This window comes from Ursus arctos, unplaced genomic scaffold (genome assembly GCF_023065955.2).
Source record: "Ursus arctos isolate Adak ecotype North America unplaced genomic scaffold, UrsArc2.0 scaffold_17, whole genome shotgun sequence".
Lineage (NCBI taxonomy): Eukaryota > Metazoa > Chordata > Mammalia > Carnivora > Ursidae > Ursus > Ursus arctos.
Window position 1 is genome coordinate 57106859 of NW_026622841.1, and position 576716 is coordinate 57683574.

The 576716-nt window shown below is 39.8% G+C and overlaps 1 protein-coding gene and 1 long non-coding RNA gene across 10 annotated transcripts; one reads left to right on the forward strand and one right to left on the reverse strand.

Moving 5' to 3' along the window:
- Positions 1–23166: 23166 nt before the first annotated feature.
- Positions 23167–466428, reverse strand: PIEZO2 (piezo type mechanosensitive ion channel component 2). 9 transcript variants are annotated; one of them, XM_044382834.3, is made up of 54 exons: positions 465333–466428; positions 382236–382331; positions 300411–300536; positions 242719–242761; positions 207331–207493; positions 195565–195775; positions 194053–194266; positions 146415–146577; positions 143423–143542; positions 140591–140629; positions 139519–139657; positions 136470–136618; positions 132754–132984; positions 128828–128951; positions 127435–127718; positions 126217–126365; positions 123980–124153; positions 113715–113947; positions 111549–111709; positions 103368–103544; positions 102958–103083; positions 101325–101525; positions 100442–100646; positions 100221–100322; positions 98973–99138; positions 94605–94848; positions 92210–92306; positions 90952–91111; positions 86576–86665; positions 84289–84410; positions 83229–83300; positions 78905–79011; positions 77554–77652; positions 73576–73690; positions 68441–68500; positions 64968–65134; positions 63839–64005; positions 57653–57820; positions 54703–55107; positions 54138–54396; positions 51035–51217; positions 47425–47677; positions 46328–46460; positions 44227–44374; positions 43915–44129; positions 40075–40233; positions 37986–38133; positions 33938–34126; positions 33511–33603; positions 32031–32203; positions 30077–30205; positions 28796–28875; positions 25569–25752; positions 23167–24737 (listed from the first exon to the last, which is right to left on the reverse strand). In XM_044382834.3, the coding sequence occupies exons 1-54, from the start codon at positions 465394–465396 to the stop codon at positions 24485–24487; spliced, it is 8532 nt and encodes a 2843-aa protein (XP_044238769.2). In that variant the 5' UTR covers positions 465397–466428; the 3' UTR covers positions 23167–24484. The 9 variants fall into 9 exon arrangements, with proteins under 9 accessions (XP_044238769.2, XP_057169230.1, XP_044238766.2 ...); XM_057313247.1 differs by lacking the exon at positions 77554–77652 and having other exon boundaries at positions 143423–143602; XM_044382831.3 differs by lacking the exon at positions 77554–77652 and having other exon boundaries at positions 465333–466427.
- Positions 112113–129934, forward strand: LOC130543946 (uncharacterized). Its single transcript, XR_008959743.1, has 5 exons — positions 112113–112441; positions 113376–113433; positions 123494–123845; positions 126510–126584; positions 129037–129934. It is a non-coding gene; the product is annotated as an uncharacterized LOC130543946 (long non-coding RNA).
- Positions 466429–576716: the final 110288 nt, after the last annotated feature.

Sequence of the window (576716 nt, forward strand, 5' to 3'; positions counted from 1 at the left end):
TGTTTCTTATTTGTCTCATCTGTTTCCTCTGCATCTCCATCTTTACTGTCATTTTTTGTGTCAAGCAGACTATTTTATTTATTGGCTTTTTAGCTATGTTTCTTTGCATTGTTTTTGGAGGTTTCTCTAGAGATTAAGTGAGCTTCTTTAACTTATTCAAATATTTTAAAAGTTAAAATGGAATTACTTCTGTTAAAACAGAAGAGTCTTAAAAAATAAATAAAATTTAAACATCTTGCAATGGTATTATGCATTATATCTATCGAAAAATGCAGCATTATAAATTTTACTTTAAACATTTGAAAATAAGAGAAAAAATACAGGTTTTAAAATATATCCTATACGTTTTCCATTTCTGGGGCCCTTGAGTTCTTCTGTATATCCAGGTTACCTTCTGGTGGCATTTCTATTCAGTCTGGAGGATTTTCTTTTCTTTCTTTCTTTCCTCCCTCCCTCTTTCTTTCTTTCTTTCTTTCTTTCTTTCTTTCTTTCTTTCTTTCTTTCTTTCTTTCTTTCTTTCTTTCTTTCTTCTTTCCCCTTCCTTCCTTCCTTCCTTCCTTCCTTCCTTCCTTCCTTCCTTCCTTCCTTGTCTGCCAACAATAAATTCTCTTTATTTATCTGAAAATGTTTTTGTCTTCATTTTTGATGGATAGTTTTACTTCATGTAAAATTGTTGTTTAGCAGTTTTTTTTTTTAAATCACTTTGAATAGTCATTCCAAACTTCTCTTTGGCCTCTATTGTTTCTACACTTGATCTTAGCCAAAAGGCCAAGAAGCGATTGCTCTCTATTGTTTCTGATATGACGTCAACTGCTGACTATATTATTGTTTCCTGTGTATGTTGAGTTTTTTTCCTTTTTTTTTTTTTTTTTTACTGGTTTCTTAGATGATTTTCTTTTTCTTTTCGGCTCTGGAAATTTCATTATAATCTAGGTGTGGTTTTCTTCATGTTTATCCTATTCCAGGATCCTCTTGGATCTGTGAGTTAATGCTTTTCATCACATCTGGTAAGCTTTCAGCCATTTATTTCTTCAAAATGTTTGTCCACCTCTTTCTCTCTGCTTTATTCTTCTGGAACTTGATTGGTTGTTGGAGGTTTGTCCACAGATTTCTATGTTTTCTCCATATTTCTTTCATCTTTTTTCTTTCTCTTTCCTTTGGATTAGATAATTTCTACTTAATCTATCCTCAATTCACTCATTATAAAATTCTACCTTCACATGTTTATTGTTGACCTTTGGTAATTTAAAAACTAGTATGAATTTTGTAAGTATTGGCATGTTTACGATTTTGAGACTGTACATCTATAAACATGATGTGCTTCTCTGTTAGTTTTCTTTCATATCCTTCAGGTAAATTAAAAAATTTTTTCTTAGAAAGTTTATACTAGGTATTTTAAAGGTTTCCCCCTTCTGCATGTTATGAATGTTATCTTTTTTTCCTGGTACATTTCATTGTTGGTTATTTCTGCTTGATAGCAACACTATTGATTTTTGTAGGTGAATCTGTTATTCAATAGCCCTGCTAGGGTCTTTTATTAGTTTTACTGGCTGTGTGTAGACTCTCTTGGGTTCTCTAAATAGAAAATCATAACAATAAAAAACAGGTTTTTTTTTACTCTCTTAACATGTTTTATCTCTGATTTATTATCTATTTTGATGAGTTTAAAATTTTTGAATTTCATTTTTAAAATTCATGAACTATTTAGGAATTTATCATTTCTTGCCATAATTTAAGAATTATTTTTGACTAGGCATTTAAAATGTAATTTAGAAAAAAATAATAAAATTTAATTTAGTACTGGTTTAAGATGTTAGTCAAGATAGCCCAGATCATACTGCCATAATAAACAACCCCCAAATCCCTGTTTCTTAGAACAACAAAATGTATCTTACCTACACTACGTGACCATCAGAGTTTGGCCAGTAAGATCTGCTTATTGTGATGACTTAGACACACAGGTTGATGGAATAGCCACCATTTCAAATGTTGCCAGTTGCTATGTCAAAAGTCAAGAGAGAGAGGAAGAAAGAACTCTGGGACTTCTGTTTCGTCAACTTCTCCTTGCAATCACGTTTATATATTTTGAAGGGGATATGATTAGGTTGAACTTATTGCTTGTTGTTTCACTCTGTATCCTTAACTCTACCAAAAATGATATAAACATTGATTGATCAAGAGGGTCCATAATTTTCCTGCATCTGGCCACCTTCATTAAGTGACAGCACTGGGCACTAGTTGTTACTTGTAGCAGATATACACGATCTCGTTTTATCCGGACAGTACCACTGTAAGGCCATTGCCATATTGTTATTCCTGATTTACTCCTGAGTACATGGAGCCCACACCTGAGCATCAAGGTTGAGGCTCTTTTCTTGGCCCATGCTGCTCTCAAAAAAGGCAAGCCAACATTTAGGGTCAAAAAAATCATGAAAGACACGTTCTCCTCAGAAGCTGCTTTGATGGACCTCTGCGGTGCCAATATTTGTACTAGAAATCAGCTATTCAAGCTGTGTCTTGCCACTCTACCAAATTGAACAGCGCCTACCTGGTCTTTCATTTACCTGCACCTTGTTAGCACCCCCACACAGCAGAGCTTAGCAACACCGGGATGATGAGGGAGAAAGGAATATGAGCTATTTAGTGAAGATGTTTTCCTAGCTTGTAAACCTTCTTCCTTCTAGTTTCTTCCTGAAATATGTATTCCCTTTGATGGATCACATTTCCTAGGTTAGTCTCATGAGGGGTCCCATACATAGTCCCAATTCTGGTGATTCATGTTTATAGCTCCTCCTTGTGAAGCTTTTGCCCGATCCTGCTTTGGTGTTTCTTTGGAGCCTGCCTGACTTCAGTGTGTTCTCTCTGCCAGACCCTGGTGTGGGGAGGTGGCCTGGTGGCCTGGTTAGGCTTTTAAGGTGACTGTTCTCTGCAAGGGTCCTTGTTCTGTCTGTTCTGCAGACAGGCTTTGCTTTTAGTATATCGACTTACGTTAGAGGTTTTCTTCCTCTGTCTCCCAGCATTATTGTGTTTTCTGCTGTTTTGTTTTGCTTTGTTTGTTCTTGTTTCTGTTTTTCTGATTTTTTTTTTTTTAGTGTTTTCTCGGTTTCTTGTCCCAAGTACAAATGCAGGACAAAGGCTGCTTGTTACAAACCGCTGCTGAACCATGTGAGATGCAGCCATCTGCAAGGCTGATTAATATTGCACTGCCGTGCTTCAGTCTGGGTGCCACGAAGCAGCATCATTCATAATTTAATGCTACTGCCGTGCTGTTCCCTAATGCGTCATTAGTGTTTTAGGATGGCCTGGCCCACGGAGCACTCTGCATATGTGCTGGCAACCTCAGAGGTCAGGCTCTGGGCAGTTCCTCTGCGCCAGAGCGGGGAGAATATGCTGCACAGAGCAGTGCAGCTGAGCCGTCAGCTAGCCAGAGGCACCGGGAGTCCAGGGAGGTTACCCCAGAACTTTCCACAACTCAATCCACCTCTGTTTCTGCACGAAGCCTTCCTACATGGAGACAGAACAACATTCACGGATGTAAAATTTTCCCAAGAAAGAACTTTGTTGCGATTGAGATTTACCAAAAATATTAAAAAATGAATGCATTATGAAAACAACTAGTAGATGCAAACTAATTTTATTTAGTCAGACTTTAAGCAGCTATATTTCTACACTTGGAAGTGTATATACTTATGATTTTGTTTTGTTTTAGACTTGCTAAAAAGCCACCATGGTCCCTAAGTTTTGTATATTTGGTTGAAGAGTCCATAGACAGGTCAGGATGGGGCTAAGGGATAGAAGCATTCTGCCCTAGTCCAGGTGCTCTGGGCATCACTAGAGATAACGTTCTTCCCTGGGGACTCCAGGCTTTTCCACTCTCACCCTCTCATATTTCCTACTCATCTGCCTTCCATACATCAATACGGACTCTCCGAGAGGATTCAGTCCTTGGCAAAACTTCAAGGCAATGTGTTAGCTTTCCTGGTGCCGCTTGTGTGTAGGAATTCGCTCTAGCTAAGGGTAGAAAAATTTATGTTTTCTTTTCAAAATCATCTCTGGTGTAATCCAGTGGGAGGAGAATGATTTCATGTGAGGTGTGAGAGCCTTCTTAGAGTCACTGAACTCATTCCAAGTGGGAGACTTCTCTAGCTGTCTTTGAGGCCAAGCTTGGGACCACCGATTATGCCTCCTGGATTATCACTTATTAATGAGGCTGACCAGACGTTTCCGATTATTGGCTACTTGGTTCTCGTCCTGGAGACTTCGGTTGTCAGCCATTATTTTTATAATGCTGCAAAAATTCTTCACTCTTCTCGGTAAACTTGACCTAGTTTTTCCAATGGGCATTTGACTAATGCCTGAGCAAATGTAACTGATCAGGAAGTGAATGGAAGGAAACAGACCCCTACCCTCCATCTCTGGAGCTCTAGTTCCTCAATTGCTTTAGACATCCCTTTCATGGGGGTAGTGAGGACAAAAGTTTGGAGCCAACTTGGCTGGAAGGATGGCACAGCCCACATTTATTGTGGATCTTCTATATGTTATCATGACACCTTAGATCTAGAGTTATCTGGCCAGGATCCCCTCCAGGGCAGGATGGGAAGGGAGTGGCCATTGTTGAAATCATCTGAAAGGGTTTAAATGCATAAAGATTCATAGACCCTGGCTTCCTAAGTCAGAGTCCTGGGGAGTCCAGAGTTTGTATTTTTTAAGAGCCAGAGATGAGTCTAGTGATTAGTTAGTGGACTAGATGTAGTGTCCTTAAACACAGATCCATGGCCAATAGTTCAGAATCAGTGGGGAACTTGTTAAAAAAGGATATTTCTTGGCCCTAGAACTATAAGATCTGATAGTTGAGTCTTGTAGACTTCAGAAATCTATAGTTTTCTAAAGCTTTCATCGATTCTGATCATCAGAAAGATCTGGAAACTCCTGGAGTAGAGAGGATGAATGGAGAGTGGCAGACTGCAAGCCCACGAAGGGGCTGCTGCAGTAAGCAATGAGAAGGGTGGGGGCAGGGCCGCAGGACCAGAAGAACAGAGGTTTAGGGGACTGGACCAGAGAGACACCTGCTGGACTTGATGGCCTGAGTGAGTTTCAGTCTTTCTGATGTCTTCAGCTTGAGTGAGTATTCTCAAAAAATATAAGGCAGGTAAGATAAAGAGCGCTGAAGTGAAAGTCATGATTTTGGTTTTGGTCATATTGAATTTGAGCAGCCAATGGATTATTAATGTAGAATCTCTCTGAGCATTTAAGAGAAGCAGAGCAGACAGGGAAGAGGTCACACTAGACGTCTAGAACCGCCTGCATGGTGGGGACGTTCCATCTGTGGGCACAGATGACATTCATCATCCGTGACACCAGCTTGGAAGATAGAATCTTCAGAAGAAAATGGACCACAGGGAAGCTTTCAGCGCTGATGTTAAGTACTTTTAAAAGGGTTACTTTGTATCTTGGGTGCATGGGAATCTGCAGGCGCAGTTCTGTTCCTGTTGGATGATGACTTGTCCTGTAGACGAGCTGGGACTTGGGTTCCTTATGAGGAAGAGCTCACATAGTTGCTCCTTCACTAAGAGCCAGGCTCTTTGCATTTCTTCTGTGACCTGGAAACTCCTGGGCTGTTCTGAACTCTCGTGATTGCCTCTCAGTTTGGTTTGGAGACTGGTTGGTATCCTCTTACCCAAGGCAACAAATGCCATCAATAAGCCTAGAGCCTGATACCGCCTGAGTATGAAAAGACACCTTTTAAAAATATAACCCAACTGTATATAAGTAATTTATACAACTCTACACATACACACACACATAACACCAACAAATAATCTGATTTAAAAATGGGCAGAAGACCTGAATAGACATTTTTCCAAAGAAGACATCCAGATGGCCAACAAACACATGAAAAGATGCTCGGCATCACTCATCATCAGGGAAATGCAAATCAAACCCACAATGAGATCTCACCTCCATCTGTCAGAATGGCTAGAATAAAAACTCCAAGAAATAACAAGTGTTGTTGAGGATACAGTGAAAAAGGAACCCCATTGGTGGGAATGGAAACTGGTGCAGTCCTGTGGCAAATAGTGTGGGGGTTCCTCAAAAAATTAAAAATAGAAACTACCAGATGATCCATTAATACTAGATATTTGCCCAAAGAAAATGAAGACACCAGTTTGAAATGCACCCTTATATTTACTGCAGCATTATTCATAACAGCCAAAATATGCAACCCAAGTGTCCATCTATAAATGAATGGATAAGGAAAATGTGGTATATATAGAATGGAATATTACTTAGTCATAAAAAAATTGAGATATTGCCATCTGTGACAACATGGTTGGACCCAGAGGGTATAATGCTAAGTAAAATAGGTCAGACAGAGAAAGACAAATGCCAAATGATTTCATTCACATGTGGAATCCAAAAAACAAAACAGAGCAGAAACAAAGCCATAAATACAAGAACAGACTGATGGATGCCAGAGAGGAGGGCATGGGAGTTGGGTGGCGTGGGTGGAAGGGAGTGGGAGGTTTGGACTTCCAGTCATGGGATGAGTCAAAGAAATGAAAGGCCCAGCACAGGGAATACAGTGAATATTGTCATAGTGCTGTGAGGTGACAGATGGTGGCCACGGGTGGGGTGAGCACTGCATCAGGTCCAGACTTGTGGAATCACTATGCTGCGCACCTGACACTAATGTAACATTGTGTATCAACTATGTGTCAATTAAAAAAAATGTAAGTCTCCTGGGAAGGAGACAGAAATTCTTTCAGGGTAAGACAGCACAGATGTGCCAATAAGGTGTGAGTCCTTACCTGGGGAGAGTCCATTCTCTGTCAGGGACTGCCTGGAGGACGGATCACCTGAGGGCCTCTTTTCCCTCTCCTCCTCCATTCTGAAAAACCAAAGGCTGCTTCCTGAACCTTTCCCCAATCCTTCCCCTCTTTGTTCCAAGTCGCTACTGAAAGGGTACCTAGCAGAGGATGATGGCCACATACACTGAAGGCCAGGAAGAACCAAGACAGGGCTTAGTAAGGAGTGAGCAAATGGAAGAGGCTGAGAGCTGTGAGGAGGGGATGAGGCATATGGGGGGCCAACCACCTGGCAGGTGCACGTGTCAGAGACCGCACCCCTGCACCAAGCCCATGGATATGGGGTATAGACTAGGCAGCTTCTCCCCCATCTAGCCCCTCTAGACCTCTCCATACATTACATTGCCTGATGTAACACAGTGACTGAATGCTTTTCCAGCATCCGTGCTTTTGCTGATGCAAGCCTGGGCTCCAGCGACCAAGCCTGACGAGCTCACTGAAATGAAGCTGCCAAGCTGTGCTAGAGCACTTTCCCGTAACGAATCCTCTCCTCTGGCTCTTTCCACAACTCTGGCTCCCATATCTCAGTGCTGGTTGCCTGGCCTGGGACTCATCCACATCTTCGGCTGCTTCTTCTGCACCATCCCCTCTCTCTCTGCTTGCTAGTGGCCCCTGGCCATGCTGCTCGCCCGTGGGCCATGAGCTGGTGATGGAAACTACATCTTGCAGTTTCCTGGATGAAGGTGGCCTTTCCCAAGCACATTCTCAGACCCCAATAGGGACAGAGGGCAGGGCAATAGGGGCCTGAAGCTCTTTAAATACCATCGACAGTTTCCATTCCTCCTATGATGTTACCTGGGACATTTAGCTTCGGTTCCTTCCTTCGGCAAAAGGTTTTAAACTAATGTTTTGTTTTAGGCTCTAAATCTTTGCCTAACATCGCCCAAGATGATGAGAACTTGTCCTGAGTCCTAAACCCTTGAGTACATGGGGGCTGCAGCCAGGGCGGGGGGAGCTGGGCTCATGTGGCAGGTGCTTGGCTGAGGCCTGTGCCACGCCAGGGCTGGGGAGCCATGTCCCCCACAGAGCACCTTATGCCCTTGTGGCTGGTGTTAGCCGTACTGCTCGAAAGAATGAGAATTAGAAACGTGGATTGTGGAAATCAGTGTTAAACAAAGACTTTGGGGGAAAGTCTCCCTGCAACCTATTAAAAAATTTCCCTAAATCTACTGATTTCCCTTACCTTAAAGATGATTTTGATGCATTGCTTTAGAACTGCCGAACAGCAGCATCCTGTGGGCACCACTGTTAGCGGCATGTATGCATACAGTGGTGGCCCTCTGCCAGCTGCGCCAGCATTCTGTCTGCGTTTGCTCCTGGGAAGGGGCTGCGCGGAGGCTAACCTCGCATTCACGGAGCTGCTCCGAATACTGTGGAGTCAACCCCTCCCACAGTCTGGTTAATGAACTGCACATGAGGAAAAGCTCTTGCACAGGGGGCAGATTTTGGAGGTCCGAATAATTCTATGACGAGGGACGGTGAGAGCAGTCTTGTGGCTCAGGACTAACACTGCTACTTTGTGACTCAAATAGAAAGTACACCCAATAGCATTCCCAGATACTGGCTGCCCCCACACATGCAAGCTCCCTCATTATCCACACCCCCCAGCAGAGTGGTGCATTTATTACAACTGACACATCATAATTACCCAGAGTCCATCATTTACATCAGGGTTCACCCTTGGTTTTTACATTTTACATATTTGGACAAATGTATAATGACATGTATCCATCATTACAGTATCATATTTTCACTGCCTTAAAAGTCCTCTGTGCTCCACCTGTTGATGTCTCCCCACTATACCCCTTCCCCACCTCACCCCAAGGCAACACATCGATCTTTTTACTAGCTCCATAATTTTGTCTTTTCCAGAATGTCATGTGGTTGGAATTATATAGTATGCAGCCATTTCAGATTATCTTCTTTCACTTAATAATATGCATTTAAGTTTCCTCCATGTTTTTTTCATGGTTTGATAGATTTTTTTTAAAAATGTTGAATAATATTCCATTATCTGGGTATATCCATCCACCCACCAAAGGACATCACAGTTGCTTCCAAGTTTTGACAATTATGCTAAAGCTGCTATGTGAAGGTTTTTGTATGGACCTAAGTTTTCAGCTCCTCTGGGTAAATACCAAAGAGTGTGATTGCTGAGTCATGCGGTAGGAGTGTATTTAGTTCTGTAAGAAACTGCCAAATGGTCTTGCCAAGTGGCTGTACCATTTTGCATTCCCACCAGCAATGAATGAGAGTTCCTGTCACTGCACACCCTCACCAGCATTTGGTGGCATCAGGGTTGTTAATTTTGGCCATTCTATTAGGTGTGTAATGGCATCTCACTGCTCTTTCCATTTGCATTTCCCTCATGATATATAATGAGATTGATATTTTTTCATATGCTTATTTGCCATCTGTAGATCTTTGGTGAGGTATCTGTTAAGGTCTTTGGCCTATTTTTTTTTCAGATTTTATTTATTTATTTGACAGAGAGAGAGACAGCCAGCGAGAGCGGGAACACAAGCAGGGGGAGTAGGAGAGGGAGAAGCAGGCTCCCAGCAGAACAGGAAGCCCGATGTGGGGCTCGATTCCAGGGCCCTGGGATCACGCCCTGGGCAGAAGGCAGACGCTTAATGACTGAGCCACCCAGGCGCCCCTCTTTGGCCCATTTTTATTTTTATTTATTTTTATTTTTTATTTTTCCAGTTTAAAAAAATTTTTTTATTATGTTCAATTAGCCAACATATAGTACATCATTATTTTTTGATGTAGCATTCAACAATTCATTAGATGCGTATAACACCCAGTGCTCATCACATCAAGTGCCCTCCTTAATGCCCATTACCTCGTTACCCCAAACCCCCACCCGCTCCCTTCTGTAACCCTCAGTTTGTTTCCTGGAGTCCAGAGTCTCTCATGGTTTGTCTCCCTCTCCGATTTCTTCCCATTCAGTTTTCTCTCCCTTATGATCCTCTTCATGATTCCTTATGTTCCACATATGAGTGAAACCATATGATAATTGTCCTTACAACAACGATCTATATCCATATTAAACAATTTATATTTTGATTGCATAGAGTAGCTTCTTTTTTTTTATTTAATTAATGATTTTTTATTATATTATGTTAGTCACCATAGAGTATATCCCCGGTTTCCGATGTAAAGCTCGATGATTCATTAGTTGTGTATAACACCCAGTGCACCATGCAATACGTGCCCTCCTTACTACCCATCACCGGTCTATCCCATTCCCCCACCCCCTCCCCTCTGAGGCCCTCAGTTTGTTTCTCATAGTCCATAGTCTCTCATGTTTCATTCCCCCTTCTGATTACCCCCCCTTTCTTTTTTTTTTTTTTAAAGATTTTATTTATTTATTTGACAGAGATAGAGACAGCCAGTGAGAGAGGGAACACAAGCGGGGGGAGTGGGAGAGGAAGAAGCAGGCTCATAGCAGAAGAGCCTGATGTGGGGCTCGATCCCAGATCGCCAGGACCACGCCCTGAGCCGAAGGCAGACGCCCAACCGCTACGCCACCCAGGCGCCCCACCCCCCCTTTCTTTATCCCTTTCTTCCCCTACCGATCTTCCTAGTTCTTATGTTCCATAGATGAGAGAAACCATATGATAATTGTCTTTCTCTGCTTGACTTATTTCACTTAGCATTATCTCCTCCAGTGCCGTCCATGTTGCAGCAAATGTTGAGAATTTGTTCTTTCTGATAGCTGAATAATATTCCATTGTATATATGGACCACAACTTCTTAATCCAGTCATCTGTTGAAGGGCATCTCGGCTTCTTCCACGATTTAGCTATTGTGGACATTGCTGCTATGAACATTGGGGTGCATATGGCCCTTCTCTTCACTACGTCTGTATCTTTGAGGTAAATACCCAGTAGTGCAATGGCTGGATCATAGGGTAGCTCAATTTTTAACTTTCTAAGGGACCTCCACACTGTTTTCCAGAGTGGCTGTACCAACTTGCATTCCCACCAACAATGTAGGAGAGATCCCCTTTCTCCACATCCTCTCCAACAATTGTTGTTTCTTGCCTTGTCTATTTTTGCCATTCTAACTGGCCTAAGGTGGTATCTCAGTGTGGTTTTGATTTGAATTTCCCTGATGGCTAATGATTTTGAACATTTTTTCATGTGTCTGTTAGCCATTTGTATGTCTTCATTGGAAAAGTGTCTGTTCATATCTTCTGCCCATTTTTTGATTTGTTTATTTGTTTCTCATGTATTGAGTTTGAGAAGTTCTTTATAGATCTTGGATACCAGTCCTTTATCTGTAGTGTCATTTGCAAATATATTCTCCCATTCCGTGGGCTGCCTCTTAGTTTTTTTTGACTGTTTCCTTGGCTGTGCAGAAACTTTTTATCTTGATGAAGTCCCATAAGTTCATTTTATCTTTTGTTTCTCTTGCCTTTGGGGATGTGTCATGAAAAAGGTTGCTGCCTATGTTCTCCTCTAGAATTTTGATGGATCCTGTCTCACACCGAGGTCTTTCATCCATTTGGAGTTTATTTTTGTGTATGGTGTGAAAGAGTGGTCAAGTTTCATTCTTTTGCATGTAGCTGTCCAATTTTCCCAGCACCATTTATTGAAGAGACTGTCTTTTTTCCATCGGATGTTTTTTCCTGCTTTATCAAATATTAGTTGCCCAAAGAGCCGAGGGTCCATTTCTGGGTTCTCTATTCTGTTCCATTGGTCTCTGTGTCTGTTTTTGTGCCAGTACCATGCTGTCTTTGTGATCACAGCTTTGTAGTACAGCTCGAAATCCGGCATTGTGATGCCCCCAGCTTTGTTTTTCCTTTTCAACAGTTCCTTGGAGATTCGGGGCCTTTTCTGTTTCCATACAAATTTAAGGACATTTGTTCCAGTTCTTTGAAAAATGTCCTTGGTATTTTGATCGGTATAGCATTGAAAGTGTAGATTGCTCTGGGTAGCACGGACATTTTAACTATGTTAATTCTTCCAATCCATGAGCATGGAATATTTTTCCATCTTTTTATGTCTTCCTCAATGTCTTCCAAGAGTGATTTACAGTTTCTAGAATATAGGTCCTTTACGTCTTTAGTTAAGTTAATTCCAAGGTAACGTATGGTTTTTGGTGCTATTGTAAATGGGATGAATTCCCTAATTTCTCTTTCTTCAGTCTCGTTATTCGTGTATAGAAATGCAACTGATTTCTGAGTATTGATATTGTATCCAGCCACATTACTGAATTGTCTATAACTTCTAATAGTTTGGGAGTGGATTCTTTTGGGTTTTCCATATAGAGTATCATGTCATCTGTGAAGAGAGATATTTTGACTTCTTCTCTGCCGATTTGGATACCTTTTATCCCTTTTTGTTGTCTGATTGCTGTTGCAAGGACTTCTAGTACTATGTTGAATAATAGTGGCGAGGGTGGGCATCCTTGTCGTGTTCCTGATCTTAAGGGAAAGGCTTCCAGCTTTTCCCCATTGAGAATAATATTTGCTGTAGGCTTTTCATAGATGGCTTTTATGAGATTGAGAAATGTACCCTCTATTCCTACACTCTGAAGGGTTTTAATCAGGAAAGGATGCTGTATTTTGTCAAATGCTTTCTCTGCATCAATTGAGTGAATCATATGGTTCCTGAGTCTTTTCTTGTTGATATGATGTATCACGCTGATTGATTTGCGAATGTTGAACCATGCTTGCATCCCAGGTATGAATCCCACTTGGTCATGATGGATAATCCTTTTAATGTACTGTTAGATTCTATTAGCAAGTATCTTGTTGAGGATTTTGGCATCCATATTCATTAGAGAAATCGGTCTGTAATTCTCCTTTTTGATGGGGTCTTTGCCTGGTTTGGGGATCAAGGTAATATTGGCCTCATAGAATGAGTTTGGTAGCTTTCCTTCTGTTTCTATTTTTTGAAACAGCTTTAGGAGAATAGGTATTATTTCTTCTTTGAATGTTTGGTAGAATTCCCCAGGAAAACCATCCGGGCCTGGAGTTTTGTTATTTGGAAGGTTGTTTATCACTGACTCAATCTCTTCATAATTAATTGGCCTGTTTAAGAAATCAATTTCTTCCTGTTTCAGTCTTGGTAGTTTATAGGTTTCCAGGAAGGCCTCCATCTCTTCCAGATTGCTTAGTTTTTTGGCATAAAGCTGTTGATAATAGTTTCTAATAATCCTTCCAATTTCATTGGTGTTGGTCATGACCCCTCCTTTTTCATTCATAATTTTAATAATTTGGGTCCTTTCTCTTTTCTCTTGGGTAAGTCTTGCCAGTGGTCTGTCAATTTTATTGATCCTCTCAAAGAACCAGCTTCTAGTCCTGTTGATTTGTTCTACTGTGCTTCTGGTTTCTAATTCATTGATTTCTGCTCTCATCTTGGTCAACTGCTATCTCGTGAGTGGATTAGGCCTGTCCCTCTGTTGCTGTTCCAGCTTCTTGAGGTGAGAATATAAAAACTGCATTTTAGATTTTTCTATTCTTTTGAGTGAGGCTTGGATGGCTATGTATTTCCCCCTTAGGACTGCCTTTGCAGTATCCCATAGGTTTTGGACCATTGTGTTTTCATTCTCGTTGGTCTCCATAAATTAAGTTGATTTTTGATTTCCTGGTTTATCGAGTCATTCCTGAGCAGGATGGTTCTTAGTCTCCAAGTGTTTGAGTTTCTTCCAAATTTTTCCTTGTGGTTGAGTTCCAATTTCAGAGCGTTGTGGTCTGAGAATATGCAGGGGATAATTTCAATGTTTTGGTATCAGTTGAGACCTGTTTTGTGTCCCAGAACATGGTCTGTTCTTGAGAATGTTCCATGGGCACTAGAATAGAATGAGTATTCTTTGGTTCTGGGGTGTAGTGTTCTATATATATCTATGAGGTCCAACTCGTTGAGTATGGCATTCAAAGCCTTTGATTCTTGCTTAGTTTTTGCCAGGGTGTTCTGTCTATTTCTGATAGTGGAGTGTTGAAGTCCCCTACTATTAATGTATTTTTATCTATGTGTCTCTTTATTTGGGTTAAGAGTTGGCTTGTGTATCTTTGTGCTCCCCTGTTGGGGGCATATATATTTATAATTGTCATATCCATTTGTTGAATACTTCCCTTAAGAATAATATAGTGCCCTTCTGCGTCTCTAACTATAGTCTCTAATTTAAAATCCAATTTATCTGATATGAGAATTGCTACCCCAGCTTTCTTTTGAGGTCCATTTACGTGAAAGATGGTACTCCATCCCCTTACTCTCAGTCTGAATGCATCTTTGGGTTCGAAATGAGTCTCTTGTAGACAGCAAATGGATGGGTCATTTCTTTTTATCCAATCTGCAACCCTGTGGCGTGTATGGGAGCATTTAAGCCATTCACATTAAGACTGAATACTGAGAGATATGATTTTAATGATGCCATGTTGCCAGTAAAGTCTTTGTTTGTATTGGTTGTGACTTTCTGTTCTGTATCACTCTTGGGGCCTTTTTACCTTTATAGAAGCCCCCTTAATATCTCCTGTAGGGCTGGTTTCGTGGTTACGAAATTGGTTAATGATTGGCGATTCTGGAATGTCTTTATTTCTCCATCAATTCTGAATGACAGCCTTGCTGGATAAAGGATCCTTGGCTGCATGTTTTTCTCTGAAAGAGCTTTAAAAATGCCCCCCCAACCCTTTCTCTCATTCCAGGTCTGTGTAGACAGGTCTGACGTAATTCTGATGCCTTTGCCTTGGTACGTGAGAAATTTCTTTGCCCTGGCCGCTTTCAATACTGTATCCTTGGATCTAATGTTTGCAAATTGCACTATGACGTGACGTGGTGTAGGTTTGTTGTGGTTGAGCTTGGGAGGGGTCCTCTCTGCCTCTTGGACACGAATGTTTGTTTCCCTTGCTAGATTAGGGAAGTTTTCAGCTACAATTTGTTCAAATATCTCTTCTAGACCTCCGTTTTTCTCCACCCCCTCAGGGATGCCGATGATTCTGACATTGGATCGTTTCATTGAGTCAGTAATCTCCCGTAACCTACATTCGTGGGCGTGGTTTTTTTTTAAGACCAGCTTCTATTTTCATTTTTTCCTCTATTAACCCATCCTCCAATTCACTAATACGTTCCTCTGCTTCGGTGACCCTGGCCGTCAGAGCCTCTAGTTTTGCCTGCATTTGGCTCATAGAATTTTTAATTTCTGTCAGATTCGCTCTCATTTCTGTCCTTAGGGATTCTATATTCTCAGTAACCTTTTCGTTAATAGTTTTTTCAATTCTACTCATCATTTTGACCATCGTTACTCTGAATTCCATTTCTGATAATTTGGTTACATCCATATCCATTATTTCTGTGGCAGAGGCCACAGACTCACTGTCTTTTCTTTGTTGGGGGGGGGGGCTTCTCCTTCTTGTCATTCTGATGAGGAGAGGTTGCAGGGTTGTCCAGAGCCCAAATTATTGACTGGGTCCCAGGCCGTGCCCCTTGTTTTATAGGGATCTTAGGGATGTGGGCTTCTTCTTTAAAGATTTTATTTATTTATTTATGTAGCAGCCAACCAGTGAGAGAGGGAACACAAGCAGGGGAGTGGGAGAGGAAGAAGCAGGCTCCCAGCGGAGGAGCCCGATGAGGGACTCCTTTCCGGAACGCCGGGATCACGCCCTAAGCCGAAGACAGGTGCTCAATGACTGCGCTACCCAGGTGCCCCGGGTTGTGGGCTTTTTGATTTTTCAGCCTGCCTTCTGTGTTCTGGCAGAGGGGCCTGCCACGCGGATACTCAGGCCACTCTGGGTAGAGTCTCCGTGTCCCCTTGCAGGGGGGATGGGGACGGGCACGCTGTGAGCTGGTATTTCCTGGCTTTTGTTCTCTGGCGGCTTTCCCTGGCGGTTTGCTGTGCCTCTTCTGAGAGTCAGAGCAGCAGTGGCCGAATTTCAGCCTCTGTCACAGAACAGAGGGATTGCGGCCTGTTCTCCACTAATGTTTTGGCCACTTTAACTCTGTTTCTGTTGGTGCTGCTCAACCCTGCAGCGTCCCGGGATGTGTGCCCCACACCCGGCGTCCCAGCCCTCAATTCCAGGCCGGCGCGTCTCTGTCCTTTGTGTTTCTAACGCCGCCAGCCGCCAGCCGCCCCCGTGTGCTCCCAGATCTCCGGGTCTCAGTCTATGTCCGGTGAGCACACCAGGATTCCGGAGTTCTGTGAGAAGCCTGGTGGTGCGCGCTCCTGGCTCACGGTCTCAGTCTGCTGTTTTGCGGGTGCTGTCCGCGAGCCCGCCCGCTCCCCCGTGCAGGTGGCTACTGCTTCCCGGCACCTGAACGCGGCGGCTTCTTCCCCCTTCCGTTTATCTTCCAATATCTGTGCGCGGTTTCAAGGCTCCCCGCTTCGTACCTCAATACTCAGCGCTGGACATGTTCATTTGTAGAGATCCAGATGCATCTTCCTGCATCTCAGGCTGGTTCCGTGGTTGTTTAGGCTGGTCTGGTTCCTATCCAGCTCGACTCGGGGGACCGGCTGAAAAAGGTGTCTTCTACTCCTCCCCCATCTTAACTCCTCCCCTGGCCCATTTTTAAATCAGGTTTATTTTTTATTGTTCTTCATACATTTTGGAAACAGTCCTTTATTAGATGTGTCTTTTGCAGATTTTCTCCCAGTCCGTGGCTGCTTGCCTTCTAATTCTCTTGACATTATGTTTTAAAAGAGTAGTTTTTAACTTAAATGAAATCCATCCGGCTTATCAATGATTTCTTTCCTGGATTGTGCCCTTGGTGTTGTATCTAAAAAGTCATTGACACACCCAAGGTCATGGTAGGTTTTCTCCTATGTTATCTTCTAGAAGTTTTACAGTTTTCTGTTTTACATTTTGGTCTGCGATCCATTTTGAGTCAGTTTTTGTGAAGGGGACAGGTGACATATTAGTCTCTCTGCTGTTCCTCCATTTCCTCCTGCTTCAGATCTGGTTTCAGAGCCCAAGAAGATAGAACAAAGGTTCTTCATTGGGCCTCCCTAAATTCTCAACATGTGTTACTTGCTTTTGCTGTTTTTCTTTTTTTCATTAAAATGTCACTTCCATGAGGGCAGGGTTCTCCAAAGACAGTAATTTCAAACTTATTTAAAAATCAGAATGACCCCTTGAGCATTTAAGACTCAAGGTATTCAGGCCCCACATCCTCAGATTTGGGTTGACAAAGCCGTGAGGGGATTGCAAACCTGAGAATGTGCATTTTTATGTAAACTCCACTCAGTTATCCGATGTTCTAGAGGTTGAGAATCAGCCTGTAGGCATACGGAGTAATCCCAGGAGCTGCTGAGGCCGGAGGTTTGAGATGAGACACGGTCACAGTCAGGTATCTCTGCTTTATTGGGAAAACAATGTTTTATTATTCAACAACCACATCCATTATGAACTAAACTTTCTGATTTTGGAAAGATTACAAAGGAAATAGAAGCTTAGTGATTTACAAGATACTAAACATATTAAACTACAAATTGTAGTGTTTATACCATTTGATAGGATCGATTCCAGAGAACACAACCTGTAGGATCTCATGAGGTTCTAGTTACTGGACTGGAGACAAAGAGTCTGCTACTACACTGTAACTGTAGAAGATTTAAGGCTTTCTTCAAGAGTAGAGCTTAGGTATAATGGATGGAAGGGCTAAGTCTGGGGAGCTGAAAAAAATGAGCATATCCAGGAAGTCTTCTGCCTAACGAAATGACTGTCCCTGCCATGGGTAAGTATGCCATGACAGCTAGATTGATTCCATTCTCCATTCTCCAGCCAGTAGTCCCAGTCCCCTCCGTGGGCTGTCTGATGGTAGTAGGCTCGGACATGCCACACTGTTACGTTCTCCCACACCTGGCTGGAAGGGCTGTGATTCAGATGAGCAGCATTGATTTATTTCACTGGGTGGCCTTTCTTCAAAAATAGACACCTAAGAAATCATGACACCTTGTTCAGTTACATTTCTGAAGTAAATTAATATTCCCTTCTTGACCAACTAACTCCTTTGTTGAAAACATGAAGACCACGTGCAAATACAAATGGAAAAGTCGGGACAACATTCAAGAATTGGTCAAGGAAGAGATGAGCATTTTATAAATGATCATGATACTAAGACCAGTACTTAATTTCACATGTGAAAAGTTTACTTGGGGATAATCTTCTTCCAGGTTTCATATATTTTCCCTTGTCTATCTTCATAATGTCTTTCTTTGTTACTAGAAGAATGACCGGGGGTGGGGGGGTGGGGGTGGGATTTGGTTACATAGTATGGTGCTTTGGAGCATGGTGGGAAGCATGGGTTATGAACACTGGCTATGCCACACTGGGAAAAACATTTAAACTCTTTGTGCCTTAAGTTCTCATCTGTAAAATGAGAAAAAAACAATATCTATGCCATGGGTTTGCTATGAGGTCTAAAAGAGATAATCCATGTGAAGCCCTCACTAAAATGTCAGCACAAGCTGGTTGCTTCTTTGGAAGACCCAGTAAAGGAGGAAGGGAGGGACCAGAGAGCCACATATCAGAGAGCACTTCGCCCTCACTTTCAAATGTTCTTCTGGAAGGTCCATCACAGTCGGGAATAGAGAGACCACCTCCATTCTGGAAAGTGGTTCATCTCCTTTTCTCCTTGCATTTTGGCTGATCTAAGGAGTAGACTTGCCCAAGGGAAGGATGATATCTCAGTGTCTCAAAAAGCTCTTTTCTGCATATCGTTGAGAGCAAGTGACAAGACTCTGGAGGGACCCTGGGCTTGGCTAATCCAGGTGAGCACAGGCATGAGAGTCCCTGGGACAGGAGGGGAGAGGTGGGTTGTCTTCCCTTTGACAGTACTGGCTTTGAAGCATGTATACTTCTGTTAGTGTGAGTGAAACGGGGGTAATTAGTGAAGGGCAATGTAAGATTCAGCCAACTGTCCATGTCAAACAATATTCCTCTAGTTTCACTTTGGTGATTTCTGGAAAAGTCATGATATTGAAATGCAGTCTATTAAATCATTGATCCTTGTGGTAATATTTTTTCTATATTGCCCATATCTGTAGCATTATCCCATTCATCTGCGCTAATTTATTACTATCAAAGAATATAGAAAGACCAAGCCATCAAGCACAAAAATCAGATTTTTAGGTTGAAAAAGAAATCTGAGAGATCCTAAAACTTTACCAATTGCCCAAGTTTGTTTGACTTGGGTGTGCCTACTCACCTGGGTCAGGTGCAGAGGGAGTCACCTCCATCACCCTTTCTCCCATTAAGTGAGAAGTTCAGTGATACCTCCATGTGGAAAAGGGTGCATCTCACTGTGCATTCCCTCCCCTCCCCCAGAAACTTGGTGGTCTGGGAAAGAAATATTGTGGGGCCACAGAGATGGGATTGGGGAAGAATTGCTCAGCCATACCTAACCTTACACCAAATATACCAAAAAGGTATTCAGGACTCTAGGGGCCGAGTGAGGTCTGACAGGTGGAAGTGTTCACATTGGCAGCATAGTTGAGGACTGACCAAGGCTAGGTCAGGCAGGAACAGAGGTTGATGACAAGGAGACTTTACTGGAGAGGTTGTGCTAAAGGGGGCTGGGCTTCTGGTGGGAGGCTAGAGTCCCAGCAGGAGGATGGAGTTCTGGCAGAAGGCTGGGCTTCTAGTGGGAAGGTGGGGTTCCAATGGAGGCTGTGTTTCCAGTGGGATGCCAGGGTTCTGACAGGAGGCTGGGGTCTGGGCAGCAGGTGAGCTCCAGCAAAGCAGGCGGGGTTCTAGTAGGAAGACTGGGAGTCAGGCAGGGCAGGCAGTATCGCCAGGGGAAAGGAATCAAGTCCAGGCTCCAGCTATGGTGTGGGCAGCTACCTAAGCTTCTTTATGTCTCTGATTTCTCATGCTTTTACCACAGGGCTTAGCACATAACAATAAGAGCCAATGCCAATCAACTCACTCTTCCCCCTTTTCTTCCTATTATTATTATTAGTAGTAGTAGTAGTATTATACGAGTGGCTCGTACACCTGTCTCCAGCAATCTTTTTCGGGGGCTCACTGTGATAGAGTAGGGACTGGGTGCAAAGGGCTAGGGATTTTTATCCAACTTTCCCTCAACACTGGAATCGAACAAAGCCAGTGGCCGGTCCCAGAGGTCTGGAACTATTTCAGAAGTTCTTCTTTTTCCACAACTTCCCACCAGGACCCTCAGCACTTCCCACCCCTTTCCTCATCATCTCTGGCCCCACTTCTGCTATCAATACACAATTTTCTTCTGGAATGCCGTGAAACAGAAACCCACCCATGACAGTCTCTGGCACAGAACTTAGTCTTCCATAGAAGAAAACATAAGGGGTCCCAAAGTCTAATGCAGATTTAAACTTTAATGGCTTTCGAAGTATGAATACTACAAGCTTGGAAAAGGCAACGCCGTAAAGGAGAATTATTTAACACGTTAAGATGCTACTATCTTTCTGGGTGCATTCAGATTACTGCTGTGTAGTGCTGGCGGTTCTAGTCGTCTTCATACTGCAGACCCTGAGCAGGAGCAGATGTAAGGGCCGCATTTGCAGATTGTTCAAGAAAGAACAGGAATGCACAGGCCTGCCTGCCCTGACTCACCGCCACACCAGTGATGGAGGTGGGAGTGAGCCACGCAGGGGCCTCATCTCTGTGGCTGCTGGTCTGGGGGAGGTCACCCTCACACTGTTGCACATATGGGATAAACACTAAAACATAATATTCAAAATTCACAAAACTGAGGGGGTGCCTGGGTGGCGCAGTCGGTTAAGCTTCGGACTACTGATTGCAGCTCAGGTCATGATCTTGGTTGTGGGATCGAGCTCCACGTAGGGCTCCATCTACAGGGGGTCTGCTTGAGATTCTCCCTCTACCTTTGCCCTCCCACCCTGCTCTCTTTCTCCAAAAATAAATAAATAAAATATTTAAAAAATTCGCAAAGCTGAATAAGCATGCAGTATTTAAATAACTAAACTTTTAATTGATGATTTCTCTTTCGCTGCCCCTCTCTCTGTCCAATAAATAAATGAAAGCTTTAGAAAAATACATGTGAACATAACCACAGATATTTATGACTTAAAACAATTAAAAATATTTTATTTTTAAAAAAATACCTCCCACTCCAAACAATGTAGGCTCCTGAGAGCCAATTATTTGTGCACACAGACTGCTCCAAAACCCCTTTCTGCCGAACAATTCATGTAAGCAGGCCAGTGAGATGTCAGGCTGTTATCCCTAGCTGTGAAATGAAATGTGTTCCTCCTTGTTGGATGCTGTGTTGACAGGCTGTGTTTAGAGTAATTAGGGCAGGTAAAGGCAGGAGCAGCCTGGTGTCTGGTGTTCTCTCAGTCACTCTTTTTTTCCTTCCCTGCTTTTCCCAAAACAAGGCCAGCAGGGACAAACCCCAACGACTTGGCGGGTAGCAGCAAGACTTGTGTGAAGCATCCCCGATGTGGGGGGCAGAGGAGAGAAACAATAGATCATCTGTCGGAGCCAGGATCAGGGACCCTAACTGGCAACACTGGTGATCCCTTGGCACCCCGGGAGAGGACTGCGCAAGTCCCCATTCTGGGGTGAAGGCAGGGGGTTGGCAGCATGGACTGAAGGAGCAGGACAGGCGGGGCCTGCAAATTCTCAAAACAGACTGGTTGAAACTGCCTTCCAGGACCAGGCCCCATGACACGGGGACACTGCTGGGAATCAAGGGGGCAGAACAGGTCCCACTGGGGAGAGAGGCCCATGGAGGGGTGGGTGGGAGAGCAGCACTGGGGGCCTCAGAAAGGAGGGAGCATTTGTGGACACTCCAGGACCGTGGGCTCCAGAGTCATGGGGCTGGAGGAGCCATCCCCCAACCCCGAATTTAGGGAAACTAACATCACACACACAGGAGCCACAGGAAAGGGATGCACTTAAATACAATATCAAATTCTTATCAGTAAAAAAGAGTAAGAAGCAGGATCAGGTCCTTAGAGACAAAAAAAGTTTACCAGAAAGACATGCCCACAAAATGGGTAAAAACTATAACCCAAGATTTCAAGATGAACTAAAATAAATTAAGAAAATAACAGACGATATTAAAGAACAATAGAACTCAAGATTTGAAAACTAGTGAAAAAGGAAAATAATTATTTTAGAAAGGATAAGTAAACTAGAAAGACAATAAGACAGTTCTGTCAAGGGACAAGGTCACCTTATAGATGGGGTCACCTTATGCACAGGGTGACCTTACGGACAGGGAGGCCACCATGGCTATACAGTGGGGTGGGAGGAGTATGCTGGTGCCCACGGCTCCCTGGCGGACTCAGTGCTCCACACCCAGACTGAACAGTAAACAGGCAGATGCAGCAGCTGTGACCAGAGCTCCCTTGCAGCTGTGTGGTGGGGCAGCTTGTCCCTCTGCCTGATCCTGCCTTCCTTGCTGACCACTGTAACTCCCGGGACCATGGCCCCAAATGTCCTTGGTGGCTGTTCGTTTCAGAGGCCATCTCCAAAGAACCCAATCTAAGGTGGCAGACTGCTTTGACAAGGAGCGTCTACTGGGCTAGGGCTTAGAATGTGGCTGGGTGCAGGAGGATGACCCCTTCATGTTGTCAGATACACGAGGCTGAGAGGGGAAGTGACCTGCTGGCCTGGGGGTTCCCTGCTCCATGGGGGCCGGGCCAGCACCGGTAGACCTCCTCACTATCTTCCGTTTCCACTCTAGCCTCCACATGCTTCCCTGGAAGAAGAACTTCCTTTCTAATTCCTTAATTTCTATCATTTAGATTTCCGTCAACCTTTCCCCCCTCTGACACACTGGGAAGCTTTTTCTTGAACCCTGGAAATTGTTCTTTTGAGGAACATCACTATTCTGGTATACTTTGACTCTACACTTTCTTCTCAGGAGCATTGCCTACTTCTTCTTCCTAAATGTGTCATAACATGCTCTCTGGAAATTCCCTCGAGTTGACATTTTTAAAAGAAAAATTCACAACTAGAAATATGCACAATGATTCTTGCTGTTGTTGGGAAATCAGAACATGGTCCAAAGAGTTTCCCTAAGCAGTCTGAGCTCATTGCTATGGTGACTGGAGGAGTTGATTTCCGCAGGGTGGAAGTATGCTGGCTTTCACGTTTGAAGAACGAATATGCACTAATTTTCTAGAAGACACTGAACAGCTCCATATTCACTGTAACTCTTTGGAAATTAATTTGTTACCAGTGGTGTCCTGCTTATATTATTCACATAGAATAATATAATCTCATTATTCGCATGAGAAAGACAAATAAAACCAACAAGAAGTGAATTCCTCTTTCAGTTGATTTTTTTAACACCTTGTACATAGCGTTGAAAACAATCATTTTTCCTACTTCATGCAAATAAGCAGAATGAAGAATATTCTTGAAATGACTTTTCAAGATGTGCTTTATTTTAAGTCAGTCCTGAACCCAAACTACATAGGATCATTTTTTTTTGACGTATTCTAGTTCATTCAATGATTCCTCACAAACTGTATTTTAATACGGAATGAAAACTACATTTCAATCATAAATTTTCATGCTACACTGTTATTTAATGAAGAGGTTGTATTACCAATAACAATAATTTAAGAAAAGGCCATTTTTTTAATTTCCCCAAGCTCAATATACATATTTCTTTCATAATTATGAACTTAAAAAACCCGTCTCAGATGTAAAAATGTGAATTGGAATATGTAAACTCTTTGATATACCTGAAAAACAGGAAGGAAAATGTCACATACTGGAAAACACCATTGCCTTAAATCATCGAAATGGGAAAATGCGTGTTGAGGGATGGGGAAAGGTAGAAGAGCGTTCATGACCTCAGTTAGTAAAGAGTTACAAAGTCAGAGTCTTCATTCCACACCCAGCTGGGCGCCATTTTTATCTTTCCACCTGGAGCTTGTGTCTGATGAGGAGAAGTAGCTCTGAAGCAGAACAGCGACCATCTCTGAAGCAAGTCACTAGTTGGGCCTCAACAAAGCCGGTGTCCACATACTTGTTTTGCTGCTTTTTTTTTTTTTTCCTGAGAAGTCACTGGTGTTTAATGGAAAGATTTTTTATGAGTCTTCAGTTAAGGTAAGGCAGTAAGAGTGTCACTAATGTTAACTTTTTGCTTAGAACGAGGCTTATACTTCCTCAGGTATCTTCATGGGTCTTTGGCTCCCTTTCTCGTTTCCCCTTAGGAATCCGTTCAGGAGTTTCAGCCTCCTATTGCTGTTGCATAATTTCGGGGTGTGCTGAGGCCCATCTGTTCTCCTCAGAGCAGCTTCCCCATTGGCGACAGAGCGCAGTGGACGCCATTAGAGCATCTCTTCAGGAAGGGTGCGGTCCCCACACAGAAAAACATGGGCGTCTTTCCTTTTTCCCTCTTCCTGTTTCTCTGAGGGAGGAGACCCATAAATGACTCCTTTGCATAGTCAATCAGAATGCAAGACACTGTTGACTAAAACAAAAAACGAGTAGCCCTGATTTTGGAGAAATGGAATTACAAATAACTTTTTCAACAGCGTCTTCATTTGCAAGGTAGCTTAGACTGAAAAAGGAAGTCAGCTCCTTTTGACCACCTGTCAGAAGAGAAACCATTTCCAACCAACTAGAAATGCTTATCTCTTATGAGAGTATTGTGCTTTTTTTAAAAAAAAATTCAAATGTTAACTTAATTTGCAGTCTGTGTCTTAAAGTATCAATTTGTTTTTTCTCTAGTCCATTTGATCATGGTTTCTGGTGAGCGGTACAGGAATATTAATTTGGCATAGAGATCTTCCTCTAGTTCCAGTTCCCCCGTCTCTCGAACTAAAAAAATATCTGTGCACAACTTCAGGATTCGATCCACATTTGGGAGTTCTTCAAACATGATGGAGTGTGAAATCCCACTGAAGAATTCACGGACAAATTTCCCAATCACAAGGACAACTGAAGCATATAATCCCATGATACTGAAAAAAAAATTAAATAGAAATTGTATCTACCAGTTAAATACAGTTAATACAATGCATCTAAAAGAAGAAAAATAGTATTTCCCCCCAACTCTACAGAAGATATGATAAACTTATCAAAGCTTGAAGTTTTTCGCTTTTCCCTTGCAGAACTGTAAGACTTGAAAAATGAAAATTAAAAAAAATCTCTATTCTGTAAATGACCAATGTTAATAGTTTCATGGATGAACTTCAGATAGTTTTACTGCATATATTATATAGAGAAGACATATAATATATTTGGTAGAAATGCCATTGTACTATATACACTTTTCTGGACCTCTTTATTTTTATAAATACAGTTCTGCATAGACAATGATGTCTTAACAGACGTTCATGTCGTGTTGGGATGTATGTCTCCTAGCATTTAAGGATCATAACACTGTGAGAGTATAGATTCAGATCATTCTGGACATCGGACCATGTCCCCAACTTCAATGTTTGACCGAGGCCATGTCTGCTAAGGTCAGAAGGCAATGTAAACAGAAAAGAGTCTACATCAATTTCTATGTTTAAACACTGAATGACCTCAAACATAATAGGAAGGTGTAGAGTGAAGAAACTGAATGCATGACTTCTAGTCCTGTCCTTAAGGGTGTTACATCAGGCATTTTGACTTCTTTGGGACTCTTGTTCTTCATTTTTTTAAAATGAAGGGCCAGTGAACTATGAATTTTAATGTTGTAGCTATTAAGTTCAAGAATTCTAGGAAGACACAAGGCTTCCCATCCTCAACTTTATATGAAACAGAAGTAGATTCTTGTAACTGTTAGCTGTGAAGTAAGTTCTTACCCGTAGCCAGCCAGGAACCCCAGGCTTGGGGGGCTGACTTTGTCATTGAAGACCACCAGTTCCAAGGCCTGGGCATGCTGATTGTATATTCTATTTCCAGTCAGGTTGAGAACCCACCACTCACTGTTAGATTTAGTTGTATTGTCTCTGGACAAAATGATGGTGATATTCATGAAATTATTTTCTGGAACAGGAGAAAAAATGAAATCAAGTTAGCATGAGACTATTAGGATTTAATGCACATAAACAGTCCTCAGATGGCAAAACCTAGTTACTACTGTCCATAGTGTAGGTGTCAGGATGAATAGGCCGTAGGGACATGGTAACAATGTGAGTGGAAAAAGAAAAGTGGGCCCTAGGTGTGCATAAGGTTTCTCCTTGTCATGAAACATGTAGCTCACTGCTGCCAAGTGAGCATGGCAGACACATCACAGGATAGAGGGAAGACCCATCACCTGAGTGTCTTCGCTGATAATTCCAAACAACTAGCTAGACATTTAAAAACCCAAGTCATGGGTACTAAGGAGGGCACATATTGCATGGTGCACTGGGTGTTATACGCAACTAATGAATCATGGAACTTTACATAAAAAACCAGGGATGGGGGGGGCGCCTGGGTGGCACAGCGGTTAAGCGTCTGCCTTCGGCTCAGGGCGTGATCCCGGCGTTACGGGATCGAGCCCCACATCAGGCTCCTCTGCTATGAGCCTGCTTCTTCCTCTCCCACTCCCCCTGCTTGTGTTCCCTCTGTCGCTGGCTGTCTCTCTCTCTGTCAACTAAATAAATAAAATCTTTAAAAAAAAAAAAAAAAAAAAAAAAAAAAAAAAACCAGGGATGTACTGTATGGTGACTAATAATATAATAAAAATATTATTATAAAAAATGAAAATGAAATAAAAAATAATAAAAATAAATAAAAACCCAAGTCATTGACTTTTTCAGTGAACTGACTAATTCAATCCTATTACCAGAATTTATTGCATGTCTTAGAGGAAGAAGGCCCTCTGTCAGGTGATAAGGGGTTATAAAGTTGTATACAGCATGATTCTACATTGCAAATGGAACAGGCCACATATACAAGTGCGACTTATGGGCATATGACAACCACTACAGGACCTGCACCAACAAGGTCTGATAGTATGGGGAGACTGCTTCTGCTTGGTAGGATCAAGAAGGCCTCCCAGAGGAGATGGCTTCTGAGCTGAGTTTTGCAGAGTGAGAACTTCATTAAGTGGAGATGGAGGGGGAGAGGTCAGGAAGACTTGATGGCATGAAGTTCAGTAAAGTTCTGAAAATCCTTGATGTGTGGTTAATGATTGCTTTTGTTAGAGCACAGGGTCAATATAAAAGGATAGTAAAAGGGTGGAATAAAGCTTGGAGTTCTCTGAGTAGGTCTTTCTGAGAAAATACAACCCCTGCCAATGATAATAGGGCCTCCACTGATAATCCTGGTGGTGGACAGTGAGGGTAGGGGCCATGTCTGCATTATTTCTTGCTAAATTCCTGGATCAAAGGAATCTAGGATGGTGCCTGGTAATGAATGTCTATTTGATGGATGGATGGTTAGATTGGATGGATGGATGGATGGATGGATGGATGGATGGAAGGATGGATGGATGGATGGATGGATGGATGGACAGACTAATGGAGAGTGAGTCAGGAAACTGGTAAAGATAAAGAAACCCTTACCCAGGGTGAATGTGAACCACTCAGATTGCTCAGGAACAAAAAGAACCTTGGTTCTGAAGTCTAGAGAGTTCTAAGAGGGAACATCTGGCCTAGGTTTGAGTCTAGTTTGTTCACATACTGATTATATAACCTCTGCTGAGTAACTCACACCTGAGCCTCAGTTTCCTCCTTTGTAAATTGGTGATAACCACCAACCTATGCTAAAGATCAGACATAACTGGGTAAAACTCATCAGAGAAGCTGTTGTGTTGGCAGGACAGGAAAGTACCAGGACTTTGTGGTCTGGGGAAGAAGGATTTCATTGGCCGGACTTCAAATGACTCACAGCCAACAAGCCTATGTTTGGGGAGCACAGAACATGTGGCTGAGAAAGGGTTAAATAAGGGTGGGGAGGGGCGGGGCTGGGAATCTGGGCTCAAAGTGAGGCTGACCCTGGAGGGAGGGACCCCATCTTCCTGAAGCTGAAAGGAAGTGGGGGTACTGGTGAAGATTTGAGACCATTGTCAGGGAGAGGGAGCCAGCTGAAGGAGGGCCCTGGCAGGCTTGCGGGATCATCTGCTTAGGGGCAGCAGCTGTGAAGAGCTCACTGAGGGACAGAAGCATTTCAGAGGGAACGACTGATGGTTGAGCAATCTGTGTTCTCTGACTAAGCATTTCTAGAACTATTTGGACTGAAAGGGAAATACCAAAGTTCTTAATGCATCTCACAATTACCATGCAAGACATACGTATTATTGACTGCTGAGGAAGAAGAGCAAGAGATGTGGGGACCACCCACCCATGCTCGTCTTCCGAACCTCTATCCTGCCTCTACTTCTTGGGCCCCCTACTACGGGGGCTTCCAGCTGTTTACTTACATCTCTATCTTTCCAGCTAAATATGAGCCTCAAGGAGCTTAGTCTCTAGTGCCTGACGCACGGCCTGGTGACCATGAGACACCCATGTTGGCAAAGGCGTGAACATGACTTGGATAACTGCATTGTCCTTTTACCTTTGCCACATGTACACATCTGCTCCGATCCAGACAATTGATGAAGTCAAACAATGCTTAGTAATTAATGCCTAAGGATCCCCAAACATCGACGTCCTACCATCACTGTTGTTTTGGGTAAATACAGTCCCTAGAGACTAACATGGATACTTAACCACCCTTGGGCTCAATCAAGTACATTTCCTGTTCTGTTTTTATTGTTCTCATCATGGGGCTTTCATATTTAGTGTTGCATAAGGCTGTTTTCTTCCAAAAAGATTAACATAGAAACAAGTAAACAGACTGATGAATCAGTAACCAAAGCTGCTAAGTGTGGAGTTAAGCCAATCACATTCTATACGATGAAAACTATGAAGAATATGGCTCCTGGTGCCTGACTGGCTCCTTCTGGCCGGTGAATGCAGCAGGGAATCTCAGGCTTCCTGTAGGCCGCATCTCACAAGGAAAGAAAACTGGAAAGCAGCTTGAGAAAGGCTGAACATGCAAACTGTAGACACTGAATAAAAGGATTAAAAAAAGTTCTGAACCAATTCCTTCTCATCCTTACCAGACAAAAGTTGTTTTATAGGTTTTGAGTTCGAATCACTAGGTGCTTTCACATAATATGGGTAGATCTTTTCTATAGTCCTGTATGTCAAGAAAAAAAGGGGGGGGATATGAAGTTTTAGTTGTTTTAGCCACATAAAATTGATTTTTTTGTTGCTATTTTTGACCTCATATCAAACAAATAATGGTGAGTCTTTGTACTTCTATGCAATGTGATGTCGTTACAATTTATGGGTTCCATTATAATCAGAAATTTCTGAAGCCAAACAAATTCAGAGGTTCTCTTTGAATACTTAGGTAGACTCAGTGCATGAGCTAGTTAATGCCTTAAAAACGGTTATAGAGATTTCTCGTGTCTGTGACTGTTTCTGAAGCAAGGGGCTGTCTTTCTTGCTAGGATCTATGTCTGTACTCTACGTAGATATAGAATTATATCTATAATCAAGCGGACTGCATGAATCTATCTAGTGAGAAGAGTGAGGCTCGAGGGACAAGTGGTGGCCTGGACCTGACCCCTCCCTCTGCAGAGGACAAACTGAGTAATGTAAGCATGTCACTCCGTCCTTCTAGGCCTGTTCTACGATGGGGGAAGATTTGACAATCTTTGAGGTTCCTTCAACTTTAGTGATTAAAAGAGGCTGTCTTAGGGAACACATGTGAGGACTGCATCATGGCGGCTCTTATACTCAACGCAGCAAAGTGGGGCTAGGGCAGACTGGAGGTCAGAACCAGACACTGGCCGGTGAACATCTGGAATACGTCATTTAGCAGTTTTGCACCCATAGCATTTTTCCTCCTCCTACTAGTTCTCATATTAGAATCTAAACATCCCAGCTTGGATTTGTTTGAAGTGGAGTACTTATATGGCAGGATAATATATTAAGATATAGTCTCCACCCCCCACACAAATTTCCCTCTGTCCCTTGTCTTCCCCTAACCCCCATCCATTAGCCAGGCATTCAGTGAGCCCAAGTCCAGGAGTAATAGTAGAAGAGAGGTCTCCCAGGGGCTTTCCCTGGCTTTTGGTGATTATGGTCAGATAAGTGCAAGGTTTGCTACCCATAGACAAGATCAGGACTCCCAGGGCTGGGTGGACAGAGAGTGAGAGGGGAGGAAAACAGAGCTATCTTAACGTCACATAACGAGGTCTCCAAGTAGAGATTCACTTGAGTTACTGAAGAATGGAGAAAGCTGCATTTCTTGCATATGTGCATTTGCAAATGGCGACTCAGTACCAGATACAGCCCTCGATTGAAGGTAATTAACAGAAGCAATCACTTACACTGGCGTTCTTGAGCTTTCTGTGTTGTTGCCGGCTATCATTTTAGCTATACTCTTACGTGTAATATTCTTAAGAGGAAAAGAAAGCTTATCGGTTGCTATTTCTGCTTTTGCACCCAGACTCATGTTTCTGTGGAGAAAGATAAAGGGCTCAATGTCAGCGGTTATTCCGAAGTCTGGATGAGGTTCAAAAATTCACTTCACTCTTCATTTTATTAATCTCACCAAGTCTTCACTGGGTCCACAACTGTCAACCCCGACCTTTCTGTCCACCTCACCTTTAGAGAGCTTCTTAGACAACCAAGTTAGTAAACCCAGGGAGGCCACAAACACCTTTAACAGATGGCAGGTGAGGAGGCAGTCTGCTGACTAAAAGAGAAACCATCTTGATGCTCTGATACGAATTTCTGCAACACTCTTTATATTGACCCAATGAGGTCAGCCTCCATGGTGACTAATAGAATCCACATTTTTAAAAGAATGTTCAATTAAAAGTTGATCTTTAATGTTATTAATTTTTTGGTATCTCTTCAAAGAAAAGCCTAGAAAATAAATTTTCGGCAGTCCAGAATTTCATGTGAGGAACTTGGGATGTAAATTCTAAAGGAGAAAATAAGATCCAGGAAGGCATTCTTTCAATTCTGAACAGCTCTCTTTGAAATCTTTCTTTACTATATCCTTGGAAATTCATTTTATATTGGAGATGGCTTCTTAGGTACCTATCATGATTCTTTCTTAATTCCATCCTAGAAGCCAGGAATCATGGACCCAAATGAACCTATCACTTGACTGGCCAAATAAACTTGCATGGAATCCTGAATCACACGACTGATAGCAAAAAACCAACCAACCAAACAAAAACTAAGCTTTTCAACTAGTTTATTGCATTGAGGTTCCCCACGTGCTTCACTAGCCGTTGGGTTTTTGAATGCAAGAACTTTTTCTACATGCTCTTAGGAATGGATAAGGGAGATGTATACACACACAATGGAATATTATTCAGCCACCAAAAAGAATGAAATCTTGTCATTTGCAAAGATGTGGATGGAGCTAGGGAGTATTATGTTAAGAAAAATAAGTCAGTCAGAGAAAGACAAATGCCATATGATTTCACTCATCTGTGGAATTTAAGGAAGAAAACAAATGAGCAAAAGGGGGGAAAAAAGAGAGAAGGAGGCAAACCAAGAAACGCACTCTTAATTGTAGAGAACAAACTGATGGTCGCCAGAGGGGAGGTTGGGGGAGGGATGGGTGAAACAGGTGATGGGGATTAAGGAGGGCACTTGTGATGAGCACTGGCTGCTGTATGGAAGTGCTGAATCACTATATTGTACGTCTGAAACTAATATCACACTGTACGTTAACTGGAATTTAAATAAAAACTTAAGAAAAAACCAAATGAGGGAAGTAGTGGCCACATGCTCAGGTTAGGCGAGAAGGAGTCTATCTCAGCTCTCCCCCTCCTGGGACTGCTAGGCCGCTCTCACACCCCACACTTGGAGAAAAGATCTGTGAGGGCTCCCCCATGTTGGGGGGATGCAAGTGAGAATTTGGGTTCCCGAACCTGCCAGTTCTTCATTACTAAGACCAAACTTCACCCTTTCAGGGAAATCTTACAACCATTCAGACTATTTCATTTTATAAGCCCTTACCCTTTTCCTTTTCACTTTACCTCTCTCTCTTATTCACAGAACTCATTGCCAGCCTCTCTTTAAAGACTGAAGTTAGTAGGAGAAAGGAAAAACCAAGAAGTTCTTAATTCTGCCAGAGAGTCCCAGGCAGATCATTATTTAATAAACACAAACGTTAGCTGTAGCATCAAATGAATATTCCCAAAGCATAATATCAACTAAAATCCACATCAATTGATTTTTTTCCCTTCTATCCTCCCACCCCCACCCCAAGTTTAGATTGCGGGGAAAGGGGGAAATCATACATGGAAAGACAGTAACTACCTCTGAATACTCCATGAAAAAACAACAGAGAAGCTACTATTGGGGTCCATGAGTTCCTCTATCATTTTCTGCTTACTGGGAGGGCTGATGGTCCACAAAGAATTTGAGTTTCCTTCCAGCTCTGCTACTGTTATGTCTTCTTTTTCATAATTTTCCAGAAATTGCATAGCACCCTGTATGTGCACAAATACACATGCATAAATAGATCATATACATGGTGATGAATAAATAAAGTGATCACTCTTCCTTTTAACTGACTGCAGAAAGAGGATTTCCTCCTCCGGAAGGACAGTTTCTACAGTGGATGGGCTTGGTGCTCCGTGGCAGTACTTTGTTCCCCTCCATGTGGGGATGGGCAGCCGCAGTCACACGGAGCAATCCCAGTACCAGTACAGGTATGGGATCATTCCAATTAATAAAGAAAAATCAGAGGATTTGGTGTCATTTTTCCTCCTCACTAAGAAGGAAATGTATCAACTCTTGGGATGTTTCCTCTCAGGAGACAGTCAAATTTAATCCACCCACAATATCTTGGTCCTATCTTCACAGCTGCATATCCCTTGAGATGAGACGGGGCAGTGTGCTTTATAGGCTGATAATTTTATAAAAGAGCTAAGCATCTGTCTGCCTAATCATTTTCCTTAAATAAGAAAGTATTACTTGTAAAGCAAATTTTAATTATGAAAAATCAATTTATCATATTATTGTTAAGTTTGCAATGGGAAGAAAAGAATACATCAGCCACAACTTTGCCAACAGAACATTATCACTATTATATGCAGTAGAAAATGCAGATTTTATTCTTTTAATCATTTAAAAAAATAACATATATTCTTTTTCATTTATGTTTTATCTTGAGAAATGTTCATGCCATGCACTATCTTTGTAATGATCATTTTGTATTACAAAAGAAGTTGCTTGGAAAATATTCAGACAACACAATATGTAAATAAAATGGAAAGTGGTAGCCCCCTTCTCCCATGCCAACCACCCTAGGGAAGCCAGTGCCTATCAAATTCACTCGATACATTTGCCACAATTTATTCAACCAGTCCTGACTTGTGGAGCCCTCAGTTGCTTCCAACTTTTGTCAATACAGAGAATGCCATCACAAGCAGGTACCTGCACAGAACTTTACCAATATTTTGAATCACTCCCTGAAGACAGATGCTCAGAGTAGACCTTCCCATCAAAGGGATCAACATCTACCAGGATTAAAAACATTTAAAAGTATAAGAGAAGACCTACATCTGTTGAGCTGACATTAAAATGTCCTGAATTAAAATTATGTTTATTGACACTTATATTCAATAATACGGACATAATGTCTTAGATTATCCAAGTGGTCAGTGGCCATTGGTAATCCCCGAAGAGTCCTTCCCACACCACGGGCCATGGCAGAACAGCAAATAAAATGACACGCAGTAAGCTCACCTAGATGGAAGGTCTTCACAGACATTTACTACACACATTTACTTACAGTGTCCCTAGAGAAAGCTTTCATAAATTTATTAAACTTTGGTTGATCCATAACTTTCAACTGGCTTTGCTGGGCACTCATTGTGAAAATGGGCTGGAAAACAAAGAAACAGTGATGTCAACACTCTAAGGCTCATCTCTGCATCCTGGGTTAAAAGAGAAATCTTTACACAGCGTATCATCACCCACTGAGCACCCAATGGCAACTGGCCACAGGGATCTCTTTGAAGAGATTACTCCGGTGCTCCACACCAGAACAGAGCTACCCTTCACTGTCTTCTGTCCTTGGCTCATAGGTCAGGTATTTGCTGACTAAATGCGGGGGTGGGGAGATCTGGCTGCAAGAGCTAACTGGACATCCTGTAGCTGGTGGTGAGGAAAGGCGCGGGCAGGGGAGCCAGACCTGGGGGGGAATACGCAGCAGTTACCTGGTACCCTCCCAGGGTAATTGTGACCGAGACGTCCAGGGGCTGGTTGATGACCCCCGCCACAGATTTGATCAAGGACATGAAGAGAAGGGGAAACCAGACGATACAGATGAGCAGGACGATAATCATGCCTCCCATGCCGTACTTCACCACTTTCTTCTTCTTCTGCCCCCGGGGCTGCGGGTATCTCTGCAACGATGAGTCATCCAGGCTCAGGCTTCCGGCATCAGCAGCAGGTGGGGGAAGGACCCGAGCTCTTCCCACAGGACCTGACTGGGGCCCTATTCTGCTCCGCTCACTCTGAGGTGGGGAGAGCACCCTTGTCCCCACTCTACGAGGTGAGGTAGTGACATGAAGCTGTAATGAGTTCCCAACATGTTCCCACAGTGGTACCATGAGGGACCAATGGGACCGGAGAGAATTTCTCCTTAAAATTGTTGTGGGGGGATGCCTGGGTGGCTCAGTTGGTTAGGTGTCCACCTTCAGCTCAGGTCATGATCCCAGGGACCTAAGACCAAGCCTGCATCAGGCTCCCTGCTCAGTGGGGAGCTTGCTTCTCCCTCTGCCTGATACTCCCCCCTGCTCGTGCTCAGCGAGCACGCACGCTGTCTCTCAAATAAATAAATAAAGTCTTTTAAAAAAAAGTAAACTATGACTAGGACTGAGTGGCCTGTGTTTGTGGGTGTTCATATGCCAACACTCTGCCTTTCAGAAAATTGTTCTGGCTTCATAAAATGTATTCATAAAGCCCCTGGAGCATAGCACATTGGACTCAGAATAATCCCTAAGAAAAGTTACTGTTAAAAGATGCTTACTCTTCTGCTTCACACTAGACAACAGACTGTCACTGTTTCAGTCTCTGATGGGACAAGTAGAAATGAGTGCCAGATTCGCTTGGACTCCCTTGACATTGACCTCCCAGACACCTAAGTTCCTTAGAAAGTTTTACCACGTGTGATGTAAAAGGATGATACTCGGGCACCTGGGTGGCTCAGGCGGTTAAGCATCTGCCTTCAGCTCAGGTCATGATCTCAGGGTCCCATGGTTGAGTCCCATGTCAGGCTCCCTGCCCTGCAGGGAGTCTGCTTCTCCCTCTGCCCCTCTTCCTACTCATTCTCTCACTGTCTCTCAAATAATAGGTAAATAAGATCTTTAAAAAAAAGGCTGATACTCTGAAATATCCATCGACTTAGCGTAAGATAGAAGTATATATTTAGGGGCGCCTAGGTGGCACAGCGGTTAAACGTCTGCCTTCGGCTCAGGGCGTGATCCCGGCGTTCTGGGATTGAGCCCCACATCAGGCTCCTCCGCTATGAGCCTTCTTCTTCCTCTCCCACTCCCCCTGCTTGCGTTTCCTCTCTCGCTGGCTGTCTCTATCTCTGTCGAATAAATAAATAAAATCTTTTTTTTTAAAAAAGATAGAAGTATATATTTAAGTAGAGGTGATACATTAAAACGAGGTTTTTTATTTCTTGAAGATAAAATAACAGCAATAATTGTAAACCTTTCATTGGGCAGGAATGCCTCGTGTTCTAGGGCAGAATGACACCAGCCTTCACAAGGAGGACAGGCAATGGATGTGACCTCCTCACTATGGTATAAAGAAGGTTGTCACCTGTTGGCTCAATGGCAGTGAAAAGCTTATAAGAGCCAACAAATGGGGCAGACACAGGTGCTCCCGTGAAAGGTGACCCTGTATCAGCGTGGGACAGTCATGTGAGCTCTGACTCAGAAAACCCCTCCTAAGAGCTCCCTGCCCATTCACCCAGAGGAAGTAGTATCTCACGGTTTCCGGTGCCCCCAGGGACAGGCCCTGGGTCTTAGGATGCCGTCCTTCCTGCTTGCTGTCAACAGATAAGCTCATCTATTTCATGGAGAAGCCAGGCTATGTGGTGTGTGTTTGTTCGCTGCCCATCTTTCTCCAGCTTCCTGTAGGACAGCCGTTCCTCTTTCTCACTACTAACTTGTTCACCCATGCCTCTGATTCCACGCTTTCCAGCCCCCCCGCCCACCACCAACTAGGACCTTCTTCCTTTGGCTCTGATATTAAGAACTTTGCTTTTCTTTTTTCTATTATTCTTTTCCTTAACACCTATAGAGCTTCAGATCCTCTTCTTTCTGAAATTATCCTCTCAACTTGCCTCTCTCCCTTTTTTTAAAAGATTTTATTTATTTATGTGGCAGAGAGACAGCCAGCGAGAGAGGGAACACAAGCAGGGGGAGTGGGAGAGGAAGAAGCAGGCTCCCAGCAGAGGAGCCCGATGTGGGGCTCGATCCAGGAACGCCAGGATCACGCTCTGAGCCGAAGGCAGACGCTTAATGACTGCGCTACCCAGGCGCCCCTCAACTTGCCTCTCTCTTGAACTGATTCTCTCTTGAGCCTTTCTCCTGCCTGCACTTGGTCCCTTTGAAACGGCAGCCACAGGATGACCCTGGGCAAGTCTGTCCAGTGGCGTCCAGCCCAAACTGCCCACTCACAGAATTGCCAGCAAAGGAAATGGTTGTTATTTTTAAACCACTAAGTTTGGGGTGCCTGGGTGGCTCAGTTTGTTAAGCATCAGATTCTTGGTAGCTCAGGTCATGGTCTCAGGGTCGTGAGATCGAGCCCAGAGTTGGGCTCTGTGCTTGGCGTGGAGCCTGGCTTGGGGTTCTCCCGCTCCCTCACCCTCTGCCCCTCCCTGCTCTGTGCTCTCTCTCTCTCTCTCTCAAAAAAAATACATATATATATATATATATCTCACTAAGTTTGAGGTAGTTTGGTTGCAGCAACAGACAACTGATATGGGGACTGTTGAACGAATGGCTCCTGGAGCTGGAGGTGGACCCGTGCTTCCCAGCACAGAGGGTCCAGCATGTGAGTTCTCCTAGAGTCACCGTGTGTACATGGATACCGCCTGAGGCAGCCAAGCTGTGATGGGGTAGCTTTGATTGTTGCTAGAATGTTCTTCATATGCCATTGAAACTTACTGGAGCTTTTGCCCACCTGTCTTAACTCTGTTATCTTGAGTCTTACAAACAAATTCAGACATTTCCTCTATTTCCCAGTATTTCAAATAGTTACAAATGGCTACTGCTTTTGCCTCCTTCCATTTTTTTTTCTACTTCAGACAGAACAATTATTGGTTCTTCCTACTCTTCTTCATTTGTCATGATTTCCAGACCCTTTGTCACCATGATTGTTACCTTCAAAGTCCCTTTGGTAGAAGAGCTTTCATATCTCTCATATTCTGTCATTTTAACAGCTTGTCTGCTCCTTAAAAATCAGGACAAGCTCTATGATTTTAAGTTGACTGCCAGGCCTAATTCCTTCAGTCCCACAAACCCCATAAATACAGGGGCCACAGGTCAGTGAAGCTAAAATTCCCAGAAGCAGCAACAGAACATACTAGAAAGTATATGGACTAGAGGGAACTATTTCAAGGAGGGTATTATCAAGAAGAGAAAAAAAGGACATTTTATACCACCTCAGCCAATTCTTGGCGAGTGGTCTTATTGCTATTATACAACAGACTCCTGTTTCAGATATTCAACTTTTGAAAAATCCAATAAATAATGGTAATTCTATCCTATTTAAATCTTAATATTCAATCTAACAGAATAAGCAAATGTGTGCGCTTCAATTTCCTTTGCACAAAGAAGTTATATTGTCCTGTCGCTCATCAAAGAGTGAATCAGAGGGTTAGCCTGAGTCCAAGCCACCCTACTTCACTTTTCTCTACCATACCACATTCCCTTCTGCTCCCAAATGAGCCATTTAAGAATTATAGAGTCACACAGCAATATATCATTTTTTTCTTTTAAAAATAACTACAATATACATTTGCCAAAAGGGGAACACATCTGGATGCTATTTCTGACTAAGGCAGCAGCGAGTCCAAAATTCCCAAGTCCAGGGGGTGGAAACCAATGGGACACGTATAGGTCCTCACTGTTTTTGCCCCCTGCCCCCATTTATTTGGCCACAAAACTTGCAGAAGTTCACATTAATCTCATAACCAGCCTGGATGGAGGGGAAACAAAAAGGGATCAGGCATTTTTCCTGGCTTACTTTTTCGGACTCCCGCCAACACTTCAGGATGAATATGTGAGCATAGATGTCCTCCACACAGATCCAGCTGGAGAGGCTCAAGGTCGTGTCTGTCCACACCCAGTCCATCACAGCCCTCAGCTCAGTCAAGAAGGGAACAAGGCGGAACCTGCCAGAAGCCACATCTTTTTAGATAGATAATTGTGGGGTGGCCCCCGTCACCTCCCCCAACCCTAGGAGCTCATGCAGTTCCCTGCTGTGTTAGCCCTATGACTAAGGAAAAATTCTCAGGGTGATCCTTACCATAAAATGCAACAGGGAATTACAATCTCTTTCTATCATGAGTCAATGTATAAATTAGTATTTCCCATTCCTTTTTTTTTTTCTTTTTGCTGGTGGTCTTAACAAATTAAGCATTTCTTTTTATTTATTTTTTATTCCGCTTTAAACTTTTTTTTATTTATTTGAGAGAAAATAAGTGAGAGAAAAAACAGGAACATTTGGGGGAGTGGCAAGGGGAGAGGGAGAAGCAGGCTCCCCACTGAGCAGGGAGCCCGATGCTGGGCTCGATCCCAGGACCCTGGGATCATGACCTGAGGTGAAGGTAGACACTTAACCGACTGAACCACCCAGGAGCCCTAGGATTCCCTTTTTAAATAAGTTTGAAGGTGTCCTCTCCAATTTTTCATTGTACAAATCTTTTTGGTTAAACTTATTTCTACCGTATTTCATTGTGTTTGGTGCTGTGGTGAATGGGATTGTTTTCATTGTTTTTTTCCCCACGATATTTTGTTTTTAGCGTATGGAAACACCACTGATTTCTGCATGTTGATTTTACACCCTGCAACTTTACACTGAATTCATTGATTATTTCCAACAGTTTTCTGGTTGAGTCTCTAGGATTTTCTATATTTAAGATCATATCTTCTGTAAAAAAAAAACATAATTTTACTTTTTTAAACATTTGCTTATGAGAATTTATTGATCAGAGGATTATTGAACATTGGGGTTTTGCTGCTGAATGTGCTAGGAAAAGTTATATAGCTGGTACGAGAAAGATGAGGGCAAATGAGAGCCGTCAGAGGGAGAAGGACTTGTGTTTGGGGGCACAGAGTAGAGCCCACATCTGGTGGACTTAGTAGGTGCCTAAGTTTAATAAGATTCTGGCATAGCTCTTGTATTTAGGAATAGGTTGGCCTGGGCTCCTCTTGGTTCTGGAGACTATTCCTTGTTTCTTGACTAACACTGAGCTTCTCTCTGGCTGGAGAACCTGGGTGTACCCGGTGCACCTTCAAAGCAGCTTGGGTTACCACTCAGAAATTCTTCCCTAGGCCACTGGGCTCTGACAAGTGAACACTAATCCAACCCCTGGAAGAAATAGCAAGCCATACACAGAAAAACACTAAGTGACTCACTGAGCACGCTCAACACCTCTTCTGCGACTAAGTCACCCTCCCTAGGTCTGGTACAACCGAGAAGCCAGCAGTGCCATGAGCAGCCTGGACTGTTAGGCTGTGGTATAATTTCCAAGGGGGCAGAGAGGAGATACTACCAAAGAAATCCTCACACAAGGAGCCAATATGCTTCATTTGAGTAGCTAACGCTATCAGGAACAAGCAAGTCATGGGGCATTTAGGTTGATGCTAGGTGGAACAAAAGGGCCGTCTTCAATGGAGGAACTCATGGTCAGCACAAAATCCCAAAGGTAATTTGCAATAGTCCAGATTCCAAATTTCTATTCCATTGTGCCCAGAAATATATTAATACTTAGGATCATGTATCTCTATTTTTCATCCTGAAATAGTACCACAGTAATTATGCAGGATACAGCAACTGAAAATTAACCCACGTGGATGATTCTATACAATACAATAATAATAAAACAGCAATTCTATATAATATACTGGCCAGATGGGTAGCAACTACCCAGAGAAAGGTATTCAAAGAGGCATACTGTCTTTTGCCAAACATCGTTAAGAGTTCTGTGATGATCCATATTGCTACGTCAGTGTTCTACACCTTTCTGTTTCTTCCTGAGGAAACCAAATGCCTTTCTATTGCCAGCCCCCCGTCTGTGAGTGACTGTGCAATACGGAGTGTCCTTCCTTACCCTTGAAACAAGAAGAGGTTGACATAATTGTAGCTCTTGGTGAGGAAGTTTCCAAGGACTCGCGTTGGGTAGCCACAACGGATTTGGTAGGCAGACAACCCAAAGTAAACACATTTCACAAAGTACCAAAGCTGAGCAACCAGGTTCTGGCTGAACTTCCTAAAATGTAAAAACACAGAAAAGCGATATAATGGAATATTCTTCTGGTACAAGAGCACACCAGTTTAGGATTAAAAAAAAAGAAAAGTCTAATTGCCCCTCTGGTGATTAAAGTCAATTAAGTTAATTGTAAGGAATCCTCTGTACATAGATCACTTCAAAGGCAAAAAGTAGGGTAAGAAAATCTAATAATTAAAAAAAAAATGTCTAAATGTTGCTTCCAATGTATTAGTGCATTATTCAGTTGTTTGGGCAATAATTAAACTAATTATTTTTAAGCAAATTTACTAATATTTTTTCACAATGCAGAAGATGCTGCTACCATGACCCAAATTAAATCTCATCAAAAGATGCATTTTTTTTCATGTCAAAGGACCCATAATTTGGAAGATGTAGGAGAAAGTGAATTCCCTCCTTCCCCCTCTTTTTTTTTTTTTTTTTTTTTTGCTATACATCTATAAAGATAGGTCATGGATTAACAAAGTTTCAGCACCCAGATTTGGGTTCCAGTTGTGTTTACAAGCTATAGCTTTTGTTCCTCTAGACATTGTGCTCAAGATATCCATGTCTTTATTTGAAGATTTTCCCTACCTCCGAAAATCTATGATTCCATGATCTAACATTCTTTTCTTTTTTTAATAATAATATTTTTTATTATATTATGTTAGTCACCATACAGTACATCCCTAGTTTTTGATGTAAAGTTCCATGATTCATTGGTTGCGTGTAACACCCAGTGCACCATGCAATACGTGTTCTCCTTACTATCCATCACCATTCTTTTCTTAATGCTATTTCCAGCAATAGAGACCGTAGTCCCTTCTCCTGGTGAATAATTAATGAAGAGACCCACAGTGCTATACAGTTCATAAATGCTAGCATAAGTTGGAAGAAAAACTTGGTGGAACTAAATTTCACACCAGAAAAAATGTAAAACACATTTTCAAAGGATGGTGACCCACAGGAAGGACCATTTTTAACTTTGGATAAAGCAGAATTCTGTAAGAATCTTAAACATGGTCAATACATTTTTAAAAGGAAATAAAAAATAAGACCTCTGACTCAAGAAGACCTAAGTATCATCTTCCCTGGGTTTAAAATTAAGAGCAACATTTCAAGTTTTTTACACATGCAGTGTATTAATCTTTGTATTTTGGATTTGTCTTGTTAACTTTTAATTTTGACATTAGAAGAAGACACGTGTTATATTTTTAACTGAAAATAGCTAGGAACCTCTATGTAGATCTCAATACCTAGAAATCTCAAAAATGTTGCTTATAAGTGTCTCTGTTGTAGAGAAACCAGCTTTGGTATTTCAGTTCCTATAAATTAAAAATATTTGACCATGATCTAGCACTTGACAAATTGTTAATAATCTATCAGATACCTTACAGAGAGCGTATATCAACTATCCCTCTCCATGCCCTTTCTAGAGACTGTCTCTATGGTATAGTAGTAGGAAAGAACATTCTTTTAGCTCTTCAGAGAAATGCCCTTGGATTTTATGAATAATTTATACAAAAACTGCACGAGGAAAAATTCTATATCTATCAAAATTATAATCCCAGACATAAAACTGTGTTGTCTTATAGCCCTTATAAAAGGACCAACCCATATTATGATGACCACTGGGTGTTGTATGTTATGCATTGAATCACTAAATTGTGTACCTGAAACTCATATTACACTGTATGTTAACTGACTGGAACTTAAATAGAAACTAAAAATAAACAAATAAGCAAACATTTTCCTTCCTACAACCTTAAAGCGAATCAACTTGGAATAAGACACAGTTAATCTGTAGTTACTGAAGTAATCGTGTTAAAGCTAATTAGGGACATTAAGGTTGTCCCATATTGGAAGACCTTTTTCTTTGGTGGTGTCTCCATGTTTTCTTGCTAGAGGCTGGAGTGACGTCTTACTCATCTCTCCATCCCCCACAGCACCTGCCACACGGTGCTTTGTAGACTGTAAACCACTGAAAGTTTGTGTGCTAAATCATGTGCATATACACAGAAAAAGCCATTTATCAGATTAATTATTCAAAACACTGGAGCTTCCTGATGCTCAAAATTATAACCAGTAGCCATAATTTTTTTCTGTATAGTTTAAAACTCCTAATCTGTCCCTTCCTTTATTCTTTTCCTGTTTTGAAAGGGATTTAGAAAATATGACTATTAATGAATGTTTTCTTTTGCACAATAACGAATTAAGTTTTCAGTAACAATATCTGAAGGAAAAAAATGAATTTGGGATATTAAGAGGTAATGACAGCAGAGCTCGAAATGTCATGAAAGCGTGCTGTCACTGACATGCAGGCAATGAAGACTCAAGGCTCACCAATCCTAACATATCTTGAATTAAATATCCAAAAATAAAGGTAGGGTAATCCATTGCATTAGGAGTGGCCATTTAGGTGAGGCTCAAAAGTGAGGTCCAATGAGATAGAAATGATCTCTGCCACCCTTTTCAAAAAATGTTTACAGCAGCTTTATTTGTAGGTGCCAAAGAAGTATAAACAACCCAAATGTCCTTAAACTTTTCTGTATTTAAACACTGTTTGGTACATTTATACAATAGAATACTATCGACTGACAAAAAATAATTAACTACTGATACATAAAACAACATCGATGAATGTCAAATATGTTATGCCAAGTGGAAGCAGCCAGCCTCAAATGCCACAGAGTGTGTGATTCCATTTATATGACATTCCAGGGAAAGCAAAATTGCAGGGACAGAAAATGGATGCACCAGAAGATAGAGGTGAAGGAGAAGGGTCCTATAAAGGGCACAGGAGAGTTTTTGGGTGATGGAACTGTTCAATATTTTTTCAAGTTTTTATTATTTAAAAAATTGAGATATTATTGGCATATAACATTGTATTAGTTTTAGGTGTCCAACTGCAGCCACACTTTTAGTATTTATCATAGTGCCTCAATCCCTGGAAGCCACTGTGTGGTCCTTCCCACAATAGACCAGGTCCCTGCTTTATTTACATTGGTATCATGCCCCTTTTCACTTGGTCTACTGCTCTGGACATAACAGGTGCTCAATAAATGAAAAATTGAATATGCATGATTGTAAATCACAAAAGAAGTCATTCATTCATTCGTTATAACAAACATTCCAGCTCTGTTTGGTTTGGAAGGTATTATTGCTTAATCCTGTGGATATGTTACCTTCCATGACAAAGAAGACTCTATAGTTGAGATTGGGTTAAGGTCCTAGAGGTAGGGAGAGGGCCTGGGTTATCCAGGTGGGCTGAATCTAATCAATGAACCCTTAAAGGGAGAAATCTTTCTCAGTTGTGCTCAGCGGCAGCCACGATGGCGGAGGAACAGTAAGAGTGATGCAATGAGAAGAGGACTCCACACACTGATGTTGGCTTTAAAGGCTCAGATGGGGCCACAAGCCAAGGAAGGCTGGCACCTCCAGAAACTGGAAAAGGCAAGGAAAGGGATTCTCCCCCAGAGCCTTTAGAAAGGAACGCAGACCTGCCAACACCTTGATTTTGGTCCAGTGAGACTTGTGTCAGACGCCTGGCCTACACAACTTTAAGATGATAGATTTATTGTGTTTTAAGCCCTAAGTTGGTGGTATGTACCATGCATATGGGATGATAACCTTCTGGAATATATTTGCATTAAAGTAGGTGCGTGCCTCCAGCTTCCACCTTACCTCTCAGTCACACCAGGCAAGATGAAGAACATCCAGAAGTGAATTCCAAACACGAGAATGACCTGAAAAATGACCTTTCCCAGTACAGTCTTCCTGAGGTATAGGGCTCGGTCCACCACCATGGTTCCAAACTGAATGAGGACCATCACCAAAAATGGCCCAGGAACCTGGTCCTCCGACAGTGAAGAGGTGATGTCTGCGGCTGCTGAGTGTTTCTGGGAAGGAAACAGCAGGTTCAGGCACGAGTGGCATTTCATAGGACAGCATCACTCATACTTATTGAATGTGTGGTGGCCTTTGCCCCCAACCTACCCCAAAGGCCCAGAAGCCAAAGACGATGATGACAAAGTCAACAGTGTCCGCCAGAAACATGAGCACATACACGTCGGTCACAGCACTGTAGTCTGGGTGGATGAGGTCATAGAAGAACTGTCTGATAGGCACATATATTTGCAGAGTCCTGCAAAACAGAGACCCCCAGCACTTGCTTCAGGAGGGGCAGGATGGGAGGAGTGACCAGATACCACCATCATTCCATTCCTCTGTATCCCTCTTTCCCAGCAGGTCACACCTCCCTCTTCAGCCTCAGCAGAGTCTTCTATGGGTGGCTCCTGCTCTAACAGAGAGTGTAGACAAATTCATTGCCAAGGAAGGCACTATGGCCCTTTTTGCCGAAGAGACCACAGGCCTCTTCTCTTGCTTAAAGTATAACAGTGGTCTCAAGCCCTGGAAATGAGGTGCTGGGTTTGTCACCTGATTCAATGACTTCCCATCTGGGAGCCCCTGAGCACGCCACTTGGTTTTTCGTGTTTTTGTTTCCTCTGCTTTAAACCTGGGTAAGAAGCAGACCTGAGACTCAGGGCTGGGGTGAGAATTATATGGGACTACATGGCAGTTCATAGACCTGGAGTCTGACCCAAGCACCAGGGACACATAAGGTAGCCTCTGCTCTTCCCCTTTTTGGGTCCTGTGCCCCTCTTGGTTCCCAGGTAGTGCTTTGGGCTTTTGACTGCACCTTGTTCTGTCCAGCCTCTGCCTTTAATTCAAGGCAACGTTCAGGTTGGATGGTCCTCCTGGTCTCAGAGCTCACATTCAGGGTCAGCCCTGCTGAACCTTCTCCATTCCCATTGCTCATCTGCTGCCTATGTCCCTGGCACTTGGGCGGGGGGTGGGGGGGGCGTGCATCTTGCTGGAGACCAGCTGTGTGACATTGGACCTCAGTTTCCCCTCTCTAGGATGAGAGTGTTTCTCTAAATCCCTTCCAACTCTGACATCATACACTTCTCTATCTGGTTGGGCTTTAGCATGATGATGCTTGGAAATACATACTGTGAATCCTTGAAATCATTTATTCTATTCAAATAGGAAAACTGTGTTTATAAACGTAATGGATATTAAAATGAATCACATTGAAAAGTGATTTTTAAAAGCAACACGTCCCCTCTCACCTGTTGGAATGGTTGTCATCACAAAGACAAGAAACAACAGGTGTTGGTGAGGATGTGGAAGGAAGGGAAGTCTCATGCACTGTTGGTGGGAATGTAAATTGGTGCAGCCACTGTGGAAGACAGTATGGAGGCTCCCCCCAAAATTAAAAATAGAACTACCATATTATATAACAATTTCACTTCTGAGTGTTTATCTGAAGGAAATGAAAACTACTGACTCCAAAAGATATCTGCACCCCAGGATCAGTGCAGCATTATTTACAATAGCCAAGACAGGGAAGCAGCCTATGTGTCCATTGATGGATGAATGGATAACAAAAATGTGGGGTGTGTGTGTGTGTATGTGTGTGTACACAATGGCATATAATGAAATATATTTATTACACATGGAATGAGTCAGAGAAAGTCAGATAACATATGATCTCACTAATACGTGAAATCTAAAAAAAAAAAAAAAATCAAAACCAAAAATCCATACTCATAGATACAGAGAACAAATTGGTTGTTGCCAGAAGCGGGGGCTGGGCAAAATGGATGAAGGGGGTCAAAGCGTACAAACTTCCAGTTATAAAATAAGTTAGTCCTGGGAATGTAATGCGCAGCATGGTGACTGCAGTTAATTAATCCTGTATCATACATTAACCTTAAATATTCTCATCATAAGAAAAAAATTGTGTAACTATATGTGGTGATGATGTTAACTAGACTATTGTGGTGATCATTCCACAACATATGCATATATCGAATCATTATGTTGTACCTGAACTTAACCTAATGGTGTATGTAAATTATATCTCCATTAAGAATAATACAATAATGGGTCATTTTCTTCTGCTTAAGCAGATGATGTTTATGATATGAGAAGTAACTTCTCTGCTCTTTAGCCCTGGTTTATATGAAACAATTGATACCAGCTCCCTGGCCCTAAAATAAAACACCCCACCCAAGTGTCTTCAGGCACTCACTTCTTTATGGTAAATGCTTTAGCTTTGATTAAATGCTCTTGAAGCTTTTCCACATAAAGCTCCCTTTTGCTTTTCTGCTTGATGCTTAAAACACTGCTCCCTTTTTGACTGCTGTTCCGGGTGCTTGTGCTGCCTAGAGATAAAAAGAAACCAAGATGTGCTGAGTTATGGGTTTGTTGACATAAATACCACAGAAGGCCCTGGAACCCACAGGGGAGAGGGATGACTTGAAGCGGATTTAGAGGGTGAGTATACACAGGTGCCTGTAAGAACAGTGACTGAGGATTTGGAATCTGCAGTTTCAACTCTGCCTCTGCAGCGGAATGCATCTGTGGGCTGCTACACCCAACACTGGCTCTTTCTGGGCTTGTTATGCGATCTTTATCCCAGGAAGAAAGAGATTGGAGGAACAGTTTTTATAGTGCTGACTGGGACCCCAGGTTGTGGGGTTTCCAGATTGGGTCCCTGATCCATGCCTTCTTCATGTTCAGATTTCTCTAACTGTGAAATGAATATTGGATGACTGCTGGTGTCTGCCTGAAAAGGGTATTCCGAAGATGAAGCTCCTGCTTCAGGCAGGAGCACTGTAAATACAAAAACCCAGTTTCTCCAAGAGTGGTAACCACTGGGCTTATCTATCTGCTGATGATACTCACTAGCTAGTAAGAAATGAACAATTAGTTTAGGATATAAATGGGTGGTTTTGCTAAAAGTTCCCTCAATTAATCTGAAAATATTTTCAAAATAAAATGTGATTTATAGCATTCTGGACACACCCAGTAGAATTCTCTGGATATGACTTAAAAACTAGCCCACACAGGCAGTGTCCTGGCCACTTTTCACAATTACCTGAAATCCTTGTCCTGGGAAGCAATCGGACATTTTGAAGAATGATGTGACTGCCCCAGGTCACACAGCTGAGTCAGGATCTGAACTCAGGTCTGTCTGATTTCAAAGTACTTTCTTCTCATATTACAACATCTATCTCCTTGATAGCACCCAATAAACGCCCCCGCCCAGGACCCAGACCCATTAGCACAAGAACAACCAGAGAACTCAGGATTTATTCTAGCCCAAGGATATCATGTGACAGATACCTCTTTTGGACCTATTGGAAGAAAAGCTGGATCTGGGGGATATCTGGCAGCTGCTTCCCGATCGCTTCCTCCGGATGGCAGTGGGCTGCTCAGGGAAGGACACGTGCACTGACTCTGCCGACGCAGCCAAGTTGATGGACTTCAGAGAATCTGAAGAGGCTCTCCTGCCACGACTGAGGGAGAGCTCATCATCTGACTCTTCCTTGTCTGTGCCACTGTCAGTGATGTCATCTTCATCCCACAAGCCATGGCACTGAGAAAGCATAAGGGACAATTCAGGGGGACGTTCCAGGTGAGGGAGCTGGTTTCTGCCCTACAGTATCCCATCCCACATGATTAGAAAGCCAAGCGTGAAAGATGGTGACTGTAGTCGGTGACACTCCTATTATATGACTGATGTACTAAGAGAGTTAGAATTTAAATGTTCTCACCAAAAAAAGAAAAAAAATAGGAAAAGAACACAGATACATACGGGAGGTGATGGGTAGTAATTAGCTCCACGGTGGGGGGTCCTTTCACAGTGTCTACGTAAATCACATCACCACGGTGTACACTTTAAATATACTACAATTTTTTTTGTCATTCGTACTGCAGTAAAGTGAAGAAAAGATTAGAAAACCAGTGGATTCTAGGAAAGCTTATTATCTAGATGTTTATGGTGGTCCCAGTAGAGTGGGGATGAGTGGGTGTAGATCATAAGAGTTTGGCTAATTAATTGACATGGAGGCAGATGATGTTTGGCAGATGGAGTAAAAGTGAAATTAGAATCACTTGACTTGTTCCTGAGTGAAAGCACTTTCTAGAACATATTTCTCTGTGCTTACAAGTAGCATTTCAAACATCAGTGGGTGATTTTAGCCCCACTGCCCCATGTTCACCAAGTATCTATACTTGAATAATGATGCTGTCCCTCCCTCAACCTACACAGTAGGATGTGAACCCCTGGATCACCCCTGGCTGAGTCAGGAACAGAGCAGCAAATACTTTACTCAAAATATGTTGGTCCACATATGAGACAGAGATTATGATTCACTGTGCAGAGTATGGATTTTCCTTCAAAGAATAAGCAAAAGGGGCTGGTAGGACAGACAGGAGGAAGGACAGCATAAGAGGCTGAGAAAAACCAGGGACCTTGCTGGTGCAAGATGCTACCTGGATAGAAAATCCCCCTTACAATGAACTTGCTGATGCTGCTCGAAGCTCCCCAGTGAGCTCACTGCCTTCTGGGTTCCCAGACTGCCAGACTATGCATTTATTCCCCAGGACCTCGCCCAGGCCTTCCTCTGACACAGTCTGTAGAGGATAAGACCCCCAGGCCAATTTGCCAAAATTCAGTTGGTCAAAAAATAACTTGGAAAATGATCAATTCATTAAAAGAAAAAGTCACCTAATTTACAGACTATTCTTAAATATTAATAGATTATTTCTATTCGATATTCAATGGATGCTATTCTTGTAAACATAGCAAACATTCTAGATTTTCATAAGGGGTTTTTCAACTTCTATTGATTTCTTTTAAATCATTTTTTTCTTTAAATCATTTTAAAAGTTGTTTCCTCTTTTGTCAACATTTGAACATACTTAGGTTCTTTTACTACTTTCATAGTAGTATATTTGTTAGTGAATTCATCCAATTATTTATAAAATTTCTAGCAGCTCATACCAAATAGGATAGTTTTAACCATTTTGAAATTTCCACATAGTTTGAATTGTTTGGTTTCCATAGCAGCATTGTTTAATAGGTTTCCAAAGCTGTAGGGTAGTTTTGTCTTCTTATGAAAAGATTTGTCATTCCAAAAACTATTTTTCATATCATTAGCTAAAATTTCAGCATAATAATACCTCAAATACATTCACCATATATACGAAATTTTCTAAGAAGAAATCAGAGTAATTATATCAATACAAAACACCAAAATTTTATTATATGCTTTAAATACACAATTATAGTCGTTAAACCATTTACATATTAATGAAAAGGCAGCAAAAATGCCTAAAACTTTATACAATTTTTAGTTGATTTTTTAAAAATTTTAATTAAAAAAATAGAGAGAGTGAGAGCATAAGCAGCAGGGGAGGGGCAGAGGGAGAGAGAGAATGTTAAGCATGTTCCACGCCCCAGGCAGAGCCAGACGCAGGGCTCAATCCCAGCACCCTGAGATCATGACCTGAGCTGAAATCAAGAGTTGGACGCTTAACCAACTGAGCCACCCAGGCACCTCCACAAATTTTTTAAATGATGCGCAAAAGGATATAACAAGTTGCAAGAGTGCTTCTCGCTCTGTCCCTCCCCCTGCTTGTGCTCTCTTTGTCTCTAACAAATAAATAAAATCTTTTAAAAAATTGAGGTGTAACTGACATACAACATAATACCACCATATCTTAAATGCATAAATTTAAACTTCAATTTCTAGAACTAAAAATGATGTTAATACATTTATTAATATATTCATAACAAGAATTAGTAAATTGTATGAATTCAGGTAATTTATCAGAAGAACTGGAAAATTTAGGCAAATTCAATTTTGGCTAACTGGCTTCCTTAGATAATATACCTTTGCAAATCCATCACACACCTGTGATGCAGGTAAGGCCCCCCCCCTCAATGGAGGGCTAGGGACTTGCACATTTTGCAAGGTGATGAAGACAGAGTGAAGATCCTGACTGAGTTATATGCAGAGGAAGCCGGGTTTGAAATAGCACACCGAGTAGGACAGAAGTTGACCACACTGATACATATGGTCTGTATATGCGTGTGTGTGTGTGTGTGTATTAACTTATGTCAGCTTGTTCTAAAAAGGAACGAATAAAGATACTACTTGATAAAATGAATTTAAAATATTTTATAAAAGGAGAGAGGGAAATAAGGTAGAGACAACTGGCACATTGATACATAAAATATATATTATGTAGCAATTTCTAATTTTTAGAGTTGAAAGGTGTATTTGCAAGCTTAGCTTATAGTTCACAGTGTACGAGAAAAACCCACATGGTTTTTCAGGGGGATGACAGGAGTTGCTGAACCTGAGACAGGCCATCCTGTAGGTAGGTCTTCCCAGAGTAGTGTAATGTATAGCTTCTCCAACAATAAGCTTACAAGAAGCACAGCCCTGGGCTTCGCTCGACCATTTACTCTCACTAAAGCTAATTGTTTCATGACAAGAAGTATCCCACAAAAGCAAGTCTACTGAAAGAAGGTAGGCAGAAGTTGGAAATGAGGCGAGAGGCAGTGTGATCCACCCTAAACTGTAGATCTCTGGTGGTCTGGCTTAAACAAGGAGCAGAATTTAGTGTACTAGGCATGAAGATATTGCACACCGTCCAAGCAATTCCCACAAATATGGATGAAGTGTGATATGTTCGTAACAGAAGTAGAAATATGGGGGAATTTTCTCCCAAATTTATAACAAGTTCCATTACTGAGCACATAGTGTTAGAAAAAATGTCCAGTAAATGAACACAACTGTTAAAAAAAAGAAAAAGAGCATGTAAGTAGATGCACTGGTTGGCCCCCTGGCCTCACAACCAATCCTAACATTCAGGTTCTCCATGTATATCGCAGGTGGCTGCAATTATCAACATGTGCTGGTCAGGTGTTAATGTGCCATACCTTCAAAATTGACCGGTGGAAGAAAAGAGCCAGGAGTTGAATGAGATCATAAAGGACATAACCTTCTTTCTTTTCCACTCCTATGATATTAGGTGGATGGTAAGGTTTATCTTTGTTCAATTCCACATTCTTGTTCCAGGGGAAGAACCCAAATTGGAAGAAATACTTGACCACAATTGCCACCTACACAAGGACAATGGAAATTAAAAAAAAAAAAAAATTATATATATATATATATATATATATATATATATACACACTCCTTTTAAGAATGGTTATATATGAAAAACAGTGATGTAAAAAATTAAAAGATAATTTCATAGTTTTGATGATAAGAATGAACACAATTACATGAAATAACACTGTCATTCTCACATGGACTTTAGACCAAGAGTAATATTTTACTCTCACTAGCGCCTCTGATTTCAGATACATGAGGGCCAGTCTGGTTACTCACAATACCTACTAAAATAATTTTCTCTATTTGTGAGGAGTTGGCTAATTTATACTGATTTAATGAGATATTTATATAATTATTCAGCTATTAAAATATGGTAATGAGGAAAATTTTGAACAAAAAGAAGTTTATATTTTATGTATTGTATCTCAGGCAGTTTTGATGCCTGTTTTTTACTTTCCTCTGATCTCTTTCTTTTCACCATTTTAAGCTCCCTGGAAGCTCTCCTCCAAAAGAAATAAAAGTAAATAAAATAAAAAATTGCTGGTTGTGGTGACTAGTTCAGGATATAAATGTTGTAGAGAGGTGGTCTGTGACAAAGACACATGAGAAAATTGATGTGTCTCATTTAAGCATCCTTCTAAATTTTGTGTCACCGGAGGTTAACTGCAATATATGTAGTTCATCAATAAAAATATTTTTAATAGTCCTCTTTTGACCTAGTCTCTCATTTTACCTCTTCTCCTGTCTCTCTCCTTCTTACAGTCAAGCTTTTGCAAAGAACAGCCCTGTGTTCCTTACCGTGCTGAGCAACACGGTCACATCGCTGATGCCAGAGCAGAAACCTGAAGATCATCCTTGCCTTTCCCCTTCTCATTTACACCCCACGCTGTTTTAGTCACTTACTAAAACTTCTCATTTACCCACTCATCTTCAGCCTCATTGCTGTTGGGTCAGCTCACACCCTACAACCTCTCACCTAGACAGTTAAGACCGTTTCCTAGCTGGTCTCCATGCCTTCACTTCCAATTTGTGTGAAACTTTGCTAAAGACAAGCATGACTGAGTCATGCCTCTGTTCAAATATTTCCATACCAAGGAGAGAAGGTCCTGAGCATAAACCGTGTTGACGTTCCCAATATCCTGCTACTGTACTGTCCACGCACAGTCTCCGCTCCAGCCATTGCAAACCACCTGTCATTCCTGGCACATACCAGCGTGTCTTATGCCTTTGTTTATTTGCGTGGGTTATTCCTAATGATTTGCAGCTCCCTTTGCTTCCCACCCTTTGGTGACCTTACATTCATCCTTTTAGACTCAGGTCTAAGATGTCTTCCACTGAGAAGCTGCCACAATAGCCTCTCTCCACTCCACTCAGGCTGCATGAGGCACGGTATCCATCTTTCTTGTATACTCTAATAAGTTTGTGTCATATTATAGGGTAGTTCTTTGTTTACAACATATGTTTGCCACATTGGTCTGTGAGCCATTGAGAAACAGAAAACAACTTAAAAAAACACACAAAAAACCTTATTGTCCTTTTCTCATGCCTAGCACAGTTCTAGGATTTTGGCATATAGTCTAAGTTGTAGAATGAATTAACATCAACTAAATTTTCCACTTCCTTGCTCCTTGGTGTGATGGAGAAAATGGAGAACCCAGTTTAACTTAAGTAGGAAGATTTTATTCTATGATGAAAGCTACATATAATTAGCTTTTGTTCCCTTTTCTAAGTTCTTAGTACCTGCTCTTCTTCCACTTCCAGGTTAGAAAATTCCCTCACTCAGAGGCATTAGAAAGAACAGACCCATTCCCCAAATAGGAAGTCATTTATGTCCCAGATTACAAAGTGATGTAGTGGAAGTAATACTCAAAAATTATCATTTTGGCAAGATTGTGATGGACAGCCTACTTAAAATAATAGATACGTATTTGGCTTTACATCTTTTATTTTCATAAGCATTTAAATGTATTTAAATAATTATTATGGAAATGAGACACATGGTACTTTAAACTGATACTTTTGAGATGATTTGGCAAATAACTTTGCTTTATTTTACTGAATTACCTATAAACCTACAAAATTTCTAGAATCTCAATGCATATCCATCATGTGTTCTTCCCTTTAAGAAGCAATTACAGTACCTTGTTAGCGAAAACTTTCCCTTATGAGCCAGATAAGAAAATCAGCCTTCTTCACAGACCCAACACAAAGAACTACAGTAACCCAAGGAACAAAGTCTGTCGATCTTCCCATTTTATTCCCAATTTTATTGTTGTCATGGGAATTTGTGATCTTCTATATATTTAATAGAGAAGGATAGAAAATCAGGTTTAGACAATTGGGAAGAGTGTCTCCTGTCTCCACATATGTGATTAAAAGAAGGTAATTTACTCTTGTGTCATTCAGATTTTTAGGTAGGCGCTCACATGGCTTTGTGTTTTGGTGTGTGGAAACTGGCTTTTAAGCTTAAAAATGGGAAATATGTCTGTTGTACCAAACTATATTTAAAATGCTTACGGTATTGTTTAATTCAGCATCCATTCACTGGACATCCACCAGCACCAGGCACCAAACTTAGTTTTGCAAAACACTTTATCTCAGTGGTTAATATCATAGGACAGATGACCAGATTTCAAAAGCCTACCCCACCATTTGTGAGCTTGTAACTTCGGTCAATTATTTAGTCTCACTAAAGCTATTTCTCTCTGTTAAATGGAGTGATAGTAGCACCTATCTTGTGTGCGGTGTGTCACGTGAAAAGATACACAATTGCGCACTAACCAGTTGTTAGTAATAATCACATGCCTATCTAAGAGCATCCATCTAACTGAATGTCCTATTCAAACTGTCCTGAAGACAGGGCAGGCCCGCCTATGGTGAATACCAGAAGAGGCTTCCAGGAAGGTTCCACCCCAAGCTTACCTCTGTGTAGACAATGGCCATCATCCAGAATCGTCTGCTGGGCCTGGGAACAGACAGCATGGCCCAGAGGAAGATCAGAATGGGCAGCACAAGGGTGATCATGGAGGCAGAGACCATGTGGTTCAGTATGATCACAAAGTAGCACACCATTTCTGAGCGGGCCACCAGGGTGTTGTACATGGCATAGAACAACAGCAGGAACCGGGGCTGGCCAACGTAGAATTTCTCTGACTCTTCAAGCTCATCGTCATGGAACATCCTGTTAAAGTAAACAACATGATAATTAATGGCTCTTCATTTCTCCAAATTACTGATTTCCACCTTGCATGATCCCCCCTGTCTCTCCTGCCTTCCCATGTCCCCAGACTTCTGGTAGAGTCAACTAATAGCCTATTACAGAAAGAAACGTGGGCCCCAGGGTCTAATCTGGACAGTTTTTGCTAGTTCCATTGTTCACGATGGGAGCACTGCACACTGTCTGCTTGACCGTCTAGGTGGACGGTTTTCCATGGGAGTTTCTCTACCTCTAAGCACACTGGGCACAGAAGCCCCCGCGGGCTCTTACTTGTTCAGCAGCAGCTCGCTGGCCGTCAGCTCGTGAGTCAGGGGCGGTAAGATGCTGGACTCAAGCCTGTCCGAGCGGCTGTCGTCGGGGCTCACGGCCATGTGGCTCTGGCCTGCAGAGTCATCCCGCGAGCCGAAGGACAGGCGCTCGAAGCTCACTGCCTTGCTGTAGGACGGCGGGGCCTCCACGTCCCCGTCCTCTGTGGAGTACTGCGGCAGCTCGGCATCCGGGGTGAGGCCGACTTCTGAAGCCTCCGAGGCCTCCTCCGGCCCCCTGTCCGCCGTGGCCTCCCCGCCCTGGTCGGCATCTCCGGCCGCAGCCTCGTCGTCCTGCTCGGCCTCCACCTCTGCTATGGTCTCCGTGGTCCCCTGGCGCGAGTACAGCATGGTGCACTGCGTGGGCTCGCTGTGCAGAGAGAGGATGGCACACAACCCGGTCTTAGCATCCTGCCGACTGTCAACACACCTCCTCGGCAATCCCCAGTAAAAACATTAAAACTAAATACCACACCCCCTTCCCCCACCCTTCCACTGCATTCCACCTGTTTTATTCCTTCAGGATACTCCCACCTGGTCTGCAGAGACTGCATATAACAGCCTATTAAATGCAAAAGCTGACAGTGCACACACACGGCGGTTGAAAACCTGAGCAAGTCACGTGACATGGCTCCTAAGTTGCTAAACCCACCGATGCACAGAGGTTGTCTAAATCAGGTCAGGACTCACAGCCATGGGTTCCAGCATTTATTTCCAAATCAAGACAGAGTTAGCATAGCATACCTACCATTCTATTAAAGGAGGGTGCCTACGGAAACAGGAAACCTTGCCAGCCTGGGTCTGTGGGTGTTGGCCAGGAGGTACTCTACTCTCAATTCTACACCATGGGTCCACCCTTATCCATGGGGGGGGTTGGAATGATAAAACATTGGGTACATTAAACAACATTAAACAACTGCGTGCTTTATGGGAAAAATGGCATACTTCTTGTATATCTGTTCCTCCTCTCCTTTTTCCATCCTTTGCCTTTTTCTTAGTGGTGCTTATTACATTTGACTGAATTTTCACCATCTCTCCAGCTCCCAGCCATCCCCCACTGGGTTCTTTGCCTTGCCCACGGAAACACCACCATTTTCTCCTCCCCAGTGCTGTGGACCTTTGGCCCTTCTCCCTTGAACTGCTGCCCCCACCTCCAGGGTTAACTCCTGCTCTCTCTCCACCAAACAGCTTCAACTTATTTTCTTCTACCTGCTCCTCTTGGAGTGTTCATTCTCCCTAAGCTTCCCTACTTATCTTCACCTTCTGGTTTTGGCAACTTGTCCGTCTCTCTTGTACCTCTTCTTCTTTAGTCCTTTATCTCCTCACTTTCCCTGTCAGGTCCCTGCCCAAGACTTTGGAAATGAAAACACAGCAGCCATGCCAGGGAAATTCATGGCATGCCTATTTTTATTGTCCACCCCAGCCCCCCAAAGGGAAGAAGGGCAAAGATGTTCTGGAGTTGTGGAATCTGCTGGATGTAGAGCCATGCTGTTTTAGACTCTGAAATTGTACTGTTATTCAAATGGCATATAGTGAGCAGCTAGGGTCCATAAACACTGAGATTCTCAAATACACAGATTGTACCCATTTTTCTTGTCATAGACACCAGTGTAGACATGTCAATAAGCGAGTGGATGAATGCATGGATGGGTAGATGGATGGATAATTGAATAGACCTTGGTAGAGCCCTTCGTGGCATCCTGAGACTGAAGAACATTTGTGTGAGCCGTTGTGCCCACTCATGTGTTTAATGTTCCCAGCACCTTGGCCTTCAGTATGGACATCACATAGAAAGCTCTCGGAATGTCAAGGCAAACTGGATTTTTTTCTAGGACTTACCTCAATTAAACAGCCTCCTAGGAAGGTCATGAAATTGATCACCCCAGACAATTTTCAGAGCAGTGGAGCCAACCCCACATCAAGTCTAACTCCCAGTTGGACTCTAAGCAGTTATAAGCATGCTCTTTATGGTTCTGGATCAGGTCTGGCCCTGAAGGGATTCAGCAAGTCCTGGTACCTTCAAGACTCAACCAAGTGGAGTAGAATAGCATATGCCTGCCAGGGGACATCTCAAATGGCCAAGGCATTCCCATCAATGCCAGGCTCCAGCATACTGCAGCACTGTATTAAGATATATAGCTGCCAACAAAAATAAGTTAACACTCCTCTGATTTACCACTGTGCACAGTCGACATTGAAATTTGTCTTGGATTGGGATATTTGGTGTCAGGATAAGCACAACGTAGCTGATGTTTCTGTGCCCCTGTGGGCCATTCTAAAAGACAATTCCAAAAAGAACTTTTGGACCGTATGTAAACAATTTCATTTCTAAATGAGTATGCTTTTATGGTAGGATTTAATAAGACAACTCAAGCCCAAAGTAATACAAGTTACAATGTTCAAAGTTGATAGATTCTACTTCATCGTAATATTCTTTATTGAAACCAAAGGCAAAATATATTCTAACTTTGACAAAATTATTCTTATCAACTAAAAAGGACTACCAGTGGCAGATTTAATTTTTTTTTCCTATTGCCTATATCTTTCCTAACACATTTTCCCCTGTGATGACTGCCTACCTGAGCTCTTAATCAAGGAGGAAGCATGCTTATTTCTTTAAAAATGGAAAGTGTAAAATACTTACAAAATGGAGGACAATGTTTATGATAAGGATTTTTAAAAAACTCCTAACAGACAAAAACTGAAGAGCGGTTAGTTTCAGAGAACAGCATCCTGGGAATGACCAGTTAGGTCCCAGAACGAGCGGCGGTGATGCTTTGGTGAGTCATGCAAATTTTAACATAAAAATTCAAAACCAAACAAAACAAACACACATCACAAGAACTTATATTTGCAGTGACATGAAGGGGAACAAGTGATAAAATTCTGGAACAAAGCATGCACGAGTTAAGCACCTTGATGCTAAACTGCCACTGTCAGCAGATGAGGAGGACATATCCATGCTGAACATTTTACGAAGCCTAGGTCGAGCACGCTCACTTGTTTTAGGAACAGTTTCTGGTCCATCTAAATCATCAAGGGTAGACTGCCTTGAGAACAGCATGGTCGCTTCAGTGTAGCAACTAGCAGCGCAAACAGTCACAGAGACACAGGGTTAAAACACCAATGGTACATCAGTTTACACACGGATCAATCGACCCACACACTGCCATGCAGCAAACCACACGTGACACCCCCAGGACGGACGCCGAGCACCGCAGCGCGGCTCAGGGGAGGGGGGTCAGGAGGGTCCTGTTTGGCTAGACGATAAGACACAGTGGTTCTTGATTTGTAAAAATGTATCGGCTGGCGATAAACCATAAATGGTCCCCTCTCCAGGTGGGACAGGGAAGGGGAATATTGACAAGTCCCAACATGCCTTGCACAGAGCAGAATTCATACTTTATAACTTTGTAGCTGAGCTTTATGCTGTTTTAATTAAAGAAAATATAAACATTTGGAGCTCCCAATCCTGAGTTCATTGAAAGCATTTTGTAACCCAATTGCTGAAGCAGAAATATCTGCTCCTGTAAAATGTATCCAGAACATGTCGATGTTTTAAATTTAACAGTCTCCAACAATGAGAGAGGGAAGCTCAGAAATGACCACAGGAACTGAATTGTCCACCCCGTTTTCTGAGTGGTATTCAGTTAAGCCAAACTAGATGCTTGCGTGTACAAGAGATGCTGGTTTGATATGCAACCGGATATAAACCAACATCCAAGAAAAAAAAAAAAAGAAAATGGTACAAAGAAAACAACAGAGGAAGTCTAGCAACGGCAGGGTCATTTTGTCTGTTAACTTCTCATTTTGCCTAATGACTGTTTTTCTTCTGGGTCATGTTTTAGGTCTTGGCAGATGTTATTAGGGCGAGAACCCATTGGCTAAAATCCTCATGTTGCACCCACGGAGCAACAATCAGGGAGGGAATGGTGGCAGATTCGGTACTGAGGACTGTGTGGGCTACTAGAGGAGGAGAAGCAGAGTTATGACGGAGGCATCATGCCAGTGCTGACATAACCCAAAGAGGGACAAGCACCTCAAATAGCCTCTGAAGGAGGCTACTAGAATAACAATCTTCCACCCTGAGCACCAACGACCTGGCTGACCCAGGGGTACGGGCCTTTGTGATACAGGATGGCTGATTTCCTGGCTGAGTGCTGTCATCAGGGAGCGAACTAGGCCTACAGAGCGCCCGGCCTGCACACACCCAGGGTTGCCCAGGCAGCGACTGGCAGCCGATTAGAAACCGTGCGGGAAGTAACCTCCAGGGTCCACAGGTGAGCAATCAAATGGTCTCTAATAGGGACATAGAGACTGATTTTTAAAGAAAAGCCCTGAGTCCTTTAGAGTCATCAAATCCTTGACAGAATGAGGCGATGAGGACAAGGTAAAGTGGAAACACGATGGCCAAGCACAGGGAGTCCTGGGCTCCAGTCCCTATGCTGACGTTAACTGGCCATTGGGGTTTAGATAAATTAATTGTCCTCTCTGAGGTCTCAATTTTTTAAGAATCAGAAGAGGTTTTAATATGATGAAAATAACTACAGATATGATTGTTTATTTGACGAAGTTGTTTCAGTAGAAATTTTTGACCTTAAGTTTATAGATCTAATAATATTTAACTTGTTCTCTCGTTTATAAGAAAGGGGAACTGAGCCTTTGAACCTCTGTATTTAATCTCCTATTTTTAGGGGCGCACCCCTATGGCCTTTTAGGGATTTGCAGGCAGAAAGATACCGTGTACCCTCCCCTGAGTCCCTGCTCAGGTTTTCTGTGTGGGAACCACTGTTCTAATCCTGAAGTCTGACTCATCTTGTTAATGCCTGGGTTTACTGTCACAGCAGCTGACCCTCACGCCCCACACCATCCCACCCTGTTGGGTTATATGGAGTGTGACCAATTTGTCATCCAATCCAGGGCAATTTTAAAAGGGAAAGGGAAGAGGAGGAGCTTTCTGCTAACAGGCCCAGATGACAAGCCCGAAGCGACAGTTGCTGTCACCTCACTGATCAGCCTGCACTTCGAGCCACCCCAGGGCACACAGCAGCCTCTTAGGGGACATGTTTCAAGCGGTGACCACTCCCTCCATATCTAGGAATGCTCCTTAGAATGTTATCTGCTTCTTGCACAATTTAAAAGAATTTATTTTCTGGGAAAGTAGATGATACCTGATTTCATAAAGCAACCATTAAAACAAATGCCATTTTACAGCTGGATTTGAAGGAAATAGTGACTTTTGCAATAAGCCAAAGTGAATATAAAGTCATTTGTTAGACTTTCATCCCATCTGCTCTATGCCCAAAGGTGAAGATGGGTGAAGGGACACCAGTGCAAGAGCGTGGCCTGTGGGACAGCCGCACCCAGGCTGGGTCCCTGCACAGGGGATGGGGCCACACCGACCATGCGCAGCTCCACGGGGAGCGGTGATAGACCCTGTCTAATGACACAGGCGACTCCGAGTGAACTTCCACACTCAGAATCCCTTCTTGGGAAGACTCCTCCTTTTCTAGACATCAGGTGGCTTCCAGTAGGCTTTAATGTAGACAGATACTGTCTGCAGATTTGGTAGCTTCCTAAAGCAAAAAACTAGAAGTGGAGCTCAGCCATTAAGAAAAGGGCAGGCGTGTTAACTCATTTATTAATGACGTAACGAACCTTCCTGTGTCTCCCGTTTCTTTAGGTTGAAATAAAAAGTACAAGATGCATTAGGAGCTAATTTTAAAGGTACTGGTTTTCTACTAATAAATTCATTGATTGACCACTTTTAAATTTGGGGTATATTCTAACAGTCTCTGTTAAAAAGTAATCAATGGATTTAAATAACTCCCACCTCATGGTTTTTGAGCATGGGTACATTTTTATATTTGTAATCTTCGGTCTGATTTAAAGGCGGTTACTTGATTTTATTTTATCAGTCTTCTTCTTCCTTTTTTATCCCTCTTAGGTTATGATTTATAATATTAAGTTAATTTCTTAACTGGGCATGTTGTCAGTTGTTATGCAGTTAAAAGTTACTAATACAAGAACCAATTATATTTATTTTATGGACCACTTATTTTCAATCCACTCTCTAATACTCTCCTTGATTTGTTCGATTCTGAGTTTTGTTCTCAAGCAGCTATGCTTAAGCTGATCTTAAGGTCAGGAGGCCTGTGATAACTTTGAAAACTTATGGGAAAAATTTGTATTTATTTGTACTTTTTCTCTTTTGGAGATAGTATATCTCAACAATTTTTCTCATCTTACCATTCTCCCCCTTTTTTGAAAACTAGTTGTTTGGTCATGGAATAGGTTATAAAGTGAGTGGATTTGGAAGCTGTGTGATCCCCTGTGGACCTTCATTCACCCCTGTAACAAAGAAGCAGCATCTTGAATATTCACTACATTCAGACAATTTTTTTTTTTCATTCAGATAAATCTTGTCTCCCCCTGCATCTCTGCTGACACACGTGTATTTTTGCAAACTTGCTCAGGCAGTCTTTATTTATTTATTTATTTATTTATTTATTTATTTATTATTAAGGGAAGAGCTACCATGAAGTAACTTGGTAGAATGTGGATAAAAATGAATTTTCAGTTTTTGCATAAAAATGAATCAAAGAGAAAATAATTCTGTTTAAATTACTGATCTATATAGAGAAAATTATTGCAAGAAGAACAAATTTAAGAAAGTTGGCAGCTTTCAAATAGGACAGTTATTTATGGTTTGCAAAAAATAAAAATAAAATATAAACCAAATGATTTTTTGTCTCAATGGAGTCTGCCCAAAGAGAATGAAGCTCCCCTTTCAAAAATGCAGATTGTGGGGCATTTTCAGGAAGACACACAAGGGGGCGCTTGCCTTCAATGGACATGACACTAAATTTTCACTTTGTAACTTTGCTATTATTAATGGTTTTGGAAATTACTGATTAAGAAATGTGAGTATGTTTGGGTGGAGAAAGAATGAGAAACTTTCATTAGCATTTCCATTGTTGTAATAATCGCTTATTTTATTCTAGAAATTAAACGCATCTTGAACAGGATCTCAACAAATAAATGTTTTGACCTTGAAAGTCTTAAGAGTTTCTGTCTTCGATGTCTCTTCTCACAGAAATCTACAATAGTTGAAATATATCTGTTTCTTTGGAATTGACAAATGAGCAAAGATTATTCCCAATTTAAAGGGAAAATATAGTGCCTTTTACTATCCCTTAAAGGACTTTAAAAGACTCATTATTTTGGGGGAGGGGAAGTGCGCAGGAAGGGATATATTCAAGCAGAATTTTATCTGTACAAAAATCACATTTAAATCAATATATGAATACATGTGTTTTTTCACAAATAAAAATGAGGTTTTGGGATACATTCTATTTTAAACCCTGACTTTTTACTCAACGCAATGGAAATATCTTTCCATACCAATAAATATAGATCCGCATCAATAGGTAATTTTTGGGTAGCAAGACAACAGGCACAATTGGAGAAGCTCAAATATAGCAATTTAGCAGCAGTGAAACATAGCTCTTCAAGGTAAACCTTTTTTTTTTTTTTTAACCCACCTTTCCCATTCAGGCTGCAATTTCAACTTGTGGTTATCTATTTGGGATTTGGTATCAATAAAATAGTGTCAGCTCCCTCCCCTACCTTGTCCTGTAATATAGTCAGTATTTGCAGAGGACCGATATTGCACCAGGCCTCTGCGGCCCTGCACAGTGTATGACGTGGGACTGCAGGCCATCCAGGAGCTTCTAAGACAACAGGGATGCAGGGCGTGTCTGCAGCCCTTTCCACGGCAGGAATCCCGACTCCGGCTTCCATGGATAATCCTATCAGTGGGTCTTTCTTCCCAGACTCCAACTACTTAGAGGTGATGTATCTTTCTGTGTCTATCTCAAAATCGAGTTTGAGGCCTGGCGTGGAGTAGGTGCTTTTAAACATGTTTAATGAAAGCAACAAATGTCCTCGTGATAATGTTCCTGACCTATGAAGATCTATACAAGGTGTGATTCATCCAGTCTAGCTCATCACCCTAGGCATGTCAGCCTCCTCCAAAGACAGGACTTCCGCTTCAGCTCAGAAGCCAGCTCTGTGCAATCCACAGCAGCTGTCTAGAACACTGAGGCAGAGAACTGGGGAGGCTCTACCGGGATAGGCAGTGAGAAAGATAGGTCATTCTCAAAGTTGGCCTGGAGTGCAGGGAGAGGCCACGAGAGAGAGGCAGCACAGCAGGGTGGTTGAGAGGCTGGGCTCTGAGCCGAACCATGTGGTTTTGGATCCTGGCTCTCTTTTCCAGTACTTCCTAGCTGTCTGGCTCTGGGTACTCTACTTAACCTCTCTGTAACTGAACTTCGTGTTCTGTAAAATGGGGATGAAAACATGCATCCTGTGGGGTCGTAGAAGGATAGTGAGGTAACCCATGTACAGTGCGTCCTGCTGGCCCGTGGAGAGTGCAGGGCCCCTGTACTGAGACAAAGCTCGTGATCACAGGGGCCAGGGAGGATGGAAGCTGACAGAATCGCTTCTTGAATTTTTATTAAGGATCACAAAGTAACAATTCTGAAAGGAGAAGATCAAAGATAGCAACAGATGGTAGAAGATTCTAGTATAGAAAATACTCTGCGGGGCAGCATTTTTTCAAAGGAATTCAAGATTCAGCCCTTGACACAAATAGTCATTTGGTAATCGGGAAGGCTCATTCTTACTTGCCTCCAGCTTTCAAGTCTCTGTCTTGTGCCCATGAGTCATACTGGTATTTCCAATATGGTCTATTTTTTTTTAAATAGGCTCCATACTGGGTGTGGAGCCTGATAGGGGGCTCAAACTCACATCCCTGAGATGGAGACTCCTGGTAAGATCGAGAGTCAGAAGCTTCACTGACTGAGCCACCCAGGTTCCCCTCTGATAGCCTATTACTGATACCTGATTTTATCTGGCCTGATTGAAGGGAGGACAGTATTCCTTTCGCTTTATTGCACACAGGGAGGTCGCCCAAGGGGGGTGGGGATCCATGTACGTTTTTGATTAACTTTCACCTCACACATTCATTTCCCATATTGCTGAAGCCCAGCTCTTTTACCTTCGGCAAAAGCAAGCCCATTGTTTAGAACGTGAAGTACCTGGAGATACTGTCATGTGAATCTAAGCTATCCATCCTGTGGGCTGTCTGTGCACCGGAAGCAGCGCCAGGACGCTCGTCAATGGTGTCCAGTCCAGACTCTCTGGAAAGGTTCATGATGTGGTTCTGGTAGTACATGTGGATGCTCTCCCGAGTGGGAACATTGCCCTGCAGGGGGAGACATCGCCAGAGTTCTTACTCGCCTGTGCAGCCACCTGGCATCTCTCAATACCGAGACCACCCAGTCCGCACTCCCACCTTGCGCAAAGATTAAAACAGCTAGTCAAGGTGGGGACTGCTGTTAACTCATTGCATTAACGGCTCCCAAGATCACTGGGTAAGGCTCAGAAGAAATCCCTTCTTGGTTATGGGTAAAGATAGTCAAAAGGCACAAACCTCCAGTTATAAAATACATAAGTCCCGGGGTTTTCATGGGCAGCATGGTGACTGTACTGCATATGACTAGAACTTATTAGTTCCATCACAAGAAAAAAAAATGGAAACAACGTGTGGTAATGGATGTTAAGTAGACTGTGATCGTCTTGCGATATATACAAATATGGAATCATTATATTGTACATCTGAAATTAATATGTTATAGGTCAATTATATATCAGTAAAATAAGATAAAAACTTAAAAAATCAAATCCTTTGTTATATGTAGATAATTTGGCTAGGTGATAGATACTAACTTTTTCAGAAACAGACTATGAGGTTCAAATAGTATCTATAAACTGTATATGACTATATTTTGTTGCTCTGCATATATTTTAATTTTTCCTCAGAAAAGTTTCAGATCAAACTTCCCAGACTAAACAACATAATCCTTCATGTGACAGCAGAGTCTGTGCACCTGCACACGGGGGAGGGGAGGGAACAGAATGAATAAACTGGCCGCTGTCCCAGGACTGTGTGTGCGCGTGTGGGCGCGTGTGTGCATGTAGTGTCTGATTATTTTAATTCTGAGTATGGAACAGATTTAAATATACAGAAAAACAGAGGGGTTATGTAAACACTGTCTGAAAGACAGACCGTAGATTTTGTATTATCCTATTTGGAGCTCTGGACACTGACTTTTAAAATCTTTATAATGTGGGAAGAAGCAAAAAGAGTTGTACCAACAGTGTTACCTTTTTAATTTCTCTGGTCAGCATGCATCTTTCAATTCTCAGAACTGTAGATATATCAATATGTTCCCTTGAAATGGAGTTAAGCCAAGTTGTGAAACTATCCACTGTTGCCAGAAACAGAACCCAGGTGAATTTCAAAATATTAAATATCCTCTTGATGATATTATCTAGGAAGAAGAAAAGCAACAAGATTTCAAAGGAGCAAAATGCCATCGGCCATTTTGCTGTTGGGTAGCACAGCGATGTTTTACCAAAGGCAGACCTGGTTTCAGACCTGCATATCTAATACGGAGTGACGCCCAAGACACTCCGCATGATGGGGGGCGTGGAGGAGGACAGGCAGTATAGGAAGTTATGGGTAGGTCTTTCTACACATGCACTGTCGGCATCAAAACCAAACTGGGATAGAATTTTTATCCTGTGGTCAAAACATCAGTCAGAATAAGTCCATGTACAGATAACAGGTTTGATAAAAAGTAGAGATTGCAGTCAAAGATATTTCTCTTATTGACACGGGGATAGAAACACAGTATCTGTTCAGGAAACTGGGTCCTTTAATGTTTTTTCTATAAACTTCTTTTCTTAAGTAATGATTATTGTTGGAAACAATTCTATTGATTCAGTAAGACTTTTGATGCTTGGTACTGCAGCTGCATTTCAGTTAAATCACCTTCCAGCTATTGCATAAAGAGCTCAGTATGTATACTAGGAGCATATTGATACTACTGAATTATCTTCTTTATTCCTATTTCATTCTACTGAGCTGTGCCAATGACAGAATTCTGCACATGGGATTGATCCTGTGCAAACCAACAGATGCTGTGGAATCCTGGTGTACTTGGCTTGTCTTCACTGCCTACAGCTGCCATGTGGGGAGACTGATAGAACTGTCCAGCATGGTAAGCTCAGCTCAGATTGCCATCATAACTGGACATCATCTGGGTGCAGCACACGTGCTCTCTTGTGCCCTCAGGGAATTCCACAGCTCCCTGACCATTGTTAAGGTTAGAGGACGTTCCATAGCCGTGACCTAACTTATTTTAGGTCAGAATCAAAATAAAAGAGGGAAGATGGCACCTTAACTGTCTTACTCCTCCATTCCTGTAAACCAATGGTTTCTCAACAAGGAACCCTTCAAGCCATGCCACCAAATTTTGATCCCTGTGATATCTTTAATTTGCCATTTAAAAAATTTTGTCTTATTAGCGATTTCAAACATTGACTGCAGTAAAGTGAATGCCTAGTGAACACCACAATGAATTAAAAGCTGCCTTAGTATTTATTAACAAAACCCTAAAACACCAGCACCACTACCACCACCAAGAAAAACAACTGTTATTCCTCAATCTTCCCCCAATCAAAAGAACCACAGTCTGACTCTGAATTTAACTTTATAATAGGGGGGGAAAAGTGATTTGTGAATTGGGTTGCCTACGAGGAAGGCAGAATTTCTCCCAGGGAAAGGTTTGCTCTTTTCAAAAGGAAAAGCATCGAAGGGAAGTTTATCTATGGACGGTGTGGCCTCAGGACAGAGTCCAGGTGGGCAAGGTAGAGACAAAGAAGAGTTGAACAGTTCTACCTACTGAAGGAACGGGAATCTTGGAGTTGCCAGCTGGTACCTGGGGAAGAAAGCGGGAATGATCTAATGAGCCAGGCCCCAGAGGCACCAGCTGGGGAGAGACCCACTGAGGTACGAATATGATCACTGGCTTTCCCTTTGAAGTTGTAGCCTGCCTCTGCCATCACTGCCCCCCACCCCTGCTCTCCCCCAAAGCTTCTGTAAAATGCTGTCACACCTAACAGTCTTCCATGAGGCGTACTTCAGAAAGTAAGGAAATGAGAGTATCTTCTGTTGAGCAAAGAAGCCCAGGAAGGGAAGAGCTGCTACATGAAGCTGAACAGAGGGAGGTCCTGCAGATTTCACAGAAGACCCATTCTGAGCCAGAGGTGGCCTGGGGCACCTATATTGCTCTTGCCCCTCCCCCCAACCTGTTTTGGGTTTAATCTGAGGAAGGTACATATTTTCCACAGTGCTTTGGATGGAATCTCTGGCTGCATTGTGTAGACATAAAAAGAAAGTCTGAGCCCTGGAGACTGAAGGACTTGGGGGTTACACCTATTAATAAACTTTAGCAGCATGTCACATTTTGGACAATTTATTTTTTTTCTCATGTTCAAAATGATTGCCTGAAGTTGTGATGATACATACGATTATTTCACAGTTTTGCAGAGCGTGGTCCTGATGGTAAGATTAAATTGCTGTGCTGGAGACATGAATAACGCACAGTTTCTTAAGTCGAGCGATCACAAACTAACATGAGAAACTGCACTTTTAATTTTTATTTATTTCTTAGCCAGAGAGGCAGTAAGGCACAGTGGTGAAGGGTACCCACCCTGGATTTAGACTTTTTTGGGTTCAAATCCCAACTCTACCCCTTAGTGGTTGTGTAGACTTGGAAAAGTTAGCTAATATTTCTCTGCCTCAGTTTCTTATCTGTAAAATGAGGGAGAGGGTTTTTGAGGTAAACAGTGAAGATGCCTAAAGCTCTTGGAAAAGCGCCCAGCAGAGATGTGTGATCTAAAGGGTTAACTACTGTTATTGTATGTGGCTGTGCAGCAGTAAGAGAACATCTGGCTCCCCATATGTGTGAGTCAAATACTCCGGAAATGGGGTTCAGGTTTAAAAATTGTGCCAACAACGGTGTTAGACAGCCTTGGGGAAGTCTAATTTTGGGCCAGCAGATGGCATTGTTGGAAGTACCTGCTGATAAATAATGCACACAGGGATTCCAACCCTGTGACAGTGTGGAAATGGCATGTTTATGGAATTAGAAAGGCATCTGAGTTCATTTCATGTGGAAGCTTTGTTTTGCCTTTTTTTTTTTTTCCTTCATGGAGAAATCTTCCTCCCAGTTACACCTATGTGAAGCCCAAATGACACCATGACTGAGCGGAGTTAGAAGACATGGATTCGGTCCCTGACTCTGTCACTTAGTAGCCCTAGAGTCCTGAGCAAACTCACTGGGAACAGGTGTGCCCTTCGTCCAGTGAGGACTTTGACCTAAGCTTCTAGAGTACCTCTCATTTCCCCCACTGTACTTCTCTCACTAAACTCCTTCTTTCTATGTCCTTTAAAATTAATTGCCAGTATTTTTTTGTGCTTTTCTTTTGGTGGCTTCCATGGGACATTTATAATTTGCTCCCCCAAATCCCCTTTCACAGGTATTTGGGTAAGATAATTTACAAACTGACTCTGATCCAACATTTAATCCAACAGTGTAAGGGTCAGATCTACTTTAAGGAGTCACTTGGAAATTTCACTAGAGATGAGATTTCAAGGGACACTGATTATTTGGCCAAAGTCCAGAAACAGTATTTGATGAATTATTTTTAGGCAGCCTTCCATGACATACCTTCTGGGAAAGCAACATTTTCAAATTTCCCCCAGCTCATATTTGTCTTTGCTTGGTTACCTGGTCCATCAGATTTCTTTTTGACTGGTTCCTCCTCTCGGTCTTCCCACTCCACAGGACCTGCCCGGTGTGATCAGTAAACAGGAGTTAGATCCTTTTAGGGTAAATCAAGTGTCAACACTACTCTTCTGGACTAAAAGGAATTTTGTAATTAAATCTAGAATATTCTGCCTTATTAAAGAGTTCTTGGAGAAGAGTTGTAAGAATTCATAGCTCTCAGATTCTCTTTACTCCAGAGTAAGAATCACGTGTAACTGGGTATGAGTGAAGTATAACCCACTGGCTAAATCCTGCCAGCTTCCTATTGTTAAATGGCCTGTGAGTTCAGAGCAATATTTTGGCATGTGAAAATGATACGAAATTCAGATTTTAACAAAGAGAACCACTTATGGCCTGTGAAACTTAAAACATTCACTATCTGGCCCATTATGGAAAGAGTGTATTGACTCCTGATACATACCATGACATTTTAATTTTGAATACCTTGAGGTCATGTTACGTATTTTAGTGTGTCACCCAGTAGTATGACATTGTAGGGCCCCATTTTATTTTTTAGTCTCTTATTTCAGGCTAAGGATATCAGATCTAGCAAATGGAAATATGGGACACCCAGTTAAATCTGAATTTAAGAAAAACAACACATTTTTTTTAGTTTACGTCCCATACCACATGTCCACATTATACTTAAGCTAACACATTAATTGTTATTTATCTAAAAAATCCAGCTATCACTGGGCCCTGTAGTACTGGTAGTACTAAGACCCTTCATGAACTGACTTCAGTTAACCTTTCCAAACTTATTTCCTACCATGCTGTTTTCCATCACATCTTGTCTTTACCAACTAAGCTGACCTGCTCTTTACCTTTCATATACACTTTGCTTTCTTTTGCCAGAAGGTCAGGCTCTATTAGAGCACTTCTTTATGAAGTACTTCGTTTCTTTATACTCTTGGCTATAAGTCCTCCTTTCTTCTTCTGGTCTCACACTATTTTATCTATGCTTATTTTTAAATGGAACTCTGCAGTTTCCACATCATTAGGGATTTTTCCCCCTATACTTGTGTTCCCCATTTGTCAAGATAGAAAGGTTTGGAGTCAGGATGTCTGTATGAATTCCAGACCCATCTGGATGGCTGTGTGACCTTAGGCCACTTCTTTTACTCTCTGGTATTTCATTTCCTCATCTGTAGGGCAGGGACAATAAAATGTCCTGGACCGTTGTAAGGATCAAATGAGTTACAGCCTACAAAGCACTTATAATAGCACCTGGCACTTCAGAAGGGCTGAATCGACGCACTTCATCTGTCTGGAAGGAATCTGGAAGGGACGAGCCCTTCTACCAAAGAAGAAGGGCCTAAATAAATATTTATTAAAGGAAAAAATAAACATCTATTTTTGTCCCAATACCTTTTAATTGTTGTTGTTTTTGATCTGAAGGTAAACATTTGCACATGAAATTATCTTCATTAAACAGAATAATGAGATATTTACAGGATGACTAAAAACACATTTTTAGAGCTCATCAGAAAATTTCCTAAGAACAGATGTCGGAGGATAGCAAATATGAATTTGGGGGGAAAGAAGGGGATAGTGAGGGGTAATTTGCAACACTAAGTATTAAAACTAACTTGATAGCTACTGAACTCAAAAATAGATGACATTGGCCTGGAGCTAGACAGTAGGATAATGGATCAGAGTCCAGAGTCCAGAAATAGACCAAAGAATAAATGGTAGCTGAATATGGACAAAAGTAGCATTCAAATTCACTAGAAAAAGGGAGAATAATTTAATAAACAGGGAGAGCATTAATGCCTATCTATGTAAAAGTAAACATGTTAGATCTCTACATCACAGAATAATAAAAATTCAAAATGTAACTAAAACTGGGAGGACATAAAGGGAAACATTTGCATAAATATCCAGGGGAAGACTTTCTTACACAACACGGAAAGGCTGAAACTGCAAAAAGAAATCAAAACCTCTTTGACATCAGAAAAAATTAAAAATTGTTTAGATAACCTGAACTACCAAAAACTAAATCAAAAGATAAGCACTGGATGGGGAAAAAATACTTGTAACACATGAGAAAAGGATAATATCCATAATATATAAATATTCCCTAAATCAATAAGGACAAACAACTCAATAGAATGATATTATGGAAAATGATAAAAACGTTTAAACCTCAGATTTGGAAGTACAGAATACCATGAAAATATGAAATAAAAAAAATGCTCAGTCTCATTAGTTAGGTAAATTCAAATGAAAATAAAAGCCATTTGTCATCCCTGCGAAAGATAAACAATTATAAAAAAATAACAACATTCTGTAGGATAAGGCTATAGCAAAATGGCTACATGTAGTTTACATGTAGGAGTGTAAATTTCTAAAACCTTTTCGGAAAATATATATTAAAGTAAAGAAAATCACATCCCCTTACTCAGAAATCCCATTTTTTTATAATCTCTTCTGTGGAAAGCCTGTGTTCTTCCTGAATTTTTGTTTTGCATTTAAAGATACACACACACACATGTATGTATGACTGTATGCATTTTTGTGTGAGGATATCTATGATAGCATTATTCATTGTGGCAAAAATTTGGAAGCAAACTTAATGTCCATTAGTGATGGGATAGTTGAATAAATTATGCATATCCATCTTGTAGACGATTTTGCAGCCATTAAAAAAGGATGATATAGTTTTATAAATACTTAATTGGAGAAATGTTCATGACACATTGCTAGTGAACATATCAGAGTGATCTGTATAGCATGAACTCGTTTTTGAAAATAAGCAAAGGAAAATTTGCCTGCACACATTTACGTACACACACCAGTAAGGAGTGGAAATTAGCACCGCACATGGTGAGGACTTGGCACCTGTGGGGATGGGTTCCCATGGCAGATTATCACATCTACCTCTTAACTGTTTGACTTGTTACACTGGCCGTGTCTTCATTTTGTCTTTTATTTATGTTTTATTTATTTTTATTAATATTTTTTATTATATTATGTTAGTCACCATACAGTACACCCCTAGTTTTTGATGTAAAGTTCCATGATTCATTACTTGCATATAACACCCAGTGCACCATGCAATACGTGCCCTCCTTAATACTCATCACCAGCCTATCCCATTCCCCCACCCCCCTCCCCTCTGACGCCCTCAGTTTGTTTCCCAGAGTCCATAGTCTGTCATGGTTCATTTTGTCTTTTAACCCAGTAAGGTAAAATAAAATTAAGGCTACCAGGAGGTAGCAGGGAGCAGAATGGTCAAAGCGGAGAGAGAGTTTGTAGTTAGAATTCCATTAGTAATTATGCTTCCTTTCCTTTGATTTTTGAAGACATTTTTAATTTGGCAAGAAAGTCTATGTATATTTTCTTTGTAAAGAATCAAAAGATAACAGATAAGCCTAAAGTTCCCTAAAATCATACCACTTAATCTCAGTCTCTCCACAGAAGAGACTCCTCCCCTACTCTTCTCCCAGAAGTAACCACTGTTATTAATTGCTAAGTATTCTTCCTGATCTTTCTCTTGCATTTATACACTATTATATGTGTCCATTAAAAATGCAAAATACTGTCTTGAGTAACGTTCACTTCCGTTATTTCATAAATGGTTTTATAATGTGTGTGCCATTTGAAACATAATACTTTTCATTTAAGAAGATGTCAAGTTTAAAGTACACTTGAGTCTGGAACAACACAGGTTTAAACTGTGCAGGCCCACTTATAATGCTGGTTATTTTTTATAAATACAGTGCAGTTCTGCAAATATATTATGTCTTCCTTATGATTTTCTTGATAGCATTTTTTCTCTAATTACTTTATTGTTAGAATACAGTATATAATACATATAACATACAAAATACGTAGTAATCGACTATTTATGTTATTGGTAAGGCTTCTGGTCAACAAAAGCCTTTTAGTAGTTAAGTTTTTGGGGAGTCAAAAGTTATACAGGATTTTTGACTGTGTGGCAGTCAGTGCCCAACCCCCACATTGTTCTAGGATCCACTGTAATCCATCTCATTTTTTAAACTACAGAATAGAATTCCAAGTTTTTGTTATTAACGAAGTTTGATAAATATTCTTAGACATGGGTCCTTGTGCACATGTGCAAATATCATTTCAGGTTAAGCCACACATCTAGAAGTGGGACTGGTCTGTAGTAGGATATGTACAAATAACATTTTTTTTAGATATCAACGTATCGCTCTTCAAAGTGGACGGACTACTCCACTACACCATTTATAGTGTTGTATGGGCTGTAACTCATACAAACACTTATCTTCCCCCTAGCTCCAAACAGCGATATTAACAAATGTTTGGGTTTTTGCCAATCTGATAGGTAAAGAAACAAACAAACAAGGAAAACAGTATGTCAAACGGCTGGTCGTGTTTCTTGTATTAGTAGTGAAGCTGGGCTTCTTTTACCCACTTCTGTTTCCTAATCTGTGCAGTGTTTTTCATATCTATTCGTCCATTGGGTTGAACTTTTCTTTACTGCTCTTTAGGAGTTCTTAGTATATCCAGAATACTAATCTTTAGTCTGATTACATATAATGAAAATATTTTTTCTCAGTGCCCCACTTTCACTTTGCTTTTGCTGTACAGTTGTAGCTTGGAATTTTTCCTGTCTTCAGAAATGTGTTCCTATTGTATGTTTTCAAATGTAATGTTGAATATGGCATTGGTAGTTATGCTCCATTTTTGGCTCCTGATACTGTTTAAGTGCATTTTTCCTTTTCTTCTTAATCAGATTTCCAAAAGTTTATCCATCTTACTATTTTCTTCAAAGAACAGCTTTTCACTTAATGATTGACCTTGTCTTGTATTTCTTTTCTGTGACTTAACATCTGCTTAAAAAATTAATTTTTTCCTTCTACCTTCTTTGGATTTATTTTGCTCCTCTCTCTTCTCATTTTATAAAATGTATCTTAATTTAAATTCATGTTTTTACTTATTCCAAGGGTCAGACATGAGCAATGATGGACAAGTAGAACTCTGCATACTCCTTAGAATATGAGAATGATGTTCCTCCAAAAGCGTCTGTCCTTTGTAGTTTCCTTTGGTAGCTCAGGGCCACAAGAACAGAGACTGCTGGGTGGACTCTGCCTTCACACAACACTTACCCTCTCCAGAGCCTTTTCTCCTTCTCTTCTGTTCTTCTCTTGCAGACCTTTTTTTCTCTTTGCGTCTCTGTCGGAGTGCTGTTTTAGGGTCAGTGATCCAGGCTTGGTAAACAAACTGAAGGGGGAAAGTTCAATTATTTTCTGGCTTTTTAATAATTTGAATGAAAAGAGAAGGGACCAACACCAAACTTTCTGACTTTGGATATATATATATATATATTTTTTTTTTTTTTTCTCCCAGCACAAGCTAGATCTCCTGCTCCCATGTCCCTCAGTATTGTGAGTTGACCTGTGCTATTTCCATTATCATGAAATAAAATATGAAAACAGATGTTGGAGGAACATATTTCATTTGGTATCACAATCATGAGATACTTTGGGTAACCACCATTACTCCCACGTCCCCTTGTACCACCACCACTTGCGAGAGTTACTGAATCTTTTGTAGGACATAGAATAGGAATAAGCTGGGCACTTTGCTAAGTGTCCCTGGAGTAGTTTTCTCCCCTTGCAAATAAACTTTGAGTCAAAAACAAAATGTCCTTTATGCATTTACTTTGGAAAAATAGTTTTGCACATTTGATACTCTCCCTTGTGAAAAACAGCTATGACCAACAACTTGAGAAAGGGTTTTGTAGATTGATTAGTTATTGGAGAGGAAAAAATAATGTGATATTAAGGTTAAGGAGTTATTCCAGAATGTCATGGAAGGAAAACTGTGGTGCTTTTGGTTGCCTTTGGTCATTTTTTTTCAAGACCTGAAAATGGTTACGTTAATATAATAAAACCGATAACCAGCATAGAGCAACTTTCCACAGCCCACCCACCAACAGTCTCCCAAGTCATGCAGAGCAACCAAAAGAAAGCCCTGATTCACAAAGTCAGCCATCTGTAATCATGAAGCCAAGCAGGCATGCCCCTCATGCACCCACAAACACGCCTGGGTCTCAGGGAAGCTGGGTTTTCTATTACGATGGTAAAGTTAAAGGAACATTTTGTGGGGGCACTTTGTAAACCCAGACACTTTCACTGTGTTCTGCATTATTTTCAGATTTCTGAAATATTTGAAAAACACAGTGTAAGCAAACCACTGGCATGATGATGTCAGTAAAAAAAAGGGGGGGATCCAACTTTTCAATGTATGGAAATGTAAAGGTCGTAGGTGACTAAGGAGGAACATTCCTTTTTTCTCACTCGTAGAAATCTGAATCTATGGGGAATTAGCACTAATGGAACATCTGTATTATTTCTGAAAAATAAACCCAGAAGCAAAAAATAATCCTATTTTATGCCAAAAATGTTTTTTGAAAAATGAGAAGATGAACTGACTCTGGAAGAAGGACGAAATGAAAGAATTTACGATAGATGTGTACTGAGCATGCTAACTGGGAACTCCATCAAGAATATCGTTGCCACGTATGTAAATTCCCTTGCTTATTAAACCTGCCACCTACCAAAAAGAATGGCTTTGAGGTTTAGCACATTAATAAGCAAACTTGTTTCAGCAAAATATTGATTCTTTTACAAAAATCTGAACTGCTAAATGCAAGAAATTTTCAGGTTTTAGAGCAACATGTGATGACAATTCCTTTAAAGAAAGGGTTATGACAATATTGGTTTTAGATAAAGCCAAAATCCTCAAAATAGAAAATAAAAAAGTAACTCAGGATCTGTGAATGCATTAGGTGTATAAGTTGGAGGAATTCTTTTGTTCTGGAGGAAAATGGGGAAGGAGGGTGAGAAGGAGAGAGAGAAGGGGCATTTAGGACAGAATTGCAGAACTCTTGAAGATGGCTGAGTGCCATTATCAAGGAAATTCCTGGTGCTACCTATGATCCCTAAATGATTAAGCCCATCAGTGGTTTCTCACTGAGATGAGAATTTACACAATTCAAATAAGGGGAAACAAGAGTCGGGGAGAAAATCTTATGAGGAGTCCCTATTCATAGGTAAATTATCTTAATGTTGATGTTTGGAACTACAAACCCTGTATAGGGCCAGGAATGTTTGATAGAGGGTCAGTCTGGCTGTTTCAGGAAATGATGATAACAAAGTAGGAGGAAAGATACCAATTCTTACTGAGACAAGAAATAGAAGTTTCTTACTGGAACCTCTCAATTCTCACAGTGTAGCTATAACTACCATCCAAGTTCATGGGACACACACACCACTAACCAAGTAGAAAAAATTACATGAAAATGTCCATAAATGACCTTTAGTTTCTTCAAATTGCCACTACTAGTCTGTATTAAGATAAGATAGTTTATCTTAAATTTTATGTATGTATTTATTTATTAACTTCATCTTAAGTTATATCTTAAGTCTGATCGTGTGATTTTATCTTAAGTTTTATCATATATGTTGGGGGAAATGAGGTTCCTTTTACTGAAAATGTACGATGCAAAAAGCATTTAATTTTTAAAACAGGAGAGACCCTTACTGAAGTGGATGGAGATTTTTCACTGAAATTGGTAAAATTTAATAAACTGTCCTTTAATTCATGTGTGACCCAGGATTTTATGTTGTCTGTAATAAGGTTTTTTGTTTGTTTTTGTTTTTATCATATATATATATATATATATATCAATCTATCTATCTATACCATATCTTTTATATATATATATCCATATATATATGGATATATATATATATATATATATATATTTTTTTTTTTTTTTAAGAAAGGGAGCTGGGGGACGGAAGGGGAGAGGGAGAGAGAGAATCATAAGCAGGCTCCATGCCCAGTGTGGAGCCCAACATGGGACTTGATCTCACAACCCTGAGATCACGACCTGAGCCTGAGCCAAAGTCAAGAGTCAGAGGCTTAACCAACTGAGCCACGCAGGTGTTCCTGTTTTTATTTTTTAAAGTAAGATGGAGAATAATTATGTTTCAATATTTCATATAAATTCTTGAATATGAGTGGAGAGAGTTATATGGTTGTCATAAAAGGGAAAAAAAGAATCCTAAAGAAGTGAACACATTGAATATTAAACTAACAATCATTTAAAATTTTTAAAATGGGAGGAACCTAGTAGTTTAGACCCCCTACTCAAGATGGACCAGCAGCTGTCTTTCCTCTGGGTGCTCAAGAAATATTCAGAATTCTAAGTGCCTTAGGCAGGACCTGCTTAATTTACATAACCTGCATTTAAATAAGATTCCAGGTGAAATGGGAGAAGTGCTGGTCTCCCTCACTATCCAAACATCTGCTTAAGACATGAGTATAAAGACCGAAGAGTTTAAGTGCCTGCCCCAGATTACACCAACAGAACCAACTTTCTATAAAGTACACGAATAGTAATTCATTATTTATGATTTTCAGTAATGAGTACTACAGCATAGGTAGCTGGATAATTTCTGCTGTGCATTAGATGAATTGACAAGTAGCTTTCTCACAGTTTATTCCACACTCTCTGGGGTGATGTTGGAGTGAGAACCTACACAGCCTTTACCCAGCAGCACAGCCTCAGGAGGGGTTGAACTAAAGTCAGAAGAGTGAATGGAAGACGATATCCAATTCAGGGAAGATGGAGACTTGAAAGGGAAGCCAACAAAGAGATGGAGCAAAATGAGTCTTTTATCAACTCGTTTGTAATTTTACCAGCTTTCTGAGAACAGTTATCACACATTTTACACATCATGACTGATGCATGCAACCAGATGTGACCCTTTTAAAATGAGATGTGACTTAGGCAAAACTACAAGAAGGACAGAGTAGACGTTTATCTGCATTTTCTCTCTCTATGTTTCGACAGGCTCTGGTGTGATCTGAAGAACAAGAATCAAATAATAGGAAATTTGGCTTCTCAAAACTCTCCTTGGAAAGGTTTGCCTACTACTTTAAGTTCGTATAGTTCCTCCATTGTACGATCTATAGAACAGGGAAAATGCAGATGTAGGGCAACAGGGATCCGCTTGTCTAAAGTTCCGCGGAGCAAAGGGTCACACACCACACATCAGTGAAACATCAAATACCTTTGCAGCTCTGATTAAATACTGAAGAATAGTTTTGGGAAGTTTAATGACAGACTTTGGCAAGGCTAAAATGGCCGACGCAAACTTCCCAATAGCTCTCTACAAAGAAGGACAAAGCAAGAGTGATTAGTAGAAAAACACCAATGACTAATAATTTAATATATGATGTCGGTATGAGTTCGTCTCTACAATAACATCAACTAGGTTAAAACGTGCCAATCACTGAAGCTAGAATAAAATGTGCTCTGCTTATAGGTTAGGAATAAGGAAAATAGTCACTGCATGTAACCCATAAACATGGCGAGGATGATCGTGTCTTCTCCTTTGCTGAGTGGGGGAGTGATGGTTATAAGAAAACTCATTAGAATAAAAATAAACAAGTCATTAGTATTTGACAAGCCAGCCACACACACGCACACAGACACTGTCTTCAAGAAACACACTCAGGTAGCGATGGGGCCAGTGAGGAAGCATCAGAGCAAGGTGTCCCACAAATAATTTAGTTCTTTAATTTCATTGGGAATACAGGGGCAGATGTCACCCTCCAGCTTGAGAAGACCTGGCCAGCAAAGTAACAGTGACCTTTTCATGGACACATCATGTGGCTTGATGGATATCACTCTGTGTCTTGGAGTATAATAACTGAGAAATAATAGTCCTAACATGTGACTCCTTCATAAAAGAAATATATACCAAGCTTTCACCCCATATGTAACTCTACTGACCAGTTCTCATCTTTAACAAGCATTGATTAGACATTCCCTGGATACACCATACTGGGCTGGTGGGCTATATAACTAAGAATGATCTGGCAGGTTCTGAAAAGGAAAGGTAATTTAGCTGAAAAAATCAGAACTGTGCTAGCTATTTTCAGAATTTCAATCAATTCTCAAACCCTTGGCAACACAAATGAAATGGATTTTCAAAATTTGAAGTACCATTAAATGACCATTTGTTTCAAAATAAACCAAGTGCTTTAATTTATGATCAACTACTTCACATATCAAAATATAAGTCCCCTCAAGCTATCCAAAGTGATGCCAGAGAAGTCTTCTTCACCCCTACTTGTAACAGAAAAATAAAGTTCATCCCAGGAAGCTTTATTTTTTGTTTATAGCATCAGAAGGTTTTTTTTGATGCAAGTGAATGAAGACCTGGTGGGAACAGTGTTCTTGCAGTAACTATACTGATGCTGAGAGCAAGCGGCATTACAGTTTAATGAGGAATAAGCTTCTGGAAGCTATGACACACATGAACAATGTGGCAGAAGTCTAGGCCTGCAATCAAGGTCTGTCAGAAAGAAAAGCTCTTCAACTAACAGAGGACCTGGTTTTCCCAACCCCATAATTACCTGGAAAGCTGACCTTCTTGGAAGTTCTTCATCTTCCTTTTTTAATTCTTCCTCTTCCTCCTCTTCACTATCCGTTTCAAACAAATAATAATCTCCACTCCTGACCACTAAGCAAAACAAAATATTTACTTATTTCTTGAAAGAGATATAAGATCATTAAGGGCTTATTAATGAAATACCCACCAAAGATACACAAACTGTTCACAAAAGATCACAGCAAGAGATGTTGGTAGGGAGGAAAAGACAAGAGATGAAGAGAACTCATTCTGGGCTAACCCTACATGGTGTTGGCATGGTTGGGTCTACAGAGCATGAGGCCTTGTCTACACCATGTAAGAAAACCGGCCACTACTGGGTTCATCTGATAGTTTCTTTCTTCTTCATTGTCAGTTTTACACAGATGCATCAGATCAACTCGGCAGCAATCAGTTTTGTTACCAAGATGGCCGACATAATGGATGGAAAACTGTTAAGGGTTTCACAATTCAGACAATTCAGCAATTTGGGTCCTTTAGACGAGGCCAAAGTGAAGTGAAGGACTTGGTGTTGTCTGAAGGGGTCAAGTGTGTGATAGAAATGCCAATCAGGATGATTGAGGACCAAGAATCAGCATCACCAACTTCCACTTCACTTTCTACTGTGCAGACCTGGCTCCTCCACATGTGACACAGGGATGTGACATATATGGCAAGACCAACAACAACAAACACATTGCCATGAGGAGGAAATGGGCAGGTAACATGAAAAAAAGAATACAACCACAAAAACACCACCACCGCACTCTGGCTGTTTCTACACGTAGCATGGGACAGACTGAGGCAGGGCAGACAGGGTCCGTATGGTTTAGCACTGTTGGGCTTCTGGTCATCATAAGACACAAAGCACAAACAGTACGGATTGCCCTTGTCTTGCCTGATATTTTCCCTGCAAGAACATATTGCTGTGCTAAAAGTTAGGAGCAGAGAAAGCGGAAATGTCCAGAGACTTAAAGAAATTTGAGAATCCAATCTTTATTGGTTTGAGCATTATTTTAAGCTTATCAGGGAAAAGAGACCCAGCATATACATTTCTGATGCTACAAGAACTGTACCATCATTGCAGGAAAAAATATGAATATTTTCAAGTTATATTCAAGTTTTTAAATGCTGAGGTGTCTTTTGGATGACATCACATGATGTCTTTGGTTTCTTTTGGATTCGTATTTGTAAGGTAATGGAAAACCTTGGCTTGTTTAGAATTAGTTGCTTGAATATCACTAAACATGGTCAAAAGGTAAATAATTTTGCCCATGATTTCAGATGTGTCTGAAGCCTCCATCCATGAAGATGCAGAGTGAATGAATTGGGCCTTATATCCTTGAACAGAAGCACTGTAATTCGTTACTTTTATTTTGAAGAAAGAACCAGGCCCAGAATACTGGGTCCAGGCCCAAGGGAATAAATGCAATACAACATAAGTAAGAATAAGCAAGAACAAACCAAAGTTACAGCATTACATTTGACAGTGGGGAAGACCATTAAAGTAATGCCTTCATGGAAGCTCAGACATTTGCAGGAAAGTTACATAGACTCTATGTCACATGGTCATTTGGTAAGAACAGAGTATTACAAGATTGAACATTTTACCCTCATTATAGGCTCTAAAATCAACAATAGCTTAAATTGTATTCAATCATACCTTCTATGACTTTTACTCATGTGGACACAGGGAGCTCAAACAAGTGTTCATCTCAAGCACTCCCAACACTGATTTGATCATTTAAAAAATTATGAATTTGTATGTGAGAAGTAGAATTAACACATTTTAAAAAGCAGGAAATGTTTAGGAAAGTGTCCTATTCTTTTGTAAAATGTTATTGAAGCAAAAGTTGGAAAACCACAGAGAATGTTTTCTTTATTGCTAGCTGCTAGTAAGAAGTAGAGAAGCTCTTGCATATACATTTGTTAGTTCAGAGAGAGATCCTGCCTGCAACCCGTGTCCATGAACATATCAGGGATATTGATGTCATTGCTGCACTGAGTGTGGAAATAACCTTTAAAATCCTACCGCCTGTATCCCCAGAAAGCTGGACCTCGATTTCAGATAATTAATAATGAAGCGAGGCTTGCCATTGCTTTAGACAGTACTGAATTGGCACAGAGACATACTATCCTCGAATGGAAGGTATCATTGAACAGCAATAATGCGATCGTATGTGTGCACATAGGTATGGAAATGGAAGGTTTGCCACCTGCAAACTATGCTAAGCTCTTGACTGCTTGCCAGTAGTATGAACAACATAGCAACATTATTGTATCATCAACAGACTTACACAGGTATTTCAACTACACATATTCTCATTCTCCGCACTTGCATGAAATATCTATTTAAAAGCCCAGTGACTCTAGAGATCAAAATAAGGGCTTTCAATAAAGTGCTTTCAGGCTTAAAGATAAATGTCAGAACTCATCATGGTCTAAAAAATAATCCACTTATACATTCTTTTCCTTTCCTCACAAGCTTGTAAAAGGAAACATATTTTGCCTAAAAATTTTAACACCACGGTCAGAATCGGATTCCAAACTATGAATTACACACATTCCTGCATTATTGCACCAAGAGGTGTTGAAACAAGGCACATTTAATTTAATACCAGTCTTTAAGAATTTGATATAATGAGGGTGAAATGAATCAGAAAACTAAAGTTAATAACTTTCATAAGAAGTTCTTTAAATTATTACCAACTTGTAAGATGATTATCAAAGACCATATCCAATTCCTTCCAAAATGCAATGTTTAAATTGAGAAACAGAACCACAACTATGATTGCAATGGGAATTGAACCCAGGTGAAAGAGAAAACATTCAATATGACACAATTTTGAAATGGATAGGTCTGTCTAAACTAGCAAAGGGCCCTTTAAAAACAGAAAGGCACAGTTTACTTGTGACTTGATAGAAATAGGCTTATAGTGCACTGCATTATTGGACTGTTATTAGCGTGACGGACATGGCCAATGAACAATAAATTAAAGAGTCACACAGAATTTCAACCTGAATCTTTGTCTTTTGACTCAGGAGCAAAGGAAATAAAACTTTTTAAAACTCATGGATTTTTTTTCTGCCATAAGGCTAGAAATTCAATATTTGGGATTAAATTTACTTACATCCTGGTACACTGAGCAAATTTTGTACAATACTTTCTGAAATTGGCTTGCTGATTAAAAAAAAATAATTTGGGGTGAGAGAAACCAATACCATATCTCAGTGATGCCAAGAACTAGACACAGCAAAATTGGATCAATTTGACTTTCTAGTGATTCTGGAGATCCTGTTAGTAGAGTCTCTCCCACCATCTTGCAATGTTGTGGGCCTCTGTGATAATTCCTGTCTGATCACATTAGCTAGGCATAAAAGCCTGAAGATATTATAAGTAATGCGCAAAATAACTAATACTTATTCCATAGTCTAACAAGTGTAAGGAAGGTCAGATCGAAATGGATCACTCCATTCTAAGACCATCCAATGGCCAATAGTGAGCGATGTTTCGTATGCTAAGCAGAACAAAAACAGCCGCTGAGTTCTGTAATTCTTCATTCCTTTTTATGATCAGGAGGAAAACAGTAATTCTCTGTGACTGTGAAGCTCTGCTTTTCAAAACCTGTTGTCTGCCTTTGCTCTTAACTGGTCATGGATGAGTTTGCCGCTGGCTCTGCAGCCATGCCACATGCTAGGTTTTGGATTGGGAGTGTAATTTGAGAGCCTTTCGAAATTGGGGAAGAGGCAGAGTGAGAAAGTGAATGCATTTTAAGTGATCCTCATCTTTATATTCGATAAATTGCCAAACAACCTTACATGCAAATAAAATCAAAGCTCTGGGGATGAAGGGAGGAGAGACTCATTGGCATCCATGCCTAGTGCCTTACAAAGAGGGTCACAAATGCTTTGAACTGAATGATCATTCTCCCAGGAGGAGCCAAAACTCATTTTTAATAAGGGTTTTCAGCCATAAAACAAATACATATCAGCAGAGCTCTAGACCTCAGAATCAGATAAAATGGTAGCAATTCTTCTTCCCTTTCTGAGCCCATAAATGGTGCTCGGGAGTGTCAGCCACATGTTGGGCTTTCTTCAGCCAACATGATAACCAGCTGATTTCTCTGGAAGATCCCATCTCCGGGGCCTAGAGACCCATTCACATCATAATTTTCCTACGCTCTGACCCCCTATCAAGTCACAAGGATCAAACCATGCATGAAACACACAGGTCACAGGGACGCCTGAATTCTGGTCAAGGATATAAGGGTTAGAATCGATGAAATTGTAAGAGGATCAAGAAAACCTACTGGAAGCATGATCAACCCAAGGCCGCCACCACTGCTTTTTTTTGCCCTTGGCTTTCTGTTTGTCTGCTTCTCCTAAAATAAAATATGTCCAAATATTAATTCTTAGGAAGTGAGAAAACAAATTTTGAAAACCACGCTTTAACAACTCAATTGTCAAAATCTAGACAAGTCGCACAAGTACATCAGAGGTCAGGGAAAGGAACTATATTGAATCTGAAATGTTTACACATATGAGCAAGTTGATTTCACAAGACAAATACTAAGTGTTCTATGAACGTTATGCCACATTTTCACTTTCTTTTTAGTATTGCAGGGCATATAAAGCAACATACAAAAGAAGGGATTATCTCTCAAAAAGGCATCTCACACTGAATTCTCCATTGAATTAACAGAAAAGAAGCATCACCTAAATTTTGTAAGACAATTTAGTGGCAAATAATTTGTAAAAATGCATATATTCTGATAACCAGAAATTTCCTTGTGATTATTTTAAAGCATGGTTGGAAAAATATAAATTTATTGGTGATTAATAGATGCTATGCACTGGAAAATACCATGCATTATTTCTCCATTCCCTTCAATAGAAAAGCATGCAAACATTTATAAGAAGACCTTTTAAACTTAATTAAATATAATAAATCCATAATCAGATATAATAAATATATATTTCATTTTCACTTTCATTGGAACAAACACTAATTGAAGGCTATCTTAACTACCATTATTCAGATGCCACATAAAATATGCATACATAATTCATTTTTGTATGAAATTTATAGAAATCAAAGACAACAAAGACTGTATATCTGAAATATCTTCCCTAAAGGAATAGATTATATCAAATTCATGCTCACTTCTTCAGAAACCCATCTCTGTGAAACAAAAGCTAGGTTATTGTTTGATTGTATTGTTTTGCTGAAGAGGAGATACTCATAAAATCATGGAGTCATTAAATATGTCCTTTATGAAACAGATACGTGTATCCCATTACAGCCCTACCCATCATCATGCTATCATTCAACTGAAGTTACTTGAACAAGAGGGAAATGTCTTGACATACTTTCATCATCTTCTTCAGAGAGTTTTTGGATGTCTTGGCCTTCCCCTGATTCCTGGGTCAAGCTCAGCATCCTCTCCTTACCCTTTTTGTATTTCTGTTGCCTGGCTTTGATGCGATCCATCCTGTAAAATAAAATAGCAGCTGCAATGCCAAGAACACACCCACAGTCATCAGATGGTCAGTTTGGGTTTAAACTTGTATGTATGAGATTTATGAACGGTTTTTTTAATCAGCAACAAGTATCTCCTTGGGGATGTCTGTATGTGTGTGTATATATACAACCATGTTATTTTGCTCTGCATCGATGCTAGTCTTACTAATATGATCATAATTATGCTAAGGTTTGATATACAATACTCTATGTCTACTTACACCTCGTACCATAGCCATTTTGAACACAGTATATGATGAAATGTAAGTCCTTTATTCTCCCAGGTTTTGCAATTTTTTAAAAATAGGAACTGTCTAGCTCATATAGTTGTGAGAATCCAATAAAAAGGTGTACAAGTGTGAGAACTGTTTCGTAAAAAGCAAGTTGTTCCCCAGATGTTCAAGAGTATTCTATTAGACCACATGACTCTTCTCTATTTCAAATCTAATCTCTTATCAGTTCTGGAAAAATGTATTATTGCATCTTTAATTATTGAGCCAGTGCCTTTTATTTTGTCTTCTTATTCAGGAAGCCCAACTACTCAGAAACTGCAATGCTGCACTCTACTTCCCAGACCTGCCCTCCTGCAGTGTTCCATTTCTTAATTTGGTTTCTTAAAATTTTGCTCAAATTTTTAAGCTAAGTGCCATTTCTGCTTCCTGCAGCTTAAACAACATTTTTAGCTTCTCTTTTGCAATGATTATTACCTTCATTCTTTTATATTCAGACTTTCCATCACCTAAGAAGATGTGTTCTCAAACAAATGGAAAAATTCAGTGAAGTGAATGATAGTAACAGGTTTCCCTAACAGGTAAGTAGGAACTCATTCTAAACGTGGGTCCAAATCTGTTACTTCTCTAGACATGATGTAGATAACTAGAAACAACAATGACTACAGAGGGGAGGGGGGTGGGGGAATGGGATAGGCTGGTGATGGGGAGTAAGGAGGGCACGTACTGCATGGTGCACTGGGTGTTATACACAACTAATGAATCATCGAACTTTACATCAAAAACTAGGGTTGTACTGTATGGTGACTAACATAATATAATAAAAAATATTTTAAAAAAAGAAACAACAATGGCAACAGTTACACGATAACTGCTTATATAACAGTTCATATACCTTATATCTTTGATTATGGATATAACTATGCCATGGGATGGTATAATTTATGTGATCAAACATTTTTGAATTGGGAAAAGAGCTGGGAAATGAGGTCAGAATGGAATGAACGAGTCTTAGCAAACTTGGGGGATTTTCCTGGTGGGGTGATGGAGTCTCTGCTTTCCTGGAGAAAGTAGCTAGGTTTTGAATTCTGTGGCCATTCACTCTTAAATCCAGCCCCTCAATGAAGTACTACCAATCCTCAGAAGTTACATTTGCTGCTAAAAATTTCACTCCAAGGAAATTTGTTTTAAGAGCTATTTTAAAAATTAACTAATTTGAAAAAAAGAATTTCTCAAATCTCCTAGTAAAGTCAGTCCATTACTTGATTTATCCAGAATATGGTGGTAGAAAAAAAGATCTTGAACTGAATACAGGGAAACAGGGGTTGTATTTCTAGTACTGCCTCTAGCCTGTTGTGGATTTTAAGTCATCTAATGTCATGACTCATCAGTTTCTTCCCAGGGAGACTGTTATAATATCTTTAGAGATCCTTCCAAAGCTAGGACTGTATTTATTCCCTTAATCCACAGATAGAATGAACATTTACTCGAACTGAATGGGACTGGGAAAGACCCTCTCTCATTCATTAACTCATTTAATCTTTATAAAAACCCAGGTAGAACCGTGAGCCCTAATTTAAAACAGAGGGCTGAAATTCAGAGACTCTGAAAGACTTGCTCACGGTTCCAAGAGTAAGCAGCTGAGCCAAGACTTGACACTGATCTGGTCCAACATGGCTCGCTTTCCACCACACTGCAGCTCTCTTTCTGTTCAACTACTTCCATTTTCAGTCCAGTGAGCATAAGCCACTGCCCTGATACTGAGCACATACCCAGAAACTCCTTAACACAAGTGGGTTTTTCAGAGCTACTGAGGCTCCCTGGGAGGTGAGAGCCAGCTGAACAGGATCAGACAAACCACAATTACAAAGAAAGGAGAAGGAGAGTAAAAATCAAACTTCCTTACTGCCTCTTGAGCTGATCCATTGACTTTTTCTCTTCCTCAATTCTTGCCTTTACAGCCTTTACAATTGTTGCCTGGAAAAGTTCAGCCCCCCTAGAGAAAAATAGGAAGTAGAGAACAAATTAATATTTCTATCCTTGTTACTTACCTTCACCTGAAAATGATTACCAAGGGTTAGAAAACATTTCTTTTTGGGCCATTGACCAGATAGAGTCTCCTGGCTGGTAGTGGGAGTCCCAAGAGCCTGTGTAGGAGCCCCTTTCCAGTGGATGAACAGGGCACAGCCTCTCCTGGGAGGGAGTGGGCTCCTCACAACCACAGGAGGTCAGTAAAACAAACAAACAAACAAGCAAACAAACAAACAAACAAAAAATGGTTTGTGTTTTCTAAGACATTGAAAAGAATGCACCCCTTCAAACATGTCCCACAGAACCTTACATCTCAGCAAAGCATTGCTCACCGGACCTTATTACAGTTGTTCCATGAGGGACCATTGGCAAGGAGGAGTGAGTTCAGATTAGTTTTCTACTCAACGAGCAGAAAAGGTATGGAGTGGGCTGGGCTTCCATAAGGAAAAATGTGAAGTTAGAGTTCAAGCTCCTTCCCTGGGATGTTCAGATTCCTGCCTCTTTGCTTCTCTCTTCCTATCCTTCACTTCCCTTCTGTTTGTTCTCACCTTTCAAGCCAACTGTAGAGTCCCCGTGACCCACTTTGTCATATTTCATCAACCTCTTTTCATATCTTCAATTCTGGTCCATTGACATCTGGTCATATCCGCTTGGTAAATCCCAAGTGGGTAGGAAACCAATGGCGTGCCCACCCTGTGCTGGGCTGTTGTCAGAGGTGCAGAAAAGGTGTGATGGGGCACATTATCTGCTGACCCCTCATAGGCCCTGGAAAGTCTTCTCTGTAGTGGCTATTTAAAACTCCTTACAGTTTTCTCAAATCTGGAATTCTGTCAAAGGCTTTTCATTCCTAGTAAATAACCTAGTCTCCCACTTCCTGGAAAGAACGTAAGTCATGAGGCAACAGTTTACTCCTGCCCATCCCGTGGACACTGTTTCCTGCAGTGACAGTGGGGGAGGTGACATCCTCACCTGCAGCCTGCCTAAGCTTTGGTCACTTCCCACCCCTTGCAGCCTGAGGGGCTCCATCCTGTCTTTTCTTCCTCTCTTTCTGCATTCTCAGCCTTCCCACTGCCACCCAATCCTCCTCCGAAGTATGCAAACAGGCCCACATCTTGCTAATCTTAGAAAAAAAAAACATGCCCACTGCACAGTTTTCTATGTATAGCCTCCATCACTGTCCCTGCATGAATATCTCACAGCCACTGTCCCCAAGCCTTCCCCTTCAACCTCAGCTCCCTGGTATTGGGTTCTGATCCCCACGTGTTGAGGTCACTACCTTTAATGCTCAGTTTTCAGTCTTGTGTTTGTATATCCTGTCTGCTGAACTTCCAGCAACCTTCCTCAGACTCCTAAAGCACCATGCTCTTCTAGCTTTCCTTCTTCTTTTCTGGCTCAGAGTTCCTGGTCTTCTCTGCCCATCTATTAAAAGTGGATGCTACCCTGGGTCCACTTCTCATTCTCATGCTCTCCAACCACTCACCTGCTCTACATCTATCTGTGTCATGATGACACTCAAGTCTATTTCCACCTGCGGATCTATCCTCCCAGCTGTCCACTGGACTCATGATGAGTTTAGTTTCACAAGCCCATGAGCTCTACAACTCCCTGGTTGTGGTCAGTGTTCTCCCAGCCCAGAGCTTCTTGGCTTCTTTACATTTGGGATTGGCACCATCTTTAGCTTTAACCAGAATCCCAACCATATCATCCTCTACCCTCCTTTCCTTTCCACCCCCACCTCCCTTCCTTCCAATCAACTTTCCAGTTGTGCCAATTTGACTCTTAAACATCTTCCTGGTTTATCCCATCTTGGTCTGAGCCACTGTCTCTGTCCTGGATCATCAGAGCAGCCACCTAACTGGTCCTGTGTCCTCCATAGCACAGGCAGGGTGGGTTTCTGAAACTCATCTATAGCCACATCACTCCCTTGCTTCTTCTTATCCATGGGATTACTTCTAAAGTCATAAACATGGTGCATAAGACCCCTGATAATCGGACCTCTCCCTATCTCTCCAACTAATTTGTCATCACTCACTACCTTCACCTTTAAATTTCTGTGTTCTGGCCACACTGAGCTTCTCAGGGTTTCTTCATTAAAACTTCCCCTGGTAACTTCACTTGGACTGTGTCCCCTGCCTCCCTCCTCTAACTCCTGATCTTCCCTTAGGCTGCAGCTTAGAATGGAAGGCTGCCTCAGTTCCTGGCCCTTGCAGGTGATTATGTACCCCTGATGTAATTCCTGCAGCTTCCTGAATGTCCCCTATCATCACACTAGTCACACAGCACTGTGATTGCTTGCTGCCATGTCCCCCTCCCCACCAGCTCTGTGAGGGCAGGACCAAGCAGCCACCTCCTTGTAACACAGTAGGCAGTGAACATATCAATGAATGAATCAATGTTTATTCTTTGGAAATTCTGTATATTATTAAGACATGGCTTTTCTTTTGCAAGCATGAGCTGTGCTCTAAACCAAAGCCATTGGTTTCTATAGCATGAGTAATCTGTTTTCTAAATAATTATGACAACTCCGAAGAAAAGATACTGGCTTACTATTATGTCCTGAATGTCTAAGGACCAAATGCTCAGGAGAAGGAAAAAGGCACATTTATCAGCACAAATACCAGCTGCTCTATGAGTAAATAAAATTACTGTTAGGGACACATAGACCAATGGAACAGAATAGAGACCCCCAGAAATGGACCCTCGGCTCTATGGGCAACTAATCTTTGAGAAAGCAGAAAAAAAAATCCGGTAGAAAAAAGACAGTCTGTTCAATAAATGGTGGTAGGAAAATTAGACAGCTATATGCAAAAGAATGAAACTTGACCACTCTCTCACACCATACACAAAGATAAACTCCAAATGGATGAAAGACCTCGATGTGAGACAGGGATCCATCAAAATCCTAGAGGAGAACATAGGCAGCAACCTCTACGACATCGGCCACAGCAACTTCTTTCATGACACATCTCCAAAGGCAAGAGAAACAGAAGAAAAAATGAACTTGTGGGACTTCATCAAGATAAAAAGCTTCTGCACAGCCAAGGAAACAGTCAAAAAAACTGAGAGGCAGCCCACGGAATGGGAGAAGATATTTGCAAATGACACTACAGATAAAAGACTGGTATCCGAGATCTACAAAGAATTTCTCAAACTCAATACACGAGAAACAAATAATCAAATAAAAAAATGGGCAGAAGATATGAACAGACACTTTTCCAATGAAGACACAAATGGCTAACAGACACATGAAAAAAATGTTCAAAAAAATTAGCCATCAGGGAAATTCAAATCAAAACCACCTTGAGATACCACCTTACACCAGTTAGAATGGCAAAAATTGACAAGGCAAGAAACAACAAATGTTGGAGAGGATGTGGAGAAAGGGGATCCCTCTTACACTGTTGGTGGGAATGCAATTTGGTACAGCCACTCTGGAAAACAGTGTGGAGGTCCCTCAAAAAGTTAAAAATAGAGCTACCCTATGACCCAGCAATTGCATGATAGGTATTTACCCCAAAGATACAGACATAGTGAAGAGAAGGGCCATATGCACCCCAATGTGCATAGCAGCATCGTCCACAATAGCTAAATTGTGGAAGGAGCCGAGATGCCCTTCAACAGATGACTGGATTAAGAAGATGTGGTCCATATATACAATGGAATATTACTCAGCTATCAGAAAGAACAATTACCCAACATTTGAAGCAACATGGACGGGACTGGAGGAGATTATGCTAAGTGAAATAAGTCAAGCAGAGAAAGACAATTATCATATGGTTTCAGTCATTTATGGAATATAAGAAATAGGAAGATCGGTAGAAGAAGGAAGGGAAGAATGAAGGGGGGGTAAACAGAAGGGGGAATGAACCATGAGAGACTGGACTCTGGGAAACAAACTGAGGGCTTCAGAGGGGAGAGGGGTGGGGGATTGGGATAGGCCGGTGATGGTTATTAAGGAGGGCACATATTGCATGGTGCACTGGGTGTTATATGCAAAAAATGAATCATGGAACATTGCATCAAAAACTGGAGATGTACTGTATGGTGACTAATACAACAAAATAAAAATTTAAAAAAATTCAAAAAAAAAAAATAAAGGCCTTGTGCTAAACCCTTCTTGGACTGGTTTTCCTAGAAGGAATTTCTTAATTTCTTATGGGTTCTACAAGCAAGCTTAGGCAACAGCACAGTGCAATATTACTTCAGACAGATGTTTTAAGAGAAGCCACTTAATTCCATGGCCTGACCTACCTCGAAGCCAGGATCTGTGAAGCTTTTATATCAGCCACAACATGTAGGAAATAGTAACTCATGAAAACTCTTCTCTGCAGCAGAAGGAAGGCAAAACATATGCTGTCCCAAATAATTCCTGCTTCACCACTGGGTAGTTTACATGAGGAATCATCATCAGCTGCGGCAAAAAAGTAGGAAAAAAATTTAAATTAACATCCATTTTCATTGTTATTTTATAATATCTGTGTCATGATCAGGCTTGGGGAATCCCACAGTCATAAGAGCAACATTCTGATGCATGGACTCACTTATGCATGTGTTTATTTACAAGCAAAGATACACATTTCAAATCCAATATCAACATTGATTCATAAGACTGACCACAAGTGACCTCTTGAGGCACAGGAGGATCTCTTCGCCAGGGTTGGCTCCTGGGTGCTTCTGTCTCTTAGGGTGACAGAGATCTCTTTCTCCCTGAACCATGGAGAAATTATGTCTGTATGTCCCGATGCCAGGGACAATGCTCCAATACAAACAAGCAAACAAAAAACAAAAACCACCTCTTCTAGGAATGGTGATCCGGGGTAACCAAAAGAGCAGTTACTACAGTACAGTCTATTAGAAAAAGATGTATCAACAGACAACTTATCCTAAATCAGAACAAATTCCCAGTTACTCTTCATCATGGCAAAGTGTAGCCTGAATTGGAAGCCACAGTGGGGAGAGCGTCATGGTCAAGTTGTCCCCATTCTGGTCGCCAAAGAGGACCAAGCATGGTATTGTCCTGTGTTGTGGTGTAAGAGGCAGAGGGACGGAAATGGAAACTCTGGAACCGTAGAGACCCTGAAGGTCCTCCCAGTTGTTTTCCTGAGTCTGAAGCTCCCCGAGCTTCCTGAGGAGAGAAGGACCTAGAATCCACAGGTACTCTGACAACCCAAGATTCTAGCAGCAACCACCACCGGCCTGTGGCCTTCTGTAACCCTACCTAATGTAACTCCAAGAAGTTTGGGGAGTTATAATGAGCCACACATAGTCCCCAGACCTGCCAGAGTCTGAGAAGTTTCCGGAGGATGATCAAAGATGTCTGGAGTAGGAGCACTTTGTGTTATGGACAATAGATTAATAACGATCTACAGTCCTATAGCTGCCATCTAGAGGTCAAAGTGACTGTCACTGTTTTCTCTTTTATGTGCTTTGGCCCAATTTTAAAATTAGAACAATACAACTATCCTTCTTTCTCTGTCCTTCCACTTCCAAATTTGCTTTGCATACTTACGCATTTTATAGCCTTTGACAGTGCAGGCCAGGCTGAAAGCTTGGATCAACCAGCAACTATTTTGAACCAATTTTTCAATATATCCACATGCTCCTATCTGAAAAACAAATGGGAGTGGCAAATTGTGAAACTCTGCGCCCAGAAAAAGAGGTTGATGCTTTGTGATCCTAGTCTGTATAAGAATTCACAAAGTCTCCACGCCAGTGATGCCAGGACATACCTGTAGAACCTAAAAGCTCAGTCACCATGGGGTAACGCATTTGATGCTCTAGAAGCACCATAATTTCCTGAAGGAAAATAAACCCGATGAGTAAAGCAAGAGTCTTTAGTGTGATGGTTTCAGCACTTAGAAGTGCCTGTCTTTTCATAGAGAAAATCTTGGACTCCTGTAGGAACAAGCCAAACTCTGATATCAAATGGGTGAACGATGACTCCCAGGACTTTGATTTTGGTACAGTTATTTTCTCACAAGATTGGACAAATTAAACCTATGCTGTTTGCTAGGAGATCATCACAAACATCAGCTGCATGGCATAGTTCTTAGAATAGGAAAAGAGCATGCATTTTGAACATTTTGTGGCCAATTCTCTGGGCAAAGGAATATTCTTTGTTGGTTGGCATGTCATTGTCTCTCTCATAGCAATGATTTATGTTAAGTTCACATGCTGAGGGGGAAGAAGTTTAAATAAATAGACAACCATTGCAAGCCAATACATAAAGGCGATGGCTGAACTGTGTGTATTTCCTGGGAACATGTGAGGTAGGAGAATACACTTAGAATTTGTTCCCCAAGCTGACTGTTGCTCAGCTTGAGTTCCTGCACCCATTGGAACATGCTCTTCACATGACTATCTCTGCCCAACATGGCCATGCTTGTGTTTGGGTTCTCTACGTTGGGAGTGTCCCGTTCCCTTTATCTCTGGACACCCTTGAATCTGGTTTTCAAGTCTCTGATCGGTTCAAATAGCATTGCCTCCAGGAAGACTGCTCACAGTTCATTCAGGCAAGGTATGAGGAACTCCTTTTTTTGTTTTGGCTTCCTATAATGTTGTGATAATTAGCATTCGCAGACCATATTATAATTATTAATAAGTAGGCTTGTCTTCCCTTTAAGAATGTGAGTTCCTTAGGATAAAACCTGAAAGGAATACTATATCTAGTTCCTCAAGACAAAAATAGTGCCTAGCAAGTCTGCAATTTGGGTTTACAGAATGAATGAATCAATGAATGAACAAATGTACTTTGTAGCCTTACATTTGTAGGACTGGTTGTAGAAATCAACCTCTGGCAACAGATTCCTCACCATCAGACTGACCATCGAATGAAATGGTGTTCTGTTGTGCTCTCTGTCCAAGAACTTTCAGTATTACCCCAAATGTAAGTAAATATTGGTGGGGTAAAATTGCTGTATAAGAGTCACTTTTACTATCAACTGATCTTAGACAAAATTTCAATGGTCTTAGACAAAATAGATGACTCAAATACATATTCATGGAGACATAGTCTTGGCTTTCCAAGACCTCTAAACGCAGCAATACACGTGCCAAAAGAAAAAAGAAATAAATGCCTGCCAAGTAGACTTGCCTGGTGAGCTCATCTTTCAGTAACCAGGAAGGTGGGAAGCAGGACTGTTACCTCGAGGCTCCTCTAATGCACTATCAGCACTTGGGAGCAGCAGGTGCAAGGACTAACTTTGACTTAGGGCCAGCTAGAGATGTCTTAACTCCTTCACTTCGGGAAAGCTTGTTGTTTAAGTTCCTGAAACAGTAAATAACTTAGAAGGTGTCCCTGTGGCCCAAAAGATTTTATGCGATCCTGGGATGACTAGTGGGCTGTGTGAGTTACCTGCTCGGTCAGGGGGGAGAGTGGTGCTCCGGGATCTGGATACTTAATAGCAGAGCAGCTAAACTTTGTAGAGGAAGGACAGGGGTTTGCCCCCACCCTCTACTGCCTTAGCTCAGAGAACCGTGCTCATTTTATTTTATACTTCCGTAATTCCTTCTACGTAAGCCAACACGGTATCAGTTTTGAAGAGATCCAATGAGTAATTCAGCTCCTGAAAGGGCCACTTTGCAGCACAAAGTGTGAATGGTGACGAATGATCCCTCAGAAGAATTGGGATTTTTAACTTAAAAATGCATTTTAGAATGTAGTCCTACAAACCCCTATCCTCCTGTCATGTGACCTTGAGATGGTGGAAGTGAGCAAACAGGATTCTGCTTAATGTGGCAAAACAAGAGTGATAAATGCTTCTTTGAATTCTGATTTTGCGTCACCTTATTTGGGGCTTTTAGGAGAGGAGTGCGACGGGCAATTGGGCTTTTAATAACCACTGAATGGACTGTTTACTCTTGTGCTAAAACCACAAATGTGTTATACAGCGAGAGGCACTTACTGACAGTATGTTTTTCATCGTAATCACAAAAACGTTGTATGCAATCAGCCAGTCCCAGTAGCGCAGGATGCTCTTGATGGGTTTCAGCAGCAGATCACCCCCAAAGAGCAGGAAATAGAAGCAGGCCACCAAGTAACCCATGCAAAAGATGCTGATCCTGGTTGTCCCCGTGATGAAGATGATTGTGAGCACAAACCAGAAGAGGTAGCTGAAGATGATCACTTTGGACATGTCTAAGTACGATCTGGAAAGCAAAACCGACCCATCAAAGGATGGCAACACACAGAAGCAAACGAACAAAAAATTAAGGCAGGAGAGTCTACTGTGATGAGGGCAAGAGTTCGTACCATCCACCTGACTCAATATGGAAGCACTTTGCAAGTCATGTTTCGAACTCTGTACCCATCTTTCATTTAACGCTGCCTTGTCTATAGGAAATCCTCACCCAGTTAGTAAGAGATGAATAAGTAAGTTGTGAAAACACTTATCAGTATCTTATTTGGGCCAAATTTCCCCCCCACAGCAACATCTTCTGCCTACGACTAGAGTACTCTGAATTCCTCCCTGTCTTCCCAGAGGAGGCATGAATAATTGTATGGCGGGGGAAAGTCTGAGATACGGATGCCTCCTGAAGCGAGAGAACAGGTAAGACTGGATTCTCTTCAGTGAACTAGAAATTAATAGATAAAACAAATCTGTGTTGCATCGAAGGTCTTCCTGGAGGTGGAAAACCCTCCTTGCTGATGAGAAGTCATTCTCACAGAGCACACACAGCCACGGTGAGGCTTGGAGACTCAGTTCAACACTCTTGTCTCTGGATGGCCCTAGGTTGGAGTCAAGATGCCTTTTTGGGGAGTGATTTCTCCCTGTGACCATGATGAGAGGTGAGGCAGCCTTGAAGACAGTCACTGTGCAAAAAGTGGCAGCTTCTGGGAGCTTCTGAGCATGGGTCACTGACAGCCGAGGCAGGGGGGTACCTACAGGCCAAGACCCATCTGTATTTGCTTAATTAGAGCTTCTTTATCTTGGAGGTTTTGTTTTGGTTGTTTCTCCTCCCAGGTAAGGGAGAAGCATAGCAGAACCGATGGTGGGTCAGTTATTTGACTAATGATTTGTTATTTTCTAAGAGTTAATAAACAGTGTTTTGATAAAATAGGCACTATACTCACCAGTCTCATTAGAGAAAGCTGTTCCTAAAAGGTACATTGTCAGATAAGCACACTTTTTTGAACTTTACTCTTTTGGGTGTAAAATACTCGATCCTTTAAAATGCTTTCATGAAATTTCCCTCTCAAATATATTTCACCCTTCTTTGATGTCATAGCCAAAGGAGAATGAATAAAATGTCGGTATTTTTCAGCATTCCAGGAGCATCGCTGGTAAAATCAGTGATTCATGTGAGACGTAATATTGGAATGCCCACAGGGCCCTCTGAGGTGTGTGTGTGTGTGTGTGTGTGTACACGGGCACACTTTGGAGTCAGCAGACTCGGCCTATGGGCATTTTGAGTGTGAGTGTGTGTGCACAGAAACGTGTGTGTTAGTGTAACATGTGCTTTCTGTGGATTTCCCTTCCTGGCCCAGTGTTGTTCATTTCCACTCCAGGTGCCCCAGCCTCCATTCCTTAGCACTTAACCTGCTTCAGGCTCAGAAATCACAAGACCAAGCTTGAAGGTCACACGGAAAACACCAGTCAATGCGCTCTGAAGAGGAGCCTCAGGGACCCCGGAGCAGACGAACGAGCCCTGGTGATGCGTAGTGAGGTGAAGAGCTGCTGAGGAGCGCGTACCCGCAGAGAGGGCGCGGGGGATACCACTGGCCTCCCACAGCAAAGCGGTTGCCAGCTTCCCGCGCCCCATTGTGGTGTCTGACGCCCACTTTTCTGGGAGTCCTCACTGAGAAACCGAACTAAAAGCTTGAAATAATTCAATTTTTCAAAGATACCACTCTAAAAATTAGTGGTGCACCCAAGTTTTTGAGTTGACATTTTAGGTTTTTTGTTAAGTACACTGTAGGGTTGAATACTTACCTTTCTCTAACTTGTCAACCTGATATGATAAAATATTTCATTTTGTTCTAGGTTTCTTGTTGTGAATCGTTCAAACATGTCTGATTCATGACAAAACGTAAACACGTGCTGTTAACGATTTCTTGTGGAATTTACTGGTTTGCCTTCAGATAAAAACTTTTTGGGTGCCTGGGGGCTCAGTCGGTTGAACGTCTGCCTTCAGCTCAGGTACTGATATCAGCGTCCAGGGATAGAGTCCTGAATGGGGCTCTCTGCTCAGCAGGGAGTCTTTCTCTCTCTGCCCCTCCTGCTGCTCGTGCTCTCTCTCTTTCTCTCTCAAATAAATAAATAAAATCTCAAAGGAAAAAAAAGCTTAGTTTCTCCCTTTATGACAGGGAAAAAGATCAGTTGCACTGATATTTTCTCTTAGTATCACAGAGAAGAGGTAAAAAGTGGAAGTCCTACCTCGTATTAGTGTTTAGTGTAGTACATTAACCCTAAAAGGAATCTTTAGGTCTACATAGCTTATCATTTTATTTATTGTTTTAATTTTAATTTTTATTATTTTTTAAAGATTTTATATATTTGACAGACAGAGAGGGAGAAGATCAGGGGGGAAGGGCAGAGGCAGAGAGAGAAGCAGATTCCCCACTGAGTGCGGAACCTGATGCAGGGATTGATCCCAGGACCCTGAGATCAGGGCCTGAGCCAAATGCAGATATTTAACCAACTGAGCCACCCAGACACCCTAGTTTATCATTTTATTATAATTTTTTTATTTTTTAAATATTTTATTATTTATTTGGGAAAGAGAGAGAGAGAGAGAGAGAAGAAGAAGCAGGGGGAGGGGCAGGGAGGGAGGGAGAAGCAGACTCCCTGTTGAGGAGGGAGACTGTCATGGGGCTAGATCCTGGACTCCGCCGGGATTATGACCTGAGCAAAAGGCAGGTGCTTAAATGGCTGAGCCACCCAGGTGCCCCACCTAGCTTATCATTTTAAAGCAAATTCACTTATTGGTTTGTTCAGTACATGCTGAGCTCTTAGGCCACTGAGAGGCACAGAAGGGCCTCAGCACCCAGGTTTTGGAGCTAGGTCGATTGGGTTCAAATCCTTGCTCAGCTTCCTAACCTACAAAATGGCAATGATAATCTCTCATAGGTGGTCATTAGGATAAGATGGCTTCCTCGACGTAAAGCACTTGGACCGGATCGTGGCACACAGCAAGTGCCCAATAACTGCCACTATTAACATGACCATGTGTATTGTAGACCAACAAGCACCGGCAAGGATGGGGGAAGGGCACGCACACAAAAGGAAGTTAGATGTGAACTTTGCCCTAAGTTGTCTGTATCTCAGACCGGGGTGGGATGGGTTCTTCAAATAACAGTCCCATGCAAACAAGATACTCTGGGACTCAGAAACGGGGAGCAAATCTCAGGTGAGGAGAGACACACTGGCTGGCCCCAGACTGATCTCCTTGCTGCGCACTGATGCGCAGCCTCTCCTGGGTGCGACAGCTGACCCAGAGTGTGGATGCTAACTAGTGAGGATCAGGGAGTCTGCAGGTGCAGGGCTGGTGAGGAGGCACAGAAAATCCCACCAGCCCGTCTGACCCTGACTGCAGGGCCAGAGCTGTACTATGACTGCCGACTGGGGAGGCAGCGGGTGCCCGCCATGACCGGGCGGCAGGTGAGCAAAAGCACTGGGACTTGGGAACCCAGAGAACACAGAAGGAATGCAGAGTGAGAAATTTAGTCAGGTTTAAATGCAAACTCTGCTGAGGGGACAATCAGGCTGCCGAGCTCAGCTCCCACCAGACTGTGGAGGACAGTGGAGGACAGAGAAAGGTGTTACAAGGGGAACCCACGTGCCTGAGGGAATAGCACACAGGGGAGCGCCAGCACGGGACAGACTGTGGCTGCCAGCCCGCCATGGTGCCCACGGAATATGGAGGACCAGGAGGACGGGGAAGGGCAAGAGGGTGAGGAATGGGAATCAGGAAGGACAGCATATGAAGAGGAGGGGGAACAGAAGGTAAAGATGAGGGACAGTAGTCAGAGGAGGGGTCTCTGCTGGAGCACCAGGAGGCAGTATCACGGGCCCTAGGCAGTTTGTGTGGGGAGACGTGGAGGGAAACAGAGGGGAAATGTGTGGTTCATGCTGAGAAAAGCAGAAGCAAAGCTGAAATTCAGAGACTCAGCCTCTGGACCGCCAAGCCCTCTGTCTGCATTTATGAGCCCGGCGTGTACCGTTGGCTGCCCAATTTCCCAAGAGTGGTGGAGAGAGAACCGGAAGTGGAGCTACATCCTCCAAGTGACACGCATGTGCAAAGTGGCTTTGGACCCGCTCAGCCACCCTCACCTGCAGTGGATGAAATCAGGCACGGGGTTATGCTGGCTGAAGGAGGCCGCGTCAAGGTTCATGCAGATCTCCACGTTGTCCCCGGCCATGATCCGTACTGCAGCCTTGTTTTCATCCTCAAAGATCTGCCTTTGCAAGGAGGCACACAGGAGCAGCATGAAGTCATCTGGCAGGACAGAGAGATCGCTGAGTCACCTTCTCCTTATCCAGGTTTCCAAGATGCAGGAAACAGTCCCCACAAGAGATGAGCCGCTCCCCAGCTCCTGAGTGAGTCGCGTTCCCAAAGTTCCCAATGTACAGTTCTCCCTAGTTTCCAATCTAGGGGCCAAGTCCCACCTTGCCCACCACGGAAGATGAATGAAGGGGGCACAGACACTGGAGAGTCTAGATTTTATCTGTGTGTTGGTGAGTGCAAGTATCAGGTGATAATCCCTAGTCTTATGACTTTTCTTATGGGATCATATTTATTTGCATTTACCTCCCACCAAAATTTTGAGGAAGCCAGTTGAGTATACTTCTCCATCTTGATCTTTTTACTTGTGGCAGAGGCAGACACTTGCAGTTTTCTTCAGCCTCTCCATCCCCCATTGTATTTGTAACTGCATGCTTCCCAAGTGGACAGGGCAATGAGGGAGGGGAGCGCAGGGGAAGATCATGGCCAGTTATGGGCAGGCTGCCTCCCATACATCAAACCTGAGGGTGTGGAGGCAGCATGTCCCTCTGGAGGTGACTTTCTCATCCTAGGTGGGGCTGCTTCGACCCTGGGATCATCAGCCTGCCCTTGGAAGGGTCAGGGGCTACAGCCTGGAGTTAGAGCATCTGCAGTTTGGGGAGCATCTTCCTAGCTTCCACGGTCTTGGCGTTAGCTTTGGTCTGTCTGGTGGCAGCATGAAAGAACCACTTTGCACAAAACAGGGCCTCCCTCTGCAGTCTACCTTCTAGAAGATGGATGAGTAGAGGGGTGTGTGTGTGTGTGTGTGTGTGTGTGTGTGTGTGTGTGTGTGTGTTGGGAGGTAAAATTATGGAAGTGGAGATGGTATTTCCAATGTTTATTTATTAATTTTGCAATGGAATAGGGCCAGTAGAAGCCATTAAGGACTTGTGATATTAATGCATCAAGACAAGCTTTTACATGACCACCAAGTGCGTTGGAGGAAGCAGAGGCACGAATGCACAGCACACAAAGAAAGATCAGCAAAGAGAAATCCAAACCCCCATGCTCTGTGGCCCTGCGGCTCCAACACTTACAGACAAGAAACACGGGGTTGGGACGCACAATGAAGTCTGGGAAGTACAGCCACTTTATGATGTTGTCATTGAAGCTAGCACCCTTGAATCTCCATGGGTAATCTGCAGGACGGAAGTGGTAAAGAGCAAAATCAGTACGCTTCTTCCCCACCCTTGTCGCAACTGTGCACGACACAAGGGCTGATTACAAGAGCAGCCGGCTCCCAGCAGGGCCCACGCACCTCTGCAAGGAGCCGCAGGGATGCCGATGCAGATGAAGTACTGGAAGGTGATGATGCACGCCAGGAAGCAGCAGTACTTGGGCCAGATCTCCGCAATGGCCTTTCTTCTGCGCCGATACAAGACAGCGATCAGCCAGCACGCGTGAATCATGGCATAGAAATCCATTCGCTGACCAATTACGTTAACTGACATTAGGAAACAGGTCTGTGTAAGGATGAAAAGAGGCAAAAAAAAAAAATCGGGTTTACAGGGAAGGGGAGTGGTGTCACCTGTCAGCCCCGGGCAGGTGGCTCAGAGACCGGCATTCCCAAGGGGGGGTCTGTCTACACGTTTTCACACATGTCTTATAGCATGAAGACTGAAATCATGTATAAACTGACTACATCACTGTGAATAAGAACGACTTCAAACTGTGAAGAGAATACAGCAATGAGCTCTTCATGAAGCATCACTTTTCCAAATTCGTTCTAGTAAGAGGCAGGCACTACCACAACCATTTCAGATCAAACCAGTTCATTCTGGCAAAAGTTAAACTCTCAGAATGCACAAAACACAAAGAAGATTTGTAATACATTAAAGAAGCCAGTGAAAATGACAAAGTGTTATCTATGCATGGGCAAGGCTACAGAGATCCAGAGAGGCCAAGTTCACTGCTGCAGTGCGCTGTGGAGCACTGGCCTTGGTCTTAGACGACTTTCAACCAGGCCAGGTGAACCCTTCAGTAGAATGCCCTCCCATTGATCTTGAGGAGACAGTCATCAGAGCACGGAGATGTACAAGTAAGCTCTAGGGGCCAGCTGGCCAAAAACAGCAATTGGGATTTTCACAGAAAAAAGAAAAAAACAAAAACAAAAACAAACCCACGTCAGCAAGGAAACTCACCTCCAGACCAAACTTGTAGAAGAAGTAATTTATGAAATATTTGGCACAATTAATAAGTCCATCATCTAGATGGAGTCTTGTAATGTCGTGAAAGATGGTTTTAGACACGGGGGCCGTGAGGTTGTTTCGACCTCGATAGTATTCCTGATGGCGGTAAACTGTAACCTCAAAGGCCAGGATGGCCAACATCAGGAGATTATTCTACAAAGGAAGAAAACACGTTTGTGTGAAGCCAAATGCTTTAGCTTGGTCACTTTAAGCAACCTCCATACTCAATCCTTTTTTTCGCATTCTTGGTGTCTAAAAGAACAATGCTTTATAAAATCCCACCTCTATAGAAGTCTTGAGTTCAATGTTCATTTTCCCTGTGGCATAGTAACAAGGTGGGGCTACATGCATTGTGTCAGTCAGGGTAGTCTCCGGGATGCTAGGACCTAGAATCCCTAGACAGAAGGCCGGTGATGCTCATTCCTGTTTCTGGAAAAGTACACTAGCCATAGGAAGATGCAGTGACCAGTTGCCTCGGGAGGGCGGTCCAAACTTGTTTGCAGCTCGGAGTGCAAAATGGTACAGGGCCATCTGGGAAACAGATGAAGCTGCAGGGGAAATCTTTCAACAGCTCGGAAATCTGGCTAGAGAGAGCCGCAGACTGACAAGCATGCTGCTGACCATAACATAATCATAATGATGATGAAAATAGTTAATGTGGATGGCACCTCATGTGCCCAACACTATTCTGATTGCTCTTTTCAAATATCAGTTTGCTTTATCCCTATCACAGTTCTTGATGGTGGGAAGCATTTATATTGCTGCAAATGATGTCTGTTGCATGAGAGAAAAAAAAGTGAGAAAGCTACCACAAAAAATGGGACACTTGGTACTTTTAGAAATTCTAGGTGTTGAGTATAAATGCTTCATTCCTGAGTGCTTCTGTCGACGTGGTGTGAAGACTACTTGGAGTATCCCTCAAAGTGAAACGGGAGCAGTCCGAAGCATACTGCTTTCGTTATGTTGGTTTTGACTATTTGCAAAGTTTCTTTTCAAAGACAGGTTGTTAAAAATTGTATTACCTCTAATGATAACTAGCTGGAATTTAAATAAAAGCTTGAAGAAAAAAATTGTATTACCTTTCAACATAATATAGGTCCTTTATTCAACATTGTAGAGAAACAATTTAGACAGCAAACATTTCTCGTAATGCTCTACCTGCTTCTCAGCAATAATCACTGTAGACAATTGGGTATTTTACTCAATATTTTTCTTTGCATCTAGAAGAGACCACACTATGCACGGTGTACTGAAATTTGCCTTTTTTTAAGTTAATATATTTTGGATGTCTTTCAACATCTCACATTATCAATCTACCTCAATCTTTTAGTGGTTATGTGCTATTGTACTGAATATATTTGTCATACTTTATTCAATCAATCTTAAACTACTCGATCAATTTCTTTTCAGTACAATGCGATACTGACGGTAATGTTTAGTCGTTTGTTTCAAAGGTGATTCCAACTGTCACGTAAAAAAGGCAAGGTTTTTATCAGATAAAAACCTTGATAGCAGAAGTCTCAAGCAAAAGATTCTCTGGCATTAACTGTGCAGAAGCACGGATGAAGTATGGCGAAGGCCTTACCCTCAGGTAGACAAGCAGAGGGGAAGACTTCCTCAGGCCCACCCATTCTGTTGGGTCAATAGGAGCGCTGTACAGCTGAGACTTGTTCAACTGGTGGATGGGTATGTTCGTTTGGTTTTCATTTGGCTGAAAAGAAGAGAACAAAGAGTTAAAAAAATGGTTGTCCAGATTGGAAGAGTTAGATGTTTCTCCTCAAGTTTTGCACAAAGGGACACTGTGGGGCCGGGAGGGAAAGATCCACTTTAGGGGGCGGATCTCAGCAGGGGAAGAGAACTAGGGCCAGGATGTATCCAACATGGCTGAGGTGACTGAAAGGCCAGACAGAATGTGTTCGGGGCTGTGGGTTCCCCAATATCTGTGTCACTTCCCTAAAGACCAGTCAAGAAGAGTCCCCTGTCTTCGAGGCTCACCAAGGAACAGTTAACAGAAAAGTTCTCAGGCTTAATGGTTTGCAGCTGGTACAACATTTTGCAGACGATGATCACACACGTCCAGACAGTGCAGACACTCGAAGCCAGACGGCGCAGCTTGGAGTATGGCAGAGCAAAAGCCCAAGAAATCAAAAATACATAGTTGAACAGAGACACCTGAAAACATAAAATCAGAAATGGGGACAAAAATACATAACATGGCACAACAGCCACAAAATGTGGCAACTCGATTTATTCAGTTTGGCAAAGTCTGATTGAGTTCCTGGCATGTGCAAGGTGTTGCCCTAAGTGTGTGTGTGTGTGTGGGGGGTCTTGTATGGCAGAAAGCTACATAACCAGATGATGTCAGTATAGTGTAGCAGTAGCTCAACTATAGATGGGAACGGGCCCCTGTGAGAAGACCCTGAAGGGGTCCTTGGCCCCATCTGGACTTTCGAGAACATTTTCTGGAACAGATACTGCCTGAGCTGGGCCTTGAAATATGATAAGGTTAGCCAGGCCAAGAAGATGGGAAGTGCAATCCATGTAAAGGATATAGAGGTACAGGCAGGAAAGCATGACGGAGCGTGGAAGGGACGGTGACCACAAACAACTGGAAACTCTGGAGTTGAACGTGGCGCATGGCAGCAGTAAATGAGGCTGCAGATGCAGCTGGGAGCCACATGTTATGGACCCCTTTGAAACCGTGCTATGGCCTAGGAACCCTCTGTGCAGAAAATAGAGAGTCAAGACTTCCCACAAAAATCGTAAGGAAAGATATTCATTTTGTTGAAATAAGTATAACTGAAGAATGGAGGTGCATCCATGGGGGTTCAGTGAGAGGTCAGGAGACCTCACGGGCACTGCCAGGAGAATGTGACCAGGGCCCAACTAGGGCTGTGGAGCAGTGGCGGGGAGGGGTCACCGATTTGAGATGGGAAGTAAAACTAGCTGGAGCTGTTGACTGGTTGGCTTCATGGTGGTGGTAGCTGGGGTAAAGGAGGGGTGTAAGGAATGCCTCCCAGGTTTCTGGCTTGGGAGCCAGAGCCCTGAGAGGATGGCAGTGCCACTACTGAGACAGGATCTTGGTGGGGGTGGGGGGCATGTGTGAAGAGGGAAGACAGTGACTTCAACTTCATTGTAGACGCTGTGTGCTTATCAATCAGGTGAGATGCCCAATCATTTCCAGCGGTTCTCCATAGCCAACAGTTCACAGAACAATACAGAAGCACAGTCATCTTACTCATCCGTGGAAAACACTCATGATTAAAATAAGATCTGGATATTGTTAAAATAATGTCATAAGAACATTTAGTATTATCAGCATGAATTAATTAACATTAACAGCATGCACTCAGTTGATAAAATTCAACATGTTGCCAGGGCTAAGCACTGTGGGCTGTAAAAAGTATGGTCACATGATGGGCTGACGAAGCTGCACAACAAGAAATGAGGACACTCCGGGACAGTACTTAATTCTGTAATTAGTAGCCACTGCTTTTCTACTTAACTGCTTGTCACGGTCCAGGCAAGGAACCTCTCTGGGAATGAACCGCTGAAATATTAGGGTAGTAAGAACCGTCTTTCAGAATTCATTGAGGAGGAAAGACATATTGCCCTGTGAACTCTACAGCACTCACAAACACAATAAATGCTGTTTTAACAAAATACTTTGACTGGCTAAGTGACTCCTCCTTAGTCATCAGCCAGTGTCATGTTAACCAGGATATTAAAAAACATTTCTTTTCTCCTCAATTAATTCAGTAAGCCTATTAAAGCTACTATGAAATTAAGTCTCTTTGTTATTCCTTTTAGTATGTATTTAAGGCATTGAGTATAAAAACAGCATAAAATTTACATAGAACTCTTAATCTTTTGAGTATTAGAGAAAGATACATTTTATTAAGTCCTAACCAGGCTCAAGGCAGCATATCCTGTGTGGATCCCTGGCCTAAAGAAACACATGGAGTAGTGCCAGTGAGAACTGTGTAGACAGTCATGGCAACATGGTAGAGGGAGTGTCTGCCTGGGACAAGGCCAGCTGTATGGGGGCACAGAGCTGATCAGCTAGTCCAGGGTTAGGGAAGACTGCCCATGGACATTTGATCTAAACTGAGGCTGGCAGTACAAATAGGAGCTAGTCAGGCAGGGGAATTGCAGGTGTGAGGCCTTCTGGCAAGGGAGAATATGGACATCCTTGGAATAGCAAGTGGCTCCCCATGAAAGCAGTGTGATCAGGGTCTCTTCCAAGGGCTTTGGAATCCACCTAGGCTAGGGTGCCTAGGAAAGAAAGTGGCAAAGTGGTCCAGGGCCAGATCGTGAGGGTCCTGTAGTTCACGCATGTGAGGACAGGAGAGCTGTGAAGGTTTTTGAGTTGAGATTAACATGATCCTATTTATGCACTGGAAAGACTGTTTGGCTGCATGATGAAATCCGTACTTCCAGGAGAAGAGATTGGGGCAGGGTTGGGCATCTGGTAGAGTAATCTAAAAGGGAAAATGATGTGGAGGTAGGGGGCTCAGTTTTAGAGATGCTGAAGGTGCTTTTGGGACACTCAAGGATGAGCTCATGTCCAGCTGTCACTTAAAGATACCGGCCTGGAGTTCAAAGACCGGATGGGATGAAGACATAGATTTACAATTCGTGTATGTAGATGGTGAGTGAACAACAGGAGCTCATGAAACCACCCACAAAAGGTCTAGAATCAGAAAAGGGGGCTGCAGTTAGAACCTATAGAGGAAGAAGAAGAAGAAGAAGAAGAAGAAGAAGAAGAAGAAGAAGAAGAAGAAGAAGAAGAAGAAGAAGAAGAAGAAGTAGAAAAAATAGAAAAAATAGGAAAAAAAAGAACCTAGAGAAGAGAGGAGTTGGTAAGAGAAGGAGCCTATGAATGAGCAGAAGGGAGGGGCCAGGGAAGTGCGCTGTTTTGGAAGACAGCAGAAGCTCTTCAAGAACAAGGAAATGATTGTTAATGTCTAGTGTCATAGAGAATCAAGTAAAATGAGTCCTCAACAGTGTCTATAAGGTGGGAAAACATGGACTCAGAGAAGTACCATAATTCATCCAACATAAACATGATCGATGATAGTCTTATCCTTTCCCTGATGGTGGGAGTCTCATGGAATATACTTAAAAAATTTACAAAAGACAAATATCTGGGCCCCAACCAATATCTGATGAAGCAGAATTTCTAGGGAAATCTCTGGTCATCCACGTATCTAACAAGTGTTCAGGTGATCCTTACTATCAAGAAATTTGGGGAAGTAATTTTATGCCATATGTCTTCCTCAAAAAACACTTTTCCACAAATTGTCACTTTCTCTGAATATAAACTTGTAAGGTGTGAGGCCACTTCCTTGAGAGAGGAGCCTCTGAGAACTGTGGTCCCTGCTGAGGGCTGGCCCAGCTGGCCTCCCCTCTCAGAGCACCTGCAGCCTCAGTGACAGCCTCCACAGTAGGACCCCTGCATGACACGCCCCTCCCTTGCACCCACAGCCTCCTGGGATGCCTCTAATGTGACTTTGGTTTCATTTACCAGCCATGACCATCAGACTTCGAGCCAAGGCAAGAAATGTGTCTTTCATGCCTTTGTGCCAACATCTAGTGCAGTATAAGCATTCAATTTATTGTAATTTAGTTTAAGTGTATAATGAAGGATAAATGAATGGTTGGCAAGAGTGAAAATAATAATGAAACATCAATTGACATATAGGGTAAATCTCAAGCTTGTAAGATGTTTTATTTATTTCCTTCAGCCAGTAAACTTTTACTGAACGGCCCCCAATTGGCCGGGCCCCATAGGAGCTGCTCAGGATGCTAAAATAAGGTGTGATCCCTTCCTCAAAGAATAACCTGATCTCTCAGAGCTTCTAGGAACCTTTGAAGTTAGAAACACAGTTGCATATAAAAAAAGATGACAATGTTATATATATTTAAAATCTAGGTCCTTCCAAAGTGGTGTCCCTAGGGTAAGAGACACCAATGTAAAAGAAAGGCCACTATAACAAATTCTCCCTCATGGTTTCTTCTTCCTCAGATGCCCATGATGATAACCTTGTAAAAGTTTAATGTTTGGCTCCAAAATGACCTGAGAAATGACACTGAAAGTTTGTGAAAACAAGTAGCCTGCTGATGGCCTTGGCTAAGGATGAAGATTTCACTTGGGTCGTTGACTTTGTTCTCATTTTTCCATTTCCTGATCAGCAAATTTTGAGGAAGGATATCTTTTGTGCTAATCAAAATTAATAAGCTAGGAAGGGCCAATATCGTCACTGATGGGCTTCTCTGGTTGAGGATGAGCCAAGCCTTCAAAGCAGAAGAGGCCCCTGAAAGTAAACTCAGCACCTCAGACGTGCACAACGTCAGGGGTGGCTGGACACAGGTGAACAATGCCCCTGGAATTGAGCGGCACAGCTTCCCTCCTGCCCTCTGCCCAATATGAACCCCTAGACACTTGCCTTCGTTATAAGCAGATAAGATTCAGATACATCATAGCCTGTTTTGGCACATGGCTCCTTACAAGAATCAGTGTTCGTCTTCCCTCCCCAACTGTAGTCATTAAGTATAGAAAGAGTTAAAGTGAAGCTTCACGAGGCACCACCTTGGAATCAATGGAGGCAAAACATTCCAACATGAGGTGCTAGTCAGTCATGGAGAAATTTCAAACCAAAACAGTTGATGGGTAACCGTGTAGAGGGCTTTTCAAGCTCCCTGGGACGGTACAAATGGGTCGAGATGGTGAAGATGACAGGAGGCAGTGTGATGAAATTCCTTCGTAGGAGGTGCTTCTGTCAGCACCACCCCCGAGATGAACAGTGGAACACATGTCCCCTTCTGCTAGGGAGGAAGGGGGGCTACATTCTCTACCCAAACCCCAAGCAAGGAGCTTCAAGCAGCACCATACACAGATGCTAGTTTGTGTATTCTGGAGTCTGGACATGGATGTCCAGCTTCACCCAGAAAATCCAGTTGGCACGGATTTGGTGACTAGGACAGGAGTTGCCTCATTGCAAAACTCATACACTAGCAGAGTACAGACTGTGTGAGTGCGGCCCTTAGACCTGAGGCGGGAGAGAGAGAGAGTGTCCAGAACCATTCTAAGTCCTGCTCAGGGGCACTGCCTGCACAGGGGCCGAGACTCCAACAGAAAGGGTCAGGAGGAGCAGATGCTGGGGAAACCTCGATGAGAGAAAGGGAAGATTTACTCAGCTCCAGGCCAGTGTGAGGTCATCCTAAGAATGACCATTCTCGCCATTCCCATCTGAGGCCATGGTTCAGCCTGGGAGGCCTTATAACAGAGGTGAGTTCACTGGAAGGTGGGGGGCAGTGAAGGAGGTGTGTGTGAGAAAGAAAGAAGCTGCTAGAAGAGGAAAGACTTCTACCTGGTAAGAGATCAGAGTTTAGTGTTGGAGAGGATGTGGAGAAAGGGGAACCCTCTTGCACTGTTGGTGGGAATGAGGACTACTGCAGCCACTGTGGAAAACAGTATGGAGGGTCCTCAAAAAGTTAAAAATAGATCATCTACCCTATGATCCAGCAATTGCACTGCTAGGTACTTACCCGAAGAATATAAAAACACCGAATCAAAGGGATACATGCACCCTGATGTTTATAGCAGAATTATCTACAATAGCCTAATTATAGAAACAGACCAAGTATCCATCGACTAATGAATGGATAAAGAAGATGTGAGATATATATATATTCTTAGGATGGCCTCACACTGGCCTGGAGCTAATTAAATATACATATATATATAATGGAGTATTAGTCATAAAAAGAATGAAATCCTACCATTTGCATCCATGTGGATGGAGCTAGAGAGTATCAGGCTAAGTGAAATAAGTCAGTCAGAGAAAGACAAATACCATATAATTTCACTCATAAGTGGAATTTAAGAAATAAAACAAATGATCAAAGGGGGGGAAAGAGAGAGAGTGGCAAAGCAAAAAACAGACTCTTAACTAGAGAGAACACACTGATGGTCACCAGAGGGGAGGTGGGGGAGGGATGGGTGAAGTAGATGATGGGAGTGAGGAGGGCACTTGTGATGAGCACCAGGTGTTGTATGGAAGTGTTCAATCACTCTACTGTCCGCCTGAAGCTGATATCACACTGTACGTTAGCTAACTGGAATTTAAATAAAAACTAAAAAATAAAATAAAAAATAAAAACATTCTATCTTCATGAGAAAAAAAGAGATGGGAGTTTGGATCTTTTCTGTGACTGGACAAGTCTAATTAATGAAGTGAGATTCTGTTCGCTCTCTGAGGTAGGACTTTCTATTACCTAGGAATGATCAGAAAGTTTTGCATTTAAGAGCATGGAGAAAACTTTCTCTTAGAATACATTTTAAAGGGACAATAGAAGTCTGAAATTAAGTGATTTTTATAATTACAACCCCACGTGTTCTGATTGCTTCATATTTCAACATTAATAAGAATCAGCGATAAGGGAAGCCCAGAGACCAAAGTCAGTGTGCAGAGAGGAGAGACTTCCTGATGTTCAAGGATCAGGCAGGAACCTACCCTTTGGGGCTGGGAACACCTCAAGTGGGTGGGATGACAAGATGTGAAACTAGGGTGACACACTTTGGGGTTAACCTTCTCACCAGGGGATTCTGGCAGATGTTAGCAACAGTGGGAGCAGTTATTTCTCTGAGGCATGACCGTCTGATGTGTTTTAAAGTTATAGGTGAAAGAGATGGAATTAGGAAGGAAAATTCTGGAAGTCTGCACAATGTATGAATTCTAGAGAAGGCAATGGTCATATGCCATCAAAGGCCTTTTTCCTGATGGTGTAACAGGGTGAAGAGATCATGATCATTTACCTACTTGATAGTCAATGAACAAGACATTCTCGGGACTCATTAGGATGGTTTTAACAAAATATGCCTGCCTTTCATTTAGGATTTGTAAGAAAGTGGTATCATTGAACTCTTCTTTTCTCTTTCTGAATTCCACAGGACGGATTTCAGATACTGGATTTTCTGTGCCCTACTCACATTAATTTCCTTCATTTAATGCTGACCCCCATCATAAAACTCTCTTTTCTGCAACAACTTCTCATGCCGTCCAAAGACCTCTGTACATCAGATTTCGTTAATTCCAAAATGGCCTTTGCTATTTGTAGCCAAATGCCTCTCTTGCTCTTCTTCTTTGTTCTTTAAGACTCTGACCCTCAAATTCTTTCTGAATTTGTCAATTTACGTCTATAGTTAAAATGCTTAAACATCTTTGTCTTCAATGAGTACATGGAGTAGCCTAGATTTTAGTTCTAATTAATGTGTGGACTGTTAACAGTGGAACACATGTCCCTTTCTGCTATAAATCTCACAGGTAGAGTAGTTTCTGTTTCTGTTCCCACCTGGCAGTGATCCTAGATCCATTCCAGATAGTTTGTATGACATAGAGAATGTTCTAGTTTAGACTGGGGACCTCAAATTACCTACTTGTGAATCTTTTAGGTTTATGGTGTTGTAGTTGTAATATGACGTTATTATTTAACTTTTCAAAAACTAGAGGCAGGAGTTCCCTGACTTAATTTTTAGAGGGCAAAGACTCTTTGAATTGTCACTCAAAACTAGTCCAGGGAAATGAGAAATATGTGTAAATTATCTGCTGAATAAATCGAAAGAGAGCTAATTTCTCTACAGTCCTCATCAAGTAACTGTTGGCTGCGTGATGCCTCTCCTCTCTCCAGATGAAAAAACAGAACTGCAATGCAATGTTGAAACACTCTGTCTTGTCTCAAAATATCCAGTCATAAACAAGTTGAACTCTGTCACAGATTTCATTAAATTTGGGAGGCTGAGTTTACTCCTTGGTAACATAAACTGGAATACTATTGTTTTCCTCAAAAAGAGTTCATGCACGGTAGTACAGAAGAGCAGCACACTCTCACACAATTCAGCTAAAGACTCCAGGAAAATAAGTAACCTTTCTGATACGACCAAGCCAATCAGGAGCTAAGCCAGGGCGTCTTTGTGCCCTGATGTCTTTCCCACGTCTCAGAACAACTGTCCTTTGGTTTTCTGCATGTCAAAGTGTCTGTGCTATCTTAGAGCCGTGGTGTTCTAATGTATTGGGAATTTCATTTAAAACAAAATCATGGACAGTTAGGAAAGGAAAATGATGACCCACTGTGGTTTTGTTTGGCCTGAAGACACAACAAATGTTCACTTGCCTCTTTCACAGAAACCCAGATAATGTATGATGAAACAATTTTGATGATATGCAACTCCAAAATCCACCACATGAACACCTGCAGCTTGTGGAAATACTCCAGGAATTTTAAGAAGAGCACAGTGAGGCGGTCAATCACCAGATGCCATTTGTTTCTTAAATCTGCAAAATAGTAAATTCACCCAAGAGCATAAAATGTTGTGTGTTTTTTGGGTTTTTTTTTTTTTTTGCATTATTATTTAAAGCAGATCTTGTAACTGTCATTCAGGTTGGAATGAGAAGCTGCAAAATAACAGTAGTAGATGAACCCTAACAATATCAAAACCTGGAGGAGGGGGGGTCTCAAAGTCCCACTTCACGATGAGTTAGACCTCATGCACCGAGACTCCCTGGAGCAAGGTTGGTTTCCTTAAATTCATTTAATCAGCATGAAGGAGTATTTTTGACCTTATCTACTCTTAAGGCTGAGTTATAATTCTCTAATTTCTTGGGAATATTAGGTAACTGAGCTCCCCCAAAATGACATTTTCTTGCCATTATTGTGCTTCCGTAAGTTCCGGGGCCTTAAAGAGGGAGTGGATAAAGCTCACCGCTCACCCCCACGGAACGATTGGCAAGAGCCTGCTGTTGTTGCAACTGAGAGTGAACACTGAGAGTCTGAATGACTCAGTCCCAGTTCACAAAATGTGGTCAGACTCACCCTAATCATAATTTTTAATCATATTAGTCATTCCGTCCTTTCCCCCTTGTGCTAAGTAGTAATATTTTGCAGACTGGGGGTATTTTCTATCTAGAAGGGCTTCGGAGTTCACGTGGATGGAAGTCGAGACAGAACTATTTTGTGGCACCAGCACCTTGCCACGAGTGCAGACAGATGCTCAGGAGCTCAGACAGGTAAGACCAGAGCATTTCTTTAAAAGCAACATCTTCTTCACATGGCTGGGATGCTTGTAGCAGTTATTGTCCTCGGTTCTAAAATTTCAGTAAGGTTTTGGTGATTGTGAAAAATGCTTATTTACAAAGTGACAGACATAATAGTTGATACAAAGATTTCAGTCAGTATAGATGGCAGGTGTATGAGGGAGTGCCAGAACAAAGTGCAATCCAGTTTTTGGTAAGATCCTCTTAGCAAAGCTCAAAACCTTCATGAAGTAGTAGAGCAAATCCCAGTCTTGGTCCCACCTTGGGAGCTTGGTTCTCCTTCACCCTGAGGAACAGCCATTACTTAGACATGGAAAGGGCCATTCTGGGTCCCTCTCAGGGTCTTCTGAGATGGGGGGGGGGGGGGAAGGGACCAGGTTTGGGAGAATTTGCCTTTGGGAGGGATCTTCTGCCTTGTGCTTTTTCGTTTTCTAATCCTTTAAAGCACAGAGCACCAGCAAAGGCAAGTGTAGCACCTCACGGTGTGGCCCCAGAGCACCGCCCCAGAGGCCACCCAGTCTCGTTCCTCCCATACTGGCTGGGAGCTGCTGAACAGACGAGGCGCTCCGCCTTTTCTGGTCTGTGTCAGATAAGGTACCCTGATCACCTCGGACATCCAGTTCTCATCACGCCCTATTAAACATTAACTCAAAACAGAAAAAAGAGCCTGAAGAATAAAGAGGGAAAAACCTAAACTGACAATGACAACAAAAACACCTCTAGGAGTTGGCTTGACATGATAATTATCCCATCGCTCATTTGCTCCTCTGGTTCCCAGGTCCTGAAACATTAGCACAAAATTACAAGTATGTTCTTATGTACCAGTTCTCTGGGGAAGTCCCAGACTGGTTTCTTTGAGAATGCATTTGAAAAGGCCCTGTCTAGAACTTTCTGAAATTCTACACAGATGCCTGCCTCTGCTGCTGGTAGGAAACATCCCCAACCAGGATTCTGACTGAGCACAGGTAAGAGCCACACACCACCCCCCCGGGCCTGGTGGGGACCACCTCTGGCGGATCAGGGGCTGACAATCAGCCACCTGCTCTCTTCTTCTACCTCAGAGTCGCAAGGAAATGATGGGAGCCATTGGAACTGCAATGTTGTAACTATAGCAACCAAAAGACCACACCCCAGTTTTTATTTCATGAACTGGATCAAATCTCCACCCATCGGGAACCAGTCCATTTCATTCACTGAGTCTGTCAGCCAGGATTTTCAGAACAGCTACTGGTAGTGGGTGGGTTACCTGAAGTCTCTTCCTCTTCCTCTTCCTCCTCCTCCTCCTCCTCTTCCTCTTCCTCCTCCTCTTCTGCCTCCTCCTCGCTGTCTTTCCCAAGCTCAGCCTTCTCAGCCTTTTCAGGGCATCCCTCTGGTTTGTCATCCCCCGGCTCGGCCAGCTTCCTGATGTCCGGCTTCTCCAGGCTGGCAGTCAGATTCATCATGGCAAGGTCCGGAAGGCTTCCTTCGGGGTGGGCCAGTCTGTTGGCAGAGAGCAGCCGAGTCAGGGGAGGAAAGAGCGCCAGGAGAGATTTGAGTGAGGGGCAAGTAAAAGGAGGATAAATAAAAATGAAAATCAGTGCAGGTACACAGGCCTTGCAATGTGGGGTTGTTAGCATCTTGTCACTTTTTTTTTAAAAGCTCTTTCTAAAAACAAACTGTAAACTCAGGTCTTGTTAGCTTTTCCAATTTGGGTTCTAGTGATTAGTCAGTAATGAGAGCTATCGACACCTAAACTTGACATTTTTCCCGGAGGAGAAAATGGTCAGAGTTTAGGATGTAGAAGCATGAAATGGCAATCGTAGAGCAAGCATTTCATGGCTTCACGGGGGACTTACTCATTTTGGTGGATTGGTAATTTTTTCTTGATGCTGCTCAAAGTAATTGAAATAGAAAGGAAAAAAAGGAGATGAGAACAGAAGAATTATAAGGAAAGTCAGAGATCACACATCATGCTACGTATCACCCACTATCGCATTCCTGTATGCGGTTGCAGTAAGTCCTAATGCCAAGTGCATTCCAGGACGGCGTCAAGAGTGTGCTTTTGCTATGAACCCTAGGCTTGGCCACTGAGTTGAGAGTGGACAGGATTGCAGGTCATAAAGGGGAGAACGTATAGACGACAGAGGCAAATCATGTCATGCTTTTTTAGTAACGCAGCAGACCATCCCACAAGAATCCAGTCAGTCACACTCTAAATAGGTTTTTTAAAAATTATTCTTAAATAACGTGTAATCACAGTCCACCTTTGCACACTCATCCCACTCTGCTGTCATCTAAAGCATATGCAGTGGAAGCAAATGCTTTTGAGACTAAGAAGTCTGCATCACGTCCCAGTCTGCGGGCACTGGTGTTGACTGTGGGACTCACAGTCATGGGGAGACGGGGTGTGACAGCCCGGGTGAGGCACGGGGTACAGTTTCACTGAGCCTGGACAGCAGCCAGAGCTTTACGGCTTATTTAGTATTGGACAATAACGAGTACCATCTTCCTCCTAAATTGTTAAAAAGTGTATCTTTTTACTCATAGCGAATTTGAAGGAACATTTGTGGGCAATGAAGGAGGTATCGGGAAAGATCTACTGGAAATACTGATAGTCTTCTCCATTTGTAATAATTAATGCATATTTCAGCCTGGTTGTAACAGGATGGACAATTAATAATGTTATTGTATCTGTATAATTGTGGGCTCTGAGTATATTATTTAACCTTTCTGAAATTCACTTTTTTTTCTATGAAATGAGTAAGTTTGGCTAGATAAAATCTAAGCTTACTTGAAACACACTGATTTTATATTTGAAACATACCTATGATGTTGGGTACCTATTGCAATGAATCTGCATTGTTCTTAGACTTCTAGAGCTTTTATCATTAAAAAGTAACTCCTTTTAACAGGGTGCTAAGCAAGTAAATTATAGAATACAGAAACACTGTGAATTGAATAAAGAAAGAACGTCCTGATGACTCTATATTGGTGGAAGGACTTACGATGACATACCACTTTCTTATTTTCCAAAGCTAGTCAATCCACCCTCCTGTCTTTGGGGAAATCCCTCCCCCTCCCCGAAACAATACCATATTTTACACACCAGCACTGCATGTCAAATCTCAGGAGGCATATGTGCTATTCTTGCTTTGCCAGGACTCTGCATGTGAAATGGTGTTACATGTAAAAGCAGTCAGCTGTCACACAATTGTCAATATTTATATGTTCTCTTCAGCATTGGCAGGGGATGCATTTTATAAGTGAGAAGATACTTCTCATTATGACATTTGGTGGAAGGATGACCATCTTGGAGTGCCTTTTTACTATCTACTGCCATGACTTAGTACTGACAAGAAAAACAGCTTGCCAAGAATGAGAGCTAATTTGTGGAATGAAACTTACAGAGATGAGGCTGTTTCTGCAGCTGCCACTCTGGCTACATAACAAAAAGTCCACAAGCAAAGAGACCCCCAAAGTGTCTTGCCGTAGTTGGGGCACACTGAGGTGAGATTAGCAAATGAAGGAATCAAAGGAAAACCCTAGAGTAAACCCTGTGGAAATATGTCTGGAAGTCGACTTCTGGAAACTTGTAACAGTCTAGGAGAGATCTGAGACTAGATAATGCTGGGGAGAAAAGAGAACTAAATATCTGTGTCTGAACCAAGGACGCATTTCCGTCTGACATAATCCTTAGGAGGAAATAGGGCATGTAAGACCAGATGCCTTCTGGAACAGTCTAACCTCGAGAGCTTGTAACAGATAACAGAAAAAAAAAAAGGGAAAACCTGTATCAGGCTGTCGTTTACTAGACTCCAGGAGTCTGTTAACGGAGAAATTGCATGAGGAAATTTGTGTGCATAAAACGTGTACAGATGAAAATATTTTTAGTGCCTGATTGGAGTTTACGATTTTAAAAAGGATACCTGTGTAAAGACTTTCATTTTTCTCCTTCCATTTTTTAATAGCAATTTTTTCGAAGGCTATACAAAATATGTTAAAGCATGCTCATTAGAATCAAAAAGACTCAGATTCAAGCCTCAACTAGACAACTTACTAGCTAGATGATTTAACAAAACTCCCTACCCTGTCTCCTAAGCCTCAGTCTGCTGGTCTGCAAAATGGAATAATAGCACCTACTTCACAGGATTCTAGGAAAACTAAGGTGATTTCTGTTGAGCTCTTAACACAGTGCTTACTTAGTACACAGGGAATATTTTTAAAGTAAACAACCATCTGCTAATGATAGATCTTCATGTACTACTTTGATAATTTGTATCATGAAAAAGCGGAGTTAGAAATATGCCTTTGCAAGAAATATGCCACACCACGCTGAACACTGGGACAAGGGCTCAACTTGGACTGTAACTCTGTCATCAGCACATTCTTACCAGAACTTGTGTATTGCAACGGCCATTCGGAAGAAAAAGAGCAAAGGTTTGTTCCATGGGAGTCTGTCCCCACCACTCTCAACCTTCTGTGCTCTCTGCTCTCTGCCCACTACCTGCCACCACTGCATTCACTGAGGCTGGGCTGCTGCTCAGGTGGGGCTGTCTACACAATGTGAAGTTCATGGGCAGAACTAACCCCCAGTTTGCCGTAGTGAACAGCTGGACCGAATCTCTTGGAAAGCCTGTGTACCTCCACGTAGGTGTTTCCCCCCTAGTAAACTTTAAAATGGGATCCTGGATTTCCAAAAAGTAAATTAGTTAACCATGCTCCCTGAAATTTATGATACTTACAATACTGGTAATTCTGTGCTGACCCTCATGTGCAAATTAATCAGCACTTGAAGGAGATTTACAAATAGACATGGTGATGACCTGGATTCTCAGAGAAGACCCTCCCCCACTTCCTTAAATCTCACCTTTTTGCATGCCTTTCCCCACTATGGAGTTCATTTTCTTTTCTTTTGCATTGTCTTTATCCACACCTGTAACTTCCTTGCTTTGTTTTTATGCTGCTCCAGGCTCTGCTCTGTAATCCTCTCGCTGACTCACCATTTCTCCTTTTGCCTTCTAACAAAACAGGTGATGTTCTCTTTCTGTTGTCACTCACTCTTTCCTTCTGCACCCACGGCTTTCTTTATACAGTTCTTTATATGGTTCTTGATGCGTGCATCTGTCCATTTTCATCTACATAATTTTATTCTAATGATGGTTCTGGGGACTCTTCCTTTGAGGGCAGAAAGCCAGCCTTAACTCTCCTGGACTCTCTTGCAAAATGTTGCACTGGGCTTGGTATACAATGTGACTCACTGAGTGTTTGGCCAATGAATTCTACACACCGGATGAACATTCTTATGTGAAACAGAAGAAACTAATTGTGTTACATGGACAGTTGAAGAGGCTTAATTCTGTATTAGGATCTGAATTTGAGTCAATATATGAAACCACAAATTAGGGTAGTTCCCATGAAAGAAAATGGAAAGTCTACCATTGTAACATCTCCTTAGTCTAAATTCCATTTATTTTTATGACTATTCTAATTTGGAATATGTGGTAATGTAAACTGTACCCACCCTATTCATCAGACTGTTAGAGAAAAGAGGTGTCGTGCAAATTTCTAGTGTTTATAAGTAACATTTAAATAAAATTTACACTGCTTAAGATTATTTTCTAGAATGTACACACACTTTTAGAAGATGGTATTCACAGATGAGCATTTGATTTGTAAGTTTAAAATCACATCTTAAATGTGCATGGTAGTAATTTTCTCCAAAAATCTACTCGACAGGGTTGGGTATGATGGCTCTAGTTTCTGCATATGAGACAGAAATGACCATTACTCCTGTTAAAATATTCTAATTCATTCTGTTTAGGAATTCAGTTGGAACTTCCTCACAATTATTTGTACCATCAAAATTTTATCAGTCACCCACTGTCCTTACCACCCCTACCTCACACCTTGTTAGATCATGCCTAAATTTTAATCAACCCAGAAGTTGAATGTAGGTATCTCTTCCCTTTCATCCAGAACTCACATTTACAAACACATTGTTCTCCTTATGAAATAACACTGAGCATACAAGGAAAAAATTATGGGAGAAAGAAAACTTACTTAATAAAAGGACTGACTTACTATTTTCACCAAGACTAGGTCTTATTCAAAATTGGACATGCTTTACACACAGCCTTTCAGAAGCACAGTGAGGGAAGAGTTTATTGGGTAACATCTTCTCTGGGGAATAACTCTGGCCTTTTTTAGTATGTTAGCATTCAGACACAAATGAAAATTCTACCGCAAAGAAGATAGTGCTAACAGTGGAATGTTTCGAGTTTTTAATGATTTTATATGACTCTGGATCTTGGTCATTCTAAGAATTCCTGAGCACATTCCCTGGCCTTGTGACTTGGGTTAATGGGGATAGGCTTTCTCTCAAGAGGGAAGTCTGAGACAACTGGAACCGTAACTTGTATCAGTCCCTGCTGTTGGAGCCCATCAAGCCAACTTCTGCCTTCTTAGGTGTCCCAGCCATCTCCTCATATAGACAATGGTAAATACTTTATGGGAAGAGACAGTGAGAGACAGAGAGAAAGAGATGGATGAGCAGGGGGAGAGGGAGAGAGGGAGAGGGATGGATGGAGGGATACAGGAGTAGAGGGGAGTGAGGGGAAGAGGGAAAGAGGGACGAGGGAGGTGGAGAGATTGAGAGAGAACTTCTTTACATTTGAAGAGATGAAATTTCAATGGTTACTCAAGATCTCCAGCTAGAGTTTTTATCTTACTTCTCTGCCTATCAGCTAAAAACCTGAGGTTGACTCCTCTCTCTCAGCCTGTCAACAAAACTGGCTCCCAAAGGACCCAGCAAGTCTTCATCCCTCCTTCTTCAGTGATCTGCACAGTGATGTATTAATTTTTCACACTTCTTTCTAGAAGTTTTGGCTTCCAGAGTTTGCTATTTGGTTGTCAGCCTTGGGATTTTATTTAAGAAAAAAGCAAATGGAATAGAAAACCAACAGATCTTTCAAAGAGTTATTCTGTTAATTGGATTTATTGCAAAATACATGTTTCTATGACCTAAATTACTGGCTTTATTACAAATGGCATAAAGTTATAGGAGTGGATATTTTAATTTACCTATTTAATAAAGTCAGGATGGCTTTAGTAAATTAGATCCCAAAGGATCTTTTTTCTGTACTCTTAGGGCAGTTGAGGATAACTGCAAACAACACTTTTCAAAGCTTACTCTTTATTATGTGTGGTCATCTGCATGTTTTATCTCCCCAGCTGGGCAATAGGGCTCTAAGGTAGGGAGGGCCCTGTCCCAGTGCCCACCTCTGCATCTTTAGTGAAATCTGGTGACATAAAAGATCTTTATTCAATATGCTGATCTTTCAAGTCGAAGTATATTTGAAGAAACAGATATCTTCGTTTTCTTTTAACCATATATTGCTGTGACTATTAACACTTCATTCAGGAAATATCTACCGAGGGTCAACAAATGGGTGAGGCCCTGAGGTAGGTGGTACGTGGACACGTGGTGAATTATACAGGGACTCCAGGCCTGAGGAGCTGACGCTCTGGCAAGGGAGATAAGGCAGACAGGCAGACAGAGTGTCAGAAGGCAGCAACGATAAAGTGCTGTGGAAGTTCAGAGGACGGGCAGATTACTTGTAGCGAGGAAAGTTGGCATTTGTGGGCAGGTCTGTGGAGGAGGTGGTTCTTGAGCTGAGCTCTCAGTGATGTGTTCAAGAGGGTTATAAGCTCTCAGGCAAGCCTTGAACTAATTTACCAAAGAATGAAATTAATGGGGCATCCATTTGAACCAAGAGCAAAGGTTGAGCACCAGCTGAAGACCCTCGGCAACCTCCGAATCCACTTGCAGCACCATTCGGGATAAACACCAAATGGTTTGGTTGGCAAAATACATCCATGAGCATACCACAAGACCACTGTCCACTATCTGATGACATCATTTTTCGTTTACAAAACAGCAAAGTGCTTAACACACCAAGAGACCGTTAAAAAAAAAAAACAAGAGAGAAAACATTGAAGTACCCACCTATTTATTATTAGATATACGCGCCCATTGACTTTGGCATGGCTACGAGGTGAGAGATGGAAGCGCAAGGTGGCATGCGGATGAGGAGACAGGTGGGAGAGAGAAAGAGGAGACTGTTAGAGAGGAAAGAGGTAGACTGTCTTGCAAGCTTTAAGTCATCAGGTGTGTGCTCATCGATACTTCCCTGCACGAAGACGAGTCAGGGCAGCAAGATTCAGGAGCAATGCGAAGTTAGATATATTCAGGAAAAATGCTTGAAGGTAACAAGTTGCTCTGTTCTTCTCGTCCCACCCCCTCTCACACACTTTACTAAAAATCTGTAATGTTTCAATTTTCAGAGCACACTTATCCCATAAAAGACAATCTAAAAGAGGAATTCTTGTTCCTTCCCCCAAATTAAAAAAAAAAAAAATCCTACTAAGTAACCAAATACAACATAGTGTTCTCTAAGTTTTCTAAGACTGAAGTTAAAAAAAGTCATTTTGTTTCTATATGCATCAGAATACCTTCTAAAACAAAGTGTGGTCAGGGATGGATGTTTAATTACATAATGGTTATTTCGTACATAATTATTAAATATATATGTTATCATAGACTGTAGTTATGTTCTAATATTATATATTTTATCAATAGATAAGTGAAATAATATTCCTGAAAACACCTGTTTAGAAATAATAGTTTTTCCTATTATCATGTATATCAAAGCTTTTTCATAATGCTAACTTTATCAATTCTCTAAGGCTAAACACAATAAATTCTTCAGATATAAGTGACATTTGCCTACATAACCTATGTGTGCACAGAAACACAACACACACAAACAGTGGACAAAACAGGAAAAGAACAGCTGGATATTGACAGAAACAACAGTACTGGCTGGAATCAGTGTAAGGAACACAATGAATCAATTATTCCCAATTTGTGGGTCAGGTTCTGTAAAGCTTCTACTAAGGAGACGGGAGCAGAGAAGGAAAAGCATGACAGTCAATCCTAACTCTGTAAATACTTCTTTCTCTTCATCATTTTGATCTTAATGTGGTCATTTATTAGGGCTCCAGGGACAAAATAATACTGTTAGTAAGGAAAACACCAGAATGGGAACAAGGTGCTTAAAAAGATAGGATATGTATTCTATGTTCAAAGTTAAAATGTGGGGACTTTTATAGTAAAGGGTTGCAGGAAATCCCAAAACACCGAACTTGAATTTGAACCGAACTTTGAACTCTGTAAGGTCCTAGAGAACTGTTTTTCAAAAGAACTAAAAATGAAATCCCATGTTCCTAACGTCTTTAGGTATCTGGCCTTATATACTGTGTCGTCATTCTATATTTTCTTGGAAAATTAACTGCTCAGTGCATGCTCGGGACTCACCCATGGTCACAAGGAAGGCAAGCCATGACCTTAAATGGCTACAGATCATTAAGATCTTCTTTCTTCTCTTGCCATGGCATGGAGGGTGAGGGCTATGAGTGGAGCAACCATGGAAACAGGGAAAAAGCATCTCCACGTGAGACTATAGTCCTTCCCCAGAACTTACATAATTTAATAATGTTCTACGTGCTTCCAGGGAACTCTGAGGAACAAATTCAGTTTTCACATAGCCTAGGTCTCAGAAATTCTGATTCTTTTGGGCTGGTACAGTCTGTGTTGAGCTGCATGGTCTTCTGCAAAACTGTGGTCCTGAAAATCTATATTTTCCTGGAAAACTGTAATCTATATCTCTATTTGATTGTGTGACATTAGATTCAAAGACATGGTAATAAGAACAAGGGCAGGAAAAAGCTCCTACATCCTGGAGGAACTTTACATGAGGAGAAAATAGAGATCCAAGGGAAGAAAGGCATTTAGAAGGAAAAGAAAATTTAAGGCGTCATTAGCAATCACCAGATATTACATTTCTTTTACAAACATACAAATATACTTTGTTTACCAATAGGTTTTTCTTGATCATTGCATATGACTTTTTGAACAAATGGTGGGGGTTTATAATGAAATAAAGCATGTTATTTTGCCAGAGTTAAATATCAGAAACTAATTTTTCCCAGCTTTCTCAAGCAAAAAAAAGTCATCAAAAATACTTCTACTAATGATTGATAACTCTTACTTTCCTATGACAGCACTGTGTTTGTAAGCTTTTAATCTTAGGGTGACTTCTTTTGCTAACAAGTTTGCTTAGAAGTAATCTCTCCTAGGGGGCTCTCAGACTTCTAATAACTACCTATTTTTCCTAATGGTTGATAGTCACTGAGGGGAGCCACTAACCCCATCCATTCCCTTGCACCAGGGGCGTTGGGAGGAGACAGGTTTTAGCTGAGCTTGCTTATTGACAGTGGCGAGATGGGATAAGAAATAACAACTGCTTGATACCTCTGGGTTCTACTGGTTGGGAGCCATTCACAGATGGAAAGGCATCTGGAGCATACTCAGAATGAAAAGGAAATGTAAACTCAGGTCCGAAAAACACAATATGGAAAAGAAATCTGCTGGCTATAAATAGATAGAGATTACAAAATGGTTTTTATCACCAAATAAAAGAGCTTTGGAGTTATCTATGACTCTAGTCCCTATGATAGCAGAAAATTGAACGTTGGTTGGGTAGTTCAGAAGCTGTGCCTGATGAAATACTACTTCATCTTCTTTTGCTGTACTCATTGTTTCCTTTGAAAAAGAGTTCAGAGCGAAGTCAAAAAGACTAAAGGGGATTTTCGGCTGGCATCTGCACTCCCTCCATACAGCCCTTTGCTCCCTTGGTTGCTTAACAAGGGTTTTTCCAGGAACTGAATCATAGGCTAAATCTGAAGCAAAGAGAGACATTGGTATGAACGTTCATTAGAAGAATGCTTGACATTTCCCTGTGAGGGACCAGACTGTGAGATTTGTGATAAAATCATTGTGGTTTCAACACACACGGGCTGGGAGAGAGACATCTCATCTGTTGCTTGTGAGCAATTTATATATTTGTAGATGAGAAGACAACAGAGAGCTGATAAAAGCAGACACTGGGTTCACTCTATTTCCCTCCGTGTTATTCTAATTACCAGGAGAATGCAGATTCTTTCCCTTTAGCTGAAGTTCTTCATTCCCAGAGTGCAAGGGACATTCTGCACGCCACATTTTGGTATGCTCTCGCTTCTAAACTGGTTGTCAGCACAACAGAAAACTCATCCTCTGAATCCGCCAGATGTCATAAATGTTCTAAAAACACATCACGGCGCAGACACAGGACAGCCATCGCCAACGCTGAAGTATTCGCGTCTGTGCCGCTATTCTAAACCTACTCACGTGACGACCAAGGTCGCTTTGCATCAACCAGCCGTGAGTCACTACGTGTGGTTTCAGAAACTGTCAGAAAATACTACACGTTTTCTTCTCATTTCTTTTTTTCACTCACAGGTGGGTACTCATAGAAAGCTCAAGGGTGAATCTCTAAGGTTAGTTATTGGCTTCCGGCAGGGGGCCCAGCTGAGGTGGGAAATCAAAGCTGTGGCGCGCAGAGCAAGAGGCTCGTGCTTCTTGCAAGCGCTCACCTGTAGATGGCGCTGTCCTCCTTGCTGGGAATGGACTTCAGGTCTGTGAGCTCCAGGAACCGATCGTGGAAGTAGTGAAGGTGTAAAATGCATACCAACAGAAAGGAGGTTGGGATGAATATACGAGTGAATAGTTCTGCCACCGTAAACTGCTTTAAGCCAAGATCCTCAAGCCTGTAAAACAAAACAAAAAGAAATGAAACAAAAAGCAAATGCCTTTCTTAGGCAATGAGTGCATGTTCTTTTTGCTATAAATTACATCGCAGTCCTTCACTGTCCTGTTATGCCATTTCTTGCATTTCTCTCTCCCGCACGTTTGCTTTGGGTTTTGTCTCCATCAGTCCAACTGACCTGCTCTTACAGCGGTCAGTAACAACCTCGATACTGCCAAATTCAGTGGCTGCTTCTCTGTCTTTGTTTAATTCTGCCTCTAGTCCTTCTCGAAACAATTCTGGTCTTGGTGCCGCCACACTGGCCTGGTTTTTCTCTTCTGTCCCTGTCTCCTCCTTTTTTACTGGACCTCCAGATGTGAAATAGTCCCAGACTTCAGTGTTGAGTCTCTTCTCCAGCTTATTTTCCCCTAGATTATCTCACAAATCCCAGGGATTTATACACCATCTTAACACCAATGACTCAAATGTGCATTTACAACTCAGGCTTCTCCTGTGGACTCTCTCGTGCCCAAAAAACTACCAGAAGTTGTTGGGTTTTTTTCCCCACAGTTATTTCATATTAAGTGTCTTCCAAGCAGTGTTCTTGATTTCCCAGTTTCGCTCAGCTACGCTACTCTCCACCCCCGGCCCCCACGGGAGTCTTCCCTGGTACACCGTCTACCCTGCCTGTGCCACATTCTGAAATCAGGAAGTCTGTCTGTCTTTGCCTTCACATCGTATTCATTCACATTTCCTTCAGCCTCCTAGACATTTCTTGAAGCTGCCCACTTCTGTTATCCGTCTCTGTGCCCCCTAGTCTAGATGAAACCACCATCATTTCTCACGGGACCCCAGCTGTTGCCGGCTAACCCACCCTGTGGTTTCTATTCTCACCCTCTGACAGCACTTTTTTTTCAGACAGTCAAGAGTTCTTTAAAGACTTAAAAATTTCACCAAGAAAATAAATGCCAACACCACTACCTACGAGCCATGCACATCCCGGGTGCCTGGCTGCATTCTCCACCTCTGTTCAGTCCACTTGTCCCCCTTGCTCCCAGCAGGCGAACCTTCCTCTGCTTCCTCTTTCATGCCAGACTCAGTCTTATCTCAGGATCTTCACATTTGCTGCTGTCTTTACCTGGAATGCTTTTCACATCTCAGCTCCCAACTCACACACTTTTCTTAAGACAAACCCTTCAGGTGTACTTTCAGGCACCTCCCCAGGGAAGCCTGTCCTGACTACTTCGTTAATAGTTTGTGTCCCCCACTGTTCACTGCCTCAGCCTCTTGTTTGTTTCTTTCACAGACTTGCCACAGTTTGTAATTAATTTATTTGCACATTAAGTAGGGTTTTTTTTTTTTTGTCTCCTCCAGTAGAATATAAACTCTGCAGTGCTTAGACTCGGTCTGTCTTGCTTCCTGACATGTCCCCAGGCAGAGTCAGTGTCTGCCACATAGGAAATATTTGACAAATATTTGTTAAATAAATGTAAAAGACGTGTCAGCCTAGCTAGATGGCGAGTCTTTCCTTTTAAGCTTTTCTCTTAGCCACCTCAGTATATTCATTCAGCTCTGTGCCCAATTCTGGTAACTCATTTCAGAAGTTTACAGCAGCAAATCAGAAAAGGATACAGTTCATGCGCAGATCTATTACACACACGAACAATTATTTCGTCTTCATTAGTCTGCTAGCACTCTCTCTGTGGCGTCAAGTACTCCTTAGAATCTTCGCACCAGCTACATAAATGAGGAGAGGCTGCTACTTTATGTTATAGCCTATGAATCAACTCAACTGCTGAACTGAGCTTCAGTTTGGAAAGTAGAAGGCATGGCTGGTGAAGGACTAAGCAGGTATTTCACATGAAACAGAAATTTTAAAAATGGGGCTGAAAATGAACTTTTCAGTCAATATTCATTAAGTACGTACTCTACGTGTCAAGTCCAGGACTTGGCAGAGAGACCACAGAATGACACTGATGACATCATGTTTTACTAAAACCTTTCCTAAATATGTTCGAACAATATGCATGCAAGTCTTCATCCCGTTTGTCATTTTCACAGCCGATTTTACACCAAATTTCTTACTTTTCTTTTTTCAGTCCAGTCATATTTTGCCACAAGCCTGGGAAGTTCTCAAACTGATATGTGTATATAAAGATAAGCACCAGCATAGTGTAAATAACCACAGACATCCAAAAGTATTTTAGGATTCGCCTCCACCATTCATAGTGCACCTGTGAATCAGATGTTAAAAAACAAACAAGAAAAAAGAACCGATTTAAAAAACCTTACAAAGGCATCTGGTTTATTTGAGTATGGTGGGTGATGATATTGACAAATACTAAAAAATCAAATGGATTTCACTTTTTGTTTTTGAGGCTCTATTCTTCATAGAGTCGGCTGGATCTGGACTGGAGTCTCAGTACTATGATAGTTGCTAACTACATTTTTGGGTAAGTTGCTGGACCATTTTGAGCTTCCCTTTCTTCCTCTGTACGTACCTACTTTGAGCGCTGATAAGAGGATGCACTCATCATATTTATAAGCTAGTCTATAGGAGCCGTTCAAGGAATGATATGGTCAATGTTGCCATCATGGTAGTTATTGCTGGGAGAAAAATTGCCTCCGTTTTGAAATTTCAGTATTTAAAAGTATTTCAAAACTTTATCAGTTTCAGCTGAGATCCTTTTAACTCTGCAGGTGAATTAGTGTAGTTGCTTTATGTGCTCTGTTGTTTGCCTGCAAGAAGGGTGTCCCGTTGCACTTGTTTCTATGACTGAGCTACCACTTTTCTGTAAGTTAGGGCTGAATTGGTAGAGAGGCCAACTCATTTTAGTGGGATCGTCTATAAATTCTAATGAATAAAATACTAAAGCAGTTCATGCACCATGCATATAGATAAGTATACACATACACAGTTTTCTGATTCTAGAGTCTGAAGTACAAGTGAACTAGATATCATCCCATATTTTAGATTATCTAGCCACTGTTCTTCAATGACTATTCAAAAATGCATATAATTAGACAGGGTTTTTTTTTTTTTTTTAATCAAGAAGTTTTGAAAAACTCATGAACTCTTTTGTTTTTTTTACTTTTTAAGGGCCCCAAATTTTAAAATAACGAATAAGCTGAAGATAGTCATTTCCCCTTTCCTTCTTAATATGTAATGTTTGAACTGCCTTGATCACAGTAGGTAACATGTTCATGGGATTACAGTCATTTAGAATCTTGTCAAAGGAAGTTTCCATGTATTCCTGGGGCAGCTACCAGGATTAAAAAAACAGAGGACAATGGTTTACCTACCTGATACAAGGCCACACAGAACAGAAACAGCACCATGTAGATGATTTTGTACATCACAATTTTACCCTCGAAGCTGACGAAGAAGAACATTCCTCCACAGACGTATATCCAGTACTTGATGAACATGGCCACCACCAGATTGCCCAGCACTTTCATGATGTCCTGGTCATCGTCTTCTTCCTCTTCCTCTTCCTCTTCCTTCCTTCTCTCTTGCTTCTCTTCCTTGGCTTCCTCTTCCTCCTTCTCTTCGGCCTCTCCTTCCATTTGTATATCTTGCTCATCATCTTCAAAATAGAAGACTGTGCTGTTACACTTAGCTGGTTCCCCGCCTGGAGCCCAACTCCGACTGGGTGTGGTGGGGGCATGGAAGCAAATGTTCTATGTGTTACTCTGTGATTTGAATGATTTCAAACTGTTCCACTAACAAGGCAGCATTTATAATGAATCATAATCAAGTTTCATAACCTTCCTGAAATATAGTTTAAAAGATATGAACCTGGTAATATTTTATGCTCATCTTTTTATAATACCTAATTTCATTTCCAGTATCCAATGATAGCTTTAAATATTGCACAATCTAGAAAAGTTAAGTACAATAGTTCCCCTGGCTCCATTCCATGGTTTTGCTTTCCACTGTTTCAGCTACCTGGGGTCAACCACAGTCCGGGAGCAGATGACCCTCCTCCTGACACATGGTCAGAAGGTCAATAGCAGTCTAATGCTGTGTCACCTGCCTACGTCATTCAGTTCATCTCATTGCGTAGGCATTTTCTCAACTCACAGCGTCACTAGAAGGCTGAGTACAGCACGAGAAGATATTTTGAGCGACAGGGAGACCACATTCACATAACTTTTATTACCATGTATTATCATATTAGTTCTATCTTACTATTAGTTGTTCACATCTTACCGTGCTTAATTTATAAATTAAACTTTATCATAGGCATGGATGTACAGGAAACGACACAGTATCATCAGGGTTCAGTACTATCTGCAGTGTCAGGCATCCACTGGGGTCTTGGAATGCATCCCCTGTGAATAAGGGGTCCCTGCCCACGACAATAACACGAATTAAAACGACTATATCAGTTTCAAATTCTGATCGTTTCATGTCTCTGAAAGTGTGACCTTGGATAAACCATGTACCTTCTCCGAACCTGTTTCTTCTTCCCTTAAGTGGGAATCAGTTTTGTGAGGATCAAATGACAGTGCGTTTTCAAAAGCTCCTCGTGAGCTCCCGCGTTCGCACTAAATCGTCCCCACGGTTTTCCATCACTCCAGGTTAACACTCGGCTTTTATCTGGTCTGAAGCACAGAGGCTTTCTGATGTATGTGGGGTGCCCTCTCTTTGTAATTCTGCAGAGCACAAAACTCTCTAGTCACACTAATTTACCTTTTTCTTCGTTTTCCTGACTTCCGATTTTGATCTCAGATAAAAGCGCTTCCTTTTCTTGAAGAGCTTTTTGCTCGGTGAGGTGCTGCCTCAGCAAGAGCCAAAAAGTAATGGTGAAAAGTATCTGAAAGTAGAGAATTAGCAAAACAAGAATTAAGACACCCATTTGAAGTGTAAATACAATTCAACATACACAATGTTTTCTCCAGGCTTCAGCGGAAACACAACAAATAAGCCTCTCTGTCTGAGACAGCGTCGGGCAGCCACTGGGTTTCACCTGAAAGTCACTGGCTTTGGAATCCCCTTTGCTGAAGACACCAGCAAGCATGTCGACGGCCAGGAGGACATCCGGCAGGGCGCCGGGGCCCAGGGGAGGTGTCTCGACAGCCCAAACTACTTCCATCTGGGCCGGAAGTCAGCTTTGGCAACTGGTCTCAGACCCGGAGGTGCTAGTCCTTGCTTCCCTGTCCCAACTGTGACATAAGCACAATTGCAACAGGAAGACATACTTCTTCCATAATACTCGTTGACTCTGCAATGTTCCTTGGGATAAAGAATTCCACAGATGGGAAGAAGGTTTCATCCCGGAAAACAGAACCCTTGAATATCCCATTCATCTCCCAAAGCTGAAGGAAGAATTGTTCTAAGTGCCCATACTTGTATATTAAGGTTTTGTTGAGGGCTAGGAAAAAACAAAAAAACTGGTGTTTTGGGGAGCTCTTACTTCAGGGAATACAGGGCCTGGCACATCGTAGTTATTTCATGTTAGCTTTACTGCCGTACAATTTCCCCATTTAGAGTGTGCGACTCGGTGGTTGTTAGTAAAGTCACAGAGTTGTGCAGTCAATTGTAGAATATTCTCATCAGCCCAAAAGAAGCCCCAGAGCAGTGACCCCATCTCAGCTCACCTCAGCACTGGCCAACCACCAATGTACTTTCTGCCCCTACAGACTGCCCAATCCGGACATAGTATATAAATGGAATTACTTACTAAATATCCTTTGGTCGGTGGCTTCTTTTATTTGTGTCATGATATTTTCAAGGTTTATTCCTGCTGCAGCATGTGCTAGCATCTCACTTCTTTTATTATTGATGATATTCCATTGTACGGACAGACAACATTTCATTTCTCAGTTGATGGGCATTTAGGGTGTTACATTTTTTTGAGGCTATTATGAATAACACCACTATGAGCATTCATGTGCAGGTTTTTGTGTGGACATAGGTTTTCAGTTCTCTTGGGCATAATACCTAGGAGTGGAATTGCTGGGTCTTATGGCAATTCTATGTTTCACCTTTGGAGGAACTGACAGACCGTTTTCCAAAGCAGCATTTTCCATGCCCCCCAGCAGTCTATGGGGTTCTAATTTCTCCATGTCCTCACTAATACTTATTATTATTTGCCTTGTTTTTTTAAAGACTTTATTTATTTATTTGAGAGAGGGTGAGTGAGACAGAAGGAGTTGGGGGAGGGAGGAGTAGAAGCAGACGCCCCACTGAGCAGGGAGTCTGATGCAGGGCTCGATCCCAGGACCCTGAGATCATGACCTAAACCTAAGGCAGATGCTTAACCTCTTGAGACACTCAGGTGCCCCTCGTCTATCTTTTTGATTCTAGCCATCCTGGTGAGTTTGAAGTGGCATCTCATTGTGGTTTGTAGTAGGATTTTAATAAATATTAGCCAAAGACATGAAAAAAATAAATAGGGCAATGAATGGCTCAATTTTACTTTGAGTAACTGCCCACTTGACGATCCGTAAACATCCACTTCTCCTTTGCCTTCAGCATCAACCAGTCCCAATAAGCCTGGGACAACATGTTTAAGGCCTATGGAAATCAAGAACCAGAGTGCCTACACTTCTGAAAACCTAGCATTAAACTTCTGGGAGTCACAAAAAATTGAACTATAGCTGCAATTTGGGAAATAAATCTGTTTCTCTAATGCATGTCTAAAGAGCTTAGGAATACTCAGGAGCAAATGGGGCACCCTTCCTGGAAAAGGTGTGATTTACAAGCCCGTTTGGAAGGCATGGTTGGTGTAGTTTGATGGAGTGGGGAAGACACTCTAGCAGCTAAAGGATGCTACCTAGGAGCTGAGTCTGGCTCCCCCAGATTAGTCAGACCTCTGAGGACCAGAGACATATTCTTTCCTTCTCTCATTTTCCATCACAGTGACCCATTCAGTACTCGGCAGTGTGTTTAATAATGTACTTTGACAAATGTCACCATGATAGAGATTTTACGATCTTGGGTTGTGTTGTTATCTATAATAGAGCCTTGCATTTTTTTAAGCTCCTGGGTACATTAAAATATAAGTGCGGACCCTATTTTCTCCAGAATTACACTGAGTTTTTTTACAATTATTTTCCCAAAAATGTCCCCCTACCCCAAGAACTGTTATTTAATTTAATTTAATTTAATTTAATTTAATTTAATTTAATTTAATTTAATTTTACTTTAGAGAGAGAGCGAGAGAGTGAGAGCACGAGTAGGGGGAGGGGAGGAGGGAGAGAGAGAAGCGATTCCCCACTGAGCAGGGAGCCTGACCAGGCGCTCAATCTCAGGACCCTGGGATCATGACCTGAGCCAAAGGCAGATGCTTAAACAACTGAGCCACCAAGGCGCCCCAGAGCTGCTCATTTTCGATTAGACAGGAGGTAGTTCAACCAGTTAGCTGGCATACATTTTCAGATGTCTCACCAATATTCCAAGTCAGGCTGAAACTGATTTGCATAGTCAGAAGATGAGGTTTTGAATTTCTCTTAAAAAGTAAAGACTAACTTACCAGTTTTGGGTGTGTGTTTAAGGGGAAAGTCAGGGAGGGAGAGAAGGAGAGGGAAGAGTGTGAGACAAAGGTGACTTGTCAGTGAAAATATTCTGTGGGACTGTCAGCATGGAGTGCGGTTTGAGAGAGAAAGGAAGAAAGTTGCCATGGTCTGTGAACTCAGGGGATTATGATCTAATTTCTGTCATCACTATTCACCTGGTAAGAGTTTTTCCTTTACCCCAACAGCCTTCACTAAAAGTCTGTTCTGAGAACTAACCCTTGGTATCTACTAGCACCCCATTCATGCCTGGTTGCCTTGGATACGGGGTGTCTGGTAACCTGTAAGAAAGGTGCTTGCTCTCAGGAAAGGTGCGTTTCATGTGATGTAAATTGATGTCTCTTTCAGAGAGTGATTCTCTGCCTAGAGGAGAAAGGTGTTCAAGGCTCATGGAGTATTGTCTCAGGACTGCTTTCACTGTCTTAGCACAATGTCATCAACCCAATAGGCATGTGTGTTTAGAGTCTGCCATGCTGTCCACACAACAGAAACGTTGGGACATATAATCTTCTGAAGTAAAAGCTATTAAAATGGACCATGAAAATAATGAGTACTGAAAGATCATGGACCTTGTCACTACAAATGAAGGTATATCATATAATCTGCAGAAGGAAAAAAAATAAGTGCCATACTTAATTTTTGCTGCTAACAATATTTTTTAAGGCATAATTGAAGGAAAATGTTTTTACTAGTAATCGGTGATTATCTATAACAGCAATGTGTTCAGCCTGTTTTGAAAATGGAGATCAAAGAAAGCCCTCAAACCCTTGGATACATTTTACACTGTATTTTCCTATTTCCCCATGTTATTTCTACTATACTGTAATTGACATTAAAATATAACAGACTATATTTTTCCTTTCAGTGGAAAGCCTTGTTATTTTAAGTACAATCTAAAAGCACAGTGTAATATTTATTCGAGTTTAAATTATAGAGACCGCTAAGCAATATACATTATTCCTTAGAGTTTTTAATCTATTCATTTTTGTGAAGCACTGAATATGTGAAACCCATGTGAGTAAGTCTGTGCTTGGATATGCTTATCATGATTATTGTGGATTTGTTTCAATGTTTTGTTTTCTTATTTTCCTATTCACTTACCTTTGAGGCAAGTTCTCCTGGTTCTTTCTTTTCCAAAAATCCTGGGACTTTTTTAATTTCAGGAAGTTCAAAACTCCATATATACTGTAGTATCAGCAACAGATTTCCATAGACAACCATGAAAGGAGAGCTGATCATGGCATATTTTCTTCTGTTGCGAATCATCCAAAGCGTGCATGACCAAATCAACAACACAAAAGTCAACCAGCTGTGATAGGTGATGCTCCAAGCCTCAAGGGAGAAGGGAAGAGACAACACAACGGCGATGAGTACAACGTAGAGTCCCCCACTCTGCTAAGTCAGAAGTTATCTAAAAGGAAAACGTCAATAATATTCAGTCCAGGGAGAAGAGAGAGTGGTGAAATCACGGAGAGACGTCCCAGCCTGGGGCATAGGGACGAACTGAAGAAAAGACTGATCTTGCTGAGAAGAACATTGTTTTATAACTTCCTGCAGGGAACAGAGCCAAGGGCACGGGTGTCTTCTTTCCAAATTTTTTTCCCTTTAGGTATAAAAGTCTTCATCTTCACCCTACTTTACAGTATTAGAAGCAACTGTAAGTGCTTTATCCCTTCTTTTTCCAAACTAGCTTCGGAGTGATTTAAGTTATTTAAGAGTGCCAGGTAAATGTGGCCATAGCTCTGCTCTGAAATGGAAATGTGGGTATCACTAGGGTAAGCACACAAGTCAGGCCTCAGAGATCACTCTGGGACGATCCAAGAAGATGTACACCGCAGAAATTAGAATATTTACACAAGGAAGTTGTGTCTTTGGCTTCTGCTCATTCCAAACAATCAGTTTCTGTAAGGGGTAGGACTGAAGAGCCATCCGACTCTGGACAAATGATATATCTCCTTCTATTCACATGAAACTTGCAAAGAATCAGAAATGTATCTCAAAGGGCAGCTACCGGAACAATACATAAATCAGGCTCAAGACTATTACTAACTTCCCGAAATCCATCCTTTCTTACCGTGATCTTTGATACTAAATCTTTGTAAAAAGACGTTTAAAAGCATTTTCTAGATATGTTTGATGCTAATTGAAATCAATTGTATTCCTGAATATCATGAATTACCAAGAGTTAGTTGTAAAGTCTAAAATGATTTACAATTCTCTTTTGCTTCTGGCAAATAGATAAATATTAAGATAAATGAAGTCAGCATGGAACAAATATTTCCCCTCAGCAATTTGCAAATTTGTCCTGAAGGGCAGCTAACTTACTTTTTAAGTGGTGAGTTATTTAAAATTTTTGGTTGAAACATATGATAAACATAAACTGGAAATTAAAATTGCTTTTATTAAAATTAGATTAGTGACTGATAACTATTAGCAAGGCTGAATTATTTTCATGAAAATACAATTTCTTGGAAATATCATTTATCAAAAGTTAGGTAACATTTAAAGCTTTTGCATTTGGATTAAGTAGTGTATTTAACACATTTATCCCAGTATGAAATGGAGGTGTGACTGCCATTTTTTGCACATCACCCAGGAGAATAATCTTCAGAGATATTATCATTCTAACAGATTTTTCCCCCTCACCACCCAGCACACTATTCTTGGGAAGGTGAGGGTGATAGAGGAAGAAAAACAAGTTATGAGGATTTTTTTAAACCTCTTTCCTTTTTAGTGTCTAAGTCACCTATGCCTTTCAGTCGTGGTAGTTGGGATGCTTCTGCATTATGTTCAGTTTCCAGATTGTCTGATAGTGTAGTAAATTCGTACTTTGTAGTCTTGAATAAATATGTATCATTCTAACAGACTTGGCTCCTCTGGACTGCCCCTTCTGTCTGTGATTAAAAATCTGCTGCAGTGGGGTGCTTCCATGGAAGGCAGGCACTCTTAGAAATATTAAGATTATGGCTCCGTTTGAACAATGAAAATGGCACCAGACAAGGGCACATCTTTAATGAAGGATCTGCTCTGTTATGTTGTTTTTACAATAGATTTTTTTCTACTAAGTAGCAAAATGTGTATTCCAATTTTTTTTTAAAAGCTCTATTTCTTTACAAAGAAGACCAAACTAGGGGCACCTGAGTGGCTCAGTTGGTCAAGCATCTGCCTTCAGCTTGGGTCATGATCTCAGGGTCCCCCTGCATCAGGTTCCCTGATCAGTGGGGAGTCTGCTTCTCCTTCTCCCTCTGCTTCCCCCCCACACTTGTGTACACTCTCTCTCAAATAAATAAAATCTTGGGGAAAAAAAAGAGCAAACTTAACTGGCTTATTTTTAGGAAGAGAGAAGAAAAGTGCATATATACTCTTTTGAGTTTAGAATCAGAATTGTAAATTGCATTTATATTTGATATTTTAAAATTAGAATTTTGTTACAGTTTAAATTAGAGGTTCATATATCAAAAGATCAAAAAGGTCAAAAAGTACCAAGAGCACAGAATTATATTATTTAAAGAATAGAGTTTCCAATTACTAAGTGAGCCATCTTTAATTCCAAAGAGCTTTCTCTTTGCTAGCCCTCTCTCAGATGTGCAGTTGTCCTTACTAGAAGCTGAAGTTGACTAAACATGCAGGTGCATTTGGAAATCTTGAGGGAGTGCCTGGAGAAATATTGTTTAGGTATTTTCACCATAGGGGTATAGAATATTTTCATTTTTTATCATCAAAGTGGTCATGGGATCTCACAATTGACCACAACATATGGAAGAGTTATTCATTTTTTTAAAGGATTTTATTTATTTATTTGACAGAGAGAGCCAGAGAGCACAATGGAGGGAAACAGCAGAGAGAGTGGGAGAAGAAGGCTCCCCGCTGAGCAGGGAGCCCAATGCGGGGCTCGATCCCAGGACACCAGGACTATGACCTGAGCCAAAGGCAGATGCCCAACCAATTGAGACACTCGGGTGCCCCAATATGGAAGAGTTTTGTGTTAGATAAGTGTTTTCCAAAACAAGCTTATTTTTAGGAAGGTTACAAATTAGACTTTCTTTTATCTTCTATCTCCAGGCCAAAGGACTATTTTTTTTGAAGTTGTGATGCTGGAGATGGAAGACATACCTAGAAGTGAGTATAAACATGCATCAACTGAGCGCTCACAATCAGAAAAGCTCTTGCGAACTCTAGTTGCTTGATGATCATACCGGTAAAAATTTATTGCAGCTAAAGTGGAGTAAAGTCTCACTCAAATTTAGGGTAAGATGTGAATGTAACCCTCACTGTCTGAAGGAAATAAAAGCAGTCTATGTTAATCTTGGACACCTTCAATACCACACAGAAAAACTATGCAATAGATCCTTTATTTTTTAAAAAAAAATTATTATTATTATTATTTTAGAGAGGGAGAGAGAGAGTAGGAGGAGGGCAGAGGGAGAGAGAGAATCTTAAGCAGGCTCCACACTCAGTGCAGAGCCTGACACAGGGCTCGATCTCACAACCTTGAGATCACGACCTGAGCTGAAATCAAGAGTTGGATGCTTAGCCAACTGAGCCACCTAGGTGCACCACCAATAGATCTTTTTAAACTGGCAAAATAGGGAGCAGTCTCATTTGACAGGCTAATTTGAGAGAAACGTATTAATATTTAAAAGGAGGTTAAATAGATCACAGCACGATTTTGAAATCTGTAGTATGAAGAGCCGAGGAGAAATAAACATAACCAACCATTCACAGCAAAGACATTAGGAAGATTAGATATTTGTGCCAGCCACAAGAGGATGGTGGGGCATTCGTCGAGCATGCTGGCAGTCCCCTTTCATACATACCATCATGGCAATAAGGGCACAGATGTAACTTTGTTTCATAATAAACTGGAACACAGAGACCATGGCATGAACTTTAACACTTCGTTTCTCCTCACGGCTCCTTTCCTCCTCAAATTCCTCCTTCTCATCCTCATCTTCTTCTTTCTTTTCTAGATAGAGAAATAATTTATATATAACTTAATGCTAATACATAAATTCTGGATAAATGTCCCCAGCACTACAGCACATACATGGTTTTAGCAGAGACTTTTATTTAAGACTTCAGAGATTATTTCCAACTAACAAAGCCCTCAGAATTCAAACAGATTCAGTAAGTGCTGCCTGGTCAGTGTAATGGAATCCTGCACTCAGAAATCCCAGAAAGAAAATTTCCATTTAAGAGAGTGTGGAAGGTAGCCTCTAAGATGTTTCTCAATTCTCCCTACCTCCTGATGTTCATGCCTTTGTGTAGTTCTCTCCCCTTGAGTGTGGGTGGGACCTCTGATGAGCTGCTAACAAATAGGAGGGATGAAATATGACTTCCAAGATTAAGTCTAAAGAGATTGTGGCTTCTGCCTTGGGCACTTTCTCTCATTTTCTTGCTCATTCTGAGAGAAGCCAGCTGTCGTGTTGTAAACTGCCCTGAGAAGAGGCCCAGGTGGCAAGGAACTGGTGTCTCTGGTGAGCACTCAGGAAGACCTTAAGGCCAGTCAATAAGTACGTGGGTGGGTGTGAAAGCAGATTCTCCTCAGGCGAGCCTTCAGATGAGACCACAGCCTGAGCCAGCGGCTTATCTACAACCTCATGGAGACCTTGAGCCAGAGAAGCCCATCCTAGTCACAACCAATCCCTGCACCACAGAAACTGTGACAGCAAATGTTTTAAGCCACTGGGTTTGGGAGTAATTTGTTATTCTGTAATTGATAACTAACACAAACAGTATCTGGAGTACGATATAGTCAAGGTGCAGAAAGCCAATCAAGCAACCAACTGACCAACGACTTTGTCTGCATGAGCTCAGTAGCCCATAGTTTCCTTTTAGGTCATGCTGAAGCAGGAAAGTCATACTAAGGACGGAAATATCACATCAAAAGCAGGAGAAAGTGTGGAGGGCTGAGGAGAAGAGGACCAGCAATGGGACAATACTGGCATAGTGGTGAGAGAAGGATTTCTCCTCAGGACCCTCTCCCACATGTCAGGAAAACTAATTTGACTTCAAAGATGAAGTAATGAGTGGCACACTTATGTGAAATGTCCTTTCTGTCCTCCTGCTCGAATTAAATGGGCTACATGTGAGCAGGTCACATCAGGGAGTGGCTATACACCATGAAGAGGAAACATAAACCACCAAAAAACCCAGCGTGCACAGCACCTTGCGCAGCCTCCAGAAGTGAGCCTCCCTCTAAGTGAGGTGGTGGTATTTGCTTGTGCAGAAGCCCACTGCCCCCCACCCCTCCAATGCTGGGACTGGGGTCTATAAGGGGAAGTCCACAGGCTGGAGATAGTGAGGAAAAAACTGAGTCTGATGCATTTTACAGTTCCTGGTGCTATACATCTGGTTGTAATGCTGTCTGGATATATGGATTCAAATTTAAAAAATAACTTTCCAGCTTTTGTTTTACCTTTGAAAGTTCAAATTATGATGTGAGAATGTGTGAGTTTGCCCTGTTAGCAGCCAAATTCTGTTAATTTCTCTTTATGTTAAGTCATAAAGAGAAAAGAATAGAAAAGATACCTGGCTGTGACCTGAGTGTTTCAACCTCTAGAAGTCGCAAATGCTGGTTTTTGGGCCCACCCTTTGTGATTCTGATGGCAAAACATTGAAGAGCACATTTTAGAAAGTACGGTACTTCTTTGAGCTATTCGATAAGTGAAAACCTTGGTTTAAGCCCAACTTACAAAAAACACATGTATGTCGGAAGCAGAAACAGGTATTAACTCATGGAGTCTGGTGCTCCGTGGAGCCGGCAGGTGTTACCTGGGGCTGGGAGGATGGGCAGGGCTGCTGGCCTAGGGACCTGAACTCAGACCTTACTGAGGAAGACTGCAGAGTGTGACTAAACCTTTGTACTGCTCAGTGGATGCCAGGTCAGGGGCAACTGCAGGGCATGCTGATTACACAGAACATCACAATTGTAGTTTTTCATTTTCATAAAGAATTATGAAAAAAATACATTAAGCTCAATGTATCAATAATGAAGGCTGGATAGTTGCTCAGTTGCTGGCCCTTTACTCAAGGTAGGATCATGGGTAACAACTCTATGTTTAAGAAAACACCTGCATGTAGTCTGTCTCCCCCCCGCCCCCAATAGTAAACTTAGTTAATTCTGGCTCTATGAATTGGTGACAGGCGTGGTCTCTGTCAGGGCAGTGACAACAGCGGTTCAGTCAACATTTGCTTTGCAGGAATGAGGGGCACTAGTGTTGCCAGATATTCACATTGTTCAAGGGATCCCAGAAACTTCCATATCTCAGTCAGAGCTGCACTTTTAAAATGTTGGTTACTTTCTTTCACTTTAGAAAATACTGCGGCGGCCAACAAAACAAAACACAACCCAAGTCACAGTCACCAATTTGTCATCTCTAGTAACCGCCTGTTTCCCTTCAACATAATAAACTGAGAGAAACGACAAAAAAAGGCCTAGTACAAGTTTTGACCCTCCCTCCCCTCCTTTTTTTTTACTAGACAAGAAGAACTCTTTCTGAAAACATTCATCCATTAACCAGAAAAACTGGCCATAATTACAATATCAAATTCTAGAAAGAACACAACACACATATACACATAGATTTAGCAGCATAAATAAGTTGCCATGTTTAAAATATTTTTTTACCTTTTATTTTTCAAAATTTGCCCCAATTATACCATTTATTTTGTATAGAAGGATAAACTACCCATTGCAATATGCTGGGGCAAAATACAGAACTGAAGGAAATGAGCTTCATGATACTGACCATGGAAGACAACACCTTGGTTAGAAAAATAGAACCCACACAATAAACGATGGGACACAAAGAGACGCCGGGTGGATGCCTGAGAGGAGGCAAAGCAGCAGAGAGGGCTCCTTACCTGAGGAGTCTTCGGAGGGCTCCCACCGGTACTGCGGGGTGGAGTACAGGTCGGCTTTGGCAGGGCCGTTCTCTATGGGCAGATTGGGGTGGATGGTGTGGTAGTCTACAGGATTGCCGTTCACGGTCACCAGCAGGCCCTGGCAGGGGAGCGCGGGGCAAAGGCACACCTGTGACAGCGGCTCCGGTTTTCAGTGTGGACACACTGCCTCCTTGCCTTATGCTAGCTAGGCAGAGCTCTACAGTGAAGAGCTGACTGCGAGCTGAACAAGGCCGCCAATCACCCACTTTAGCAAAACGAATTGTGTACATTCCTCTGTTCACATCTATTTTCCAGAGTGGTCCCACTGATCTTCTCGTGCTTCTGCTAAACACCATGCAAGGCACCCTCTGTTCTCAGTACCAAGTGTAAACCCTGGAAAAGGCTGCCTGAGGATTCCTGATCTGGTTGATCTCCTCTCCAGCCTCTGTTCTTATGAACTCTCCTCCCAGCCCTCCCTCCAGCTATTGGAACTCTCAACCTTTCCCAGGCCCCAGCCAGAGCACCCCTGCCTTGGCCCCTCCTCACCCTGCCCACAAGCCAGTGCAGCTCTGCAGATGACTAGACTAACACAGTCTCAGGTTAGCTGGCACCCCCTCGGGGATCTTTGCTGATGCTGCCAGCTTGCAATTTCTGTGATGAAACACTTCGTACACCAAGTACAATTTCTTGTTTTTTTCCCTTTCTCTTTGGCTTTATAATATAAATATGTGTGTGTGTGTGTGTCCATGAACATGCAAGACCTCCTATTCAAATTATGTAATAGGGCTATCTGCAGAGCAAAATGCTTTTAAAAACCCTCCAATGTGGCTTTTAAAAGTTTAAATACATTCTGGATGACTATAGTCGAGCTCATATTATATGAATTATTGTTATAACAGCAATAAACCTATATAATTTCTACAAGAAAAATATTCAAAAACTTAGGGAAATTTTATAGATCATTAAAATATACTGAAAGGAGCTAATTCCATTTGTATCACTTCCACACCACTTACACAAGCATAGATGATAATTCTAAGAATATACTAACATCAGATGGTTTGTAGTCATCTTGGGTCATGGATAAAAGCTGCAAAAAGCAACGCAGGACAGCAATGTTAATTTGTAAGCAAAAAGCACTGCAAAGTTTATATATATCTGTAACGTTTTACTATGCACATACCCATTCATTCAACTAGCTAGGTGCTAGTATGTTAAAATTGCCATGCAAAATATAAAGGGACAAATAATTGAACTGGATGTTATTATAACTGTTTTCCAGCTTCTGATGTTAACTTTTAATTGTGACAGGAACTAACCAGTCATAAGCCACATGACTACAAAAGTTGATCATATTTTTTAACTGTTTTGTTTTAATAGAATAAGCTGCCTCATTTAATACTCCCAGAACACTTGAGACCTCTGCAGAATTTTGAAAATATTTACTTTTTAAGAAACAGAAGTTTCATACTAAAGAAAAATTGATTTATAATGCAGGTTGAGATTATTTTAAGATTTACATATTGTCTACGACAAACTAAATATTACATGACTATGCTTTTAAACTATATTAGCCAGGTGTTTTGGACCCCCCCACAAATAATAAGTACTTTTTCTGCTAATGGTTCTCCAACTTTTTTGGATCAGGACTCATTTATAATCATAAAAAACACTGAGAGTCCCAAAGAGTTTTAGTAGGTCCTGTCTATCAATATCTACTATACTAGAAATTAAAATTGAGGCCTTAAAAATATTTATTAGTTCCATTAAATTTTCCTCAAAACTTAAATGTTCACATAAATCACTTTATTCAAATAGCTATATTTAAAAAACAAACAGTGAAAAAAGTAGTATTATTTTAAGCTTTTGCATATCTTTTTAATACCTGGCTTAAAAGAAGACAGCTAGATTCTCCTATCTGTTTGTGCATTTAATCTGTTGTATTATGTTATTCTGGCTGAAATATATGAAGAAAATCTGGCTTCACCAAGCTTTGTATTTGAAAAATGAAAGTATTTCAATTGGCTAGCCAGATAATTGTGGACAGTTTTTTGTTTTGTTTTGTTTTGTTTTGATACTACACCAAACTCAGTGAGTGATAGTAACCTGAAGATCAGCAGCTAATGGGATCTGAGACTGTATCAGTGAAAGTTTCACACTTGGTTACATTAAAATCCACTGCTGTATCATGTGTTGGTGATTTGCCTCAATGAGTTACACAGTCTACCAAATACTGACATATTTCATTACACAAGATTTAAAAAGCACATTTGTTAATACAATCTCACCACTGATCTCATCAGGGAGGCCCTCAAGTATGGGGAAGTTTTCAAGCTCTGAATAGTGGATACAAGTTTTCTAATATTCTAATTTTCGCTCAAAAGTTCAAATTTTACCATTGGCAACAAATGCTGTCAGTTATTTGCCTTGAAATGATGGGCTCACTTCATTTACTTGCCAGGAATTCTCTGCCAAATACCCATCTCTGAATACCCAGAATCTGTCCACTAGTGGCTCTTTCCAGGGGCTGTGGTGTGCGGTGGGCTACAGTTAGTTCAGCTCACACTTCCTACACCTGGCCAAGTGCTTTTCAGCAAGACGTCATCACACTTTCACACGTGGTACTCTGCGAGACTTCCCATTTTGCCACACAGGATATTAAAAAGACGGTGAACTCCAAAGTGGAGATTTAAGAAAACGGATAACTAGTTTTGGCCCATCAAGGATATTCTTAAGTGAACTGGCCTGGCTGCTTTGTTTTCTCTGATTGCATGGCCATGAAGGGCAGGGCTGTGGGGATTCCTGCCACCGCCTGGGTTTGCTTTGTGCTTTTGTATCAGCAGAACACATGTCAGCACAGTGAAAGAAGGCACCTATTTTAAATATTATTTTAAAAAGAGTTTGAGCTTGTGGATCACTGTGAGGGTCTCAGGAATCCCCAGAGGTCCACAGACCTCCATTTGAAAAATTCCTGAGCTATCCTCGATGGCTATCTGTCATTTAGTAAAAGAAGCTGTATAATCTGACACAGGGCGTGATGAGAGAGAAAGGCCCCTAGAAATCCTCAGACATTTTAGGGCACCACATGTGCCGGCAAGGCCATCTACCACCTAAGCCAGCTCATTCATTGTTTTACTCTCTCTCAGCACATGGCAGCCATGCTTAGAGTAAGGCCACGTGCCTTAGAGAAACTCACCTGCCACCAAATAAATCAGAGAGTCTACTCCTCAAGTGTCTAACATACCACCAAGCAAATGCTTTGTATTTGTCATTACAACATTGCCAATGGGCATTTTTAATGAGTCAGTATAGCACTGAGTTGAGTTCAACATGGTCAATAAATGCTCAAAGGGTTACATGAATTACCCATTGTGACTCACTTTTCCTTGTCAATCCATACTGTTGCCTCAGAGTAGTAAGAGATGCTTAATCATATTCATATAGACTGTTTTGTTCTTCTCTAAGTGGTTACTTGAGTTATTATTGCAGCTGGGTATCCAATGAAGTGAAATTATTTTCTGCAACATATTTTACACTGAGACTTTCCCTGCCCCGTGCTAACAGTTCCTTTGTTATTTTTGTTTGTTCTAAACACAAATATATTTTTAATTAAATCTTTCTTTTGAGGACTAAGAGACTGCATAGAAAGCACTGAAATATAAAACGGTGTTCTCACAGGGTATGGTGGAACCATATATTTCCTTCAGAAGCAGTCGGTTCCCCTCTCTGAATACAGCTCTCTGTAACTGAGACATCAAAATAAGACTATTTCTATAAACTATGAGCAATCGAGTTTGCATATGATACATGATTCATATTCAGCAATATAACACAAAAGAAGCAAAATAAATTAGGAAATGGAAATTGCTTTCTTGTGGCTTACTTTTCTCTCGTCAGTTGGGTAATGGGTGGCATACCACAGGCTCCGCCTCCTCTCAGCTGTTATTTGGATGGGGCTACAAGCCAAGGCTCTGTCCTCTTCCTTGGTCCTGTCATCCTGCACCTGAGACACAGAATAACCCACAGGACCAGCTCTGCTTCCAAGAGCAGTTCCCTCAGTGGCCTGAGTGACCAAGAGAAAGTTTTTCATCTGTGCCTTGATAATGATCAATTTTTTTAATTAATGTATATGATATATGGGATTTCATCAAGACACTTTAAGAATGACACCAGTGCTACCCTGTAAGTGCTCAGCACATCAATATTACATCCTGACCCCTGCTAATCCCTATAATTACAGAGATATGCTCTCATGTGAAATACTCACAGCTTCCCACTGTGTATTCCAAACTATACTACGCAAATGGCTCTTAAAGGAAGAACTTCCGAAAAAGTGCTCAGTGGACTGTGTAACCCAGCCACAGGCAATCTTTAATTAAGAAGAAATTAAGTAAGGACAGAATCATCTAGAGCTTACACACAACAGTAAGGAAGAACATATGTAATGCACAAAACCATCACCTTGCCTTACGGGACACTGGCCTAAATTAGACAATTGGTCTAGAAGAGATACAAAGAAAAAGAGAGAGAATAGGGGCAGAATGTCCTTGGGTGCTTTTGCATGGTTTCCCAAAAAAAAGGTGCTCCAACAACAAAAAAAGGCATTAAACACCACTGATACTGGAGTGCAGGAAGGGAACTTAAGAGTCTTGGTGCCCAATTTCTGGGTTCCAGTGTGCCAGGGTAGAGCACCCATGGGGAGTACCCAAATGCCCTGGGTGGGAGTTCATGCTTGCCAGGTGGGAGCCCATATAATAGTTAACGCTCGACACTTGCTTTTCTCTCTCTCTCTCTCTTTCTCTCTCTCTCTTTCTCAAACATGCATTATAGACTTTCACCTCTGAACCCACATTTGCTGGCTGGCATTTTTTATGAAATGTGCCAGGTCATCTGGAACTATGATATAATCAGCCACCTGTCTTCCATCATTGCCTCAATGAGAAAGTGCTGTGTCCCAGCCCATTTAAAATATTGGCCACCTGAAATGTTGACGCTGGTATGAATTAGGCCCTGTTCTCCACACGCCCCTCTAGACATTGCGGTCTGTAAGACTGCTGTTAACTCTCCTTTCTTTTGTCCCCAGAGGGCCCGAGGCTGAGGAAGCCGAATGTCTCGTGGGCCTGAGGGGCTGTAACCCAGCCTTCACCCATATGGCAGCATGGCGACAGGGGTACACAAGTCCTTGGCATTCTGTGGGGCTGCCTGAGCTCTCACAGAGCAAGTGAAGAACACCTGGAACTCTTATTAACTTGGATGGCTTAAAGCAATTTCCATCCCTTGTAAGACATTGTTCAGAAGCCATTCCCATAATATATTTTAATTTCTTTGGGATACACTTTTATTTGCACATATGTGCACATCCCTTACCTTCTGTGTGTTTATGGAGGAAGTGAACACAATGACTTCACTTTAAAGCATTTTATGGGCACACACAAATTTTGGGAGCGAGTTGGAGAAAAATATAACACAAAATGATTGGGATTTCTTATGACCCCATAAAGCATTTTGTTACATGCAGCTGCCATCAGTGGGCCCACAGAAAGATGCCATATTGAGAATCCTGTGAACAAAACTGCCTCTGTGGCCCTCATCACCCGGGCCTGTCTGCCCAGTGGGGAGGAGATGTCACATGGGAGGGAGGACAGGACAGAGCCCCATTTCTGCAGGGAGCACTTCTGGGGAGGGATGAGGACATGCATCTCCCCTGGTTCCATTGTGCTATCTGACTCAGATCCCATTTACTTGTTTTGGATGGCTTTTTCTCTTGCAGAATGTCCAGTTCCTCTGAGTGAGGCCCTTGCCTATGGGCAATGCTCTATCCCTGGCCCCCAGCTCAGCGTCTGAGATAGTTGACTTTCAATAAATATTTGCTGTCTGCCTGTGAGGCTGCATGAGTGAATGTGTGCGCAACAGTCTTGCGGGTGTGAACACAGAAAAGGCCCTAATCTAGAAGTGATAGGAGAGGACGAGTGACTTCATGCAGCCATGCTCATTAGGAATGGCTTCTCAGGTGTGGACGCTCCCCTGGCAGGTGGTGGATGAGAGCTGTGACAACCCTCGCCTACACTACTTTCCTCCCTCGTGTGACGAAGCTACCTTAGGGCTGAGTTTCTTAGAGTCAATTAGGGGAAGAAATGAAAGTGGCTGGCGTTTTCTCTCACCAAAAGGGAAAAGAGAGAAGCTACCCAGGCTCTCTGGCCCTGCTCTTAAAAGTTCCATGTACCGTGTTAAAACCCCCATGGGAATAAACCAGTTCTCTGTCAAGCCGAGAGGAAACCCCCTAGTCCCCACGCCTCACAGTGGGGTACTCAGGAGGCTCCAGGCACCATTGAGAATTGGGGTGTCCCTATTCCATCCTCAGATGTTAGAGGTCTGAGAAGTTTCTGAAACTCCTGTCACCATGGTAACAGGCTGGGTAGTCCCTGAAGCCCTAGCTTTGTTGTCAAACTTGGGTTTGAAGCTGATTTCTACCGCTCAGACGAATTTACCTCTCTAACCTCATTTTCCTCATCTCTAGGATGGGTACAATACCTATTCTTCAGAGTTATGTAGTGCATGTAATGAGATAATATATAGGAACAGCCTCGCCTATGGCCTGGTACTCAGTACGTGCTCAATAAAAATGTCTTCCGTTCTCCTCACCATTGACCATTCCTGCCAACACATGGTGATATATCGAAGGGAAACCAGGCTTTGGTCTAACAGCATCTGTTTTCACACCATGCTCTTCACAGAAATAAAATATTAGAACCAGAACACTATAGTTGTTTTGGAATATAGCCCTGATTAGTCAGCAGTTCATAGGAATGAACCATTTCCCCTGGAGTTTCCAGGTTACTTTGCCCATGAGATCACCAGAACCTTCTGATCCCTACCAGGGGCTCCTGTAGCCAGATGCGGATAAGTGTTGCCAGCGTGTAATACATCACCAGCAGGACGATGGGGTTGGCATGGTGGTACCACGACAGGTCTGGGTTTGCTACGACCTTCCAGGTGCTGGAGCAGTCCGTGCGAATGACTGATTTGATACCAAACAACCTGTTTAAAAACAAAGGAAGGTTTTTAACCTAGGAATTAGTAGGAAGATGCAATGAACTATATGTCCCTAACATAGAGTAAAAACATCTTGTTTTTAATACACTTACGCGCTAGCCCTAGGCTAATCCATCCTGTTCTAGATATTTCATTATTCTTCTGTATATACAACTACATCTTTAAATAACATATGTACATATACATATAATATATACATATAATATACATATAATATACATATAATATAAAATATACATCCTTAAATCATATATATGTGTGCTGGTGTGTGTGCATGTGTGTAAAATTGATGCCAACAGTAGCCAGCTGATCTTTACACTGGTTCAAAAATCTATCTAATACTATCCAATCTAATAAGATGTAATGCTAATACCATTAATCTAATGAATCTAACTCCTTGAACACCTACTAGAAATTTACATTTTAACTGCCAATCAGCCCTATTAAGTCCCTGCATTACTGAAACGCCAAATATGTGGCAACATGTTATGAAGTTCAGCTAAATGAGCACCTATTTTGTTTTGGCAGGAGTTAGCATTAGCTATCCAACAAATGCTGCTATTATTGGGCAAATATTGAAATTGGACACAGTTCTATGATTCAGCCATAGAAACCAGACATTATATACTACAGTTTCTGGAAGATGTATTTCTGTCAAATTTCATTTATGGGGCAATTTGATCATTTTAAAGCTATATAACTAATCATTTATTTTGAAATATAACTTTATGAGGCTTGTTAAATTTTGAATTGATTTACTTTTTATGTTATTTCTACTATATAATCAGAAGGTATCTGATTCTATAATGGGAAATTGTATAAATATGATTCATTTAGAAATTCATTTCATATGACCTTTTTCTAAGAAAGGATTTTACTAAGTGAATAAAACTTTTATGTTAAGTGAGTCTCATATCTTTCTATTATTTGTATCTCTTAGATGAGAACTTCCTTTAATTCTTATGTTACGTTCTTCATTCAGTTATAAGATATTCAAGGACTACAAGTTCCTCACTTGTAAAACCTCTCAGCGTTCTTACTGTTTTCTGTCACAAGGCAAGTGCCATATTGGTGAATTGCTCAACATAGATTTTAAAGTAAGCTAAACAGAAACTAAACTTTCTTCAATTTTATCAGAAAAATATGTTATATTAGAACTTTCTCTTTACAGGTCTTTTCTTCTAAGTCTAGCCAAATATTTTGTAATTAGCATTACAAAAAAGTGTTTCCTGCTAACAAAAAGAATTATGTCCCTCTTAGGTGGAATGCTCCGAAAATTGTTTTGCAGTCCTAGATTAAAATGTCAATTTCCTGTATACAGTGTGAGGAACTGAAAGTTTTGAGATTTAGAATCAAACATTAGCTGAAAGTCTCTGGGTTAGTCAGGCAGCAAGTCTCAGACCCCAAGTCTTTCCTCTTCTTGTCCCACACCCGGTGCATGTGCTAGCAATGACTGCATCAATCATCGGTTTACAAATACCTGTGTTGCCCTGTCAGAAAGTCAGTAGTAATTTCTGCAGCTGTCTGTAAACTGACCCACATGCCTCCTAAAAGTCCACATTGACACTCCACAACTGACTGTTGATATCATAGCTTATTCCAAACTGATTTTTCACACTTCTGTAAGAATACTGAGGATTAGTCTCATGTTTTGTGCTCTGAGTTTGGACTAACAAACACGGGTAAGAAGCTATAGAATGATGGATTGTTGTACCCTTTAAGGAACTTCTTCTGACAGAACTATGTAAATATTGTAAGACCTAAGAGTTCTCTTTTCTTTTCTCTTTTTTTAAATAGGCTGGATACTACAGAAAAAAATTTTTATATAAGATGGGAAGTTTGTACTTAAAGTTTCACATAGTTTCTGGCACTAAAATTCTAGGATGCTGTGCAACACCCAACTATTATTTAACTTACTCAGTGTTTTCTTGTGAACCTTCCATAATTCATTATTGCTTCTTAATATTGACAATACAAAGAAAAGTGAAATGATCGGACCTGGCCTCCAGGAACTCACTCTCAATCTCACCACAGTGATGGGACAGGCTCGTTTGAGGACAGCAGGATGCTACAGAACCCCTTCTGTCTGGGGGTGTTTCTGTCTGGGAAGGGTAGTCAGGAGGAAGAATGTTACATGTCAGGATAGTCAAAAAAGGGTGGATGAGTAAATGAGAGAAAAGAGAAGTCCTGTGAGATGTTGCCGGGCTGTGGGGTTGGGCTGGGAAGAGAAACTGGGCACAGTGAGAACAATCCTCTATTTTTGTTACTGGTGCATCATTGGATATTTATAAGCTTCCTTCCATCTTGATGATTCCCACTTAACCGCTAGTGTATTTACAGTGGTCCTAGTTCACATTGATTGAATAAAAATACCTATATTGTTCATTGGTCATTAAAACTGAAAAATGGCTATCTTATATCTCTCCATAGAACTATCTCTTTGCCTGGGAAGTATGGTGACACAGCTATGGAGTTATGAATTCCTGTTTATTACTTATTTAGAAGCGGAAAGATAAAGCTTCTCTCTTCTATGCATTTGGAATATCCTTGGACCCCAGGCTAGTTCTTCAATAACAGACAGGGGTGCATTTAGTCGGTGGCTCGTGGTCTCTGAAAATCCAGTTCCTTATAAAACTTAATAGAATTGAGGGTAGGGAGGGGGCGTAAACAGGTGAACAAAGAAAGGGGCATTTTCCAGAAGATCTTATGCAAAGTGCTTAAGATCTCACAAACTCTTCTATTTTTCAGAGGATGGCTGGAGACGGCTCCCTGTGTGATGGTCAGTTCCCAGTAGAAACATATCAGACCCTTGGGTCACACGCTCCTGCTTTGGTATCTGACCTGTCTTGCTCTGCTGTTTATTTCATTCCCAACATCCCTGTCCACAAAACAGGTCCTCAGCTTCTCTTCCTGGACTATTATAACACAAAGGGCGGTCTCCAGGTTCTCTCCCCTCTACGGTGTGACCATTGCCAGAGTCACCTTCAGAAAACTCAGGTTCAGCACGGCACCTTCCGCTTCCTACTTCCTATTCTGGAGAATAACTCCAAGTCCCAGCAAAGTATCCCCCAGACCTTCAGCAGCCAGGTCTCATTTCCTTTCTCCCAGACACCATGAACTCAAGCTACACTGGACTATTTAGGGTTTACCATTAAGTCTTAGTCCCTTTGGTCTTGCTACTTTTTGCTTTACCAGAGTTATTTCCAGGTTGCTGTGACTTTTCGGGGGTTGCCAAATGAACTATTGGGGTATGTGTGCCAGGGAAGCTTTGTCCACTCCTTGGCAATGCAAATCCAAGGCAGCAGGCCAGGCAGGGCTCACAGACTCTCAGATATCTCTCAGGACCACTCCAGCCCCACCCCAACTGCATCCCATAATCTACACATATCAATGTATTCCTTCCAGATATGCTCAACCACTCCAAGTTACTGCAGGGGTCCCCAGGATACCAGCAGCCGAGGAATGCATAATTATATTACCACCATAGCCCATCACCTGAACCCTCATGCTCATTTATGATGGTGGTTGTTGCTGAAAGCATTAATTCTTCATTGTTTCTTTTGGTCCAGATGGTCTCCGTAGTTAATGTAAACTGATACTCTAAAAGCAATTTCCAACTCTCTTCATTTAGGTTTCTTTTTCCTTTTTCTTACTTTTTTTTTTTTTTGTGGGATTTCCTGGACATCATCAAGGCTTACATCTTAGGAGCTAGGGAACTATCTCTGGGAAATGTATGATTTCTAACTAGAATAAATCTGTCCTGCCTGCACATCCACAATGACGGGATTTGTAGTCATAGTTTGTAATTGGTTATCAGTTTATGTGCTTATCTCTCTGCCCAGCTTGATTCTAATTCCTTCAAAAAAGGATATGGGTTTTGTCATCTTGCTTTGATGGAAGCACCTAGAATACAGCAAGTTTAAAGTTGAAGCTTATGAAAATGAATTAAAAGTACCAGGACTAAGTTATATCATGAAGTTATAGTAGGTGACTGTGGTTATAGTAAGAGTAGAGACTAAGGGATAGCAAAGTTCCTGCTTTTGAAAAAGAAAAAGAAAGAAGGATGGGAAGGAACTATAGTTCACAGGAGAATTCTAGAATTTTTAGAGAAATATTGCTGTGGCCTAGGCCACACCATGCAAAATTATAGTGCCCTTGGTCTGGGAAATAAGAACACAGAATAAGAGCATAACAAAGGTATTGCAAGAACACTTTTATCTAAATTCTATCTTGGATCATAGGTAACATAATTATTTTTGTCTTCTACAGGCTGCCAATAAGAATTTTGAACTTTATCTTTTGGATGGATCAATAAATGAAAGTATATAGTCAAGAAGTAACTTTTTAAACTCAAGAGGTTGATAATTAAGAAGCAATAAGAGATTCAAATATCCAATAAGAGCAAACTATGGAGCAGCCTGGATCATTCCTTCAAGACCCCAAAACTGCACTTTACTCAGATTATTACTTGTAAAAATTCATCCCACACCTTTTGATAGAAGAGGACATCACAGCTACAAGAAGTATCTCTGATCACAGGATTTGCTTCTTCTTCCCCTGCAGGCCCAAATGGACAGCTGACTCTCAGCTCTGTTGGGGGTTCTGTGGGCTCACTGTAGATGCCTCTCCACCTGCCAGGGGACACTTGCTTTGCACTTTTTTCTCTTCCTCCAGAGCACTCATACTATCTGACAACATACGGTGAATATGAACTGGCAGTGTATTTGCTTCAATTTGCACATGTTGGCAGATTTATAAAACCTCCACCTGTTTTCAGGTTCATTCTGACCACATCTGCTTGGTTGCTAGTAATACAGAAACCTAGCCACTTGCAAAAAATTATGTAATACTGAAAATAACACCACATTTTTAAAAGTCTTAATTGTGGTAAAATACATGTCACATAATTTATCGTCTTAAATGTTTAAGTGTACAGGGCAGTGGTATTAACTATAGTCATTGTGCTCTGCAACCGATCTCTAGAACTATTTCATCATGCAAAACTGAAACTCTGTACCCATTAAACAATAACTCCCTATTGCCCCCTTCCCTCAGCTTGTGGCACCTGCCATTCTACTTTCTGCTTCTGTGGACTTGACTACCTAGGCACTCACACAAATGGAATCACGTAGTATTTGCCCTTTTGCATCTGGCTTATTCCACTGAGCATCATGTTCTCAAGGGTCATCTATGTTGTAGCCTGAGTCAGAATTTCCTTCCTTTTTAAGGTTGAATAATATTCCATTGTATGTATGGACCACATTTCGTTTACCCATTTCTCTGTAGATGAACACTTTCACCTTTAAATCATTGTAAATAATGTTGCCATGACCACAAGTGTACAACTATCTCTTCAAGTCCTTGATTTCAATTCTTTAGGACAGAAATAGGATTGTTGGGTCATAGGGTCATTCTATTTTTAATTTTGTGAGGAGCCTCCACACTGTTTTCTATCATGGGTGCAGCCTTTTACATCCCCACCAACAGAGCAGAAGGGCTCCAATTTCCCCACATCGTTCCCAACACTTCTTATGTTCTCCTGTTTGATAGTAACCATCCTAGTGCATGTGAGGTTGGACATCACGTTTTTCATTTAGGTTTTTCTTTTCCAGATCTCAGAGCTCTTTATGATCCAGGCCTCTCATGATACCGGGAGGCATATTCTTCAGTTAAATAAGCATTGGCTAACTAGAATGGATGAGTATGCAGTTAGGTTGATAGAAGTCTGGGCAGGTTTTAAATTCTCTTATGAAACCAGGGAATATAGTCTTTCCAACTAGAGTAAAATGATTGCTTTGGGGCAATAATTGTCTAGAGAAACTATCTTTTAACAATCTTCTCATTTTAACCTTACATCCTTTAATCGAAATAAATGGGGGACTGAATGGAGGGAAAAAAATAGAAAGGGAAAGAGGGCAGAAGAGAGAGATTTTCCCACTGCCAGACTTCCAGGGTGCTTGCTTTGCTATTTCTATTCTGAGACCATTTTCCCTGGAGAGGGGTTTAGTGGCAGACTGCAAGGGTCCCAGTGCTCCCCATGGTGATTATTCTGGAGATTCATGAAACACAAGAAGCCAAATGAATCAGCAGTCATTTTCACTGACTGTTATACACACTCACCTGAGTCAGGTGAGTACCCAGGAACAAATAGCAAATAGACTTCAAAGAGGGAAAGGTGAAGCCTCCTTTCTGTAAGCAAGTCATTGTTCACAGGGAAGCATAGAGCCTTTGGGACGAACTGTGTTTGAAGGTATAAAGCTAGCCCTAACTGCCATTGCCCAGAAAAGGTCCTTGGGGACCTGATCTTTTACGCAAATATGGGTACCCTGAAGAAGTCTGTGCAAGTAACTTGGGGGGAAATCACCAACCACTTAAAAATAACCAACTTTTCTTTTTTCTTCCATCTCTGCCCGCTTTTTCCCTACCCTGATGATCATAAGTCTAAGGGTAACAACATGTGGGTTTATTATTAAAGGTTCAAAAAAAGTGATGAAGATTCAGGTGGTACATATTCTATCATATTTTGGATTTTAAAATTAATCCCTTGAGTTAAATGGCCTTAGCATGAACTCAAAATAAACTTAAAAATAATCAGAGGCTATAAGGCTCAATGAAAAGAACAGGAATCTAGATATGGATTCCAATCCTGCCTGAATTATCAGCTGTGTGGCCTTGCATTACGACATTTAACTTTTCCGAGCTTCAATTTCCTCCCTTAGAAAACGAGGCTAGTCAATATGTATCTTGAAGACATATTGTGAGAATTAGAAATGACAGAAAACTTGGAAATAATTTTTCTGCCAGTTCAACTTGGAATTGTTGATATGGGGTTTGCAAATATCTGATGTAAAATACTTTTGGATTGCAAGCACTACGCCAGTAAATTTATTTTCAAATCAGACAGGTATTAATTTCTTCCTTGTATAAAAATATAGATCCAGAAAGGTCAAGCTGGAATGATGTATCTGTGTTTTGAACAGCACTATAAATAGCTAATATTTGGATATGGTGATGTTAATGAGAAATAAATGGAGAATAGTTTCTTGACGGTACATTCAGGTTATAATCTAAATAATCATATATGCTTTTTAAAAAAGATTTTATTTATTTATTTGAGAGAGAGAGGGAGAGAGAGCAGGGGGAGGGAAGAGAGAGAAGCAGACTCGCCGTTGAGCAGGACCCTGATGTGGGGGTCCATCTCAGGACCCTGAGATCATGACCTGAGCCAAAGGCAGGTGCTTAACCAACTGAGCCACCCAGGTGCCCCATAAATATCCACATATACTTCCTTCTCACACAGAGAACATACATTTCCTGCTCTAAGGAAAACCATTTCAAAATTCTTTTTTTTTTTTTTAATAATAATCCATTTCAAAATTCTACCCAGTTATGCAACTCCCCAGCTGGATCCCTATGTGATGGTCGGTCATTTCTTAGAGTTCAAAAAATATGCCATAGAGTTCTGCAAAATTGCACCAAATAGTAATATTGCAACTGCAGCAAAATCTCCCATTGGGAAATATGGAGTTTGGGCAACACACCACACTACCAGGCTGTAGTTATTATCAAATCCTGCTAGATGCTTAATAGGAATTGACTGGGACAACTTCCAGCCTGGCAGACCAGTAAGTATCTTGCTGGCATCTCTTGGTTCTTCTCATTAGGAAGGACTTCCTGTCCATTGTCTCTCTTGATCCATTGATCCAATATGAATCTCATCCACTCCCCAGACCCATTTCAACTGCTATGTGTGGTTAACATTTTGGTGTATTTAATGTCTATTGTCCTCATTTAAGCACAGATCACAATGTCTTATATCATTAGTCTTCTGTTATATGTCTGTGTCCTGTGTGTTGAAATAGGTTGTAAACTCCTCAAGGGCCAATATCATGCAGTTCTTGGCATCTTCTATAGCACCTACAATAGTTTTCCAAACAGTCCATACTCAGATTTATTACAAGCCTGGCCCTAGGAGTAGCCTTACTAATACATTTTCAAGAGTAATTCAAGATATCAATCACAGATTTTAGATTTCAATCATGTAATAATGCAAAACAATGCTGCAAACACAAGCATTGCAAAAGTATTTTTCAAGGACTCAGATGTGAAAGTCTTAAAATTGCCTGTTTAAACACTTTGATCAGGTTGACATGGACTGCTCTATCAATGTTCAACGCCTAAAGATGAATGGTTCCAAGGTGGTTGATTCAGTGAACAATCACTCAGGTGTATTCTCTTTTCCCTGATGTCCACAATGCATTGTTGCTGTGCACTCTCACACTCTTTCTTTCATGGTCATGATTTCAGCATTGTGTCCTCAGACATGATACCTCCACAAAAGTTCATTGATAGGTGGAGGAAAGGGAAATCTCATTCCAAGAGCTTTTTAGTTGCAGCTCCAGGTTTCTACCTAGAATCACTTCTCTGTAGTCTAAAGAACATCCCTTAATGTTTTGTGTAGTGTGGATCTGCCGGTGCCAAATACTATTTTTGTTTCTCTAGAAAAATCTTTATTTGACCTTTATTTTCTCCACCTACATCCTTTAATACACATTTATACATTGATTTTTTTTTTCTTTTCTTCCAGCAGAATTTGAAAGATGTTGTCCTATTGCCTTTTGAAGGGCATCACTTCTGACTGTGAAAATTCTTATCATTGTCCCCTTGCACATACTCTATTTTTCTGTTGGGTTGCTTTTAATATTTTCCCCACCATGGGAATTACAAAATTTAATTATATTGTGTCTTGGTGATACTTGTTTGTGTTTATTTAGATTGAGATTTGTTGAACTTCTTGAATTTGTGGGTTTATATACTTCATCATTTGGGGTAAACACTTGCCCACTATTTCTTAAAATGTTTTCTTTCCTCACACCTATCTGAGACTCCAATTACATTTATGTCAAATCTCTTGAAATTATCCTACAGGTCACCGTGGTTCTGTTTATTATTATAATTTTTCAATCTCTTTTCTCCTTTTGTACTTCAGTTTGAATAGCTTCTGTTACCCTATATTTAAATTGATTCATTGTCTAGTAATTTTCAACTGGATCCTGGACATTGTAATTTTTACATTATTGAGGATCTGGATTTTGTTGTCCTCCTTTAAAGAGTGTTGAGTTTTGTTTTGGCAGGCAGGTAAGTTCCTTGCAGATCAACTTTATCCCAGCAGGCTTGTTCTTAAGTTTGATTGTTGTGGGTCTGGAGTTGCCTTTATTGTGTAACTAGTTTAACAGTTAGACTGTTAACAGTTAGACTCAGTAGAGTAGTCTCTCCATTCTTATTGGCTAGAACTAAAGTGCTTTCCCAACCCTCTGTGAGCTCTGGGAGTTGCTGAGTTTACACTTTCTCAGTATTTTTTCCCTCCCCAGGACTATTGCTTTGTCCGGCTTAATGGAGTCTCACCCTATGTGTGCATAGCTTAGAATCCAGTTAAAGTATCTGGGTGACCCCATGCAGATTTCTGGAGCTCTTTCTCCATCCTGTTCCCTCCTCTCCATTAGTCTGTGCCACAAATTTCAGCCCCCTCAGCTTCTCCAAACTCTGGGCTCTCTTTCTGCAGCCCAGCAAGACCACCATGCTCTGCTGGGGTTCACCTTTCTATACAACATGCAGTAAATGCTATCAGGTAGAAAGCTGGAGTAATCATAGAGCTTATCTTGTTTTTTTTCCCTTCTGTCAAGCACCACAATCCTACACTTCCAATTGTCCAGTGTTTGAAAACAGTTGTTTCATATACGTTGTCTAATTTTCACTGTGATTGTGGCAGGAAGGCTAGTCCAGTACACTTTATATAACTTTTAAACACCTGCCTGGCTAACACACATACATACTTGCATAATGGTATCTGCTTACCTATCTACCCAGCAGTAGGGGATTCTATTTAGAAAATTTTTATCATAGATTTACCACCTGTAAACACAACCTGGATAATAAATATCTAATCTAAAAGCCCACACATAAAAAATGAATGATTATGTTCTTGACTCACTTTTCCTCTCCTTCCTTCATTTCAGATACAACTGCAGTTTTCTAGGTCATTGTTACCAGGAGTATTAGTCATGTGTCTCCCCAGCATCCTTTTCATCAGCGATTCCTTCTCCTTTTCTGTGCCCCTCACGGAAATGCACACTCTCCCGCATCTCCCTCCACACTCACCTTTCTTCAACTGTTATCAAAGAACCTCAGGAAAATTTCTTCTTTTCTTTTCACTGTCTCTTCATATTATTTGTGAATATCAAAGTAATTTAAGTGACAAATTATAAATGCAATAGTGCTAGTAAGGAGTATGTTTCAGGGAAAATCAAGTTACAGATTTTGTAATGAAAACAGATGTAAGGACAAGTTCAGTCACTTTCTAAAACGTGTTCCCCAAACCATCTATGAGGACCATTTAGGAAATACCTGTCCATTGCATACAGATACATTTGTAAAATACAATAAAAAGTAATTAATAGAAAAATAATCACATGCCTGAATGCCACAGCAATGCCAAACTGCTATATAGGTTTTAAACGTTTTCTCTCTTTACACACATTTCTGTATTTAACTTGTTGAAAATTTGTTTCAAACAATTCGTGGAACAGCAATGACCTGCTACAATAGAGTATCCAGAAACACTTGTCAGAATATTGTCAGTAGTCTATTACTAAAAGTTTGACCATCTCTAATTAACCTTTTCCTCAGATACATCTTTCAATATAAATATTTATTTCTTAAATTTCACCTATCAGTGAGATCATATGATAATTGTCTTTTTTTTTAAGATTTTATTTATTTATGTGACAGAGAGACAGCCAGCGAGAGAGAGAACACAGCAGGGGAGTGGGAGAGGAAGAAGCAGGCTCCCAGTGGAGGAGCCCAATGTGGGACTCGATCCCGGAATGCCAGGATTATGCCCTGAGCCGAAGGCAGACGGTTAACGACTGCGCTACCCAGGCGCCCCAGATAATTGTCTTTTTCTGATTGACTTATTTTGCTTAGCATAATATCCTCTAGTTCCATCCACATCATTGCAAATGGCAAGATTTCATTTTTTGATGGCTGTGTAATATCCCATTGTGTGTGTGTATCTATCTCATATCTTCTTTAAGAAACAAGGCAGAGGATCATAGGGGAAGAGAGGAAAAGATGAAACCAGAGAGGGAGACAAACAATAAGAGACTCTTAATCTTAGGAAACAAACTGAGGGTTATTGGAGGGGAGGGTGGTGGGGGGATGGGGTAACAGGGTGATGGATATTGGGGAGGGTATGGGTTGTAATGAGCACCGGGTATTTATACAAGACTGATGAGTCACAGACCTATACCCTTGAAACAAATAACACATTATATGTTAATTGAATAAAAATAAAATAAAATAAAACAAAAACAAAATAAACATTTAGAACTGCTCTTCACAATGTAATTAATGTTCTTAAAACTACCAATATAATCAATATTGAAGATGATAATTCCCTTATTGGTGTGTGTACAGGGGGAGAGTCTAAAATCATTGAGGAAACACTAACACATATTTTCTGTTGTGCTTTGTGTCATTGGAGTGTCTGACAGCTAGTTGGCAGAGAAGCTCCCCAATCTAGCACTGTAAAAGGAATGCTGGCACACCAAAGTGCTTCCTGCTAAATCCCAGACCCGGAAAGAATGGAAGGAACCAGGCCAGGATCTGATGGCCTCCAGTCAACCAATGGGATCTGCTCTCATGGGTGAAGAAGGCGCGGACCTAGCGCCTACCATCTGCCACACTTCCTGTTGGATGTGATCAGCATCTCTCTTTGCAGTTTTGTATTTAGTGAGGACAGGTTGGAGAGCACTAAGCTGCTCATGAATGTCTACTTCCCAAGTTTCTAAAAATAGTACAAATCAAAAGACAGCCAAAAAACAGAAGCATGATACTTTGGATTAAGCTAGCTTTCATAAATAAAACTTGAGACTTAACATCTATATCTAAACCAAATAAGTCAGTGGCTCCATGGACTTTTGGAACTGGACTGGACTGAAATCTGTGTACTTCTTTTGTGTTATATAGTCCGCTATTTTTAAGTAAATAGAGTATATCTTAAATTAAGACATTGTTTAATATGACATAACTTTTTTTCAAGATTTGGAAAGTATTTATGATCTTTTACAACTTTGCAGCCAGTGGTGGGAACCTCCATTCCATTATACGGTACTGCATCAGTAGAGGCCTGAGGTGTGAGAATGTGCACTGGTCCTCAGAAATGTGTGAGAATTTCTCTTTTAAGACAGAAAATGTTGGGGCACCTGGGTGGCTCAGTCGGTTAAGCGTGGCTCAGGTCATGATCTTGGGTTCCTGGGATCGAGCCCTGCATCGGGCTCCCGGCTCACTGGGAAGTCTGCTTTTCCCTCTCCCTCTGCCTCTCCTTGTGAATGCTCTCTCTCTCTCTAATAAATAAATAAAGTCTTAAAAAAAAGACAGAAAATGAGCTTCCATTAATTTGTCTTAGAATTTTTGTCTTTTTAATTTAAAACAATTTTAGCTTTCAGATTGTTTAATTTTGAATAAGTAGTAATTTTCCTGTTGTATATGTGACTTGAATTATTTACTTATAGCATATTTTGGAAATTTCTCCTAATAAAAATTACCTGAAGCTTCTTTTCTTATCCCCTTTATAACTATGATGCATTTTTAACTGTCCACTTAACAATGAAAGTATTTAAGAGAAACACTACATACAGCCCTGAATTTTTTCTTTACAGCCACTACTGAAGGCACTAAAGCACCATCTATTACCTAGTGAATGTGGAAATAAAAGACAGACTGAGAGCTGTGTACTATTTTGGTGAATGCGTGAGGGAATAATATTCTTCCTTAAGTTAGTTTTCATTCTCTTATATGGCTTTGCTTCAATTGAAACAAAGTGTCAGGGGTGCCTGTGTGGCTCAGTTGGTTAAGTATCTGACTCTTGGTATTGGCTCAGGTCCTCACCTCAGGGTCCTGAGATGGAGCCCTGCAGTGGTCTCCTCACTCGGCAGGAAGTTGGCTTGGGATTCTCTCTCCCTCTCCCTCTCCCTCTGCTCCTCCTGCCACTCATGCACACCCGTGTGCATGCACACGCTCTCTCTCTCTCTCTCAAATAAAATAAATAAATATTTTAAAAAAGAAAAAGGAAAGAACAAAGTGGAGAAAAAGAAGAGGGAGAAAGGATTACATTTAGGTACATTCAACAGGTGCCAATATAGGCAAGATAAAATCCATCTTTGAAGTATCAGAGGGAAGAAGAATCCTATAATTATTTGTCCACAATGCAAGGGATTGAACTAAACCACTTATAAGTAAAATTCTTTTAAATTTTAAAAATTGGATATAAAGACAGAACTTATACTAACATTCTGCCACATTTGCTTCTTCTCTTACACTTAAGCAAAAAAAAAAAAAAAGTAGTGGCCTTGCCCATCATTCTCATCCTCCCCCTCTCCCTTTTCCACCCAATACTATCTTGAGATTAGTGCATATCATTTCCATAAGCCTTTACTCACTTTTGCTACATATGTTTCATCCATAAATAATGCATACTATTGTTATATGAATTTGACTTTATGTAAGTGGTCATATTTGTATATACTCTTAAGCACATATATAATAAAGGTCATTTTAATTTCTGGGTGGTATTTCATTGCAGAAATAAACCAAGTACTCTAGAAATCCAGAAATGGAATATTTTACAGGAAAAGAAAGATACAAGTATCATTAATTTGTGGGGAAAATGTACTAAAAATAAAGGCAATAGGAAGGTGACATAAAAGCCTTCAAGACCTCAATATTTTTAGAGCATTTCCTTTAAAAAAAAAAAAAGATGATGGATTTCTTTATTTTTATTTATTTTTATTTTTTAAAGATTTTATTTATTTGAGAGAGAGAGACAAAGATAGCCAGAGAGAGCACGAGTAGTGTAGAGAGGGAAAAGCAAGCTCCCTGCTGAGCAGGGAGCCCCCATGTGAGGCTCGATGCCACACCCTGGGATCATGACCCGAACCGAAGGCAGACGCTTCACCGACTGAGCCATCCAGGCGTCCCCTGCATTTGGTGCTTATGTACAGCTTTCTCTATGGTACTTTTCAAAGCTTCTTTTGGATTTATGTGTTAGATATAGAAAAATTCTTGCATATGTGCATACATGCATATTTAAGGATGTTAATTGGGCATGGGCCTATTACTATAGGACAAAGCAACTAAATTTCTAAATGACCACCACTGGGTATGTTCAAGTAAGTTATGGCATATCCATGTGTATTATGGAACTTTATGCACCGTTAAAAATAATAAAGAATCTCTCTATATATTTGACATAGAAAACATTGCAAGGGATATTTTAAAGTAAGTTTTAAATTTTGGAATAATTTGAGATTTACGGATCAGGTATTCTGTAGAATGTCCCTTAGTTTTTGGTTTCTTTATTTACTCATGATTAGCAAGAGTTATGGATTTGGGGGGAGGAAGATCACGGAGGTAAAATGCCATTCTCATCACATCAAGGATACATGCCTTCAACACGACTTATTATTGATGAGGTTAACTCTGACCACTGAGCTGAGGTAGTGTCGTTAGGTTTTTCTACCATAAAGTTGCTTTTTTTCTCCTTTCCTTATTTTACGCTTTGGAAAGACGTTCTATGTTAAGCCCACACTAACAGGGTGGGAAGTTATACCCCACCGCCTTGAGGGGTCAGTATCAACATGAATGATGTGGAATTCTTTCATATGAGAGAATTGTCTCTTCTCCCCTATTTATTTATTAAATCATTTATTTAGATCCATATGGACTCATGGGATATGGTTTTAACCCAATACTGCTTTCTTTATTTCATTGCTCAAATTGTTCCAGCTTTGACCCCTGGGAGTTCTTTCAGTTTGCTCTAGTGTTTCTTTGACGAGTCTATTACTTTGTTATTTTCTGGCACTACAAGATGCTCCAGACTCATAGTCCTTGACTAAACCCTTGAGTCAGCCATTTCTCCAAGGAGCACTGGTTCCTTTTGCCGGAGAATGGTATTAGAAACAAAGCCCTGGGCACTAAGTGTGCTCATTGCTTCTGAGGTGTCACCACTTGTATGCCCTCTCAGCTAACAGAGCAAGGAAGTACTTGTGTGCATACTTACCCATGGTCACATACATATCTGTGCATATTTGTGTATATAACCATCTGTATCTATGCTACAACACACATGATTCATACTGATGTCTCCAACTCTACACTGTTATCAAATGGTTCTAGACTTCAGCCCTTGCTTATCTGTGAACTTCCACTCAGTGAGAAACCTGGCCTCCAATCTGCCTTGCATTTACGTATTTATTTAATCCCAGTACATGTACAGCTGTCTCAGAATTGTTAACACATAGCTCTATGGTAAACAACTTTATCAACTGGAGTATAGTACTTATGCACTGTTTCTTTTGTCTCTAGCCTTACAATCTCTACTCATATCCAAAGTTACTTAAGTAAGCACCTGTCTCCCTATCCCCTTCAGTGAGGTTATAGCAGACATTTGTAACACAGATTATTTCACCCCAGTCTGCATTCCATGCTGGGATCCTCTAATCTCCTAATTGATTATTTTTAAATTTGCATACTTTAAGGTTCACTCTGTATGCTATAAAGTTCATTGGGTTTTGACAAACGTTTGGTATCATGTGGCCACCACTATAGTATCATAGAGAGTAATTTTGCCACCTTCAAATGTCTCATGCTTCACCTATTAGCCTTCTCACATCCCTTACCATCTTTACAGTTTTGCCTCTTCTAAAATGTCATATAAATGAAATCATATACTATGTAGCCTTTTGGAACTGGCTTTTTCCCTTAGCAATATGCGTTTAGGTGTTATCCTTCCTGCCTTACTTTGATCTTACATATCTTCTTATGTGTACATAAATATATTGGGAAAATATTTGGAAAGATACTTATTATTGAACTCAGCTATCTCTGGTGGAAAGGAATTGAATTACAGATAGCAACAAGGCAAAGGAGGGAAATTCTGATCTTATTCCCTCATATATCATATATATATGATTTATATATGAATATTCTGGTTGATTTAGCTTTTTTCCAATGAAAATGTGTTACCACTGTAATTTTAAAGATTATTTGAAAATATTCCATCCTCTGCCACCTTTGTTTTCTTTTTTTGTTCATGTCCTTATATTTCTTAGATGTTCATTTCTATAACTGATACAAAGATTTTTTATTAAAAGCATTTACAATTTATCCAGAATACATCTAGCATTTCCTTTTGTCATGCATTTTGCCTATGTTTTGGTGTTTAAAACAACTTCAACTAACCCAGTTTTCCTTACTTAGACGAGCATTTTTGCCTCCTTTCCTTTCTCTCTCTCTGCTCTTTTCCCATTTTTCTTTTGTATTACCCTCTCCACTGAACCTTAACAGACACCATGCAAGGCTTACAAAGAGTTTTCAAAATAGTTACTCTGAGAACTGCCAAGATGTGATTGCATCAACCATTCTGAGAAAAAGACATAAGAAACTGGCATCATCTTCCAACAATTTCAGCTACAAGTTTTGCAGCAGTTACAGATAAAGACAACCACAACTTTGGACAAGACCACAGTCATGTACCCGTCTCTTCTCTATGCCTCATAAAAACTAAACCTTCTTCAGCTCAGGGAGCTAAAATTTTGAGGGGTTTGTTGATGCACACGAAGTGAATAATGCCTTTAACTTCTTCTTTTTTTTTAAGATTTTATTTGTTTATTTGACAGAGATAGAGACAGCCAGCGAGAGAGGGAACCCCACCAGGGGGAGTGGGAGAGGAAGAAGCAGGCTACTGGTGGAGGAGCCTGATGTGGGGCTCGATCCCATAACGCCGGGATCACGCCCTGAGCCAAAGGCAGACGCTTAACCGCTGTGCCACCCAGGCACCCCTTGCCTTTAACTTCTATATGAATACTTTAACTATCCTTTTTCTTTAACAATGTCAAAAAGAAAAGTAGTTTCTGGTAAAACAACAACAACAAAATCTTCTATCCAAAAAATAAAAAACTAAGCAATTACATCTCAAGGGCATGTTATTAAATAAGCAGATTTTATAAGCAACGGACAGAATAAAGACAAAAAATATTGCCTTATCCCAAGGCAAGCTTAACAATGAATAAATCTAGGAAAGCTCGAAATAGCATGATGCATTAATTAAAATAAAACCAATCCTGTAGATAGTCATATGTCATTGAACTTCAAACTTTAATAGTTGGAGACAGGATGTTGAAGTATTACTTGATATAAACTTTTCCCACTTTCCTAGAAGTGTGCTAAAAATGGAAAATTTTCCCAAGCTTTTACCATTTGAAGTTGTTGGAGTTTGACTAGTCATTAACTAAACTGGGTACTGGACAATAAATTCATCAAAATGAAAAATGGAGTTGCTGCCCTGTAGGGATCCCTATTTTAATAAAATGGTTGGCAGTTCTGGTGCATTGTGACTACTCTCTTTTATTAAAGGAGCCAAGTTTTCCTTCCATCACTTTCTAAATGAACCTGGAAGAGCTGTAAACTAAAGGTAAAACCTGCAGAGAGAACAGGTTCTAGGGAGATCATGAATTATTGCAGTGTGTGAGATTTTGGTGTCCAGATAGGCCCCTGCATCTCAGGTGGTGAACTGCAAACTCTGATTCTTCTCACTACCAAATACTTACACCAGTATTACCACAATGCAGGTGACAATACTGGGTCATGTGTTCAGAGAAATTCCAACGTCTGTAGTCTGAACATCCCCAAAAGTATCAGAGCCTTATAATACATTCCACTCCCTTAATATCTAAGGCTGAGAGTTCCATCCCACCCCCTATAGGTACCAAAGTGCTGTGTCCTCAGGGTTCTGGTGGATGCTCCTTGGTTGCTTTCATGAGTTCAACATATGTGGAAATAAACCACACAGAGGCAGGAATTCACAGGTAAACTCAACTTTCATGAGCAGTAATGTGCATTCATTTCCTGTCTGTTCATCAGTTGTTCATGGTTTCATCTCACTGTCTCCTCTCTGCTTCCCCAAATGAACCCAACTGCTGGTCAAGAACTGTCATCCCCAGCCCTAGCAGCTCCAGCTCAGCACCATTTTCCAGCCGTTGATCAGATCCTTCCCCCTCACGAACAATCCTGACCCCTGGTTCAAGCTACTCATGTTCCTCACCCCCAGCCCAGAGCATTCCCACAGCATGCCGTGTTCACATTGATCTCTCTTCTCTCCTCAAGTTTTTACCCCTTACTTACCTCAACTGTTGAGAGCTGCCTTGCATTTTTATGGTCATATATGATTTGTACCCAGTTACTTCACCCTCCTTATCTTATTTGATGGCTACTAAGTTTCTACTAATAGGAATATAGAACTCACTGTAGTAACCACTGAAATTCTCCTAAGAACCAGGGTTGAAATTTATACCTCTTTGCATCACACGGAGCATGTAACTCAGTCTTTCTCTGGCTGATGTGTTCTTCCATCGCCTAGAGATGCTGGTAAAATGTCAGGTCTTAGATCCCAGCTCTGAGCGTTCTGCATCTCCATGACCGACTGAAGCCCAAGGGAAAGCACTTTTTAAACTTGTCCTCTAGTCCCCAACCCCAGAAATTCTTAAGCATGAAAATTCAAAAAGCTCTGATAAACTAACTGAATGCCAGTCTAAAACAATGCCGAATAGATACAAATGAAACGAAGTTGGAAGCATCCTCATTAGACAAGAACATTTCTAATCCCTAATTTCTCAGTAGCATTGAAAGGAAGCGAGAATATTTGTGAAGGAAAGGACTCCTCCTACAGGCAGACAAGGTACTGGCAGAAGCCATGTAGGTGTTTTATTGAGGCTCCTGTAGGGCTACTGTCTTTGCCCCAGGAGGTGGCTTCCATTATCATGCTAACTTTACAGACAAAGACACACATAAAAAGGGTAATTTGCCCAATGCACATGGATCCTGGCAAGTGGCTGAGCAACATTTGAATACAGATCAAATTGGCCCTGGAAGAGGGGAGAGGAGTTTTGTCTTCTTCAACAAGAACAGAAATGGTAGGAGCTTATTAATAACATTTGTTGAATGAACAAAAGCAGGAAGGAAGGACATGGGGAATTCAAACAAATAAAGCTCTGTAATCCTATCAATCCATTGGACGTGATAATCGGCGAGCACGCCTACCACGGTAATGTGCTGTGAAGTGCTCCTCTTTGTGCTTTCTTGTACATCCGAAGAACTTGTTAGAATACCAATTTCCAGGCCCCCAGCTCTGAAGATTCTGGATTTTCAAGTCAGGCAGGGCTCAGGGATAAGCATATTTTTTGGATCAATACTTCAGGTAATCCCTAAGTACACGCTTGAAAGACCCTGAGAGGTGGCTCTCCAGGACCTGACATTTCCAATGGAGACCTGTCTACCCCGCCCTCCACCACCTGCTCTGATGAGCCCGCTTCATAGCTGTGTAGGAGCGAAGCGCTAGGAGAGGCATTTTCTTGAGAACTGGATTTCTGGCAGCTGCAGGCAGACTCGACTCTGAGAGAAAATTCAGCCCAGAAGGGGCAGCTGTGGCTCTGTGTGGCTCTGGGATGCAGCCACCCTGGAGGGATGCAGTGATCGTGGGGGTGGCATTTGGTGAATGGCTGAGGACTGGAGGATGCTGGTCCAGGGTAACAAGGTGATTGGGGGTGGGGGGCAAGCATGAAACAGAGACCTGAGGCACTGGATTCACTTTTTCCCACTTTCTTTTCCCCTTTGGTACTTGGAACTACTGTGGCTCCTGTAGCCTCTCTCCTCTCTTGGAGCCACCTGAGGATATTTAAAAGTACACTGCCTGGCTCTACCTTGAACCACCTGGAATCTCTTCAGGTGGGGCCGAAGGTGGCAGAACAATTATAAAGCTCTGCTGTGGGTTTGTATTTGCAGTCAGAGCTGAGAAGTGACTATGCTTCCTACAAGGGTGAGCAACTCTATAGCACAAATTGTATACAAACGACGCAAGTTGTAAAGACCTCACCTCACAGAAGCCTTAAGAGCCAGTCTCCCTGTTTCAGTCTATTCTACCCTCAGGCTTAGACCAAGCTCATCAAGCTTCTAGGTCTCTGGAGAGATCCCTCCTTCTTTCCCCTCAGCTTCAGCTCAAATACGCTTTCCTTCCTCAGTTTGGAACCTCAAGACTCTGCTTATATATCTGCAAGTCCTTTGGAGAACTCATTAGTTTACTCTTTCCTGAAACCAAAGGTTGCCATTGTAAACACATCCTTGGCACTGGCTAACATTCGTCCCAAATGCTTGTTCTTACTGCTTTTCTACAGAACTCATTACCTTTGTGCGCAGTAAGAAAACGGGATAGGGCAGCGATTTGGACTATGGGTTTCAGTTAGGTTTGACTTCAAGTTCTGCCTTTGCCATTCCGATCATGTGACTTGGGATGAATCACTTAGCTTAACTACATCTCACTTTTCTTATCTTTAAAGTGGGAATACTAGAACCCACCTTACAAATTTGGGGGGGGGGGTTCAATGCATTGACTAGAACCTGACAATGGTTAGGGTTCATTAAAACTTAACTGTCGTCATTACGAACCCAGCCCCACTATGTGCCCTGGGTGCCTGCTTTGCCTTTTGTATGTCTTCACAGAGTCCTAGACCTTTTCTGCTAGGCCTGTTATATCTACAACCTCATCAGTTCCACGAGGTGGATATTATCCAACCATGACAGGATGGAGAAGCCAAAATTCCAAAAGCTTATGTAACTGGCAGTCCCACAAAGAGTGAGCCACGACACATGGGAACCCAGGCCGGTTGGCATGCTAAAGTCCCTCACCTCATGAGGCCAAGCTGCCAAGAAAAGGGAGAGAGCTCCTGGATCAGTGGCTCAAGAAAGACTTCCCTTCTCGCTTGAGCAGGAAGCACCCAGTTTCCTCTCCTCGCACCACCTCTATCTCTTCACTTTTATAAGCGTATTGTCATAGGCTCTCCTAGGTTGAAGGCTGTACAAATGACCTCTGTCTATTTGGTAAGAAGGTGAAAGACAGAGGATGAGAAATAGACATTCCAGATTTAGAATATTGAGCAAAAAGCCACAGAAGAGTGTTCACTGTCTATAATATAAAGCATTGTTCTAGAAAGAGAAACTTTCTAGATATCTGTTCAATATTTTTCCAGCATTTTTTACACCATCATTGCGTCAAAAAAGGTTACACTGGCAATACGCCTATGACAGAACTTGACTGCACAGTTAAACTGCCAACCAACTTTATACATTGATACCTAGTAATTCTTACTAAACCCCAGTTCTGACTAGCAGTACCTTAGCAAATGCTCCATTACAAAGATCCAGCTGATGTTTTTATGTTAATTCTCTTTATGGAAAAACATCCTTTTACTCTGAGAGTGTAATTAATGTTATTGCCAGAAACTGATATAAATGACTCAAAATTAGCCAGTGTCACTCACACTTCACTTTTCTCCCTATTAGAATATAAAATAAAACGTCTGGCTTTCTAAACACTTTGTGTGATTCTCTTGGTTACTGCGTTACATTAACAAGTTCCCCCAAAATGGAATAAAATAATTCTAAGCCAGACTTAACTTCTCTCTGGAATCACTTCTCACATCTCCAAATTTAAAAGTCCTGAGTTATACTCACTTTTTCCCTCTGACTTATGATTACGAGGATTTATAATGCCATACTTTAATAGTGAATGATAAAGCTGTCCCATGTCAGCAAGCATTCCAAAGCCTATTGACTCCATTGTTTTAGGCCTTGGAGATCTATTTTAAATCATAAATATTTTTGAGCTGGAAAAGATCTTAGCAATCACTGACCTCTACCCCTGCCATTCCTATTTCTACTCAGTGACCTCCCCTCCCTTCTTTTCTGGTCCAATATGATTTGCTCAAGGTCACAAACCATATAAAGGAAAACGGTTAAAACTAGAAGAAAGAACTCTGGAAAACTATTGTCAGTCCATTGGTAATTCCTCAACTTTGTTGCTAATGACTAGATTGAGGTAATGAGGAATATGATATAATGCAAATAAATCAATACCACCAAATGTGGCACATAATAGCTGCTCAAGAAATTCTGGCTACTGCTACTATTATTGTCATTATGATAAAGTATAACATGATTTTGGCTTAGGCCAGGGTCCCAGCTTTTTTATAATACCATATTGATGTTGCTGGCAAGTAAGAGTAGAAAAGTGTCCTCTTAAAGATGGAATAGAACAACAATCCTCCTCAGAGTAAAATGGGTCTCTTCAAGGGTGGTAATATTTTTTTTAAAAGATTTTATTTATTTATTTGATAGAGATAGAGACAGCCAGCGAGAGAGGGAACACAGCAGGGGGAGTGGGAGAGGAAGAAGCAGGCTCATAGCGGAGAAGCCTGATGTGGGGCTCGATCCCATAATGCAGGGATCACGCCCTGAGCCGAAGGCAGATGCTTAACTGCTGTGCCACCCAGGCGCCCCAAGGGTGGTAATATTTGGCACAGATTGGGAAAGTATGGACAAGATGGTAGGGAGAGTGTGTAAAACTTAGCCCATTACAAAACTAATTAGGTTATTCACCAAGAAAAAAATATATATTTCTTTCATCCTGGTAATGCAATCAAAGAAAGGAGATGTGGGCCCCTGAGAATACTCCAAATTGTAGATGGGTTTCTGCAAAACATGCATGCACTCTCACACATGCACAATCTGTATGCTAGCTTCTTGTATTAAAAAAAAGAAATCCTCTTTGCACAGAAACGATTTTCCAAGCCAGGAAGAACCTGAATGAGGTGAGGGTACTGTGCAGTCTTGTATGGACATGAACTGGACATGGGAATCGATACTTCTGGTGGACTTCATTTCAACAGTCCTCACTAACTTTCCTTTCTGCTTTTCCAAGTCTAGAATGGAGAAAGTCAGTGGAGTCAGGGATCCTAAAAGAGAAAAGGAAGTTCCCTCTAAGGGGACAAAACAGAAACTCTTGAGGTCATCTTTTCAAAGTGCCCCCACCCGGCCTGCTGTCATCCTCCCCCTAGTCATGCTGATACATTTCCCTGCAGAATGCTCTCACACCCTGAATCCTGGGACTGGGTGGGGGAGTGGGACGGAGAGAGGACTGCTCTTGAGAATCTGGGGCCAGCAAACAAGCTTGAGAAGCAACAGTAGATGGTGGCAGAATCTCTTCCCAATCCAAAATTGTAAGGTGTGCCTGGCACAAGTAAAGGTCCCAGATCTAACTGCTGGTGGGGGGGGAAACAAAATTGGTTTTTATGTGTGAACGAAAGCAAGGACATGCTGTCAAAAAGGCGAGGGAAAACAGATGTGTACTAAAAGTGATGTTTGTATTCCCAACCCTTTTAAGAAGTGTCTTCAATTTTAGACAAATGTCTTTGCTGGAACAAGACTGAATCTATCTTTAAGTGATCTTTCCAGCAAGGTTCTCTCTATTTCTTATGGAATCTCATCCATGAGTATAATACTGCTTTTTACACATGAGTTTTTGCCACTTTGGCTTCCAATTCCCCTTTTCCCTCTGCATTGCATCATATGAAAAACACAGCCAATGTTTAACGATCTTTTTTCATTAGTTTTTTACTTGTGCTTTAAACACGTTTCCCTGCCAAACCCATAGACACTTTTTGTGTGTGTGGGAAAATTGAATTCTGACAGGTTTCGCACTACATTGTTTTTTTAAGCTTGGAAAAACTTTGCATTGAGTCCCCTGGGCTCTGCATCATGGCTTTGAAGTCTTTTTTGGCACACATGTGTCTTAACTGTTTGCCAATTTGCTATAATTGGGCTTTAGGCTACATGTGAAGAATGCTGCTTTGTAATAAAGGCATTCTGTCCAAAGGACAATTTTGTACCAGGTAGAAAGTGTGCTGTCTTCAGAACTGGGATTGTTGACAGACAAGTTGAGGCCATTTAAAAGGTCCTTTCCATTTAACTATTAAGGCACTCTACCCTCCTCTGATGTCACATGTAGGTTTCATAAGAGAACATTTATATTCTATGAGTGTTTCAAATTTATGGTCTATTTCCCTTGCCTGAACACATTTTCACCTCTGAGAGAAATGTGAGAAATGAGTCAGGACCAGGACTCCCAGGACTAGCCGCTTGTCCCAGGCTCCTTCCTGTGCTGCTTCTTAGGACAGTAAAGACCAACCTGATGCATAAGCCATGTGACCCTCTGTTCTGGGGAGCACAAGATAAGAAATAGTAAATGTAGGCATTTCAATCACATGTAAATATAACTTTCCCTAAGCAGCCATAATGTAAACATGAATTCGAATACCTTGTTTTGAAGTCCTACATCATTAATAACCAATAAAGTTGCAAAGTGGGAGAGAAGGAGACCAACACCCAGTAAGTGATTCCTCGATGAATTGAGTACTATGTTAAAAGGCTTACACCAACTCTGATGGGTATCTGCTATTGCTTCCATTTACGTGGAGATTCGGGGTACACTTGACTAAAATTAAGTAGTGAAGCTTATGAATCCAGGTCTCCTGGCTCTAAATCACATTGCCCTATTTCTCAGATGCAGTAAGTGGTGGTATAAGAAAACCCTAAAAGGATCTGGAAAACCTAAGGAAAGGGCATTAGTTATAGGGGAGTTCCATTACAGGACTCACTTACTAATTCATCCTTTTATTTGCTGAGTCCTGACTCTGTATTGGTACTATCATCCGTGCTGGGGTTACCCAGATATATAAGATACACTGTAGAAGGAATATTATTCAAATAATAGAATAGAATTCAAATAATAGAATGCTTCTAGGAAATTGGCTCTGACCTACTCACACCATAGGAAGATGGTTGTTAAGCTTTTCCCCCTCACAGAACTGCTTTCCCTGGATGGTGGGTGGAGGGACATGATGGCTCACTGTGCCTCTTTCTGAGCAAAGCAGCAAGAGTTAACTCTGAAGGGCACCAGGGCTGCTCACTGACCCCACAGGAGAGGACCTAACTTCCGAAGAGAGTAGCTGCTTATCTTCTCTTGCATTTTAATTTACAGGAAGAGTAGTAATTTGCAAATTAATGATTAAGGAGTTCAGGTAGTGCTGTAAATGTCAGAGAAATATAAGGAAGAAGACTGGATAATCCACTTATGGAGGTATACTCTAACAGGAAAAGTGATAAATTTTCTGAAAGAAAAGTTGTAGCTAACTGAAAGCTACTCAAGGAAGAAACAAACACATATAGAAAAGGAAACAATCAGCAGAAGTCTAACTAAAACTCAGATTTTCTCACTTCAGGTCCAGGTAAAATGTTTCCATAAATTCCGGGATAAAGTCCTAAGCTTCTGAGGTTCATGTCATAGGAAATGACCATAACTTTCCATGAAATATCCTTGTAACATGACCCAACAAAAGTACAAGCTGAATGGATTATTCTTGGGAATTTTCTTTTTTAGGAAAAAAACATAAGCAAACATAAACATTTTAATTTTAATATACAGATGTATCATGGAAATACGTTCAAAGTAATTTTAAAGAAAGGCAAGGTTATCTTTATGAAAAAAATCCTCTTCTATCAATAAATGTCTGGTGAATTATCGATTTGTCCTAAAATCATTTCTTATTTATGTTTATTGTCATAGAAATAAAATTGATACATGATCGGCTCTTTCATGTCATGCATGTTAGTGTCAGATGGGATTAAAAGGCTTATAGAAAAGTGAAGTACTGGCTTAGTGGTCATATTAACCAGTTTCAAATCCAATGAATCATTAGGACGAATGATGGAGCTGTATTTTTTTTTCACTCTGGGTAGCAGTGGTCAGGAAGATGACCACAACAATTTCTCATCAGTATTAACTTCAGGTATGATTTCTTCCACAACTTTAAGGGAAACCAGGCCTTTCAAGCACAGGTGGGAAAAATCTATCTCAATAAAAGTAAAATATGTATAGTTTATAAACAAGAACTCAAATTACCGGATTTTGACAATAAAAGACCCATTTCTCATTAAAAGGTATAATGGAAAATACTGGAATTGAATCCAATAAGTCAATTTAAAAGGTATCTACAGAAACAGATTTGATCTGCTATCAGAACGAGGCTCCTGTCTGTCAGGGTTGCCAGATTCTTCCTGACAGCTCTATTTGGGGGCTGGAGACCACATTTTCTAGAGTAGCTGGAAAAATGTAAGAAAAAAAAAATATTTCTCTTGCTCAATGAATTTTCACTGATGTTCAGATTATTATCCAAATCCTTCTCATCAGTTATGATACAGATACACTAGTTTCGTGTGGGGTGTGAGGACAGCCTGCACGTGGCTGATAGAGAAAAGGCTCCTTCGTGTGTTTGCCAACATCAGGGTCTAGGATGATTGTAGAGGAAGGGATAAACAACATTCTGAACTTCTCTCATTAGCATCACTAATGAGATAGAAATTTGTTTCTTGTCAAGGAGACTGACAGTGATTGGATTTACCTTCTTTACTGGAACAACCAAAAATATATGAAACAATGATTTGATAGACACTGTACATTACGGAATGAAGAGTAATAATTTCTGGGGGAAAAATGAGAGAAAACAAAGTCATCTCTAAAATTACTCAAGCATACTGCACTGAATTTTCAGTATGGAAATCCCCTCCCCTGGTTCTGGGAGGAGAAGCCCAGGAAGTATGTGGCAAGTTCTCTGAGTTGAAGAGGTGTTTGAGGAGAGTTTAGGGAGGTCACAGTAGCTAAGTTTCAGAGGACAGAGTATCTGAGAGGAGGAGACTATATACCGAGAGAACTCCAGAGGCCAAAAAGAGACATCCTTGTCACTCTGCAGAGTAGAGTCCAGGGCCATTTATGTAGATGTATATGAGGAAACTACACTACACTGGCAAAAGAACCACCTAGCAGACAGAGATAACAGTACCTAGTGTTCATACATGATAGAGAATAGTGCCTATCTCACCAATCAGAGTAAAAACCCTTATAATAAGCATTGGGTGGAGTACCCAGGAAAACCTTACCTCAGTAGGGAGGAATAATTCATCCTATACTGAACACTACTTTTGTCCCTCCTAACAAATCTTAATAAGACCTGCTTCCTAGAATACCCCTCATGAATAATTTTAGGAATACAAAATATTCAGCACCCAACAAGGTAAAAATAACATCTGGCATCCAAGAAAAATTACCAGGCATACAAGAATGCAAGCAATTATGACCCAATAAAAAGGAAAAAATCAATATTGAAACTGACCAAATTTGAGAGCAATGCTAAATCAGTAACCAAAGTCAGATATTTCATAATATACAAAAAATTAAATAGTGACATGAAAGATAAAAAGAGACAAAACCCAAACTAAACTTCTATTGATAAAAATTAATGTATGAGAAGAAAAATACAGTGGATGAGATTAACAGCAGATTAGATACTGCAGGAAAAATATCAGTAAACCTGAAGTAGAAAGTATACAAAATGTAACACAAAGAGAAAAGAAAATAACAAAAAAGTGAACAGAACATCAGTGAGCTGAGGGACTATGTCAATTAGCCTAATACAAAAATTTTTGGAGTTATCAAAAGGGATGTGTATTTGAATAAATAATGGCCCCCAAATTTCCATATTTGATGAAAACTATATGCCAACAGTTGCAAGATACTCAATGAACCTCAAGAACAAGAAAAATAAAGAAAAATTATACCATACTGAAAACTCATGATTAGGCGAAAATCTGGAAAGCAGCCAGAGGAAAGACACATGTTACAGAGGAACAATTAGAACAACTGCAGATTTCTTGTTAGATTCAGTGCAAGTGAAAAGACAGTGGGACAACATCTTTCAAGAAGTGAAATAAAAACTCACCCTAGAGTTCTACAACAAGCAAAAATATCTATCAACAGACTTGCAATACAAAAAATGTGAAATTAGTTCCTTCATGAAGAAGAAAATTAATGAGATGGAAATACTGACATATATAAAGGAATGAAGAACATCAGAAATTATAATACATGAGTAAATACATGCTTTTTATTAATTAAAAATACTTAAAATATGGTTGACCCACTTTAACAAATATAACAGTGTGGTATGGGGCTATTTTAAATACATATTATATATTATATATAAACGTAAATATATATAATATATACATAAAATATTAAATATATATTTAAAAATATATTTATATTTATATATAATTTACACATATATACATATATTTACATATACATATATATAATTTATACATAAATATATATTTTATATATTTAAAATTTATAATTTATATATTTATAAATTTATATATTTATATATTTATAAATTTATAATTTATATATTTATAAATTTTAAAATTTATAATTTATATGTTTATATATTTATATAAATATATATAATTTATATATTTATAAATATATATTTATAAATTTATATTTATATATTTATATTTTTATGTTTATATAATTACATGTTTTATAGTTAATATTAACATATATGTATATTTTTATATTTAACATATATTTTATACTTAAAAATAAATGTATTATTTATTAATATATATTTAAAGCAAAATGTAAGACAACAATAGCACAAATTTGGGAAGAAAGAAATTATAGTTTACCACTGAACAGTTCTTATGTTACACAAGAAGTGGTATTATAATATCACTTAAATTTGAATTAATTATTCCTTAAAGCAATCGCCAATTTACCAAAACAAAAGCGATAAAATGAAATCATAAGAAATTTTAATTTACACAAAAAAGAGAAAGTGAAGAAAAAAGAATAAATGTGAAAATGTAAAAAAAATTGAGATGATACTCAAGTTGAAAATGTTAATAGTCACACTAAATGTAAATGATTTAAGTACCTCCAATTAAAAGGTAGAGATCGGTTGTCAGGAAAGATGATTGACTAGAAAGTACTAGGAGTCTGTCTTCTGATCTAGACAATGGTTATACTGGCAGAAACTGTCTGAAGTAATTATTTTGGAACCCTAGAATTTACTAGAAGTCTTGACACTCCTAGAGAAATGCTTGGCTGGAAGCCATATTTAATACGGGTCAAATTCAGCCTTCAGTGTGGTAGTAGCTATACATCTCCTATGTTCAAGCCCGATCACAGGCAGCAATGGGAATGGTGTTCTGCATTCCTGGTATGGCTTGCTGGGGCCAGAGTGGGCAGTAACGATCTTGTTCTCCAAATATCAGAGCTTGTATTTAAATTGCAGATTCTGTTTATGGTCATTGAAGTGCAGGGGGAGAGATTAGCCACCATTGTTTCAATCTCCACTGAGTGAAACAACTTCCAGGGGTTTTAAAGGAGCCACATCTGGTTTTTTTTGGGGGGGGGCATTCAAGAGCAAATATGTATAAGGAGGAATTTAGAAAGCTATGACAGACACCCAGGGAAAGATACAGACTCATAAAAGACCAAAGAAGACCTTAAGTTTTCACCTCAGGCTGATTACCAGATACTGCAATTTAAAACAAAACAAAACAAAACAAAACAAAACAAAACAAAACAAAACAGAAACTCCTGGGAACTATTTTCAGAGTTATCACATTATAAGAGTCAAATGCCCAGTTTTCAACAAAATATCACAAGGCATATAAAGAAACAGGGAAGTATTACTTATTCAAAGGAATAAAAGAAATTGAAAGAAACCATTTCTGAAGATGTGCAGACATTGGACTTACTAGATAAAGGCTTTTGAGAGAGTGAGTGAAAGAGAGAGAGATAGAACACAAATGGGGAGGAGAGCAGAGGGAGAGGTAGAAGCAGACTCCCTGTTGAGCAGGGAGCCAGACATGGGGCTCCATCCTGGGACTCTGGGATCATGACCTGAGCCAAAGGCAGTCAGCTGCTTAACCAACTGAGCCACCCAGGCAACACTAGACAAAGGCTTTTTAAAAACTGTCTTAAAGATGTCTAAAGAGCTAAGAAGAGACATGAACAAAGGCAAGAAAATGATACATGAACAAGTAATGATACCGATAAGGAGAATTTATAAAAAGAAATCAAAAAGAAATTATGAAGCTAAAAAGTACAATAACTAAAATGAAAATTATACTCAAAGGGTTCAAATGCAGATTTGAGGGGGCAGAAGATTAAGTAAACTTAAAGCTAGAACAATTGAAAATACTGAGTCTGAAGAACAGGAAGAAAAAATAATGAAGTGAAATGAACACAGCCTAAGGGACATCAGGACATCATTGGAGAGGACCAATAAATGCATTGTGGGACTCACAACAGAGGAAGAGAAATGGGCAAAGAGAATATCTGAAAACTTCACAAATGCAATGAAAGACATGAATCTTCAAGAAGCTTATAAACTTGAAAAGATGCCTACTGAGACAAATTATAATCAAACTGTTAAAAGCCAAAGAAAGAATCTTGAAAGCAACAGGAGAGAAGTGATTCATCACATACATGCAATCCTCAGTAAGATTATCAGCTAATTTCTCATCAGAAACCTTACAGTCCAGAAGGCAGTGGGTTGATATATTCAAAATGCTGAAAGAAAACAACTGTCAACTAAGAATTCTATATCTGGCAAAACTATCCTTCAAAAATGAGAGAGAAATAAAGATAAATTAAGATAAACAAAAACTGAAAGAGTTCATTATCACTAGGCCTGCCCTGCAAGAAATGCTAAAGAGGATCCTGCAGGATGAAATGATAGGACATTAGATAGTAACTTAGATCCATACTAAGAAATAAAGATCTCCAGTAAAGGTAAATAAATGGACAATTATAAAAGCTAGTGGTATTGTAACTTACGTTTATAATGCCACTTTTTAAATTTTCTACATGATTTAAAAGACAAATTCATTAAAATTTCATGTGGAAAATTTATAAAAATGGTCCATATTCTGGATTAGAAAACAAATTATATTCTCTGACAACAATGGAAGTAAATTAAAATAAAAAAGAAACATCTCTGGAAAATCTCCAAATATTTAGAAATCAAATACATGTATAAATAGGCAAAGGATCAAAAAGGAAACTCAAATGGAAATTAAAAAGTATTTTGAACTAAATGAAAAATAAAACATGGTAGCTACACTTGTGGTGAGCACAGCATAACATATAAAATTGTCGAGTCACTATGTTGTGCACCTGATACTAATATAAACATTGTGTATCAGCCATACTCAAATAAAAAATTTTTAAGGGGTGCATGGGTGGCTCAGTCAGGTTTTCCTTCCTTTCAGGTCATGATCCCAGGGAGTCTGCTTCTCTCTCCCTTTGCCCCTCCTCACTGCTCATGCTCTCTCTCTCACTCTCCCTTTCTCAAATAAATAAAATCTTAAAAATTATTTTTAAATATAACATATCAACATTTGTAGGATGTTGCTACAATAGTATTTAGGTGGAAATTTAGATTTCAATTTAATTAAAATTTTCTAAACACCTATATTAGAGAAGAAGAAAGGTATCAAATTAATAACCTCAATTTCCACCTTTGGAAGAGCAACAGAGAAGATAAATAAAAAGAAGAGTTGACTAAGCCCAAAGTTTGATTTGATTAAGTCAATTAAACAAAAAGGAAGTAGAATAAAGGAAATTAAAACATCTGAGTTGCAATCAATGAACAGAAAATAGAACATCAATATGGAAAAAATAAGGGCTAGTACTCTGAGATAACATTGCCAATTGATAACATCTAACTAGACTCACCAGGAGAAAAAGAAAGAAGGCATAAATTACCAATTTCTGGAATAAACTAAATAATACCACTACAGATTCTACAGATATCCAAAGGAAAATAAATATTATTAACATCTTACATGCATAGCAAATTCCTTGAAAGACAAAAAATATCAAAACTCATTCCAGAAGAAATAACCTGAACAGTTTATATCTATTAAAGAAATTACATTTGTGGCTAAAGACTTTCTCACGAAAGAAACTTCAAACCCATATGCTTTCACCAGTGAATTCTACCAAACACTTACAGAAGAAATAATATAAATTCTAAACCAACTCTTCCAGATCATTGAAAAACAGGAAATACATCCCAAGTCATTCTATGAGGCAAACATTACTCCATACCCAAAAAAACATACCCCAATAAAAGAAAATGACTGGCTGCTACCTGTAATGAAATATGGATACAAAAATTCTAAAGAAAATTTTATCAATTCAAATTCAATAACACATACAAAAAATATTGCTGCTTGATCAAGTGAGATTTATCCTAGGATACCAGGATGGTTTAATATTAAAAAGTAATCTATTCACCATATTAACTGACTAGATAAAAATTAAAAAATGATGATTTCAATAGATGTAGACAAAGCATCTGACAAAATCTAATATGCATTGTCGATCAAAACTCTCAGGAAACTAAGAATAGATAGGGATATTTGTCAATCTGATAAAAAGCATCTATGAAAAACCTACAATCAACATCATACTTAATGATGAAAGACTGAAAGCCTTCCTCCAAAGAGGGAGAACAAGACAAGGCTGTCCATTCTCACCACTTCAATTCAACATTGAACTGGAATGTTAGCACATGTGATAAAACAAGAAAAAGAAATAAGAGGTATCCAGACTAAAAAGGATAAAGGTAAACTATCTTTATTCGTAGATGACATGGTAGGAAACCTGATGGAATCAGTAAAAAAATCTTGTAGAACAAATACATGTGCTTAGTAAGGTGGCAGGATACAAGATTAATACATAGAAATCAACTGTATTTTTAAATACTAGCAATGAACAATCAGAAATAAAATTGCCATTTGTAATGGCATTAAAATCATGAAATACTTAAGGGAGAACTCTGACCATAGATGTGCAAAACCTGTGAATTAAATATTAAAAAGCACTGCTGAGAGAAATTTTAAAAGACCTAAATAAATTGAGAGATATAACATACTCATGCATCAGAAGACATAACATACCCAAAATATTATGCAGATTCAATGCAATCCCAACCAAAATCCCAGCAGGCTTTGCTGAAGAAATAGACAAACTAATTTAAAATTCATATGGAAATATAGAGATCTTAGCATAGCCTAAACAAACAAACAAACAAATGAATAAAAACTGAACTAACACTACCAAAGTTCAAGACACATTATCAAGCTATACTATAGCAGCCACCCCTTATCTGTTGTTTCACTTTCTGCAGTTTGTTAGTTACCTGGGGTCAACTGTGGTCCAGAAGCAGATGATCCTCCTTCTGGTGTATCACCAGAAGGTCAACAGCAGCCTAATACTATGTCACAAGCCTACCTCATTCACCTCACTTCACCTCACCACATAGGCATTTTATTATCTCACATCACCTCAAGAAAAAGAATGGCGGGTACAGTAAGACATTTTGAGAGAGACAGACACCACCTTCATGTAATTTTTATTACAGTACATTGTTATAACTGTCCTATTTTATTATTGTTGTTAATCTCTTACTGTGCCTAATTTATAAATTAAAATTTACCTTAGGTATGTATGTAAAGAAAAAGCATAATATATATAGGGTTCTTGGTACTATCCTCAGTTTCAGGCAATCACTGAAGGTCTTGGAATGTACCCCCAGAGGGAGATGAACAGATCAATGATACAGAATAGAATCCATATATAAATGTAATTACAAATATGTGGACGTTTGATTTTTAGTAAAGCACAAAGGCAGTTCAGTGTAGAAAGGATAACTACTTCAATAAATGACGATGGAAATATTTGAAATCACAGGCAAAAAAACCTATAAAGTGTCTAGAAGAAAATATAGAATTTGGGTTTGTGTATTTGGGTTTGGCAAATATTTCTTAACTATACACCAAAAGCATGATTTATAAAAGAACAATAAAGTGCACTTCACCAAAAGTAAAAACTTTACTCTTACAAATTCATAGACTGGGGAAATATTTTCAAAAACATAGATGTGATAAAAAATAAATGACTTGTATCTTGATTTTCTGAACAACTCTTAGAACTCATTTCCAAGAAAACAAACAGTTCTGATGTTTTTTAAATATGGGTAAAATATTTTAATACACACTTCATCAAAAAGGCACATGAATGTAAAATCAGCTTATGAAAAGATTCTCAGGCTCTTTAGTCATTAGGAAAATGAAAATTAAATTAGACCCACAATGAATTGCCAGTATACACTTATTAGAATGCCTAAAATTAAAAAAAAGATCATCCACACTAAGAGTTAGTGAGGATATAGAACTGAAGCTCCCACACTACAATGTGGTTACATTTCAAAATAATTAAGCATAGTGAAAGAAGCCAGGTCTATACCCTGCCCCCTACCTAATAGGCAAACCATAATCATAATCAGTATACTGTATGATTCCATCTATACAAATTCTAGAATATGTAAACTCATGTAGTTACAAACAGCACAGTAGTTATCTGGGGGTGGGATGGGAAGAGGATAAAGGGCAGGAGAGAAAAGTTACAAAGGGCATGAGGAAATGTCGGTTCGTCGGATATGTGCATTATCTGGCTTTTGACAATGGTTTCATAGGTATGTTTATGTCAAAACTTATCAGATTGTACATGTTAAATATATGCAATTTATTACATATCAATAATGCCTCAAGGAAGCAGTCATACTCTTTCACTAATAATAAATAACTAGCAAGTTTATAAAAACCTTTGCCAAATCTTCTCAGTAAAAAGCCTCCTTAGGGGAACTCTGAGGAGAAAATCAAAGCATCTTGGGTCATTTTTAGAGCTCATCTCTTAGGCTCAAATCAGAGTTGCTTAGAACTAAAAAAAAGATCCAACTGCAGAAGTTACTTCATAAGCAACATTCAGAACATTAGTAAGCCAAGCAGTTATGAGGCAATATTGTTCATTATATTTAAATTCTCAAAATACTTCAAGAGTCAGCCAAATCAGCTTATTTATAATCAAACTAAAAAAATTAATGAAGTGTTGCTGCAATTAATGAAGACCCAGACCATGATGAGAATCTTAACTCCCATAAACAAGACGGCCACACTTTCCAATAAAAAGCTTAATAAGTAAATGCTTTTTTTTTGTTCCAAAATACCCTTTCTCAAAAGATCACTTTAGATTTAATTTTTCATAAGCTGTTATCGTAATTTGAAGGAACAGTTCATCTTTCTATTGCAGGAAATTCTACCATCTTTATTTTGCTATTAATTTTTAAAGTTGAAAGAACCTAAATGTACCATCCAGGCATAGTTTATAATATGTTCATTAATACCAATCCTTTGCTGCAGATTTAGAAAAATATGTAACTGCAAACTACATCTTTACTCTTCTTCATATTTTGAAAGATTAAATGTAAAATGCATCATATTTTTCATCCAAAAAGTGTTCACTGGAGCCCGTGGCATGCTAAGCATGGCTCCAGATACCGAGAGAACACAATGATAAATTAGATGTGGTTTCTGCCCTTGAGTTGCTAGGCAAATCCTCTAACACCACCATGCCCAGATGTAAATGTTATGTGTCCAGGAGAACCTACGATTATATTGCCTGAAACCAAAATTGTTGTTTGAGCTCAGTTTACAAATAAAATATATAAAAGATTATAGCTATACAATGTTATTAAAGTTCTGATAAAAGGCTTGAATCCCTATTGTTAGACAACTTATTTATTAAGTTTATTTAATAAAACCTCTTTACAGTTCTTATTATGTGCTAGGAACCGTTTTTTTACAAATTTTTGTTGAAATGTCTTTTTCCAGCCCTTCACACTCAGTGTGTCCTTAAGACTAAAGTGAGTGTTCTGTAGGTAGCACATTGTTGGATCTTGTTTTTAATGTATTTAGCCATTCTGTGTCTTTCCATTAACATATTTAATCTGTTTATGTTTAAAATAGTTACTGATAGGTGAAGACTTACTATTGCCATTTTTGTTAATTGTTTTCTGGTTATTTTATAGAATCAATGTTCCTTATTTCTTATTCTGCTGTCGTGTGTGTGTGTGTGTGTGTGTGTGTGTGTGTGTGTGTGTTGATGTCATTTAATATCAGTATGCTTTGACGTCTTTATTATGTTCTTTTGTGTAATCACTACAGAATTTTCCCTTGTGGTTAACATGAGGCTTACATAAAATATCTTAAACTTATGATCTATTTTAAACTGATAATAATTTAACTTCAATAGCATTTTTAAGTTTTACACTTTTACTTCTATTCCCCCTCACATTTTAGGTTATTGCTGTTACAATTTGCATGTTTTTCATATTGTGTAACTAATAACAGAATATTATAATTATGGTTACTTTTACTACTACTTTTTTTTAACTTTTAAACTAGAGATGTAATGAGTTATGAACCATAATCCTATACTATAGAACTATAACCATATGTTTACCATTACCAGCAAGGTTTATGCTCCCTTTTAGTGTTTTTATGATGTTATTTAGTGTTTTTGTACTTCTACTCAAGGAACTCCCTATAACATTTCTTATAAGGCTGGTCTGGTGATGATGAACTTCCTCAGCTTTGGTTTATTCAGGAAAGTTTGTATCTCTCCTGCATCTCTGAAGGATAGCTTTACTAGGTATAAAATTCTTGGTTGACAGTTACTTTCTTTCAGTACTTTCAATATGTCATCCCATTCTCTCCTGACCTGAAAAGTTTCTGTTGAGATATCTTCCCATAGTTTTATGTAACTTCTTTCTTTTCTCTTGCTGCTCTTAAAATTCTTTCTCTGTCTTTGACTTTGACAATTTAATTATAATCTGTCTCAATTTAGTCCTATTCAGATTCAGCCTAGTTGGGGTCCTTTGAGCCTCATGGACCCAGATGTCTATTTCTCCAAGTTTGGAAAGTTTTCAGTCATTCTAGCTTGAAATATATTTCTGCCCCTTTTACCTCCTCTTTTCCTTCTGGAATTCCCATAATCTGAATATTGTTTCTTTATTATATTCCATAATTTCTGTAGGCTTTCTTCATTTCTTTCATTATTTTTTCTTTTTGTTCTTCTGACTGGGTAAGTTGCTGATTCTTTCTTCTGCATGGTTGAGCTTACTGCTGAAATTCTTTATTGAATTCTTCAGTTCAATTATTGTGTTTGTCAACTCCAGGATTTCTATTTGTCTGTTTGATGATTGTTATTTCCTTGCTGAACTTGTTTTGTTCATGCATTGTTTTCCTAACTTCATTTAGTTGTCTGTCTGTATTTTCTTGTTCACTAAACTTCCATAAGGGGATTATTCTGAATTATTTATTGACAGTTCATAGATCTCCATTTCATTGCAGTCAGTTATTGGAGTTTCATTAGTTTCCTTTGGTGGTGTCTTATTTAACTCATTATTCATGATTCTTGATACATCACATTAATAGAATGAAAGAAAATAATCACATGATCATCTTAATAGACACAGAAAAAGCATTTGACAAAATTAAACATCCATTCATGATAAAAACTCTTAACAAATTAGGCATGGAGAGAACATATTTCAACATAATATAGGTCATATGTGACAAGCTCACATCTGAAAGGTTGAAAGCTTTTCCTCTTAGATCAGAAACAAGACAAGGTGCCCACTCTTACCACACCTATCTGACATAGTAATGGAAGTCCTAGCTACAGCAATCAGGCAAGAAAAAGAAATAAAACATCAAAATTGGTAAGGAAGAAATAAAACTGTCTCGATATACTATATTACATAGTAAAATTATATAAATTATATATATATAATTTCATATTTATACATAATTATATGTGTGTATATACATATATATATATATATATATATATATATATATATATATATATATGGAGAGAGAGAGAGAGAGAGAGAGAGAATACATAGAAAATCCTAAAGACTGATTTAGTATAGAGAAATCCAAAAGGCTCAATGAAAAGACTGTCAAATACAAATAATGAATTCAGTAAAGTTGCAGGACACGAATTAACACAAAAACCAGTAATGTTTCTATATACTAACAACTAATTTTCTGGAAAAAAAAAGAAATTGATCCCATTTATGACAGCATCAAAAACAATAAAATAATAGGAACAAATTTAACTAAGGAGGTATAAGATCTCTTGGTTGAAAGTTATAAGACATTGATGAAAGATATCCAGACAGATACAAATAAGTGGAAAGATATCCCATATTAATGGATTGGAAGAATTAATATTGTTAAAATGTCAATGCTACTGAAAGCCATCTATGATTTAATGCAGTCCCTATGAAGATCCTTTTTTTTTTCTTTAAAGATTTTATTTATTTATTTATTTGACAGAGAGAGAGAGGGAGGGAGAGGGAACACAAGCAGGCAGAGCTGCAGGCAGAGGGAGAAACAAACTCCCCACTGAGCAGGGAGCCTGACGCTGGACTCCATCCCAGGATCATGACCTGAGCCGAAGGCAAATGCTTAACCAACTGAGCCACCCAGGTGCCCCCGTCTCCCAATCAAGATTCTAATGGAACTTTTTACAGAAGTAGATAAAACACTCCTAAAATGTATAGGGAACCACAAAAAACCCCAAATAGCCAAAGAAATCCTGAGAAAGAAGAAAAAGCAGGAGGCACCACACTTCCTGATTTTAAGCTATAGCATAAATCTATAATCATCAAAACAGTATGGTAATGGCATAAAGATGGACAAACAGACCAATGGAACAGAACTGAGAGCCTTGAAATAAATCCAAGCATACAGAGTCAACCAATATTTGAAAAGGGAACCAGGGATATTCAGTGGAGAAAAGACAGTATCTTCAATAAATGGTGCTGGGAAAACTGCATATTCACATGTAAAAGAATGAAACTAGATGCCCATCTTGCACCACTCACAAAAGTTAACTCAAAATGAATTAAAGACTTAAATTTAAGACCTGAAACCATGATACTACTCCTAGAAGAAAACAGGAACAAAGATCCTTGTCATGAGACTTAGTAATGATTTTTTGGATATGACACCTAAAGCACAAGGAACAAAATAAAAAATAAATAAGCTCTGCACAGCAAAATATATCATCAACAATGTGAAAAGACAGCTTATGGAATGTGAAAAATAGTTGCAAACCGTATATCTGATAAGGGGTTAATATCCAAAATATATAAGGAACTCCTATAACTCAATAGCCAAAAAGCAAATAGCCCAATTTAAAAATGGGCAAAGAACCTGAATAGACATTTCTCTAAAAAAGATATATGAAAGGTCAACAGGCTTACGAAAAGATGTTCAACATCACTATAGGGAAATGCAAATTAAAACCACAATGAGATATCATGTTACACTTGTTAGAATGACCATCATCAAAAAAGATAAGAGATAACAAATACTGGTATGGATGTGGAGAAAAGGGAACCTTGTGTGTTGCTGAATTGTGAATTGGTGCAGCTGTTATGGAAAACAGTATGGAGGATCCTCAAAAAATTTAAAATTGAACTACTATATGATCCAGAAAATCTACTTCTGAGAATATATCCAAAGGTACTGGAAACACTAACTGGGAAAGATATCTGTACCCTTATGTTCACAGCAGCGTTATTTACAAAAGCCGAGACATGGAAACCACCTAAGTGTCCATCAATTGATGAATGGATAAGTTGTAGGATATATATATACAATGGAATATTATTCAGCCATAAAAACTAGGAAACCCTATCATTTTCTTCTTTTTTAATCCTATCATTTTCGACAACACAAATAGACCTCGAGGGCATTATGCTAAATGAAATATGTCAGACAAAGAAAAATGCTGTATGATCTCACTTACATATGGAATCTAAAACCAACCAACCAACAAAAATCCAAATTCATAGAAAAAAGGATCAGACTTGTGGTTACCAGATGTGGGGAGGTGAGGGAGAGGAACTGGGGAAGGTGGTCAAAAGACACAATCTTCCAGTTATGAGATAAATAAGTACTAGAGATGTGCGGCACAACCTGATGACCACAGCTAACACTGTCATGTGATGCATAGCAAAGTTGTTAAGAGAGTAAATTCTAAGAGTTCTCATCACAAAGAGAACAATTTTTTTTTCTTTTCTTCTGTCTTTTCTATTTATTTTATCTGCATGAGAAGATGGACATTTGCTGAACCTATTGTGGTAATCATTTCATAATATATATAAATCAGTACTGTATTGTGACTAACATAACATAATAAAAAATTAAAATAATATATATATATATATCATACCACCATGCTGTATGCCTTAAACTTATACAGTGATATACGTCAAATATTTTCCATTAAAACTGAGGAAAAAAATCATACTGTGTATTCCTTCTACACACAAAACTACAGAGAAAAGTAGAATTAACATTTCTTAATCGCCTTCTGATTACCAGGCATGGGCAGACCCTTGTACACATCATCTCATCAGTATTCACCATGGCTCTCCCATTTTGAAGACAAAGTCCAGAGAAAGTAAGAAATATAAACCAAAGTCTCTCAAAAACAAGAGATAAACTGAGTCCCTAAGACCCACTGAGTATGAACAGAAATCTCTAGTTTCTTCAAAAGTGAAAGCTACTTTCTACATTAACCATGTTAACTTTAACTATCAAGGATAAAGCTATTTTTGAATTTTCTAAATAAATAAATGTAAAACCATCATTTTTTTTCTCAAGCAAAAAGTAAATATTTGCCAACACCACAAGTAAGGAACCACATGTACTGTAGTTTCCTCAGTTTCTCGCTGAACTTGACATTCACTAACTGGGTACAGGTACCACAGAGAAGAGCAGTGGGACTGCCGTGGGTATGCTGAAACTCACAGTAACCTCTCTTGGGAATACTTTTCCCATACATCTTCTAGCCAGTGGCCTCATCTGTGGCTTGGAGTTCAGGAAAAGCCTAAACAAGTTTTACTTTATTTTGGTGCACAAGGAGATGAAATGCAAGCGTTGCGGAGACAGAGCAGAAAACAGATTGAACAGGGATTTCCTGAAAGCAGTGTGATCCATAGTGTTAGAGCCTGAGAGTACCCAGGCCACCCAAACCCAAACCTAGCAGGGAGACACATTCCTAGATGGTCATATGGTCCAGTGCAGCAAGTGCAAGGAAGTAAGTTTGCATAGAGTAATTGCCCAGAAGATCATTCTTGTTCCAGAAGGAAACATGGAAGGTTCCAGAAGGAGCAGCATATGCTATGTTTTGAGAAAAGAGTAGGAGAAAGTGGGATGAGGAAGTAGGGCATTTCCAGTGAAGGAAACGGCACAAGGGGCAGAACAGCTTAATGGTCTCAGGTGCTGTCAATAAGCAAAAGGTGAGAAATTCGGTCCACATCATTAATCAAGGCTGAAATTCTTGAAAGTGAGGTTGGGAAGTTTTAAGTCCCTAGGTTAGATAGACATCCTGTGCCAAGGCTTCTACCCCTGGTCAGAAGCAGGAGCTGCTTCGTACGCAAGGCCGGGTGTCCTGGCTGTGTAGGGCACCCTGTTTCTCAGGGATCCTGGGTCCACAACACACCCACTTACCCTAAGTGACCATAAGGTTATGGCAAATTGCCCATCTGGACCCAGGGGTTCAAGTATTTATGTTCTATTGATTTTGTACCTATTTGTGGAAAGTCAGTTTCTCTCTTGGCTTCTATTTTTCACCTTTCAGTTAAGCACAAGCGAACTCTGCTTGAGACATTAGAATAAAGCACTTCATCACTAAGAATCTTTTCAAAAGGAAACCCAAAGTTTATCATTTTATCACCCACCAACTATAATTCCATGGATACCTGCCAGTGCCATCTTTTAACAAAAAGGTAAAGAAAACGTGTTAACTTCTTTGGGTGAATTTACATTCCTTACCATGAAAATGGCCTGCTTTACATGGATCCACACACCCCCCACACACACACTGCACTGCTTTTACTTTTTTTTTTAAGATTTTTATTTATTTATTTATTTGAGAGAGAGAGAGAATACAGAGGGAGAGTGAGGGAGAAGCAGACTCCCCACTGAGCAGAGAGCCTCATGTGGGGCTCAATCCCAAAACCCTGGAATCATGACCCGAGCCAAAGGCAGACACTTAACGGACTGAGCCACCCAGGTGCCCCTGCACTGCTTTCAGATGAAATTCTTGCCAACTTGTCTCCATTAACAACAATTTAGTCTTTCTGTGCTGTTTTTGTAACTAAACCTTATATTACTCCAACTCAGGACAGGCATAACATAGCAATCTGGGGCTGGGGTACAAAAGCACATTATTTAAAATAACCTGGATAATACAACAACTTACAAAGCAAACTGCAGCAGATGTAATAGCAAAACTGATTTCATTGTTCCATTTTTCTAAAGGACCCACTGGCTTCCCCAAATCAGAAGAAAAAGACATACAGCATTGAAGCCTTTTTTATTCCTTACATATTACTGATATTTTTATGACTAGCATTAAGAGAGTGTAAATATAATAAATGAGAGATTGTACTCTTAATGTTTGTTTCTTAACATTTTTCATAGAGTAGTTAATTCGTGATGTTGGAGTTTAGGCTTTGCTTTTTCTTTTTTATATTGTTTTAACACTGAAATAAGATTTTCCTTCACTAAACATAATGCGTTTTCTTATCAGTAGTATTATTGAAATAGGACCTAAAAGGGTAACGTAGGGCAAACTGTTGTGTATTTATTTTACAAAGAATCCTACTTTCACAGAGAATGGTCCAAAAATCTCTCTCATTCCTTCCCGCCCTCTCATGTTTGAGTTGCACATCTTAAAGTGAAGAAGGCAGCAGATGAAGAAATCGAATTTGGTCAAACAACTCCAAAGCCTACAGTAACTCCTGCAAATGTTCTTGAGAAACTTCAAGAGTTGGAACGAAAGCCAGTTGAAAATCAGAAGAGACAATTTAAAGAATGACCTACTCATCCCAATGTATATCATACACAAAAGGTCCATTAATAAGGTCAAAAAATAAATGTACGTGTTCCATGTGTCTCCATCATAATTAAGAAAACAGCTGGCATTTTAGTCTTCTGTCACATCTTCTACTCTGGCCTACAACACAACTTTTACCTGTTTTATTGAGATAACTCAAGATTAACAAACAAAGAACCCACTTCTTGTCAGGATTGTTTTTAGACAAGTTCAACTCAAAAATACTTTTGGTATCACCTTCACAAGGAAACGTAGTCAATGGTGAGCTGCCAAACTGTTACAATGGGCTTTTAATTCATGCCACTGATAAGTAGAAGTTTATGCATTCAAACCAGCCTGCCATTCATGACAATGCAGAATAAATCAGGTCCAACTGCCCTTCCATCCCTACCCAGCACACCTTCTGCACTTTTAATGCAGAAAACCTGCATGACACAAATTGTCCAAGACTCAGAGCTTCATAATGCGGCCAGCCCTACAGGTAGGAAAACAGGTGAGGATAAGCACAGGTATAATCGGAGAAATGTGAACATGAGCCCATCACCTTTAATCTTGCTTCATGTCTTTCAAAATATGAGGTGTTTGCTGTCTATAGAGATTCCCTTGAAAATACAAAACCTTTGGAAGAGATTACACACTGCATTAGCAAAGAAAAATTTTGTTTAGTTCACCGTTTTTAGTTAGGGACACCTTCCAGAATAGCAGTTGTTGTATGACTCTATTCTATTAAGCAAACTATGTTGACTGGTACATTCCCGATCTTACATACAGTTATGTGGATTTGTTTTGAAGTTTTATTTTGCTTGACCAACCCTTACAAAACAGTATGTGCATTATGATTCAAAGTTTGTTTTAAAAAGGCACATATATGCCTAGGAAAAATTCTGGAAGAATATAGACAGAATACAGAAGTAAACAGTATTTATTTCTGGAAATTAGGATTACATTTTTAAAAGGTGGTTTTCCTTATCCTTCATTATATTTTTCCAAATAATCATCAACAAATATGTATTATGATAAACAAATCAATTCAGTTTTTCCAAAAATAAAGATAATTCTGACCAGAGAATGCGTTTGAAAGCTTTTGAGAGGAAAAAAAATGGCTTGGATTGTTTTAAGAACAGCCACATCCGAAGCTGGGTATATGTGCTGGAGTTTCTGTGGTTATGAAATTTTTGACAAATGCCCATGCAAGGTGAGGATTTTTTTTGCCACTTTCCAGTTTGTTTTCTTCCAACTCAGAATTTGGGGTTAATAACAATGGACTGGAATCACACTTTATGAAAAAAGCTATTGTTTTAGATATGTTAATTTCCAAGCTTTCTAGGACTAAAATGCAATGCCTTGCTATCACCAAGTGAATGGAGGGAGGATGGGAATCTACAACAAGGCAGTGTATTTATGTTTATGTTTATGTTTATATTTATATTTATTTATATTTATATTTATATTTCATTGTTTAGCTCAAACTGTCTATAACCTATTAAGCAACCTAACTTTTAGTGACTTACCTCTTTAAGATTATAGTAATGGACCTTTTAAGCTGTTTAAATGGATCATCAACAAAATGCAATTATAATTATATGTAATGTGATTATTATTACATGTAATAAATAATAATTATAATTTTGTTTGTGATGATTCAAGTGAACAATAAATACAGTACATTATTACCCCATTAGGACTATTATTATCTACACCATAGATTGCAAGCCTTGTTTTTCACCTGTTTTGGTACAGCTTATGAGCTAACCACGGTTTTCACCTTTTTTGTTTTGTTTTGCTTTTATATTTTTGAGTGGCTGGAAAAAATTAAAGAAAAATAATATTCGTGAAATGTAAAAATAATATGAAAGTCAAACTTCAGTGTCCACAAAGTTTTACTGGAAGAGAACCGCGCCTTTCTTTTAAATCTGTCCGTGGCAACTTTTGCATTACAATGGCTTCTTCTTTTTTATTATTATTACTATTTTTTATAATTTTTATTGCATTACAATGGCTTCTAAAAAGAATTGTGACAAAGCCTAAAATATTTATTAGCTGATCCTTGATACAAAAAAATGTTTTCAAGGTCATTCTGAATATTATCTGTATTTCCCATCATCAGTCTCTAGATGGCAGGAAAGATCCTTAAGCTAGGGGGAGGGGAGTTATTGGCATATTGAAGATATTTACATTTCCAATTAAATCACCCCCCAAAAGTCAGCCCTTCCAACAGCACAAAACATTTTTTCTATGCATGTTCAATAAGCCAAACATTAAATCTCCAAAAGAAACCAAAGGATTCATTTAGTCTAAACTACTGTCTGTACTGAAATCTAGCATTTATTCACTCCTGCCTAAAATAAATAAATATTACATAAATCTGCACCATTAAAGAGGCTTCTCAGGTATAACCAACACATGAAATTGTAATACATTTATAGTGTACAATGTGATGATTTGATATACATGTACATTGTGAAATGATTACTTCAATCTAGTTAATTAACATACCAATGACTTCTCATAATTACTTTTTTTTGGTGAAACTGCTTAAGATCTATTCTCTTAACAAATTTCAAGTATATGATATACAATACTATTAGCTATAGGGAGCTTGCTGCACATTAGATCTTCATAATTTATTTGCCTCATAAGTGAGTTTGTATCTTTTTACCAACCTCTCTTCCTTCCTCCCCACGTCACCCCGGCAACCACTTTCCTACTGTTTCTATGAGTTGACTCTTTTGTTTAGATTCCATATGTAAGTGGACAAGTCTGTCTGATTTATTTCTTTAGCAGAATGCCCCCAAGTTTCATCACGTTATCATGAAGGGCAAGGTTTCCTTCTTTTTTAAGGCCGAATAATATTTCATTGTGTTTATATACAGATACATGTATGTATGTACATATACACGACATCTTCGTTATCCATTCATCTGTCAGTGAGCCCTTAGCTTGTTTCCATATTGCGTTTCTTCAGTTTTAATGTGTCTGTAACATTCTTCTCTTTATAGGCTGAATGTTTACTTGTTAAGCGTCCGGATTATGCCAACTGGGTTTAGAATTAGGTTGTAAGTGTGTTGAGTACTAACTTGTTTTAGTGGTTTCAGAACTTGAATTTTTTTTCTAGCATTGTGTAGACACAGCTACAAACTAGACAGATTTTATGCATGAATCAATAAAATCAAGGTGAGGAGGTCCAGACACACATTGCTGCTTCATATTTACTATCACATGAAAACCAGATGAAGATCCCCTGAAAGAAGGATGCAAATCTATATCATCAGGATGATAATATTTCTCATGTTCTTTTCAGTTGCAGGTTCTCATTTCTCAACAAGAGGACAAAAAGCACCTACACCACTTCCCAGACACATCAGAGACAACGATGCTGGCACTGCTTTCATCCCCCTCACATTCTCTCCCGTCATTTCTCCCCCACTCTCTTTTTTCTGTAACTTCTGGTTATAGATTTTTCCACGGAAACAGAAAGTTAAAACAGGACAACGGATAACCCAATGTCAATCATACATTTTCCTGTATGCCCACACAACAATCATGCACCTAAGAATTAACAACGATTCTATACAATCAGCTAATAACGAATGAATGCTGAAATTTACCCCCTTTAACCTCAAAATATCTTTTAGAGATTCGTGGTTGAACCAGGATGTAATCTAGAGTCAGGCTTCACATCTGTTTGCTGGGTTTCCCCAGTTCTCCTTTAAACTAGAACAGTCGGTCCCCTTGCTGCCTCTACACACACTTCTTTTTATGATGCTGAGTGTTTTAGAGATCAGATCATTTCTCTTATAGTATTTACATTCTGTATTTCTCTGATTGTTTTCCTGGGGAGTCATTATTTTTCTCGCCTTTATCTATTACTGTCAATCAGGGGTTAGGTCTAAAAGTTCAACAATATGATGCCATATACTTCATATTGCATCATATCACAAGTGTGAAATGTTGAGCTATCCCACTTTGGGTAGTACTAGTTTAATCAACTGGTTGTGATGCTGATCACCATTACAAAAGTTTAATTTTCCCTTTGCCATTGCCAAATAATCAGCAAGATTATACGTTGTCATTCTGCAAACATGGTTTAGCCCAACAACTTTTTCAAGTAATGGTTTCAGTTTGCAATGAGAATCAGTATTTCATTAAGAACCGAGATGTAGTAATTTTCTAATTATTATTCCTTCCCCTTTTATTAGCTGGTGTTATCCTGTAAAGGTGGGTTTTGTCTCATCAACTGAGAATCACCTAGAGTTCCTTCTAGAAAGTCAAAGTAAATGCTGGATTCTTTACCTTTAATTCCCATTTTTCAAAGTAAGGAGTTGGTGTAATAGTCGTCTTCAATTGAAGCAAATTAGTTCTCTCTCTCTCTCTTCATGAATTCATGCATTTTTATTTTTATATTTTTATAATCAATTCATTATCATATTTTGCTCTCTTTGGCCTGTGAGAGCATCTTCCAGCTGGATGCTTTAACACTTTTTTTAAATTCTTTGATGTAAAATGTTCTTCTGTGATCTCTTTCCACAGCTGTGACCTAACAGCAGCCTCCCCTCTCTCCATGTTCTAGCAGCACTTCCATCTGAAAAGACCTTCTACTTCCTTCTAGACTTTGTCATTCAATAACTTGAAAGTGCTAGATTGCTTCCCCCACCTCGCCAAACCTTTGCTGAGAGCATCAACTGGAACTGGGAAGAACCCCTGCAAATTCAAACAAGATCAAAAAGGAGGGCTAGTAGCTCCCCTTGAAATGCCTTCACCATTTCTCTTACCTTGCATAGTAGTCATTGGGCGGAACTGCTTCTTGGAAGAATTGGAACTGGTATAAATAAAGTCCAATCAAGTGCCCCGCCGTGAAAATCGCCAGCAGAACACAGAGACAGCTGAACAGCAACGGATCGAATGTGCGGCACCAGGACCACCAGGTGCACAGACCCAAAAACACAAAGAAGTACACAGATGAGGTCAAAGATGGCAACATCATACCTAAGGAAGAAGAGACACGGTCATGACAACTTGCCCGGAACCGGGAAATCATTTACCACTCAGGAACTGTAACTCTTAGAGATTATACACATTTCCTTCACATGTTTTCAGGAATGGATCAAGCTATTAAAATATGAATCACATTTTATTTATAAAATCAGAACTTATGCTGTTTTTGTTGTGATAAAAATTCTATTAAAGTGATATTTGTAAGTATAGGCAAACATAAGATGATGAAGAAATTCTTCCCATGGTGTTTGAGCAGAGTAAATATCTACTTTTCATAAAATAGAATTTAGCATATTTGCTTGCCTATTTCCATCTTTCTACTCCTCCCCCCCAGTTTTTCAGGAATACTTGTATGTCCGTTCCAACTTTCCCTGCTATCATTTTTATAATAACTTACTTTTTTTTTTTTGGTTAAGTAGGTTCCGTAACAATATTACATCTGTGGCCAAGGCCCACTAAAACTTTGCCCTACCCAACAAAAGTTGATCTACACTATTGCCACAAAGGGGCACATAAAATGAGGTAATTCTTTGACAGGCATTTAAAAACGTTTGTGGGGGGCATTTTGAAATGACTCTTCGTTAAAATATTGGGATATATTTCTCGAGAAAGTCTATTCTCTTTCACGCTTTTTAATTTTACTATTAAAAAAAACAGTCATGTTGTTTCACCTCCTGCAATCTCAACGACGAGGTATGGACTAAAATTCACAGCAGCTCTGGAGCAGCTGCCAACAGCGCGATGGAAGGAGGGAGAAGATGGAGATAACGTTACTATGGAACAAGTGGTCCACAGCCAAGATTTAAAGGAAGTGAGTGTCTGTGCTGCAAGATTACAATCTGAGGAAGAAAAATAGTATATCCTGGAGAGTTCAATTAAGATTACTAATGACCCAGTGTAAACAGACGAGTTTTCAGAAGGCGCACAGTGGCTCTGGAGGGGAACCCCAACTTTGTTCATCAGAGCCCATTGCCCTTCGTGGGCCCTGGGGGAGAAGAGTGGTTTTTCGGATCTACACCTAAAACATGACATCACTTCAGATATAGGAAAAGATGGCTTTACGGAGGTTGACAGAAACCAACTAAAAACACAAACGCTAGAAGTGAACAGGAAAAATGATTGCCACGTGTGTGTGCTGTGTACATGTGGCCAGTTTTCCAGCATCTACACTTATGAGTTTGGTGTCACAAACCAGAATTGTTTCTATCTGTATTTTCTCCTCAGCCATGTCTTTCCTTCTTCGCCCAAGTGCTACCACCTGTGCTCCATCCAATGCCGGAAATGCTCACCTGATGAACCGAGTAAAATCGTCACCACGACTTTTCCAGCGGTGGTGATCATGTTGCCGATAAACTCCTTAAGCTTGGAGGCCACAGAGGCGAGTCTGCGGAACATTTTTAATTTTGTGCTCTCTTCCACCTCGCCTTCAACACCGTCCCCTTCATCTAAATCCTCTTCATAGATCAGTGCCTCTTCTGGATCTATTTTTTCTCCTCCAGCCTAAATAAAGAAGAAACAGAAAACACTGCAGTCCAGAACTCTGCCTCTCCACCCAGCAGATTATATGGTTTGTAATTTATGGGTCAGTCAGTGAGGTGAACTTCACAAACCAGAGGAAAAATGCAGACAACCACTTATGTCCCCCCAGGTCTCTGACAGTGCTTGTGAAAGCCCAAGTCACTTGGATCTTTCCCGAAGAAGTAAACAGGAAAGGTCACCAATCACAGGGCCCTGAAGAGCATGTTGTCTGAGCCACATGAACTCATTTCCTATAGGCAGAAGAAGAAACTGAAACATCTATCAAAATTTTAACTTTCATCAATCTGGGTTCGGTTTCACACATTTATAGTTTGCCACCAAGGCGATAGGTAGTTTGAGGAAAGTATCCATGCCTTTAACCAAAAGGGTGAGTCCAATCAGTAGTTATGAAATCCCTTTTCTTTCTGAAGTAAATTTTGTCCACTATTTTAGTGTTTCCTGGCCATGGGATGGTGAGTGGTCCTGGGTTACTTGACTAGATACATAGTCACTTCCTATTTTATCCTTTTAAAAAATGATATACTGGTTCGATCCTGAATGATTCAGCACCCCAGTACTATCATCAGAGATTTAGGGAAGAAACGCATGGGCAGAATAAATACATATTTCTATGCATTATCTTAAACTGGGTATACAAGGTGTTTTTGTCTGTTTCGTTTTTAAAGAATACATCAAAAAGTTTTTTGACTAATTACAGTCTTTCCCTAAAAGGTTCAGGGTTTTTTTTTTTTTAAGTTCTTAGAAATATAAGCCATCACTTTAAGACAAAAGTTGTTTCAGATGCGTGAGGTTTTGTTTGCATTTGCCTCTAGGCTGGCAGTCTTCTCTTGAGCCCAATTGAAAAGCTTGCACTGGCTGCAGAGCCAGGAGGGTCTTTAGGCCCAGTTTAGACGTTTCTTTAGGGCTTAAAGAGTACAGACCAGCCTCTTCATTTTTCCCATTTTAAAGCCTTTTTCTTGATCCACTTAGTTCAGATATTTAAATTAATATTCACCAACGGTAACGGAACCTCTAACTATGCCCATGTGCACTAAAGGAAGCCAGCATAGGAAGGCTGATATGAAGTTCAAGTTAGTCCTGAGTGGCCTTGAGAACTCAGAGATCTTCTCTTTGCCTAGAAGGGCTCAGGCCACTCATAACTTATGCTATTGCTGAAGCAAAGGGTACAGGATACACACTCACCCTCTACACCACACACACAAATTTAATCTCGGGCCTATTCAAGTCTATATACCCAAACTGGGTTCTGCTGTATTCCATCATGACACATTTGCATCTTTTCCTGAAGGAAAGGAATGTCTCATCCTTATTCATGAAGATTTCTCTATAGATTCAGGGCCTAGTGTGTGCTAATATCTCATAAGAGATGCAGTGATAAACATGTAAGCAAGTAGAAAATTAACAAGCTGAATATCTCACAGTAACAAATGCTAGTCAGAGAATTAAAATAGGGTGATGTGACTGTGAGTGGCAGGATGGCTATTTTAGATTCTGAGGTCAGGAGAGGCTCTCTGAGGAGGTGACATTTAAGCCAAGATCTGAATGTCATAGTCACCAGCCATGTGAAAATCCTCATCAAGAACATTCCAGATGGAGGGAAGAGCTGGTGAAAGGCTCCATGGTATGTTCAGAAAGAAGGCACATGATCCCTGACATACATCCTCTTCCACCAATTCACTCTACCCATTGTCAGCTGATAGGCCCACTTACTACTTCACTGAGAGAAGGGGGGTTAACCCAGGGCTGGCACCTCAGCCTATCAGCCCAAAGTTCACCTGTGCAGCAGGCACTCGGGCGCCCCTGTCCTGTGACTGTGGATGAACTACATGCCCTGAGACACCAGGGAGAATGACGGTCCCAGCCACCCTCCCCTTTCCCCTGCATTACCTCATGCTCCCTTTCTCCCATATCTCCCCATCAATCAAAAAACATGCCTCACCATCTCCAGCCCACACCCCTTCCAACCCACATTTGCCAAAGTGACTCTCCAAGAGTTGGCTAAAAACATGGCATCACTTCCCCTGTGCCTCGTTTCCCTTGAACTCACTCTAACAGGAGTTTGATTGCCAATCACTGCACATAGTGAGGGCTATGATGTGGTCTGTTTCACATGGTGATGCCAAGGGACACCGCAGCTAGGAGGCTATTGCTGTGATCACAGAGCTGAGGAGAGGTTCATGTCTTTGCAGTTTGTCTTAAAGGTCAAGTCAGCAGAACTTGTCAGTAAATTTGATGTGGAAGGAGGAGGGACAGAGAAGAAGCAAAGACAATTCCTGTATTTTTGTCATTATTGAGGAGATGGGAATAAGGAAGGGTGGAGCAGGTTGGGGAATTCTGTTCTGAGATGCCCTTCAGGCTTTCTTGTTGGAGATGTTCCAAGGGCAGCCAGCACAGGAATTTGGAGGGCTGAGGGGAGGTGGAAACTGGAGAGGTCTATCTGAAGTTCAGTGGTAGAGAGATGGTTTCTAAAGTCAGGGGTCTGATGAAATTACCTGGAGAGAATACAGAGCTTGCCCTCCTCTCAGGCGCTACCACACCTGGAGCCAGTCTGTCTATCCAGCCTTATCCTCATCTTCACCTAGAAGTACTCCCTGCAGGCAACCACATGGGGGAACCTAGAGTCCACAGGCTCCCTTGGCCGTGGGACATGCTTGGAATGTGTCCTTGACTGTGAGATCCCCTCCCAAGCTCTTAAGGCCCCAAGGTTCCATACCAGCTCTTCCTTTCCACCTGCTCTGGCTCCCCCAAGAGTTTCTGTGGGGACCCATCCCGTGAACCTATTGCTATGGTGCCCACACTGCCATCCACATACAAACCATCTGTTCATGGGGCATGTGTTGCTTAATTTCCTCCTCACAACAGGGCGACACATAAAAATCCTCTCTGAGAAAGAAAGTTTGGCCAAAACCTTCAGTCACCGTACTTGAAAAAGGAGACATGGAGAAACAACACAGCTAGAGCTGCCTGGGTCCCATTCAGAAACACACTCCTAACTTTCATAATAAATGGCTCATTATTCAACTGTAGAATTGCTACGGATATAGATTAAATCAAATAAAGTTCTCTGGTCAAGAACTTTTGTGAGGTTAGACAAATGCATTTCCTTGACCTCTCTTGGGCAGGACTGGGGCCCCTGTGCCTTTTATAAACATACCACTGTACTTGAGGGTTTTAGCATTTTTGTACCGGAATCCCTGGGGCCCTCAGTTGGAAACGCTTTCTAAACCTGCCAAGCTGAGAAGAAGCCGAAAGTGAGCCAGGTTGGCCTCTGTGAGCCCCTACTGTCCAGGCTGGGGCCAGAACTGCCATTAGTCACGTCAGGCCTGCTTTTTAACAGGCAGGCTTTCTCCCCCTAAATGATTCGTGTGGTGAAGTATAAACACGAATCCTCTGGAACAGCGTCCACTCGCTCAGATGTATTTACTAACAAGCAACGTTGCTCGTGGGAGCTGTAATCTCTCCTGGCACTGGAACGCAACCGGACTCTGGCCTTGAAACTAAGGAGGAGTAGCTATAAATGAAGATATAATTCCCTTGATTCCAGAGTGATCTTACACATTAAAAAGAGAACACTTCATAGTTTAGAAAGGTAAAAAAAAAAAAAATCCATGTTATTACTGCCCATGTCAACATCTAAAACTTATTTGAAGACACGTAAATCCTTCGACTTGCCTTTGGTAAAACTTCCCCACTTCAAACGTGCCAACATGTATTCCCGTAGTACATCTGGGATCAACTGCATGCAAGGCCAAGCTTCTCTGAACCTAGGTCAGGGTCTGAGCGCCAAGCAGCCGCCGCATCTCACCCCACAGCTGCGTCCCCATGCTCGGCACACAGCAGTCATTCCCGCACAATCCGGACAGTCAAGACACAAGTTAGCCTTAGTGGAATGCAAACATCCATTTTTCTTTAGTTCCGAGTACTCAAAGATTCAACCTGGGTTGGGGTAGGTCCTAGAGATCACCTGGGAATCGTTAAGAGGGCAGGTATCTAGCCTCACCTCAAACCTCCTAAATGAGGAATTCTGGGAGCGAATCTCAGGCATCCCTATGACCACAGAGCTGCCCTAAATGATTTTGAGGCAGCCAATGTAGAATCCACGCACAGGCTGCCATCCGCCGGATCAACGGACTCCTTGCTCGGCATGGAGCATGGACCAGGCAAAACTGTAAACATTGTGTTGGAATCATTCACTAGGCAGACTCCCTGAATTAGAAAATACATCGAAGTAAATAATCTGTGGACCCTCCTTCCAATTTCAGTCAACCTTTACGTGTTAGCCCGTAACTTCTCATCAGATGAATCCACTTTCTTCTTTGTGGCTAAAACCACCCTATTAAAAACATTTCGAGGGAGTGTATCAGAGTCACAAACAAACAATCTGGAGGCAAAGGGAACCTTTTTCTAAAGTGTCATGAGTTGTTTATTCATTGTTTATTATTAAAAGTTAACAATTTATCTTTGCAGAATGGGTTCATCTCAACAGAAGAGCCCAAGGAAGGAAAAGGCAAGTGCGGTGCCTCACTGCACGAGACAAACCATAGGCACCATGCTGTCTGAGGAAGGAAGCAGAGCGAGCGCCTCGCCTGTGTGACATCACTGTATGTTATGTAAGCCCAACGGGACAGCATCGTACGGATAAACAAATATTTCATCCTACGGCCACACTTGTATTAGGAAGATTATCTTTCCAAACTTGCAAGAGCAGTGGAGCTTGGTGCCACCACCCACATCCCCCTGCCTCCAGGACACTGATTCCATAGCTCTGCGATGGACCCTGCATCAGAACCTCCAAAAAGGTCCCAGGTCAAATCGCCAAGTTAGAGATTGCACCAATCTTTGCAAGTCACCTGAAACATTTGAAAGGGAAATGAACAATAATGGAGGGCAGCCAAATCGGATTGACCATTATTTTAAAGGTTTATATCTCTAGGGTTTATTTTAAAAAAATCACTTAATGGCATACCATAAAACCAAGTCGGTATTGAAACACACACACACACACACACACACACACACACACACACACACACACACACACACACACACACACCCTGATGCCATCTACTCAGTTTGTCTCTGATTAGAGAGATTATTACTAACCAGGGACCATCCATCCATTTCCTCCTATAAGAAACAGCTGAGTTTAGCACTTCTGACACACCCAGTGCTCCCTCTAGAAATAAAGAATTCAGGGAGTGATAACAAAGCAGCACTTTGAGGGCACGCAACCCTTCCTGTTGCTCCAAAATTTCCTGAAAGATTCAGGACCCATATAATACCTTCTGATGGACTGAGGTGCAAAGAAAATGCACGTCTTTGTTACTAAAATGTTCAAAGGCTGAGCCCTGCTCTAGCTGCTCTGAAATCCACAGCGTTCCGTCCCGTCCTCCACTCCCATTTTTCCCTCCCCTCAGAACTTTTCCTGAGCCTGAGCTCTGCTCTGAGCACCATGCCAGGCCCAGGGTGGGAATTTGCCCTGGGATCCCAGAGGTTTGCGCTCACTCAGAGGAAATAAACCAAGTATATATAACTGTTTATAAAGTGAGAATATAAAACCCTGATTACAGGGATTTGGAATACCCAATTCCAGTTATTCCCAAAGCAAACATGATGGGGGAAAAAAAGGACAAATGTCCTGGAAAGCAAAGCAAAATATGTTAACTTTCAAAATGTTAGATATTCGTGTTCGCCCATGCTGGCACATAGTAGGTACTGAATAAATAAGCGTACCCATGGATAAATACCCATCCTTCTCTGCAGTTACAGCAAGGAGAGATCACTCAAGACAGGTGTGTGGGTTTGCCCTGGCCCTGCCAAATCCTCTGATAGTCTGGGGGAGAAGCAGTTCTTTGCAGATAATCCTGGCCCTGGGCTGACCCCTTACAGTTTGCTGCTTTAGTTTTATACTTTGGATTGCTTTGTGCAAGCCTCCATATTAATCAGTCAGTGCTTAACCAATTAACTTGATAGGTACATAAGCATCACTATGTGTGCAATCTCAGGTTACTTTGCTAACAAGATTTGCTGCAACAGAGAACAAGACGGATGGGATCCTTTCCCTCACTGAGCTTAGACTTTAGTGAGGGAGATAGAAAACAAATAACAACAACAAAAAGCAGTATGTAGAATAATTACAGAGTGTGATAAATGTTCTGGATATAACAAGACAGAGACCAGGGAATAATGTGGGCCGGTGCACGGTGAAGGACTCTGTGGGAAAGAGGTCACCCAATGAAGGAGGAGAAACTAGCCATGAATGAGCAGGGAGTGAACTGCATGGCAGAAGGGAAAGAGCTATTGGGTTGTGGGCACCAAGACACACAGAGAAGGAGCGGGACAGAGCCCAGAAGAGGGTATGGAGGCAGGAAGTGCATGGCCCTCAGGTTAGGAGCCTGAATTTGGTTCTCATTTAATGAGAATCCAATGAGGTGTTTTACCCAAGGAAGTGACAATAGTTTGATTTATAATTTTACAAGGATAATCAGGATAAGGCAGAGAGTGTGGTAGCAGAGGAACAGGGTGAGAACAGAGGCTGGAGGTGGGGAGGTCCAGGTGTAGCTTATTCCGTGGTCTGGTTGAGAGGTGGGATGAGGACTGTGGCAGGAGAGACAGAGAAAGGTGAACAGATGTTAGACAAAATGTCAAGGTAGCGCCCTAGGACTTGTTGATGATAACGGGTAAGGGATCCAAGGAATCAAGGGTCTTAGCAGGGCTCGGGGCTCTGGCAACAGGGTGAACAGTGATCCTGTGAACTTGGGTGGGCAGTCAGCAGGAAAGCTGGGTGCAGAGAGGAGTGGGAGATCTAGCTCCTGTCCTCAAACACATGCCACCAATACGCTGAAAGAAACATGGGGAATTAAATGACATTAAGTTGGTGACAATTCCATCTCAGTGTTTACAGCTTCGAGAAGGACGGATAGCACCACCGCCCTCACAGGAGTGAGGGAGAGGCAGACCCTCTGGAACAGGTGCAGGTGGCAGGAGTGGGGCCCACAGGTTCCCCCCCATGCACGTGTGCCTAACCATGTTACCCTTGCTGAAGGGACACGGGGCTCTGCAATCTCCCAAACAAGTTTCCCTTGTGGGTGTCTTGTTGTTATTTGCAATTCAAATGTGCAATATCGCCTGTCAAATATACCAAGGACAGAATAAAATATTCTGAGAATTTCTGAAAACATTGACCCAGACATACTGAGAAGGGTAAAAGTCTACTTCGGAGCTTTGATTTTCTTTAAAAAATAAAGCAAAGAATAGGCACACACTGTTAAATGTTGTTGAATGAATGAATAAATGGGAGAGAAATGAAGGTATATTTAATTTGGAATGGTTTTATTTTAATAATGTATAAGTATGTGAGCTGCCTTCCTAATTGCTTATTCTTTCCTTTATTTTTATGACCGGTCACATATTCAAGTCCAGGCTAGGCAAAGTTCACACAATTAACATACTGTCCATCATGTAACGTCCCTGAGTTTCTACATGATAAAGTGGGTATGCTCTCCAGGTGTGTTTCTCTCAGAGGAAAGGATGAGAGGGACTCCATGCTCTCACCTTGTGTCCAGGGAGATGTAGCTGAAAGACAGTGAACTTGTCTCTGTGATACTTATCCTGAAGCTCATTCTGTAAATACTGAGCTTTCCTGAGGCTTTTTGAAGACAACAGGCCAATGATTTCCTCCATTTAAAAACTTTCTCTTTATTTAAACTAATAGCATCTAAAATCACCACAATTAAAGATTCCCCCAAACTGTAAATGTGTTTAACTCAGAGAAGACAGACCCAGTGAGCTGCATTTTGGGGGACATACGACAGTAAACTCTTGCCTAGTACCTGAGAATGACCTTGAGAGGCAGCAAAAGCCATGGAGCTCAAGGCTGGTAGGATAAGTGGGTAGTTGCCCCGCTTCCCACTCTACTGAATGCTGCCATGTTTCAGTCGATAGTGTCTGCGTGCCTGAAAAGGCAGGATCTAGAAAACTTAAAACAGGTGATTTTGGACTAAATCTCAGGTGGGATGCTGAATGCCTTATTAGAAGGTGAAAGTTAAAAGATGGATTTCTTTCATTCTTTGTTTCTTGCTCTTCAAAAAAAAAAGAAGAGTAACTTCAAGAACCTCAAAGCTGAAACTTGAGGCCCACTGGTCATTTTATGTGCCGAAATGCAGATGCTGTAGGAGTCTAATGGACATTAGATATTAGAAAGGAGGGTATAGGTTTTAAGGCTCAGAATGAATTTCCAAACATTAGCAGGATCCAAATGTTGCATCCCTGCATTTTTAACAGATGGTGGATGCTTATACTGAAATATTATTTTTATGCTTCATATTTGATTTGTCAGACTAATTTAAGCAGACCAAGTCATGACTAAAATTCCTATTTGAATAAACATTTAGTTTCTCATAAATTTGGATTAATAATATATTAGAATACTATTTGCTTTCGAAAAAAATAAAGTCTGAAATCTCATTAAATAGCTAGAAAGAGCTAGTAGTACAGAAATATACAAGAAAACAGCAGTTTGGTGAAATTGCAAAGTGTTTCATTGCACAGGTGGTCTTACAGATGTGTCAGTCCAAAGAGAACCTTTTTTGGCACTTGAGGAATTGGCTCCCTTACTGAGGTCTGTTCTCAGGACAATGCAAGATTCTCTGTAACAATGCAATAAATACCAGGGCAGATCCTCCCACCCGCTGACTCCCCCTGGGGCTTTTTGCCAGTAATCCAGGGATTTGCAATGCCCTTTAAAACCACAAATTTGAGCCTCATTATCAAGTTGAGCAAGATTAGAAAAGACTCTGAGTCTTCTTCAGGGATTAGTTGCTAGTTTAAAACAATGCTGAATTTGAAAAGAAATTCTTGCAGGCACCAATGGATTAGTTTTGCCATTTCTCCACTGAGACAAATGAAAGAAGAAACAATGCCAGCAAACACTATTCTTTCAAAGGATCCTGAAAAACCAAACATTCTACAGTGCAAATGTCAAGATTTATAAAAGGGAGGAAATATGTTGGGACCTTCCAAAACAGTATAAATTCTCCTACGTATTTTGGCCATGTGCTTCTATTCTTTTCAGACTCGAGCCAGACTGTTCACATGTACGAAATATTTCCTTGTAGATTCATCTCAGAAGATTCACCCACCAGCCTGTTCCTCCCCGGTCACCTGGGGGGATGGAATGCACTAAGAGAATGGAAATTAAGATCTAAATGCGGCCAAAATACATCTAAATGGGAAGAAATTCAACCTTATAATAATGATATTGAGTATTTCTCAAAGCCCCAAATAAATAATATTTAGAATGTCTATCATCTTTTTGTTATTTTTAAATAATGTGATTAATAATACAGAGAGTACAGATATTTAAACGGATTTCAATTGGAAGAGAGGTACCATAAGTCTATCTTTGAGAACTGGGTGAAATCAAAAAGGAAACATGATTTTAGAACTAATTCATGTGATGGTTCCGTGCTTTCTTCTTCACCAGATGTGTGACCTTAACCATAACCTGAAATCCGTTAACTTCCATCAGTCAATGTAGGCTTCCCTAGTCCTATGGTAAAAAAGCATTTGTCCTTGGTGACAGAAGTTCATTTTATAAGAAGCTTTGTAATTCTTTATGGCTGTCTGTGATATACAGCACAAAAGGGACTCCCTTACTGAGTGGTTTGGCTTCAAAGTCACCACCCAACTTTACTTTCTATCATTCTAAGGGGACTCTGAATTTGTAACAGCTCTAGGACCTCTCCAATTGGAGAAGAGCAAGCAAGGTGAGGAGAGCAAGTAGCAATTCATTAAGCAACCCAATGAGCAGGCACTGCGCTAGGTGTGTTTTGACGTTTCATTTAGTGCTTACAGCAACTCCATGATGTAGGATTATGATCATTCTCATTTTGCAGAAGAAAGAGAATAAACAAGTTTCTCAACATCACACAGCCACTGTTAGTAGCTTCCACATCCGCCTACAGACTCTGTCTACTCAATTTACAATAGATATCTTTTATCCTCTATTTATAATATGAGGATAACTGAAAAACAATCTTGCCTTTACAACTAATAGTAATGAAAAATCCTAAGTCTGGAGAGTTTGTGGGTTTACTTTCACCAAATTTGGACAATTTTTGGCAATAATTATCAAAGCCAGATGATTTTCAAAACTGTAACTATTATAAATTGAAGTTCAAATGTAAAACTAGAAATTAAAATTTTAACTTTATCTCAAAATTGTAAAGCCAACAAGAAGAAAAGGCACTTTCATAGTCTTAACCCATTTTAAGGCACTGACAAGTGCTGCATAGTTTGTAGACATAAGGCAAGATAGGGTTAGTTGCTCCGTTGCTATAATTGCTTTTTTACACCAAGCACCTATTAACATTTGCCTTAAAAATAGCAGGATATTGATATGCAATGTGATCAATGTGATTGTGTATTTTTTACCCATAATGATTTTTGGCAGTAATATCTTTTCTAGTTTGTATAGATTTGTTGAATTATATCCTCACTTTATTGTTTTGTTTTTATTAACTATACTAGGCAATTTGCTACTTATTTGTGAGGCACATAGGTCATTTGCCATAACTGAGAATTGTCTTCCTTGATTCCTTTGTGATTACCATTCTCAAAGTAAGTGATTTCAATTAACTTCAGTTTTTCAGGTAAAAGTTCTTGCCAAAACTTCTGAGTAAAAACATTTGGTAGCTGTGTCTTGTGCCAACTGTGCAGAGTAAGTCTTTTTAGTAATTTTTCTTTGTAAATTTCATCTTTCAATTACCAAATCAATCACTTTTTAAATCGATGTCACTGAAACTCACATAACAAAGTACAGTCATTAGAACAGAGCAGTGTTCAGAAACAGGTCTGGGGACAGTGATGAGCTGTCTGCCTTGCTCTCACACATTGAGTGAGATCTGACGTGCTCCCTGAGTCTCCGAAACTCTTTCTGCTAAAACACACAGCTAAAAATTAACAGTTTCCTCATTATTGTTATATTTTTCCAATTCCTACACTTTTCCAAAGGTATATATTTTTTTTCTCCGGAATACTTTAAAATAACTTGATCAAAATATGCTAACACATGCCCACTCTGAAGAGCAAGGTACAGAGGCCAGAAAGCCTCCCTTCAGGGAGGAATTACTTTTTTTTGTCCTAGAACTACCAGGTGTTACTTCTTCTCTAAATGTTTTGTAATAACTAAGGTATCTAGACAATGGGCCACAATATTATGAATTTGAAAGGTCAACCATCTGAGATAATATTAGATGAGAGTGAAAAGAACACTGGGTCAGGATGAATGCCTCACGAAGGGCAGCCCTCATATTGCTTGAACTGGCTCCTCATGGCCAAGGTGTGGATGGCTAATGCCTAACCATCAGAACTACAACAGGGGCTGTGCAACGTAACAGAAGCCAAGCACCCCAAAGCTTAAGTGCTATGCACATTTCACTCGTACACGACTTATTACAAGGTTCAAGGCCCTCAGAAATCAAAGAAGGAGGATAGAGGCATGAAATCAGATTTACCAATTCTTCACTTTCAAACTCCGAGTTATACTGTGCCGCTTCTTCTGTTACTGGTTTCTGAACAATGTTTCTGCAGACGAGCCAGATGGTCAGACTAGCAATGAACATCCCGATATCAGGCACGAACACTCTGATCCCATTGCCAGCATCAGCTCCCTTTAAGCTATGGAGGGGAAAAAAAAAGAGGGGGTGGGAGGAAATTTAGTTGTTTTTCTCTTTCTGGTGACACTATCTTCAAATATGTCTGTATCTCCTTAATGAATTTTAAAAAAGCAATACTCAGTGTCTGCCTAGAAGGTACAGGAAAGGTTTTCATCAAACTCAAAGTCTTCTGTAATCTGCTGAGATTCAGGAAGTCACCAGGGTTTCACTGGAGTTTCAGAAATATTATAAAGACTCCTAAACCAATCCTCACTTCTAAAACACGCTAATGAACTATACTGTCATTAAATAAGCCACATGTGCAGTAAAGACACAGGTGTCAGCAATCTAGCTGAAGCAGTTAAAAACTAGACAATACTAGCAGCCAGGAGATATTTTACCTTAGATGTAAATCAAAGCTGGAGGGAAAACAGGGAAAATCTTACAGCAATCCTTGAAAGCAGGACCTCTTCGTTATTTTGAATATGGAGTTGATTTTGTTTTCCATACTGTTCCAAGAAAGGCACACCTAGTAGGTTTCTTCTTTTAATCTTGGAGAATGGATGGTGAACTTGGAATTGGAAGATTTGGGTTCAAGTGTAAGCCTGACACTGACAAGCGGCATTCCACTGGGGGGCTTTCCATGGCCATTTGTTCTCCTCCGTGCCAAAGAGGTATACTCTTTGCCTTCTTTATCTCATCTGAGTCAAATGCAAGTGACTCAACGTTTATCAGAGATAAAACTTGTTTAGGGGCTAAGCATGTGTGTGATCAAATACATACTAGATTCATTAATGTATACATTATATATTTTGACAAAAACATAAAATATAATAAACAGCAAGTCCCCCATTGCCTAGATATAACCACTGTTAACATTTATTAAATTAAAGCATTGTTAATAATGTCTACCACTAACTGAGCAATTGCTCTGTGTTAAGAACTTGATACCTATTATTTCATCCAACCAACTACCATATAAAGTTAGGCATTATTATTAATCCTCCTTTTACATATGAAAAAAAGCAAAACAAAACAAAACTACAGCTCCAAAAAGTAAAATTATTTCCCTAAAGTCACACAGATACAGAGAGAGCAGAATATGTATACTCAAGCTCCCTTTAGGTCTGAATGTTTTCGACCACTGCAGTCTCATGAATGTACCTGCCTGGCTTTCCTTTCCAAGCTTCCTCTGTGCCTCAACACGCATATTGAGAGTTTACAAAACTAAGCTCATATCTTACCTATTGTTTTAAAAATGATTCGTTCGTTTGATATATCACTAGTAATTTTACAACTCACTGATGATTTTTAAACATCACCACGTTCATGAGCAGATAGCATGTAACTATTCCACTATTGTTGTACATTTAGAATGTTTCCATTTATGTTACATATAATAATATGTAAAAGTTAAAACTTAATTACGTAAAGAGTCTAGGAAAAAGTTTTCAGACCAGTCTAATGTGCTTTTTAAAAAAATGGTCTGGAAGAGAGCATGCCCCACATAAGCTTCGCTTTTTATAAATGGCTCTAAACCCTTCTGAACAGAGAAGCATGAAAGTGGGAAGAGATCCCACTATCTCCATAAATGAAGCAAACATCATTGTGTCAGAGGTATTAAAAACACTGCAAATTCCATTCATTTGGGGTAAGAGGAAGAGAACTCAATTAAGAAAATTTCATCCAAACTACACTTACAACAATGAAATCTAATGATTGATTTTATCACAGGACAAAGGTAGAAGTTTGTGGTGGACTTTTAAAGTGATCAAACAGAGCAAGCAAAAATTAGTACCATTACAGTGAGAAGAAAGAGGGGATCTAGGAGAGAGGCCAGAACATAAAGGCCAGGCTCTGGTGGGTGTTTGCTGTGTGGGGCTAAGATCAGGAGAGCTGCTAGGCCTAATCAGGTGGATTTAGGGGAATAGGTTATTAGCGCTCTTTCATGGGAAGCAAATTAACTGTGACGTTGTATGAAAAGCACTAACCAAGCCGAGTTGAGGGGGAAAGAATTCTTAAAGGAAAGGTGACAAGGACTGCAGATGTGGCGTCAGCTGCTTCTTACCCCACAGCACAGAGAAGTAGGAAGCCAGAGCAGAGCCTTATGCCTTTCCCACCTGCGGACTGCATTAAGCTCCCAGTCTGCAAACAGTCGCTTTGAGGCAACAGTCTCAGCTTTGTGTTTCTTGGTCCCAAAAGACACATTTCACAGCATACATATATTACGGGAGTAAATGAATGCTGTTTGCAAAAGCAATCACTCCACTCGCTGTGATAGAATTCAGCTACTGGATCCAGGAGTGGGCTGTGATCCCGATTTGCAATGAAATCATTCAGCCACAGAGGTGCTAACCTATTAACTACTACTCTTGGCTTGCTGAGTTAACAAAGCAGTGCATTCATAATGCCACCACTGCAGAAACAAAGAAACTTTTGAAGAATGTAATGAAGAGCATGTCCAATGAACAGGTCATAGTCTAACTGATATATCATTTGGGGATCATCTTATCAATCACGTTTCCTTCTTCATTGTTTAGACCACTGTCTACTAAAGTACATTCATCAGAGTGCTTGTCCTCAGAAATGTAGTGAATTAAACAAAACAAGGCAAAATAAAAGAAAAAAAAAGGTCTTTGGTCAAATAAGTGTTAGAAAATATCAATGCATATTACTGTAGTAACGAACCTGTGAAGTTCTGTAGTAAAACAAGAGATTCGAGTTTATTTATACCTCTGTTTCCCAAATCTATTTGACCAAAACTAATTTCTTAAAAATTTTATCTGATGCCTATTACATTTTACTGAGCTAGTGTTCATGCAACAGGTCTTAGGAAATGTTGGGCTAGAGTCTGCTTACTGGTCTAGATTTTTTATTGAAATGAATGGATAATTTGGAAACTATCCTAGCATGCAACTAACCCCTATAAATTTGATGTTTAATAGGTCTCTAATAACTTTTGAAGTCGGTGACATCTCATTCTATTCTCTCATCCAATTGTCCAACTATCCATCCACTGACTCAGCAAGTCATTGAAATTATGAAGCTAGACGATAACTAGAAATAGCCCAATTCCTTTCCTCTGATAGACTGGAAATCAACAAGGGAAAGGATTAAATGGTTGACCCAACTGCTCAGTTAGGAGCAGAGTACTTCTATTCAAAGACTTCTGATGAGTATAGGCATCCCTCACATCACCTGTCCTTGCTCAGCCATTTTCTACCTACTGTAACAGGCTCCTTTGCCCTCACTGCTCAGAAAACACCCTGTCAAGGGTCACTAGTGATCTTCCCCTGCAAGGCCCAAACAACCCATTCTATTTATCATCTGAACCCATCTCTGTGCTGCACTGACAAGCAAGATCAGCCCTTTCTGCTCTCAAACCTACTCCTTGGTTTTCTCACCTTTCTCTTCTAGTTATTTGCCTACTATGGATGTTCCTGGAAACTTGCATTGCTTAGTGGGAAATCCCTCTAAGAAGTACTGGGATGGACTTTATCCACCATACTCTTGTTTTCTCCTCAAATACTGATGAGTCTTCAAGGTTCTACTCTTCACTTATTTTTCTTCTAACACTACATGGTAAACCTGGATGATTTCTCTACTCCCCATGCTCCCCCAGGCACCAACATGCTGACTTACAAATATACATACACAGTCCAAACCTTTCCCCTGAGACATACCAACAGATATCTATTTTCCTACTAGATATGTCCACCTCTAAAGCTTTTAAAATTAAATGGTATCTTTATTCCAAACTCTGTTTTTCTTAACCTTGAAAAATGGTGTTGTCGTCAATCTAGCAACCAAGACAGAACCTGGACCCTGCCATTCTCTCACTAAAAAGCTGGAGGTTCTGTCTCCATGTTTCTCTTGCTGCCGCTTTATTCCCACATCCCAGTTCTGCTCCTGGATTACTGCAATACCACCCTTATTATTTTGTCTCAGGCTGTCCCCTCTGCCAGCAGGTCTCCATGTTACTACCAGAGTTTCATTTTTAGAAGCATAAGGTTGACCATGTGAACTGTGCCGCCTAGCCAATAGTGCCCTTCTCCACACTTCTATATTCTCCTCACCTCTCAAACTCACTTTCCAGAACTCCACTGTGAAGCCCTTCCATCACCCTTCCTTGAGCACTTCTTCCTTTAGAAGCCTGCCGTATCTTGAACATACTTGATCATATAATGTTTAACATCTTACGTCGCTCACTTATTTACCAAATGAGAGCTTCCTGTTTACAGCCCCTCTGTATACAAGAACTATATATGTATGTATATATGTATACTCCACTTGCATGTGTGTGTGTGTGCGTGTATATATACATTTACATATACACACACACATACATGGGGTACAGTGTACACAGAGTAAAGACTGGCAGAATAAATGCTATCTTGAAATATTTACACTTTACTTTGTATAACAGTAGTTTATGCCAAGTACTGGTGAAGAATTAGATGAGATATTTTAGTTCATTTAGATAATTTCATTCAGGAAAAATAAAATACAAACCCAGACAGGAAGAAATGTTACTTTGTTTGGGAATAGCTGGAGATCAGGTGTTCATGACTAGTCTCAGTTACTTGGACACAAAGATGTAATTGTCAAAATTGGAAAATATAAATCATGAAATATATATATATATGGTTTCATTAAATACATATGTTGAAGAAAACATTTCAAGAACAAGAGATATGAAGTGTATCTAATGAACATTAAATGGCTCAATTTGGCAGAATTTTTTATTTGTTCATTCAAAAAATATTTATTATGTATCTACAATGTGCCAAGCACTGTCCTGGAAATTGATTGTTGGTTATGAAGGGAGATAAAGTCAAAAAGTTGGGTTAAGGTTGGGCCAAACTGGGCTGGGATTTTTGGCAAAGAATCCACATAGCCTGAACTACTGAAGGATTTGGAGCAAAGGAGGAACACAGTCACCAAGGAAACTGAGAGACTGTAGGGAGAGATTGTGATTTGGCTGTAGGAAGTGGGGTGTGGAGGCAGTGTTTTCCTGGTAATGTGAGATGTAGTGCAGAGGCACTATTTCATGCTGGAAGCCACAATGGGATTTGTGCCTGAGAGAGAAGTCATGGCTGAAGGAGTAGAATTTTCTTCCATATATGTTGGCTAAAGTCAATAGAATAGATTGTCCAGGGACAGTGCACTGCATAGGGTAAATCTTTGGATAAGTTCTCTGAACTAATTATAAGTATACATCCAGTGCATTTAACAATAAATTAAATTTTATTTCAAATAAATTCTACATTTGAAATCACGCTGACCAGGTTTTGTGTAGAAGTCCTGTTTTAATGAATTAATGAGATCGATATATATATTTCCCTATAAAATGTTATCCTAGGGTTGCAGGCATACAACAGTTATATTTTTCATATATATATAAAAGCATACGCTAAACTGCTTAAAACATCATGTTCTCTTAAACAGGTAAATATTTTCTTTCCAAACTTGCTCTAGTCACATTGATCTTATCTGTTGAGAGTGATTATACCTCCCGAAAAGGAATTGAGGGAGCTGGAAATTGGGAATAATCTACATATCCTTCAAGAGGAAAATGAACAGATTAAATTAGCACACTTCCATAAAAGAAAATAAATAGTATAAATGAATAAAGTAGTGCCAAAGTATGTGTGATGGATTTAAATATGGTTGTATCATCTCACAACCATAATGTGGAACATAGAAGAAGCAGCAAAAGTACAGAATGTAAATCCCTTTGGGATTTATGCATAAAGAATGACATGAAAATGACAAACCCTTATTTCTGGGAAGGGAAACGGAATACAATAAAGTATTGTATAAATACCAAACATAAAATATTAGTAATGCTCAAGTCCTTAAATTGGCTGAAAGTCAGTTGGTAGGAACAAAAATATATCTTTAATACTTCATATTCTTTTTAAAAGTTGGAATAGTCATGCTGCTTAAAATTCCTTGTGTAGAATATATTTGAAAAACATGAAGTCAATTATCTTGGCTGGAAAAATAATGACTTTTTTACTGAGGTAAAATCTGTGTACAGCATATTAATTTCAGGGGTACAATATAATAATTTGATACTTGTACACACCACAAAGTGATCACCACAATAAGTCTGGTTACTCTCTGTCACCATACAGTCGATCCCCCTTTTACCCTTTTTGCCCATTCCCCAACCCTCTTCCCCTCTGATAACTACCAGTCTGTTCTCTGTATCCATGAGTTTTGTTTTTTCTTGTTTATTTGTATTCTTTGTTTATTTGTTTTGTTTTTTCAGATGGAACATTTAAGTGAAATCATATAGTATTTGTCTCTGACTTATTTCACTTGGCACAATATCCTTAAGGTCCATCCATTTTGTCACAAATGGCAACATTTTCTTTTTTTCATAGCCAAATAGTATACCATTGTGCATGTGTATCACATCTTCTTTATCCATTCATCTATCCATGAATACTTATGTTATTTCCATATCTTGACTATTGTAAATAATGCTGCAATAAACATAGGGGTGCATGTATCTTTTCAAATTAGTGTTTCATTTTCTTTGGATAAATACCCAAAAGTAGAATAACTAGATCTCAGTCACATGGTAGATCTATTTTTAGTTTCTTGAGCAATCTCCATATTGTTTTTTATAATGGCTGCACCAACAGTATAAGAGGGGTTCCATTTCTCCACATCCTCTTCAACATATGTCTTTTTGATAATAGCCATTATAACAGGTGTTAGGTGGTATCTCACTGTGGTTTTAATTTGCATTTCCCTGATAACTAGTAATGTTGACATATTTTCATGTGCCTATTGGCCATCTGTATGTCTTTTTTGGAAAAACGTCTATTTAGATCCTCTGCCCATTTTTTTTTAATTGGATTGTTTGATTTTTTGGTTGTTTGAGTTTTTTTTATATATTTTGGATATCAGCCCTTATCAAATATATGAATTGTGAATATTTTCTCCTGTTCAGTGAGTTGACTTTTCATTTTGTTGATGTTTCCTTTGCTGAGCAGAAGCTTTTTAGTTTGATGTAGTTCCACTTATTTATTTTTGCTTTTGTTACATCTGCTTTTGGAATCAGACCTGAAAATTCAACACTAAAATGTAAGAAGCTTATGGCCTATAATTTTTTTTTTCTAGGAGCTTTATGGTTTCGGGGGATAATGACCAACTCAACTGATGCTCTAATGACCATGATTATATTAGGTCTAACTCATTAATTGAATATAATCACCATCCTTCCCAGCAAGGTCCAGAAAAGAAGTGAGGCATGTGGGCATTTCCATGGGCAAACCACTTCATTTTTCCAAGTTTTGGTTTTTTCATCTACAAAATGATTTCTCAGGGTCTTCCCGACTCTAAAGTTCATTTCAACTAGGAAAATCCACAATAAGAAGGCCGTGAAATTGAGATGGGACTGGGAAAGAAGAAAACTGTTGGAGTTTCAGGTATTGCTGAGAAGGTGCAACCAGGTATAAATGCAACCACAGTCCTCTCCAGAAGTTCAAAAAGAATAATTTCATTTATGCAACTCTTTTTTGGGAGGTAAGTCCTTTGGTTCAGAGTTAGTAAAAAGGTCAACTTCAATGGAATTCTAATAAATGATTAAAATATCAAATGAGCATTATTTAAATGAATACAAACTACTGATATGGTCTGCCCGGTACTTTGGTGGCCTCTGAAGTTGACACACTAAGAGGTGGACTACTTCTGTTTTCCTTAAGCTTAGGTCCTCGTTTGATTGAGGTCCACCAGTCACTCAGATTTCATAAATCACCTTAAGAACAAAGTGAATGTATATCTAATAATAAAACCTTAATGTAAGAGATAAAACTGATTTCAACTGCTTCCCACGTGTCTTAAAATATGTATGGAGGCTATCTTTTTATTGAATATATGACTTCACATAGCAAGACATAATTTGATGTAAGTGAAGAAAGGTTTGGATGAGAAACTCTGGAAAGAAATGTACCATTTATTGAGAATAGCTTTCAATATTCACATCAAGGGATTCCACAGTTGTTGATGTATTGGAGAAGCCAAATAGCTCATTTCTATGAACTCAGAAACATTTTCTATCACTAAAATAGCAATTGCATGCCAATTTCTAATTATCTAAAGGTATAAGCTGATGCTGGATTTTCAGAAATTTTTTTTTACATTAGTAGCAGGATTTTTTTTTCACCTTAAAGGTGAAACACTACTTGAGTATTTTAATCCACTTATCTCTTTGTGAGAAGTTGCTATTCTCCATTCGGAACGCACACACCTCATTCTTATATAAAGTGTATTGATGGCTTTTCACTTCTCTTGTTTATGAGGCAGAAGGTCAGTTAAGAGAATCCTAAGGTTCTTGCTTTGATGAAGCTCATTCACAGAAGGGAAGAGAAGGGAGAAAAAAGGATTAGGAGACTGTCAAATATTCATCCCTACACACTTGACTTTTCAGGAGTGTGTGGGAGCTGGCTGGTTCTAGCTCTAGGTACAGTGACAGTGTTTATTACTAGCTTGAAATTGACCACAGTGGGAGTATTTACATCATGGAAGTTGGCTAATGCTGCCAATAGGGTATTTTTCCCCCAGAGAGCTGGTTGGAGTGGAATATTACTCAGTCATTTAAAAAATGAAATCTTGCCATTTGCAATAACGTGGATGGAGCTAGAGAATATTATGCCAAGTGAAATAAGTCAGTCAGAGAAAGACAAATGCCACATGATTTCACTTGTGTGTGGAATTTAAGAAAAACAAAAACAAATAAGCAAAGGAGGAAAAAAGACAGAGGCAAACCAAGAAACAGACTCCTCACTAGAGGGCGTAAACTGATGGTTATCAGAGGGGAGGTGAGTGTGGCAGGATGGGTTAAATAGGTGATGGGGATTAAGGAGTGCCCTTATTGTGACGAGTACCTGGTGTTATATGGAAGTGTTGAATCATTAAATTGTACACCTGAAATTAACATTATACTGTATGTTACCTAACTGGAATTCAAATTAAAACTTTTAAAAACCCACTGAAACAAACAAAATACAAAATAAAATAAAACTCCAAAGCAGTAACAATAGAATTCACTCCTTTTGCTATGTGACTCTCTTGGGCAAGATTCTAAAAAATATCCTAAAACATCAAATCTAAAATCCTCAACCTGGTGTTCAGGGTTCCCTATCCTTAAGCTTATTTCTGGTTCCTACTAAACTTCTGACCTTCTTCTATGGGCCTCACCATCCTATGACAAGGACATATTCCTTCCAACTTCTGGATCTTTGCTAATGCAGTTTCTATTACTTTGAATTTTCAACCTCATCTTCTGCACTTGTCCCAATCAAAAATAGTGTGTGTGCTCTTTCAAACTCATGGATAGAAACATTAGTGTAAATGATCATACTTTCTATCCACTGGTCTCGCTTCCTGTCAACTTCTCTAAGCATTTGAGAGCTCCCTCTTCTGCCTCCTTTTTATTGATTTTGTGACCATGACAAGGCTTTCACCAAGGAAAGGTCTTGGTGAAAACCTCTCAGACATCCTTTCTTACTGTTTATCAAAAACAATGATAAAAACGCAGTGATCCAAGAATTTCCTGTAGCTGTCCTCTCTTCCTTGCTGGGGAAGTGCATATGCTCTGCCTCTTGGATCTGTCCTTTTCTTATTTTCTCTGAGCTCGCAAAGGATATTCTGTCCTCTATCAACAACACTAATTCCTATAGATCACTGTTTGTAGTCTCCACATCATTTATTCATAACAAAAGAGAAAACTCCATCATAACATTCATAAAAACAGAGCTGTACAACCTGGAGCCTATCCTGAAGTGACTTGCCTTCCAAGTTACAAACAAAGCATTGGTCACACTGTCCAGCTGGTGAGTTACCAGGTCTGGTGGACGTGGGGTTACAAGAACAACATTAAAAACAATCAGAAATTACCCTCCTTAAGCAACACTGGCAGTAAACACAATGTGCCATCTCAGATGTCCCCTCTTGCTTGAATTACTGTGTTGAATAGCTTGGGAAAAATGAACTCAAATTAATTTTGTTAAAAAGAAAGTAAGACACGCAATGGGTAGCTGCGACCAAGTAGCCCATTTATCCTCTTCATAAACACTTGATCCGAAAAAAAGCAAAAGGCTTTGTGTCACTACTGGAAGAGAACATGGAATAAAGAAAACAGCATGAACTTTGGGCTTCAAGACCTTGAAGTGAACCCCATCCCTGCTAATTTAATTCAACAAATATGTATGAGTATGTATCAGGTCACAGGCATTTTGCCAGGTCCCAGGCAGATGGTGCCGAGAAAGACACAGCGCCTTCCAGTCCTATATAGTAAGAAAGGCCAATAGGAGGCAAATAAATTCCTGTAGGTGGGTGAAGGCAAAAGTAGGCGTGTGTGGAAGTGTCAGCAAAAAAGAGAGAATAATTGACTTTATTTATCAAGGAGGCAATAGGGACTGTTCCCTTAGTTTGAGATGGGTTTTGAAGGATATCTGAACTAGTAATGGTGTGTCTGGGGAATTACAAACAAATGGACTTTGTTGTGATCTACAAGATGAGAATGAATGGTGGGAGACAGCCCTGAACGGTAGCAGGGTCCAGGCCAGGGATGACCTTGAATGACATTTGGACATGCAAATGCAAATGCCAATGCCAAGGCATTTGAAGAGGTACTGGTCCATATTTATAAGCCACTTGATTTTATGTGTACATATGCAAGTTATTTAACTCTTCAGTTTCCTAAGTTATAAAAAAAGAAAATACCACATCCCTCATAAAGGTGTGACAAACAACAGATGCTTGCTGTACCCCTACCCACCTCCCGCCAAGCAAATTTTGGATGAGTGGAAGAAGCTGCACTTGGGAAAGGTCAGAGCAGTGGGCTGGAATGAAAGAGAACCAGTGTTTATTCCTATTCAAGTGTGTGAGTTTGGAAAGGGAGAAAACTAGATGTCAAGTCCAAGACAGCCACTGGAGACTAAATCCCGGAACTGAAGAGAACCTTAAACGAGACAGAAAGGGCAAATAGAGCAAGCAGTCGGGACTGATAAAATGATCACACTGAATGCGTGCCTGCACACACACACTGCAAATGTGGTTAAATAAAGCAAGCAGAAGCTTAGTCTAGGTACAGGAAGGTGGGCTGATGTGCCCTGTGCATTTGTGTGGGATGAATCAGGACCAGATATCTCCACCTGTGTCACCCCGTCTCTCTACACCATTGAGTACTTCTCCCATATAAGGGCTCTCCTGCATTACCCCATGCATTCTTCCCCTTCAGGACATCAACACAGACATGCTACATCCAATGACAGACTCCATTCTTATTCTTCCTCCTCTGGGGCCAGGACCCTCCCCAGGAGCATGCAGTGCATTTAGCTGTCATGTCTCCTCAATCTCCTTCATTCTGGGACCACTTCTCAGTCTGTCATTCTTTGTTTTTCATGCTCTGGGAGGTCAATGATGCAGCCTTCATTATGTAGGATGGCCCTCAACCTGGCTGATGCTTCTTGTGAAGAGCACCACAGAAATGATGCTGTCCTCAGTGCACCAAATGGGGGCCTGCCATTCCAACACATCCTACCTGAATCATTTGGTTGGGTGGTTATTGCCATTTCCCCCTTTGTATTCGACTCATATTTTGTGGGCAGATATTCTAAAATTACAATAGTCCCAGTCCTTGTCAGACCTCCGTCTACCAACCTCAGCCATCAATAACTTCTGCCAAAGCTGGTCAGCTGTGCCTGTCCTTATAAATCTGTGTCGTGCTCTAAGCAAGCACTTTGCCTTATCCCTAGTAAATTAATTACTTAGCCAACTGACGTCAATCTGGAGCCATGAGTTCCTACTTTACTAGACAGGTTGTATTTTGGAACTGCCATTATTTATTTTGATGCTCAGACTGCTCCTGAGCTGGGAGAGTCCCTGGAAGCTGGCTCCTGTGATGTCCTTCTGGTTCATTAAGGATTTTCCTACTTTCTGACCCAGTAAGGTCTCAGGCCCATCCCCTATTTCCTCTTCCACCAGCCCTTCTACTCTCTGGGCCCCAGATCCCAGTTTTTACTTTCTCTGGAGTGTGGTATTCAGAACTGAGCTCTCAGAAGTCTGGTGCTTGACAAGCTCATTGTTTCTGGGCCATCCTACTTGACAGGGTAGGAAACAGATAGGTGTGTTCATTTTAACACATGCAAAGGTACATTTATAACTATTTCTGTATCTTTCTGTGCACATGTGTTTTTAAAATACATGAACTCGGGGCGCCTGGGTAGCGCAGTCGTTAAGCGTCTGCCTTCGGCTCAGGGGGTGATCCCGGCGTTCCGGGATCGAGTCCCACATCGGGCTCCTCCGCTGGGAGCCTGCTTCTTCCTCTCCCACTCCCCTGCTGTGTTCCCTCTCTTGCTGGCTGTCTCTCTGTCAAATAAATAAATAAAATCTTTAAAAAAAATAAATAAATAAAATACATGAACTCATTCTCATACTTTCCATTTCAATTCAATACCTCAAGATTCTTTCTGGTCTCTGCCTCCCCCGTTTATAAATCTTTGCTCAGACAGTGAGAAACCCGGCTCCCATTATGCTTTATATATTTAGTTATACACTCAATCGTTTTGTTTTGTTTTGTTTTGTTTTGTTTTGTTTAATGGAACTTTTTTCCAAACCACACCAGCTGCCTCATCTACCTGCCACTTCTGTAATCACTGGCACAGGGTCACTTTCTTATACTGGGGACACTCCCTCCAGCACCCCCATGCCTCCTTCCCCCCAGGCCCTGGCTTCCCCACACACTGGCCTGCTACAGCAGCCAGCACTTCAAGACAGCCCTTCACCTTAACTGCACACTTTGCAGCACCAACTTCTCAATGTTTGATTGTAAAGAGGAGGAAGGAAAGATGGGGAGGCCAGGAAAGATGGGGAAGGACCTCACTGATTCTTGATCCCAGGGAGATTTAAGAAGAGACAACAGGAAGGAGAGACGTGAACACCTTTGAGTTGCTCATATGTGCACTGGTATTGCCATCACCGGCAATGCTCCGAGTTCCAAATCCAGCTTTATGTTCCTCCCACCTTCTCTCAGTCCTTCCCTCCCTCAGTCTGAGACTTGCCTACTGAATAAAGTACCACTGAGCAATGTTGAAAGAAAAGAGCAGCAAATTAATCTAAACCACGGCCTACTTAAATAGAAATCAGAATAGTTTGGTGAGGTCAGATTGAGAAATCTTTTTGTTTTGATAATGAATTATTTTTAGGCCTTGGACCAAATGTTTGGCCCCTCTGAATGATAAAATGTGATTATAATGTCTCCGCAGACTGGAGAAATTAATGATGAGCATTTGCAGTACAGTTTCTGAAGACAATGGTTAAAGGTATAGAGAACAACAATCTGCAGATGAGGGTAACCTCCTGGTTGCTGGGCTGTGCTGCCTCAACTTGGTTAAGGTGGGCTGTTTCTGGAATCCTGACCCTGCAGAGTTCTGAATCAGAAAGGTCTCAGGAGATACCTGTGTGGGGCTGGAGGGTGCAAGTGAAGCAGGGCCACTGGGTCTGTAGTCCTCTCACAGCTGGATGCAGTGGCAGACTAACGAAGAGGTGGTGGTAGATTGCCCTTGTCTGGGCTCTCCTCCACTCCAAACCCAGCCCTTCCTCCTGGGAGCTGGACCAGGCAGGCCAAAAGACCAAGCCCAGCATCCCACCTGCTTGGGTGGCTGCACAGACAGAACTTCCCAGGGACCTTTCCAGAAGCTTTCCACCAGGTCCCGCTTCAAGTCCTGGATGCGCCCACTCCTCGGATGCACTGGTTCACCACCACCTCTCTCGTCAGACCTTCACTTCCCCAGCTCCACCCACAATTTATACAGTCTAGTTCCTGGAATAAATTCTTTATTGCATCACCGAGCAGCTCTGGTCCCCCACAAGCCCTGACTGACACACTCCTACAGTAATTCTCTAATTGGCTTGCAAAGCTCTTGTGAACTGCTGCAGAATGGGGAACAGGTAAGATCTACTCTGTCTGGAGGTCAGGGGTTGACTTCAGGTTATTGAAGGATATGCAGCCTTGGGGTCTCCATTTGCTTGATCTTAAGAGTAAGGATTATGAATCTAATCCACACATATTTCTGAGGCAGAGCAGCTCTCATTTGTCAATATGACAGTCTGCAAATGCCATGAAGTACAAGCATTTGTCATTGCAGTAATGTCTCACAGTAAGCAGCCAAAAGCTGAATTAACTTCTATTAATCTGCTTCTAGCTTTCTGTATATCGTGCTGGGCATTACCCTCCAGCTCAGTGTTTTTTTTCAAATGCAAGCCATGACTAATCAGTTTATTATCAAACATACTGAGTGGCCATCAACCAGCATTTTCTTTCACATGAAGCAATAGAATAAAGTGGAACAAAAATAGAGGAGTGCATTGCATGTGGTAAGAGTAGGGATTGTTTTTTGTAACTTCATAGATTTGCATTACATTGGATCATGACATAAAGGGTACTAATGTGGTCACAGTAGAAAGGTTTGAGAATGATTCTCTAGCACGTTCTATCAAACAGGTGGGGCAGTTGTATAGGGCCCAGATAAAGATGATACATAGGTAGAGAACAGATGAAAATAACAGAAATCCTCTCTCCAAATCTCTTGGAGCCAAACATATTTCAAAATTCATACTCTTCCTGACTTTGGAGAGACACCTCTTACTATATGATTTAATACTGGCAGTTGGGCACTAGGACAGTGGTCCCACCCAAACACACACACCTGGGACAACCCACACAAACTGCAATGGTCTCCCTTGGCTACCAGGTGAGTTTAGGTCAGGTTAGGTTTTGCCACCAACAAACTGGGCTCTAAAATGTTAAGTTTTTGGAGCATTTTTGAATTTGAGATTGTGGGCAAGCGATGTAGATCTGTACTCAAGCAAATTACAGCAAACTAGAAGTACCAAGCAGTAAAACAAATCAAAATTATTCCAGGAATAAATTCAATAATCACATGAGCAAAAAAAAAAAAAAAATCTCTGAATCCTTAACTGTCCCAAAGTGTACCCATAAGTAAATCCAAAAAATGAAAATATAAATTTGTAAAGCAAAAATTATAGCGTGCTGGTCTACACTACAAATAGAAATGCCAGAGAATATCTCTAAATATACTTCCCCATGCAGTGAAAATGTGATTTAGTTTTCAAAAGTTTGTTCAGTAAGCATTTTGAGTAATGCAGAATTCATGAACTGGCAAGCAGACTGAAGACAAAATAGACAATTTAGAGACAGAGTAAGAGAAATAAAAATATATACTCACACAAAGACCTAGATGCAAATGTTTTTAACAGCTGTATTCATAATCACCAAAAACTAAAAACAGCTCCAACATCCACCAACTGGTCAAGAGATAATTGTGATCTACACAATGATCTAATGAAGTACAGATACTTTCAACTCTGGGGATGAGCCTAAAAAGCATTATGCTAAGTGAAAGAAGCCAGACACAGAAGGTCCTATGCTCCATGTGTCCATTCATAGGACAATTTGGAAAAGATAAGACCATAGAAACAAAAATCAGATCACTGGTTGAGCAGGGAGAGAGCTGAATACAAAGGGACAGAAGGAGACCTTCCAGGACAATGGAGATGTCAATCACTGGTTGAGCAGGGAGAGAGCTGACTACAAAGGGACAGAAGGAGACCTTCCAGGACAATGGAGATGTCATATATCTTGAAGGTGGTGGTGGGTACATGATGTATATATCTGTGAAACTCATAGAACTACACACCTCAAGAGGGGTAAATTTCACTGAACATAAATTATACCTCAGTAAACCCAATGAAAGAGAGGGAAGGAGGGAGAGAGAGATTGAGAGTGAGCAAGCGAGCAAGCATGAGAGGGAGCTAGATTAATCCAGTATGAAATGACAAAGACAATCTAGAATGATCCAGGTGGACTAGAGAGGAAAAACCAACATCTGAGACAAAGCAAAGGAAGAAACACCGCAACCAAACCTAGAGAGCACTTGATACAAATGGCATTTTTTTAAAACAAGTTGCATCTGTAAATAATTTAACTGTTGAAAATAACACAGAAAAAGTACTAAATGGTAGACATTGTTCTGTGACATCTCAACATTCAAAAAGAAAGATGGTCCCAAAGGTCCTTGAGCATTTCACTATGGTATTTCCACAGAAGCTGCTCATTGGTTTCTTCTTCCAGGGGATTTCCCTAACAGAAAAATTTATAGCAAGGATAAAATTAACACTGCTGGATGCAGAGGAAATGGTTTCTTTTGTGAATCCCTTTGCTTGAAATTCTGGGAAATTATTTTTTAACAGTCCAAGATCTATTACCAAATCACTGATTTATGGGATTATGGGTGGTTATTGAGAGACTTTCTCCTAAACAAAGATTCAGTATTTTTATAAATAAACAAATAAAATAAACTCTCTTTGAGTGAACTGTGGCCATTTGTATGCCTACAAATCTGAACACTGTGTGTTTCTCTCCTATTTTCAGGATATGAATCTTCTACCCTAGTCAAGCCAGATTTCTTGGTGGTGCTCATGCAGGTCATGCCCACCCCATCCTTATTCCTGTCGCTGCCCCTCACTAACTCTCCCCTCTACCTCTGCAAATACTAACTAACCCTCTTGATTCACCAAGATGCAACCAGATTTCCACATTAGATCTCTCTTTTCTAGTCCAGGCCCATGGTCTGTCCACTTGGGTTCCTTGATAATTAATGCAAAAGCTGTTCATATTGAAATTATTCATATGGACAACTTTGGGGCATCTATTTGAGAATGAGTGAGCAATTCAGGGTGAGACCAGTTCTTATGCTTCTTTCCCATACTCTTCATGCCTATCACAAAGCTGGATATGAAGTATTTATTTAATTAACACCTTTATTGGACTGTATAAGAAATCATCCTTTTTCATAGTTGATAAATTTGGTGGGACTGATTGTTCAATAACAGCTCATTGTTTATGCTGTAATGAAGTTCTCATTTTACCATGCAATTCAGCAAGCACGTCAATTAAATATTCTTTGAGTGTTTAGGTGCTGTGATGGCTCTAGAACTTCCTCCTGGTACACATAATGTTCCGTGTCTGTAGATTTGTATAATCTCTCCCCTTCTTCCTTACTGAGACGAAATTTTTTCATAGAGAAAAGCGTTTGGCTCATACTTCTACCTGGTTTTTCCTCCCCTTGTAGCCTTCAAGGACTATCATTTTCCCAGGGAGAACTTTTGTCCTCCAGGTGCTTACAAGCCACCAGGTCTGGGCTACTCCTGGCTTGCTTGGTGGAGAATGCCAATGACCTTGTGAAGCCACTTGGACCCCATAACAGAGCCACCAACAGAACACATGGCTTGGGGGATGGTGCTGTTGGTCAAATAATGAGCAGTGTCAGGGCCTGAGACGGACTGGCAATTGTGAGGTGCCTATCTCAGACAGAGTAGGAAACAAACCTTAGCTTACCCACTGGAATGAGTATGCCCCTTTAGACCCACAGGTTTTATCTCTACTCGATGCCTCTCTGCAACAGATGAAGTGGGTTTTTGGGTTTTATTTGTTTGTTTGTTTTGGCTTTTTTCTTCCCTAAAAGTAACTCAGAGCATTGTGTGGATAACTTATAATCCATACTCGCATTCCTGAGTTGGGGGAGGTGGAGACCAACACTAACCACTCAACCACTTGGCAGATGTATCCTAGTGAAAATGAATGAGTCAAGCAGAACAATGTTCATATCTTACCATCATTTTCCTTCAAGAAGTTAAGCACCTGTTTTCTGGAAAGTGCTGGTGACTACCTAACAACTGGGGGCAAAGCCTGAGCCCTTGGTTTCAGATTTCTGGAGACAAGAATCCTCTGGACAGTGATCTACATCCTCCTAATCCTCTGGACAATGGTCTACGCCCATTAGTGTTCTAATACAAAACACGCACATTCACTGAAATTGTATTCATTCCAGTATGGAATTCGATTATTTGTGTGGATTTCTATGTAAATATATTTGACCAGTCAGAGCAGAGTTCAGAGAAGATCGCAAACCCAACCAGTGCTTATGATGACTGAGGGAAAACAATTTTCTGTTTATGAACAGCAGGTCAATGAACAGCATCCGGTAGAAGCCATCTGAAGCTATCTCTGTGGCTTCTCTGACTGCTCTCATTTAAGGTTGATACTTCCCTGTGTTATTGACTTGTTCATTGTTCAACATTTTCCATTTGCTCTGTGAACAACATGCTGTCAGGTTTTTTCTTGTTCACAGGTCACGAGATGAGGGCAGACAAAAGGATATTAGTGAAATGCTCTGCTGTGCAATTTTGCCACCACCTGTCTCTGGCTCTTGTTTGCAGGTTTGGGTGCTTGTTTCTCTTCACCACCTACTGTGCCATTAAGAGTTGTGCGGTGTGGGGGTCTAGAACTATTTCCTTCTTAGGCATGGCCTTCAACACAATTTCTGTAGAAGAAAAATCACTCAACCTCTCAGGATAAGGTGAGCTATTCCTAATTCACTGCAGCCATGACCACTGATATGCAAAAATATTCATGATTTTTTTCCACTTTCAAGGACTTTAAACACATTTCAATGTATGTGGATGACTTTTGAAATCGTACTCCTAGAGTCAAAGGAAAATACAGTCCACCTTGCCAACAAATTACAATTATTTTATATGGTCCTTCTGAAATAAGGGCAGTGACTCTGATGGAATACAATGACTTAAGGATTTCTGAAGTATTCTTCCTCTTCTATTGGAAGAGAAGACTCCACATCTTCATAAAATATTCTCTCTTTAAAGTTTTCCCTGCTATAAAATGATATTCAGGTAGGCAGATGCAAACTCTGCAAATCTTCCTTCCTTATGCAGATGAAAACATTTTTTTCAATAAAGTTCTAGCTTACCAACTGTCTCTGAAATTCAGTGCAACAAGTGTTATTTTGTATCTGCTCTGCCTCAGGCTTTGTGCTGAGCACCCAGCCATGAGTATGGCTCTCTGTTTGGCATGGATGCTATCTGAAAGGTAAAATGTTTGCAAAGAGTATGTAAAATCAGGACAGGGAGGTGTCAGAAAGAGGTGAGGTGACCTAAGGGAAATGCCAATTAGGTGGCGAGATTTTGATAACAAGGCACAAAGCATAGGGTATTCTAGATAGAAACAGAGGCTAGAAAGTATGGGGTGGATTCAGACTCCAATCTTCAGAAAACTGAAAATGTGTGTAGAAGGAAGCAGTGAGAGATGATTTGATTGGAAATATGCATGGAGACCCAGCTTGGGAAGTTTTGGAATATTACGGTTGAGGACTTAGAAATTAATTCAGTAGGCAAATGGATGATTTCATTATATCTGTTTTAATAAAAACAACTTAGTTTTCCTGACTAGCAGGAAGGGGCTATGGAAAAATTGGAATAGGGCAGTAAGATAAGGCAGAAGGCCATTTCACACTCCCAAGGAAGAGTAAGGTGGGTCTAAACCCAAGTAAGGACTGTAGGAAGTGTGTGGCAAGGAGGGAATGAATTTCAGAGCCTTTTCAGAGGTCAGGGAGTACTTCTCATATATGCATAAATCAGTGAGGTACAGGAGTGAGGCAAGAAGAAGGATGCAATAAATTGAGGCCAAAAAAGGTGGGGGAGGCAGAGAACACAGCCAGTGATATTGACACCATCACACCCCTGCAACTGGATGGCACCTGATGGATCATAAGACCTGCACAACATCTGAGAGGTTGGCAAAGCAGGGTACAGCCTGTACCATCAGAAAGACCTAACTGCTGCTTGCTTGCATGTAAAGGTGTTACTTCACATCTCTGAATCTTCCTTTACACGTCACCTGTGTAAATGAAGTGACTAAGCTATAGAAATGGCTCAGCACTGTAATTGTGTGCCATTTCCTAGATTTTGTGTATATTTACACACGGTCGTGCACCTGTGTACATGTATAAAGATAGATCAGGAAGAAGAGTCAGAAGGAACTCTTTCTACTTTGTTCATCTAGGATGATGCATTTCTAAGGGTCCTGATGGAAAACTCAAACAGTTCCCATGAGATAGGCTTCAAACAAACTGCCATTTTTTTTTAAGATTTATTTATTTGAGAGAGAGAAAGCGAGTGCATGCATGAGCTGGGGAAAGGGCAAAGGGAGAGAGAATCTTCAGGCAGACTCCCCACTGAGTGTGAAGCTCAATGTGGGGCTCGATCCTGGGACTCTGAGATCATGACCTGAGCAGAAACCAAGAGTCTGATGCTTAGCCCACTGAGCCACTTAGGTGTCCCCACAAACTGCCACTTTATACAAGCAATAATGTCTTGGTCTCTAGCTAAGGTGTTTAACTGGAAAAGACATTTCATAGAGTTTGAACTCTGAAAGAGCTAATTTCAGACTTGAAAGTAAGATGTAGAGCGAAGAAGAAATCTGAACCTCATGCCTTTATCTATTAGCATAATTCTCCAAAACATTCCATTTTATAGACTCAACATCCAAATTTTACCTCCGTATCAAACAGCATGAATTTCCTGCCTATTATTCATCATGCTGTCCACACCAAGACTTGAAATCTTTACGTGATATATTATACAGTTCGTTTGTTCATGTCACTAATGAAATCTAAAACGTTCCTGCTGGTACCTCTAATTTTGTATAGAACAAGGTGCCAAGGTAACCACCTGAGAATTTAGATTTTTAGTTCAAGAATGCACCATTTTCCGTAGGACCTGATCTTTATCACTCATTAACTCAGACTGTTTATATTAGTCATAATGACCTGATTTAGTGAAGATCGAGATTACAAATCAAAAAATCATTTTCCAGCCATATATTAAAATAAAGAGAAATTTTAATGAAAGATTACATCTTTTATTTTCCTAGAAGAAAAATAGATCCGTTCACTAAATACTTATTAAATGATGTCACTATGCTTAAATAAAAATGTCGCTTTCTCAGTCGGGAGCCAAAGTCCTAGGGCAAAGCTTTCAACACCCTAAGAAATGTAAATCACCCACTTTTATGATACACACACATACACACACACCTATGTACATACATTAGTCTGTAGTTTTTAATATGTTTCAAGTATACATAAGATATTTTGGCAGGTCAAAAAAAAACCGCAAATTTGATCAATTGCACAAGAAATGTTTAATGAAACGGATTACATGTTATCACAGAGACGTAACACCTCAGTGTAAGATCTTCTAACTTTTCTTCCAGTTGTGTGGGAGTTACAGGCACTTCTTACCCACTGAACGTCTGTGTCACCTCAAAATTCATATGTCAAAATCCTAACCCCCAATGTGATGGTATTAAAAGGTGGGCCTTTAGGAGGTAGTGAGGTCACGAGTGTGGAGCCCCATGAATGGGATGAATGCGCTAATAAAAGAGTCCCCAGAGAGCTCTCTGCTGTCTTTCTCCTTTTTTTTTTAAGATTTATTTATTTTGGGGGGTAAGGGGCAGAGGGAGAGAGAGAATCCCAAGCAGACTCCACTCTGAGCAGGGAGCCAGACTCATGGCTCAATCCTAGGACCCTGAGATCATGATCTGAGCAGAAACCAAGAGTCGCTGGCTTAACCACTGAGCCACCCAGGCCCCCCTCTCCAGCTCTTTCTGCTATGTAAGGACACAGTGAAAAAAATGGCTGTCTATGAACCAAGAAGCATTCTTTCTGGCAGACACTGAATCTGCCAGGGTCTTGATTTTGGCCTTATCAGCCCCCAGAACTGTGAGAAGTAAAAGTTTGTTGCTTAAGCCACTCACTCTGTAGTATTCTGTTACAGGAGCCTGAATGGACTAAAATAGCCCTGAGTTAGTGTTTACAACAAGAATGAATGGGACCTCTAGGTACTATCCCATGATGAAATGCAGCTATCTCGTGACAGTGAGTTTAGAGAAAATCTAAGACAGAATTCTGGTCATCTTACAGGTGTGATTTGGAGCCAGCACTTTATTTAGACTAAGATAAAATTATTCTGTTGGTCTTAGTCATAACACAGCGGTTTTCTCTAACGGTACCTAAGGGGACTTCTAGTCACCACATCCTTATAATCTTTGATATATCCATTTTGATCCCAAATGGTGACATCTCCCTAGGCTAGGCTGGGGCTATGAGGATGACCACCCTGGCACAGTCCACAGTTTCCCTGGAAATGGGAAACAGGGGCAGGTGTGTTTCTACTCCCATCTCCACACCCAGGGCAGGTATCTCTCCGATGCGCCCACAGCATGCATTTTTGCCTAAAATGTTTTACATTGAGGGCTTCAGTCAGCCACTAGCAATGAATCTGAGTTCCCTGGATACATGGTTATGGAAAACAATATTCTTATTTAGTACTGTGCTTTATTCTTTATTTAATGATAAATTTTTGAAAGGAAAGAATAAAGGGAGAGGAAGAAAATATTTATTAAACAAAACAAAGTCTCTTAGTGCCAAAGATTATTTGATACATGCATGCTACCCCCATCTGAGAAAACTCAATTCTGTGACTTGAACAAAAGCTCAGCAAATGTCAAAGAATGATGGTAGGATGCAGGGAGACTCAACCCATCTGATTCTCTGGTGTTTTTCCAAGCTTGTCTCATTGTTTCAGGGCAAAAGGCGTCTAGGCATTTGTTTTATTCTATATAAGGAGTATATCCATAGTATCGCTGTGAATGTTTCTACCATGAGGGGTCCTTCTCTGAGCCCTGGGGCTCTCAATTTAGCCTTTCTAATGGTGTGTTAAGGATTCTGGACTGTGTATCATCACCAGATGGGTGTGAAGCAGGGAATGTAAACACCTACTTTTCTTAATACATGCTTACACACACACACACACACACACACACACTCGTGCACACGCACACGTGCACACACAGCAGGGGGCATTAAGAGTAAAGGACAATCGAGTTATTTTTGACAACTGTCACTGTGACCTGAGGCAAGAAAGCAGGTTGAATGGTTGGTGTTCTGAATATAAATTCATCATCTACTACTTATAAGCCACATGGACACTGGGTGAATGTGCTTGTGGTTTCTCTGTGCACAAACTGGCATGGTGCTAACAGCCATGGCAGGATAGTGGGTAGAGATGATGCACACACAGTAATGTCTATAGTGCTTCACTGAATATTATTACTTGGATGAATAATGATATAATTATTCTTACTAAATGGTGGCAAACGAATTCATTCATAATAAGATTCCATTTTATTGAATTTATGAAATTTAAACCCAGACCTGGACTTTGACCAATCCCAGTTTTAAAAATGCTCTTTCGAGTTTTTTACTTAATTTCTTGGTGCCTTAATGTAACCATCTGCAAAAGAAGGGAGAGGTTCCCTCTGGGGTCTCTGGAGTCTCAAACTGCATGATTCCATGACCCCAACTTAACTCCCACTGCCCATGTAGTTCCAAGTAATTGAGGAAGGAGAATAAACATTTGCAGATTTTTATAACTTGAGAAAGAAATCTGAGGAAGTCTTCATCTAAAATGGAGCTCTTTAACTAAGGTTCATGTTCTGTGCTGTGCTTCTGAGGTTCTTTGAATCCCCTGAAACTGCACGCAAAAGTTTTTGTTTATGTGGGTATAGAATGTTTCTGGAAAGTGAGTCTATTACTTCTATCAGATTCTCTAGCAATCCATGACATGGCATGCCCCACCCCCTAAAAAGTTATAAACCAACGATTTCAGATTATAAATACTAATAGTGCTGTTTTGTACTCATAGAATAAATCAATGCCAATGATAAAATTGGAATACAAGCTTTTTAGTTTAGTGTCAGTTAAGGTACTTTAGTGCTGGTATCTTACTTCAGGTTTTCCAAAGGCTAACCTGGAACAGAGGCCCTGGGTGCAGATGGTTTATTTGGGAAGCCCTCCTGGAAAGTGCAGGAATGTGACAATGAGGGATGGAGAGATAGCAGCCAGAGAGTGGAGTCAGCCAACTGGATGTGGCCCATTTCTGAACCCTTCTCTCTCTCACACACCACATCCAATTATCCACCGAGTTGTAATTTCAAACTTTATAGCCTAAAGCACATTTGGCATACATAGTCTCTATCCCATTCAGTTGTCCCTGCCTCGGTTCAGACGTGTGCAATCACTCCCCCGACTTCTTGCAATGCTTTCCTGCTGATCTTGCTTGTCTAAGCCATCTTCTGGTCTATACTGCACCCATGTGGCCCTTCTACAAGTACATCTAACAGTATCTGCCCTAGGTTTCCCACTCTTCGATGGCTCCCAATACTGTCAAAGACGATCCAAACTCCTTGGCATTCCCGTTGGGTTTTTCACCCCTTCTCTGGTTCATTTCCATCTTCGTTTGTGCTCCCTGGCACTCCCTCTCTAACATCTGACAGATAGTCTCCAATAAATCGCCCTTGCAAACCCTGCCTGGGCAGTCTCGAAGTGAAGTTTTCACAAACCACTCCGCCCTGCGCCCCAACTAGGCGGCCAGGCCTTGGCTCCAATGCTGTCCCAAGCACACACTGCCCCCCACCCGCAGGCTTTCTCTCCTCCACTCTGTTGCACTTGTATCATTATTGTTGTACCCAGTGCATACTAGCTGCTTAAAAACATTTTCAAATGACTGCGCTAAACGGTAGTACATAATCACTGTTTTTTTTTAAATATTTTATTTGTTTATTTATTTGACAGAGAGAGACAGCCAGCGAGAGAGGGAACACAAGCAGGGGGAGTGGGAGAGGAAGAAGCAGGCTCCCAGCGGAGCAGGGAGCCCAATGCGGGGCTCGATCCCAGGACCCCGGGATCACGCCCTGAGCTGAAGGCAGACACTTAACGACTGAGCCACCCAGGCGCCCCCACTGTTTTATATTGTATATATTGGTGGTGTCTTCTATAAGACCAAGACCATGTCCTCCCATCTCCTCACTTCCAACTCTCACCATAGGAATAATAATGTGTGTCCAGCAAATGCTTGTCAACATGAAGCATCATAAATGCTGGCATGATGGACTGTGAAAGAACGGAAGGTAGAGTCACATAAAACTGAGCTCATATCTTTGACACTCACTAGCTGTGTGGTCTTGAGTAAATTACTTAACCACCCTGAGTATACTTTGCTCATTTATTAAATGGGGGTAGTATACTATGGTAGATTATATTACTGCTTCCAAATAGACACTTCTCTTGTAGTAGTATACACCCCTGGCTATTCCCGTGTGACTTACAGTGCACCTCTGCAGGACCTTTAACTTGACCACATGACCTGCCCTAGCAAGTGAAAGTGAGCAGATGTGACACATGTCCCATCTGAGCAAACGCTGAAAGAGCCACTGCTTGCCTTGGACATCGCAACTTTCCCCAGCCACAAGAAGGGCATATGCCAAGTGAAGGCTCTGTTTCAGCCTGGATCCCAGAATGAAAAAAGCTCTTGGAGAAGAGCCACAGTTGCTCCACAGACTCTGAAGCTGATATCCAATATCCAGATAAATCCCTGGTCTTATAAGTCCCTGGGATTTGAGCTTGTGAGATAGCCTAGCATAAGTCAGGAGAAGCCACCCCAGAATGTTGTGAGAATGCATTAAATCAGATAAGCAAAGCGTGTCTCAGAGAGGCCAGAATTTGATAGGTCTTTAAAAAAATCTAACTCCCTTGTCCCTGTCATGTTTCTCTGAAAACCCAAATCTAGCCCAGAGGTGGGCACAAAGTAGAGGTTTGAAAATATTCAAATAACAAGTGAATAAACACAGAAGTTGAGCTTAATTTTAAAATCAAAAATACAGACACATCTTTTTCATCTAGTCATTTCCTGCATATACATTACTTTGACAAAAATTTTATAACATAATTTCAAAATAGCTTGCTATAGCTTCCAGGAATATTTATATGTAGTCTGAAGGAATTAAAGAATTGAGTATCTCATCTTTCAGAAAGCCAACACAGCAACAGGGTAAATGATTTAATTGAGAAATGCCTATCACGTATCTACGTCCGCTGGCTTCACTGCCACGAGTGTGACAGCACATTGGGAAAGCCCAGCGATGATTTCCTTTGTTTGATTCCATAGACCACAGATTACAGCAATGGTGTGACTTGGATTGAATGTGTTTTCCCTTTTGTATGCTTTTCTGAGGGGCAATATAAAGAAATACTTGCTTGATCTAAATGAATAGGTATTCAAAATTATCCATTTTATCCTAGTCTTATGACCTTAACTTAAAAAATTCAGGAAAATACAGCAGTGACTATAGAAATTGATACCTTTGTTTCTTTTTTTTTTTTTTAAGAGTTTATTTATTTATTTGACAGAGAAAGAGGCAGCGAGAGAGGGAACACAAGCAGGGGGAGTGGGAGAGGAAGAAGCAGGCTCCCAGCGGAGGAGCCTGATGTGGGGCTCGATCCCAGAACGCCAGGATCACGCCCTGAGCCGAAGGCAGACGCTTAACCGCTGTGCCACCCAGGCGCCCCGATACCTTTGTTTCTGTCATAATTGATTCCACTTAACCATCACATTTCTTGGATGCAGTTTTCATATATAAAAACACATCATAAATCCATCAGTGGAGTGTAGCTTTGCATTATTTTTCAACATTTTACATAGCATTCCCTGCAGAAACAGCATTAATTTCAATAACACAGCTAATGAGTTACACATAAAGCTGGAGGAGAAAAAAGAATTTAAAAATTGGCCTTACATTTCTTAAGGAATCTGTTCATTTTCCAGAGCCAATAAAAACTACAATTTATCAGGAAGAGCAGATTCCATGGGGCTGGGCCAACAGAGAAATGACACACTAATATTTATTTGAAAGGCCATTTATTTATCAAACACTTAAGTGCCTATTATTTGCCACCTCGTGAGCTGACACGAGATAATAAGATAGCCAGACAGAGGCACTAACCTCAGAAGGTTAGGTCTGGTCTAAGACACAGACAAGTACATATAAGATTATGAACATATCTGGTGGCTTTGTTCTAAAAGACAGTAGGGAATGGGAAGACGGAAGAGGGACCCTAAGATGGTGGTCAGTGGGGTTAGGGGAAGGCTTTGGGAGGAGGTAGGGGCTGGGCACGAACAACCGCAGTGCCCTGAAAGGCCCATAGGCAAGGATGGGGCAAAGCCAACGAAATGCCATACAAAGATGTTTGCTAAGCCTTCCTTCGGTTCTGTTGCCACAGATTCAGCTCCTCACTCATGACTTCCTTTATCCAACCATTTCCCTCTGCTCACCTAAGTGAGTTAGGTGCAAGGTGTCTTGGTTAATGAGACAGATGTGGGGCGTGCCTGGGTGGCTCAGTCGGTTATGCGTCTGCCCTTAGCTCAGGTCATGATCCCAGGGCCCTGAGACTGAGTCTCGAATCGGGCTCCCTGGTCAGCAAGAGAGTCTTTTTCTCTCCCTCCCTTCCCCCTCTGTCTCATTCACTCTCTTAAATAAATAAATAAATAAATAAATAAATAAATAATAACAAAAAACCCAAACAACAAGACAGACATGGCTCCTACCCTGGTGCAGCTCTCAATCCTATGGTAGGCATCCTATTATGGGGAGCAGCTGGGGCCGAACCCAGAACATCAGACTCCGTTGTTGGCGAAGAGAGACTCGGAATACTCCATGTTAATAGGAAGGTCAGCGAATTAAGTGTTCGCTCATACTGACACACAGAATAAAGCCACATCTTCGTCCCTAAGCTTTCAAGGACGAGCCGGTTCTAGCTGCAGCCTACCCTATCCTCCCACAAGCTGCTGCGGTGCAGTGAGAAAGAGATGCTGGGACCCTGGTCCCCCGCTTCCCAAGAAGCCCACTCTTACATAATTACTCTCCCACCAAACCTGGGGCGCCTCCCCACCGCGGACTCTGTTCTGTACTCAAGACATGCTCGATGAGCTGGCACACAAGAGTGCCCTGGGCAACAGGGTATCGAGACAGTCCCATCCTTCACACGCTCATGGACTTCAAGGTCCAAAGGAAGAGAAACGCAGAAAAGAAGGTTCAGTACAATGTGTCCATATGTCACCCAGTGTGAGGTATTTGACAAAATATGTCCACATTTCGTCCACTGTAATATGATCCTAACATGCCATCGTAGAAGAATGCATGAAGTGTGATGGAAGAGGCGGGGCGCTGGGAGGGGCCGTCGGGAAAGGTTTCACAAAAACAATAATGTTTAAAACTAGAATGGTGGGCGGGAGGTCCTTACGGGATAGATGCGAGGGAGGAGCCTGACAACAGACAGGCTGTGGAAGGCTGCCCAACCCCCCGGAGACAAAGCCATGCTTTTTGAATTATGTCTGCTTTGGGGGGAGGGGGGGAATCCTTGGAATATTTGTGTTTCATCACAGCAGACTGTTTTCAGGGTGATTTGTATTTTAAAATATTCTTTGAAGGGGAAAGAGACTTCATTCCGCAATCCAAGTAGAGCATCAAATGAAGTCACGTGCAGTATGCGAGTAGTGACGTGAGCATCAAATGAAGTCACGTGCAGTATGCGAGTAGTGACGTCATCCGAGGTTCTGTGCTGATTCTACAGATTCATTAACACATTCTCTGCTTTTCAAGTAAAAAGGGGTGAGAGATCAGGAAAAGATCAGTATTTTAAAATAGGCAGCAATAAGATTTCCCAGAGAGTAGGAACTTTTATTTCTTTTGGCAACTTACTATACATGAGCCTATTTACTTGCTAAAATATTTTCTTCTCAGATGAAAAGTGCAGCCTTGGAAAGAGATAAGCCATTTCAGACCTTGCTCAGAGCTTATGGTGATAGATATTACTAGTGCTTTCTGCTATTTCTCTTATTTTTTTAATTTAAATTCAATTAGCCAGCATATAGCATATCATTAGTTTTTGATGCAGTGTTTATTGATTCATTAGTTGCTTATAATACCCAGTGCTCATCACATCACATGCCCTGCTTAATGCCCAATCACACAGTTACCCCATGCCCCACACCTCCCTTTTTGCAACCCTCAGTTTGTTTCCTAGAGTCAAGAGTGTCTCATGGTTTGTCTTCCTCTCTGATTTCTTCCCATTCAGTTTTCCCTCCCTTCCCCTATGATCCTCTGCAGTATTTCATATATTCCACCTATGAGTGAAACCATATGATAATTGTCTTTTTCTGATTGACTTATTTCACTTAGCATACAGTCAACAAAGCTAAAAGGCAACCTATGGAAAGGGAGAAGATATTTGCAAATGACGTAACAGATAAAGGGCTGGTATCCAAGATTGATTTCTACCATTTGTTCCCATCCTGGATACACGGCAGAGTGACATCTCTTCTTCCCCCTAAATTAGCGAGCTGATTCTCTTTGGGCCATAAACTGTGAGTTGCAGTGACCCAGGCCACTTCCAGGTGGAAACATTTAGGAGCCAGTGTGGATTCCTCCAAGCTCTCCTTCCATGCTTAAGCAAACTCAGCAGCATCATGCTGAGACAGAACTGCGACAAGACTGAAGCCAAACAATGGCATGCCATATAGAAGGCAAGCTGCCTCCTAGATTAATCTGGCTTCCTTGTTAAATTTTGCGTGAGTGAGAAAGGAACATTTGTCATATTAAGCCACTGAAGATGTGGGCCGTTCCCTAGCTGATATGCTTGTTTTGAACATGCAGAGTATCAGTGAATTTACAAAGCCACGCCCATGTGCATCACCTTAACAGAGATTAATGAGTAACTGATTTACAATCATAAACTGAGACAATGTACCTAGGAAGGTGAGCTTTCTGATTGAGACCAAAATGTTAGGCACAGATTTTTTTCTTTACAATAATAAGAAAGACAAAACAACAGAAAACCCTATGTGTGCTTTTGTTATGCAAATATAGGTATTATAGTAGCAGGAGTGGGAAGGGGGTGTGGGAGGTCACATCCAAGACACATGAACCTATATCCTTCCTATGTTACAACACATTCCTATAATGAAGTCCTACAATAAACTGATATCCTCCTACAGAGGGGCAATATGATTGTCTACAAGGTGAATATATTTTCTTGAACCGCAATGAACTGTGATGATGTGTATTTATTCTCAGATAATGTATATAATTCCACAGATTTTAGAAAGGAAATGGTTGAACACATCTCATGGTAAGTGTTCCTGCAAGGACAGCAGGTAGGACAGATCCCTGGGTCTTCCTTTCAGTTATAAAATGTACAACAAAGGGCATCTTGCTTTCTTATTCTTGGGGAGGACTTTGAAGCTTTAGCTGACTCAGTCACTTCTTTTCTTCAGATGTGGCCACTTTAATATAATCTGCTAGCAAACAGATTGATGGGCAAACTTCAAAGAACATAGCAATGAAAGGATCAATACCTCTATACAATCGCTCTAAAGAACCAGATAGCTTCATTTAAGATATAATTGGAATTCCCTTTAAGAGAAAGAAGAGGTTAAAACTCCACAAGAAAAAAGCACAGCCACATTTAAGAGCACTACCTGACACAGTCTTTGCAACTATAAATGCACAATAACCCTGAAGATCAATATTTGTTCTATATTTTAAGATGCAGGTGCAATGCAGAAAACAATTGCTGTGCTTTAGTGAGAAAAAAACAGGATAATGAGGGGAAACACAAGATGATATTTTAAGGTAACATCTAAAAATCAGGATGATCACTCAGCTGAGATTACAGTTCAAAAATAAAGCATTGCACTTGATATATTCCTTAACGGTATTTCTATCTGTACATCTATTTGGAAGTATAACAGTTTTAAGGAGGCATTGTAATATGAACGTTATACTGTCTGGTTTTATTCAAATGAGAATATCCAATAAGATTGTGACTTGAGACCATGTGCCCAGAGGTACGGGGATAGGAAACATAAAACAACATAAAATAAAAGAGACCTATAATCAAGATTTTAGGGTGTAAGAATCTTCATCTTTGGAACCAGGCAATCCTAGAACTGAATGTAGGTCAGTACTAATGCTGGTCAATGGCCATGACTGTATGCATAGACTACTTGATTTCTTTGAGTTTCTTTACCTGTGAGAGAGCAACCAGTAGCTACAGTGGGGGGGTTTAATAAATGATGGCCAGTTGCCTGCTTTTATAAATAAAGTTTTATTGGAATACAGCCATACTCATTATCTATGGCTGCTTTCTGCTACAAAGGCAAAGTTGAGAAATTACAACAGAAATTGTATGGCCCATAAAATCTGCAATGTTTACTATCTGTCCTTTACAGTAACCGTTTGCCAATCCCTGGTCTGTGAGGTTGCTGTATGGACCAGAAATTATTCAACACAGTGCTTGGTACATGGTAGCTGTTTCATTAGATCATTATTCAAGTAAGGGAAAGGTTAAAGTCTTACAAGGAAGAAAATGTTTCAACTGCCAATTCCTGTCGATCAATGAATCCTTAACCCATCTGAGAAGAAGCTGTTGCCCAAAGTGCTTCACTCAGTTGACAGAAAAGATCTTAACCTGCTCTTTACTCTATGGAAAAATGATGTGGGGTAAATGGAAATTAAAAAGACACTGAGATACCACTTCTCACCTATCAGACTGGCAAAAATCTCAAGTCTGACAGCATATTCTGTTGGTGAGGCCCTGGGGAAATACTCTCATGCATTTTTACCGGGAGTGCAAATTGTTGAAACTCTAGGGAGTGAAACTTGGCAAAATTAGCAAAATTCCATATAATTTACTCATTGATTGTCCTTGGGAATCTAATCCTTAAGATATCTGGCAAAAGTACAAGTGTGCACAGGGTTATTCATTACAACATTTTTCTGTGAGAGCAAAGGACTGAAAATAGCCTGAATGTTCCCCCACGGGGTGCTGGAAAAGAAGGAGTTAAAGCAAGTTGCTTGTGATCCATTTTCCTCTGATTACCAATGAGATACTGGGGTTGAGGGAAGAAGGTAAGTGACCTGAATTAAGCTTCGTGTAAACATATGAACTAGATCATTGGGCAAATAGAATAATTAATTAATTAATTATTTTTTTTTTTTTTGCTAGCAGGAGAGTCCTCATCAAGCAGGAAAGCCCTGGTTTAGGACATTATGATAAATAAACCTTCATAGATTGATGAGTTATGACCCTCTGGAGAATGTCACATGAGCCCTTCAAATTTCTTAGGTGTAAACCTGGAGATGTTGAAAAATCATGTTTCCTGCTATGTGAGGGACTTGTACATCTCATTGGAAACCTCATCTGTCACTCTGGGCCAAAAAGTGTGTGTGTGTGTGTGTGTGTGTGTATAAAAAATATGAAAAAGAAGGATGTGAGGAGCCACATGGGATAGGATAGCCTGGATTTCTCCCTCCATTACCAGTGTACCTCGGTCACTTGAATCCTTAAAATTATTAGTAAAGCTTGATTCTGGATGAGATTCCTGATTGAGCCAATCTCATCCTTTATGTTGGTTCATCCACCTAAAGGAGTGGCAGCTGCAGGTTAATGGAGTGAAGAACACCTAAATACACTGATGGGGAATGATTTCCATGATATACTCCTGGTGAAAAAAAATCAAAGGGCAGAATAAGGCATATAACATGCCGCTCTTCATGCAAGAACAGGGCAAGGATACAGTTATGTGCAAGTATCGGCTTGCCTATGTGAAATAAGCACCGAAAGCTTAAACCAAAGGCTAATAACCATGTAACTGGGGCAGGAAGAAGGCACAGGACACAGCGGCAGGGGATGCATGTGACATTTCTCTGAAAACGCTTTATACATGTAAAAACATACAATTTGCACTTGGAATATAAATGTTATAGATTAAAAAACACAATGACATTTTTAAAATCCATTAAAATTGAAAAGATTCTGAAACAAATGAAACAATTTATATATAAAAGTTAGAATATGACCACATAGAAAAAAAAAAAAACTTAAGCAACTTAAGTTTGAGTCTTTAATTGTACATCTTTAATGTAATATAAAATGAAGACTGAAAGCAAATTTTAAAACTTAATTTAATATTCTTGGGGTGGCTGGGTGGCTCAGTCGGTTAAGCGTCCAACTCTTGGTTTCAGCTCAGTTCATGATCTCATGGGTTGTGAGATGAAGCCCAGACTTGGGCTCCATGCTCAGCGGGGAGTCTACTTAAGAGTCCCTCCCACTTGCATGTGACTGCACTTGCTCTCTCTCTCTCTCTTAAATAAATAAATCTTTTATAAAAACAAAAAAACGCCATTTAAAAAAGACTTCATGTAATATTTTTATTGTGAGTGGTAATATTAGTGATTGTATTTAAATATATATATATATATATATATATATATATATATATATATACACACACATTAAAATAAATAAGTTTTGTTAAGAACCAATATTTTTAGTGAAAAAGAAAATAAATGCAAATATAGTACCAGAGAAGTTAAACATTCTGTAAGGCTATGTTTGATTTGGAAATAATGTATGAATTCAGGTTATTTTTTTATTTAAAAATGGTATTTTCAGGGGGCCTGGGTGGCTCAGTCAGTTAAGCATCTGCCTTCAGCTCAGGTCATGGTCCCAGGGTCCTGGGATTGAGCCCTGTGTTGGGCTCTTCACTCAGTGGGGAGTCTGCTTCTCCCTCTCCCTCTAACCCTCACCCTTGTTCATGCTCTTGCTCTCTCAAATGAATAAATAAAAAATCTTTTAAAAAATAAATAAATAAGTTTTTTTCTAGCTCTAACATGTATTGAAACAGCCCAGAAACAGTGATGGTCCAGATATGATGGGTGTCCCTAGTATTTAGATTGTGATTTCTAAATACCATTCTCCACAAAGAAAGGAGGGCTTCTTGGAGGAATGGCTGACTCCAGGTCTGGTACTGGATGGGCTTGTACATCTAGTTGTACTAGAAACACGGAAACTATCAAAGACTTGTGGATCCTGTGTCAAAAGGGCAAAAAGTCAACGTGAAGTTGTTCCCCGTGACTGAAAGGGAACAAAGTGAAAGTGCGTGAAACAGGATAGAACAAGATAAACAATACCACAAACAGACAAACCCAGAATGTAAGACATTCTTCAACAATTGACCTGTTTTCTTGACAAGTCAATGGCATGAAAAAAAAAATGGACCTGGGAGGGAGTTGTTACTCGAGATATAACAACAAGCTGGAATGTGTGACAGGCTTCAGTTGCATGGTGACTCAAACCAGTATCTGCACGATGACATTTTTGAGATGGTCAGGAAACACAAACATTGACTGGAAACTACATGATGCCAAGGACTTATTGTTATTAGCATTTGTCATGATAGTGGTATTATGATTCTGGAAGAAAATACCCACTGTTTTTTCAGAGGTGTGTATACCTATGTAGGGACGAAATTACATGATGTCTGAGATTTCCTTTAAAATATGTTAACCACTACCCCCCCAAAACACAAAGGAAGTATGACAAAGTCCTACTGAAGACGGATAATGACATTTAATATGTTATTCTCTTCCCTTTGCTTATGTGTTTGTCATAATATGAAGAGAGAATCAAGAGAAAGCTGCTTTGGGAAAAGGTTTCACACAAAATGAAGGGGTGACATGATTTTTTGTGCTTTATTTTAAATTGGCCTGTGAGATCTGCCCATTTCACTCCAACCTCCTACAAGAGACTTCCCGTGAGACCTACAGTGATGGTGTTGATTCAGTGGGAGTTTATGTAGAGAAAGAAATAAATTTTATACAGGAAATGCCACCACAGTCAGCCTGGTGCTGAGCTATTCTCTCTTGCTACTGGAGGAAGGCATTTTAAAGTATTTTATTATTTCTCTAAGCACTCAGTCAGCTTGATTAATACACATAAAAACACATTTTCAATATGATAAAAAGAACTAGTCAAAATCTGCTTTTAGAGTAAAAAAAGAAATTAAAATCACTTTTCTCTATTCCAATAGCTGTACTGACATGGCAAGATAAGCCACTAAATGCCACTGGGAAGGATCTGTCACATACGCTGCCACTGAGTTCCAAGGCAGATGCGTGAGTAACCTTACCGATCCTACCTTGACTTTGTCAGATGTTATGATCAGTCCATTTGCGGACTGCTTTTAGCTAGGATTGCCATGATCTCAGCTTTTAACTTGGAGTGAGTAAGACCTAACAATTTTGATGACTGGGAAGATGTCAATATCGATACAGGTTTCTTTGTGCTAAAACTGTAGAACTGATATGAGATAGGTGGTGATAAAGCTGGAAAAGACCAAAGTTAGACAACTAACCTTTGATGCTCTTTCCTAGTTTAAGAGGATTTTTACATAAATTCCTCTGCATGCAGGCTGGGATTTTATAACACAAAGGGATACTTTGGAACAAACTTGGCGAGACCACTGTTTATCGTCAGCAAATTACTTAGAATGAAGTAGGACATGAGAACCTAAAAGTGAACACATGCTAACATGCTAAATCCTGCTTACCTTTCAAAGCCGATCTGCCGAAACGTCTTTTCCCATGTGGAGCCTGCAGACAGAAGGAAAGAACATAATTAATTGATGCGCACCAAGCATGCAGGTAGCTCTGTCCTGGTTTTGTACACCCTGGTAGATATTTGGTTTTAGAGTTAAGTGGAATGAGTCTTCCGGCAGATGCACCGTTCTTCGCCTCCAGTCCCCAAATGGCCCTTTAGAGAACAATCCACATAATGTGCAATGTGACAACGCTCTCTAAACATCTGAGTGTGTCACAATAACATGTCAAAATTAATGCAACAGCGTCGTGTAAGCTGTACTCTGAAATTCAACGTTAAATTTCATGGGGCACATGGAAAGCTGGTTGGCTCTCTGAAGATCCAACTCATTATACCAGGTCTTTACTTCCCTATTGTTGAATCACAATGATTAACATTTCTTTCTTTTTAAAGCTAAACATTTAAATCAGAAGTCTCTTGAATGCAAAAATACTGTTTCCAGTAACATGATTTGAAGAGTAGTATATCCAAATCCATAAAAGAACAGCTAGTTTTAAAAAAAACAGATTTTCTATAATTTTTTCATGTAATAGTTCTTGCCTACATTATAGGCGTAATAATGTTCTGAGTACTTGATATAAAGAAAAGTGCTAATTTTTATCAAAGACCACTTTAATAAAAACTCTGCGTTAATAAAAGTTAAAGGTCTTTACTAACCCCACGGTTTTACATTTTACATTAATCACTGGCAAAATTATTTTGATTTCAGTAAACACCCACCTAGCCCTAAATTTGTGAGTTGTGCTATGCTCTAACTGCTTGATAATCACAGCAGATAATCACTATTTTTCTGTACAATTTAGTTCTGCAAATAGGAAATGGTAGATTCAGCGTTGGGTCTCCAGAGGCAGCTGAAAATCTACCCTTCTTCCTTTTCTCCAGTCACAGTTAACTAGGATGGTGCTATGTTTCTTTCTTGAGAACTCTGCCTCTAATGCTTTACTGTCAGGTGACAAGTCAGTGTCTCCTAGGCATTAGTCTTCTGGAAAGGCAGGAGATTATATTTTCCCCAGCCCCTCTGAGGACTGACTGAGCTAGTTCCAAGAAAGCATGAACATGGTGCTTCACTATGGGCTTTGAGTTCATATACTTGGTGATGATGAAGCATTTTAAGTAAGTATTATACATAATAAAGGACTACATTTTGTATATGAACTACACACATGCACACACACAAATTTAAAACAGATTCAGGCTTATCTCCTCAGATGAAGTCACTCTTGTCCAATTGAATTCCAATATGCTTTGCTGAGTAGAAGTAAAAGTCATGGAAGTTTAGTTAACCAGCCCAGGAATTTCCATGGCTCCTCGTCCAGGGGAGTACGCCTATATGAATGTCATCTGTCCTGTGAATCACATGCAAGACAATTCGAAATCCCTATCTCAGGAATTCTTAGAAGACGATTATCCTGCCCCAGAGATACTAGCAATTAAGCCACTGGCAAAACATAACATAATCTGAGTCAGAAACCACATAAAGACAGCTGGCAACTGCCCGGCCCAAACAGAGGAGTGGGAGAGATTGAGAGTCTCCTGCCAAGTGAGAACCAGACAGTCTGAGCTCAGACCAAGTGGGAAGGGTCTAGGGGAGCCTGGAGTGGTTGGTAAGGGGGTTCAGATGCTATTCTTCTTGACTCGCTTCCAGGGAGAAACAAAGCACCTTTACATTTTTTCTACATTTTCTTTTTTCTCCCCCCAGATCTGCTCAGTGTATTCCTAAACTGATTTTTTAAATAAATTTTTAAGAAAATCCCCCTTTTTAATAGACTCCATCTATTATCAAGGTAAAATAAAAATAAATCATTCTGTGATACTGCACTGTCAGGCTTTTAAAACATGAAATTTTAATTAAGAAATAGGTTCCATCTTCACATTTTTTAGAAAAGTAAACTTACTCAAATAAGCAGAACAAGATAAGAGTTTTCAGTGCGAGGCTTCCAGCACTCCTTAGAATAAATATTTTCAACCAATCAACCAAGCACAACAGAGATGGTAGAAAAACGACTTCCTTCTAGTAGTTAGATATTAATTTAATTGATAATTTAAGCATCTTACATACAACAGGCATTCATCTTTGACTGCTGTTGATATTCTATGAACCATCTTACTATGTGAGGTACAGGACCGAATATATTAAAATATGGTTTCTGCCCTCAAACACCACATACCCTAGAGGTTTGGGTTTTTATGTCTTTTGTGAGCACTTAGTCACGATGAAATGAGAAACACACAATAAATGGAACAGACATATCCAGATCCTTTGGCACCAAGAATATTTTTGACAGCTCATTATTCAGTTGTTGGGGAATTCTTTTAAAGCCATTAACCATGTTTTACATGGTAGGTAATATTATTCTCTTTTGCTGGAGCAGTCCGACAGGGAGAGAAAAGTAGGGAAACAAAAGTAGCTGGCAGACTTCCTCGGTTCAACACTTTTTAAATGAGATTTATAATATGGAGAAGTCTAAAACATGTTACATTCTTCAGGGGAAAGCGAAGGACAGCAACAACGAAGAGAAAAGTATATAGCATAGAGAAACGGACAAAGCTTAGAGGGATTTTTCCTGTCCAATTGTAGATGAAGTTAGAAATAATGAACTATGATTCCTCACTCCCAAACGTCCCCTTGATAGCACCAACATCCAGCAGCAGAACTGAAATCTGGAACGGAGCAGCACAGCGTCCAGAAGCGACAAACACACCCTAGACTCAAAGTCATTCAGTCTGCAGAGCAAGTTTCTCATGTCTTGTGTGCCCAAGGAGACAAAATGCCCTTTAGCACCCTGCAGCACCGACATTCTAAGGGAGTGGAGGTGGGGACTGCTATGCCTAGAAGCTCAGGACATTTCCTCCTCGAATACATTCATCAACAATTGCTCCTTTACAAACAAAACTCTATGTATCTCTTCTCTCTCCCCTTTCTCTCTCTCCCTCCCTCTCTTCCCCCATTTTCCTATTGGCCTCTGCAGATCCAAGCTCCAGTTCTTTCCATTAGACAAAGAAGTTATGGAAACTTCTTTTCTCGGGAGCTACCTTCCCCAGGCCCATGAGCTGACTCTGCTGGGGCTCCCAGTCCTACTACCTCTCCTGCCCTGGCCCAGCAGGCAGGGAAATCTAGGAGATTCGGGACCCCAGAGTTCTGAGATTCTTTACTCACAGCCTTGTCATCCTTTGGGGGCTATATTCTTGTCTTTCCTTCCTTCTTCATTTTCCTTTCCTTACTCTCCTTGCTATGGAATGATCTGTCACCCTGATCTGGCTATAATATGGAATTCAAAACAACTTTTTAATTCTACAAATTTTGTGTGTCTGATTATTAACTTAAGCAGCACGCCAGAGCCTCTAGTAGAAGTTATATCATCAAACACCTTCCCACACCACCCTCCATCCTGTGACTTTCCCTATGTTAATTTTGTTTAGCCCTCAGCGTGCCCAGCAGGAGTTCAATTTGTACAAATACACAAAGATAGAAGGCCGCATGCCAATATGTCACTTGAAGATGAGGGGACAGGGCTGATTAATTTTTACTTCTTTTAGTTTTTTTGTAGTAGTCATTTAAAGTCATGGGATTTACTTGTCCCCTGAAACCAGACATATGAGTTCCAGGGTTTGCAACCAGGTCCCTTTCAGTTTGTAATTTTCTGTTTTTCAGAAACATTAAGGAAAATGCAAAAATCTATCTTTATGTTGTAAATTGGTTACTTGCTTTATTATCAGTTTCCTCTGTGAGTACTCTTCTCATTCTTTCAATCAACTTGTTGCTCAGTTTCTAATACAAAAAGTAACTGGATTTTCCCCCTAGGCTTCATAATGCAGTGGTGAAACTGGTAGCCAAATGAGGCAGAGATTTTCTTCTAATCGAGCAGTTTTATACCAAGTATGTCTCAGATGTTGAGAGCCACTTGAACTTGGACCTGCACCTCTGTATTTTTCAAAATAATTAGCAGAAAAGGACTAATAATTCATAGAAGTGGTAGATTTTTGCCAGCACATTCCTATAAAAATGGAAGTGTTTTTTATATATTGCAAGGGCTGCCAAGCAGCTGAACATGTGACCTGGCACAGAAACTGGTGATCAAACACAAATATCAGGAAATGATAACGCTTCGAAGATTTCTGGTGAAAGCTCCATTTACATTATTTTTAACTCTTTTTTTTAAGATTTTATTTATTGACTAGAGAGAGAGAGTGAGAAAGAGAGAGCACAAGCCAGCAGGGAGAGGCAGAGGGAGAGGGAGAAGCAGACTCCCCACTGAGCAGGGAGCCCAACACAGGAATCAATCGATCCCAGGACCCTGAGATCATGACCTGAGATGAAGGCAGACACTCAACCGTCTGAGCCACCCATGTGACCCTATTTGTAACTCTTACAAAGATTTTCACATGTACTCTAAGAGCCAAGATTTAACCATGCATCAAACGTTGACCATAATGTGAAATCCTAGAAGAAAAATAGATCTTCTCAATGGGTCAGTAGTGACATTCACTTTGCAAATATTATGATGCTCTGCTGTTGAATGATAGCTAAAATCTAGTAACACAGAAATGGTTGCTCTAATGGATATGAACCCAAGTAATGCAACTTTCTGAGGCAATGAGCATGACTGCAGCACTTTGGGTTATATGCTGAGACCTGTAAAATTCTCTGAGTTCTAATTCCCAGATGAGATTTGTCATTAATTGGTTAAAAGTAACTGTAAAAGATAGAGGTAGAAAAAAAAAAAAACTTCACCATCCCATATTTAATAATTTTCGTATTAAATGACCAATATATTTTTTAAATCATTTTCACCTCTACCTAGTACTATCTCCTGCTCTGTCATCAGTAAATAGATGACACACCCCTTTATGTACCCAGTAACTTTCATTCAGTTGCATACTTGGGTTTTCATTTCACTTACCCTTTGTCAGTTCTTTTCATAATATGTCTTAATTTTACATCATCTAGAGGTGATTGCTCATAAATAAGGGTCAGAATTCTTCATTCTCACTAACAATATGGTGGTATATATAGAACATATGATCGTAAACAGCTTTATATTTTTCCTTATTTGTAAAATAATATACAGCTGACCTTGAACAATGTGAGGGTTGGTGGTGCTGACCCCTGCGCATTTGAAAATCCACATATAACTTTTGATTCCTCCGTAAACTTGCTACCAATAGCCTATTATCGACCCGAAGCCTTACCAATCACATTAACACCTATTTTGTATGTTACATGTATTCTATACTGTATTCTTACAATAAAGTCAGCTAGAGAAAAGCAAATGTTATTAAGAAAATAATAAGGAAGAGAAAATACATTTACAGTACTATAGTTTATTTATTGAAGAAAATGTGTATGCGAATAGACCCACGCAGTTCAAACCCATGTTGTTGTTAAGGGTCAACCGTAGATCATGACAAAATGTGGAAATACTTACGATCTTTTATTTTTGCATAAACACCCCTACACACGAAAACTCTCACATTCATATTGTACATATACACTAAGGATCGTCCTATTTTGAAATTTGCTTTAATCACTTAGTAATATATAATGTAACTCTTTCCATGTCAATAAATATAGGCATATAGCCATTTTATTACCCATGTAGTATTCCATAATTTTTTATAAATGCAAGTTTTTATTAATATTTATATTCTATCTACATTTTTGCTATTAACCATAAGAATGTGTTGAATACCTTTTAAATGTATCTTTGAATATTTGTTCCATTAGTACTTTGAGATAAATTCCTAAAAATAGAATATGTCATCATCTATGCATATATATTAATACAGTATATATTAATATAGTAATGTAAATGCATATATTATGCTTATATGTGCATCATATTTGATAGTATTAATCAAAATTTTAACCCTAAATCTTTTTCAAATACATGTCCTTGATCAAATTCAGTTTATGAATCGGTTTGCCTTTTATAAAATATTTTATTTTAATTTACATTTTCATAATTAGTAATGAAATTAAACAGATTTTCCTAGGTTTTTAAGATTTTAATATTTTGTATTATGAATCGCTTGTTCATGCTCACTGCCCATTTGCCTATTAGATGTTTGTCTTTTATCCTATCGATTTATAACAACTCTTTATATATTATAGTTCATATTACCAAATGTGGAAAGTCTACAGGAAATGCATTTTCTTTGTAGCTTAAAAACCAGATTACTTAATTATTTTATTTTCCTGAATAGAACTGATGAATTTTTGCATTTAATCAATTTCTATCATTTGAGCTTTTCAATTTTTCAGTCTACAAGTTTGTTGCCCCAGTAGGTGGGAACAAATATTACATTTATTTCTTTGCATCCAAATATCGCAACTCCAGGAGGTCTTCAGCATAATATATGTTTTATGCTGTCATCTGAGTTGACTGGTCAGTCTGAAACAAAACCTATTACCAGTATTCGCTCTTTGTGGAGACTAGGACAGGCCTATTCAGAAATATTCAGCAAGTCTATTTACAAATATGCCACACTCTTGTCTATGAATGGAGGGTGTTACAACACCATGAAAGATTTTCTTTTGAAAAATTATCTTCAGAGTACTCTAAAATGAAATGTAACTCCTAAATAATTAATCTCTTCATCAAAAAATGGATTTTTAAAGATAATTGTTGAGTACAAAATTTCTGGTTTAAGATTGGATCTGGGGAGCCTGACTGGCTCAACTGGTGGAGGGTTCAACTCCTGATCTCTGGACTGTGAGTTTGAGCCCCATGTTGAGTGTAGAGATTACTTAAAATCTTTAAAAAAAAATTGGATTTTAGTGGCAGTCTGTGATGTTTCTTCTACCAACTTCCCCAATAGCTATGGACATACTGGAAGTGAGAAACACACAGACACGCAAACACACACACACACACACACACACACACACACAGAGTAAATCTATTTTCAAGAATCTCAGAGGAACTTTCACAAGTAGGTCAACCAAACTGAATTGTGAAACTCAGCTTGTAGTGTTCTGTGCATTTGTCTCCCCTGGAAACCAAACAAACCAGCCAGCCCTACAGAAGGTAAAAGTATGTTCCATTCTCTTCCCACCATACTCCCCCTGGTTCAGAAACACAGATCCATACACAACAGGAAGTGGAAGTTGTACCTTCTGTGCACTGAAGGCCTCTTTCTGAGGAAGCCAGACTCCTGTCCCTGTCATTGTCACCATCACTCTGCCCTCACCTGCCCTCCCTGCCTTCCAGATCTTCCCACATCCACTCCAACCCCCAGAAACAACTGACAAGTGTGTGTGTGTGTGTGTGTGTGTGTGTTTGACTATGTATATGTATATTTGTGTATGTGTATATTTGTGTCTGTGTGTGTGTGTACACGTGTGGAAAGTGATAGACAAGAGGTAAGGAAACCAACCCCTTTTGGCCCAGTACCTTTTGGGGCACATAGTCCTCATCAGGGAAAAGTTATAGGGATACTTAGGGTCTGAAAATCCCTGGCAATTACCTATCCCGAGAACTAGAAATAGCCTAAATAGTCAATGATTAGAAAATGTTTATATACACTGTTGACACATGGTGGAATAGTATGTGACATTAAAATTACATTTGTAAACAGAAACTGATGAGATAATGAGACTCAGAACCTCTACAGAACTTAACTGAAATTGTAGTTGATGTGATGTCCCATTCATTCAAATAAAGTTTTCCATAATGCCAAATGATTTTTGCTGCTTCTTCAGCAAGAGCGTTTAGAGCATAAGATAATCAGGGATGGGAGTTGGGAGAAACTAACAATTTTTAAAGAGCCCGCTGGTCAAGAAAGATGACCCAGTTAAGCAAAAAAAAAAAAAAAAAAAAAAAGGTAAATGAATGTGAAATGAGGGATTGGAGAGAGGGAATCAAATACGGTAGAGGGACCAGCTTTGATGAGGGCATTCATATATTTTAGCTCTTGGAGAAGATGGGTAATATGTGTAGAAAAGTCTCAGTAGAATTACAGAAAAGATCATGTGGAAGAGGGAGACTGAGAAGTACATGGAAGGTCAGGAAGTGGAAGCAGTGAGGGCATACTTCTCTTTTTAAAAGCCAAGCCTAGGGACACCTGGGTGGCTCAGTTGCTTAAGCATTTGCCTTCAGCTCACGTCATTGTCCCAGGGTCCTGGGATCGAGTCCAGCATCAGGCTCTCTGCTCAACAGGGGAGCCTGCTTCTCCCTCCCCTCTGCCCCCTGCCTGCTCTTGTTCTCTCTCACTCTCCCTCAAATAAATAAATTAATAAAATCTTAAAAAACAATGGCTACTTGAGGTGGGGAGGGGGCGGGTGGGGGGTTGGGAAGAGCCAGGGCAAGGGCAGTGTGGCTCCTGAGGTGAAGCTCTATGGAAGTCCTACTAAACTAAAGACAGGGAAGCAGGGTGAGCAGAGAGGAAGGATAGTACTAGATTCCTTAGCAGGTAGGACAGGAGAAGACTGAGCAGGGAGAGACTCTGAGACCACAGGAGACAGACGAGGGAGAACGCGGTGGACCGTCTCGGCAGCAGAGCGCCGAGCAGTTCCTGTGGCACTCTTTAAAGAGGACAGGGAGTGAGGAATGTAAGCAACGGATATACAAAAACGCATCCTGGTTGATTGCCTACTTGGATAACTGCAGTCACTACACAATCCATATATAGATTACTTTTTTCAGGGAATGATGTTATGTAGAACACTGAAATTATACAAATAAAGCCATCTGTTCTAGACAAATTAGAAGACACTGAAGGATCCAGCCATGTTCTTTACGACGAAGAACAACCTTCATTGTGGAAGCTTAGAATGCAGGACTGCCTCTGAATTCTCCCCACGCTATGCTCCGAAACCGACTTTAAAACTCAACCCCTTATGTCCATGTTTGTTTTCTCATAGAAGTTGACTACAGAAGACATTCCAGGAATGATTGTTTCAGTTGTTTCAAAGCCAGATGTATGGGAGTTTCCTGCACAGCCTCACAAGTGATGCATTTGCGCAGAAAACTGCTTGAATTTGACTTCGGACTTTTTAGCCTGCAGCACTGTGATGATGACGTGCCCATTCTCCAGCTTACTTGAAACTCTCAGATGCTTGCATAAGATTCCATTCCTGCTCATTCTTATAAGAACTTCACAATATGGCTTGAGATAAAAATTTAATGAAATAAAGATCTATAAGAAATGAGTGGAAAATCACTAGAAAATGATAATTGTTAAAATTCATAGTCTACAATCCACCTCTGGTGGTGTTCAGATCTGGGGACCATAGGGGATCACAGTTGAAAATTCATGAGCAGCCCATTAGAAGAAAGGCCCGAGTTCTAGCAGGAGACCAAGTTAGAGCATCACCTTAAAGATGGCATCAGGGGCCTGGTCATCTTGGTCCTCATAGGTCACCATATCTTCATAAGTTAATTTTAGCTCACGTGTACTTATTTTCTAGGTCTCAAATATAAAACTTTACATTTCAGAGTCAGTGATGCACAGCTTTTATCCTTTCTTAAACTAGCTTGCTGTTTTGTATACTTGTCTAGACTGCACCAACAATGCTAATTTCCCTCCATCTTGGGGTGTCAGTTTCCTCTCAAAACCAAAGATGACGTATCTGAAATTTCAACAGGGCACTTGGCAGTAACTTAGCCCCACCAGCAAAATAACTTTGCCCTTGACTCCCTTCTCTACTACCTGTCTCAGTCAGCTATGATGCTGATATACTCACTTTAGGTCTCCAGGTTAATCGAGGCATGTCTAAAATGAGATCAGCAGCACCTTCTCACAAATCCAATGAAGACATATATTCAAAGCATCTGCATGGTGTCTGGCACAAAGTAGAGGAAGATAGCTGGTATCGGCCACTAATATATGGCTCTTGACCAGCATTGAAATGTACAAGGCCACAGTGCAGGCAGTACTTGGGAGCCTGAAAACTTTAATTGTACAGAATAACTACAGCCCAATTTCCCCTTGTCCACACACACACACACACTCACTTCCAGAAAGCCATGCATTAAAATACATACGAATAAGCTTTGGCATCATTTCTCTTTTTAATTGGCACATCATTATGTTTTGTGGTCGGTTTCAGTTAATCCGTGTTCTAGTACATACTTTTCCTTTTAGTGCGTGTTTGTCAAAACTCTCCTAAAATTATCTTAGGGGAAAGGCAGTGAATGCATATTTAGGTTAAACCCATAAATAACCTCATTCATTTAAACTTAAGTCCTTCCGAAAGAGGTTACCAAGCGAATACAAGTATTCAAACTGGTGTTTATGAGGTTGTCCTTGAAAGATACACATGAGAACGTGAATCGCGTGGGAGAGCTCTTGTCATTTCCTACGCTGCTGGTCCCAGGCATACGCCACACCCACAAGAGAGGTGGTGGAATAATGAAATGCAAAGTTGTCCTACAAGATCTCTTTAAAAACAACTGTATTTTCTCCACTAAAAATGCACTTACAGTATTCTTCCGAGAGAAGGAAGAAGATAGAGTTATTTCAGTTTTCTTATTTCCCAGTATTTATAGAACATTGGCAAGCATTTCAACGGAGGATACTTAGTTTCCCAGGACGAGGATTTTCACTTTTATGTTCCTTCGGGCGTCTTTTATGACGTTACAGTTCCTTTGTATGGTTTGTGGCTTTCTTTACACTAACTACCAACTCCCCTTTGCCAGAAGTGTGTGCCAAAGAGTGATGTTCACTTGTAAAAATTAAATAAAGCAACCCTGGAGGACATTTGATAGCCGGAAATTTTATGACAAAGAAAAACGTATGAAGCATATTTAGTTGAAAACTGCAACAGCAGCAGCTGAGACCTTGTTTCCTCTGAACATGGGTCAAATACAAAGTGCAGACTAAAGACAGTTATACCTATTTATTATATGGAGCGCTAGGTAGCTTGCAGTTCCTCATTTTTAATACAACTGATAAAATATGTACTATGCTATGTCATAAAATATTTAATGCATGTAGAAAAATCTCCTGTTGTCCTCTTTTTAAAAATTTCTTAAAAACTTTTATTTCAAGATCACTTTATTCCTGAGAACACTGCATATTTCCAAATAATTCAGTCTGTAAGTATTTTAATTATTTTTACTATTAAATGTCAACGATTACCTGTGGGTTAATATTATGGAAATAGTCTCTCATGCTTCATCCCCCCTTCTGGACTCTGAGAAACAAACTGAGGGCTTCAGAGGGGAGGGGGGTGGGGGAATGGGATAGGCTGGTGATGGGTAGTAAGGAGGGCATGTATTGCATGGCACACTGGGTGTTATACGCAACTAACGAATCATGGAACATTACATCAAAAACCAGGGATGTACTGTGTGGTGACTAACATAATATAATAAAAAAATACTATTATAAAAAAAAGTCTTTATACTAAGTTTTCTGACTCCCTCATGAACTGAACCATAATAATATCACTGAACTTGAAAAAAAATATTATGGCAATAAAATTCACTCGTTATTTAATAATACCCATGAAAAAAGGTAAAAGTAAGATAGTCATTCAATTTATTCAATAGACTTTTTAAGCTGTAATACATGCTGAACAGTGGTAGTACAGCAGTAAACATGAATCTTACATTTACTGGGGGAGAAGTAATAAAAATAATCAGACTATATATGTATACATACATATACATATGTGTACATACCCACATGCATACATACTATGGAGAAAATAAAGAAGAGAGAAGGGTTAGGGAGATAAAAGTGCTACAGATTTAAAGATTTATTTATTTGAGAGAGAGAGAGTAAGTGTGAGTGGGGGGAGAGGGACTGACAGAGAGAGAAAGAACCCTCAAGAAGACTCCCTGCTGAGTCCAACGTGGGGCTCGATCCCAGGACCCTGAGATCATGACCTGAACCGAAATCAAAAGTTGGCCGCTCCACCAACTGAACCATCCAGATGCCCCAAAAGTGCCACAGATTTTAAAAGGATAAATCCTTGAAAAGATTTAAGGATAAAAGTGTGAAGTAATAAATGAAGGATTTATTTATAATGAAATGCAACTCTTATGCTTTTAAATTTTTTGAGCCATCTTCAAGGTGGGTGATGACAATGGTGGCCCTCATTCATTCCATGAGCCAGACCCTCCTCAGCAGGCTGCCAGTTTTCCTTAGAGAAATACGAACACGGATTTTTTTCATTTCAGATGCTAGGAAATGCCTCCCCAGGACTCCCTCTCTGATTCAGTTTGCACTCCGGGGTGGAGACCCCTAATGGGAAAGGTACAGAAAACAAGGGTCTTCCAATGTCAGCTTGAGTGAGGACGCTGAAGTCAAGATTTGACCCGCAGAGATGTTTTTTGGCTGACCACAGCCTGGGGAGCAGGGGTGTGCTGGGGGCAGCCGGCACAGCTCCGGGCCTCTTCCTTACTCTATGGTCAGTAGTATCACATCCACAGCTGGGCGACACCCATGGTTGGGGTAGGTCAGGGTATTTATGCCATGGAAATCAATAAATACCACAAAGCAGGTGGGTTTCCTTGAATATCTGGTTGAACGCCAAATTCTCCAGGGTACCAGCAGATGAGACCTTAGCAGGTGGCCACCTTAGCACCTGGGAAGGTTCAATTCAATCAGACAGATGGAATAGGCTAAAATAGGGCACTTTGAAAATCTGGGCCCAATAAATCAACTGGAGAGAAAAGCAGGTTACAATGAACCCAACTAGGTAGACACTTCAGTCATCCAGACTTCCATTTGATGCTAAGTTGTGCATTTTTGTCCCTCCAGTACTCTGCTTTCAGGAAAAAAGAAATCATTGAAACAAACTGAAAGCCAGATTTCATGAAAAGGATGGAGTCGAGGCTAATTCTGGTCCCGTCAGCAAATACCCCGATCCTCTCTCCGGGACTGGCCTGCAGAGATGAACAGCCCACGGGACTCTGAGATGCTCTTGTTGGAGCAAGAAGACAAGAGCTTCTTGCAAAGATCTGCAACAGCAGGAGTCTACAGGGCTAATTATCAGCTGAGTAGAAGACACAAACTAGGCACTCTATTGAACTCGTCCTTCTTTATCCTGAGGTTTTACTGGAAACGATGAACTACGCAACCTCACACACCCCATGCCAGCCTGCTTCTGTAAAGAAACAATGAAAAGGTTTTACTCATGGCTATTTTTCACTTAGTAGCCACCAGGAAGGAGGGACAGGCGTGTGCTTGTCATCTAGGTCACACACGGGAGAAGGAGGCAAGCTGCAAACTTCCTGAATGTCCTTCCTGTGCATCCTCTCTTCTCCCCAGAGACCGGCAGCCACTTTTCCAAGTATTGTTATCAGATTCTCTCAGACGTCAGGATTTTCTTTACTTTTTTTTTTTTTTTTTTTTTTTTTTTTTTTTACAGAGACCTCTTTTGAAAGCTTAAGTTCCCGGCCCCAAAAAAGCATCTGTGGAGGAACTCTGCCTTCCACACAGAAACTTGAAATCGGTTAGTTGGGGATCTCCATGGAGAGTTTCCAGGCCCCAGATAGGGAAGGGCTCCTCGGGCTCCCCGCTGCACCATGGGGAGAGGCTGATGGAAGAGAGTTCTGGAGCAGCCAAGCCTTTGCTTCAGAATCATGCTTTTTACTGATAAATACTGTGAACACTACATTCACATTTAAGAATGTCTGACTAATTTCTTGGCACAGAGCAGAATCCCTGAGTTTTAAATTTGAGCCAGTTGAAAAGCAATCAATGCACATTTAAAGCATACACCAAATATCAAGCATTTTAAAAGTGGATAGACAGATAGCTAGATAAATAGATAGATATTGTTTTTTTAAATCTGAGGTATTCTGTAACACCTAAAATGAAGGGCAAAGCTTTCTTGGACAAACTACAGAATTTTCCTGTCTCTCTGTGGTTTTCCAGTAGTCCAACTCAAATCAAGCCAGACTACCACTTGCAGACATAAGCTTTTCTGGGGGCTGATAACTATAGCAGGCTTCCTTTATTTTATTGTATACTCTCCATGCTTTAGGTCAAATTGGAGATATAAAAGCTGCATTTTTAGGGGAATAAAATGTTTATGACGAGGGCAGGAGACCAAAGCCCAAAGAACTTAGACGTGGATTAATGTATTTAGTCTAGGGAGGATTCAGAATTTCATAAGCATCCGCTTTCTTAATAACAATCCCATACCTTCTCATGGCAACACGGCTGCTAGAGCAGCCTTGCAGATGGGAAGCACTACGGGCATGGAAGCAGTAAGGGCAGGCTCCCACAGGCCAGGAGGAAAGAGGACAGAGTCGCCTGATTTGCTCTGTGGTGGTTTCTCGGCTTTGCCACGTGCTTCTCACTTCCCCTTTGAGGGGAAGGAGCCAGGCTTTTACTTTATTTTTTTAATCTTCTGTTCTTAAACAGTTGCCTGGCACAGAAATGTTATAAATAAAAAATGAAAAAGGGGTATTATAGAAGACTAAATGTGATAAGCATGGAGCAAATGATTTAACAGGTCCCTGGTCTCAATGCCATCGCATTCTGGCCCACAGCGACAGATCAGAACCAGGAGATTTTTCCAGATCTAACATCACAATAGCCAAAAGTTCCCCTTACTTATTAGTGACCTAAAGAGATGTGTGGCCACCTTCCTCAGAGTATCCATTTGTTCCCTCTTTTACTGGCCAGCACCTCTCCTCCCAGGCCATAATTCAAAGCAAAAGAACATTTAGAAGTAGCCCTACATAGCATTGGGGATAAAAGGTGCCGAGTAAGACAAGTCTGGTCACAATCTCTCAAAGTGGAACACCGCACTTTCCTATTTCTGCAAAACTTTCACAACACTTCACCTTCATCCCTGCTTAATGGTTTAATTCAGATGCATTAACGGGAAAAGAAAAAAAGAGATTCTTGGTTTGTCTTAGTGCTGACTCAAAAAGATTTACTGCGCTTTGCTGAGGTTTTGGCGGCCTGCAGCCTCCCAGCTGCTGAAAAGGTATCCATGCATCAATCTTTATGTAAACACTCACGGCATTAACCGCAGCTGCAACGTAAATTAGAGCCACAGAAAATATCCTTGTTTATGCGATGAGGTGGAGCCTCTCAACTGACTGCCCCGCTGAAATACACAGAAGCTCAGTAAAGAATCTGGAAAAGGTGTGATAGGAGCCGCACATGCTTGCAGACATCGCTCAGGCATGCCAGTGCCTTGTGAATGGGGACATCCCACAGCACGCTGTCTTCCCTGAACTCATTCAGAATGGGGCAGAACCGCCACGGGAGCAAAGGAGGTCTGAATGCTTTTGACCGGATTCCTACACCTATTCCTGCATCTGCAAGTAAGACTGGAATGTCTGAACCAAAGAAGAGAAAGCTGTCACTGATTGCTTAGTGTAAACAATAATTGTGTTTCAGAAGTTTCACATTTGGGGGCCATTCCAAGTGAGGCACAGGTAGGTGCTGGCTGCACACACTCTCACCTGAGGGGCTGGGAAACAGAACGTCACTGGCGAGGTGGTGAGAAGAGACTGTTCCCACCACTCTCTCAGACCTCATTCATGGCCAGCCCTTAGGACAGAGGCTTTTATTCTCACCCATCTTTTTTTTTTTTAAAGCTCTTCCACAGTGTTTAATGGAGTTTGACACAAACTGGTAAATGGACGGGATGTCAGAGTAAACATATGCTTGACCCGACAGGATCTTGAGTTTACAGAGTTCTAGTGGCTTCTTAGCTGGGGGTGAAGGAGGGCACTAATATTTAGCGAGCACCCAGTACGTGCACGGATGGACAGACACTGTCTGTTCACAGTTGCTTTTTCAGGTTCTCGCTATACTTTGGAGAGAAAAAGGTTGTAACTCTAAGATACTATTTCAAAAACAAGTATCTAGGGAGCTATTAAAGATAAGAATTTTATAATTCTGTTACAAAGCTCAAACATGCCTTAAGTTCAGAGAAAGACGTGTTGGATGTCCCTCTAGGTAATGTCCTATCTCCTAAGAACACCACAGTATGATATCAGGAATGTTTCCTTGATTTTTCTCAGCACTTTTAGTTTAGAACAGAGAACAGTTCATCTTAAATTGTAGAACTTCACGCTGACTACCCTGGACTTCAATGATAAAATCAAGAACTCTATGACGTAACTGTATTAAACATAAGTTGCTTGTGATTTGGGACGGTAGGAGGTGTAGATCTCAATTGAAAAATTATAATTGTAGTTCTCTCTTTCCTATTGATCTGCCATCAAACTATCTAAACATGTATCTACCTATAATTTTAATAGGTTCTAGAATTTAATATTTTCAAAGGATCTTTCCTTATAGCACAAGTAATGGATATTCATTTAAATCATGAGTATCCCCACCACCCAGAAATTAACTGTTGTTAGTACTGGTATATATCCTTCTGGACTTATTGATCTGTGCAGTGTGTATGTGTGTGTGTGTGAGAGAGAGACAGAGAAAAACAGAGAAAATCATATACACTGTTACATAATGTACTTCGCTTAACTTCTTGTGGTAAAATGTGTCCTATCAATACATATTTTTAAACTTCCAGTGCATGGATGTACCCTAATTTAATTACCTAGTTCTTTTAGATTAGACATTTAGGCTGTTTCAATCTTTTTTTTAATTATTATTGCCAAATTATCAATAAGGCTGTGAGTATGGTCACCTTTTGCATATCATTATGCAAAATGATATGGATAAATAAATAGCAAGATATGGGCATGTTTACTCTTTTAATACTTTCAACTAAAAATGTCCTCTGAAAATCACATTAATTTAAAAGTTAAACCATACTAAATTGATGATAGTTGACAAAAATTCTGGCCTATAAAAACCATTTCATACTACTCAACGTACCATAAGCATAACATTTTGAAAAGAATGTTAATAATCCCGCCTCACAAATGTATTCAGTCATTTGGAAAACGTGAATGGAGCAGCCGTTGCCTGCTCAGCATTATTTCTGGGCTGTGTATAAATCAGTGAACACCCCACCCGTGGGTTCCTGCCCATTTGCAGCTTACAGTCCAGAGCAGAAGAGAAGCAATGAAGACAATTAGATGATTAAAAATTAAAGTAAGTTTTAAGAAGTTGAAAAATACGCAGGGGAGAGAATACTTCAAATTGGGAGGGAAAGGGGCATTTAGGCAGAGCAGACAAGGACCAGCGGGGGAAGATCTTCCAGGCAGAGGCAACAGCAGGGAGAAGCCCCTTTGAGAACTTGCTGGATGCAGTTCAGAAGGGCCGAGAAAGTTGTAATTGGGGGACAAGCCTACAGGCTGCAGGTGGAGAGCAGAAAGGGGCCATTCGCTTTTCACATCTTTACCAATTTTATAGGTAAAAAAATGTTACGTCATGTTTCCTTTAATTGCAATTTCTTTAATCCTAATGATATGGAACTTCTTTTCACATTACATTAGCCATTTAAGATTCTTTTTAATTGCCTGTTTTTGTCTTTTCTCTATTTTTCTTTGCTTTTTCAAACTCTTTTTCTCTATTTTTCTCTTGGTGTAATCATTTCCTTATCCATTCCTAAGATTACATGTTAACAATTTTTCGTTTATTTTGCAATTTTTTCTCCACTTGTTATCTCTCAGCATGGAATTGATTAGTGTGTGCTGTGCTCTGTGCTGCAAAGGTCCCCACCATCAGGGAACAGACTACATCAGACAGGTCATCTGTCATTTATTTGAGATGACCGAATTGCACCTTCTCTCTATCCATCCAACACACTTCTTAAAGGGATTAGAGAGCCCTCCATATGGCCACCGTTTGTCATGCAGACACACCATTTAAGGATATTTTCCTGAGTTCTAACTTAGGTGAACTGGTGGCATGATGTAGCTATTTTTCAATGTCTGAAAGAATGCCAGCCTGTAATTAAGGTCCTTCATAACTTCATTAGCTGTTTTACACCACCATCAAGTTTCCATTAAAGAGTTTTTGAAGGAAAATTAATGAGTGCCCATTGAAAACTTGTCATATTCTCTGTCCCCAAGCACAATTAACCACCGTAATTTGGCAGTACCTGCGTGGAGGACAGCGGCATTATAACCCCTCCCCATCAGGCAGAGAGCTTCAGCCCCTCACTGACCTGTCCCCAGGAAGCTGACTGAGGTCAAAGACAGGCTAGGGTGAGCATTAGAAGCCCACCTGATTCTCATGGTGCGTGTATTTCAGCAGAAGGCATGGACAGAGGTTTCTGTGGTCCCATTCCCACCCCAAATCAGGCAGAAAATCCACTTTAATTCCTGCATGGAAATTACAGAAAGCATCTGCTAATATGCTAAGGCATTCTGACTAATTTCAGTGGGTAACTTGAGTCTTATGCAAAGATTGAGAAATGAGAAGTGCTAGGAATTGTCAATATTATAAATGTATTATATATTTACAGACCATATATTACTTTTGGCAAACATACAATGCCCTTATTGATAAAGTTTTTTTAATTATGTTAGGCCTATTGGGCACAGCAAAGAGTGTCAAAACCTAAACATCCAGAAAAATCACTTAATTTAATAGCCAACTCTCCACTCCTCTTGAGACCTGATCCAATAGGACAATTTCACCTTGGGTCTGTCTTATGCGCCCGTGCCTTAACTGCCCCCTACCAGCATCCAAAGAAATAAAAAGTCTTTCTTCTTAAATGACTTACTCCTTCCTTCCTTCCTCCCTTCCTTCCTTTTATTTAAAAAGACATTTTATAGCACTTAATATGACCAGGTATTATTGCAAGCCTTTACAAATACTAACTCATTTTATTAAAACCTCAGATCTCCTCTGTGAGACAGAGACTCTTATTAGATCTGTTTTACTGATGTGGGAGCTGAGGCCACAGAGAGGTTAACTAACTTGCCTGAGTCACACAGCCACTGTGGAAGGGCCAGGATTCCAGCATAGGCCGTCTGGCTCTAAGCACCATGCTGTGGTGCTACTGCAACCCTGGTAAAGAGCTGTGCATGGCTCTTGCAAGAAAGAAAGAAAGGAAGAAAGGAAGAAAGGAAGAAAGGAAGAAAGAAAGAAAGAAAGAAAGAAAGAAAGAAAGAAAGAAAGAAAGAAAGAAAGAAGCATGCCATTTTTTTAATAACTGAGGAAACTATAATGATAGAATTCTTAGTTTTCTTCTTGGGGACAGTCCACGTGGGGACTCTCAGAGAGCACTCCCTGTGGTACCCCGTACTCAGGAGGAGGGATATTTACTTGGCTGGAGGAAGCCTGGATCAGTCAGCCTGCAGCTGACAGAGAAGAAGGGGAATTTGACAACTCTTGTGAACATTCTAGTGCAGTGATGCCGGACAGAAGCGAGGCGGCTCGGCGCTACTCAGAGGGCAGAATTAGAAGTCATGGATGAAAATGACAGCAAAGGTTCACGTGGCTCCTTCTAAAAGGACACCACTTCTGAATTAGACTCTGTGAAGGGTGACGTGGATAAAATCCCATGAAGCCGAGCACCTGCAAGTCTCCCAAACCTGATTTCATGAGGAGGATATTTAGTGCACGTTACAGAAACCTGCTACATTAGAACTATGAACAAATGCTGGCTTCAACCAAGGCAAACTGTTGAAAAGGCAATCTGGGGGTGGCTGATTCAAGAGCCAGGACTCTGCATTCTGTGGCAAGTCAAACCCACTTCGCCGCCCCAGCTCCCCGAGCCTTCGCCTGTCTCCAGCACAGCTGTGGCCGCTGCTCTGCCTGCTGTATTGATGGCGGCAGCACCCCGCCCGCAGCACCCCTCGGAGCACCAGACGCGGCCCAACAGAGAGCTCTCTGGCCCACGTTCACCCGGAAGGAGATTCTAAGACTCAACGCTCTATCCTTTCTAGCACTTTTGAGGACAGATTTAGGGGGGTGTCATTCATTTAAAATGGTCCCCTTAAAAGCCTTCTCTTCCACCCATCATCCCTAGTTAGTATCTTCGAGGATGTCTTGGGCAGTCTGTCTAGGAAGCAGATTCTAATGACTTCTCTGAGCAACAACAGAGAGGCTCTGCGCAGGGACATTCAGCACTGTAAGCTGGCACCTGCTTTTCCCATAACCCTCTCCTGATAAAAATGAGGCTTGCTTTCTCTGAGCGTGGATGCCTGTCCTGGGACCCTGCCTTACTTTCTGTAGGAATAGTTGTCAGATTGGAGTTCTGAAATTGCAACATCTCAATTCCTTCTTTTTTTTTCTTTAGTAATGCAAACTTTACAGCTCATAAACCTTCACTGGATTTATAAAGGTGGAGCTTGCTTTGGAATGTCTCCTGGAGTCTGTGCACGTTGAGATCACTTTTGAACCCCACTTCGCAGAAAGGAAAGAAAGAAAAAAGAGAGTCTTAAAATCGCAGCAGGGAGGCTCCATCTGCAGCCTGGCTGTAGCAAGTCCTGCCCTCACTGTCCCTTCCTTTGTGCTGATGTGCTGGTTGGTGTTAACCCTCCCGGCCAGCGGAAGTTCAAGGCCTGGCAGCTATGTTGTAGAAGTTTTGCCAAGATTAAAATACCTGGGGCTAGAATTAACAGTCTCTGGATGTAGGAAGAAAACAGTCAGATGTCACTGCTCCAGGCCCAGCAATCAATGCTAAGTGAAATAAGTCAAGCAGAGAAAGACAATTATCATATGGTTTCTCTCATCTATGGAACATAAGAACTAGGAAGATAGGTAGGAGAAGAAAGGGGGGGTAATCAGAAGGGGGAATGAAGCATGAGAGACTGTGGACTCTGAGAAACAAACTGCGGGCTTCAGAGGGGAGGGAGTGGGGTAATGGGATAGGCTGGTGATGGGTAGTAAGGAGGGCACGTATTGCATGGTGCACTGGGTGTTATATGCAACTAATGAATCATCGAACTTTACATCAGAAACCAGGGATGTACTGTATGGTGACTAACATAATATAATAAAAAAAATTAAAATTAAAAAAAAACTTAACCCAATGTAATACATCTTCGTTGGAGATAAGAAAAACAAAATGATGCCTACACTGAGTTCTGCTTTCAGGACTGCATAGACACAAACCAAAGGCACTCCTGTCAATACTGTGGCTGTTCTGGCTTGAATCCTGTGAGGACGCGGCTTCCTTGCTAGCTTTGCTTGATAGAGCTAAGGGCCATCCTCCCCTTGAGGTCCCTCCTGGCGGACACCCCTAGCCCCTTGACAACCCTGGAGACCTGGGCAGTTTTTAAACTTGTTTAGAATGCTCGTTTTAGTCTACTCTGGTTTCTCCACAGCGACAACGTCTAAACAGACAATCCAGCTTACTGTCATCAAGAGAAATGAATATTTAGTTTACGAAGAGTAAACTATTTGCTAGAAAATTACATGTAATGACCAGGAGATGGCACGAAATTAAACACAGCTCCTCGAGGCAGCTGAATGGAGCCATGCCAGAGCTACTATGGGAATGAATGAAAAGCCACTTCCCATTTGTTTGGTACTTTACCGAGTTCAGTGTTCTTTTGTAACAAACACCAGGAGTCTTAATTAACTCTGTTCTGATTTTGCATTTGGCATCTTAGTGGAGGCATCCTAGACCCAATGAGATACGCTCTTCAAACCAGTGTGTACACATGACATCTTCACGTGCTCTAAGCCTATGGTGCTCACGGAGAGCTTCATACAGGGAAGAAAGAGTCCATGCTTGTCCTGTGGCGGGATTGGACGGATCTGGGGAATTCTGGCAGATGTCCCTAAGTTTCTATATGTTATCTCCCCTGCATACAGAGCTAGTGCATTATAATGCCGTCTTTATGCTGCGTGTGATACGGAAGCAATTTAAAAATAGCTCCCTGGTAGAGTCAGAACTGGATTTCCACAAAATCGGATTTTTTTTCTTTATTCCTCTCATTTTACTAGTGTTTTGTCTCCCAAATTGTGGGAATTGGAACTCCCTTCCAAGCACCTAAACTTCCAGCCACTTCCAGTCCCTCCTGAGCAATTTACTAGGTTCTAGATGTTCTTCTTGTCATCTTCCCTGATGCTTTCATGAGTTATGCTCCAAATTCTCAAACGTTTTGCCTTGGCTATGATTATCTAGGAAAATGGTAAATTAATTCATGTTAGAGTGTTCCTTAAAAAAAATAGCTTTGGGCCCCTGGGTGGTTCAGTTGGTTAAGCATCTGCCTTTCAGCTCAGGTCATGATTCTAGGGTCTTGGGATCAAGACCTGCATCGGGCTCCCTGCTCAGTGGAGAGCCTGCTTCTCCCTCTGCCTGCCACTCCCCCTGCTTCTGCTCTCTCTCTCTCTCTCTCACACACACACTCTCTCTCTCTCATAAAAATAAACAAATAAAAATCTTGGAAAAATAAATAAAATAAATAAAGTAGCTTTAATTCAATTGGCTGAGATACAAATAGTGGATTTCAGACAGCAGAGCAGAGGTGAGAGAAATAACTCTCAATAAGAAATTATGTAGGTGAACTTCTAATAAGCCTTATACGTGTGAGTTTATGTATGTTTTCTTCTGTACATGTTCTATTTTTACTATACAAATAACTTAGCCATCTGAAATGACATGTAAAGTTCTCATTTTATAGTCAATTCCACTTCATAACTCACCAAAATGGGAAGTGAGGTATGTATGGAATAACAGAAAGAGCAAAATTGGTATTATAAGACATGTGGTTAAATCTTCATTCAACCCTGACTAACTGTGACCATGAGTTATTGGCCTCAGTTTTCTTATCTGTAAGATGAAATTAGTAATACCTGCTTTATGCGGTTCTTAGCATTAAATTGAAATCATAGCATGGAGAGTGCTTTGCAAATTGCTCAGTGCTGCAGAAATATAAAAAACTGAATAAAAGTTAATATACGAGGCATCTAATAAGTATTAATAGCAGCAAGGTCTGACTACAGGCAAACACCTATTTTAAGCTCTGACTTGTGCCAAAAATCCAGGGCCAGACGGAGGAAGGAAAGGCCCATAAATCAGTCTCCTTAAGAAGTCTCCTTAGGAAGTCAGCAAAGATTTAAACATTTTTAGCTTTCAGTTTAATTAGCATTAAACAACTCCAGAAAAACACTAAAAATTAATTATTTAGGCCTCACATGTCATGAATAAAATACATTATTGTTCTAACAATAATAAACATATTGAGAGATTCTTCATGACCAGAAAAAGAGACAATACTCAACACATTTTATAAATGAATCTATAAGCAAATTCATTTTATAAATGAAGATGATTTTCTGAACAGCAAATCTCCAACACACAAAAGAGATAACTAGGGTATGATTATTCATTTTTCAAAAGCGGGTTTACAGTCTCAGCATAGTTTCCAGAAGAAACTTTTTAAAAAGTGGGAGCTTTAGTGAATATTATAGATTGTACCAAAAATTCAATCCCAAGCCACTTTTTAGCTCGTGTATTTATGCCAGCAGAAGAGCCGAGACTGACAATGAGAATCCAAAAAAGAAGAATCATTGCAGGCGGTGTGAGATATGTGTGCATTAGCAGATTTTCATCGGCACCCCAGGGACAGTCAGTTGCCCTTGTCAGAGACACACGCTCCAGGGGTGGGCAGCCAACATTTCCTATTAGAAGCACACTCTAGAGGGGCCTCTAGTGCTTTGGTCATCTCTATCTCTGATTCACACAGGTATTTGTTATTTATCAAAATAAATGTTAAAATGAGGATTCTTAGGTGAAATTGGTGGTGTTCAAGCTATGTTGATTGGTGGGCCATGGCAAAACCCTGGGACAAACACGTAATATGAATCTAGTGAGCTCTTCCCCCAACTCCCCAGCACAGCTGCAGGTGGGAGGGCTGATGCTGTCTTAGTACGGGGCCTACCCCCTGAGTTCACAGGATTCGTGCTGCACTGATGCCAATGACAGGTAGGGCTGATCCTACCTGTAGAATATCATAGTGCTTCTCTCTAATGAACATGTCATGCAAATGTGCTCAGAGCTCTTTCTAGGATTAGGCACCGGAACTTTGTGAAGAATACAGGACAGGATAAATCACTGCCTTTATGCCTGCTGATAATGAATGTTTACAACTCTAAAAAATATTCAGTCTAAGACACTAAAAGTTGGAATCTAAGTACTCATAACACAAGCAGAGTTATACAGAAAGGACATGTGGCCCTGAGTTTTCTCTAAATATCGAGGACTACTGCTTTTACTAAAAATAACTTGATAGCTGTATAAGACTGGTGTGCCTGGGTGGCTCAGTCAATCAAATGGCTGCGTTCAGCTCAAGTCATGATCCCAGGGTCCTGGGATGGAGCCCACATCATGCTCCCTGCTCAGCGGGGAGTCTGCTTTTCCCTTTCCCTCTGCCCTCCCCCTTGCTCTCTCACACACACACTCTCTCTCTCTCTTAAATAAATAAATAAATAATCTTAAAAAAAATAGTTGTGCTTGACCAAATTTACTTGTGCCCATTTACAACTCTGACACATTGATTCGAACATATGAAATGTCTCAAATGAAATATCTAAACAGAAATGACTTCCATCTTTGGCAATGTAGCCAACTAGATACCCGAAATGAAAAATTCTCCCAACTGAAAAATAAAAAGCAAAAAATGTCGGGCACAACATTTCAAAAGACATTTAAATGCATCGCTGACCTGAGAAGAGCTTAAGGAATCGTCAGAGGTCAGAGAACAAGTGAAGCATAGGCCTGTGCTCCAGAAGAATCTGCCTTCCCCTGTAATGTTGATATAGTCACACAGACCACTGTGAAATGGTTATCAGTCCCAGGCTCCACCCAAAATAAGGAATCCAAATGGAGACCTCTGAATAAAGTTTGCCCCAAAATGGCTACACCCTTAGTGTGAATTAGAAGTGGAAATAATGCAACCCAGCAGTAAATGGCAACATGACTTCCCGTCTCTATTAGGCAGAGGGAGAAAAACATTTCCTGTGAGAACTCACACCTACAAACTACTCTACACACAGGTGTGCTGCCTGAATTCACAAGACCTATGTGGTCTGGAAAAACTTCTTCTGGAGAATTTCTTTTAAGGTGATGCCAGGTTGAAAGAGGCCCTAGGTGCCTGTTAAAAGCCAACAAATTATCTTGGAAAGGGACACACTTTCTAAATTTCTAAGTATTCCTCTAAGACAAATTTCCCAGGAATAAGAGATGACAATTAAATAATAAGAGTCAAGAATCCAAACATCATGATTGAAAACCAAAAGTAACTGCTGAGAGTTGAGATATTAGAATTATAAGGAAAGACACAGAATATAACATGAGTTGGTTTAATATATTGACATAAACAAAAATTAAGATAAAAAATGTTAGTAAGGAGGAAAAGACCAAAATGACAAAACAGGAAAATTTTTAAAAGAACTAAAAAACTAGAAAAGAAATGAAAACATAAATGTTGAAAACAAATACTCAGTGGATGAAGAAACCATCAGATTGGGCACAAGTGAAGAAAGGATCAGGGATTAAAGGATTGAAAAAAAATAATCAAAATACATGAGGACAGAGGTCTACCTAATCAGAGTTCCAAAGGGAGAGAATAAAAAGAAGAAAGAAAAAATATTCAAAGACATAATGTGTATAAATTTTCCAAATTTGACTAAAAATATCAATTCTTGAATTATATTACAACAATCCAATGAAACACAAAAAAGAATAAACAAAAGGAAATTTACACAAACATCTTAGTCAATGTAAAGATCACCAAGAGACAAAGCCAATATCTTAAAATCAGCCTGAGAGCAAAAGCAGATTACCTACAAAGAAGAAACAATTAACCTAACCCTTAACTCTAATAACATAAGAGGTAATACTGGGTGGAATAATATCTTCAAATTGATAAATGAGTTTCCATTTCCAGCCAAGATGTTGTTCTAAGAATCAGATTTGTTCTCCCATCAGGGATAATCAAAAACAAAACAAAACAAACTAAAAATATACCAAAGACCAAACTATGAAACAATTATTTTCAAGACACTGAATCTTAGGCAACATCAGACAGTGGTCCTTGAGGAAAAGAAAACAAACTAAGCACCCAACTATTGTTCCCAGAAACACCATGAGGATGTAGCATGTAGCATGGAGGGGAGGGGGAACCAGTTAGTCCAGGGGACTCCCTGAGTGGAGGAGACAGAGATGAGCATCTAGGGAGACCAAGGATGGTACATTTCACAGAAGGGAGTACCAGAGGGTAGGGATCAGCACAGAAAAAGGGCCCTGGATATCTGCAGTGTTCTGCTTGGGGATTCAGCCAAGTTATAAATAGTACATGGATATGAGGGAACTGCATACACCTGAAGGAAAAACCATCTGAAAGAATTAAAAGGAATAGTACCTACCTTTCTTACAAGGGCAACAATATTGCCTATTCTTACCAGCCAGCATTGAGTAGAATAATCAAATGGGTCCTGCCTCGGTAATGAAGAGAAATTGACCATAGACTTAATACTATTCTGGCCCTGCCTAACAAATGTTAAAAACAAGACCCAAAAGGATTAGAATGTTTCCAAATAACTTAACTTCATTTCAGAACAGAGCTTAAGAACATTTATAGGAATTCACAACGTGGGCATTCAATCAAAAATTACCAAATATATACAGAATCAGAAAAAAAATGACCCATAATTAGCAGAAAAATCAATCCAAATCCTCCAAGAATTGCCATAGATGTGCAAATGAGATGTTCAAATGAGTAAATTAAAGCAGCTGCTGTAATTGTATTCTATATGTTCAAGAAGTTAAGTAGATACATAGAAGGTATAAAAACAAAAAAAAACCCCAAAAATTATACTTCTGGAGATGAAGACTATAATGTCTGAGATGAAGAATACATTGAAAGTGATTAACAGCAGATTAGATGTTGCAAAAGAAAAAGTTAGTGAGCATGAGTACATAACATCAGCAAGTAATCAAAATGAAACACAGAAAAGAAAAACAATCAATAAAAAAAAAAAACAAACAGGGGTGCCTGGGTGGCTCAGTCAGTTGAGTGGTGGAATCTTGGTTTTGGCTCAGGTCATGATCTCAGGGTCCTGGGATCCAGCCCTGTGTTGGGCTCCCCGCTCAGTGGGGAGTCTGCTCAAGGATTCTCCCTCTCCCTTTGCCCCTTCCCCCTCAAATAAATAAATACATCTTTTTAAAAAATGAAAAAAAGCATCATTGAACAATGGGCAACATCAAGTGGCATAATATACAAGTAACTGGCCCCTGAAATAAATGTCAAACATTTATAGATCCAAGAAGCTCAATGACCTCTAGGAGCAAGAGAGATGGGAAAACATCACCATACAGCATATCGTAATTTAAATGCTCAAAATCAATGAAGAAGGAAAATCTTAAAAGCAGGCAGAGATAAAAGACATGCTATAGACAGAGAAAAAAGATAAGAAAGCCTACAGAGTTCTTTTTTTTTTTTTAAGATTTATTTATTTAAGAGAGAGAGGTGGCGGAGGAGCAGAGGGAGAGAGACTCTTAAGCCAACTCCCTGCTGAGTGCAAAGCTTGACACTGGGCTCGATTTATGACCCCCGAGACCATAACTTGAGCAGAAATCAAGAGTTGGGGTGCTTAACCAACTGAGACACCCAGGCCCCTGACTACAGATTTCTTATTATAGGCAATGAAGTGAGAAGACAGTGCCACAACATATTTAAAGTATTGAGGGGAAAAAACCTGTCACTTGTAATTGTATCTCCTGCTAAGATATCTTTCAGAAATGAAGGGGCACTTAATTAGGAACAATGACTTCACTTCTGCTGTGCAGCAACAGAGCGGTGTGACTCTGCTTCCCATTCCCTGGTATTAGTAGGTTCAGCAGGGAGCTGAGCTTACACTTGAAAGGAATGAGGTGGTATGAAGCAGTACACCATTTTCACTAGGAAGGTATAAACGGGGTCAAAGGAAAGTTGAAATTCATTGCACATATCTCTAATAAGGCAGTGTGGGTCAACACTCCACTTTTCTGGGCTGGTTTTGGCAGGGCTCTGGGGGAAGCTGAACACCTGTCTGGCCCTTGTGCTGCACCTCAACAGGGGGACTACTTGTTTTAAAAAATATACATTAAATAGGATCCATAATCTTATCCATAACATCTAACATATCCAGGATACAACTGAAAATCAATCATCCTCACCAGAACTAGGAAAATTGCAACTTGAACGAGGAAAAAAATTAAAAAAATTAACACAAACCAACACCAAGATGAATCAGATTCTAAAGTTATTTGGCAAGGATTTTAAATCAGCAACCACATATATGTTTCAATAAGCATCATAAATTATCTTGAAACAAACGAAAAATGGAAAATCTCAAAAAAGAAATAAATTATAAAAAAGAACTAAATGAAAATTATAAAACAAAAAATGCAAATCCAAAATTAAAAGAAACTTGCTAGATGGGCTCAGTAGTAGAGTGGACATGAAAGAGTACAGAATCAATATGATTAATTTGAAGAACATAATCTATAGAATCTGCCTAATCTTAAAAACAGAGAAAATGGAATGGGAAAAAAAATGAATCGTATCTCAGGAATTTTCAGGTCAAGAACAAAAAAGCTAACATTCATATCTTGGGATCCCAGATAGAAAGGACAGAGAGTAGAACTAAAAACAATATTCAAAGAAATTATGGGTGAAAACTTTCTAAATTTGGCAAAAGACTTAGCCCTACAGATTCAAGAAGCTGAGCAAACCCCAAGTAGGCTAAAGACAAAGAAAAAAACTGAAAGCAGCCAGAGATAAATCATGCATTATCTATGGGGAACACCAGTTCAAATTAGGACATATATCTCATCTGAAACCCTGGAGACCAGAAGGAAGTGACACAAGACTTTACAAGTATTAAAAGAAAAGAAGTGCCAATCATGAATTCTATGTCTGGTAAAAATGTCTTCCAGAAATGAAGGAGAAATAAAGATTCTCAGATGAAGAAAAACTAACAGGATTTCTTTCTAGCAACTCTACCTTTTAAGAATAACTAAACGAGGGGACCAGGGTGGCTCAGTCGGTTAAGCATCTGACTCTTGATTTCAGCTCAGGTCATGATCTCAGGGTTGTGAGATTGAGCCCTGTGTTGGGCTCCACACTAAGTATGGAGCCTGCTTAAGATCCTCTCTCTCTGCCCCTTCCCCCCCAACCACCCCCCCAAATGTGCACTCTCTTTCTCTCTTAAAAAAAAAAAAAGAATGACTAAATGGTATTATTTAAACAGAAATGAAATAAGAATAACAGAAGAAGGCTTGGAACTTCAGAAAGAAAGGAACAAGGAATGGGTAAAAACTGAGCTAAATATAACAGACTATCCTTCTAATGAGTTTCTTTTTTTTTTTTTAATTCTTTTTTTTTAAAGATTTTATTTATTTGACAGAGATAGAGACAGCCAGCGAGAGGGGGAACACAAGCAGGGGGAGTGGGAGAGGAAGAAGCAGGCTCATAGCAGAGGAGCCTGACGTGGGGCTCGATCCCACAACGCCGGGATCACGCCCTGAGCCGAAGGCAGACGCTTAACCTCTGTGCCACCCAGGCACCCCTCTAATGAGTTTCTTAAATCATATTTGATGATTGAAGTAAAATTAATAACATCATTTGATATGGAACTGAAAAACGTAAAGGAAATAATTAAGAAAACTATATTTTAATGGGGATAATAAAGGGACTTAAATGGAAGTACTCTATCTATACTTCATTTTAAGTGTTAAAACATCAATACCAATAATCTGTGATGTGTTACATATGTATACTGTAATACCGAGAGAAACCAGTAAGAAAACTCCACTAAGCAATACACTCAAAATACTGTAGATAAATCAATATTTCACATAACCCACAGGAAAATTAAAGAGAAGAGAGAGAAAAGGAAGAAACAAACAGAAAACAAATAAGATGGCAGACTTAAGCCCTAGCATATCAATAACTACCTTAAATATAAATGGTCTAAAAACATCAATTAAGAGAGATTGGCAGAGTGAATAAAAAGAAAAAAGAAAAAGAAAACATATAATCCATCAATATGCTGTCTATGGCATCTCATTTCAAATAGGACACAGGGATCATGAAAATAAAAGAATGGACAAAGATATACCATGTGAGCACCAACCAAAAATGGAGATGAAATAGACTTCTTCAGATGACCAGGAGACCTCCACCAAAGGAAGTCCTTCAGGTAAAAGGAAATGATACCAGATGAGAATATAAAAAGGATGAAGAGCACTGGAAATGGTAACTACATAGGTAAATATAGAAGATGTTTCATGTATTACATGCATTTCTTTGAAAGATGACCATATAAACAGAAATAGCAATGTATTGTGGTTTTTTTTAAACATGTATAAGTAAAATGTGACAAGAACAACATAAATGCTAGGAAGGGATACATTCTAGTACACTATAGCAAGGTTCATAATAAATGAAGTGTTATCACATCACATGAACTAGACTATGACAGGTTAAAGGTGAATATTATAAGCCCCAAAAAACCATATATACCTAATGTACAGCATAGTGACTATAGGTAATACCACTGTATCTCATATTTGAAAGTTGCTAAGAGAACCTTAATCTTAAAAAAGTTCTCATTGCAAGAAAAAATATTTTACCTACATGTGGTGACAGATGTTAACTAAATTTATTGTGGTGATCATTTTACAATATATACCTATATCAAATCATTAGGTTGTACACCAAAGTCTAATATAGTGTTTTATGTCAAAATATCTCAATAAAACTGAAAAAAACTACTAAAAGAACAAAACATGAGTTTTAGGTAATAAGTAAAAGCAAGAGGGGGATAAAAATTTAATTGCAAAATACTAAGTTGCAAAGAAGATAGAAAAAAGAAAAAAGGAAGAAAGAAAAGATAGTACAAATTGAAAATAACAGTGAATGAAAGACATAAGTTTAAGCATATCAATTACCACATTAAATGTAAATGGTCTCCAGACTGTGGAAGGGCACACTTGAGACTCCTAAGATATATGTAATGTCTTAGTTGTATTGTTTATCTTCTTATCTTTAATATGATTTCAATATATAATAAAAATTTAAATATACAGGGGCACCTGGGTGCCTCAGTTGGTTAAGTGTCTGACTTTTGATTTCAGCTCAGGTCATGATCTCAAAGTCATGAGATTGCACCCCATGTCAGGCTCTGTGCTTGGTGCAGAGTCTGCTGTCCCTCTCCTTCTGCTCCTCCCCCTGTTCTCTCTATCTCAAATAAATAAATAAATAAAATCTTTTTTTTTAAATATTTTATTTATTTATTCAACAGAGATAGAGACAGCCTGAGAGAGAGAACACAAGCAGGGGAGTGGGAGAGGAAGAAGCAGGCTCATAGCAGAGGAGCCTGACATGGGGCTGGATCCCACAACGCCGGGATCACACCCTGAGCCGAAGGCAGATGCTTAACTGCTGTGCCATCCAGGTGCCCCAATAAATAAAATCTTTAAAAAAATTAAAATAATCAGAGGTGTTCATAGAATCATGCTAACAATCATTGTAACAATATTGATGCATATACAATGGAACTATTTTTATATTCTGACCAATAGTTCTTTCTTTATCTCAGATTCTATATGAGATAGAATTAATTTTGTTAAATTAGAAGACTTTTCTATAAGACGTGTTCTCACAAATCTTATGATGCATATTTTTTTAATAATGTGGTCTTTGAATACCAGCAAATGTCAAATAATCCTAATGAAATCTGACCTGGTTCTCAAATTGTTGCAATGATGATGTTTTAAGATTTATACATTTTTTGGTTCCTTGATTGTAATGGGTGTTGAGACTGTATTCACTGATGGTCAGAAATGATAGGAATCAGTATTGTACAGAACAGAAAAACAGTGTGGGAGGGGCAGGGAGGGGCAGGGATTGGTAAAGCTTTACACTCCCACAGGTGAAAAATATTTGGAAGCAGCTATAAAAGATTCTTTTTCTGAACTGCTTTATCATTCCCTCATAGTAATTCACAAAGGTATAACCATCTTTACAAATTTTAACTTATAGAGAATTTGACTTCAGATTTTATTTTTTAATGGTGTGTGCATGTATGTGTGTTACAAAAATACAGAAGTATGCAAATAAATTAAACGGTGTGTTTTATATGGAGGCATGTGGACGTGTGCATTCACTCTCATGACAACATATGTGAGGATGTTAATGCCTGTTTCTAAAAGCCAGACTCTTGTAAACATGTAGATGTTATGTAACCACCTACTATCTGCTCCAGAAAATAGATGGAACCTATTTCAATGCAAGACCAAAAGCCCCTGAAAGAAGGCTGAATAATAGAACTCCGAGTATTAACACTGAGACAATCATTTATTGGTTAGTAGAAATAGTAGTTATATCTATTTTGAGATAACATTTCCCAGGAAGAAATAACATAAGGCTTGAATTTTGTAATTGGCTTATGGCTGAGAAATAGGAAACATTTTTTTCCTCATTTCCTGCCACTTGGTAGCAGCCTAAATCAATAGCAATGCAGGATATGAGTGAAGAGCCTGTGTGCATTTGTCCTTCACATAAGCAAAGCAACAAGCCCTACAAGAACAAGAAAAATCGAACACATTACATCAATACCAACCTGAATATGCCCAAATAATTTGTGTAAAAGGATGTTAGACAAGAACTTTATGAGGCTAAAGATGTCCCGCTTCTCAAATACACTTCCTAGCAATCATACAAGGCTGTATTCTCCAGCCCAGAGGTGATAGGAGGGCTCCAAGAGCCCCTATTCCCAACTCCTTAGTGTTAAGAGCTCAGATGGCTTCAGGCAGAATAGGAAGCCATAACAGCTCTCGGGTCCCATGCACCAACCTTGCACAAAACTCTTCCATGCCACTTGATGAAAAATCTCAGAAAAGCATTCAATCTGTCCATGACACCAGCCACAGCTGGAAGGAAAATCACTGTCTTCAGACTGATAACAAGGCTAGCTGAGCAGATTATTTGAGAGGTATGTTGGCTTCATCCTATATATTTTAACGAGAGCTAATATTGAAAATAAATGATGAATTACAGTTTAACTCCAGGGAAGGGTTAGCACAGATAAACCTACTATTTTCTATTACAAATTAACAGGCATGTAATGTGTATGCAGTGAACTGAAGAAAGTCAATGGATAGTATACCATTCATGCCATCACTTAAAAAAATCTGTCTATGATGTGCCAGACACCTTGCTTGAAGCTGAAGATGAGAGAAGTAAGCTTATCTGGAGTTCACCACCTAATGGAAGAGGCGGGTTACACACTTGAACAACGAATGGAAAATGAGAACTGAATGACACACATTGCACAAACTAATTCATGATATTTTGTCGTTTCAGCTGAAATCTCTGATTGCCAATTGAATATGGCTTTGCTTCGGCTCTTTTATTTCAACTAGGGAGCCGGAAATTTAAGTTACTGTAAATGTGGCTTTATCTATTACCAACACCCTGATAACCTCCACATCTGTGTCTCCAAGGTGTCTTCTCTGAACTGTAGAGCCATTTACACCATGACCTATTGGACATTTCCACTTATAAAACACATCGATTTCAGAACAGACACATTGATCTCAGGATTTCAATTTCAAACACTGAACTGACTCCCATCTTCCCTCCCCCCTCACTCCTTCCCTCTCCTCCATCAAATCTGAGCTTCCTCATGTGGTCTTACACTGTTTAAATGACACTTCTCTCTACCGAGTCAGCTTTCTCTTTCCTCCTTGTTGAATTAGACGATAAACCACATTGCTTCTAAAATTCCTCTGTAATCTGCTTTGTTCAGATACCATTTTTCACCCAATAGTCCCCTGACTGGTCTTCCTGCCTCCATTGCCCCCATTTGTCATCACACACGTATCTGCACCCACAACCCCACCCACACCCAACTATACACTAAAATTAACACTGTGACCAGGATGACCTTTCTAGAACATGATTCGCTCATGTTTTTACAACTACTTAAAACCTTCAGTGGCTCCTGTCACCTACAGACTAAATTCTGAGCTTTCTAAATGATGTACAAGACCTTTCAAGTTCTGGGACTCCCTCCCATGGCCCCACAGCTGGAGTTCTTCAACCATTCCTTCGGGTACCACGTTACCTTACAACAATCTACAGCAGCTTCATCATGCATTGCCGCAGGGATCTGTCTACATGTCGACCTCGCATCTTAGATGAGCAACTCCCCAGGGCAGGGGTCTATAGCTTACTTATCTGTGAGTTCCTGAGACTGGCACACTTCTTGGGACACAGTATGCCCATATAGTCAATAAATATTTGTCGAATAAATGCATGAAGAAAATATAAGGTATAAAACTGTTTCAAAAACTTTATCTAATTTGGTATTTACAATAGCTCTTGACACAGTAATCTTCATCTTGAGAACTTACAGCCACAATGAGAATCTATTGCTGTAATCCATCCACTCCTCATTAACGCCCCAAAACAAATAATAAGGAAAAATTCCAGTTTGTTCCAATTATGGTCACTGACTGTTAAAATCTTTTTTCTTCTTAAGGTATCATTTACATAGAATAAAATTAACTGCTTTATTGTGTATAATTTTTCAAGTTCTGATAAAGGCACATGGCTATGTAACCAGCACTTCTGTCAAGATATGGAGAAGTTTCATCAGCCCCCAGATTCTCCATGACTGCCCTGATCCCTTCACCACTGGTGACCACTGGTCTATCCCTGTCCTTAGAGTTTGACCTTTTTCGGAATATCATATATGTAATCATATAGCATGTAGTATTCTGAGACTGGCTTCTTTCACTTAGCATAATGCTTTTGAGATTCATCGATGTTATTGCTGATTAATAGTCCATCAAAGGACCACAGTTTCTGTATCCATTCACCAGCTGAAAGACATTTATTTTGTTTTGTTTCTCCAGTTTGGGGTAATTATAAATAAAACTGTGAGCAGACATTTTCATTTCATCTGAATAAATATCCAACAGTGGGACTGCTTGGTTGAATGCTAAGCGTACGGTTAACTGTATAATATACCACCAAACTGTTTTCAAATTGGCTGTACAATTTTGCATTCTCACCAACAGTGTATTCAAATCCCGGTTGTTCCGCATCTCTATCAGAACTTGGTATTGTTTCTTTTTTTCTTTTACTTTGTTTTCTTTTTCTTTTTTTTTTTTTTTGGCCATATATAGGGTTAATCCCATGTTTTAAATTTGCATTTCCCTAATGACTAATGATGTTAAGCATATTTGCATGTTTTTATTTGCCATCTGTTATATTTTCTTTAGTGAAGTGTTGCTTCAAATTTTTTGTCCATTTTTAAAAATTGAGATGCATGTTTTCTTAGTATTGAGTTTTGGGTGTTCTTCATACATTCTGGATACAAGTCCTTTATAAGATAAGCGATTTACAAAATTTTTCTTCCAATTTGTGGCTTGCCTTTGTATCATTTTCACAGTGGAATTTGAGGAGCAGAAGTTTAATTAGGTAAAGTCCAATTTATCATTTTTTTTCTCTTATGAATCATGCTGTTAGTGTCATATTTAAGAAATTTTTGCCTTTGTTTAACCCAAGATCACAAAGATTTTCTCCTATATTTTTGTAAGAGTTTTACGGTTTTAACTTTTACATTTACGTCTATAACTCATTTGAGTTAATTTTTGCATATGGTGCAAGGTAAGTATTGACGTAGTTTTGGGTTTTTTTTTTTAAAGATGCATTTATTTATTTTAGATAGAGAGAAAGAGAGCATAAGCATGAGGGGCAGAGGGAGAAGGAGAAAGAATTTGAAGCAGACTGCACTGAGAGCAGACCCAGACCTGGGACTTAATTTCACCACCCTGAGATCACAACCTGAGCTGAAACCAAGAGTGGTTCACTTAACCGACTACGCCACCCAAGGTTACTGGGTGGCACTCGGAAACAGAGCAAACCAACAGGGCTGTGAGAGGCAGGCTTTGTAATGTGCCGAGGATAGGGTAGCCAAAGATTACAGGAGGATGAGATTGGCTTCTTTGAATGATTCTATGGGCCGGCAGGACTGAAGCCGAGGCTGAGGGTGCTGGAGCTCAGTCAGTGCAACTGATAGAGCTTTTCTGACTATATCCAGTGAGAGCAGGGGAGCTTACGGTTTGGCCTGGGGCTCTGTGAGGCTCTAAGATGTCAAGGCAGCACATGAAATTTTAGACCTTACACTACATAAGTAAAACCTGAAATCATATAGTATAAATATTCCAACTTCCATTTTTCTTTTTCAAAATTATTTTGGCTATTCTAGCTCCTTTGTTTTTCCATATATATGTATTAGAATCAGCTGGTTGATTTCTACAAAAATACTCTGCTGGAGTTCCGCCTGGAATTGTGTTAAATCCATAGATCATTCAGGAGATAAATGCCATCTTGACAAGACTGAGTTTTCCAGCTTATGAACACAATATATCTCTCCATTTGTTTAGATTTCATTTGATTTATTTTAGCAGCATGAAGATCTTGCACATATTTTGTTAGATTTATATCAAATCTGGTGCTATTTTGGTGCTATTAAAAGTAATACTTTTAGGGGCGCCTGGGTGGCACAGCGGTTAAGCGTCTGCCTTCGGCTCAGGGCCTGATCCCGGTGTTGTGGGATCGAGCCCCACATCAGGCTCCTCTGCTATGAGCCTGCTTCTTCCTCTCCCACTCCCCCTGCTTGTGTTCCCTCTCTCGCTGGCTGTCTCTATCTCTGTTGAATAAATAAATAAAATATTTAAAAAAAAAAAAGTAATACTTTTAAAAATTCTATTTCCAATTGTTGATTGCTAGTATATAGAAATGCAATTGGTTTTTGTATACTGACCTGGCATCCTGCAACCTTGATTGCTCGGAATTTTCTACACAGACAGAGTCCCTGACAGAGTACATGTTTATCTATATATAAAAACCATTTATACATGTACTGCACAGAAATGATGCTGCTTAACCAGAACACAAAAACAAACAGCAGAAGAGCCATGATTTAGTCACTTAAATGAGTCTTTATCAGGTTCTTGAACTGCTCCTCGGAGACAGGTTTTAACTTCCAATTAGCAATAGAAAGAAAGAGTGGGGATTTGGTGGACCTCCTGAGCCCATCCACACACCTGTGGTGGATTCAGAGCTTGGGAAGAGTGATGATTGAGGCATGACAGCACGCAGAGCCCAGAGCCAACCGAAAGCCCTGTGAGAGAACTGGAGCCACCTGGGGTCCAGTGGGTCTGTTACTTACATTCTGGAAAGAAGCCCAGGTGGCAGTTTAGAAGCTGTATGTCAGATGGGAAAGCACAGCCAGTTGCTCACATTTCCTGGTCAACACCTTGTTGAACAGGTACCCCATGCTTTGGGCAGGGAATAATGAAAGCTTCTAGACATCTACAGAAATAATTCCTTAGGTAGACTTAGTCACTAAACAAATAATAATCACAAGAAGATGTGCCTTTGCTGTCCTCCACTATATCCATTCATTTATTTTCAAGGATGAAAATAATTGACTTATTTCACTTAGCATTATCTCCTTCAGTCCCGTCCATGTTGCAGCAAATGTTGAGAAATCGTTCTTTTTGATGGATGAGTAATATTCCATTGTATATATGGACATTTTCTTAAGTCAAGCAGAGAAAGACAATTATCATATGGTTTCACTCATTTATGGAACATAAGAAGTAGGAAGATCGATAGGAGAAGAAAGGGAAGGAGAAGGGGGGAGTAAACAGAAGGGGGAATGAACCATGAGAGACCATGGACTCTGGGAAATAAACTGAGGCCTTCAGAGGGGAGGGGGTGGTGGAATGGGATAGGCTGGTGATGGGTATTAAGGAGGGCATGTATTCCATGGTGCACTGGGTGTTATATGCAAGTAATGAATCATGGAACTTTACATCAAAAACTAGGGATCTACTGTATGATGACTAACATAATATAATAAAAAATATTATTAATTTAAAAAAAGAATGAAAATAATTGATGGCTGTTTTCCAAATCTTTAAAAACTATATAGTGTTCATTACACTAGTTTTTCTCTAAAGCTGACACATGCTATAACAGGTTGGTGAGTCATGAGAGATAATAAATAGTTCAATAGGGTCCCATCTCTATGGGTTATTGGCAGATCAGATCTAAGCAATTTGAAACAGCCCAGAAAGTTCTGCTTCACCCTCCCATCCATCCTCTGCACAAGCAGGCTGCACAGACACACACCTTGTTTGGTTTACCTAAATAAGCAAACATGAAAGCTTTATTTAGAATGTCTAGAGATGTCTTATATCTATAAATGGATATATAAGCTTGATTATTATGAAGAATATTTGGCTCTAAGTGCCTGAAGCCATGGATAAGTAGGAAAGAGGTCATCACCAGGGGCTCCAGGGCTAGAGACAGAAAGCCACAGCATGGTTCTCTCAGCCTGGGTGCCCCAGAAGGCAGACCCTGAGGGACTTTTTTCAGGAGGGCAATCTCGAGGAGCAAGAGTGAAGAAGGGAAGTGAAGTAGGGAAATGGACTTTCTAGCAACTGGCCACCACCTGGAGACATTCATAGCTCCATCTTACAGGACTGTCTACCAAGAGTAGAAATAGTAACTGTTTCTCAGGACAATCTATCTTGGGAGAAATGAAGATAAATCCGTCCTCCTCCTGTCATGCACTGATGGAAAGTTCTTTCCCTGAGGTATCAATCCCTCCCACCCTTTATGTGTGATGAGCCTCAACTCCAGCAGCCTCCCCATCATCACACCTCAACATCACCAGGAGAAACTGTGGGCAGGAGGGCGAAGTCTGAGCCTGGGTGACTGGTGCCAGCCCACTCAGAGCTGGTTGCCATGATAATGGCTATGGCTGACACAAGTGACAAAACTACAGAGACAGAGAGGCTGAGGGGATCTGAAGCAATATATAACAAGTATCTTGTACAAAGGTGAGCGACTCCTCAGGGTGCTGCCACCTTTTGCCCTCAATGTCGTCTCCTCATGATGCCCTGTGGGAGGAGGCTTCCATCACCTCATGCCATGAAGGATACAGACATCACAAGATGCTAGTTTTTCTACATTCTTGTGACACTTGAGACAATCCTTCACACATCATGACTACTCAGTAGAGAAGAGTACGAAGAGAGAAGGGACAGGGAGACGGAATGGAAAGAAAGAGAAGAAAGGAGAAGAAGAGAATGGGAAAAAGAGAAAGAGGAAGTGAAGCAAAGCTGAAAGGAAGTGAGTATGTGTTTTACCTTAAAAGCGCTAGAAGAACATGTGTCCTTCTGTTGTATTTCATGGTGGAATTGAAATACACAAGTTCAAAGAGAAAAGATTTTCTAGAAATCAAGTCCAAATTACATTCATACAGGGTCACCTTCATCTCCAACAGGGCCTGGGGGCAGGAGGAGTGAGGCTGGGCTCTAGCAGGAGAGGAGGAGACACAGAAATGTCCCTTGATATGGCTCAGAGGCCCGTGAGATGCCTGACAGAAGTTATTTAATTTGTCTCATGTTTCCTCTCAGTTACCTGTTATCTGGGATCCTAAGGTGGGAAGGGTGTGGACACATGGTCACTAGAACAGAAATGCTTGTGTTTTTGTGGTTTTTTTTCCCAGCTACTTAACATTTCAGCTCTATAAACAACTCCATAGAGTGTGTGTTTTGGAAGCAAACTCATCTGAAAATAGAAGTTCTATGGATGAGGAAGTTTGTTGCTGTACTTTTTCATGTTTCCACTTTGTGTGTTTCTATGACTTCCCTATCTAAAATTTCAAGCACGGCTGACTTCAATATTTCATTCCTACCTTCCTGGATTCATATTCTTCTCAGCAGTTATGATCATCAGAATATTATGAAGCTTGCTTATTCATATGTCTTCCACATGACACAGTGTCTGCTCCCCAAGTTCAAGGGTTTCAGTTTTTGTTGTTCTTTTGAAGCGACTTTATCCCCGACATCTGGAACAGTGTCTAATACATTATGTTTAACTAATAAATATTTGTTGGGTGGATAACTAGACTTGGGCTGTGCTTTCCATGACTCTGACATTCTTGGGGTGGGGAAGAGGGTGCATCCTCTCTCTGTTTATTTAAATTAAGCATCTGCCATTATTTCCAGGAAATCAGATAAAAGGCCTTGAATGACTTGGCCTCCTGGGAATGATGAGTCTTATCATGATCCAGCTTCAGGATTCTCAGCCAGTCCCAACGTCTTTATAATAACACCTTGGTTTCGCCCTAATGGAAACAAAAAACACTACTTTTTCCAGAAGTGCATGCATGTACTTCAGGCAGTCTATCATTTAAGTTAAGGCCATAAAAATGTAGACATATTCATATTCGAGGAATAAATTAGGTCCTCTGACTTTAAAGCATAAATAAAAATACCAACTCTATGAGAACTGTATATTATTGAATATAAAGTTTATTGGCATAGTTACTGAAACATAATAAATTTAAAAATTACATCATTATTGAGATGTTTACTGCTATGACTCAATGTCAAGGAAAATAATAATCTCTAAGTGTAAAATAAATGGCAGATACTGTTGATGATAATGTCTAGCTATAACTGTACCACAAAGACACCGAATACCTTTGAATATGTTAATTATTCAATCTTATGAAGGAGATGCCTGTTGTTGCATTTCACTAGCCTATTGATTCAAATTTTAAAATATGAACTAGTAACTCAAAGAGCTGTTTTAAATGGAAAATGTTTTTTCTTTTACATTGTTTGCAATGTCTTTGAGGTAAAATGGTATGCTCACCTGCATCTGAATTAGCGGAAAGGGCAAGTGATTTCATAAATGTTACATCAAAGACTTCACGTCCTATTTCAATTTTAAGCTTATGATTATCTGAAGGCAGAATTTTAATAATGTCTTAAGTTCTAGATCACTTAATTGTTTGGATTAAGGGAAATGTCACATGCCAAGTTTATTACCAATATGTCAGAACATCCTATAATCTATTGCAGGCAGGGTTGACATGAGATGTCTTGTAACACATTCACCCAAATATAACGAATAAATTCTTAAAATGTATCATGACAATTCTTCATTGCACTTTGTCAGACAACACCTGTGCATACCAACACCTTCTGCAAGACTTCTGATTAGTTCATATGCTCCCACCACCACCCTTTTATTTCATGAAATCACAAAGTCTGTTGAGGAACAGTGACTTGTCCAAAGGCAGAAAGTCTGAAGAATTTTTTTTTAAAGATTTTATTTATTTATTTGACAGAGAGACAGCCAGCGAGAAAGGGAACACAAGCAGGGGGAGTGGGAGAGGAAGAAGCAAGATCCCAGCTGAGGAGCCCGATGTGGGGCTCGATCCCAGAATGCCAGGATCAAGCCCTGAGCCGAAGGCAGACACTTAAGGACTGCGCCACCCAGGTGCCCCTGAAGAATTTTTGACTTAGTTAAGAGCTTCTGGTTTAAATTATTGCTCTAATTTAATAAGCATCTACATTTATTTTAAATAACATATTCATTCAAAATACCTACAATAAAATCAAATAAGTGACATAAATTTTAATCTCACCATAGAGTATATCAATAAGGCTTTATCGTATCCTAGGTACTTAGAGATAAATGTCTCTATGTCACAAACACTGAAACTATTAAAGCTGCCATATTTCTAGTTTCAGAGAATCTTGAATTTATTTTGTACATGGATATTAACTTTTTAATATTTATAAAAGTCAAAAAATTATCAAATTGAGGGGCACCCGGGTGGCTCAGTCAGTTAAGCGTCTGCTTCGGCTCAGGTCATGATCCCAGGGTCCTGGGATTGAGCCCTGCATTGGGCTCCCTGCTCAGCAGAGAACCTACTTCTCCCTCTCCCCCTGCTTGTGCTTTCTCTCTCTTTCTGTCAAATAAATAAATAAAATCTTTTTTAAAAATTATCAAATTGAAGTAAATGAAGCTTTTTACCAGCTTTGGAACAATTGAGATCATAAGTCTCTGAGCTTGATTTTACAGAAATGCACTTCTGTTTTTCATCTTTTTATTGAAATTAGGAAATCTTTAAATGCCAAAACAATATAACAATGTTAGTATGTGCTTTAAATATTAACATTGGTTTTATTCAACCTAATGCTGCAGAATTCATTTAAAATGTTTTGAATATAGCTTTAAAAGGCTTAGCTATATGATAGTAAATGCAAAGCTTCTCCATGTCCAATTTCAAAAACCCTTTGTAAGAAATACTGAAGCCAGACTCTAAAACAGGAATTCTCTAGCCTAAAAGCTATTGTCTTTATACTATTGCTTTTCTTCATTCAAACTCTAAAAAGTAATTAAAAACATGAAACATAGTATTTCCAGCCCTAAAAAAGTCATTTATAGATACAGTATAACATAATACCTTCCCTGACATCAAGAACCAATCAAGAAGTAATAATTATATGGCTGTGGCCACCAAAAATGAATTTTTTAGCTTCATGGTAAGCATCTATTTTTATTTGATTGTTTTTCATAAACCAATTGTGTGTGCATTTTTTTCTTCCTGTTTTGACAACTCAGACCAGAAAAAGTGTCCTAACCCTAATTTTAAAAGTGTACTCTCGGTTTTCTCAAAAACATTAGTAGATGAGCAGTGGACTAGGTGCCCTATTGTGACCTTTGTAATCAGCTCTCAGTGACCTTGGGGAAGTCATATAACTACTGTGTCTCTGCTTATCCCTGAAGTGAAAAGGTTAGATGGGATAATCTATAACATTCCAATTATCCTGTGGATATAGACATTGAAAAATGAGTCAGCACATATATAATACAATTCCCAGGAGGGTAAATTCCATTTAAAATGGTGCGTCCAGGTATCCTCTTAAGTGGAAGATGAACACAGGCTGCTTTGCACTCTTTAATTACACTGTGAGGGATCTAACTCCGCTGAGGGAATTTGAGTTCAGTAGAGGATTTTTTTTGTGAGTGATCTAAGGCCACACTTATCCAACCTTAAATGTAAAAGTCAATATGGCCAGATGGCTCTTATGTCTGAGAGGAAATAAATTGAAACAAGTAACAAAGAAACAGAAAACAAAGACTTTCCTTAAAGATCCATTAATGAAAATGTCCACAACCAAACATCAGCATTGAAGAGTGTCAGCTTTCCCTGAAGGACGCGTAGGAATTCAGGGGAGCCACCTCACTGTTTAGGCTGCATGAAAATCCATCCTTGTATGCACCCTGATTCTCACGACATCCACACTGTTTCGTCCAAGAACCTATGACCAGAGGCTGTAATTCACTACATTAGCAAGACACAAACTCTTTCCACTGTGGGCTTATACTTATCCCCCAAACTGCAACTGAATTAGAATTCTTTCCACATGTTCTGTTCAATGAAAGAGCTTCAAAAGGAGTGCAAGAGAATGGCATCCCAGGCTGGCGTGTGTGTGTGTGTGTGTGTGTGTGTGTGTGTGTGAGAGAGAGAGAGAGAGAGAGAGAGAGAGTTAACTGGCTTTTATCTCATTTTCCCCATAAAGATATAAGCCCTCCTCATCTTCTCAGAGAGAGAGAGTCACCTCTGCTGAGGGGAACCTACGTCCATGTGTGTGCAGTAGGTCAGATTTGCAACCATTGGCCTCCTGCCTGTCTTCTGTCACCTCCCCTCTGCTGGCCCACAGCTTCTCCTGGGGACTCACTGCCCACCTACTCACTGACCACAGCCTCCTACTAACAACCAGCATTTCCTTACAATGCATTCACATTTTTTTCCAGTGAGTGGAGAAAGGTACGGACTGGAGCACAGGATCTGCACACAGGCTTCTTTCACCCCTTGTTCCTCTCCTTGGGATTCATGGCTGACTTCCATCCAGGCTCAGCACTTATGATGGCTCTCCCTGCAATGCAGTGTCATCCCCACGATGTGTCCGTTGTTGAACCTCTTTAAATGGAAGGGTCCTTTCTAATGACTACAGTCAATGAGTACATGGTAGCAATATAAGGGGCTAATTTGCCCTTGAAGCTATCTCTTGTAACAGCCATGAAAGCGTCATTTTTCCAAACAACGCATACACCTCTATCATCTTGTGGGCTCTAAAATATTAGACTCGGCTCTGGGGCTATAAACACACTCATAAACATTTCTCCAATCAAGCTTCTGTAGAAATAGCCTCAGAAAAAAAATCAGTTTACTGAGACTTTGGATAACTCTTTAAACAGTAGCATTTACTCTATAAACTAAAAGCAACATTTCTATATCTCGGCCCGGAGTCTGACTGAAATTACACCAAAGACCTATCAAATTTAAAGTTGAGATCTTGACCAGATACATAACGTCTGGAAAAAGTCAGAGATGGTTTTCCACATTAACTGGTTATACTAGATAACAGTAAAGACAAAGTTATACTGCTCTTCTAACGTTGTCTTCTGTTTCTCCAAATCGATGTATTTATTAGCACTGATATAACCCATGGAAAAATGACAGATAAAAACACCTATAAATGAAAGGTGAGCAGAGTCTGCAAATACATGGTACAATATTACCTTCACCAGAAGCTATTACTCAGTTTTATGGTTTGGTATCGAGACACACAGAGTTGATGCCTTACTCAGAAATGAAGGTGATTGAGCACATCAGTAGTTGCTAATTCAGGGTATTAGCATCTGCATTTGGGGAACTGACATTTCTTACTTGCATTTTGGTTTTCAGGCTTATTCAAAATCTTTCCTAAATAGAATTTCAAGTTTCACAATAAAAAGAAGCATGAGGAGGGGAACAGAAAGCAGAAGGAAAAGAAGCAGCAAGAGAAGCAGATGTATTAAAGAAACAAAATCTACCAGGTACTGAAAAAGCCACCTTTCTATCAGGCCTCAGAGAAGAGTGCCTTGAGCACAAGTAAAGCTACCCCACTGGTATCAAAGAAAGGACTATTTAATCAATGGTGATGGGAAACTTAATAGTTATTTTGGGAAAAAATCCATTCTCCAAGGTTTCTATGCAAAATAAACTCCAGGTGAATTAAAGAGATGTATATATTTTAACATGTAAAAAAATCAAAAAGTGGAGTACAATAAATATCAGCTCTATAAGTTTATAGCATTGAAGCAAAAAGAAAAATAGGAATAATGGATTACATTTCTAAACATGTAAAAAACTCAATGTAATGAAAGTTAACAAAAAGCAGTTTTAAAAATCAAACTTGTAAAATATATTTACAGAGAATGAGTAAGTCTTCCACAAAAATAAATACAAATAGTAAACATGTGGGAATTTTTTTTTTTTTACCAACAGTAATTTTTAGAAAAAGCATTGACTTATTTAACATCGAGTAGGGTGGCAAAAATGCTTTCTTCAAACGCTGACAGATTTCAGTGACTATGGTACACTCTTTATTCATTTTTCCTTTGTGGAGATAACTTCATAAACATATAAGTAACCATTTAAAAGTAAACAATCCGGTAGGCTTTAGTACAGTCATAATGTCATGCAAACATCACTTCTGTCTACTTCTACAACATTTTAATCACCCGAGAAGAATACCCCACACTCCTTTAATAGTCATACCCCACTGTTCCCTCCCCACATTTGGTTTATCCATTTACCCTTTGATGGACATTTAGATTTTGTTCCGTCATTGGTATTATGAAGACTGCTGCTATGAACATTCATGTGTAAGTATGTGAACACCTGCTTTCAATTCTTTTGAGCATATACACAGGAATGGAATCGCTGATCATAAGGTAGTTATGTTTCATATTTTAGAGAACCACAAAACTATTCCAAAGTGACCACCACTGTATAGTGTCCAAGAGTTCCAACTTCTCCACATCCTCACCAGTGTTTGCTATTGTCTTGTCTTTCTTTATAATAGCCGTACTACTGGGACGTGGTATTTCGTTATGAGTAGGATTTGGAGGATCTTAATGACTAATGCTGAGCATTCTTTATGTGTTCGTTAGCCACTTGTATGTCAAAATGAGGCTGTGAGTGTGAATTTCTCTGAGGCCTCAAGGTGTCCCAAGACTTCAAAGTCTATGATACATTCTTAAAAATCTATCTACCTATCTATGGTGACTAACATAACATAATAAAAAATTATTATTAAAAAAATCGATCTACGTATCTACTATCAATTTATTTACTTATCTATCTATCCATCCATCCTTTTATCTATTCATCATTTATTAATTTTTACAGATAGGATTCCAAAAGTTATAAGCATGTTGATAAGCAATCTGCTACAACATAGGAATTTAAATTCTTTGACCTAGTAAATCTACTCTTCAAAATTTATCTAAGGAAATAAACAACAGATTTGCATGTATAATTGATCACCAACAATACTGAATGGCAAAAATCAAAACCACCCAAGGAAAATGTTAGAACACTCTTACGTATCAACACGAAGAAAGATTATGCCAGAAATGAAATATTTATAAAGACCATATAGAAATGTGGGAACATAACACATGGCAAAAAAGAGTTCTGATTTTCCTAAAGGTGACCCAGATTTGATGTCAGTCACAGGGACACAGATCTGAAGGGAATGTCCTCATCCTTCAGGTTTCTGCTACAACATAACTTCCTCCAGAGAGACTCCGTCCCCAGGCCAAAGTAGGCATGTACTATGTGTATTTCTATCAATCTTTGTATCACCTCACTAATAGCGCGTACCACAGTCTATGACTGTCATTCATTTATTTGTCTGCTTCTACGTCCACCAGCAGACTGGAAAGTCGATGAGGGCAGGGCCTAGGGTGTCTATTGGCTGCTGTATGCTAAGCACCTAACAGAACAGATGCACACAGCAGGGATTTAATAAACAGTTATCAAATAAATTTACATGTGACAGGATTGTGGGATTATGAATAACCTGAATTTCTTAAAACCAATTTTCTTTGTGACTGTTGTGGTATCTACTTTATGGGAAATATTTTCAAAATTGACAATGCAAGATATCATAATTATCATTATTGTAATTTAAATGTAACATTCTTCCAAATTTCTCAATTAGGAAATTCTTATTCTGCAAAAACAAAAAGAAGGAAATCTGTGCATGTTCTATCTTGATTAGAGTAATGTGGTTTATATGTCATGATTGCCTTGGTTTTTGTTACCCGTTGGCAGTGGGGAAGATGCAATCACCACGTGAGAATTTTTGGAAATCAGCCATCGAAATTTACTCCACTGCATTTCTTCTTAACAATGGTTTTGGGCCCTTTGAGAATGATTGCTCACTTAAAAACTAGAGATTATTACTAAATAACCATGCAAGGTAATGAAAGAAAAGCATTTGAAATGATAATTATCAATGCAATGCACATTTGCAAAGCAAATCCTTTTTCAGAAAATAAATGATAAAACAATATGCAAACATTTGTAATTGTATCATAACATTCTTATAGTAGTATCTTCACTATTAATATTCTATATATACCCACAACCTGCAATGGGAATCTCAGGAAATGTTTAAATGTCTCTAAAAATGAACGTAAGAGGGAAATTACATTAGCGACTTCTTTGCAGATCTTCTGCATCCTTGAAATATGTTTTTAATATGTGAAATCAAGAGGGATTTTTCTAAATCCAATCTTCTGTTTATAGGAAGAAATGGTATTCACTTATGAATCCACATACCTAAGCCCTAAGATATATATCAGTTTTGTAAGTCTGAAGACCTGGACTTGTGTTACACAATTAATATTTTCTGGAATGTCATGACTATATCTGGCCCAGTTTTGCTGATTCCACTATGCCCTTGAAATATCCTTCCATTATACCATGAGTTTCAAAACATACAATTATAGCTTTATGTTTTCCATCTATCACTTTGAGGTTAAATTTACTCCCATACCACACAGACTTGCTTTAGTGCTTTTATGGTAAATAATTCACACAGAAATGCTGCATCATGAAACTGAGGTCAGGGAAATTGTTATTTAAGCAAACACAATCGATCCAAGTCATTTCAAATTTCCTGCCCTGTGATTTATCTTACGGCAAGGACCGGTGGCCCCAGGGTAGGAGCAAGAAGCTCGAGGAGAATGGCACACCTATTATCGCTTGCAGGCTTCTCTTCCCTCCCTAATTATTAATGAGACCACCTGGCCCCAGCACACCTACCCCTCACAGCTCTTCTCCTCTTCCCTCCTTGCACTTCCAGCCTTGTCTTCTCTACGTTCATCCTCGATTTCCCCAAATCCAAGTAGAAATCCAAATTTCCTTTTGCCAAGAAAATCAATACCAAGTTACTTTGTTTGGTATATAATTTTTAAAAAGAAACAAAAGCCCTCAAGTGAACAGATCATTTTCATATTTCCTCCTGAACTGAAAAGAGGGGGATGGCAACAGCTATCAGAATCAGATCTTCAGGATGCACATGGGGGACAGAGAGAGGGGAGCAAGTTCCTGGTAGAGAGGGGACATTGTACACGGTAGCTGCTCTCATAGATGGCTTAGCCACCTCGATGGGGAGGAGTCCACTGAAAATTGGTAACAAAACAAGATCATCCCCTTTCATCTTTGTCACACTTTCATTTCCTTTTTTGCTGCTATTAATTCATTGATTTGCTCTTCAAACAGTTACTAGTCAGGATACTATATATGGGGCCCTGCCCTATGTAATCACTTTACAAAATAAACAAAATGTGATAGTCCCTACCCTCCATCTGTTCATATTCTAATAGGAGAATATATAAAATCAAGGACTGTAACTCAGCACGAGAAGATAAATGATCCATGTTTAGAGCCTCTGGGGAGCAGACAGGCACCTGACCCAGTCAGCCCAGGCCTCCTGGAGAAGGCGCTCAGTACTGAAGGGTGGGTTCAGTGAAGAAATGGGATGGGTGGTGTGGGTAAGAACACTCTCCCAGAGGACTAACAAGAGCAGAGGTATGGACGGGGAATTGGAAGCTTGCAGGATTGCAGAGCGGGAGGCAGAAATGACACCCACGGAGTGGGGAGAAATAAAGCTGGTGAGTCTTCTTTCTGCCTTGGCTGTAGCTCTTCCTCGCCTGCCTAGATGGGCCCACTGACCTGCACACGTGGGCCACAGGCAGCCAGCACCATCCTGGAGACCCTGCGTGATATTGTCACATTTCTCACTTTTTTATCTAATCCAAACCACCTCTTCTGTTGCTGCTCAGTTTCCTTATCTGCAAATGAGTAAAACAGCAAGCTCCCTGCAGAACTATGCAGAATTGAGATATGACACAGAAAATATGCCTGACCTGTAAGGGGCATTTATATACCGAATCTATTGCCAATACTGATTTAGAGCAAAACTTAGAACCAAAAAGATGTTATTTTTTTAAAAATGAAGCAGCAGCAGCAGCTGGGTGTGAGATGCAGTGAGGCGGAAGCAAGAGTGAAGGAACACAAGACTTACTGGTGTGCTTGATCTGTGCCAGGAGCTACATACATTTTAACTCATTTAGGGATGAGATGGAGATGACATATGGTAAGGAAACAGTTCTACTCAAGGAGAACCAAAATCCCAAATCAAGGAGGGGAGCACATCTGCCCTAAGGGAATTAGAAGTTGGATTGCACAAGAAATAGATTGGATATTTTAGGTAAGAAAAGATCTACATTTCAGATATACAATACATGACAGACTCATAATTTTAGCTGATGGGGGAAAGGACAGTTTTTAGAACAAAGAAAGTCACAGCCCCATGATATTTGACATTAATGGAGCCGCGGTTATCCCCGCCTCTCCCCATAAGGCACTGATGTGTTCTTATCCAAACATCCACACAGGACTCTGATGAACTGAGCAGATAGCAGAGGGGAGGACTCAAGATGGATCTGAAAGAAATACTTAGATGTGACAACACAGCTCCTTCAAATATTTGAAAGACTGTTGTGTAAAGAACAGCTTGGACTATATGGAAACTCAGGATCGAGGATCTCAGGGGTTCACACTTCAGGGAAGTAGATTTCCACACACCCCAAAGGCTTCCTGTACGTTCTTGTTGATTTATTGACTGATTTACATCTTCAGGAAAAAACACCTCCAATTTTCTCAGGCTTGAAGAAGACAAGTTAAAACCACTCACAGACCAGAGGGTGGCCGTTGTTAGCAAGTTGACACAGGACCCACCTGAAGTGAGGCAGGTGGGGGCAGTGGATCAGGCAAGAGTAGGAAATAAGCATCCCCTCTCACCCAGCAAACGTGCACCCACGCATGCATGCACCCAAACATGCAGCCCTGCAGAGTCCACAGAGCTCACTCTTGGGGGTGAAGATATTCTTGAAGTCCAATATTTACCAAGTAAAACATACTAGCAACACTTAATGCTTTACCTAGAGTGAGTATGGCAGATTAATTATCCTCTCCCCTAGCAGATCCTTCCAGTTTTGTGTATCCTAATCTTATCTATTTCTCAGAATCTAATTAACCAAAGCCCAATTTCTCCCTAAAGTTTTCCCTGTACACTTATGAGTCTCGCATGATGCACTGGAAAGAATACAGGCTACAGAGTTCAGAAGACCTGTTTGAATTCTGGCTCTACCACTAACTAAATGACTTCATGCAAGACACCCTCCACCTCTGGACCCTCCATCCCTGTCATTAACATGGCAGTAAGAGCCAGTCTGTTTTAAGAGACATGGGAGGATTTAAGTCAGATAATATGAGTAAAGTGTTAGTGTACTTAAAAAAAAAAAAAGTTAGCACCTCTCTTCCTAACATTTTCATCCTTTGTCTCATCTAAATCTAAATAGTGAATAATATCTTAGTACTTAGTCCTCTGTGCTGGAGGGCATGGGGTGGGTGACAAGATTTGGGGCAGGGCGGGGATGGGGAGAGGACTGTAATGTATTCACAAGTCCAGACCTAGCACCGCAGCCACAGGGCAGGTGGGGTGGGAGTTTTCCATGGGGACGTTGCTCTTGAAAAGGTGAAAAAAAAAAGTACTGAACGAGACTGGCAGGTCACTAAAGATACATGTCATTGACACCACCTTCCAACCAGCACCATGTCACCCTACTATCCAGGATTTCAACTACACAGCAGAGAATGGGTATAAATCCAAATATAACAGAATTAGTAGGAAACTAAGATAAAGATTGTAATAGAGAATTATTTGGTACCACGTAATTTTCATACACTTCCTAATTTCAAAGTTTCATCCATGTGATTGTGCATAATTTGGAGACAAGATTCAATTCTGAGCAGTTCTTGTTACCTTGTAGTTGCGCATAAACCTGAACAAGAAACATGACTCCTCTAATAAGAATGACAACAAACTGAGGGCTTCAGAGGGAAGGGGGGTGGTGGAATGGGATAGGCTGGTGATGGGTAGTAAGGAGGGCATGTATTGCATGGTGCACTGGGTGTTATAGGCAACACCCAGTAAAGTTCGAATCATCAAATCACTGGGTGTTATACGCAACACCCAGTAAAGTTCGAATCATCGAACTTTACATCCAAAAAAATTAAAAAAAAACAAAAAAACCAGGGATGTACTGTATGGTGACTAACATAATATAATAAAAAATATTATTATTAAAAAAAAGAATGACAACAGTAATACTAGCTTATCCTTAACATGCACTTACTGTGGGTCAGGCACCACTCAAAGGCCATGGACTGTATTAACTCATCCACCACAATAACGCTTTGAGATGGTAGACTGTTACATTTACAGTCAAGGACACTGAGGCACAGAGATGAGTAACTTGCCCACAGTCACGCCAGATCCTGCCTTTAGTCATATACTGAATGATATAAGTAATTCTCATGAAGAGTCTTCCTCCCACTAAAATGATATATTCTATTTGAAAAATACTATGTAAACTGAACATCACTGCATGACTATCACGCCAAGAGAAATCAGGAGGTCAACAAGGTTCTGGCCTAAGAGATTTTCATCCTGATGCGGCTTCTCTTCCTCATGGTACCACCCTCTTAGTCCTCCCTCTTGCCTGTAGAATTCTGACTTTTGGCAGTAAACACTGAATGTATTCCTTCTTCCAAGAAAGTAGACTCCATCAAATCTCAGGTTGCCAGAGCTCTTTCAGCAATGCTTCCCATCCAGAGACTACAGATCATAAATTAGTCTTAGACTGGAATTGCCTTCCTTGCCCACAGTGCTGAGCGCCAGGCTCCATCACAGGCTGGCATGTGCCTAAGTGTGTCAGGGGACAGAAAAAACAATCTGCCTCAATTCCCAGGGGCTGAGGGAAATAACACCTAAGGCTAACTGCCCTTATAATAAATGTGATTGGAAGGTGTATGCATGATCCAGATGCTTGTAGGCTATTTTGGTTAAGAGAAAATTAGACCAATACCCTCATCCTGGCACAAATGACCAGGGAATTATAACTTGGTCTGGACTTCTTTCTAATTGTTGTATCAAGGGCCAGTATGTCCTTTAAGGAAGCTGTCAGGGGAAAGAAAAAGAAGGAGAATCAAGGCTCTTTCAGAAGTTACCTTTTGGGGCCTCCATGCTAGCTTCCATGAGAAAGCAAACAGGAGTAAGTGACTTCAAAAATTACTCTTAAAGCCAGCACAGAGCTAGCTTCTTTTTACATATTTTGTCCCCTGCTCCATAAATATTAACTTTTTCCTCCACAGTACTGTGTCAAATGCGAAAAATCAAGACTATCCATAGGGATTATGTATACGAGGATGAACTCATCAGGTGACTCTGCAAATCTAAGGGTCTATCTCTAATTGACACGATTAATAATGAGCATGATTAATGATGGAGTTTTCTGGCTACGTGTGCTAAGAGACAAGTCAGCACTGGCAGCAAAAAGCAGAGAGGCTCACTGTAAGCATCCACCTCACCATCATCCAGATGAGATGCCAAAATGCCAGGCCCACGTCTGTCCCTTAGTGTTCTTTTCACACTCTAATGTTTCATACATTGGATCTCAGCATGGGGACCCTTATATGTTTTGAGCATAGAAGAGCATCGTGATAAAGTACTATTAGGGCTTATAAAAACCTCTTGGTCAGTGGGCTTCTTGGCCCAGTTTCCTGTGCTCTTAGTGAGGAAAATCAGAACTCTAGATGCTCTTCCCTCTAAAGGGGGAGAAAGCAGCTGATCTGAGGGGTCTGGCCCTTGGGGGTAAATGACTCTAACTGTGAAAGCTACAACTGAATGAAGCAAAGGAAATATTATAAGGACATACCAGTAACTTATTTAAGTCCTATGAAACTAATCCAAAATCCTAGGAAGTGCAATGGAGGAAATACTCCTAAGTAGATGATAAATAAGGAGTTCCCCCAATAGAAGGAAAGAGCGGGGAAAGCCAGGCAGGTCAGTGCTCAAATCCCAGTTCAGATGTGTGGCAGCTTGGGTGACTCTCTTGCTCTCCTGGAGCCCATTTCCTCATCATCACGCTCAACGCTACCTTCACCCCTGCCTCATCTGTCATTAGCCTCATCCCTACCTCAGCACCACCAGCAGACAGGCACTGCCTTAATACAAAGGAAAAGCACCTCCTTGGGGAAGACAGCCCACAAAAGGCACAGCCCTACAGGGCAAGGCTTGGCCAGCAGACTGCCTCTTTGTAGGAATAAAATGATGCCCGGTGTCCAGCTTAGTCCAGCCTGGGAGAGGCCACCATCTTGGTGCTCAGAACCTAAGGTGGATGGCAGCTCCCCTCACCTCCTCAGGGAAGCCCACCGGCACTGCACAGCTGTCCATCTGCCCGGCCTGACCCACTCTAAAGACTTGCTTAGAGAATGGAACCTGGTCATGGGTATGGAGTGCCCTACCTAAGAACATTCGAGTTTATCCATAACAAGAAAAAAAACGATTCCTTAATTAGAAAAGGAATATAATTCTCCCTGGAGTCTGCCAGTTAGTAGGTGCTCTACAAATAGTACCTATTATCACCACAAACGTTTTCTTCATAGTTTGGAACTCAAAAGTTTCTTTCAATCAGTAACATGCTTTAGCACAGCACAAGAATCCAGACTGGCCTTGAAATTTCACTAACATTGCCACACGTCCACCAGTGAGTCAAACAAACTACTTCTATGGAATCTGTAATGACATAATTGAAACCGGGTTTACATTTATTTAAATAGTATAGTTTTGATGGAATGAAAATATTTTAGTAAGCGGCACAACACATGTTTGAGGAAAATTTACAGAGGTCCCCCCTGCCCCACAGATTTCCTCACTTACCTATAAGCACCGTTTTGGAAATGAAGAAAGAGAGAGAAAGAGGGGGCGGAGGAGTTAAGTTTCAGGTCTGCACAATGGCACCTTTAACAGACCTGCCAGCCAGTCCGAAATGAAATAGGCTGGTTTGAAAAAATCTTTACTACTGCCGGTTAATATGCACAGGGCTCTAGGGCAACGAGAACTTTCAATGACTCAATATTTATAAATGCTACTGTTGTCCCCCAGACATGTGTCTTAGATTCCTGAGGGATCCTGGGAGCTTGTGCTATAATGAGGGTGAAGGTATATGAGTTTTAAATGGAGAGAGGAGTAGGTAGGAAAACAAAATTAAACACGTATAAATGAGCACTTGGTGGTCTTGAATTTGAATACAACTTCAATGATTGGGAAATCTGACCTGTGTGGGTTATTGCATTTTAATTTACCAATGTCTTAAACAGAGAGAAAGCATTCAAATTGCACAGCCCTGCTGGCCAAGACACTTTTTTTGTCTTTTTGTTTGAAATTTTGCTGCTTTGTGTCCACAGATGCCAAAAAAGGCTCCCCTTCAAATGTAGGATATCAAACTAGCTGAGTTTGTGTTTACAGCTCCGATGGTGTAATCGAAACTCCAAATGCTCAAGAAACAATAACATTAGTGAAGTGAAGTCAACTCTAAATTAAAAGTCAGTGTTTCCATTACCCACTCTCACAGTATTTTCTGGAGTTTATATAACTTGATCATTAAAAAATGCTTGAGGCTGAAAACCTGGTCTGTGTCAGTCTTGGACTAACCTAGTTTGCAAAGCTCTGAAGTTTGTTTGCCCTTCCCTTTTATCCTTTTTCAAGAATGTATTACTTTTAAAAGCTACACATGAAACTGGACCAAAAAAATCTGTAACACCCGATGAGCCAATGCTGTTACATGCATCACTCGTTTTTCAGAAGAAATTTACGATTTCTGTAAACTCACTTTCAAGGTGCCTATGACTGAAAGGAAAGAGTTCAAATTCCTTTTTCAAACTCAGTCTTTAGCACATCCCTTCTCTGTTGGTGACCTCATCAAAAATAATGTAACTGCAACTTGAAATATTAACTTTTGTAGGAATAAATTTCACACAAGAATTTAACTTGGTAGAAATAAAGTTTACTATGATGACTTCCATTATATTGGCTCTCTGTGGTACAGAATAGAGCTTTTATACAGGGACATCAAATAAAGGAAGGGAAGTCAGTATGTGAGATTATTCTTCACTGACCATAGACGATAATGTGCATGAATGAAAATATCTCTGAGAGAGACATGGAAATACCTGGGTTTCTGGAAGCCCAAATACTTAGGATATGAAGTTAGGGAAGGCAGAGTCAACTCCCCAAGATTGAATTGTAAGGAATGCTTAGGTCAAGAGGCCAGCTCTGACCACACTCAAGATGGCCTCCACATCTTCGCCACTGAGAAGTGCAGACTTCTTCATGGTATTAACATATGATTCATGCAAAGGATCCAGGTAATTTGGATCCTTGCCTGGGAAGAAGGAGACAAAGGAAGAACAAATTTCTGTGTGCATTTGTGTTTAAGTCTGTATGTCTTCGTGTTTGTCTCTACCTTATACGGAAGGCCATACATAGAGTAAACATATTTATAAATGTGGAAAGGGGAATGTTGTTTTAACATTTCATGTTATATTTTTATTTTGACTTTTGTAGAACTGTGGAAAATCATCCTTTTTAAAGTTTTATTTATTTAAGTAATCTCTACAACCTACTTGGGGCTTGAACCCACAACCTCAAGATCACATGCTCTTCCAACTGAGCCAACCAGGCACCCGAAAAACCATCATTTTGAATAAAAATTAGAAATACCTACACTCTGGGTCAGAAGAAATTATGAACTGCACTTCCTAATCTAGACACCCTCTAGTACAGTCGTTTCCACAATATCACTCAGCATCTAAATTCAAGATATATATTTACAAAGTCAATTTTTTAAAAATTTGAATGAGTTGTAATATATCTTGTGATTAAATACTTCCAGTGATGGATAACTCATTATCCATGAAATAGCCTTTTATTCAGACAACATTTTTGGTTAAAAAAAAATCTTTCCTAATGATCCTAGGAATGCCTTTTTAAGAAGTACCCAAAGGATTTGTGATTAAGAAGGACAAGGAAATACTGCTGCTAATATTTCGACTAAGTCCAAAAAGACTTGAACCCAGTCAAATGTAATAAATGTTTTTTATCATTATAACATAACTAAAGTACCATGATTTAAACATTTTATTTTATCAAGTTTTGAACAATGAAGAGACTTTTACCAAAGAGTTAAGCCACATCTTAACAATGGAATATTATGCAGCCATGAAAAGGAATGAAGCACTGACACATGCTACAACATGGATGAACCTTGAGAACATCCTGCTTGGCGAAGGAGCCAGACACAAGAGGTTCCATATTGTACAATTCTGTTTAGATGAAATGTCCAGAACAGGTAAATCCAACAGAGGCAGAAAGTAAAAAAGTCATTGCCTAGGGCTGGGTGGAGAGGGAATGGGAAATTCCTCTTCCATGGGGAGGGGGCTGATGGAAGTCTTCTGGAATCAGAGAGTGGTGATGGTTGCACACTCTAAAAACCACTCAGCTGTATTCCTTACAAAGGTAAATTTTATGCTATATGGATTATACCCCAATTTAAAAACAAGAACCATATCTTAAATAATAGATTTTAAAACAAAACCATTTTGATAGGCATTGTTATCCAATGAATTCTGAACTCAATAAAATGGCCAAAATGAATACTGACTTTAGATCTGTAAAATGTAGCTTTCTAAAAGTTATATGCTGAAGGATACTGAATAATTCATAAATATGGATTTTACTAAAGGACCTCTCACTAGATTTATGTTAATAGTACCTAATCCATAAAGAATTTTGATCTTTTTTATTTTACAGGGAAGGGTAGGTTTACTTCCTATTACTTGTGCTTGCCTGTATGAAAGATCAGGAAATTTAAAACTCACAAATAGGTTCCTCAAAGAAAAACCGACAATTTAAAACTTGTTATAATCTATTTCAAATATGTCAGGGTTTCTTTAGGTGTAACTTAAAACATGAGGATTGTATTCCATCCACTTGAAATGCTTCTGCTTTTTTCAAATAACAATCACACATCCTATAAGAACTGATGTCGAATTTATCCAATAGCAGGTTAATTTTGGAAACATGATGCTGCCCAGATAAGAATATTGATATTGACATTTTTAGATCATAAGTTCAAAATATAATGCATATAAGACATATTCTTTCTCTATGAGTAGCAATAAAAACTCCCAATTAAAAAAGAAACTATGTGTCATTACATATTTTCCCATAAAGACATATGAAATCATACGTTATCCTGTAGAATAGGATTGAGGTCACAGTCATATAACATTATTCAGTTTTTGTATTCATATTAATCATGTTAGAAATTGTATGTGTCTTGCCTCACTAGCTGTACCGTATGCTCCAGGAACCAATATAAATCTTGATTTTTTAGATTAAGCCCAGTAATAATGTCTTGCATACAAATAGGGGCCTAATATCTAATTTTTGTTGAAGATTCATTAATTAAGTTACTTGCATTACCTAATTTTCCATGACAGTTTCTTTATACGTATTTATAGTACAGGATTGTCAAATGACCAGAAATTATCATGAATTTTATCATGTAAATGTTGTATAGATTTCTATGAACATTATGACGCATGGATTTATTCATACATAATATAAAGGAAAAAAATCACCATAATACTCACAGTTGTAACCAGGTCCAATACGGTGTTGAGCTTCCAGGCTAGCCAACGTGATGTGGAAAATGATGTGCAGTAACAGGAAGGAAAGACTGGTGAAGCACAGAGACTTTAATAACCGGCCCGTGTGTCCTAGAAGGTAAGAAGCATGGAGACAGTGAGGGAGCTTCAGAGGCAACACACTCACTCCAACCTTTGTAGTCTTCCACATGGATCCCATTTCTGCCTGATCTATTTTATAGACATACTTAGAAGTGTATCAGGTGTAACATTACTCTCTTATTAGTCTAAAGGTAAAGCTATCTTATTCCCTTTGTAAAATTATACAACCAATATTGATTAAAAATTCAAGCACCTGGGTGGCTCAGTTAAGCATCTGTCTTTGGCTCAGGTCATGATCCCAGGATCCTGGGATCGAGTCTCACATTGGACTTCCTGCTCAGTTAGGAGTCTGCTTCTCCCTCTGCCCCTCCCCCCAGCTCATGCTCTCTCTCTCTCTAACATAAATACATAAATAAATAAATATTGGTTAAAAACTCAATGTAAAAGAAAAATGCTTTCCTACTTATTAGATGACAAATCACCACAAAATGGAACCACAAAGAGCCCCTGGCCCAGAAAATTTTATAAGAGTTCTGCCAGAGTTGAAGGAACAAACAACCCCTATCTTATAAAAGTAGTTTCAGAGAGTAGGAAAAGAAGGGAAGTTGCCTAAAACATTTTACAAAGTTAGAGTAACTTTAAATTTAAGGTAAAATAAGGCTATAAAATAAAAAGGAGATATAAGGCTGTTTTACTTATGAACATAGACACAAATTATTTAAAAAGATATTTGCTAACCAACTGAACTAACATAGTAAAAATATAGCACATCATAATAAGCTAGGATTTAAAAGAGCAGAATCAAGCCTATAAATACAGAGAACAGACTAGTGGTTGCCAGAGAGGAGAGGAGTGGAGAGATGGGCAAAATGGGTGAAAGGGAGTGAGAGACACAGGCTTCCAGTTATGGAACAAATAAGTCATGGGAATAAAAGGTACTGCATAGGGAATATAGTAAATGATATTGTAATAGCATCGTATGGTGACAGATGGTAGCTACACTGCAGTCAGCACAGCATGACAGAAAAGGTGAATCACTATGCCATATGCCTGAAACAAATGAAACATTTTGTGTCAACTATACCTGCCCCTCACCTCCGAAATAAGCTAGGGTTTATTTATCACTGAGAAACAAGTGTGATTTAAGTTAATAATGCATATGTGTAAGTCATACACCAGTGGGCTGATATCATAATTTTCTAAATGGATGTAGAAGAAGCATTTCATAAAGTTCAAATTTTATTTATGATAAAAGAAAATAATGGGATTGAGAAGGGCACATGTTGTGATGAGCACTGGGTGTTATACGCAACTTATGAATCACTGAACACTACACCAAAAACTAATGAGGTACTATACAGTGGCTAAATGAACATAATAAAATAAATAATACTCGATAAACTAGGAATAGAAGGAAATATTCTTAAAATGATGAAGGATTTATACCATAACTAAAGCGAGCATCCTGTTCGTGGTGGAACTTAAGGCATACATTACTGTCAGAGAATGATCAGACACTTGTTATCCTTGCCACCACTTAACATATATCACTGGGCACATTGGCCAATGTCATAAGATAAGAAAAAGAATGAAGAATTGTAATAATGACAATTGTTTGCAGATAGTGTCAAATTAAACTATTTGCAGATGGTATTATCACCAACATAGAATGTGAAAGTGAAGCCATAGACTAACCACTAGAACAAACACAAGAATTCATAAAATGATTTAGATACAATATCATCTTACAAAAATCAATAATATAGCTCCTCTATATTAGCAATAATCAAATAAAAAAACAAGATATGACTTAAATTAGCAAACAAAACCGTGGTTTTGCCAATGTGTCATTTTGGCTGGGCAATAGTTCCCAGTTATTTAATCAAACACTAATCTAGGTGTTGCCATGAATTTAGAGATATGATTGAAGTCCATAATCAGCTGATTTTAAGTAAGGATATTATCCTTGACAATTTGGGCAAGCCTGATTCAACCAGTCGGAAGTCTTGAAAACCAGTCTGAACAGAGAAAGGAAGAGAGAGAAAGAGGGCAGGGGGAAGGGGGAGAGAAAGGAAATTTTGTCACCTGTGCACAGTAGCTTCAGACTGTGCCCATGAATTTCAACTTGCCCATGACCATACCTCTTCCCTTCCTGAAAGCTTACCCTATGGATTTTGGTCTTGCTTAGCCAATTCATACAATCAATAGTGCAAATCAATTCCTTGTAATAAATTATATACATATAAACATATCTTACAGGTTGAACCTGGACTGAAAAAATATGCAAAAAAAGAATTAACCTTAACAAAAAATGCACAAGACCTTTATGGACAAAACTGTAAAACTCAACAGAAGAACAAAGTAAAAGACCTGAATAAATGACGAGATATACCACATTCATGAATGAGATAACTTAATATGACAAAAATATCAGTTTTTCCCAAATTTAGTCTACAAATTCAATGCAACTTCAAATAAAATGCCAGGGGAAACTTTCAGGCCACCAACAAACATATTTCAAAATATATAAGAAAAGAATTTTTGAGGAACTCAACAAATTTATTTAAAAATACATAAGTCAAACTGAGAAAGACAATTATCATATGGTTTCTCTCATCTATGGAACAGAAGAACTAGGAAGATCCATAGGAGAAGAAAGGGATAAAGAAAGGGGGGGGTAATCAGAAGGGGGAATGAAGCATGATTATGGACTATGAGAAACAAACTGAGGGCTTCAGAGGGGAGGAGGTGGGGGAATGGGATGGACAGGTGATGGGTAGTAAGGAGGGCACGTATTGCATGGTGCACTGGGTGTTATACGCAACTAATGAATCATCGAATTTTACATAAAAAAAATGCTTCCATATTCATGAATGAAGATGTTAGGGCAATAAATAAATAAATAAATAAATAAATAAATAAATAAAAATACATTTGGAAAAATAAAAACTTAGGAATTACCAGGCCAACTTTGAAATTTTGAGATGTAAGATCAAAAACAGGTGAGTGTGTTTGTCCTAATAGACAATTAAGGTATGCTATAAACCCATAAGTTAAAATACAACAAACAGAACTTACATTCCTTACAGAAAGGGAAAAAATTCAAATGGAATACCACACAGAGTTGAGAAAGAAACCTAATTTACTTATATGAATATGATAGATATCAAAGTTGACCCCACAAGTCAAGAGGAGAAGAACAGGTTTGCTGGCAAATGAAAACCTGGCTTCAATAAAATAATAATAATAATAATAATAATAATAATAATAATAATAATAATGCTATATCCCTGACACAAAGGTGATCTTCAGGTGAATAAAGACCTAAATGTGAAGGATAAAATTCTAAAGTTAATAGATGAAAACATGGAAGAATAACTTTGTACCTTTTCCATGGGGATTGCCTCTAAAATAAGACCTAAAACATAAGTTATAAGGCAAAAAAATTAAAATTGAAAATTCAGCAAATGCTATCATAAAACAATTCACCAACAGATGATTAGCTGGGACATCTAAGATTAGAGATGAGATTACATGAGATTAATATTTCAAATAGATAAAGAATGCCTGCATATCAACATGAAGACAGGTCAACCAATAGAGAAGGGAGGAAAACATCTAAACAAGTATCTTATACGGGAAGACTTGAGCGGGCAGCATGCTTCTACAGAGGAACTAAAAGCATAGAGACATTTGATAGAGACATTATAGTTAAAATACAAATGGGTTAACATTTTACACCCATCATATTAAATTATAAAGGTTCATAATATTGAGGGGCGCCTGGGTGGCTCAGTCTTTAAGCATCTGCCTTCGGCTCAGGGCATGATCCCAGCATTCTGGGATCGAGCCCTGCATCGGGCTCCCTGCTCTGCTGGGAGCCTGCTTCTTCCTCTCCCACTCGCCCTGCTTGTGTTCCTTCTCTCACTGGCTGTCTCTTTCTGGCAAATGGATAAATAAAATCTTTAAAAGAAAAAAAATATTCATAATATTGAGTTTTTTGTGAGGGGAACCAATGTTTTGCTACTAGTGTGAAATTGGTACGGTCTTTCTAGAGGCCAGTACTTAAGTATGCCTAAGTCTCTGCATTTGCGGTCAGACTCTGAGTTATGAACTCCAGAGAAATTTTTGCAACATGTCTACATGGGGACTTGAGTCATGATATTCTTCACAGCCTTGTCTGTAGTAGCAGAGAATTGGAGATATTCCAATTTTCCACCACTAAAGAGATGAACATGTAAAAATGAGGTGGGCGTGCATCTTAAAATACGCTCAACCATTAAGTGCATGAAAGTAGAAGAACAACATATGTGGATCTTAAAAAAAATTAGGGTTAACAAATGATAAGAAACAAAATGGGACACAGACCACAAGATCATTCAGATAAATTAAGAACATAGACCTGGAAAAATAACATATATGTTTAACACCCATGTGTTTATGTATATTTAATATAAGTATAAAACACATTTGTGCAGTTTCATATGGGGAGGCAGGAAACAGGAATGAGAATGGGGTAGAAACAAGCAAGAGTGAATCACCAAAATGAGAGACACTCTGAACAATCCCAAAATAAAACTATTCTTGTGAATCGAAGAGTAAACTGTTGCAACACTTCTCTGGAGAGGACTAGGTAGGTGTTGGACTGGATGACCTACATTCTGGTCCTTGGTCTGCTTCTGGCCATGCAACTCTGATTAGATAGGCCACCAGGCCTTTGAAACTCTAAGACTTTATACATAAATAAAATGTAATTATATGGCAAATTTATACATGATAGATTTGTGGTATACTTACATATTTATGTATATATAAATTTTATATTTATATAATGATAAATACATAAGCTAAATATATATATGTACTATGGTATATATAATTTTATATTTCAGTATACATGTGCAAATACACACACAGACCTTTAAGCTCTAACCAAAAGTTACATTATCTCATTTCAGCATAAAATCCTTCTTTAGTGGTCAGGTCTGCATTCAACAAACTTCTACTGGAAAGAGGGATTTCTCAGTAGCCCAGAAGATTCCATTAAATCTTGTGCAATATGTGTCTTTCAGGCAAAGTGGGGTCATGGGAAACCACCCATCTCCTAACCCACTCCTTTCAGCCACTGTGTTACCTGCCCCTGACCTACCACCATGGCTGCTGGGGCACTGGCTCCCCCCAAGCTCTGAGCTCAGGATATTTACATCTGTGTTTCTAATGTTGATTTGCAAGCCTCAGTGGGTGCTGCTCACGTGGACTAAGGCAGAGGAGCCCATAAAATGCCCTCAGGGAAAACACTGAACTGCCAACAACAAAAAAAAATGAAGCTTAAAGACTTAAAATGTCATAAACATGAAAATACATATACCTAAAATGTGCGTTTAATTCTAAAATGCCTTTTATTTTGATTTTTCTAACTTTTGACATAATATAGTTTTGGCATGTAGTCATTTACTTAAAAACATAGCTTAAGGAAGCTGAATTTTATTAGCCTTTTATGGAAATGAAAAGTTTAAAATAAATGTAAGCAGAAGGCAAGGGAATTAGTCTTCTGAGTTCTTCTCAATCCTACTGTAGTTTTTATTGCTTTCATTAGGGACAACTAAGGATTAAATAATGTATAATTATCTGATATGAACAACTGGGTTTTACTTGTCAAGTATTCCCTTACAGTAACATTTCCTGATTTTATATATATATATACATATATATATTTATATATATACATAAAATTCATATATATGATATATATACAAATATATATAAAAATTCAGTGGCATTTAGTACATTCCCAATGTTGTGCAAACATTTTCTCTATCTACTTTACAAAACATTTTCATCACTCCAAAAGCACCCACTAAGCAGTTACTTTTTCAATATTCCTGCTTCTCCTCCCTGCTGGAAACCACAAATCAACTTTCTACCTCTGGACATTTCCCATAAACATTATCATACACTATGTGGCCTTCTGTATCCGCCTTCTTTTCCCTTAGCATAATATTCCCAAGGTTCATCCACCTTGTGGTGTGTGTCAGTCCTTCACTGTTTTATGGCTGAAAATTATTCCATTGTATATACGAACATTTATTCATTTATTCATCTGTTGATGGATATTTAGGTTGTATCTACTTTTTGACTACTGTGAATAGTGCTGGTATGAACATGTATGTACATGTATTTGTTAGAGTACTTTTTCCACTTATTTTATGTACATACCTAGGAATTGTACAAACTAGGATCATATGGCAATTACATATTTAGCTTTCTGGGAAGCAGCCAAACTATTTTTCATAGCAAGTGCACCATTTTACATTCCTACAAACCATGTACAAAAGTTCCAATTTCTCCATATCTCTGCCGGCACTCAGTATTTTCTGATTTTTAAAATTATTTATTATAATCATGGTCATTGTAGTGGATGTCAAGTGGTATCACATTGTGGTTTTGAGTTCCATTTTCCTAATGACTAATGTTGAGCATCTGTTCATGTGCTTTTTGGCCATTTGCATATCTTCTTTGGAGAATACTCAATTCTATTTTATTGGTCTACATTTCCATCCTTATAGAAATATCATATTTTCATTACTATAGCTTTGTACTAAGTTTTAAAATCAGAAGGCAGAAGAATGAGTGCTGACACTTTTTCTTTTTCAACACTGTTTTGGCTATTTGGGACCCCTTGCAATTCTATATGAATTTAAGGATTAGCTTATTTCGGCATAAAAGGCCATTGGAATTTTGACAGGGATTGCACTTCATCTATAGTTTGTTTTGGGTAGTAATGACATCTTAAGGATATTAAATTTTCTAACCCATAGCACAGGATGTCTTTCTGTTTATTTAAATCCTCTTTAATTTTTGTCAGCATGTTTAACATTTTCAGTGTATAAGTTTTTCCCCTCATTGGCTAAACTTATTCCTGGGTATTTTATTATTTGGTTTGCTAAGGTAAATGGAATTGCTTTCTTAGTTTCTTCTACAGATTGTTCATTGCCCACATACAGAAACATAACTGATTTTTGTGTGTTGATTTGGCACCATGCAACTTTGCTGAATTTTGCTATTAGCTCTGGTAGTATTTTTATGGATTCTTTGAAATTTTATATATGGGAACATGCCATCTTCGAATAAAGATAGTTTTACTTTTGCTTTTCCAACTTGGTAGTCTTTTACTTTTTTTCACCTAACTTCTCTCGCCAGAACTTGCTGCACAATGTTGACTAGCAACTGTAAAAGCAGATGTATTAATTTGCTAGGGCTGCCAGAACAAAGTACCACAACTAGGTGACTTAAATAACAGAAATTTATTTTCTCACAGTTCTGAAGGCAAAACATCCAAGTTCAAGATGTCAGGAACTTCTGGTTTCTTCAGAGGCCTCTCTGTTTCACTTGCTGCCTTCAGGTGGCTGCCTTCTTGCTGTGTCCTCACATGGTCTGTTCTCTATGCACATGCACCCCTGGTATCTCTGTGGGTCCAAATGTCTCCTTTTTAAAATTCCAGACAGACTGGATTAGGACTCACTCTAATGGACTCATTTTAACTTAATCACTTCTTTAATGGCCAAATATGGGTCAAGTGAGATGATTATGTTTTTGTTTCCCCTTTTGTCCTTTCATGTGATGCATTACATTGATTTTCTTATGTTGAACAACCTTGCATGCTAAAATAAATTCCACTTGGTCACAATGTATAATCCTGTTAAAATGCTGTTGGATTCAGCTCACTAGTATTTCACTGAGGACTTTTGTATCTATATTCATAAGGGATATTGGACTGCAGTGTTGTTCCTATTGTTGTTGTTTTTCCCTTGTGTTTTCTCTGGCTTTGTTACTGACCTCACAGAATAAGTTAAGAAGTGTTCCCTCCCATTCTGTTTTACATTTTGGAAAAGTTTGAGAAGTACTGGTGTTAACTTTTCTTTAAATTTTTGGTAGAATTTACCAGTGAAGCTATCTGGTACAAGACTTTTCTGTGTTGAGAGGTTTTTGATTACGGATTCAATTCTTTACTTTTATAGATCTGTTTATATTTTCTATTTCCTTTTGTGTCAATTTTGGTAATCTGGAAAGTTCACCATTTCAATTAGGTTATCTAATTTGTTGCCATACCCTTGTTCATACTGCTCTCATAGAATTATTTTAATTCTATAAGGTTGGTAGTATTGTCTCCACTTTAATTTCTGATGTTATCATTTCATCTTGTCACTTTAGATTTGTGAATTTAGCTAAGGGTTTGTGAATTCTGTTGGTCTCTTTAAAGAATCACATTTTAGTTTTGTTGATTCTCCTAACGAATTGTCTCTCAATTTATTGCATCCAATAAATTTGGGTATATTGTGTTTCCATTTCCATTTCCAAAGTATTCTCTAATTTCCCTTGTAATTACCTCTTTGACCCACTCTGTTTAAGAATGCATATTTTAGGGCGCCTGGGTGGCTCGGTCCTTAAGCGTCTGCCTTTGGCCCAGGGCGTGATCCCAGGGTCCTGGGATCGAGTCCCACATCAGGCTTCTCTGCCTCTCCCACTCCCCCTGCTTGTGTTCCCTCTCTCACTGGCTGCCTCTCTCTCTGTCAAATAAATAAATAAAATCTTAAAAAAAAAGAATGCATAGTTTAATTTCTATGTATTTGCAAATTTTCCACTTTTCCTTCTGTTATTAATTTCTAGCTTTATTCCACTGTAATTTGAAAATTACTTAATATGATTCAATCTTTTAAAATTTCTTGAGTATTCTTTCATGGCCCTACATATGGTCTCTCCTGGAACATATTTCATGTAAACTTGAGAAGAATATGCATTCTCCTACTGTTCAGTGCAGTAATATCTCTCTCTCTCTCTTTCTGTCTCTCTCTCTGCGTATGATATATGTGTTAGGTCTTGGTTTATAGTATTTTCAAGTCTTCTTCTTTCTTATTGATCTTCTATGTAGATGTTCTTTCCAGTATTGAAAGTGGGTTATTGAAATATCCAATTATTACTGTAGAATTGTCCATTTATCCTTTTCAAGACTGCCAATGTTTGTTTCCCATATCTGGGGATTCTGTTCTTTGGTGAGTACATGTTTACGATTGTTGTATATTCCTGATAAATTGACCTTTTATTGATATATATTGCCTTCTTTTTAACAGTTTTTGAGTTAAACTATATTTTGTATAATATTAATGTAACCACCTGTGCACCTTTTGCTTATTATTTGCATAGTATATCTTTTTCCATCCTTTCACTTTCAACCAACTTTGACTTTGAATTTTAAGTGAGCTTTCTGAAGACAACATACAGCTGACTCATGTTTTATTATCCATATCACCATCTTTGCCATTCATTGAAGAGTTTAATCTGCTTATATAAAAATAATTACTAAAGGCATGCTTCTGTCATTTTGCTATTTTTTTCTGTATGTCTTATACCTTTTTTTGTTCCTCACATCCTCTGTTACTTCATTCTTTTTATTTAATGATTTTTGTAGCATATCATTTTGACTCCCTACACATTTTCTTCTGTGTGTGTGTGTGTATATATATATACATATATAGGATATCTTCCTACTGGTTACCAGAGGGATTATAATTGATATCCTAAATATATAACAATCTAGTTTGAACTGATAACAACTTCACTTCAATATCATACCAAGTCTCTGCTTCCATCCAGCTTCATCCCCTTTTTTATGTTGTTGTTGTCATAATTTACATTTTTATACATTGTGTACTTATTAGCATAAATTTATAATTATTGGCTTATGCACTTGTCTTTTAAATCATATTGGAAATTAAAAGAGAAGTAATGAACCAAAGATACAATACTGTGTTTTATATTTACCTATGTGGTACCTTTATTGGAGTTCTTCATTTCTTTGAATGTCTTTGAATTATTGTCTGATTTTTCATCTCAGCCTGAAGGATTCCCTTCAGCATTTCTGCTAGGACAGACCTATGAGTGACAAATTACTTTTATGTTTAACTAGGATTTTCTTGTTCTCCTTTGTTTCTAAAGAATAAATCTGCATGATATAAGATTCTTGGTTAACAGTTTTATTTTTCTTTTTGTTTTCCTTTCAGTACTTTAAAAGTATCACCTTTCTGGCTTCCATGGTTTCTCATGAGAATCTGTCCTTAATCTTATTGAAGTTTCACTTGATGGTGGTGAGTCACTTCTTTCTTGCTGTTTTCAAGATTCTTTCTTTACCTGTGGCTTTGACAATTTGATTATAATGTGATTCAGTCTTATCCTCTTGGAAGTTACTGAGATTTTCAAATGTGGAGTTCCATGTGTTTTTTCAAACTTGTCAAGTTTTTGGTCACTATTTCTTCAAATGTTCTTTCTGGCCCTTTCATTTTCTCCTCTTTCTTGGGGGACTCCCATTATGTGTGTGTTGATATGCTTCACACTGTCCCAGAATTCTCTTAGACTCTGTCATTTTTCTTCATTTTTTTTTTCCCTATCTGATCTCAGACTGGATAATTTCAACTGACCTGCCTTCAAGTTCATTCATTCTTTATTCTGTCCTGCTCAGATCTTCAATTTGAACTCTCTAGTAAGCTTTTCATTTCAGCTATAATACCCATCAGTTCCAAAATTTCTGTTTGGTTACCTTTTATAATTTCCATCTCTTCATTGATTTTCTCTATTTGATTAGAAGTTATTTTCATTTCCTTTAGCTCTTTTCTCATGGCTTCCTTTAGCTCTTTGAACATACTCAACACAGGCAACATAAAGTCTTTGTCTAGTAAGTTCAATATCTGTTTCCTCAGGGAAAGTTTCTGTTGATTTCTACTGTGAATAGGTCATGTTTTATTGTTTCTTTGCAGACTTCATAATTTCATGCTGAAAACCAGACATTTTGAATATTACCATGTGATAATTCTGGAAATCAGATTCTTCTGCCTCAGAATTTGTTTTTGTTGATTATTGTAGGCTATAGCTATATGTTACTTTTTTTTTAGATTGTTATTTATTTGAGAGAGAGAGAGAGAACACAAGTGGGGTGGTGAGTAGGGGAAGAGGGAGAGGAAGAAGCAGACACCCCACTGAGCAGGGAGCCTGACACAGGGCTTGATCCCAGGACCCCAAAACCATGACCTGAGATAAAGGCAGACACTTAACCGACTGAGCCACTCAGGCTCCCCTTGTATGTTACTTTTCTAAACTATCTTTTACGAAATCTATATCTTTTTCCAGGTGTGGTCCATTTCTTTGTGTGGTCTTTCACTAGTATTACACAGAAATATTTTTGAATATCAGAGATTGTTGAGGGGGCAGGCTTTTTACAACTCTGCCTTAGCCTACACTTTCTACTTGCACTGAGACTAGAGATCTTACAGAAGTGAAAACTTGGAGACTTCTCAGGACTTTAGAGAGTATGCATCCTGCCCTGTGCATACATATGACTTCTTATTGCCCAGTATACATGGGCACTTTTGGATGTCATAATTTCCCAAAGAAACTCTCTTTTCAGGTTTTGCTCCCAGGCTTTCAGCACTTTATTGTTTGCCTCAGTTGTAACCTTCTGAAACATGCAGCTGTGAGTTATTCATTTGCTTTACAAGGTTTCAAGAAATGTCTGCTCTTCTCTGCCTTGAGTGAGTTCTGAATTAGGTGAAAGAAGTCAAGTCTCTTGCATCAACATTTCATGCAGCCCCAGACATATACAAACACACAAACACAATTCTTTGAGAATAGGTCTGCTCTCTTCCTCTGGAACCAGGGACCAGGGTCCTACACTGGAAATGTTGGCAACTGTCTTCAGGACTACTAGCATGCTGGGGTTGGGCATGGAGAAAAGGCAAATAAAAATGCCAAAATACTATCCTCCTTGGGGTGCCTGGGTGGCTCTGTCTTTAAGCGTCTGCCTTCGGCTCAGGGCGTGATCCCAGAGTTCTGGGATCGAGTCCCACATCAGGTTCCTCCACTGGGAGCCTGCTTCTTCCTCTCCCACTCCCTGTGCTTGTGTTCCCTCTCTCGCCAGCTGTCTCTCTCTCTGTCAAATAAATAAATAAAATCTAAAAAAAAAATACTATCCTCCATAGAGTTACCTTCTTGATTCAGCATTTCTTGTTGTTGTAAATCTTTCATTGTTATCTAAAGTTCTGAAAAATTTATTCTATTTTTGCTTGAATTTTAGCTGATGTTGTGGAGGGAAAGCTCTTGTTGCTATCTTCTCTGCCATCATCACTGATGTCTTCTTTTGGTTTCAAAACATTTTTTTGTTCCAACTTCTGGTTTTCATTTCTTGTGTGTACATGTATTTTGTATATATATATACTCCTTCAAATTAATTGAATGGGAGCTAATTATGCATTTATATAAATAAAGTACAGCACAATAACTAAATCTAACTTAAGTAATAACCAAGAGCCATTAGTAATGCCCTCTCTATTCTCATAACTTCCTGCTAATAAAACCAGATTAAGTAATTGGACTATAACACCATCAAATACATACTCTTTCAAAACTGTTTTTTCTTCTAGTCCTGCTCCAAAGAATGTCGCAGTTGCAAAGCTGCACTGCTGTTACTGCTCTGAGGCATCTAAAGTCCCCACCTCTTCCTCCACCCTCAGTTCTACCTTTCTGATCAGAGGAACTAGGGAATGGGGTCCCAAGAGTTAAAGATTAAAGGGGAGATATTGGCAAGAAGAAAGCCAGAAGGGGGGACGTTCCTCTAATTCAGTTACAAATCAGTACAAGTCTGCTCTTACCCTAAACTACGTATGTGTGGAATGAACTCAAAATACCCTTGAGACCTGAACTATGATATAATGAACTACTCAAGTACCAGTCTGATCCCTGAGTGGTACACATGCATGGAAGACACAAATAGAAAAGCAAAGAATTTGAGAACTGAACTGACATTGAACCACCACCCACAGAAATTGAGACAAAGCTTGTGACTTGAAACCCACCTAACTGCAGAAACAAAGAAAAACAAATCAACAGTTCCCCCAAAACTTTAACATGACTCAATGTCTCATAACATAATCTTCAAAGTGACCAGGATATAATCCCAAATTACCTGACGTATAAAACACCAGGAAAATCTGACCAATTCTCAAGAGAAAAGACAATAAAGCCAACTTTGAAATTACCCAGATGTTGAAATTATTACAAAATTATTTTAAAACATCCATTACAACCACATTCCATGAGGTAAAGGTAAACAATCTTGAATGAATGGAAAGATCAAAGTTGTCAGCAGAGTAATAGAAAGTAAAGGAAAAAAAATAAATAAAATTTCAGAACTGAAAATATACAGTATCTGAAATTTAAAACTCCCTTGAAGGGGTCCATAGTAGAAGAGAGATAATAAAGGAATGAGTCAGTAAACTTAAAAAGATTAATAGAAATTATCCAACACAAGTAACACAGAGCAAAAGATTAAAAAAATTAATAGACCCTCAAGGACCTGAAGGTCAAAAGATCCATAATTTGTGTTATTTTTGTCCTTAGAGTTATCAAAGGAAAGAGAAAGAGGCTGGTGCAGGGGGAAAAGATGGATAATAGCTAAAAATTTCCCAAATTTGGTGCAGACATAATTTATACATTCAATAAGCTTAGCAAACCCTAAAGAAGATGAACTCAAGGAAACCATTCCCTGACACATGATAACTAAGGTAAAGAAAAACTGAAAATAGGAAGAGAAATATGTCACATTACATACAGGGAGACAACTATTTGAATTACCATATATTTTTCACCACAAACCATGAAGAACAGAACACTGTGGAACAACAACTTTGAAATTATGAAAGAAAAGAACTATGAACCCAGAATTCTACATCTTGTGAAGATATCTTTCAGAAACTGAGGCAAAACACAGACATTCTCAAATGAAAAAACAAACAAACAAAACCCAAGAGTATCTGTCATCAGAAATTCTGCTCTAAAAGAAATGCTAACACGGGTTCTTCAGGGTGAAGGGAAACAGTACTGAGGGAAAACTTGGAACTTCAGTCATGAAGAACAGCAACAAAAATGGATTAAAAGGTGTTTGGAGGAAAGAGAAAGAAGGAGAAGGAAGAGGGCATCATCTTCTGACTTCACTTGGCTACACATGGCTCTTATGGCCTAAAATAGTAATCTTCAAAAACTTTTGTTCTGGGAGTTGGAGTTAAGATGGCGGAGGAGTAGGGGACCCCTTTTTCAGCCAGTCCCCTGAGTCGAGCTGGATAGGTACCAGACCAGCCTGAACATCCACGGAATCAGCCTGAGATGCAGGAAGATACATCTGGATCTCTACAAATGAACATCTCCAGCGCTGAGTATTGAGGTACGAAGCGGGGACCTGTGAAACTGTGCACAGATACTGGCAGATAAACGGAAGGGGGAGGGAGCCGCTGCGTTCGGGTGCCAGGAAACAGTCGCCACCTGCACGGGGGAGCAGGCGGACTCGTGGACTGGCACCTGCGAGACCGTGAGTCGGGGACCACAAGCGACCAGACTGAAATGGAGCTCCGGTGCTCTCACTGGATCCAGACTGAGACCGGGGGCTCTGGGAGCATGCAGGGGCGGCTGGTGGCTGGCGGTGTTAGAAACACAAAGGACAGAGACACGCCGGCCCTGGAAGTGAGGGCTGCGACGCCAGGTGTGGGGCACACATCCCAGGACGCTGCAGGGTTGAGGAGCACCAACAGAAACAGAGTTAAAGTGGCCAGAACATCAGTGGAGAACGGTCCGCGATCCCTCTCTTCTGAAACAAAGGCTGAGATTCGGCCACTGCTGCTCTGACTCTCAGAAGAGGCACAGCAAACTGCCAGGGAAAGCCGCCAGAGAACAAAAGCCTGGAAATACCAGCTCACAGTGTGCCCATCTCCATCCCCCCTCGCAGGGGACACAGAGACTCTACCCAAACAGGGGTGCCTGAGTATCAGTGCAACAGGTCCCTCCCCCAGAAGGCAGGCTGAAAAATCAAGAAGCCCACATCCCTAAGATCCCCATAAAACAAGTGCGCAAGGCCTGGGTTCCGGTCAATAATTTGGGCTCTGGACAACCCCGCAACCTCTCCTCATCAGAATGACGAGAAGGAGAAATCCCCCCCAGCAAAGAAAAAACAGAGTCTGTGGCCTCTGCCACAGAACTAATGGATATGGATATAACCAAATTATCAGAAATGGAATTCAGAGTAACAATGGTCAAGATGAAAAAAGTATTACCGAAAATGTTAATGAGAATATAGAATCTCTAAGGGCAGAAATGAGAGTGAGCCTGGCAGAAGTTAAAAATTCTATGAGCCAAATGCAGTCAAAACTAGAGACTCTGATGGCCAGGCTGAATGAGGCAGAAGAATGTATCAGCGAATTGGAGGATGGGTTAGTAGAAGAGAAAGCTAAAACAGAATTTGGACTCAAAAAAATCCATGCACAAGAATGTGGGTTACGGGAGATTACTGACTCAATGAAACGATCCAATGTTAGAATCATCGGCATCCCCGAGGGGGAGGAGAAAAACAGAGGTCTAGAAGAGATATTTTAACAAATTGTAGCTGAAAAGTTCCCTAATCTAGCAAGGGAAAAAAACATTCGTGGCCAAGAGGCAGAGAGGACCCCTCCCAAGCTCAACCACGACAAACCTACGCCACGTCACGTCATAGTGCAACTCGCAAACATTAGATCCAAGGATACAGTATTGAAAGCGGCCAGGGCAAAGAAATTTCTCACGTACCAAGGCAAAGGTATCAGAATTACGTCAGACCTGTCTACACAGACCTGGAATGAGAGAAAGGGTGGGGGGGCATTTTTAAACCTCTTTCAGAGAAACACATGCAGCCAAGGATCCTTTATCCAGCAAGGCTGTCATTCAGAATTGACGGAGAAATAAAGACCTTCCAGAATCGCCAGTCACTGACCAATTTTGTAACCATGAAACCAGCCCTACAGGAGATATTAAGGGGGGTTCTACAAAAGTAAAAAGGCCCCAAGAGTGATACAGAACAGAAAGTCACAATCTATAGAAATAAAGACTTTACTGGCAACATGGCATCATTAAAATCATATCTCTCAATAATCAGTCACAATGTAAATGGCCTAAATGCTCCCATAAAAATGCCACAGGGTTGCAGATTGGATAAAAAGATATGACCCATCCATTTGCTATCTACAAGAAACTCCTTTTGAACCTAAAGATACATTCACACTGAAAGTAAAGGGATGGAATACCATCTTTCACGCCAATGGACCTCAAAAGAAGCCGGAGTAGCAATTCTCATATCAGACAGATTGGATTTTAAACGAAAGACTATAGTTAGAGACACAGAAGGGCACTATATTATTCTTAAAGGACGTATCCAACAAGTGGATATGACAATTATAAATATATACGCCCCCAACAGGGGAGCAGCAAGATACACAAGCCAACTCTTAAATAGAATAAAGAGACATATAGATAAATATACATTAATAGTAGGGGACCTCAACACTCCACTATCAGAAATAGACAGAGCACCCATGCAGAAAATCGACAAAGAAACAAGGGCTTTGAATGCCATACTCGACGAGTTGGACCTCATAGATCTATATAGAACACTACACCCCAGAACCAAAGAATACTCATTCTATTCTAATGCCCATGGAACATTCTCAAGAATAGACCATGTTCTGGGTCACAAAACAGGTCTCAACAGATACCAAAAGACTGAAATTTTTCCCTGCATATTCTCAGACCACAACGCTTTGAAATTGGAACTCAACCACAAGGAAAAATTTGGAAGAAACTCAAACACTTGGAGACTAAGAACTATCCTGCTCAGGAATGACTCGATAAACCAGGAAATCAAAAATCAAATTAAACAATTTATGGAGACCAATGAGAATGAAAATACAACAGTCCAAAACCTATGGGATACTGCAAAGGTGGTCCTAAGGGGGAAATACATAGCCATCCAAGCCTCACTCAAAAGAATAGAAAAATCTAAAATGCAGTTTTTATATTCTCACCTCAAGAAGCTGGAACAGCAACAGAGGGACAGGCCTAATCCACTCATGAGGAAGCAGTTGAGCAAGATTAGAGCAGAAGTCAATGAATTAGAAACCAGGAGTACAGTAGAGCAGATCAACAGAACTAGAAGTTGGTTCTTTGGGAGAATCATAAAATTGACAGACCACTGGCAAGACTTATCCAAGAGAAAAGAGAAAGGACCCAAATTAATAAAATTATGAATGAAAAAGGAGGGGTCACAACCAACACCAATGAAATTAAAGGGTTATTAGAAACTTTTATCAACAGCTTTATGCCAATAAATTAAGCAATCTGGAAGAGATGGAGGCCTTCCTGGAAATGTATAAACTACCAAGACTGAAACAGGAAGAAATTGATTTTTTAAACAGGCCAATTAATTATGAAGAGATTGAAACAGTGATAAACAATCTTTCAAAAAAACAAAACTCCAGGCCCGGATGGTTTTCCTGGGGAATTCTACCAAACATTGAAAGAAGAAATAATACCTATTCTCCTAAAGCTATTTCAAAAAATAGAAACAGAAGGAAAGCTACCAAACTCATTCTATGAGGCCAATATTACCTTGATCCCCAAACCAGGCAAAGACCCGATCAAAAAGGAAAATTACAGACCAATTTCCCTAATGAATATGGACACCAAAATCCTCAACAAGATCCTGGCTAATAGAATCCAACAGTACAAAAAAAAGGATTATCCATCATGACCAAGTGGGATTCAACCCTGGGATGCAAGCGTGATTCAACATTTGCAAATCAATCAGTGTCATAGATTTTATCCAGAAGGAAAAAGCCAAAAATCATATGATTCTCTCAATAGATCAGAAAAAGCATTTGACAAAATACAGCATCCTTTCCTGATTAAAACCCTTCAGAGTGTAGGGATAGAGGGTACATTCCTCAATCTCATAAAAACCATCTATGAAAAGCCTACAGCGAATATCATTCTCAATGGGGAAAAGCTGGAAGCCTTTCCCTTAAGATCAGGAACACGACAAGGATGCCCACTCTCACCACTATTATTCAACACAGTACTAGAAGTCCTTGCAACAGCAATCAGACAACAAAAAGGGATAAAAGGTATCCAAATTGGCAAAGAAGAAGTCAAAATGTCTCTCTTCGCAGATGACATGATACTCTATATGGAAAACACAAAAGAATCCACTCCCAAACTGTTAGAAGTTATAGAGCAATTCAGTAATGTGGTGGGATAAAAAATCAATGCTCAGAAATCAGTTGCATTTCTTTTTTTTTTTTTTAAGATTTTATTTATTTATCCGACAGAGATAGAGACAGCCAGCGAGAGAGGGAACACAAGCAGGAGGAGTGGGAGAGGAAGAAGCAGGCTCATAGCAGAGGAGCCTGATGTGGGGCTCAATCCCATGACGCCCAGATCACGCCCTGAGCTGAGGGCAGACGCTTAACCGCTGTGCCACCCAGGCGCCCCTCAGTTGCATTTCTATACACGAATAATGAGACTGAATAAAGAGAAATTAGGGAATCCATCTCATTTACAATAGCACCAAAAACCATACGTTACCTTGGAATTAACTTAACCAGAGACGTAAAGGACTTATATTCTAGAAACTATAAATCACTCTTGAAAGACATTGAGGAAGACACAAAAAGATGGAAAAATATTCCATGCTCATGGATCGGAAGAATTAACATAGTTAAAATGTCCATGCTACCCAGAGCAATCTACACTTTCAATGCTATCCCGATCAAAATACCAATGACATTTTTCAAAGAACTGGAACAAATAGTCCTTAAATTTGTATGGGACCAGAAAAGGCCCCGAATCGCCAAAGAACTGTTGAAAAGGAAAAACAAAGCTGGGGACATCACAATGCCGGATTTCAAGCTGTACTCCAAAGCTGTGATCACAAAGACAGCATGGTACTGGCACAAAAACAGACACATAGACCAATGGAACAGAGTAGAGAACCCAGAAATGGACCCTCGGCTCTTTGGGCAACTAATCTTTGATAAAGCAAGAAAAAACATCCGGTGGAAAAAAGAAAGTCTCTTCAATAAATGGTGCTGGGAAAATTGGACAGCTACGTGCAAAAGAATGAAACTTGACCACTCTCTCACACCATACACAAAGATAAACTCCAAATGGATGAAAGACCTCGATGTGAGGCAAGAATCCATCAAAATCCTAGAGGAGAACATAGGCAGCAACCTCGACGACATCGGCCAAAGCAACCTTTTTCATGACACATCTCCAAAGGCAAGAGAAACAAAAGATAAAATGAACTTGTGGGACTTCATCAAGAGAAAAATCTTCTGCACAGCCAAGGAAACAGTCAAAAAAACTAAGAGGCAGCCCATGGAATGGGAGAATATATTTGCAAATGACACTACAGATAAAGGACTGGTATCCAAGATCTACAAAGATCTTCTCAAACTCAATACACGAGAAACAAATAAACAAATCAAAAAATGGGCAGAAGATAGGAACAGACACTTTTCCAATGAAGACATACAAATGGCTAACAGACACATGAAAAAATGTTCAAAATCATTAGCCATCAGGGAAATTCAAATCAAAACCACACTGAGATACCACCTTATGCCAGTTAGAATGGCAAAAATTGACAATGCAAGAAACAACAATTGTTGGAGAGGATATTGAGAAAGGGGATCCCTCCTACATTGTTGGTGGGAATGCAAGTTGGTACAGCCACTCTGGAAAACAGGTCCCTTAAAAAGTTAAAAATTGAGCTACCCTATGATCCAGCCATTGCACTACTGGGTATTTACCCCAAAGATACAGAGGTAGTGAAGAGAAGGGCCATATGCACCCCAATGTTCATAGCAGCAATGTCCACAATAGCTAAATCGTGGAAGGAACCGAGATGCCGTTCAACAGATGACCGGATTAAGAAGTTGTGGTCCATATATACAATGGAATATTACTCAGCTATCAGAAATAACGAGTTCTCAACATTTGCTGCAACATGGATGGCACTGGAGGAGATAATGCTAAGTGAAATAAGTCAAGCAGAGAAAGACAACTATCATATGATTTCTCTCATCTATGGAACATAAGAACTAGGAAGATCGGTAGGGGAAGAAAGAGATAAAGAAAGGGGGGATAATCAGAAGGGGGAATGAAGCATGAGAGACTATGGACTCTGAGAAACAAACTGAGGGCTTCAGAGGGGATGGGATGGGCTGGTGATGGGTATTAAGGAGGGCACGTATTGCATGGTGCACTGGGTGTTATACACAACTAATGAATCGTCGATCTTTACATCAAAAACCAGGGATATACTGTATGGTGAATAACATAATATAATAAAAAAACATTTAAAAAAAGGTGTTTGTTTTCACACACACACACACACACACACACACACAAACACACACACTTAATTATAACCATGCTCCAATTAAGTCATGGCATTTCTAGGAATGATTCCTGGGTTTTCTGGCTTTGGACATATTTTGTGTGTGCAGAAATAATTGAGGGTATTACATTGCCCATGTGTTTTGAGTAGTCACTCTTATTTTTACAAGAAATATGAAATATCCAAAGATATGTCACCTAATAAATAATCACTCATAATTAGAAACATAAGAAAATGGGACATATATTTTAAAAAGATTAAAAATACATATGCTATCTTCAAGATGATTTGCAAAAGTACCCAAATAGCAGATTTACAAAATGACAATTTATAGCCAGAATGACAGAATACCAAACTGTGTATTTATATACTATATTTCTCTAATTATTATAATGTGAAGGCAGAAGAAATTCAGTGCTATCAGAAGAAATAGAAAACAAAGAGAAAACAGGTTTTTTCCAATAAACTTTAATTTGAGCATTTTTAAAAATAAATTCTGTTTATTTGTCATATATTTCCACAAATAGAGCTAAAAAAAAGACTATTATCACTTTATGAATTTCATCAAGGAACTGGGATTTAAACACAGGTATAAAGGTAACTAGATATAAATCAAAACATAGGAATAATAATTTATTACAGTTTTGAAAGTAATTCAGAGGTTATTGCCTTAGCCAACACTTTCAATTCTCTAGCTTTCAGGGGATTCGAAATGTGACATGCAAATGTGGAAGATCCATGGTTCTTATGATTGTGCTAAGATGTGTAAGCTAATTTTGAAATTTTCCACTTAAGAAATAAAGCATTGCAGGGGGGCAACTGGGTGGCTCAGATGGTTAGGCATCCGCCTTTGGCTCGGGTCATGGTCCTGGGGTCCTGTGATCGAGTCCGACGTCGGGCTCTGTGCTCAGTGGGGAGCCTACTTATCCCTCTTCCCTGCCCCCCACCCCTGCTCATGCTTTCTCTCCCTCTCTCTCTCTCTCAATTAAAAAAAATTTTGAAAATATTCTTTAAAAAAAAGTAAGGCATTCTATAAATCTAGACATTCTTAAAGGAGAGCTCTGAGCCTTGTGGTCATTTTCTTCTTGGTGAAAGTGAAACAGCAAGAAGTTTTGTTGGTGTGGGTTTACAGGGAAGTTAATGAATTGAATGCAAATTCTGCATAAAGACAGAATTTGAAGAGTTCTCTATATATTTTAAAGTCTTCAGCTTATACCCCCAAGATATTTTTATTATTTATTTGCAACTTACTTAGAAAAACCCTAGTAGAAATACCATGTAGCCAATGTACATGGTATCTAGGCAAAAATACCTTAAGAAGCAAATATTTATAGTTAAAGGATTTCCCACAATTTTATGCTCCAGATAGAACAAATGAAAAGCAAGTTGACAAGTAAAACTGAGATTTTTCTTTTCAATTTAAAATGAGGTTAAATATAGATACCTATTAGCTGGAAAGAGTGTGCTGGGACTTCAAAATCAACTAAGAAGTCAGGATTTTAGGTTGAGAACATGAACTTGCTAATACTAACCATTTTGATCTACAGGAACGGCCATTTCATTAGTATCAAATTCATACAAATGGAGAGAAGAAATACATGTCTACTACATAATTCCATTTGAAATCTTATTGAGATCGTCATTCCAGCACTCCTCAAACCCTTTCTTGCTAAAAGGAGCAAGAGAGTCTTTCTGGGAACACTACAAAGTCAACGGAAGAACGAATGACAAGATCATTTCCTTCAGAGTTCTCCCCACCTTCACATATTGAACTAAAATCTTCCACTGCCTGTCTCCAAGTGGGACTTGGAATTCCCCACCATACCCACTTCTTAATCCTCCCTTGCAAAAGCTCAATTTTCTATTTCCAATTTTTTTATTGACATATTGTTGGAGCCAAAAAAAAAATTTTCCCTTCTACCTTCCCATTTGGATCCATCATTTATTACCTTGGCTTTATACGCTATTATTTAATAATTTTTAAAGTATTATAATTTCTGCCTAAAGGTTCCCCACAATGAACTGATATAATCAGAGAGAAAAATGGTGCAGAAAGAAAAATGGTGTTCTGGGCACATAGAAGAATGATAAGTGAGGAACTAGGAAAAGGACTTGAAGCTGCCAGCATCACAAATGTCCACTCCATTCTTCCTTCTAATTTTATCATTCATGACCAGGTCTCATGTCTTCTATATCTTTCCTTACTACTCTGACCCAAAGAGACCTCCTTCGGAGTCCTATATTGTATAATGTCTTTATCTGACACTTGGAAATATATATCTTATCATATTAGTTGCTATTCTAGGCTGGGTCACCAGGAAAAGACTCAGATTGAGATTGATGTACAGGAAGTTACTGGAGAGGGCTCTTGGCAACACCACCAATAGGGGAGTGAGGGAGGCAGGACTGAGCCAGGGGAGAAGCTGGACTGGGGATGCGTTTGCAGTGGAGCCCTCAGAGGGTCTTTACAGAGCTTTGGAGCTGGAATGGCTCTTCACAACTGTCCAGAATTGAGGCAAGGGGGCTGAGGGTGTGTATCCCACTTACCACCATCAGTGGCTAGAATTGGATGTGGGCTGTCCCCAGAGATGGGTGTTACATGAACAGGTCTTCAATTGCTACAACTGAAGACAATGGTTGCTGTGAGTAGTCATGAGTCAACTCTTCAGGAACCTGGGGAGATCAGTGCCACCATCATGGAGGGGGTAGGGGCAACACCCCACAGGGCAACTAGGTCATCTTGTTCTAGACATTCATTGTCCTCAGATATAGCAGAAATGTCCTGAAGGCAGGGATCACTCCAAGCATAAGATCTCAAGCTTAACAGGTACCTCATGGCTAAATATCTGGGGCAAGAAGCAGAACTCAGAGTATGAAGCAGCAGAGCTTTCTCACTCCAGAAAACACTGGGGCCTGGGACTTGCAGGGGAGAGTGCAATTCTCACTTTGAGGTACCTCCTTTGCCCTAAACACATACACAGGTTTTTTTAAGAGTTGACAGTAAAAGCCAGAAAGCATTTCTTTACAACTGCCCACTCTCCAGTCTCCATAGAATCCAACAGAAGGCGATCTGCACAGAGGTCATGCCTGCTGCCCTATGAGGATCCAAGAGGCACCCTGGGTGGCCTAGGTGAGGGCAGGACCTGACAGGGCTACAGGTATTGATAGGGTGGTCGGGGTGAGCAACAGGGCTGGTAGGCAGGAGGCTGGGCTGAAGCACAGGAACTTACCCAGAGGGCAGGGATGGCACAATGCATAGCACAGACAGCCCCTCCCCACTTTGGTCCCTGCCCCACCTTCAAAGGCCAGTGCACTCACATGTGGCCTTGGTTGCTGATGGCCACCCATTGTAGGTGGTCACCTCCAGGCACATAGGGCAGCTGTCCCTGCCTGCAGTCCTTCCCTGGCAGCTAAGTCAAGGCCCCCGGCTGCCAAACATCACCATGCCATCCTGCGGTGGGACCCATCACTGCCCCTGCACTTGTCCGAGCCTGGCCTGCCTATCCCTAGATTTTCTTTCAATAAATATACATAAAGCACTATAAATATATATTCTCTTTCTTACAATTTTCTTATCAATATGTTTTCTTCTCCGGCTTACTTTATTGTAAGAATACAATATGTAATACTGTAACATACAAAATATGTGCTAATCGACTTGTTATCAGTAAGGCTTCCTGTCAATAGTAGGTTATTAGTAGTTACGTTTTGGGGAGTCAAAAGTTACTGGTGGATTTTCCACTATATGGCGCAGGGTGGAGGCGAGCACTGCTCCTAACCCCTTCATTGTTCAAGGGTCAACTGTAATAGGTAACTTATGAAGCTGATGGTCAAGAAGACATAACCAGACACCAGTTGAAGATAAGCACCTCTAAAGAGCAAAACTAGTACAAAAATGCAAAGCTTAGTGCAGGCTGCTCTTGAAGCAGGCAAAAAAAAAAAAATCAAAGTTAGCTTCATGGTGAACATCTAATTACATTGCTTGGTATAAGCAAGGAAGCCATCATTAAGAAGCCTGATCCAAACAAGGGTTTGGGTTACAGCTCCTCAGATTTTAAAAGGATGCTGGGAAAAAATCTTCTCGTGACTACTTTGTGATTTATAGTTTACAAGGAGCTATGTGCTTAGGGAAGAGGGAGAACATGGATTAGTGACCACACACCTGGAAAGCCCAAATCCCCAATGTCATCACAGGACAGATCTCTCAGTCTCCACTGGGATCCCATGGGTCCAGGTGGGAGCAAGTGACAAGCTTTAGAAAGAAATATGAGCATGAAGGATGAAGAGAAGGAGAGAGCTAGAACCAGAGCAAGAGAGAGAGGGAGGGGCTAAGACCAAGGAAGCCTTCTCATTCAGCATGAGTAAACGAACTGTAATTCAAAACACATGAAGAAACATGAATTCACCAAAGGTAAAGTGAAAAATTATGCAACATACTGAAAATGACTTTAAACTCAGTTTCTTGGGGTTCTCCAATAGATAGATAAAGTAAATCCTGAAAAGGGGACAAGAAATTGTTTTTTCAAAGATAGAAGAAATGAAATAAAATAGATAACCCTGAAAAACAGCAACCAAACATCTTAGAAATTTAAAATATAGCTAGTTTAATAGATCAATAGGGAAGCTACTCCCTAGATCTGGTGGAGACAGAGATAAATTTAGTGAAGTGGATGACAAGACTGAGGAGCTCACCCAGCTCAGAACAAGGTTAAAAAAGAACATGTAAAACAACAGTTGGTAGACATGGAGGACAGATTGAAAAAACTCAACATAGACTGTCAGGGATTCCAGAAGGGCAGCAGAAACTGTGGAAGAAATATTTGAATTGCCTTCCATTTATCTTTGAATTTATTCATGAGACAAACCATTGTTTCATAACTACTGTATGAGAGACATCTTGTTAAAAGCCTCAGAGTCTTTGGATAGAACAAGGCATATTAAAAAAAAAAAAAAGAACAAGGCATATTGTACCCTTGTGATCATACATGTTACTGAGAAGCAGAAAATATGTTAGGTACATCATAAAGATAATGAGAATTCAAAAGAAATTGGAAATGACATTTTTCTTAAATTAATTAGAAATGATTTTTGTAAAAAGATATAGTTGACTCTTAATGTGGGGTTAGGGCTACTGACCTACCCCACACACACAGTGAAAAATTCACATATAAGTTTTGACTCCCCCCAAATTTCACTACTAATAGCCTCCTGTTGGCCAGGAACCTTACCAACAACATAGACAGCTGATTAACACATATTTTATATCTTATACATATTATATCTTGTATACTTACAGTAAAGTAAGCTAGAGAAAAGAAAATGATATTAAGAAAATCATAGGGGCAATTGTGTGGCTCAGCCAGTTGAGCATCCAACTCTTGATTTTGGCTTAAGTCATGATCTCAGGGTCGCGGGATGGAGTCCCAGGTCAGGATCTGTGCTCAGTGGTGAGTCTCCTTGACATTCTTTCCCTCTGCCCCTCCCCCAGCTCATGCATGCTCTCTCTTGCTTTCTGTCGCTAAAAATAAATGGAACAGGGACACCTGGGTGGCTCAGGTGGTTAAGAGTCTACGTTTGGCTCAGCTCACGATCTCAGGGTTCTGGGATGGAGCCCCACATCTGGACTCTCTGCTCAGCAAGGAACCTGCTTCTCCCCCTCCCTCTGCCTGCTGCTCCCCCTGCTTGTGCGCCTTCTCCCCTCCTTTCTCTCTCTGTCAAATAAATAAAATCTAAATAATAATAATCATCATAAATAAGTCTTAAAAAAATAAAAATCATAAAAAAGAGAAAATACATCTACTATACTGTACCATATTTACTGAAAAAAGAACAACATATACGTAGGCCTGGGCAGTTCCAGACCTGTGCTGTTCGATGGTCAACTGTGCAGGTAAATGAACATATAGAGTTGGCAAGGAGCCAAAACTTTCAGCAGAACTGGAAACTCTAGGTCCTCCATCTCTGAAGGCCAGACAGTAAATATTTTAAGCAAGGACACAATTCTGCCATTGTGGTACAAAAACGGTCACAGACAATACACGAACACGTTAGTAACGGCTGTATTCTAGTAGAACTTTATTGATGGAGACTGAAATTTGAATGTCCCGTAATTTTTGTATGTCAGGCAATAATGTTGATTTTTTTTCAACCATTTAAATTAACTCACAAGTCATATAAAAACAGTGGTGGATTGAGACTGTCTTGGCCTGTAGGGTGCAGTTTTCTGACCCCTGCTCTAGCAGAAGCAAGCACACTGGAAGGCAAAATGTTCATAAGGAGACAGAAACAAAAAGGACTGTGCTTCGAAGTTCAAGAAATTTTCTAGTAGGCATTCCACAGAATCCGTGATGTTCGAGAAATTTTCTAGTAGGCATTCTACAGATGCTGTGATGTCTGAAGGTCATTCCCCAATAATGGAGAAGTAACAAAGCGCAGTGTGACTCCTTCACACCAGGTGGTAAGCACCTGCCTTCACTGCATGCGCCCACACGGTTTGTTCCCTGGACAAGACCTCCATACACACTTTCACTTTCTCTAATTTCACCATTTCCAAAAGGAAGTCAGCCCAGAAATCAGAGTGGAAGTTGTAAATATATGCCAAGTTCTTAATATCAGGAGGTAGTTGTTCTGTTGTGATGTTTTATTAGAAAGAAAAAAAGATATTCAGGTAGAAATGTATTCATATCCACAGAGCCTTGTATAAACATGCTTACAAATTCCTGCTGAGGTCTCATAGGCTGAACTATGGAAAGGAGGCCAAATTGGATAACTCAAGCACCCAAATAAAATGGCTTTCCTTGCACATTCTCATGGCCTCCACAGGCAGGCTTGGCAGAGAACAGGCCAATACAAACATCCAATGTGGATATGAAGAATTTCCTTTAGTAAGATCAATTGATTAACCAGTCCCACTCACACAGAGGAAGGCATTTCCAAGTGTAGTGAGCACTGGGGCTTCCTCGTGGAATGGCCAACGCCTCTCTGCATGAAGTCAAGGGCGGAGATCCAAACACTGGAGACAGGAAGTCGCTCAGCCTTCTGCAGAGCCACCCCAGTGATAAGCCTTGTCCTTGTCCTTCCAGGTCTTCCTTCTTGAGGGGAGAGCACTTGGAGGCTGAATGATGCAGGGAGATTCAAGAATATGGATGCTATTTACTAGAGCTCTGAGAAAAGCTTTCATGTAAAAATGAAACCTCTGAATTGGGGCTTTTTGCCAATTCAGTAAACAAATTATAGGACAAAGAGAAGAGAGAGAACAGTCAATATTTTTTGGAGCTTTTACATTTTTGTGTTTTAAACCTTGCTATGACATCGGCAACTCTGACTCTAAACAATGGATGGTTTCCATGTCTTTCTGCTAAGGACTGAGAAGTATAGGGTGGGAGTGCGGGCCTGTCCACCATAGAAACTCCCCGACTGCAAACATCTTCTGGTTGCAGATGTGTCTTGCCCATGCCCCTGCTAGCTCCTAGGGACCTATATATGGTGCGTAGGGTGGGGAATGGTTAGCAGTGACACCTCTGAGCACTGGGGGCAGGGGGCCAGGTACACTGCTCCCTGGTTTGCTCTGGATGAAAATCCTGCAAATTTCAGAATAAGACAGGAACTTAGATATTTACCAGATTCTGCCCCATTCCACCTCTGGTGCTGGGACTTCACAGATTTTCCGGACTATTGTCCCCCCACATTTAGCCAAAGAAACGACATGGCAACTCATCTATATCAGGGAGATGCCATGTGGGAATAAAAAGCCTTAGTCACTTTTTAGAAGATTCAAACTATGGTTTGATGTCCATACATTTCCTTTCAGTTGGAGAGGATGTGGAAGGAAGAAAATACAAAATAAACAACTATTACACAAGAAAAATCTGCTCTGAAGATCAAGCTGTCAAAATCAGAAGGCAGAATTTTAAGGAAATTCTGAACTTATGAATGGTCTCATTTCTAAGAACTTCAATTATCTCAGGAATTCGTTTTTCTAGGAAAGAAAAAGTGCCCTTCTGAATTGCGTGCTTCCCCAATCCTCACTGCATTCACCACGAAGCAGTTTTGACAGAGAAGTCCTTTCCAACATCTTGTTCCAGATAATTGATTCGTGCATTTCCTAATGTTGACCAGACTATAAGTTCCTTGAAGGTAGGAGCCAAATATCGCACCTCTCTAGACACTCCCGAGTGTCTAGCACAGCGCTTTACACATAAGAGTCCCCATTAAATGGCTCCTGAAAGGACATAATAAATGAAAATCACATAAATGAGAAAAGGTGGTCCTTGTGTACTGATCTCAATATATGTTGGCAAGAACGTTTCGCATTGAGCCAACAAGAAGTCTGCGTACTTCTTGTTATTTTACTAGGCCAGTTTGCCAAATTTGGCACCAAGGGACCTACAAATGGTAATGAATGGGAGAAAACAATTAGGTTATTGAGTCCATTCCCCGTCAAGGCAGGCTCACTCCCTGCGGAGCATTCTTCCAGCAATTAGCTTTAGATGTTTTATGCACAGAGCTATTCTGCAATTCCTTTAGGAAAACAGTGAATTCAATTCTGAAAAAAAAATGTCTCTTCTGCTACACTTCTTTCTCTTAGACCCCATATAACTTTGCCTTTGTCCCTTTTTTCTTTCACATCTCTTCAAGAAGTCTGGTTTAGTTGCACATGTATTGTCAGGCGTGAATATATGTAGAAAGGAGTATTGCCTTCAGCTTCATGTTGACAGAGATTCGGAAGCTCGGGGCGTGAAGTGGAGAGTGACTGACGTTCATCAAAGGCAGGTAGAGATTAGTGACTGTCAGCGTGCTCCCGGCTGCTCTCTTCCTTCATCACGCTTTTTCCTGGTCTGTTTTTCCATCGGTATGAGTTGCCCAGATTAGTTGGCCAGGAGGGTCTTTCTGTCCTGGCCGCTCATCAAGAGAGACTTCTGTGCTATTATCAGCTCATTTTCCCCACAGTGAACATGCACCAGGTCGCTATGACTAAATGCCTTGTGACCTGCGATGTTTACGCTCCCCATCCCTGAGCTTCCTTCTCAGGCTGTGGGAGCCACGCAGGGCAGCTGTCAGCCAGCACTGCCTTCTGTTGGTTGTTTGTGCTCACAAGCACCAGAGGGATGACTCATCTGCAAAGGGAGGTGTCTAGTAAAAGGCACATATTATCCTCAATATCTCTCCCAGGAAGAGCCTAGCACATTTTCAAAAATCAACCTTTTAATTAATTTTTTGCCATTGCTACAAGGGTATGTTTTCATTTGTCTATAAAACTGGCAAGAAGACAATGCAATTTCTCTTTTTAGATTGCGCATGCCTCTCTCCTTCCTTTTGCTCAGGTGTCAGTTCAGATGTTTAAATCTTCCCTGGTCCTGCAAGGTAAAGTGGACACCATCTCCCTGGGTGCTGATGTTACCTTCCTTTGCACACCTCAGTACTTGCAATTACTTTATTTTATTTCTTTTTTTATTCTCTCTTTCTCTATCTCTAGCTCAAATGTAAGCTTCACAAGTCCAAGATCCTGTTTCTCTTGCTTGGTTATCATTGTACCCCTGATTCATAGAAAAGTGCTTAGCAGATAGTTAGCACACAATAACTATTGGTTGAATGAATGAACAAATGAATGAAATGTAACAGGTGAACATAATAAGTCATTTGTTGATTTACAGCTGTTAACACAGCCATGTGGGGGACACAATGTAAAATCTTTAACCTTCACCAGGGTAAAAGATTGAAGGATGCAAGACAGGAGCATATGGAAAGGAAGGGAATAGACAGAACTTGTCTCCTCATAGTTAAATTCATGGAATTCACAAATTTACCTACTATTAGCTTATTGGCCTTGCATTCACATTCACACTCCTACACTTGCTATGAAACAGAGCGGCCAAATCCTCAGATCCCTCCTTACCATCATTTTCAAGTTCATTCATCCTTTCCTCCCTCCCTTCCTTCCTCTCTTCCTTCCTTCCTCTCTTCCTTCCTTCCTCCCTTCCTTCCTCCCTTCCTTCCTTCCTTCCTTCCTTCCTTCCTTCCTTCCTTCCCACCTTTCTTTCCTTCTTTCCTTCCTCTTTCCTTGCCTCCATCCCTCCTTCCTTCCTTTCCCATTCTCTCTCTCTCTCACACACACACATTCTTAAGATGCTTCCCTTTTAGTTTTATCTGTTGACTCTTGAGCGTATTTCTTAGTATGAAGATCCTTCCTGAATAGTCTAAAAAATGATCTTAAAGTATTTTTTTATTATATTACCTATTTTTTTCATTTTAACCAGGACTTTTATCATTTAAAAGAAAAATATATGTGCAGAGATTTTAAAAGTGTCCTCAGAAACAAAATAGTAAATTGAATTCCCGCATTTAGTCATAATAGACTCAATTATTAGAGAAGATACATCTAGCTCCCATAAGTTACACTTTAAAAAAAAACGTAAAAGCTCTAAGTCACTTGTCTAAACTGAATAAAGTGAAATACATAGGTATTTAGTATAAGATTCAATGAGTTTTGGCAAATGTTTCCATTTGTGAAACCACTGTGACAAGATCTAGAACATTTACACCACCCAAAATGTTCTTCATGCCCTTTCCAGTCAATTCTTACCCTTCCTAAAGATTTAAAATCTCAATGCACTCTAGGCATAATAAGCTCAAAGAGAAGTCACTGTGGGATGCATCACAGTCAAATTACTGAGAGTCGAAGATAAAAAGAAAATGTTTAAAGGAGCCAGAGAAAAAGACATTAAGTAAGGGGGAACAATCACAAGATTTATGATGGACATCAACAACAACTATGGAAGCTAGAAGATATTGGAATGACATATTGACCATACAGAAGCAGAGAAAGAAAAGTCTTTCAACTAAAAGTTCTATATCTAGTGAAGCTATCCTTTAAAAGTGAAGGCAAACGTGAAGACACTTTTAGATAAACAAAAACCAAGAGGATTCACAACCAACAAGCCTGTACTATCAAGAATGCTAAAAGTTCTCCAGGAAAGGAAAATCACACTACCTGGGAACTCCTATGTACGGGAAGGAATGAAGAATACAGAAGTGGTAAGTATGTGAGTAAATAGAAAACTCTGCCCCTCACCTACACCAACTTATGTCAGACAGTCTCACTGGTTCCCACTGCCTTCAGTGGGCACATCTTCCTCCTCACTTGGCAAGTACAATGTGTACTTGACAAAAGGGTGATACATGTATCTTCAGAGTAATCTCTAAACCTGGGAATCCCTTTTCCAATAGTTTTTCCCCTCAATCACTTTGTGGGCATCAAATTCCCTGAATTTAGAAATGTCCCCTTAAAAAAGAATCCTTTTTGCCAGATCATTTGGAAAATGACCAAACTACCTTTGCCATTTGTGCCTATAATACACATGCCAGCCATAGCAGTGACCTTGTGCTAATCACCCAAGATGCTGTTTCTGCACTAAAAACAGGCCAACCACACCAGAAAACTGGGTTCTGTCCAACCAACAAACATCAAAGTCAACTCCAAATACACGCCCTTGTCTTAGTTAGCTCCTACTGCAATGGCTAGTTAACTCTTGTGGCTGCCTTACTTCCCAGCCACCTGCAGAGTTCATGACTCAGTGATGACTTTCCCAGTTCCTCAACAGTTTTCCTATGCACATCTGTATTTGGCTAGCCCCGGGCTCCACTTTTTATTGGGCTCACTGGCTTCTGCAAAATAGCCTGGCCTTTGACCTTGATCACTGATACCTCTGGTCCTCTAGCTCTGATTATCTGGATTCCAAATCACTTTTATGGTCCAAAATTCCATCCTTTGCATATCTTTTACTCATTCCCTCACCATTCTAGCATTTGCTAGCTGCATACTATATCAGCATTATACTGGTTGCTATAGTGACAAGGGTGAACAACACACAGCTACTGCCCTGGAACCACTCACATGCTGAAAGGCTGAGTTGATTTAAGGGTAGAGGGGATGACAAGGTGTTCTAAAAGCTTAAGGCTCAAAGAAATGTGTGCTGTTTTTCACAAACTTAATTAAAGATCATAAGTATTTTAGAGCCCTCCCATTATTGATAATAATAAAATTTTCAGCTGATTAATTCAATAGGGTAATGGTCACAGAAACTTTTTCATACAATGGTGATTGTTTTTATTAACTTCTTATTATCCCTTATACTGTATTGAGGATTAAATTTGCTACACAACTACTTATGTGATTTTGCTCAAGTCCTTCAGAATCTCTGTGACACTCTCTCACTACATCAAAGTGAAGGTTGCCTCAACGCAGAGATTGCGGTTGGCTGCTCTTGAAGTGTAGTTGTCATTTAACTGGACAGTGTATGCCAAGGGTTCTAACGAAATAATTAACTAAGTGCTGAAGGGTGCAGGGATCCGCAGAGGTCATTAAAGCTACTTGTGGGCCTTTGCAAACAGAATAGCCAGAGCTTATGATTACATTGCTCTGGGACAGGTTAAATCATGGGTTTGTTGTCAAGGATCCCTAGGCAATTCCGCAGTAAGCTGGGGCTGAGAACTACTGTGCAGAAAGTTCTGGATGAGGTAAGGTTATACCTGGCTGGGCAAGTAGACTGGTTGAGGTAGCCTGTGGAAGTGTTTTAGAGGTCTTACTAGGTCTTAATTTTTAAAGATTTTTATTTTTTTATTATTATTTTTTAAAGATTTTATTTATTTATTTGACAGAGATAGAGACAGCCAGCGAGAGAGGGAACACAAGCAGGGGGAGTGGGAGAGGAAGAAGCAGGCTCATAACGGAGGAGCGTGATGTGGGGTTCGATCCCATAACGCCGGGATCACGCCCTGAGCCGAAGGCAGACGCTTAACCGCTGTGCCACCCAGGAGCCCCTAAAGATTTTTAAACTTCAGTTGTATTCATACCGAATAATAATATAAATAGAACACTGTAAAAATAAATGTGGGCTGAATTGTGTCCCCCCTCAAATGCTTATGGTGAGGCCCTAATGCCCAGTACCTCAGACTGTGACTGTATTTGGAGATAGGTTTTACCAAAAGGTAATGTTTCCTATAAATTAAAATGAGGTCTGGGGTAGGGTGGCAGGGGGTGGGTGGTATCCTTACAAGTAGAGATCAGGACACAGACACACACAAAAGGCAGACCATGTGAAGACTCAGGGAGAAGACGGCCATCAACAAGCCAAGGAGAGAGGTCTCAGAAGAAACCAACCAGTGCTGACACCTTGATCTTGGACTTCCAGTCTCCAGAGCTGTGACACTTTGTTACAGCAGCCCTAGCAGATGGGTATCTGTGGGCACTCCATGAAAAGATAAAGGTTATGAAGGAACCTTCCTGAACCTTCAAGATGTTCTGTGGGCACTCCATGAAAAGATAAAGGTTATGAAGGGATCTTCCTGAACCTTCAAGATGTTCTTAATCAATAGATCCTCCACTAAAGTGCTACATATCTTTAATTCAATAAATATGTACCAAGTACCATTGCACCTGCCTTGAATAACACATTGATTTAATGCTTGTAAAATGCTCTGAGAAGGATGGCATGCTGTATACAATGCAGGAATGACAGACACCTAATCACACAATCCCCTGGAAGGCCAGAATCTGACCCCATGCACTTCATAGACATCAATAAAATCTCTGAGGACAGAAATGTACCAATGAAACGCATCTTCACTGTAAGTGTGCATGAATCAAGTCACCGGATTCAAAGGGTCTTTACTCACTAACCCTCATTTATCCTCATTACCCTCTAGCTGTTTTCTTGGAAAAACTCACCAACTTGGAATGAGTGTTTCTGAAAAAAATGGAGAAAAATGAAACTACAAATGGTTATCTGTGGGTCTTTAATAATATAAAAATCTAATACACTGACTATTATTTTGCCTTCATGATAACTGCCATGAAGATGGGGCTCTTGCTTATTTTCTATATGTTCATATGCTTAGTGCAAAGATGTACTTGGCCTAAAGAGGAAGCCCAATCAATATTTTTTAAGAGAATAAGTATATTATTATAAAGGTCTTCCTATTGAATCAACAAATAGCTGTAATGTTAGTTTTTAACGCACTGTATTTGTTCATTCAATACCTATTCATTGTACATTTATAGTAGATAAGACACTATGTTACATAGTGTGAAAAAAAAGAAGGCACAGCCCCTAACTACAAGTTGCTACATCCAGTCCCTTAGCCATAACATGCAAGGACCTTCCTATAAACTGCAAGGATGAAGGACTTAGGAACTTTTAAAATAAATACATTTGTCTCTTTGATGCTTGAATTTTCAAATTAAATCTTTTATTTCTTTATTCATTCATCCATATGTTTGACAAGGATTTATTTACACATGTTCTATGTTTCCTATAAGTGTTTTTTAAAAAAGGGTCTTAATTCAATTATATTACCAATGATTGAAAAATGGAGTTAAGGTTAGAAGTATCAGTATCAAATTAATCTCTCCTGGTAATTGGAATCTACTACACCTAAGTTGGACTTTTTTGTCTTATGTAAATCAGAGCATGAGTGCATGCTAATCCTTTTACTTTTGTAGTATAATGAAACTCACATTTAAATATTTCTTTCCCATAGCTAATAAAGACCTTATTACTGCATGTATTAGCACAATGTTTATGTTTTAAATATGCTAGGTAATTTCACTTTAAGTATCTTACATATAATAGAATTAGAATTCTATTTTAAATAGAATATTAAAAACCACAATGGGCATGTATATTTCTTTTCTAGCACATTTATTTTCCTTCACTCAAGTGCTACAACTTCATCAGGAAGATCCACCACCTAGATAGCCCATATCACACTGCCTTAGAAGAAACAACCTTCAGACAGGCAGTTAACTGCTCTTTGACTTGCATTCTCAGGGAAAATTAAATCTGCAATCCTTGATATACTTAGGACCACCAAAAAAACTAAATATAAACGTGCATATAATTAAAAACAGGTATGTTACCAATTGATTTCATTGTATAGTCCCTTAGCAAAAGGAAAGAAAAAAGTTTTAGGTTGTGTTTTATTCTTGAAGGTAAAATAATTTCAAAAGCATATAAACCTGAATGATTGTTACTTATAACTTTAGAAAATCATTTTCAGCCTCTTCTTTGACTGCCTTAAGTGCTCCATTAGACATCTAAATGTGAGCTAAATCATCTACCCACAATGTTTAATGAGCAGGGTTTTTTTCTTAAGTACCACACGTCCTCAAATTAAGGTACAGGAATCATCTATATTCCCAGCACCTAGGACACATACCGCCGTTCAGTCCTTACTCATCTCATATCTAATCTCCACAGACACTCTGAAAAGCCTATTAAACTCCTCTAGATGCTAATGACCTTAATTAGGCTTCATTTCTATTTAATAATTAAAGAGAGGCAAAAACTTGTATGAGCAATTTAAATGTAAATGTCTGATTTTCACTGTACATGCTAGGCTGACAGTTCACTTGGTGATTTAAGGTGATTTCTTTGTGCATTCCTCATTATATCACACCATGCAAAAGAAAACATCTTTAAACCAGAAAATGGATGGTCGGCCTTTTCTATCCATTAGTCTGTAAACTAATGTAATATTTAATTTGACTGACATTGGCACTGGTTATCAGTACATCCTTTCAAAACATTATGTTATTCATATATTCTAAAATTTTCTGATTAAATCTTTTATTTCTTCACTATCCATTTGAAAAGTTATTTGACAAAATAATGGCCCTTGAGGTTGCCCACACCCTAAAACCCAGAATCTGAAAATATGTTTCCCTACTTGGCAAAAAGGACTTTGCAGATGTGATTAAGTTAAAGATAGGGAGATGAGCTTGAATTATCCTGGAGAGCCCAGTGTCATTGCAAAGGCCCTTGCCAGGTTAAGATGAAGGCAGAAAAGAGATGGTATCATGAGAAGGACTCAACCAGCCATTGCTGGCTTTGAAGATGAAAGGGGCCATGAGCCACCCCCCCAAAAAAAAGCCCTGAAAGCTTCTAGAAGCTGAAAATGACAAGAAAATGGGTTTTCTCTTGAGCCTCCAGGAAGCACTAGAGCCCTTAATTTTAGCCCATTTCAGACTTCGGACCTCCAGAACCATAAGAGAATGTATTTATGCTGTTTTACACTAAGTGTGTGCTAACTTGCTACAGCAACAGTAGGAAACAATAGGTTTCATCCACATTTGACCTTGACTGTACCATTTTCTATTATACTTTAGTCACTAATTCAAGATCATCCACAGACCAGGAAAAATCTTTGTTTTTAAGCAATCTGGGATACTGTGAATACAGCAGATGGACTAGCTGCTACCCCTACCAGTTCCAGAGCTAACCACCTAATGGTGAACAATGGGATGCAACATCCTAATTCATTAGGAGCATTATAGTCCATGTGGGTGGTCTGATGTGGGCCTCAATCAGAAACCAAATGATCTCTTTAAAGTGGTGATATGGGAAACCTAACACTTAGATAAAACTTGTTAAAGAGACTTCTAACATCTGGATGGTGCCCAAGACTGTACTCTTTCAATCCTCAAATGTGTTATTTCTCCTCAAATAGAGGTCATTCAAAAACACAAAGTTCCAAAATTCTCCCAAGTTTTATATAAGTGATACCAGAGAGTTAGTGTGACTTTAAGAACATTGCAAGCGGGCTAAGAAACCCAGAGGAACAAAAGGTAAATGATGCTTTATCGGGTCATGAATAGAGAGACCATCTACTTGGTCCCTAATGAAACCCACAGCGTCTGTTGGCATTAGCAATTTGGAGGCCCCATCACCTGCTTCAGGTGCTGGCATAAGTCCAAATGACAGACACCTGGGCTAGTCTCCCATGCCTCAGAGTCCCAGCATCACCAAACCTCCCTGATTTCATCTAGAAATCAAAAAAGAATATTCTCTGGCAATAAAGATTTATCACTTTTCCCACCTGGTTCACTTCACTTGGTTGTTTGACCTTGAGGGGAACAGGGCACAATTCTTACATACCTGAAGCTACAGAATGGAAAAAAAACAAAAAATAAAAAACAAAAACCTGGCATGTATAATACTTCATTTCCGTTTCCTTGCATGGCCCTCTATAGCAGACTTGAACTTCTTATGAAAAGTTAAAACCCAGACACACACATGAAAACCCCTGAAGATATACAGTTTCAGTCAGAACTGATGGTGTATGCATGTGTGTCCAATTTCATATTTCAGAAATGATTTTGAAGATGGAAACCTTTTCAACTATATTGTTACATTTCCTTGTTTCAGTCACAATTTCAGTCTTTGAAAATTGACTCTGCATTAGTGACAAATAATGAGTCAGACACAGTGCTGGTGACATGCTCCCTCTTCCTTCTGGCCTTCACTGTTCTTTCCTTCCTCACCTCCTTCAGTTTTTCTTTCCCTCTTTCCCATCATTCTGGTACACCAAAACCAACAAGAACAATAGAAACTTTTATTAACCTATGTTTATGCCTCCATGTAGCAAATGTAATCAGTACTGTGAGCAGGAGGAAGGAAATGAGCCTTTGATGACTCTCTAGGGAGCTGGACTCCCACGGGCAGAGAAACAGAGGTCGAGTGGCCAAAATGGGCCATATTGAATGACAGTGAATCTGATCGTAATAACTGGACAGATGTGAAAAATGAAGGTACAGAAAACAGGAGCAAAGAAAGAGGCACAGAGAGAGTAAAGGAAACATGGAAGCCATAGTGAGGATAAAGGGTATTAAACAAACAAACAGAAGCCCAGACAATTCAAGGTCCAGGAGAGAAAGTGAACTCTGGGGAGCCTCCACAAGAACTTGGGAGACCAAAGCACTCAACAGAGGATAAAGCCTGAAAAAAACGTAGTGAGTGAGTTCATCAAACACAGGCAACAAGGTCTGCACAAAAACAAGGGATCAGGTGACGAAGAAAGAGACACAAAAGTTGCATATGGGTTGAGCTCCAGAAAGTGCAAAAGCAAAAGTGGGTGAAAACAGACACTTGGAACTAATAACATCACTTTTGATTATAAAAACTGCATCCAGGTATAGAGTATATTTTCATTAGAGGCATATTCCCTTCCAGTTTTTGTCCACGTGCATGCAGATTTTATATATTTATTTAGCTTTTTCTTTTTAATTCTGTACATGGGAAAAGTTCATTGTTTCATGCTCAAAGGCTTTGTTATCTCCTCCCCTCACTATTGATCTTTAACGCGGACACTCTGACCTGATGATGTTTAAGCACAGAGTTGGGAGAAATGCTGGGGAGCTGAAGGGAGGGCCGGGGTGCCTGAGAGTTGGTGGGAGCCAGAAAAAACCTCGGATGGAAGACTCAGGCACACCAAGATAGGGAAAACTCTTACCAGAAAGTGACACTGACACATCTAAATGGCTTTCCGGGGTGCTGAGAAATGGAATTTAACTTTGAGACTTTTCAAAGAACATAACTCAGGAAAGGTGCTGAAGTCATCAAGAAATGTGTTTTGCTCTCTAGGTCAAAACTTCTAAATGTCAAATGGTTGAGCTGCCTGGAAGTCAATGAGCTCCTCTTCTGACAGGAAGTGTTTAAGTAGAAATGAAGTGACCTATTCATGGTAAGTAAGAAGAGAACTCAGCATTAAAGAAGAGAGTTCTTCCAGAGATAACCTCTATATCCCTTACCAGTTCTGGAAAAGCTGGTATTTTTTAATAGTCTGAGGAAGTGCAAATGACTCTCACCATAATACGTTTTATTGCAAGTAGGCAATCGTTATTAAAGCATGAATTCCTTTTATTTATATTCATTGGGTATTTATAATATAATATCTATTTCAATCATTCCGGGGATGGGAAGCATGCTATAAAATGTCATTTCTGTTTATTTTCCCAGTGTTTCTGACAGTTGTATCACATAATGATGCTGGAGTATAAGTGAGATAGCAACATGCTGCCCAAACGAGTGCTCTTTACTCTGCCTGGAACATTCTCCCTTAGGGCCTCTGCACTGACGGATTCTTTTCATCCTCAGATTCAGACCTCTTTGATAGAAACCTCTGTATCAAACCACCTGCTACGGCATTATATTAGCTTCTTGTGGCCACCATAATAAAGTACTACAAACTGAGTGGCCTAAAACAACAGAAATTTATTGCCTCACAGTCCTGGAAGCTGGACATCTGCAGTCAAGTTGTCAGCCATGATCTCTCTGAAAGCTCTAGGGTAGAACTGTCCCATGCCTCTTCCAGCTTCTGGGGTGGGCAGCAAGCCTGATGTTCCTTGTCTTCAGCTGCCTCACTGTGATCTCTGTCTCAGTCATGATGTGATACTGTGTGTGTGTGTGTGTGTGTGTGTGTGTCCATGTCTCTCTCTTTTCTTGTAAGGACACCAGTCATATTGGATTAGGGTCCATCCTACTCCAATATGACCTCATCTTAACTAATAACATATGCAATAACCCAGTTTCCAAATAAGGTCACATACTGGGGCACCTGGGTGGCTCAGTCAGTTGAGCATCCGACTCTTGATTTCAGCTCAGATCATGACCTCAGGGTCATGGGATTGGGCCCTGCACTGGGCTCTACGCTCAGTGGGGAGTCTGCCTGTCTTTCTCCCTCTACTCCTCCCCCAGCTCATTCTCTCTCTCTCTCTCTAAAATAGATAAATACATCTTAAAAAAAAAAAATAAGGTCACATCCCGGGGTACTGCAGGTTAAGATCTTTTTGAGATGCAATTTTTGAGACACAATTCAACCCATAACAGTTAATTTCAACAGAACGTGTTTAAAGTGAATCTCTTAATTCTATCCCAAAACACTTCCTCACCTATTTATTTCATGTCAGTAAATATCACCATAATCCATCTAGTTGTTCAACGCAAAAACTCAAGAGAAAGTCTTGATTTTTCAGCTTCCTTGATAGTCCACATCCAATCCATCAGTGAAACCCTCTGAGTTACCTCCCAAATGTCCACTAATCCATCCCCTCCCCCATCTGCACTGACCTCTCAGTGAGCCCAAGCCACTAACACCTCTGTCCTGGACCATGGAAAGCAACAGCCTTGTAAGGAGCCTCCCTGGCACCCCTTTCTCACTCCCTGGCCATGTGTTTTTGATAGAGGTTTTGTAAAGACATTGATCTTCTCACATAATCCCCTACTTAAAACCGTTTAAGACCTCCCGTAGCACTGAGGATGAAATTACAACTCCTTACTAAGGTCTACAAGATCCCCAGTGTCAATTTCTCCATATCACTCTCATATTCATCTCATATTATTCTCCATCATCCACATGGGCTTCCTTTCAGGAAACAGGTAACCCTTCTACTACGTGAGAACTTTTGCACTTCCTGGGTGGTAAACTCATCCATACTATTAGCATGACTGGCTGTTTTCCCTCCCTCAAGTTTCAATCTAAATGTCTCTTCCCCTGAGAAGCCTTCCCAGGTCACACCAAAACATTTTTCTAGCTTCTCTCACCTTGTAGCAGCGTTTGATATCGGTGCCTTTGCCATGCTTCAAACTGGACAGAATGTCCTTACTTCCCTGCCCCTATACACATGAATGAGCAAGAAATCCTGATTTTTGTATATCACTGGAATATTGTGATTGTTTGTATGCAGCACAGGGTGACTGATACACTTCTTATCTCACCATCCTGCTTCTTTACTTCATAGCACTAATTACAATCTGTAATAGGATTATGTACTTGAACACTTCCTTGTTGATTCACTCTCACTAGAGAGTAAACCCATGAAAACAGGAGGCATCTCAGCCCCAATCTGTACCTGATACGTGCAAAAGAAGTGCTTTGTGTAATGGATGCAGGAACTCCCTTTGGGGCTGATTTTATTTAGTCTTTGTTTGACCCAATTTGTACTCTTTTTAAAATATGCTTTCTATGAAATGAATTAGATACTTCAACTTCAATTTCCTGCTTTTCAGAATTTGGGATTTGCAGACATGCTTAAAATACAAAAACAACTCTTCCCACAGCAAGGAAAGACAACACAGAACAGACCACTTTCACAAAGATTGGATGTGACTTTTAATTATATATTATGCAATTACATAGTTTGTAATACTTGTCCTCAGTCCTCCTCTGCCTAATGGGCTCCATTAACATCTCAAAATTACCATAAGAGCTCTAGGGCTCCAATGTTTCAGATGATTTAACAGTCTTCACCAAGTAACTTCCCACAATAATATTTCTGCTTGGCTTAAACTGAATTGGCATTTGGGGTACAATTACTTCCCATCATGAGTTCAAGTCAAAATGCAAAAATTAGGTATTTCTAACTTGCACATTTACATACCTGTTTTCCTGTCTATGCTTGGCACTGATGAATTACTGCATTTTTCTAGAAAAAAAAAAAAAGGAACTCTCATAGCTCTTGGGGCTGTGGACAAGATCATGGCAGACAGCTGGTGTCCAAACCGCCCAATAATTGTGGAGTAGTGCTTTGAAAATATTAAAATCACAGGTCTCTAGCAGTTTTCTAACCACTAAATAGAGGTTGGGAATAAGGGACTGGCAAACTCATATTTTATAATTCACAAAGTGAACCCTGTCTTTTTAAACAATTAACAGGTCTCACTACTATAATCCTTTCTTGAAGCCCAAGGCCTCATAGGCAGCTTTAAGAGTACTTGAAATATATTGTTTTATAAGAAAGTTACTAATCTGCTACTATATTCTTCTATCCTATACTTTGCGTTATTTTCTTGTTATTTTTCAAACCAAAAAACAAAAGAAATAAACTAACATGAACCCTAAAGAAAAACACGGAGTATGGGAGGTGAACAAATGAGAAAGCAGATGGGAATTAAAACTATTCATTACCTGAGGTGGACATACTTGCATAGCCCAGGAACACCAATAGGTGTGGCTCCACCACAGGAAATGGGTTGTCTGGGCTGGGCAGATAAACCCAAACCCCACTGAGGGGATCTACAGTTATCTTCCGCTTCATAAAAAAGGAAACTCCAACCATCTCCACCTGTCCCTGAACCACATCATCTCAACTGGCTCAACTCTTGCAACCCAACCTAACAGTGCAGGTCACAGGTGCCAAGGAAATGAGTAATCCCCTCTTGGAAGAACTCAAGCTGGTTTTCCATGGAGCGAAATGGGAAGTGACGTTGTTACTTCTTGTTTCCTTGTCTCCTCCACTCTGGAAAAACACTTTCTTTTCCCTTCAACAAAAGCATCATACGGCATGTGGTCCGCGCAGTCTGGGTGTTTCTGAAAAAAATGTTTCTTTCTCTCCTCTGCAACATACAGGCTCAATGTGCGTGCTTTGTTGATGGTGGTGTTGGGAACGTGGGCTGAGTTTCTGGCAGATCCGAGTGTGCTACACTCTGACGGCTTTCCTCCTCTACGTACATTCTCTCAAGGATGAGACACAGCGTCATGAAAACCCCTACATGGGGCACCTGAGGACTTCCTTTCCCTCAGATCTCATTATCCAGCCCACACTAAAACTGTTGATGGAATGAATGAGAAACCCATGTCCTTTCCATCTGTACCTTCATAACCTCATTCTATTCATCATGTGCACTTGAACGCCTCCAGTGCACTTGGCATTATTTAAGAATTGGGGATTACAGACATAAAGTGAAGGAAATGCCCAGTCCAGTCTTGACGCCATTCTTCTCAATCTTAATGTGATTGTCCAGGTGCCCAATGTTCTTGACAGCATCCTTTGGCCTTCCTTTCTTCTAGTTGTTCCTCAAGCACTTCCACAGAGACTCCAAAATATAAGGTGGGTCTGCAGGAAGGCAGCTCATGAGCAAACCGTATCCATTCACGTTCTGTTTTCAAGCTCTTATTGCTGCCAGGTTTGAAATGCCTTATGACCTGTCTCTACCAGGGCTCATTTGGCAAGCAGGCTGGTTGCATGAAAGAGTGGGATGAGGGAGGGTGTTTACAGTTGGCTAGATGCCGCCAGTGCTTCCAGTACATGGGTCCCTAAAGGCATGGCGTTCTGTCAATGCAGGGCTGCATGCAGTGGCACAGCACACTCGATCTCAGTGCTGGCCTTTGGACAGGGTGCAACAGTAGCAGTATCTGCAAGAAAACTGCTTGGTTCTTCTTCCAAGAAAAAAAAAAACTCTTAAAAATTTACACTTGAAGTGAAGTCACTAAAAAGCAAGCAGCATCTCAGGCATATTTTACTGTCTTCATTTGCTCAGGCTGCCATAACAAAATACCACACACTAGTGACTTGGAAATGTGTTTTTTGCACAAATAAACATGGGGGCTGGAAGTTCAGAATCAAGGTGCTGAGGGTTGTTTCTCATGAGGCTTCTCTCCTTGCCTGGCAGATGGCCACCTTCTTGCTGTATCCTCAGAGAGATTTGTGACATCCTGTGTGTGTGCAATGTCTCTGGTCTCTCTTTCTCCTCTTATGAAAGCAGTCCTATTGAATTAAGGTCCCCCTTATGACCTCATGTAAACCTAGTTACCTCCGTAGAGGCCCCACCCACAATACAGTCATGTGGGGACTAGGGCTTCAATGTACTAATTTCAGGAGACATAATTCGGTCTATAGCAACTACATAATACTATGACCTTACATGTGCATAGAATTCTGGACGTTTATAGTACAAAATTCTGTTTAATTACATAAATGAAAATATCTGTCCTTGGGTGTAAAAGAAAAGGGAAAAAGAAGATGGGGTGAAGAGGGAGGGAGGGGAGGAGAAAAGATTTAAGATCTATTCAAGAGTTTTTAAAGTAATATTTACAATATGCAATTCTTGCCTTACAGGGGAACATGGTGGAACTGCATTTTACACCAGAGCTTTTCTGCAGGTGTCAACTCTTTGGGGGACTGACTGGAGTGAAGAGGAATGTAGTCTATGCCACACTGCCTCCATTCACATCCCAGCTCCGACAGTGAAGAGCGTGAGCCCTTACACTCTTGCTGCCCTCTGTTCTCATCAGTACCATAAAGATGATAACCAACATAGCCCCCTCATTTTTTGGATATATTAAAATATATAACATTCTTAGAAAAATAAAGTAAAATAAAATAAAATACAGAGCACTCTTTAAGCAGTGTCTTTTAAATAGTAATCCATCAATATATATGTCTTATGGTTTTTGATCCTCGCAAATCTTATGTGAGGTAAAAAGGAAGATATTCATATTTGTTGTCTCATAGGAAATATTCAGGGTTTGAGAGGATTGCCCAAGGATGCTCAGCAAGTTTCTGGTGGAGCCAGGAACTCGGGTGTCCACTGCAAGTGCTCTCCCAGTACAGGGAGTACAGGGCAAACCTGGAAAGAGACAGTGGGCTTCCAAAGGGCACAAGGAATGCCGAGGATCTTATCCCATTATCCCCATTATTCATAAGAACTTATCCCAGCAGAACTCAGGGAACTCTGCTCCTCTCTCCATCCTAGGATGGACATGCTTTGTGCCTTTCTGGAATCTGTTTTTGACTCTGACATTTCCTGAATGCCTGGCCCCCAGTAACACCGTGAAGACACAGGACGAGGCCCCCTTAAAGAGCTCTGAGCCTCCAAGGAAAACTATCCAGAAAATTTGCTCTCCCCCTGTGCAGTGGCCGGGGGAAGGTTTAGCTGGCCCCAGTGAGTATGGCACAACTTTCACTGAGTCAGTAAGGGCAGAAGACAGAGCTCGGCTGAACTCCACAGATTTTCAACTCTGGGTTCCACTCAGAGAAGGAACAGCACCAAGCCTCAGGAGCCACCAGTCCCTGTTGGGGCCCCCTTTTGAGAGTTGCTCCACACAGTCACAAGTCAGAAGTGACAACCTTCCCAATTCTTGTCATCTGGTTGGTAGTGAGACCCAGAGAATGCACTGCCTTCCAAGCTTACAAGGACCTCTCTACTGTTCAGCTGTGGCAGGGGGGTGCTCAGGATAGCTCCTTCTTTATGAACATGCTTTTAAGTCACACCAGAAGCCATTGCTTAAATACCCAAGGCCACCAAAGGAGGAAGTAGTCAGTCTGGAGCTGTTCTGGGTGATTGCCTTTCATTTTTCTCACACATTATGCTTATTTTTATTAATAGTTTGAAACTGTAGTTGCATTTAGAATCTGTTGCACAACTAAACAAATCCAGTCAAAGTGTATCAGGACAGAAACAATGTCTCTGCTCACCTCCCTGCAATTCTGCTCACTTCCTCCTGATGCCTTGGATAGCTCCAAGCTCCTGGGCACAATCTGTGACCTGATCTCATCCACATTTCCAACTTCTAGGACCCCTCATCTTGAATCTACTAGCAATTAAAGGCAAGGCACTGATGTATGTGGATTTTGCTCTCAGTGCTATTGCCTGCCCACCTGCCCTCTGGGCGGATTGAGCTCCACATTCCAAACTAGTGCTCAGCCTTTTAGGGCTTCTTCCTCTGTTCAGAACTCCCTCCACTGCCCTCACCTGCTCAACCTTGTTCATCCTTCCTCAAAATTCCCAAAGACTCAAAATGCCTCACTTCTGTCTCCCCAACATCCTTGTCAAAATTCTACTGCTTCACTTATGCGTCATGTATTAAATGAATTCCTGATGTATCTGTCTTCCCAACTAACCTGTAAGTGGCTAAGAACACAGACCACATCACATTCGGCTCTGTTAACTTCAGCTCCCAGACAGGATGAGGGGAAAAGAGGTATTTACTAAATGTGTGTAGAACTGAATAGTGCAGAAGGAAGGAGAGAAAAAGGAAAGCCCACTGCCCTGGAAAGAGCCAAATAGAAGTATCTATGGCAGCAACTGAACCCTTCCAAGTTCTGTACAGGATTTATGGTTATTAGATTTGACTCTGCTGGAGAGCATCTTACAAACTATTTGGTGACACAAGACCAACATAAGTGAAATATCACAGAGCAGTCAACTGCTCAACTGTGTGAGAAGAAATGTGAGCTCAACCACACTTTAATATAGAGAGAGATTCAGACAAACTGAAGGAAGTGCCAGAATTCACGGTGGGTGGGGATGGTACCTGAACAGCCCCCAGAGTGTGGGAAAAATCTGGAGAGATGAAACCGAATGGCATTTGAGATGAAGGAGCTAACTGTGAACACTGACCTCCAAGCTTCTATCTAGGTAGGACCCGGCTCTGCTGAATGTATGCCTGAATAAACAAGGGGCTGTTCCAACTGGTCAACCAAACACTGCAGGGACCACCAGGACACCGCAAATTGTCCTTTCAGGGAGCTCTGGTAATAAGGCTCAAGAGGTTAAAAAAAATCAAATGGACAGTGAAATGGGAAATATCATTTAAAATTTAATTTTCAAGATAACCTAAGCTTTGCAGGAGAACCAGACCTAAAAATCATCTGGAACAATCTTCAACTTCACATTTTATTTGCATGGTTTTCTTCAGAAGCACTGTCAGTATCTTAAAAAAAAAAAAAGAGAAAATTTAATTTAAACATCTGTCTTAGGTAATTGGTTGAAGGACAAATGGAAGTTCGGTGGGGCTTAAGTTCCATTTAGGGTATTCTTTCACAATTATGCTGTACAAACAAACATAAAAATCATTAACATTAACTGAAAATAGCCATTCACTGTAACTCCAGGTCTCATAGTGATCTTGATATATCATTTAGAGTTTCAGTTCAATACTGGAGTCTCAGCTCATGGCTTGGTAAGTGGTTTTTCCATTTAAGAGGTTTTTACTTTTTTTTTTTTAACATCAGAACAGACTTAATTGTTAAGTAGACAAAAAGAGTTTTACTAAAATAAGGTCTTTTTTGATAAATTCTTCAAAAACCCTATGTGAGCAGGACACCACAGAACCAGGAGATTCACTCTTCATGGTTAGTTCAGGGTGACCTGTGAGTAATGGTTACACAAATGCTTTCACAGAAGGACAAGCAGTGGGAACATCTGGATCTGATGCTCATGTTCATATGTAGGTATGGTGGCACCATGAGCTGTAAATTCGAGAAATTCCAGTTGGCATTCTGCTTTCAAAATCAAATGCCAGGAAAGAAACTAAGCTTTGCTGCATTGGGGTATCTCAGGGAGAGAAGGAGCATCAGGTATGTGTGACAGCATAGTCATGGAGGTTTCCTTTAACGTCTCCTGTGATGCTGTGGGACAAAGTGGAGCCAGACCACAAAGTCTGCCATTTTAGGCATTTGTGTTTTCTTGGACAGATCCTCAAATATTCTGGAAAGAGATGGAACTGACAGTCTGAGCATTTCTGAATAGTATGTGGCCACCCAGAGTTGGGCCACCGGGTTGAGATCATTAGTCTTGGACTTTCTCATACTTGGTACTTTATCAAAAGACCCACTAGTTCATTTCCTTGGCAAATATTCACCAAGTGCCCCCATGCCAAAGACCATGTTCGGTGTCACAGGAACACAGTTGAAAAAGAAATTAGCTAGGATGGCACAGAACATTTTACTTTGCATCTAAAGCACCGTGGATGGCAAGCTGCATCATCAATTACTCCAGTGACAGTGGGGGGAACACCATGCTAACTGTAAATTTTAATTTATAATAGCATAAGATTACGAGGATATTACATTAAATTCTCACAATCACAGTTAAAATTTAACCTAGGCCTTCTTCATATTCCATTTGAAAATATATCTGAATTCAGCCCACATGGCAGTGCTGTTTGGCAGGTTCCTTGCCAACTAAAACATAACACATCCAAAAGGAAACTCTGGTTTTTCCTCCATGGGCTCTGCTCTACCTTCATTTCAGTAAACGTGTACCACCACCCAGCCCGTTGCTCAAACTTGAAACCAAGAACTTTGCTTTAATTCTCCGCCTCCCTCCCTCCCACATTCCATATCAAATCCATCTGCAAGTCTTGCTGATTTTTCCTCCCAGATTGTGAATATCTGCCTCTCGCCGCCACGGCCGCCACATGAGCCCCGCCCCCACGGGGCCCCGCCCCCTGCCGCATTTCATCTCTCCTCCCACTGGGGCCTCGGGTGGATTGTTTTCTTTCCATTGAGCTATAATTGACATGGAGTATTGTGTTAGTTCTAGGTGCACGACATACTGATATGATGTATATATTGTGAAATAATTAGCAAAGTACACTCAGTTAACCTCCATCACCTTGCGTTGTTATAATCTTCAAAACAGCAAATAAGACCACACCATTCTCCTGCTTAAAACCCATGGAAGGTTCTCCACTGCTCGTAGAATAACATCTATATTCCTGGCCAGTGCCTACACGGCACTGCTCATCGGTGGGAGCCCAGCTCTGGGCGTCTCTCACTCCTATCGGAACCGGCCACTCTGCCCTCCTCCCGTTCCTCGGCAGGCCAAAAGGCACGTACAGTTCTCTCTGCCCCGGGTATCCCCTCTGTGTCCCCATCTCTGCCCCATTCTTCACTTGGCTGTCTTTTCTTCCTTCATCAGAGACCCCTAACCTGCCCGCCTAATGAAGGTGGCCCCTTCAGCACTTGTCTCCTCTCTAACAGCACCGCCCTCATCTTCATAGCACTGAACCCAGTTAGTAACTACATGGCTGTCACATTTCTTGGAGATTGTCTGCCCCCTCACTGGGCTGCAAGCTGTATGAATTGATCTGAACAACATTAACTAGCCTGAAAAGATTTTATCTCTCTGAAAAAATGGGAAGATTTTTATTGCCTTTAATTATATAAGAAGGCAATGTTCTGCATACACATCTTTCAGCGCCAATGCTTCTCATACTATACTATTTCTAAATTTCTGAATTCTAAAGAATTTTAAATAAGTTTCATTTCAGCCAAGAAACCAACGCTTTGTAGTGCTTTTCTTTTTTCACTAGTTTCAGAGGTAGAACTTCGTGATTCATCAGTTGCATATAACACCCAGTGCTCATGACGTCAAGTGCCCTCCTTAATGCCCCTCACCCAGTTACCCCATGCCCCACTCATCTCCCCTCCAGCAACACTGTTTCCTAGAGTTCCCTGTCTCTTATGGTTGGCTCCCTCTCAATTTTCATCTTATTTTATTTTTCCTTGTAGTGCTTTTACGTAAATAGATTCAACTAAGGCATCATGCACCTGAATAGATTCATGATTGAGTCCAGAGGTGTGATGGAAATAGAGACTATAAGACAATTTTCTCCCCCATTATGAGCCATCTTATAATTTTCAAAATTCCAAAACAAGAGGAAAAATGTATCCAAGAATCAAGAAAAATCAGCATTGCTTCTTAGTATTCTCTATAAAATTCCCTTTAGTTTTGGGGCTACTTTTTCTTTATTATGTAGAAGTATCCCTTCGTACTCCTTGAGTTCAACCCCTCTCCTTGTGATGAGAAAACGGAGGCTCACGTAGGTGACTTTGTCTAAAGTCAGACAACTGCTCAGTGTAATTAGGAGTACCTGATTTCAGTTAGAAAAGCTCTAGTATTTATTCACCTGATACCTTCATCAAGTTTTACTTCCTTTCTGGTTTCCAAAAGTGAAACACAATGTTAGCTTGGCTCACTCCCCGGTGAAGGGCTAGAAACTCTGGTCTCCTCTGGGTCCTTGGTGAGGACCCGGGTTGTCCAGGCAGGGGTGGGGCTGTCCACTTGTGGATTCTTGGCAAGACCTGGTCCGGGGCTGGGCACATTCAAGGATTAGGACTTAAAGTATCTCCATAAAGATGAGCATCTAGAAAAAAGGTATTTCACTACATAATCACATTTCTTATTAACTTGGGTTTTGTTCTAGTTACTCTGCAAAATATATTGATACTTTTAGCAGGACTTCAGAGTCAATCTCAAACAGACCACTTCGTGGTGATAAAATTTTGCTTTTGTAATTTTTTAATCAGCCCATCAGGATTTTGAATAAGCTTACTTTTGTCTCCAAGAAAATAAATTTCATACATCATGATTTTTAAAATTATATTTTACCCTTAATTCTCATATTTTATATCAGAAAAAAATTTGGTAAAGACTACTAGAATTTTTTTAATTGGCCTAGTCATTTCTCAAAGCAGCTCAATTTTACAATTCTGGAACTTATTTTTGATATTTTAATCTTCACAAAAGTGATATTCAAATTTTTATATTTTTATAATTTTCTAGTAATACTATTCAAGTTACTTAACCACCAGTCTCATCCAGAAACCAACCACACAGAACTAATGCTAGTTTTATCACTGGGGCAAGGTTCTGGGGGTCTTCAGATAAGCCAGATGTAACCCTCTAGATGCTATACCATAAGGTGATCTCATGGTCCTGGAGGAAGGGTTGAGAGCTGGAACATTAGGGCAGTGGAGGAGGGGCTCAGAGCAATGACTATTTATTAACCTATTGGGTATATTTTAATATTCTATAATCCATTTGGCTGCACAGGTGCATGCCAGTTGAATATCAACCCAAACCTTTATTTTCACCATCACATCTTCAAGATATAAGAGGAAACTGTCTCTTTCATGGACACACACACACACACACACACACACAGACTTACAGCTGATTCTAATGATGATGATAATAATAATGAGAACTAACATTTCTGAGGACCTGTCATGTGCCAGAAATACTTGATATTAATTATTTTATTTAATTTGAACAATAAACCTATGAAGTAAAAAAGCCTTTGTGAATGTCAGGAATTTAAAACTCCAATGAATATGGCGGTGGAGAACCTTCAGTTCCAACATTGATCGTCATGTCTCCGGGACGGTCTAGAGGAAAGTGGACTACATTTGAAACAAAGCTCAGGGGTCTTTTAAATAGGCCACACAGATTTCTGCAAAGGAATCAATGACATTGACACCACTACAGGCCATTCATTTCCGTGTCTGCAGACAGAAGGTAATAGCATCTGCCCATTATAGCCTTCCCTCACCTGGGAATAAAGACTCGCTGAATTTCAGTCCATACTCTCTTAGTACAAGGAGCTATTCTGGGCCTTCCCTAGAGCAAGCGTAAATACTTTAGCCACTCTGTCTGGCATATGGACAAGGAATGGAAATTCCAGGTCCTGAGACCCCTCCAGTCCAGGATAGTGCTCAACTCACAGTCCAGGAAGGTAGGGAATAAGGGTACAAGTGACCCGTGGCATCAGTGGTCAGATATGGACAGGTAGGGAAATAATGATAGCTAACACCTGTTAAGTATCTCCTCTGAGTCGACACATTGTGTCATTGAATGCTCTCTACAACACTGAGGTGGGCACTATTCTTTCTTTTTTAATTGAAGTATAATTGATATACAATAGCCTATTAATTTCAGGTGTATAACAGTGGTTCAACATTTTTATGTTACAAAATGATCACCATGATAAATCTAGTTATTGTCACCACACAAAATTACTACAATATTATTAACTATATTCCCTATGCTGTACATTACATCCCCATGATTTATTTATTTTATAACTGGAGTTTGCACGTTTCAATCCCCTTCACCTATTCACCCACTACTAACCTCTTCTGCCTCCAATAACCAACAGTTTCTATCCTGTATCTGTAAGTCTGTTTCTGTTTTGTTTGCTCATTTGTTTTGTTTTTTAGATTCTACATATAAGTGAAGTCACAATATTTGTCTCTCTGTGTCTGACTTATTTCACTTAGTGTAATACCCATAAGTCCATCTATGTTGTCATGAATGGCAAGATTTCATTCTTTTTTATAGCTGAGCAATATTCCAGTGTGTGTGTGTGTGTGTGTGTGTGAGAGAGAGAGAGAGAGAGAGAGAGAGAGAGGGAGATTATATAAACACACACCATATCTTCATCCATTCATCTAACAATGGACATTTGGGTTGCTTCTATATCTCACCTTCCATAAACAATGCTCAGTGAACATATAGGTGCATATATATCCTCAAATTAGTGATTTTGTTTTCTCCAAATAAATCCCCAGAAGTGAAATCGCTAAATTGTATGGTAGTTTTATTTTTAATTATGTGAGGAATCTTCACACTGTTTTCCATAGTGGCAGCACCAATTTACATTTTCAGCAACAATGTGTGAGGGATTACCACCAAGAATACTCTATCCAGCAAGGTTATTGTTCAGAACTGAAGGAGATATAAAGAGCACTGAGTGTTATACACAACTGATGAATCATTGAACACTACATCAAAAACCAGTGATGTAGTATATGTTGACTAACTGAACATAATAAAAAGGTTTTTTAAAAGGTTTCCCAGACAAGCAAAAGCTAAAGGAGTTCATCACTACTAAAACGGTCTTACAAAAAATGTTCAAGGATGCTCTTTAAGCAGAAAAGAGAAGGCCATAACTAGGAAGAAAAAAAAAAAGCATATGGAAGAAAAAAAATCTCACTAGTAAAGGCAAATACATAGTAAAGGCAGTGAATCAGCCACTTAAAAAGTTAGTATGAAAGATAAAAGACAAAAAATAGTAAAATCAACTATAACTACAATAAGTTGTTATAAGTTAAGGGATGCATAATAAGTTAAGGGATGAACATAATAAAAAGATGTAAAATATGACATCAAAAACATAAAATGGGGAGTGGGCAAAAATGTAATGCATTTAGAACACAGTCAAATTTAAGTGACTTTCAGTTTACAATAGATTTTATGTATATATACGTAGATATACATGAGCCTCATGGTAACTACAAACCAAAACCTACAACAGATACACACACACAAAGAAAGGAACCCAAACATACCCCTGAAGAAAACCATCAAGCCATAAGAGGAGAAACCAAAAGATGAAGAAAGAAACAAAGAAGAACTGCAAAAACAACCAGAAAAAATTAACAAATAAGGACCTACATCCCAACAATTACTTTAAATATAAATGGACTAATGTTCTAATCAAAAGACAGAGGGTGGCCGAGTGGATGAAAAAATAAGACCCATTTATATGCTGCCTGCAAGAGACTCACTTCAGATCTAAAGAAAGCAAAGGGATGGGAAAAGATACTCTGTGCAAATGGAAATGAAAAGAAAGCCAGCGTAACAACACTCATCTCTGACAAAATCGACTTTAAAACAGAGACTATACCAAAAGACAAAGAAGGGCATTACTTAATGATAAGGAGGCCAATCCAAGAAGAGGACGTAAAGTGCATTAGTATTTATGCACCCAACACAGAAGCACCTAAATATATAAAGCAAACACTGACAGACATAAAAGGAGAAATGTACAGTAAGATCATAGTAGTGGGGGCTTATATACCCCACTGACATCAGTGGATAGATCATCCAGACAGAAGATCAATAAACACTGGCTTTAAATGACACATTAGACCAGATGGACTTAATAGATATTTACAGAACATCCCATCCAAAAAGCAGCAGAATACAATATTCTTGTCAATGCACAGGGAACACGCTGTAGGATAGAGCTCAGCTTAGGCCCCAAAACAATTCCTAATAAATTCACGGTGAGTACTATTCTAACCTTCATTTTACAAATGAGGAAATGAAGGTTTAGAGGCACAACGTGACTTACCAAAGCCCCAAGATTACTCAGCGGAGAAGGCAGGATTTGATTCCAAGTTTACGGAATTCCTGAATCTAGACACTAGACCTCTAGCGATTTTGGGGTCGACTCTGGCTAACAATGTCCATCTCTTTCCTGCTGATCTCACGCAGATATGGCGTGGCCCTGTGCAGTCATTCTGTCATGTATGTGTATTTAGAGTGTGATTCATGTCAAAGGTAGCATAATGTTGACTTAGAGAAAGGCCTATTTTGCTGTGTTTTTCGACAGCACAACGTAGAAGATGCTGGAGGTGCACATTCCAAGACAAATGTTTGACTCCTGGAAACTGTCTCCAATGCCTAATGTCAAAATAACTGCATTTCACTGAGAAAGTCACTCTCAAAACATAAACAATACAAGAGTCAGACGCGTGTAGCGCAGGCGAGAAATGAAGCCCTCTGTGCCGTGCGAACCCGCTGGGCCGATGGGATAAGCATCGCTCTCACAGCGGCAGCTCACAGGAACTCAAAATGTGATTTAAAGCTGGCACAGAGCTGAACAGGCTTGGGATCCTTAACATAATTAGGTGCATAATCACTGACCGCGAAGAATGTGCAAAGCTGACAAGTAATGGTTTTCCCCAGCATCCTACCAAAAATATTATCTGCAGACTTTATTAGGTTGGGTTATAACTCACCACTCGAAAAACTCCACCTAATTTTGTGCTGAGTTGAAACTGAAGGGAGAAAAAGGTCACATTTGAAATTTTGACACTATTTTTAAAAGTCCCCAAACTTTGGTGGGGCTTACTAGTGTCTTCCTCTCACCAGAGCTGTGCATGCATTTCCAAGGAGACCTGGAGCTGACCCGCGTCTTTCAGTTGTGTCTGAGGATATCCTCGCTGACCCGCTCTCCTGAACTGTTTGAGCCAAAAGTTTCCCTTTACCGGCTTCTGGCTCAAACAGGAATGGCATGATTTTCTCTCTTGAGGAAGGACGGGGAGAGGAATAAGGTCTATTTATTACATAAAGGTGCCATCCTTTTATGATTATCTCCACCCAGTCCTCCTGCCCCACCCACCCACCAATGAGTGGAACTGGAACAAACACCTAGGCTTCCATGTGCTTAAAAAATCTTCCTGCTTCAAGTATCCGGTGGTCAGAATCATTTTGAAATTGTGTATCGCGTGTTCAGCAAATGGCCGGCTTCCTGACTGCCAGGCTGTGCTTTTTCATCAACACTAGAAATGAGTCAGGAGGTCACTCAAGACCATCTTTATCCTCCAGAGCAAAGGCAGGAGCAGCCCCAGTTCTTGGCTGCAGGGCAAGCAACTTCACCAGCAAGAGCAAATCTCACATCACAGTGTGTGGACGCAGATGAGTTGAGGGCTGCTCTGACTCCTGCTAGAGGCGGACACGGCAGTGTGCTCCAGAGAGGGGAGTTACAGGCTAACTGGCAGGAGGTACAAACAATATCCAGGACCTCCCACGTGGATGGGAAGTCACCTTTTGTCCCTGAAAAATGTCCACAGAGGGCTAGGAAGTGAGATAATGATGAGAAGCTCAGTAGTCTAAATGTGCTAAACAGGGACAACACCTCCTTGTAAACAAGCTGTCTCCAAAAACATGATGCCCTGACTCTAAAAGTCCATGGGTTCTCTCCTAATGAGCAGCTATAAACTCTGTACTCCATACAGATATTTCTGCTGGAGGGCAGAAATTCGAGATCTCTGCCGGTCCCGACCTATGCATGTTAGCAAGAAGTCAGTGTCTGGAGGATGGCCTGTGAGCCAAGGCACGGCCCTGGCAGAGCTCTGGAACCCTGGGGAACTGTCAGAGCCACCCCATGCTGGGCCCTCGGCCACATGGTTGGAGCCAGCTACAGCCCCAGGTACAAATTCAGCAGGTCAGCCTAACGTGACTGCAGCATGGAGAACCTCAGCCTCAAACAAAAGCAATCCTCAGTTCTCTTGGAGAATCTACATTTTATCTTATACGTAAGATACACCAGGAAGTAGTCCCCGTTATTTTGTTTACTGAAGAGATTGTAAGAATGAGGGTCACAGCATCTCATAGGCTCCCTGTCCTGAGGATGAATAAGAATGGAGTCTACACCATAGCATTAGGTTTTGTTATACTTCTGAGAAGCTTAATGGTTTCCATCATAGGGTTTCTGCATTCTTTACCTAACTGCCTTCCTCTTTGACTTGACTGCTAACATGCTTGGTGTTTCCTATGAACCCACCCCTGCTAAAGTCTGCAGAACCTTGGGTATTAACTTTAACCCTGGATTTATCTTTTTTCCTACGCTATGTATTATGCTATACGTTATGCTATATATTCTTTATAAGCCATTTTACATCCTATTTGGAATAAAGTGGGATATAAATTTAAGAACCAAATATTTATATTTGATAAATATATGTAAATATTTTATATAAACCTTTTGATAGCGCTGAAGGCACTCAATTATTAAAGGATCCTTTCACCTCTGCAACCAGTCTGGTCCTGTTAGGTAAATCCTATGGGATAAATTGGGGGAAAGTATCACTAAAATCATAATAAAATGAATTACATTTATATATTCTTGATGCTGAATTATTCTAATATTGGGTAAGTATCTGCATACCAGACCAGGTTACTGTGGTGTTACATCCTAGCCTTAGCCTTGAGAAGGATGAATCAAGACACGGCACTCACGCTGTAGAAAGGACAAATTTTACTCAAGCCCAGGCACTTTGTGTTCACAGTTGGAACTTTTATTCTTTTTAAAGATTTAATTATTTATTTGTCAGAGAGAGGGCACAAGCACAGGGAGTGGCAGGCAGAGGGAGAGGAGCAGGCTCCCTGCTGAGCAAGGAGCCCAATGCAGGACTTGATCCCAGGACCCAAGGATCATGACCTGAGCAGAAGGCAGACACTTATCCAGCTAACCAATGGAGCCACCCAGGCATCCCTGCAGTTGGAACTTTTAAAAACACCCCAGGCCTCTAACCCATAAAACAGGAAAATCTCATAGAGAATCATTTTGTAACACCTATCACAGGTAAGTTATATATTTACTGCAACAATCCATCATTTCAGCCTGAAAGCAGGTAGCCTAGAAAACATCTGACAAATAAGGTGGATTAGAAGCAGAAATGAAAACTTGTATTGATAATTTATCCATTTAAATAGAAGTTAAACTATACAACTCAACACCCAAAAAACAAATAATCCAATTAAAAATAGGCCGAAGACATGAACAGACATTTCTCCAAAGAAGACATCCAGATGGCCAACGGACACATGAAAAGATGCTCAACATCACTCATCATCAGGGAAATAAACACAAATCAAAACTACAATGAGATAACACCTCACATTTGTCAGAATGACTAAAATCGAGAACACAAGAGATTTTAGGTGCTGGAAAGGATGCGGAGAAAGGGGAACCCCCTTGCACTGTTGGTGGGAATGCAAAGTGGGGCAGCCACTCTAGAAAATTGTATGGAGGTTCCTCAAAAAGTTAAAAATAGAACTACCTTATGACCCAGTAATTCCACTACTGTGTATTTACCCAAAGAAAACAAAAACACTAATTTGAAAATATACATTATGTCTATGTTTATTGCAGCATTATTTACAGTGGCCAAGATATGGAAGCATCCCAAGTGTCCAACGATTGGCAAATAGATAAAGAAGATGTGGTATAGATACACAATGGAATATTATTTAGCCATAAAAAAGAAGGAAATTTTGCCATTTGCAATGACACAGGTGGAGCTACAGAGTATAATGCTAAGCAAAATAAGTCAGTCAGAGAAAGAAAATATCAGATAATTTCACTCATATGTGGAATTTAAGAAACAAAACAAATGAGCAGAGGAAAAGAGACGGGGGGGGGGGGCAAACCAAGAAACAGACTCCTAACTATAGAGAACAACGTGATGGTTACCAGAGAGGAGGGGGTGGGGGGATGGTTGAAATAGGGGATGAGGAAAAAAAGAAAAAAGAAAAAGAAAAAAGAAGCTAAACTACAAAGCAATTATTGAGCTCTCACTCTGTCTCCTATGAAAGACGTTAGAATAAAAGGAAACTACAATCTGGTTGGAGGCACAATTCACACTTATCAGAATATCCCCAATAACTGTAGACATCTGAGGTGCCCTCAATTGTGGGGTCAGATGTCTGTCCTATAGGGGTTCAGAAGAGAAAGCTTGTTATAGATTAGAAGGAGAGGTAGTTTCACACACACACAGAAGATGACATCCTTCCTCTGCTTCTGCGAGGACCCTCCATGCTTCCCGCCCTGCCTTCCAGAAGACCTCCTGGCTGACAGACGCAGGTGAAACCATGGTCAGGCACGCTGGCAGTCTGCTAGAGAAGCCTGAAGAAAGACGAAGTAGTGAAGCCTGAAAACCTTGTCGGGATTTCTTCCAGGACCCTAATTCCCTGTAAAAGCACCTGAGGCTCTGGAAATACCTGGGTACCCTTGTGACTTCTCAGGTGCGATGTAATGTGCAAAATTTTCTGACTTTTCCATCCATGTAGGATTATTAAACTTTTAAATAATTTTGGCAAACTAATTTTGTTTCCAAGTTTGAGTTTCCCCAAATAGAAAACACTTCTGGTCCAAATAAGAACCTGACTGTCTCTCTACCACACACATGCATGCGTGCACACACACCTGGACTTCTAAGTTAAAGTGAGAAGTAAGGCAAGAGGGATGGTATCACACTTGTTTTTTGTTGGCTCACACGCTATAAAAAGATGCTCAGCACGCCTTAGGAGAACTTTAGCAATATTCGAGCCTGTATAACTTTTCTCTTCCCCAGATTCCAGGGACCGGAATCACTATAAAATAACATAGCCATAAACGTCATACCACCTACTCACATAGAGTTCATCAAATTATATTTGGATAACGTAAACTCCTTGCAAGGAAAAGCCATAAGCCTTCAAGCTACCTAGCTGAGCAATATTATTTCTAAGTTGTATTCTTCTCCCTAATTCTTAAACCAGACTTGCTCAATGACAGGAAATTAAAAGGTAACCATTTACCACACCAAGTGTAAGTCGGTCCTTTATTTGAGAATCTCCATCCATTCCAGGAGTGTTAGGTCCAATCCAATTTCTCCTCGTCACCTGTCATTTTTCAACATACTTGGGGGTCTGGGAGATCATGCTTCTTATTCAAACTTCCTACAAATGCCTATGGCACGCAGGCACACAGCCTGTCCTTGCAAAGCAGCGTGGTAGTTAGCAAAGAGCACTGGATTAGACGTCAGGAGTGTGGCTTCCCATATGGGTTTCACCTCTCGCTCTCTTTGTGGCTTTAAATGATGTAACTTCTCTATATTTCAATCTCTTCATTGGTAGAATGCAAAGACGAAAGAGAAAAGAAGAAAAGGAAAAGAAAAGAAAAGAAAAGAAAAGAAAAGAAAAGAAAAGAAAAGAGAAAAGAGAAAAGAAAAGGAAAGGGAAAAAAGCTCCATGCAAATCGTTAAGTGTAGTTGTGAGGGACAATTAGATTAAAAATTACAAAGGGTTATGCTTTGTTTTCCAATTTTTCCATTTCTTCGAGACTGTAGCCTTGAAACCACCGTAGCCTTGACTGGAAGTAGGTGGGTAGGTGCTGAATGTATCCTTAAACAAAATAAGGGACCCAGGGACACTGTTTATAGTGTCTCCAATTTACAAAATAAGTCTTAACCAAGCTGACACTGTCTATAGGATCACATGAAACTGAAGAGGAAAGGGAAGGAGGGAAATAAAGGGAAGGGGAGGGCTGAGGGGAAGAATCAGGAATGTAATACGTTAGCACCGTCTGGTCCACATGCAGAAAGCCCACGGGCACTGCCCCCTCAGCCAATGATTAGGTGACAGCAGCAAACTCTCTGCAGAAAGTAACACCCAAACACTGACTTTACTTTTTCAGACAAATGGAACATTCTATAGGCAGAAAGGGAAAAAAGCTGTGCCAAGTTCCATAACATGGTAGAGACATCATTTTAACAGATTTCTTCTAAAACCAGTCTGCTCTGGGCAAGGTTTTTGTTATGCTCCACTTTCTGGCTGTATGCTACAGAAAATACTATTCTCCTTTCCAACATGCAGGCAAATGTTGAGGCAAAGTCCCCTGACTTTCTCATTCTCCCCTTTCTTCTCATCCCTTGGACCGAAATAACCCACTTCTTAAGTCGGATCTATTTTAAATAAACATGCATGTACTCTCCCAGAGGCACACATGCACACACACACATGCATGTGTGTACACACATACATATGTGTACACATACACACAAATACACACATACACATGTACTCACAGAGACACACATGCACACACGTACACGTGTACAGACACACAAACACATGCATGTGCATGCAAACACACATACACACACATACATACACACATGTACACACACTTTCTTTCCCTTCCCATCACTACCCTCAGGATTAAAAATTACCAAAAACAATCTTAAACACTGGATATGCTAAGATTCCCCCAAGGATTTCTTTTCCTGATGCTTTACTATGAACAGGAAACATAACTGTATTAACCTCCCCAAACCTCCCAGCTCCCTACAGACACACAAATGGATTCATACTTTTTAACCTAGAGCTATACAGTGGAAACAGCCTTTAGATAAACGATAGCCCAGAAAAACACAGATACAGCTCTTCACAGATGACATGGATCTGCTTTCACTTTTCAGGAGAAGCCGTAAAAACCATATAGAGTTGTTATTGGCCAAATGCTATCTGAAAGAGGGACTGAATATTAATTATGTCAAAGTAAAATTGGGACTTTCAGTAGATGTTCCTCACCATTAAGGACAAGCCCACCCTCTTTAGTCACATAACAGTAAACTTTACTTATTTGTGCAATTATGCGTATTACTGGTGAAACGTTACATCATTTAACATTATTTCCAAGTAGAATCTCAGAATTAGATGGTAAACTCCTTGAGTTTAGATACATTGGATTCTTTGTATTTCCTTGAATCCTACATCCTAACTTTAGAAATCTCCAGTAAAGATCTCAGAGGTAATGAGTATACTGATGAAAACATAATGAGAACATAACTATCATCTTCGCTATTGATAAAACAATTGCATCACATGTCTGCGATATAACGAATTCATTGCATAAGTGGATATTTTGCTGCTATTTTTGAGTGACAGCCCAGAAAGACGTGGCTGGGAATGCTCTGTAATGTTCTGGGTTCTATCATTCATACAGAAGAGAGAGTTTGCTATTATCTATGTACCTATTCATAAAGCTTACTTTCTGCCTTTGTACTTATGGCACTGTGCTTCCCTTTCTGAAATCTTTTCTCCTGCTCTTTGGTCCCCACACCATAATTAACCTCAATTTGGAGGGAAAGAGTGTATTTTGGTTTCATCATTAAGTCAGTTCTTGAATTAGTGCTACTCTTCTTGCCAGTAAGTTTGATTTTCATGAAGCTGTGTTCTGTTCATCTCCTTTCCAAAAAATTCTGGTTTTTTCCTCACAATTTAAACTGCAATGATACTTAATATAAAGGATTATTGAAAATTATCTTGATTTTTCTAGAGAAAAGTATAAATGAGACCAATTAAAGGGGTTAGTGGGAATTGTCAGAAAGGCCTGGAAAACAAGCAGTTGAGGAACTGTTTTGGGCAAAGTGGCTCCCTCTGGTGGAAACAAAATCCTCTCTCCGACAGGACACTGTCCTTCCAGAACCCAGAATGTTTGGCTGTCTCCTAAAGATGTCACAGCGAGAAGAGTCAGCTATTGGTATTCTGATAGACTGTAGCAGGTGGGAAAACTGAAGAAAATTCTAAAACATGACTCGCCAAGTGGTTTTCATTCCACTAAACTGCTCTAATCATTGCCCCAAACCCTCTGGGGTAACAAGCCAGGGGAACCCTGAACTGTGATGTGTGCCCTGAAATATGCACATTTTGGAGTTCACAGGAACTGCTAAGGAGATGCTATGACATGACTCACAAGTTCCGCAAATTTAATCCCAAGGCTCTAGGAACGAAGAGAAGGAACAATTCAATACCAAGCTCAGGAGCTGTGAAAGGCCCATGCACTAGAAGAGGCGTGAGCTGTGCAGCCTGGCCCTGAGCTCCTGAATGGACAAAGACAATTGATTTCAAAGCAAGAGCAGCACTACAGAGCCCATCCCGTGCTCCAGACAGCCACTCTCATTGTTTCTAAAGGTCAGCGGGTTTTTAAACTAAATAGTTGGAACTGGAGGAAATCATGATGTTAGTCATTGTTTATTTTACCATATTATCTCCCCACATCTGTGGTCATTTTGTGTTTAGACTAAATGTGTTCATCATTTTTCTGCTATGTCAATTGTATGGGTCTTCTTAATGTGAGAAAACATTACAAATCAGCATTGCTTTAATACAACTTATAAAAATGTAAACTTTGTACAATTTGGAAAATTACATAAAAATTCTTATAAAGAACTAATCCACTTGCTACTTCCTCCATTTCTCCGACGGAGTAACAGCTGCTCACTCAGTATCTATAGTGCCCTTTGGTGCAAAATCCAATGACATCAAAAATTATACCTGGAACTGAACTTTTAGAGCATCTATTCACCCGTTAAACATGTCCCATCTGTCCTTCTCTAGATGGCCATTTTACCCGAGCTCCTGGTTGGCCATCTTCTCTCCATGACATCTATTTCACACTATTCATAAAGGCCTAATGTCCTCTCTAGGAAAGATGCTGTCCTTCAGCAGAGTTCTAGGGGAAGGGAACATGGAGCACCCTGTAACCCTCTCTCCCCTAAGAGTTACACCATGTGTTTTCATTCGGGTCAACCAAGAGAAAACCTGCCTCTGACAATGCGAGCTGCTAAGAAATGTACACTGCAGAGACAGACCCCAGGGGTCAGCCCCGATCATCTGCTGTCCCCTGCAATCTCAGGAGAACTCACAGCCTTCACAGCCCAGTCACACAGGGTCAGTGAACCCCATCCACAGCCCCCCAGCCAGGGCACAGACTGTGTGCACTTTGTACACAGAGCCCCCTCTGCCCCTTGTGTGGCCAAGTGTCAGATGGCCAGTGTGGGAAAAGGACGTTTTGCTGCTTGACCAAGGAAAGCTTCCAACACTCGCCGGACTGTGAATAATACCACCAATACCACTCAGTGGCCTGTCCACAGAACAATGATGACCTGGAGGGAATGCTGCCCGAAATGGATTTTTTAGAAGTCTGGGGGGGGAGGGATAGAGATGAAGTGGATCTCTTGAAAATCTGAGAGGAAGCTATCAGAAAGTCACCTGTCATGGTCGGCAGGACAGTTGTGTTTGATGGAGGCTCCACCAGGGTGTTATCGTACGGCTGTGAGAGGGAGGAACAGGAATGCCAGAAATCAAACCCGTGGCAGTTTAACTGTAAAATGCAGGCACTTCAAGCTAAGAAAGTAACTCAAGGACCCTAACCAGCCTCCTAAGTTAAATTAAATTGATAGTTAAATAAGATATGGAAAAATATTTCTTTAGAGTATTCTGCTGATAACTTTCAGTCTTAATTTTATCAGTAAGCTGGCTCTGACGCCCCAAAAATGTTATCAAAAAAGTGTTTTGAGAAAGGGGGCGTTTCTAGATACAAGTTTAATTAGCTAACTATAATCCAAGCCTGATGAAATTTTCAATCTCTTTTTTTGTTAACATGCTACATCTGTATAAATAAACAGCTGGTAGAGTAAATCAACATTTTGCATTAAATTGAAAAGTAGAGCCTAGAAATGTTTACTGTATGGAGCCCATACTGAGCCAAACAAATGGTGATTTGAAAAAGTAGGGACTATCTCCTCCCTTTACAAACACACACATGCACACACACGATTATATTCAAGGTTACCAGATTTAGCAAATAAAAATGCAAAAAATCCAGTTACATTTGAATTTCAAATAAAAATGAATAATTTAACTTTGTAGTCAAGTATGTTTCATGCAACTTGGGAAAAAGTATACTAAAATTTCATTCAGTATTTTTCTAAAATTCAAATGTAACTGGCCATACTGCATTTTATCTAGTAATTATAATAATTACATATATATACGTGTGTATAGACTATCTATAATTTGCATTTTTTTTGGACATTTGCCTCTGTGTAGGCAAGACAGAGGTTGTGAGAGAGAGCAAACCTATAGGTTATTCAAGAACTGAGAATTAAGAATCATTCATGAAACTCATGGGGAAAAAGGTACCCATTTTCTGCCTAACCATATTTACTTCCTGAAATAAACAGAGAGCTTATTGATATGTTTTAAAATAATACCAGTTAGTGAAAATTGTCTCATTGATACGCTAGTCCAGACATTATACAAGATTCCTGATAACATTCCTTTCACACATTTCATAATTTGGATTCATTGGATCTGCAATTGGGAGAAAAATTTAGGAGAAATTACACACACACACACACACACACACACTTATACATTTATACAAACATCTAACAAATTAACCGGAACCTATTTCTCATTTGTAAGGTAGGAAAATAATAATACCAATCTCTTAGGATATTTTGGGAATGTTTTAGAAATAAAAAAAGTAGAAGTCTTTGTGAAATGGAAGAACAAATATTAGTATTATTAAATTAATGGAGAATGTATTTTAACATTGAAAATTTTAAAAGTGCAAGCTTCTCTCACACCCCTCCTATACACCCTATCTGTAAGGATAACACAAATCTAACATAGTGTGGCCCTCCCAGAGATAGATCTGTGTCTCAAGTTTAAAATTCCAGGCCTCTAAGAAAAACATGCAGAGAAGACTCTGTCAATTGCATATCAGAGAATTCCTCGCCAAAGAGGGAGTTACAACAACTTCATAGAGGCTTTCCTCTGCCACACGATCTCCCAAGCTGTCATAACATAACTCACGTTAAAGAAAATTCTAACTGCAATATTTAAAAAATCCCTTTCAAACAATACGATAGTTATACTCTCCTGCTTGAAGCTCTATATCGCTATAACCCTAACCCTCACATTCTAGAGCAAAATGTATACAATTAATTCTTATTATTCCAGGTAGTTAGGTTCTGTAATGCTGCCATGAACACTGAATTAGAGAATACTGAGCCACTGCTCCTAGGGGAAACACAGGGTCAGGCCCCTGAGAATCTCTGGTTACAGTATTTTCATCAACCAATCAATATACAACCTTGTTTTATATGTATGTCTATTTAAAGACACATTCTTTAATATGTAGTGTTGATTCATTAACACTGAACTCCTGGCCAACAGCACCATGACTCAGGCCCAAACAAACTTTTCCTGATAAATGTACTTTCTCCATAGAGCTCCTCACATCCTTCTTGCACTTGGGAGCACAGGGCAGTACTTCAACACTACCCTGGGGGAGGGGCATTTTAAACAGCAACATTATCAGTGAAAAGAAGAAAATGTGGAAAATGTGGCACTAAATAGATGCAGAAAGGACACCTGTTTACAGTCCGGGAGCTAAATCAAGAAGGCAGAGCTTCCACTTGTTCTCTCCCCACTGAGAATGTGCACGGCAGGCAGGTGATTCCAAGTGTTGGCCACTCTGCACACATCCACGAATGAGGACGGAAGCACTGCAAGTATTATTCTGGTCTAACAGATACATTGTAGCAGGTAGACGAATTCACAAATACAGACTCTTTGAAGGATGAGGATTGACTGTATTTAGACTACAGAACATATTCTAAAAAATGAAACGTACACTTAATTTAGTTATCACCAGCCAGATAGTAAATTTCTGGATTACAGGGGCTGTTTCTTTTTGATTACTGTTGTACTACTGGTTCTTCATCCTATTTGCAAAACGTAAATGCCTCATAAATATTTGTGAGATGAATCAATCAATCAATCAGCACTTTGTCTTGTCCTGGCCACTCAACATAGTTCTATCTTCCTATAACAGGTGGTCCCATGAATAAATGTAGGGGACCTGTTCATTCAGATTCCATTAGGGTGTTACAAACAAAGTTAAAAAAAATCAGCAAAATCCTGGACCTCAAATATTTTTAGATTTCCCAGGTAACCATTCCCCTACCCCTCCCTCCTTCCTTCCGAATAGCTGGTGCTCAAACAAAAAAGCCAAGCACAGCTTTCAGAAGCTGAATCTCCTTATTCCCTGCTGCATGTGCACGTGCCTATAAAAAGCCTTTATAAAAGCTCTAGCTGCTGAATATTTGATGAGCAACATATGGCTGAACGATAGAACTGGTTCCTGCTATTCAAAGACAGATGCAGCCCAGTCAGCACCTTGTCACTGTTTGCCGCTCACTACGATGGACAAGTGTTTGCTAAACACTCGTTTTTATGAAAAAGTCACCTTCGAAGCCTGTGTCCATGATCATGGCTTTCTAATAACCCAGCCGTTGAGTGAGCACAGCAGGAAACAGATAATTAATCCTCACCTACTGCAGTCTGCTGGCTAGTCACTGTGGAGCAAAAAAGAGAGTGCAAGCTGGTAACTGATCACATGATCAGAAGACCCTCATCCTGCAACTTTGTTGCCCATTACTCACCTCTTGGTGGACCTTGCCTCACCATCAGCCACTTCTTCTCACTCTGTCTCTCGGGCCCTTAGTAACCTGACCACTTACTAACACTCACTATGCGGTAAAGCAGTGATGGACCATTTCAATCATTTATTCTGTCACCTGCATGGCAAGGTTGCTCCAGGCGGGCAGAAACAGGAACCTTACAGACTGAGGACATGTAATGGGGTCTCTCAAGAATGCTGTAGAAGTGAGGAGGGGACATTTACAGGAATGTTTTGAGTAAGGTAGTGCTCACCTTCAGGGAAACTGCGTATGGCTATAAAAACTGTGTCTGTGGTGCTCTCTTCTACTTTTTTTTACAGGACCACTCTTAGCTCACCCATCCTCTGGAAGCACATGATTCTGCACTAGAGTATTATTTTTTTAGTTAGCAAGACAAGGGCCAGAATTCAGTCTCCACGAGTCCTCTTGGCCAGAACCCCAATGTGGAACAGGGTCTGTCTGAGAACTCTGAGCTGCCCTGTTTCCCAACACATGTTCCCCCACCAGCCCTATCCCAGGGTCACCTCCTCTGTGGTGTCTCTCACAATGGCCATCCTTGCTCTCAGAGGAAGGGATGGGGAAATCTGGACAGAGCACCATGGATCCACTATAAGCAGACAACCGGAGTTCTACCTTGCCAAGTGTTCTTGCATTTTAAAAGAGCAATTTTCATTTTGCAGATGCCATTAAACCCAAAGGAAGGTGATCTACGATGAAGAGGCTGATATATGAGGGTGACAATCCTTTACACCCAGTTGTAAAGGGATCCTGTAACACTGATCATGGCTAGCTGGGTTGTAGACAGAGAAGAAAGAGGCTACCTTAATGATTTGAAACCACTCCAGAATACACACATGTAATCCTCAATACATAAATACCCACAGATTCTAGGCCTTCCTCTAGCTAGGTCTGGAGCTCTGGACATGGTCTCCACCTCTCCCAGCTTGACAGCTCTGGCTCCAGGCCACTGGAAGTGGCTGCTGGTGGCTTTCCCCAATGTTCCTTAAATACACATAGTATTGGCAAAGGGAAATGTAGAAAATAGGCTTAAGCAAAATTAATTTAAAAAAAATAATGGAGAGAGTGAGGATAAGAGGAAGGGAGGAAAGAGATAGGGAAGGAGGGAGGACCAAATGGTGAGCTGTACGATTAAAAGAATCAGTGTTCTAGTTACTCGTGTTTCTAGGGCCAGCTGACTGCCTGGCCCACTTCAGACACTCAATAATGCTTATTTGGTGAACAAGCAACAATTAATGCATATTTTTTATCAATATCCTCAGTGTACTCTTTCCTGCTTAACGCTGAAGAAATATACTAAAAAGTGGTGTACAGTACAATATTGTCCACTTTTATTGTCACAAGGCAACTAGACAGCATGCAAAATCTTTATATTTTCACTCTATATTAATTTTATAATAAAATATAGTCAAACGAGGGAAACGTCTACGTAGGTAACTGAATTATTTATATTAGATGCTCTCATGCATTGAATCAATTTAAAACTTATTCATTTCAGGAATTATTCGTTAACCTCTGTGTGTTTCTCAGTTTCCCTATCTGTAAAATACAGTAATACTAAATCCTACCTCATAAGGGTTCTGTAAGAATTAAACGAGTTACTGTCTAGAAAGCTTGGAATGTTGCCTGGCATGTAGCAAGCACTGTATGTGTTACATATTCTCTTATAACTAATCATCAGCACTGTTTGAAAGTTAAATTAAGTTTTCATCTCAAAAGGTTATTTTGTATAAATCTGTGCAGACACAGGTGGGTTGTTTAAGAGAAACAGTCACACATGACATGATGTCCAGATTCCCTAACATATAAATCAATCAGAAATTAGTCTTGTCCAGCCTTTGAAGTAAATCAAGTTCAAAACTGAAATAAATGGACTCAACCTATATATTTAAGCATATCAAGTCAGTTGAATATATTCAAAGGGAAAATAAATTTTAAAACTAAAAGGAGGGCACCTGGGTGGCTCAGTCGGTTAAGCATCTGCCTTCAGTTCAAGCTGTGGTCCCAGGATCCTGGGATGGAGCCCCCATGTCCAGCTCCCTGCTCAGTGGGGAGTCTGCTTCTCCCTCTCCCTCTGCCCCTCCCCTCCGCTTCTGCTCTCTCTCTCTCTCTGATAAATAAAATCTTAAAAAAAAATTAAAGGAGCTGCTCTCTCTGTCTCTCTCTGTTTTTTTCTTGATGAGTCTGGCTTAACGTTGATCAATTTTACTTATCTTTTCAAAGAACTAGCTTAGTTTCGTTGATCTTTTCTATTGCTTTTTTCAGCCCCTATTTCACTTATTTCCCCTCTAATCTTTATTTCCTTCCTTCTACTAACTTTGTGCTTTGTTTGTTCTTCTTTTTCTAGTTGTTTTAGGTGTAAGGTTAAATTGTTTATTTGAGGTTCTTGTTTCCTTAGGTAGGTCTGTATCTCTATAAACTTCCCTCCTAGAAGTGCTTCTACCGCATCCCAAAGATTTTGAACGGTCATGTTTCCATTTTAATTTGTCTCAAAGTATTTTTTGATGTCCCCTTTGGTTTCTTCCCTGGCCACTGGCGGGGCAGCATTTAGTGGCATATTGTTTAGCCTACATGTTTGTGTTTTTTCCATGGTAGTGGTGGTGGTGGTGGTGTTCGTTTCCACTTTTTCTTTTGTAACTGATTTCTAGTTTCATACCGTAATCAGAAAAGATGATTGATATGATTCAATCTTCTTTAATTTATTGAGACTTCTTTTAGGGCTTCACACGTGACCTACCCTGGAGAATGTACCATGGGCAGTTGAGATGAATGTTGTATTCTGTTGCTTTTGCATAGAATGTTCTGTAAATATCTATTAAATCCCTCTGGTCTAATGTGTTATTTAAAGCTGATGTTTCCTTAACAATTTTCTGTCTGGGTGATCTATCCATTGATATGAGTGGGATACTAGTAGTGTATTACTGTCAATGTCTCTGTTTATGTTTACTAATATTTGTTTTTTATATTTAGGCAGTCCTATGTTGGATGCACAAATGTTTACAAATGTTAGATTCTCTTCTTGGATTGACCCCTTTATCATTATGTAATGCCCTTCTTTGTTTCTTGCTATTTTCTTTCTCTTAAAGTCTATTTTGTCTGTTACAAGTATTATAACCCAGCTTTCTTTTCATTCCCACTTTCATGGAATATCTTTTCTCACCCCTTCACTTTCAGTCCGTGTGTGTCTTCAGATCTGAAATGAGTCTTTTGTAGGCAGCACATAGATAGGTCTTATTTTTTCATTCATTCAACCACCCCTTGTCTTTTGGTTGGAACACTGAGTTCATTTACATTTGAAGCACTGATTGCCATTTTATTGATCATTTTCTGGTAGTTTTGTAGCTCTCTGTTCCTCTCTTCTTTTCCTGCTCTCTTCCCTTATGATTTGGTGACTTCCTTTAGTGTTATGTTTATATTCCTTTCTCTATTCTTTGTGCATCTATTATAGGTTTGTGATTCCCGTGAGGTTCATATGTAAAATCCTATGTATATAGGGTCTATTTTAAGTTAAATTACATTTATGTTGACGGTAACTTAAGTTCAAACACATTCTAAAAGCACTACCTTTTTATTCCCACCTATGTTTAGCTTTTGATGTCATATTTTAAATATTAATATTTTGTGTATCCTTTGACTAATTATTGCATATATAGATCATTTTACTACTATTATCTTTTAACTTTCACACTAGCTATCTAGGTGGTTGATTCACCAACTTTACTATATGTTCATCAAGAAAAAAGGAAAGGTCCCAAATAAATAAAATCATAAATGAAAGAGTAGAATTTACAACTGATACCACAGAAATACAAAGGATTATAAGACTACAAATAATTACATACCAATAAATGGGATAAGCTGGAAGAAATAGATAAATTCATGGAAACATACAATCTTCCATGCATACAAGACTGAATCAAGAAGAAATATAAAATCTGAACAGGCGAAATATTAGCAACAAATTGAATCAGTTATCAAAAAATCCCCAACAAACAAAAGTTCAACACCAGATGGCTTCACAGGCAAATTCTACCAAACATTTAAAGAAGCGTTAACAGTTATCCTTCTAAAACTATTTCCAAAATTTGAAGAGGAAGGAATGCTTCCACACTCCTTCTATGAGCTTGCTCTTCTGTGAGACCAATACTCTGATGTCAAAACCAGAAAAAGACACCACAATAAAGGAAAATCATAGGCTAATATCCCTGATGAACATAGCTGCAAAAAAATCCTCAAGAAAATATTAGCCAACCAATTAGCAAACCACCTTACCAAACAAACAAAAAAGATAAAAATCCTGATTGTCTCAACAGAGAAAAAGCATTTTATGAAGTTCAACATCCACTTATGATAAAAAAAATCTCAACAAAGCATATATAAAAAGTACATACCTCAGAACAATGAAGTCCATATATGAAAAACCCACAGCTAACATCATACTCAAAAGTGAAAAGCTGAAAGCTCTTCCTCTAAGATCAAGAACAAGACAAAGATGTCCACTTTTGCCACTTTTATTTGGCAGAGTATTGGAAGTCCTAGCCACACCAATCAAAGAAAAAGAAATAAAAGACATTCAAATTGAAAATAGTAAAACTGTCACTATTTTCAGATGACATGAGACTATATATAGAAGAAACCTAAAGACTTCACCAAAAAAACTATTAGAACTAATAAATGAATTCAGTAAAATTACAGGATTCAAAATTTATATATGGAAATCTGTTGCATTTCTATACACTAATAATAAGCTACCAGAAAAACAAATTTTAAAAACAATCTCATAACAATTGCATCAAGAAGAATAAAATATGTATGAATAAATTTAAGCAAGGAGGTGAAAGACTTGTGCTCTGAAAACTATAAGACACTGATGAAAAAAATTGAAGATAAATGGAAAGCTATTCTATGCTTATGGATTGGAAGAACGAATATTATTAAAATGTGCACACTATCCAAAGCAATCTACAGATTTACTGCCATCCCTATCAAAATGTCGATTTTTCACAAAACTATAACAAATAATCCAAAATTTGTATGGAACCACAAAAGACCCTGAATAGCCAAAGCAATCTTGAGAAAGAACAAAGCTGAAGTATTATGCTCCCTGACTTCAAACTATACTACAAAGCTATGGTAATCAAAACTGTGTGGTACTGGCATAAAAACAGACACACAATGGTGTTGAACTTAATATAGAAAGCCCAGAAATAAACCCACACTTATAGACTCAGTTAATCTTTAACAAAGGAGGCAAGAATATTCACTGGGAAAAAGATTCCTCAATAAATGTTGTTGGGAAAACTGGAGAGCTCCATGCAAAAGAATGAAACTGGACCACTTTCTACACCAGACACAAAAATAAACTTGAAATGGATTAAAGGCTTAAATGTAAGACCAGAAGCATAAAGCTTCTAGAAAAAACCATAGGCAGTAACCTCTCTGACATCAGTCTTAACAATAGATTTTTGAATCTGTCTCCTTGGGCAAGGCCAATAAAAACTAAACTAAATAAATGGGACTACATAAAATTAAAAAGCTTCTACATAGCAAAGGAAACTGTCAACAAAACAAAAAGGCAACCTACTGAATGGGAGAAGATGTTTGCAAATGATATAACCAATAGGGGCTAATACCCAAAATATATAAAGAACTAATACAACACAATATAAATAATCACACAACCCAATTTAGAAATGGGGAGAAGATCTGAATAGACATTTCTCCAAAGAGGACCTACAGATGGCCAACAGACACATGAAAAGAGGTTCAATATCTTTAATCATCAGGGAAATGAAAATCAAAACCACAATGAGATATCATTTTTGGTGTGTACATGGAGAAAAAGGAACCCTCGTGCACAGTTGGTGGGAATGTAAATTGATACAGTCACTGTGTAAAACAGTATGAAGGTTCCTCAAAAAATTAAAGATAGAACTACTATATGACCCAGCAGTTCCATTTCTAAATATTTATCCAAACAAAATAAAAACAGTAATTCAAAAAGATAAATGCACCCTATGGTCACTGCAGCATTATTTAGCCAAGATACGGAAGCAAACTAAGCATCCATTGATAGATGAATGGATTAAGAAAATACACAACCACACACACACACACACACACACACACACACACACACACACAACTATATACATAGAGGAGACTATTACTCAGCCATAAGAAAGCATGAAGTCTTGCCATTTGTGACAACATGGATGGACCTAGAAGATATTGTGCTAAGTAAAATATGTCAGATAGAGAAAAACAAATACTGTATGATTTAACTTATATATGGAATCTAAAATATAAATGAGAAACAGACTTATAGAAACAGAACCATCTGGTGGTTGTTGGAGGAAGGAAGGGGATAGATGAAATAGGGGAAGAGGATGGAAAAGTACAAACTTCCGTTTATCAAATAAATAAGTCATGGGGAGTCAATGTACAGCATGGGAAATACAGTTAATAATACTGCAACAACATTGTACGGTGACAGTTGGTGGTCAGATGTATGGAGGTAATCACTTCATAATATATATAAATGCTGAAGCACTATGTTGTACACCTGAAACTGATATAACAATGTATGTCAACTACAATAAAAACTTTAGGAAAGGGTCTGTGATTTCTAGAGCTCTTCATCCATCTATTCAGCACATATCACACAACTAGGTTCCCATGAACACAACAGCTCCACACACAGATCTCTTAATACTGTGTCCAAGACCAGTGTCAAGGACTCTGAGAAGGTAAGGAACTTGCCCAAGACCATGCAGTTAATAAATGGCAGAGCTGGATTCCACATCCTGGGGCAGAGAACCTGTACTGTTTAACTTAGTATATCCAATTGCCCAGTACCTGACCTGACAGGGTAGGCACCCATGTTTGTCAAATGAATAAACAAAAGAATAGTAATTTGAAGATGAGGTCAACAAACTGATATCAGTTCAGGTGGACTGCCTCACTGTAATGATAGGCCAGCATTTGAACAACAGCTGAAGCCCTATTATAGGTTTGGTATATCATAGCCAAATAAAGCAAAAATTGTGGGACTTCTGGAAACCTATCCCTAGTCATAAGATAACATGACCCAATGTTTCCTGAGCTGAGAATTACATGTGTATTCCCTGAAAGCCCCTCTGTCTGACTGAGCAGTGTTTTCCAAATTTAAAACAATAGAATACTACATCTGTACCATCCCCAAAAAGGACCTATAATTAGTTCATTCAAAAAATCCAAGAAACAAGATCTCATTATTTTTGTTAGCACTCCTCTTGGTGGTGAGCTGATATTCATAGTAAAACACCTAATAATTTACTCAATTAAATATTCTCTTGCTTTTTGCTTTATTATGACATAATAAAACATAGCAATAATAAGTCTAATGGTATAAAGACTAACAGTGTTTTTAACAAAAACCAGATGCAAGCAGTTTTAAATATCTGCTACTATTTCCTCTCTGACGTCTAAACATGTTTTTACAAGTTAGCAGACCTCTTTACCTCTTCATGTAGGCAAACTGATCATCATTCTTCTTTTCTTGGGGTGCCATTAGTGATTCAGGTATAGTCCATCCTGGGTGAGAACCTCAGAGTAAGGTCCTTTTGATGATTATTTTACACACACACACTGACTTCTTGTGTTAGTACAGTACAATTTCCTCCTAAACTAAGACCCTTGTTTGGAGATGGTTAGAAGAAAATACCTTTTTTTCTCTCCCCTGTCGTCTAGAATAACTTAGGCAATTATTTACAAAAGTTAACTCGGCCTGCTAAAAATTTCACTTGCTCACCATTGTCACCAATGCACAGTGAAACCTCTCCTTTACTACCTTCCCTAATTCTATCCCCCTGCCAAACGCTGAAAGAGATCCCAATGACCTGGAAAAAATACGTTCTTAGTAACTTGTGTGTTTAAATGCAAGGAATTATGCCAGGGAAATCGGTACCTTGTTCGCAATAATGAAGCAAAGATTATTCGAAAAAAAAAAAGATATTTCAGGGACTCACTCCTTTCATCACAGGGAAGAAAAAGATCTCCTCCACAAAACCACATATTGAAAAAATTTTGAGGGCAAAGCCGGAAATGGTTGGCAGTGTTTGGTTCTGTTATTCGTCTGGCAATCTGACTGGCCTGGGCGCAGAGCTGGGCCCTCCACCTGTGCCTCACCTACTCCAGGAGGAGCCCGCCATCGTAACTGGAGAGACAAAACAAGATCCACACAGGCACCCAAGGTCCTTCCCTTTCCCCCGCCACTGGGAATTTTGTTCTTATCTCTTACAGGGTTGCCCAATCTTCGGGAAGACGGCTTTTAGAAGGAGTATGGGTCCTCAGACAAGAAGACAACTTTGTCATTAGAAATAATTACACACCTTAGACAACAATCGTTTCCATCTGCCTTAGCATGTGTGTGTGTGTGTGTGTGTGTGTGTGTGTGTGTGTGTGTGTGTGTGTGATGTAAACATTTCACATGTGAACTGATGAGACGATGATGTTTCTAAGCTATTCTTACTGTACATCAATGGTAAATATTGCCCAGGGAGTGCTGTTTGTCTTGTAATTTGGAGAATCCCTATTCAAGTAGCTCCCAATAAGTAAGTGACTGTACTCATTGAATAGTACTAGTAAGATAAGACCCTTTTATCTGCCAGCCTGCAAGAGAACACATTAGCAAAGATAACTTGCTGGCAGGACCAAGCAAGAAGACAGAAGCAATTTCTAGCAAATAGCAAATTTCACACTGTAGCTAGATGTATGCCTCTAATATTAGAACAATTATTTATCAAGAGTATACGAAAAGATGTAAAATTTCCTGTTGGAACCAACTGAAAAACGCTCTGGACCCTGAACATTTACAGAGTCAAAACCTAAGGATTTATGGTAGGTACATGAAAAGAGGCAGTCTATCCCAGCTTTATGGGGAAGGACCCCTGTGGACACATGGAAAGACTCGGGGAAGTGGGATGGCAAAGGAGAACAAGAATCTAGACTGGCCAAAATGTGACTAAGTCTCACTAATGTAGCTTTCCCACCAATGTCTTAATAAAGAGGAGACAGTCATAGTATTAGTACTTTAGTATGTGGTATTCCTAGTTTATTAAGTGGATTTATAATCCAGTTAACAATAAATGTGGTTTTTTTCACTCCAGAATGGAGGTTCTGCCTTTTCAATACATCATTTTTCTATCTTGTAATTAAATGAGTCAGTATATAGGGACTATATAGTATATAGGGGGTATATAGGGAGTTAGTATATAGGGACTACATAGTATACAGAGAGTTAGTATATAGGGAGTATAGGGAGTATATAGGGAGTGCTTAGAACAGTACCTGTGACATAAAAGTTGGCTACTTTTATTATTACTAATATCTTCAGTTCAGGCACATCTCCAGATATTACATCTGATTCTCTGGTCTGGGTCAAGTAGGCACTGCCTAACTATCATAGTCAAGATTCCAGAGCAAATCGAGTTAATCACTGCTTCCTCCAGGATTCTGCCTTCTCGTTTGTGTATCTCATTTCATAGTGACATCCTAGAGGCAACACACCCTTACATGTACATACGTCCATCACGGAAAGACGCTCCGTGTGTATTTGTCATTTGCGTGTATCAACAACGGTATTCTCATTCAAAGAAATTTTAAACCTCATTTATAATGAAGGATGACCTTCAGATACTTTGTTTATACTAAATACTCCAGGTTTTATCTTTTTTTCCCCCCTACAACTGACATGACTAATTTCATCATCAGTTTTTTTCCCCATTGAACTTGACACCCAATGTTGTACATATCAGACCCACCTTAAGAGGACAGTGGCTTGCAACCATTGAGCCTACTCAAGGCAAACTCTTTAGGCAACCGCAAGGAAGTAACATGAGATAAGTTTAGAGAAATGACAGCATCACTGAATAAGCATATGGCTTCCAATGACCTCTTTGCAAGAGGCTATCTCATTCAGTGAGATATATAATATCTGTGTGTTTGGGTGGCTATTCCAGTGAAGAACCCTGTTTTCTTCACCTTTTTATCCTCCACAAATCCAAACACAGTGTTGTGTGAAGGGTGCTTTTCAATTAATAGTTGTTGAAAGAAATGACCAGTCACACTTAGCAAGATGTAATTTCTATATAACATAACATGTATATCATCAATCTTCACCAATGCAAATTCAAGTATCTCCTTTAAATATACTCAAACTATTTCTCCAAACCATTGTACCCAGGGCCTGGTAATCTATCAGCCATCAAGTATTCATTAAATGACTAGGTTTCCCTTGTCCCTCGCAAATCTCCAGAGGACCTGTCCTGGGCATGAGTCAGAACAACACAGTAGCTAAGAGTGTCCAGCCACCCACATGGCACCTGTGTGTCCTAGGGCCTTGTTCTCAACTCATCTGGAACTCAGTCTCTGTCCGTAAGGATTTCTGGTAACAGTTTTTAATAATAGTAGCAGCTCCCTCAAAAGGTTGTTGCTAGAATTAAACTAGTTCATGCATCCAAATAATAATATGTACTTAATAGGTAGAGCTACTGGCTCTTTATTAACAGGTTACTTGACTTAAATGTTATTTAGCAAGAAACCCTGGAAATCATCTAATTCTTAGCTAGATATTTAGAAAGCACTAGGGTAAGTCCTGACGTAAATATTGGCAATGGTCATGCACATGAGATTGAGATTTCTAAATCTTGCTCATTCTGATGTTCAAAGTAATGATGTTGTTCTTCAAAATAATAATATTATTATTAGCCAGTATATACTGGATATTTACCATGGTCTTCTTCCATATCTCATGTTTTATTACTTATATTCCATCCAAACAAAATACAACTCTTCCATCATCTTGGCGGACATGATGCACTCAAAATGCCATAAGGCATAGGGAATGTGTGTCCTGTTAAAGAACTTAACAGTTCCTCAACTTTGAATGTTTGGGCCACCTGCAGCTAATTATATATTAGTTCATCTTTATTGGAGTACAGTCTCAATCTGAATGCAAAGCACACCATTAGGTAAGCAGCAGAAAAAGATTTATTTCCCTTCCTGAAATACTATATACTTAAATAAAATGCCTGTAAGTAAGAGCATAAAACATCTTGATTTATTAAATTTCTCGTGATCCTCTGATCCCAATTAAATATAAAATAGCAAAATCCCATGGCCCTTTCTACCCTAAGCTTCTGTCTCCAAAGGACAGTTATACGCAGTAAATTGCTCTATGATGTTGGCTATTATGGATATTGAGGTAAGCAAAGGACTATAGCTGTGTTTATAAGTGCTGCTAAAATGCAGGACTCTGAGAATAAATTCATTCATTCATTCACTCATTCATCTCATAAATATTTACTAACCACCTACTATACACTGGACATCATTTCTGTGTCCTGGAAATGCAGTAGTAAACAAAACAGCAAAATCTTTCCCATCTTGAACTTTACATATTAAAAGAGAAAGAGACTCAATAAATAAATGTATTAAAATGGGACTCTAGCTCAGTTTCAGGGGCAACCCTAAAAAGCTGAGGCACCAAGCCTCCCTCATTTTCCAATGAATACCATGGCAAAGGATGTTTGTTTCCAAACTGTGGCTCCTTGCCCCATGGAGGATACAGGAGAGAATGTTGGAGAAGCCGAGAGAATTAGATATTGTAGAAAGATCTCCAAGCCTACTGAGAGTGGCTTGCAAGAGACACCCTGTGAGCTCAGGGGACACATTGCTCCAAAATATGACTTGCCTGGGGAATCAAAGGGCAAGAATAGAGGTGAGGGTCTTGTTGAGGGAACTAATTGCACACTGACCAATGCAGATCAAAGGTCCCTGCTCTCCATGGGCTGAGTGTGCACACCTGTGTGTGTGTGTGTGTGTGTGTGTGTGTGTGTCTCCTTCAGCCACCAATTCCCAGGGAGAAATGCCACTATGCACTGTTATAGACAAGGCCTCCTGGGGGCTGGAGAAGGGGTGCCTCAGTCCTCAGATGGGATTCCAAATTTCCACCTCAGCTTCCAGCACAAGGTGGCCTAGAGGAGATTCTGAAAGGGGGAAGTGCCTCCAGGGGACAGAGCGAAGGGAAAGACGAGCCCCTCCACCACCACGCCCTATGTTTGAAAAGCTATAGGCAGTTTACTGACAATGAACATGAAACGGTCTCATTTGACTCACCTGACTAACAAGAGGAGCGTTAGTCACGGCCTGTCTGCACAGATCCGTTCCCTGACCACCTCCTGTGGTTCTAGTGATGCACAGGTGGCTCTTGGGTCCAAGTTCTGCTCATGGCCGCTCTTCCTCCCCCCATTCCTCCCTGCTCTGCCAGACCTAAGTCCCCCAACCTTCCTCTTGACTTCTTGGCTCTTCACCATCTCTGGTAACCCACCCCCTCCATCACGTTTCCTCTGAAAGTGCCTAGGGTGGCTTGTGGTTTCTGGTTGGGCCCTGACTGATACAATCCTACTAAGGTAATTACACATTCGGAAATCTTTACTAGAAAAACAAGAATTCTAGAATCCTAGATTTATAAAAGACCCACAAAATGATGTAGTTGAAGCCAATCCCATCACAATATTCCTATAATCTAATTATGAAATCTTCTGATGACTATAATCCTCCAATCTCTGTTAATTCTTTCTTTATTGCTCTGAGTTGGTTCCTATGGCTTGGGTATCCTTGTGCGGCCAGGTGGACTTCAGGTCTATCCAAGAGAGAGCCGCCTAAGACCTCCCAGGGAGACTGGTAGCTCCCTGGCCCATCAGTGATTGTGAAGAAACAGCATGTATGGAACGTGTTCCATGAGTCCTGAAAGCTCTTCCGATTCTAGACTTAATGGTTCAGATGAGGCCACGAGTAAGCTGCCAAGTCACCATCCCTACTCTTTTTCTTTTTAGCTTGATAACATTTCAGCATATAACTGCTCCCTGCCCCTGATATTCCGTCCTGCAGGACGCAGTCATTTCCAGACTTACAGCAAATCTTCACTAGATCATAGGCACGGGGAGCGTCTCCATAACACTCCGATGTTCTGGGTGCTGCGGGGGGCGCTGAGATCAAAATAAGCAGACAACCTTGTCTACACAGCAACCGTGGAGAGAGTGCGATTTACATTCAGAACTATCCCAGGAATGAAGCCACAGGAGCACCCTCCAAGTTACAACTGGGAAGTTCTCCACGTGCTAGGCCCTCTGTATACTTAGAGGAAAAATAATGCCACAAGAGAAAAATAAATCCAGCACACCAAATGCAGGGCAGAGGGGCACGGAGTAACTTTTCCACGTCTGCACCACACTTTTGGCTCAGGGAGGTCTACGTCATTACAGGGTCCCCGCAATGTGTGCAGGCGCATATGGCTCCAGAGGCAGTCTGAAGGCACCTAGGTTTCAGGCGGACTGTCTGCGAGCAGGTGGTAAGGAGATTGCTAACAGTTCTTTCAGTCTGAGAATGTACTTTCTTATCGATTCAGGAGAAATGTGTGTGAACATGAACTTGAAGGCCCGAGTCTGTGTGAACCCAAGTCTTCCTGAAAAGCCACACCGCGACCAATCTTCCAGACCCGTTGCTTCCTTGCGTCCATGCCAAGTGGGCTTCGACGTCCTGGACTGCGCACCACCGGAAGTGCCCAGCGTGGGATATCTCAAAACACAGACCTTAGAAAGACCTGGACTGTGAGTCCTACGTGTTTGGAAAAAATGTGTGGGACATCCTCTCCTAGATACCCTCTGTGTTCCCATAAACAAACAAATAAATAAATAAATGAGCTTCCGTTGACTCTCAGTCATGCTTCTTGGCACTGAAATGCAGGAAAGAGGAAAGTAATCACAACTCTGCTTCCATAATACTAACTGGAAGGATGCCTGTGGGTTTCCCTTTCGGGGCCTGTGCTTCCCTCTCCAGCACTAGGAGCAGCACCAGCAGACACGTGTGGGCGCTCCCTGTGCTTTGCTTGTGCGCTGACCTTGTCACATTTTGTTAACTCTGGATATTTCTTTACATAGAGAAGAGCTGCTGTTTGCTTTTGATTTTATGTTTCACCTCTGAGCTTCCTGACATCAGTCCCTGGTGCGCCCGGGTATAAACAATGGGGTGATGGTCCCACGCTCGGGACATAGTTGCACACCAACTCCTACAGAGACTGAGTCAGCCCGACAGAAAGCAAGGCTGGTTAGCAGGGAAGAAGGCAAAGCCAGCTGCTGTGCTCTAAGTCTGAAGGGGAAAACCCCATTACCTGAAATCCAGATAAAACAATAAGCAGACACCCTGATATAAAAGGAAGGGATAATTTAATCGCATCTATACAGGTGCTCCTTTTTAAAGCACTTTCTTCCGAATGTGTATGATACCTTTTTTTTTTTTTTTTGAAACATGAGCTCCAAGCCATGAAATTCAAGCTGCCTGTACGCTATAATAATTTTGGCTTTGAGGCCCAAAACTACCGTTTCAATGTCTTGGTTAATGTTGAACTGTCGGAATGAGGGTGTGGTCCCATGAACAGGGATTTTGAGGTTTGATGTGGATTTGTACACACTCACTTTTCTCTAGCTCGTCTTTACTTTATGTATTAAGGATTTAAGTGACTTAGAAGAGCTGTCACTTAGGTTCTCCCTCAGGCAGGAAAGTCATCCTAGCATGTGCAGTCCTAATTATTCAGATGAGGAAACATAGTACGCATTATAAATGCAATAATTAAGGGGGAGAATGGGAAAGACAGAGCCATTATTTGCTGTTCTACGAACACCAACTCTTCACTTCTTTTCCTGAAGAATCACCACCATGAGTTGACAACAACAACCAACGGCCTTTCCCGTGCCACTCCATCGGTGGGGGTCAAACACAACTCCCTTTTGTTTTTCCAGGTTAATATACGGCCATCACACGCACCTAAGACGCTGGGCACAGTCCTTGTTTCTGATGGTATTGTTTGGAAAACTAAACTATTAAATTGATTTGGTGTGGTATAATGTTTATACTTGTGGAAGAACTTCAGATATATAAATTTACAAGCCAGACCATGCTTCTTAATTACAGCCTTAGAAGAAACAGTCACATTCTTTTCTATGCCTGCAGATTCATGCAGAGTAATGGGAAATGGATCTAAAATTTTGCAGTGACATGCTTGAGAAACTATCCCCCAGACTCAGATTACTCTCTTTCAGTACTTGATTGAGGCATGTGTAAGAGATCTCAGCTGATGTATAAACAAGGCATGACTGGGACCTGGTCTTACCCAGTTCTCTTGCTACATAGCTTGAAATGTAAGACCATGCTCTGCCTCCTTTCTGCTTGCTGCCACATTCTCCCCAGCAACCCAATATGCAAAGCATGTGCCAATATTGCTCCACGCTCTGCCTTATTTTATTGAAAATACGTTGAGTTCATCTTAACTAGCCAAAATGTTCCAGATACACTGCAAGCCTACCAATCAAGACCGACTTGGGAACTTGTATGGGAGGATAGCTGTGTAAGTGACAAAAACGTGTCACCAACAAGCTCCACACTACTCAACTTGCAGTTGCCCAAATGCTTGATGCCCGCTCCTAGTTGGACCAACGTGATGCATAGACAGCATCTTACCCATCAGATAAACACAAACCAAGCAGCCCAGCAAAATGCATTCAGAGCATGGTAGGGAACAGTAAACATCTCTTACCTTGCATCGTCGCTTTTGTTGGTTCTGAGAACAAAGGGATGAGCAAGAGGTAGATGAGGTAGACAAAGGAGAGCCCATTGTACCGGAACGCACACGCTGCAATTGGGAAGAGAGAAGAGAGGGAACGTCAGTAATAATGGCAGGCTGCTGGGACCAGTGTGCACAGGCTTGTGTGGGTTACTGCATCAGGGACCGCTGGATCAAATGGTGACCTAGGTAGATATGTCAGTTAGGAAGTAAAGGCTGAGCTTTTATGCTCACTATGTTGAGCGTCATGAGAAATGAAGAATTAAAATGCATGGCCCCTGCTCTTAAAATCTAACCAAGAAGGCAACACCCATGTAATACCTGAATGGAGGCAACCCACAAATAAGTCATAAATTAAGCTGTAAAAATTAAAATTGCTACAGAAATATACAGGGCAACGGGATTGGTGAGGGTTTGGGGTGTTCAGGTAAGGCTGGCCATGGAAGAGAGGAGAAAAAAGAGAAAAAAAAAGAAGAAGAAGATTTACTCAATGCTCCATGGCAGGGCTTTACACAAATTATCTCATTTAATCCTCATTTTACAAGTAAGAACACTCAGGCTCAGAAAGACTCATAGTCATTCACCTGAATCTCCCAACTAGGACTTGACTGAGTTAGAATTAACTTTGGGTCTGCCAGGCTTCCGACCCCACTCTCCTCCTTCTGCATTGCTTATCTTAGAGCTAGAACTCCAGAGATTTGCTCCAAGGGGGTGCCTTCCCTTTCCAGGTTCCCATTTCCCCATCTGTGATAACTGTGTCTAACTCATAGACTCATTCTGAGGAATAAATAGAATGATATATAATAATACCTATGGCTCAGCATCTTATATACAGGAAGCCCTCAAAAACACAAGCATTTATCATAAGCATCCTCATTATTATCCAGGGAGGAGAAAATGAGCACATTATAGCAATAAAAAATAAATTTATTGGATGACTAAAGAAAAACCAAAGATGAGAAGGTCTGAGTATGAGTCTGTGGGATGAGGAAATCTGTTAATGATGACGCAGGTGGAAAAATGTTGGAAGGAAAGTTGGTAGGAGAGAAAATGGAGGAAAGAGACATGGTACCTGGACAGGGAGACCAGATCAAGAAGTGCTGACCTCGAGACAGCATTTGAACAGCAGGAGCATGGCATACGCCAACCCCCAGCCCTTGCTTCTGGTGGCTTACTCTAGAAGCCAGCAATCAGAGACACAGTAGAGCAAAGTGAGGCATGGTGTCCTAGGGAAGGAGGGAAGCCACAAACAGAAAGAGCCTTTCTCTTTTAATGTGTTGGAACTGTCTTTCTAGATATTTCTTTTACTTCTGCGTCTTATTTTCCACCCATAGGGGAAACTCCTTAAAAACAAGTCAAAGATATTGGAGATTCATTCAGTTGACAAATATTTATTGAGCATATACTATGTGCTGGGACCCACAGAGATCCTTTTCTAACTCAGGAACTTACATTTTGGTGGGGAGATATATGATAAACAACAAACACGATAAAAGGTCAGTCACAAAGAATACTAGAAGACAAGCACTGTGAAGTTAGCAGGGAAACGGGGAGCAGGGGATACTGGGGGTGAGGAGGACTGACTGCAGCATTCAGTAGGAGCACTGAAAGTGGACCATTGCCAAGGAGAAAGTGAGATGTGGGTCAACAGGTGAGGTAGGTGAGCCAGCTGATAGAGCCTCTACGGGAAAGGGTGCCGGGTGGGGACTTGGAGCAGAAGAGGGCCTAATCTGTGACCTGCCCCAGACAGCCCCGCAGTGAGCTGGGGTACCAGCAGAGTCCTGGATGGGGGCAGATCATGTGGACCTTGCAAGGGATCCGAAGGCGCTGGCTGTCACTCTGAGGTATCAACTGAGTGCCGGTTCTCACCCTCGTTCAAGGCTGCAAGCCTGGCTCCGGCCTCCACCTGCGGCTCCATGCCCCACCAGTGCATCCCTGCATTCTGCGCTGCTGCCCAACTGAACAGCCAGCATCTTCCATATGCTTTGCTGCTTCCTGCCTCTAGGTCCTGCCGGCACCGCTCCCTCTGACTGCAACACCTTCTCATCCTTCCTCCATCAGGCATATCACTACATAGCTTACAAGTTTCCTTTTCTGGGTCATGGTCCATGTCCACAAACTCCCCAAACAGATGCATTTCACTCCCTGGTGCCTCTTACAGAACACTTATCATTCAGTGTCACAGGCTTTGGTTAGATGCCCGTGACCATCTCTGCTATCGCCAGGGCCCAAGGCAGGAGCTGCTCATGCCTACACAGGACGAACAGTGAAACAATGAATGAAAAGGAATGAAAAGGCGTGAGGGCATCAGGGAAGGAAATCAGGGTATCAAGGTGCACAGCGTGCCTGGTCGCATAAAAACATCACAGCTGACATTTCAACAACAATCAACAAACATCTAATCAATTGGAATATTTCTTTCTTTTTAGTTTTAGGGTGTTTTTGCAACGTGAAAATTAGTATTGCATAGCAATGTTACCTAATTCTGAGTACTTCTGGGTAAAACTAAACTAGAACTCACTTGTATGATTGTAGCACTTTAAAGAACATTCTCAAGGACCCATCTGCTTTTAATTTATCTCAGTTGTGCTTGCTCTGTGTCAAGCCCTGCTGGGTACACTTCATGTATGTTAACTCATGCTATTACTATCCTCCTTTATAGAGACTGTTATCACTCTCGTCTGACACATGAAAAAGCAGGAAGCACAGCTAAGGGACCAGGCAGTGGGTTGAGCCTGGGAGTCTAGTTCCCAAGTCTGCACTATCATTAGGAAGCATCATGGCCCCAGCATGACATCATGTCCTCACCTGTCCACCCTGTCCCTAGTTAACCCTCAGGGGCTCAGTGAGTGAGCAGGAGCCTGCCCTCCTCTTGTATGTATCTTGCTGTTTCCATTTTATAACCTCATTCTGTAAGGTTTCATATTACACATGGTGGAAACGTGTTTACTGAGGAAATTCTCAAAGATTAACTTTGGAGGGGGAGAACGAAACCTGCTCTTGGTTTCCCACATCACAGTCTTCACTTACCATTATTTATAGCGTAGTCCAAAGAGCTTAAGGAGAAGACAAGGACAACCCAGGGTGATAGGCGTCCTCCAAATGGCCCCCAGTTAATCGCCACCTCCTGGTTGTCACGCCAGGATGTCATCTCCTGCTCTTGAACATGGGCTGGAACTAATAACTCGCTCCCACCAAACAGAAACCATAAAAGTATAGAGATACTGCATGGTGGCTTCTATCCTGGCTGCCCCTCTGCCTCTCCCCTTGCTCACTATGAGGGAAGCCTGCTGCCCTGTTGTGAGTTGTCCCAGGGAGAGGCATATGGCAAGGAACTGAAGTCTCTAGCCGGTAGCCAGCCCTCACCAGCCAACAGCCACATGAGTTCGCTTGGAAGCATTTCCTCCAGTGACTGTGTCCTCGCCACCCCCTTGGCTGCAGCCCCGTGAGACAGCCTGTGCCAGAGGTGCCCACCCGAGCCACACCTGGCTTCCTGACTCCCAGAAACTCAGACAGTGTGTTGCTTTAAGCTGCTAAGTACTTAGGTGATTTGTATGCAGCGATACCCAAACTTAAAAAAAAAATCAAGCCACTTGTAAAAATCCAACTTCATTTATTTTTGCCTGAAATCATCCCATTTGACTAATGACAGTAGCCCAACCTGAATTCCCTGCTTTACTTTTTATGTATAAAGTTGCTACCCAGGAGCTCACCCAAGCTGATGGGGACTTCAAATGACATTTCTAAGCGAGTTATCCCCAAGAAGGGCAAAATATGCCTTTGAACTTATCAATAAAACACATTCGAGCTAGAAAAGCTTTAGAAGGCAAATGGCAACTGCTGCTTTATCAAGCATGATGTCACCTTTGTTCAGGAGCACATTGATTACTCGTCGCAATGAGCTCTCGTATTCTGGCTACACAGTGTTTGTGGATACCCCACACCTCTCATTGACTGTCAGGTCACCTGGACTTCCTCCCTCTGCCTCAAAAATTTGTTGACAGTACAATATTTTGAAATGCAGTCCAAGGTGTTCAAAGGAGAAAGATTCTCTGACTTGGTGAAGAATGCACTGTAGTTTCCACTATTCCTACCTGGTTTTAACCACCCAGAAGTATGTGGAAACCTCCCCAAAGAGATGACAACCGTTGACAGGAATTTCCCAAACAAAAGACTTTGCCAGGCCTAGAGAGCTCACAGTTACAAACTGTGAGTCAACAAGTTATCAAGTCAGAGTGCTTTATAAACATTAATACCATTATTTGAAATGTAAACAATTGAACTCGTCCCATTAACAAACTTCATTTTCTAAAGATGAAAGCTGGTAAGCAGTTTTGGCAAAACTCTCCAAGAAGGAAATGATTTGACTTTGACAACTTAGTTTATCAAAATAGAAAGGGGAAAAAATCTCTTGCAAGTATGAAATTGTTAAGATGGCCATGTAACATTTATAAAGATACTTGGTTGTAGCTTGTGTACAGATCTTCCTTGACTTACAATGGGATTATGTCCCAGTAAAACCAAAGTAAGTTGAAAATATCCTAAGTTGAAAATGCACTGAATACACCTAACCTACCAAACATCATAGCTCAGCCTGGCCTGCCTTAAACATGCATCGATGCTGCAGTTGAGCAAATCATCTGACATAAAGCCGACTGTAAAACCAGGTGTTGAATAGTTCATGTAACGGACTCACTTCCGTACTGAAAGTGACAAACACGACGGCTGTATGGATACAGAATGGTAAGAATGTAAGTGTAAGGTTACTGACCCTCCTGCCCGCAGGGTGGACTGGGAGCAGCGGATGCCTCCCAGTACCCTGGGAGAACACTGCACTGCAGGTCGCTAGCCCAGGAAAAGATCCAAATTCCAAATTGAAAAAAAAAAAGTTTCTATTGAATGCATTTTGCTTTCACTACCTTCATAAAGTCTAAAAATCGTTAAGTCAATCATCGTCAAGTAGGGACCATCTGTATAATAATTTCCCCATGATTACAATATGATCATGGAGGAGTTTATGCACACTTTAATTTGCCCTTCCATAATAGTTGAAGGCAATAATTTTAGATTATGTTATTAAAGGTAAGTGCTCTCAGAGCTGAATTTTTAGCCAGATGTGATCTCCTACTTCCTTCATACCCTTTAGCAAGGCCAAACAACATCTCACTATTAATGGCCTGGGAGACAATGCTTTAAATGTTTAGAATCTCCATTTCAACTAAGTACATTCTAAATGCTCTTTATTGCCTCCAGGAGTTTTGTTTATTTTAACAGTTGCCCAAGCAGTAGATACACATTACCCAGAATAAGCAACTTCAATACCAAGTGACAAAATAGTTCTGTCAATTCAGTGATTCCAGAAATTTTTTGTTCATTCGTACTTTTAATATTTTTCCTTCTCGACTCTGAAGCAATCAACTGCTTTTAAAAGTACGTCCTCTCAAAATCCTGGTTATTTTATTTTAAAAAAACTGACAACAAGAGAATCAGTTACAAGTATTTATAATGGAGCAGGAAAAAAAAATTAAACAATGGTAGATTTTTCCTAAGGAAAACTATCAAAGAAATGAGAGACAGGAAAAAGGCTGTTATGTCACCTGATTCATTGCCTATTTGTGTAGAATTCTTTTTCCCATTATACACTCTTGTGGTTTGCATCCGGTTAAAGTTATAAACGTCTCAAGTAGTGGTGCTTTAGAATTGACAGTCAAGACCCGGTGCCCTGAGCTCTTCCCGTTTCCTTTATGTCTGACCTCCACATCCATGAGAGGTCATGTCCCACCAGCTTCCTTCAGAAAGTCACAAAAATAATTTCATCAAGAAAGATGCTACCAGGGGTGCCTGTGTGGCACAGCGGTTAAGCTTCTACTTTCGGCTCAGGGCGTGATCCCGGTGTTGTGGGATCGAGCCCCACATCAGGCTCTTCCGCTAGGAGCCTGCTTCTTCCTCTCCCACTCCCCCTGCTTGTGTTCCCTCTCTTGCTGGCTGTCTCTATCTCTGTCGAATAAATAAATAAAATCTTTAAAAAAAAACAGAGAGAGAAAGATGCTACCAGAAAGTCTCTCCCACTACAGTCCATAAAGGCAAGAGATATGCTTGCACACTTATTTTTATCATGTAGCACCTGCATTATATTCTCCATGCATACTCTAAGAAAGTTCATACATTTGTGCCACAAAAGGCTAATAGAAATAATTTTCAAATAAGAAAATATGTTATCACATTGGGGGATAGTCCCTACAGTTTAATATTACATTTTGATTCAGAGACGTATGAAAGGTGACTTTGGTCCTGGGAGTTTGTCAGTATAACACTGAATCCATCAGTCATGTATTTCTCACACCTCAAAAAATAGAAGTAGCTCACCACAAAAAACAATTGACATGATAGGGGTGTTAGCTACACCACCGTGGTCATCATTTTGCAATATTTAAGTGTATCAAATCAACACATTGTATACCTTAAACCTACACGATGTTATATGCCAATTATATCTCAGAAAAACTAGAAAAGAAGAAAAATATTGCATTGTACATTAATTTCACTAAAGAAGTTGGTTAAAAGAATGTAATTTTAGAATTTTAGAATAAAGCATCAAGGAAAATAGGACTTTTATAAGGTAATGGATTGCAAGGTCTTAGAATCAAATTGCAGTAGCAGAAAATCATAACCATTACTAACCATAACAAAATGTCTAAGCCAGTTTAAGGAAAAATCAGGTGAAAGCATCTCATTTATAAAGGATAGAAGCCTTTGGTCTAAGTTTCCTACTTATGCAAAATAACCTGAAGTACTATCTGCAAAATATGAGTTGAACTGGGGGGGTCACTAAAATCATAGTTTGATTTTTTTTTTTTGGACTATAAATTTAAACAGTCATTGCCTATTAAATTCTTATAAAAAGGAAGGATTCTCTTTTCTATTTTAATTAATTTAAGATACATTCACAAATATTACTAACACTATAAAAAGTTTAACTGAGTTTTCTAAACTCATCCTGATTGTACAACTTGCATAAAACAAATTTTAAAGAATACGTTGCTTTTTCCTTGTTTATAAATGTCTTTTAATGTTATTCACCATTGCATAAGTTTCCCCATAGAAATTTGTCTTATTTAAAATGCAAATCCTTCTGCTCAAGCTTGACCATGTGCATGCTAAGTAACTCCCTCTGATCCAAGAGAATGACAGCAGATTATCTCCCCGATAGCAAATGAGGACACAAAGCTTTTATGCTAACAGATAGTTCCTTAAACTATCTGAAAAATTACATTAGGAATTAGATCTATTTCATTAGGAGTATGAAGAGCCTTGAATTTAAATGCACAGTTCCTCAGCTTACCCCAAATAAAACTTGCTCTCCTACCACCGTGATGAATAAGACATTAGGGGGGGCAGGTGAATGCTGACAAAGGCCGAACTTTACAACTGTTTATTTGCCCACTCATTTTGGTAGCTCTTTTATCTATGGATGAGGACAGTCAGTATTTGCAGACGGGGAAACTGAGAGTGAAGACAGGGCTAGCTTGCTCAGGTTCATGTCACTGTGTTTACCAATTTAGAAATCACTCCTCCTCCTTCATACATTTAATCTCACAGGAGGAAAGTACCTTTTAACTCAGTCTTAATTCACTCCTGTGTAACTGAACGATTTACAAAGCTATGGGTCATTATACCTCTCCAGCAGTCTGTTACTAGCAGAATTTAGATCCTCTTTTAGTTTTCAAATCATTGATCACACGAAGCCTTAGCCTGTAAAAAAGATTAATTGTAAGAATTTAAAAACTTATTTTTCTCAGTAAGAACATTATTTTTAAAGAGAGCTGTCACTCATGTTTAATTTTATACTAACTTTTCAGTTCCAGCTTTTGACTTTTAATTAACTCTGTCTTCATAAACTCAATCTTACTTATTTTTAATTAATGCTACTTTTCTGTAATTTTCCCACAGGTTAACTTCTCTTCCTAACATACTATATGACAAATTCACTGTAGCGGGGTTTTTACATCATTGGTCCTCTGAAAAATCTAAGACAAGTGCTTAGGACCCTAATGATAAAGGAAAGTTCCTTACTCAACTTTTGCTTACTTAGACTTGTTAATGCCACAATCTTTCACAAGTTTACCTTTACAGACTCATTGAGACTTCAAATTTAGAAACTTACCCTCCATCCATGTGAGTGTTAGTATCTCTAAACTATTAGGTTGAACCACTGAGCTTGATATGCCATAAACGGTTAAATAGTAGCAAGTTCGTATGAGTCAAACTGTGTTACAAGTGGAGAATAAACATCACTTCCATTTCAGAAATAAGAGAATCAACCACAATGCCGTCCTATCTGTAAGCAATTCGAGCCAGCTATGAAAACAGGGGGACAGCCAGGGCAGGAATACAGATGGATAGATGTATAAATGTAGGTTTTGTGTAAGCGCCAATGGCTTTTTAATAACACGATTGATTTATTGCCTGCCACAGTTTCCTTCTTTGAAGGACTTAGTAAACTGTGAATTTTGTATGTAGGCTTTCACTGTAGGTTGTAGAATATTCTCCATTATTCTCGGCAGCATCCTTCCTGGGCTGATATGTACACTAGCACAAGAAGAAATCAATGCAATTCACGATAGTAAAGTCGTGTTTCTTCCATCTTCAGCACACAATGCTGCTCAGTGCTGTATCTTGTTCAACAACTAATATGGCTCACAATTGATGAAAAATGACCATTTTTTATCTTGACAGATTTACTTGGACATCCTGCCTGCCTCTTCCTGGGAACACCCTCTTCCCTGCCATCTGTAGACCTATTGTTATTGGCTTCCAATATTTCTTGTGCCAGAGAAGTAGTAGACACACCTTCCATGGCATGAATTCAGCCCTTGACCATGTCTGGGGTTTATGCTTATGACACCACACCAATGAGGAACAGCCTCTGACCACAGTGTCAAATCCTCACTCCCAGAACAACATCCAAAATAGCAATGAATTGGACTAATGCTGCAAACTTAGCCTCTTCTGCCAGATCTCTTTATTCTGTCTCCAACTATGCAGAATCTTTGACCTTGGATTTAGTCTCTTCCTCATCACTTCAAATGCTGATTGTACACAAAATCTGTGCTTTTGAGAACTGAGTGGGTACAAAAGAATCCTTGCAGTGAACAAACTGAATAGGTGTCTACACTTGCCCACCCAACCACACTCAACTCCCCAGGCTGCCCTGGTCTTTCCTGCTCTCTTCCTTACTATTCTTTTCAGTATACACCACATTCTCCTGCCTTATAAAATTAAGGTAGTTTAAAAATTGTTTGTAGGGTGCTCTATTTAGAGAATGAGAGTAACAATTCCAGTAATGTGTTTAAGCTTACTCCAGATGTTTTCATTGGCTCACAGCCTAGACCTGATAAAGCATTTGATTTTCAGTCAGTAAGTAAAGAAATCTTGGATCTCCTAAATTTCCAGGCATAAGATGACATTTTACTCTCCCAGACCCATCATTATGCCCTGTATTTCTTAGATGATCCATAATGCGACAGAACTTTCCCCAAAGTCCCCCCAAATGAGACTGGGTATCATTGTCTATCTCCAAATTACAGGTATGAATCATGAGCCACTGTGAAGCTAAGCTGGATGGTTCATATCAAAATTCTGCAGAGGTCTGGTTACCTCTACAAATGTCTTTGTTAAGTCACTTGGTAATTTTTCATTGGGAGACAGGGATGCTGCAGAACCCTGCCACTGTTGCCCTATCTCTTAAAAAACCTCTAGCAACAATGCACCTCCTTTAAATATACCTCCATTCAAGCCAGAGTCCCCTATTAGCCATTCCCTAAACATGCATATCACCCACCCCTAGGCCACTTTAGAACAGAGGCTCTTTCCAGTTCATTACTCTATTTCTAGTTTCTATTACAAAACACAGTATGTATTAAGTAAATGTTTACTGAAAGAGTAAATAAATTCCTGCCTCTTTCTTTGCCAGCCTGTTAATGCCTTCTGCCCAATACTATATTCCAAATTTCTAAGCACCCTTAGACCTAGCTCAAATGGTTGTCTCCTCCCAGAAAATGTCCTAATTACCCCAATAAAAAAATAATCTTTTCTGAATAAAAAAGCATATATGTCTAGCAATAAGGGAATAATTCAATAAAGACTGTCATACTATGCAACTCTGTGCAACAGTCATGAAGCATGGTTATTGCACATGTGAATGAATATTAAAAGATGTTCATAATACAATTGGTTAAAAAAAACAGGTTATAAAACCGTATAGAAGATGACAGGTCTAAGAGGTAGATATTAACAATATCCCCCACTTTCAGGAAACTAAGGCTCTGAAGTGATATGTAACTTGTCCAAGGTCAAGGTGAAATTGGGATTTAATCCCACTCAGGGATCATTCACCCAGGACAACTCCAGCATCTGTACTCTTCACCACTGCACTCTGCTACCCCTCCTACACACTGAGAACATCTTTAGGAATATATCAGACAACTACCAGTGGTTGCCTCTGGGAAAAGACCTTGAAGGGGGGAGAACAGTGTCTTTATATTTAATTTTGTTAAAGTTTCCTATGTATGTGTATATTTTGTATTTTAAAATAAAGTTAAATCTAAGCTAAAGTAATCTCTTCCATCTCTGAATACTCACAACATTTGGCTTTCTCACTCTTGTGCCTTGACTACATACAACCTAGTAGTATTTTACTGTGTAAACATGTTACTTTCTTGATTAAGACCCTTGAAAGCAGGGATTGGCCATCATCGTGTCTTTGGAAACCTAGTATAATACCTCACACATTATAAGCACATGATGACAGTGCAGAATGAATATAGAGACGAAAGGTTGAGCTCCCACTGCGCTTAAAAACAGAAGGGTCAGAGAAGAGCTATTATAACTGACTATGGTGTAAATGTTCATCAGCTTTCACCAAATAGATCATTCTGCAACACTCCATCTGGCTAACATAATGACATGGCTACAACATCAAAAAGGAATGAGATGAAAGTGTCTATTGGAAAAAAAAATTGGGGGGTAATAATTTCCTCTCAGGCATCCAGGAGGAGTCAAGAAAGAAGAGAACCTCTTGAATCATGAACCTTTTCTGTCACAAAGAAGTGAAGCTCCAGGGAGCTTCTGTGGGAAGGAAAAGGTGTATGAAGTTAAACTCCGAGTCTTTTTTTTTTTTTATGTTCAGTTAGCCAACATTTGGTACATTGTTAGGTTTTGATGTAGTGTTCAACAATTCATTAGTTGCATATAACACCCAGTGCTCATCACAACACGTGCCCTCCTTAATACCCATCACCCGGCTACCCCATCCTGCCACCCTCTCCCTTCTGTGACCTTCAGTTTTTTTCCCAGAATCCAGAGTCTTAAACTCCAAGTCTTAACAATTATTTCTTACAAATGGATTCAATGGAAATCCTACTTAACCACAAGAGGCTCTATGAAACTTTGGTCAACTCTCCAGGATGGAAAGACATTTATTAGCCTTATATATAACACAAAGAAAGTGGGGAAAGGGGCTTTCCACTGTCCATCTTTAGCAAACATTCACTGAACCTCATAACATGACTCCTAACTGGTGACAACCAGAAGAGAAAGTCAAAATATTAATCCCAGTAGAGCCGCATTAAGCAAACCCATTAATACCCCTAAGCCTCAGCTTCTTCACAAAAAATGGAACTCTATCAGGTGTAATTTTTTAATGTTACTACAGACTAGTTCAACTAGAAATGCTCAAATAAGCCATGGGGTGAATCACAAGGAGCTGACCTGGGCCCACTTCTCTGCTAGTGGGACTGAGTTTCCAGCTGGGACAGCGCCTACCAGCAGTGATCTCAGTGAGGCTTAGATCTGGAGGAGGGCTGGAGGAGGAACATGAGAGCAGGAGCATTGAGCACAAAACATTTTCAGTCAACATGAAAACGAACACACCCTTCAGGACCTCCAGCAAAGGTTTCTTCCTCTTCTTTTTCAGTTAAAAATGGGCAGGAACTTTGCAAAGCTAAACTTACACGACTTGGGATGAATCACACATTGGCCAACAAGTCACCCCCAACCATGTCATTGGTAAGATCTAGCATACTAAACCAGCTAAACCTTTGTAGTAATAACATAAGTAGGAGGGCAAGGGACACAGAGATTATGAGTTCTCATTGTCTTCAATTTGAATGTACACCATCTTGAGGTTGATTTGTATTTTTAAGTTGACTAGCCCTTCTTTGGCACAAAAGAATCCTGAAGAACAACTCATTCTTCTCACTTTTGTCTCAGAAAAAAGAACAAATTTGTGGGTGTTTTCTCAGCTATCATCTGGAAACTGTTAATTTTTGCAGCATATTGCCTAGAAATACAACCTGGAGAATAATGGAAAGCAAGCTCCTACTTTCTTCTTACTCATTTTCCTTAGAAAGACACCCAAATTCCTCTTCCCAAGGCCTCTTCTAGATTGCAATAATGGGGGGGGGTGCCTTTCAAAGGAGAAAGATCTTGCAAAATTTGGTCCTAGCAAATTCCATTAAACTCATGCACTAGTGTGTAAAAAAATGTGGAAACACATCAGACTGAATCAATCTGTAGCTTCCTGTGAAACAGAGATAACACTTTCTGGCACAGAAGTCACAGTCACCAGAGCAGCCATCACCTCCTTCACCCTGCAGAACTCATTCAGGGTGAGCCCAGCAACCCACTCCACCTGCCAGCCCTCACCACTCAGAACCTGAGGGTCCAGGCTAGCCACCCTTTTTCCTTCCTTCCATTCCTAACCAGCAGCTGCTGTAAGAACAGTCCTCTCACTCAGGCAAATCTGAATATGATCAGTTTACAGATGAAGACCATTAGCAGACTGACATATATGCTTTAATTTTATTTCATGTCTAGCTACTCTATAAAGCTGATTTGTTGTGTTTTATTACAAGATGGAGGTATTTTTATTCAATTAGTAGCTAGGACCAGAGTTTCCTTACAAAGAATATATGTATGTTTTCTGTGATAGATTCTTGGGGTAGAATGACAGATCCTGAGGAGGCCAGGTAAGGGCACAAATTCTCTGCTACAGAGGGTGTTGCTGTCTGGGCTTCAGGTGGAGAGCAAATAGAGCGAGAACACTGAGCATGGAGGTGAAGCCAGATGCATAAGTTCTGCAGGACATGGAATGGCCTCCTCCTGGGACATGAAGAATTCATGGAAGATTTGGTGCAAGTGCCTAAAAAGGTTATTCTTTGCATCCAACTTGACATGAGCAGAACTGAGGTAGGCTGCAGATACAGAAAGCCCCAAGGCAGAAAGGGTTGGGGAATTTTGCAGAAATCATCCTCAGAGAGCTCTGGGCTCTCACAGGCCAAGCAACAGGGGCTTAGGGGACAGGAAAGCTCCATATGACAGCCATTGTACAGGTGCTTGATACCAAAACAACCAGTCTATATCATCCATTTTGATTAAAAAACCAATCAATTCAAATAAGAGAAAGAAGAGATTGAAAAGGAAACCCTAGTTATTTGATACCCAATAGAATTAATTTTTCTCTTTATAACGCTTTTTTGAATCAATCAAATTTTAAAGAGCATTTGTCAGGTTCTAGGGAAAATAACTTGCTAGTGCTCTTCAGGTTACCAAGGCTTTATCTCATTTGATATACTCTGGGGTCCTGTGAAGTAGGAGCTGTCATCACCCCTTTTCAGAGAGCACATGTCACACAAGGATTAGGATATAGAACCAGAACTCAAACCTTGGATTCTAGAAGCTTTCCTACACTCAAACTGGCCATCCATTGCCACAGAGACCCAACTATAGGGGGTTTGTCCTACAGACTTCCTCCTTTCTCATCACTCCCTCTTGAACACACAGGGTTTGGGTTTGGATCCCCATGTGACTGAATTTTACTTACCCTTAGAAGGCTTTATCCTACTTTTGTGGAGTCTTTTATCTAATGAGAACTTGATTCTAATAATTTGAGATGGTGGAAACTCCACTAGGCATCATGCCACTAGCAAATGTGAGCTTCCCACTTCCCATTTTCAAGAAACCAAGTTTAAGATGGAATGGAATACAATGCTCCCAACATCATCTTTCTAGGATACAAATGTGATCATGTCCCCCCTTTGCCTTCAACTAGCTGTGGGAGAATGGCACTAATAACAATTATTAGTCATATACATACTTTATCATCTATTAGTTGTCCTTATGTTAAAGACTCAACATCATCAGCTCTTTGTTTTGTCCGCTTCTCCCAGAATGAGGCTGCCACATAGCAGCTGCTATGACAGAATGGACACATACATGAATATTTTTTATCTTCCTAAAGCTCCATGTGGTACTGTCATTTTATTTTAAAGATGAACACAACGTGACTCTGAAAGGATATGCTGCCCTTAGTCATGTTGGTAGCCAGAAGACAACAGGACAAGAATCGAAACTGGATCAATCTCTCAGTTTCAAACTTCTGCTTCCTTACACCAACTCTCATCCACAATAGTCTATACTGTGTGGACAACCCCTCTCAGCCTCTGGCCTCCTCATGTCACAAATTCCAGTCACCACTTGGTTTTCCTGAAATATTCAAAAATTTTCATTCCTCCTTCTTTCTGATGGGCTGTCCAATTTCCCAGAAAGCCACTCCTCTTCCTTCCCCTTCAAATGTATCTGGTGAAACCAGCTCCAATACCATGTGCTGGCTGAGCTTCACCCCAGCCTCCCACACACGCACCCTACTTAGAGGGTTCCTACACACCTCTTTTGCTCTTGAAACTGTTTACTGATCATAAACAATGAGCCAGTACTCTTATCTTGATAAATTATGAATCTCGTAGCCTTCCTTCTTCCTGAGCTCCTCTTCTCTTCTCTATTAAAGCTGAAATTACCTAGACAGTAATGGGCTATATATGGAACAACAGACATCACTGTGAAAATATAGGAAATTAAAAAAAAAAATCTTACTTGAATTATAACACTTACTGGAATACACACACACACACACACACACACACACACACGAATACTGCTTTGAGAAGGAAGGAAGAAAGAAAAGGAGAGGGGAGAGAGGGAGGGAGAGCAAGAGAGAGGAAAGGCATACTTTCCATAATGAAAACCTTAATGGCTACATGTGGTGAACTGAACCCTGTGAAGTACCCAGGACAGAGACTATAATGATCCTCTGGCACTCCCAGCATCTAGGACAACGTTCTGTTCTGGCATGGAGTGAGTGAGTGACAAATATATGTTGTATTGAACTAGATTGATACGACTTACAAGAAAATAGTATTTATTATGATATACACAGATTTTTGAAAATTGAGACTATTTCAATAGTGGGAAATGTTAAAATTATGAGTAGCCATAAAAATTAAATTAATGTAAAGTTGAGTTTTTAAAACATTATATTGCCTCTTCTAGTGATATGAAAATTCAATATGGAAGTGCTGAACAGGTTAACGAGACTGACAAGTAAGTGGAAAATGTAAGTAAGAGGAAAATTTGATATTGTTATAAAATACCCAAACAAGAGCAAGTTTACAAATTTGCCAGTAATTGTTCTGAAGGAAGCGATAGATGTAAAAAACACAATCATGTGGTGAGAATGGATCCCTGCTTATAAAGCCAAGCTCTCTCATAATAAAATGGAAAAAAAAGAGGCAAATAAATAATTCAAGTTATTTTTTTTAAATGGGGAGAATTTTTTTTCAGATGAAGACGCTGAAAATGTCCTATGTAAGAGAAACAGGATTTTTAAGTCCAAATTGCACCTCAATCTCCAAGGTTTTTCTTTTCAGGGAGTAAGGTTAAGTCTTCTGTGTTTTGGATAATAGCGAGTGCCAATCCCGTCTGCGGCATGGCAGGAACCTGGCCAACCCCTCAGTGTCCCTTTCTCAGCCCTGAGGCTGTCAGAGGGGACACGTTAACACTGGGCCAAACTACCTTCTCTGCAGGCAGATGCCTGTCTGTGCACAAGCACCTCTCCCCGAGCAATACTCTTGGTCGTTCTTCATTTTAATGTAAATATATTTATCTGACTAGACAATAAAAGTATTTTTCCTCTGAAAATAAATAAGAACACGGTGCTGGTGCTCCAGGAGTTTATAGCCTTGATGTACAGTGACAAGAGAACAGCTTTATGCTCTGGGCCTTTCTATGAATGCGGACGATTTTTTCCCCACTTTGTTTATGTACTTCTTCACATCCCCTAAAAACACCGTACTTACCTCTGCTTCTGCACTCTTTCCCCAACTTTCCACCAAGAGTGCATACACTCCCATGTCAGGTTTTCATTCTTGCTTCTGTCCAGCTACAGCAAGTCTTCATCTTTCTCCAAGGGGGGCCCTCCAGGGTCAGAAGAAAGGGGTCGCCACAGGAGGGCTGTGTGTGCAATCCAGAGAGCACGGGCTCCTTCTGCTTTTCCACCTCCCACCTTCTGAGCAGGCTCAGCACTTCAAGCACAACAACCCACTGGCAGCTCCCATTGCTGCTGCTGCTTTTCTGGTTTTCTCTTTCCCTTCATGTTAAAACATACTGCTTCCTGTGTTTCCTTCTTAATCACTCTAGGATCTCATTCAGTAAGTCATCTCTTGAATGCCCGATGTTGGGTGAGGCATTTCTTTGGCGTTTGGGTGTTCCCATGAGGCCTCATACAGACTCCTATGTGTATGCAACCCTTGAATTGTTTGGCTTCAAGTCTTCCCCCCAACCCACCCACAAAACTATAAGCGCCTAAAGGAATCAACTATATCCAATTTGTTCCTGTATCCCTGGGATTTGACACAGAGAAGGTCCTGAAACCAACACAATTAGAATAATGAAAACTCTCACTTTGATGCTCTTTAATAACTCCTTGATTGAGGAAACCTAGATGAAATGAAGTGCTAGGAATCAGACCTTGAAATGTGAAATCCAGAACATTCTCTGTGACTGTCTATTCATTGGATTTCCATATTAAGGAAGACTTCTTAAGCTCCACAGAGCAGAAATAAATGTTCATAGGAGAACCTTAAAGCTCCTGGCTGACTCTGAGCGAACTGTATTGATAGGTTCTGCTATGTTCTAATTTTCTTTATTCTTTGAGCCCTGTACCGCTTCCTAGCTACGAATAATGAAGGCCACATCAATCAATGTCCTAGCAGAGCACAGGTGGTACACTCAAATCGGGTCACTAAAGAAAGTATAAAGAAGGGGCTATACCCAGTGGGGTCGCCTGGGTTACAAAAGGTATGAAGGATGGCAGAGAACAACAGCACCATCAACAATGGGGAGCCACCGCACCTGCCCTCTTTCCCCCCCACCCTCTGATCCCTTGCCAGAGCTGCTCATTGGCTAAAGCCATCCAGAATCGCAAGGGCAGAGAAGCACCTCAATGTAGTCCGTGCAGGGCAACCTCTCAGTGCCCACAAGGGTGGCCTGAAGTCTAAAGGAGGAAATGGAAAATTTCCAACACAGTGACTGATGCCCCACTGAGACCAAGTGCAGAGAAACATGGGAATTAGCCCATGCCCATGGGAATTAGCCAGGTAAGTATACAAGTAGCATTTAGTTTTATTTCATTATCATAGAAACTGCTCTCCTGATACACTGTTTACAGATCAATGACAGCAATTATAAGTCTGCCTAGTGTTAATGATACATGCACATGTGTGTATCTTCTTCACTGGCCAGCAGTCCTTACAACTGGCCACGTGCTGGAATCTTCTGGGCTGTCATATTCACACTCACTGAGTCCAAATCCCCAGGAGCGGCACCTCAACAGCCGTATTTCTCCAAAGTATTCCATGCGATGTAAATGTGCATAATGATTGATAACCACCCCTGTAAACTCTCAGAGCTTAATTCATCTTAATTCATCTTGACAATAGAATGCTTCACAGGATACACTGAGGATCTCCCTAGTAAAACTTAAAACCTGTTGTTGGATTGAACTAGAACGAAATATAATATGCAATCAGGCACTTGAAATAGAAAAGACATAATTGAATTCATGAAACATTCACTTCATCAAGAGATAAGAATCCAAAGCAATGAAGACGGCTGACTACATCTGAATGATTGGCAGCTTCCATGAGTTCCCAGGATGCCTCCTCATCCCAGGACACTGAAAATATTGAGTAAAGGATGTGTGTACAAACATTAACTGCCCAAACTCTTGAAATTTGTTTTAAGAGATAAGCTTGTATAACTGAATTTCAGGTGAAACGATAGAGGCAGCGAGAGGGAAGAACCATTCCTTTTTTGAGGACTAATAAGCACCCTCTAGCATTCTGGAACACCAGCTGTATGCTAGGTACCCTGCCAAGCCCCCAGAAACGCCATCACAGGACTTTCTAACTGGCACATGGTTTATTGACCTGATAGTGCAAGAATGTTGACAGGTGGAGGGGATGGCTATCTTCTCAAATATTCTATCGGTCAAGGAATGCTTCAGAGGTCCTCAACAGGAGGAGGACATGTCCCTTTCTGTGTCTGCAAGGCCTGAGGAGTAAGTGGTGTTGCAAACACAGATCTCTCCAAGCTCTGTGCAAAGAGCATTTCCGGTCCTAGCCCTTCACTGCAATCTTGATGTGGGCTCTGATAAAAATCCAGGCTATTTCAAGTCCTACAAAGAGAACCTATTGAACTCATGAGCCGTGTTCTCAAACGGGATCACAAAATCATGACAAAAATGTCAAAACCTTTCCAATTCATCTTCTCATGACGGAAAAGAGACATGCACAAAGAGTTCAATTTGAAATTCTAAAATGGGCCTCAAGGTGATGTCCAGCCAGGTAGAGCCCTTCTGAAGGAAAAGGATGGGGAAGCAAAGCTAGAAACCTAACAGTCCTGATACCCAGATTCTGCTAGTTTGTGTCTCTTGTTCAGCTCAGCTTGCCAAAAGGTTTTTTCTTTTCTATCGATTTCCATTATAGAGCATCTGTAACGGTACCTTTTCCTGGAACAGACTGCAGAAGAACCCTCTGACCTTTGATAAGCTGGCTGCCAAATCTGGCCTCCCAGATTAAATGGCAAGGAAGAAGGGAGAGACAGGGAGGAGGAGATATAAAAAAAGAGAGAGAGAAAGAAAGCTAAGAATTTATATTTGGCTTTAAGCTTGCAAATGGAAGTGAATGTGAGACCCTCAATGTGGGATGCACCAAATTTGACAATCTAATGGCTTAACACTATCCTCTGGCTGGACTGGCCAAATACTATGGAAACCTATTTTGGACCTGAAGGGACTGGGGCTCCAGGGAGAGGGAGAGGGCAAGGGAAGTCAATTAGTTCTAGGCAAACTGCCCAATAAGCAAGCTTAAAGTATAAATACAAGGCAAAAAATAGATGTGCAACCATTTTATCTTTCCAATCAGAGTTTCACAACCACATCCCTACTTCCTTTAAGAGTCTGTGCGGGACACATTGTTCTATGAAGGACAGCACCATACCTTCTCATAGGGAAGACACATTTGTTAAAAAAGCCACAAATGTAGGGCTGCAGGGATCCCTATATTGGTATACATAAAATGTCACCTCTCTAGCCTCTTTAAAATTAAGCAAGAAATACTCCCTAATAAACTTACAGATAGAGTGGAGAAATTATAAGAATGGTAGGTTTTGAACACTGGCATTAATAAGGGATGCTTAAATCGAAAATACTCACTTAGCAACTAACGACACACTTGGCACGAATGTTTGTGGCTGTGGTATCTCATCTAAGATGGAAGGATAAGAAGACGGCCTACTTCGTGGGTGACATGGGAGGGGATAAGATGTGAGCGTGCCCAGAAAGGGCAGCCCATCATGAGCACTATAAAAGTGTTTCTTTTGCTCATAATGCTATCGCTGTTACTGGACTCTTTCTAGCACTCAAGGTGTTCTCTGGATAAAGATTTGTTAACTGCCAATTCCTGATTCAGCTTGCAGAATCAGGGAGAAGTAACCGGACGCCAGCTTCCAAAGACAGCAGCCCCATTCAACAGCACCACGCAGGTCTCATCTGTCTATCAGAATCACAACTCAGACATAATCAGGAGAAGTCCTCTGTCCACCTCAACACCCTCCCAAAGCAGAGCATGCTGTCACCCAGTTCAGCAAAGGGTACAAAAGTGGGTTTTCCACTGCTATTAGTGAAACACAGCCAGTATTCCAATAAAAGACTCTTTGGAGCATGTGGCAAATGTGGTTTTTGATGCAGGCTTAATTTCACTGAGAGAGGTGGCTAAAAATCAGCTTTCAAGAGGATGCCCTGCACCTTAGCTGTAAAAGGAGATTTGAGGATAGAGATTCATGGGGTATATTCTGCTCCAAGCTCAAAAATACAGCCTTTTAAACACTACTGATAAAAGCAAAGAATTGGAAATAACAATAGATTATAGTTAAAAATATTAAGGGATGCCAAATTATAGAAGTGTTCACCCATTTGAAATCATGTTAATGATGAACATTTACCAAGAGATTGCTAAATAATTACAGCAAATTACCAAAAATGTATAGCATGATTACATTTTATTAAGATATCATACAAAGTGGTATCTAAATATTCATTTGATAAAATCTAGGGTAAGGCAAGATAAAAAATAGTAGTGGTAGTCATTACTCAGTAGGAGAATATGATTGATTTGTATTCTGTTATTTACAGATTTCAGTCTATTTTTATATTTTCTGGAATTAACATAAATTATTTCTGTAACCAGGAAAAGAAGTTATTAATTTTAAAGCTTTTTTTTTTAATTCCCAAGAAAAAACCTAAACACATTTTTTTTAACAACCAAGAATAAACTTAACTGGGCAGGACAATCTGGATTCAACTTTGGATGTTGAAGAAATCTGAACAAATGAGTTTTATAAAATCAGGAAAGAGATTCACAGATGAAGTTCAGTTTTTGCCTGTTCTGTGGAATCATCAGGGTCGAAGTGAGAAAATTATGATGCATGGAGCTCCTCTACCCACCTTCGCCGACTTCACGTATTTGCACACCTATCTTTGGAGCCGGTAGCAGGTCTGCACAATTTCTCTTGCCTTTCCGTGTCAAAAACCTCTCCTCAGGGGAAAAACGGTTTAATTAAATGTGTCTAAAGTGTTGCTTAAAACCACACTATTCTCACTGACCCTAAGGCCTGACATGCCCAAGAACTTACAATATTGAAGGTTTGAAGCCAGGGTCATTTGATTTCCAGGTTTTCTTTTTTTTTTTTTTTTTTTTTAAAGATTTTATTTATTTATTCGACAGAGATAGAGACAGCTAGCGAGAGAGGGAACACAAGCAGGGGAAGTGGGAGAGGAAGAAGCAGGCTCATAGCAGAAGAGCCTGATGTGGGGCTCGATCCCATAACGCCGGGATCACGCCCTGAGCCGAAGGCAGACGCTTAACCGCTGTGCCACCCAGGCGCCCCTGATTTCCAGGTTTTCAAACCAGAAAATGATTTCTGGAAACATTCTAACTTTGGTAGTTTTGCTTTGCCAGCGATACACTGAAAAAATACTATGGAATAGATTGCTAGGATGCCTAGTGGAAGCAGTATCTTTCCTCTTTCATCTATAAGGTTACTTGACATTTCCAGAAATATGGTGTAGCCTAAATAAAGTAGGGTCACCATTTCGAGGCAATAGCCCAACCCCACCACGCAAGCTGGTTCCAGACCAACACCCTCCATGGCAAACACTGTTGACCCAGTATGAAGATCCTGAAAGAGTCCTAAAATCACTTCATTTTAATGTACACAATTTAACAAACAAACACAATAACTAAATGCTTTTTTTTCATCTTTTTACGACTTCATGTCAATTCACCAAGAAGAAAACAAGCTTGTTCTGATGATGTAATTAGATGATTATAGTCAACTTAAGTTTGGGGTACCAGATATTCTCTGCTACAAAATTCTCCCTTTACAGATTCTGGGTAGATGCCAAAAACTAGATTTCTCTTTGGTATCAAATCTATTTACTCAACATCTTAAACTACCTTAAAAGACACTTTAAAAGTTTTAAGTCCTTAGCCATTTGTAGGCTAAATAAAAGGTTCTCTGACTGTAAGTACCTTGAAGGTAAATAAAGTTACCTTTTTTGTTCATCCCCATACACTCAGCACCTGGGACAGAGCCTAGCTCATACAGGGTGAACACTCAATAAATGGGTATCAAGTGACAGAATGTTAAATGTGCAGCCATGCAAGTCTAGTGGATTGGATGGCTAAAGTAATTCAACTTTCCTACTCTAATAATCTGATCTGCTGTTCTGTGTTCAACTTTCAACCTGCATCTAATAGTTAACTTTCCCAAACCCCTGCGGAAGCCATTTATCATTAAAATGTTATCATTGAGGCATCTGTGGCAAAGTCACTTTTGTAAAGTCACATGGAGAGAAAGCAGCTTTAGTAGAACTCAAACCCAGGCCTCTGACTCCAAATTGCTGACTGTTCCGCTATTTCACAGTGTCCTAGCACGTGAAGCAATTCCATTCTCTCAAAGACCTAGTGCCAGAATACAGGAAGGTCAGGCAGTGGCAGGTGCCTGAAGGGAGCAGCAGCAGCTGCCCTGAATCCATCAATTTCCACAGGTGCTCAGACCCCCTGCCATTCACCCCCCGCCAGCCGGCCCCTCAAGCCTTCCTACTAACTCCAGCTGTTCTTTTGAGTCTCTTAATAAAGTGAAGACATACCTTCTCAATTTTCTGTACAGATTCTAAACAGGAAAGAAAAACAGGAGCCGGGTGAAGAGCTGATTATTCTACATAAATTATAAAATATCTTTAAACATGGCCTGGGACCATTTTCCAGTTCTCGTAAAAATGTCTCTTCTATGTAAACATTAGTCTGCAAATTTAGAAGCACTTAATAAAAAGTCAAGTGAAGCACCACAGGGATGGCTTGACTGAAAGCTGTCTCAGGAGCTCTGTCGGCTCTTCCTAGCAATCTGAAAACCAACCACTGGAAAGGGGTCCAAGGCCGGGTTAGCACACCACTGCCACTGAGTGGCCTCATCCTTGGGAATGGGGAGGGGAGCCTGCTCTGGTCCCCGCTCACTGCCCATGCTCACCCCTCCAGAGAGGGACTTCCCGCTTATGCCAAGATTCTGCTGGTTATATTCTTCTGAATGGGAGGGAGAGTCCAAAGTTTGCTGTGTGGTTAAGTGAAAATGGCTGCTAACTGTAGAGACCCATGGAAGAGTAGCCATTTCTCTTCCCTCAGTAAAATCATGAATAAAAGCATATACTAATCAGGACTTTGGAGTTGAAGTCTAGACATTGGCCTCCTTCCCTTTTCTTCTGAGGCCCAATGAGAAAAAAAAAATAATAATATTCTCCTTCCTCGCCATGCAGGAGATACAAGCTACTTACAAAGAAAGATGCCCTAACTCTGTGTTTTGGAATCATGGTGTGTTTGAATTCAGTGGCTTTCATTTGAAAAGTGAGGAAATTGACACCTGGCCAGGCAAACTGACTTGTCCTAGGTCAGAGCTAACCCAGAATTCAGGTCAGCATCAACCTAGCACTCTATTTATTCCATCCCACAACTTTGCTTCCCCTTCCATTTTTAAAATTAATTCAATAGTGGCCCAAGATATTTCTCAACAATACAGAACACGTAACAAACTTGTATAACACTAGTGAAAATCACTTTATTCAGACCAATAGAGAATCAAATGAGAGTGGGAAAGAAATAGGCATATCCTGTTTTGCGGTTAATAAAAGTTAATAACCTCAACATGAACCCCCTTTCATAGGATTCCTGGATCCTAAATCAGGACATTAACCAATTTGGAAGATTTGATCTAAAGAGCCCTGAAATCCCCTGCAGCAGATTAGAGGAGAGACAGAAGTGAATTGGGCCCTTTTTCCTTTACTGGCCCCCATGACATCCAAAAATAATACTCTGGCCCAGCTGTTCAGTAAGGCCTTTAGTTTATTTGTAGTTAGTTGAAGTAGAAGACTATAAATTAAATTCAGATGCCATCAGGGAGAAATGTCAATCCTTCCAAATTCAATATTGAAAAGCCTTTCTTGTTTTCTTGCTGAATGAAAGACTATGGGAGCCATGGAGCCTTGACCCAGTACTCCACGGATTCCAGGATAAAAGGCATAGAAAAAAATGGAGTTATTCTAAAATGGTTCACATTTTCTAAATCAGCAAGCCAACTCCAGTCCCTTGTTGCACTCCCCAGAGGTACCTGGACAGCAGCAGATCTTCTGAGAAGCCACACAGTGGCTGAGCTACCACTGCCAGGCCCCTAGGCACGGTCTGGGCATGGCCCATGGGGCTGAGTGAGGGAGCCATGGCAGAAGGACCACAGCGCCCTTTCTCCAACCGAGCCTGTCCACCAAACAGACTGGGCGGCCTCCAGGCTTTGGGTTCCATATCCTGCTACCAAATACCATTCCATTGGCTTCTGTGATATTTGCTTGGCTTTTAATGCTGAAGCCTGTCCAAAGGGGTGGAGGCCCGAGCAGGAATACAGAAGCCCGATTTCTGAGTTCCAGACCTGCTTCTGCCCCTAGAGACAGGCAACCTGAGACACACACCTCACTGTTTCTGGGTTTCGACTGGCTAATCACTAAAATGAAGACGCTCTACTAGGCCATCTATGTGGCCATTGCCAGCTCTCTTCACAAGGATTTGAGGGAAACCTGAAGTAGACTACCTTGAAGACCTAACTTCTCCAATGGATGCTTTCTTTCTTTTTTTTTTTTTTTTAAGATTTTATTTATTCATTTGACAGAGAGAGAGTGGGCGAGCAGGGGGAGTGGCAGGCAGAGGGAGAGGGAGAAGCAGGCTCCCCTCAGAGCAGGGGAAGCTCGATATGGGACATGATCCCAGGACCCCAAGGTCTGAGCTAAAGGCAATCTCTTAACCAACTGAGCCACCCAAGCCCCCCTCCAATGGATGCTTCTTTTGCTGCACTTCACCTTCATCCCCAAACACCCCGTTGCTGCTTCTGTCATTCAAACGAGGTCCGTCTAAAAACTGGGACAGAGGAAGACAACAGGAGAAAAGGAGGAACAGCATGTCACTGAAGAACAGACTGATGTGACAAGCATTCCTCCTCCTGTGTTGCTCGCTGCCCACTGCCAGCAAAATAGAAACTCACTTCTGCCCACCCTCCATCCCCATCCCAGGAGATGAGAGCTAGCAACAGATTTTCACTTTGTCTGAGAAAGATTTCACATCTAAAGACAACAGGTTTTTCCTCTAGGACACTGTCAGACAAAAATAGCTAATGAGTTCAGTCTGTCTCCAGGGCAGGACCTTTCTTTTGTATATGAGGCAATTCCATCCCTTCCTTGGAAAAGATTCCAGTTCCATTTTCTGTGAACAGGTGTCGGCAAACCTATCCCGTGGGCCAAACCTTGCCCCACCAGCTAAAAATGGTTTTTACATTTTTAAATGATTGAAGTCGAAAGGATATTTCATGAAATGTGAAAATTATAGGAAAGTCAGATTTCAGTGTTCCTAAATAAACTTGATGGCAGAACAGCCACGCTCTTTCCTTTTCATATTGTCTACAGCTGCTTTTTAGCCACGACAGCAGAATCGAGCTTTGCAACCAGGCCTGCGTGGCCACGACAGCAGAATCGAGCTTTGCAACCAAGCCTGCGTGGCGTGCAAAGCCTGAAATATTGACTGTCCAACGCAGAAAAGGTGTGCCGACCCCAGATGGAGAAGGATAGAGTCCTGAATTTAGGACCCAGCAAGCACTGAGCTGGGACCCCTCTGACAAAACACAGTTTGAGGAGGGCAAGAAGCTATTTACCGGGAAAACAGCCCACCCACCACTAGCCAAGCCCTCTTCACTGACCTCTCCCCACTTTGGGCTAGCCCCACTCCGAAAGCACCCAGTTCATTTTCATGTGAATATGCTACCTCTCTTCTTGCATTACGAACACCTGTGTTTACTCCGTAGAGAGATTATTCTGTACTAAATGGTTGGAAATACTGTGTTATGGCAGATGATTATTCCTAAATCAGAAATAGTTGACTCACTTGCCTGTTTTCTGAAGACATCTGTGGATTTCTATGTTTTTCCCATTATTTTAAACGGTACATGTTGGTTGACAAAGGAAATACATGGGCCTTTTCTTTTTCACCTCACAGTCTTCTGTTCTATGATTTTCAAGTTAAGTTACACTAATTATATTATAAAAATGAATGGGTGATGAAACTCATGCTCCCATAGTTTAATCCAGTAAACTTACTTCTAGGAATTTATTTTAAGGAAATAATCAGAGATGCAGGCAGAGATTAATGCATCAGGATGGCAGGCTCAGCAGTAGCTGTAATACTTAAAACTTAGAAACAAAGTTAATATCCAAAAACATGGAATAATTAAATTAATTATGATGTTGCCCTGGTGCAGGATATCATAGGCCACTGATACATGGGAAAAATCTGAAAACAAGCGACATACACACACACATGTGGAAATATATAGATGAAAGTATGATCCCAAAAGGTTAGTAATAGTTACATGTAGGTGGTGAAGTTAGGGGTGCCCTTTGTCTCTCCCTGTGTTGCTTTATTTTCCAATTTTCTAATTTTTTTCTTACAAAATAATAAATGCTCTTTATAAAATTTTCCAACATGAAAAAAGTTCATAAAATAAAAAGAAATTTCCCCACCCCCCACAGTGAATTCCATTCCTCACAAGTCCTCATTATTAACTTTTAGTGTGTATTCTTCCAAACCAGTTTCTTTTTTATAAAAACAAGAATATATTACAGGCTATGTTCTATGACTTGCCTTTTTCGGTAAACAATCAATTTATTATGTTAGTACATAAATATGTATTGTATTCCTTTTCAAAAGATGACATGGTTTCCATGGTTACCATGATTTATGGAACCAGGCCCATGTGACCGGACCTCAGACTTCAGTCCTGCATTCAGCCATGCTATCCACATGTCCCTGCTCCTGTGAGCCAATATTTTTGTAGGTTAACACCCCAATGGAAGGAAACATGGACATATTTTAAATTTTGATAGGTAACACCAAACTTTCCTCTAAAACAAGTTGAAAAACATATGCTCCATATAGACGTTCCTTATTAAATTCAGCCTCAGCACTACCAAATTAGTCCACTTATTTCTCAATACGTGAGCTGTGGGATCTTGTTATCATTTAAATTCATAGTTTTATTTTTAATGAGTTTAATTTTATTTTTCTATGACTTATTGGTAATTTGTACTTCTTCTTTTGTAAGTTATTGATAAATACCATTTTCCATTTTCCTTGCAGGCTATTTCTTTTTTATTCCAGCTGAACTGTTCTATCCTCTTACATATTATGGAGATTATTAGTTATATGCCCTATAAATGTTTACTCCTATTATATCATTTGCCTTTATACTTTGTTTATCAAGCCCTTCACCATAAAAAAACATTTAATTATTATTTTTATATTAAGAAAAGTAAGAGTATTTTAAAATAGGTCAATATAAAGTTTTCAGCAGATATGGGTAAAATGGAAAGTTGAAGCACCAAAATATTAGCCATTTTTTCCTCATCTACCCACACATTAAGTTGCATCTTGCTCTGCAGAGAGGATTTGAAAGTTTAGACTTAGGAGAGTTTCCATAATTATTCAAAAAGAATGAGGTTTTTAATTGAATACACCCATTGCCCTAAATCCACAATCATTTGATTGTCTTGCTAAAACAATTGATGTTTCAAATGATTGCTCCATTTGATTTTTTCCTTCCATCTGAATGCTTTTTAAAAAGCAATGGAATTAATTATCATAAAAAATATTCATGTAATAGAGTCAACTGTCTCTTGAAACTAAAGTGATGATTTAGATGATCTAGCTGGCTGGAACTCAGCCAGCTTCTATCCTAAATGCCACAGACGACAGCATTTTAAGTTCATTCTGGTCATGGAGAATTTCAACTGTGTTGTATCCTGTGTTTCTTTACATACCATAACACCCTCTTTGATTCTGTCCAGTGCCATGCTTACCACATTTTCACTTCTGTAATGCTCCAAAAGTGCTTTGGGCACCTGGGGCCATACAAAGGCGAGCAGAAATGGGCGCCTTAACCTCAGGTGGCCCTAACAAACTCAGGAGTTCACTCCAGGTGGGGCAGCCTTCCGGACTGGAGACGAGCTTTTGGGAGGTGTTTAATGACCGTGGCATCCCCAGGGTTCTAGGAGCACGTGGGTTCTGGGTTTGGTTCGGCATCTTTATAAGTTTCACAAGGTGAAGTGGCACCCCCCACCCTGAGCTAGGTTCATCCTACTCAAACCAAGTTTGGGCTCCTTCCAACGGAGCCAACCCAAGCCTTCTACTGGTTAGCCTTTCCAGATCTAAAACATTCCTAGAGATTCTGAAACCCCCTCCAGAGCCTGGAGACCTGACTGAGTCCATCCAGTGGCTCTGGAAGCAGCTGTACGCACCTCCCCATGCACCCTTGCTGGCCCCGGGACCCTTTCCAGAGGATGCTGGTAATAAAAATGCAAGTGGTTCTCTTGAAACACTGTAGAAAAATGTGAGAAATGTCTGTTTTCAGCAAATCCCTTCTCTGTTATGCTATTTTATACAAGAGACCATGGATTATAAAGTACAACATCATTGTTACATACCAGTAAGAAAAAAAGCTGCCAAATATTTTAACATACCAATAATTTTAAAATACATTATAAAGTCATTGAAATTTTTTAAATGAAAAAAATGTGATATTTTCCCCCCACAAAATTCCATTTTTTACTTGTCAATTGGGCAAAAAAATAAAAAAGAAAAAAAAAAGTGATGACTTATATACTTACAAAGCGTTTCCTAAAGTATCTAAGCTAAGTTGGGTTGGTCACTTTCCTCTTAGCTCACTGTAAAAAAACTTCTACACAGATATCTCCTTGAGGAAACCTCCATGTAGACACTCAGGTGGCAAAAGACCCCTGGTATCTAGGGGCGCTTGGGAGGCTCAGTTGGTTAAGTGTCTGACTCTTGATTTCAGCTCAGGTCATGATCTCAGGGTCATGATCTCAGGGTTGTGAGTTTGAGCCCTGAGTAGGGCTCTGCAGTCAGCAGGTAGTCTGCTTGAGATCCTCTCCCTCTACCCTTACCCCCTCAAAATAAAAAATAAAATCTTTAAAAACAACAACCCAAAAAGAAGGCCTCTAGTATCCAGTGCAAATTTTCAGGGATACACAAACTCTCATACTTAGCTTCCTAATTATAAGCTATCAAATGTAAAACCATACATCAACAGGTTTTGAAAGTATATTAAAAAAAGGTCAAGCATCTGTATTTTTCAATGAAAGCCAAATCCTTTTAAAATTCCTTGAAACCCTCTCTGCTTTCTTCATTTCTACTCTGTATTTTTTTCTAGACCAAAGACACAAAAGTGATGGAGGGATTATGGTTGTCCTAGGATGTGTCCCAATCACTGTCATTTTAGAAATTCCCAGTAAAAAAAATGAAGATATCAATTGTTATAAACAGATAATCATAAAAGAATTTAGCTTTCCATCTTATAATATGGTACATATTGCTTATTTGGTTTAGGCTCAGCTCACATAGAACAATGTTCTGCATAAAACCTTTTTTTAAAAAACTTCAAATTCTAAGTGGCTTAACAGTAGAGGCACATGGCTTACCCGTTGAATGGATTCTGAGTGAATGGACCTTGTCAGTCCTGTCTCCAACACTCTTAACAAATAAAGATCTCTTTGATATTTAAAATAAAACTGTTTTCAAGGGCATGAAACATACAAAGGTTTCTAAAGTTACTGAATATTATGGGATGTATATTTAATTAAGCATCAGTTATTAAATATGAAGCTTATAGGACATATAGCCTCTATATTTAAAACCACAGTGTGGAACAATTTCATGACATCATGTAGTAGAAATCTGGTTTACTTCTACATCTTCCAGAGGCAGCACATTTTGTTCTGGAGAACGTCCCCTTAGGAACCTCCCCAAACATTTCTTCCTAGCAATTGTAGTGTCATCTTTGGATGTCATCTTTGGACATCTAGAATATTCCCATTGAACTGTAAATGCAATTAAGATTCATGAAAGAAGTAGTGAAAAAGGGTCACTATTGATGTGGTCATTCACAAACTAGACCCAGAACTAACATCTCTACTTGGCGACATACAGACCATGGGGGTTATACCAGTAATGGCTGTGTCCTTGGCTGAGGATCCAGTTTGACCCTGGAACCAACCAGCTGGATGAAACTCTGTAGGCCTCCTTGCCTCTGTGAGGCTCTCTGTCCCAATTTCTAACATGCAAATCTGAATAGGTAATATCCAAGGTAACTGCCAGTTCTTTTTAACTCCCATAATACCTATCTGGAGGACTCTCTTCTCTCAACCAGCCATTGTCTGAGAGCAATATCTTTGGATATCATAAAGAAAAAGCTACGTAAAACCAAACGTTCCTGCTGGGTTCATGACTTAAGAGAAAGTCATGTAACTGCTCTATATCCAGTTAACCTGTCACACAGGAAGTGCCAATCCCTCCACTCTCTGTCCTCTCCTCCTGCAGCAGGAAGGTCTCAGGACCCATGTCCGAAGAGCTCTAGGAAGAACAGTCTTGGGGAAAGGCAAGGCAAACGAGCTCACTGGCAAGTCAAACTCTTAGGAATAGACTTCACAGCAAGTATTACAAAAGCTATTTCTTCAGCCTTTCAAAGTAGTGGACAAGTACTCATGAAGTTTAGTAATTAACTTACTGCCATGGTCCCAAGCAAAGTTCTCAGTATAAAATGTTGCCAACAGATGACTGGGTGGCTCAGTCGGTTAGGCATCTACCTTTGGCTCAGGTCATGATCCCAGGGTCCTGGGATTGAGCCCCACATCGGGCTCCCTGCTCAGCAGGGAGTCTGTTTCTCCCTCTGCCTCTGCCTGCCACTCCCCTTGCTTGTTCTCTTTCGCTCTCTCTCTATCAAATGAATAAATAAAATCTTTAAAACAAACAAGCAAACAAACAAACAAATAAATAAAAGTTTCCCAAAAGGCATCTGGTTTAACTTTCTGGCCTATTCCTGAATCCCTTCCACTAACCAGATACTTGCCATCTTTTCCATGACTAACTACACCCCTTCCTGAGACGTCTCCTTACCTGACAAGATCCCAGGTACTTTCACTCTTCATGACTCAGCACATCCCCACTCAGCCCACATGCTCTTCAAGGGTGAGCCCCAGAACTGACTATGGCCCAAGGGTCCACTGCAGCAGACCCTGCTGTGGGCCTGAGTCATTCAGCCCAGCAGCCCAGGGTGTGTGAGGGTCCTTCTCTCACACATTTGGGCACAATTCGCTGCCATTTCTTGACTGCCTTTCTAGTATATTATTGTTCACAATCGTGGCTACAGCCCCAGAGGGCCCACTGTAGGAGAATCACATGATCCACTGTACCAACACCAGGCTTGACTTTGTGATTTGCTTGACCAGCCATATGAGAAAGCCATGTACTTTTGAGCAGAAGCTTTAAGAGCAAATGTGTGGCCGGCCACCTTCTCTCTTTCTCTGCCATAAAAGGAGCAGTGCTCTGTGGGCTGTTTCATCAGCCTGTCCCACAATGAAAAGACCTCAGGACAGGGCTGCGGCCAAAATACAGTGAACATGTAGGGCCAGCAAGAGATGTGCCTTTGTTGTTGCAAGCCACAGAGATCTCGGGGTCATATGTTGCTGTAGAATAAATGCACCTCCCCCTTTTGGGGAACACTCTCCTCCAACATGGTTTATATAGATCAGAAGTGGTTGACCACAACCTCCAGTCCTAGATGTGACCTGGTTTGACCAGTGAGGTGCCTTCCCCCAACCTCCTCCTCCTTGATTCCCACTAAAATCCCAGCAAGACCATTCGCATTGTCTCAGGGACTTTTATTAGAGCTGGTGGAAATGACATTCTTTCCTGGTAGTCACCAGCTGTATGTCTATTAGCATAGAACCGCCCCTTGCCTCATCTGGCAAGAGGAGGCTTGATTAAGAATGACAACAATATAGAAGAAAGCAGGGACAGGGAATGGAAAAGAAGTGAGATCTGTACCCCAGGCTTTGCCATGACTAAGGGAGTGCCAGTTAATCATCTGCTTTCTGTAACCAAGATTTTGCTTTTGAAACTTGCAACCAAAAACTCTAATTCTGGGGGCGCCTGGGTGGCACAGCGGTTAAGCGTCTGCCTTTGGCTCAGGGCGTGATCCCGGTGATCTGGGATCGAGCCCCACATCAGGCTCTTCTGCTATGAGCCTGCTTCTTCCTCTCCCACTCCCCCTGCTTGTGTTCCCTCTCTCGCTGGCTGTCTCTATCTCTGTCGAATAAATAAATAAAATCTTTAAAAAAAAAACAACTCTAATTCTGGGCCCAAACACTGCAAACCAAAATAGACTCATATCCCCTGTTTGACGGTGTCCAGGTGGAAGGGAACTTGAAAATCAAACTTCTTCCTCTGGCCTGTGGACTAAACAGAAACTAAGCTATTCTAAATTGGTAGGAATACACCCCATTTGTAAAATGCTTCTAAGGATGTGTAGGAAATAGCTTGATGAAGAAATTTATTCCAGCATTTAACATCATCATCACAGCACACTCTCACACTTTTAACAGCAGCTTGGCAAGCATCTCTAGCTCAGGCTATCTCAATATCCCCAACCTCTTATCAGCTTTGGGAGCTTTAGGTGTGAGGTTTTAACAAAATGGACCCAATCATCCACATAGTGCTGAGTCTGACCCAAATGACCCTGCGGTAGTCGGAAAGCAGCCACAGAACAGATATCATTGCATCACATGTCCCGCAATGGCCTAGACTGGGGAATATTTCATTGAATGCCATTGCTTCCTGAGGTTTGACTGTAAAGCTCCATAACTGCATAAAAATTACATTATAAAATATAAGCAAAATTATGTTGGACAACAACCAGCAAAGCATTTAGATTGATCCTCCCTCCAGGCAAGATTCAGCTGGAAGTATCAGTGGCCTAATGGACCACACGGATTTCCCAAACATCTAGTGCCTCTGATATAGGCTTATCTGACTGACTGATTTGGTCATTCCAAGGACTTCTCAAAAGGACCAAATACCTTCTGATTATTTGAAAAGTTCAAACTTCATTTTTTGGCACATGGGAGGAAAAGTCATTCATGAATAAATTTTAAAAATGTCTTTTGGTCATTGTGCCTAAACATATCTGAAAAATGCAGCTTTAGGCCAACACTCAGATGGCAGCTGTTTTTATCAACAGGCCATCCCCTCATGAGCATTCAACCATGGGGCCCTATTCAGCATTCTTCTCTTTCATGCATCAACTGTAAGAAGGGTGATGTGCAGGGAATGCCTTCACAAACAAATGTGCAAATAATGCCAGCAGCTTTCCCTGAGATATCCCAGGAAGGACTGGCTTAGGAATGGCTTCCAGGGGGGAGTTCTTATAAATGCTGCTCCAGGAAAGGCTGCCAGTTCTTGGGACTGGACAGAGTTGATACAATACTGCTGGGAAACAAACCATCACAGAGGGTGTCCTGAGCCCTGAGAAGATGGACCACTGGTGAGTGTTCTACCAATGAGATAAAGTTTCAGTTTGACAAACCATTTTTGATTGACCTATGTAGGGGTTCAGAATGAGTCACCCCAAGATGTGCCACTTTGGCATGCAGATTATTTTAAGCTGAAAATAATCAAGGCCCAAAAGACTCAGGAAGAACCTCTGACCTATCCCCTAACTACCTAAAAGGATTTAAATAGAGGATGTGCTCCAGGAAGAGAACACCACCATAGATAACCACCGTATAAAATAAACTAGATGTGGCAGATAGGGAGGAACTTAGTAAAGTTTATTTGGTAAAATTTCTCTCTGTCCTATTGTTTCTGAGTGGCCCAGCAAACATTTGTTTACTGAACATTTACTCTGTCATCTTCCTGCAAATTGCTTTCCTTCTTTTTGCAGTCCCAGACCCCTACCTAAATCTTTCTTTGTTCAGGATGACATATATATTTCATTTTCCTTGACAGTCTTTGAAATCTCATGTTTATGTGGATTCCCTGTACATATGAAATTACATTTGATTTTCTCCTGTTAAATCTGTTTCAGGCCGATTTAATTCTTAGACCAACCAGAATATTGAAGGGTAGAATAAAAAATTTCCTCCTCAACACCTACCAGTGGTTTTGTCCTCCAAATTTGATTGTTGTGACTTCATACACCCTTTCTTTGGGGGGGGTGGATAAAAATGCTGCCTGAATTATTTTAAAGACAGATCGCATTTCTAAGGAGAAGGAAGAGATATATATCAATAGAGTGTGTCCCCTATGGCTGTTGTGAGGCTTAAATGTATGCAAAGGCTTGGAACAGTGCATAGACCCCCAAAAAACACTCAGTAAAGGTGTTTGCTATTATTATCAGACTTCAAAATATTGTTATAAGCTTGCTTTGTTTTGAAAGTGTGAAAAAAACATGTCAGGAGATGTTATTAGATTATCAACCTTCAGGAACTCCTGGGTGGGAGAGAAGAGTGAGGGGAGATGATAAACTGAAAATAAATGGATAAAATTGAAGTATTTGAATAAAATAACATAGGAATTTAGTGGGTAAGAAAATATGTTTTTGATTCTCCAAAGTAAAACTTTCAAAAACTTAGTTGAGTCAGTTTTTTCGAAGGAAAACTTAAAAAAAATTATGTAGAAAACTATGGAGTTTACTGGACAATAGATTTCTTTCACAGACGTGCTTCTACAGGATGGCATTACAGAACATTCAAAATTGCAGAGACCCAAATTTAATATTAGTGAGTCTGAAACCTTAGCCCTGCCAAAATTTGGGGGAGGTCACTAAAAATTCCTTTCATTTCACTTTGTATTTAGATAAATCAGAAGGCAATTTTTTGTTCGGATGAGAGGGGCTCAGAAGTATCATTTAATTATGAAAGTTAATACTAAAGCCAACGGCAAAGAAAAACAAATCTTTTCCCTCCGAGTTTCTGCAAAACTGAGAAAATCCAGAACACATATTTGTAGTTTGACAGTGGCTTTAAGTATACTAAATATATGTTACCAAACTTATATCCTTTATATTAACTTGCTCTGATTTAACCTACAAGTAGTGTAGGTTTGGAGGAAAATCAAAGTCAAGTGGGTTCCACAAAAACAAAGAAGTCATAAGAATTCACATTTGCTAGTATTGATTATGTTATGTTAACTTAACAAAAATCTGAGCCACTTCTTTGTCACTGAAATTACTGATGTAAAGTTCTCATTGAAACTCCATGCCCAACATATTGGTATGCTCTGCATTTGCTTGAGAAAAGGTACAGAGCAGAATATTACACATTTACCACACATGTTCAGATCTGCAGCCTCAAATAAAATCACAATATTTTGATTCTAAAAAAATGCTAGATTCTACCTGTGGAATTTCAGAAGTGAAAAGCATCACAGTACAAAGTGCTGAGTAGGAAAAGTCATTAAACAAAAGTGCAAGAGTAACAACTGACATTGAGTTTTACCATTTAAAATGCATTTTCTTGTGTTATCTAATTTTATTCTCACAACAACCTAGTGATGTGGGTTTTGTCTGTTTTTTTTTTTTTAATATTATTTCTTTGAAAGAGAGAGCACAAGCAGAAGGTGGGGCAGAGGGAGAAGAACCCCCCCCCCCCCACTGAGGAAGGAGCTCCCCAGGACCCTGAGATCATGACCTGAGCAGAAGGCAGACACTTAACCACTTAACCAGCTGAGCCATCCAGGCGCCCCATTGTTTGTCCCGTTTTTGATGCAGGTGTAGACACCAAGAGTTAATATCGGCATCACAGCTGCTAAGGGACCAGCACAGGGGTAGCAAGTTGACCATCAGTGTTCTTGCCACTGTACCACACTGCCCTCCAACACATGGGTAAAAAGATACAGAAATAACCACCAGTGTAAGCGTTACAGAGTCATGTGGATTTCCTCTTGCAAGGGAGCTCTTTCCAAGAGATTTTCGAGGAAAGGTACCCTTTCCCTGGACAGAACACAGCCAACACTGATGTGGGGTGACCAGCCAGCTCACTGTGTCTGCAGCTGTCAGGAACGCCCTGCCTCCAGCAAATTAGGGAAAGGTGACATCATGCCGGGGGATCAGTAATGACACTGAACAAACAGTCTGCAGAACTCACCAACCACATCCCCACAACTCCACTGAGCCCCCAGACTCACACCAGAGTGGCTGGAGGTTTCATTAGTGCCTTATGGTCCCCATGATCCTTTAAGGAGGGGCAAAAGCTTCTCTGGCCAGAGGTATTGCTGAATTAAACACCATGAGCAAATCTCTGTGAGAAGAAAATTACTGTACTCTCCATGTATTTGTAATGGACTTGCTCCTTTGGCTGTTCGTACGCCATGTTTTTGGGTGAGGGAGGCTATCTTTATTTCAATATGGAACTAAAGACAGCAAATTTAATGCCAAGAAGTAAAAACTGTATGCTTTGGTCAATTCTTAATACAGGCGAGATGCTGAAATCTTAGTTTGCAGTCCTTCCTCTCTTGCAATTTTTTTTTTTTGGTAAAATTTCTAGTTTAGGCTTGACTTTATAGGCATCTAAAGTGGAACGAGGCATTTTTTTTTTCAGAATTTGCAAAGAAAGTAGATGGCTAGAATTGAAACAAAGTTCCCATTTTTACAACATCAGCCCTCAAACTGTGCTCCCTCCCACCCCACGGGCACCTCTGGTGGAGGAAGGCAAGTTCAAGAGCAGCTGGAAGCTCTTCATTTTACCGGGGCTGCATCTCTGGGATTTCCATCCCCACTTTTCTAATAAACATACATAAAATGCCTTAAAAAGCAAATCTCAACTGTTTCTTCTACAAAAACATCCTTTTATTTAAAGAAGAAAATAGGAAGATGACCATTCTGTGTTAAGAACTGACCCTGCACCACATGCTCGCCCACAGGCCTTTGTGATGGGCGGTGAGGACTTGAGCCCTCCCAAATCCACTGGTTTCCCACATGGCTTTAGTCCAGTCGTTTACCTTACTGTAATACTGTGATTTGTAATAAGAAATACATATTTGGTCTTTGTCCCTGGTTTTGGCACAGAGCTCCTAGATCCTTTAGAATTTCCTAAGTGATAAGAGAGAGTGTCTTTTGTTATTCCTATCCCATCCCTTTGGAAAACTTAAGAGTTTATGCTAATGATGTGACTTTTGGAAAGCCCCTAGGGATGGGGGCTGGTTGCCCCAGGGGAAACAACCATGTGATTGCAGGTCTGGAACTTTCAACTTCACCCTCCAACCTCTGGGGGGATGGGGAAGGGGCTGGAGATTGCCGTGATCACCAATGGCCAGTGATTTAATTAATCATGCCTACCTAATGAAGCCTCCACAAGAACCCAAAAGGACAGGGTTCAGAGAGCTTCCCGGTTGGTTGGTGAACACAAAGAGGTGCTGGGAGAGTGGTGCCTCCAGAGAGCATGGGAGCTCCGCCCCTTTCCCCATACCTTGCCCTGAGCATGTCTTCTATCTGGTTGTTCCAGAGTTACAGCCTTTAAAACAAACCGGTAATCTAGTAAGTAAAACACTTCTCTGGGTTCTATGAGTCGCTCTAGTAAATCAAAGGAACCCAAAGGTGGGGGTATTGGAACCCCCATCCATAGCTGGTTGGTCAGAAGCCCAGGTGATAACCTGGGCTTGTGAGTGGCATCTAAAGCTAGGGGTAGGGACTGAGCCCTTAACCTGTGGGATCTGATGCTATCACTGGATCCATTGTGTCAGAATTCAGTTAATTGCTTGATGGTATTAGGAAAAAACACACACTGAACCTATTAAGTGTCTGGGCCTTTCTTTGAATAAATGAGAAGTCACAGATGTGGGGGAAATGGTAGTTGCTCTACTATTTCTCAGAGATACTGGATGTTTGGAACAGGGGAGCAAAATGAATTCAGTAAGCCAAGCTTGGCCAAATCCTTAAGTCAATCAAATTGATTTAGTGCCTCGCCATCTCTTCTGAACCAGCCTGCCTCCTGACGCCTTTCTGTCCGTCCTGGGTCCTGCGCTTCCTGCCATTCCTCCCGTCCAGCTGACCACAGGCAGCTCTGGCCCACATATGCATTTTCTTTGGAACACACAGTGTTGGCTAGCACAGCATTTTAAATTTGAATTATTTGCCAAAATACAAAGTCCAGGAGTGGGCTGGATTGTCTGTCATCCAGTCTCCACCACGACTACCCCCTTGAAAGGCCCTCTCTGCACAGGAAGGGGAGACCGGGACTGCTCTATCCAGAAACCTCTACTCCACAAGGTTCTGTGTTAGAGTCTGCTGGGAGAAGCACTCCACAAACTCAGAAGGGAGGAGAAGTCGAGATGCTTCTAGAGTAGCTCACACAGCAGGCAGACAAGACGGGTCAGGGGGCAAACATGAGGTCTTAACAGCCTCCCAAGGGCCCAGGGAATGACCCATTTCAGTGCCACCAGCACCAAGACAGATGGTGGCAGCGTCTTCGGGCTCCAGCAGCACCAGGGCTGCCAACCTACAGAGACTCAGGGTGCTCTGAAATCAGCCAAGGCCGCCTGGTGGTGGTGGCAGCGGTGGTGGTGGCGGCTTCCTGGTATGGCAGACAGAGGACTGTGGGCCTGTGAGAACTTCCTTTGCTCACAACCTTCCCAAGTGTAGCTCCCTTACTTAGATAAAGTGGCTCCTGTTTTCCTGACCAAATCTTGAACTGACTCTAAGATTTCTTATAAACACCTGGTTTTCCAATTTTTTTCTTTTATTGTACTGTCTGGCAAACTTGGCTTGGGTGTCCCATGGCAGCGACAGTCCCCAGCAGTTTGTCCTTTCGGAAAAGCACACATCCTCCAGGGGCCAGCATCCCCCACATCTGTGACACTGAAGCCACTCCGGACCACCTTCACCTGCCGGTACCTGCAGGCACTTGACCTTGACAGTCCTCATCCAGTTCTCCTGACACCCCTACTTCCTCTCCTGTTTTCAGGTCACACTGAATCCCCACCTAAACTTGAAGTCGACACAGCTTCTCAAAGCAGGTACCAGTGTCCACTCAGACATGGTGGGATTGTGGCTTCAGGACTGGTATGTTGTTCTTGGTGAGAAGCAATTTTTAAAATATTATTTTTATGTCAAAACAACTACAGATAAATTATAAAATAGAATAAAACTGTGTCTCTTTCATGATAAAACACAAGATCTCCAATAAACTTTGACCTTAGGCTGGCCACTCCATGGATACTCATGAGTTCTCTGGTTCTCACTTAAGAGTGAGGCTCTTTACAGGGTTTCAGGAGCCCTGGCTGAATTCTTTATACTCCTGACAGTATATATTATATGCTAATAAAAAACTTTTCATAACTGAGAGGATTAAAACAGACTAAAAGTAATTTAACTTTAAAATAAGATTTTGGGGGTTATGATGAATTCCTATGAACATCCAGATATTCCTACTTGGAATTTATCTTGTAGATACTGTAGATACTATCTAAAGATTCGGGTTTGAGTATTCACAAAGATAAAAGTGACTTTTTAAACTCTGAATAAATGGGAGTTTTTTATTTGGGATTCTTTTTACTTTTATTTTATTTTATTTATGGTATCAGAAAGATCATTTGAGTTTAAGATCAATTAAAACTATTGTTCGAAAGGACTGCTTTGGTCCATTAGAGATTTCCCGACCAGTCTGTCCATCTAAAGGCATAGGCATCTTAAGAGCAACTCTTGAGGCATTGAGAGCAACTCTTCAATACTTTAATCCCCCGCGAGGAACTCAAAGAGGTCTACAACCTCAGAAACTGTCAGGACCGAAATACATACTCCACCCCTATCATTTATTTATATGGCATTACTGAGAGTCAAGGCTCCAATTTACACAGCAATTGATGAGTCCAGTGCACATGGATAAAGTTATTGCAGATTGGCACTGCTATAGTTGTTGAAATCACATAAATGTTTGCTATTGGTCAGGGTCTTGCTAGGGTTGTGAGAAAGAGTTGCAGACTTGGTCATAAGTCAGCATTTTCCAAATCAGGTACAGAAAACAACCTAAATACTTTCTGAAAATTAAGCTAAGAATGCATACTCTATTGTCTACCGTGAAAACACATAATGGCCCAGGATTTGCCCCCAAATTTGGACCCTGCCCCTTCTTCTGTAGACAGTGCATATACAGGTAGAAGGAGACACTTCAGAGAAGAAGGAATATGCAAGGCTGCCCAGAATACAGACACCTTGATCCTTGAATAGTCTCTGGGTCCACCACATTAATAACTACCTCTGCAGGGTTTTCTCAGACAGAGTCAACTCAGACCTGGAGGAAAAAGATCATGGTTCATTTACTCATTTTTGCCACAACTCCATGCCCAGCACAGTGTAGACACTTAAGAACTGTTCACTTGAATTGGTTGATTCATGAAATGCCAAAAAGATATACATATATATACATAAGGTGATAATATAGAACTTGAAGTGAGCCCTGTGCCCCGGAAAGCAACAATGGTTAATAAACTCCCCATCCCTGAGGACACTGGGAGCCCAGTCACACGCTGGGATTCAGGGAGTAAGAAACAGACTTGGGTGGTGCATGAGAAATCGAACTTTAAAAACGTTATCCTTTTAAAACAGATATGACCTACCTATACATGATGTAATACCTGTATATGTAAAATCTCTCTATATTTGTTTAACTCGAGCCACTAAATCTAAGCCAAAGTACATGTGTACAATGAAAAATTTAAATTCTTAGTTATTTTCCCCAGCACAGTGTAAAATCACCTTTCTCTGACAGTGAGATCTGCACATTTGATATCAACAACTTTGCTCACTTCCTGATGAGGGTGGTTTGGTACTCAGTTGGTAATGGAACCCAGGGGTTCAAAGTTATTTTTAAATGCATGTAAAATAACTGTCAAAAATAATATTATTAAAATGCATTTATTATCAAAAGAAAGAAAGGAAAAAGAACCCCCTCCCTTTTTTGTTCTAGGAGAAGTTTCACCGCAAAGAATCTTCTTCCCCCTTTGACGTGGATGAAATTCTCAGATGCCCTCCTTGTCTACCAAAACAAGACCAAACACGGACCTTCCACACTCTCATTCTTTGTCTCATAAATTATTAAGAGAACTCTTTGTCCCCATTGACCAAATAGGACAAAGTACCACTTTCTTCACTTGACCCAACTTGTCAGACCCTCCCCATAAGGCCTTGGACATGACTCACCTATGAGCAGAACACCCCACTCTTTAAGGGGCCTCCTGAGAATATACTGACCTCAGGGAAACACACTCCCCAGCAACTGAGGACTGTCCCATGATGCCACCTGCTCATCCCATCCGCCACACCTCGTTTACATCTTTACTCCTCCCTATGAGGGAAAAGCCCTTTCTTCTTGGCCTTTGAGATGCTGGCAGATCTCATAGCCAGCATGTCTTCCCTCTGCCATAAGTCTTTCTGAATGAAGTTTCTCCTTACCCACACCTGAATTTGGGTCTTTATTTCACAGAATGAACTGCTCCAGTACCAACAAATAGGTTACCCCCTTGTACATTCTCTATGACAGTGCAGGTCCTCTCAGCCACCACCTGCCTAACCCATTCCGGATATGTGATCATGAGGAAAGGCCAGAAGTAGACAGAGCCCAAGCAGAGGATGCCCAGACTGTTGGTATGTTCCCAACCACATCACCCTTTCAGACATAATTTTTTAGCACTGTCCTTTTTTAATATTTATCATATCACTACCCTGACTATGATGAAATATTCATGTGGTTTCAATAGCTACAGCAAAGCCAAGTCTATGACAACTCTGCTGATGCACGAGTCTGCTACATTAATGTAATGGATACACTAAGTCATCAAATGTCATTGTGGGCTGACAACCTACTTCAAAAAGTATATGCCTCTTTCATTAAGCCATTACACTGGTCTAGTTGCATGCACAGTCTTAAAATAAGCACCTTAAAAAGTTTAGGGTAGGAGATTCTATCATGGTTCCCCTCTGTACAAACTCCAAGTTCTTTAGTTTGGCGCCCAAGGCCCTCAGAAACCTCTCAAACCATTCCCCAAGCTTATCTTGAAATGCTAGCTGTATTTAAAATAGGGCTCTTTACCATGACAAGGAGGAGGCATGTGCAACTGTCTTCAGTAATGAGGCATTTTTCTAGAGCAGCCAGAGAACATGAGAACTTCGGAGGAACCCTCTTCTTAGCCACAGACGCTGGATTCCAAGGTCAGCAGTGCTCATGTGATACCCAGGAAAATAGTTCAGCATCCCTCAGAACGCCTTCTGCTCTTTCGTGAGCTTCCTCTCTGTGCAGCTCCACTTCCGAGATCCCAAAAGAGAGGATCCCTTCAAGTCAGCTGGTCACCATCAGATACTGAGTATTTCTAGCAGCCTCAGCTCTGCATCAGGCACTTCAGAGGCATTTTGCTTTGCTGTGAACAGTTGTCCTTGACTGAGGAAGGAATCATGATTTGATTCAACAGATAGGGTTGTGGGATTGGTTTCACTCAAAAGAAATGGCAGGAGCCCCAGGTAATCTGGTGGTTCTTTCCAAGAAGTGATCTTGGATTCAACTCCAGGGTAAAGAACCACCAATGTCTGCCTTCCCTTCTACCCCAAAACCCTGCCCCTATGCAAAGGAAAACAGGGCCTGCCTCTGGTTGCTCCAGCCCCAAGATTTCTCCCCTACTGCACACTGTTGACAGGATTTGCTGCCTTCTTATAGCAAACATTCTTCAGTTATGGAGCTCTTTTATCTTACCAACTACCTTTTTACCATTTGTTTTTTAAATACATCTTGCCTTCCTCCTGAAAAGATTCAAGGGAGCCCATATAGGAGTACATTTTCAACATTATAAACGAGAATGGCCGGAAATTAAAAAGAAAAACACTGCAGGTGGCTATATGTTTATTAATTTAATATCATTAATACAAAGGGAAGGTTGTTGGGGGAAAAAGCACATCAAGATAGAAATATTTTGTACTGATGAAGTAATTCTGGAATTGAGAAAAATGTGCTATAACACCACTCTGGAAAGAAAAACATATTTTAGTAAATCTACAGTTACCCATGCACGCAATATGAAATGCTATCAAGATATGACTTAATGTGTTTGATGAAGACTCAGTTTCTGATTAAAGCATTTAACTATTCTCTGTAACTTCCATGAGAAGAAAATAAAATGACTAAATGACATACGATATTGAAAAACCTAAATTAAACTAGGAGTAAGATGACTTCATTTCAAGGTTCACTATTAAAATTAATTTTCATAAAAGTTCAGAAAGGAATTTAACATATGGTAGAAATGTATTTCAGAGAATTAATTCTTCTAAATATATCAGAACACTGTTACAAATTAAGACAAATTTTATTGTTTCTGAATAAGAGACAACAACAAACCTGTTGCTTATAAATTAGGAAATAAATCTAAATCTTGATTCATGACAAGTCCATTGCTTTAGATTCTTCCCCTACCCAACTGAAATCCAAGTCAGATTTTAGACCTAAAACTTTCTAACTGAAATAAAAATATCATACCCGGTATGAAGATGTTTTTGAATTGTAGTTGTGGAGGGTAAGCTTATCGAACTTTCGTATGGTACCAGGAGACTTACTATCTAAATATATTTCTTTTATTAATTGAATGATAATTAACATACAGAGCTATATTAGTTCCGAGTGTATCATTAGTGATTCAGCAATTCTATACATAACTCAGTGCTCATCGAGAGAAGTCTACTCTTAATCCCTTTTATCTATTTCACCCATTCCCCAGCCACCTCCCCTCTGGCAACCACCAGATTGTTCTCTGTATTTGAGAGGCTAGTTTTTTGTCTCTCTTTTTTTTTTCTGTTAGTTTGTTTTATTTCTTAAATTCCACATATGGATGAAATCATGGTATTTTCCTTTCTCTTACTCACTTATTTCACTTAGCATTTAATACCCTCTAGGTCCATCCATGGTGTGCACATGGCAAGATCTCATTCTTTTTCGTGGCTGAGTCATATTGCATTGTGTGTGTATATATATACCACATCATCTTTATCCATTCATCTATGGATGGACACTTGGGTTGCTTCCACATTTTGGCTGTTGTAAATAATATTGCAATAAACATACGGGTGCGTACATCTTTTGTGTTTTTTTTTTAATTTAAATTCAATTTAATTACCATATAGTATATTATTAGTTTCAGAGGTACAATCTAGAGACTCATCCATTGCATACAACACCCAGTGCTCATTACATCATGTGCCCTCCTTAATGCCCGTTACCCAGTTACCCCATCCCCCTACCCACCACCCCTCCAGCAGACCTCAGTTTGTTTCCTGTAGTTAGAAGCCCCTATGGTTTGTCTCCCTGTTTTCATCTTATTTTATTTTTCCTTCTCTTGCCTTATGTTCATCTGTTTTGTTTCTTAAATTCCACATAGGAGTGAAATCCTATGGTATTTGCCTTTCTGTGACTGACTTATTCTGCTTAGCATAATACCCTCTAGTTCTATCCACATCCTTGCAAATGGCAAGATTTCATTCTTTTTGATGGCTGAGTAATAATCCATTGTATCTATATACCACATCTTCTTTATCCATTCATCTGTTGATGGCCATCTGGGCTCTTTCCATAGTTTGGCTCTTGTGGACATTGCTGCTATAAACATTTTCAAATTAGTGTTTTTGCTTTCTTTGGGTGGTAAACACCCAATAGTGGAATTACTGGATCATATGGTATTTCTATCATTAATCTTTTGGGGAACCTCCATATGGTCTTCCACAGGGGCTGCACCAGTTAGCATTCCTGCCAACAATGCATGAGAATTCCAAATTCCCAATAAGCAAAGCCCAGGACCACATGGCTTCACAGGTGAACTCTACCAAACATTTAAAGAAAAAATAATACCTATTCTTCTCAAACTCTTCCAAAAAATAGAAGAGGATGGAAAGTTTCCAAATTCATTCTATCAGGCCAGCATTACCCCAATTCCAAAATTTGATAAAGACACTATCGAAAAAAGAGAACTATAGGCCAGTATCTCTGATGAACATAGATGCAAAACTCCACAACCAAATACTAGCAAACAGAATCCTATAATATGTTAAAAAAAATTCATTCACCACAATCAACTAGAATTTATTCCAAGGATGCAAGGGTAGTTCAGTATTTGTAAATCAAACAATTTTCTAAATAATTTTACAAAAACGTTATCACTTGTGAAATCTAGTTTATCTAGAAAACCATGTTCTACAGTAACAATGAAGATTCATTGTAATAAACAATATATTACTTACAATGTCTTAAAATTTGAGCTAACAAAAATTATGGACTTTAGGTGATAATGGTGTATCAACATAGGTTCGTCAACTGCAACAAATGTAGCACTATGGTGCTAGACGTTGATAGAGGGGGAGGGGTGCGTGTGCATGGAGCTGGGAGAATATGGGAAATCTCTGTACTTTTACTGTTTTGCTGTGAACCTAAAACGGCTCTAAAGAATTAAAGTCTATTTAAAAAGAAACACATTTTTGATGTACGATTATGAAAACTAAGTATCTGAATAGACATCAAAATCATCTTCCCTCATCTTTCTGTGTCAATTATAGCCCAAGATTCTATGAGAAAAGAAAAATGCACTTATTCTATCTCAGCGACATGAATCCCTCCCACAAAGTTCCTTGCTCATCTAGCCTTGAAGCTGAGTAACCATTTTTGAACACCCTTACACTGATTAATCACACAAAGCTAACATGTAAGGACTTAGAAGCATTTTTCTCAAATATTGTATGATATCACTAAACATTAACAGAAAGAAGTCCTAGATACAGCAAAGACATTGGTGTTGCCACAGGCAGGGGTAGGGGGTATGCAAAATGGGTAGAGGTGGGTCAAATGGGTCAAAAGGTACAAACTTCCAGTTATAAAATATGTAAGTCCTGGGGATGAAATCTGTAGCATGGTGACTATAATTAACAACACTGTTGTATATATGAAAATTGCTAAGAGAATAATCTTAAAAGTTCTCATCACCAGAAAAAAAAATTATAACTATGTGTGGTGATGGATGTTAACTAGACATATCGTGATCATTTCTTAATATACACCAATGTTGATTCATTATGTTATATACCTGAAACTAATATATGTCAATTATAGCTCAATTAAAAAACAGCATTTCTGTCATCCTAAAGGTTTCCAAATGAAATAGGAAAAACGTGGCCATGCTTGTCTTAGTGCAATGGTTCTCAACTCACCAGAGCTCTTGACAAAACATAGGAACTTAAGCCCTATTCTCAGCTTCAGAGTCTGTGTGTCCAGGGAATTTCCATTTCTTACAGATTTGAGGTGCTGATGATGCTGGTTTGAAAACTGAGAATCACTTTCTTTGTATATATCAGGAAACTCCAAAGAGGTGGTTTTTAGTATATGAAGCAGCAAAGTTCACAATATACACACACACACATATATGTATATTTATGTATGTATACTTACGTATGCATTATGTATATATGACTGTTGGGTACAATAGGTTAATACCCACTCACTTAAGGGTTTCTTTACTTTTTTTCCTTCAATGTCAATTACGGCAGAGTTGTTTTTTGGTTGTTTTTTTTTTCCATCCCTACTTAAAAAAGGCAGATGACAGGTAACACAGCTAGGCTATACTGTTCTTTACTGAACATAAAAAGTTTAGAGAGTATCACAAACGATCACCAACAGTAAGATAAGGCTAGTGGGTTCAAAACCAAAAAGAAGCTCACGGACTATTTCTAAATCTGTCAAAACTCTGATCAAGCTAACTAATCAACAACAGAGGAGCAATTAGTTTGACTTTGAATTAAATAGGTCAAGAGTTTTGCATCATCTAAATCTAGTTATAGATAAGAGCAAATGTAAAAATGCGTAACTACTAAGATATTTTCCCTTCCTTTTATTCCTCTGTCTCTCCCCAAAGCTAATGTATTTTGTTTAAAATCAATTGTTTGCCATATGATATTCAAGAGCTTTGAAGGTTTTAGTACCTACAGACTGGGACACGTAAGATTGATGGTTTAGGTATGATCAGTTAAATGAGTACTCATGAAGACATGGAAATCAGAAGTAAATGTTCACACTTTAAGTATCTGAGATTTTAAAAAGTACTGTTCACTTATTACACACTTGGTAATTGACAATTAGCTTGTATAAATGGTTATTTATTAAGCTTTAAAAAGTCTATAACATAAATTAACATCACAAAAGAATGAAAATCCTTGTTTGAGTTTACCCCTATCCATGCTCCACTTTCTAAATCCCTTTGAGGTCAAGAAAGAGAGGTTTTCGATTATTGCTCTAAGTGAAAATAGTTGAGATATCTTAAATGTTCAAAATGGGGAACTGTTAAATAAGCATGTATTTAACTCATGTTAATTGTATACAGTCATTAAGTAATAACTCTGAAGACTATGTAACAAAATAGAAATACTATTATGTTGTAAGACTAACAAGAAAAATGTGAAATTCACATACATGTAGTGTCACAATTATGCACAAAATATATAAATGTGGATAAAACCATATGTAACCCTCCAAAATACTTCAAGGAGCATACTATACTAAAAAAAAAAAATGCACTGTTTATCTGAAATTCACATTTGACTGAGAATCTTCTATTTTATTTGCCAACCCTAATATGAGATGAAAATGCTTGCACTAAATTATAAACATTCAAAATATTTTAAATGTTATAATTTAATTAAACATGTTTGTGTCCAAGGTTGAGGATAAGGTAAAGAAGAGCATCAGAGCCAATGAAAAGAAGCTTCATTCCTCAAAATGACAAAATATGAATATATATGCACATTTTGAAAAGAAAATGTAAACATCAATAAATATTTCACTTTTCATTGGTTTGGAATAAACTTCTCAGACCTATTTTAGAAGGAAACACTTATGTTTCCTTGAACAATGCAGGGGTTAGGAATGCTGACTCCTGCACACCTAAAAATCTGTGTATAACTTTTGACTTCCCAAAACCTAAGTACTAAGAGCCTACTGTCGATTGGAAGCCTTACCGAATAACACAAACAGTTGATTAACACATAATTTGTACAATGTATGTATTATATACTGTATTCTTGCAATAAAGTAACCTTGAGAAAAAAATATTAAGAAAATCATAAGGAAGACAAAGTACATTTACAGTATTGCATTGTATTTATGGAGGAAAATAAAACAACCATGTGTAAGTGGACCCATGCAGTTCAAACCCGTGTTTTTCAAGGGTCAACTGTAGTTGAAAGGAAAAGTATTTTAACAATGTTTAGAGCTAGTAATAAATACAATAAAAAGCTTGAGAAAGTACCCTATAAAAATACAGTAGCTGAAATAATTGCTAGTTTCCAAAGTGTATCACAAGAAATTTTAAAAGAATTATAAAAGTGAAAAAAATGAGTGTCCAATATCTGGCCTTTCATATCCTATTTGGTATTTGATTTTGGAAACTTCCAAGGGCGTGGGGGTCCCATGATGGATCCAAGCCTCAGAGATACTGATAGATAATGTACTTAGGAACCTTGAGAAGACAGCCTCCAGAAGGAGTGAAAATGCCCCTCTGTCGTGCTTGATTTGTTCCCTGGATGTGATGAGTAAGATTTGCAAACTTTCTTTTTTATCCCATGGTACTGTGTTGAAAATCACTTTCCTAGTGAAAGACAACTATACCTAAAGTTAAAAGAGCTCTGATTAAATCCCAGGGAGGCCTTCAAACTTCAAAGTCATCAGAATGCAAGCAAAAACAGACAACGAAAAGCTAAGGGACTGAAAGACTCAACATGGCTGAAGTTATATGAGTCACAATTTTATTGAGCACTTAGGGAAATAAAATTTATATTACCACCTAACGACACTCTAAAACATTATCCCAATATACAGATTTCACAGTCTGATTTGTAAATAGTCAACACAAAGAATTAATCTGACTGGCTGGTGAGCTCACATTTTAGTCTTGGGAATCCTCAAAGCTCACAATTCCCAAAAGTCATGGCATTCTGAAAAGTGAGACAGGACTAGCAACATTAAGTGCAACGTTTCTCTGTGAATAAGGAGACACAGATCCTGTGCTGATTTATAGAAGTTCAATGTAATAAAACAAGTCGTTTAGCACTTTTTCCCTACATTTGACTCATCACCTACACCAGTAAGTCTTAAAATTTCCAAAGCCTAAGAATTTAAATATTTCTAGTTGAGACAGACAGAAAATTTGCCTTTGGATGTCTGTCTACGGGATCAAAATGTGGCATCGACTTGAAAGACCCAGCTAACCTTTGAAAGAAGGTTGGATGGGAAGAGTCTGTGGAATCAATGGGGTTCTTCTTTAGGCGTCAGTCTTCACCAGAAGCATCATCGGGTCCAACAGAAGGACATGAAGTCAGTGCCCTCTGCTTCCAAAAGACTGGATTCCACAAGGATATTCGTACTCAAATACAGCTGCTCCAGTGCTAAGGGATACAGAGGCTGCATTCAAAGACGCTCCTAAGAGCAACATGTTGGCTTCTCTTCCATTGATTCAGGATACTAAACTTTCTGTTTATTTACTAGTTGGATGGCTAAGCGTTTATGTTGTCAGCACACATGCACCAATTTTTATATTTCCTTCAATCCCCATAAACGTCTTGACACATTCCACAGAATCTGCATTTATTTTTACCTCTGTTAAGTCCATCATCTACTCACTCTACTTGTGTGAATTATTTCTTGGGGTACTGTTATCACCACAAATGGGCACATCTGAAGCACAGCTTATGCCAGTCGCCCGCCATCGAACGCCAGATGTGAACCCGAGCACTCGTGTCTCACTTTGTGTGATCTTTAGGACTGCACACTCTGCCTTTCTAATCCTGTGCTTTTGGGGGGCCCTGGGTCTCTGCTGTTGCCCAAGCCTTGTCCTCTTTCACACCTATTTCCTTTTTATTTCATCGCACAATTGATTGAGATGCCTGGAGAGAGAACTCCGAGATGTGTTATCATCATTCACTTCCAACTGGCCTAAGCTGAGGACAAACTATTCCAAAGAGCATTAGAACATTAGACAAAATAGTAAGGCACGATCGATTGCACCTAACCTTTGGATCTCGTTCAAATGCCAAACAATGCCTGAATGTTTCATAACAGAAATAAAGTAAAAAGAAAAAAATACCATCAAGAAGTGTAATAAGAAGTATGAGAAACGCCCCACATGCCCTTATGTTATTGTAAAATAGTTTCCTAAGGATAAATCACTGACACAAATTCTGGTTGAGTGTCATTGTTTCACAGTGTTTTAACTTAAAGAATTAGTCAGATAAAACACACTCGTCCATCAGATCAGGTTAGTTACACCAAAAAGCGCCTTAAGCACCTGACTCTGTTGAAAGAATTTGCAATTCAAGTAAATGGGTGGATGGTAGGCAGAGAAAGACCCAGGCCAAGAAACACAAACACTGATCTGTAGACAAATTTTTTAATTCCCATCTTGAGGGGTGCCTGGATGGCTCAGTCGGTTAAGCCTCTGACTTGATTTCAGCTCAGGTCATGATCTCTCGGTTGTAAGACAGAACCCCACGTCTGGCTCCACACTCAGCAGGGATTCTGCTTAAGATTTTCTCTCTCCCTCTCCCTCCTAAAAAGAAAAAAAATTATAAGTCCCTGTCTTGAGAACAATCAAAGCCTAAAAAATCTATCTCTAGGGAAACCTGCATCCTGTCACATGGTTATGTAACTGCAGTTTGCTTTGTCCAACCTCTAAAGAGTTATAAATTTAGAGTAAGGACAAAGCTAGGATAGTTTAATGAACATTCTTGCTGACTGATAACAATACTAAAAAGATAAAAAAAAAAAAGAGTTCCTTGGGTGGATGAGGAGAAAAGCAACAGAACAAACAGTAACAACTGATGACAAATAAAACCAAGTTACTGGGGCTTAATTTAAAAAATCATCAACTGGAAATTGTCTTTGCCTAATTATGTTCTAAAAGAACTGTGTGTGTGACTTTCTCACAATTAACTTGCTGAAGTTAGTGTGGTCTCTATGGTTGATATTAACAATGAAATATGAAGACAGCAGGGTTGCAGAATAAGCAATGAAACTTGGTTCTTGAACGTAACTCAGCATTCGTACCGCCGGCAAGTACTTGAATCTGAACACTGCCTCTTGTCACAGCCAGCACCAGATCATGCCAGGAGCACTAACGTAGGAGGTGACTGTTTCAAATAGCTTTCCTTTCTGTGGCTTACAATATACTAAACTACTAGTCTCAGAGTTTCTCACAGTAAATAAACAATTGTACGAACGTGAATTCAGTGAAAAACAACCACAGCTTGGAACTACTCACTAGTTGATAGTTCATAAAAGTTCAGTGGTTTTGGTAATCAGAATGTAAGTTTAGCAGATGAGTTTGTTCCCTATTCTACTTTGGAATTGTTATAAAAATCACCAGGATAATCAGACTGCGTCCAGCACAACCAGTCATAATTGCCTAGGGCCCGACGTCTCCCCGCCTACGTGCTCATGCTGCCATCACAGTGCCAATCAGCCTTCCAGACCCATCTCTAGTTAAAATGACCACCAGCCACAGCTGCCACCAACCCAGAATAACACCAAGTCACAGTTAATAAGTTACCCGGCCACCTTTAAAGTTTCACATCTGTTACAAAGCACGGGCAAGATCATACTACTGTGACCCAGGGGTTGGTTCAGTGGCATCTTCTTAATGAAAAATATTTACCACAAATTAGATTCTCCTCAGAAAGACATGTTTTGCTGCTTTACATTGTGCGCTATGCTTTCTTCAGGGCATTCTTCACGCTGTTGGGGAAGCTAGGCATCTCCACATTTAAACAAGACAAATGCCTACCCACTTCCTGGTTCCCACCCAGGGCGCTGGCAGAAAGAAAACAGTGCAATACGTTTTATTAAGCACCTACTGTATGTTAGGAGGATAGGGAGGGCTACCAAATAGAAAAACAAACAGCTGATTCTACCCATCAGGGGTTTAAAAGACTGCTAAGCACCCTGTGACCCCAATCCTTAAAAAAAATTAAATTAAAAAAGAAAGCTTTGAAGAATTATCTGCAATTTATGAAAATTGCAGTTATGCAAATCAAATCTAAACCTCATGGCGTATCATTATAATCATGGCTACAGGACTTTGAGGATATTCATGTTAATATAAATCAAATACCTAACTCTGCAAGGCCAGGTTACTACTTCTACTGAGCTGTAGTTTTAGGACCTACGGTTACAGGTATTTTTTTAATGACAAAAATATGTAAATTAAATCACATTTTATCTTGAACAAATCACCTTTATAAAGAAATATAAAATTATATTGAAAATACAAAATTCAGCAAAACATCATGTCGGCTTTATTTTTTCCATTAATCAATAAAGTTGATGGATTATTATTTCATCCTCACGTATCTGAGGAACTGGGCTTGCTCCATAATGGTTCATGCTCCCCAGCATTCTCAAATATCTCCTGGCAAGTCCTTCCTTCAAATTCCAAAAGACATTATAGCCTGAGAGGTCAAAGTCTTCGCTGACACCAAATGTGGCTAAGCAGTGAAGACTACCCCCGTTACAGCATTGGATCCAGCAATGAGAGGACATACTTGTACATATTCTCAGGACCAAAATGTAGGTGTATTCAATCTTTCATTTAGTTCTCCTTTGTGAACTCTTGATGGCTCATTTCAATGACAATGTCAACTGAACATATATACTTCATGACAAAATCATGCATTAAATGAGAAGACTTCTTTCAAACTTATTTGGGACTTTTCAACTCTTCTAGTGCCTTTGATAGTAATTATCATGATTTACCTTCTAAAAGTCATGATTTAAACAATTAGTCAAGAATTGTTTTGTAACCTCTTACAGCAGATGAAAATGGCAATGAATACCATCACTAAGAGTTTGATTACACAAGTTTTATATAAAACACTAAAATGATCATTTTCCTTCCTTAAAATTCCAGCCCAAGAATAAACATTCACACATAGCTTCCACCTCGTATGGTTGGTCGGTCAGTCCTTTTATTTTAGCTCTCATGTCATGGTAATTAGCAATACTGCATAGGAAACAAACCAAAGTTCTGAAATAAATTCAAAAAAATTATTTGCCAGTGGGTTTTTCCATCAATAAAAAGTGAGGTGAAATTCATTAATAACATTAGTAGGGAGGGAAAGTCTCAGAGTCTTGTCCTTGAAAGTAGCAGGCTTTGTCTATAAGACACAGGGATAAAATCTTACTCATCCAAGAGCAACCACCAGGGTCATTCTAATACACTGATAGTCTAATTTTATAAAATCCTTACATACTGGAGTTTTAAAGCAAACAAGGTAAGTCGTTATCATCTAATTCCTTGAAAATTAAAGGTCGTTAATATATATAAAATTTGTGTGGTTTTTGTAGAGTAAGCAAGCAGAATATTAGTCTTTCATTGAGACGTTCACAACTGTATCACCCCTCCAATCCAATAATGTACTAACTTAAAACAGAGCAGGTGAAGTAGATGCTTCAGTTATAAACACTTTCCAATGAAATGAAGACTTGCTAATTCCAAGTGAGAAAAGTCTGCCATAAGCTTTTTAATTTCTAGACAAGTAAAATTTCACTAAAGTAGGCTAATTGGTAGAGACCATTCTGTTTAGTATGAAGACAGACCACTGACTACTTAGGAAGGAATCCTTTCATTTTCAAGAACATAAATGGGTTTAATTAAGTTAACCTCTACACCAAGCAGAGATCCCACAGTCTCTTTTGCTATAAAGATAAACAAAGCAGAGCACAGATGAGTATAGGTAGGACTGTGCCTCACATGACAGGAGGTACTTTCACCACATTTTTGTTGGATAAATGAACAAGTGACAGCCTATAAAGGACATTTCAGGCAAACTGCACTTGAGTATGTGAAAGGTACTGAACAGGAGACCAGATTTTTTGGCAACTTTGTATCCCTCCAGGATCACAATGGCTACTATGTTAGGGCCCAAAAAGAATGAAGGCAAGGGATTCATGAGTTTAATTCCTGAATTAATTCCATGAATTTAGTTTAACTCTCAGCACATGCTGTGTTACCCAAGTAATGATTTATTGTGTCAGCTGTGCAAGAAAATATGACAGTGCTGTGCAAGAGGAAAAACAATCCAAAACACTAGTTTTACAGGACATGCGTTAGTGACAGATGTCCCCTGAAGAAATGTGCAGAATGCAGAACTCCTTAAACCTAAGCAGTTAAAGCCAGGAGTTCACAGTGAGGACAGTTAGAGAAGAGGAAGCACCACGACCCATGACCTCATCCTACCTGCCCCTCTGGACTGTCAGTGCATCAGCAGAACCCTGACTCCAGGCAGGACAAGACCCTCAGAGAAATGAGAGCATTGTCCTTCCCGGTTGGCAGAACCGAGAAAATCCAGCAGGAAACATGGGCCCCTTTATCTGTTCCTCAGAGTAAATGACACACGCTATTCTAAAAGCTAAAGCTACATTTTATGCACTGGATTTTACATGGTCAGATTTTCAAATTGAAAAGATCACTCTGGGGGCGCCTGGATGGCTCAGTCGGTTAAGCATCTGCCTTCAGCTCAGGTCATGATCTTGGGGTCCTGGGATTGAGTCCTGCGTCGGGCTCCCTGCTCAATGGGGAGCCTGCTTCTCCCTCTCCCTCTGCAGCTGCTCCTGCTTGTGCTCTCTCTCTCTGTCTCAAATAAATAAATTTATAAAATCTTTTTTAAAAAACCACTCTGGCAGAAATGGAGAAAATAGATGGAAAGATCCAGATTAGGAGCATTTATGAGAGTCAGTACTTGTTGAGAATCTTTTCTTTCTTTCTTCTTTCTTTTCTTTCTTTCTTTCTTTCTTTCTTTCTTTCTTTCTTTCTTTCTTTGTCTTTTTTTTTTCTTTTGTAGCCAGGAATCACTTTTTTGTAGACTAGACCAAAACTTCAAAAAGAATATCAGAAGCCCAGGTCCAACACTACATCCAAAACTAATGAGGTACTGTATGATGACTAACATAACATAATAAAAAATAAAAAATTAATTAAAAAAAGAAAAGAAGAAGCCCAGGTCCAGGTCCAGCACCTTCTTGACACTGGACCACAAAAATGTTAATTTTTCTGAGCTTTCATTTTCTCATGTAAAATCTATTTCCACCTTCCATTTCTCCGAATGTAAATTCAACATAGTAATACCTATTTCTCACAGCACTTGCAAGTATTAAATTAGAGAAGAATGCTTAAATAGATCTACGAACACAAGCATGCATACATAGGTAAGTACATAAGTACAGCAGGTCCTCTACCTGCCAGGCAGCCTGAGCTCTGGAGTGGGGGATGGGATGAAGACTGGAGTGGAAAAGGAAACCACAGTCCCTGTCCCTCTTGAGCTTATAATGCAAAAAGTATATGAGCATTTTATAAATTGCAATGTGTTAGATAAAGGCATTGATTTGTCACCAACATTGTTATAGCACTTGCAATGATGAATGCGCCATTTCAACAATCTTAAAATCCAACTTCTGTCATTATCTCAAGATACTTAAGGGAGGAAATAAGTCATTCCTATCACATATACAACTAGATCACTCTGTTTACTGACACAACTCATGTTGAGTGCTAAAAGACCAGCACACTTCATTAAACTGTTGCATTGTTTCCTCCACATCTCTGAGGAAACCGAGACACACTTCATTCTAAATAAAGGATTACCCTTCAGGGAAGAGCCTGGTTTTATTAAGTCCTGTTGTGACCATAAGGAAAGAAAGAAAGAAACTTCAAAGCCAGGATTAAGCAGCTCTATGCCAAAAAGAGAGTCTCTAGCCCAAGACTGGACGACCTTCTAGCCTTGGCTGACAATAGCTTGGGATCCTCTTTTTGAGCAGTGCCAATTTTTCCCAAGTGTTTAGATGTCTGGGCCAGCACTGGCGTTTCATCCATTTGATTGCATGAAGTGGCGAGGCATGTCCAAGATAAGGGGACTACAAGGGAACTATGGACAGCATGATTCACATCTACTATTGCAGACTTTCAGTGCAATTCTGGTACGCAACTTGAGAGGAAAGATACCGTGTACCTTCCAGAAGATGAACAAGCAAGCCACAATGGTTTTATGCATGGAGTGTTGTCCTCACCCAAAATCAAAGAATGTGTAACTCTAGTTATTTCCCCAAATATGTCGGCTTATGCCTGGATCTGCCTTACAGGAAGAACAGCTGGGCTGCCAAGCCCTGCCAACATCAGGGGCAGCTGGGAGACCCCACCACCTCTTCTCTGTCCATGCCCACCAAAGGCCAATGGAAAGGTAAACCACGTGTACAACTCCACACTTGAGATTTGATTCTTTGGCTTAAAGTCTCTGTCCCTTGCTTTAAATATTCCCACATGTGTTGACATGTTCTTTTCAGCCACAGTTTTGTTTATCACATCATTTTCTGGAAGGGAGTTTTGGTAGTGAGGGGCAGTCTGTTATTAGCCAGCCATTACTTTCCCTCCATTCCCTGTTCTCCTTGGCCTTTAACTCATTCTAGGACTTATCCCACTGGACTGCACTGCACTGAGGGCTCCGAGATGGCTAGTACTGTGACTTTTTTATATTCATATAACCATAGCCTTATTAAAGTGCTATCACTCACACACTAGGAACTCCTTTTCTTACCTTTGGTTGAGTCTCTTGTTCACCTCCCACCAACATTCAAAACATTTAGTAGCATAATTGAATGGGTGCCATTAGCAATTTTCCATTCTGAGGAGTACAGCAAATCTGGGCTGCCTAAGTGTAAGGAGAATCTCAAAGGCAAAAACCATGCCTTATACATTTTTCTGTATTCACAGAATCCAGCCATATAGGCTGATCAATAAATGACTATTGAATGAATCAATGAAAGATCAACATCATCATAATTGTATTTATTAAATGCTTACTGTATCCCAGGTACTACGTTAACAGCATACATTATTTTTTTTATTTCCAAGTTACCTTATGAGATAAATACTATTATTATCTCCATTTTACAGATGAGGAAACTGAGACACAAATGAATGAATGAACAAATGAACATGATGACATCACTCCACTGTCGTTTCATAAACAATGAAATATATTGAGTTGTATGCTCACTGGAGGCAAGGCCCTATTCAAGATGCTGAAATCAGAACATCTGGGAGAAAATCAGAAGTGGTGGGAGGTATATAAAACATATCTTAGAGATCCTGCAAGTTCAGTTGCAGGCCACTGGAATAAATCAAGTCAAACAAATTTCCTGGTTTCCCAGTGCATGTAAAAATTATGTTTATACCACAGTCTAATAAGTGTGCAATACCATTATATCTTAAAAAGCAACACTGATACCTTAATTTAAAAATACTTCATTGCCAAAAAAAAAAAAATGCTAACCATCATGTGAGTTTTTAGCAGGTCATAATCCTTTTCCTGGCAGAAGGTCTTGCTTTGATGTTGATGGCTGCTGACTATGGATTAGGGTGGCCACATCAACAGACCCTCCTTTTCAAAACAATTTCTCTGTAGCATGAGATGCTGTTTGGTAGCATTTTATTCAAAGTAAAACTTCTTTCAGAATCAGAGTCAATCCTCTCAAACTTTGCTGCCACTTTTAACTAAGTTTATGAATATTCTAACTCCTTTGTTGTCATTTCGACAACTTCATAGGAGAAGATTCCATCTTAGGAAACCACTTTCTTTGCTCATCCATAAGCAAATCCTCATCCATCCAAGTTTGATCATGAGCCTGCAGCAATGCAGTCACATCTTCAGGCTCCACTTCTAATTCTAGTTCTCTTGCTGTTTCCACCATATCTGCAGTGACTTCCTTCCCAGAAGTCCTGGATCCCTCTAGGTCATCCATGAGGTTTGGAATTAACTTCTTCTAAACTTTTTTAATGTTTTAGTTTGACTTCTTCCCATGAATCATGAATGTTCTTAATGGCACTTCGAATGGTGAATCCTTTCCAGAGGTTTTTCATTTACTTTGCCCAGATCTAGCAGATGATTCGTGATGTATGGTAACTACAGCCTTACAAAATGTATTTCCTAAATACTAAGGCTTGAAAGTCAAAATTATTCCATGATCCATGGGTTGCAGAATGGATGTTGTGTCTGCAGTTATGAAAACAACATTAATCTCGTACATCTCCATCAGAGCTCTTGGGTGACCAGGTGCATTGTCAGTGAGCAGTAATATTTTTAAAAGGAATCTTTTCTTCTAAACAGTAGGTCTCAGCAGTGGGCTTCAAATATTCAGTAAACCATGCTGTCAACAGATGTGCTGTCATCCAGGCTTTGTCATTCCACTTACAGACCACAGGCAGGACAGATTCAGCATAATTCTTAAGGGTCCTAGGATTTTCAGATGGTAAATGAACCCTGTCTTCAGCTTAAAGTCACCAGCTGCATCAGCAATGAATGAGAGAGTCAGCCTGATCTTTGAAGCTTTGTAGGCGGGCATTGACCTCTCCTCTCTAGCTATGAAAGTCTTAGATGGCATCTTCTTCCAACACAAGGTGGTGTGTCTACACTGAAAGGTGTTTAGTGTAGCCACCCTCTTGAGCTATCTCAGCTGGACCTTCTGATCGTTTGCTGCGGCTCCGAGATCAGCACTTGCTTCTTCATCTCGCACTTTTATGTGTTATGTAGCTTCTTTCATTAAACCTCACAGACCACCCTCTGCCAGCTTCAGACATCCCCTCTGCAGCTTCCTCACTTCTCTCAGCCTTCACAGAATTGAAGAGACCTAGGGCCTGGCTCTGGATTAGGCTTTGGCCTAAGGGAATGCTGTTGCTGGTTTGATCTTCTATCCAGACCACTCAAACTTTCTCCATATCAGCAATAAGGCTGTTTCACTTCCTTATCATTAGTGTGTTCACTAGAGTAGTACTTTGAATTTAATAACTTTTCTTTTGCATTCACAATGTGGCTAAGTGTTTGGCCCCAGTGGCCTCACTTTTGGCCTGTCTCAATTTTTGACATGCCTTCCCCACTAAGCTTAATCATTCCTAGCTTTTGATTTAAAGTAAGAGACATGAATTCTTCCTCTCACTTGAACACTTAGAGGCCCCTATAGGGTTGTTAACTGGCCTAATGTCAATATTGTTGTGTCTCAGGGAATAGGGATACCCAAGGAGAGGGAGAGAGACAGGGAACAATTAGTCACTGGGACAGTCAAGAAGACACACAACATTTATTGATTAAATTCGTGACCTTATATGTGCATGGTTCATGGTGCCCCAAAACAGTTACAACAGTAACATCAAATATTATGGTCGCAGATTACCTTAACAAATATAATACTAATGGGAAAGTTTTGAATATTGTGAGAATTACCAAAATGTGACACAGAGACACGAAGTGAGCAAATGCTATTGGAAAAATGGCGCCGAAAGATTTGCTAGATGCAGGCTTGCCACAGACTTTAAATCCATAAAAAACGCAGTGTTCGTGAAACACAGTAAAGAGAAGCACACTTAAAGGAGGTCTGTCCGGAATCAAAAGAAACTCTCTAACAGGAAAGGAATGGGAGAATAATAAGCTGTGTGGAGAACCTTACAGCAGTGTGGCAGGGCAGTGCCTGAGGGCTGGGGCTTCAGGTGGTGTGGAAAGATGTCCCTAAGAAGTGACATTCACACTGAAGCCTAGCAGAAGCCACTCCTTGGAGCAAACAGCAAAGGCAAAGACCTTAAAGAAGGAAAAAAAAAAAAAAGCAAAAGCCCTATCTGAGTTTTGCAAACAATTCCAGGGTGGTCAGAGGGTGCCAGAACCATGGGCTTTATAAAGGCCAAGACAGGGATTCAGTATTTGATTTTTAAGTGCAATGAGAAAGCTCTGGAGGTCTGAGTGGAGGGGTGACATCTCTCTAACTAAATGTAAAAGATCACTGTGACCAGCATGTGGAGAAGGGACTGTACAGAGGCAGACAACACAGGAGACTTTCAGGGGCCACCGCAAATTCAGTCCAGTGAGGATGACAGGGATGCTGAAAGAAGTGGTCCTTTTTCACTCTGGGGCTGCTAGGCCTGGAAATGTGTATAGCCTGCTTATTTGAAGGTCTTCTACAAGAGCTGGAATATCTAGTTTCTCAAATGGTTTCTCTCCTTTTGACTGCTTTGCTTTTAAAATAGACCATGGTAGAGGGGCACCTGGGTGGCTCAGTCATTAAGCATCTGCGTTCGGCCCGGGGCATGATCCCCGGGTCCTGGGATCAAGCCCCACATCGGGTTCCCTGCTCTGCTGGGAGCCTGCTTCTCCCTCTCCCACTCCCCCTGCTTGTGTTCCCTCTCTCGCTGGCTATCTCTCTCTCTGTCAAATAAATAAAATAAAATAATCTTTCAAAAATAAATAAATAAAATAAAATAAACCATGGTACAAACATAAGTCAGCAATTATATATAAAAAAAGAACAACCACGTTTACTCCGTCCTATAGTTGGCTTGGCTTCCTGCTCACGCCTAAAAGGAAACTGGAGGTCTTCTGAAAGGCCCCTCATCCCAATGCCTTCATTGGTCTACCAATTAGCCCAAAGTTCGTACAGAACTTTCCAACATGTGCTCCGCAGAGGGCTGGGGCCAAGGGAAACAAGTAGGGGTTCTGAGCTCAAACAGGTTTGGGAAACTCTGCATGTTGTATCAAAGTCTAAGACAGTCATCATTTGCATTAGATACTAAGTTCTGAACAGCATCACTGTAAAGAACATTTACATTTATTTAGCCCTGCACTTCTCAACAATATCTAATTACGAAACTCTTAGTATCTCACTATCATAAAATGCTGAATTAAGATATTGAACATTTATGTAAAATGAAAATATTTCCCGACAAGAATTACATCATAAAATTCAAAAAGCCCGGTGGGGAAGAAAGAGCAGTAGATGATTAACTGAGTAGCATTCTCTCTGAGGCACAAAGTCACCCCTGAAATGGCTGGGCAGCATTTTCCTCTCTCTGTGAACAACTGAGTCACAGGCCACCAGCACTGGGACAGATAGCCAAACTCCATATTCTACCACTGAGTTCAAGATCAGGTTCGGCCAGGATCACAAAGTGAGCGTGTGACAGGACAATATCTAGAAGCCATCTGGTCTACCAAATCCACGGAAACACTGCCGTGGGTACCCTCCCCTGCAGTTAAACCCTAGCTTGTGCCTTCAGAAACATTCCGGGAGCACAACAGACCTGGAATCTTTGGAATCTTTGTTTTACTTTAATATAAAATCTGTGACTTTGGGAAAATCACTGGGACTATCTAAAACACAGTGTTTTCATCTATAAAATAAGACTTAATGCATACTTTGGAGAGTTTTAGGATGAATAAAGAGTGCTGTATGCAAAATACCTGGTACCTAGAATCAGCTGGTTTTTCCTTCAGCTCATTTGTTTCTTCTGCATTCCTCACAGTGACATGCATAAAACAGCCACTTACTAAATTTTACTTAAAGATTGAATAAATCAACTCTTCCAAATCATTTTTCATATTTCAGATACTTCAAGTTTTCCACAGCAAAGACATAATAATAAATTCTAGATATTTTGCATGTTGAGGTTTATTTTTTTTAAAGATTTTACGTATTTATTTGAGAGAGAGTGAGAGCAAAAAAGAGCATGAGCTGGGGGAGAGGAAAAGGCAGACTCCCCGCTGAGCAGGGAGCCCGACCTGGGGCTTGATCCCAGGACCCCAGGATCACAACTTGAGCTGAAGACAGACACTTAACCAACTGAGCCACCCAGGTGCCCCACATATTGAAGCTTAAAATATGCCAGGCACTTCTAAATTTAATCCTCTGAACAACTCAATGAGATAGGTCCTATAATTATTCCTGTTTTATAAATGGGAAAACAGTAGCTTGCCCTATGTCACTCAGATCCCATGTTGCAGAGGTGGGGTCAGACCAATGCAGGCTAGCTTCATACCAGATGCTCAGCTACCACTGACCTGGTGACTAACTCTGTATGGTGACTTTCTGTGGCATAGTATGAAATTGACAGTAAGATGGAAAAATTAGACAAACGAAGTAGAATGTGAGAAGCACTTTACTTTTTAAGTAAAATCAAGGCCTACCTTGATTTGACCCACTCTAGAATGGGTCAGATTAATAGCGGTGACTGCATGAAAAAATGCAAGATTTTTTAAAGGTGTTTGAATTCTCCAATTGTGTCAATTAATTATAACAAGTAAGGCATCAGTTCTGAGTTAACAAATTATTGTTTGTCATACTGATAAAATATCCAAAGCCTGACTTCTTTATTTGCTCATTCCTTTCTCACATAGAGAAATTGGCTAACATCTGAAAAGTGTCACACATACAAATGCTAATGAACAGATTCAGAACAACTGTCCACTTCGCAAGTCTTCCTATTGATTTTTAAGCTTTCGTTTGAATTCCAGGTAGTGACATACAGTGCTGTATGGATAACATAGTGATTCAACACCTCCATACATCACCCAGTGCTCATCACAGCATGTGTGCTCCTCAGTCCCCCTCCGCTCTGGTAACCACCAGTTTGCACTCTATAATTAAGAGTCTGTTTCTTAGGGGCGCCTGGGTGGTGCAGTTGTTAAGCGTTTGCCTTCGGCTCAGGGCGTGATCCCAGCATTCTGGGATCGAGCCCCACATCAGGCTTCTCCGCTGGGAGCCTGCTTCTTCCTCTCCCACTCCCCCTGCTTGTGTTCCCTCTCTCGCTGGCTGTCTCTCTCTGTCAAATTAATAAATAAATTAATTAATTTTAAAAAAAGAGTCTGTTTCTTAGTTTGCCTCTTTCTCTCTCTCTTATTTTTTCCCTTTGCTTGTTTGTTTTGTTTCTTAAACTCCACATTGGAGTGAAATCGTACGGTATTTGTCTTCCTCTGACTGACTTATTTCACTTAGCATTATACTCTCTAGTTCCACCCACATCAATACAAATGGCGAGACGTCACTCTTTTATGAGCAATATTCCATTGCGTGTGCATGTATCACATCTTCATCCACCATCAGTCGATGGACACTTTGGCTGCTTTCATCTCCTAGCTATTGTAAACAACGCTGCAAAAACATGTATGCATGTAACCTTTTGAATTAGTGTTCTTGTATTCTTTGGGTAAATACCAGCAGTGCGATTGTTGGATCATAAAGTAATTCTATTTTTAACTTTTTGAGGAACCTCCATACTGTTTTCCAGAGTGTCTGCTTCACTTTGCATTCCCACCAACAGTGCAAGAAGGGTTCCTTTTTCTCCACATTCTCACCAGCACCTGTTGTTTCTTGTGTTGTTGACTTTAGCCATTGTGACAGGTGTGTTTCCACTGATTTTAATATATCACACACAGGACATCTGTGAGGAGGCTTATGACCCCTTAACGTCTCTTCCTAGAAATTAACAGGATCCTACATTTATAGTGTGCCTGCAGCTCTGCCCTGGAATTCCCAGTAAGATTGTATAAGATACCTAGCAGAAATTCAAATGTAGCTTCAAATTTTGGGTCAATTATATTAAAATTTCATAAAACCAAGTATGAATTATTGGGAGCTAAGCTGAAATAGCACAGCCCCCTGCCTTCAGGCACTAGACATCAACGTGCACATAATGAACATGTCTTCTTAGCAGGAGTTTTGACATTATTAAAATTCCTGGCACCCTCATGGTATTTAAAATATCCCCAGGACAGGGACACCTGGGTGTCTCAGTCAGTTAAGCATCCAACTCTTGTTTCGGCTCAGGTCCTGATCTCAGGGTCCTGAGGTCGACCCCCTTGTCAGGCTTCAAGCTCAAGGAAGAGTCTGCTTGAGATTATCTCTCTCCCTCTGCCCCTCCCCCTGCTCATGCACACGCACCCTCTCTCTCTCTCAAATAAATAAATCGTTAAAAAAATATATCCTCAGAACATAAGATTGCATAAGATTAAATTAACACGGAAAAATATTTACTGTCCTTAATGGCTTTCACTTGTTACAAAAATTAATAATTTTTATATTACAAATAAGCACAGAGAATCACATTTGTATTATGTCTCCGAAGTTTTTCTTTAAACTGTGCAAAACGTGATAGTCTGCTACCATTTTAGAATTCTTGATATTTGGATCACCTAACAACTATCATAAAATCATTCATTCCTAAATGATTCTTAAACTATGTTTATATCAGAAAACTGTAATTATTAAATCCATCCAACTGAATAAGCCATCCTTAAAGGAATCCTTTAAAAAATATTCTTGGAAGATTAATTTGACACCTAACATACTTGATTTGAAGTAGGTTCTAAAGGCAAAGGAAATTATCCAACTCCATTCAGATTTTTGTAAAATTACCTGTTATCATTTAAACCTCAAATCAGGAAGATGTTTACTCAATTTGAATATCCTAAGAATTACAATTAGGGAAAATTAAGATATCCAAAATTTAAAATATAAGATGTTTTACACCTATTAAGTTCAGTGTCTGAAATAACAACAAGAAAAAAAAATCAAGAAATAAACTCAAGTATTAAATATACGCCCTGATACTTTATAAGACTTGAAAATAAGTCTTATTGCCTTAACATAGCAAGCCTGCGACAAGTCACTGTTGGATAACCTTCATCACTGTCTACCAGCATTTAAAGTGAATCCACCTCTATTCCTACCCTTTGCAGATTTTGCTAAAGAATTATAACTGAATTGCAGGCACCATGAGCTCCACAGAACTCACGTTACCATCACATTGGAAGCAGACCTGGTCTTCTTTTCTCCTCATCAGTCACTGAGTTCCCATCCTCTGAATTGCCCTCTTTTTGGTAACAGCTTTTTGCTTACTTGACATCAGGTGCCCCTGGGGGGGCAAACACACACAGTCAATAACACCTTCTTTTGATGCCTGACCAATCCACAAGGCTCTGAACCAGAGAAGCCAAGGCCATGACATTCAGGGTCCTGTGTTCAGAAGACAGGTGGGTAGGGAGAGACCCAGGCACGTGGAAGAGAGAGGAAGAGAAGCAACAGAACATTCGGTTAGCTCTTCATTTGTCAGCACTGTGCTAGGTGCTTGACTTACATCCTTTCATTTACTCCTTACTACTATTTTTGAGATACATGGGATGTCTGCCATGTTTTAGGCTGGGAAACTGAGGCTCAGAAAAGCTATACAACTTCAACTTGTCTTCATCTTCTCACTAATGAGTTGTTAAGCAAAGTTTGAATCCTTGTCTGATTAATCCCACAGCCCAGGCTCTTCCCTCGCCTTTCATCCTGCTGGAAAAGTTCTGGAAGCCCATGGAGGAAAGGAGAGGGAAGAGGAGGTGAGAAAATAGTTATTACTGAAGGCAGGCAAGCTCAGCGGGGAGGAGGCAGGTTGTCTGGGCATGGTCCATTTTTGCCAAGGACAGCTCTAAGTGGAAACCCTGTGATTCTGAGAGTCTATAAACTTCAAAACTCTACTTGATGAGAGATGGCCATACTTTGTGTTTGTGTAGCCACGTGTCAGACCAGTCTCTATGATACTCTAGAGAAAAATGGTGAAAGTGAAAGAAAACATGTTTGTCCTGGACTCATGGAAGGAAGAATATCAAGAAGACCAGAGCTGCGGTGCTCAGTGAAGGGCATGTTCATGAAGCAACTGCAATTTAATTAGTTTTGCTAGAAATACATACACAAGAATGAGTGCATCCATGACAAAGGCCTTTCATGAACACCTAATAGCTTACCACCAACAAAGGAAAGCGGAACCCTAGGAGCCCAGATACCTCCTGCTGCAGGCAGTTGGAGGTGGCGCACAGCAATCTAGTGAGGACTACAGCCTGGGGTCAGCACTGAGCTACAGACACCGTGGATGACCTGTAAACTTCTCTTATATTTATCTCTTCGTGTTGTTTAATGTTTAAGGAGAAAGAACAAAGTAGGTGACAAAAAAATTATACATATATATCTTTTCTTATATTTTCATTGAGAATTAGATGAAGTGCCAATAATTGAGCCAGGAATACATAGGTGGGGAGGTCTAAATGGTAATAGTTAAAGAACTTTAAAAATAAGATTTTAAAAAATTGTCAAACTCCTCTTGGGCAATTTCCAAAAAAGAAACCTAGAAAGCAATAAAGTCAAAAGTGATAGAGAGAGGTGAATCAGCAAAAAAAAAAAAACAGCCTTGAGTTTTCTTTGACATTGGAGTAAACAAAAGCCAATGCTATTTTAAGACAGGAAAGACTGGGCACATTATGAAACAGTCTTGGATTACTGTATTATTTGAGTGCATTCTGGTAAATGTATAATGGGAGATGGGCGAGAAAAATTGGAATAAAAAATAATGAAAGAAACACAGTCATCAAGGACTATTAAAATCACATTTCAAATATGTGCTTTTTAAGAAAATGCATTATATGCATTTTCAAATTTACAAAATATGATTATAGTGTGGCCTGTAATTGCAAAGATATTCTAAACAGAGTTTGAGTAGCACAATGTCCCTCTCTGGTAGACCAGCACTACATTTATTTCTTTTTTTTTTAACTTTAAAATCTTTTATTTTAAAATGATTTTGGGGTTACATAAGAGTTGCAAAATTAACTCAGAAAGTTCCCATGATTACTTTACCCAGCTTCCCAACACCCTGCATAACCTTAGTATAATTCTCAAAATTGAGAAATTAGTTTTGTATAATACTCTTAACTAAACTGTCAATTTTATTTGGATTTCACCAGTTTACCACTAATATACTTCTTCCATTCCGGGGATCCACTCCAGGATGACACAATACATTTAGTTTCCTGTCTTCTTTGTTTTTTCCAATCTGTCAAAGTTCCTTAGTCTCTCTTGTTTTTCATGATTGTGATATTTTTGAATAGCCAGCACTACATTCAAAATGTACTTTCTGGGGCTAGATCTAATATGCAAATCTGAGTATTAGATCAGATAACTGATAACTGATCACTGTCATAAGGATAATACCCGAGATCTGTTCCCTTCTAGGTAGTAACTTTGGGTGGTCACCCTTATTCTAAAGATAATTGCTCAAAATATTTTGATATCCAATTCAACAAACTCTTTGGGGGCCTGCGCCACATCCCTTCTGATTAAACTCTATGGTGGGAAATCGTTGCCATGTCAAGGGTGGTTTTAATGTTTGCAAATAACCCAAGGTGTGTATGAGGTGGGAGGTGTTGAGCAACGCCAGCATGAGGCAGAGCACAGTACGACTGTGTGGCAATGCAACAGCAAGAACGAGGACGCTTTGAAAATTATTGCTAAAGAGATTTGTGGTCATTGATGATAAATTCCAGGGAGCTGGAGGTTTCTGGAAAATATCGGCTCCCCAGAAACAAACCCCATTTTATGCCTCTCCGTCTTCTCACAGCCTTGTAATCTGACCTTTAACTGTCTCTCCTGCCTGAAGATGACCCACCAGGGGTGGAGTGCTACAGCAGCTCTGTCTAGAACAGGGGTGTCAAGCCTGGCTCCAGCTAGGAAGGCTTCATTGCTTATCAGCTGTAGTGTGACTTCAGGCCCCAAGGCCAACAAGAGTCAGGATTCACCTGGCCTGGCTAATTTCAAAGACTTTTAAAACTGTAAGTCTCAAAAGACTGGAAGAGGAGAAGGTGTGGATAGAGGTTTTGAGGTGCAGGAAGCTCACAACCCCCAGTATCCCTGCAGCCAGGAGAGAGCAGTGCCCATACAGGAGCCCCCACCCCCCACCCTGGGCTCAGACTCTTATCTACACACACCTGCAGTTTTGTGCCCCTCCCATGTCTTCATCTGCATAATAGAATGGCCCAGCTAAAATCTCCTGAGGTCTGCAATGTCACTGACATGCTACATTTTGTGATAAATTCAATATTTGGCTCCAAATAAATCTTTTCCTGGTTCAAATGTTGTTTGTGTAATTCTAGGTCTCTACAGGTTCATTTAGCTTCAATTAATAACTCCACATGTTTAGACTTTCCTTATAGGCATGTCTGACCATAAACGACAGGCGGTAAAATTCCTTTAGTTCTGCAATGCTGCACACAGCCAATTCTAGACCAGATTTGACGACACATTTTGTTGTTCTTTATTATCTTCCCCGATGACTGTGTGTGTGTGTGTGTGTGTGTGTGTGTGTGTGTGATTCTGTGTTGGGAGCAAGGAATGGAGAGTTAGTGAAATGTCAGGATTACAAAAACCTAAACTCTCCTCCATACCAACTCTTGTGAAAAACCCTCAAATACCTAACACGATACAAAATTATTTTCCTTCCCTTTCCTAACATTTCTTTGAGGTCAGGTGTGAAACGATTTATGTATGATGGTTGTTAAAAGCCCAGAACAATTTAGATGTAAAAATTCTGGTGTGTTGGTTAAAAAGCAATCCTTTACAGTCATATTGTCTAATATTGAAGAAAAAATTATGTGCATAAATATTACCATGAGGATCATGAAAATATTTCTCAGGCTTGAGCACCTCATATTCTAGATGATATAATTGAGGAACAGAGGGTTTCTGTGACTTGGCAAAGTCACATAGCTCATTATGAATAGGGTAGAGACTTGTTTGTTAGACTTTCAGACCAGAGCCCTTTCCAAAATTCTCGACGCGTAGATTCTCCAGCAGGAGAGGTGATGCGAAAGCATAATGCCACTAGCAGGCAGGTACAGTCTGGGGAATGCAAACGGAGCAAAGAGATGGCAGGAGCAGGAACCACTCAACGCCTCACAGATCTATAATTCATTTCCACGGAGCTCTGGTTCAAAATTATCAGCTTGTTAAGGTTCTACACTCTTCCTCCTTCCTGTACCTGTGGCCGAAACTGCTAACCTAGCAGATTTGACCACAATCGAAAACAGATCGATTTGTGTGGTTCCAGAAGAGCTGAAAACATTTTTAAAAATCATATGCACTTCAAGGATGATGCCCTGGGCAAGTTTTACCACTGTCGAATGCGTTTCTCCTTCTCTAGTTACTGCAAAGCAAGTAAACTTTATTCATCCCCATGTTGATCAAATTCACATTCTGAAAGTCACAGGGCATGTAAATTAGACTGTTGTGAATTTTATATTCAAAGACAGAAAACCCAATGGCTAGAATATACTGGACCTAACTGAATTTTCCCACTTCTGAGATATTCAAGAGAAAATGTTTAGCCCATGAATTTCTTAATTAATCAATTAGCAAATATTTCTTCAGTATTCACTGGATATTGTAGCCCTTGCTAGACAGCTGAAGTATAATGACAGGACACAACTCTGCAGCCAAAAAACCCTCTAATTCAAACGATCTATATATTTTAAAAAGCCTACTATGTGTTAGGCAGTAAGTGAGTGGTAAGGAGATCAAGGATCCCTGAACTTGCAGATACATGGAAGGGAAGAGAACAATCATACAACTAAGTATAAAACTGTGTGATAATATGAACCAAGTGCCAGGTGAGCACAGAGGGAACACTTCATTCTGCCTAGAAAGGAGAATTAAAGAAGGGGAAAGATGTCACAGATGTGACATTGCTCCAAAGGTAACAATAAACAATGGTACAGAGCCTTCCAGCATATATGATGGGGGAATGCGGGGGGGGGGGGGTCCAGACAGACAGTACTCAACTTCCAACAGGTCTCATTCCAAAGCTCTTTTGGAATTTGACTGGAATTCCAAATCATCTGCCCATTGAAATGATGTTGCTCCTGATGAGCAGGTCCTCAAACTCACCTTTGACTAATAGCAATGCCTAATTTCTGAGTCTGGAACTAATCCTCAGACCTAAGATTTATTGAGTGTTTACCATGTGTCAAGCACTGCACCAAGCACTTTACAAGCACGGTCATCTAAGCCTTGCAACAATGCTCTGAGCTAGGTACTGTTATTATCAACTCATTTTACAGATGAAATAACTGAAGAACAGAGGGGCTAAACAACTTGATTAAGGTCACATAGCTAGTATGACAAGCTAAGATCTGTACTAAAACAACTAGACTTCAGAGCTGGGTTACTTAATCAAAAGAGGTTCCCCTTGGATGTCAGAAACCAGATTATACAAATAAAAGAAGAGGAGGGAAGGATTTTTGTGTTCTGTTTCCCATGTATAGGGCTAGCCCTAGGACAGACATGCTGCTTTTGGTATTGTAGAGGTTCCTTCATCAAGGGGACCTCATCTGCTATTCTGAGTTAAGAGTACTTAGGGCTTTTTTCAGCATCAACTACATTCCAGCCTTCACTCGATCAAACCAGGCAAACCACTGTTGCCATTCCACCTGCAATACAGTGCTTGGCCATCAGCCCAGAAAGTTTGTATTCTCGTCCTGGTAGCAAGTAGATTCTTTTTTCTAGTTGATAGATGCCCCTTTGGCCATTTCTAAGCAAAGACAATTCTGTTCTACATAAGTCCTTCATTCAAGGTTTTGAGTCTATAGACTGGCTCAAGCCTGGAAATTGACTGAAGGGCCATGACTCTGGGTTGGGGATGCAAGTCAGACTTTGGTTCATTTGAACTACAACTCATCCATGTATACCTATCAAGTCAGAATTTAGTAGATTGCTTGTCTATTTCACTTCTAGGGACACTGCCAACAATAAGCCAAAGGTCAAGCTCTCTTCAAGTCAGACTACTCTGATTACTGTTTTGACTCCACTGTCCATTATGGTAACCACACCCACCTTGGCTTTGGCAATTAAGTGAGCCATTTGGTGCCTGGGATCCAAACATCCCCACTGTATTTAAGGATCCCCAGTCAGTGGTAGCAGTTTCCAGTGTAATATCTGACCTACAGGGAAGAGCAACCACAAAACTCTTTGAGAATTTTGAGGGTCTCCTCACAAATTGCTTTCTCAGTTGTGGAGAAACATGTGTCCTCTGGACCAAAGTGCATGAGCTGGTCTTACATGATAAGTTCACTCTATCATTCTGATCTCCCTAAGCCTTTGGCACTCTTCCTCGATAGTGTACCAAGACAGGTCTGGCATTACAACTTCATTTAGTGTAAGTCACCTTTCTGTCCGTGTCTCAGCCAACCAACCAACCACACAAACAGAGCCCTTTCTAACCCCTAGAGAAACAATATTGAATCCAGAATGTCTTCTTAGTTGTTCCATATCAATAAATTTGGCCAGATTCAACCTTATGTTTCTTCTTTATATTATTCTATACCCTTAACATCCATTCCTACACATGTTCCTCAAATTTCTGTCTGTATAAATTGGAAAACTCGGTTCTTTTGGATTTTCGTGGATCACACTTTGTACTTCACCTTTAGGAGCCTGCTGGAACCTGAGTGTAGTATAGGTCTGGAAACAAAGTGCAGATGGCAGTTAGACACATCAGCAGTGTCCTCAAGAGGAGGCAGAGACTGGTATTTGTATGCTGATCTTCATTCTCTTTCTTTATCACTGTATCATCTTCCCCCATTGTTAGCTGAGCTCATTAACAGCCAAACTAAACATATTTCCCAGATTTCCTTGCAGTTAGGTTGGTAAATAATGTTATTAAACTCAAGCTAATGGGATGTGAACAGAAGCAATTCATGCAACTTCTAGGCTGTATACTTAGAGGGTGAGGAAGAAGTGTCCCTTCTGTGGTAACTTCCTCCATCCTTCAGCTTGCTGTAAACATGGGAACAGACTACCTTCAACCACAGGGATGACTGCAACACCTACAAGGTAGCAGAGCAATGGTGGCTTCCCCAGATAATATCGTAGGGCATAGTTAATGTACCAGCTTTGAATCACCTACATTTTGACTATCATGTGAGAGATATAAAGTTTATCTTATCTAAGCCCTGTTAGCCTTAGGAACCTGTATTTTAAAAAGGACTTGCAAAGAATAGAATTGTCTTTGATTGAAACTGGCTAAAAGGGTCATCTATCAACTGGAGAAAAGAATCTACTTGCTCCCAGGAGAGGAATACAAACTTCCTGGGCTGATAATCAAGCATTGTATGGAATGTAGAATGACAACAGTGGTTTGTCTGATTTGACTGGGGTGAAGCGGGAATGTAATTGATGCTGACAAAAGCCCCAAGTTCTGCAGAATCAATTCTAGAGAGTTTGAGCAGGCGGAGTCACACCTGGCTCAGCACATGGGAAGGATGGAAAGAGGCCAACATGGGGGTTTGAGGTTCTCCAACACTACAGGACAGGCAGGATGTGAGCCCAAGACAACCCTTCTGTTGACTGAGATGGAAGAGCAAAGAAAAACCTAGATGAACATCTATGAACAAGACACTTGATTTGCAAAGCACTTGCACCTGAGGGTCAATGGCACCAACAGTATCATTGCAAATGTGCAGGTCAAGGAGAGGAGGGAAATCTTGCCCTGAGCTCACAAGAGCTGCAGAGAGAAGATAAGAAGCCTGGTGTTGACCAAACCGAGTCTAAAGGCAGGGAGGAGGAGGGGAGTGAGGTGGAGTGTTCAGAGTTGGAAAAAATACTTAAAGGAGAATCCATCTGAGTTTGAGTAATAGAATAAATAACTCCTTAAGAGTGTAGTTAACGCATTAACAATGAAATTTTCAGAAAAGAAATAAATTTCCAATAGCAGCAAAAACAATAAAATGCTTAGGAGGAAATTTAACAATAAAATACCAAGAAGATGAAAGATACCTATGCTGAAAATGACAAGATATTGATTAAAGAAATTGAAGGTGACACAAATTAATGGAATGGTATACCATATCCATGGATTGGGAGAATTAATATTGTTAAAATGACAATACCACCAAAAGCCATTTATAGATTCAATGCAATCCTTATCAAGATTCCAACAGCATTGTTTACGGAAGTAGAGAAAACATTCCTAAAGTTTATATGAAACCACAAAAGACCCTGAATAGCCAAAGAAATCTTGAGAAAGAACAAAGCAGGAGGCATCATGCTACTATAAAGCTATAGTCATCAAAATAGCATGGTATTGGGATAAAAACAGTCAAACAGATGAATAGAACAGAATTGGGAGCCCAGATATAAACCCAAACATATACAGTCAACTAATATTTAATAAGGGAGCCAAGAATACTCAATGGAGAAAAGACAGTCTCTTTAATAAATGGTGCTGGAAAAACTGGATATTCACATGTGAGAGAATGAAACTTGAACCCATATCTTACACCACTCATAGAAATTAACTCAAAATGATTGAAGACTAAAAGACAAGAAGTGAAGCCATGAAATTTCTAGAAGAAAACATAAGAACAAAGCTCCTTGTATAAGACTTGGTAATGAATTTTTGGATGTGACACCAAAAGCATAAGGAACAAAACCAAAAATAAACAAGTGGAACTACATCAAACTAAAAAGCTTTTGCACAGAAAAACAACAACAACAAAGTAAAATGACAACCTACGGGAAAATATTGCAAATATTGCAAACCTCATATAATAAGGGGTTAATAACCAAAACATATAGAGAGCTCCTACAACTCAATAGCAACTCAAATAACCCAATTTAAAAATGGGAAAAGAACCTGGACAGACATTTTTCCAAAGAAGATACACAAAAGGCCAACAGGTACATGAAAAGATGCTCAACATCACTAATCATTAGGGAAATGCAATTTAAAACTACAGAGAGATAGCATCTCACACCCATTAGAATGGCCGTTATCAAAAAGACGAGATAGCAATTGCTGGCACGGATGTGAAATTACGCTAAGTGAAATAAGTCAGAACAGAGAAACGCAAAACAAATACTGTATCGTTTCACTTATATGTGTAATCTAAAAAAATGCAGGAAGTGGGGGGGGGGATTAGAGGAGATACAACCTTCCAGTTACAAGATATACAAGTACTAGGGATGTAATGGACAGCATGATGACTACAACTAACCCTGCCATGTGAGATATAGCAAAGGTGTTGAGAGAAGAAATCCTAAGAGTTCCCATCACAAGAATTCTTCTCCTTTATTCTTTTCTTCTTTCTGTTCATTTTATGGTATCTATATGAGAAGACAGATGTTAGCTGAACCTACTGTGGTGATCACATCAGAATATACAAAAGTCAAGCCATCATGCCACGTGCCTTTCAATAAAAATAAAGAGAGAGTAAAGTCTTAGCAACATCTTCACCCCCAGATGACTGGTGAAATTGCAAAAGAAAGCCAGAACTAACCACAGAGATAGATACAGCAGATCCATTCTTTTTTATAAAATGTATCTAAAATTTGGAATTCACATACCAGAAAGTTAAATATGTCTGTCCATAATATCCTAGTTGAAGACAGAATTGTGCCTACAGTGTTGATATTTTGTAAGTTTCCAGGAAGGCATCCATTTCTTCCAGGTTGTTTAATTTATTGGCATATAGTTGCTGATAATAGTTTCTAATGATTGTTTCCATTTCCTTGGTGTTGGTCGCGATCTCTCCCCTTTCATTCATAATTTTAATTTGGGTCCTTTCTCTATTCTTTTGAGTAAGTCTGGCCAGTAGCTTATCGATCTTATTTATTCTTTCAAAGAACCAGCTTCCAGTTCTGTTGATCTGCTCTACTGTGCTCCTGGTTTCTAATTCATTGATCTCTGCTCTAATCTTTTTTTAATAATAATATTTTTTTATTATATTATGTTAGTCACCATACAGTATATCCCTGGTTTTTGATGTAAAGTTCGATGATTCATTAGTCGCATATAACACCCAGTGCTCCATGCAATACGTGCCCTGATCTTAATCAATTGTGTTCTCGTGTGTGGGTGAAGCCTGTTCTTCTGTTCCATATCCAGCTTCTTAAGGTGAGAATATAAGGACTGTATTTTGGATTTTTCTATTCCTTTGAGTGAGGCTTGGATGGCTATGTATTTTCCCCTTAGGACCGCCTTTGCAGTGTCCCATAGGTTTTGGAAACAGGAAGAAATTGATTATCTAAACAGACCAATTAATCACGAAGAGATTGAATTAGTGATCAAAAACCTCCCAAAAAACAAGAGTCCAGGGCCTGATGGATTCCCTGGGGAATTCTACCAAACATTCAAAGAAGAAATAACACCTATTCTCCTGAAGCTATTTCAAAAAATAGAAACAGAAGGAAACTACCAAATTCATTCTATGAGGCCAGTATTACCTTGATCCCAAAACCAGGCAAAGACCCCATCAAAAAGGAGAATTACAGACCAACATCCCTGATGAATATGGATGCTAAAATTCTCAACAAGATCCTAGCTAATAGGATCCAACAGTACATTAAAAGGATTATCCATCACAACCAAGTGGGATTCATCCCTGGGATGCAAGGGTGCTTCAACATTTGCAAATTGATTGGTGTGATAGATCACATCAACAAGAAAAGAGTCAAGAATCATATGATCCTCTCAACTGATGCAGAAAAAGCATTTGACAAAATACAGCATCCTTTCCTGATTAAAACCCTTCAGAGTGTAAGGATAGAGTGTACATTCCTCAATTTCATAAAAACCATCTATGAAAAGCCTACAGTGAATATCATTCTCAATGGGAAAAGCTGAGAGCCTTTCCCTTAAGATCAGGAACATGACAAGAATGCCCACTCTTGCCATTATTGTTCAACAGAGTACTAGAAGTCCTAGCAACAGCAATCAGACAACAAAAAAGAATAAACGGTATTCAAATTGGCAAAGAAGAAGTCAAACTCTCTCTCTTCGCAGATGACGTGATACTTTACATGGAAAACTCAAAAGACTCCACCCCCAAATTACTAGAACTCATATAACAATTTGGTAATGTGGCAAGATATAAAATCAATGCTCAGAAATCAGTTGCATTTCTATACACGAACAATGAGACTGAAGAAAGAGAAATTAGGAAATCGATTCCATTTACAATAGCACCCAAATCATACGATATCTCGGAATAAACTTAACCAGAGAGGTGAAGGATCTATACTCTATAAACTACAGAACACTGATGAAAGACATTGAAGAAGACACAAAAAGATGGAAAAACATTCCATGCTCATGGATCAGAAGAATAAACATAGTTAAAATGTCTATGCTACCCAGAGCAATCTACACTTTCAACGCCATTCCGATCAAAATACTAATGACATTTTTCAAAGAACTGGAACAAACAGCCCTTAAATTTGTGTGGAACCAGAAAAGGCCCCGAATCGCCATGGAATTGTTGAAAAGGATAAACAAAGCTGGGGACATCACAATGCCGGATTTTGAGCTGTACTATAAAGCTGTGATCACAAAGACAGCATGGTACTGGCACAAAAACAGACACATAGACCAATGGAACAGAATAGAGAACCCAGAAATGGACCCTTGGCTCTTTGGGCAACTAATCTTTGACAAAGCAGGAAAAAACATCCAGTGGAAAAAAGACAGTCTCTTCAATAAATGGTGCTATATGCAAAAGAATGAAACTTGACCACTCTCTCACACCATACACAAAGATGAACCCCAAATGGATGAAAGACCTCGATGTGAGACAGGAATCCATCAAAATTATGGAGGAGAACATACACTGTAACCTCTTCGACATCGGCCACAGCAACTTCTTTCATGACACGTCTCCAAAGGCAAGAGAAACAAAAGAAAAAAATGAACTTTTGGGACTTCATCAAGATAAAAAGTTTCTGCACAGCAAAGGAAACAGGCATCAAAACAAAGAGGCAACCCATAGAATGGGAGAAGATATTTGCAAATGAAACTACAGATAAAAGGCTGGTATCCAAGATCTATAAAGAACTTCTCAAACTCAATACATGAGAAACAAATAATCAAATAAAAAAATGGGTACAAGATATGAACAGACACTTTTCCAATGGAGACATAGAAATGGCTAACAGACACATGAAAAAATGTTCAAAATCATTAGCCATCAGGGCAATTCAAATCAAAACCACATTGAAATACCACCTTACGCCAGTTAGAATGGCAAAAATTGATAAGGCAAGAAACAACAAATGTTGGAGAGGATGTGGAGAAAGGGGACCCCTCTTACACTGTTGGTGGGAATGCAAGTTGGTACAGCCACTATGGAAAACAGTGTGGAGGTCCCTCAAAAAGTTAAAAATAGAGCTACCCTATGACCCAGCAATTGCCCTACTGGGTATTTACCCCAAAGATACAAACGTAGTGAAGAGAAGGGCCATATGTACCCCAATGTTCAAAGCAGCATTGTCCACAATAGCTAAACTCTGGAAGGAGCCAAGATGCCCTTCAACAGACAAATGGATAAAGAAGATGTGGTGCATATATACAATGGAATATTAGCCATCAGAAAGAGCGATTACCCAACATTTGCAGTAACATGGATGGGTTTGGAGGAGATTATGCTAAGTGAAATAAGTAAAGCAGAGAAAGACAATCATCATATGGTTTCACTCATTTGTAGCAGGGAGATCAGTATGAGAAGGAAGGGAAGAATGAAGGGGGCGTAAACAGAAGGGGGAATGAACCACGAGAGACTATGGACTCTTGGAAACAAACTGAGGGTTTCAGAGGGAAGGGAGTGGGGGATTGGGATAGGCCAGTGATGGGTATTAAGGAGGGCATGTATTGCATGGAGCACTGGGCGTTATATGCAAACAATGAATCATGGAACAGTACATCAAAAACTAACGATGAATGGTGAATAACATAACGTAATAAAATTTTTTTTAAAAAAAAGAATTGTGCCTACAAGTATAGCAAATAAGGTAATTCAAAAGTGACAATCAGAAAACCTTACCATCCTGATATTATAAAACAAAGCAAACAAAAAAATGTATATTTTGCAGGAGACTTGAAATGTATTTTTAATTGCTATTATATATAGTTTTTTAAAAATCTACCAATAAATAGAAAAGATACAAAAAATTATGTTATCACTCTTAAATTTCAAAAATGATTTAGCTTAATGTTCTGGATAGGTCACAATTATGAAATTGTCAAAAATATCTGATGTGTTTTCCCCACAGATCCAGCCATGTCCTGATGGGTCTGAAAGGCCAAGTGGAGGATCTGGTGACTGTGATAAGCTTCATATATGCTTATCTCCTACAGACAAATACTTTTAAAATGTTTTCCAATACAGCTTTATGTTTAGCCTACATACAATGATATACTTGTTTTATTGTGTATACCTGATTCCATGTCCTCAAAACAACTGTTTAAATCTACAACTCTTACAAAATTTAATGTTTTACATTATATACTTTGTATCATCATATTGTTCTTAATCAATTGTTCTTAAATATTCAGGTATACCTATACTATACTAGGTTCTCCTGAATATTTATAGGAAAAGTTATAATAATACATACTGTTACTATGCAATGTCATATACAATTATAGTAGCATAGGAACTAAAAGGAAAATGGCTGTGTAAAAGCAGATAAACCAATAAAATTATATTCAATAAATACCATGAAAATGGTGGTATAGTGTCAGAAAGTCAAAAGTAAGCACTGTCAGCATGGGTCTAGGGAGGCCGTACTATTTAACCAGAAGAATGCAATTGTGCATATGTAGAATCCTGAGCAAAACTGGTGTGAAAAATCCTGATAATTAAAAATTCTCCCACAACACACACATACCTATTTTCAATTATGTAATTTGGCTATAGGAAGGTACAGAGTTGCTTTCATGTGAATCCCACCCACTTATATCAGTATCCTTATAACCCATGTCACTACCTGTTAGTCTTAATTTCTACCAAAACATTCCTCAAGCATCCCTGCTCTTCTGCCCATCTACATAGATGGAATAATAATACCTCCCACTTTGAGCACTTGCAGAGTGTCAGGCATTATACAAGGTGTGCTGTGCACACTATCTCACACCTGTGCAAGGAAGGAGGCATTAATAACTCCCTTTTACATAAAGAAAAGAGAAACAAGCAAAAACAACTCTATGATCAAATAGTAAAGGGCAGAGCCAGGATGTGAACGGAGATCTCTGAAACTGCCAAGTCACAACATCTTTTCCCCGAAGGTGAGGTCCAAAACAGCCTGCTTATCACTGACTATGAACAAGCATATATTGCCTGTAAAGCAACAGACCCACTGCCAAACCCACAGGCTGGACACGGTTCCAGCACCCACAACCCATGCAACAAAATGACCATGTCCATCTGTGTTTACACAATATTTTATTTTAGAATTAAACTATACATTTCTAACCCTTTCCACTATTACTTTTCTCCTTTCTGAAAGTGATAAATAGTATCTACCTATGTAAGACTGAGAAGGTGTAACGGAAAAGAAAGTAACTTTAAACACTGTTAATGCATCCTTTAACAGCTGAAACCTCCTTCCACTGAGAGCTATAGCGGGGGCAAGACAAAGGGGAGACCTCTGATCAGGCATCATCTATAAATCTTGGGGTGTATGTAAGTGTAATTTCAAATGACACATGCCACATAGGGAGAAATATATTATGCTATAGAGAAAAAAATATATTTAGATAGCCACACCCATACATATTTCAAAAGCGACTCCATGGATTTGCTCTAATTTTTATCCAATATCTCTAAAGGGAATTTTAGAAATTATTCCAGTATTTGCGCAATTACCCAAGTGTGATTTTTTTCTCAGAGCACTAGTTGGTTGTTTGATTCTTTTTGTGTGCTTTATAGTCTCCTGTTCTGCTCTGTTTTCTCCTAAGCTCTGGTCACTTCATTTAAGAAAAGCAAAAGGGAGTAATGTCACTGTGGCTCTGCCCCTCCTGGACCAATCTGTTCTGTCTAAGCCAGCTTCCCTCCTCCGCCCTGAAAACGGTTAAGCTTGCTCTTTAGGCAAGACATTGGGAAGCTCTAAGCAGTACTAGGCAAAAATGGAATGAATTGGTCAAGCGCATGTGAATTAAAATGCACAAATCCAGTTCTGGCACAGAAATAGACTCAAATCATATACTTAAAGATGAGTGGGACAGTACAGTCATGTTAAAAGAAAATGAATGTAAAAATATTTTTAAAGTTCTCAACAATGATCAGTTATTATTATAATTATTAGAGATTTCATAATATTATGGAAGATTTTGTCTGGCTTCTTTTCCCCCATGTATTATTTGTAAAAGAAAGTCAGAATGGCTACCCAAGTAATCATAAATAATTCTGGAGGTCTTTAAAATTTTCAGTTTCTACTCATGTGGGAAAATCTGTCACTGGATGTTCATTTTGGATGGTAAACAACTATTTTATATTATATTATAGTTTTTATTTTGCTTTTAATGCTCAAGAGACACATAACACCTGAATAAAAGAGGTCTGATATCACTTCTTACTTCTCTGTAAACTTCTTTCTACAGGAAAAAAAGAGAAACCTTAAGCATCAGTTTAAACACAATGGCAGTTAATTTTAACATCTATCATTAGGCCAAATGGCTAGAGGATACCTGTGCAGAAAAATTTCAACAACAATATTAAAGAAATGTTTTGTTTTTAAATACACAAGCTACTGCAAAGGCCTGGCTTTGAAGGTTGCCTGGCCCAGATATAAAATTAGATGGCTAAAATGTAAAAATCGATTCTAATGGCAAACAGATCATTGCACTCTCCATGACCAGGATATTAGGGAAACCTGAATATTTGATTTAGTAGCACCTTGGGAGTAGGCAGACCTGAAAACCCTCCAATAACCTTGAAAATATCCACTTCTTGTTGAGAATTAAATGCCCAAATCAGGCGACACCTACCCAGTCCCTTTTTGTCCCTACAAGTACAATGATTAGAAGGCATCTAGTCGCTAGAAAGTGGGTTGTCTTTCCTAAGCAGCAACCATCAAGTGAGGGGGTCCTCAGGGGATCAGCCCCCTGGGTCTTCCCCGGAGCTCTTGCTCTTGCAGTCAGGGGACGTGGTCCGAGATCCTCGTGCTTCATCTTCCCTTAGGTCGGCTTTCCACACGGGTGGGGGAAGCAACAGGCTCCAGACCGAGCTGGGGGGCTCCACCGCACTCCCCCCCGGCCCCCCCCCCCCCCCACAGGTTAGCCTTCCTTCTGTTAGCCCAGAAGATACGTGGGAATCCAGAAGCTAAGCTGGAAAGGGAAGGCGGCTGAGGATCACCTGGGCCGACTGCAGCTTTTCCTGGAGCTACCGAGCAGGACCAGGGGCGGGCGGGGGCTAGCATCTGAGTCCCTGGAAGCAGCTCTCCTTCCGGGAAGGTCCGGTGCAGCGAGCTAGCCACGGCGCGGGGCCCACGGGGCGCCGAGGAACAAGTCAGAGGGCGGGGGTCAGGGGGCCGGGCGGGGCCTGGGACCCGGTCTGCGGGCAGGGCTCCCCGCTCAGCCTTGCACCTCTGGGAGCCTCCGCGCCTCTCTGGAGCAGCGCGCTGGCGCCTCGGGCCCTGGGGCGCGGGAGATGGGAGTGCGGCGCGTCCCTGCCCCTCTGGAGGGCAGAGCTCAGAGCAGTCCCACTGATGGACTTTGCGGTGTAGACCACCAGTGATTAGACGGAACGACATAGCCCGGGCCCTTGCAGCCGTTGAGTATCCAGGGCTGCCAGGCTGAGTTCTGCAAGGGCCAAAGCTCAGGGCGAGGTGGGTGGCCAACAGGGGGTAGTCCTTGCTGTCACAGCACTAAGCTCAGACTGGACCAAGCTGGCAGCAGGTAACCACCTGCCGAACTCTTCCAACAGTCGCGGCGAGCTCCTACCCTGAGAGTTGGCGGAAAGGGGGGAAAGGCTCGGGTAGGGGAAGAAGTGGGAATGGTGAGGTGGGGAGAGGAGATACCTTGGAGAGAGGAAGAGAGTGCCTTCTGACCCTCCTGCCACTCCCCAGGCCTCCTGCCCCGTCTGCACGGACAACCACAAATCGGCCCTCAGACTGAAAGCCCCTTGTTAACTCAGGCATTGGCTTCCACTCGGCAAACAGTAAATGTGCCAGGCAAGGTGCCAGGCGCTTCAGATACTCAGACGATTCCCCAGACCATATGCATGTAAGGCACCAGAACTATGCCTGTGCTATTTTCTCCACATCGCTCTCCCAAAGCCTTTTCCGTTTTGAAACTTAGGCAAACTGGCAGAGAGAGACGTCCACGTAAACTTCGTGGACGCTGCGCTCCTCACCTCCATGCGTGGTTGTTAGGGATGAAGATCCTTGCAAAATGGTCCCAGCTCAAAACTCAAATGGCAAAGAAAGATCAGCACGAGCACCCCGGCCCCTTGGGCTGCCCAAGGACCTTATATCTTCTCCAGGGACTATTTTCACTCTGAAATCCTTCTCTGGTTTTCCGCGGAGGTTTCTGACACCTTAATATTCGACTACAAAAATCCTCCCAAGTAGCTGAGATTAGACCATCAGGAAACACTCTAGAGCCCCCCTGTCGATTACTTGCACAAATAAAACACTTAGCACAGGTGTGATCTTGAGTCCTCAACCCCTAGCAAACTGCAGAAAGGTGGATTTTTCTATGAAGGCCATGCTTTCTTTGTAAATGCAGCTGCTGCTTGGTAAAAGGTGCTCTGTTTTCCAACTCTGGTGGGGGAAGTGATAACCAAGGTGCTGTCAGTCATTCCTAGAAGGGGGATTCAGTGTAACAGGCACCTTCTATTAGAGGAGAAACTCAGAAACTCTCACTCCAGGCAGGATGCCAGTGTTTAGACCTGACACCCAGTTGCTTTCAGTGTCCCGCCGGCCCTGCAGAAATAGTGAGATCTTTTACTGGGAGTCGAAGAGGCTCCCTTCTGGACTTCCCTTAACCCTCACCGGTTCCAGGGAGTCCCAGTCCGGCTCTCTAAACCTTTAAAGATCTGTAAGGGCGGACGCCTGGAAGGCGGAACTGGGTCTTGGTTCTCTAAGGCCCCAGCATGGAGAGTTTTTGTTGTAGGGGCTTTTGTGGAATAAAAGAAAGTAAGCAACGTGAGGGCACTGTTTCCCTGTACCTTCTAACTTCTTTTTAGAAGGGTCAGAGCCCTGCACTTCTTCCCTCACAGTTGCTGGGACACGGGGTGGGAGCGAAATGGCTTTGGTACCGTCTGGATACACCAGGTGCTGCGCGTCTGCGGACAGCGGGGCGGAGGGGATTCTGGTTCGATGCTGCACTGTACCTGGGAAGGCCTTCTACAACCGCCTTCCGGGCAGATTTACATCCTTCGTGCACAAGTCAATACTCCACAAAAAAAATTCCACGTGTAACTAAAGTCAACACAAGAGTCTTGAGCACATGCTAATCCGGGCCCTCAGGACCCTGCCCTGGACGGTCCTGAGAGACCCAGGTCGTGCGCCCCAGCGCGGGAAGTGAGACCAGCGTCTGACTCCGCTGGTACAGAAACAGTGGCGCGGGCTTCCCCAACAGAGTCGTCAAGCACTAGAGCCCTTAACTTAGGTTTGCTCGGAAGCCTGGCCCCCTCCCCAGGCGCCCCCTTTAGCCTTGGCGAGCGGACCACACTCACCTACTGCCAGGCAGGTGGGGAGCAGCAGCCTGAAGATGAGCCCACACACCACTTCCGAGGCCATCGCGTCGGTCTGGCGAGTCCAAGCAGAGGGGCGAATTTCGAGGGTCTCTAAGACTGGGGCGCCAGGTCCATGTCCATCTAGGGCCTCGGGCGGCGGGCGGCTCGCAGCCGACCCGGCATCGCCTCAGAGAGGGCCGCCGCGAGGTCCACCTCGAGGGCTCACTCCCCGAGCTGTGGGCCGCCCCTCACCGGGCTCTCGGTCGCCCCTTGCAGGTCTCTCAGCCGCCCTTGGCCGGTGTCTCCGAAGCGCCTCGCCGGGCGCTCGGCCGCCCCTAACCAGGCTCTAGGTAGCCCCCTCGCCAAGCGCCCGACCCCCCCACGGCCGGCCCATGAAGTGTGGAATCCCCAATTCTGTGGCGGCGGCCTCTTCAGCGGGTCGCCGGGGCCAGAGCCATGGACGGGGGCACTTCGGGAGGGTCCCAGGGGGCGGCGCGGCGAGGAAAGGGGGCAGAAAGGGCGTGTTGTCCTTTAGCCTGGTTCCTGGGGAGTCGCTCAGGGGCAGGAGGGGAGTTTTCTTCGCGGAACCCCCACTGGAGCCAACTTGCCTCTGCTGCCGGGCGCCGGCCCCCTGCCCACGCAGGCTGCAGCGAGCCGCACTCCGCCGGGTCTCTCGGAGCTGCCCGAGGTCCCGAGCCGCCCCGCTGCGGATCCTCGAGCGGCCGCGCAGCTCAGCCTCTGCGCCCCCCAGCTTCGCGCCGGAGAGACCCGGGTGGGAGCTGCCAGAGGCGCAGAACCATCCCCGACTGCACGGGGCTCGAGCTATCGGTCCGGGGGTGGCGCTGCGAGTCCCTCCCTCACTAGGAGGAATCGTGCGAGCGTGGGCAGAAATCGAGACGAAAGCACACAGCCAGTGGGGCCGGCTCCAATTCCCTCCTCCACGGCCTAAATTTAAAAAAAAAATAAAATGAAAACCAAACGCCCTCCGGATGCCAGCGCGCCCCCCGTCCGCCGCGGTGCAGCCTCGCCCTGTCGGCGAAGCCCCGGCTCCCGGGCGGGCGCGCACTTCTCCACCTTCAATGAAACTTTCGAAGCCTCACCCAGGGACGGGCGTGCCCCCGGACCAATGGGACCGCGACTCGGGAGCCGGCGCGCGAGAGCCCGCCCCCCGCGCGGCAGCTCTCCAGGCGGGCGCCGAGCAGCGACGCGGCGAGCGCGCCCCCACCCGTGGCGCCAGCGCGCGCAGGGAGAAGCGCGGCCCCTCCCGCGGGTGGACTTTTAAGCGTTCTCTCGGCCCTGCTCGGCGCCTTTTCACCGCTGCTGGCTCCAGCAGACCCTCACCGCTGCTCAGTTCGGTCGTTCTGCAGAAACAGAAGCCACACATCCTGGCATCCTGTCCACAGGGAGTGCCCTGAGCTTACCCAAACCCAGAGAATCCTTGGGTGCTCCAGGAAAACTGCACAGGTGTGGCACATGAGTAGTCAGGGGCTTGAACAACTTTGTGGGACTGTCACTTGTGCCAAGTTCACGCGTACCCACTTGCATTGATTAAGAAGAATAGAACCCGGAATTAATCCAGACCAATGACCCCCCTCCATCCATATCTAACCTTGTGAGAAGTTTTTTTTGTTTTGTTTTGTTTTTTGGTTTGTTTTTTTTTTTTTTAGATTTTATTCATTTATTTGACAGAGGCAGAGACAGCCAGCGAGAGAGGGAACACAAGCAGGGGGAGTGAGAGAGGAAGAAGCAGGCTCATAGTGGAGGAACCTGCTGTGGGGCTCGATTCCAGAACGCCGGGATCACGCCCTGACTGAAGGCAGACGCCTAACTACTGCACCACCCAGGCGCCCTAACCTTGTGAGAAGTTTTAACGTTGAATGAGCTTTGAGGAATTCCCCGTCTTACGAAGAACGGGTATGGGCGTTCAGATAGGTACGCACTTAGTACACTATTTTGGAGAACTCTTCTTTTCGCCTCGGATTTGTTTCTTGCTTGTTAAAACTCCTGGGGAAAAGAGTATACCGTTTCCCTTTTCTCCTAATAACCTCTCTTTTCCTTGTTCTCTGGGTGAGATCTAGAGAAATCCGGGACCAGGAGGGGGATGCCAGTATGTTTGGGTCCCTTATTTCCCCCATTATCCAAGAATTGGGGCGATCTGTTCCTGCTGTGGCGTTGTTGGAATCCTCACAACCAGAAGGCAGATGATGATTTTCTGATCTGTAGGGAGGACCATTCAGAATTGGTCTTTCCACCAAGAGGACAGAGAGGAAGAATTTAACTTCATTCAGCACTAGCGTTCTAGGCTGGAATTGGTTGGAGGTAATGGAAAATCTGCTGATGAAAATTATGCAAACCTTGGTCCTCTGTGTTAACCAGGTCTCCCTTTTTTGAGATACAGTAAACTTGTGTTTTAAGTTCAGATGCCTTCCCAAATTCTTTGAGAATGACAAACTGAACCATTACTTTTTTATGAAGACCTGGAGGTAGCAAAATCTTGTGAAGATACCCCAAAACTTAGACCATTTGTGTGCTCTGGAGCCCTGAAGAAGGCTGGATATTTAAACCCCAAATGTAGTCATGAGCCTAAAAGTAAAGGTGAAGGAGACAGTAGGAAATTAAGTTCTCAGCAAATCATTGACTACTACCGAGAACTGTTTTGTGTCTTGCAGAATCTGCACCCTTTCTGACCTGTCTAGCATTTGGATGTTCATAAACGGTGTTCTCCCTTTCCCCCCTCCCCTTTCTCTCTCTCTCCCTGGTACAACTTATTCTTGGGACCTAAGTCTTAAAACCCTTCTGAATTTTAAATAGTATTGTGTAACTACATGAATGCTCAGTTTTCTCTGAATATTTCTTCACATCCTTTCTAGCCTTTCCATATACCAGCCATGTAGATGCCTTCAAAATAACTAACGTGGATGTTTAAGTTAGAAGACACAAGAAACCCAGCAGATAGGTGATCTTACCAAATGTATTTCTTAACTTTCTCTGCCACATTGTGTGCCAATATGGCTGTTCAGTTTTTAAAGATTCTAAGACCTGGATCCCTCTTCTTAGTCTTACCAGCACATACACCTAAGGAGTTTTAATTATCTAGACTACACATATAAAGGGTTCTCCATCTTGGCTGCATATGGTAGTCACCTGGGGAGCTTCCTGTGGAATCTCAATGCTCAGTCTCCACACCCAGAGATTCTGATTTAATCCCCCCCACCCTCCCCTCCCTGCCTGTATTTTTGTGAAAGCTCTCCAGTGATTCTCAGGTGTACAGTCTGAGAATCACTGTCCTCATTTACATATCAAAACTCAGGAGATGTGCTATTGGTTTTCAATATGGGCATCACCAAACCAAATTCACCTTTCGGGGGCTACATTTTCACAATGGGGTGACACAGTAGCCAGTGGCATTGTCTTTACAAGGGCTATTTTATCCAAAAATTTACCTAAGAAGCAGTAGGTATCTAATATCTAGACAGCCTTGTTTTTAAAGACTCCAGCTCACAAGAATATTGATCCCATTGGTCAGGAGTCTGGCGTGGCTAGAGACCGTAATCCTCAATCTGAGCATGAAACCTGGCAGGAGGTAGAAAATACTTTGGGGGAGAAAATTAACTACATAGAAAACTCATAAACACATTATTTTGATAATTGATGAATGCCTAAAGCTTTCGACCCCAAGTTTAGTACAGGTGATGAAGTAAGCACCAGTCACCTCATGCCTCTCTGCATCTACATGGACAACCAATGACTTCTTTGGATCATTACTAAGAGTTTAGTGCCTTGGAGTCCTCCTCTAAGTTGATGAAAGTCATAAAACCTACATAATATGCAGTGGTATATACAGATAGAGACAATTTATAGAGTGCTAAGCAAAGTGTCTGGTGCATAGTAAGCATTCAATGAATATTAACTGCCATTATTACCATTATTATTACTACTGTCATTGCTATTTCTGGAAAAAAAGGACTGGTCCTGTATTTCTGAGACGATCGTGCTGAAGCACAGTGACCTGTTCCTAGACTCAGAAAGATGCACTGGCTCTTAGTAATATGTTTAAAAGCCATGGCACAGTTGAGTAGTAGACAATTTCCTAAGTGTTTGAGTTTTAGCCATAAAGAATATGGCACTTTGTCCCTTGCATGGGTTTCATCTCACCTGTTTAGATTTGATCTTTTCTGAACTTGGTTTAACGCTACACTGATTGACAAAATCATTCAGAAACACCATCTTTGTCCCTAGTGCTAATTTTCTCTAGCACGCTCAATATGCAAACATTGTCCCGTACCATGTTTTGCCCTATGTCATTTATTATCCCCTCAAATGTTTTGTAAGCTTCTTTTGGAAGATCTCAGGGGTGGATATTGTCTCAGACAGTCACTCTGCAAACCAGTATTTCCCAGAAGAACATGAAGTTGTCAGCCTGGCATTTTCTTCTCCCAGTGAAATCTGCCAAAATTCCTCGGTGCCATCTAGCCTATAGAGGATGGGGTGTCTGGCTCCTGCCCGCTGGAGGATGTCTTCTAGCATTGGTAACATACGTTCTCCTTATATATGTGCTCACACAACATTTTTAGATGTATCCGTTTCTATGTTTTTGTTTACAAGTCACAATATTTGTTTAGAAGTTATCTTAGTTAGGAGCCATAGTTTTGGGCTCCTATACTTGAAAAAACCTGAAGCAGAATGGAAGTTTTTTTTCTTTTTGCAAATATATTCTGTGGTTGCAACTTTTTAAGCTGTCAATTTAATGTTTACAGCAGAAGTATTTTCAAGGTCTCTGAATTCCAAAAACCTAGACCACATCTAATAATTTGTAGGAGACATCACAGTGCTACACCTCGGTTATAGAGGTTATCCCCTCAACGGTCTTTCCCGGGTCACCTACGGGGAAAATGCACAAAACCTCTGATGTAGCCAGCAAACTGCTGATTTTGTGTCTGTTATTCAGGAACCTTGAAAAATCAGCTGACATGTATATGTGTTTTATTTTTCCAGTCAGATTTTAGGCTTTCAGGGCACAGACAATATTTCATCCATAAATCAAGGTATATAAAGCAGGCTATACAGCCAAACATTGTTTCTAAATGAATTACATTCATTTATTGTATTTATTTATTTACTATTGCATTTGTTTGTTCATTTATTATTTGCAATTTATTTGCTCCCATGACATACACATGTACAAACACACAAAATATCTATTACCGAGTAACAAAGATCTCATATGAAAATAATGGAGCATGTAAATTTTTATTTGTTTTTTGTAAGGTTGACACATAAAGGAAGAGATTGTGAATGTGTGGGGGGTGCGCTTCCAAAGCTGATGACTTGCCTTGGGCCCTCAGATCCCCAGATGGCTGACACTAGCACATGGAAACCACCATTCATTATTCACAGCCAACACCATGAGCAGATTTTTATCTCAGGGGTTGTCTGGCCGCTTTCTATGTATTTGCTCCTGAAGCTTTTGAAGAGGTTGCTGGTTTTAACACTATTTGATCTAAAATGGCTTATCAAACTCTGGGGAGAATTTTAAAAGGGGAACTGGAATTGGGGGAACAATTTAACAGTGAATTACAGTCATTCAAAGCAAGTTAATAAACAAAACAAAAATCATGAGATTTTCTCTTTACCTATACCTTCCCTGTCTATATCCTAGCAGATATTTAGTTAATAAATACACATTTCAGAATGATGTCGATTCCAATTGTATGTGTTGGAACTCCATCAAGATCTCTTCAATGGTCTTAGAAATGGTAATATTCTTAGCAACCTAAATAATTTTAGGTGTTTTATAGAAGTCTTTATTGAGGTTTCAGATATGGGTATGCATTGACTGTAAACAAGTTTTGCAATTGGCTCTATCTAGTTATTAGCATTAGCCCTTAAGGAGGACTCACAGAGCCCATTCAATGACTATTAAATCCTATAGGTTGAAGCTTCATTCACTTATTCTCCTGCAGTGCCACCTTTTGGCTAAAAGTATATTGAAAAAAATACAAGTACTAGAGTTTGAAAGCAAGCAATTAGGCACCATCAACAAAGGTCTCTTGCAGCCAAAGATATGCTGATGGGCTCAGAAATAGAGACGCTCGCAGAAGAGCAGAACCAAGTCTTCACTGCCTTCATGAAGCTAGCATCCTATCAAGACAGACATTAAATAATTATAAATAATCAAGTAAACAATACACATGTGCAGAGTACTACACTGAGTATTAGGCATTATGGGAAAGTATAAACAGTGAACCTAACTCATTCCCAGGGAATTCCGGGAGGACAGATTCCTCAAGAGACTGGTGTTTATTACAGTTTGGATCCTCCAAGAGTATAAGCTGTGTGAGGGCAGGGACTTTGTTCTGTTTATTGCTGCACCCCAGTACCTAAAATACGATGTGGACCATAGCAGACACTGTCTAAATACTTGTTGAATAACTAGAAGAGTTATCTAGGTGAGTGGAGGAGGAATGACAAACACAAGGCAGGAAGAACAGCCGGCCTCCTGGAGGCAAAGAACACGATGTGCTGAAGGGATTACAAACAGTTCACAGTCAATTCCATATTTTCCCAGCTATGGGTCCTCCACATTCTACACAATGATTTCCAATCCATGTCCTTTCTGTGTTCTTTTTAATTTGATTGTAACAGTAATAAACACTTATTAAGCACAAGTAGAATAATGGACACAGCCAGGCATGTTAAAGGAATAAGGACAGTAGCCCCAAAGCTGGGGAGTTTACCAGTCTACGTGGACCTGTCTCTGTGGGGCTACTCTGCATCGAGTTTCAGTCAGAGACAGTGGTAGGAAGTTTCTAGACTTGGGTCATCATGGCCGCTCTGGCTGAAATGACTATAAATAAGTCTCTTGACCTTGCTGGATTTGGTGCATGTTTTCCCCCCTTGGAGTTTCTGGTGTTTAGTTTACCTTCTTTTAAATCTTTATACAGAGAGAGCATATCTATATGTGCTCTCTGGGCCTGTGGCCACACTGTAGCCAATGAGATTCTTTAGGCCCAGAATGTATTCGTGCTGTGCATTCACTCTTCAGCTGAGGGAAGGCACTGGTGGTTATGAGCAATACTCACCACTCTTGCCAAACAAGCAAAGCAGACGTCGTTGGTGGACTTCCTGACTCTGGAAAGTCCAATCCGTTTTCTCCGTGGATCAGCATGAAACTTTTTCTGCTTGCCCAGCGATGAGATAAACATCACGGGTTTTTCCAGGATTCTTTTAGGTCCTTCAAACGAGCGTTTTGCTTATTTGTTTTGGGATGTGAGGAAATGGCCCCTCTTACTAAAATACATGTAAGACACCAGTCTCCTTTCCCCCGAGACTGAAGCACGATATCCAGGTCAGAATCCCCCCAGCAGAGCAGAGTCTTCATCCCCACTGCTGTAGAGCTAGACCCAGGATTCACTTTCCCTCCCTTTCTAATGAGGGAGAAAATGCCTTCTTTTGTATCCTGTTAAAAAACTGAGAAAAGTAGACATTAAAAAAAAGGAGGGGGTGCTACAAAATTAAAGGTGAACAAACACGAATGGTATAAAGTGTCTTTTCAATACAAGCTGCTGATGTTATATATCTCATAACAGTGGCGGCGTTTGTAGACACCCTAAAATAATTGGCTACCCTCTCCCCCCCCACCCCCTGAGTGAATCCAGGGCCAGCTACACAGCTTGTGAGTTCCAGTGCAAAATTATTCCAGTGCAAAATGTGGGCTCCTTGTTCAAAGAGCAGGAGAAAAGTACCGCTAAGAAGACTAGAAGAGAAAGCTCTTTGCTCTCTCCCACGCCTTTCTCGCCAATTGCCATAGCAGTTCTAATTTGCCATTTAATGATGTTCTATGTGAAAAAAATTGAAATTATTTAAGCTACTGGCACGGCTTTAACCATAAATCTTGTTATCCTGCAAGGCCAGTTTTAAACGCAAATATAAGAGCGTGTACCTCATACGCAGAATCATTGAGATCGCATAATTCGTATTTTGTAGCTTGTACATGCATTCGTATTTTGTTACAGGCAACAGTGTTGACATGAAACGAATTCAACTGTTTTTATTTCCCTTCTTGGTACACACGAGTGCTACCATCACTCTGGACTTTCAGTTTACTGATGAGGTGGAAAAGACTAAGAGCAAAGGGACTGTGGGTTGTTTTTTTTTTTTTTCTGTCCATGTTATCACTCAGAGCATTCGTGGTTGGCTAACCCAGGAAGTCACATAAGTAAGAAAGGACAGGACAGATAGGGTTCCTTGGTCATTAGGGGTTTTTACAGAGCCATTGCCTCCTTTCTGCCCTCTTGTTCAGACAGAAGGTGTGGACCCTGGAGGCTGTCGGTGCTCCCCCAGATTCCTCAGTCATAGGTAACACACCTGCCATGTACTCCCCTGCATTGCGGGTCCACTGGAATTCTGTGCCCACGGGCATCAGGCAGGACAAATGTGAACAGAGCGGCAAGGTACGGTGGACATGCATATCACATGTATCTCTGCTCATGTCATGCTCTGTTGTCCCATGGATGTCACTTGCAAAACACAAGTTCAAAGATAAGATTATTAAAAATTGCAAGATAGGGAGAACAGAGCATTCAGCCAAGCCCGGAGCCCTTCTTGGATGGGGTGGGTAGGGGAGAGGTTGTGTGACTTGTCAGGTGGCACATGAGTGAATCCTAGGACAAGTCCTAGGCATCCTTTTCCTGGCCATTCACTCAGCTCCTCCACTCCACCTGAGTGTCCACTCATGTTGTTTCGCCTGGACATCTAGCCCTATTCGCAGAAGAATCCCAGCCGCTTATATGATCAATACCTATCATAGTTCACCTGCTTGTCCCTGTTAGGATCCAGCTATGTAGGTCCAGGTTCTGCTCTACACAAGCTGCTGAGATAAAAACGTATGTTTCAAGGTTCCCTGCTAGCATGCCTGGACCCCAGGAAATTACCTCTCTTTCATATATTTCACCCCAAGAACCCCTCAGGCTTCCCATTATCCCTCATCATACACACCTCCATGAAGCTAGGCTTGCACAAACCTACACGTAAAGGTTTTCAATATTGCTAGACTTTAACTTTCAATTAAAAAAAAGCATATAATAAGTATCAGCATCATGAGAATGTAAAAAGAAAACAACAGACTGAGTGGGATAGTCACAACATATATGACAACGGGCTGTGGTTGCTAGCCATACTGTTTAGATAATTTATGAAATTTACCTAGGAGAAAAATAATACACAGGAAGATACACAACCTTGCTAAAATTAAGTTTAGAAAAATTAAAGCCAAAATGCAGTACAATTTTTCACCCATGAAATACACAAATAACTTTAAAAATGTAGTTGGCAAAATAATGATGAAAGGCAAACACGTGTTTCCTGTTTAATCCAACGTAAATTTGCAGACCCCTTTCACAGAGAAATGTGGGAAAATGTTTCCCACATGAATTCTATGAACTTATCCTGAAGAACTAATGTGAAATAGGGGAGACATTTTCATCACAAAACGTTCATTAAAACATTGTTTGATGATAGTGAAAAAGCTGGAGATGATACCTGATTATCCAGCAATAAGGAAATGGATGAATAGATCTCACTTTTAGGTTATTCATAGAATATTCAAATATTTTAATTATGAAAAAATCAGTAGCAAGATGTTTCTGATATGTTAAAAAAAACACAAAATTCTGCCTAAGCTATGATTTCATTATGTGAAATTAATATAGTTTGATTCAGTCAGTGGTAGATTGCAGTATTTTCCCCTTTTATCTTGGATTGCCACGACATTCCATGGTATTTGTTGGGCAATCACAATTTTTTTATTGCGATTAAATTCATATACCATTTAATTTTCTCAGTAATTTTATGGTGACACTGATTTACGATTTGGCATAAGCTAGCTCGACTAAACACACAAGGTTGTTGGAAAAACAAAGTGAGGAAACACACTTGAACATATTCAATAACCTGTAAACTATGAAATGTACACCAACATGCAATGCATTACCATCATTAACATAATTTTTAGTTAATGCTGTATTTTTTAAGCCATCAGCTTTGAGCATTCTCCTAGAAATAATGTGTATCAGGCATATTTCTCCCCATGAGTCCTGACTCCATTCACTTATTCATTTTATGCACTGGAAGAACAAGGCATATTACATTTGACAACTTGGTAGGAACTTAGATGCAAGGAGAGTGGTCTTTAGGACATTTCTTTTCCCCATGGAGTGAGCAATATGTTTTTTAAGATAGTTTCTAAAACATGTCAGCATTAGTGACTTTAGGAAAAAGTTCTGGTTTAGAACGGAAAAATAATGCAACTGAGGAAAAGGACATGAGCCAGAAAGCCAGGGAATTTGGCTGCGTGGTTGCCTTCATGGCCCCTGTGCCCAGGAATACAGCACAAGCCACATAGCCGCTCTGAACTACAGCTCCAGCAGCCAGAAACCTAAGCAATCATATTAATAATCCTTATTTCTCAGGGCTTTTATGAAGGTCAAATGTACCAGATACTATTAAGCTTGTATGACTACTACCATTGAGTTTGGAGACTTTATGGAGAGATGGTCTCCATGCTTCCAGATCACACACATACTTATTAGGAAAGGGTTTTGGGCGAATGCCCCAAATATGAGTAATTATATATTTATAAGTTATAAATTAAACATATAGGTATTGTATGCATTATCTATATCTGGTAATAGCTAAATGTATATTGTTATATTTGATATTTATACTTATAGTATGTTAATATGTATGATACTTATATTTATATGCAGATATGTATATATTTTTATTATATTTATACTTATATATGTATATATATTATATTTATATTTTATATATGTGGTATTAATATTCAGCATATATATACACATCTCACTATCATTACCTAATAAATCAGGGCACACAACAAATTTAGGACAAGAATCATCATTTATAAGACATAATTCAAACATTTCTTCATAGTGCTGAATTTTTTGTTCAATTCCTATTAAATCTGATTGAATGAAAATTGCCTCAGTGGAATCCCTACAGCAGTGGCTTAAGCAAACAAGAATAAATTTTTCTCACATGCCCAGAGTCCCGAGATGGGTGGTCCTAGGCTTGTGCAGCTGTGTTGTAACATCTTCAGCATCTCCGGCTGCTTTGCTACTTCTGTCCTGTCATTGTTGGCCACTGATCTTCCTCTTCGTGGTAACTCTCTCGTGTGCAAGACAGTGGCTCAACCTCTAGCACCAAGCCTGCTTTCCAGGCTGAAAGAAGACGGTGAAAGGGGAGTGAAATATGCGCTGGTTAGTGTGTCCAGGTGTGTTTTGAGGAGAAAACACATCAGATTAAGAAGTTGTGACTTAGTCTTCCTTTCTTGCCCCTAAAATGTACTTTTCAAAATAAAATAAAAATAAAATAAAATAAAGTGTACTTTTCACCTCCTCCCAACTCACATGGCCCCAGAGTTGCACAGAGTTTTGACTTGTTCAAGGTCTCAGCGAGCAAGGGGCAGAGTTAGGACCAGCAGCCAACTGAGCAGACTGGACCAGAGTCCTTTCCACAGCCCTATGGTGGCTCCGGGACAACGGGCACAATGTATGCCACAGGCAGGCACCAAACACATTCTGGGGGTGACCTGGGATGTACCCCCACCTTCAGCATCCATGTCGTGGCATTCACCTTGGAGATCCCCCAAAACATGCAGATACCGTGGTTCTTGAACACAGGGCTTTAAGGGGACTCAAGAATTCATCAAGGATGGCAGAATCCGCAATGTGAGGTAAAAGCTCTCTGTGCCCCACCGCCTGCCCCCAGCCCTTACCACTAGATGAATATACCCGCCCCAGCTGGAATTACTACACAGTGCAATTCAACATCATTCACTTTCTCCCCATCTCTCCTCATGAAATCAGGGAAGTTAGGGAAGCTATTTCTTGCCTTAGAAAAACAAGACTATGTGAGGAAGGGATCAACATTCAAATCCCAGTGTGTGCACTTAGAAGCTGTATGACCTATCATGGGTGACTTAAAATTTTGTACTTTTGTTTCTGTTAAAACAATGAAGGTGAAGTGTGGCCAGAGAGAGCAGCAAACTCACAATCTGTACAGAAACCAAGGGTCTGGCCACTTGGGTACAGGACTGCTGGAAAGGAGGAAGCAGCTTAATCGTTTTCCCAGAAGCATAAAAGTCAAGCAGAATATAGTGACTATAATGATGATACCTTGCGTTTATCTGGTTCCTTTCTCTTAAGAGCTCAGAGTGCTTCTCAGACATTATCTCATTAATTTGCAAGTCATTCCTGGGAGTTAGGTAGGAATAAAGCCAGACAAAAGTTTCTAGCTTACCACTTTACTAAGAGCCAACGATGGAAATATCCTCTCTGCAAATAGATGCACCTTCCGTGCACAGACACACTATTACATAAAGCACGTACAGCGAAGATCAATCGGCAGATTCTTGTGATCTTTAAAATAATACACATCTTGCAGAAGATAAGGCATTGTAGTGATGCCTTCTTTCTTGGTTTCTTGATAAATGAAAGGGTTTATGGAGTTATGCTCCCCGAAGTGAAATAGGAAACCAGTGTGATTCAAATTGCCTATGGTATTTAGTATATGTAAATATGAGCTTTCTCCCTCAGCACATGGCAATGATTGGATTACAATTGTCCTTAAAAAAGAATAGAAAAGTATGGAGAGTAGAAATAATATTTTCTGGTGACCAAATAAACACTGTGCAATAGAAAAGGACACTAATCAATACACTGCCAATATTTGGTCCCATTAGCAAGGAAGTTCCTAGAGGGAACGTTTCCCCTGACAATTGTTTTTGGCATGAGGATAAGGAGGTAAACATGAAGTCCCTAAGCTCATCGAGTCTGGGAAACAGATATCCAACTGGGGGGAATCAGTCTAGGCAGAGCGCAAAGCCCTTGTCAAGAAGGAAGATGAACTCTGGATGCCTTAGGTCAGGGTCTCTAGAAGCCCAGCCTGAGTGGGGGTTTTGGTGCAAGTGACTGCTTGAGGGAGGGCTGTCAGGAGAAGAGGAGTGGGAGAGCAGGTGGGCAGGGGAGGAGAGCCAAGGAAGGATGGGGACTCTAATACAGACTTGTGTCAGCCTGGTCACAGGAAGCCCTCAGAAATGCAAATTACATCACAGAGATGGCCCCACTTTACAAAAGGGACTGCTGTTACCTCTTTGTTGGTCAGTCACTGGCCCTGAGGTGCCCAGGGCATGTGGTGGGGTCATAACCTCCCTAGAGAGGTGGCTGTGGTTCAAACATGGGCAATGAGCTGCACAGGGCCAGCTGTGACCACGAGTAGCGGGGGCTCAGTGTGCTTGGTGAAGTGGTAATGGGCAGGTGCTGAGGAGAGCTCCTGGGTTGGCTTTGGCACAGCTCAATGACTGGGCAACTGAAAACACTCGTGATCTCTCCCAAAACAGACACTTTGGGGGAGTTATTCTTCCTCTCCAAACATCTTCCCTTCTCTTCCAATAAACACATATACAGGCTACCAAGAAACCAAGCAGTCAAACAAAATAATAAAGCAGCCAGTCATGTGAAACAAGGTGTTCAGTAAAAGCTATGAAATGCCCTGTATTCTCAAAGCAGTGGCCGAACAACTCCTCCCCTTCTCTTCACTGCTCTAAATTCCATCCATCAACTTAGGCAATGCTTTTGGGGGTTTGGGTTTTTTGTTTTTGTTTTTGTTGTTGTTGTTGTTGTTGTTGTTGTTGTTGTTGTTTTAGCATTTGCTTTATTTCAGACACTGCCCTTGGCTCTGGGCATACAGTAGTACAAAATGGAGTCCCTGTCCCATGTCCAGGCCAGAGTAGGACCTGTTCAGGACCCATCTCCACCTGGCACAGCCTGCGAGGCCCCACACAAAAGGAGAGCTGGGTCACAAAGCCAGTGTTCTCTCTTTCTCTCTTCACTGGCTTGGTGTGTCACTGAGATTCACGTCAGGTCTTTCTCTCCTGAAGTGGACTGTGGCCAATGAGGTCTGCTTCGCTGCTCTGCAAGATTCAGACAGATGCCAGGGGCTGGGCCATCCTGGTTGTACATGTTGCAGCCAGTCCTGTCCCACAAGGAGGCCCAAATGTGGTTTGACAAGTCCCCCTTACAGAGGAGTCATGAACCCTGGCCAAGGACAACACGTATTACTTCTAATATACTTTCTATATTAAAAAGGATTAGAAGTGGGCATTGATATTGGCTGAATGCCTTGGACATGCAGCTAGGCAAGTGGTTTTGATTTCACTCCATGTGAAAACGCCAAGTCCTTTTTCTTTTCAAGGCTCACACATCTGGTTTCTCTCCCGAGAAGGCTCATCTTCTCTGTCTTCTTGCAAAGGTGTTGTTCTCATTCTTCAGTCGTGGCTTCAGACCCCTCCTGAGAGAATCCTGCCCTAACCCCCAGTCTGTAGCTTCCATTCCCTCTTCCCAAATTTTCATTATTCTGCTTCTCAGTGGGCTGTTCTTTTTCTTCATAGCAGTTATCACTATTTTAACTTTTCCATGTACGTATGTGTGCCCATGTGTGTGTTTGCATCTGTTGTCACACTAGACTGAAAGCCCACGGGGGCTGTAAACGTGCTTTGTTCATCACTCAGATCCAATTCCCAAAAGAGAGCCTGGCACAGAAAACATACTCTTTGAGGAGACAGTCTGGCGCAGTGGCTAGGAGCAGGGACCCAGGATTCGAACCCTGACCTATCCCTCACTAGCTCTAGGCCCTTCAATCTCTCTAGGCCTGTTTCCCTATCAATAGAGTGAGGATATTGGTAACACTTATGTTTCTGTGTTGTTGTGAGACTTAGATGGACAGCTTCACGTAAAGTGCTCAGATAGGTCCCCGGCACGTGGTAAGCACTTACTAAATATAAGCCACCTCTGTCTGTAGCTTGGATGAAGAGGTAGCGTGTGTGGAGCACTGTGAAATCCTGTGATTCTAATGCTTTACTTGCACAAAGGGACTGATTGAGTATTTCTCTTGAAGCTTTGAAATTTTGTTTTGCTGGCTTTTCAGTTATCCCTTACCATCCTGGTGAGAGACGAGAATAGGAATGCTAGCTCTTCCTTAGTGCTGCCCTGCTGACCTCACTGCAGGGAGCAGGGAAACAGAAGCAGCAAGCCCATGGGGCCCTGGCTAAGTAGGTGCAGGGGCCGCGCTTCCAGCCCCACGCAGCCCGTTCATCACTAAAGCAGGTGAAGGACAAGCTGTGCATGGCTGAGCACTCCATGGAAGGGGACTGTCACTACTGCTCACCACAACATGTGCTACCTTATGAGAAGCCCCCATAAGCACAGGTGTAAAGGAAAATGATGACTTGCAAACAGAAAAAGATCAAGGGAGATGTATTTATTTTTATTATCTACAGAGAAGAAATTACATCCGTGGAGACACAAAAGAAAACTATTCCTGCCCACAAGATATTTGTAATCTAGGAACTCAAACTAGGCTCACACTAAGCCAGTGTCTGCCACAGGAAGAAACGGCAAATGCAAGAATTTGCCCACACAGTAATCAGGAATCCCATTTGCTTTCATGAAGGCTTTCCCATATATAAGTATGAACAGTATTTAGATTCTTGATTTGAGAGGTAGTATCTGTGGATTTTAAAAATGCTAGTGAAATTTAAACAAAGTTAATTTGATGAAGGGGCCACTTATTCTCAATTGCTCTGATAAACAAGCGTCCGAGATCCCATGGCATAGGGCTATTATGAGCACACGAAGTAGCACGGTGTTATTTGAAAGTGGACTTGCATTAATTGTAAATGCATATTGCAAACTCTAAGGCAGCCATTTAACAATGTAAAAAAAAAAAAGAAGTAAAACCTATTTGCCATCTGTATATATTTCTGGGAGAAAATATTTGCAAAAGACACATCTGATAAAGGACTGTATCCAAAATATACAGAGAACTTCTATAACTCAACAATAAGAAAATAAACAGCCTGATTCATTTATTTATTTTTAAGATTTTATTTATTTATTTGTCAGAGAGAGAGAGCACGAGCAGGAGGAGAGGCAGGTAGAGGGAGAAGAAGGCCCCAGATGAGCAAGGAGCCCGACATGGGATTTGATCCCAGGACCCTGGGATCATGACCTAAGCAGATTTTTAACTGACTGAGCCACCCAGGCGTCCCAACAGCTTGATTTAAAAAATGGGCCAAAGGCCAACCTCATCAAAGAAAGCACATAAAGATAAGTCACTAGAGAAGCCCAGATTAAAACCATGACATACTACTACACAGCTATTCAAATGGGCAAAATGCAGAACACGACAACACCAAACGCTGACAAGGCTGTGGAGCCTCAGGAGCTCTCATTCATTGCTGGTGGGAGTACAGAACGATGTGGCCACTTAGGAGACAGTTTGGTGATTTCTTACAAAACATATTGTTAACATATGTTCCAGCAAGTCCACACTTTGGCATTGATCCAAAAGAGTCTGTAAATTATGTCCCCACAAAAACCTGCACATGGATGTTCATAGAGGCTTATTCACAATAGCCAAAACCTGGAAGCAACCAGGGTGTCCTTCAGTAGGTGAGAGGGTAAATAAACTGGGGCACATCCAGATAATGGACAGAGCTAAAAGAAATGAGCTATCAGGCCATGAAAATACATGGAGGAACCTTATATGTATATTACTAGGTGAAAAAAGCCAATCTGTATAATTCCAACTGTATGACATTCTGGAAAGGGCAAAACTACGGAGGCTATAAAAAGGCCAGTGGTTACAGGGGTAGGGCAGAGTCCAGGCTGCCGCAGGAAGAAATAAAAAATTTGACTTGCTTCGCCACTAGTAAAAAAATATTTTTTTTTAAATTAAAATATCCAAACTAAGGAAACCTTAGTTCCTGATAATATTGGTAAATTCTATAAAACATTTAAGGAAGAAATACTATCAGTTCTATATACTCACTTTCTAAAAACAGCAGAGGAAGAAACACTTCCCCAGTCATTTTATGAGGCCAACATTGCTCTGACACCAAAATCAAAGATATTACAAGGAAAGAAAATTCCAGATCAATATCCCCAAGGAACATAGACTAAAAATTCTTATCAAAATATTATATCCAACAATATGCAAGGAGAATAATACTTCATTACAACATAGTGCTTATTTCAGGATTGCAGCATGGTTCAAATTTGAAAATCTATTAGTATAATTCACCACATTAGAATAAATAAGAAAAAAATACAAGTGATTATCTCAAACGATGCAAAAGTGAACCTACAGGTGGGGACAGGCAGCCATGGAACACTAGTTGCATTGCTGACTTATCCCTGCCTGAGGCAAAGGGCCTCCAGGGCACTCATGTCAGGAATGGTCAAAAGGCAATTTTCTGGAGAAGGGGGCAGTAGTGAGGGAGCAACTGGACATTGGGTCTACCAGCGAATAAAGGACATCTTTGAGGGGGGGTTCCACGACATCCTCTGTATCATATATATTCTAAAGTATGGTACCTCTTCAATTTGTTTCTTGTACCTTCATCAATAGATTAAATGGTTAACATAGCAACAAGTGTGTGTGTGTGTGTGTGTGTGTGCGTGCAGTTTATGTCTTATATTTGAATTCTTGGATCATATGGATATATGTACATATATAGAGAGAGAGACAGACAGAGAGAGAAAGAGCACAAATATGAAATATGAATGTTAGAAATTTTTGGATCTTGGAGCACCTGGGTGGCTCAGTCAGTTAAGTGTCTGCCTTCGACTCAGGTCAAGATCTCAAGGTCCTGGGATCCAGCTCCCTCACCCCCTCAGTGTCTGGCTCCCTGCTCAGCAGGGAGTCCCCCTCTCCCTCTCTCTCTGCCCCTTCCCCTTGCTAGTGCCTGTGAGCTCTGTCTCTCTTGCTCATTTTCTCAAATAAATAAATGAAATCTTTTTAAAAAAAGGAAATTTTTGGATCTTGTAATGGATGTATCAGCATTTATGGTATCACCCTTTTAATTTTTTCTGTGGGTATAAAAGTTTTGACATCGATGAAAACTAAGTATTCCCTTTAAGTATAAAATAATTCTAGAACAGGGTAAAAAAACAATGCATTTTTCTCAAACACACGGAAGTGCTCCATAAAGCTTCGTTGATTTTAGGAGGCTTCCTTTCAGTTCAGTTGTGTGCAAATGACAAACTGCTTATACGATTAGATTTCCTGACAAAAATATGTCCCAGAAATACTTAGACCTTAGAAAACTGTGAAAACAAAATACCTTTTAATTTGCAAACAGTTTATGTCTTTTCATATATACATATTTTAAAAATGATTTTAACATCTAGGGTTTTTCATATGTCTCAAATATAATTAAAGAAAAGCTTCTTCTGACTTGCAAAACTTTAAACAGTTAAAAAAACTTAACATTATTTGAAGAGGTTTTATGAAGTTTACGAGAAATATGCAGCAATTTTGTGACTGCATAGCTTGGCACGCACCTAGCTTTGGTTTGGTAATTACAGAGCTGTGGTATTTAACATCATATTTTTACAGTTTTGTCACTGTATTATGCTATTCTGCAGCCTGGAGGAAAAATAGCAAACCGTTTTTCATCTGATTTCCCCCCCAAAAAGAGAAACACCACCAAGACAATGAAGCCAGGGTATTAAGTTAACAAAAATCCGCAAATTCAAAAAAGGAGCTCTTCCTAGCTTTGAAGCACCCTGGCTAAAAAAGATTCACCTAATTCTCCATCACACTTCTTGTATCATTTTCTCTGTCTCTTCTGGAGCATCTTCAGAAACATGGACAGGGCAGGCAAAAGTGACCATGCTGGTGCCATGAGAAAAAGTCACAGAAGGCTGTCTTTCTGGGAGATCCGAGACACACAAAGCCCAGGAGACACAATCAGCAAAGCACCAGGTCATTTGCCACCACAGTCCTGGCGGTGGGGACCGCGTCTACTTTTCATCCAGAGAGAATCCCATGTTCCTCTCCCTTACCTTCTGCTTCTTTATTTCCTCCTCCTTTTCTCCCTCCCTTTCCTTCCCTCTTTTGCTGCCCAATGCCACGTTCAGTTCAATACGCAGCCAGTATGAGCTGGTGACAACCTCGTGTGCCCTCTATTACATCACTGATTCTAGAAGGTCACGCCAGTCCCTTCTCTGGCCCTCCTTCCACTCCTGAAGGCCCCAGACACACTCAGAAGTCACAGTGAGCGAGCAGCCTGAGAAGCAGAGGGGTGAAGAAGTCTTTGACACGGAAATGCAGTGAACAATTCCCTCCAAGTACCCCTATATTCTGTGTCACTAAACTCAGTGTAGTCAAAATGTAAAAGTCAATCCATGATATAGTAATCCTATCTTCAAACAATATTTTTTAAGAAAAGTCATCTGTAAATTGATTAACTAGATTTATGGAAAGGATTAAAGTTGTTTGCAAAGTAAAGGGAAGCTCATTGTCACCATCATTACTCTTCTTGCCTTTAAAATCACAGAGTTTATCAAATGCAAAGCAGACATTCTACTATACTCCTGTTAGTAACAGGGAAGAGGCGCAGGGCTCCTAACCAACTCCAAAGTTCCAATTGTGTGCAGCTTCAGACAACTTTAAGTGCAACTGCTGGAATAGACTCTCTTTTCATAATATCTTACACCTGTAATAGCACCTTATGATTTGTAACCTCGGCCCCAGACACATCCTGGCAAGCCCTCCCTAATCCAGGATAGTTAAGATTAAGTGTCTCTTGGAATGTTTGTACTTTTCAGGCTATGCCACTTGGTAAATTCCATGATGTTTTGGCAGTGTCTATCCACCTCCTCCCTCCGTAAGTCTCTCCGGATTGCCAACTGAAGCGATTCCATATGACTCAGACCATCCCTGGTCCCACATCTCCTGCAAAAACCATCAGAAGTCAGTGCAGAGTTGAGTAAAGCTCAAGAGAACCATCAGGTGATAATGCATTTTCCTTGGAACATCAGTCCTGAAATAACCTCTTCAGTGGCCAGGTCAGGCAATTCCCCCTGGAAGCATCAAACAGGCATTACAGCTTGAAAAATAAAAACTGGACTTCCCCCAAGAAAGAACTAAAAAGGCACCAATTAGCGATACCACAAAGCCACAAACAAACCTGCCTCCTTCATCCTGTCCTGCTCTTTTAATTAAAAACATCAGTTATGTGTATAGTGTTCAGAAAACATTCACTGAGCACCTACTGTGGGCTGGGCAGCCTCTACTTCTCCTCTCCTTGCCTGGCAATTAATTATACCTGCCCCCCCTCCAACCCCCACCACCATTAGCTTCATTATGTAACTTTTCACACACAACTGTAACTCCCTCTTTACTGGCTACCCCCCACCCCCACTCCTCAATCCCAAACTCTTTGATGTCTTATTCAGAGTTGTATTCTCGAAACATAGTCGGGTGCTCAGCACATAGTAGGCATTCAGTGACTAGCTGTTGAGTGAATGGGTCGTCAATGGAGGACTTGTCAGGCACTCTGTCGGAAACTGAACATTAAAAAATATATATTTTCTGAGATTTTGCTGTGCTATAGGCAGTGTATTTAAAAGTATGTTACATTGTTTCATTTAGTCTTAACAATAGCTCTGCAAAATAGGTGCCATGATCCCTGGATTACAGAGGAGGTCACTCAGAGGATTTGACCCCAATCTCTCTGGTACCATAGGTGGTCCTCATCCTCAAGGAGCTGACAATTTCTAGAGAGAAGGCATATGTGACCCTAGGCTAAGTGTTGTAATTACTCTTCACTTAGATTTCTGTGAGGCTAGAGGGGAGCTCGTTGCTGATGGGATGTGCAGGGAGAGAGAGAAGGGTAAGAAAGGGTTAAGCTGACTTGTGAAGGACAAAGAGAGTGGGGAATCTGGAGGAAGTCTGGAACCAGGAAGGACAAAAAAGGGCATGCTAGGGAAACAAAAGTAGTGTGTCACTGTAGACCAGCTGCTTTCAGGGAAACCCTCCTGAGTCACCAGACAGAGCCAGACTCTTCTCTGGCTGGTGGAGAAGTTGATGAGGTCACAGAGAGGCATGACTTACTCCCATTTGTGGGTCAGAAAAATGTTCCCAGAGACAACATGGAGTGGGGTAGATCCTGGGGACAGGATAAGGGCTAGTTTCTAGTTAAAGCTAGCAAGAAAGATGAATGACTATTGGGGATGGAGGGACGAGAATTCAAAAGGATCTCCATGTCAGAGACTTGGGTGGAGAATTGGAGAGGTTGTCTTCAGGGGATCAGAGAGACAGAAAGAGAAGCCAAAAGGCAGACACACACACACACATACACACACACACACACACACACACACACACACACACACACACACAGCCACTATAGGAACCACAGAAGCAGGAGAGAGCCCCAGGCTTTGTGAACAAAAAAGTCAGGAAGGAATTTAGAAAGAATAAGAAGGGATTTCTGGCTTAGCCTTATAAAACCGGCAGCAAAACCCAGTGCTTGAACCCAGGCTGGTAACTCAACAGGACGCAAAACTGAATGGGCACGATGACCTATGGACGTGTCAAACTCACGGCAGGTTTGGGTTTGTTTGGGGCACAGCACCTCAGAGGGCATAAGTCACTGCTACCAAATGCTGGGGGAGGGGGCACTCTCAGATCCCTCCATGTGTGCACAGACCTTTTTTGCATATGTATTTTTAATTTTTTAAAACGGAGGTATAATTGACACATAATATTATATTAGTTTCAAATGTACAACAAAACGATTTGATATTTGTATATTCTGAGAAATGATCACCACAATGAGTCTACTTAACATCTGTCATACAAAGTTATAAAAACTTTTTTTTTCCTGCAGTGAGAACTTCTAGGATTTACTTACTCTCTTGGCAACTTTCAAGTGTGCAATACGGTATTATTGACTAGAGTCAGAGTGCTCTATATTACATCCCTGTGACTTATTTATTTTATAACTAGAAGTTTGTTCTTCTTAATCCCTCTTCACTCATTTACCCCACTCCCAAAACCCCCTCCCCCAGAAATCTCCCTTCTGTTCTCTGTATCCATGAGTTCTGTTGTTCGTTTGTTCATTTGTTTTGTTTTTTAGATCCACATATAAGAGAGGTCATACAGCATGTTCTTTCTCTGACTTATTTCACATAGCTAATTCCCTCTCGGTCCATCCATGTTTTCACAAACGGCAAGATTTCATTCTTTTTAAGGCTGAGTAATATTCCATTGTGTTTATTTTCAACTCCCTATGCATCTTTATCTATTCGTCTATCAATGGACACTTGTAATCAATTAATTATTGTAAATCATGCTGCAATGAATATAGACGGCAGGTGTGTTTTCAAATTAGTGTTTTCATTTTCTTTGGGTAAACACCCAGAAGTGGAATTGCTGAGTCATAATTCTATTTTTAGTTTTTTGAGGAACCATCATACTATTTTCTACAGTGGCTGCACCAATTTACATTCCCATCAATGATCGGGGGGGGGGGGTCCCCCTTTCTCCACATCCACATCAGCACTTTGCATTTCTTGTCTTTTAGATAATTCAGAGCAATTCTAACAGGTGTGAAGTGATATCTCATTGTGGTTTTGATTTGCATTTCCTTGATGTTAAGCATCTTTTCACGTATGTGTTGGCTATCTGTATGGCTTCTTTGGAAAATTGTCTATTCAGATCTTCTGCCCACTTTTTAATCAAGTTTTGGTTTTTTGTTTTTTGTTTTTTTTTTTTTTTGCTACTGCGTTATATGAGTTATTTATACATCTTAGGTATTAACCCCTATCAGATATATGATTTGCAAGTATACTTTCCCACTCAGTAGATTGCCTTTTTATTTTGATGATGGATTCCTTTGTTGTGTGAAAGTTTTTAGTTTGATGTAGTCCTATTTATTTATTTTTGCTTTTGGAATCAAATTCAAAAAATCATCACCAAGACCAATGTCAAGGAGCTTATTGCCTATGTTTTCTTCTAAAAGTTTTTATGGTTTCAGGTATTGCATTTAAGTCTTCAATCCATTTGGGGTTAATTTTTTTGTGTGTGCCAAAAGATGTAGTCGAGTCATTCTTTGGCGTGCAGCTGTCCAGTTTCCCAGCACCAGTTATTGAAGAGACTGACTTTCCCTATTGTACATTCTTGCCTCCTTTGTTATGATTAACTGACCATATAAGTGAGGGTTTATTTCTGGGCTCTCTATTCTATTCCATTGATTTCTATGTCTGTTTTTATGACAGTACCGTACTGTTTGGACTACCATAGCTTTGTTTGAAATCAGGGAGCATGATGCCTCTGGATTTGTTTTCCTTTCTCAGTGTTGTTTTGTTTATTCAAGGTTTTTTCTGGTCCCATACAAATTTTAAAATTGTTTGTTCTATTTCTGTGAAAAATGTCACTGGAATTTTGATAAGGATATATTGAATCTGTAGATGGCTTCGGACAGTATGGACATTTTAACAGTATTTTCTAATCCATGAGCAGGGAATATCTTTTCGTCTGTTTCTTCAATTTCATCAATGCCTTATAGTTTTCAGTGTATAGGTCTTTCATCTCCTTGGTTAAATTTATTCCTAGGTATTTTATTGTTTTTGATGCAATTATAAATGGGATGGTTTTCTTAACTTCTCTTTCTGATAGTTTGTTGTTAGTACATAGAAATATAACAGATTTTTTATATTGATTTTGTATCTTGCAAATTTACTGAATTCATTTATTTGTTCTAACAGTTTAGAGGTCAGAGTCTTTAGGGTTTTCTATATATAATCTCACATCATCCACAAATAGTGACAGTTTTACTTCCTTTTCAATTTGGAAGCCTTTTCCTTTTCTTGTCCAATTGCTCTGTCTGGAACTTCTAATACTATATTGAATAAAAGTGGAGAGAGTGGGCATCCTTGTTTTGTTCCTGATCTTAGAGGACAATCTTTCGGTTTTTCACCATTGAGTTTGGTGTTAGCTGTGGGTTTGTCATAAACAATCTTTATTATGTTGAGTTACATTCCCTGTATACCTGTATACATTCCCTGTATACCCTTTTGGTTGAGAGCTTTTATCATAAAAGGATGTTGAATTTTGTCAAATGTTTCTCTACATCTGTTGAGATGTTTTTATCCTTTGTTTTACTAATGTGGTTTATCACGTTGATGTTGAACATTCTTGCATTCCTGGAATAAACACAATTGATCATGATGTATGATCTTTTGAAAGTATTTTTGAATTTGGATTTTGCAATTTTGCATCTATGTTCATCAGGGATATTAGCCTATAATTTTCTTTCTTTGTGTGTATGGTGTCTTTGTCTGGTTTTGGTATCAGGGTATTGTTGGTCTCATAAAATGAGTTTAGAAGTAATCTCTCCTCTTCAGTGTTTTGGAAGAATTTGAGAAGGACAGGTATTACATTTTTTTTGAATGTTTGGTAGAATTTGCCAGTGAAGTGGTCTGATCCTGGGCTTTTTTTGTTAAGAAGTTTTTTGATTACTGATTCAATTTCAGTACTGTGATTCGTCTATTCAGATTTACTATTTCTCCTTAGTTTTAGAAGATTGTATATTTCTAGGAGTTCATTAAATTCTAGGTTGTCCAACTTGTTAGCATATAATTATTCCTAGTAGTCTCATGATCATTTGTACTTTTGTGGTATCAGTTACAAGTTCTCTTTCTTATTTGAGCCCTCTTTTTTTCTTGTTAAATCTAGCTAAAGGTTTGCCAATTTCATTTATCTTCTCAAAGAACCAGCTCTTAATTTCATTGGTCTTTTCTAATGTCTTTTTAGTCTCTATTTTATTTATTTCCATTCTGATCTTTGTTATTTCCTTCTTTCTACTAACATTAGGCTTCATTTGTTTTTGTTTATCTAGCTCCTTTAGATGTGAAGTTAGATTGTTTATTTGAGATTTTTCTTATTTTCTGAGGTATGCCTGTATCTCAATGAGCTTCCCTCTTAGTACTCCTTTTTCTGCATCCCATAGATTTTGATATGTTGAATTTTCATTTTCATTTGTCTCAAGGCATCTTTAATTTCCTCGTTGATTTCTTAATTGATCCATTGGTTGTTCAGTAACATTTGTTTAATCTTCACATATTTGTGATTTTTTCAGTTGTCTTTTTTTTTGTAATTGATTTCTAGTTTCATATTATTGTGATCAGAGAAGATGTTTGATATGATTTCAATCATCTGAAATTTATTGAGACCTGTTTTGTGGTCTAACATTTGATCTATCCTGGAGACTGTTCCATGTGCAATTGAGAAGAATGTGTATTCCACTGTTTTCAGATGGAATGTCCTCTATATGTCTATCTGGTCTAATGTATCATCTAAGGCTGATTTTTCTTATTAATTTTCTGTCTGAATAATCTACCCACTGATGTAAGTGAGATATTAAAGTCTTTTATTATTGTTGAATTGCTGTCAATTTCCCACTTTAGGTCTGTTAATATTTACTTTATATACTTAGGTCCTCCAATGCTGGGTGCATAAACATTTACAAATGTTATATTGTCTTGTTGGACTGACCCCTTTAGCATTATATAATGCCCTTTGTTGTCTTTTACTATTGTCTTTGATTTAAAATCTATTTTGTCTAAGTATAGCTACTCCAGCTTCCTTTTGGTTTCCATGTGCATGAACTAGCTCTCTCCATCCCTTCATTCTCAATCCGTGTGTGTGTCCTTATATCTAAAGTGAGTGTCTTGTAGGCAAAGTGTAGATAGGTACACAGACCTTTGTTGAGCAGAGTTAATGGCAGTAGACCCTTAAGCTCTCATTTCTTCTAGAGTATTTTAAATTTGACTCAGAAAAGAAAAGAGATCAAATGTTTTAAAGATCATTTTTGGCTCATTTTTCATCCAGACTTATTCAGTTTTAGAAAAACAAACTTGTTTTCAAGGAACACAGTCTTTGTCAATTTCATTGATGAATCCATATCAAAGCACAGAAGTGATTTAACAAGGATTTTGCTACACTTATACGCATTCATAATATATGCTTTGCTTTAAAAGAGCACAGGATTGCACTTTTATAAATCTGAAAGTTTCATCAGAACAATATAGCCATTCATTTTATTAACATATAACAAATTCCAACAGTAGTAACATACTTCTTGAGAATAATCTATCTCAAGCATCTAAGAATGCAAATTAGCAAAATGATGTGTGTTCCAAAACTTTAATTATATTTCCATTAATTTTGCTTTAAATATAGAGTAGGAAGAAGAGGGTTATAATTGTAACAACAAATAAGCCAATTCATTCAAGATAACTGAACTCATTATACAACTAAATCACAGTACTTCAATATCTAGCCACCATTTAAAACCATATTTCTGAAGCAAACAAACAAAGAAACAAACACCGTATTTCTGTAGCAGATAGCTTCAGGTTCCAATGTAGGATACTGGGGGAAAAAATAACCCCCACACCTCCTCAGTTCATCCTCTAGGAACTGAGAGCCTGGGTGTGAAATCCGGGGGAGGTGCTGAGCTCCCTCTACTGATGACTCCTGCCACCCTGTGCAGGCTCCAGCCAGGAAGACCAAATGCTAGCTTGGCAGCTTCATGGGGTTAGGGGCTTATTGCAGAGCTAGGGGCTGGAGAGGTGCTAAGAAGCAGAGACATCCTTCCTCCTGTTTCACTTCATCTTCCTCCTGGCAGGAGCCTGATAAATATTTAGTTGAAAGATTGATTCATAAATGAGAAGTGGATGTGCTTTCCCCTCACTGCACAAAAATAATTAATTATTTGTAATTATTTATCTAATGCCTCCCTTTCCCACTCGACTTTCAGCTCCAAGATGTCAGGACCTTATTTGTCTCATCCTTTGCTGGCCATCAGCACAGACCCTTGCCCATACCAGAGTACATTTGTATTAATAAAACAAATGAAAAAAAAAAAAGAGTGAATCAATGGGTATAACTGATGACAATGGAAGTTCAGGACGGATTTGTTGATTGTTATATATTTTCTTCTGGCATTAGAAAAATCACCTACAGGGCCTGTGTCATATTGTATGTCAAGAAAAGAGAATTTACAAAAGCTTGGTGTGCTCCATAAGTAAGATCCCCATATATATCTCAAGGGACCCCCAAAGCAGCTCTCTGCATAACACTGGGTGATACCAGGAGGGCTAGAGATTCAAACATACCTAAGATCCCAAGTATCAGGAAATCTTTCAATCCCAGGAATATCCCCTCTATATCAGACTGCAGTGATTTGCAGGTACTCCCTCCTTCCACCCACCTCAACAATAACCTTGAAAGTGATCCTGTAAGGAACATTGCAGTTCTTGGAAGTCAGAACCTAGCAGAGGACCTTGCGTTTACTGTTTACCAAATCTCAACTTTCTGTTGATGTAGCCAATTGCTCGTTAGCAAATTTTGGACTTTGATCCAACTTTTTACAGTAACTCATGAATTCTTATATTGAGACAAAGGTGTTTCCAAAAGTAGAGTCTACTTTTGGAGGCCACTTGAATACAATCAAAGGGAGCAGCAGATGGGCTCATCCCGGCTCTGGAGAGTTAGGACCCTGCAAAGAAGAGCCCCTGGTGTGCAAGGAGCACTTTTACTTCTTTCCACCCATTTCTCAATAATCATCCCATTCCTGAACAATTCTTCAAGCGAGGTCTCTTCAATATTTTTAAAATATTTTATTTATTTATGTGATAGAGTGAGTGAGTGAGTGAGTAAGTGAGAGAGCATTAGCAGGGGGAGGAGCCGAGGGAGAGGGAGAAGCAGACTCCCGCTGAGCCCAGACCTAGGTACAGGGCTGGATCCCCAGACTCCGGGATCATGACCTGAGCTGAAGGCAGATGCCCCGAGGTCTCTTCAACTTATATTCAAGAGATGATATCACCTCGGGAGCTTGTTTAAACAAAATTCTCTACAAACCTAAGTGAGGTTCAGACATGTGTACTTTGAAAAAGAGCTTGGGCAAATTTTGAAATGGTTAGGAAGCTCTATTCTGGAGTCGTCATCTTCAAGCTCTTTCAACCACAACCTGCGTGGTTAAGAAACGCGTTTTCTTTCCAGACCGCACATGCATACACATGAAATCAGAAACAAAATTTTGCTGAACAATGCACCATGTGGACTATTTGCTATTCTTTTCTGTTTCATTAAATTGGGGGGGGTGGCCCATTAAAGGGTTGAGACTTTTAGCTCAGCAAACATTTTTAGAAGATACTGAAACCTGTTTCTAGGGGCTGTTTCTAAGGTCACTACGGAAAGTTTATTTTAATGAGCAGACTTTTCTATCTTCATTTTATCATTATGCATCATAAAATCCTCACTATTGTTCTATCCCCTATGTCACTTAATCCCACTGAGCATTATTGGAAATTATTCAGTCAATTTTTGGTTCAAGCACCATTTAAGGCAACATTGTGGTATGTGACTTCTTGCACGTGGGCAAGTATTTAACTTTCCATTATTTTTTGATACAGCTTTATAGAAATGGGAGTGATTTGTGAGTTTCAGTTCCTAGCACATACCATGCTAGGGATCAAATGTATAAAATAGAATTGAGTCAGGTTATTTGGAAGAATATCAGTTACAAGTAATTTAATTACTCATATTTCTAAAATTTCTGAGTCTTAGAATCTTTAAAAGGACAAATAAAATAGGACTGTGTAAGAGTGATAAAATTAATTAAATGATGAAAATATTCCTCATTGTACTCTGTAGAAATCACTGAACCTTAAAGCTGAGAGGGAGTTCTAGAAATTGTCTATCTTATGCACTCATGTTCATTTTTCTTTAAACAGGTGCACTAACAGAGAGCAGCGCACTCATGTTGCCCTTCTTTTGGTTACTTAGTTTTAACTGTATGTTTCAAACTCCTGAGGAATGGCTATAAAATCCTTGCAAGAGGAAGGGTGTTTAAAAATACATTAGGCAGGGGCACCTGGGTGACTCAGTCAGTTAAGCATCTGCCTTCGGCTTCGGTCATGATCCTGGGGTCCTGGGATGGAGCCCCATGTACTTCAGGCTCAGGCCCCCTGCTCAGTGCGGAGTCTGCTTCTCCCTTTCTCTCTGCCTCTCTCCCCACTTGTGCTCTCTCTCTCTCTTCTCTCAAATAAATAAAACCTTTTAAAAAATACATTATGCAATGCATGGTAGACCTTTTTAGGCTCAGATCATGTAAGCCCAAAATAAACTAGACTTAGGAAAACACTTGGGACTAGTGTCCTAATCTTTGACTCAAATATTTAATTTAGCTTCTTGCCATATTCCAGTCTCAACTAAAAAATGTTGATGAACCAAATGCAAGTTTCTACTAATTAACTTACTAAATTCACTTTAACCTTTCTAATTAAGAGCAATAATACTAATAATAGCTTTCTTGATACTTTCCCCTTTTAGAGTTAAGCAACAACATAGACAGCTAAAGAGAGCTCGTGATTCTAAATAAGGAGGAGTCCTGTACCTAGTATTTAACACCAACAGCAGAACTAAGCACATAGCACGTATTTGAAAGAATTAATATTAATTAATTCATTAAGAATTATTTAATAACACTTGGAAATTTCACTGCAGAGATTTTTGTTTTAAAATGACAAAAAACACTATGGACAATAATAAGACAGGATACCATCAATGTGGTTTTCGCTAAAAACTACCCAAAGCTGAAACATTTCAGCAGTGCAAATTATTCAATCACAATACTGAAACCTCCTAGAAATATTCTGAATGGAGCATAGAGAGAACATGTTTCTATTTGAAAGTTACCAAACTGGAAGTTGTTTTGAAAGCATATAGGCAAAAATGTACCACTGTTTTTCTAAGGAAATATTTCTAGAAGTATCATATAATCAGGCAGTTAATTGGTTAATGACAAGATACAATATATTTTATTAATTTTGGCTGAAACTGGTATTGCAAAAAAAAAAAAAAAGACCAGCTTCATCAACTCTAAAATTAATAAATTTGGGCAAGTCCCACAATTTGCAAGTAGATCTGTGATAGGCCAGAGCAAACTGATGAAATGTAAACAACAGAACTAGGAACAGAAAATCAGTACTTGTTATTTTCGACATAATTCATGATTAAGCAGAGAGGAGATACTGACTCTGCACACAATGTAAATAATACTTAATAATCTGTTGAATGTGTAAAATTTTACGCATCACCAAAGAGGCAAGAAGAAAAATAAAACACCAAGATACTGAATGACTCATACATGCTTTTCAAGTGAAAAACACCTACTTATTTTGGAAATTATGACTATTTAGAATGACAGAGTTAAAGCTAAACATTCATTGCCTGGCTATGGAAACAAAGTACAGTTTGTCTTTTATCTAACTTAATTATCACAATTATAAATTAATAGGGTCTGCCTTCCCAAAAGTCTCTACCCAATTTCTAGAGCATGACTCTCAGCATTTGGAAAATCATTCATTTCCATCACTCTGCTAAAAGGTTTCAAGAGCCAGAGAAGCTGGGTCATCAGTCTGGAAGTCATACAGTCAAAGAAAAGTTAACCACAAAATGCAAACTTGCTTTTAAGTTCACAGAGCAGTTTATAAAGGTTACTCCCATACTTACTGCAAATTGAATCACACAAAAGTCAATACATAAAAATATATTGCCTTTGTTCGATAAGGATGTTTTCACCGCCCATGCCAATGTTTTTACACAGACCTCTGCAAAGTCAGCAAATCAACAAGGAATTCAAATCTACGGAGCCTTTAATTCACTTTTGGGGTAAGGGTGAAGGAAATTATAACAATAATGTGATGGTCTAAATGTTTCGGTAATCTCAGACTTTTTTGTTGATTAAGCAGAAAGCACAACGAGGGAGATGAATTATAAGAAATCCTTTAGGTAATGGTCCTTTGTGTTCTGCTTGTTTGTTTTCTTTTCTAATGAAAACCATCTCATTTATACCATATTGTGAATACACCATTAAAATGTTTAGTCATTCTTTATGCCAGAAAAAGTATATCCTAATAGATAGTATTAATATAATCTTTTTTTAATTTAAATTCAATTAGCCAACATAGAGTACATCATTAGTTTCAGATGTAGAGTTCAATAATTCATCAGTTGCGTATGACACCCAGTGCTCATCACATCATGTGCCCTCCTTAATGCCCATCATATAACCTTATAATAGTTAACTTGAGAGATTTATAAGAAATCCTGAGTTCAATAGCATAAAAATTGTGAGCTTTATCAAAGGAGGAACATTTACAGTTATAAATGCATAAATGAGCACATCCAAGTATGCCAAATTGTTTTTTCTTCCAACTCACTTCCTTTCCATGCTTATCCGTCATTCTGTGAAGCGCCTACAATCATGACTGCTTGCCTTTGGACCAGACGTGTTGGCTATACGTAAGCAGCACTCTGGTGATTGCTGGTCTGCTAGCTGGCAAGGCGTGGACACAGGGAGTGACCTGAACTTTGGGGCATGTACAGACGATGGCATCTTCTAAGATGATTTTCTTTTCCAAACAACCTACAAGAATGCAGCCACATTGCAGGGACAGATGCACAAGAAGGCCAGAATTAGGCCTGCTTTACTTTCAAATTTCTCTAGAATTGTTTTGCCAATAACCAAGACTGGCAAGAAACATCTTCCTTTATTCCCTCTCTAGCACTGGTTTGATTTGGAACTTTGGTTTCATTATTAGTCCAGGATGTTCTATTGTTACCTGCAGGCTCCACTTGTATATAATTGTTTCAAAATCAATTGATTCCTGATAAGCAAATCCTCAGTTTGAAAAGAATATAATAGTTGAAAATCGTTAGATTCAAATCAGAAGACTTCACCCCTAAATCCTGAGTAGAGGCTTAAGAAGACTCCCCAGTGATGTCCGCATACTAATACCCAGAGTCTATGACTATGTTAGGTTACATGACTAAGGGGAGATTAGCATTGCTAATTAGCTGACCTTGAAATAAGGAGATTATTCAATTAAAAAGGGGGCAGAGGACCTGAACAGACATTTTTCCAAAGAAGGCAGGCATACAGGTGGCCGACAGGTACAAGAAAGGTGCTCATCATCACTCATCATCAGGCAAATGCAATTCAAAACCACAATGAGATATCACTTCACACCTGTCAGAATGTCTAGAAATAAAAAGATAAGAAATAACAAATGTTGGCGAGGATGTGGAGAAAAGAGGACCCTTGTGCGCTGTTGGCAGGAATGTAAATTGGTACAGACTCTGTGGAAAACAGTATGGAGTTTCCTCAAAAAATTAAAAATAATATCATCCAGTAATTCTACTACTCACTACCAAAAGGAAATGAAAACACTGATTCAAAAAGATATATGCACCCCAAATTCACTGCAGCATTATTTACAAGAGCCAAATACCAAGATCTGGAAGCAACCTAAGTGCCCATCAACAGATGAATGGATAAAGAAGGTATGGTATCTATCTCCAGTGGAATGTTACTCAGCCATAATATTAATCTTTACTGAGGGCTCACTATGCATCACATACCCTGCAGTGTCCTTCCTGTATACTTAATCAATTCCCCAACAACCTTATGAGGTAGATATAAAAATTACACCCATTTTATCTGTATGAAAACTGAGCCTTGTTGATACTCTTTTGTCCCAGGTCATACACCTGCGTAAGTGGCTGAGCTGTGATTTGAACGCTGACACTTACATATTAAGCCTACCTTCTCAACCACCCCATGATTCTGGTTGGCCAACTGCTCATATATTCACCAAATATTTCATCAACCAACAAATACTTATTGAGTACTCACTATGTGACAGACACTATTTCATGTAACGAGGTTATAGCAACAATAAAAAAAAAAAAGATAATGCCAAGCTCTCAAAGAGTTTGCAATCAGTAGCAATTGATACATTCAACAAATATTTTTTAAGTGCTCATCATATACCAGGTATCATGCAAGAGGGTTCACTGAATGTCAGAGCCTACAGCATCTAGTATATGCATCACACACATAGGCCAGTGTGCTCGTCTAAGAATCAGCTCATCAAAAATCATTGTGTGATGCATCATGGCCTGTTCCATACAGACTGAAGTTTTTACTGCTTGCCATATGGAGGGGCTCTGTTTTCACTAAACAACAAACAGTAAATCTGACAACTGCGGAAATTCGTCAAAGCCTTGAAGACCTGAACCTTACTGCTACCTAGAAATGAGAAGGAAAACAGTGTCAGAAAAAAGAGCTTTTGTACATATTAGGTACCTCGAATTTACTTAGTATTATGTTTTCAACTTATAGTAGAGATTCTGTAGTTAGACTATGTCCAGTTTCTAATTGGAAAGGACATTGTTTAGTGGAAAAAAAGCCATGTATATCATACCAAATGTTAAATTTGCAAAAATCACTACCTTTGCTCTTACACAGTTTCAGCAATGACGACAGAGAGTTTTGGCTTGTTGAATTCCTGCCTTTCATCATAGTTTGCTTGTGGAAGGATTTCAAGCTTAAAATGTCACAATAGAGCAATATTTATTCCTATCAACTTTTATTCCAAAAATAAATTGTGGTAGCTGAATGTCAGAATTTTAAGGATTTAGTGAGTAAATCCACTAACTGCATAATTTTAGCAGATTCTCCAAAAGGGCTTAATCTTTGTTCCTAAAGCACCACAAATCTTCATGAGATCATCTTTTAAGAATGTATCCAGAATTCTTTCTCATTCTTTACAGCCATAAATCATACCAGAATACCGTCACGGAACTTGGTTTCTACTAAGCTTTTAAACTTTATGAAAACCATATTTTGATAAAATAATGTTAAAATGGTGAGGTTTGACTATGACAAAAGGAAGAGTACATTCTTACTTAATAAATTACTACAGTGAAGTGGGTATACATAGAGAAAGCTAGGGATGAGGGAATGTCATGGATATGGTTCTTTTTACCCTAAATGATGAAATCCTAATCAAAGTTCAGTGAGAATATAAACTTAGGTATTTAAAATGAGAAAAAACATCGTGGTTATACAGATTTTTTTCTCTACCAACATATTTTGAGCTTCCCTCAAAGGAAATATTAGAGATTATTCTCTGAGTCCATACCACATGTTTCCAGGAATATGTATTCTCTCTGCTAAGGCAGCAGAGTATCATCTTTCAAAGGATTATTCCTCCTATGAAAAGAAAACAGTTTTTGGTTTTGGTTTTGGTTTTTGCTTTGTTTTTGGTAGTTCCATCTCTCTCCTGAAAATTAACCTATAAAGTAGGCTATAGGTGTAAATGTGTTACACACACACACACACACACGTGCACACGTGCACGCACGCCCTCACAATTGCTCTAGATATCCAAAAAGTCAAGTACAAAGGGGAAAAAAGGTGGCCAATCTGCCTTTGGACAAAAAAAAATGCAATCCATTATAGAGAAAGACCCAAACTTCTGGCAGAATTAGGAGGGAAAAGGGAGGGGCGCCTGGGTGGCTCAGTTGGTTGAGCGTCTGCCTTAGGCTCAGGTCATGGTCCCGGAGCCCCGGGATCGAACCCCACACCTGGGCTCCCTGCTCAGGAGGAGTCTGCTTGCTTCTCCTTCTCTCTCTCTGCCCCTCCCCTGGCTCATACTAGCTCTCCCCCCCCCCACTTTCAAATAAATAAATAAATGAATAAATAAATAAATAAATAAAATCAAGAAAGAAAGAAAGAAAGAAAGAAAGAAAGAAAGAAAGAAAGAAAGAAAGAAAGAAAGAAAGAAAGAAAGGGAGAAAGAGGAAGGAAGGAATTAACTTGGGTAGAACATCTCAATGTGCAAATCCCCTTAGTGCGTTGCCAGGTGGTGCAGAGACTAACCGTTAGGTCAGAGGGTCTCTGGAACCACTGTTGCAAGACTTCAGGCAGCCAAAGCACCCAGCTCAAGATGACTGTATGGTTGGAGAGAAGAGAAGACCACGGAGGGGCCATCACCCTGATGATTCAAATGTAGGCTTTATAAAAATTCCTATGATATTTAGGAAGATGGTCAGAAGATTTGTTTTCTATGCAGCATCTACTACTAAAATGTTTGCTTTGAAAAGATAATTATAGAAGGAATTCGTTGCTTACCTCATCTGTTTTGGGAAGAAAGAATATTACATTATAAGATAATTAAAGAAAATAAAGAAATAGACTTTTAGTGCTGGAACTCTAAAGTTCAACTGCAGTAATTCTAGAAGGGCAGAAGGATAAAAAAGCCAAATAGGAGCCTTGTCAGCAGTCACAAAGACTCTGCATAGGGCTAAAGAAAATGCATTGCAGGTGTTCTCAGTTGTTTAATGCAGATTTCATAGCCAACTGTAGACATCTCCAGCCTTGGCAGTACCTGGCTTATCTGAAATGTTTGTCTATAAATTTTAGTAGACTGCTGACCTAAGTGTTATTTAAAAGGTCTGTACCCATTAAGTCTGGAATGCCATACATAAGTGTGATTGCTGGTTTAATTTTAAGGTAAATATGATTGATCTCAAACTCACACGTTGAATGTATTTGGTAAACATCTCTATATGTAGATTGCTTTTAAACATACTTCTGTAATTAATGTGTATGTATAATGAAGATTTTGGGTGAGTAAAAGGATTTTTGGATTTTTTAAATGTAATTTGCCTAAGTTCCTTTTATACCCCAATTTAGGTTAATAATAACTCCCTGAACACAAACAGTTCTAATAAGGATTGTATTAAAAATAATCTCATTTTAGAAAGAGTCCATCTTGGTATTAATACAAAATCATGGCAGTTGTCATTTACAGGAATTTCCTATGTGTGGGGGGAGAGTTTAAGAGGCAGCTACACTGATAGACCTCGGACCCTTACTTATCAGTGTCTTTGCTCTTTGGGTGGCCCAAATGCCACGAAGCAGTCATGCCCACAACTGGCCACAGGAACCCTCTGTATATTTTACAGCAGCCGTCATCCTTCCGTTGACATCAGGCTAGAAGCCCCCTGGGACCTTGAGTCATTTCTGTCTCCAAAGAAACCCGTGCTGACATTTGGGATATCTGGGGTCAGCCACTTCTTCCTGGGTTTCTCATCCCCACCTTGTCTTCCCACCCCGCCCCTCTCCTATACAGAGCTTCATCTGTACCAAACCTCCCCACCGTACTTTCCCAGCCTCCGTAGGGTCATGAACCCAGCCTCCTCCCACACTTTTCCAGTGTTCCTTCTGGAGCTGCTGACTCTCAACCAGTTCCCTTACACTACTGTGTTTTTGAGGAAACACCCTTTCTTTTTCTTTTTTTTTTTATTATTATGTTCAAATAGCCAACATATAGTTCTATCCTCTTGCACCCACAATACAGTACAGTATAGACTGTCCATTCACATTTTCCCGCGTCCTCACTGCCCTGTGCGTTCTGGTACTTTCTCACTAGCTCTCCTTGAGCCTCTTAAAGGAAAGCAGTTATAACCAAACTTTCTTGGCATTGTCACTTGCTAATCTCCCTCTAACCACAATCTCAAGCTCTACGCTAACTCCTGGCTACATCTTAGGAGACTTACTACCCACTATAACAGCCCATCTAATAATTAACTTCACAGTGACTACATATTTGCCTACACTCGACTTCGTAGATCAGCTTCCTGGTTCACTGCCTTGATCTTGTTTTCACTGGAGATTCCTCAACATCTGAAATCTTCAATTGCAGTGTACATCCTTCTTTTTGCTGCTTTTTAACCATTTTTATTGAGGGGTAACTGACACATATTAAGTATTTAGAGTTTACAATTTGGAAAGTTTTGACATAAGTATGCTTGAATAAAACCGCTACCACAATCAAAAGAATGAAGAATTTTATCATCCCCCAAAGTTTTCTCCTATCTTTTTTATAATCCCACCCTTCCGATCATTCCATTCCCTGCACCTTGTCCAATGCAAACACTGATCTACTTTCTGTCACTATACATTAGTTTGCACTTCCAAGAATTTTACATAAATGGAAACATAGAATGTGTTCTTTTTTGTCTAGCTCTCTTCAGTCAGTATGATTATTTTAAAATTCAAACATGTATGTGTATCAATAGTTCGTTCCATTTTATCATGTGGGGAGGGATTCCATTGTAAGCGTACACCGTAATTTCTTTAGCGATTCATCTGTTGGACTGTTTCCAGTTTTTGGCTATTACAAATAAATCTGCTGGGAGTATTCATGCACAAGTCCCTGCATGGACATTTGATTTCATTAACCTTGAGAAAAGACCTAAAAGTGAAATAGCTGGCTCTATAGTAGGTGTATGTGCAATTATTTAAGAAACTTCAAACTTTTTTCCAAAATGGCATATACCATTTTTCATTCCCATCTGCAGTGTTACAAAAGTACTGATTGTTGCATGTCCTTGCCAACACATAGTAAGGTCTGTCTTTCAGTATTAGACATTCTAATAGATACATAGAATATTTCATTGTGGTTTTGGTTTGCATCTACCTGATAACTAATAAAATTGAGTATTTTATCATGAGTGTATTTAACATCTGTATGTCTTCTTTGGTGAAACATCTATTCAAATCTTTTGCCCATTTTTTATTGGATTGTGTTCTTATAATTGAGTTGTGATAGTTCTTTATGTATTCTAGACAGAGGTCCTTTTATCAGATATGCGATTTGCAAATGTATATTCCAAACCTGTAAAATTTCTGTGTCTAAGTTCATGAAAAATATTCAGTATAGTTTTCTTTTTTGTTGTTCTGTTAAATTTTAGTGTCAGAGTAATACAAATCTCATAAGATTATTTGGGAAAATATTCCCTCTGCCTATGTTTTCTGAAAGAGATTATATAAAACTAGTACTCATTCTTTTTTATATGGTTGGTAGAACTCTTCAGTGAACCTATCTGGCCTTGGCTGTTTTCTCTTCAGAAACATTATAATTTAATTTAAATTACAAATCAGTATTTGTAGTGTGATTCAGATAACCTATTTCATGTTTTAATAGTTTATGATTTTTGAGGAATTTGTCCATTTCTTTAAGTTATTTGTTGGTGATTTCTTGTCAGTATTGCTAGAGGTTTATCATTTTTGTTGATTCCTTTTTGGGAATCAGCTTTCTGTTTTCATTTTTTTTCTATTTTTTTCTTGTTTTCAGCTTCATTGATTTCTCTGTTGATCATTATAGTTTCATTCCTTCTACTTGCTTTGAGTTTATTTTCCTTCTAGTTCATTAAGGTAGGAATTGGTTTGAAACCTTTCTTCTTTTTTTTTTAGATTTTATTTATTTGAGAGAGAGAAAGAGTGAAAGAGAGATCAGGAGCAGTGGGGAAGAGTAGACTCCCCACTGAGCAGGGAACCCCATGCTGGGCTGGATCCCAGGACTCTGGGATCATGACTTGAGCTTGAAGGCTGACACTTAACTGACTGAGCCACCCAGGCGACCCCTTTCCTTTTTTTTACGTAAACATTTAGTGCCATAAATTTTCCTCTTGGCATTGATTTAGCTGTGTCCTACACATTTTGATATACTGTATTTTCATTAATCAATGCATTTTAAAATTTCCTATGAGACTTGATCTTTGACCTATGGATTATTTTGAGATGTTTGATTTCCAAGTGTTAGAAAAATTTCTTCTTTCTGTTTTTGATTTTTCAATTGATTCCATTTTGGTCAGAGAACGTACCTTGTAGAATTCCAATTCTTAAGTTTAATGAATTTTTTTAATATCCCAGGATACAGGCTATTTTGGTGAATGTTTCGTGGGCACTTAAAAGTTATTTCTTCTGTTGTTGTTGAGTGGAGTGTTATTTTATACATGTCAATTAAATTCAGTTGGTTGATTATTTGGTTCTTCTGTATGCTTGCTAATCTTCTATCCAGTGCTTCTAGCAATTACTGAAGTTTTGAAATTTTGAGGTCCCCAACTATAATTGTGGATTTGTCTTTTTCTCCTTTCAACTGTATAAATTTTTGCTTTGTTTATTTTTTAGGCTTTGTTGTTTGGTGAATATACATTTAGTATTGTTGTTTTCTAGAGGAATCATCCTGTTATACTTTTATAATGTTTCCCTTTTATCTCACCCTGAGGTCTACTTTATCTGATATTAATAGAGTTATTTCTGTTTTTGGTTTTGTTTTTTTTCTTTTTCTTTTCTTTTCTTTTCTTTTCTTTTCTTTTCTTTTCTTTTCTTTCCTTTCTTTTCTTTCTTTCTTTCTTTCTTTCTTTCTTTCTTTCTTTCTTTCTTTCTTTTTTGAGCAGGACAGATTATAGGTAGCACGCTATAGCTTTTCCTTTACTTTTCCCTTCAACCTGTCTACGTGTGTTTGAAGGGAGTTTATTGCAGACAGCATATAATTGGTTCATGGGTGTTTTTAACACACTCTGCCAATGTCTGTCTTTCAATTGGTATATTTAGAAAACTTACATTTAGTAATTATGGCCATGTTAAGGCTTAAGTCTGACATTTTACTTTACATTTTCTGTTTGTTTTCTGTTTCTCTTTTCTTGCCTTCTGCTAGTCCCTTGAAAATTTTGAAGAATTCTAACTTGTTTTATTTATACTGAGTTTGAGTATTGCTTTGGTTTGTATAATTTCTTAGTGGTTTCTCTAGATGTTACAATATACATATAGAATTTATCACAGCCTACAGGTGTAGACGTTTTACAACTTTGAGTTAATTATTGAAATCTTCCTTCCATTTACATCCCTTTGTACTCACCACTATCAAAATATAATTGTCTCAAGTATTTCTACTACATACATTGATCCTAACATCAGATAATGTTATCATTTCTGCTTCAACCACCAAATACGACTTAGGAAAATCATGAGGGTAATGATATTCTATTATATTTATATATTCTATTATAATTATCCCGTTTTTGCCCAGCTGTTGTTCTTACCTACCTGAGGTCCCAAGTCTTATGTATTCTTTCTATATGGGGAACTTCGTCTAGCCATCCCTTAAGGGTTGGTCTGCTAATGAAAAATTCTCTTACTTTCCTTTGTCTGAGGATGTGTTTGGTTTCCCTTTATCCCTTCACTGTTTTGCTGGAATTAAAATTTGCAATTGATAGTACATCCAGTACTTGAAAATGTTTTGCCACCTCTTTTGGGCCTCCATGGTTTCAGATGAGTTACCAACTCTAACTCAAATTGCTCCCCTATAGGTAATAAGGCATCATTTCTATCTGGTTTCTTTTAAGATGTTTTCTTGGTCTCTAGTTCTCAGAAGTTTAATTATGACATATGTTGGCTTGCGTTTTTTTTTTGGGGGGGTGGTAATCGTATTTTGTTTCATTCAACTTTCTGAATCTGTAGGTTTATATCTTTTGGTAAATTTGAATTTTGGAAGTTTCCAGCCAGTACTTACTTGAATATTTTTTTTAGTCTCACACTCTTTCTCTTCTCCTTCTGGGCTTCAAACTATATAATCTGCAATTGATCTTTTGTTATTGTCCACAACTACCTGAAAATCTTTACTTTCTTACAGTCTACTTTCTGTTGGGTTCAATAATTATATTGATCTGCCCTCAAGTTCACTAACTCTTTCCTCTCTCATCTTCAGTCTACTTTTGAGCCCATCCAGTGAATGTGAGTTTTTAATTTTGGTTATTGTACTTTTCACTTCTATAACTTCCATTTGGTTCTCTTTTTTAACTATTATTTCTTTGTTGATATTTTGTACTTTGTACTTGCTTTTGGAGACATTTTTATGATCGCAGCTTTCAAATTATTAGATAATTTTAACATCTCATTATAGTATTGTGATTTTTTAAATTAATACTTTTTTTTAGAAAGTCAATATTTTCTTCATTCTTGTTAAGACAAATGATTATTATTGAATCCTGGGCATTTTCACATATTATTTTAAGAGAGCCCAGATTCTATTTAATTCTTCTATTTTAGCATGCATTCTTTCTGTTTAGGTTAGTGTGTAAATTCTGGCTTTTTTTGGTGGGCAGTGATTTCAATGACAATTTAGATTTCAGAGTCCTTGTAGTGTGATTCTATTCGGCTTCATTTACCTGACCCCACTGGGGTACCTGTTTAATTCCAGATGGTGCCATCTTCAGGGACAAAGTACATTTTTCTTGGCCTGTTGTTATTAGGTAGGACACATGAGGTCTCTGATGGTGCCACCCTCAGGGTCAGAAGCCTCCCTGGAATGTGCAGTGCCTCTAGGTAGAGAGTATGGTCTTCCACGTGACTTGGTTCTAGAGAGCTGCCTGCTTGGTTTCTGCCAGTGCAGCTGGGAGGAGAACACCTGTCTGGACCCCCTTCTGCTGCTGCAGGTAAGTGTGCTGAGCTGCAGACTTGAAGTGAACCCTCTGCAGATCTCCAGAACTCCAGCACGTCTTTAAAGAGCACACTCGAAATTGTTATCAATGCATTAATGAACAGAATAATATAAACCAATTCTAACAATGTAAAATGTATTTATACTCTTCTCTAGTCATTGCTTAAAAGTTAAACATAAACATATTTATGTCTTCACTTTTTCTCAGTAGTGGCTTACGGTATTTAGTGTATTAGTCTGGCACATCTTTTGTCAGATGTATCCCTATGTATCTCATTTTTATGCTATCCACTGTCATATTGAATTCTATGTACTGTGATGTTTGTTAGATGTTTTTGCATTTATGCTTATGAAGAATATTTATATGTAGTTTTCATCTGTTTCCATATCTTTTTAGTATCAAAGTGATTCTGACTTCATAGAATGAGTTGGGAAATACCCTCTAACTTTCATTTTTTGGAAGAATTTGTCTATAATTGCTATTTATTCCTTAAATCGTTGGTAGAATTTGGCAATAAAGACATCCAGACATGGAGTTTTCTTTTCAACTACATTAATAAATACAGTGGAATTCAGTTTCTCAATTTCTTCTTAAGCAAGCCTTGTCAGGTTCTTTCTTTCAAGGAATTGTCCATTTCATCTACATTATTGAGTTTATTTTGTCTAAAGTTGTTCATAAGTGTCTCATAATATTTCAATATCTATACAGTCTATTGTGATGTCACCGATCTGATTTCTGATGTTGGACTTTTTTTTCCACTCTCTCTTTTTGTTATCAGTCTGAATAGATGACTTCACTTTGTTAAATTGCATTTGCATTAAATTCAAAATACCCTCTATCTCCCTGCTCCTTATTCCCTCCTTTTCCATGGACTACTCGGTATGTGACTTCTTTTCCAAATATCTGGGGATTTTCCAGATATTTTTCTGTCATTGACCTTTAAATTATTTTCACTGTGGTCAAAGAACATAGTCTGTATAACTTGGATCTTTTTGGATTTTGGGGATTTGTTTCATGGCCCAGAATATACTCTGTTTTTGTAAGTGTTCCACATGGACTTCTGAGCACTCTACCCGATGCCCCATGAATTATGAGGTGTTCCACTCTGGCTGCTGGGAACAGGAAATATTCCCTCCTGATGTGCACTCCAGCTTCATTTCCTCTTTTCCTTTTGGGTGGGTCTTTCCCCAGCACTGGGTATTTTCCTTATTTTCATGTAGTGATTCATACGTACTCAGCTGAAGGTTCAAGAGCAAAGATCCCCAGAGCTGTTTATGAAGCTCTTTCTTCCTGGTATCCCCTCTCTGTGAAGTCCTGTGGTTTTGTCCTCCCCAGACTCATAGCTTCCCTTCTTCACTCAGTAAGATCACCCTACTCTCCCTGGTTCCCCCTTCCTTGTGCTTCATAGAGAGTAGCTGGATTCTCATACTTGTTTCCAGATTCAAACTGTTGTAATGTGTTGTTTAGGATGAATAAAATCCAGCCTCACAGAGAGGTATGAAGTATTTGGAAAATACAACATTATTTTAGTAGTTTTTCCAGATTATTATAGGTATTTTTTATTGATGGCACACCAAAATTTGACAAATGATAGTTTCTGAAGGTTTAATTGCAGTGAGTAATCTGTAATCATATTGATGAAATATTTTTGTTACAACGAGAGTCTTTGGTCTATCTTTCACTTGTAATGGATCATTTATCTATACACGATTTTGTTACATCACACATTCATCATCTAGAAAATATTGACTCAGAGTTATGTTGACTTTAGAAATGTTAATACATTTTATTACACAATATGAAACATTCACAATTGTTATTTTCATTACAAATCTCACATAAGTTCTTTAAAATTGGGGAGATGTCAGGCTCACAGTGGCTACAAGTTTTCAAGAATTCTGATTTTCACTCGAAATTTCTACCATGGCAACAAATACCATTTGTTGTTTTCTTTAAAGTAACAGACTCACTTTGCTTTTGAGAAAGTTTTGGCCAAAACCCAAATCTGAGAAACTAAAGTTTGTCAGTTGTTCTTTCAGTCACAATTGCATTGTTTGCAACCGAAGTAATCTCATGAGTGGTTTTGCACAGGCATTCACCCTCCTGGAGCATGTAGTGCATGCATTTCCCATTTCTCTACACAAAACATTAAAAAGATTTATAGTGCCGTATCGTGACAGATGGTAGCTACACTTGGGATAAGCACAGTATCATGCAGAGAGAAGTTGAATCGCTAACTTGTACACCTGAAACTAATATCACATTGTGTGTCAACTATACTCAAATTAAAACTTGAAAAAAATTATTCAGGGCTTAAATTCCATACAATTAATAATACTTACAGTTTTACCAATGACATTCTGAAGTGAAATTACATTCCCTTTTAACCGTGTGTGGCAGTGAACAGTAATGACAACAGAGTTTTTCATAACTTGTGCTAAGGTGCTAATATTTCTTTTCATCTTCAAATAGAAAAGTTGGGGCACTGGGTGGCTCAGTCGGTTAAGCCTCCACTCTTGGTTTCGGCTCAGGTCATGATCTCATGGGTCATGGGACTGAGGCTTGTTTTGGGCTCAGCGGCTCAGCAGGGAATCTGCTTAAAATTCTCTCCCTCGCCCCCTCCCCTCACTCACAAGCACAGTCTCTCTCTCTCTCTACTAAATAAATAAGTCTTAAAATAATAAATACAGATGTCGACATGGTTAAAAAAACAAATAACATCTTAGTTTTATCATGAAATAGTTTTAACCTCATGAATTCCTTGAAAAAAATCCACAGAAATTCCCAAGAGTCCAAATTTTGAAACCCCACTTTGAGAGTCACTGGCTCAGGAAAAGTAAATATGATCATACGTTATAACAATTAATTGAACAAATTCTCTTGAGTAGAGCTGACTCCCAGCTCTTTCCCCTACCCTATCCCGAATGTCTTCTCAGTCTTATATCTGCTATCTGGTAGAGTTATGAAGTGTGGTGAGGTGAAAGAGATAAATTCAATTTTTCTTTGCAGTCAAATCTTATTTCTACCACCTTCTTCTTATTAGCTTTCATGTCATTCTGCATTTCGTTAGGTCAGAGTTATAAGAGCTAAAAGCTCTATTTTTTTTTTTTCAGAGTTAGAGACTATATTGCCAAAATCTAGCTAAGCTCTGCTCAGGAAGAGTTTTCTTTCTTTTCTTCTTGAGGCAAAAGAAACAAAAAAAGTCTAAACAAAAGACATCCAGACCAGAAGGTTTGATGCTGCTACTGAATTTTAATGTGCAGACATACTGTCTTGCCAGAAATCTGACTTCCAGCCACTGACTCCTGCCAGGCCTCAAGTTCTTTTGTATTATGTCACTCATAAATCAGGTTGGGTGGAAAGGAAGGGATATCTTTTAATTGGGAAAATATGTATTTTCTTTGAAATTATTTCAAGTTATAGTTATTGACTCATACATTTAATTAAAACATATTTACATGACTCTACTTTATTTCACTATTTCAAATGAGACCTAAAAGATAAGTCATCTGAAGGCTAATGTTTTCATTGTGGGTTTTGTTTTGTTTTGTTTTTTTGTACCAGCACCCTTTGTTTATGACCTGCAGGAAAATCCTGGCCATCCCAACCGAGAACTCATTGTGCTATCAACTGAGCCTTGCAGTTCTATCCCTTTCCAAATGGCCTGCATTTGACTGAAAACAAGAATCTGGGGTCAACTAAGAGAACAGGCTCAATACGTTGCCACCTTCCTATTGAAAGTATTTGAGTGCTCTGTTCCTGAAATTTTCTTTAATGATTATTACTTTAGTTTAAGATACTGATGATCCATTAAACATGCTTTGTGTTACTTGGGAGAGGTAATGTGTTACTAAAGTATTACTCTTCACGTCCAAGATGAGATATCCCCAAATTTTCAGCTAGTCACCAAGGAAGATTATGAAATGTGGGAGATAAGACAAATAATGTTTAAAGATTATGAAGGAGTAGAGGGCACAGTATGAGAAAACCGTGGCATCTTGTTCTTCGAGTTATTCAGATATCTTCTAGTGCACTGTCAACAGTAATACTTTCTGTGAGTCACAAACAACCATAAGTTTTCTTAACCCCTGGTTTGAGTCAACATGGAGACAACTGCGGACACTACATATCATATATCTCTATTTAAAAAAAGAAACAAATCTCTAAGCCTATTTTGCAGGGATATGAAATAATTTTTGTTAGGAAAAAAGTTCTGCTTTCCTTAAAAATTGTAGGCAAATTTGTTAAGAGCTGGAAGCTTGTAGAAAACAAGATAACAACTACAAAGAGTAGTTGAAATATCAAAAGCCATTTGCTGGAAATTGGTTGAAGACACAAGCCTACTGCAAGAAAATCTCCTAAGTAGAAGGAAAATGTCCTAATGTTTAAAATGCCTGACTTAACAGTCTTTCTTTGTTCTCTCTGACTTGAGGGACATTGCGACAAGGAGCCAATGAAAAGGAAGAGAGAGCCAATGACTTGGACTCTTACGAACACCATAATATAAAATTATTTTCCCTAGATCCTCTTAGAACTATGATTGTCTGGACACAGACTTTCACAGTGAAGGGGACTAGCAAGGAAAAAAACAAACAGAATAGATGAAGCAGAAGATACAGTTGCAGATACACGAAAAACAAGTTCACTTTTATTTTTGTTTAAATTATGGGATAGACCGGTGATGGGTAGTAAGGGGGACACGTACTGCATGGTGCACTGGGTTTTATATGCAACTAATGAATCATCGAACTTTACATCGGAAACCGGGGATGTACTGTATGGTGACTAACATAACATAATAAAAAAAAAATTAAAATACAAAAATTAAAAAAAAATGTTCAGAATGAAACTACCTCTGCTTCTCAGCGCACCAAACGCACATGGGGATGTTGATGTCATTAGAGAAAACATTAATCATGTTTGGAGGCTGCTCAGTATTTTTTGAGCAACGATCTAATATTTGAAGAATTTCACCCCCCAGGCAAAGCCAGCAGCTCACCTCCCGCCGCCCCTGCGGATGGGGGCCTCCCCGTGGCGCAGGCTCCGGGGCAAACATGCCGATGAGAAACTTCAGCGCAGGAGCGCGCATCGGTATCTGACGCCGGCGGAGGCACAGGCCTCGGAGCCGGGGCGCAGAGCGGCGGCTTCCGGCCTCGTGGCCCCCCGGCCTCGTGGCCCCCCCCCCGCACTCTGAGCCTGCGCGGGGCTGTGAGCGCAGCCGTAGCGGGGCATCTCGGTGGGCGCAGGTGCACGGAGCCCTGTGGGCCTGTGCGCCGCTGTGAAGCCCTCCTCTGTCTGGTCCCCCGGGCGAGGGTGCCACGCGCTAACGCCCTTCAACAAATTCGTTTTCAGTTTTCACCGATGGGTGGGTTCCGGAGCTTACATATAGAACATATAGTAACTGATAGAGGTTGTCTGTCTACTTCCTCCACACTGACCGTCCTTTAATGATTAACTGTAGGTCTGGTTGAAGGTGTCGTAGTGCCAGGCGCTTCTCACGGAGCCCTAGATAGACTCTGTTACAGGTTCTTCATGAAGCTGCGAGTCCTGTCCCTGGAGAAGCCAGCAGTCAGAGGCCAGGCTTCAGAGGCGGGAAGACGTGGCGGTTACGAGGTTAGAGGCTGTGGATCACACGGAGTGTATAACCACGCAGTATGGAGGTGGCCTGCCCGCAGAAGGCTGCATAGGAGTTAGCTGTCCTTGGTGACTTTATGCAACTGCTGTGGCTATTACTATATACATTGTATAGACTAGGAAATAGACCCTAAAAAAGAAATAATTCTCAGAATTATGCAGCCAGCATAGATTGAGCTAAAATTCAAAACCAAAATCATTTTCCATTTCCAAAGTCCATCCATGTCCTTTCGATGCTACAGTGCTACATAAATGTCTGGAGTTTAGGGACAGACCTTTCTATTCTTTCTTTTTTTTTTTAATTTCTACATGGAGGTTTTGACTTCCTCAGTAGACCAGACTGGCATGTTCCCTCCCATATCCACAGCTGTGGCAACTGTCTTCAGCCCCTAACATGCACTGTGTGAGTGTGTGGACAGTTATGTGGGACAGAATCATCAGACAATTTGCATTAGGAGATAAGAAAGAAAATAGTAGTTTCTGCCCATCTGTGATTTTTACTTACTACTGTGCTTCTCAGCACTGATTAGGATAAAGAGAAGTGAACTGAAAACAGAAACATACAGAGCAGGGTTAACAGGTTTTCCTCTGTCCCTTTATTACCCTTAGAGTCTTTCATTGGCTCCATTTTTCCCACATAGAGTAAGGATAATAAACTTCTCATGGTCTTTCTATTAATGAACAAAAAGCACTAAAGTTCTCTTGAAATTAGAGTTGTTGGTTGAAAGCACACCTTTATAATTTATACAGATATTTATTTAAATACTATAGACTAGGGCTTAATAGTTCTTAATTCTTGTCTGGAATTGAGTTTTCTAACATCTCTAGGACAGACATAAAATACGTATTATTCTTGAATAACTATAAATTAATTTCCAGCACTCTCATTTTTTTAATCCTTGGGATGATGTAGACTTTGGAGGAAGACAGGTGTGCTATCCTTTCCATTTCTTCCCAAATGCATACCACAAACTTCGAGGCTAAAAACAACACCTACTTATCATCTCACAGTGTGGACGTTGGAAGACATGTCACCGTGTGGCTGAGCTGCTTCTCTGCTCTAGGGCTCACAGGTGTCAGCAGGGCTGTGATCCCTCCTGGAAGCTCTGGGGATGAACTGCTTCTGAGGTTGTTGGCAGCTCGGTTTTGTGCTGTGGCACTGAGCTTTCCATTTCCTTGCCATCAATCGACAGCCATTCTCAGCTTCCAGAGGCCGCCTATCCCTTGGCTAATGGTCCCCTTCCTTCATCTTCCAAGCCAGCAGCAGCAGGCTGGGTTCTCCTCAGGCTTCAAATCACTCAGACCTCCCTGTGCCACCTTCTCTGGCAGGCTCATCTGTCTCCCTTTTCTGCTTTTAAGGATCATGAGATGCCACTGGGCTCACCTGGATAGTCCAGCATGCTTGCCCTGTCGTAAAGTCAACTATTTAGTCACGTTAATTGCATCTGCAGAGTCTCTTCACATTAGTACTACGTTAGTGTTTGATGGAATAAACCAGAAAACAGAATCTTGAAGGAACATTTCTAGAATTCTGCAGACCCCAAGTGGGTACGACTCCCATTTAACAAGCTGAGTAATCCTTGACTAATCCATTAAATTCAATGAACCTTGATTTTTCTTTTTTCTTTTTATAAAATGGAATTAATTATGATATATTTCACAGAATTGCTATAATGATTAAAAGAGACTGCCTAGGTGAAGTGCTTGGCACAGTGGCTTGGCAAATAGTAAGATGATCAATACATTATAGACAGTAGGAAGAGGAGGGGGAACAGGAGTGGTAGTAAAAGTATTGTCTTTAGAACAGAGTAGGTGCTTAATAAATGCTTATTTTCTTCATTCCTAAATATGTTGGATTAAAGCAGTAAGCTTTCATATCTCAGCTCTTTCAAGGGATATTATGCTTTGATGGCCCTGGAGCCTTAGGTGTCTGCTCTTCACAGATCCTTCCCCTACTCTCATGCAGCTGACTCCATCACCGACATATGGACAGTTACAACTGTATAGTACTCATGTGGTGGGACATTGAAACCTATGAGGAATGAGGCAGAGTCTGTTTTATATCAAATATTGAATTAAACTCAAAAGACCAATTCATCAAGAGGACATCACAATCCTAAATGTTTATGTACTTAATAACAAAACTTCAAAATACAAGAAGCCGTAACTGAGATCTGAAGAATAGACAAATCTGCAATTATAAGTGATGGTTTTTATATCTCCCTTTAAATAATGGATGGAACAAATAGGAAATCTGTAAGGATGTGGATGATTTTATCAACTATCAAACAATCTGACCTAATCAATTTTTATAGGACATTCTATCCAGCAACAGCCAAATACACATTCTTTCCAAGTGCACAAGAACATCGTAACACTCACCAAGATAAACAATACTTTGAGTCATAAAACAAGTCTCAATAAGTTAAAATCAACAGATCCAAGTCATACAAAGTATATTCTGTGATCATAATGGAATTGGATTAAAAATCCATAGCAGAAAGATTTCTGGAAAGTCTTCAAATATTTGGAAACTAAGTAACACACTTCTAAGTAAGGCACGGGTCAAAGAAGAAATCAAAAGAGTAAGTAAAAAGTATTTTGAAATGAATGAGAACAAAAATACAAGATATCAAGACCTGACAAATAATAAAGTGACGGTTGCCGGAGGGGAGGGTTTGCAGGGATGGGCAAAATAGGTGAAAGGGGTTAAGAGGTACAAGCTTCCCAGCTGTAAAATAAATAAGTTACAGGGATATAAAGTCCAGCGTAAGGAATTCAGACAATGCTATAATAACTATGTATGATAACAGATAGTAACTAGACTTGTAATGATCATTTCATAATGTATACAGATGTCGAGGCACTATGTCATACACCCAGAACTAATATAATAATGTATTTCAACTATACATCAAAAAAAGGTATTAAGATTTGTGGGATGCTGTTAAAGCAGTCTGTGGGGGGAGATTTATGGTGCTGTTTTGCAAAGAACAAAGGCCTCGAATGATCTCAGATTTTACCTTAGAAAATTAGGAAAAAATCTAATTAAATTCTTACTTCAGTAAGAATTTAAAAAGTAATGATAATGTGGCCAGCAGAATTTAAGATGACCTCCAAAATTCCTTCCTATTGGTATATGAACCCTGTATAATATTCCCCTTTTGAGTGTGGACAGGAACTGGGAATAAATTAGTATATTGCTTTCAGGATGGCGAAGGAATTCTGCATGTTTTGTTATGTTACTAACCAGCTGACAGTGACTTAATCAAAAAACAAAAAGATCATCTTAGGTGGGCCTGACCTGATCAGGTGAGCCTTTAAAAGAAGGTGCAGCATTAGAGGGATGCTCCTGCTGTTCTTGAAGAAGAAAGCAAAGAGCCATGTTGCAAAGTGCTTATGGAACTAAATGGTGTCTGGCTGCTGAGTGACCCCAGGCCAACAAGTAGAAAGAAAAAGACTACAACCACAGAGAACTGAATTTTATCAAAACATGATGAACTTGGGCCAGGACTTGAACATCGGATGAGATCACAGCCCCAGCTTACACCTCAATTACAACCCCATGAAATCTTGAACAGAGGATCCAGCGAACCCATGCCCTGACTCCTGATCCACAGAGTATCTTCAATGATAAATTTGTGTAGGCTTAAGATCTTAAATTTGTGGTAATTTGTTATGCAGCAAGAGAAAACTAATACAGATAAAAACCGGACAGAAATAAAATAGAAAACAGAAAAATGATGGAAAAAATTAATAAAATCAAAGCAGATATTGTGTAGGATGGTTTTAAAAATCGATCCACTAAACAGAAATAAAAGGAGGAGATACAAATTTCCAATATCTGGAAGTAGAGGGGTGACACCACTGTAGATTCTATAGATACGAGAGGAATCATAATGGAATATTACAAACAAATTTATGCCCATAAATTTGAAGATTTTATGAAATGAAAAAATTCCTTACAAGACACAATCTTCTCAATGCCTACTTAAGAAGAAATAGATAACTTGAATAGCCGTCTACACATGAAAAGATTGGACTGAAAAAATTCTCACAAAGAAATCTATAGGAGTAGACAGATTTGCTAGTAAGTTCCACCAACTATTTAAGAAGTTAGTTATCCAATTCTTCAGAAACACTCCAGAAAACTGAAGAGGAAGGAGTACTGCCCAGCTAATTATAGGAAACCAGCATTACTCTGATACCGAAACCAAACAGATACATTCCATAAAAGTAAAACATAGACCAGTGTCCCTCAGGAACATAAATGTAAAAATTCTAAGCAAAATTCCATTAAATCAAATCCAATGTATATAAAATGATAATATATTATAACTGAGTGGAATTTATCACAGGAATGCAAAGCTGGTCTACCATTTGAAAATTAAGCGATGTAATTGCCCATATTGACAGACTAGAAAGAAAAGCAGTATTATCCATTTAATATATAAAGGAAAAGTATTGGACAAAATCTAACATCCATTCTTGACAAAAACTCTCAGCAAACTAGAAATACAAAGGAACTGCCTTAATCTGTTCAAAGGGATTTATGAAAAATGTAGAAATATTATACTATTATCATACTTAATGTTAAAAGACTGAATTCTTTCCCCCAAAAGATGTCTACTCTCACCACTTTTACTTAACATTGTACTGGAGATTCTAGCCAGTGCAAAGGCAAGGCAAAGAAATAAAAGGTATCCAGATTGGGATGTAGGAAGAAAAATTCACTTTATTTTCAAACAACATAAGGTCTATGGAGAAAAATCTGATGAAATTTATAAAACTTATACTAGAATTAATATATGTGTTAGCAATGTGGCAAGATACAAGATCAATATATAAAATTTATCAGTGTTTCTATATATTATAAATGAGCAATTAGAAATTTAATTTGATGAAACTAATAGATCTGAAAAAAGATGTGCAAGACCTGTGCACTCTACATTGTTAAATATTGCTGATAGAAATTGAAGAAGGCTTAAAGAAGTGGATAAAAGAAAGATACATACTATGTTCATGGGTCAGAAGAATGAATCAATATTTCTAAGACATTAGTTCTCCCAAAATTGATCTATAAATCGAATTTAATCCCAGTCAGAATTCTGGCAAGCATTTTTGAACAAAATTGAAAAGCTGATTCCAAAATTCACATAGAATTGCAACGTGTCTACAATAGCTAAAACAGTGTTAAAGAAGAACAAAATTGGAGTGCCAACACTACCTGATTTCAAGACATATTGTAAAGTTACAGTATTCAAGACAGTAAGGCATTGTTGCCTTGACACACAATATGATCAACTGAAGTAAATAGAAACTCCAAAAGTAGACCCACTTGTTTATAGACAACAGATTTTTGGCAAAGGTGCAAAGGCAATCAGTGGAGAAAGGATGGTCTTTTTAATAAATGGTGGTAGAACAAATGGATACCCATGGGCAGAAATGTGAAGTGTAGTTTGTACCTGACACCATTTACCAAAATTAATTCAAAATGGGTCCAAGACTCCAATGCAAAACTTAAATCTATGAAACTTGTAAAAAAAAAAAAAAAGGAGAAAAAATTTTGTGACCTTGGATTAGGCTAATATCTCTTAGATATGACACAAAAATACAATCTATTTAAAAAGTTGGTGAATTTAACTTTATCAAAATAAAAAATGAAAAATCTAAGCCAAAATCTGGAGAAAATATTTAAAGCCCTATATATGATAAAAGATTTGTATTTAGAATTATAAATAATTTAAAAAGTCAATAACAAACAACCCAATACAAATGAACAAAAAATTTGAGCAAACTTTACCAAAGAAGATGGCAAAAAAGCATATAAAATGGTCCATATTATTAGTCATTCTGGAAATTCAAATTAAAACCACAGTTAAGATAGCAACTTACACCTATTACAATAGTTCTACTTGTGAATACTCAACAATATCAAGCATTGATAAGGATGTGGAAGAACTGGAATTCTCATAAACTGCTGGTAGGACTTTAAAATGGTACAAAGACTTTGGGGAAAAAAACAAAAAACCCTCTCAGTTTCTTAAATAGGTAAGTCTTATACCTTTTATACAATCCAGCCATTTTAATTCTAGATATTTATACTAGAGAAATAAGAGCATAGTTCATACAATGACTTATACATGAATACTGACAATAGTTCTATTTTCAATAGTCAAAATATGGAAGCAACCTCAATGTCCATTAATGGGTGAATGAATAAACATTGTGATATCTCCACACGATGGAAAACAGCAATAAAAAAATGAATCATTGGTACATACAACATGGATAAATCTCAAAAAGCATGTTGAGTGAATAAACTCAGACAAGACACAACCCTATTATACTTTTCTATATAAAATTTTAGGAAATGAAAATTAACCTAGAATGTCAGAAAGCAGAGCAGTGTTTGCCCCTTGAAGAGCAGAGAGGCAGGTGGGAGGATTGCAAAGGAGCATGGGGAAAATTTTGCAGGTGATGCGTATGTCCACCCAACTCAAGGTGTGTGGTTTTGATCAGGGTCTCTTGGTGATGACCCATGGTCATCTATTCCATTTCTACCAAAGCCGAGTAGCTTACCGAGAACTCCTTTCCCATTGGTGTTTAATTCTCCTTGGCAGAAGCGTGGTCTTCCTGCAGAACCCCAGGGGACTGCACTGTCACTCTTAATCAGAGACTCCCTAGGGATCTATGTGTACCACAGATAACTCTGTGGGATCTGCTAGGTCATATGGTCCAAGGGAGTGAGCTATTTGTACCTCAGCATGAACCCGATGGAAAACCTTCTCTCTTACGGAGTCCCCTTCAAAGTGACAGCCTTTCATGTTATTTGGTATGTGAATTGAAGCAAAACTCCAAACTGTGGTATATGCTGGCTTCGAAACCCAAAGAGGCCTTCCAACCACTATACTTCTCTCTTAGTGGGAGGAGGTGCATCGTGCAATAGCTTGTTCTTTCCCTTAGAAGACACGTCCTGACATTTCCTAGGTCATTGGACTTCATTAAGTTGACAGTTGCCTTAAACTTTAGAGGATTTATGTGCAACTCATTAGTCTATGTGTATCTTACCAGTGTATTCCAGTACAAGGCAATAAACATGATGCACCAATATAGGAAACAATGAAATGGTCTATGAAACATCCAGATGACACATTGCAATAAAGAGCAGGAAAACTAACATAGCCCTGAGGCAAGACTGGAAACATGTATTGCTATAACTCTCTCCGATGGTCCTCTTCCTGGATGAGGGCTGAAAAGCACTCAGTCGTCAGATCATTAGCCTCATACGGCATTGATCTGCTCTCATATCATTGTAGCACAGCAACTGGGATTGAGATTGTGGCTACTACTTTACTGCTTTATTAAGTGTGCAGTGGTCCATTGTCTTTGGCCGTCTTCCTTCCTTCCTTCCTTCCTTCCTTCCTTCCTTCCTTCCTTCCTTCCTTCCTTCCTTCCTCCTCTGTTTTCTTCTTCTTTTTTGTTTTTTGTTTTTGTGTGTGTGTGTGTGTGTGTGTACCTTTGTTTGCAGTTGAAGTCCCTGAAACAACCTCGACCTATAGCTATTATTAATTAGCTATATTAGTAAATTAAAAAGATACCACAAATTAAAAATGATTAAAAACAATACCACATCCCACATGGAATAGAAGAGATTTCCATGGTCCTTAAAGAAGAAAGGATGCAGGGGCTGTGTTCATAAGTATATATACATTTAATTCACCAGTCTAATACCAAGATAGAAACATTAATTTATTTTATAGGCTGTAATCTGATAATGCTTTGGAATAGTTCACACCACTATGAGAAACTCCTAAATATAATCATGAATTTCTAATGTATTTTATATTGAAAACTATACTTCTGAATTCAGGTAGACACCCCAGGAAAAAGGACAAATATCGATGTGGATTTTCTGCTTAAAAACTAGTACAATAAAGGATTCTCAGTCAAACATCAAACCTACTTTGCGGCATGGAGATTAGTCATGTTCCTTAATATTAGCCTAAGATCAGAATTTTCTCGGTGTTCTATTTGCAGAAAATAAAGTCATCTAGGATGAAGACAATCTGGCCCACTTTCCTTTCATGTGGTATAAGTCAAAGGACAATGTCTTTAAGTGGTAAAGCCTAATTAAAACTAGCTAAAGGAAAAAGGAGGGAATTTAGCAGAACTATAGGTTAACAGTGTGGAACGACCTTCCAAACCATTCACTAAGACCCTAACCACCTCAGAGTCTCTCCTGCCTCTGGGATAGCTTCCCTCCCCTCCCTACAGATGATAAACCCTCTCCACACAGTGGGCAGTGCACCACGAGCAACTCTAAACTCACATTCTTCTAACTTATCCCGGCCCAGAAAGAGAGAAATCTCCCTCTCCACCAGCTCCAGTTAGAAACATCTCAGGAAGCTCACCATTGTCCCAGCTTAGACCTTTCAACCTCTTGACTCAAACTCCAGACTAGGACTACCATTGGCCTGCCTCTGCTACATGTGTACGTGTGTGGTTAGGAAGAAAGGATATGTCATGTTAAGACTGGAGGGGTCAGTGATAGACAGATAAGAACAATCAGTACTACCCATACTTTTTACTTTAAGCTGACAAGAAACTTTTGAATTACACCAAACAGAAGTGTTATAGTTCCTCGTGTATATGTGCATATCCCTTTTTCACCTACTATGTAGAAGACAATATACAAGTTGCAAAGATCAGCATCACCATATCTCAAAATTCTAACCTCAAGAGGTTTAATGTTTAATAAAGAAAATAGCAACAATAACAACAAAACTGGCAATGAAGGGCCAAACAGCCAAGTGCTCTAAGAAAGATATGAGAATCTATTGAAATTCAATGAATTTGGTGAAGTACCATATATTTATCCATCTACCCACCCATACATCAGAATCATTTCTGGAACATTGAAAAATCCAAACAACTACGTCAACCTCCAGAGATGCTCATTTGAGGGTCTGGGATAAGTTTTGAACATCTGTATTTTTAAGAATTTCTGTGAGACATGGAGCTAAAGCTGCAAATCCAGTTAGTGTTGAGAGCCAACATTTGGAAACATGGACTGAAGGTCAGTCTTCTCTGTACTGTACAGTACTGTAGGTGCTTTTGATTGCCAGGACCTCCATCCCAAAGAAATACATTGCCAGCTATATGACACAGCTACTAACCAAACAACTAGATAAGGAACCAAGCCAACCCCACCCGCCCATGACATTCCCTGTTTGGAAAGTCTTAGGGAACCTCGATAGCTGACCACTTGAGTGAGTGACCTCGCTTCTTCCTTCCCATGGCCTAACTCCCACTGTTGCATTTTAAATTTGCTGATCAAAAATAAAATGAACTTGTGATACCCAGGCGCCCCACTCTTGACCCTAATAAAAACAGATCCCAGCTAGGCTCTCTCTCTCTCTCTACGTGTGACCCCAATATGTGGCCCCAGGCACCTTGTGTGTCCTCTAGAACTTGAGTAATAAACCTTGACATTTCAAAGTTCTCTCATGGTCGTTGCTGGGGTGTGTCTTGCAATCATAACAAGAACCACAAGGGCCGGTCCAGCCACAGCATTGGCTCTGGTTGAGGACTTGTCTGTTGGGGCTCATCACAAGAAGTACTGGCCCAGGTGAGTGCCTCATGCATTCCTACCTGATACCATCACTGTCAATAGGCCAAGATTGACAGGAAACATGTGCATGTATGAAATTTATATAATTTTCAAGTAACAAATTTGAGGAAAAATGAAACAAAGGTTATAAAAACTCTTGATGCCAAGTCTACAATGCTACTTCAATTTAAAGTATAAACTGGTGATAATAGTATTACTTCAAATACTCAAATTGTATTTGTTATAAAAGTATGTATTTGAATTGTTTGGTCCCCTTGGCACCCATCTTAGCAATGGGAAGTTACCATCTGTTCACAGCTTGTTAAGTTTCCTGTGCTTGTCTGGGAACAACTCATCAAAAGAGATAATTAACACAAGCAAAATGGGGCAGTCAGCTTGAACAGATCCTTAAGAGTGGGCTGTAGGTGTCTCTCTGCAATGGAATCCATAACATACAGAGCCCCGTGGCTGCCCCAACCTCTATTTTAAAGGAGTATATCCACTCTGTTTTCAGACAGAACACTTTCAGTAGGTGACGGAAACCCAGTGTAAATGCCTTTAAATTTATTGAGGAAGTATAGAGGCAAGTTGAGCTTCAGAGTTGATTGATGCACTGGGTCAGTGATTCTATCTGGAACCCAGGTGCTTTCTGCTGGGGTCAGCTATGTCAACTCTGGCCTCCTATCATTAATCTGTCCTCTTTCATGGTCATAATAACATAGCAAATTGGTTCTTCATGCTTCCTTGTTCATGGATGGCCCCAGATGGAGGTGGAACCAGGATCCTGGCTTGTGTCGAGAAAGAACTTTCCCCAAAGCCTCCACCAAACCACTCCTGATATCCCACTGACCAGAATTGGGTAATATGCTTATTTCCAAACAATCATTGGTGAAGAAAATAGGACCACCAATCAGACTCACCCTTAGAGCCAAAGTGACTTTTTCAAACCACGTTACTGATACTCTGTGGGGAAGAGAGTGGAATAGACATCGGACAGTAGCTGCAATGCTCACTAGAACCCTGGAAATTAGTGCTCACTTTTGCCTCCATTTCTCCTCTTCTGAGGGACTCCTGAAGAAACCCTCGGTTGATGACAATAAAGTTAATATGATGAATATTTTCGTTAAGGTTGTAAAGACAGTAAAAGAAACATATGACTAAGATAAAGCCACACACACACAAAAAAATGTCTCCACATTCTGGAAGTCTACTTGCATGAGTGGTGAGGAAAACAGATACAGTCCCTGCTCTTGTGGAGATTATAGTCTGGCTCAGGGAGTGATGAATGCGTTCACATGGGAGATCGTGGGAGACATGTTCTTTCCAGGGGTCGTTGGGTGTGGTCATGAAGTTTGGGAGAAAGAGAGGCGTGAGCGCAGTCATGGTGATGGCAACCATAGGCTCTGAGAACAGCACGCGGTACAACTTAACTCTAGGATATATATAAAGGAGTAATGAAATAGAAGGCCAGAGAGATCTTCTGAATGATATTGCAGCAAATCTCAGGCATCAGGCTGAAGAACTTGTACTTTGTTGTTCGAATGCAAGCTATGTGAAACTGATGGAAATTTTAGAGCAGGAAAGTAAAATGATTGAAACTGAGCTTTTAAGAAGTGATCTTGCAGTGAATATGACTGGTGTTAAGATCATCTAAGGCATGACTTTAAGGATGCAGATGAGGAGAGCAACAGTGGACAGGGGGTAGGTGTAATAGTTGTTATTGACAGTCTTATCAGAGGGACCTGGTACCTGATCAGATTACAGGGCAAGGTACACTTACGTGTCAAGAGTGATCCAGGATTTCATGTCTGGATGGCTGGAAGAAAACAGGGCTTTTAACAGGAAAGAGATAGGTCTGGGAAGAAAGGAAGGAATTTGGTTTCATTCACCGATAGAATAATCATATGGTAATAGTCAGAAGATAGCTGGTTAGAATGTTGGGACAGAAACCTTCACTAGAGTCAGAGGCTCTCACTTTGGACAAAGGCAGTTATGTGCCTGTGTTCCAATCATGAGCCACTGAATTAGAATCTTCAAGAGTGGACTATAGAATGTGTGTTTTAAAAAGCTTCATGGCTGATTCTGGTGCAGACAGTGCTGATTATCACCAACTAAGTGCTAAAGAGACAGAGTGCTCTGCAGGAGAGCATCCATTGACCAACTCCACTTATAGGTTGTGTTTAGACTAAGTTTTTTCAATTTGTTTATGTCAAAAGTCCATTTAGCAGCATATCCCATGGAATCCCTTCTCAAACATATGAGAGCAATTACAGGCCTATCACTTTTCTAAGACTTCAGCACTTTTAAAAACCACATTATTGCAATTTATTTGCGTGCTGTCAATGTTGTCCTAAACACGTCAAGCTCAACTACATTCTTTAAATCAGTTTGAATGCAGTATATATTACAATTTCCATTTCTAGATTTTAGAGAAGAATAGAAATTTAAATGACCCACATTCTTCACACCCCTGTGGAAATGGTACCAGCAAACCACAAATTTGACGTGTGTTTTGAGGTGAGGCACTGTGTCACAAAGTGCCTTTTCTGGAGTTTTCCATAGTTTGTACATAGGTAACAAGGTACTGCTTTTTCATGCACTGTTTCTATTAAACCAGAAAAGAGATTTTAAGAAGAAAAACATTCCTAATGATTGTACCTACTTCACAATTTTGCCAAGCATTAACCCTACTTCAGTCCAACACAGAGAGAAAGTAGTGCACAAAAACAAAGTACTAGCGAGAATAATATGGACAACAGACAAAATGTATCAGATTATATAAGGGATATCTACATTTAATTTTAAAATGAAGATAAGTAATCTTGGAACATTTATACCTTATGAATATAAAGAAGTCTACTTGGGGAACCCTCTTACACTGTTGGTAAGAAAGCAAACTTGTGCAGCCACTCTGGAAAACAGTATGGAGTTTCCTTAAAAAGTTAAAAATAGAGCTACCCTATGACCCCGCAATTGCACTACTAGGTATTTATCCAAAGGATACAAATATAGTGAATTGAAGAGGCACATGCTCCCCAATTTACAGAAGCAATGTCCACAATAGCCAAAATAGGGAAAGAGCCCAGATGTCCATTGACAGATGAATGGATAAAGTAGTAGTAATACACACACACACACACACACACACACACACACACACACACACTGGAATATTACTCAGCCATCAAAAGAATAAAATATTGCCATTTGCAATGATGTGGATGGAACTAGAGGATACTATGCTAAGTGAAATAAGTCAGAGAAAGACAACGTGATCTCACTCATAGGTGGAATTAAGAAACAAAACAGATGAACATGGGGAAGGGAAGGAAAATAAAATAAAATAAGCTGAAAAAAGAGAAGGAGGCAAACCGTAAGAGACTCTTAACTCTAGGAAACAAACAGGGTTGCTGGAGGGAAGGTGGGTAGGGATGGGGTAACTGGGTGATAGGCATTATGGAGGAGATGTGATGTGATGAGCACTGGGTGTTATATAAGACTGATGAATCACCAAATTCTACCACTGAAACTAATAGTACACTTTATGTTAACTAAATTAAGTTTAAATAAAATATTTTTTAAAAAGAAGTTTACTTAAGAAACAAAATAAATAATAAATAAAATACAATATGTTCAACTTATAAGTCAACGATACTAAGGCAACAAGAAGATTCTGGTTTTTTTTTTTTTTTTTCAGTTTTCATACCGGAATAACTAAAGACTTTGACACTTTGATGCAATTAAGGATATGGAGAAATTGGTTTTGACACATTGTCACAAAACCAAACAATTGGTTTTGACACATTGTTGATGGACATGTAATTTGGCACCCTTTGAAGGAATTTAGCAGTTTCTGTCTATATCTTTAGTTTTAGTTTTTTTTTTTTTTTTTATTGCAGCTAACATAAATGGCATCCCAATTTCAGGTGTACAACATAGTGATGCAGCAATTCTATATGTGATGCAGTGCTCACCATGACACATGCAGTCGCTCTCTGTCACCATACAAAGTAAGTACTGTATTATTGACTATATTCCCTATGCTGTACTTTTAAGCCCCAGGACTCATTTATTTTATAACTGGAATTTTGTATCTTTTAATCTTCTTTACCTGTTTTGCCCATTCCCCCACTTCCCTCTCCTCTGGCAACCACCAGTTTGTTCTGTCTTTATGATACTGCTTCTGGTTTTTGTGTGTGTGTGTTCTTTTTGGTTTTTTGTTTTGTTTTTGTTTTTTGTTTTTTTAGATTCCACACCTAAGTGAAATCATGTACTATTTGCCTTTCTCTGTCTGACTTATTTCACTTTGCATAATACCCTTCAAGCCTATCCATGTTGTTGCAAATGACAAGATTTCATTCTTTTTTATGGCTGAGTAATATTCCAACATATAGGTACATATCTATCTCCTGGATCTGAAATTCCCCTTGTCTATATCTAATCTGGAGAAATACACACATGCAAGGGGACATACATGAAGAATATTATTACAACATTGTTTATAAGGGTGAGAAGTAAAAAAATAATCGAAACAACCAAATCAAAACAGCAATGAAATACAAGATGAATTGTGATATATTCTCATTATGGAAAACCACATAGCAGATAAATATAATGAGGTGCAGCTTTATGACCTTGGAGATAGATACTTTATTGTACTGAAAAGGAAAGTAGGATAGAATTTACAATTTGATAAAATGTTAAAATAATAAATTAATACGGAGTATTTTAGGGGGCATATCTGCTTGTTAAGGCAGGAATGCACCACTGTTTGTAGCTTTGAATGAAAAGGTCTGACAGGACTGCATGGTCATGGGGAGAGGGCTGGCATGGAAGGTGATGGTCAAAAGGAATTTTAGTCTGAGCTACAATGCTGCAATCTTGTATTGAAATAATTGGATTCATATATTACTTGGCAAATAAATTATTAATAACTTAAAAAGACAGGATTGGTTATCTGGTGCCTGTGCACATAGCTGAAAAGATGGAATAATTTTAATTTATTGAATGCTACTTTGTAGAGTCTTTCTCTTCTGTCTTTTTTTTCCTTTTTTCTTATACTTTTTAAATAATTAGTTACTTTCAAATGTATCATCTCACTTATCACTCCCTATCTGTGAAGTAGGGTAAGGAATGAAGCTCCGGGTAATTATGTAACTTTACTAATAACCCATAACTCATAATTGACAGAGTCTAAATAAGAATTGAGGTCTTCTGAGATCAGGTCCACTATATCACATTTGTTTCTCTGTGATTGACAAATGTAACATAATCCTCTTTCCATCTTTTCTTCTGAATTGGTCCTACCTGGATACATGCCAAAGACAAACACACCTGGGCCAGATGAACTTCATTAATCCCAGAGTTGTATAATATGTATGCAATATGCTCATTAGCATACAAGCAAGCATGAGTTAACCTTTCATCTATCACTCAGCTTGCCAGGCTAACACAGCCACACCCAAATGCATTCCTGCTCTCTGTGTGTGGAACTGGAACAAGGGTCACTTACCAGACCTCTTGGCAGTCCTACAACGGGCTCTTATACCTCATCCTGAGATCACTAAACTGTAGCCTTCAGTCCAAGGGAAAACTATTCCACATTAGCATATAAATTCATAAGAATTGTTTTTCCAAATTCATGGAACAAGCATTGGACTTCTCAAGTGTCCCATCATGTTCATGATATTATACAAATAGATGTCAAGGGGAGGAATCTCACCAAAAACCTTCACTGCTTTACATTTCTTTAGAATATATTAACTGTATCTCCCACCCTCTTTTGAATCATAGCTTCGCAGCACTGAGCAAAATAGCAGAGTTTTTCCCAGGAAAAAGAGATAAGAGTCAAGGAATAGTGGGCAGCCTGTGTGTTATTAAGTACTGAGAAGGATGCCAAAATCCCTTTGGCATCCAAGTGCTGTTTTATAGCCTCTCTGAAGAACAGAGGACAGACGTCTTGGAAAGATTGGGCCTCTGGAGGGTCAGTTGGGTGACCTCTTCTCTCAACTAAATCCAATGTTGGCAGAGCCTGAAAGACTCAGAAAGACAGTGAACCATGAAAATCATGGCTAATAACACAAGTGATTATATCCTCAAAAAATGTATCATGAGAATCTCTAATAAAAGTTGATACAAACAGTACATAAAAGAAAACCAGGAACATCCTTGGAAATTTTTTAAACATAAGTCACTATTGTTAAGGTAGGAAAGCAGCATGGGGAGTGTGGAAAGCAACTGTTTCCATTGGACACAACAAAGTGTGTTCAGGACCATTATTCCCTTGCTACCCAAGTGACCTTGGGAAGCAATTTCTCTGTTTGTTCATCTATTGTTTCAGAGAGAAAACAACTTCGTAAGTTGTTGCCAGAATCAAATGAAGTATTGGTACACAGATTAGTTCTTATTGTTGCAAAAATCCTTTCATAGAACCCCTGGTATCATCAGATACACATCTATAAAGATAGCTTTTTAAAATTATTCACACTGAGTTTTCTTTAATTTTCCCACAAAAGTCTACTGTTCTTATAATTTTATTGCCTGTCATTTTCTAAGGAAAATATGTACAATAGTGTACAAGCTCTCAAAACAGACTTCAAATCACAGCTCTGCTAGGGTGCTAGGGTGTGATATTTGGGAAAAATTCAACCTTTCTGAACCTCGGTTTGTTAAAAAGAAAAAAGTAGGGATGAAAATACAGCTGAATCCATAGTATTTTTCTAGGCATTAAATAAATGGTGTCTATAGGTACTTAGCACAGTACTCGGCACACAGTGAACGTTCAATAAGAACGATGATCATCTTCTGATGAGGAGTGAGGGGCATATTTAAAACTGACTTAGCATGTCAGGATGGCAGAAAACCTGAAGATAAGCCACAGTGCTATCACAAAACCATAGTAGTGACCAAAAACCCTAGAATTGATTCACTGAGTCATTTTACCAGTGATTGTTGGTCACTTCTGACGTGACAAGCACAGGAGATTCAAAGGACAAAAACAATCATGGTCCCTGCCTTCATGGCACTGACAGTTTAGAGAAGAGAAAGAATGAAATGGTGTGGTGGCCACACCAACAAATGTAAAAATCACCACAGTGGGAAGGGCTAAAAGGAAGTCGGGCAGGGCTCTAAGTACATACATGGTTGGGTTGAAACTAAGCCATTGTGGGTTTCCCTGGGGGATGGTGGGAGAAGGATGAGTGGGGCCAATGAAATAAAAGGAGGAAGTGGTTAGTTTGCCAAGCACACGGTCCATGGAAGGCCTGTGGCAAGGGGAGCAGGCATGTCTGAGGAACTGATAAGGGCAGTGTGAATGTAATGTGAAGGAGTGAGGAGCATGGGGAGAGTTAAGGCTGAAGAGTGAGGAGGATGCAACCATGTGGGCCCAGGAGGTCAGAATAGAGATTTCAAGTTTACTCCAAGAGAAATGGAAAATCTCTGATATGTGTGTAGAAGTGGGGGGCTGAGGGGGGCATATGAGGGCTTGTGATAGGAGAGTGTTGACAATCATATTTGCATTTTAAAGACTCTTTGGCTGAGATCTAGAGAATGGACCATTTCAACACTTGTTTGAGGAACAGAAAAAAGAGCTTAGAATGTGGGGTGAATTCATGGTAGTAGCAACATTTTCTGTTGTAATCTTTTAGCAAGAATTCACTACTAACATTCAGGTAGAAACATATCCAGGGCTGGGGTTTTAGCTAGTGGGAATTAAGAAAAAACAGGTGAAAAAGTAGAGGGTATCAGCAGGAGAGGTACTTAAGTCGAAGGGCCATGGAACCTAAAGATAGTTGAACTGCACAGCGATCATCCAACTGGATTTAATTGATATTTGTAGAATATTTATCCAAAAAAAAGAATACATATCGTGCTCAAGCTCACATGGAAGTGTCAACAAGAAAGACCACATTCTGGGCCATATGACACACCTTAACACATTTAAAAGAATAGAAATCATACAAAGTACATTCTTAAGCCACAATGGAATTAAACCGGCAATCAGAAACAGAGAGATAGTTGGAACATCCCAAAAGATGTGGTAACTAATCAACACACCTTTAAAGAACACAAGGGTCAAAGAAGAACACTAAGGAGAAAATATTTAATTTTTTTCATTGTTATTTTTTTATTCTTTTTTTTAGAAGATAGTGATACCTTGAATTTTGTATTGCTAAACACACTTTTATTTAGTTTTATTTTTTATTTTTTTTGGTTTTACAGATAGTCTTTTTTTTTTTTTTAATATTATGTTAGTCACCATACAGTACATCCCCGGTTTCCGATGTAAAGTTCCATGATTCATTAGTTGTGTATAACACCCAGTGCACCATGCAATATGTGCCCTCCTTACTACCCATCACCAGCCTATCCCATTCCCCCACCTCCCTCCCCTCTCAGGCCCTCAGTTTGTTTCTCATAGTCCATAATCTCTCATGCTTCATTCCCCCTTCTGATTACTCCCCCTTTCTTTATCCCTTTGTTCCCCTACCGATCTTCCTAGTTCTTATGTTCCACAGATGAGAGAAATCATATGATAATATTTTGAATAAATAAAATAAAAATACCACTCATAAAGTCTTGTGGGATGCAGTACAGTGATGCTTTGGGGGAAATTTATAGTATTAGATGTATATATTAACAAAGAAGAAATATCTAAAATTAATAATCTAAGCTTTCACCTTAGAGACCTAGAGAAATGAGAGCGATTTAAACCTAAACCAATTAAAAGAAAGAAATAATAGGAAGGAGAGCAGAAATCATGGAAATTGAAAACAGGAAAATAATACAGAAAACCAACAAAACCAAAGGTTAGTTATTTGAAATTATCAATAAAATTGGTAAACCTCCAGCCAGGCTAAAAAGAAAAAATATAGAGAAAACATAAATTATTGATATCATAAAAGAGATATTATTGCTGATACCATAGACATTAAAAGGATAATTAAGATTTATAATGAATGACTCCAAGCTCACAAATTTCATAATTTAGATGAATTGGAACAATTCCATAAGACAACCAACAAAACACAAGAGATATAGATAATCTGGAACCTCTATCTATTAAAGACATTGAATAAATAATTAATATCTCCCATAAAACAAAGCACCAGGCTCAGATGGTTTCACTGGTGAATTCTACCAAATATTTTAGTTTCTTCCTAAAGTACCAATTCTCTATAGTCAGTTTGAGAAGGATACTTCTTAACTCATTCTAGGAGACCAGTAATACTTCAAAATTGAAATCAGATGAAGACATTACAAAAAAGGAAAGCTAGACAATGTCTCTCATGAACATACGTGCAAAATATCTTCAACAAAATGCTAACAGCTTTATTTATAACTGAAAAACTGGAAGTAACCAAGATGTCTTTTAATAGGTGAATGGTAAAACAAACTGATACATCTGTACAATGCCCATAAAAAGAAATGAGCTATCAAGCCACACACACACACACACAAAACATGGAGGAACCCTGAATGCATGTCATAAAGTGAGAGAAGATGATCTAAAAAGACTGCACATCATTTGATTCCAGTTTATGACTTTCTGGAAAAAGCAAAAAGGGGCAAAGAACCTGAAAAGACTTTTCTCCAAAGAAGATATAAAACTGGCCAATGATTCCATGAAAAGATATTCAACACCATTAGTCATTAGGGAAAAGCAAAGAAAAACCACAAAATACCACTTCACGCCCACTGGGATGACTGTAATAAAAAAGACAGTCAGTCACAGTATTGGAGAAAAGAAATCTGAACCCTCATACCTGGCTGTTGGAAATATAAAATGGTACAGTCACTTTGGAAAACAATTTGGTCATTCCTCAAAGCAGGAAATGTAGTTTTCCTATGATCCAGCAATTCCACTTCTGCGTATGCACCCAACAGAAATGAAAACATACTTTCACATGATACATGGACACAAATGCCATTGGCGGAATTATTCATAATAAAAAAAATCATCAGCCAAATGTCTATCAACCAATGAATGCATAAATAAAATCTTGACTATCTACATGATGCAGTATTATTAGGCAATAATAAGGAACGAAGTATTGATAGATGCCGCAACATGGATAAACCATGGAAACCATGGATAAACATGGAAAACATGATGCTAAGTGAAAGAAGCCAGTCACAAAACATCATAGGTATATTTGTATGTTTCCATTTATGTTAAATGGTCCAGAATGAGCACATCAACAGAGGCAGAAAGTAGATTAGTGGTTGCCTTGTGTTAGGCTGGGGAAGAAATGGGGAATTCACTAATGAGTTTAGGGTTTTATTTTGGAGTGATGAATTTGGTCTAACTCTAGCTTGTGGTGATGGTTGCACAACTCTCTCTATATGCTAAAAACTATTGAATTGTATACTTAATTGGGTAAGTTGTATGTTATGTGAATTATATCTCAATAAAACTGTTAAAAATGCAACATAAATATTTTCATAACATTTTGGGTAAAGAAGAATTTTCCTTATATGCCAGGAAAGCCAGAGCCAGAAAAATTATGAGCAGATTTGACTTTATAAATATTTTTAAACTTTTTTAGGCAAACAAAATACACCACAAAGCTAAAAGAAAAAGATGGATAATATTTAAAATATACATGACCAATAAAGGTTTACTATCCTTAACAAATAAAGATTTCTATAGATGCAGTAATCAAAGAAAGAAACCATTGAAAATGCACAATGAAAAGGTTTTGACAAAAAATAAAATCAACTGGGAAATAAAGATGTGAAATAAATAAAAAATAGATGTGAAAGAAATCAATCCTATTTTTCTATAATCAGAGAAATATAACAAAAAATAATACATAGGTATATTTCCCTATCACCTTGACAAAGACTTAAAAAATTTGTAATATCCAATAATGGAAAAGATGAGGAAATGGTGCTGAATACAATGGAATGATCCATAAGGAGGACTACGTAGCAACAGGTGTCCAATTTTTAAATTACCAGAAATTTTGCTTCTTGCAGTTTAAGGAAATAACTGAACAAACAAAATTTACAAATATATCTATAAAACAATTTTTATCATAGCACTGCTTGTAAGAATGAAACCTCTATACAAGATAGAAGTCCATGAAACAGAATTTTTTTTAATGCTGTATATTTACACAGTGGAATAATGTAGTTCTCTTATAAAAATATCTAGCTTATACTGTTAAATCAAAGGGTGGTTTACAAACTATTATATAGAAAATTTAGAAAAAAACACGTATCAAACTACGAGTGGTAATCATATGTGAATCTGGGGTTATGGTTGATTTTCACTTTTTTCTTTATGTATTTCTAAGTTATTTTCATTTAAAAAAAGTAGATCAATATTCATTTCTAAAAGGAAATAACAAACATATTTCCAAAAATCCAATCTTATTTAAATGAGGTCAAAAATAAAGAAGTAGGAAGATATGGCCTTGCACAACTAGAGAAAATATTCATTTCCCAGATGTCGTCTGCAGACAGAGAATTATGAAGTTTCTGATCTTAACACAGGTTGTCATTGACAGTGCTTGCCATTAAGGTTCTCTGTTCAGCATGTACCCCTCCTCAGTAAGATTTAGAGTGGATAGTAGCATGGGGGTGCAGATGGCAAATTTTCAGCTGGGCTGCAGCAGTGTTGGGAAGTCACATATTTAGAATAAAATATTCCCTATGTCCATGAAGCATGAAAAGAGTAACATCTTCAATCACGTTGGAAGAAAATAATAGGATCTGGAATGTGAACCCCAGCTACCCTAGTGTTTGCCATACCATTATTCATGAAGTGTTCCTAGGGAAACAAGAGCTCTAGGAAGAGAGTAAGAAATGGTCTGAAATCCTCATCTATAGCACAAACAATAGATCAAACAGTAAAAATGTTTCAAGTTCAATAACAGTAACTTGGTTTATACAAATCATATGAGGCAGGATTAGATATTCATCTGATAGGAATTGACTCTTTCAGTAATAATTTATAATCAATTTCATGATAAAATTATGATTAGGTTGTAGGAACGTAAAACATCAAGTAATATTTTATGTCAAGTTGAACCATATCACAGGACGTAGTAGGCATGGTGCAGTTGAGTAAAATGGAATGTGGGGATTCTAAGTCCTTGACTAGAGCTCAACACAGGAGTTCCTCCTGCTGCCAAAGCTGAAAGTAAGTGAAGCTTAAACCTCAAGGCCATGGAAGCCATAGACCCAATCCCAGCATAAGAGGGTGTAAGGGACCCCGTCAGGACAGTCCTCCCCATGTATGAGACAAGGATAGAACAGGGAACCTAGAGATAGGCAAAGCCCATGAACCTAGGCAGCTGCTGTTGGAAGAGTTTGATGGAAGATAATCAGGCCATAGATGGACGTAGGATGGGGGTAGTGATGTTCAGAAGACCGGTCAACAAGAGTATAGATGAACAAAATACACTTGCAGTCACTGCAAAGGCAAAGGCCTAATTTGAAGCCCTGTGTCCCAAGACCATGGAAGAACTCATATCCCAAGTGATGTAATTGTATCAAGCTGCTTCAGCACTTCCCACCTAAGATTTTGTCTGGTCTTCAATATCAATGCAGGAACAGAGAACGCAGAAGGGCAAGGACTCCCAACTCTGTGAGGGAAGAAGGGAACATTTTGAGTGTCTTTTAAGCTCATCTACAAGAGAAAAGTAGTTTTTTATGATTTACATATCACAAAAGTAGGGATACAGAGAACTGACTACAAAAGACTAAAATTGTAAACATAAAAATATAAGCCCTCACGTGAAATGGTCCTTAAAGCAAAACCCTTGGTGGCAAGATCTTGGAAGTCCTGTCGGTCCTCTTCCAGAGCTGCGGCCAGCGATGGGCCATGCACGTGGCAGGCTAACCGGAGCACTCTGGCATTTCTGGATGTCTCCCAGTGGCACCAGGCTGACACATATGCCCGAGGAAAGGCTGGCCAACATCAATGCTTAGCCACAAAGGAACGGTTCTATTGCAAAGTGTGCAGTCTGTCTTTGAGTGCCAATGTTCCCATCTGGAGGCCATTTGCAAAAGTGCATGCATATCTTTTTTTTTTTTTTAACTTTCTAAAAAATGTCTAATTTTAGTGCCTAGAGACATAGGTAGAACTGGGCCTGTGTCTTTACAAATGCAAAGCTGTTATTTACTCTGAAATATTTTATTGTTGCTTACCCTTCTTCTCTGCCCACCCCTGAAACTACGTAGCAACATATCTTAGAAAGTCTGCTTCTCTGAATGAGCAGAGGAGTGAGTTGCTCCTCTCCCAGAGACACTCATTAGAATCTCTATGGGGCATGGATCTTTTGAAAAAGCACATTCAATTTTAGGTAGTTTTATATTTGGAAAAAAAGGTAAAGCACATTATAAAACCAATGGCAGAAAATAAAAATTAACAAAATCTTTTTGACAAGACTATGTTGGTGGGGTCAGTCAATTTGACTTTCTTTGTGAAGTTATCCTCCGGTTTTATGTATTTCCGACCATACCACCTCCATTTGATTATGAGTTCCTTGAGGACAGAAAAAATAATACTTTCTACATTTGCATAGGCCTTTGCAAAATGGTAAGGAGCTTCCATTGTGAAACACAGCACAATGAAATGGGGAGCTATAGACAAACTGCCTGAGTTCAAATCCTGACTCCATCAAGACAAAACTGCATGACCTTGAGTGAGTCCCTTCCTCCATAATATGGGACAGTACTGTCACATTCTCATAGGACAACTGTGCAGATTAAATAAGTTATGTATACAAAACATTTAGCATAGTCCTAGCTCATAGTAAGTGCAATGTAAGTCCTGGCTTTTATGTCACATGTGCTATATGTGACGAATACATGTGCACCTGGATAATCCTTAGAACAATCTTATGACGCCATAAGGGAAGTTAACTCCATTTTGTTAACTGGGTCTCAGGAAACCTTGAATAAACCTTGTAGCTCCTGAGAGTTGAAGCTAAAACTAGGTCCCAATTCTTAGACCACTGCTCTTCACAGGACCTATGTGGTACATTTTGTTTTAATTCATGTCAAGGAATTGACTGGGAAATCTTGTTGATAACTTTAGACCTCTTTAGGCTACATTGATGTAGGTGTAAGTTAGGGTCACAATGACACAAATAAAACATTTCTCTGGCCTAACTTCACCAACTGAAAGATTCCAACACCCATAAAATTCATTTGAGCTGGCCTGGGAGTCTTGGGAATGTATGATATGCCCTTTGTCACAGCTCCTCTTTGCTGCCATTTGACAAGTAATCTTTTTCCTCACTGACTTCATCCACTGTGGGGATGGCAGTACAGGGGTCACCTGTGTCTCTGGCAAAGCTGTCAACCTATAGCCTATAGGTGTCTCCCTGCTTGTTCTCGTTTCCACAACCCAAGTACAGGCCTAGTCAGCCTCTGTGGGAGCTGCTGGGCCAGCCTGGCACACAGCCCTCTGCTGAGACCCCAACATGCCTCAAACCAGGCGCAGTTGTGACCCATTCCTTATATAGAAAACTGGGGATCGAATTATTTCTTCACTGATATATTAATTCCTTATTAGTAATAAATGTGAAAGTATAGTGTTCAAACATATAAAAGCATAACTCTCAGGCAAATGTGAAATGAGTACAGGTCATAGATTTTATTTAACTGGTTCATTAGTGAGGGGACCAGTAAGATGCCATGACTGTTCAAAAAAACATCTTAGAAGCTAAAGCTTTTATAGAAGGATAAGATTGTTGGCTTAGACACAAAACTGGCTAATGCCCACCAAGGACCATAAGTAAACAAAAAATTATTCTAGAGAAATATGGAATCCTTCCAATCAAGCAGGCTTAAGGAAAGGTAAAAAAATAATCTTTTCACCTCTTGTTAAGAGTTCTAAGATAAATCAGTCATCTCAATAGAGAGAAGCCAAGTTCAAGTTTTAATATCACATATTTCACAGTAAAAGTTTCACAAGGTTTTTCCCCCCCTATGAGTAAATCCATCAAAAATAAGCCAACTTTGTCAAAATTTTAATACATTTTATTGCATCTTTCAGACTCACTATTATAAATCAAAGCAATAAAAAATTCCTTTCAACAAATCCTCCACAACTTTCTATACCACCTCAGGTATATTTCTGAAATAACCAGACATTTACAGACTCTATACCTCTACTCTTTTTTTAGCTTGACAAATCAGAACATACCAAACAAGAGTGTGTCTCTGACCTTCAGCCTTATTTCTGTTACCATTGCTTATAGTAGAGTCTCTCCTACCTGTATTTGTCATAACTTTTAATCAAAGTAAATAAATTTTATTATAAGAGATATCTGGGAGGTAGAAAATTAAGAACTATCTGTCATTTGCAATTATTTCAACAACAAATACATGTAAAGGAACACACACCCTTTTTCTTCCTTTTCAAAGTGACCAAATGAATAGCTTTATTAATATGACATTATAGCATATGAAACTAGGAAGTGAAAGTATGTAATTTTTAATGTCTCAGCATTTGATTTTTTTTTTATTTTTATTTGACAGAGAGAGAGACAGCGACAGAGGGAACACAAGCAGGGAGAGTGGGAGAGGGAGAAGCAGGCTTCCCACTGATCAGGGAGCCTGATGTGGGGCTCAATCCCAGGACCCTGGGATCATGACCTGAGCCAAAGGCAAATGCTTAATGAGTGAGCCACCCAGGTGCCCCTCAGCATTTGATTTTGCTTAGAAATTATCTAGGCATACAAAGATTATTTAGTAATTATATTGATTTAATATTAAACTGAGTTGTTAAGTAATCTAAGGATCTCGGACTATTTGAACTGCCATACTATAAAACATAATTATTTTTGATTGACAGTGTTTGCCAGAATAACGATTTAATTTACTTGAACACAGTCTTTTCCATAGTCTTAAACATGACGTAGCTGCAGTGACTGCTTTTTGATAAGTAAGCCAATATAAAAGGTTTGGAAGATTCAACATAGAACAAATATTATGAAGAATGTACACCTGTATTATATTTAACATCAATCAGAGAAAAGACTTATAGCTGTTTTTTTCTCTCTTAAACCAAAATTATTAAACCAGACTGTTTTTCTAAAGACTCATCTTAATTATATAAACTTGGATGTGTTAAGACATTTCTGAAGCAACAAAAGTGTATCACGGTTGACGTATTATAAATGCTATTTAATTTATGTGATATTTGGGGATATCATATTTATGTAAGTGCTCCTCTATTAACCAATCAGAACAGAGATCTTTTAAGATCCTTTAATTAATCTAATATATTAATACCATCTGGTGGTAAGAAAATATTTCACACTCATGTAGTGATAGTCAGAGGTTTTCCTGTATTACAGACACACAGACAATAGAAAGGTTACAGCTTTATTTCTACACCTTCAGCCACAGGTTAAAAGTAAATATAGAAACACAAAAATCTCACCTGTTCGAATCTCAAAGAAGAGCTTTTTTGAGCAAACATAAGATTCTTAATTGATTTGAGCACACAAATAGATGAAGAAAGACTAGCAAGCTGCATTCTTTATCATCTTCCATCCAATAGGGAGTATATCTATATCGTCCATCCAACAGATAGCATCGTATGGTCAAACCATAAAACCAAATTCTCCAACACTGCTGCTACCAATGGGAATAACTTATCAGCCATATATGAACCAGAAACAAAAGCAAAACAAAATTATTAGAAAGGGAAAAAACAAATAAAAAGAAAGTGAGTCAGTAAAGTAGAAGTTCTGTTGCTATTTGGGATTCATTCAGGAAGCCAAGAAAAGGTATCTGGGCTTAAGCCATGACATTCCCTTCACAGACCTGGTCTAAGTTTGGGCACAGTTTACTTGGCTCAGTCAGGTGATTCTACCTGGGCTTCTTGGTGGACCTCCAAAACAGTTCAAGTTTCAAAAGAGTAAAATCATGACTTTCATGCAAATGTAAGAGGAGTATATGTATCAAAGATTTTATTTAACTCACTAAATAATGAAATATTGTGGAGTGAATGGCTATCACCCAAAATTAATATGCTGAAATACAAACCCCTGATGTGATGGTATTTGGAAGTGGGACATTTGGGAGGTGATTATATCATGAGAGTGGAGCCCTTATGATGGGATTAGTGTCCTTATACAAAGAGACAAACTAGGGCCTTCTCTCTTACACCTTTCTTTCTGTGTCTCTGTCTCTCTCCTTCCTATGTGGGGAAACCAGGAAGCAGACCTTTCCCAGAACCTGACCATGCTAGCAACCACATGTCAGACTCCTAGTCTCCAGAGCCTATGAGAAATAAAAGTTTGCTGTTGAAATCACAGTCTATGGTATTTTTGTAGCAGTCTGAAATGACTAAGACATAAGGGAACCTGTAAGATGTTATGACCCATTTAAAAGAACATTTGAGAAGCTAGGATGTTTAAAGAAGGATAAGAATGCTTGGTTGGTTAGATACAAAACTAATTTCCACAGGACAGTAAAACCTTGGAGTTACACGTTCTACTGGATAGAAATTATTGTATATTTATTTTTAAAAGGTACAAGTTAAAATGAAATTTGACTAATCCCAGGACATTAAATCAGTGGGGAACAATGAGTTGTACTATGTGCAATACAGGAGACAATCCTTGCCTGGCCCTCATGCCATGAGACTTAGAAGATATGCCTCCCGCTTTCTAAAATGTCATTTTCAAATTTTGGATAATTTTTCTGATTTGTATCAGAGAAATTAAAGAACTGTGGTATAGTGGTTATTCAGTTTAACTTTATAAAGCAAGAGTAAGAACCCAGAATTTTGTAAAGCCATATGCAAATGTTTACTATTCACAAATACAGCTACTGTGAATATTAAAGTTTTTCTCCACCATCTCTCATCTTTCCTTCCTTGTACACTTCTTATTTTCCTATCTTGCTGTAATTTCCCTTTCCCCACTCCCATCCACACTAAACACAGTTTCCAGGAAACCACAATTGATCATACACACAGCAACACACACACACACACACACACACACACACACACACACATAAATATTCCTCCCCACACTCTGTACCATGCTCAAATTATCCCTCTTTTTCTTAAACATCTTTTCCCTAGTTCATTGCTACTAACCAAATCTGTTAATGGCTGAAAGAGTTAATGCATCACTCCCACCAGATTGATGGTAGCTAGTATGGTAGCTGGAACAGTCAGGTGAATGGAGCTGCCTTCTCAGTTTTCCACAAATCTAACAAAAGATTGAAAAAGATGACATTATTGTCTATGTAGAATCCCAAGGAATCAACAAAAATACTCTTGAAACTAATAAGTGATTGTAGAAAGTCAGAGAATGCTAGGCTAAACAACCCATCTGAATAGAACTATAATTAGTTAAGGAGATTGAATCAATAATAAAAAATCCCCTAACAAAGAAAAGCCAGGATCTAATGGTTTCATTGGTGAACACTACCAAATATTTAGAGAAGAATTAACAGCAATCCTTCTCAAATTTTCCCAAAAAATTTAAGGTAGGGAATGCTTCCTAACTTATTCTATGAGTCCAGGATTGCCCTGATACCAAAGCCAAAGACACTACAAGAAAATAACATTTACAGATCAATATCCTTTGTGAACATTGATGCAAAAATCCTCAACAAAATCCTAGCAAACTGAGTTAAGCATCATATTAAAATGATTATATACCATGACAAACCGGTATATAAAAATCAGCTGCCTTCCTGTCTATCAGAAATGAACAGCTAGAATTTGAAATTAAAAGCACATTGGGGCACCTGGGTGGCACAGTCAGTTAAGCACCTGACTCTAAGTTTCAACTCAGGTCATGATCTCAGGATCCTGAGACTGAGCCCCATGTCAGGTTCTGTGCTCACTGTGGAGTCTGCTTGAGATTCTCTCTCCCTTTTCCTGCCACCTACCCCTCCCTGCTCTCTCTCTTGAATAAATAAATAAATATTAAACATAAAAAAGTAAAAACACATTACCATTTACATTAGCACCAAAAAAATTCTTAAATAAATACTTAACATAGTATGTATAAAATCTATATGAAAAAAACTGCAAAAATTCTGATGGAAGAAAGCAAAGAAGATTAAACTATATGAATGCAACTATATGGCATTCTGGAAAAGGCTAAACTATAGAGACAGTAGTTTTGGAGAGGAGCAAATGGATGAATTGGTGGATTTTTAGGGCAGTGAAGCTATCCTGTATGATACCATAATAGTGGATATAGGGTCATATACATTTGTCAAAACCCATTTAACTGTATCATTGAGTGTATACTAATGTAAACTATGTTCTTTATTTAACAATGCTGTATTAATATTGATTTGTCAATTGTAACAAATGTACCACACTAATATAATATGTTAAGTAGGGGAAACTGGGAGGTGGAGAGAGAAAGTATATGGGAACTCTCTGTACTGCTCTGTAAACCTAAATCTTCTCTAATAAATATTTTTAACAAGTAATTTACACAACTGTTTGCAAAATAGACTAATTTACATCATTTCTTATCCTGTGACCCCAAATAAGATAAAATATCCACTGACAATCGCATAGTTTTGACACTAAAAATGGAACTAAGAACTCATCCATTTTGGAATGTTGGCATGTTTGATCTCAGTTGCACACAGGTTCAGGTTATAATGGAATCTGTTCTTTGTGAATCAAGTTTGGAAGGTGGGACTAAAGAGGAACTTTTCTAACATCCCAACTACCTATGGGAACTTGCATACCACTCTGAGGACTCTAACTGCTCTGTCTCCCCCAGATGGGGTCACAGTAGAACCCTCTGGAATGAAAGAACAAGGTTAGAGGGAAAGGCATTAGGTGGGCGTGTAGAGAGTATCTCCTCCAGAAATAGGTGGTGAGTGTACTGATGTGTGTGAGTGTGTGTATGCATGGTTTTCATGGTTCTATGATCAGGTAAAATATGGAAGTTATTTGAATTTCTTTGCTGGAACTCTTATCTTTGTGCTCTAGATATTGTATGACTGTGACCACTATCTCCACTGGTATATCAGGACAAAATTAGGTGGTCTAAATAAAATTTTATCATAGCATTTAGTAGATTATGTTCAGGACTGATATACATTATAATTGCTAGAAATTAGAAGAAAACTAATAAAAGAGAAAAAGATCATTAAAATATAGGGAAGAAATCTAAATAGGCAAGGGCAATCTTGAATGATGTGTAGTTCAGGAAAACAAAAGAAGAGAAGATGACCAGCACACTGGAATTCACCTGTTCATGTTCAAGCACAATTGACCAAAGCGTCCCTGTTTGAGATTTCATTGCACATATGGATTAGCGTGATAATTAATTTTATGTGGTAACTTAACTGGGGCATGGGGTGAGTAGATTTTTGATTAAACATTATTCTGGGTATGTCTAGGAGGGTGTTTTTGGATAAGATTAACATTTTAGTTGGTAGACTGAGTAAAGCAGATTGCCTTTCTCAGTGTTGGTTCAATCCCTTGAAAACTTGAGCAAAAGGCAGAATAAGGGAGAATTTGTCTTTGCCTGATTGTCTTTGAGTAACTGGACACCAGCCTTCTCATTTCTTTCAAGCTTACACCATCAGCTCCCCTGGTTCTCAGGCCTTCAGACTATAGATCTTGGGGCTTCTCAGCTTGTAGATCTTGGGGCTTCTCAGCCTGCTCTATAATTGCTGAAGCCAATTCCTTATAATTCTCTCTCTCTCTCTCTCCTTTTCTCTCTCTCTTAGTTCTATTTCTCTGTAGAACTCTGATTAATACAGATTTTGGTATGAATAGTGCCTCTAGAGAATCAGAATTTTAAGAATGAGTTTTCTTTCTCAGGTTTTAAGAGATTTCTTCTTTTATTTGTGAGAGGGAGAGAGAGGGAGTGGGGGCACAGGGAGAAGGAGAGAGAGAGAGCCTCAAGTGGACTTCAAGTGGGCTGAGTGTGGAGCTCAATGCGTGGCTCGATCCCAAGACCCTGAGATCATGACCTGAAATGAAACCAAGAGGCAGATACTTAACCAACTGAGTCACCCAGGCACCCCAATAATGAATTTGCTGAATTGGTTCTGGAATTTCTGAAATTTACTGTCTCATATGATTAGATTTAAACACATTAATGACTCTGTTTCTGGAAGTAAAGAGAGAACTAATAATGGTCCATGGTGTGATCTGATCATAGAGACATGCAAATTACCGGCATTGAATACTCTTAACAAACCACTAATAAAGACAAGGAGTTGAGTGACTGTGTATATAAGTGGTTTTGGTTGGGGTTTTGTTTTGCTCTATTTTGGGCGGTTTTTGGATTTAGATTTAGATTCCAGTTAGTTAACATGCAGTGTCATATTAGTTCCAGGTGTACAATAGAGTGATTCAACACTTCCATACAACACCTATTGCTCATCACAAGTGCACTTTTTAATCCCCGTCACCTATTTGAGCTCTCAGTTTTTCCCCATTGAGGATATTAGCTGTGGGTTTTTTGTATATGGTCTTTATTATGTTGAGGTATGTTCCCTCTTAACCTACTTTGTTGAGAATTTTTTATCATGAATGGATGTTGTACTTTGTCAAATGCTTTTTCTGCATCTATTGAAATGATCATATGGTTCTTATCCTTTCTTTTATTAATGTAGTATATCATGTTGGTTGATTTGCAAATATTGAACCATGCTTGCAACACAGGAATAAATTCCACTTGATCATAGTAAATGATTCTTTTAATGTACTGTTAGATTTGATTTGCTAGGATTTGATTGAAAATTTTTGCATCCATATTCATCGGGGACATTGACCTATGGCTCCCTTTTTTAGTAGAGCTTTCATTTGGTTTTGGCAACAGGGTAATGCTGGTCCCATAGAAAGAGTTCTGAAGTTTTCCTCCCTTTTCTATTTTTTGGAGTAGTTTGAGAAGAATAGGCATTAACTCTTCTTTAAATGTTTGGTAAAGTTCACCTATGAAGCCATCTGGTCCTGGGCTTTTGTTTGTTGGGAGAACTTTTATTACTGATTCAGTTTGCTTGCTTGTTATCAGTCGGTTCAAGTTTTCTATTTCTTCCTGTTTCAGTTTGGGTAGGTTATTTTTTTTTTAGAGATCTATCTATCATCTATTATTTATTTATTTATTTATTTATTTATTTATTTATTTATTTATTTTAGAGAGAGACAGTGGGGGAAGGGGCCAAGGGAGGGGGAGAGAATCTCAAGCAAACTATCTGCTGAGCATGGAGCCTGATGTGGGGTTTAATCCCAAACCATGAGATCAAGACATGAGCCAATATCAAGAGTTGGCTGCTTAATCAACTGAGCCACCCAGGCGCCCCTCAGTTTTGGTAGTTTGTGTGTGTCGGGGAATTTATCTATTTCTTCCAGTTTCACTATTTGTTGGCATATGCTTTTTCATAATATTCACTTATAATTGTATTCCTATGGTGTTGGGTATCATTTCTCCTCTCTCATTTGTAATTTTATTTATTTGGGTTCTTTCTCTTTTCTTTTTGTTAAGCCTGGTACAGGTTTATCAATTTTATTAATCTTATCAAAGAATCAGTTTCTGGCTTCATTAATCTATTTATTCATTTAGTTAGTTTCTTTTTTTATTATAATAATATTTTATTATATTATGTTAGTCACCATACAGTACATCCCTGGTTTTTGATGTAAAATTCCATGATTCATTAGTTGTGTATAACACCCAGTGAACCATGCAAAACGTGCCCTCCTTACTACCCATCACCGGTCTATCCCATTCCCCCAACCCCCTCCCCTCTGAAGCCCTCAGTTTGTTTCTCAGAGTCCATAGTCTCTCATGCTTCATTCCCCCTTCTGATTACCCCCCTTTCTTTATCCCTTTCTTCTCCTACCGATCTTCCTACTTTTTATGTTCCATAGATGAGAGAAACCATATGATAATTGTCTTTCTCTGCTTGACTTATTTCACTTAGCATTATCTCCTCCAGTGCCGTCCATGTTGCAGCAAATGTTGAGAAATCCTTCTTTTGATAGCTGAATAATATTCCATTGTATATATGGACCACAACTTCTTAATCCAGTCATCTGTTGAAGGGCATCTCAGCTCCTTCCACGATTTAGCTATTGTGGACAATGCTGCTATGAACATTGGGGCGCATATGGCCGTTCACTTCACTATGTCTGTATCTTTGGGGTAAATACCCAGTAGTGCAATTGCTGGATCATAGGGTAGCTCAATTTCTAACTTTTTAAGGGACCTCCACATTGTTTTCCAGAGTGGCTGTACCAACTTGCATTCCCACCAACAATGTAGGAGGGATCCCCTTTCTCCACATCCTCTCCAACAATTGTTGTTTCTTGCCTTGTCAACTTTTGCCATTCTAACTGGCCTAAGGTGGTATCTCAGTGTGTTTTGATTTGAATTTCCCTGATGGCTAATGATTTTGAACATTTTTTCATATGTCTGTTAGCCATTTCTATGTCTTCATTGGAAAAGTGTCTATTCATATCATCTGCCCATTTTATGATTTGTTTATTTGTTTCTTGCATATGGAGTTTGAGAAGTTCTTTGTAGATCTTGGATACCGGTCTTTTAACTGTAGTGTCATTTGCAAATATATTCTCCCATTCTGTGGGCTGCCTCTTAGTTTTTTTGACTGTTTCCTTGGTTGTGCAGATGCTTTTTATCTTGATGAAGTCCCACAAGTTCATTTTATCTTTTTTTTTCATGCCTTTGGAGATGTGTCATGAAAAAGGTTTCTGTGGCCAATGTCGTAGAGGTTTCTGCCTATGTTCTCCTCTAGGATTTTGATGGATTCCTGTCTCACATTGAGGTCTTTCATCCATTTGGAGTTTATCTTTGTGTATGGTGTGAGAAAGTGGTCAAGTTTCATTCTTTTGCATGTAGCTGTCCAATTTTTGAGCACCTTTTATTGAAGAGACTGTCTTTTTTCCACTGGATGTTTTTTCCTGATTTATCAAAGATTAGTTGCCCAAAGAGCCGAGGGTCCATTTCTGGGTTCTCTATTCTGTTCCATTAGTCTATGTGTCTGTTTTTGTGCCAGTAGCATGCTGTCTTTATGATCACAGCTTTGTAGTACAGCTTGAAATCTGGCATTGTGATGCCCCCAGCTTTGTTTTTCCTTTTCAACAATTCCTTGGCGATTCGGTGCCTTTTCTGGTTCAACACAAATTTAAGGGCGGTTTGGTCCAGCTCCTTAAAAAATGTCATTGGTATTTTGATCGGGATGGCATTGAAAGTGTAGATTGCTCTGGGTAGCATAGACATTTTAACTATGTTTATTGTTCTGATCCATGAGCATGGAATATTTTTCCATCTTTTTGTGTCTTCTTCAATGTCTTTCAAGAGTGATCTGTAGTTTCTAAAATATAGATCCTTTACGTCTCTGGTTAATTCCTAGGTATCATATGATTTTTGGTGCTATTGTAAATAGAATCGATTCCCTAATTTCTCTTTCTTCAGTCTCATTGTTCATGTATAGAAATGTAACTTATTTCTGAGCATTGCTTTTGTAACCTGCCACATTACTGAATTGCTCTGTAAGTTCCAGTAATTTGGGGGTGGATTCTTTTGCATGTCATCTGCAAAGAGTGACAGTTGGACATCTACTTTGCTGATTTGGATACCTTTTATCCCTTTTTGTTGTCTGATTGCTGTTGCAAGGACTTCTAGTACTATGTTGAATAATAATGGTGAGAGTGGGCATCCTTGTCATGTTCCTGATCTTAAGGGAAAGGCTTTCAGCTTTTCCCCATTGAGAATGATATTCACCTAGGCTTTTCATAGATGGTTTTTATGAAATTGAGGAATGTACCCTCTATCCCTACACTCTGAAGGGTTTTAATCAGGAAAGGATGCTGTATTTTGTCAAATGCTTTTTCTGTATCTATTGAGAGGATCATACGGTTCTTGACTCTTCTCTTGTTGATATGATCTATCACACCGATTGATTTGTGAATGTTGAACCACCCTTGCATCCCAGGGAGGAATCCCACTTGGTCCTCATGGATAATCCTTGTAATGTACTGTTGGATCCTATTAGCTAGGATCTTGTTGAGAATTTTGGTGTACACATTTATCAGGGATGTTGGTCTGTAATTCTCCTTTTTTGATGGGGTCTTTGCCTGGTTTTGGGATCAAGGTAATACTGGCCTCATAGAATGAGTTTGGTAGTTTTCCTTCTGTCTCTATTTTTTGAAACAGCTTCAGGAGAACAGGTATTATTTCTTCTTTGAATGTTTGGTAGAATTTCCCAGAGAATGCTTCAGGCCCTGGAATCTTGTTTTCGGGGAGGTTTTTGATCACTGCTTCAATCTCTTCATAATTAATCATACTGTTTAAATAATCAATTTCTTCCCATTTTAGTCTTGGTAGTTTATAGGTTTCCAGGAAGGCATCCATTTCTTCCAGGTTGTTTAATTTATTGGCATAAGGTTGTTGTTTAAAGTTTCTAATGATCCTTCCTATTTCATTGGTGTTGGTTGTGATCTCTCCCCTTTCATTCATAATTTTATTAATTTGGGTCCTTTCTCTATTCTCTTGAATAAGTCTGGCCAGTGGCATATCGATCTTATTTATTCTTTGAAAGAACTAGCTTCTAGTTCTGTTGGTCTGCTCTACTGTGCTCCTGGTTTCTAATTCATTGATCTCTGCTCTAATCTTTTATTTTATTTTATTTTAATGATTTTTTATTATGTTAGTCACCATACAGTACATCCCCGTTTCTGATGTAAGGCTCGATGATTCATTAGTTGTGTATAACACCCAGTGCACCATGCAATACGTGCCCTCCTTACTACCCATCACCAGCCTATCCCATTCCCCCACCCCCCTCCCCTCTGAAGTCCTCAGTTTGTTTCTCATAGTCCATAGTCTCTCATGTTTCATTCCCCTTTCTGATTACCCCCCCCTTTCTTTATCCCTTTGCTCTAATCTTGATCAACTGCCTTCTCGTGCATGGATTAGGCCTGTTCTTCTTGAGGTGAGAATAGAAAAATTGCATTTTAGTTTTTTCTATTCTCTTGAGTGAGGCTTGGGATGCTATGTATTTTCCCCTTAGGACCCCCTTTGCAGTGTCCCATAGGTTTTGAACCAATGTGTTTTTATTCTCATTGGTCTCCATAAATTGCTTAATCTCATTTTTAATTCCCTGGTTTTCCCAATCATTCTTGAGCAGGATGGTTCTTAGTCTCCAAGTGTCTGAGTTTCTTCCAAATTTTTCCTTGTGGTTGAGTTCCAATTTCAAAGCACTGTGGTCTGAGAATATGCAGGGAATAATCTCAGTCTTTTGGTATCGGTTGAGACCTGTTTTGTGGCCCAGAAAATGGTCTGTTCTGGAGAAAGTTCCATGTGCATTCAAAAAGAATGAATATTCTGTTGTTCTGGGGTGTTGTGTTCTGTATATATCTATGAGGTCCATCTGGTCCAGTATGTCATTCAAAGCTCTTGTTTCTTTGTTGATTTTCTGCTTAGGTGATCTGTCTATTGCTGAGAGTGGAGTGTTGAGGTCCCCTACTATTAATGTATTATTATCTATATGTCTCTTTGTTCTGGTTAAGAGTTGGCTTGTGTATCCAGCTGCTCCCCTGTTGGGGGCATATATATTTATAATTGTCATATCCACTTGTTGGATACGTCCTTTAAGAATAATACAGTGTATTTCTGTATCTCTAATTACAGTCTTTAGTTTAAAATCTAATCTGTCTGATTTGAGAATTGCTACCCCAGCTTTCTTTTGAGGTCCATTGGCATGAAAAATGGTTCTCCATCCCTTCACTTTCAGTCTGGATGTATCTTTAGGTTCAAAACGAGTCTCTTGTAGACAGCATATGGTTGGGTCATGTCTTTTTATCCAATCTGCAATCCTGTGTCACTTTATGGGAGCATTTAGGCCATTCACATTGATAGTGATTATTGAGAGATATGATTTTAATGATGTCATGTTGCCTGCGAAGTCTTTGTTTCCATAGATTGTAAACTTCTGTTCTGTATCACTCTCGGGGTCTTTTTACTTTATAGAACCCCCCTTAATATTTCCTGTAGGGCTGGCGTGGTGGTCACGTATTCTTTCAGTTTCTGCCAGTCTTGGAAGGTCCTTGTCTCCATCCATTCTGAATGACAGCCTTGCTGGATAAAGGATCCTTGGCTGCATGTTCTCACTTAGTGCTCTGAATATGCCTTGCCAACTTTTCCTGGCTTGCCATGTTTCTGTAGACAGGTCTGACGTTATTCTGATGTTCCTCCCTCTGTAGGTTAGGATTCTCTTCCCCCTGGCCGCTTTCAAGATTGTATCTTTGGATCTAATATTTGCAAATTGCACTATGATGTGACATGATGTAGATCTGTTCTCATTGATCTTGGGAGGGGTCCTTTCTGCCTCTTGGACATGAATGCTTGTTTCCTTTGCCAGATTAGGGAAGTTCTCAGTTACAATTTGTTCAAGTATCTCTTCTAGACCTCTCTCTTTCTCTACCCCCTCAGGGATGTCAATGATTCTGACATTGGAATGTTTCATTGAGTAAGTAATATCCCATAATCTACATTCTTGAGATTGGATTTTTTTGAGAGAAGTTTCTGTTTTAGCTTTTTCTTCTACCATCCCATCTTCCAATTCACTATTTCTTTCTTCTGCCTTATTTACCCTGGCCGTCAGAGCGTCTAGTTTTGACTGCATTTGATTCATAGCATTTTTAATTTTTGCCAGATTCACTCTTATTTCCACCCTTAGAGATTCTCTATTCTCGTTAATATTTTCGTTAATATTTTTTTCAAGTCTACACGTCATCTTGACCATTGTTACTCTGAACTCCATTTCTGATAATTTGGTTGTATCCATATCCATCATTTCTGTGGCAGAGGCCACGGTCTCTGTCTCCTTTCTTTGCTGAGTGTTTCTCCTCCCCATCATTCTAATGAGGAGAGGTTGCGGGGTTGCCCAGCGCCCAAATTATTGACCAGGACCCAGGCAGTGTGCACTTGTTTTATAGGGACCTTAGAGATGTGGGCTTCTTGATTTCTCAGCCTGCCTTCTGAGGTAGGGGCCTTCCACACTGGTACCCAGGCAACCCTGTTTGGGTAGAGTTGCCCATTCCCCTTGGGGGGGGGGGATGGGCACAATGTGAACAGGTATTTCCAGGCTTTTGTTCTCTGGCAGCTTTCCCTGGTGGTTTTCTGTGACTTTCCTGGGAGTCAGAGCAGCAGTGGCTGTATCCTAGCCTCTGTCTCAGAACAGAGAAATTGCACTTAGCTCTCCACTGAGCTCTCCTGGCCACTTTAACTCTGTTTCTGTCGGTGCTGCCAAAAACCCCGTAGCACCCATGTTGTACACCCCACAGCCACTCTCCCAGCCCTCACTTCCAGGGCCGGCCCGTCTCTGTGCTTCTAACACCGCAGCTGCCCCCGGTTCCCACACGTGCTCCTGGGCTCCCTGTTTCAGTGTGGTTCGTTCATTCCAGAGTGTTGGTTTTCAGTCTGGTCGTGCACACGTTCCTGGGCTCACAGTCTCAGTCTGCTTTCTCACAGGTGCCAGTCCGTGAGTCCAGCCGCTCCCCAGTACAGGTGGCTACTGCTTCCTGGTGCCCGAGCACAGTGGCTCCCTCCCCCTTCTGTTTATCTTCCAGTATCTGTGTGCAGATTCATGGCTTCCCCTTCGTACCTCAATACCCAGTGCTGGAGATGTTTGCTTGTAGAGATCCAGATGTATCTTCCTACATCTCTAGCTGATTTCGTGTGTGTTGAGGGTGATCTGGTAGATATCCAGCTCAATTCAAGGGACCAGCTGAAAAAATGTTCCCTATTCCTCTGCCATCTTTTTCCTGAACTGGGGTTTGTTGTTGTTGTTTTCTTCTTGAAGCAGGCATATGTGTATATGATGTTTGCTTTTTAACATTTTTGGAAAACTAACAAATATAATGAGATTGGCTGGTTGTTCTTATTGTTGCTGGACAACATGGTGAGAGAAAATAATGAGCTGAGGATTTGAGTTCCTACCTCAAGCACTGAATAAATGACCCAAAACTTCCTTGTATACTCTGAAGGGGTCCCTAATCTCTTGTAGCTGCAGTGCTGAGATTTCTGAAAAATCAAACACAGACTCTCATCCTGTGACTGAGGGAATTACAATGCAAATTGAACTTCCAGCCTCACAGGGTGTGTGCTCTTAAAACAAAGGCACAGACTGGGAAGGAATGGGATCCTTTAAGTTAGAACGGAGACCTGTTGGAAGACCTTGATGAACCTGGAGACATTGAGCCTTAAATTCTGGTGAGTCTTCTTTGCTTTTTATCCCAATGCAAACAGTCTTTCCAGCCCCAGCACTAGGAGCCTTTCCACCTCCATTTGAGGGGATTAACCATACATTGCCTGTGGAAACTCTAGTGGCCTCCCCTGAGGCATTGCCATGCAAGACCATGTTGATTCTCCTTAAGACTCACCCCACATTTTGTTAAGAATGTTCACGTCTATGTTCATGAGAAATCTTAATTTTCAGGCCTCTTTTCTTGTAATGTCTATATGGTTTTGAAATTAAAGGTAATGCTGGCCTCAAAAAAAAAAAGATGCTAATATGGTCTTGAAAAGAAAAAAAAAAGACTCACTCTAACACCTCCCTTTGCTTCTAGGCTTTCACTAGATTCAAATCCAACAGGCATCTAAAGTTGAGGTAGAAAATATGGCCTATGGGGTGGCTATACTTCAAAATAACTACTTGAGTTTCCTAATTTATGCAGACAGAAATTCAGAGTCCATGTGTAGGAATGGATATTAAGGGTATGGGGTAATGGTGGAAGGAACATAAAGATGGATCATACTGGATTTATTGATAGGGCTCACTAAGCAGAAATTCTGCATTTAAATTCTGCATTTAATGTTGCATTGAGGAGTTAGGAAGGGATCTAACAGTTTGTTTAGTTGATTGGCTGAAACATGGACCAAAAAGTGATCCACAGTGAGTTTGAAATGCCAGATCTTCCTTGGTTTAATATAGAGGAAGGGATCCAAAGTCTTAGAGAGATTGGAATGTTACAGTGGATTTATCATATAAGACCTGCTCACTCACTCTGGGAGGGTCCCTAAGACACATATTTCACTACTACTGTGAGAAATAAATTTGTGAGGGGAGCCCCAGAATCCTTGAAGTGCTCTGTGATCACTCTTTTATGTTGATCCCACCTTACAGTGTGGACTGTGGTCACTGAATTGAAAAAACTAAATGCAATGGGAATAATTGGACCCTGAGATGGCAGGGTCAAATGGGATCACTCAACCAGCATGAACAAAGAAAGTGTGGTTACTGTCATGGAGAGCAGAGTTAAAGCAGCAATCAGAATAGTTTGACTCATATAGACCTATGGTGTTGGCTGGTTCTCTGGCATTCCTATAAGTGAAACAGAGAGAAAGCCTATTAAATTTTTACTTGATCTGTATAAGCAGAAAAGAACTAGATCAAGGGAACAAAAATCTAACCTGGATTATAACAAGAGTCATATCCCTTTCATCAATTCCCAGACTTTGACTAGTTTACAGGCCCAGAACCCCTTGAAGGAAGAGAGGCTGGGTACCCTTCAGGAACAACCTCAGAACACTGTCAAAAATTTATATTGTTAATCTTTTTTCCCAGCCTTCCCAAAATAAACCTACAGACACCAATGCAGGGCTTGAACTTACGACTCTCAGATCAAGACCTGAGCTGAAATTAAGAGTCAATTGCTTAACCAACTGAGCCACCCAGGCATGCCAAACCTACAGCTTTTTACCAGGGTATCTGCATTGGGGAAAAGGAAATAATTGACATTTGGGGGACTACTCCACACTAAGTCTAAATGACACTAATTCTAGGAGACCCCAAACATCACTATGGTTCACCATTCAGAGTGGAGCTTATGGAGGTCAGATTAGCAATGGGGTTTTAGCTCAGGTCTCTCACAGTAGGCCCAGTAGATCCCCAAACCTACCTTGTTATTTTCCCAGTTATAGAAAATATAATTGGAATATACTTATCAGCTGACAGAATCCTCACATTAGTCCCTTGACTTGTGGAGAAAGGGCTATTATGGTGGGAAAAGCCCAGGGGAAGTCTAATAGAACTGCCTCTAGATAGTACACCAAAAGTAATACCACATTTCTGGAGGCATTGTGGTGATTAGTGTCATCATCAATGACTTGAAAGATGCAGGGGTAGTGATTCCCACCACATCCACATCCAACTCTTCTATTTGGTCTATGCAGAAGACAGATGAATCTTAGAGAATGACAGTGGATTACTATAAGCTTAACCATGTGGTGACTCCAATTGCAACTGCTGTACCATATGTGGTCTCATTGTTTGAAAAATCAGTACATCTCCTGGTACCTAGTATGCAGCTATTGATCAGACAAAGGTCTTTTTCTCCACCCCTGCCATTAAGGACTTTCAGAAGCAGTTTTCTTTCAGCTGGCAAGGCCAGCAATACATCTTCACTACCCTAATTCAGAGGTATATCAACTCTCCACCCCTGTGTCATAATGTAGTTAATGAGAAGGCTGTCTTTCAGAAATAAAGGAGACTTTATTCTTAGACTTTTATCAGACAAATAAGAGCTGTGAGAGTTCATCACCACCAGAACTTCCTTACAATGCTAAAGAGAACACTTGAAATAAAAGCATACTAACATCATGAAAATACATGAAAGCATAAATCTCACTATAAAAGTAAGAATATTGTCTAATCCAGAATACTCTAATAATGGAATGGTATGCAAATCACTTTTAACATAGTATTAAAGTTAAAAGATAAAAGTATTAAAAATATAGCTACAATAGTTTGTTAACAGATACACAATATATAAAAGATGTAAATTGTGACATCAATAATACAAAATGTGGGAGAAGGAGAAGTTAAAGTGTAATTTTTTAGGGTTATAGGTCAACATCAAGTTGCTATCAGCTTTAAAATATTGTTGTACTATAAGATGTTTTATGTAATCCTCATGATAACCACAAAGAAAAAAACCAGTGGTATGTACACAAAAGATAAAGAGAAAAGAATCCAACCATGCCACTACAAAAAATTCATCAAATCACAAAGGAAGACAAGAGAGGAAGGAAGAGACAAAGGATCTACAAACCAGTCAGAAGACAGTTAACAGAAAGACATTAGTAAGTTCTTACCCATCAATAATGAATTTAAATGTAAATGGATTAAATTCATAAATCAAAAACATATAGTGTCTGGATTGATTTTACAAAAAGATTGAAAACTACATGTTGCCTATAAGAGACTCATTATACTTATATAGTGATAAAACAGGCATTAAGTCAAAAACTGTCACAAAAGACAAAGGTTTATATAATGTAAAGGGGTAAATCCATCTAAATTACCATCTAAAGGATATAACATTTGCAAATATTTATGCACCTAATATCAAAGTACAAATTTATAAAGCAAATATTAATAGACCCAAAGGAAGAAACAGACAGTGATACTGTAATACTAGGGGACTTTAATATTCCCCTTTCAACAATTCCCCTTTAAACACAATAAAGGAACATTAAACTTGAACAACATTGTACACCAAATGGACTATATATAGAGAGAAACTCACACAGACCCCTCTGCCTTTTGCTTCCCACCCCCATCCCCCATGCTCCCTCAGCACCACAAGTAGTTACTTCCACCTTGACTTTATCTTTATAAAATTGTTGTAACTCTTATACTCCCACTGGTGTTTACATGTTTTACCATGATATGTACTCTTCTTTTAATGTAGGTTTGGTTCAGATTAATTTCACAAGTTATAAGATAATTTACTACTGTGGCTTCTGAAACCAAAGAAAAATTTTTTAAAAGGAAAAATAATCTTGGATCTTTATTACTATAAAGTGAAATACTTCAGTGCTAGCTAATTTCACAATCTTATAATGGAGAAAACATAATAAATTAAAATGTTTGTGTGAATTTTAAAGCATATCAGTGACTATGGGGCACCTGGGTATCTCTTTTGGTTAAGTGTGAGACTCTTGATCTCAGTTCAGGTCTTGATGTCAGGATCATCAGTTCAAGCCCCACTTGAACTGGGTTCCTCACTGAGCATGGAGCCTACCCCCCCCCAAAAAAAGGGCACAAAACAGCATATCGGTGACCATAAATTTCAATTACTTGTGTTCTCATTATTTAACACATGAATAATTTTATAAAAAATATGTTTATGTAATTGTCTACTATTAAATGGTGTTGAGAAAACTGGATATCCGTATGCAAAAGAGTGAAACTGGACCCCTATGTTACACCACTCAGAAAAATTAATTTGAAATGGGTTAAAGAGATAAGGGTGCCTTGGTGGCTCAGTTAGTTCAGCAAAAGGCTCCTCATTTCCGGTCAGGTCATGATCTCAGGGTCGTGTCATCAAGCCCCACGTTGGGCTCACCTGGGCATGGAGCCTTGTCTCTCTCGAAAGAAAGAAAGAAAGAAAGAAAAAAAGAAAGAAAGAAAGAAAGAAAGAAAAAGAAAGAAAAGGAAAAAAATAATGGATTAAAGAGGTAAATGTAAGACCTGAAATCAAAAAACTCCTAGAAGAAAACATAAAGAAACAGCTCTTTAACATTGGTCTTGGCAATGATTTCTTTGGATATGACCCCAAAAGCACAGGCAACAAAAGCAAAAATAAAAAAGTGGGGCTCTTCAAACTAAAAAGCCCTTTACAGTAAAAGAAAAACCAACAAAATGAAAAAGCCATATGCTCAAAGTGAAAGGATGGAAGATGATATTCCAAGCAAATGAAAACCAAAGAAAGCAGTAAAGCTATCAGACAAAATAAACTTCAAGCCAAAAATGGTAATAAGAGACAAAGAAGGTTAGGATATAATGATCAAAGGATGACTACATCAAGAAGACATAACAATGGCAAATATACATGCTTCCAACACCCAAGCACCAAAATATATTAGCAAATACTAACAGATCTTAAGGAAGAAATAGACAACAATATAATAATAGTAGGGAAATTTAATACTCCACTACCAGCAATGGATAAATTTTGCTGACAGAAAATCAACAAGGAAATGGAATTGAATCATAGTTTAGCACAAATAAACTTAGACACACACAAAACATTCCATCCAACAATAGCAGAATACACACAGAATACATAGGTATGCACATGGAAACTTCTTCAGGATAGATCATATAATAGGACACAAAACAAATCATAGCAAATTTTAAGTGACTGAAATTATACCCGTGATCTTCTCTGACCACCAATAGTATGAAACTAGAAATCAAAAAAAGTTAGAAAATCTACAAATATGTGGAAACTAACAACACAACTCTAAAAATCCAATGGGTTAAAGAAGAAATCAAAAGGGAAATAAAAGACTAACTCTAAACAAATGAAAATAGAAATACAATGAATCAAATCTTGGGATACAGCAAAAGAAGTTTTGAGAGGAAAGTTTAGAGCAATAAACTCATCCTTTAAGAAATTAGGAAGATCTCAAATAAACAACCTAATTTTATACCTCAAAGAACTAGGGAAAGAAAAACATGGTAAGCCCAAAGTTAGCAGAAGGAAGGAAATAAAGATTGGAGTAAAAATAAATGAAATAGAGACCAGAAAAATAATAGAAAAGATCAACAAAACTAAGGGCTGGCTGTTTTAAAACATAAACAAAATTGACAAACCGTTTATTGGATAAGAAGTTAATATCCCAAATATACAAAGAATTATACAACTTAATAACAAAAAAACCCAAACAATCCAATGAAGAACTAGAAAAACTAGATAGATGTTTTTCCAAAGAAGATGTCAAAATGACTAATAGACATAAGAAAAGACACTCAGTATCACTAATCATCATGGAAATGCAAATCAAAACCACAACAAAATACTACCTCACACCTGTTAGAATGGTTATCCTCAAGGAAAGAAGAGACAATAGGTGCTGGTGAAGATGTGGTGAAAAGGGAACACTTACACCCTGTTGGTGAGCATATATGTTGATCCAACCACTATGGAAAACAATATGGAGGTTGTTCAAAAAATTAAAAAATAGATCTATCAATTCCTCATTTGATCTAGCCAAAAGGCTGAGAAGTGATAAATGCACCAATTCTGGATATATACCTAAATGAAATGAGAAGAGGATTTTGAAGATATATATGCACTCCCATGTTTTTTGTTTTTTTGGTTTTTTTTGGGTTTTTTTTTTTTTTGAAGCATTATTAACAATAGCCAAGGTATGGAAACAGCCTAAATGCTTATCAACAGATGCATGGATTTTAAAAAGTGGTATATATATACAATGGAATATTATTCAACCATGAGAAAGGAGGATATTCTGCCATTCATGACAACATGGATGGACTTTGAGTATGTTATGCTAAGTGAAATATTAGATAGAGAAAGACAAATTCTGAATGACATCACTTATATGTGGAATCTAAAAATGTCTAATTCATTTAAAGAAAAAAAAAGTAAAATGATGGTTACCAAGGGATGGGGGTTAGAGGAATAAGACTGATGTTTTTAAGGGTAAAAACTTGCAACAAGTGGTAAATAAGCCATAGAGATCTAATGCACAGTATAATGAATATAAACAACAATATTGTACTCCGTGTAATGTTACAAATATGACTACAATAGCAATCATATTACAATATATAAATATATCAAAATAACACATTGTACACCTAAAATCTACATAATATTATATGTCAAATATATTCAGTAAAAGAAATGAAAAGGCAACCTATGGAATGGGAGAAAATATTTGCAAACCATATATCAATTAAGGGATTAATATCCAAATTAAATAAGGAACTCATATAATTAAATAACAAAAACATAAATAACCTGATTTAAAAATAGGGAAAGGACCAGAATAAATATTTTTCCAAAGAAGACATACAAATGGCCAACAGGTATATGAAAAAATGCTCAGCATCACTAATCATCAAGGGAATGAAAATCAGGACTATAAGGAGATATTATCTCACACCTGTTAGAATGACTAGTAACAAGAAGACAAGAAATAACAAATGCTGCTAAGGATGTGGAGAAAAAGAAACCCTAATGCACTGTTGGTGGGAATGTAAATTAGAACAGCAACCATGGAAAACATTATGGAGTTTCCTTCAAAAAATATAGAACTACCATATGATTCAGCAGTTCTACTTCTGGGGATATATCCAAAGGAAATGAAATCACTATTTCAAAGAGATATCTGCAACCCATTTTCATTATAGCCATATTTACAATAACCAAGTAATAACCAATTACAAACAACCTAAGGGTCCACTGATGAATGAAATGATAAAGAAACTGTGGTACAGTGTGGTACATACACATATGCACACACACAGAGAGGTATATTATTCAGCCATAAAAAGGAAGAAATCCTACCATTTGGCACAATGTAAATGAACTTTGAGGACATCATGTTAAGTGTAATTATTCATACAGAAAAGAAAAATACTATATGATCTCACTTATATGTGGAATCTAAAAAAAACCCAAACCAAACCAAACCAAACCAAAACAACAACAACAACAACAACAACAACAACAACAAAAAACCTCCTAGAAACAGAGAGTAGATTAGTGGTTGTGAGAATGGAGAAAATGGGTGAAGGTGGTCAAAGAGTGCAAACTTCCAGTTATAAGATTAATAAATTATGGAATCTAATGTACAGTGTAGCAATTATAGTTAATAATACTGTACTGAATACTTGAAAATTACTTAGAGAGTAAGTCTTAAAAATTCTCACCACACACACACAAGATGGTAACTATGTGAGATGATGGATGTCTTAATTAACGTTATGGTATTAATCATTTTGCAATAAATGCATGTATCAAGTCATCATGTTGTTACACCTTAAAATTACATAATATTATATGACAATTATATCTCAACAATGCTATAAAAAAAGAAATCCAACATGGACAAAGATTGGCATCAAAGACCTTATTTGATCTTTTGCTATTTTACTCTTTAGTGTTTTATAAATTAACAACAAAAATTTGTTAAATATATGCATTTACATAATGTTTGTGTATTAAATGATATTGCAATATTTGCTTCCATTATAATGTATAACTGGGTTTCAATAAGAAAAAGTTGATCTCAGAATAAACAAAGAAACAATTTGATGTGTTGGTGAGGAGATGGAGTAAAAGAAATTCCTGTGCACTGTTGATGGGAAGGTAAAGTGGTAGAGCCACTGTAGAAAACAGTGTGGAGTTTCTTCAAAAAATTAAAAAGTAGAAATAATGTACGATTCAATAATTCCACTACTGGGTATTTATCCCTTAAAATGAAAACACTAATTTAAAAAGATACATGCACCCCTATGTTTATTGCAGCATTATTTAAAATAGCCAAGATATGGAAACAACCTAAGTGTCTATCAATTGATTAATGGATAAGGAAGGAAGGTACACACACACACACACACACACACACAAGAATATTACTTAGCCATAAAAAAAAGGATGAGATCTTGCCATTTGCAACAACATGGATGGACCTAGAGGGTATTATGCTAAGGGAAATAAATCAGACAGAGAAAGACAAATACCATATGATTTCATTCATATGTGGGATCTGAAAAAAATGAATAAACAAACAAACAAAAAGTAGAATCAGACCTATAAATACAGAGAACAAATTGATGGTTTCCAGAGGGAAGGGGGTAGCAGGAAGGGCAGAATGAGTGAAGGAAAGTGGGAGATACAGGCTTTCAGTTTTGGAACAAATAAGTCATAGGAATAAAAAGCACAACATAAGGAATGTAGTCAATGATATTGTAATAGCATTGAATGGTGACACACAGTATCTACACTTGTGGTGAGCATAGCATAACAGAGAGAGAAGTTGAATCACTATGTTGTACACCTGGAACTAATGTAACATTGTGTGTTAACTATACTCAAATTTAAAATTTTTTTAAAAAGAGACAGTTTTAATCAGTACACTATTAAGTATTACTGTGGACAGCTCTTGAGTTGTCAAAAAATAATTTAAGGTAGAAAATGAAATATGAATTGATGTCTAAAGAAGATCAGGATTTATATAATCTTCAAAGGGGAGAAATATACCCCAGGGAGTAGGATATGGAAGAGCTGAGGCACAGAGGTAGTAAAAAGCAAGCCAACAAAACAGATGTGTAAGATGGAGCCACTGAAGGCTTTTGAGTAGTGTTAGATATTTTGCAATCTCCATATCCCAATTATTAGAAGAAAATCACTGTTTCTGCCTTTTCTGGGATCCATTTGTTCAGGGTTATAACAATATTTCCTTATAGCATAAAGTTGCAGCTGCCCAGAATGGAATGGGTGGAGATGAAACACTTTCTGTGTGTTCAAATAGAACAAATTTGAGGAGATATTGGAATAAGCTATTCTTATTTTACCTTAGGCCCAAGTAGCTTGAATGTTGGTTGGATAGTTTAGTGCTCCTCACTTGGTCTGAATATATTTTTTAAAAAAACCATAAGGTTTATATGAAGTTTTGTGTTCATGGTCATTGTTCCTCTAAATTTACAGTTTTATTCAAGTATTATCCAACTGAAACATATGAAATATGGTCCTAGAAAACTACATATAAAACATTTGCATAATAAGTGTCATTTTAATAGAAAAGACATGTTTCTAAAAACATATATTCAGACTGAACATAAAATAAGAATGGAAATATTCAAATAAAACAAATGCATAAAGGAATATTTTACTTTGGTTAATAAACAGGGAACAGCATTTAATTTTCCCTCAAAATGTATAATAAAAATTAATTAAATGGACAATCACTTTGGTCACAACAATTTTAGCCAATATGTTTGGTATATCAATGTTCTAAAGCAGCGTTTCCCCAAATATGTTCCTTAAACAACAATCTACAAAATACTCCTCTTCAAAAAGTGCACCATGCATACGTAGGTGTAAGGACCACCACATATGTTATCCCCTCTTGAAATTACTTTGATGTTAACGTATTAAAGGCTCTCAGAAGCCCTACAATAAATGAACCTGCTTAGTATTGTTTATCACACAGTATATTGTAAAACCTAAAATTCTAAGTGTTACCTTGACATTTTTGAGCCTCACATGGCCTCAGAGGTCTAAGCAAGAGTTCCCCTGTTCCATCAGATATCTCTACCCATCCACCCAGAAGGAAGGGCTCCCCACCTGGCTAGCTCCCCTATCAGGTAGATCAGCTGAATTGTACCCAGTTCTCAGTCTAAGGGGTTTCAGTTCTCTGCCAGCCATGAAATTATTTAAACAAGCTAATCACATCCCCCCCATAGAAACCAGGGTGTACCCCATGCCCTGTTACTACGAAGCTTGCCTCTTCTGGTTCACTCTGCTCCTGAGTGAAGTTTTCATGTGGCCCTGCATGCTGTGCAGTGTTCCCCTCCCCTAGTGTTAGTATATGTGCCTAGTTAACTGCTGTCAATCTCATCGGTTCAGTGTCAGGTGTTTTGTGTTCAACCATCTCATATAACTTAAGGTAGGAAATCCATTCTTCACCAACAGGGTGAGTAGGAGGTGATCAGAATACATGGTTTCCCTATACTTTACGAAAACAGAACTCTCTTGTTTCTTCTATAGAAATAAGTGTCCAAGATACCCATACACATATTTGGAGAAATGCCATTCTGTGTTAGTGAACAAAGACTCTATGGCTAAAGAATTATCTAGCATTGATTTTTCTGGAGAGCACTCACCAAATCAACAGTAGAAAAGAGCAAAAAGAACAAAATTTTTCATTGATAAACTGTTATGTGCAGTAAGCATGGCTCTTAGCATACTAAGAGGTACATTATATGATAGTTATATTCAGGCACCTAAGAGTTATGTGATCTGCTTTGAAAATTTCATTTGGGCTTAATATACTTAAAGTTTTATTGAGCCTCAGTCATGAACAGTCAAAGAGAATTGAAAAGGAAGATGAAATATTAACTAGTCTCTGAAAACACTGGTGGGGCTTAGACAAGGCAGAATAAAGAGCAACCAAAGCATCAGTATGTGTAAGAACTAAGGCACAGTCACGAAAAAGGCTAGCAAGTCTTCTCAGTTTCTTTTTTTAAAATACTTTTTATTATATTATGTTAGTCACCATAAATACATCCCTGGTTTTTGATGTAAAGTTCCATGATTCATCAGTTGTGTACAACACCCAGTGCACCATGCAATACCTGCCCTCCTTACTACCCATCACCAGACTATCCCATTCTGCCACCCCCTCCCCTCTGAAGCCCACAGTTTGTTTCTCAGAGTCCATAGTCTCTCATGCTTCATTCCCCCTTCTGATTACCCCCCCTTCTTTATCCCTTTCTTCTCTTACCGATCTTCCTAGTTCTTATGTTCCATAGATGAGAGAAACCATATGATATTTGTCTTTCTCTGCTTGACTTATTTCACTTAGCATTATCTCCTCCAGTGCCGTCAACGTTGCAGCAAATGTTGAGAAATCCTTCTTTTTGATAGCTGAATAATATTCCATTGTATATATGGACCACAACTTCTTAATCCAGTCATCTGTTGAAGGGCATCTCGGCTCCTTCCATGATTTAGCTATTGTGGATAATGCTGCTACGAACATTGGGGGGCATAAGGCCCTTCTCTTCACTACGTCTGTATCTTTGGGGTAAATACCCAGTAGTGCAATTGCTGGATCATAGGGTAGCTCAATTTCTAACTTTTTAAGGGACCTCCACACTGTTTTCCAGAGTGGCTGTACCAACTTGCATTCCCACCAACAATGTAAGAGGGATCCCCTTTCTCCACATCCTCTCCAACAATTGTTGTTTCTTGCCTTGTCTATTTTTGCCATTCTAACTGGCGTAAGGTGGTATCTTAGTGTGGTTTTGATTTGAATTTTCCTGATGGCTAATGATTTTGAACATTTTTTCATGTGTCTGTTAGCCATTTGTATGTCTTCATTGGAGAAGTGTCTGTTCATATCTTCTGCCCATTTTATGATTTGTTTATTTGTTTCTCGCATATTGAGTTTGAGTTCTTTGTAGATCTAGCATACCAGTCTTTTAACTGTAGTGTCATTTGCAAATATCTTCTCCCATTCCATGGGCTACCTCTTAGTTTTTTTTGACTGTTTCCTTGGCTGTGCAGAAGCTTTTTCTCTTGATGAAGTCCCACAAGTTCATTTTATCTTTTGTTTCTCTTGCCTTTGGAGATGTGTCATGAAAAAGGTTGCTTTGGCCGATGTCGTAGAGGTTGCTGCCTATGTTATCCTCTAGGATTTTGATGGATTCCTGTCTCACATCAAGGTCTTTCATCCATTTGGAGTTTATCTTTATGTATGGAGTGAGAGAGTGGTCAATTTTCATTCTTTTGCATGTAGCTGTCCAATTTTTGAGCACCATTTATTGAAGAGACTGTCTTTTTTCCACTGGATGCTTTTCTTGCTTTGTCAAAAATTAGTTACCCAAAGAGCTGAAGGTCACTACTGGGTTCTCTATTCTGTTCCATTGGGCTATGTGTCTGTTTTTGTGTCAGTAGCATGCTGTCTTTGTGATCACAGCTTTGTAGTACAGCTTGAAATCTGGCATTGTGATGGCCCCAGCTTTGTTTTTCCTTTTCAACAATTCCTTGGCGATTCAGGGCCTTTCCTGCTTCCATACAAATTTAAGGGGTATTTGTTCCAGTTCTTTGAAACATGTCATTGGTATTTTGATTGGGATAGCATTGAACTTGTAGATTGCTCTGGGTAGCATGGACATTTTAACTATATTAATTCTTCCAATCCATGAGCATGGAATATTTTTCCATCTTTTTGTGTCTTCTTCAATATCTTTCAAGAGTGATTTGTAGTTTCTAGAATATAGTTCCTTTACGTCTCTGGTTAAGTTAATTCCAAGGTAACATATGATTTTTGGTGCTATTGTAAATGTGATGGATTCCCTAATTTCTCTTTCTTCAGCCTCATTATTCGTGTATAGAAATGCAACTGATTTCTGATCATTGGTTTTGTATCCCGCCACCTTACCGAATTGCTCTATAACTTCTAGTAGTTTAGGAGTGGATTCTTTTGGGTTTTCCATATAGACTAGTATGTCATCTGCGAAGAGAGACAGTTTGACTTCTTCTTTGCCGATTTGGATACCTTTTATCCCTTTTTGTTGTCTGATTGCTGTTGCAAGCACTTCTAGTACTATGTTAAATAATAATGGCGAGAGTGGGCATCCTTGTTGTGTTCCTGATCTTAAGGGAAAGGCTTCCAGCTTTTCCCCATTGAGAATGATATTTGATGTAGGCTTTTCATAGATGGTTTTTATGAGATTGAGGAATGTACACTATCCCTACACTCTGAAGGGTTTTAATCAGGAAAGGATGCTGTATTTTGTCAAATGCTTTTTATGATCTATTGAGAGAATCATATGATTTTTGGCTTTTTCCTTCTGGATAAAATCTAAGACACTGATCAATTTGCGAATGTTGAACCACCCTTGCATCCCAGGGATGAATCCCACTTGGTCATGATGGATAACCCTATTAATGTACTGTTGGATTCTGTTAGCCAGGATCTTGTTGAGATTTTTGGCTTCCATATTCATTAGGGAAATTGGCCTGTAATTCTCCTTTTTGATGGGGTCTTTGCCTGGTTTGGGGATCAAGGTTAATACTGGCCTCATAGAATGAGTTTGGTAGCTTTCTTTCTGTTTCTATTTTTTGAAATAGCTTTAGGAGAATAGGTATTATTTCTTCTTTGAATGTTTGTTAGAATTCCCCAGGAAAACCGTCCAGGCCTGGAGTTTTGTTTTTTGGAAGGTTTTTTTTTTTTATCACTGTTTCAATCTCTTCATAATTAATTGGCTTGTTTAAAAATTCAATTTCTTCCTGATTCAGTCTTGGTAGTTTATAGGTTTCCAGGATCCTCCATCTCATCCAGATTGCTTAATTTATTGGCATAAAGCTGTTGATAAAAGTTTCTAATAATCCTTCAAATTTCATTGGTGTTGGTCGTGACCTCTCCTTTTTCATTCAAAATTTTATTAATTTGAGTCCTTTCTCTATTCTTTTGGATAAGTCTTGTCATTGGTCTGTCAATTTTATTGATTCTCTCAAAGAACCAGCTTCTAGTTCTTTTGATCTGCTCTACTGTACTCCTGGTTTCTCATTCATTGATTTCTGCTCTAATCTTGGTCAACTGCTTCCTTGTGCGTGGATTAGGTCTGTCTCTCTGTTGCTATTCCAGCTTCTTGAGGTGAGAATATAAAAACTGCATTTTAGATTTTTCTATTCTTTTGAGTGAGGCTTGGATGCCTATGTATTTTCACCCTTAGGACTGCCTTGCAGTATCCCATAGGTCTTGGACCATTGTGTTTTCATTCTGGTTGGTCTCCATAAATTGTTTAAATTGATTTTTGATTTCCTGGTTTATTGAATCATTCTTGAACAGGATGGTTCTTAGTCTTCAAGTGTTTGAGTTTCGTCCAAATTTTTCCTTGTGATTGAGTTCCAATTTCAAAGCGTTGTGGTTGAGAATATGCCGGGAATAATTTCAGTCTTTTGGTATCGGTTGAGACCTGTTTTGTGACCCAGAACATGGTCTATTCTTGAGAATGTTCCATGGGCATTAGAATAGAGTGAGTATTCATTGGTTCTGGGTTGTAGTGTTCTATATATGTCTATGAGGTCCAGCTCGTCAAGTATGGCATTCAAAGCTCTTCTATGTTTGTCAATTTTCTGCTTATGTGCTCTGTCTATTTCTGATAGTGGAGTGCTGATGTCCCCTGCTATTAATGTATTTTTATCTATATGTCTCTTTATTCTGGTTAAGAGTTGGCTTGTGTATCTTGCTGCTCCCCTGTTGGGGGCGTATATATTTATAATTGTCATATCCACTTGTTGGATACGTCCTTTAAGAATAATATAGTGCCCTTCTGTGTCTCTAACTATAGTCTTTAGTTTAAAATCCAATCTGTCTGATATGAGAATTGTTACCCCAGCTTTCTTTTGAGGTCCATTGGCATGAAAGATGGTATTCCATCCCTTTACTTTCAGTCTGAATGTATCTTTAGGTTAAAATGAGTCTCTTGTAAACAGCAAAAGGATGGGTCATGTCTTTGTATCCAATCTGCAACCCTGTAGTGCTTTATGGGAGCATTTAGGCCATTTACATTGAGACTGATTATTGAGAGATATGATTTTAATGATGCCATGTTGCCCGTAAAGTCTTTGTTTCTATAGATTGTGACTTTCTGTTCTGTCTCACTCTTGGGGCCTTTTTACTTTTGTAGAACCCCCCCCTTAATATCTCCTGTAGGGCTGGTTTTGTGGTTATGAAATTGGTCAATGACTGGCGATTCTGGAAGGTCTTTATCTCTCCATCAATTCTGAATGGCAGCCTTGCTGAATAAAGGATCCTTGGCTGCATGTTTTTCTCTGAAAGAGCTTTAAAAATGCCCCCCCCAACCCTTTCTCTCATTCCAGGTCTGTGTAGATGGGTCCGACATAATTCTGATACCTTTGCCTTGGTATGTGAGAAATTTCTTTGCCCTGGCAGCTTTCAATACTGTATCCTTGCATCTAATATTTGCGAATTGCACTATGACGTGATGTGGTGTAGGATTGTGGTGGTTGAGCTTGGGAGGGGTCCTCTCTGCCTCTTGGACATGAAAGCTTGTTTCCTTTGCTAGATTAGGGAAGTTTTCAGCTACAATTTGTTCAAATATCTCTTCTAGACCTCTGTTTTTCTCCACCTCCTCAGGGATGCCGATGATTCTGACATTGGAACGTTTCATTGAGTCAGTAATCTCCCGTAACCTACATTCTTGAGATTGTTTTTTTTTTAAGATTTTATTTATTTATTTGACAGAGAGACAGCCAGTGAGAGAGGGAACACAAGCAGGGGGAGTGGGAGAGAAAGAAGCAGGCTCCCAGCAGAGGAGCCTGATGTGGGGCTCAATCCCAGATCACCAGGATCACGCCCTGAACCGAAGGCAGACGCTTAACGACTGCACTACCCCTGCGCCACGAGATTGGATTTTTTTGATCCAAGTTTTTTATTCTAACTTTCTCTTCTACTAACCCATCCTCCTATTCGCCGATACATTCTTCTGCCTCATTCACCCTGGCCGTCAGAGCATCTAGTTTTGACGGCATTTGATTCATAGAATTTTTAATTTCTGCCAGATTCGCTCTCATTTTCCCCCTTAAAGATATTATATCCTCACTGACATTTTCATTAATACTTTTTTCAAGTCTACACATCATCTTGACCATTGTTATTCTGAACTCCATTTCTGATAATTTGGTTATACCATATCCGTTAGTTCTGTGGCAGAGGCCACAGACTCATTGTCTTTTCTTTGTTGGGGGGGATTTCTCCTTCTTGTCTTTCTGATGAGGAGAGGTTGTGGGGTTGTCCAGAGCCCAAATTATTGACCGGGACCCAGGCAGTGCATACTTGTTTTATAGGGACCTTAGGGATGTGGGCTTCTTGATTTTTCAGCCTGCCTTCTGGGGGAGGGGCCTGCCGAGCCGATACTCAGGCAACCCTATTTGGGTAGAGTCTCCGTGTCCCCTGCGAGGGGGGATGTGAATGGGCACACTGTGAGCTGGTATTTCCAGGCTTTTGTTCTCTGGCGGTTTTCCCTGGCAGTTTGCTGTGCCTCTTCTGAGAGTCAGAGCAGCAGTAGTCGAATCTCAGCCTGTTTCTGAACAGAGGGATCTCAGACCGCTCTCCAATGATGTTCTGGCCACTTTAACTCTGTTTCTGTTGGTTCTGCTCAACCCTGCAGCGTCTGGATGTGCGCCCCACACCCGGCGTCCCAGCCCTCACTTCCAGGGCCAGGGCGTCTCTGTCCTTTGTGTTTCTAACACCGCCAGCCACCAGCCACCAGCCGCCAGCCGCCAGCCGCCCCCACGCGCTCTGAAGCTCAGGCCCTCAAACTGGTCACGTGCATTCCCCGGCTCCCGGTCTCAGTCTGCTCTTCCGCGGGTGCTGGTCCATGAGTCCACCTGCTCCCCCGTGCAGGTGGCTACCGCTTCCCAGCGCCCGAACGTGGTGGCTCCCTCCCCCTTCCATTTATCTTCTGATATCTGTGCGCGGTTTCACAGCTCCCCGCTTCATACCTCTATACTCATGGCTGGAGATGTTCATTTGTACAGATCCAGATGTATCTTCCTGCATCTCAGGCTGATTCCGTGGATGTTCAGGATGGTCTTGTACCTATCCAGCTTGACTCAGGGGACCATCTGAAAAAGGGGTCCCCTACTCCTCTGCCATCTCAACTCCTTTCATATCAAGTCTTCTCAGTTTCAAGCTTATTGTGTTTGGAGAACCAAGAATAGAGAAGAATATTTTATAAAGAGTAGAGTCTTTTGTTAGAAAGAGTATTAAATAAATTAAAAGTGGCAGATGTAGCACAATTCGGAAGGAATTATATGATCAATATGGAGTTAAACTTTATATAGAAAGAAATAGAAGAAACAAGGGTGTCTTAGTGAAGAAATAATGTCCAAAAAGAATCGAGGGCCCTAATTCTTCAAGTAACTGAACACCTGGCATTTAAAAAAGAATGTAACATAGCTAATGAAATTCTTAGTGCACTTTTCCCATAGTGTCTGTGTTCACAATTTCAGTAGTTACATTAAAATTGTATGAACTCTCACATAATGGTAATTTAAAATTTCCAAATACTTGGAAATTAACAACACTCTTCTAAAAAAAGCCATGGGTCAAAGAGGAAGTCTCAAGAGAAATTAGAAAATATTTAAGCTTAATAAAATAAAAATATAATATATCAAAACTTGTGTAATTCAGCTAAAATAATGTTTACAGGAAAAGTTATGCCATTCAATGCTTGTATTAGTAAAGAAGAAATATTTTAAATTAACATTTTAATCTTCTCTATCAAGAAACCAGAAAAAAAGCAGGAAAAGAGAATAATATAAATAAGATCAGAAATAAATGAAATTGAAAACAGAATAGAGAAAATAAATGAAACAAGGTTGATTTTTGAAAAGATTATTAAAATTTATATACCTCTAGACAGACTAAAAAATAGAGATGGCATATATTACCAATATGAAAAAAAAAGGGCATATCAGTACATACTCATAAACATTATATGAAAAATAAGGAAATATTATTAAGAACTATATACAAATAAATTAAACAAAGAAAAAATTAGCCATTTTCATGAAAGTAGGAAAAATTACAATGATGAAGTAAAACTCATCAAGATGAAATAGATAATCTGAATAGTCCTACATCTAGTAAATGTGTAGTTTAAAATCTTATTAAAAAGAAAACTCTATGCAGAGATCATTTCAGAATTACAACCAAATATTTAAAGAAATAATAACACCAATTCTACACCAATCTTTTCCAGAAAAGGAAGGGAACATTTTATTCAGTTTAAGCTTTTCTAGTTTCCCTTGAGATTTTCCTCTTTGACCCATGAAGTTTTTAGAAGGGTACTGTTTAATTTCCAACTACTTGGACATTTTCCAGTTGTCATTATGTTAGAGTTCATATAATTTTAACATAACAACTAAAATGCTAAACAAAGATGCTATGAGAAGGGTGTTAACATGCATCCTTTTTAATATTGGGTGTTCATATATTTATAGAATCAGAACTCTTTATATTATATATTTCATGAGTCTGAAATTACCTTGATGCCAAAACCAGCAAGGATGTTCCAAGAAAACTACAGATTAATACCCCTCATGAACATACAAAATGTCTCAAAAGATATTAGCCAATCAAATTCATCAATATATAACAAGAATAATATACCATGGTCAAGTAGAATTTTCCCCAGGAATGCAAACCCAGTTGAATACTCAAAATCAAGCAAAACTAAATCATCAAATTAATGATTTAAGGAAGAAAAAAACATGAAATCATATAAAATTTGATAGAAGTGGCATTTGAGAAAATTCAACATCCATTCACAGTAAAAATTCTCAGCAAAGCAGTAGGAAAAGAATTTTCTTAACTTGATGAAAGCAGTAGGAAAAGAATTTCCTTACCTACAAAACCCCACATCTAACAATACTTAATGGTGAAATACTGAATCCCCCATCCCCTCAAGATTGGGAAGAAGGAAGGTATTTTTATTCTCACCATTCCTATTATTTAATATTGTACTTAAAGTCCTTGTCAGTGCAACAAAGCAAGAAAAAGAAAGTGTACAGATTGGTAAGTAAACAAGAAAGCTGGAATTGTTCAGAGACTACACTGAAAATATCAAGGAATCCACCAAAAAAAAATCTTGAATTAATAAGTGAGTTTATCAAGACCACAGGCTACAAGGTCATCTTTCAGAAATTAATTGTATTTCTATGTGATAGTAAAGAACAATTGGAGACCCACACTTGAAAAACAATATCTATGTACAAAAATTCTCAAAAAATACTTCAGTATACATCCAGTAAAACATGGTCAGGATCTATATCTTAAAACTATACAATGCTGTTGAACAAAATCAACAACGTAAATAAGGTAAGAGACATACCATGGGCTGGAAGACTAAAAATATTTAAGATGTTGATTCTTTTCAAATTGGTCTATAGATTTGATGCCATTCCGATCAAAATCCCAACAGATTTTTTTGTAAATATAAATATATCTAAAATGTATATGTTAAAGAAAAACAATTATAATAGCAAAGTGATTTTGGAAAAAAAACCACAATAAATATGGAGAACTCATATTACCCATCTAAAGGCAAAACAAAACCACACCAATTAAGAGTATGATATTTGAGAAGTTATATATCCAGAGGTCAATAAATAGAATATGGAACTCAAAAACAGACCTACCCATATACCTGCAATTGGTTTTTGACAATGGTCCAAAAGCAACTCAATTGAATAAGAATAGTGTTTTCAACAAATGTTTCAACAAACAGCATTTGCATATTGGAAAACCATATGCAAAAGCATCAACCTGTATCTAAGCCTCATGCTCTATACAAAAATTAACTCAAGATGACTTATAGATCTGAAGTAAAACATAGAACTATATGACTTTTAGAAGAAACTCAAAAAAATTAAAATGAAAAATGCTTGCTCTTCAAAAGACACTAAGAATGAAAAGAGATACAATACACATGAAAAAAAATTGTAAATCTCATATCTAACATACAGTCATAACCAGAATATAGAATTCTGAAAACTGAACAATAAAGAATATAGCACAATTAAAAGAAGGACCGATTTGAACAGGTGCCAAAGGCAATATATAGATGGCAAACACGCACATACAAAGATGTTCAACATCATTAACCATTAGGAAAATGGAAAATGAATAGCACTATAAGATATTACTACAATTGGAATAGCTGAGGTGTTTTTTGGGGTTGTTTGTTTGTTTGTTTGTTTGTTTGTTTTTAATGACAGTACCAAGTGCTGATGAGAATATGAAGCAACTGGAACTCTTATACATTGCTGGTGGGAATGCAGAAATGGCATAGTCTCTCTGGAAAAATAGTTTGACTGTGTGTTATAAAGCTGTACATGTACTCACCAGATGATTTAGCAATTCCTCTTTTAGTTATTTCCCCCCAGAGAAATGAGCACTTAACTTTCTTAAAAACGTCTATACCTAAATGTTTATGGTATCTTTACTCATAATTGTTGAAAAATGAAAAAAATCAAATGTCCTTCAATAGATGAATGTGTGAGTAAACTGTGGAAACAATGGAATACAATTCAGCAATAAGCAAGAACTGTTGATACACAAAAAGAACGTGGATGAATCTCAAAGGTATTGTGTCAAGTAAAAAAAACAAAAACAAAAAAACAGTGTCAAAAGGTTACATACTGTGATTCCATTTATGTAACATTTTGGAAAAGGCAAAATCATAGGGAAAGAGATTAGAGATTGCCAGGGGTTCCAGTGGTGTGAATGCTTGACTATAAAGGAATGACATAAGAGTTTTCAACAGTGATAAAAATATTTTGTATCCTGAATGTGATATTGGTCACAAGAACAGGCAAATATATTAAAACTCAGAGTTGTACATCAACAAAGCATATTCTATATAAATTTTAAAATAATGATTTTTAAAATACCAGAAATTATTGAACCCAGCCAATTGCCTTGAATAGCTAAATAGAGAAGAGGCATATTGCTTAGAAAGAAAAACATTGTTTTTCATGCATAGACTAATAGGAAGATAAAAGAGCAATGAAGGGAAAAAACAGCTTTTGTCATGACACACATTACAACCACTCATTGTATGAATTGAGACAGGACTTGGAGAATTAAAAAAAAAAAATAGCCCACAGTCTTGTTCTACTCACTACAAGAAGGAATGGACAGCAGGCAGTGTTAGTGGAGAGAAAATTTGGGAGAGAAGGAATTACAATAAATGATCAGTTCCCTGGTTCTATGTCATGGACCTAAGTCTGAATGCAGTCCTGTTGCTTTCAAATGACTCAAAAGTGGGAAAATCATGATGAAAGAAATATAAACTTGTGCATTTGGTTCTAAAATAATTGACTCATTTACTTGCTGTGGTGGCCCTATTGATCAAGTCAATCAATAAATACTTATGGAGCACATACTATTTGCTAGATGGCAATATAGTCGCTAGGAATAGAGAAGTGAATAAGATAAAGTCTCTGGTCTCAGGAGCTTACAGTCTAATGTATAACAGGTGATAAATGCTGCTCTGAAGAAGAATGTGGTAGAGTCAGGGAAAGGGAGAAGGATGGACAGGTGGTAATGGTTGCTATTTGGAGTGATCTTGGAAGACCTCTCAGAAAGTGATACACAAAAGTGACCTAAATGGAGCCAGTAGGAGAGGCAGGGGCATGTCTGGTAGGAGATTTTTAATCTGAGGGAACAAAGAGCAAAGGTTGTGAGGGAAGTGAGGGCTCAAGAAGTCCTAGGAGCAACAAGGACACCAGGGTGGTGGGAGTGAAGAGAGTGAAAAGGAGAGGGAGAAGAAATGAAGTCAGAAAGGTAGGTAGGCATCACATCCAGTAGGACGTTGAAGGCCATAGTAACAACTGGATTTTTCTCTCTAGGATACAGTTGACCATGAGGGTTTTCAGCAGAGTGACATGATCTGAGTTGTGTTTTAAAAGACTCATTTTGAGCAATGTGTGGACACTAATCTCCAGCAGAATAAGAGTGGGAGAAGGGAGGCCAGTCAGGAGGTGGTTTCAGCAGCCTACTTAGACCACAGTGATAGGAGTCCAAGTAATGGAAAGGGGTTTCAGGTTCTGTCATCCACTTCCAGTTTGTGGGGTTTTTCCCCACAATTCTTGGATACCATCTGGTGTCCTACAATTACCACAATTCTGACACTATCTACAGGGAGATAGCATTGGATCCTACAGGTTAAGGCATCAGTCCTACAAAACTCTCCCTACTTCAGATAGCAATCACAAGCCTGGGTTGTCGGGCATGAATTATGTACACCTGAGAGGTTCCCACACACCCCCCCCCCTCCATTTGGGTTCAATTCATTTGCTAGAATGGTTCACAGAACTCAGGAAACCAGTTTACCTTTTAGATAACTGGTTTATAATAAAAGGATATGACTCAGGAGCAGCCAGATGGAAGGGATGCAGAGGGCAAGGTGTGGGGAAGGGCATGGACCTTCTATGCCTTTTTCAAGAGTGAGACATTCTCCCCAAATCTCCACATGTTCACCAACCCAGAAGCTCTCCGAACCCCCTTCCTTTGAGTTTTTATGGGACTTCATTACATAGGCATGATTGATTAGATCATTGGCTACTGGTGATTGATTTCAACCATCAGCTCCTCTCCTCTCTCCTCTCTCAGGAAGTCGGGAATGGGACTGAAAGTTCCAACTCTCCAATTACATGGTTGGCTCCACTGGCAACCAACACCCATCCTGAGGTGTTTTTCAAAAGTCACCTTATTAACATATGAAAGACACTTTTGTTGCTTTCATCACTTAAGAAATTCCAACAGTTTTAGATGCTCTGTGCCAGGGACAAAGACCAAATATATATTTCTTATTATAAATCACACGATCACAAGTTAGTTACATTTGGATGTATTGCAAAGTTGGATGCAAGAGAACTGCTGTGAAATTGGATATGGTGTGTATGAGTTAGTGGTGGGGTTCTAGGTGGATTTCAAGGTTTGAAAACCAGCTTCAGCAACTGGGTGCCAGAGGGAACCATTTTTTTAAAAAAATTGTAGTTGACATACATTATTATATTAGTTTCAGATATGCAACACAGTGATTTGACATTTATATGCATTATAAAGATAGTAAGTTTAGTTCTCATCTGTCACCATACAAAGTTATTATGATATTATTAACTCTATTCCCTATGCTGTACTTTACATTTCTGTGACTTACTTATTCTATAACTGGAAGTTTGTACCTCTTAATCCCCTTCACCTATTTCGCTCATCCCCCTCCCACCCTCCCCTCTGGCAACCACCAGTTTGTTTGTATTTGAGTCTGTTCCTGTTTTGTTCTGTTTGTTATTTTGTTTTGTTTTTCAGATTCCACATATATGTGAGATCATACAGTATTTGTTTCTCTGTCTGACTTACTTCACTTAGCATTATACCCTCTAGGTCCAACCATGTTGTCACAAATGGCAAGATTTTAATCATGTTTAAACTAATATTCTTCCGTGTGTGTGTGTGTATACATATATATTTCCATCTTCTTTATCTAGTCATCTTTTTAAGATTTTATTTATTTATTTGACAGAGAGACAGCTAACAAGGGAACACAAGCAGGGGAAGCAGGCGAGGGAGAAGAAGGCTCCCTGCGGAGATGGATGCAGGGCTGGATTCCAGGACCTGGGGATCAGGACCTGAGCTGAAGGCAGACGCTTAATGACTGAACCACCCAGGCACCCCATCCATTCATCTTTTGATGGACACTTAGGTAGCTTCCGTATCTTTGCCATTGTAAAAATGTTGAAATGAACAGAGGGGTGCATACGTCTTTTTGAATTAGTGTTTCCATTTTCTTTAGATAAATACCCCGAAAGTGGCATTACTGTATGACATAGCAGTTCTATGTTTAATGTCTTGATGAATCTCCGTACTGTTTTTCACAGTGGCTGCATCAATTTACATTCCTACCAATAGTGGGAATTATGTTCAATCTGACAGAAGTGGGAATGGAGAGAAATTTATGCAAAAAAAAAAAAACATGGGTTAATTTTTAGCTGATCTGAAGTGAAAGGAGAATAATAATTGGATATCCGGTTAGAGATGTGGACCTAACACTAAGTAGAGGGTGTGAGAATATAAGAAATTGAGACTTTTGGTTAATAATAATAATATCAAGAGCAAATATTTGTTGCATTGTTACTGTGTACAAGCCATTATTCTTAGACTTTCTACATGTATTATTTAATTTAGGTTTAACAATTCCACAGGTTAAGAACTTTTATTGTCCTCATTTCAAAGGTGAAGAAGTTGACAGGCAGAGAGGTTAAATGCCTACCCCATCTGCCAGGATTCCAGCTGTGGCATTTGACTCTGGAGTCCCTATTCTTACACAGGGGTTGTGTCCTGGGTTATGTTAGTTGAATATAAAAGCTTATATTCAAAACAACACACAAAATAATGGTAGCATTTCCTTTAAGTTCAGTCACTAAATTTGTTTTTTTAAAGCTTTCTTAACTGGGGGGCCTGGGTGGCTCAGTTAGTTAAGCATCTGCTTAGGCTCAGGTCATGATCCCAGGGTCCTGGGATCAAGCCCCACATGGAGCTCCCTGCTCAGCCAGGAGTCTCCTTCTCCCTCTGCCTCTGCCCCTACCCCCACTTGTTCTCTCTCTCTCTCTCTCTCTTTCTCTCTCTCTTTCTCTCAAATAAATAAAATCTTTAAAAAGAAAAAAGCTTTCTTAATCATGTATAAACTTTTAAACTTTTTTTTCTTTTAAACCTGCTCAAGTGGGGTCTGTAAACAGCACTGTTAAATTTGGAATAAACTTAGAGGCTGATGACAACTGGCCATGCAATGTGTCAGAGCCCTGAGATGGAAGCTCTCTGGTGAAGAACCAGCCCACTAAGAAATCTTCATTTTGCATTGAGTTTATTCTAATATATTGGAAAACATTATGTCACTCCTATTAGATCTTAATAAAAATCAAACACTATTTATTATTGTGAAAGAAAATCCTTTTAACAGGATTGGGAGCTGAACTGGAAAGAAGAAATAAATTTCAAAAGAAAGGAAAGTACCATTCAGAGGCAAAAGAGTCCAGAGCAGGTTAGGAAGCAAAGTAGCAATATTCTCATGCCAGGAAGAATGGGAAGTTAACTTCCTTTATCGACTGGAAGGAACTCCTGAGTTACAGTAAGGGCTGCCATAAATCCCCTCCCACTACACAAACAAATCTTGCTAAGCTAGACCTTCTTTTCCATTTGTTTCTTCCATATATTTATCTTCCCACAGTTTGCCACACTTGGAAGCCCAAAACTCTTTCCCATCAACATGTCACATGTCCATAATTTTTCAGTCTTTGTTGAAATGGCATATAAGCTCTCGGGCTTATCCACTTCTTTGGGTCTTCACTTCTTTCATAGGAAGAACACCTCCTCATGTACAGATTAACATCAAATGAAATTTGTATGCTTTTCTCCTGTTAATCTTTGTCAAATTGGCAGGGTCTTAGGTAATGAATCTAAGAGGTAGAGGGAAAAGTTTTTCCTCCCCTACACCTGCTTATTGGATTCAACTGAATTCCTACATCTAGCTAATTCTTCAATGAAGATAAACAAAAGTTTAGGGAACAGGTTTATAACAATGTTGCCCTTAATAAGGTTAGTTCCATTTTTCAGAGCAATGTGGTGCATTTGTTCCCCAAACAACCAGTCCTGCAAGGGAGATGCAGCCAATGTGGGCTACAAGACATGGATGTGAGCTGTTTTCAATGTTGGTGATAGTAGAATTTCATCTCCACTCTTGGAAAATCAACTCTAACTGATGTCAGTGGGTCAACAGCATATGTGTATGTCAGATCAGCCATTCAGACACAAAATACTCTAAGAAATTGCTCTAAGAAGAGGGATATCCTGGTTTAAAAACAGTATCATTGAAGTTGGCCAGTGAACCAGAAGGCAATAGCCTTGAACACATTTGTTTGTAGCCTTGAATAAATAAAAACTCTCTCTGAGCAAAAAGTAGTTAACACAGAAGTGGAA

What these genes read in the sequence shown, in the direction of transcription:
- PIEZO2 (XM_044382834.3), bottom strand. Translation starts at nt 465,396, where the DNA reads ATGGCCTCGGAAGTGGTGTGTGGGCTCATCTTCAGGCTGCTGCTCCCC. An exon ending in CAGGAGAACTTGCCTCAAAG is followed by an intron (nt 128,952 to 132,753) that starts GTAAGTGAATAG and finishes CTCTACTTTCAG; the next exon opens with ATACTTTTCACCATTACTTT. An exon ending in CAAGAAGGTCAGCTTTCCAG is followed by an intron (nt 77,653 to 78,904) that starts GTAATTATGGGG and finishes CCTTCTTTGTAG; the next exon opens with AGAGCTATTGGGAAGTTTGC.